Source organism: Loxodonta africana, chromosome 19 (assembly GCF_030014295.1).
Source record: "Loxodonta africana isolate mLoxAfr1 chromosome 19, mLoxAfr1.hap2, whole genome shotgun sequence".
NCBI lineage: Eukaryota > Metazoa > Chordata > Mammalia > Proboscidea > Elephantidae > Loxodonta > Loxodonta africana.
The window spans coordinates 24,110,814-24,687,529 of NC_087360.1; the positions used below are offsets into that span (position 1 = coordinate 24,110,814).

Below are 576,716 nucleotides of genomic sequence, written 5' to 3' on the forward strand. Positions count from 1 at the left end.
ATAGGGCTGCTCTGAGTCAGGATCGACTCCATGGCACACATCAACAGGCTCTTAAAAGTATCAATTACCCATCAGGAATAGTGGTTCATCAAAAACTATTAAAAACTAGTAAATCTTATTCTAATAAGTCTTATCCGTGTATTTCAAAATACATAACAGAACTGGAGGGCAGGAAAACTTAGATACTGTACTAAAAATGCTTTAAGTGTTTGACAGTCTCAAACCAGAATTCAAAATGGAAACCAGTGAAACAGCTCCCTGAGGGGGAAAAAACAAGACCATACACATAGAGATAATATCCCCAAAGCAGCATTTATTTACCCACTGAATTCCAAACATTTAATTTAGAAGTCTGGCATTTCATAATCACCCATCTTGATTGACATGGGCTGACACACATGGCGCTGTCAGGATACACAATGACAATAGCCAAAGTTACAAAAAATAAATCCATGATTCTTAAACAATCACAACCAAAAAAAAAAAAAAAGTTACAAGTATCAAAACTTTAGATGCATTGCATTGAAAAGAAGGTTTGCGCACATCATAATTTAAAGAGGCAAAACAAGGCGCTACCGAAACGTCACTTAAACAGTTTATTGTAAAGCTGATGGGAAGGAGCGAGCTGTCTCTGTATCAGCTTCCCTTAACAGTTTTTCATTAGCTGAAGAAAAGGTGGGGGGGGGAGGTGAGTTCATTTTGCATGCACAAGATGTACTGCTTAACAAAACACTACCAGCTTGTTTTAAATGGATCATTTAAATATCAATTATAGCCTGTGTTGGCTAATTCTCCTTTCTAAACTTTCTCATTACTCTTGCCTGGATTTCCTGATCAACAGGCATAGCCAAATACCTCATTCAGAATGCACTTGTCTGCACAATCCAAAAAGGGAGCTCCTGAGGGCTCAAAGCAACCATCAATCCAGCAATGCCATGAAGACTTATCTGAAACTACTCCCCAAGGGACAGGAGAGCAGGTCTGAATAGCTGTGCTGCCAATACAGATAGGTTTAGCACTAGATATTTAGTGATTGTGGCAAGGAAGAATCAGTGATGACGGGGGTGGTGGGTGAAGAAAGAGCAAGGGACCCGAGAGAGCTTCAGTTGCCTTCTCCTGCTTCTTCATCCTGCTGGTCGCTTGTCCAGAGGGTGAGATTGTCTCGCAGCAACTGCATGATGAGTGTGGAGTCCTTATAGGAATCCTCGTTTAGTGTGTCCAGCTCTGCTATGGCATCATCAAAGGCTTGTTTGGCTAGGAGGCACGCCTGTTCAGGCGCATTCTGGATCTCGTAGTAAAACACGGAGAAGTTGAGGGCCAGGCCCAGCCGGATAGGATGCGTCGGTTGCATGTGCTCTTTGCTGATTTCAAAAGCTTCCTTATAGGCAGCCTCAGAAGCTTCGACCACACTGTTTTTCTTCTCCCCAGAAGCTACCTCTGCCAAGTAGCGGTAGTAATCACCTTTCATTTTCAGGTAAAACACCTTGCTCTCGTACTGGAAATCATTGCAGTTCTTGATGAGGAACTTGTCAAGCAGAGCCAGGACATCATTGCAAACTGTCTCCAGCTCTTTCTCAATCTTCTCCCGGTAAGCTTTAACCTTCTCCAATTTCTTTTCATTTCCATCAGCCATTGTCTTCTGCTCAATGCTGCTGATAACCCTCCAGGAAGATCGCCTGGCACCAACCACATTCTTGTAGGCCACAGAGAGGAGATTTCTATCTTCATTGGAAAGAGGTTCATTGAGCTCTGTCACCTGCAAAACCCCAAAAAGATACACATTGAGAGCCAAGTCTGAAAACCTTGGAAAGAAACCTTCCATTCAACCCAATCTACAAACCTCAAAAACAGGATTCTGGACAAGGCACTTTGGAGACTAAAAACCAATTGGACATGGATTCTACCTGAAGAAGATTATAGTCCAACAGAAGAGAAAAATAATTAAACTCAAATACAAAGTGATATAGGCCTTGAGAAATTTGTAATTCAGGTCTTAGAAAGATGCTGCCTTCATCATGGTAGAGGTATAGGGATAAGGATAATCATGGAAAGGTTGTGAGATGGTGGTACATAACAGCAGGGAGGAAAACTTGAGATTCAACTTTTAAGAAAGATATTCTGAATAAGATCATACCATTCTTTTGTCAAATATTCAAAGAAGATAATAAACTGGAAGTCTGTTCCGAATCCTACTTTCAGCTTTATACTCAGGAACAAATCACACCTCAAATACAAATGAGCAGATGACAGGCGTTTGTTTCACAAATGAAATCAAACACCACACACATCTAGTGGCCAGAATTTGCTCTTTAGGGCTATGCGTGGAACTTCTTTAGTGATCCCCGTCCTCCCCCAAGCCAAAACAGAGAGCAATGCATTAGTGACGGTAAAGTGCACTCAGCCTCAGCTGAAAGGAACCACAGCCATTCTCTCTGACCTACCTGACAGGAACCCTGTCTGGTCACCAAAGAGGGAAGCACTAATTATTTTAAATGGAAGTTAAAACTCATGAGTTATAACTTCTCTTAGTTCTCCATGATGGCAACTCCTAGTGAACCAGCTATGTTGTTAGTTAGTAGAAAGAGCACTGGATGTGGAACCAAAAAACGTTGGTCTGAGCCTCAGCAAAGCCATTTACTTGCTAAACCGACTGAGGGCATTTCACAAGCTCTCGAAAGAGCCTCTATCATCCTCTGTAAAAAAAGGGGATTCCTTAATTACATGATCTACTGGTAAAGGCCTTTCATTAAATAAAAAAAAAAAAAATTTAAAAAGCAAAGCACTTAAGAAACCATTAAGCACTAGACAAAAAAAAAGATTACTTAAACTATAAAGACAGAACCTCTTCCAATGGAGAAGACCCAAATTCAATGGAGAAAGTTATTTACAGCATATTCAAAAAGACATGCTTAAAATAGACTGAGTAGACTGAGCAATAGAGAATCAGAAATTTTAACAAAAAAAGGTGCTTTAATTTAGGGACTCAGTAGTTCAAGAACGTAAGTGTTATGGATTGCATTGTGTCCCCCCAAAACACTGTCAACTTGACTAGGCCATGATTCCCAGCATTGTGTGACTGTCCACCATTGTGTCATCTGATGTAATTTTCCTATGTGCCGTAAATCCTATCACTATGATGAGGCGGGTCAGCAGCAGTTACACTGACAAGATCTACAACACTAGATCATATCTTAAGCCAGTCTCTTTTGAGGTATAAAAGAGACAATCGAGCAGAGAGACATGGGGACCTCATACCACCAAGAAAACAGTGCCGGGAACAAAGCATGTCCTTTGGACCCAGAGTTCCTGCATGGAGAAACTCCTAGTCCAGGGACAGGCTGATGAGAAGAACCTTCTTCTAGAGCCCACAGAGAGAGAAAGCCTTCCCCCGGAGCTGACGCCCTGAATTTGGACTTCTAGCCTACTAGACTGAGAAAATAAATGTCTCTCTGTTCAAGCCATCCACTTGTGGTATTTGTTACAGCAGTACTAGGTAACTAAGGCAGTAAGTAAAAAAGAGTAATCATTATTAGATGTAAAATTAGAAAATTTGTGCTACATTCTTAAAAAGTAAAACAAGCAACTATCAATTGCCCCCCACTCCAACTCCAGACCAAAAAAACCCCAGCTCCCTGCCTCTCCTATTTCCTCTCCCCAATACTCCTACTCTCTTACTGCAAAGCAAATCCTTAACCCAGGGTTGTATCTCTCCTCCTTTCCTACTCAATCAACCCAGCCCCACCACCTTCTTCAGTGTGGTCTTTGGCCACGAGTCACCCCTCCACCACTCCCCAGAAGGGCTGCCTCAACTACAGTCAAACCCAGTTCCTTATTTCTCATGATACACATTTGCCTCCACACCTCTCACTGTGATCCGCCCCGATCTGAGGCAATCATCTCTCTACTAACCCAGAGCTCCTGCTTCCTTCACATCCAGTGGAAGACTTACAAGCCAACCAACGAGTGCCTTTAAACACACATACTCCCATTTGCCTGTAAGGAATATAGACTTCGTAGATACTTGTTTGACAGTTTAGTCTTGCAAAGAAGCACCCCCTTGGGAATCAAAATTCCATCCCAAATACTCGGACAAATCTGACTGCTCAAATCCTCTAGAATGTCTCACAATTCAAGGGCAACTGCAGTAACACAAAACACGAGGCAAGGACAGAACTTGGAGAGCCCCTCAGATCTCGCTGTACATTAGAACTGTAAATGATATCCGTAAGGCGTCACAGAGTACTTCATCCTCTGACGACTAAAGCTGCCTCCGGCAGATTTGCAAAGACACGCTAAGGTGACTTTCCCAGTGTATCATTAAAACTGATGGTGAGGATCTGAAACACATTTGTTGTCGTTGGGTGCCATCGAGTTGGTTCTGGCTCATAGTGACCCCACACACTATAGAACGAAACACTGCCCAGTCCTGTGCCATCTTCGTGATGGTTATGCTTGAGTCCACCGTTGCAGCCACTGTATCAATCCATCTCATAGAGGGTCTTGCTCTTTTTTGCAGACCCTCTACTTTACCAACCATGATGTCCTTCTCCAGGGACCGGTCCCTCCTGATAACATGTCCAAAAGTCTCTATTCCTTGCTTCTAATGGCAATTCTGGCGTATTTCTTCCAAGACAGGCTTGTGCATTCTTCTGGCGGTCCATTCAAGACTCTATGCCAACACCATAATTCAAAGGCATCAATTCTTCTTTGGTCTTCCTTATTCATTGTCCAGTTTTTGCATGCGTATCAGGCGACTGAGAACACCACGGCTTGGGTCAAGTGCACTTTAGCCCTCAAAGTGACATCTCTGCCCAATACAATGCATCCTTTGATCTCTTGATTGCTGCCTACATGGGCATAGACTATGGATCCAAGTAAAGTGAAATCCTCAACAACTTCAAACTTTTCTCCGTTTATCATGATGTTGTTTACTGGTTCAGTTGTGAGAATTTCTGTTGTCTTTATGTTGAGATGTAATCCATACTGAAGGCTGCAGTCTTTGGTCTTCATCAGTAAGTGCTTCAAGTCCTCTTCACTTTCAGCAAGCAAGGTTGCATCATCTGCGTATCTCATATTGTTAATGAGCCTTCCTCCAATCCTGATGCTCTGTTCCTCTTCATATACTATACCTTCTCAGATTTGCTCAGCATAAACACTGAATAAGTATGGTGAAAGGATACAGCCCTGATGCATACTTTCCTGATTTTAAACCATGAAGTATCCCATTGTTCTGTTCAAACGACTGCCTTTTGGTCTGTGTACAGGTTCCTCATGAGCACAATTAAGTGTCCTAGAATTCCCATTCTTCGCAATGTTATCCATAATTTGTTATGATCCAAAGTCAAACAAAACACAGGTAAATATCTTTCTGGTATTCTCTGCTTTCAGCCAAGATCCATCTGACATCAGCAACGGTATCACTTGTTCCATGTCCTCTTTCTGAACCTGGCTTGAACTTCTGGCAGTTTCCTGTTGCTGTACTGCTATAACTACTTTTGAATGATCTTCTGCAAAATTTTACTTGCATGCGATATTAATGATATTCTTCAATTATTTCTGCATTCTGTTGGATCACCTTTCTTTGGAATGGGCATAGATATGGTTCTCTTCCAGTGGGTTGGCCAGGTAGCTGTCTTCCAAATTTCTTGGCATAGACAAGCACTTCCACTGCTGCCGTCAGTTTGTTGAAACATCTCAATTGGTATTCCATCAATTCCTGAAGCCTTGCTTTTCACCAATGCTTTCAGTGCAGCTTGGACTTCTTCCTTTAGTACCATCGGTTCTTAATCATATGCTACCTCCTAAAATGGCTGAACATCAATCAATTCTTTTTGGTACAGTGACTCTGTGTATTCCTTCCATCTTCTTTTGACACTTCCTGTGTCATTTAATATTTTCCCCACAGAGTCCTTCAATATTGCAACTCGAGGCTTGAATTTTTCTTCAGTTCTCTCAGCTTCAGAAATGTGGAATGTGTTCTTCTCTTTCAGTTTTCTAACTCTAGGTCTTTGCATATTTAATACTTTATTCTGCCTTCTTGAGCCATCCTTTGAAATCTTCTGTTCATTTCTTTTACTTGATCATTTCTTCCATTCACTTTAGCTACTCTACATTCAAGAGCAAGTTTCAGAGTCTCTTCTGACATCCATTTTGGTGTTTTCTTTCCTGTCTTTTTAATGACCTCTTGCTTTCTTCATGTATGACGTCCTCGATGTCATTCTACAACTCATCTGGTCTTCAGTCATTAATGTTCAATGAGTCAAATCTATTCTTGAGATGGTCTCTAAACTCAGGAGGGATACACTCAAGGTCATACTTTGGCTCTCATGGACTTGTTCTAATTTTCTTCAGCTTCACCTTGAACTTGCATATGAGCAATTGATGGTCTGTTCCAGTCGGCCCCTGGCCTTGTTCTGATTATATTAAGCTTCTCCATTGTCTCTTTCCACAGATGTAGTCTATTTGATTCCTGTGTATTCCATCTGGGGAGGTCTGCATGTATTGTCACCTTTTATATTGTTGAAAAAAGGTATTTGCAATGAATGGGTCGTTGGTCTTACAAAATTGTATCAGGCAATGTCCAGCGTCATTTCTATCACCAAGGCCATATTTTCCAACTCCCATCCTTCTTTGTTTTCAACTTTTGCATTCCAATCACCAGTAATGTCCTGGAATTCCCGTTCTTCACAATGTTATCCATAATTTGTTATGATCCAATGTCAAATGCCTTTGCACGGTCAATAAAACACAGGTAAACATCTTTCTGGTATTCTCCGCTTTCAGCCAAGACCCATCTGAAATCAGCAGTGATGTCGCTCATTCCATGTCCTCTTCTGAATCCAGCTTGAACCTCTGGCAGTTTACTGTTGCTGTACTGCTATAACCACTCTTGAATGATCTTTAGCAAAATTTTACTTGCACGTGGTATCAATGATATTGTTCAAAAATTTCTGCTTTCTGTTGCATCACCTTTCTTTGGAATGGGCATAGATATGGATCTCTTCCAGTGGGTTGGCAAGGTAGAAAATTGTCTTCCAAATTTCTTGGCATAGACAAGTAAGCACTTCCAGCGCTGCATCCATTTGTTGAAACATCTTAATTGGTATTCCATCAATTCCTGGAGCCTTGTTTATCAATGCATCTTGACTGCATGTTTGATCAATTTCAGAATGCAGAAGTTGGTAAAAACCTTCTGTTTCTTCATCTTTGATCTCAGTGGTTGGTACATAAATTTTGAATAATAGCAGTATTAACTAATCTTCTTTGTAAGCATATGGATATTATCCTATCAGTGACAGCACTGTATTTCAGGATAGATTTTGGAATGTTCTTTTTAACAATGAATGCAATACCATTCCTCTTCAACTTGTCATTGCAAGCACAGTAGACCATATGATTATCTGATTCAAAATGGCCAACACCAGTCCGTTTCAGCTAATTTTTTTTTTTTATGCCTAGGATACTTATGTTTATGCGTTCCATTTCATTTTTTACTATTTCCTATTTTCCTAGATTCGCTCTTCATACAGTCCACGTTCAAATTATTAGTGGATGTTTGCACCTGTTTCTTCTCATTTTGCATCAAGCCACATCAGCAAATGAAGGTCCTGAAAGCTTGACTCCATCCATGTCATTAAGGTTGACTATACTTTGAGGAGGCAGCTCTTCCCCATTTGTATTGTGATTGCCTTCCAACCTGAGGGGCTGATCTTCTGGCACTGTATCAGACAATGTTCCACTGCTATTTCTAAGGTTTTCACTGGCTAATTTTTTCAGAAGTAGACCAACAAGTCCCTCTTCCTAATCTTAGTCTGGAAACTTCGGCTGAAATCTGTCCACCTTTGGTGCCCTGCTGGTATTCTCAAGAAAAATGGCTTCTTAGGAATGTTAGTGTTTATATAACAATCATCTGGTTGCCTGCCAGTCTGAATGAATCATTCTCACCATCAAATGAGGGTGACTAACATAAGTAAGCAAGCAAACACTTCTCTTAGAACCCCAGCCAGGGCCTAACTAGAACATTACCAGATACATTTAAATATAGTATTTTTTAAAACTCCTGGGTTACAACTCAGTTAACAAGGAAATTTGTGCAATAAAAGTAGTTTATTACTTAATTAGACAACTAAAGAAAACACGGAGTTCCCCCAGTCTGGAAAATTACAGGCCAAAGTGAAATCAGATGGTCTGTTAAAATAAATTTTTCAGCCAGTCTTAATTAGTGATGCTTGTTGAGAATAACCTCCCTTAATTTTAGTTAGCACTAGTTCCCAACACTTCAAATATCAAAACAGTGGAACCGGGAGAACTAAAGAAAAAGTTCAGTTATATACTAAGAGAGAGACAATGTCGTACAGTGGGAAAGAAAATGACAACACTACCGGCTATGAGTCAGAATCTACTCAACGGCAAAGGGTTTGGTTTTTTTTTTTTTTAGTCCCAGCCACACTGGGTCATCGCGTGCAGATTCTATGGAGATGAGATTTATTGTATCTTTACAAACTTGAATTTCCAAAACAGCTTCTAATTAAGAACATGAAGCAGACACAATATTTGAGATAAAAGAACAATGGCTCTCAACCTTCCTTCCACTCCAACACCAGTTACAACACACTTCCACCACACATCAGTTGCCCTCAGCACACCCACTCCAGGACACCAAGTCTTCACGTGGCTACACGCCCACCTCCGCCCACAGCGTCTCTACATTTTCCCTCTCCTGCTCACCTTTCCACCCCACTTAAACTTGCTCAAACTCTTTCCATATGATAAAGGCCCTCCACTTCACTTCCTTTAGGGACCACTGTACTCTGCCAGTCATTTTACCAGTGTCCTCACCACACACCCTTCAGTTGCGCCAACTTCCAACCCCAGGGGACCTGCTTCACCCATTTTCTCTGCTCTGGAACTACCCACAAAGCCTAAGAACCTGGCTTGTTATTAATCCCCTTATCTTCCTAAAACACCACTCCCTTACTCAAAAACCCCTCTGTGGCCTCCTCCCACTACGCACAAGGCAATAAACTATGTGTTTGTGAGTAAAAATAGACCCACTGCCAAAAATAGCACAGGAACTACTCGGGAAAAGTTAAAACTCTTAATCTGGGAGACATCCAACACCACAAATAACACTGAACAAAAAACGCCACCCCTGAGCTGCCAGGCCCTACTGTCAAAGTGGAGGTCAATGTTAACTTCTCCCGACCGCTGCTCCCATCCTTCATAGCCACACCTGCACCTACACTCCCCCTCACACACACACTTACAAGCAGTCCCATCCCATCCCTTTATACTCATACCCACACACACTACCAAGGAGCCTCCTTCTGATGAGTTTGTAACAGATGAAAACGATTCTCATGAACAATTATGTAAACATAACCACATCATAAAACCTTCCAAACTTCTTTGCAGAACCCTGAGATATAAAAAGGGAGCTAGAAAGAACAAAAGCTCTTCCTCAAACTTCAATGCCCTGAAAGTGAGGATCCTACCTGGTCCCAAGCTGGCAAAGCACCTGCCATCAGTCATCACTTGCCCAGGCCTGGCAAAACCACTCTCTCCTGGCCACTGTGCAAGGAACATTCCCAAGCCAGGGCTTGGCTGAGTCCCCTACCCACACTATGGCAAGGCTGCAGTTCTATGAGGCCACCAGACAGGACAAGCTTAATTAATACAGGGCTTCAAACCGGTTTCTTCTGGTTCGACCCCTGCTGAGAATCTGCATTTCTACCCCAGACATACTGAAGCAGAATCTACAGTTATTAACAAGATCCCCAGGTGATTCTTATGTATAATAAATTCTGAGAACCACTGCTCTACTAGTAGTGCCTAACCAGCAGTATCAGCATCCTCTGTGAACTTCTTAGAACTGCAAATTCTCAGCAGGGGTTAGAACCAGAACCAACCAGTTCAAAGCCCTGAATTAACATCAACCCTAAGCTTAAAGTTAGTGGAGACTTCCTTTGTCCTGTTTGTTTTTATTGTGCATTAAAGATGAAAGTTTACAAAGCAAATTAAGCTTCCCACTTGATAAGTTTGACATACAGCGTTCGGTAACACTGGCTTCATTCCCCACAATGCGTCAGCACTCTTCCCATTTCCATCCTAGGTCCGTTTCCTTTTGTCCTGATTTTCTATCCCTTCCTGACTTCTCATCTTTGCTTTTGTGCAAATGTCACCCTTTCATTCTCATATAATTGGTTGTTCTAAGGAGCGTGTTCCTCTCAGGTGTTATTTTATTGACCTGTCCATAGTTCGGCTGAAAGGTGGACTCCAGGACCAGCTTCAGATCCAGTTCAGAGGGGTGTCTTAGGCCCACAGTCTCAAGGGGTTCCTACAGTATCTTTAAGACCAGTAAGTCTGGTCTTTTTTGTGAATTTGATTTTTTGTTGTTGTTCTACAATTTTTCTCACGTCTTTGTCCTGTTTTTGACATAATTGGACATTTTCGTACGGACTCACAGGGATCAAATACAACGCCATCTGAATGGCATTACTGCATGCTACTGTTCCGGAGGCACCAGGGCTGAAGTCCTCAGAAGCTGTGCCAGGTTCCTATCAGAGAAGTGCCAACACCCACCACCAAAGAAGGAAATGCCACACCGCAGCAAGGACTGGGAGGAGCACAACGCTGGGGAGACAGGCTGCCTCAGGTGGGACACAGGAGGAATTTACCAACAACCTGGAGATTGAAATGTGGGGGCCCTACAGGCTTATAAAATACACTAATATGGAAGAACTGGTGACAAGACAGATATTAAAGGATTTCTCAAAATACCACAAGTATAATTTAGCAATCCTACATTCCTGAGTCCATAGCAGGGACTCAAATTCAATACTTTGCTTTTTAAGCAATTAAAAAAAAAAACTTCCGGCCTTCAGGAGAACAAGCAAAAGCCAGATTTGTGAGTTTGTCTTTTATGCCTCTCTGCTCTAGCTAAAAGTGGAAAATTCTGTTTTTAATCGACCTTGGCAAAAAATCACTTACACCCAATTGATGAAATTATTTAAGTTTAATATTTAATAAGCTCGCTTTTCAGAACTTGGCCACCAATTACAACAATGGCAAAAACACCAGAATGTACACTAGAAATATTATTCCTTAGCCTCATGGAGCACTCTAAATTCAAGAGTTTAAATCTTGGCTTCACAACTTATTAGCTGTTTATGAGAAAGTTAGTTAATCTCTTTAATCCTCATTTACAACATGGAGTTAACAACAGTGTCCATATGGAGTTGTATACGTAAGGAATAATTGCTACCATTTACCGAGTACTGGTGGCGTAATGGTTAAGTGCTACGGCTGCTAACCAAGAGGTCGGCAGTTTGAATCCACCAGGCACTCCCTTGGAAACTTTATGGGGCAGTTCTACTCTGTCCTTTAGGGTCGCTATGAGTCGGAATTGGCTCCACGGCAGTGGGTTAGTAAGTAAAACGATAAAGAAAATTCCATAAACTTGGTGAATTGTAATATGGAAAACACATTGGGGATACCCCCTTTCCAGACCATATCTCTGGAAAAGTACGACACTGCAGTTTACCACTAATGTAAAATCCCAAAGGAGAAACACATTTTTGGTTTCTTTAAAGAGGTGTGGTGGGGTCCCTGACCGTGGAGCTCTTTTGGGGCTAATTCAGGAACCTCCAACCCACACTCCCCACTTCAGCACAGCAAAGCTATGTGAACTGTCTGCTGCCTTTACTCCTAGTTGCCATCCAGCCAATTCCAGCTCCTGGCAACCCAGTGTGTCAGAGTAGAACCGCGCTCCGTACGGTTTTCAATGGCTGATTTTTCAGACCCCTGGGCTTTTCTTCCAAGGCATCTCTAGGTGGACTCAATCCACTAACCTTTCAGTTAGCAGTCGAGCACATTAATCGTTTGTACCACCCAGGGATCTGGTGGGTGGACCCAAAGCACTAACCTTTCAGTTAGCAGCCAACATTCAGACGCAATATTCTCTTACAAGAAGCCAGAATCCTCACAGATACATGACAGTGATAATTACATTTCAAGTGACCAGTTAACGGGAAACAGGGCTCACTAGCTTCTACGTATTTCAAATTCTAGTGGCAACACTGCTTTAACCACAATTTTGGTGCACCTCGAAACCACCCTTGGTTTTTTTATCTGCAGCACGTCTCATCCTGGGCTGCCCAGCACGTGCTCTCCTTTTACATACCACCTGCTCATTCCAATAATCTCACAGCTGTTGGAATAAGAGCCTTGGGCCACCAGTTGGGCCAAGTGCCTCTTCCTCTCTGACTGCTGTTTTCTTATGCTGCAGCTTTGTTTCCTGCACTTAAGATTTCTACAGGTATCCCTGAAGTCTTTCAGCCATATTTCTCCCTGTCCTTTATATAATTAACCCGTATCATGTTAAAATATACCACGCTTTCTCAAATAATGTTTCATAGCTACAAAATTACCATCTATATTAGTTTTAATATAAAATAGAAAGTTTAGAACAATAAGAGATATGACTGAATTATTTCCATCCATGAATATTTACCAGAAAGTTACCTGGTTATTTATCTTCTTTCCTTAAATTAGTCTTACAAGCTATATTTCTATCTGACTTTATAGTTTTATTTCAGCTCTCATAAGATGTTATTATATCAGTTTTGCAGAGGTTATGAATTGTGTATGGTTATTCAAAGCCTCGCCTAAAAAGTACTCGGGTTCTAGAATCTTCCATGTTTCATCCCACTATTACTTCTATGTCTATGATAAAAGTACTAGAGAGATGAGAAGAGCTTGAAGATATTCCTTTACTTCAGTTCAGAAACATTTCTTGCCTCTTCAAATTATGGGGTGAGGCAGGACATTTAAGTTCTCAATTTGAGGTAACACCGTTGTTTCCAATATGCATGATTTTTCTTAAAGCTTATGATATCCTCCTCCAGGTGACACTGGCAAGCATAAGGGACATCAGTCATTACAAGCAGGCATTATTAGTAGGCGACCACTTAAATTACAAAGAAAATAGAAAACAAGTTAGAAGACTGGGGCTGGAGGCTGACTTGTTAGTAACACCAACATTCCTACTTTTACGCTTTAAGAGAAACTGAGGCCAAAGATGTTAAGGTTCGACCTTGCAGAGTGGTGGTGCCTGAACATCACCCCCTCCCCAGCAGTCTATGTGCCCATCCACCATCCTGAAGAGAATCCCATAAGCCCAGAGGGTTACTAGAATTCAAATTCTTTCCAAAAGCTCTATTTAAGGCCTATAATGTTAATAAAACAGGGGCTGTACCTTCCCAAAAACATTTATGAAGAATTCAATCTACAAATACCAACTTAATAGGTAAAACATAAACTCTTTCCCACTGACCCCTGCCAAGTCCTTTCCAACAAATACATCCCATTAATTTAGATGAGAAATAAAAATGTTTTAAATAAATGAAACAGACAAAAAAGTTCATATTTTTAACTAGGAATTTCCTTGAGAAAATGGTTTATCACAATTTTGAGATAATATAATTAAAACTTGGAATCAACGGTCAATGCTGCTGCTTTGCCCGACCCACCAATCATTTCAGATATAGATATTAGAGATTTCCAGCAAAATGAAGGGTACAGTAGCTTGTAAAATGCTATTTTAAAGCCTCAGAGAAAAATCTGTGGATGAAGTAGCTAGCTGCAGGATAGTATTTTCTAAGCCTGTTTATGAAGACCAGAAAGCCAATTTTTTTTTTTCTCTGCCCAAATTTCATTCTGGTAATCCCTTCCCATTCTCTCTCTTCTTACTTCCCATTGAAGTTGCCTCGCATTTCCTTTAGCTCCAGAATGTATCCTCTAGCCATTTTTTCTCAACTTCAATTCACCTTCCTTCACACCCTAGCCCTACTTTCAGCATCCTTATTCCTCAAAGGCCTCCTCAGACTGCAGCCTTGGTGAGCAAAATACCTCACAAAAATGTGCTATAGAAAGGCCTCAGCCTGCATGATCCCAGTATCACTCCAGTACCAAGGGAGAACAGGCTCACTTAAGGTGTGACTTGCTGTATGCACAGAGGTGATTTTATTCCAGAGAAAACAACGATTCAGGGCCCCTTCCAAGGAAACGTGTTCACACAATCAGTCCTGTTTCTGTAAAATTTGCAACGTTAATATATTTTTATACTTGTGTTTTCTTAAAGAGGATCCCCAAAATTACATAAACTTCAGACCCCAAACTAAGATCCTGCCCTGGTTTGGATGAAAAGCTCCTATCTGACAACCACACACTACAGTGCTCAAATCAAGATCACCAATGAATGCACAAACGGGCCTGTAGTTGCCTTCCAAACACAATTAGTTAAATGTATAAGACCACCACAGGAAATGTCTTCAAGCACCTTTTTTACCTGGATAATCCTAAAAATTGGCCTCAACCACCTATTATATGTTAATACCAAAAGCCTTTTTTAAATGAGCATTTCAAAAGAATCTGAAATTTCAGGGAACCTCTGGGTTTGAGTTTTTCTTTAATAAATCCCTTCACAAGGCCAGTGAAAGGGCAAAGAGCAAATGAGCTATAATCCACGGCATTAACTCTCACATTTAAATTCACTAAAAACTGGCCAGAGGAACTGGTTAAAATGCAGATTTTAAATCCCACCCCCTTGAAATTCTGAATCTTTAGGACTAAGGTGGGGCCAAGGGGACCCTTCCAGGTCTAAGGAGGTTGTACACTGGACGAAGAAACACAGGTTGGTGGCTCCAGTTGTAGGTCCACCACCGCATGACCTTGAGGCAGAGAGAAGTAATGTTCGTTTAGAAAAAATGTAAAATACTGTGAGAAGACAGGGATAGGAGAAAACAAGCGGAACTCTAAATCTCAGAAACGCAGGTCGTGTCTAATCCACAGCGTTTGCTAGGGTGTGGCTGGCACGACTCCTTCACCGGAAATGAAGCTGCAGACGGTGAAGCTGCAGACTCAATCTACGAGGGTCTCGGGAAAGGAAAGGCACACAGGTTCGTCTTATCTAGAAGTCACGCTCATTTTAATGTCCAGGCAGATGGGCGCCGCATCGAACCCGGGCCACAGCCAGAATGGGCCCCGGCCCGCCCTCCGCCGCGGCTGGAGGAAGGGTCTCCGCACACAAAGCCCGAGTCGAGCGTGGGAAGGTGGAACGAGAACAATTCGGGCGAGCAGAGCCAGGCAGATCGGAATACCCCGACTGCAGGTCTCGCAGAGAAAAGCAGCAGACAGGGCTCCACGCGCTCGAGGGTTCTACAAGGTGGGGTGGGGGACGGTGAGAGGGGCTGGGCCCCCAGGTGCCGAAAGAACGATCTGGAAGGAGGAACGTGGCTCCCTCACGTTCCCTCGGGCACCCCCTGCCCTTCCCCAGGGCTCCTAGCTGGGATGCGGCGACACCCCACCCACCGCCCCCAAAGAGGGTTCCGCCGCCCGTCCCCGTGGGGCAGCACTGGCGACCGTGAGCGGCTCCCTGCCCACAGATCCCACTCTGGGGCCGGCCGCAGGAAATGGCGGGGCGCCCGGCGTGCGCGGGAAGCGCAGGCTGCGGGCGGGCGGGCGGCCGCGCCCTGCGGGGGCGCCCAGGTCCGAGGGCAGACCCTGCCGGCCGGCCATTCCTTCCCTTGCTGGGCCTCCGCCGGCCGCCCGGGCCCCTGCCGCGCTCACCGCCTTCATGGCGGAGGCCATGTCGTCGTAGCGCTCCGCCTGCTCGGCCAGCCGCGCCCGCTGCAGCAGCTGCTCCCGGTCCCCCATGTCGTCGCGCCTTGGCCCGCTCGCTCTCTCGCCCGCTGCTGCTGGTCGCCGCGGAAGCCGCTGCGCACGCGCACTGGGTCCGGCCGGCCGGAGGCTGCAGGCAGCACCGCTTTCCTCCGCTCACTGGCTCGCCCTGCGCGTTGTGGCTCCGCCGCGGACGCCGCCAAGGGAGAGAGGCGGTGCGTTGAGGTGGGGGGGCGGAAGGACGCCTGCGCAGTGGGAGCTGCCCGGAGGGGTGGCGCGGAGAGGCGGGAGTGGAGATGGGGGGAAGGCGGGCCGGCTCTAACGGTCTATTTCAAGGTGACGTCACCTACTATAAATAGCCGCCGCCGCCGCCCCGCCCCGGAGCCGCGCAGGCGCTCTGCGAGTGCTGCATTTTACTGCCGCAGAGGTGGAGGTGGGAGTCGAGAGCGGCGCTGGAACGCTGCGGAGCCCAGAGAGGGGCGCGGTGATGGTGGCTGCACAGGCAGCGGGATGTCGCAGCCCCATCCGGAAAAGCGCCGCTGAAGCCGCATTAGCTGTCTGACTTGAGAAGAATCCAGAAGGGAAAGCCACTGCGTGGAGAAGCTGGAGGCCATGGGCCCAGGGCGGGCCGGGCCGGCCGGCCCCTGCGTCCCGCCTGACCGGAGCCCAGCCTGGCCAGCGGCTTCGCGGGCCACACCCTGCAGTCTGGTCTGCACTGGCCTGGCAGGATCAGGTCCACACTTCCCCGGGCTGCAGGCAGTGCCTTCCACAAGAGGACAGTCACAGCACACTTCCTAGGAGCCCGCCCAGTGCTGGGCCTGTACCGGCATTCTAGTTGATCACCACAACCCAGCTCGAGAGTGAGCCAGCTGGTGTTCCCACCTTCCAAATGTGGAACCTGAAGCAGAGTGAGACTAGTGACTTGCTGAGGGTTACACAGCCTGTTAAGTGGCGGGGTCAGGATCTGGGTTCAAATTCAGCCTGGACTCCTTGCAGGGGAAGAGGGCGGCGGATTGGCAGGCTAGTCAGTAAGCCCCTCCCAGCCCTGGCAATTGAGGGCTGAAGGTCCCTCACGCCCTGCCTGGGCGCTAGCCAAGCTAAGAAAATCACTAGGACTAAACACCGCCCCAACTTACAAGATGCCGACTCTAGCCAGGAGAGGGGGCGGTGGACTCTCTTGAGAATTTTATTGAGCACCTACTGCATGTTCAGCAGTGAGAATAGGAAGCTACTGAGTTAAGATTCAGCCCTTGCCCCTGAGAAGCTGAGGTCTAAATACTCAAGAACAGGTAAGCTGGACTTGAAGAAAATGAGTCAGGAAAAATGTATTATTAGGGAGTGGGATGTAGCCTGGACAAAGGCTTCGCAGTGAAGATAGGAACAGAATTTGAGAGAGGGTGAGAAGTGAGACCTGGCAGTGGGAGATGAGGTTAGGTGGGGCGAGATTACTGAGTATTTTAAATGCCAGACTGAGTATTTGAGGTTTTATTCTTAGGTGCAGTGGTTAAGAGCCGGGCTGCTAACCAAAAGGTTTGAACCCACCAGCCCCTCTATGAGAGAAAGATGTGGCAGTCTGTTCCTGTAAAGATGACAGTCTTGGAAACCCCATGGGGCAGCTCAGCTCTATCCTATAGGATGAGTATGAGTTGGAATCAACTCCACAGCAATATGTTTTGGTTTTGAGGTGGTGAAAGATCCCTGGGTGGTGCAAATGGTTGGTGCTCCACTACTGACCTAAAGACTGAAAGTTCAAATCCACCCAGTGGTGCCACAGAGGAAACCCCGTTGATGTAGTGGTTAAGAGTTTGCCTGCTCATCTGGGGTCTTAAACTCTAGCAAGCAGCCATCTAAGATGCATCAACTGGTCTCAACCCACCTGGATCGAAGGAGAATGAAGAACACCAAGGACACAAGGTAATTACGAGCCCAAGAGACAGAAAGGACCACATGAACCAGAGGCTACATCATCCTGAGACCAGAAGAACTAGATGGTGCCCAGCTGCAACAGATGACTGCCCTGACAGGGAACACAACAGAGAACCCCTGAGGGAGCAGGAGAGGAATGGGATGCAGACCCCAAATTCTCATTAAAAGACCGTACTTAATGGTCTGATACTGGAAGGACCCCGGTGGTCATGGCCCCCAGGCCTTCTGTTGGCCCAGGAGAGGAACCATTTCCGAAACCAACTCTTCAGACATGTATGGGACTGGACAATGGGTTGGAGAGGGATGCTGGCGAGGAGTGAGCTTCTTGGATCAGGTGGACACTTGAGACTATGTTGGCATGTCCTGCCTGGAGGGTAGAGGGGGTTAGAAGCTGGCGAAATGGACACGAAAAGAGTGGAGGGAGAGAGCAGGCTGTCTCATTAGGGAGAGAGTAATTGGGAGTATGTAGCAAGGTGTATATAAGTTTTTGTGTGAGAGACTAACTTGATTTGTAAACTTTCACTTAAAGCACAATAAAAAAAAAAAAAAGTTGGCCTGCTAACCAAAACGTCTGCAGTTTGAATCCATCAGGCGCTTCTTGGAAACCGTATGGGGCAGTTCTGCTCTGTCCTGTGGGGTCGCTATGAGTCGGAATCCACTCAGTGGCAATGGGTTTGTTTTGTTTTGGTGCCACGGAAGAAAGGCCTGGTGATCTGCTTTCATAAGGATTACAGCCAAGAAAACCTTATGGAGCAGTTCTACTCTGTAACACGAGGGGTTTCCATGAGTCGGAATCAACTCTAAAGCAGTAGGTTTGGTTTGGTTTTTTTTTTTTTTGGAGGTGGTGAAAGTCATAGTTCAGGACATGAGTCTGGCTCTGGAGAGTAAGATACATATTAGAGGGGTGAAAAGGCAGCGCCTGGAGATTGGGTGTCTTCTGGACCTCAGCTTTGCCATCTGGAAAACTGGACTTGGACTATTGAAAGGACTGGAATAGAAATCTGCACCCTGGAATGTCAGAGCAAGCAGGGCCCTTAAGGAAAAAAAACCTATCTATCCTTTTTTCTTGCATAAAGGGAAACTGAGGACTTAGGGAGAGGAGCGGCCATCCCCATTTGCACATACCTGGTTTCCTGCCTCCCGGACCTTCTTCTCCCCTTTGGAATACTAAAATGAGGACATCGGCACCCATGGAACAGGATTTCGCTGTGGGTCCAGGACGCCCCATCTAGGCTTAACTGCGCTTCGTAGAATCACCTTTGCTGACTAGAAATGGAATCAAGGTTAACAAACCAGGCTGATCCTCCCCCTAGTGAATATCTTTAAAGAGCATGCTAAACAAAATGCTAGATAATAATTAATCCTCTCCTCCACCCCCACAAGGATGGGGTTCCAGTGGGAGGTGGAGAAGGGTCCAGGGCTGGTTGGGGGGACCCCCACAACTACTTCTAGTCCTAGAGGCTTTGCTTTTCTGATCATGTTGGGCTGAGATTGAATCCAAAACAGTGAAATACAGAGCTGGAGCATTCTAAATTGATTTTGGCTAGGTTCATAAATGATGAGTTCTTCCAGGAAGCCTTTCTTTGCTTCTCACCAAACTTCCCTTTCTCCACTTCCTCACCTGCCACCCGCTGCTCAGCCCACTGTGCTCTGGCTCTGTCCCCACTCCTCCAGCTAGATGGCCCTCTTCGAGGCCATGTGTGGCCTTCTTGTTGCCAAATACAAGGACACTGGGTACTCTTCACCTCCTGGTCCTCTTGGACACAGCTCTCACCCAGGGGTGGATTAACCAGGGCACTGTATGCACCGTATACAGTAAGCAAGGTAGCACGGCTTGATTGTGTTTACCTACTAATCTGAAGTGAACAATTTCACCTGTCTTGCCAGTTACCAGGTGAAATTGTGCACTGTATATTAGTAAATCAGCATGGCTAAGCTTGTGCCTATCTTGCTTATTGGGTAATCTGCCCCTGCCACCCCTCCTTAAAACTCTCCACTTGACTTCATGACCCTACACTCTGGTTTCCCCTCCATTCCTCTGGCCACGCCTTTCGTCTTGTGTGTGGACTCGTCTTCTAGGCCTACCCTGAAATGCAGGGTTCCTCAGGGCTCTGTCCCAGGCCATCTTCTCACTCTGCCCCCTCCTGTATGACCTTGTCCACCCTCACTGTTGGGAGGAAGGAGACATCTACCATGTTGCAAGCACCACGGATGGTCATAGTTTTTCCTCAGGCTCCCCCTGTAAAAAAAAAAAAAAAATTTTGTAAGGTAGGTACAATTTCCATTTCTGTTTTACAGGTGAGGGAATGGGCACAGAGATGTTCCATGACTTGAACGAAGTCATACAACTGGTCATCAGCAGACCTACAATTCAAACTCGGGCCCCCAGATTCAGACTCTCAAGCCTGATGGCCCCATGCTGCCCTGGTCTTCGCTGAGACAAGCTCAGACGTGACTCCTTTTTCAAAGTCATTCACATTGTGAAACGCACACACAACTTCCAACCTTTTAGCCTGTACACTTACCAGCATCCATCTCCTTTTGCGCCGGAGAGAGAGCTACCAACTACCGCGCACCAAAAAAAAAAAAAAAACCCAATCCTATTGCCATCAAGTTGATTCGAACTCACGGCGACCCCATGTGTTACAGAGTAGAACTGCTCCATCAGGTTTTCTTGGCTGTAATCTTTCCAGAAGCAGATCGCCAGGCCTTTCTTTTGTGGCACCACTGGGTGTATTTGAACTGCCCAACATTCAGGTTAGTAGTCTAGTGCAAACTGTTTTTGCCGCCCAGGGACCTGGCAACTCCTCAAAACCTCACAAACAAAGATTACAACAACCACCTTGGACAGGGCACGCGTTCCCAGGACTCTCGCCTTCCAAGCAGGATACCAGATTTCATTCCCAGCCAGTGCACCTCGTGCATAGCCATCACCTGTCTGTCAGTGAGGCTTACATATTGCTATGATGCTGAACAGGTTTCAGTGGACCTTCCAGATTAACATAGACTAGGAAGAAAGGCTGGTCATCTACTTCTGAAAATCACCCACTGAAAACCCTATGGATCACAACAGTCTGATCTGCGGTCTATATGGGGGTGGCGCAGGACGTAGCATTTTGTTCCATTGTGCACAGGGTTGCTATGAGTCAGAGGCCGACCCAACAGAAGCTACCGGCAAGTTTTGATCAACAATTATCTCCTTGGAACAACTCCAAAGAGAGCTCCTGAGCGAAGTGAAGGAGGCCAATGGTTAACGTTAAACATAATGTGTTCCTTCCTTAGGGGGCCAGAGCAGGTCCCATAGCAGGGTCCAGGTTTGCATCTTCACCTGGCATAGTGTATCACTCAAGGAACAGACCCCACCCCCCTGGCTTCCTGAGAACTGTGTGTGGTGTGATGGGGGAAAAGAATCTGGTTCTAGAGCTGCTCTGCCACTTACCAGAGTAACCTTAGGCAAGGCACTTGTCCTCTCTGATTATGTTTTCTCCCCAGAAAATGGGTCTAGCCACACTTGCTTCCTAGGGTGCTTGTAAGAATCAGCAAGAGCGTGTCTGTACTATGTCTGCCTGAGCAGCACATGGTAATTCCTGGCTGTGTACCACTCTGTAAGCCAGTGATGATGCTCCTTGCACTCGACTAGATTTCTAAAGCATTGCCAGAACCCTCAGCTGGAGCCCAGAGAATAGGTGACCCAGAAAAGGCACGTCTGTTTTTCTTTTTCTTCAATACTCTGGGCTGCTCTGAACTCCTTGAGGAGCCTGGACAACAAGGAGCATATTACAGAGAGGACCCTTTTGTTCCAAGGAGATGGTATTTACACTGTTGGCATGGTTACCATCTTGAGCAGGAGGGGTCACCTGCCCACAGATCTGTGTCACCCAGATAGGATTTTAACTTTTCGTGTTTTTTTCCAAACACAGGCCGCCTGCTGCCAGCGTGACCTTGCTGATCCGAAGCCAATATGATAATGCTAACTGCAGCTCTTATTTATTAATCACTTACATATATTATCTCACTAAATCCTCCAACCCTGGGGGGTGGTTGGTTATCCCCATTTTATGGATGGGGAAGCTAAGCCAAGAGAGGCCAGATTCTTGCTCTATGATCGAGGCAGTCACACGGCCTCCTCCAGCTCACACCATTTTCTGCTCCTTCGCCTTGGCCCTGGGTCCTTTTGCTGATATCAAATTCCACCCCTGTGTCTAAGATCAGCCTGAGCACACAGATTTCTGGATTGACCCAGAGCCTTCCACCACTCTTCCAAAGCACACTTGGGGAGCAGATTGGCTCTTAAGGCAGCTTTTGGCATTAAGAAGTGTGAAAATGTCCTGGGAGCTGCAATCTGTGAGCTGGTGGAGCTCAGAGCCCCATTCTCACCACCCGCCCCCCTAAAGCATGTTCAGAGGAGCCTGGCTCTGGGGGAAAGACAAAGCTGTCACTTATGAAATCACAGTTAAAATGAGAGAGGAAAAGGCTTTTGCTTCAGTTCTGTAGCTGGCTGGGTAACTTGTGCTTCTTGGCCAGAAATTTCTAGATCCTTTGGCTTAAACCATCTGGATAATTGCCTCAAGCTTCTGCTTGGTTCCCTCTGGGTGGGCCTAGGCAAGGAGGGGCTGCTGCAGTCTGGAAAAACTGGGGGTCAGGATTAGAGAGTCCCTTGATCCCCCCTACCTGCATGTACTCGCCTCTGCTTGTAACCATAGCTGAGGGCCCTTGGACACATTACTTCTGCGCTCTGAGCCTTGGATTTCTTATCTGTAAAATGGGAAGCTGCAGAAAACAGTTTGGCAGTTCCTCAATAAGTTAAACATAGAGTAACCATATGACCAAGCAATTTAAACAAATAGTAGCATTACTCACAATAGCCAAAAAGTGGAAACAACCCAGATGTCTACCAGGTGATAAACGGATAAACAAAATGTGGTATATCCATACAATCAAATCTCACTCAGCCATCAAAAGGAATCAGTCAAGTATTGATACAGGCTACGATGCGAGTGTACCTTGAAAACATTATGCTCGGTGAAAGAAGTCAGACACAAGAGGTCTGGATGATTCCATTTATATGAGACATTCAGAATAGGCAGATCCATAGACACAGAAAGCAGATTGGTGGCTGCCAGGGGCGGAGAGAGAACTAGGGAGCGACTGCTAATGGGGGCAGCAGTGGAAAGAATGGTGATTAAAATATCCTGGAGCTAGATGATGGTTGCAGGGCACTGTGAATATACTAAATGCCACATCAGATTGTGCACTTTGAAATTGTTAAAATGGTGAATTTTGTTATGCAAATTTTGCCAAAATAAAATGGCAGCCCATACTGGCATGTGGCAGCTCTGATAGTCTAGGGCGTTTCACCATTGAAAGTTCAGCAAGTAATGGTGTCTTAGTTTTCTAGGCTGTAGTAACAAGCACCACAAAGTGGGTGGCTTTAAAGAACAGACATTCATTGTCTTAGAGTTCTAGAGGCTAGAAGTCCAAATCAGGGTATCTGCCATGTCAGTTCCTTCCCAGGGTTTTGAGAGAAGAAACACCTCCGTGCTTTTCATCTAGCTTCTGATTTCTGCCGGCAATCCTTGATGTTCCATTGCTACCTGGAGATGTGTCTCCACGTGGCCTCTTCCCCCTGTCTGTGACTATGTCTCTGTGTCTATTCTGCCCTTTTACAAGGCACTCTCAGAAGGCATTAGGACCTCCCCTGCAGTTATGACCTTGTTAGCTTCACTGATAATATTTTTGAAAAAGGACTCTGTTTCCAAACAAGGTAACATCCACAGGAACAGGGGTCAAGACTTCAACATATATTTTGAGGGGACACAGTTCAATCCGTAACAGGTGGCAATGACAATGCAAGAGGATAGAACAGGGGTGTTTCAAAGGACAAGTGTTTGGATGCTGTCAATACATGGAATTGAAGAAAGGCAGTTCTCCTATTTCATGCCCAAACATGGGCAGCAGTTTTACCAGTGTACTCTCACTTGGTTTAGGTGAGGTTTGGTGTTATTGCTCTGGTCTTACAGATGAGGAAACCAAGCTCCAAAGACATTAAGCGACTTGCCCAAATGCGGCACAGAGGGCAAGGAGGAGGAGCCAGGACCAAGGAGGAGGAGCCAGGACCAAGGAGCAGGAGCCAGGACCAAGGAGGAGGAGCCAGGACCAAGGAGGAGGAGCCAGGACCTGGAAGCAGGCCTTCGGGCTCCACCTCCACCATTCTCTCTGCTGCTGCCCCTGATCTTTTGGTTGTTGAGCTGTGAACGTCACTGTAGCACTCGTCACCTGCTGCGTAAACCTTACCCTGGGAAGTAAGGGAGAGGGTTGCTGAGTTTTCACCAAGGTTCACTGCCAGGCAATTTTGCTATAAAACATCTTTTCCTTCCCAGTGTGTTACTTAGGAGGCGAACAGATTGTTACAGCCTCCGTCTCCTTTCAGACTACATTGGCAGGCTTACCAATCCAGGCAGAGGCTCACTCCATGGGCTGGTCTCTGCAGACACAACGCTGAGCTACCCCTATGGTCCTAGGCAGGACCCCTTCCCCTTAAGAGGTCCAAAACCCTTCACTTGGCTCTTCCTAGTCTGACTCTAGCCTACCTCTCCAAGCACATCACCCACTCCCTGGACATCCTAAGCTCACCATGTTCCTAGATGCTGCTCCTGAGGTTCCTCTAACTAGAATGCCCTTTCCTACCTTTCCTGCCTCTTTTTTTTTTTTTTTTCCATCGTACTTAGATGAAGGTTTACAGTGTTTACTTAGATGAAGGTTTACAGAGCAATTTCTCATTAAACATTTAGCACACGCATTGTTTTATGACATTGGTTAACAACCCCATGACATCTTAACACTCTCCCTTTTCGGCCTTGAGCTCCCTGTTACCAGCTTTCCTGTCCCCTCCTGCCTTCTAGTCCTTGCCCTTGGGCTGTTGTGCCCTTATAGTCTCGTTTTGTTTTATGGGCCTGTCTAATCTTTGACTGAAGGGTGAACCTCAGGTTTGGCTTCATTACTGAGCTCTAAGGATGTCCGGGGGCCATTCTCTCGGAGTTTCTCCAGTCTCTGTCAGGCCACGAAGTTTGGTCTTTTTTTGTGAGTTTGAATTTTGTTCTACATTTTTCTTCAGCTCTGTCAGGGACCCTCTATTGTGATCCCTGTCAGAGCAGTCAATACTGGTAGCTGGGCACTATCTAGTTGTACAGGACTCAGTCTGGTGGAGGCCATGGTAGATGTGGTCCATTAGTCCTTTGGACTAATCTTTCCCTTATGTCTTTAGTTTCTTCATTCTCCCTTGCTCCCAAAGGGATGACACCAGTGGAGTATCTTAGATGGCCACTCACAGGCTTTTAAGACCCCAAACGCTACTCACCAAAGTGGAATGTAGACCATTTTCTTTGTAAACTATCTCATGCCAGTTGAGCTAGATGTTCCCCAAGACCATGGTCCCCACAGCCCTCAGCCCAGCAATTTTCCCTCACTCTTAAAGTCCTTAATGCCTAGTTGAAGTCTTATCTCCTCTAATGGACCTTCCCAGTTTCTCCAACAAGAAGTACTCTGTCACTCTCTCCCTCTACCTGGCCCCACTGTGGCTCTGGTATACCACTCCACCATGTGCACAGAGTGATTTCAGTGAATTCGGTGAATAAGTATGGTGAAAGGATACAACCTTGACGCACACCTTTCCTGATTTTAAATCAAGCAGTATCCCATTGCTCTGTTTGAATGCCTGCCTTTTGGTCTATGTACAGGTTCCACATGAGCACTTTAAGAACTGTATTATGCCAGTTGACTGGATTGTCCGAGACCATGGCCCTAAACCCACAAACCAAGAGAACTAATCCCATGAGGTGATTGATTATGTCTAATTAGTATCAGCATCTGTAGCCCTCCATCCCCTTTTTTTGGTTGTTGGTTTTTTTTTTTTTTTTTTTTATTGTTGCAAAACCATATACAATGGTTGACTGGCCAGCTACTAGGAGTCAAGCACTATGCTATGCAATTTAATTTAATATATGATCTTGTTTAATCCTCATAACAACAATATGAGGTGGAAATTCCTCTTACACCCATTAAACAGATGGGGAATGGATGGTCAGAGAGGCAGCTGCTTACTTGAGGTCCTGCTATTAGTAGAGGCAAAGCCAGGATTTGAACCTCAGTCATATTGACTATAAAGGTCACTCTCTTCATCACTTATACCACCTGCCTCCAACTTCCTTAGGAAGTTTCCATTTACAGGGGAGATTAGGGCCTCTTGGTGAATGCTGAATTGAATTTCATCTCACCTTCTGCCTGTTAACAGAAATTCTACCACTAGCATCCTCTCCAAGTGGCAAGTTTTTTGGTTTTGGGAAGGAGGAGCACTTTAAATCAGCTAACTCCTAAGCTGTATACAGGGAAAAGGAATGAATGGGCAAATGCTAGGTTGTGTATGGTTTTGCAACAATTAAAAAATAAAAAAAAAAAACAACCAAAAAAGGGGGAGGGAAGGCTACAGATGCTGATATTAACTAGACATAACCAATCACCTTATGGGATTGGTTCTCTTGGTTTGGGGGTTTAGGGCCATGGTCTCGGACAATCCAGTCAACTGGCATAATATAGTTCTTAAAGTGCTCATGTGGAATGTGTACATAGACCAAGAGGCAGGCATTAAAACAGAACAATGGGATACTGCTAGTGGTTTAAAATCAGGAAAGGTGTGCATCAAGGTTGTATCCTTTCACCATACTTATTCAATCTACATGCTGAACAAATAATCCAAGAAGCTGAACTATGTGAAGAAGAATGTGGCATCAGGATTGGAGGAAGACTAGTTAATTTGTGATATGCAGATGACACAACCTTGCTCGCTGACACCGAAGAGGACTTGAAGCACTTACTAATGAAGATCAAAGACTAGAGCCTTCAGTACGGATTACACCTTAACATAAAAAAAAAAAAAAAGAAAGAAAACAAAAATCCTCACAATGGGATCAGTAAGCAACATCATGATAAATGGAGAAAAAAATGTTGAAGTTGTCAAGGATTTCATTTTACTTGGATCCACGATCAATGCCCATAAAAGCAGCAGTTAAGAAATCAAACAATGTATTACATTGGGGAAATATGCCATAAAGATCCTTTTTAAAGTGTTAAAAAGCAAAGATGTCACTTTGAGAACCGAGGTGCACCTGACCCAAGCCATGGTATTTAAAATCACCTCCTATGCATGTGAAAGCTGGACAATGAATAAGGAACATCAAAGAAGAGTAGATGCCTTTGAATTACGGTATTGGCGAAAAATATTGTGTTTACTATGGACTGCCAGAAGAACAAATCTGTCTTTGAAGAAGTACAGCCAGAACGCTCCTTAGAAGCAAGGTTGGTGCAACTTTGTTTCATGTACTTTAGACATGTTATCAGGAGGAACCAGTCCCTGGAGAAGGACATCATGCTTGATAGAGTAGAGGGTCAGTGAAAAAGAGGAAAACCCTCAACGAGACGTATTGACACAGTGGCTGAAACAGTGGGCTCAAGCACAACAATGATTGTGAGGATGGCGCAAGACTGGGCAGCATTTTGGTGGGTTGTACATTGGGTTGGTATGAGTCGGAACAGCCTTGACAGCATCCGACAATAAAAACAAAATTTACGTTTTACCTCTCAGTATGGTGAGTAGTATCCGAGGTTTTAAAAGTTCACAAGCAGCCATCGAAGATACAACAATTGGTCTTTATTCATCTGGAACAAAAGAGAAAAGAGGAAATCCAAGAATCAGAGAAGAAACTGGACTACGGGACTAACTGTCTCCATGAACTACTGCCACCTCCACCTTGAGACCCGAAGAACTAAATGGTGCCTGGCTACCACCACTGAATGTTCTGATCAGGGACACAATAGATGAATCCTGACAGAAAAGGGAGAAAAATGGAGAACAGAATTTCAAATTCTTAAAGAATCCAGACTGACTTGACCTATTGAGCCTGGAGAGGTCCCCGAGACTATGGTCCTGAGCTGCTCTTCAAACCTTGAATTGAAATGCTTAATACAGAGATCCGCAGGCTGCAGAAAAGTCCACTTCAGCTTATTTGGCCGACCTCTCAATTTTTGCATTAGATTTCTAGTTCCTTTGCTTGGCCTGCTCTGTAAAAATCCTGGCGCCTGTGTGATATGATTAAGAATGGTGCTGACGTAACGTGTATGAACTCTGTATTTTTAACCCCTTAAAAATAACTTTTCCCCTGGCCCTCTGGGTGCAGTCTTGGCATAAGCAGCAGTCCTTGCACGATGAAATACAGGCACCTGTCCACTCTCCAGCCTTGGTTTCTCGTTCATTGGCCAATACAAGTCATGTCGAGCAAAACCTGGGGCTTCCACCTGATAACACTATCCCCTGAAGTCACCTTTAAATTGCGTAACTGGACTCACAGTTACTTTACCCTTGAGTAAAAGATTGTCTTCCTTGAGTATTGTGTTTCTTTAAAAATATATATATCTACATGAGACTATTACAGATTGAATTGTGTCCCACCAAAATGTGTGTCAATTTGGCTAGGCCATGATTCCCAGTATTGTATGGTTGGACACCATTTTGTGATCTGATGTGATTATCCTGTGTGGTAAATCCTAACCTCTGTGATGTTTATGAGGCAGGATTAGAGGCAAGTTATGTTAATGAGGCAGGACTCAATCTACAGGATTAGGTTGTATCTTGAGTCAATCTCTTTTGAGATATAAAAGACAGAATCAAGCAGAGAGTAGAGGGAGCTCCTGCCACCACGAAAAAAGAGCCAGGAGCAGAGTGTCTCCTTTGGACTGGGGGTCCCTGCACTAAGAATTTCCTAGGCCAGGGGAAGATCAATGGCAAGGATCTTTCCCCAGACCTGACAGAGAGAGAAAGCCTTCCCTGGGAGCTGGCACCCTGAATTCAGACTTCTAGCCTCCTAAACTGTGAGAAAATAAACTTCTGTTTTTTTTGTTAAAGCCGCCCGCTTGTGGTATTTCCGTTACAGCAGCACTAGATACCTAAGACAAAAACCAAAGGGTCAACAGCTATTTTAAAGCTCAGATGAGAAGGTTGAGGGGCAGAGGTCATAAGTAAATGGATGTGAAACAACTAAAACAGAAGTAACTAGAATGTTGACACGATATAAAGAATGTAAGCAATGTCACTGACCATTATGTCTAGAAATTGAAATGGGAGTGGGTTTTGCTGCATATATTTTCACCAAAAATGCAATTACATAATAAAAAAAACCAGCTGACCCCCTAATTGAGGATTGAGATCTGAATGAAAGAGAAGAAAGGAGAAGGAGCATGGGGGGAGGAACGCAAAATTGCAGGAGCTGGGAGAGAACCGTTAGGAGGGGGAAAAGCAGGCTCCAGGGTGAAATTGGCAGCCTGTCTGTCCCCCTGCCTCAGCCGCCCCTGACCTCCCCCAGTTGCTCAGCTACTCAGAGTATAAAATCTGGAGTTAACACACCTGGCTGCAAATTCCAGCTCTTCCACTCAGAGCTGGGGAAGCCTGGGCTTCAGTTTCCTCTTCACAAAACAGGCATGTTGCAATGGCGCTGTCCACGCTGGACCCAAGGCTGTTCCAGCAGGAAGGAGGTCGTGGCTGAGGGAGAGGTTGAGTCCTACCCACTGGGAATTTGGGACAATGCTGTCACTTCCTTTATATGAGGACAATTAGAGGACCAACCTCACCCCCAGGAAATCACTGGGTCCTGAAGTTCTGGGGACAACAAGGACCTCACCAAATCCCAGACCCACAGTAAGGATCTTGGAGACAATTCACTGCAGCCCCTTCCTCCAAGAGGCAGCATGGCATGGTAGACAGATGGCCGGCTCTACCAGCAGACAGACCTCCCTCCAAATCCTGGTCCCCACTTGCTAACTGTTGGACCTCATGCCTGTCACTTTGCCCCTCTGAGATCAGCTCTTCATCTTTTTTTTTTTCCTCCAAAGACCAAGGACTTTATTACCAACAGCAAAAGCAGTAGCCATGGTAGACCTTTTCTTGCAGCAGTTTCTTGAGTCCCCATTGCCACCGGGTTATGGAAAGAGGGCCTGCATATACAGTGGCTGGCATTCCTGGGGAAGAAAGCTGAGTTTAGGGCACCTGAGTCTTTTATAATGGGCAGTAAGCCTGCCTGACTTTTGTCCTGAAGGGATACACTGTGTCTTCCAAGGCAGTCCGCAAACCTGCCCTTTGCCCTGGTGGAAGACACTTCATCTCCCAAGAGTGTTCACTATACAAAATTCCCTGAAAAAGAGTCTGGATCCCTGCATCCCTGCTCCCAAGATGTGCAAGAACTTGAGACAGCCATGGAGAAATTTCCCGTAAGGATGCTATTTTCTTGGCCACTCTGATTAATCTGATTTACGGAGGCTCAAACGAAACCCATGGAATCTGCTGGCCCCTCATCTTTACTATGGAATTAATAATAGTTCCTTTTCCACAGCACTGTTGGGTGGATTAGAGACCCAGACAATGAAGCAGCTGTTATTATTAACTATGGGGAACTGAGAGGCTCAGAGAAGGAAAGCAATTCACTCATGGTCACACAGCAGACTAGCAGCAGAAGCAAAACTAACACCTAGGCCTCCCAAAGCCCAGGAGTGAGCTTGCCCTCAGACGACTGCGGCCTCACCTCGAGGTGGGCCAAGACCACCCTTGGCAAAGCAGTGGAGGGACTCAGGTGGGACTGCTGATGAGACTTCATGTCTCCCTGAGCTGAGACAACTGCTTGGGATACCTACAGGCGGAGTGTGAAAAGACCCCAGTCAGCACCTAGGGGTGCGTGTCTGGCCTGGGGGTCTAATCTGCACTATGGCCCTGAGCAGGTTGCCTCTCTGGGTCTCAGTTTCTCTGCTTATCAAGTAGAGGTAAGAATTCCTAGCAGGGCGAAGGAATCATATAAAGATATGGAACGATTTTTCATCACACCCACCCCTGTGTTCTCACTATACAGCACTCTATGCACCAAGCCCAGTGCTATCAACAGCCATGGCTTTGTTTAGGCCTTGCAGCAACCCTGTAAGATGGGAACCCATAGCTAGGAGGGGGGCGAAATCAGGATCTAAGCCCAATCCTATTCCCTCTGCTTGAAACATTGACCCCTCCTCTTTCCTGCCTACCATGTGCTCCTTCTTCAGGTGCCAGCTTAGCTGTGGCTTCCTTTAGAAGGATTCCTAGAATCAGGTTCACAGTGCCAGGTCTGCCCCTCCACACTGACCACTCTGCATGGTGGCCATTTCTCCCCTTCCTCCAGTCAGGGGGCTCATTGACAAGGATCTGTCTGTATGCCCAGAACCTAGCACTGTGCTTGGCATACAGCAGGCACTCAATGAGTACTTGCTGAATGACTAAATGCATTGTGTCAGCACTGGGATACCGCGGGGGCCCAAGGGAGCCTGGGAGACTCGGAGAGAAGCTTCTGGACTCTGGCCACACGTTACGTTAGCAGCATCTTCTCCGAGTCCCAGCAGCCAGCCCTCTGGGATGCCATTCGAGCCAAATGAATTCCAGCCACTTCTTCACCTTGGAGAGAGTGCCACAGCCCTCAGCAAGCAGCCCAGTAGTTGATGTCACCGCAGCGCCAGGCACTGCCCATGAATATTTAATGCAGGCTCTACTGCGGCAGGGATCCAGACGAGACTTTTGGGGGCTAGGGGGGTGGGGGTGAGGGTGGGGGGGTAGGTGGAGAGTTTCGGGGCAAAAGGCCTTGGGGAGAACACAGCTGAGCCAGGCTCCACAAACCGTAACCCCCCAGCAGCTGAGCATTGTGTCCACACATTTTAGTCCTGGCTGAGCTCAGAAACAGCCAGCACAGCACATGCCTGCAGTAGACAGGGAGACTGCTGACAGAGCCCAAGCACTAAATAGAGGGGGGATTAGGCTTCCTAGGGGCATTTCCTGGAGGCAATGGGGCATGGAGGGCAAAGCACAGACACTGGCATCTGATTTCACTCCAGGTTTGCAGCTGTGTGGCTGGCCAGCCGCTATATGGCTCTGAGCCTCAGTTTCTTCATCTGTAAAATGGGGGTAATAATTGCTTTTTTTAAAATACTGGAGCTGTTGTGGATTGAATTGTGTCCCTGAAAAAATATGAATTGGAGTCCTGGCCCCTGTCCCTATGGATATGATCTTGTTTGCAAACGGGGTTTTCATTTGTTATGTTAGCAAGGTCATAGTAGAGTAGGGTGGGTCCTAAACCTAATCCCATCTGACCTATAGAAAGAGCAGAGTAGACACAGACACAGACAAAGACACAGACACAGACACACAGACCACACATGAAGACAGACACACACAGCAGATAAATCTACAAGCTCAGCAACTCCAAGGACTGCCAGCTACTAGGAGCTGAAATCAACAAAGAAGGATGTTGCCTGAGAGCCACACTTGAATTCGGACTTCTAGCCTCCTGAACTGTGTTCTTTAAAACCACCCACGCGTGGTATTTTTTGTTATGGCAGTACTAGGTAACTAGGACAGGAACCTAAGCCTCAAGTGTCCTTGTAGCTGCCGCCTTCACCCTCTGGGAATGTGATCCCGAGACCACCAGGTCAGGACCAATCCAGCCACCTGGAGAATGAGAAACCCAGTGGTGGAGAGCTGAGGTGGCCCACCCAACAGCCGGCACCAACTACTAGGTGTGCGAGTAAGGCCATCTTGGACCTTCCAGCCCAGCTGTGCCTCCAGCTGAATGCAGCCACAGGTGTGGCCAGCCTCAGGCTCAGGAGTAATGAATGGTGTCGTAAGCCACTACATTTTGGGATGATATGTTATAAAGTCATAGATAATCAATACAACTGCCTCTCCTCCTTCAGGTCTCTGCTCAGATGTAACCACTTCAGACAGCCTTCCTGACCATTCTGGTAAAACACCTCTGTCCACCCCATCTCTCCGTCCCAGTATCCTGTTTCATCCTGTCGAAGGCACGTGATTTATTCACTTACAGATCTATTATCTGTCTCCTCCACTAGGCTTTGCCTCCATGAAGGCAGGGGTGGTAATGGTCAGGTTCCCTGCCATCTCCCTAGTGCCTGATGGGGCCTGGTACAGGGAAAATGCCACAAATTGTTGTCCAAGTCAGGGTTCTCTGGCAAAACAGACCCAGTGATATATAGAGAGAGAAAGAGAGATTTACTTCAAGAAATTGATTCACAAGATTTTAGGGGGTTGGAAAGTTAAAAATCCGTAGGTCGGGTGACATGAAGAGTGAGGTGAGAGTTTTGCCAAAATATCTATAGTCTGGAGGCAGAACACGCCCCAGGGAAACTCCCTTTTTGGTCTTAAGGCCTTCAACTGATAGAGTGATCACACCACATTAGATTACATTATGCAGAGTCATCTGCTTTACTTAAGGCCAACTGACTTAATCGCATGTAACTACTTCATAGAAGGAGCCTGGTGGTGCAGTGGTTAAGTGGTCAACTGTTAACCAAAGGTTGGCAATTCAAACCCACCAGCTGCTCCACAGGAGAAAGATGTGGCAACCTGCTTCCATAAAGATTTGTCGTTGTTAGTTGTTGTTGTTGCCGTCGAGTCAGTTCTAACTCATAGCGACTCTGTGTACAACAGAATGAAACACTGCCCAGTGCTGTGCCATCCTCACAATTGTTGCAATGTTTGAGCCCATTGTTCAGCCACTGTGTCAGTCCATCTCGTTGAGGGTCTTCCTCTTTTTTGCTGACCTTCTACTTTACCAAACATGAGGCCCTTCTCCAGGGACTGGTCCCTCCTGATAACTTGTCCATAAAGATTTACAGCCTTGGAAACCCTATGGGGCAGTTCTACACTGTCCTGTAGGGTCACTATGAATCTGAAGCAACTAAATGGCAATGAGTTAACTACTCCATTAGAGCAACTAGACTAGTGTTTGGCCAAACCACTGGGAACCATAGCCTAACCAAGTTGACATATAAACTTAACCATCACCATGATGGTTGCTAGTGTGGCACTTAGAGGAGCAGAGAGGCGGGTATGAGCTAGAGAAATCTATGCCCTCAGGCTCTCCTCTCTCAGGTGGCCAGGTTCTGTGTCAGGCGCCAGAGGAGCCACAGTTGGGCAGGATGGAGAGGAATTGGCCAAAACACGCATTTCAGCAGGAGCTCAGATTCAGACTAAGGAGTTCGCTGGAATTTCCTCCTCTACGTCTGCTGCTGATTACCAGCTACCCAGCCATGCCCACCTGCAGGATCCCAAAGCTGAGAAACGGGGCAATGGGAGGCAACAAAGTTGGGGGCACAGCAGCCAAGACTTTCCAAGTCCCTAAAACAAAGCCAGTCTCAGAGCCTTCTTTGCACCACCATTCCACATTCTGTGAGAGCAGAAAGCAGCATCTGAGAGCTGATTTTTATTTTGCTCGAGTGTGTATTTTTTCCCTCAGTTGAGACTGCAGCTGGACCAATTTCTCAGCACTGGAAAAAGCAGGCTCTGAGACTGGCTTTGTGTTAGGGACTTGGACTCAAGCTGTGTTCAAGTCTGGCTCCACTACCAACTATCTGTGTGGCCCTGGGTGCGCTACCTAACCTTGCTGAGCACCAGTTTCTACATCTATGAGTGGTGGACAATAACGAGCTAACTCTGAAGGTTAAGTTGAGGCTTCAGTAAAATGGTGCATACCAGGACTTTGAAACAGTTTGGTCCGGTTTGTCCCCATGCTGAGAATTTGCGTTTCCACCAAGGTATACTGAATCAGAATCTACATTTTAACAAGATCACCAGGAGATTCTTATGTATAATAAAATTTGAGAACCATCTGGGTGGAAATGCAAATTCTCAGCAGGGGTTTGAACCAGAGGAAGCCGGTTTGAAGCCGGTTTGTGCGTATTTAGCACAGCTTCAAGAATGCAGTAGGAACATAGAAACAGCAAACTGACTGTAGTTATGCATATAAGTGTCTCTCTACCTGCGGGTGCAAGGGAGCACCTGGGGGGCAAGGTTTGCAGTGTAACATAGACCCCCTCTAGGGGTTGACTGGCAGGTGCTACGTTTATGGTGTGCAACCCTTGTCCACACTGGAGTGCCTGATTCTGTTTGGCAATGCACTCTAACCAATGAGAGGACCCCTCAGAACAGCCCTCCAACCCCCCTGAAGATCACCTGGTATGGATAAGCCTAGTGGTTTGGAGGTAGAGACCTGACAAGGATTCAGGAGGTATGGGTTGAAGACCCAGCTCTGGTACTCATGACATTGAACAAATCACTTGGCCTCTGTGTGTTCTGGTGTACTCCTCTATAAAATGGGTTATTAGCACTCAACTACTAGCCGAAAGATTGGTGGTTTGAACTCACCCAGAGGAGCTTTGGAAGATAGGCCCGGCAATCTGCCTCCAAAAGATCACAGCCTTAAAAACCCTAAGGAGCAGTATTTCTCGGCATACATGGGGTCACCATGAGTTGGAATTGACATGACGGCAACTAAGAATGACAACAACAAATCCCTCCCTTTCTGAACTCATAGGGTTGTTGGGAGGATCAAATAATGATTTAGATAGAGTGCTTCGAAAGCATCAGCTGTTTAATGAATAAAAGGGGATCGCTATTAAAACCAAAAGGACCCCTGGGTTCTCTTGCAAGGACTCTCTAAGCCTTTAAGTCAGGCCATATAATATGGATTTGAATCCTAGTTTGCAACTTATTACCTGAGTAACTTTGGACAAATGAGTTAAACTCCGGCCCCGCTACAGGTTTGGTTTTTCTTCTGCAGAAGACAGGAGCTCTGGGGCAAGAAAAGGGCTGGGAAGATGCTGCAAGATATAGGATAAATGAGATGAGGAGGAAGTGGGGGCTACTTGTTCCCTTTTGCACCCCCTAGAAGCAGCCCTCTGGTTCTCAGCCCCACCCCAGGTAGACGGTGACTCAAGTCTTTCTGCAGAAACTGGTCCCTCTGCCTTTGTTGCCATGGGACTACAGTACTGTCTGGCCAATCAGGAAGGAGACAGGTATCTGAGCTTCTGTTGCTAAAGTTGGAGCAGGACGCCTGGCCAATGGGAAAGGCGGTGGAGTGGAGCCACCATGGAAACCTCAATCCCGAGGTTCCAACTGTTTTTGTCTCCAATTCTAGTTTGCAGGGGGTGGGCTAGGTTTCTGCATTCCTTTTGTGCAAAGAGCATTTTGCAGCCCCAGAGGACATTCAGGAGTCACAGTAGGGGTACATAACAAAAAGTGTCTTCAAAGAGTGAAAAGGGACCCAGCTTAGCAGGGCAGGGCTTCAGATGTCCCCTTCATCATTCTTTCCCAGATGCCCAGCATCACCTATGTCTATGATCTCAGCTCTCCCTAGCTCCCTCTGTCCTAGGAAACGGCCACAGACTGCAGAAAAATCCCCACCCCCAAAGTAAAAAAAGGAATGTGGGGCTTACTCCCAAAGGATGCTTTCCTGTCCTAGAGCTTTGTGGCTTTAGACACATGGCTCAGCCTCTCCTCCTAGGTGCAGGGTAGAGTGGGAGAATTGAGCTAAGGGTCAGACACAGGGGCTCTCCCTCCCTATCTCTGTCAAATTAGAAGACTGGGCAGATGGGCTCTGTGCTTCCTTTCAGCTTTTGCATTTTAGACTTAATGCTGTTTTCACCTTCAGGCTGTGGATAAAGTGGTTTGTCCAAATAATTTCCCAAGAGGGAGCCATGTAAATAGCATCCATGGACACAAATAAGACTCAGCCCACTTTGTGCCCTTAGACTGCCAGCCCAGCAGGGCCCTCCACTCTAGAGCTGGGGTCCAGATAGGTGAAGCTGCCCACACAAGATCACATGACCGCCTGGATACAGAGCCAGGACTGGAAGCCTTTAAGCCTGCAACATTGTTGTTGTCAGCTGCCCTTGATCTGGCTCTGACTCATGGCAACCTTATATATAACAGAACAAAACATTGCCTGGTCCTGTGCCATCTTCATGATCATTGGTATGTTTGAACCCACTGTTGTACCTATTGTGTCAGTCCATCTCATGGAGGGTTTCCTTTGTTTTCACTGACCCTCTACCTGAGCAAACGTGGTGTCCTTTTCTAGGGTACGACCTCCTTAAACCAGCTTTCTCAATCTTGGACAGTCAGGGAGCCATGCAGCCCACACTTCTAACACCCTTTATTTTGCAAACACTGGAAAAATGACAACTGCAATGGAGAGTGTATCCCACCCCTTCCTCTCTCCCGCCTGGTTTCCGCTCTGTTGCCTGGCAACGGTTGCATCCAGAAGCCTGGGGGTTGTCCTAGACAATGCTCTCACTCTCATCCTTCCTACTGAACCCAGCACCTAGTCATGTCCATTTCATCTCCTAAATGGTCCTCGAGTCCACCCATCTCAACAACACCCCGATCTGAGGTCCCATCCTGAGTTCCCTAGACTACTACAAAAACCTCCAGCGTTTACACTTGCTCACCCCATCCCCCACATCCATTTGCTACACCCACAGCCAGGACAGTCTTTTAAAAATACAATGTGACCATAACATCTGCTGCTTGCTTAAAACCTCAGGATAAAAATCAAAATCCTTAGCATGCCTGAAAGGCCCTGACTCATCAACCCTACTCCTCTAACTTCATCTTGCCCTTGCACGTGATCTTCCCTCTCTGTCTGGAACGTTCTTCCCTTCCCAGTTACTCCTACTCACCCTTTAGCTCTCAGTTCAGTGGTCACTTCCTTGGGGAGCCTTTCCAGTCGTCCATGACTAGGTCAAATCACCCTGTTGCAGGTTCCTATGGCACCATGTACCCCTTTCATTTGTAGCACTTACCACAGTTGCGGTTTTACACTTGTTAGTATAATTATTTGATTCGCCTTGCCCTACTGAATGTAATCTTCATGATGGCAGTCACTTTGTCTTGTTCTCTTCCCGAAGCCTATGGATGGATGGGTGACGGACGGATGGATGGATGGATGGATGGGAGTATTGCAAGATGATATATGACTGTATGGATAAATTATGGATAAATATGTGTATGGATAGATGGATGGAAGGGTAGATGAATGGGTGAGTGGATAGATGGGTGTATGGATGGATGAATGCATGTGTGGATAGATGGGCGGATGGATGGGTATATAAATGGATGGGTATGTGGATGTATGGGTGGGTGGGAGTATTACTGGATATGTGGATAAATTTTGTATAGATAGATGTTTATGTGGATGGATAAATGTATGGATGGATGGGTGAACAGATGGGTGTGTGGGTGTATAGATAGATCTGTGTGAGGGTAGATAGGTGGATGAAAGGATGGGTGAATGGGTGGGTATATGGATAGCTGTGCGTATGTATGTATGGGTGGGTGGGTGTCTGGATGAATGAATATATGAATAAATGGGCGTATGAATGAATAGATATATGGATGTATGAATGTATGAATAGATTGATGGATGTTCCCATTTTGTTCAGCTTACTTAGTCTAGTCAGATCTCCCTCTATCCTGTGGCTAGCCAGTCTTCGCCCTGTTCATTTATCCAGTGTGCCCACAGTGCTTTCAGAACCCAAGGAAGCAGGTATTTCCCTGGCTTTGAAACTTAGTAATGAATGCTACCTCCAATTAACACTTACTACTATGTGCCAGAGACCACTGTATGGCCTTCTACTGGGAAGCTCCTCATTCCTTCCTCTCTTATTCAGAGCTTAATGGTGTATCAAGGTTCACTTTAGGTGTCACCTCCTCCAGGAAGTCTTCCCTGATCATTCAGCTCACTCTAATCTCCCCTCTTCAGAACCACTCAGCACATCCATCTGGGGCCCTCTTGCTGGTCCTTGCTCATAAATTATAGGTAGTCCCCGATTTATCATGGGGTTCTGTTCCAACAACTCATGATAAGTCAGGTCTGACATAAGTTGAATAACTCTTTTTTATTTTAGTTTTCATTATTATTGCCTTTTATTATCAGTATCTTTATAAATCCAATCTTTGAACATCTGCGAGTGAACATCTGAGAATGATAACATCAGCAAATTATGGGCTGCAACATTGTATGTGGTACATATTACTAAGGATAAAAAAAAAAAAGGATAAGATGTAAAAAAAAAAAAAAAGATGGTCCTAAGTGGGATTCGTCATAACCTCAACACATCGTAAGTCTGAGACTACCTGTATTTCATATTATCCATTCTCTAGGTGTCCCTTCCTCTCCACCAGACTGTAAGTAAGCTCCCTGGGGATAGGAGTCACATCTCATGGAGGGCCGCCCTGTGGGCTGGGCATTCTACATTCACTCTGTCTTTTAATCACTACAGGACCCCAAGGGAGCAGTGGTTCCCCCATTTTAAATATGAGGGAACTGAGACTCTATGAGGAGAAATGACTTGTTCAAAGTCACACAGATAATAAGTGGTCAGACTAGTGCTGAAACCCAGGTTGGTTTGATGCCAAAGCCAAAGTCCTTAACAGGTTACCCCAGGCCCAGAACAGCCTCTCCAACAGCCCCGAATGAGGCTACTCACCCTCTGCTTGAACACTCTCAGGGATGAGGCTGTCCTTCCTGTTGCTGAATACCTACCTGTCCAAAACTTCATTCTAAAATTGGGTTGAAATTTGCCCATCTGAAACTGCTACCCAGTGACGACCCCAATTCCACCCTCTGGAACAACTAGAACAAGCGTGTCCCTTCTTCCACATGACAGTCCGTCAGCAATTAACAGCCAGCTCTCACGTCCCCCTCCATCTTATCCACTCCAGGAAGAGGGCTGCAGAGTGAGGAGAGTGCTAACCTGGAACCAGGAGGCTCAACTGCTGAGCATGCACATTTTCAAAAGAAAATGCAGTAGGTCATTTTGACAAGGAAGGATTAAAAACAACAACAAAAAGACTATCACCGCCTCCTATCACCCTTATTTCATAAAAGAAAGGGCACCCTGACACACCAAAAAAGAAGTAGGGTAGATAATCTCAGAATCCATTTAGCGTTACAAAAACTCACTACCTTGTCCTTATTTCTCTCATTTTGCCATGCCCTGGAACAGACCGTGGTGGCCCGTGTGAACCTCTACTCCAACTCACTAAAGAAAACACCATCATCCAGAAAAACCAGAACAGAGTATGATGCGATCAGGACACAGTAAGCACCCTGTTTCAAGAGGGAAGTAAAAGCTGAAAGTGTCTGGCGCTGCGAGGAAGTCAAGCTCAGGAAGCGAGACAGACTTCTCCATTGTCTTACGGCTTCATGTCCAGTTTCTATCTTGGCTTAGATGAGCCAAGGCCTTCCCTGCTCTGCTAACTCTGGTGGTCACTGTTATGGATTGAACTGTGTTCTCCAAAAGAGATACGTTGAAGTCCTGACCCCTGTACCTGTGAATGTGACTGTTTGGAAATAGGGTCTTTGAAATGTTATCAGTTAGGTTCACATGAGATCATACTAGGGTAGGGTGGGTCCTAAGCCAATAAAAGAAAAGAAGATACACAAAGAGAGGGAAACAGAAGAAGGGTGCCATGTGACACTGCAGCTGCAAGCCAAAGAACTCCTGGAGCTGCCAGAAGCTAGCAGGGACACATGGAACAGATTCTCCTTCAAAGCCTCAGAAGGAATCAGTGTGGCTGACACTGATCTCAGACTCTCAAAACTGTGAGATAATAAGTTTCCATTCTTACAAGCCACTCAATTTGTGGTATTTTGTTATGGCAGTCCTAGGAACAAATACAGTCACCTATGAAAGACGCACAACAGGCAGGGTCCTGCCCAACATCGCTTCTCTAGCAAGTAAAACCCAGTGGAAGGCAGGAGAGCTGTTCTGGGCCTCAAGGCAGGAGGCTGGTAAGGAAGCCTGGTGGTTATACAGAGGCAGTATATTTTCTCCTAGGGCAGTTTTGTTGTTGTTGTTAGTTGCCACTGAATTGGCTCCAACTCATGGTGACCTCACGTATAACAACGAAATGTCTGGTCCCATGCCATCTTCACAATCATTGCTACATTTGAGTCTATTGTTGTGGCTGCTGTCTGATGCCTTCCAACCTAGGGGGCGTATCTTCCAGGACTATATCAGACAATATTCTATTGGGATCCATAAGGTTTTCATTGGCCAATTTTGGGAAGTAGATCAACAGGCCTTTCTTCCTAGTCTGTCTTAGTTTGGAAGTGCCACTAAAACCTGTCCACCAGGGTGACCCTGCTGGTATTTGAAATACCAGTGGCACAGCCTCCAGCATCATAGCAACATGCAAGCCACACCAGTATGACACACTGACCAGACAGGTGGTGGGGGCAGCTTTGTACTTGGTCTGAAGTGCTGCCCTTTAACCCAAAGGCTTTCTAAGCACTCTTCATTCAATCATTCGTTTATTCATTTAATATTTATTGAATACTATATGCAAAGCACTGTGCTAGCATTGGGAGTCCAAAAGGGAGCAAAGAATGACTTAGTCCTTGCCCTCATGGAACTCGGAGAGTGAGTCTAGTAGGTAAAGCAGATGTTGATCCAAGTAGAAGGAATAAATGCAAACTCACGGCTGTGACAGATAAAAGCTCCAAGAAGAGGCACACAGTACCCCAAGAGCATGTAATGAGGGGAATGCCCTGGTCAGCGGTCATAGAAGGCTTCCCTGAGGTTTTCAAAATGTTCCGAAGGAAGAGCAGGCATTAACCAGGTGAAGAAGAAGGGAAGGCATATTCCAGGCAGAAGGCCTAGCAGCATAAATCACATGAAGAACTGAAATGAGGCTGGTATGACCTCAGGGGGATGAGTGACAGGACTAGGTAAATGCGAGAGGTAGTAGGTAGGAGGCTTCAAGCTACTATCTCTTAAAGGAGCTTGTTCTTTTTCTTGAGTGACAGAGGAAGTCACCAAAGGGTGTTGATGAGGCAAAGTGACATAAGTATTATTACTTGAAGGCAGAGAGGTAAGCCACCGTTGCCTCTCCCAGGAGTCAAACTGGCGATGACAATGGTAATAATAATGATAAAAATAATAAAAATAGAGCTAACATTACTGAACACTATGTCCCAACCACCATTTTAAGCACTCTGTATGCATTCATTCGTCCCATCGGTCCTCACATTACCGCTATGAGGAGAGCACTCTTATTATCCCCCTTTTACAGCACAGAGAGATTACGTACTTGTCCATGGTCCCACAGCTGGTAGGTGGTAAACCTGGCAGAGTGACCGCTGAGCACTAAAAGAAACGACTCATTTAAAGAAGACACTGGTGGGAAAATGCTATCCCATAAAAGAGTCTCTAGGAGCAACAACCTGGAACACAGTAGATTTGTAATTCAGGCCCTGAATCCATGTGGTTCGTTCTGCGAACAAGCACTCGTTCAGCACCTACATGTGCTGAGAATCTAGAAGTACAAAAATGGACCCGGGATTTATATTCTAGTGAGGAGAAAAGACAACACACAAGTAGGCAAATAACTGAGATAATTTCAGACGAGGATAAGGGACATGAAGAAAAGGCAGCAGGGCAGTGTGAGGGACAGTGATGGGCAGAGGGAGGCAGCTCTAAGAGCAGAGGAAAGCCTCTCTGAGAGGGCAACGAGTGACACCAACGCTGAAGAACCAACTGAGCAACAATCTTGGGAAGAAGGTTCCAAGAGTAGGAAAGAGAGGTGCAAGGCCCTGAGGCAGGGACAACCTTGGGGTGTTGACAGAACAGAAAGAGGAGGGTCCGCATCTTTCTGAGTGAGTGGGATGAGATGAGGCCAGAGATGGAGCCTTCTACAAGCCCTGTCCCGTAGGGCCTGTGGGCTCTGATAAGAAGTTGAGATTTCATTCTGAGCTGAGGAGTCACTGAAGGGTTCTCAAGCAGGGAAATGATACGATTTGTTCTACATTTAAAAGGGAGCCCTGTGGTTTTTAGCAGGACAGTGAATTCTTAAAGGCAAAAGAGGATGCACTGGGACCACTGACATTGCTGTTGCATTAGACTAGGGTAAAGATCGTAAGAAGGGTCAGATTACAGATATGTTTTTGCCCATGGATTAGATGTGGGGTTGACAGAATGGGAAATAAAGAACTCCGAGGCTGTCAGCCTGAGAGACTGGGTTGATAATGGTACCAATACTAAAACAGGGGAGACTGTGGGAGGATTAGGTGTGGGTGGAGCTGCGGGAGGGTCAGGGCTAAATCAAAAGTTGTGTTTTAGACATATGAAGAGTGTTATTCCTCTTAGAGGTGGCTGGGTGGTGTGAATGGTTAAGCACTCAACTACTAGCCAAAAGGTTGGCAGCTCAAACCCATCCAGAGGTGCCTGGGAAGACAGGCCTGGTGATCTGCTTCAGAAGGGTCACAGCCTTGAAAACCCTATGGATCAGTTCTACTCTGCACACAGGGGGTTGCCATGTGTTGGAATCGACTTAACAGCAACAAATAATAACACTACATTCCTCTTAGATCTCTAATGAGAGGTCAAGTGGCAACTGGACAGACAGGTTGGAGTTCAGAATCAAGGTCAGGGCTAGAGCTCTCAAGTCAGAGTCATGGGCATGTAGATGGTATTCAAAGCCATGGGACTGGGTCACCCAGGGAGTGACATGCAGAGAACAGGTCCAGGACCAAAGGCTTAGTGTCTCCCACTGAGCAGAGTTTGGACAGAGGCTCAGAGGCCAGAAAGGGAGAGTGAGAGAGACGGGCAACGAGGAGCATTCCAGCCTGACACAACCGTGTGATCTCAGGCAAGTTGTTTCCCCCCTCTGGGCTTCAGTTTCCCCTCTATAGGCAGGCGATGGCCTTCCCCATCACTAAGGTGGCTCCCATTTGCCCATTCTATGACACTCCTGAGATTGAGAGGCAGCAACTTGCTCAGGCTTTCCTGCCACAGTTCTAGGGCTCCTACAATCAGCTCACACCAGGTGAAATCCAAGATGCCACAAAACAGAGACCAAAGGCCCACAATCGAGGTGCGAGGCAAGGAAAGGGCATGCCCTGGGGCAGAATCCAGACTCTCTACTTACCAACTGGGTGACCTTGAGTGTCCTCTGAGTCCTGTTACTTACCTGTAAGAGGAGGCCAGTAATACCCACCCCAAGGAGTTGTTGCTAGAACTAAACCAGCTATCGAGCAAAACATCCCACTCCGCTTCAGGCATACCTGCGGTCAACACCACTTCCTTTCTCCTTTAGGAGACCTCTCCCCTTGAATCAGAAGAGAGGACCCCAGGGTGGCTCTACCCTTTCAGAAGAATGCAGCCCTACTGCCCAGCAACCTTGGAGCAGTCAGCTCTGTGCCACCCCTGCCTTTTACCTGCAGGACACATGGCTGGGACTCTGGGGGGGCAACATCAGCTTTCGAGGCTGACCCTAGCTGTAGACTGGAGTGTTCTCCAGGGCTGCATTAACTCAGCTGGCAAGGGGTGGTAATGTGACAGCAGGAAAACTCTTCAGCAGAGAGCAAGGTGGAGATCAAGCCAACACGTTGAGTCTGATGATGGTTCCTGGCTCAGTGGCTCCTAGAAGCAGCCCTGGAGTAGGGGGAACAGGCAGGGAGCCTGGATTACTGGCACCAGCAACTAGGCCACTGTCTGTACTCATTGGGCACCTCCATGTGCCAAGCATGAGGCTCAGGGCTTTTCCCGTGGGCTGTAAGGGAGGCAAGCATGCTCCTATTGAAAAGAGGAGGATACTGAGGCCCAGAGAAGTGACAGGCTTGCCCGAGGTCACCAGCCAGTGAAGGAGGAAGCCAGCAGCTTAACTCCAATCTTGTAGCTCTCAGCATGGGGATGTTTTAACTAAGTCACACTGTCTCCTTTAAAAAAAAAAAAAAGAGAGAGACAGAGACTCCTTCCCTTGAAGATGCACAAAACCCACAGGACCCCTTCTGTGGCTTGCAAGGTCCTGCTGATCTGGCCTCTGCTTCCTTCTCCAGCCACGCAGGCTCCTACCTTTCTCTTGGGCTCACAAAGCTTCTTTCCATCCCAGGGTCTTCACAGCAAGGCCACCCCCACCTCTCTGCCTTTGCAAGCCCTGTCATCCACCATGTCTTCATGGAAACAGCCAGGGAACCTTCCCCGAGCCCCTGGATAGCCCGAGTCCCCATCAAGCCTCACAGAGGCTGGTCCTCTGTCACTGGGGCACTTTCCACAACTCCGCAAACTATTATTTCACAACCATAGCAATTGCTACCTGTGTAACATGTTGTTTAACATATTTCTGACTTCTGCCTCCCATATCCATACAATACCCGGCACATAGATGGCTCTTAATATGTATTTGTTGATCCAAGAACAATGACTGAACATGTGAAAAATGAGCAAATGAACCACAAACAAAGCCCCCTTGCAGGACTGGGCATGTTGCGGTTCTGCCAGGAGATGGCAACTATATATATAAAGCCATCTCCCATAGAGTCTGAATCAAAAAGCCTGAAACAGCCAGACACTGCCCAAGGAGATGCCCGGATGTGTGCAGTGAGAGGTGAACGGGTTAGGCCCCAGAACAAGTCTGCTTGTCTTTGTCATCCCCCAATCTGGGCCAAGCCCCCAGAGGGTGGCCGCCAGTCTCCTGATTCCTGCTGAAGAGAGAGGGCAGCCGGCCAGGGCGGTCAGACTTGTGTCTGGCCTTGCAAGGGGAACTGAGCTCTGTTTCACTTCTCCTTTTAGGCGAGACACATCCTGTGTGTCAGACTACCCAGGGAGCCCTCCTGCCCTCCCAGCGCCAACCATGAACGGTGACTGCTGTGGATACCATGAACTGGGGCACCTGGGGGGCCGGGACCTGGGGCACGGTCCTCATTGCTGTGCAGAGAGCCCAGACCCCAAGCCATACCCTCCCTTCTTCCCAGACACGGCTGCTCCCCCAGGGAAGCCCCTTGGAGGGGCTTGCTTTTTCTATCACCAATCTCGGTCCTACCTCTTTCTCTCTTAGGGGAAGGGCCCTGGTGTTGGAGAAAGAAGGCTGGCTTTTGTCCCTCCCTTGCCATGAGCGTACTTAGTAACCCTCGGCAAGGTCCTCATTTCCCTGAGACCCACTTTCTCCTCTGAGAAGTGAGGGACTTCCACCACCCCACCTCCTGTGGGGCTGTCCTCACCCCTACAGGAATATGGGTGCACGCTTGTTTGGGATTCATTATAAGAGTAGGCTCTTAATATTATCTTTCTCCTGATTTCTTTCCCTCCCTTCCCAAACTTCAGACTAGCTGGTGGTGGACCAGGTTCCTTGCAGACCCACCGGCACATTCAGAGCAGAATGTTTGGCCTCCATCAGGGATGCACGTGACATCACGCAGATGTCTTTGCAATGCTAAATCCACTGGAGCCTCACCATGACCACTTGAGGAGGCAGGAGAAACACCACCATTAGCCCAACCCAAATTTGGCCACCATGGGACTTGAGGTCGAGTGAGGTGAACGGACTTGCTGAGGATAACACAGGTAGCTGGCACTAAAATCAGACCAGAATAACAATGACTCTACCTCATGACTGAAGTGGTTCAGTTCTCAAAATGTTTTCACAACCCTTATCACCCAGGTTCTCACAACAACCCAAGTTACACAAGGCTGGCTGGATGATTCTCATTTTCTCAATACAGAGAGGGACAAGGCTCAGGCTGGTTTTGGAGGTTTGCCCAGGGCCACATGGTGAAGACACGGCAGCCTGGACCTGGGACTGTGATGAAAAAGGATCATTCCCTAGCCTGCCTGACCCACGTTGCTGGCCACCACTGGTGCCTGGGTGTGTTTAGAGTCCGCCGTTCTGCCCAGATCCAAGGCTAGGCAGAGCAAAGGCTGACAGGTGAGCATGGCCCCAAAAGGCAGCATCCCAGGGGATGCGCTGGTTCAGGCTTTCTAAAAATGGGTTGTTTGCTGCACAGGTTTGCACCCCTGGCACTTGACAACACTCAGCTCCCTCCGGATATCAGTTGTTGAAAGTGCGGGCTGGGTGGGGCAGGTTTGGAGAAATCTCTCTCTGGTTTTCTCCCTTGAGTTCCCAGGCTGTCATCTTTTCTTAACTGACCCGGTGTGGTGCCAAAGCCCCCAGCTTCACTACCAGAATCCCCTTCCCCCTCCTATCCTTCACACCCACCAGAACTCTTACACAACCATCAAGTCCCAGCCCAAATGTCCCCTTCTTTAGCCTTCCCCAGCTCCCCTATGCAGAATTAAGCCCCTTCCTCTGTGTCTGTAATGCTTTACACATGGCCCACCAATACAAGACCTATCCTAGAGGGTTGCAGTTGCCGGTTTGCATGTCTGTGAGTTCCAGGAGGGCAGGGCTCACATTGGTTCAATTGTGCATAAATGTTGGCAGAATGAATGAATTTAATCTATTTTAAACGAGCACCTAATATGTAACGGGCAGTGCTGTGGGGATACGAGGATGAGCAAGAAGTGATCTCTGCCCTCAAGGAGATTATACACAAGGCAAGCTGCATGTACCGAGGAAAGTGTGAGTGAAACAAGAGCTGCCCACACCATGAGAGCACTAAATAAAACCAGGGTTCAAATCCCTCTCTGTCCATAACTTTCTGTGTGGCTCTAAGGAGGTCTCTTAACCACTCTAGCCTCAGAATCTAATGAGAATAAATGCTATAGGAGAGTCCAGAAAAGATCCAGATCTCCAGAGGCAGGGGCAAGTGGCAGGTCCCACTTCCTCCAAAGTCACAGAAGAAGGGCCCCCCCTGGAGCTCTTACTGGATCAGAGTCTAGCTCAGTGTGTCTCGGCCTCAGCACCATGGACATTTACGGCTGAATACTTCTTTGTGGTGGATGGCTAAACTGTGCATTGTAGGGTGTTGAGCAGCATTCCTGGTCTCTACCCATTAGATTAGATGCTAGTAAACCAGACAACCAAACCCATAGCTGACTCATAGCAACCCAACAGGACAGAGTGGAATTGCCCCATAGGGTTTCCAAAGCTGTAATCTATATGGAAGCAGACTGCCACCTCTTTTCTCCTGTAGAGCGGCTAGTAGGTTCGAATAGCTGACCTTTTGTTTAGTAGTTGAACATTTAATCATTGTGCCAGCAGAGCTCCTTAGACGCCAGTAGCACCCCCCAATTATGACAACCAAAAATATCTCCAGACAGCGCCAAATGGCCCCTGGGGGGCAAAATTGCCCTGGTTGATCAGCCCTGGAGAGCTCCCGGCTCTCACCAGTGCTGTGTCCAGGATCCTGGAAAAGACGTCAGGCATTTGAGAGAGCCTTAGGACAAGTTTGCCCTTGGCAGAGCCCCTGCCCACCCTCTTCAGGATGGTCTGTCTACTCAAGTTCTGAGGACACACACCTTGAGGAGAGGCTGGAAATTTCTCCTTGAAAATACCGGATTATGTCTGAGATTCTCTCTGACTGCAGGAGGAGAGGGACCCAGAACATGAGCCGCTGGGGTTGACTGAGCATCAGAAGCATTAGAAAAATGTTTCTCTCCCAGGGTATTATGGGGCTTAAAAGTAAAATTTTTTGTCTCTTAGGAGACATCTGAGGATTAACGGGAGAAATTGAGCCTGGAGAAGCAATCTGGAACAATTCAAAGTGCACAGAGAGAAGGTAAGAGGCTCAGTTCCATTTGCAACTGCCAGAGGAAAGTCACATCTTCTCAGGACACAGCTGGCTCCACATCGGTTAACAAGGGGAGAGGTCTGGGAAACTGATGGTCCCCAAGGTTCTCCCAGACCACGCATCGCTGGACAAGCTCAGATCAACATTTTAGGGCTCACAGAGAAACAGGTTTGCCTGAGGTGGTGCAGCTACTCCCAATCTCTTCTTGTGCCCACAGGGGAAGACTTTCTTCTTGAAAGGGCCCTCTGTTGATCACTGAGGAAACAAATGGACCTGATTGCAGCTACAGCAGCAGATGTAGGTCAAATCTAAAGGCTGGCAGGACCAAGTTCTTGGCACCTGCTTTCCTCCGACTACTCTTGCATGTTAGGCCACGCATGTGGCACAGGCCGGATGGCAGGAGCTGCCCTGAAGCACTTGCAGGATGAAGACAGCAGCTAAAGACTGGGAGGGCAGGAGCAACAGCGCCTTCCAGACAGGAGCCTGGGTGCCCAGGGTCCGTTCCCCACTGAGATGACCTGGATTCTAAGCATGACCCCGCCACCAGTTCTCTGTGGTCCTTGGGCAAAGTCAATGTCCACTCCCTACCAGAGGTGCGGCCTGTATGTGGGACCATGTCACATGATGTGTACTCCAGCAGGGCTGCACCACATACCTAACACAGGAGCACAGGGGCCTTGGCCAGGACCCCTGGACAGAGCTGGGGCATTTAACTGACCCAGCACACCAGGACAGTGGGCAGGCGCTGGGCTCTGGAGCCCCACAAGCTCAATTCTGGGCCCAGCTGTTAACTGTGTGGCCTTGGGCTCCCCATCCTGGGCAGAGTTTTGCCCCTCAGCTGGTATGATGGCTGTTGCTAGGATTACACCATAAAGTATGCACACTGCCCAGAACACGGTAAACACTCAAGAAATGGAGCAGCCATTATTATTCCATGTATCTTGACTTTTTCGGGTTACTGGGACAAAAAAAAAATTGTTGTCATGGAGTCGATTCCAACTCATGGTGACCCCATATGTGTCAGAGTGGAACTGTACTCCAAAAGGTTTTCAATTCTTGATTTTCCAGAAGTAGGCTGTAAAGCCTTTTCTTCTAAGGCACCTCTGGGTAAACTTGACCCAACAACCTTTCAGTTAGTAGCTGAGCAAGTTAACCATGTCTGGATCGCTGAAGAGGCCTGTAAAAGCTTCTGTTCAGCTTTCTCTCCCACTCTCCTATCCAAGGAGCCTTGGTGGTAAGGTGGCTAAAGTGCTCGGCTGTCAGTGGTTCCAATCCACCAGCCACTCCGAGGGAGAAAGATGTGGCAGTCTGCTTCTAGAAAGGTTTACAGCCTTGGAAATTCCATGGGGCAGTTCTACTCTGTTCTCTAGGGTCACTATGAGTTGGAATTGACTCGATGGCAATGAATTGGTTGGGTTATCTCTTACCCACTTCAGCAAGGCCTCACAGATTTCCTTAGTGTCTCAGGCATATACCATGCATTCCTTCCATTTAATACCCAAAGTTTCCATTTAATTGTTTTTGATGGGTCTCTTTACAAATGGGACATGAACTTCCTGTCCTTCATGGTTCTTGGCAGTTCCTGGCCCGGTGAGCTCAGCTTTTGGAGGTCCTGTGGCTTCGGACGTCGTTTGCAGTTCTCCAGCCTTCCTGTTTCCATTGGGCCGCCAGTTGCCACTCTTCCTGCTGCCGGGCACTCTGCCTCTTCCATGCTGCCTTCCAGTGAGCCGCTTCCAATCTGCTTTGGCCTAAGAATCGGATTTCTAGGCAGGTTAGAGCCACATGTAGCATAAGCCAAGAAGCAACTCAGAAAACACATCTGGGGCAGCATTTCTCAGATGGACCCCTGATAGCAGAATCACTGGGAGTGTTTGCTTACAATGCAGAGTCCCAGGCCTCCTCTGGGAGGAGGTTCTGGAGTCTGCATTTTAAGAGCTTACACATAGGAACATTTGAGAGCCACTGGCTATGAGTTGGAAACCTTGGTGGTGTAGTGGTTAAGTGCTATGGCCGCTAACCAGAAGGCGAGCAGTTTGAATCCACCAGGCACTCCTTGGAAACTCTATGGGGCAGTTTTACTCTGGCCTGTAGGGTGGCTGTGAGTTGGAATCAGCTTGACGGCAATGAGTTTTTTTTTTTTTTGGATGAAGAGCTAGGAGGCCCTGGTGGTGTAGTGGTTAAGGCAATTGACTGCTAACCGAAAGGTCAGGAGTTTGAAACCACAAGCTGCTCCATGGGAGAAGATATGGCAGTCAGCTTCCGTATAGATGTACAGCCTTGGAAACCCTACGGGGTTGCCTTGAGTTAGAATCGACGGCAGTGGGTTTGGTTTGGTTTCGGGTGAGGCGCTAAGACAGCTACTTCTGCTTTGCAGCCTTTTAGCCTTATTTCTGGTTCCTTTGGTAAAGCGACATGTCTCTCTGTCTCTTTTCTTTTCCCACCATGTTTTTCAGCATCCCACACCCTGTATGGTTCCCCACCCCAGCTCTGTCTCTACATCCTGGGGGCCGATTGGGGCTACCCCTGGGATGCCAGGGCCTGTGTGCACCCCTGACCACGTCATGTAGCTAAGAAATGTTGCTAGGGCTGCCCAACCTTGTGCAATGCCCTGCTCCACTTGGGCAGGAGCAGGGCAGCCACTTCAGTGTGGTCAGGAGGCCATTCTTCCCTAATCTTGGCAAGGGCACCTCTGCTAACAGAAAACTTTTCCCAGACAAGACAGAATGATGACAGCAGCTACACAGCCTGTTAGAGTGCAGCCCTCTGGCCCATGTGGGGACACAGGCTCCTCCTCCTCACCACTCTGACACCTATGCATCCTATAAGGCCCAAGCCTACTTCCACTTTAAATTCTGCCCTGTCTACTCCATCCCACTGTGATTGTTCCCTTCTCTAAACTACTGGGGCCCATAGAGTCTGCAGCAATGATAATCATTGTAATAGCTAACATTTACGGAGGGGTTACAAAGTCTCAGGTACTGGGCTAAGCTCTTTGCCCACATTCACTCACGTGAGTCTCACATCCCCACTATGAGGTGGTATTATCCTCTTATTTTACAGATGAAGAAGCTGAGGCTGTGAGAGGCACAATGCCTTAAATAGGGTCACGCGGCTGACAGGTGGCCCTGCTGGAATCCAGACACCTGCTTCCTGAGCCCTCCCTCTTAACCACCATGCTACTGACCACAACCATGTATCTAGACAGCCACTGCACTGGGAGTCAGAAGACCTGGCTCCCTAACTAGCTAGAGCCTGGGGCAGGTCCCTCTGAGCCCATTTCCTCATCTGAGGAAAATGAAGAGAGGTTGGGCCAGATTTCCCTCTGCTCTAAGGTTCCTGTCTTATTTCATCACCCTCATCCCCCCAACCCCCATGCTGAGGTGAGCCCAGGCTCATCGAGTCTGTGTCCAGGCCTCAACGGCCTCCTTTCTCTGCAGAAATAAGTACCTTCCCTGACTCCATGGATGGAGGGAGTGAGGTCAAGTGATCCTATGGAGGTCCTTTTGGCAGCTCAGGTGTGAGGGGGCCTCCTGCACTGCCCCCTGGATCTCACTGACTCCCTCACCAACTCCCATCAACTGAAGTGGGTGCCAAGGGCTGGGGAGAGACCAGAGGCTTGGTGCCTGCCTTAGGGGGATTCTCTGCCTAGTGAGCTGAAATGGGTCAGCAGATAATTATGGTGTCACAGCACAGAAGGACAGTACTCAGAAGTGTATGCACGTGTGTGTGTGTGTGTGAGAGAGAGAGAGAGAGAGTGAGGGCCGAGGGGGACGGCTGAGGAAACAGACTCGGGAGACAAAAACGGTCCCTAGTCCTTTCTAACAGCTAAACAATGACAGGCCTGGAATGTAAACCTAGACACTATTGGCCCCAAGCCTACTGTTTTTCCCTCTACACCAGGGATGGTCATTCACATCAACATCTCATGGCAAGCTTCTGAAGTGCATCCACACACCTTCCAGGTCTAATCAAACCAAATGCTCCCGGAGGGCCGGGCCCTGCACTTGGGCCTTGGGGATGGAGAAAGGTGAGATGATCTGAGGGGTAGGTAGGAGGTAGAAAGGCTGGGTGATGGAGGAGGCGGCATCGAGTGTGAATCTGGATTCTGGTGGGGGCACTGGGTAGAAGGAGGTAGAATGAGAGACAGCAGGCTGGTAGGGTAACAGAGCTCAAGGGCGTATGCGTTCCAGGTCTGGCTCTGAAGGGCAAGTGCCCAGCATTCTATCATCAGTCAGCTCTCCTTTCGCCAATTGTTCTCTGAGCCTTTTTCTCCCGAGTTATGAGAGCGGCAGAAAGCAGAGGCTTCCAGACCAGATACTGAGAATCACAAACAAGCATGCTGCGTGACCTGAACAGGCCAGCAGTGGCCGTGGGCAGGACGACCGCTCAGGAAGCTAGCTCGGAACACAGTGAAGATGACTCCCATCTGGCACTCTGAGAGCAGCCACATCCATTGACTGCTTTCTTGTTATAAGTCCTTTGACATACAGCTCTTTTGACCTTCAACCTCGCTGGAAGATGGCTTCTGATTTTAAAGATGAGGACACTGACACTCAGAGAGAAGTGATGGTTTGTCGAAGAGAAGGGAAGGTGAAAAAGGAAAAGAAAATTGATTTTTACCAAAGGCCTGCTCCATGCCAGGAATAAACCAGTGTGAATTCACATATACGAACACACCTATTCTCTCAAAATGCCTACATGAAGCATCAACAGCTCTATTTTACAGATAAGAAACTTTGGAGCCCAGCTAGGGGGAAGAGATTCAGATATATTACCAGTGCCCAGCACTCAAGACCAGAGTTCCTTCATTCACTCTTTCATGCATTCAGCCAACAACCACGTCTCTAGCATCCACTATTATTTCACTGCTGAGGAACAAAAAGATGAATAGGTAAGTTGTAAATGTCAGGGAAAACACTAGGTGTTCAGGGAAGATCCAGTGGGTACCTAAGTCCACTTCTTTGAAGAAGTGACATCTGAGCTAAGAGCTGCTGAGGAGGAGATACTGAGGCAGAGTGGGTGAGGACGGGAAGGGTGTCCTAGGCAGATGGAACAGTGTGTGCAAAAGATCTGAGACAGTGAAGAGCCTGAGAGGTTCAAAGGACTGCACAAGGGCCAGGGTGGCTGGAGAAACAGTCTGGGACCAGATTGTGCAGGGCCCCGTGGGCTGTGCCTAAGATTTTTGAAGTTCAAGTCACCAAAGTGTTCTAAATAAGTGGTGGGCGTAGTGAGATTGAAGGTGGTGCAGGAAAAGGCAATGTTTGGTTCTGTTATACATAAGGCTGTCATGAGTTAGAGCCGACTGGACAGCAACCAACAACAGCCAAATTGGTTTTTAAAAAGGACTCGGCTGGCTGCCAATGGAGAACAGCCTGGCATGAAAGCAGAGAGACAGAACGAAGAGTTGGGAAGTTCTCCTGGTGTGCAAGAGAAAGCTGATGGAGGGCTGGACCGAGTGGTAGCAGAGGGCCTGGAACGAAGTGGGTGGATTCACAAGCTATTGAGGAGTAGAGTCTACAGGGCTTGTGATTAACTAGGCCTGGAGAGATAAGAGGTGGTGCTAACTGTCATGCTCTAGCCTCTGGTAGCAGCCCCACCTCCACGGGGTAAGTTAGGGGCAGGGTGCTGAGGCTGAGCAGCACCATGCTGGGATTTATCCTGTTGAGCAACGGGACTCAGAACACAGTCACAGAGGCTTCCTCTGGTTTTCTCAGAATGCCTGGCTCTGAGCAAGATTCACCACTGACAGCACAAGTCTGCAGTGATCTAGTATGTTGTACTATCTGCTTCCCAGTCTCAACCAAAATTATCTTTGCTCCTGCCCAAGGGCTGGTGAGAGAAATCTTTTAGTAAGCTCACTGAAAGATTTCAGTAAGGTAGACCCCAAGTCAGTAAACTCCAAAGTACCCTATACCATCTGCAGCTACTTCAGTGACCCTATGACCCTGGTGCCATGGCCCAACTGCCAGACGAGGGTATGCTGCTGCTGTAGGGACCCAGGCTGGGGACAGAGCTGCTGCTAGAGGAGCTTTATTTTCCTTTGATATTTACAGGTATATACAGTTGGTGTGAGCCTACTGTACACTATTTCATAAGTTTATCTTACACCTGTGCCCACTCATGGACAGGGAGCAGCAGATCCTGCTCCAGATATCCCACAGGTGGTGGAGAACAAGGACACTCACGGAGCTGTCCCTCTCCGAGGGCATCCATGGTGGCTGCCCACCCCCTCCCAGCCGCTGACACCCTCCCACAGACAATCTGTGCCTCCCACCTGCTTTCAGTGTGCACCAGCGGGATTTGGGTGGTGGCAGCGGCAGCAGCTGCCTCCAAAGTCTTTCTCCTGCAGTGGAGGAACACTTGTGGGTGGTAGGGGGACCAGAAAGAAGCAGTGGCCCCCGCCTGTTAACAGCGGCACACTGACACCTGACGCCCAGAGCCTGACTGGATCCTACTGAATATCAACAGCAAAACCAGAATCCTCCGCACATGTCTCAAGGTGAGGGTTCACCTCCCTTGCCCCCAATGCAAGCACAGCCAGTACCCTGCCTCCAGCCCAAGCAGCCCACTTCATGGGGCACTGGCATGCATCTTCTCCAGGCAACTTGTCCAGAACGTGACCAGCCGGTTGTCTTGGTTGACACAGAAGTCCGTGAAGTCCTTCAGCAACCGGTCGGCAAACTTCTCGTCCCCTGTGGCACTGGAGCGCCATGTCTTGGTCAGCATGGTGTTATAGGCCCAGTTGTAGCCAACCCGCTCCTCGCAGAACATGTTCTGGCCGGTAGAGCTGGTGGAGTTCCGCCGCCGACGCTGCTGCCCTGAGAACTTCCGCTTGGAGTAGGGCAGCTGCAGAAACACTGTTCCTGAAGAGAGAGGGGTAGAACTATGTCGCAGCCACAGAAAGGGTGGTTCTGCTACCACAGGCTCAAGGGAAGGGAAGGAGCTACCACTGTGGACAGGGCCAGGCCCCTCAGGGCTCATGCTCTTGCCTCATAGGCCACCTCCCAACTTGCCCAGGAGCTTCTCACCTGTAACGTGGATGTACTGAGGCTTGTTCTCAGCAGGGAAGTTAAAAGCAGAGGCAGAATATTTATCTTGTACAAACCCAAACCTAAGGGAAGGACAGGAAGATATACTGGTTAAGGCTCTTTAGGTAAAGGGAGAAAGGGGAGAGAGTGTGGTTAATAAGACTCGCTGACAGCTTGAGATAAAGGGAGCTGGAAAGATCTCTTTCAAGATGCAGCGTTAAGCTGCTTAATTTTGTCCTCACTGTTTCCCACTTTCTCCCCTAACATGACTCACCAGACCTCCTCCCACCTGGCCTCCTTTCACCTCCTCAGCCCCATCACCATCACCGCATTGAGTGAGAAGCCCTTCCTCACCCAGCCCTCATCTCTGCCTAGCCATCCCCCCTATTGCCATGCCCCAGCTTTCCCATCAGACCTTTCTACTGTGCATTGGTGCCTTTCCCATCCAGTACCACTACTCTGGCTCCTGCTGGAATCCCCTCTGGTTGAATGTACATCTACCCACATACTTGACATTATCAACTCCTTGAGGGAAGGAACCCTATTCTTAGTTTACCTCAGCCACACTTCTTTCCTCACTGTTCTCCCCTGCTAAGCAGATAGTAGGTTCTCAGTAAAGGTTCTGAACTGAAATGGAATGATGTATCTTAATTGGAATCATTTTCTTCAATGTGAGGCACACCAGTCTAGGATTCTGTTTGGCTGTGTCCTAGAAATGGACAACCAAAAAAAAAAAAAACCCAAACCCATTGCTGTCAAGTCAATCCAGCTCATAGAGACCCTATTGGACAGACCAGAACTGCCCCATAGGGTTTCCAAGGCTTTAAATCTTTACAGAAATAGACTGCCAGATCTTTCTCCGATGGAATGCTGGTGGGTTCAAACTGTTGACCTTTCAGTTAGCAGCCAAGTGCTTAACCACTGCACTAGGGGCTCTAGAAATGGGCAGGAGAAGCCATTTGTCATCTATGATGTGTTCTATTCCTGGTTTTCCCATTTCAATCAAGCACATTTATTATAGTTCCACCTGTTAAATGCTGTAGAGGACGTGCTGACGGATGTGGCTGCTGCTCTCAGTCTGAGGGCTGGGGTAATAAAGGAGTGATGAAGGCAGAACTAAAGGAGGTAAGACATCTGCCTAGGGGAGGCGCTTTGTCTTACCTTCTACACAAGCTGCCAGTTTACACTGGGTCTCAGTCATTATTTTCATGAAATTAAATATGCAAGCTAGACAAACAGACAAATGTGCACTGTAAGCTCCATCATCTAGTGCTGATTCTCTCTGCCTAGCACAGGAAGGGCTCTGGGTGTGGCTATCCTCTCCTTTCTACTTTCTAATCAAGGTTATTTTTTTACTTAGCATGGACCACACGACCTGGCCAGAGATGGCCAGTGACAAGCATGCTCTTGCCTCTCTTCTTCCTTAGCTCGCCATGGTCCCCTCACTGTCCATTCAGTGGGAATGTGAGGCAGGACCACAGGGAGGGCGAGGGCTCCAGTCCCTGTGAAGGGGACACACCAACCTCCCATCTGCCCAGATGAAGATGGAGGAGGAGCTGGGGGCCAGAGCACAGGGGTCTGGGAAGCTGGGCACTTTTCTAGCTCATTCTGAGATGGACTATTTGGGTGGGCTAATGCTTCATTTATACAGGGCCGCTATGAGTCAGAATCAGCTCAACAGTAACGGGTTTGGATTTTGATTAATGTTTCATTTCAGAGCCACATTCCCATCTAGAGTTCTAGTCCATTCACAAGCCACGTATTAAACAAAAGTGAGAAAAATACATATCCTTGTCCTCCAGGGGCCCCCAAATTAGTGGTATAACAGATGGACAGTGTATTGACAGAAAGGGAAGGAAGAATTCAGAGTGAAGGGACCTGGGAATTCATGATGGAAGAAGACTGACAGGTGTTGAAGGGGGGGTTGGGCTTAGAAGGTGGGGAGGGGGTTAGGTGTGAAAGGTGGGAGGGTGTTAGAGGTGGAAGGTGGGAGAGGTACTCAGGTGTGGAAGGTGGGGGAAGGGTTTAGGCATAGAAGGTGGGAGGGGTTTAGGTGTGGAAAGTGAGTGTTAGATGTGAAAGACAGGAGAGGGGTTTAGGTGTAGAATGTGGGACAGGGTTGGGTGTGAAAGGTGGGAGGATGTTAGATGCGGAAGATAAGAGGGTATTAGGTGTAGAGGGTGGGAGAGGGGGAGAGATGTAGAAGGTTGGGGAGGGGGTTAGGTGAAGGGACACACAGCCAAGTGTAGTACAGTTGATTCACGGGATCAGGCAGAAAACATATAAGGAAAGCTAAGGCTAGAAAAGTTGGCTGAAGGGGAGGAAATGGCAGTGGTTTAGAGAAGATATAACTAGAACCAGGACTAAGGTGGATCTACAATGAAGATGTTGCAAAGAAAAAAGCAGATTTGGCAATGGCCAGGTCCTAGGTGATTTCCAACCACCAACAGTTCAATGACTGCTGGTGATGCCTGAGGCAAGTTGTATAAGGCCTGTTCATAAACACATCAATTAGCTGGGGTCATTCATAACAACTACTGTCTACTGAGGACTGACTAGGAGCCAGGAACATCAAAGGATCTTCCTAACAGCCCTGTGAGGTCGGAGCTAGTCTAATCCTCATAGCTCTGTGAAAAAAGGAAGGCTAAACCATTCCAGGACTTCCCACAGTTCCTCAGCCAGATGCTGATAGAGGTGGAGGCTGAACCAGGCCGTCTGCTTCCCACCCCAACACTCCTTCCCAATGACCATTGCACTCTCTCCCTTCCACCCCGAATCTGCACCCTTTCTTGCTGGAGGAGAGACGTTAGCTGCTCTTACATTCATTCCACAAGCTTTTATTAAGCTTCTGAGATAGGTCGATAAACAAAAGCACAAAATGAGGTGAGGAGGTAGGCTGGAGCCAGACTTGGTTAGCAGAGACTCAAGAGTCTGGCCTTCATCCTGTGTCTGTAGGGGGTGAGGTAGTAACGTAGGGGGCGAGGTGGTAATGGCTAGAGATGCTTGAGTAAGCGGAGACCATGACACTGAAGAAGGTGTGGCAAGAGGATTACTGAAGCAAGGAAAGGAGGCTTTGTTTTCAACATAATGAATATGGATTAGCAATTGGACACCGAGTTAGTGGTTTGCTGGACTGCTTTGAGGGGGTAAACAGCTAAGCACAGGAAAGGCCTTCACTGGCACACATATTAAGTGCTCAGTAAATACTTATTGATTCAGCTATTGTGTTTTAACTATTGTCTTTTCAACACATGTCAAGGGTCTCTTGACACATTTTACAATTTCTCCTTTCATGCTGTCTCCTGAATAGCTTGGCACAGGGTCTTGGTGGAGGCTAAGGAAAAAGCTGTATAGACTCCCCTCAACTGGAAGGAGAAGGTAACAAGGTCTGAAAAGCAACAGCTACAGGATCTGGAGCAGTGGTGTCTATCTTTGAAACCATGGCAGAGTTCTGTCAGAGATAAGTAATGAGCTTGTCGCTGGAACTGGGTTTCACTCTGGTAACTGCTGTTCAAGATAAACATTGATACCTCTTGCTAAGGGACAAACCTGTGTGCAATGGCTTCCTGGAAAAGGTGCATTCGATCCCAGTATGTCTCTGGTTCAAAGCCTGAAAGAAAGAAGAGTAAATGCTGAGCTGTGGTGAGGGGGTTTGTGACTCTCCCTGGGTCTGCTCCTCTGGGCCCTACACTACTCTCAGCAGTTGTTCCCCCTGAGCCTGAGTTCTGCTTTGCCACACATTCGGGAAGACTGGCCTCCATCCCACAGGGCAATGAGAGTGACAGCTGTATGTTCACACCATCCCCCTCTCAAACTATATTAGGGTCTAGAAAGATGAACATGTCCTCAGCAAGCACCTCCGTGTGAGGTATCAGAAATCAAATTAAGACTTATTCTAATGACTTCTTATGTAAAAAACTACAAAGAGCATGATATCTGCTTCTAAAGAGCCAAAAAAAAAATTTGTTTTTTTAATTTCCAATCTTCCATTTCCCCATAAGGAAAAGCAATATTCCAAGCTCCATTTTAGGGGTGGGGAGTTGAAGCAAATATAAAAATCAATTTCCTAAGTGACCATTTGGGGAGAGGAGCAGAGAGGATGAGTCCCCTCTCCTACCCCCATTTCATCACTACAGCCCTCTCCTCCTGCTCAGCCGTTGCTGAGGACCAGAAGCCGAGCGAGGAGGTGGGAGGAAAGAGGCAGTTGTCACAGGGCACCAGGCAATGAAGCCAGGGCTAGTTTTGGGAGGGAGGGGCTGATGGCTGAGTTCACATGACATCCCAAAGCCCAGGGCTGCCTGTGGTGGCTTTGTTACTCTTTCCACGTTCAGAATTTTCTATCTAGGATAGATTTCAGGCTCTTTTTTTTAACCTTTAGAGTAAAAAAAAAAAAAGAGAAGACTTTGGCTTCAATTGAGGGAAAAAAAATACATAGCACATTCTGGTCAGATTTTTAAGAGTTCGAATTTAATATTATAGGAAGAGGAGCTAACAGGAAGAGAAGCAGCACAGAAGTAAGAAAATTAATTTCAGATTTGAGTCCTTATTCATTTAAACTAAGATGCCTTTCTTCAGCTATAACCATGGTAACCAAGAGAGGCTGCTAGTCCTGTAGACTGGGTTACGACTGGCAGGGAAAACCATCAACTCACAGAAAGATGCCCTCGATGCCAGCTCTGCAAGCAATCCTGTGTGGTTACAGCAAAGGCAGAACCCCCCCGCAAGAATCTCTGGGCAGTGTGGAGGAGCAACTCTCTGCCCCCTCAAGATACGAAAACAACAGTATGAGGTGCCTCCTGGCTCAGGATAGTCAGATATGATGATCCTCACTCAGCTACACTGTGATGTTAAATGAGAACGTGTGTGTGCAAAGAGCGCTTTGTGGACTGTAACGTACTGTGGTATCTATGGTCTCCAGTGGCTCTATGGGGCTTACCTGGGGTCCCAGCAATCACCGAGAACATTGCATCTATACAAAAATGTCTTCTAAATTGTAAACAAAGGACATATACATGAGCCTTTGGAATAAAAACGGTTTGCACCACAAAGGCATCCTGTCATAGGAAAAGCCCAGGAATATTCGGCTTGGCAGCCCCACCTTGTGAGACCTCCTCTCCCTCTGGGCCAGGCCTCTGCTGTAAACCATGACACAGACTTAGAAGCTGTGGAAGGGCATAAGAAGAAAGCATTTCCCTTAGGTCAAAAGTTATTTCTTTCACGTTTATAATCTCTATATCTGAGAAACTAAAGAGCTTCTGATGTATCAGCAGCAATAATAAAAAATAACATCTGTGAACTCATCAAAAGCTCTTAGGAGCTGTTTGTATGTTCACCTGCGATGAGCCCTTGGTGATAAAACGTGGGCCCCATCCTTCGACACGCCCTGCCTCTGCCCTCTGAGTCGGGTGGGCTGGGGTTGAGCCGCAGGAGCGCTGGCCCAGGTGCTCCGTTTCTGACAGACATCCCTGTTCCTAGAGCTCTGATCCGGGTTCCACTGTCTCCTAGAGTTGTTTCCTGCTCTGATGTGCCATCCTTAAGATGTAGGACTTGAGTCACATGCAGTCTTCCAGGTGCTGACACACCACAGCTCTGCACAATAGGACACTGTTTCCTATTTTGCTTTCAATCCCCCCTGCAGGTTCAGATTCCTGCAGCCTAGACTCCCCACTCACCCCGCAACCAAAAAAAAAAAAAAATTGCTATTAAGTCGATTCTGACTTGTAGTATCCCTACAGGACAAAGTAGAACTGCCACTAGAGTTTCCAAGGAGCAGCTGGTTGATTTGAACTGCTGACCTTTTGGTTAGCAGCTTAGCTCTTAACTACTGCACCACCAGGGCTCCAGCCTAGACCAGTTAGGCTTTATCCCTGAAAGGAGTTGGGGAGACCCAGAGCACAACTGTGCATCACAGTGCAGAAAGCATCTCTCACCAGCATTCTGCTCTAGGCTTATGATGGTTATTCTGAGGTTGGCCAGCAGCTCTAGCTACTCCACTAGTAGGGAGAAGTAAGGAATTCAAGACTCAGGGACATGAAGTGACTTGTCCAGGATTACAGACCAAGTGAAGAGCAAGAATAAAAACCCAGGTCCTTTCTGGCCCTTACCCAAAGTCCCTCAATTTGCACTAGCCTGTGTGGATGAGATACCCAGAGGCATCCTTGTGTGTATGGGGGGTGGGGGGACATTTTACTCATAGAGACAGAACCTCCAGAGGGGAGTATCTCTTACTATCAAACAGGTGCTCACTGCCCTCCTTGAGCAGACAGCTGATGTTGAGTGGGATGAAGAGCTGGGCACGAAGGGGATCACCATACAGGTAACTGGGCAGTGCAAAGGGTCCCTCCAAAACTGGGACCAGCAGAAAACCACAGGAGGTAGCTTTTCGATGCCAACCTTGGACCTGGTGGAAAGAACAGAAACAAACAGTGTCATCTCCAAGTTCTTTCAGACAAGACAAAATGCTTCTCAAGAAGCAAAACTGCACGAGTGGCGGCACACATATGGGTCAGCATGTTCATTTATTAATGTTCACTGGCTCCAGGCCAGTCCTGGACAGGAAGAAGCACAGCTTAACTCCCAACAAATACGAAAAAATCTGTGAGTTAAGCACATGGTTTCTCGTCATTGCTTTCCTTTTGGAATGAGCTGACTGGAGAGAGCTATTTCTTGCCTCCTAAATACCTCTCTCATTCTAGGGAATGTTGGAGAAAGGTCATAGAATGTAAGTTAAATTCTTCTGTTCTGTCCTTTCTCAAAAATTAAGTGAGTCCAAACCATCACACAGGAAAACAACCCATTCAGGCTGGCTGAGGAGAACATGACGCAGAGTACATGATGACTGCAGTGGCCTCTGGCCAGAAGCAACAAGCCCTGGCCTAATGGACCAAGAGCTGCTCCATGGCAAACTCCCAAAAGAAGTCCACCACGAAGAGCGAGAAAGAAAGTTAATGAGGCATAAAGACAAACCTCTTCATCAATAATATTTTCTTGGGGAACCATGACAATGTTCTAGGTATTGAGGCTCTTTTTTAACCATAAAATGTACGTATATTTTTAAAAAGCTAATGCATGTGGCTCAGGCATATGGACAAGGCTCGTGCCACATACCATTTAAAAAAAAATACTGTTTGGGCTGTATCTTGACTTAAATATTCTATGTTAAAAATTGAGGGGTGCCACCATTCCCGAAGCCAGCTCTTCAGACAATGATTAGACTGGACTTTAACACATAAAATAATACACGTGAAGAGTGTGCTTCTTAGCTCAAGTAGATACACGAGACTAAATGGGCAGCTCCTGTCCAGAGACGAGATGAGAAGGCAGAAGGGGACAGGTGCTGGTTGAATGGACACAGGAAACCCGGGGTGGAAAGGGGGAGTGTGCTGTCATGTTATAGGGATTGTAACTAGGGTCACATGACAATATGTGTATAAATTTTTGTATGAGAAACTAACTTGAACTGTAGACTCCCACCTAAAGCACAATAAACAATAAAAAAAAAAAATTGAGGGATACCACTCAACTTTTCTCCTCATAACAGCAACAACAATACAACAAAAAAAGCAAAATTTCTTTTTGGCCAAAATAACTTCCAAGCCTTAGTCAATAACTTATTTTATGTAATATTTATTCTAATAAAATCTGATACATAACACATTTGGGCATTCCCTTAAAATAATAATTAACATGCACTACAGGTTTTTAAAAACTTGTAACAAAATAAAAGGGATTAGCAGCTTTCAGTGTGTTTTATATGAACAGATGTAAAAAGTTTATTTAAAAAAAATAATTGCTGAATTCCTCTAAGGAAATAAATACTGTTCTCACTGCCAAACTGTAACTGTATGTGCACCTCTCTGCATACAGTCATGGTAATTTTGAGATACAGTTGCCTACTAGGGCCTGCAAGGAGACCACTTAAGCCCACTGGGACCAAGGGTTACCTTTGCCTGAAGGGAGTGTCAGCCTGGTGTCAACCAGCTGGGAAGGAGGTAGTGTCCTCCAGCAGCTGAGTGGACAGCAGCTGGGCCTCTTTTTTGACCTGGATCTTAAGGATGTTCCCCTGATGGAATCCCTCCCGAGGGAAGGTCTCTCTCAGGTGCTAATGTCATGTGGAAGCAGACTGGGGGCCGGGCTGACGGAGACCCAGACAAGTCTCTTCCCTGGGATGCTCTGTCATGTAGGACAAAACTGAGCCTATGAGCCCTGAACAAAGAATCTATGTTGCCAGCCAACGCTGTGCTCATTTCTCTTTGGCCATCTCCTAGCTTTTAATAAATGTTTTCTGAATTTTCCAGTTGCTCTCAGTTGTGTAATGAGGGTGCTTGGGTCAAGTTGGGAGGGAGGTAGGACTCAGTTGAGATGGCAGAAAAAAAAAGATTCTTTTTGGCTGAAGGGGAGAGTATGTGAAAGACAGTAGCAAGAGGGTTAACATCTAATTTCAAGATTGTTAAGGGGGCTCTTAGAAGATATTGACAGTTTGGCTAAGGAGTGTTTCTTCTAGCGACAATGGGATTGGGGGTGGGAGTGGCCAGGGATGGCTTCTTAGTGTAGGAGGGAGTGGTCTGATTAGAGAGATAAGCCAGGATGGCCTAGAAGGAGGAAAGACAAGCAGGATGACCAGTTAAAATGGGCCTTCTCAACCTCAGTATTAGTGACATTTTGGGCCAGTTAATTCTTTGTTGTGGGGCCGTCCTGTGCATTATAGAATGTTGAGCAGCACTACTGATCTTTACCCACTTGATGTCAGAAGCACCCCCTACCAATTGTGACAACCGAAAATTTCTCTAGAAATTGTCAAATGCTCTGGGGAAAGGGGACAAAACTGCCCTCAGTTGAAAAACCACTGAGTCAAAAGCAGCAGTGCTCATTAATGGGGGACTAGTTTAAGTAAACTATGGTACAAACAAATAATGGAATAATCTGCAGCCATTAAAAACAAGGCAGATCTCTTTGAACTGATATGGAAGATATATGGGCAATGAGAAAAACACAATGTAAATTGTATACTATGTCACTTGCTATCCTCTCTGTTAAAAAAAAGTAACATGGTTTTGTATATGCATAGAATCTCTACGGAAGTACACCCAACAAAGTGGTAGCAGTGGCTGCTTTTACATGGAGGTTCCAGGGAACTAGGACAAAGCGGGGAGAGAGACTCCACACCAGTGGTTTTCAACTTGCAGCAATGCCCCCACCTCCCTCCAGGTACATGTGGTAATATCTGGAGACATTTTTGGTTGTCACAACTCAGGGGTTGAGGGTGGGTGCTACTGACATCTAGTGGGTAGAGGCCAGGGAAGCTGCTCAACACCCTACATTGCACAGGAGACCCTCCCTCCCAAGAGAGGATTATCTGGCTCCAGGTGTCAGGAGTACGAGGTTGAAAAACCCTGGTCTAGCCTCTTTTTTGACTATTTGAACTTTTCACTACGCTTAATTTTTTTTTTAAAGAGTCTATATTCTAATAATCTATAGGATCACTATAGCTGGAATCAACAGCAACGGGTTTGATTTTTTGTTTTTTATCCCAATAATCTAGGTGGAAGGTGATAGGAGCCTGCACTAAAAAAGTGACATGAATCTGTACACCTCTGCAAGGTGAGCCAAAGACCCTCACCCCAGCACACGAAGGCACTCACCATCTCAAAAAGCACTGCAGAGGTCACTGCCATCCAGTGTAGCTTGATCTCGAAAGCCGCATTCAGGGAGAAGTTGCCATGGTAATAGCAGCTGCACCACTCGAGCCGGTCTGTGCGGTTGTTCACATCGACGTCCAGGGTCACCGTCCTCTGCTCTGGGACAGTGGCAGCTATGTCAGCACACAGGAGGGACCCCAAGAGAGAGGGCAAGGAAAAGTGGGATGAGGGAGAAGAACAAACAATTAAGCATCCAGATGTGAGACTGCAGAGTCACCCAATAGGAAATTGTAGATTCTAGACGTTCCCTGGAAATCGTCTCATCCAGAGGTTGGCAAACTTTCTCTGTGAAGGCCCAGATAATAAATATTTTAGGTTTTGTGGACCATATGGTCTTTGTCACAACTACTCAATTCTGCCATTAGCGTATGAATGGGCTCAACTGTGTTTAAATAAAACTTTACTTACAAAAACAAATGTAGGCTGGGTTTGTCTGGTTAAGCTGTAGTATGCCACCCCTAATCTAATCCAGTCTGTCTATTTAAAGATGAACAAACGGCAGCCCGGGGAGGGAAAATTCGTTGGCCAAGATCACAAAATCAGAACCTGAGCCAGGCTGAAACCCAGCTCTTGAGGTTGGGACACACAGTCCAGATCACAGAGAAGAGGAAGTCTTGCTTTCCTGGTTTCAGCCAAGGAAAGTAGTAATTCTGTATTTTTTTCTGAAGAAATGGAACTGCCTAACAAAGCCTAACACCTAGTTCCATCAGCCGTGTGTTGCTCAAGGATCCTGGGTTAGTAGCAAACTTGCTTGACCCATAGCTGGGATTCCAACTCAGAAATCCTTCACAAACCAAGAGGGAGGTTTTAGAGACTTGTCAGACAGTCAAGTTCCTGCCCAGACTGAGGGACTGAAACAGATACAGAAGTAGAGATCTGCTGGTAACCTGGCCGGGAACTGCCAGACCCAGGATTTCTATAAACAATTACCTCCTCTGCCCCCGTTCAGTCCAATGGTATTTTTTTATCTGAAGTGGTCAGCTTAGTGCTCAGTTTTGCAAGCTGAAGCCCGGCATGGCTTTTATCACTGACAAGGATAAACTGGCTCAAACTCCTTTTTTTAAAAAAATTTTATTGTGCTTTAAGTGAAAGTTTACAAATCAGGTCAGTATCTCATACAAAAATTTATATACACCTTGCTATATATTCCTAATTGCTCTCTCCCTAATGAGACAGCACACTCCTTCCCTCCACTCTCTATTTTCGTGTCCATTCAGCCAGCTTCTGACCCCCTCTGCCCTCTCATCTCCCCTCCAGACGGGAGCTGCCCACATAGTCTCATGTGTCTACTTGATCCAAGAAGCTCATTCTTCACCAGTATCAATTTCTATCCCATTGTCTAGCCCAATCCATGTCTGAAGAGTTGGCTTTGAAATGGTTCCTGTCTTGGGCTAACAGAAGATCTGGGGACCATGACCACTGGGGTCCTTCTAGTCTCAGTCAGACCATTAAGTCTGGTCTTTTTATGAGAATTTGGGGTCTGCATCCCACTGCTCTCCTGCTCCCTCAGGGGTTCTCTGTTGTGTTTCCTGTCAGGGTAGTCATTGGTGGTAGCCAGGCAGCATCTACTTCTTCCGGTCTCAGGGTGATGGAGTCTCTGGTTTATGTGGCCCTTTCTGTCTCCTGGGCTCATAATTACCTTGTGTCTTTGGTGTTCTTCATTCTCCTTTGCTCCAGGTGGGTTGAGACTGATTGATGCACCTTAGATGGCCGCTTGCTAGCATTTAAGACCCCAGACACCACTCTCCAAAGTGGGATGCAGAATGTTTTCTTAATAGATTTTGGTATGCCAATTGACTTAGAAGTCCCCTGAAACCATGGTCCCCAAACCCCTCTGGCTCAAACTCTTGAGTCAGTGATTTTGATGTGCTTCAGTCAGGAGGGAGGGGAGCTACTGCACCTGGCAAACTGAAACCCAGCTGCCAGGTGAACAACTCAGCATTCTCTCAGGACCAGAACATGTAAAGTGGGAAAACTTCTGGATTTGGAATTGGAAGATCTAGGCTCAGCCATCAACTAGACATGTGCGCCTGAGAATGTTGCTTTCTCTCTCCTGTAAGCTGAAAAGTGCCAGGCCCACCTCCTTCACAGAGAGGTGAGGATCAGGTGAAAAAATGGATGAGAAGGAATTATCCATTTATCCCCTCTTGCCTTCTCCTCCAGCCACCCTCACCTGTAACTCTCCTTTCTTCTTTCCACCTACGTCATTCTTTCCTCCCAGTTTAAGCCATTAGCTTCCCAATCCTCAATCCAAGGCCATCCATGACTTCCATGGACACTGCTTAGTGGTTTGTGACGTGTCTGAAGAACTCAATAGCTCTGGTGCTAGAAGGGTCATCAAAACTAGATCCTGTCTCTGTCTCAGGTTCCCGACTCATGACACTGCCACAGTAATGCTTTACCTAATAGTCTCAGTCAAAGAAAAAAAAAAGAAACAACTTTGTTCTCTGGTCTAGGACACTGTGTTTCTCCCCAAGTGAAAAGTCCTGGTCACAAAAAAAGGGCACTCGAAAAACACCAGCAGAGACGTTGCACAGCTCTCTCTCCCACCTGGCATGTTAAGTTTGGAACAGGCTGGTTTGAGGAAGCCCCAGGAAGGGCACTGTTCAGCCAAGCAGTTACAGGCTTGAGAAACTACTGGCTTCGTACTCCAGGGGTTAGATTTGACGGTACGGGTGCTTTCAGCAGGCTTACAATGTTCACAACAGTCTGAGCCCTGCGAGTGGCAGCGTTAGGTGAGTTCTCGCAATAATTACTTGAGCTCCGTGAGAACTGACTTAATTCTCCTTGGGGCCAGAGAAAGGTGGCAAGTCCAACAGTAAATACAAAACCCAGAGGAGGAGCCACAGAGCATCCTTCACCCAGGTCATAGTCAGGGGAACATGAATTAAGGGAAAGAACTCAGTACCCAGGGACATATGAATGACTTGTTCACAATCAGAGCTGCCCAACAATTAGCAGACTCGTGAGTGAGTTCCATGTCGATGGGAATTTTCAAAGAGAACTGGCTCTCCACTTATCAGGAGTGTTGTAGAAGATGGTCACCCATCAGGGTTATGCCAGACGTACCCTATAGTCCCTTCTGACCCTGTGATCCAGCTCGTTGTCAACAAGTAAAAGGCTGAGTGGGCTTAAGGGATGTAGCGCTGCTTCTCCCAGACCCTCAGATGCTCCTGCAGCCTCAGAGCTCAGTGAACAGAAGGAAAGTGATAGAGAAGTGGAAGCCAGCAGGGGCTGAGCAAGAAAGGACCAATGTGCCAACTGTCAGGCATGTAAAGGCAGCTTTTCGCTGCTAACCTTCAGCTAAGAATTAGGGATGTTTAAAAAGGAATATGTCAAAACAGACAAACAAAAAAAGAAATGGGTCATAAATGTAACATAAGCCTCTTCTCTCTGTAAATCCTGCTAATTTTTTTTCCAAGGAAAAAGACAATTATGCTAGCATTAACAAACACTCACAAGAATGCAGGATGTTAATAGGAGGGAGGCATATGAGAACTTTGTATTTCTGTAATTACAATTACAGAATTACAATTATAATTATGAAATTACAATTTTTCTGTAAACCTGAAACTGCTCTAAAAAATAAAGCCTATTAAAACACGCACACTAAAGACAGTCTGATTTAAAAACAACAGATCTTTTTCACTTTAGTAAATGACATAATAAAAGTCTGTAATCTAACCTGAAAAAAATACTGGGAAGAAGCCTTCTCAAATTGGAATCCAAAGGTCTGAGTGCTGTTAGTGGACAGAATTAGCTGTGATATTGTCATGTTGGGTTTAAAAGAAAAACACACTCACTTCCTAGTGGGCGGGCAAGTGGGAAAGGAAGCTGGTGGAATAAAATTTCACTATAACAATCATGGGAGCCATTAAAAAGCTAATAAAAGGAGGTTTTCACAGAAAACATGCCACACGCAAAATTCTCCCTACGTACTGATTCTCAAGCCCCCTAAAGCCCACGCACAGACCCCAGGTTAAGTTGTTGCTGTTAGGTGCCGTTGAGTGGGTTCTATCTCATACCAACCCTATGTACCGCAGAACGAAACACTGCCTGGTCCTGCACCGTGCTCACAATCGTTATGCTTGAGCTCATTGTTGCAGCCACTGTGTCAATCCATCTCGTTGAGGGTCTTTCTCTCTTTCACTGACACTCTACTTTACCAAGCATGGTGTCCTTCTCTAGGGACTGGTCCCTCCTGATAAGATGTCCAAAGTACCTGGGACTAAGTCTCGCCATCCTTGCTTCTAAGGAGCATTCTGGTTGTACTTCTTCCAAGACAGATTTGTTCGTCCTTTTGGCAGTCCGTGGTATATTCAATATTCTTCGCCAACACCACAATTTAAAGGCGTCAATTCTTCTTCAGTCTTCCTTATTCACTGTCCAGCGTTCACATGCATATGATGCGATTGAAAATACCATGGCTTGGGTTAGGCGCACCTTTATCTTCAAGGTGACATCTTTGCTTTTCAACACTTTAAAAAGGTCTTTTTCAGATTTGCCCAATGCAATGCGTCTTTGATTTCTTGACTGCTGCTTCCATGGGTGTTGGACTGCTGCTTCCATGGGTATTGACTGTAGATCCAAGTAAAATGAAACCCTTGATGACTTCAATCTTTTCCCCGTTTTATCATGATGTTGCTTATTGGTCCAGTTGTGAGGATTTTTGTTTTCTTTATGTTGAGATGTACCCCATATTGAAGCCTATGGTCTTTGATCTTCATCAGTAAGTACTTCAGGTCCTCTTCACTTTCAGCAAGCAAGGTGGTGTCATCTGCATAACACAGGCTGTTAATGAGTCTTCCCCCAATCCTGATGCCCCATTCTTCTTCATATAGTCCAGCTTCTCAAATTATTTGCTCAGCACACAGATCGGATAAGTATGGTGAAAGGATACAACCATGACACACCTTTCTTGACATTAAACCACGCAGTATCTCCTTATTCTGTCCAAACAACTGCCTCTTGACCTATGTACAGGTTCCTCATGAGCACAATTTAGTGTTCTGAAATTCCTACTCTTCGCAATATTATCCATTATTTGTTATGATTCACACAGTTGAATGCCTTTGCATAGTCAATAAAACACAGGTAAACATCTTTCTGGTATTCTCTGCTTTCAGCCATGATCCATCTGACATCAGCAATGATATCCCTGATTCCACATCCTCTTCTGAATCCAGCCTGAATTTCTGGCAGTTCCGTGTTGATACACTGCTGCAGCTGCTTCTGAATGATCTTCAGCAAGATTTTACTTGTGTGTGACATTAATGGTATTGTTCAGTAATTTCCACATTCAGTTGGATCACCTCTCTTGGGAATAGGCATAAATATGGATCTCTTCCAGTCGGTTGGCCAGGAAGCTGTCTTCTAAATTTCTTGGTATAGACAAGTGAGCACTTCCAGCGCTCCATCCGTTTGTTGAAACATCTCAATTGGTATTCCGTCAATTCCTGGAGCCTTGTTTTTCGAAATGCCTTCAGTGCAACTTGGACTTCTTCCTTCAGTACCATCTTGAAATGTCTGAACATCAACCAATTCTTTTTGGTATAATGACTGTGTATCCCTTCCATCTTCTTTTGCTGCTTTCCTGCATTGTTTAATATTTTCCCCATAGGATCCTTCACTATTGCAACTCGATGCTTGAATTTTTTCTACAATTCTTTCAGTTTGAGAAATTCCAAGCGTGTTCTTCCCTTTTGGTTTTCTATCTTCAGTTCTTTGCACATGTCATTGTAACACCTTACTTTATCTTCCAGAGCCGGCCTTTGAAATGGTCTGTTCAGTTCTTTTACTTCATCATTTTTTCCTTTTGCTTTAGCTGCTCGATGTTCAAGAGCAAGTTTCCAAGTCTCTCTCTTCTGAAATCCATTTTGGTCTTTTCTTTTTAATGACCTCTTGCTTTCCTCATATATGATGTTCTTGATGTCATTCCACAACTCATCCAGTCTTCAGTCATTAATGCTCAATGCGGCAAATCTATTCTTCAGATGTTCTCTAAATTCAGGTGGGATATACTTTGGCTCTTGTGAGCCTGTTCTAATTTTCTTCAGTTATATCTTGAACTTGCATATGAGCAACTTATGGTCTGTTGTGCAGTCGGCCCCGGCCTTATTCTGACTGATGGTATTGAGCTTTTTTCCATCGTCTCTTTCCACAAACGTAGTCAATCTGTTTCCTGTGTATTTCATCTGGAGAGGTCCATGCGTATAGCCGCTGTTTATGTTGATAAAAAAAGGTGTTTGTAATGAAGAAGTTGTTGGTCTTGCAAAATTCTATTATGCGATCTCCAGCATCGTTTCTATCACCAAGGCCGTATTTTCCAACTGCCAATCCTTCTTCTTCGTTTCCGACTTCTGTATTCCAATCACCAGTAATTATCAATGCATCCCGATTGCATGTTTGATCAACTTCAGACTGCAGAAGCTGGTAAAAGTCTTCAATTTCTTCATCTTTGGCCTTAGTGATTGGTGCGTAAATTTGATTAACAGTTGTATTAACTGGTCTTCCCTGTAGGCATATGGATATTATCCTATCACTGACAGCGCCGTACTTCAGGATAGATCTTGAAATGTTCTTTTTGACGATGAATGCAACGCCATTCCTCTTCAAGCTGTCATTCCCAGCACAGTAGACCATATGATTGTCCAATTCAAAATGGCTACTATCAGTCCGTTTCAGCTCACTAATGCCTAGGATATCAATGTTTATGTGTTCCACTTCATTTCTGACAATTTCCAATTTTCCTAGATTCATACTTTGAACATTCCATGTTCTGATTATTAATGAATGTCTGCAGCTGTTTCTTCTCATTTTGAGTCATGCCACATCAGCCAATGAAGGTCCCAAAAGTTTGACTCCAGCCACATCATGAAGGTCAACTTTACTTTGAGGAGGCAGCTCTTCCCCAGCAGTCTTTTGAGTGCCTTCCAACCTGGGGGGCTCTTTTTCTGGCACTATATCAGACAATGTTCTGCTGCTATTTGTAACATTTTCACTGGTTAATTCTTTTCAGAAGTAGACTGCTGGGATCTTCTTCCTAGTCTGTCTTAGTCTGGAAACTCAGCTGAAACCTGTCCACCATCGGTGATCAGTGCCATCGGTGACCAGTGGCATAGCTTCCAGCGTCACAGCAACATGCAAGCCCCCACCATACAACAAACTGACAGACATGTGGGAGCCCAGGTTAAGTGCACCTATTTAATAAACTACCTGCTGGGGACAGAAATTCTCTCTTATTCCCTACTCCCTCTCTTTTGGATATGACTTATTTTTCCATATGCTGTTCCTCTTTAAGCACAATTTTCTGAAATAACTAGGACCCAAAGCTAAAATGGGATGATATGACTCTCATCTTGAGGTTAAGACTATGAAAGTCAACAGAAGGTTTTGCCAGCCTGCTGAAGGAGAAGTATTTAGAAATGAGATGTTCAAGTAGAAACCGTTAAGATAACTCATGGAACCGAAATGGTGGCACAAGGGTGACCGTTCCTGAAGTATTTTTCAAAAGCAATAACTCTAGCCCAGGAGTTGTTGCTGTGTGCCGTTGAGTTGATTCTGACTGATAGGGACCGCATGTGACAGAGAAGAACTGCTCTATAGAGTTTTTGTGGCTGTAATCTTTATGGATCTCAAATCACCAAGTCTTTCTCCTACAGAGCCCCTGGGTGGGTTCAAACTGCCAACCTTTCAGTTAGCAGCCAAGTGCTTAACTGTTTGCACCACCAGAGCTCCTAAGCCATGCGGTTAAGTGCAGCAAACGGGCTGGGGCCTGTGCACACAGTTCCGTGACAGGTGGGCTTGTCTGTTCACTTGCAAGCAGCATTTTCAACAGAACAAAGAGCAGAACTACTGCCTTCTGACATTTCAACAATTAATTGCTTACTTAGTGTCAGAAGGTTTGATGACTCCAAACCTAATGTTCCAAATTCAACTTTCCCCAGTTATGCCAAACTACTTCCATTCACATTTTTCATTCACCCAAAACTATTTATTGGTTGTGTCGAGTATTGTTTTGGGTGCTGAGACATCCCGTGGGGCAATCAAAGTGCATCACAGCTTAAATCCATGTGGAAGTAGAAAATCACTCAGATTGTACACACATACACAGAGCAGCAGATGGTGACAAGAGCAAAGGTGACTAAGAAGCAGGGTCAGGGCTCAGAGGGTACAGAGTATGGGTAGTCAGGAGACCTCCTTTACGCAGCGACCTCTGCACAGAGACTTGAAGCAAGTGAAGCGGTGAAGAACCCTGAGGATGTCCAAGCAGAAGGAAAGGGCCTGAAGCAGAAGTATGCTTGGCGTGTTCGCAGCCATGAATGGAAGCCAGTGTGGCTAAGCAGGCCGGGCAGGAGGAGAGAGACATGATATGAGGCAGCATGAGGGGGACTACACTGCAGAGCCTGTGGGCTGCTGAAAAGATGCTTTTATCCTGAGTGAGCCAGGGAGACAGTAGAGGAGCCTGCCCAGAGGAGCAATGTGATCCGATTTACATTTTAAAAGGATCTTTCCCGGCTAGTTCCCCCCCCCCCCCCCCCCCCCCCGCCTCCAGCAGGCCAAAAGAGAGGTGACTGCGGTAATGCAGGCTGGGACCAGGGAGTCACAGAGTAAGCAGTGAGGGGAAGTGGTCAACCCTGCATCTATGCTGAAGGCAGAACTGATGAAGCTTACTGCTGAACCAGATGAAAGGCAGGAGAGAAAGAGGAGCGCCAGGACAGCTGAGTTCTCTGGCCTAAACGGCTAGAATGTGAAGGGGAAAACTAAGGGAGAAGATGTATGTGGGAGCCGTTCAAACATTTTATGTTCGGTCATCTAAATGGTGATATCGAGTAGGTGGATGGATGGAGGTCTCAAGCTGGAGGCCATGGCCTCGGATGAGACACATCTGGAAGTGGCCAGATCTAGGGGTTATCAAGGCTATTAGACGGATGAGATGCCCTGGGGCAGAGAGATGAGGGCCTCCCTGGTGCTGCAATGCTGAAAGGGCAGGGAGGCGAGGAGAAACCAGCCAAGGAGACTCATGAGAAAGGAGGAGAGAGTAGTATCCCTAGAGCCAAGTAGCAGAAGTATTTAAAGGTAGAGTCAGGGGTCACCTGCCAAATGCTGCTGACACAGCAAAGAAGATGACGACTGAGGACTGACCGCTAGAATGAGCCACACAGAGGTCACTGGTGACGCTGGGAAGAGCTGCTCCAGCAGAGGGGATGGACAGAAACCTGATTCGAGTTTCTATCTAGTTTTTGTTTTGTTTTGCTTCTTACAATGGGAGAGAGTGTGTATGCCTGTCTATCGATGGAGATACTTTAGTAGAGAGGGGATTTCAGAGAGGTATGGCTGTTGGCACACTGCCCCGAGGAATGCAGGTTACCAGGTCTCATGTATCAGTGGAGACACCGGCCTTAGAGAGATACAGTGGTTCATCCATGGTAGTGGCCAAAGCAGAAGAGTGGGGACAGACACAGTTACCAGAGGTGGCAGGGTAGCAATCTGTGGAGCTTACTTCTGAATGCTTCAGTTTTCTGTTACATGGGATACAGAGGGTGGGGACAGGGAGCAAGGGTTAGTGGTCTGAGGGGAGCGAAGGAATGCAAAGATCATCCAAAAGAGTGGGAGAGTGAATGTACAAAGGAGTTTACAACATGAGTCCAGGCAGCTGTATGGGTCCCCCTGAGGCAGTGATCCTGAATTTAAAGGGAGACGACACAGCAGGTTGTATGGCTACGTACAGTGGTGCACTATAGGCATGGAACTGGCACACTTTAGCAATGGCTGGCATTTTTCTATGTGAGCGTGGCAAAGGCAGACAGGCAGAAGATTTCAGGGTGCATATAAAAGTGATTACAGTGATAGACCACCATCCAGATAAGAATTCCAGGTAGCTGGACCTTTACAAAAGAGCCCTGGTAGCTCATTGGTTAAAGTGCTCAGCTGCTAAACAAAAGGTCGGTGGTTAGAACCCACCAGCCACTCTACAGGAGAAAGAGGTGACAGTCTGCTTCTGCAAAGATTACAGCCTTGGAAACCCTAAGGAGCAGTTCTACTCTGTCCTATAGGGTCACTATGAGTCAGAATTGCCTCAATGGCAATGGGTTTATTTTTTTGGTTTAGGCCTTTATAGGTAAACTAAGTGGAAGGTACAATTTCACTGGTGTTGGTCTGTGTTATACTTGCTTCTTTCCTTCCAAGTGGCTTTGAAGATCTCTCCAACCTCCCATGAGGCCTCGCCTAAAGCATGTCTTTCCTAAGGGTGTTCTGGAGTGGAGGCCCCCACTTTCTATCAGAGTCACCACCTTCAATAAGAAGGTGCCCACTCTCTTGCAGAGCTGCAGGAACTGAGGAAAGGAGGGAGATTCTCAGTGGTATCCCTCAGTGTGGTGAGGAGTGAAGGGGGAGAGGCATGCTCAGGAATGGCTGACCTTTTCAGTTCCTAACTTTCCTGAGATCCTAGAACACTACAGTCTAGGGAAGGCCTCTGGTAGGAATGAACTGCTGTGAGAACCAGCCCACCAGACCCCGTCTCTTATATTCTGAAAGCCTCTTAGGGAAACAGCCACATTTTATATTCTCTTCTACCTATGCAGGTTTCTCACTGGGCCTTCACTTGGCAGCTGCTGAACATAAGTCGGTTGAGATGATAATGAGGCTCCAGTTACTCGGCCAGAGTGAAACAGCCCACAGTACTGACAGAGGGAATGGCTGGTGTGACAGCCACAGTGGCTCTAACCCCAGCTTGCATGGCATCAGTCCCCAGGCTGGTTGCACCCTCCCTCAGGTACCCCAGGCCCCACCTGGGTTGGGCATCTACCTAAAAGTGCGGCTGCCTGGCTCCGTCCTCCAAAGCTGCGGCTGAAGGAGCTGTGCCTGCTTGCGTAGGAGGCTGGTCGACTGGGCAGCCAGGGCAGGAGGAAGGCAGGGATCTCCGAGTGCAAACGCTCTTCTGCCACAAAGGCCACCTCGAACCACTTCCGCTGGAAGCTGGTGAAGTCGTCTACTGCTGTCGTGTGCCACGTGGTAGGCTGCTGCATGGCCACTGGAAAAGCAGAGGGGAGAGGGGCCTCAGTGAAAACACTGATCTCCTGTTTCAGATCTCTCATCTCAGAGCACACCATGGTAACCTGGGTTTTTTCAACTTGAAGGCAAAATAGGCCTGTACTGGTCACACTGAGAATTTATGCGAAAAGGTGATGACAGACACACTAACGACTACAAGGAGGTGTACTTCCAACATGGCACTGGTCGATTCATCTGATTTGTGATTCCTTAAGCCCGGAGGAGGGAAGCCACTGTCTGCAGGATGGGAGCCCCGGGCTCTGAGTGTGCTGGAGACGTTGGTCCGAGGCCTGGCGTCTCCGAGGCTACACGAGCCTGCTCTGACCATGCTGGAAAGTGCTCCCCCCAGGGACTGCTTTTTCTCATTTTTTAAAAAACAAACACTTAAAATATATCTTGAAAAACTACCACAGGATGTCTTCCTGGGGTAATAAAGGGAATCTGGTGACCCAGTAAGTGAAAAGTGCTATAAATCATAGACTAGATTTGGGCCCTGTCATTATCAGAACCACCTGTGCTGGGGGTGGGGTGAGGCTAGAATTAAAAACTGCTACCAAAAAACGACCCATGGGAATTTCCTCATACCAAGTGCCTCGGCCTCGTTTAGATTTATCTTCCACCCACACAGTCCTCACCAAGAACATACCGCAGCCTAAGAAACTCTGTCACTCTGGCTACACTTAAATTAAGTAAAATGCTCAAGGAAGTTGACAGTCCCATCAACCTGGAACACTAAGACACAAATGGAGCTCAAGAAGCATGTTCATTTGAGAGAGCAAGTCACCAGGAAAAACATTCTCCTCATTCACTGACCTCGGTCGGGCTCTTTGTCCGTTACTATCTTGTAGAAATAGAAACCGTAGATGAAGGTCCGCAAAACTTCACCGGAGGCATGTGTGATGAGTTGCTCTTCTAGCATTTTCTAGGAGGAAAGATGTGGACACTCTGAAATTCTGCAGAGGGACATCTTAGAGCAGCAGCTCTCACATACTCACTGCAGCCTCCCCCACCCCCAACGGGACATGACAACTGCACTAAGTTAAATGCTGATCGAGGATTATACTCTTTTAAGAACTATCTATATGGGATCAAATTGCCAAGAGCAATTCAAATGATTACACAGAAACCTCAGGGGGCAGTGAGTTTATGTTCATTCGAGAGGAACAATTCAGAAAAGGACGGTGAGAATGGTTGCACAACTCGAAGAATGAAATCAATGTCACTAACTTGTACGTGCAGAAATGGTTGAGTTGGTGTATGTTCCTGCTGTGTATGTTCTTAACAACAACTAAATAAAATTATATACATAATATATATATTATACTACATATAATGTATATATATAAAAGAAATTGACTTACTGCATTTTCTTCATATTAAAGAATTCAGGGGAAAAAATATAAGTATGCACTAATTAGTGGAAAACCAAAGGCTGTGCTTGGTACAATTGTATCATAAAATATATAAGCACATAATAATAACATCAAATACTTCAAATATATAGAAAAGTATAAAGAAAAACCAAGTATATCTACCATTCAGCTTTAACAAGCTTTTCATTAAAAAAAAAAAAAAAACTCCACACTCTCCCTTCTTTCTCTCTCTATAAATAATTAATCTTCATGTACATTTTTAATAATTTTATTATGCAGACATGAATTGAGGAATATAAAGCATTCTGTGTGATTTTAAATTTAAGTAAAGGGTCTAATAGTATGCGTATCATTTTGCAACTTATTTTTTCACCCAGGATCACGCTCCTGATGTCTCCCCATGTTGATATGTGCACCTCCAGCTCACTCATGTAACTGCTGTATACTATTCCACTGTATGACTATGGAAACACTACTGGTCAGGGAGAGGAGAGGATATATGAAGTTACCAGGCAACAGCACATCGAGAGCCTCCAAGACAGAATTGATGATCTCAGGCTTACTCAAACCAGTTGTTGGTTTCCCATTTCTGTGATGACAACCCAGCTGGTCAGCTAACGCACTGACATCTGGTGGGACCTCTGTGCAGATGGGATGGCGTGGACTGCCTTGGCCAACTCTCAGGTTTAATTCCAGGTCTGAACAGTGTCATTAAATTTGGCAAGCACTATCGGCCTACTGTGTGCCAAGCAACGTGTCGGGCACTGGTGCTATGGAAAGGGACACTAAGACATGGCCCTGCCCTCCAGGAGCCCAGTCCAGGTGGAAGACAGATGAGATATGAGCAGAGTCTTCCCTCTGGGGGCTGAGTGCTCTGTCAGAGTAAGCGCAGGGTACCAGGAGGGCCCTGAGGCAGGGGCCTGAGTCCACCGTTGGGTCTTGAATAAGCAGGAGCTGACCAGGAGAAAATGAGGGCTTGAGGCAGAGGGAAAGCGGCCCCCAGGGTCTTTCCCAGTGCTTCCTCTGAGGTTCAAAAGTGCACAGACTCCCTTCAGAACATTGCAGCCAAGACAATAAATTTTGCCAGAGTTTTGAGTCAAGGTACAGTATATTTCAAAGCAAGACTTGTTCTTTCCTGAATTCCAGATAGCCCTTACACTTAGAAACAACAGATCCTCACCCCCACCTGCAGATCTCATTACTGGAATGGGTGACTCTTTCAGAAACTCTGAAGGTGGGACCCTGAGTGGACAGTCCTGCAGGCCCTGCTCTTGAGTCTCACCTGCATGATGTCGATGGCCATCACCTGAGTCTGGACCCCCTCCACATTGTTCACCAGCCAGTGCACCACCTCGGCACTGATAAAGCAGCACGGCGAGAGGCCCTTCTGCTCAGAAAGCAGCTGGACGCCGGTCCTGAGTTGCAGGAGCAGGGGACAGGGTGTGCACATTCACGGTGGTACCAAGCAGAAAGAAAAGAGGAGAAAGAAGGGATTCCTACTAAAGCATTTAGTATCTGAGGTGAGGACTGCCATAAAGCAATTCCTCTTCACTATTCCTGGGCCCAGAGAAATCTCCATGACAAGAAAAACAGGTGTTATAGGGGAAAAAGGAAAAGGGAACTGACATTTATAGAATACCTATACTTGTCAGGCATCATACTTGGTATTTTACATAATTATGTCATTTACTCCTTACATCAGTTCCATGATTTAGCCACTATGCTCCCATTTTACAACAGAGTCTTAACACAGGCTCAGAGAGGTCAAGTAACTTCCCAAGGTCTCACAGCTGGTGAGCAACAGAGTCACAGTACGAACCCACCATGCCACATGGCCTGAGCACCGCCATGGCATGGGTCCTGAGGGATCCTCCCACCCCTGCACCCTCACACATGACCACCACTTACGAGGGGTGCTTCATGGCTTCCAGGATCTCTGCTAGGGTAGAGGAGGATGTCAGGGAGCTAGTCGCCAGCTGCTGAGAGCTGCAACACAGAGTGTCTGGTCAGCCAAGCCAGAAGGTACACACACGGTTGGACAGCACAAATCTTAGGAACACACTCCATTTCTTACGGACCTATTGACACTAAAGATGTTCCAACAAATGCTGGACAGCTACAGCCTGGAGATATCTTACAGGGGATTTCCTCCTTCCAAAGCATGTACATTAAAAAATAAATAAATAAAACTGGTTTTGTATATAAATTCACTTACCCTTACTAAGCATTCCCCTCTAATAACCTGCCAGAGGCCCAACCACTTCTGAGAAATCTCTCCGAGTGCTCCGGTTTTGCCCCAAGGGCCGTTCACATGTCACATCATTTAATCTTCACCAGAGAGAGCCAGGTAACTGGTGAGAGCACAGGCGATGGAATCCCAGTATCACCACTTACCAGCTGTAGGGCCTTTGTCTTTTCTTGGCCTTAGTTTCCTCATCTGAAAAATGGGGATAACACTATTCCTGTCTTTCAGGGTTGTTGTGAGGTTCATGTATGTAAAATACTAAGCATAGGACTGATATCCACAAAATCCAAAATGGCAAACAATACCAAATGTAGTAACAATAACATCAACCCACTGAAGCTCAGAAATGGTAAAGGACTAAAAGAAAAAAAAAGCTGAGAGGTGTCAGAGTTTGAACATGAGTCCAGGTTGGTCTGACTCCAGAGCCCAGATCTTTCCACCACCTGTTGCTAAGTTCTTCCTCAACGGTATGATGGCCCGGTATAACATACTCAGTACTCAGCTACTGAGCATGAGATACACAGGGCCACCACCGTATGGAAATGGACAGCTCTGGGCTTATCTAGAAGCCCCTCAAGTTCCCTGGACCTCTCTCTTTCCTTAGCCCCAGCATTCTGTTTCTGGCTATGTGGAGGTTCTAGGACCCAGGTTAGAGTTATAAAAAAGCCTTTAAAGATCCTTCAAGTGAACATCTTTCTAATGCCTGGCTCCCTGCTGTCAGAGTGGTGACAAGAGGCTCTCCTGCCTGTGAACACCTTTACCAGCAGAGAATTGGGCTCTTCGAAGTACAGCCCATTTCCATGCAGCAGTCCCTGTTGCTAGTAAGTTCTTTATCATGAAATGGAACTGTTCTCTGTAATTTCCAGTCACTGGTCCTGATTCTCCAGGCCATGTCATTTTTAGTCTTCTCATCTCCTCTTTTCTTCCCAAAGCAGAAGAAAACCTGTTGCTCTACCCTTGTAAGCAATGAGGAATCAGAAATGCATGCCCTTCCCATTCACTGGGCAGCCACCCCAGCCTCCCCCATGGCCTGAGCTGAAAAGTCAGCCAGGCTTGATGGGGACATAGGCTGGGGAGAAGTCAGGACTCCAGAAGACCAGACCTTCTGCTTCTGAGGTGACCAGCATCCCCATGCCCCTGGCCAGAGTGAGTGAGCACAGGGGAAACCAGGGTAGAACTTGTGACATAAAAGAAACCCAGTGACTGCTAGACAAGGGTCGGCCAGGTGAGCAGGCCCAGGGGACACTTTGCTCTCAGGTGAAGGGATGGAAAAGCCAAGTTTCTTAAACCCTTTAACCAAGGACTGCTCACTTAGGACAACGAGGCAACAAGATGGACTGGGCAGAATCATTATAAAGCAAAGAGAGCTGGGAAGGAAATAAGAAAGAAACTTCTCTGATTTGGCAATGGCATCAAAAGCTGGAGCACTTGCTCAAGCAAATGAGGTGCAAGAAACTTCTTCCTGTGGACACTGAGTAGAAGACAGACCATGTTTGGCCACATCAACTGATTCACTGCTTGTTTACTTCTTCAACCAACAATTATTGACTGCAGGCTCTCTTGTGCCAAGCTATGTCCTGCCAGGGTTGCCATGTTGAACAAGGTGAATTTGGTCTGGGCCCACTGAGTCCCCTTCTGCATGATGCCTGACTTTCCCACATTTCTATGGGAACCTGTTAGCAATGCTTTGAGAAAAGCAGGGGACAAACTACTAACCCCATCTTAGAGGTGGTGGTAAGGATTGACTTGCCCAGGGTCCTACACATAATTCATGGCAAGTCAGAACTCTGACCCAGGCTTTGGATACCCAGCCACTGCAGCCTCTGTGGTTAGACTGTCCCCACTGCCCAGAGCACGAGTTCAGTTGTTCTGAATCTCACCTGTTGTCACTAGGGTTTGCGGAGGGGAAGCCCTGTTCCCCTGCATTCTGGGAGTTCCCAAAGGTCTGGCTGTTGCCTCTGTCCATGGATTGGCCTGTGCTTACCCCCAGGCTAGTGCCATCCAAGACTGGAGCAGCCGTCTGGTCTACAGACACCTGTAGGAGATTTAAGAATTAACACACACACAAATCTCTAATGCTATTTGCAAACATGGTTGTTTCTATTCCTCTCTCATTTCCAGTCCCCACTGGTCCTGGTAGAAGAGTTAGGGAAGTCTGGAGACCACACTCAGCCTTGTGCACTGCGTTCTGAACAGGAGGCAACTGTTCATAGTAAATCCCCAGGACCAAAGAAGTCACTCCAGCACAAACTTGAACCACAAAATTTACACCAAAGATAAGTCCATACAAAGTGTAAAGAAATCAGAATAACTTCTCATGAGAATGGTGGAGGCAGAGAGAGAGAAAACACATGGAGAGACAGACAGGTGAGCAGTGCAGCAGGCACACTCTTTCCCATCCTAACCCAGCCCTCCTTTCCTACCAGCAGCAGTGTTGGTTTTCCTCCTACTGAGGTTCAAGACCTCAGAGGCATCTGATAGCACCCTTTTCTCCTAGCTTAACATCTAAAGAGAGGCCTTGTCTTGTGGCCTTCCCTCCCAGACTCACTCACATGCCTCTCCAAGTCATGCCTACTGCTTGAGACAGCTGTAACGATCTCCTAATGGGCCCTCTGTCTTTAGCTTCTCCCTCAAAAACCCTACCTGCCACCTCGTTCAAGATGGCGCCCAAGACATAGCCTCCATTTTCGTCTTCCTAAAGAATCATTCCAATCCCATTGCTCAGTTACTGTGAATCCTGAAGTGTCCCCATGAGCTACAAGAGGCATTAAGGGTTTTGCACAACAGAGGCCCAACCTGCGTTCCTGACAGACAGCTCACCCTTCACCCATGTGTACATTTCCAGACAAATCAAATCCTGCATGTTTAATGCTATGTGCCCTGTTGCCCTGGAATTTCCACAACTACCTGCTAAAAACCTATCAGTCTTGAAGAACCACTTCAAATGCATCTTCCTGATTCATTTGGCCCCACCCACCAAGCAGAAACCATCTTTCTCTCTACTTTGAGCCTCCATGACCTCCCTTGGTATTTGCCAGGTTTTGTCTCATGGAATGGTGTTATATCTGTCTCATTGCCTTTAGGTGTCTTGGAGAGCAAGACTTATGACCTGCTCACCTAGAATACCTGCAGCATCTGTCTGTAAGCTTCCTGTGCACAGAGTAGGCCATCAGCAAAGATAACAAAGCCTTGCCTGAGTGCTTCTGGAAAAGTGTAAGGCTCCTATTCCCTGTAACATGGGGCTCTTGGATACCTTCAGAAAGGAGCCTTATATTTTCAGATATTTTGTTAGATGATGTAAAACTTCAAAAACAAGGCTTCTCAACTTCAGCACTACTGACATTTGAGGCTGCATAATGATTTGTTACAGCGTCTGTTCTGTGCATTGCAGGATGTTGAGCAGCACCCAAGGCCTCTACCTACTAACATGCCAGTAGCTTCCTCCCACAAGTGGTGACAAATAAAAATGTCTCCAGATACAGCCGAATGTCTCCTGTGGGGCAAAGCACCCCGGGTTCTAAAAGAACCATTTTGCTCTCTTACGGCATGTTCAATGATTTGCTAATGGGACCATACAGGCTTTGTTGTCATCCTAAATTCATGCGGCAATTCAGCAAGGGGCAGTTAGTAATTTACCAATCATCATATGCTCCTAACTAGCAAAGCTTTGGAACAGATACAATGCTGTAAAAAATTAAATTAGGAGAAGCTGACTGAGGACTAGACCCAGATCTACAGCATATAAGAGTGGCTCTTAGGTACTGGCTCCTGCACTAGGGTTATCACTCATCTACCGCACCGAGAATTGTTCCATCAGCCTAACCTAAGGAGGTGTTGCCAGAAACTTCAATGATTCCTGCAATTTTATTTTGGTAGGGGTATGATTAAAGAGCTACACTCAGTATCAGGAGCTGCCAAACGTCTTCTGTAAAGGGCCAGATAAAAAAACCAAACTCATTACTGTCAAGTCAATTGCAACTCACAGCGAACTTATGGGACAGAGTAAAACTGCCCCATAGGGTTTCCAAGGAGCAGCTAGTGGATTTGAACTACCTGTTGGTTAGCAGCAGAGCTTTTAACCACTGTGCTACCAGGGGTCCAAAGGGCCAGATAAACAACAACAAAAAAACACCAAACCCACTGCCATCGAGTCGATTCCGACTCACGGCGACCCTATAGGACAGAGTAGAACTGCCCCATAGAGTTTCCAAGGAGCGCCTGGTGGATTTGAACTGCCGACCTTTTGATTAGTAGCTGTAGCTCTTAACCACTGCACCACCAGGGTTTCCAATAGTAAATGTTTAATGTGGACAATATGGTCTCTGTTACAACTGCTCAACTCAGCTGTTGTGGCACGAAAGCAGCCAAAAACAATACAAAGGGGTGTGGCTTGTGTTCTAATAAAACCTTATTTATAAAATCAGACAATGTGCCAGATTTGGCCCATAAGTTTCCTGACCCCTGCTCTGTATCTACAATGCCTGTGTTTCAAAGGCTGCACAGAAAGGCATTTAACTCAGGTTTTCATAACAGGAAAAGTTACTTACTCTGAACAACTAGTTTCTTTTATCTTACGACCATTTTGAATCTTTTTTTTTTATTACTGTTTAATTGTGGTAAAAATATACACAACAAAACATTTGCCTATTCAACATTCAGTGTCACTGAATTCATGTGCAATTCACCACTATCCATTTCCAAATCACTCCACCACTGTAACAGAAGTGCTGTGTCCCCTAAGCAATGACTTCCCTTTCTGCAGGATATCTGGCCAATAATCCTTAAGACTGTCAAGGTCATAAAAAACAAGGGAAGACTGAGAACAGGTCACAGACCAGAAGAAACTGGAGAGATATGGCAACTAAATAGAAATCCAAAGATAAATAGTAAAATTTCAGAATTAGACAACTCAATACAAACTCATAGGAGCAAAACTGAGGCAATGGAAGTCAGAATTAGTGAGATTAAAGATAAAGCACTTGACACCAATTTATTTGAGGAAAAATCAGATAAAAGAATTAAAAAAAAATTAAGAAACCCTAAGAATTATGGGGACTCTATCAAGAGGAACAACCTACAAGTGACTGAAGTACCAGGGGAGCAGGGGGAGAGGGGGCGGGGAGCAGGGATAACAGAAAATAAAGAGAGAATAATTGAAGCTTTGTTGGCAGAAAACTTCCCTGATACCGTGAAAGATGAGACGACATCTATGCAAAAAGCTCACTGAAACCCACATAGCGTAGATCCCCAAAAGAAGTCACCAAGACATGTATCATGATAAAACTTACCAAAACCAAAGATAAACAGAGAATTTTAAGAGCAGCTAGGAATAAATGAAAAGTCATCTAGAAAGGAGAGTCAATAAGACTAAGCTCTGACTACTCAGCCATACAGGCCAGAAGGCAATGGGATTACATATACAAAGTCTTAAAGGAAAAAAATTGTCAGCTAAGAATTATATACCCAGCAAAACTGTCTCTCAAATATGATGGAGATACCATGGCCTCCACCAGACTGAATCCAGTACAACTAGCTGGTGCCCGGCTACCATCACTGCCTGCTCTGACAGGGATTACAATAGAGGGTCCTGGACAAAGCCGGAGAAAAATGTAGAACAAAATTCTAACTCACAAAAAAAGACCAGACTCACTGGCCTGACAGAGACTGAAGAAACCCCGACAGTTTGGCTCCTGGACACCTTTTTAGCTCAGTAACGAAGCCACTCCTGAGATTCGCCCTTCAGCCAAAGACTAGACAGGCCCATAAAACAAAACGAGACTAAAGGGTCACACCAGTCCAGGGGAAAGAACTAGAAGGCAGGAGGAGACAGAAAAGCTGGTAATAGACAACCCAAAGTCAAGAAGGGAGAGTGCTGACATGCCGTGGGGTTGTTAACCAATGTCATAAAACTACATGTGTACTGTTTAACAAGAAGCTAGTTTGTTCTGTAAACCTTCATCTAAAGTGCAATTAAAAAAAAAAAAAACTCATCTAAAAAAAAAATACAATGGCGAAATTAGGGCATTTCCAGACACACAGAAATTAAGGGAATTTGTAAAAACCAAGCCAAAACTACAAGAAACACTGAAGAGAGTCCTTTGGTTAGAGAATCAATATCAGATAACAATACAAGATAGAACACAGTACAGAACAACAAGATATCAACTCAGATAGGGAAGTCACAAAAAAAAGTCAAGGCTAAAATACTGAAAATAGGGAAAAAGAGATGTCAATATGTAAAAGATGACAACACTAAAACAATAAAATGGGGACTAAATAATATAGTCATAGAACTTTCATATGGAGAGGAAGTCAAGGCGATATCAAGAAATAAAAGACTGGTTTAAACTTAGAAAAATAGAGGTAAATTTTACGGTAACCACAAAGGAAACTAACAATCCTGCACATCAAAATAAAAAACAAGAAAAACATAAAGAGACTCAGCAAATATAAAATCAACAATGAAAATACATAAAACATTCAGGAACGGTAGCAGGGTACCACCCCGTTCTGGTCTCACAGCAAGGGAGGCCATTATTCATGGAGGCACTTAGCAACACATTCTGTTTCCTCCTTATTCCTGATCCTTCTGCTTCCTTTGTCACTCCAGGAAAACGGAGGTCAACTGTACCTTGGATGGTTGCTTGCAAGCTTTTAAGACCCCAGGCACTACGCAAAGAATTAGGAGGTAGAACAGAAACACTAAACACGGTTTTAGGCCAATTAACTGGTATGTCCCATGAAACCATGACCCTAAACCTTATAACCAAGTAACCAAATTCCATGAGGTGTTTGGTTGTACATTAGCAGCCTTAGTGGCTGCTCTTTTTGTTGTTGTTGTTGTTATAAATAGTTATAACTAACTTTCACATCCTTTTTAACAACACATCTGGTGAGTAATACAAACTTTATCCATGAAATTTGATCTCTATTTGCTATTCCCAACTGTGTAAACTCATCTACTCCTGCTCTACTGATGAATTCTACCACATGAAGCGGTACGAATTATTATATTACAGAATATATAAAAACAATTCTCTCCTGGCTCTGTTGATTTTTTCTTATGTTATATTCTAATCTAAGTCCAAAACTTTTCACAATAGGGTCTTTTTTAGAAAGTAAAGGATGAACAAGATCAACCTGAGTCTATTTAAAGCAATTAGACAGTGTGCCTTCCACACCCAGAGGTCAGAGAGCCTTGATTCAGACTAAAAGGTCCTGATGGGGATCTGCCTGGTCACAAGGCTCACTGGTGAGAGACAGATGGAGACATTTGAAGGCCACCACAGATAGACACAGCCCTCTCTGGTCTCCTAAGAAAGGGAAGGATCCTGTCTTAGTTATTTAGTGCTGCTATAACAGAACAGAAACCCTGGTGGCATAGTGGTTAAGTGCTATGGCTGTTAACCAAGAGGTCAGCAGTTCGAACCCGCCATGAGCTCCTTGGAAACTCTATGGGACAGTTCTACTCTGTCGTATAGGGTCGCTATGAGTCGGAATCGACTCGACAGCAGTGGGTTTGGGTTTGGTATAACAGAAATACCAGAAGTGGATGGCTTTAACAAACAGAAAATTATTCTTTCACAGTCTAGGAGGCTGGAAGTCCAAATTCAGGGCACCAGCTCAGGGGAAGCCTTTCTCTCTCTGTTGGCTCTGGGGAAAAGTCCTTGTTATCAGTCTTCCCCTGGTCTAGGAGTTTATCAGCCCAAGGACCCAGGGTCCAAAGGATGTGCTCCACTCTCGGTGCTTCTTTCATGGTGGTATGAGGTCCCTCTCTTCTCTGCTTGAGTCTCTTTTATATCTCAAAAGAAACTGACTCAAGATACAACGTAATCTCGTAGACTGAGTCCTGCCTCATTAACACAACTGCTTTTAATTGCTCTCGTTAGCATCACTGAAGTTAGGATATACAATACATAGGATGATCATAGAGCCCTGGTGGCAGTAGTAGCTCAAAATCTACCAGCTGCTCCTTGGAAATCATATGGGGCAGTTCTACTCCAATCTGTAGGGTCACTATCAGTTGGAATCAACTCAACGACAATGGGTAGGATAAATCACAGCAGATCACAAAATGGAGGACATCCACACAATACTCAGAATCACGGCCTACCCAAGTTGACACACATTTTCTGACACAATTCAATCCATAATAACTCCACTGTTAACTAAGCCCTTTCACTCCCAGCACAGTGAACAGGGTGGTGGAGGGGCTCAGCCTCTCACTAGATGTGTGCCCATTGACAAGGCAATGTCTTTGAGACTCAGTTTCATTACCTGGAAAACGGTGTCATAATACCTGCACCTCATAGGCTGTAATGAAGATTATGATTGCAAAGCCCTCTGCGCTATAGCAGACAGAGTGGGTACTCAACAAACGACAATTTCATCCATCAAATGAGGACTCAATAACCTTTGCTGGTGAACCTCCCAACTCCCATCCTCCTTAGCTTGTTCCACTCTGCATAAACCTTCCCAATGCTTTCAGGTCTCTATAACTGGTTCTCTGTAGCTAAGTTAATTTCATATACCCAGAGGCCTCTATAAAGGGCAGGGAGCCCAGCTTCTCCTTATCTAAACCAAAAACTAAACCCATTGCTATCGAGTCAATTCTGACTCATAGCAACCCTATAGGACGTAGCGGAACTGCCCCATAGGGTTTCCAAGGCTGGTTTTGTTTTGTTAATCTTTACAGAAACAGATTGTTGCATCTTTCTCCCATGGAGTGGCTGGTGGGTTTGAAATGCTGACCTTTTGATTAGCAACTGAGCGCTTAACAACTATGCCACCAGGCCAATTACTAATGGTAATTACAGAGCAGGTTGAGAGTCAAGCTGTGGGTCCAGAATTTAAATCACAGCTCTACCCCTTACTGTGTGCTTTGAGCACGTGACAATTTTATTTGTGCCTTGATTTCTTCATTTGTAAAAACTAGAATGAAACTTCTACTTAACTCATAGGTTATGTTATGAGGATGAAATGAGGTAATACATGTGCTTGGCACTTAGTAAGTTAAGAGTTTTAAAGCTGAGAAGGCCCCTGAAGATCTAGTCCAAACCTCTTATCTGACAAATGAGCTCGGTGGAGCCAAGGGCGAGGCGAGCTGCCCAGGCTGTGTGCTGTCAGCTAATGACCTAGTACATGCCTATTAATAACTGTTTGCTTCGTTTTCACCACCTCATCAAACACAGGTAGGAATTTATCTGGCTCTACTAGGAGAAAAAAAATAAGTGTTCAGTCCTTAAGGAAGCATATTTCATGTCACTTACATTATATGAGCAGAAATACCTACAGAGGAAGATGCCACAACGTGACAAAGACTCAGTGGCAAACTGATGTGAAGCAGACAGAAAGAGAGAAGAAGCACGTGTGTCGATGGTGGTGGAACTGTATGTTCTCATTTATGAATGTCTTCCAGCCCCTTCGCTGCTGTGAACACCATGGTGGAGAATACACACCTCTGAGCTCACATTCAGTCTCACTGCCCCTCACACTCAGTGTTAGCCCAATTCCACCCGTGGCGTCTGCCAAAAGGACAGGCATGCACAGGCTTGGCGCCCGGGGTTGGACTAACCTGTGGGTAGAAGGCAGACGATGCTGTGCGTGGGCTGCGGACAAACTCCATAAAGAAGGCCCCATCCTGAAGTCAGAGGAGGAGGAAGCAGCAGCAGCAGCAGCAGGTGCAAGGAAGTGAAGAAACGGAATGGGTACCAGTGGTTAACCATCATGGGAAGGCAAAGGAAGGGAAAGAAAAAAAAAAAGAGGGAAGAACGGGGACACATGAGGGGAACAGAGAAAAAAAGAAAAGATCCATCCAGGGAGATAATATTCAAGTGCAAAGCATTAGCAGGAACTCATACCTTCTTGGGCAGGTGCCCCATCTGTGGGGGAGAAGCACCTGGGCTAGAAGGTATGTCCAAGATCCCACAGGTCTCATCAGAGAAAAGTGGATGCTTATATCCTCTCACATAGCTCTGAAATTCCTTCAGACCTATGCCTAGCAATGGAAAGGCCACAGAGCAGCTTGGTAGGATGGCAGAGAGTGGCTTCACGGCAGCATCCTGGCCTCCCACCTGGTTGAGGGGTGAGCTGCACAGAGGCCTGAGGTTTCCATTTCTGCCTCTGTCACTAACATGGCAGCCAGATGGGAGAAGAGGAATGCTGGAAACATTCTTAATTTTCTGAACAGACAAGGGGTACAGAAACAGCAATACCTTCTCCCCTACTGGTTGTGTGACAAAAGCATCATCAAGAAGCTAGGAAATATGTAATGTCGGATGCACAAGTGTCATAAGAGGCTTCATGAAAATGTCTCCCCCTCCTAACCTACTCTCTGGTAAGGTTCAAGTCACTAAGTATTCGAAACAAAAATGACATAGAGGGCTTTTCCAAAGAATCCTTTTGAAACAGTTTTCCAAATAAACCTTTGATAGCTGTTTCACACACCTAAGCTCTCGTAGCCCCCATTGGTTTCGAAGCGGAAACAAGATCCTAGCTTTGGCCTTTAGTCAATGACATAGGAATAACCATCTCTCTGAAGCGACATGGTGGCTGTCTTAACAGCATTTTGTTGAGTGCTGTTCGGTCAACTGAGTTAATTCTGACTCATAGCAACCTAATAGGACAGTGTAGATCTGCCCCATAGGGTCTTCTAGGCTGTAAATCTTTACAGGAGTAGATTGCCAGGTTTTTTCTCCCACAGGGTGGTTAGTGGGTTCGAACCTTCGACCTTTCAGTTAGTCGAGTACTTAACCGTTGCACCACCAGGGCTCCTAACAGCACTGGTAAGACACATGAAGACAGTGCCAGGAGCACTGATCATTCCTCAGATCTACAGTGCTGCCCTGACAACCAGCAAGATCTTAAAACTCTGGCTTGGACCAGCCTTTTCTTACCCAGTAGCAAGGCACCAAGGGATCAAGTAGAAGGCCAGCGTTAATTGCTGCTGCCCCTTATGCAGGCGAAAGTGACCTCTGATTCCATCACATCCAATGGCTGTCAAATATCCCAGGGAGCCTTGGGGGTTCTGTAAAGGTTTCTGGAGGTGAAGAGGAGGACAAAGCAGGAAGGGAAGGTCCGGCTCTCCTGCCCCATCCACCGTCCACCACCGGAGAAAGCTCTTCTATCAGCACCTATTCAGAGTGCGTTTTATCTGAACAAAGAGCTTCATGAATACAAATTTGGAAGCCAGTGACTTGTCTAACCAAGTCATTTTCAGGAGGGAGAAGGTAAGGCCCAGAGAGGGTGAGTCACTTCCCCAAAGACACCTAATCTCTACATGATTTCATTCATTTCATTATGACAGCCCCCATCTACCTTTGCTATTATAGGAACAGTTTAATAAGAGCCCCCTCTGTGTGGCTATAATCTTGGTCAAATGTATCACCACCATACCCTTATCTTGCTGTGCCGTAATCATTACTTACAGGTTTATTCCCAATATAAACTGCGAGCTCCTTGAGAGCTAGGGTAGCTCTCTTATCTCCACCCCCCTAATGCCTAGCCTACGTAAGGCGCTCCATAACACCTGAATGCACGAACGCTTAACGCTGAATCCTAATCCTTCTAGCCTGTCTCCCACAGGCACTGCCTCGTCAGTTGACAGCCTGTTTGCTAGATCTTTTCTGATTTTCTTACATCTTCTTAAGGTCAAGGAGTGCACTCTCAGAGGGGGTCAGAAGCTGGCCGAATGGACACGAAAATAGAGAGTGGAGGGAAAGAGTGTGCTGTGTCATTAGGGGGAGAGCAATTAGGAGTATACAGCAAGGTGTATATAAATTTTTGTATGAGAGACTGACTTGATTTGTAAACAGTCACTTAAAGTACAATTTTAAAAAAAGTGCTTGAAAAAAAAAAAAGAAGTGCCCTCTATCCCTTCAAAATCTTTCTACTGTTTATGCTTTATCATCACTGAAATTCAGAAATGGCATTTGATAACTCTCCAGGTCCCTGTTTTCCTACAATTTTTCCTCAATTCTAAAAGCAAACAGACTTGGAGGGTCTGTTTTATCAACCTCGGTGCTGTTTCCTATAAGCCACTGCAAACTTCAGGGACAGACCACGGAAAGGTGGGCTGTGGAGATGCCGATTCAGGCACCCCAGGCAGCCTACACGAGAAATTCCTGGGCATGTTGGCCAGGGCTCTCCACTTTGGCCATCTCACGACATGTCTGCTTCGCCTTGACGACCTGGGACTCAACATCCAGCACTACTGACAATTCATCTCGCATTCAGCTGGAAGGCAACGTTAGGGAAGCATTCTGTACAGCCAATTAATATTTGGTCTTTGGTGCATCTTAACGCTGTGACTCTATACTTTCTCCACTTCTCAGTCCTGTCCCTGGCACTGTTTCTAATCCCTAAAGATGACAAGTGAGCAGAGATAAAACTAGTGGACAACACACAGGCTCCTGTGTATCTCATTGTTTCATTTGCGTCCGTTCCCTGCCAGAAAATGTGGACGCAGAGAAGCTGCTGGTCTTCAACTACACATGTGAGGACAGGTGAAAAGACCCTCCCTTGACCAACAGTGTTACACAAAGATCATCCTTGGGACTGCAGCTAAAGCCACTGCCTGGAGCGGGGTCTGCGAACTATTGCCAGCAGGCCAGATCCGGCCAGCGACCTGCTTTCTTGTGGCCTGAGCGCCAGGAGTGGTTTTTGTAGTTTTAAATGATTATAGAAGTACTTACATAATAGCTTTGATTTGCCTCTTGGCCCACAAATCCTAAAATATTATCTGGCCCTTTAACAGTTTGCCGACTCTGGTCTACAGATTCTATAAGATGCTATAAGATGCTTGTAGCCTTAGTTGATACTTTTTCTTATACTTTAATCTCTCCATCCTAGTAGTGTAATTCTAGTAATCCTTCCTAAGGAAATAAGAACTGATGTGGTCGAAAATTATGTACAAATAATGTTTGCAGCATTATTTATAACGGCGACATGTTAAAAAATGATTATAAAATTAATGAAACAGTTACTAAAAAATATAGAAAAATCAGAGAAACCATCTACATTTTTAGCCAAAAAGTGTAATGAGGGTACATCTGTATGATTAAATATTATATAACTATTTTTTTTAATTATGCTTTTGAGAAATATTTAATGACATAGGGAAATTTCATGATACTGAAGTAAAATAAATTAATATACAGATGGATACACCATTTGACCACAATTCTGAAAAATAAAAGACATCTATGGAATCTCCTTCACCTTCCAGGGATAGGAACCGGGTAAGAAAATATACAATCAACTCATCCTACCACATCACAAGGCAGCCCCGCCCCCCATCACTGGAGGGGTTTCTTACCTTTCGTGGGCTGTCCACGTATGTGGGTGTCATGGCAACACTGCTGCTCTCTGCAGGCTGGGTGGAGCTCTTCCCACCATGCACTGCTGCCTGCTGTTCTCCAAGGCACCTGAAAGGAAGAAACACAGATGGCTGCAAGTTGTTCAGAGCTCCCGGGTGAAGGACCCACATTAGCCAAGATAAAGACATCTTAGTCATGTCGTCTTTGAACACACGTTTCTGCCATGTTTTCCCCCTCAGGTCCTGCATGATACCCTTTACTTCATTCATTGCCCTCGACAATCACAAGTCCTCCATGGGAAATCAGAAAACAGTCCAATTTAAAAAGCATCCTGGGGGGCCCTAGTGCTTACATATGACTTTGCAAAAGCGAGTGATGAGGTTTCAGTGATTCCATCCATGAACACCATGTTTTCAATCCTTTGGGGAGACTTTTTCCCAATTTCTTATTAAATACACCAGCAAAAGCATATTCTGAAAATTAAGGTTATATTAGCATAAGGCATAAATTAAATAGGGGAAAATGTGATAACTTCCTATACATTCTGAAGGTATTTATATGTTAATCTTTCAAACATATATACTTGCATCCATCTCCCCGCACACAAAAACAGTCACATAAATCTCACAGGCATTATCTCATAACACAAAACAACTATGGTTTTCCTATGACATCTCATCTCATTCTGATGTACATAAATGCATATTCACATACTTATTTTCCTAATTTTTCTCCTTACTAAAATTAACTATGAACTATTTATAGCTTAAATATTCCTCCAAATGAAATCGTTTTAATATATCGCATTCTATTTTTAGTAGGTATTTGGAAGAGTCACATTAGAGTCTTAAATGCTTCATTATCACCGTGACATCCACTTCTGGTGGCAGACACTGCGAGGCACCGCTCAGATCCCTGTCGTGAAGGCCTTGCTGCCTGCATGACTTGGCTGTCCACATCCAATGAATGGTGGATGAGGAGGTATGAAGGCCCAGCCCTGTCGTCCCAAGTGGGTCACCTCTGGAGGCTGTTCTAGTGTCAGCTCTCACATAGGCCAGCCAAGGCTGTCACTGGGCCTGCATCACAGCTCAGCTTCTCCCTCTGCAGTCCTGCTTCTGTCCCCTCCCTCCCACAGGTGCTAATCCTAAGGCCACTCTTTATCAATATCCTGCACACTATACTCTGCTTCAGAGTCTGTTTCCCGTGAACCCAACCTGTGACACTTCTCATCTTAAATTCTGAAGTTAAAAATATGTTCCTATAGTAAACTGTCACACTCTTTATACTTTTTATTATGAAGTTCAAACACATACAAAAGTAAAGATAATATAATAAACCCCTACATACCCAAGACTCCAAATTATATACTTAAAGCCAATCTTGTTTCATCTATACCTGTTTGCCTAGATTATATATTTTTTGTTGTTTTGTTTTTAACTGTGCTTTAGATAAAGGTCTACAGAGGAAATTAGTTTCTCATTAATTAATACACATATTGTTTTGTGACATTGGTTGCCAACCCCACAACATGTCAACACTCTCCCCTTTTCAACCTTGTTGTTAGGTGCCGTAGAGTTGATTCCAACTCACAGCAACCCTAAGCACAGCAGAATGAAACACTGCCTGGTCCTGTGCCATCCTTGTGATTGTTGTTATACTTAAGCCCATTGTTGCAGCCACTGCGTGTCAATCCATCTCGTCGAGGGTCTTCCTCTTTTTCACCGACCCTCTACTTTACCAAGCATGATGTCCTTCTCCAGAGACAAACCCCTCCTGATAACATGTCCAAAGTATGTGAGACATAGTCTTACCAACCTTGCTTCTAAGGAACATTCTTCCAAGACAGATTGTTCATTCTTTTGGCAGTCCATGGTATATTCAACATTCTTTGCCAACCCTGATGGTGCAGTGGTTAAGAGCTCGGCTGCTAACCAGAAGGTCAGGAGTTTGAACCCATGAGCTGCTCCTTGGAAACTTAATGGTACAGTTCTACTCTGCCATAGGGTTGCTATGAGTCAGAATTGACTCTGCCGCAATGGGTTTTTTCCAACCTCAGTGTTTCCCATTCCCATTCGTCCAGCTTTCCTGCCCCCTCCTGCCCTCTTGTCCTTCCCCTGGGCTGGTATACCCATTTAGTCTTGAATACATGGTTGAGGTACGTGTATTATCATTTGTTTTATGGGCCTGTCTAATCTTTGGATGAAGGGTGAACCTCAGGAGTGACTTCAGTACTGAGTTAGAAGGGTGCCTGGGGGCTATACTCTCGGGGTTTCTCCAGTCTCTATCACACTAGTTAAGTCTGGTCTTTTTTTGTGAACTAGAACTTTGTTCTACATTTTTCTCCAGCTTTCTATTATGATCCCTGTCAGAGCAGTCGGTGGTGGTGGCCAGGCACCATCTAGTTGTGCTGGATTCAGTCTGGTGGAGGCTGTGGTAGCTGTGGTCCATTAGTCCCTTGGTCTAATCTTTCCCTTGTGTCTTTGATTTTCTTCTTTCTCCCTTGCTCCAGATGGGGTGGGACCAGTACAGCATCTTAGATGGCCACTCACAAGCTTTCAAGACCCCAGATGCTACTCACCAAAGTAGGACGTTAAACATTTTTTTTTTTACAAACTATGTTATGCCAATTGAGCTAGATGTCCCCCACGACCATGGTTCGCAGCACTCAACCCAGTAATTCAGTCCCTCAGGGAGTTTGGATGTGCCTATGAAGCTTCTATGCCTTTGTCATGTTCAAGTTGTGCTGATCTCCCCAGTACTGTGTACTGTCTTACCCTTCATGTAAGTTACCAGTTATCTATCGTCTATTTAGTGTTTTTCCCTCCCTGTCCCTCTCCCTCGTAACCATCAAAGATTGTTTCTTTCTCTGTGGAAACTTCTTCATGAGTTTTTATAATAGTGGTTTCTACAGTATTTGTCCTTTTGTGATTGACATATTTCACTCAGCATAATGTCCTCTGGATTCATCCATATTGTGAGATGTTTTGCAGATTCATCATTGTTCTTTATCACTGTGTAGTATTCCACTGTCTGTATGTACCATAGTTTGCTTACCCATTCATCTTGTTGATGGGTGCTTACGTTGTTTCCATCTTTTTGCTTTTGTGAATAATGCTGCAATGAGTGGGAGTGCATATGTCTATTCGTGTGACGGCTCTTATTTCCCTAGGATATATTCCTAGGAGTGGGTTTGTTAGATCCTATGATATTTCTATTTTTAGCTTTTCAAGGAAGCACCATACCATTTTCCAAAATGGTTGCACCATTTTGCATTCCCACCAGCAGGGCATAAGAGTTCAATCTCCCCACAACCTCTCCAACATTTGTTATTTTCTGTTTTTTTGACTCATGCCAGTAACATTGGGGTGAGATGGTATTTCACTGTAGTTTTGATTTGCATTTCTCTAATGTCTAGTGATCGCAAGCATTTCCTCATGTGTCTGTTAGCTGCCTGAATATCTTCTTTTATGAAGTGTGTGTTCATACCTTTGCCCCTTTTTTTTTTTTTTTTGGAGTGGTACTTTTTTTTTTTATAACTTTTATTAAGCTTCAAGTGAACGTTTACAAATCCAATCAGTCTGTCACATATAAGTTTACATACATCTCACTCCCTACTCCCACTTGCTCTCCCCCTCTTGAGTCAGCCCTTTCAGTCTCTCCTTTCTTGACAATTTTGCTGGCTTCCCTCTCTATCCTCCCATCCCCCCTCCAGACAAGAGTTGCCAACACAATCTCAAGTGTCCACCTGATATAATTAGCTCACTCTTCATCAGCATCTCTCTCCCACCCGCTGACCAGTCCGTTTCATGTCTGATGAGTTGTCTTCGGGGATGGTTCCTGTCCTGTGCCGACAGAAGGTCTGGGGACCATGGCCGCCGGGATTCCTCTAGTCTCAGTCAGACCATTAAGTTTGGTCTTTTTACGAGAATTTGGGGTCTGTATCCCACTGATCTCCTGCTCCCTCAGGGGTCCTCTGCTGTGCTCCCTGTCAGGGATTATTTTTCTTTTTGTTGTAAAAGTGTTGGATTTTTCTACAGATTTTAGAGATCAGACCTTTGTCAGATATGTCATTGCCAAAAATTTTTCCCCAAGTCTGTAGGTTCTCTTTTTACTCTTTTGGTGAAGTCTTTTGATGAACATAAGTGTTTAATTTTAAGAAGATTCCAGTTATCTAGGTTATCTTCTGGTGTTCGTGTACTGTTAGTTATGGTTTGTATCCTATTTATGCTGTGTGTTAGGCCTCTAGCACTGACCCTAATTTTTCTTCTACGATCTTTATAATTTTTGGTTTTATATTTAGGTCTTTGATCCATTCTGAATTAGTTTTTGTGTATTAGATTATATATTTTTAAAATTTTATTGTGTCTTAGGTGAAAGTTTACAGCAAAATTAGTTTCTCATTCAAAAACATACACAAATTTTTTTGTGACATTGGTTGCATCACCTAGATTATTTTGAAGCAAAATTTACACATGATATTTCCATCTATAAATATTTCAGTGTGCACAGTATTTCTAAAAGGTAATAACTTAGAAAATTCTATTATCACACATTAAAATTGTTTCAAATTTCGTAATGTAAAGTATTTCTCCAATTATCTCAAAAAAAAATTTTTTTACAATTCGTTCAAACAGGATTCAATTAAGATCCCTACTTTGCAATACGTTATGTTTCTTAAGTCTCTTGAACTATAAGCTCCTCTCCATCTCCCCTTTTACCCTTGCAATTTATTTTTTGAAGAAAGTTGTTTATTTGTCCTACAAATTTACACTGTGTAGATTCTGCAGATAACACCCCCTTTATTGCTTAACATGTTCCTCTGTGCCCTGCAGGTCCTGAAAATCAGAAGTTGTATCTAGAGGTCCGAGCAGAGTTAGGTTTGCTTTTGGGTAAGAATATTTCATTACTGGTGGTGTGTACTTCTACATGGAGGCCCAGAATGTCTAGTTATCACTCTTTGGTGATGTTAGCAGACATTGACAATCTCTGCTATGTTCATTAATTCATTAGAGACTACACAATAGTGATATCCTACCATTCCTTCTATATGTACTAGCTGGAATATTTAAAAAAAGAAACTTCCCCACACCAATCACTTGGTTACCCTGAGCTGTAATTCCCATAGGAAAAGCAGAATCAGTGCTTGATCCTTTCTCGTTGACTTATACCGTACTGTCTCTGTCTGTCTCCTACATTACAGTACAGCCTTTCTCAGCCTCATCCACAAACACATACTGTGATGTTCTCTTGCATCTTCTGAGGCTGCAGCAGTAGGCTAGGGCTGGGCCAGCTGTGGCAGGAAGTCTGGGTTAACCCACAGTGGCCCCTCGGATGTGTCATCTGATACACACAATAAACCACATTTATTGAGTTGTCCTCTACATGCTCACCCACAGGTTGGGAATCAGATTGAAAGATGAATAAGACCCTGTCTTTGTAAGATGCTCCTTGTCTAACGGCTCAGGAGGAGAGATTAGACACAAAACAACCAGAGATGATGTATACGTATATATGCAGGAACATACATGAGGGCACACGATACTCTACCAGGAAGAGGGTCTCCAGCAATGCCTCCACAGAAGAAGTGACATATGTGCGGGGAGGAAGAGGACACACCCTCCACAGAGACAGGGTGAGAAAAAGCACACAGATGCTCCTCAAATGATGCTGCAGACAGATGAGGGTTAATGTCACACTGCCAGTGTGCTTTCACCGTGGAACCTTTAGCTACAAGTATACAGGACGAGAGCCATCTTGGACAGGCCATGAACATCTTGTCTCTTTGGGGTGTCTCCCTCTCTGTCCTGCCTTGGCTGTCGCTGGGTTCTCCTCAGCTAATAGGAGCAGAGAAGCCCACTGACTGGCACCTGCTTCCCAGACTTGTCTCATCCATGCTGTTAATCAGCATAAGGCAGACTTCAGGAGCCTCTGTCTTCCACAAGAGCCTGACTAAGTGCACATGCCTACAAATAAAGATTGGAAGGGAACTGGAAGAAATAAACACAGTTATGGTAAGATGGTGGGACTACTGGCAAAATTTTTAAAATTCATTTTCATATTTCTATAACATTGTTTTTCATAGTAAATAAAATTGAATCTGCTTGGTGCAACGAAAGAAAAAGAAAAGCAAACAAACAAAAAGTATGCATCAGTAAACATTACATAAAGGTCTGGGTCCCTCTACGTTACCTCTAGCACTGAGAAAATGGACCACGTTACCCAGGAACAGTCATCCAGGGCAAGGAAGAAGTCTGGGGCCTCTTTTTGTCCTGCCCCTGCTATGGGGTGAGCTGAGAGTCTCACCCTTCATATCGGGGGATGCTACCACCCCAAATTAGTCCTCCTCTTCCAGTCTGAGAAGAAAGAAGCTTCTTGGAGTGTACTACACAATGACTCATTAAAAAATTAAAATAAGATCCCCCCACCCTCAGATTCACACCCTCCTAGCAACATATGTTCCTTGTTCTTTTTTCCAGTGGGAAAGGTCTGTGGTTAGTTACAGGGAGAACCTGACAGGCAGGGTTCTAGAGTCTTTTCTTAGCCCAATAAAAGAGATTTTGTGAAGAGGAACCAGTTCCCTCAGTCATGAGCCCAATCAACCCTAGTTCTCCTCCCCTCACTTCCCTTCTAATCACCTGGCTACGCTCTTCCCGTTTCTCTCACTGCACCCTTCCTTTGCATTGTTATCCCCACCCCTCCATGCAGCCTCTGGTACCTCTTGCCTGGACATGTGAGCCTCCCAGCCAGACTCTGCCTCCCGACACCCCCCAACCCTTTGCAGAAGTGGGGGCCATTTCTAAACACCAGGGCTTCAAACCAGTTTGAAATGGCTCAGTCAAGGCCAATGAAGCAAAACTGGAACAGATCCAAATTTTTACAATTTGAATGATCCAGAATGGTAGCCAGAACGGGAAAAATTACAGGTCAAAACTCTGGAATCGGAGACTTGGAAGACGCATTGCGAGCTCTTTCAGGAGCCTAATGCATGAAACTGGATTACTGACCGAACCATGGGGAGTGACACACATTCAGAACAGCATGGTTAGCTGCCATCGTTGAGTGGGCTACTGCTGTCTCCAACTCTGCTCAAAATCTGATGGGCAAGAGGTTTGATTGCTAAGCAATGCCTATGCTGCCTTTGTTTTCTAAGAGGGGGATTAGGTTTTTAACAGGGCATCAACCTATAATTTTTCCCATACCGGTTATTGTTAGGGTTCACCCAAATTTTAAAAATTTGGATCTGTTCCAGTTTTGCTTCCTCAGCCATGTCTGAACCAGGAAGAATCAGTTCAAAGCCCTGCTGAAAACACCAATTCTGCCAAAGACACCGACTGGCTATTTCATGATACTAAGAAATTGCTGTAATTTTTTAGGTAAATTATGGTTTTGTTGTTAAAAAAAAGAAAAGAATGCTAATCTTTCAGAGATTCATACTGAAATATTTACAGATGAAGAGACGTGATGTCTGCCTGACATTAGATAAAAAACAAAAAGCAAGGTCAAAGCTAGTAGAATACAAATGAAACAAAACCAGCCATGAGTAGATAATCCCTGAAGCTGGCTGATGGGTAAACAGGGGGTTATTATACTAGACTGTCTACTATATCTGTTCAAAATGTTCCATTACAAAAAATAAGTAAAACCTTCAAAGTATTCCTCCTGCTACGAGGAAGTGTAACGATAGCCTGGCATCACGGCTCCCACCATGCCTCACGTGCTCACTCACTTAGCACTTCTGCCTGAAAGCCTCATGTGTGGGCTCCTGCTGGGTGCAGCATGCACCCTCACAGCACACAGGTGTGGTCCAGTCTCCCCTGACACACTCAGCCCCATGTCTGTACAGGGGGTCCCATGGCATCCCTTCCTCCATCATTCATGAAACATGCACACCACAAGCCTCTGCCCTCAGCGAAGACAGTCAATTCAGGGAAAGATGAGTGAACCAATGATTGTGGCCTTCAGCAGAATACTGCTACGTGCTCTGGGAAGCACAGAGGGAACTTAATCCAGTGGAGAGAATGAGGGGGTCATGGAGGCTCTCTGGAGCAGGTCCTACCTGGGCATGAAATGATTTTCCCTTTTCACCACGTCTCACCTCTCCCCCCCGACCCCCCGTACCAGTCCTTCCTTTCCCTCAAGGTCAGCATAAATCCCACTTCCTGTGACGCGCTCCCTGCCCTCCCAAGCAAGGCATGACTCCACTAGTGTCCTGTCAACTGTAGACTTACTGCTTACACAGGGGCCACACACTCAGGTGCCCAGGGATGCCAACCTGGCAGCACCACTGAGGGTGCCAGACAAGTAAAAGATCAGAGAGTGTGCTGGGCTCTGGTGACCAGAGGCACGTGCCCCTTCTGAGAGGCCAGCCCACCATGGCTGTGTCATGATGTGGACCCAGTGTTACTGGGCCGCCAATATTTCAACAAAACTGGGTTTTATATATATGATTGTGCATTATACTTTATGCAGTATATTGTTTTATATGTTATATAATACAATCATGCATCCTGTCACATGTATGATATACATATTTTTTTCACATAAAATACAGATTTTTATTGGAAATCTTCAAATTTAAATAATCTGGCTCAAATATTTTAAAAATACCTTGTAGTCCAAACTAAACACACCTGTAGGTCAAATTAAACACAACGACTGCAAGTTTGTAACTTCTGGTCTATTTCATACATGTTTCATACGTGTTTGACACTTAGCAGGTATTAGCCTAGCTTTCTTTTCACGCACATGTCTTTTTCTTAATTATAACCTTCTCGGAGATAGAAACCATATTTCACCCTGCTTTTTTTCATGAGAGCGGCGCACCGAAGTCCCTCAGGGCCTGAGGGACTGGGACAAGTCGCTCTCCATCAGGCACTTACTTCTGACTGGCCTCCATCTCCAACAAGGCAGACAGAGCTGAGGTTCCCTTCTTCCCAACTGGGGGGCCAGCAGACTCGAGGGAGTGCGTGGAAATGGGCCCAGTCATCTGCAAGCCTTTCATGGTGGTCCCTTTCTAAAGCAGAGAGAGGAGACAAGGCCATCAGAGCAAGTGGGCTGTCCCAGTGGACACCACTCTCTGCCGAGCGCATGCTTCTGCATTTGTTATGCTTCAGAACCTGGGAATCCAACTAACAAAGCTGAGGAGCACAGGTACTTGGTGTTCAGTAAGTGACAGAAAACTGCTTTCCACTTGAATTGAAGGTCCCCACTGCCTACTGGACTCAAAACAAACTGCATCTTGGAGTCAGTTTACACACGTCATCTCACTGTACTCTCCTCTCAGCTGTAGGAAGTAAGTAATATTATTCCTATTTCATGGAAAAAGAATCTGAGGGTCAGAGAGGTTAAGTAGAATCCCAAATCCCACTGAAGCTGTAATTCAAACTCCAGTTACCTGACTTCAAAACCAAAGCTCTTTCCACTATACAACCTCTCCTGGAAATGTTTCTGGTCACATGTGAGGCCGTGTAAAAAAGGAAGCTGGTGTGCTGATAAAAACACTGAACTTGAGGTTAAAAACAAAAATAACACAGCTGATGGTAGAACTCTACTCAGCAATGACAAGGAATGAACTATTGATACACACAACAACTTGCATGAATCTCAAAGGCATTATGCTGAGTGCAAGAAAGCGGCCTCTAAAGGTTACATGCTATATGACTCCATTTATATGACATTTAGAAAAGACAAAAATATAGCAATGCAGAACAGACCAGTGATTACCAGGGGTTAGGGCTGGGGTGAGGGTGTGACTACAAAGGGCAGCACGAGGGAGGCATTTCTGGAATGATGGCACTGGCCTATATCCTGATTATGGTAAAAAAAAAACTATACATTTGTTTAAAGTTATAGACCTGAACACGAAAAATAAAAAAAGTCAATTTTATGTTAATTAAAACAAACAAAAAAACATGGCTGAGTCCCATATCTGCCTCTTATTAGCTGCATATATATGTCCTCAGACATATCCCATAATCCCCATGAGCCTCAGCCTCAGGGCACACAGGGCAGTGTGCGCCTCAGTTTCCTCATAGTTCTAAGAGAGCCAAAAACTCTAAAAGCTATAAGAGAAGGTATTATTACTGTTTTATTACTTTCCTGAATGGGTCTCTACTCACCAGTTCAGCACCATATCATATAAGGAGTTGTACTGATACCAGGTCCCATTTGGGAGCACATACAGGAGCCATGTCCTCAGGTAGAGAGGGTTGGCTCGTTGCCACGAACACTGCCCAGATGCTGTCCGCACTCATCCCTTCCTCCTCCCCCTGCACTGGAAAACTCATTGTTTGGATTTAAGGTAAGTGGTGGGCAATGTGGAGTAAACTGGCTAAAGGGAGACTCCTGAGATAGGAGGAGGTAAGTCCTGCTTCCAGACCAGGCACGGTTCCCAAGGGGCCCAAGGTTCCCTCACCCGCATCATGCGATCAGAGCGGTGCCGCCTGCGGATCCGGTTTAGGCCCTCCACAAAGCGGATAAAGCCGTCGAGGAGCTGCCACTCTTCCTCATCTGCCCGGGGCTTGTCCCCATAGATGTCGCAGTGGGCTTCCCCCTCTGTGATGCGCTTGGTGGCAGTGACACAGGCTGGCAGCAGCAGGAAGCGGGTCCTCCAGAACTTCAGCGACTCAATTAAGCTATGGAAGATCAGAGGTAAAAAAGAAGAGGGGGCTGAGAAAAAGGAGATAGCAAAAACAATCCCAGTGAAGATACCATCCCGACCATCTCTCTGAAGATTGTGTGTGTGTCCATCTTCCCATGAGTACATGTTTATCTGATGGTACATCTCATGGTTCCTTTAAAACTCTACCTCTGAAGGAAGGCCACTAAGGCTGCTTTTATTTTATATCCCAGAGATATCAGACACTTCTGTGTATAGAGGCCCAGTGAACTCCTGGCTTTTTATCATTACTATCATAAATCACACATAAAAACTAAAAACGAGACATCACAAAGCTACCAGCCAAGTAGTCAGGAAAATGTTTAAGAATCTGATCTGCGCTGATACGTTCACCCAAGAGCACATCTTCACTGAGTTTTTAACCCAATGCAAGAGATGTTACTAAAGGACAGATGTGCTTTTTATTCTTCCATTTGTTTTTTCTAAAATAGACATCATTTTGTAATCAGAACACAGGAGAAAAGTGTTAAAATACACATACACCCAAGGCAGCACACATGGAAAGCCAAAGCCCACTCTCTGACCTAAAGTCCTCGGAGCCAGCGGAACAGATATACTGATCCAAGTAATTCCACTTGTACTCCTCCAGCCGTTCGTGGGAGAATTCTACCCAACAGGAGACGAACTCTGAGTCTGAGTGGGAGGGGCAGAGGCTATATGTGTAGTGGATCTGGGCAGATTCATAAGGGTACCTGAAAAACAAAGGGAATGCCCACAAATTCAAACGAGAATTTCCCCCAATTCTCCACCATCTGTGCTGTTGAACCCTCAACTGCAAAAACCAACTCATCCCAGTGAACAGGTAATGGAATTTTCTCAGATTTTCTTAAACCTCTTCATTCTCCTAGCCTTGCATTCCTTATTTTTAATTGGCTTCTTAGGAACCATGTTAAACAATATAAGTTGAATCAAACTTTTTGGAGGCAGATGGGCTATAACCCCTAAAATAATCCTAAAAACAATAACTCCAAAAGAAAAGCAACCATTCAACTTTTCTGAATTAAGTGTTTGAATTATGTGTTATGGGCAGTAACTGAAAGCCTTAATATCCAAGGACTCACTTGGGAAGGTATCGTGTCACTGTGATGATCTTATCCTTCAGGGTCACTTTGTGGAAAGTTCTGCCCATACTCAGCCAGTACTGGTCCTCCTCCTCGGGGCGGTTTCGGGACACAAGGCCTAATACAGAAAAAAAAAAAAATCACTTCCTCCATCTGGTTAAGGGTCAGTCCTATAACAGACAATTGTTCCTCCCCCATATACCAAAAAAAAACAAACCCACTGCCATCAAGTTGATCCTGACTCATAGCGACCCTATAGGACAGAGTAAGACAGCACCGTGGAGTTTTCAAGGAACGTCTGGCGGATTCGAACTGCTGACATTTTGGTTAGCAGCTGCAGCACTTAACCGCTATGCCACCAGGGTTTCCATTCAGAAAAGAGAAACAAAAGAGTAGATGCTTTTTTTTAAAGGTATTATTCCTCTTTATTTACACTAGAAAGAATAAGACTGTCTGCTGGAAAGCCCTAATTAGATGATCAATGTAAAAATAATAATGAGCTGTATTTTGAACATGTTATGTGCCAATCACTGTACTACCATTTTTTATGTACCTCGATCACTTAATTGTCTCATTTTTTTATTATTCCTATCTATTTATTTCCTTTTTTTAATCGTCATATTGTCAAAACACATCTGCCAATTCAAGCAGAACTATCCTTTGAGGGGTAGCTTCATGGAACAAAGTTATTCTTGATGAAAAAAAAAGAAAAAGGGCCTGAAGTTGGCAGATCTTTCTGTTACTGAACCAACCAGCAGCTGATTAGAAGCTTGGGATTCTGACAGCACCTAGATGACACAATCAAAGGCAAACAGTCTAATGCCCTGGGAAGAAGTTCTAAACTGACCATTAACATGCTAAGAAATGACTGTGGGAGTAAAATGGAATCCACTCCACCCAAGCACAAGTTGTCTGCTCAAGCATCAAGGCCTTCACCCCATGGTGCAGCTAGCCCAGCTTTCAGGGTTTAGCTCCCACTACTGCCACATAAAGGAGCCCTGGTGGCGCAGTGGTTAAATACTAGCCTGCTAACCAAAATGTTGGTAGTTTGAACCCACCAGCCACTCTAAGAAAGAAAGATGTGGCAGTCTGCTTCCATAAAGATTTGCTGTTGTTATTAAGTGCTGTCAAGTCAGTTCTGACTCATAGTGACCCCATATACAACAGAACAAAACACTGCCCGGTCCAGTGCCATCCTCACAGTTATTGCTAGGTTTGAGCCATTGTTGTAGCCACTGTGTCAATCTATCTTGTTGAGGGTCTTCCTCTTTTTCACTGACCCTCTACTTTACCAAGCATGATGGACTTCTCCAGACACTGGGCACTCTTGATAACATGTCCAAAGTACGTGAGATCAAGTCTTGCCATCCCTGGCTTCTAAGGAGGATTCTGGCTATACTCCTTCCAAGACAGATTTGTTCATTCTTCTGGCAGTCCATAGTGTATTTAATATGCTCTGCAAACACCGTAATTCAAATGCATCGATTCTTCTTCAGTGTTCCTTATTCACTCACTATCTGGCTTCCACATGCACATGAGGTGACTGAAAATACCAGGGCTTGGGTCAGACGCACCTTAGTCCCCAAGGTGACATCCTTGCTTTTTAACACTTTAAAGAGGTCTTTTGCAGATTTGCTCAATGCAATGTTGTTTGATTCCACGACTGCTGTTTCCATGGACGTTCATTGTGGATCCAAGTAAAATGAAACCCTTGACAACTTCAATCTTTTCTCTGTTTATCATGATGTTGCTTATTGGCCCAGTTGTGAGGATTTTTGTTTTCTTTATGTTAAGGTATAATCCATACTGAAGGCATAGTCTTTGATCTTCATCAGTAAGCGCTTGAAGTCCTCTTTGGTTTCAGCAAACAAGGTTGTGTCATCTGCATATTGCAGGTTGTTAATGAGTCTTCCTTCAACCCTGATGCCATGTTCTTCTTCACATAGTCCAACTTCTTGGATTATTTGCTCAGCATACAGATTGAGTAAGTAGGTGAAAGGATATAGCTCTGACTCACACCTTTCCTGATTTTAAACCATGTAGTATTCCCTTGTTCTGTATGAAGAACTGCCTCTTGGTCTATGTATGGTTCTTCATGAGCACAGTTAAATATTCTAGAATTCCCATTCTTCCCAATGTTATCCCACCAACTCCTCTGAGGAAGAAAGACGTGGAAGTATGCTTCCATAAATATCACAGCCTTGGAAACCCTATGCAGCAGTTCTACTCTGTCCTATGGCATTGCTATGAGTCCTAATTGATTTGACGGCAATGGGTTTGGTTTTTCTGGGTACTCCCATACACTAGATCTTAAAAGATCATTTATTTATTTTCAGCAATTTCCCTCCTCCAAGTATTTCTCATGTGTCTTCTTCTGCCTCTCCTTCTGAGCCACAATAAAATTCGCCTGGATCTAGATGGAAAGATATTCTGTGCTCATGGACTGGAAGACAATATAGTCAAGATGTCTACTACCCCAAGTGATCTATAGATACAATACAATGCAATTCAGATCAAAACTCCAACAGCATTCTTTATAGAAACGTAAAAACTAATTCTTAATTCTATACGCGAAGACAAGAGACATTGAATAGCCAAAGTAATTTTGAAGAAGAAGAACAAAGTAGGAAGCCTCATACTTCCTGACTTCAAAACATATTATACAGCTACAGTAATCGAAACAGCCTGGTACTGGTTTAATGACAGACGCACAGACCAACGGAAAAGAATTGAAAACCCAGAAATAAATCCAAACATCTATCATCAAGGAAGACAAATCCATTCAATGGGGGAGGAAGAATCTCTTCAACAAACGCTTCTGGCAAAACTGGATTTTCACATGCAGAAAAATGAAACAAGATCCATAACTCACACCATACACAAAAACTAATTCAAAATGGATCAAAGATCTAAATGTTAAATCTAAAACCATAAAGTTTTTGGAAGAAAAGCTTTGGGACATAATTTTTTTTTAATGGTAGATTATCAAACACAACAACAAATGCACGAGCAACAAATAATGAAATAGATAACTGGGACCTCATAAAAGTTAAATACTTCTATTCATCAAGAGCCTTTATCAAAAGAATAAAGAGACAATCTACAGACTGGGAAAAAATCTTGGCGAACAATATTGTCAATAATGGTATAATATCTAAAATATATAGAAAACCTCTACAACTTAACAACAAAAAGACAACCCGATCAAATACTGGGCAAAGTACATGAACAGACACTTCACCAGAGAGGATATGCAAATGGCTAGGAGATACACGAAAATATGCTCAATGTCATTAGCCATCAGAGAAACGCAAATCAAAACTACAATGAAATACCATTTCACTCCTACTAAGGATGGCTAAGCCAAAAAAAAAAAAGGGAAAATAAGTGTTGGAAAGGATGTGTAAAAGTTGAAACTCTCATTCTCTGCTGATGAGAATGCAAAATGGTACAGCCATAGTGGAAAACACTCCGGTGGTTCCTCAAGAAACTAGAGGTAGAGCTGCCATGTGATCCAGCAACTGCATTCCTAGATATATACTCTAGGGATCTAATAGAAGAGACATAACAGACACATGCACACTATGTTCACTGCAGTACTATTCATGACAGCAAAAAGATGGAAACAATCTAAGTGCCCATCAATGGATGAATGGATAAGTAAAATGTGGTACATACATACAATGGAATATTACTCAGCAATAAAGAAAAATGAGTTCCCAAAACATTTTACTCTGTGGAGGAACCTGGAGAACATTATGTTAAGCAAAATAAGTCAATCACAAAAAAACAAATATCATATGTTCTCACTTTTATGAAATGACATGAACAGGTAAATATACAAAAACTAATGTTCATTAGTGGTTACCAGAGGCTGGGGTAAGGAGGGGAGAGGGTGAAGCACTCCTTAGGTAGTAGTCACTTTGTGTTTACAGACACGGGAAAGGTGACACCAAGTATGGGTGACGTTCACACAGCACGACCAATATAATGGATGTCAATAAGCTGTACACACAGGGAAACGGGATAAATGGGCAAATGCTAGAGTGTATATGGTTTTGCAACAATAACAACCAAAATAAGGGGGTAGGGAGCCTACAGATACTAATTACTAAATACTAATATAATTTTTTTTTTTAGACAAAACCAATCACCTCATGGAATTAGTTCTCTTGGTTTGGGGGCTTAGGGCCATGGTCTCATGGGACAATCCAGTCAATTGGCATAATACAATGCTTAAAGTTTATGTTCAACCTTCCAGTATGGTGAGTACTGTCTAGGGTCTTAAAAGCTTATGAGCAGCCATCTAAGACACAGCTACTGGTCTGTGTCCGGAACAAAAGAGAAAGAAAGAAATCTAAGAATCAGAGAAGGAAGAATCAGGGCAAATTGTCTACATGAATGACTGCCTCCAACACCCTAAGACCAGAAGAACTACTTGGTGCCCAGCGGCTACTGCTACTGAATGTTCTTATCAGGAACACAATAAATGAATCCTGATAAAAGGTGAAAAAATGTGAAAAGAACTTCAAATTCTTTAAGAATCCAGGCTTACGGGACCTACTGAAGCTGGAGGAGTCCCCAAGACTATGGCCCTGAGTTGCTCTTCAAACCTTGAATTGAATCTATTCCCAAAAGTAATCTTTAAACTAATAGTTTAACCCAAAGAGTAAGGGCTGTCAGCCTTTATTATGGGAGGTGAGGCCAAGATGGCAGAATAGTTAGATGCTTCCTGTGTCCCTCTTATAACAAAGACCTGAAAAAACAAATGAATCGATTATATGTGACAATCTAGGAGCCCTGAACATCAAAGGCAAAGTTGAGGAATCGGGCTGAGTGGCAGGGAGAGGGAGATGTGGTTCAGGAACAGCAAGGAGTTGTCAGACTTGACTTGGTAGGAACTAGCACCCTGTAGGCCAGACCGCCTGGCACAAGCAGTGAGGCAACCGATAGCACTCAGGACGCATTTTCCACATCAGGAGACAATGCGCAGCACAGAGTCTACTCAAGCCTTCAAAACCTGTGAAAAGCGGCACTCAATTGGCAAAAGATAAATACATGCGCCTAACCTACCGCATGGATCAAAATACAGCCCCCTTTGGGGAAAACCTCTTTCCCATTTACCTACCCCCTCCCCACTCTGCACTGAGTTGCCTGCCGGCTTCCAAGATTGCCACGTTCCCTGGGCTGGAAGTAGGGCCCATCAAGCACCCTGAGGAATTCTTCCAGCCCTGGAGAGGGAAAAAATTAACAAACAGAAAATAATTATCTGCCAGCTCCCATAAGTCAGGCAGGCACAGCTCCTCTGCCTAGGCACAGGCATAAGGGATTCACAGACTTTGAATACATTTCACCCCTGCCTAGATAGATCCGTGTGGGCCCGTTTCAACACCATAGGCTCTCATTAACACATTACAACAGGGTATCTACCTTAAGTTTAACTTCAACTGTATCAGCTATATGGTGCAGTGGGAGGTTTGTGACATTTGACGCTGCTCTACCTATTAAGCAGGGTCCTCACCTACCCACATCAGGGGCCTGAGGACTGGTGGTTCCACCTACACCACCTAGCCACCCACGACAAGGGTCCAAGAAGAAGTGGTGCCTCCCAGTCCTTACAGCATTGGGTGCCCACAGTCCAGCTACAAAACCCACGCACATACAGGCCCTAGGGAACAGGGACACACTTTCCTCCCTGACACTCAGGGGCAGCTGTCAGCCACCTGCCTTGCTCAGCACGTGACCCCCCATAGCAGCCAGATACCTGTGCCTACACCAATCACCCCTGCGCACCTAGAACTATAGGTGAGACCCTGCACCATACACTTGATGACCAACTACCTGGACACCTAAGCTGAAGCCACGCAAGAAAATTAAACAGACTCCTAGGCTCATATACCTAGTAACAGATGTAACCACCTGCTGACAGGACGTTAGATCTTCAAAGATGACAATAATCAAACTAATTCACATGAGCAGCCTATTTAGGCATATCAAAATGAAACAAAACAAGAAGCTAGGACACAGTAAGCAAACATAAAATAAATAAATATAATAACTTATTGATGGCTCAGAGACAAGAGTCAATATCAAATTACATAAAGAGGCAAACCATGATGGCTTCCAAAAGCACCCAAAACAAAGATTCAAGAAATCTTCTGGAGGAAGAGAACTTCCTGGAATTAACAGAGGCAGAATACAAAAGATTAATATACAGAACTCTCCAAGAGATTAGGAAGGAGATCAGGCAAAATGCAGAACAAGTCAAGGAACACACAAAGCAACAACTTAAGAAGATTATAGAAGAGAATAATGACAAATTTAACAGGCTGCAAGAATCTATAGAAAGACACCAAACAGAAATCTAGAAGATTAATAATAAAATTTCAGAATTAGACAACTCAATAGAAGTCACAGGAGCAGAATTCAGGCAATGGAGGTCAGAATTAGTGAGACTGAAAATAAAGCACTTGACACCAACTTATTTGAGGAAAAATCTGATAAAAGAATTAAAAAAAATGAAGAAACCCTAAGAATTACGTGGGACTCCATCAAGAGGAATAACCTATGAATGACTGGAGTGCCAGAATGGCAGGGGATAACAGAAAATACAGGGAGGATTGTTGAAGATTTGCTGGCTGAATGGACGTTGGGAACACAAGGTAGAGAGGAGGATTGTGCTGTCACATTAAGGGGAGAGCAACTAGTAGTACACAGCAAGGTGTATATAAATTTTTATATGAGAGACTGACTTGATTTGTAAACTTTCACTTAAAGCACAATAAAAATAAAAAGTTACAAACTAATATCCCTCATAAACATAGGTGCAAGAATCTACAACAAAATTCTAGCCAATAGAATTCAACAACATATCAAAAAAATTATTCACCATGACCAAGTGGGATGCATATCAGGTACGCAGGAATGGTTCAACATTAGAAAACCAATCAATGTAATCCATCACATAAATAAAACAAAAGACAAGAACCACATGATTTTATCAGTTGATACAGAAAAGGCATTTGACAAAGTCAAACAACCATTCAAGATAAAAACTCTCAGCAAAACAGGAATAGAAAGGGAAATTCTTCAACATAGTATACAAAGTCAACAGCCAACATCATCCTAAATGGAGAATCTGAAAGCATTCCCCTTGAGAATGGGAACCAGACAAGGATGCCCTTTATCACCACTCTTATCCAACGCTGTGCTGGATGTCCTAGTCAGAGCAATTAGGCTAGAAAAAGAAATAAAAGGTGTCCAAATTGGTAAGGAAGAAGTAAAAGTTTCTCTATTTGCAGATGATATGATCTTATACACAGAAAACCCTAAAGAATCCACAAAAAAACTACTGGAACTAAGATTTCAGCCAATTATCAAGATACAAGATAAACATACAAAAATCAGTTGAATTCCTCTACACGAACAAAGAGAACTTCAAAGAGGAAATCACCAAATCAATACCATTGACAATAGCCCCCAAGAAGATAAAATACTTAGGAATAAATCTAACCAGAGAGATAAAAGACCTATACAAAGAAAACTATAAGACACTACTGCAAGAAACAAGAAAGACCTACATAAGAGGAAGAACATACTTTGCTCATAGATAGCAAGATTCAACACTGTGAAAATGTCAATTTTACCCAAACCAATCTACAGATAAAATACAATCCCAATCCAAATTCCATTGGCATTTTTTAATGAGATGGAGAAACAAACCACCAACTTCATATGGAAAGGGAAGAGGCCCCAGATAAGTAAAGCATTACTGAAAAAGAAGAACAAAGTGGGAGACCTCACACTACCTGATTTTAGAACCTATTATACTGTCACAGTAGTCAAAATAGCCTGGTACTGGCACAACAGCAGATACATAGATCAATGAAACAGAATTGAGAATCCAAACATAAATTCATCTACCTATAAGCAGCTGATATTTGACAAAAGCCCAAAATCCGTTAAAAGGGGAAAGACAGTCTCTTAAACAAATGGTACTGGCATAACTGGATATCCATCTGCAAAAAAATGAAACCAGACCCATACCTCACATCATGTACAAAACCTAACTCCAAATGGATCAAGGACCTAAATATAAATTCTAAAACAATTAAGATCATGGTAGAAAAAAGAGAGACAATGCTAGAAGCCCTAATACATGGCATAAACAAAATACAAAACATTATTAACAATGCACAAACACTGGAAGAGAAACTAGATAACCAGGAGCTCCTAAAAACCAAACACTTATGCTCATCCACAGACTTCACCAAAAAAGTAAAAAGACAATCTACACACTGGGAACAATTTTTTGGCTACAACAAATCTGATCAACATCTAATCTCTAAAATCTACAAGATACTGTAAAACCTCAACAACAAAAAGACAAATACCTCAATTAAAAATGGGCAAAGGATATGAACAGGCACTTCACCAAAGAAGACATTCAGGCAGCTAACAGATACATGAGGAAATGTTTAGGATCACTGGCCATTAGTGAAATGTAAATCAAAACTACGAGGAGATACCATTTCACCTAACAAGGCTGGCATTAATTTAAAAAAACCACAAAATAATAAATGTTGGAGAGGTTGTGGAGAAACTGGAACACCTATACACTGCTGGTGGGAACATAAAATGGTACAACCACTTTGGTGTTTCCTTAAAAAGAAAGAAATAGGGGTACCTATGATCCAACAATCCCACTCCTTGGAATACATCCTAGAGAAATAAGAGCCGTCACATGAATAGATATATGCACACCCATGTTCATTGCAGCTCTGTCCACAATAGCAAAAAGATGGAAACAACCTATGTGCCCATCAACGGAAGAATGGATAAACCAATTATCATATATTTACACAATGGAATACTATGCAACAATAAAGAACAACGATGAATCCACGAAACATCTCATAACATGGATGAATCTGGAAGGCCTTATGCTGAGTGAAATTAGTCCCAAAGGACAAATATTGTATGAGACCACTATTAGAAGAACTCAAGGAAAGATTTAAACACAGAAGAAAACATTCTTTCATTGTTACAAGGGTGGGAAGGAGGGAGGGGGAATTCACTAACTAGATAGTAGACAAGAATTACCTTAGGTGAGGGGAAGGACAACACACAATACAGGGCAAATAAGCACAACTGGACTAAACCAAAAGCTAAGAAGTTTCCTGAATACAACGAACCACTTCAAGGGACAGGTTAGCAGGGGCAGAGGTCTGGGGACCATGGTTTCAGAGGACATCTAGGTCAACTGGCATAACAAAGTCTATTAAGAAAATGTTCTGCATCCAACTTTGGTGAGTGGCATCTGGGGTCTTAAATGCTTGTGAGCGGCCATCTAAGATGCATCAATTTGTCCCAACCCACCTGGAGCAAAGGAGAATGAAGAACACCAAAGACAGAAGAAAATATGAGCCCAAGAGACAGAAAGGGCCACATAAACCAGAGACTCCATCAGCCTGAGACCAGAAGAACTAGATGGTGCCTGGCTACCACCGATAACTGCCCAGGCAGGGAATACAGCAGAGAGTCCCTGACACAGAAGAAAAGTAGGGTGAAGAGCTCAAATTCTAGTAAAAAGACCAGACTTAATGGTCTGACTGAGACTGGAGGGAGCCCTGAAGACATGGACCCCAAACTCTGTTAGCTCAAAACTAAAACCAGTCCTGAAGCCAACTCTTCAAAGATTAGACTGGACTATAAGACATAAAATGGTATTTGTGAAGAGTGTGCTTCTTAGCTCAAATGGACACATGAGACTAAATGGGCAGCTCCTGTCCGGAAGCAGGATGAGCAGGCAGAGAGGGACAGGAGCTGGCTGAATGAACACAAGAAATACAGGTTGGAAAGGAGTAGCGTGCTGTCACATTATAGGGAGAGCAGCTAGGGTCATATAACAATGTGTGTATAAATTTTTGTATGATAAACTAACTTGAGCCGTAAACTTTCACTTAAGGCACAATACAAAATAAATAAATTAAATAATAATAATTATGTACGTGTGTTTGCATCCAAAGGGTCAACAGCTATTTTAAACAGATGAGAAGGTTGAGGGGCAAGAAGATTAAGTAAACGGAAGTGAAACAACCAGAACAGAAATAATGAGAATGTTGACACAATGTGAAGAATTTAACCAACGTCACTGACCATTACGTCCAGAAACTGTGGAATGGGAGCAGGTTTTGCTGTGTATATTTTCACCCCCACCCCCCAAAAAAATCCCATGGATCATTACCATCAAATGTCACTTTCCTCCATAAAGCCTTCCTTGATTTCCTCAATAAAATGTGATTGTTTCTTCAATAAGCAGTCTGAATTCTACCTTGTATGTAGTTCCTTAGGTATGTGTCTCACATACTTAAAAACTAAAAGTTCCAGGAGACCAGGGCCCAAATCTTGTTTGTCCTTATAGTTTCAGTAGCACCTGGAAAAGTGCCAGGTCCACAGTAGGCATTCAAAAAGTAATGAATTGAATTGAATACAGGATGAATCAAGACAAGTACAAGCTTTCAGGACAATCAAAATAGTGCCTTGAAGAACCATGCCAGGACAAGATTCCTTTGGTCTAGAGCTGTAACAAGGTCCTCTCGTTCTGCTCTGAGAGGTTCCCACAGTAGCAGGCAGCAGGGGAGTGGTTAGGACAAGAGAGGGGGCAGGGGCCGAAAGGCTTTTCACTATGAATGCTGAAAGTTTCCAGAGGATGCCAAGGGAACAACAGGCAGGGCACATACAGGAAAGAGCACAGGCTTTGGCTCAGGGTACTCTGCATAAACCCAGCTCTTTCAGTTGCCAGTTGTGTGATTTGGGCGCCAAACCTGTCTAAGCCACGCTTTCTCCAACTAGAGAGAGGACATGCCCCATTCACGCATTCCTTTGTTCATGTGACAAACACCCTGCAGGCCATCAGGAAGACAGTGTCACAGAATAATGTTCACGATCATCTAGCACGGGACCCTGAAACCCCATTCTAAATTAGGCACCCTTCTGTTATTCCTGATTTTTTTTCCTGCACAGCACTGTGCACGATTTCTGGCCAAGTATACACTGTGGCTTATTAGTTTAACATCTGTCTCCTTCAGTCGACTGTAAACTCTGAGGGCAGCGCTGATGCTGGAGCTACTGGAATAGGGCCCAGCGCACAACTGGTATTCAGTAAATCTGAGATGAGTATCACAAGTTATGATGGTAAGTTTTCTAGTGATTATAATAAGAACGGTACCATTCCTGTTTCTACAGAAATAAGAGGGATTAAATTTATCAAAGAAGAAAGAAAAACCATAACGGTACAGTCAAGCAAGTGGTCCCTGGCCAACTAGTCATGACACGAGGCTCATGAATCAGGCAGAAACAGAACTGTACACATCAGAAAAATCACAGACCCCTGGTGGCACACTGGTTAAAAGGTATGGCTGCTAACCAAAAAGTCAGCAGCTCAGATCCACCAGCCACTCCTGTCCTCTAGGATAGCTACGGCAATGGTTTTTTTTTTTTTTTTTTTAAGGGATATCAAAGGAGCCTGTTGGCACAATAGTTAAGTGCTTCACTGGTAACCAAAAGGTCTGCAGTTCAAACCCATTAGCAGTTCCACAGGAGAAAAGACCTGGCAGTCCACTCTCATAAAGATTTCAGCCAAGGAAACTCTATGGGGCAGTTCTACCCTGTCCTATAGTGGCGCTGTGAGTGGAAATCGACTCGACGGCACACAACGACAAGGGATATCAACCATCTATTCCAGAGAGTAGCAAGTGGGCGGCCTGGATGGGGTCAATGATACTAAAAGTAAATCCATTCCGCTACTCTTGGGATAGAGAACAAAATCCTTCCCACAGTCCTGTGAGGCTTTGATCTCCCAGCCTCTCTGGCCGTACCTCTGGTTCAGTCCCTGTGCCCCAACCACGCCAGTCTTCTTTTTGGCACCCAGAAAATGTCACAATGCCTTCTCCCACAGGGCCTTTGCACATGCCACATGTTATCATGTGTAATTATTTTCCCCCACTTGGCTGTAAATCCCCTGAGGGCAGGGCCCATGGTCTATTTTGTTTTCCACCACAGCTCTCGTACCAGGTCCAGGGCAGGAGCTTCAAAAACACTGTTGAATGAATGAATGAATGAATGAACCTATTTATTGACCCATATTGTTATATGCTAGGCACTGTGGTTTCCATTGTGGAGGATAAAAAAGATAAATCTGGAATAGTCCCGGCCCTCAAGAAGGCTACTGTTCAGTTTTGATCAAAGATGTATAGAAGAATCTTGATCAAAAGATGGAAAAACATGGAACAGAATTTCAAATTCTCATGGAATCCAGACTTTCTGGGGCCACTGAGGCTGGATGACCCCCTGAAACTATTGCCCTGAGATAATCTTTAAACCTTAACCCTTAAATCAAAACTATTCCGACTTCATCTTTAACCCAAACCATAAAAAAACCCAAACAATAGTTTAGCTTAATTAGTCTAAAGAATTTCTACCTTGAGCACTGTGGTCTTTTAAAGGATTATCAATACGGGATCAAATTGAACAGAAACTAGAAAAGTTAAATGAGAAGCTTAGGGGGCAGTGAGTTTATGTTAACCATGGTAGAATAATTTAGCAAAAGAGAGCAAGAATGGCTGCACAACTTGAAGGATGTAATCAATATCACCAAATTGTACATGGAGAAATTGTTGAATTGGTGTATGTTTTGCTGTGTATATTTTCACCAAGAAAGAAAAAGAAAAAAAAAAAAAAGAGCTGCTCCTCATTAGAGTCTAGAATATGAATAGAAGGCAACATGTGATAAATGTCATAAGAGGCTTTCAAGGAAAATCCTGAGGGAGTCCAGAGCTTTGCCTGTAAAAGGCGGACCCTGGACTGAATGAGCACTAAGCTCCCTTAACACGTCCACACTTCTCTGATCCTCTGACCAGAGATGCTTTAGTGGAGCCAAACATGATGTGAGGTTTTGAACTGGGTGTTTATGGAGTGCGGGCCTCATTAGCAACAATAAGGAAGAGGAGGCAAACTGTAATAGCTCATTGACTGTTCTGGGAAGTTACCTCTGCTTTCTGGTTCCTGGCAGCCGCACTTAATTCTCTCTGCCTGACTTATTTTAAAAGAGCTCTCCGGAGCCTGGCTCTAATTGAATCTGAGGCACCAATTCTTTGTCACTTATTAGCCTCTGCCACTCATGAACAACCCATTCCCACTTCAAGTCACTAAGCTTCAGTGATAAACAATAGAAAAATGAACCCAGAACAAGAAAAAATGAACAAGTGTAAACTTCAGGTTTAGGTAACATCTAAGAACTGGCTATGGGTCAGGAACTGTGCTAGAAAAAATTCAATAGAAGTTTCTATTAAATGGTCTAGAATATCCACTACTATGTGCTTTGACAGCTCAGTACCGGCTCAGCTGCCTGCTACTCTGACGTTTTGCCTAAGCCGTAGGTCAGAGAATATTTAAGACAAATTATAGCCTAATGTAAAGTAAATTATAGGGGAAAACAATGTTGCATTGAAAACAATTACTCCTCAATTTATCTATTCTCTACCGTCCTGAGACTCTACTCCCATTAGCGGGGGAGAATATCCCACTTTTTAGGGAAAAAAAAAAGTCTAAGGAGAAAAACTTACCTCGGCTATAGAGCGGGCTGCTGCTCAGCGGGGGAGGGACGACAGAGTTGGATTTCTGTGCCTTGGGCTGCACTATGATTTGGTAGCCCTGCATGAGCCGCTGGCAAATGAACTCTTCAAACACCTGCTGGGCTGTCATCTGCACGCCCTCCTCATCCCGCCTGAAAACACAGACAATTCCTCACATGGATCCACTTGGCCCAGGACAGAGTTACCCTTAGAGTCCATGGTGCCATCCTTCCCTTTACTTCTTCCCCACAAGCCAGACCTGATAACCATCCTATGGCAGTTCATGAAATTAACAATTTGTAAGCCGCTTTTGGAAGAAATGATTAAGTCAAAGGAAAAAAATTCTATTAAAAAGAAGGCAGGTAATTCAATGCCCAACTGAGTAATCTTAGAAAAGAAAATCGGACTTGGTGCACCCAAAACAAGCTGCATTAGAAAATATGAGAAATAATCAACGAGGAGGAATTATTTGTTAAAGAGGCACAGAGAACTCTAAAGAAAACTTAGCAGTTCTTGCACCATAAAATTTCCTAAATACAGAAAGATGGACATAGGTTTGAAAACTGAACACATTTACTGGAACACATCTGGAATCCCGACAAATAAAGGCAGGGTGCACTTCTCCTTTGATACGCACCTGTCAATGTCTGTTTCTGGGAGGAGATCGTAGCAGCCTTCCGTGTAGTCGTTCTGCAGGCTCTGGCGGTCGGGGAAGTAGTCGGTGGTGAGGGGCAGGCATGCCGGAGTAGTGAGAGATTTCCAGTCCACTCCAACTGTGCAACAGAAGCCTGGCACTACAGGGGGAGCAGACAGTGTCAGAACTGCCTCATGTTGCAGGGGAAAAAGGCACACGTGGTTGTCAGAGCAGGTGTAGGATGCAGGGAGGACAGGAAATGGAAAGGGTGGGGAAAAAATGTTCATGGTAAAAGGTGATAAAATTGCCAGGATAGGGAGGGAGAGGAGGAAGGGGGGGGAGAGAAAGAGAAACAGAGTTTGTTAGACAATGCAGTGCACATGCTTATCCAATCCCATCATGCAAATGGATTCACAGCTGATACGTTTAATTTCTGCTGCCCTTAAGCTACAGCCGCAATACCAGTGAGGTAGGTTACTGCAGGGCAGGCAGTTACATATGAAGCAAATCAACATTCCAAGAGCAGGTGAGAGGCTCAAGCCACAGCATCTTCCCAAGGCTGCAGAGGGCCTAGGTGGGGAAAGGAGAGCTCCACCTGATTTCGGAGTAGACAACATACAGTAGCAGAATACAGAATATTTTCAGAACTGCAAAAATGAGTAACAGATCCAAAAGGGTAGAAGAAGAAATCAAGGAAGGATGTCTGGGAAAGTTATGAGGCCAGAGAAGGAAAGCTACAGTCAGCAGCAGGGGCTCGACCACATGGATCTGTCCTGAAACGCCTGCTCTTCAGTTAAAGCAGGGGTTCTCAACTTTGGCACTACTGACATTCCGGACAGGATAATTCTTTGTTGTGGTGGCCGTCTTGTGCACTGCAGGATGTTGAGCAGGATCACTGGTCTCTATCCACTAGACACCCGTAGCACCCCCCAGTTGTGACAAAGATGTCTCCAACCAAACCAAACCACAGTTTGCCGTCAAGCCAATTCTGATTCACGTTGACCCTGCAGGACAGATTAGAATTGCCCCATAGGGTTTCCAAGGCTGTGATCTTTGCGGAAGCAGGCTGCCACATCTTTCTCCTGTGGGGCAGCTGGTGGGATCGAATCCTCGACCTTTCAGTTAGCAGCCGAGCACTTTAACCACTGCACTACCAGGGCTCCTTAATGATGTGACATTGCCAAATGTCTACTGGGGGTGGGGGCAAAGCCACCCCTGGCTGAGAACCATGGAGTTCAAGTAATAGAGAAGTTACCTCTTGGGGTAATTTAAGTAAAGATTATTTTTCAAATCTCTGTAAGAGGGGGCACTATGAAGCAGAAATACTCCATGCCTTTGCCTCTGACTCCTTCGCAGGAGACTCCTACACCTCCCATGTGTACATTGCTATACAACGTGCTGTAGCACCTGTTGTTGCATCAGACCTCATGCTGCCTCTATGGAGTAGGTGTGGTGACAGCATCAACCCCTTCATACACATGACCAGGCGGAACCTCCGAGAGGTTACACTGGTAGCAGAGTCAGGACTAGAATCCTCTCTGCTCTGGGATTTTTCCACCATATAGTGTGTGACAGACACAAACTACCCAGTACAACTGAGTCCTGCTGAACCAGGAGTTAAAGGACCAGAGGAGAACCGCATTACAGTGGGAAACATGCCCTATGCAGCACCAGCACCTTGGGAAGATCACTGAACCTGCACTGGGTCTAACCCCACGGTCCAGACTGGTCTTGTCAACTTATTAATACTTCAAGGAGCACACAACATAGCCTAGAATTACCTAATTAATCACTCCAACTTCCCTATATGGCAGGTGAGAGGGTGTGCTTGTTCCTACTTCCTGGTTAGAACCAGGAACAAAAAGGAAGAGACTTGATCAAAGTCACAACAGGGGAAGCCAGAAACACAAGACAGCTATATCTTCATTCACTCTTAGATCCTTCTGGCCCTCATCAGCTTCCAGGATTTACTAAAAGCTTCCAGAAATGTTTTCTGCTGGGCACACACCAAGACACAGAGAATTCAAATGCTTGGTCCAAGACCCCATAGTGAGAACAGCTCTCTGTTCTTAGTTTAATGACACTCTGTCTCCAGAGCACAGCCCCCCAAAAAGAACCCCCATTTCTTCTGGCCCTGCAAAGAAGGCCTCTGAGGGGGTTCCCATCTCAGAACCATGAAATCAGCAGTGATAAACACAGGTGACAAAATCCAGTGCTGGGGTTGCAAAGAAATAAGCTCATCTATTCATGCTGGTAGCTTTCTGGAAAATAATCAAAATCTGACAACCATACTTTGGGGAATGTATTCCAAGGACATGAACCAAAAGAAAAAATACACCTACTGTATCATGCATTAAATCTGCATTATATGCTACAGCTAAAAAAACTGGGGACAATCCAAATGGTTACCAACAGAAGTATAATTATTCAAACTAGGATACAGTCATGTGATAAAACTGTCATTAAAAATGACTAATAAGGGACCTAAAGAAATAATGAAAGGATTTGATTATTAAAGTTAACCATAAATGGGGATAAAAAAGACTCAGTGATATATACACAGTGGTCACAGCTAAGTAAAATAAGCCCACTAGGTGGTAGGGTTTTTTTCCTGTTATTTTGTAACTGTAGGTATTTACCTCTTCTCTTACTGCACAACTATTTAAATATACAAGGATGATCACAGCAAATGCCTCCCAGCCAAACATTATCAACTACAGGTAGGTAAACAGCTCTGATTCTTCCTATTCCTTCTATCTTCTCCCCAGAACCATCACTGGGCATTTGAGGACTAAGGGCCAGTTCTGGACTGGCATGAGGGGCTTGTGGGAATTCCGTTACTCTTCCCATGTGCCCCTGAATCACATTCGGGAATATTCAGCCATTCCACTCTTGCCTTCCATCAGAGACCCTAAGGATCAGTCCTCCCTCAGGTCACTGCCTTCCCTCATCCCAGAGACACATGAACTTCCAGATCGTCCTCTTCTCATAGGACTTCCTCTTACTCCCAGATGCTCTGACCAGCCCCCTCCCTACCTCCCTAGACAGCTGCCCCCTCTTACTTGGGTCTGGAGAGGTAGAGACACTGTCCTCTAGAGAATCCTTATTCTGGGTCCTAGGATTCATACCTATGGAAAGATGAAAACAGCTTATATTAATGAGGGTCATTCAGCAAAAAAAGTTCTGAATAGTTACGGTTGAAAAAGCCTAAAATTGTAGCTAAAAATTGTGAGCCAACTGCAAATTCTGTGCTGAGTATTTCAAACAGCACAAAAGAATTAAAGAAAAATGAGCAGTCTAAAATTTGGGAATGAGCCAGAACTTTACCATGAGGCTTTCAATACCATGTGCCCAATGAGACCTTTAGCAAGCACGTGCGAGCGCATGCGTGGGCACACACACACAAGCAATTTTAAGAACATGGACATATTTCAAAGCCACTTCAACTAATTAGAGCAATCTTTAGCAAATACAAAATGACCTATTTAAATTTAGTCCACTCAACAGTCATCTTCTGGAATTTTCCTCCTCAAATCATGACTTGCTGCAGTATGAGACAGAACTCACTACTTTTAAGAGAAAAACAATGATTTAACTTGTAATCAGGGTAAAAGAAAAAATAGAAAGATTCTCTGATACGCAAATTATTGACTATAAAGTAACAGAACTAATTTTAAAATGTCCCTTTTAAAACACATATTTACTATAAAATTACATCCTAAAATTGATTGGAAGGATCCTTACCAAACTATTGACAGTGGTTATCTACAAAAAGGAAGCTGGAGGTGGGGATAGAGGTAAAAGAGAACTTGCACTTTTTACTTTTGTCATTTGAATCTTTTATAACAAAAATATATTTGTAAATTCCTTGTGAAATCTTTTATAAGATGATATCTTAGACAAAAGTTCTTAGATATGACAAACGAACTCATGATTCATAAAAGAAATAATTTATATACTGGATGTCATCAAAATCAAAACTGTGAAAGACAATGATGAGAACAAAAAGACAAGCTACAGCCTAGAAGAAAACATTTGCAAATCACATATCTGACAACTTGTATCTAGAATACATAAAGAACATTGTTAAAACTCAAGAAAAAAAAATGGACAAAAGATTTGAATAGATACTTTACCATAAAACATATACAGAAGGCAAAGAAGCACATGAAAAAATGGTTAACACCATTAATCACTAGAGAAGTGGTAAACTGAAACCACAGTGAGTTGCTGCTACATGCCTATCTGAATGGCTAAAATAACTGGCCATACCAAGTACTGACAAGGAGGTGGAGCAACTGAAACCCTCATACACCATTGATGGGAATGCAAAATGGTACAGCCACTTTGGAAGATAGTCAGCAGTTTCTAAAAAAGTTAAATATATATTTACCATTTGACCTAGTAATACTACTCCTAGGAATCTGCCCAAGAGAAATGAAAGTTTATGTTCACACAAAAACCTGTTATGTAAATATTTACAGTGGCTTTATTCATAATTGCCCAAAACTGGGAACAACCCAAATGCCTTTCAACTGGCCAGTGGATAAACATCTATACCAGGGCATACTACTCAGCAGTCAAAAGAACGAACTACTGATACAACAACCTAGATGAACTGCCCTCAGATACATTATGCCGAGTGAAAAAAGCCTAACTCAAAAGGCTACGAATTGTATGATTCCGTGTACATGACATTCTGGGAAAGGTAAAACTAGAGGGACAGGTCCTCAGGGGACAGGGAGAGGGGCTGAGTACAAAAGAGCATTGTAAGGAAATTCTGGGGGGTAGTGGGAATGTTCTGTATCTTGATGTGGTGGTGGTTTGTCAAAACTCACAGAACTATATGCCAGAAAGGGTGAATTTTACTGCATGTAAATTAAAATACAAATTTTTTTTAAATTTATAATTTTTTTAATTAAAAAGATGATGTAACTTGGTCAAAACAATTTTAGAACTTCTTTTTTTGGAACTACTTTTTACAGATTTTTAAAAATTACTGGTCATCATAATAGAAGATGTATTTTATGAAGTTGGACAAATACAGTATTTCCTTTCATTCAAACCCACACCCTGAGGGTGTGTAGGTGTAAGGCAGGTGTTACCCATCTTTCACAGCTAAAGAAATCAGCCTCAGTAACTTACTGAAGGTTACACAGAAAGTAGGAAGTCCTCTCTCTGCTCAACTCTCTGGCTACTCTATTTCTCAACTACTCATCTGGGGCACCAATTTCCAGCTATTGGAAATACACATAACCTGTTCTTTGTTAACTGCCAAAGCCATCTGGAGCTAAATTTTCTGAAAACACTATCAACACCATTTTCACGCAAACGTAAAGCATGACTAGACAGTAGCAATGAGGTGGATTTTCTTGTTCAGCCTGAGAATTGGTATGAAGGCAGTTACAAAACTGGCATTCCCAAAACACTGAGCAATAGTAGAGTTACTGTTCTCAAGGGGGCAATGCTAATTTGGATGTTAAGTTTGAGCATTACATCACCTTTCTGTTAAGTTAGTTATATTACTTTATAGTGATGATTTAGCATTTTGGAAAAAACAAAACAAAACCAGAAAACCCAATCTATACTCGGTCTGTGAGACAACTGTAATTTTTACACTAAAAAATATTTCAATATATAATCTTGCAAGCAATTGTTCATGTTCATAGAGGCAATCAATAAAAGGGTTCTCAGAGCAGCTTTGGCTCCTTGGCCAAAAATGGGTCTTTTCCATCTCTAACCAATACAGCCTTTTGTATCCTCCCCCCACAATAACTTTATTTTAAGGAAACAGCAATTTTTAAAAATTTAAATAAATAAAGAAATAGTCTTTTAAGGGTTTCTTTAGTAAGCTGCTTAGTTTCCTTGCAGTCCATGGCTACCATACTGCCTCTCCTATAGGCTCTGCCTTTGAGGCTTTCTTTTTAACCAGCAAACTCACTGTTGGCATATGAAGACCCTTAACAACTAACACGATGGAAGTGAGACCTCATGGTCAGTCAGTTGTGCTCCAACTCAACATTTGTGAATGAGACCTCTCTCTCAAAGTTCTATGCCAGACACATAACTTAGAGAGCCAATGCTGAAAAGAATCATCTCAGTTCTGTCTCTTTTGACATCTGTTCAAAGTCATGAAGTTTGAACTTGTTCACTGGTTATTTACCTCATGGCCTAAAAAGGTAATCCATATAGGACCTTCAGGGCTACCCCAGGCACACATCTAGAAGCCCATGCCTGGGGCCGATTGTTTCTCCTCTCTGGGCTATAGAGATGACCAAACCCCAAAACCAAACCTGTTGCCATCGAGTCAATTCCAACTCATAGTGACCCTACAGAACAGAGCAGAACTGCCCCATAGTGTTTCCACAGAGCAGCTGGTAGATTAGAACTGCTGACCTTTTGGTTAGCAGTCGAGCTCTTAACCACTGCATGACCAGGACTCCAGAGAGATGGCATTTACATGTAAAAAAACCAACCTGGCCTGGATGAGTGCCTCTGAAGGCCTTTTCTTCTAGCTTGAATGTGGTCTGATTTATTTTTTACCTCAGCTCTCAGGCCAAATCTGCCATATGCACCTAATCAACACAAATACCATGTTTCAGATGTTGAATCCCAACACAAAGGAGAAAGAAAATAAGGCATTTACTCATTTTCTTTTTCCAAATTATCTAGAGCACCTCCATGTGGTGTCCAGTTAAAGAAAGAGAGGCATATAAACTATCTAATCTAACCAACCACCTGGTCCCTGCTGGGCAACATGGTAAAAAATATGTGAACAGTAGAGCTATGAGGCCCTGCCAACAGTAGCTCAAAAATGAAATTCTAGAGGGCCAGGAGGGAAATCCACAGAGATGCCACTCACTGCGAGCCATGACTCACATAAGAACCACATCCAAATGCAGAAGGAACTCTGAGTCACGCATGAGTGTCTGCAGATGGTACAAACTGCCCGCCTGGGAAGATGAAGGTGGAGCCAAAGATGAGGTTTTCCTGTTTTCTTTTCAGCTTTTTAATTAATGAAATGTTAACTAGTTGCTTTTTTTATAAGCCACCTAATCCCAAAACAAGGACTCGACATGACAAATTTGCCCTTAACAAATCCAACCTATTTTTGATCCTGGCTAAAAATCTGTGGGGCAAGCAGGCAGGTGTGTAACGCCTGTGACACAGATGAAGAACCTGAGGCTCAATGGAGGCTGAAGGCTAACTCCAAGCATCAGTGAGGAGCAGAGCTGGGGCTTTCATCCAGAACACTCACTTATCTAGCACAACAGAATTTAGCAAGGGTCACATGTTCAAAGTGTCAGTATATCACCAGAACAATTCACAGTCCAACTTCCCTCGAGAAGGCTTTCCTTTCACTCATGTTACCCACTCCACAGGGAACTGCTTCAAATACAATTCCAAGTGATTAATGAACCAAAGCTCCCTGAGGCTGGAAGAGTTGGTGTCTCAAGTATTTTTGTTTCTTCTCAGCCCTTAGTACAGTGTCCTATTAGAGTTCAACAAACATTTCTGGGATGGGAAAGAGTTTGGTGAAGTTTGAGGAAAGCAAACCATATACTGCGGAGATAGAGGATGATTTGGAAGGAAAGTTACTTCAAAACAAAGGAAGTTAGAAAAAGATTGTCCAAATCTTTGAGGAAAGGAATCCAGTTAATTATTCAGCGAGGTTATAAGGGGGAGAAGAAAAAAAAGCATTCTTCAATAGAGAGAGATGTTAACCTCAGAGGGCTTTTAGTGTTTATTCAACTAATGAATACATGACAGGAATAGTTTTAAGAACAGGAGATACAGCTATGAACAAAACAATAATCTCTGCCCTCATGCAGCTTACAACAAAAAATGTCAAATTAAAAAATCCAGTATGTCAGGTGGTGATACATGCTATGAAAAAGTATTAGGCAGGAACAAGCGGCCATCTAAGATGCATCAATTGGTCTCAACCCACCTGGAGCAAAGGAAAATGAAGAACACCAAGATCACACGGCAACTAAGAGCCCAAGAGACAGAAAGGGCCACATGAACCAGAGACCTACATCATCCTGAGACCAGAAGAACTAGTTGGTGCCCGGCCACAATCGATGACTGCCCTGACAGGGAGCACAACAGAGAACTCCTGAGGGAACAGGAGATCAGTGGGATGCAGACCCCAGATTCTCATAAAAAGACCATACTTAATGGTCTGACTGAGACTAGAGGAATCCCAGCGGCCATGCTCCCCAGACCTTCTGTCGGCACAGGACAGGAACCATCCCCAAAGACAACTCATCAGACATGAAAGGGACTGGTCAGCGGGTGGGAGAGAGATGCTGATGAAGAGTGAGCTAATTATATCAGGTGGACACTTGACAGTGTGTTGGCAACTCTTGTCTCGAGGGGGGATGGGAGGATAGAGAGAGAGGGAAGCTGGCAAAATTGTCACGGAAGGAGAGACTGAAAGGGCTGACTCGATAGGGGAAGAGCAAATGGGAGTACAGAGAAAGATACATGTAAACTTATATGTGACAGACTGATTGGATTTGTAAACGTTCACTTGAAGCTTAATAAAAGTTAAAAAAAAAAAAAAGTATTAGGCAGGGAAGTTGGGTGGGGAGTGCCAGGATAGGACCTGGCAATTCGGGTACACAAGAGCAAGCTATGGGCAGGGAGCCTATATAATTTATTATTTAATCCAGGACATCTTTGAGAGTGAAAAGTGACACTATTAATAATTATACAGGACAATAAACTCAAACCAAGACCATCCTGGACAAACCCAGACATATGGACAACTTAGCCATTAGGCTCTCTAAGAGCATTAGAGCACGAGGGACAGCCAGATAAAGGGCCCTGAGATTCAGGGTATGCCTGATGGGTTTGGGGAGCTGCTAGAGTGAAATGAGAGGGAAGAGTAGGAGACAAGGTTTGGAACTAACAAGGGTCACATGACACAGGCGGCTCTGTTGGCTATGGTAACGCTTTTGGCTTCTACTCAGAGTGATTTGGGAAGTCTTTGGAGGGTTTTGGACAGAGAACTTTCACGATCACAGTTCTGTTTCAGGAGTACTCTGAATTGCTGTGTTGAGAATAAACCACTGGGAAGAAGGAAGCCAAGAGACCAGTTAGGAGGTCACTTTCACAATCCAGGCAAAAGATGATGGTACCTTGGACCAAGGTAGGACCGGCGGAGGTGATGCTTGGACCAAGGTAGGACCAGTGGAGGTGATGAGATATGGCCAGATTCTGGGTATATCCTTAAGATAAATCTGACAAGATGTGCTTATTAATCAGTTATTTCATGTGTTGACAATAATCAGAAAGACTTTCTTTCTGTGACTGGTTAACGTAATTGATCAGGTAGCACATGGTCAGAGTGGGAACACAATTCCCATGCGAGGACTGCTGCAGACTACTTCTGCATGATCTTCTGGTAACATATGCTACTGCCTAAAAGGAGGCTGGGCAAGGGTAGGAACGATGCCGCCCAACCGCATCACCATGACCAGAAAGACGGCCCAAGGAGCCCACACCTTTCAAAAGCTGAATATTCTAGGAATTATTTATATAATTGAACACTTGCATACCAATTAAACAGATTCATTTTATGGGTCATTCAAATGCTTCTCACATACAGCAGCTTGGTCTTGGAAGTATAAAATGCATTCGTCAATAAATGCGCTAAACACTGTAGAGAAAAGATGACTAAAGATAAGCTCCTTTGGTCTAGTGGAGACAGCCATAGGAACAGTGGGATCATGATGTGCCAAGCTGCACAAGAGAATTATGCATACGGAGCTTCTACGAAAACATCGCCTGGGAGGGCATGGGAAAGAGACAGGAACCACCAAAGAGGCCTTCAAAGAGGAGGTATTGTTCGATCTGAATCATAAAGACCTAATTGACATCTGTCAGGCAGACAAAGGAGGTGAAAGGTAAGCAGCATCTTCCACAGAGGGACTAGTCTATGGGAAGGCATCTGAGGACATAGTTCCTTGAAGAACTACATGCAATGGCCAGAATATAAAATATACTCATCTAACGATAATAACGACAATGACAACTACCATTCATTATGTACTCACCATGGGTGCCAGGCACTGTACTCAGCACTTTCCATGGATCATCACATTTAATACTCACAATGATTCTCACAGATGGAGAAACTGAGATGCACAGAAGTTAGGTAACTAGCCCAAAGGCCTCACAGCTAGTGATAGGTACAGTCAGGACTCACAGTCTAAGATTCTAGAGCCTGCTCTCTTTGCATAGGCAATGTTGTGTGAAAGTGGAAGCAGATAAGACACAAAGGCAGGCAAGAGCTAGATGACGACCAGCATTATAATCCACAGGGAACCACTGAAGGTTTTACATGTGGGAAGGAACACCTGATTAGGCTTGCACTTGGAAATATCTCATCGGTGACAGCATGGAAGATGATCAGAGATGACAAGAACAACAGAGTGGTAAGATCACTTAGAAGGCTACTGCAATAATCCTGGTCAGAAATGACAGGGATCTGAACAAAGGCAACGGCAGTAAGAATGGAGATGAGCTGTCAATGAGTGAAGAGGGAAAAGAAGAGGAAGGGTGGGTCTGGGAAACAGAGATGTAAGTTGTGTTGCCAATAAGGATAAGGTACTCGCGTTGTCAACAACGATAAGGTTCTTGGGGGGTCATCCAAGCAGAGTGGTTTATCAGGCAAATGTATCTAGAGGTCAGAAGCTCAAAAGGCAGAAGGTTGAGCCAGAGATCCAGGTGTGGGCAAATGCTTTTTGTGTGTGTGCCAGGGAACTCTTAGCTCAAAGGACTGGTGTCACTTGAGGATCTTCCACAGCCATCCCCAAATGAGGATTCTTTGAAACCTTCCTCTTTTCTCCAGAGTAGATTTGAAAATTCCAAAAGACTCACCTTCTGGGGACTCACCTGGTCTACCTGAGCTACCCTGGGCCCAGAACTATCCTGGATTGCTGCCGGTACTGCAACCATCTGAAGTTGTAATTTCCCCCACTTCTATGCACCATGAAAGGAGACCTAGTGGCACAGTGGTTAAGCACTCGGCTGCTAACCAAAAGGTCAGCAGTCGAACTTAACCAGCTGCTCCCCAGGAGAAAGATGTGTCAGTCTGCTTCCATAAAGATTACAACCTTGGAAACCCTATAGAAAGTTCTACTCTGTCCTACAGGGTCACTATGAGACTCAATGGTGATAGGTTTGATTTTGGTTTTCTTAGGCACCAGTGAAACTAGCTCAATGCACAGTCCAGCAAGCCCCAGAATAACCCCCTTCAATGCAACTCTACCCCAAACAACCTGGAAAGCTCAAACTCTGGGATCCTAAAAAAACAGACCCTTGGTTTGGCAAAGCAATCAAAATGGTGTCTTCAGAATGCATTAGGGATTCTCTTACTGCCAACCCAGTTCCCAAGCCTTCACCACAGGCCTCTAGGAATATTATCAGATGAATCTGTCAATGAATGAAGGGAAACGTGATTAACCAATTCTTCACTACACCTTCCTTAAGTCAAGTTTCAGAAATGCAAGTCAGCTTATAGAATTCTAAGGCAGAAAGAATAATAGCAAGTCAGCTTACAGAACACAAGTGCAGGAAGAATAAGAACAGTTAGCTTACAGAACACTAAGGCAGGAAGTCGTTGCACCATGTTTCCCCCGTTTTAATGTTTTCCACACTCATTTTGTAGAATATCTGTCCTTGGAGGCTTCCAAAATCTGCCTCCACCCATCCAAACTAATGTTCTACTGCACCCTTAAAGGTACCCTGAATAGTGTCATCAGATGAGGAACCAAAAAGAATGAATTTTACTCTGTGAAAATTTAAAATAAATACATTATTTTTTATTGCCTGAGTCAAGACACCTGGCTACTGGCTTCAGAAATTAGTTTAATATTTCTACATCTCTGGGTATTAGGTTGCCCCATGTGTAATATATGATTAATAACTTATGCCCTATTCGATTGGATTGGATAATAGAAATTGAAGTGCTTCCAGAAACGTGAAACCTTTATTAATATAAGTTCATACTTTTCCCCCACCTCCGCCTGGGCGCTCACCAGCTAACTCTTCACCTAACTGGATCATACCCCAGCAAGTCTGAGGTGCCTGCCCACTTCTTGAAGCTACTCTGCTACCCTTCTCTTTTCTGATCTCATAGCCAAAGCCACACTGTTCCCCTCTAGGTCTCTCCTGTTTTTATGGAAGTGGGTTGCCCCTGCCCCCATCTGAAAGCTCCTCTAAAGCAAAGACCACTCTTGCCCCATCCCTGGTCTCACCCCCACACACAGCCCATAAGCAGCCCACCATCGCAACTCGCTGACAGATCAATGACAAATGTGCCTTGACCAACATGTTCTTGGCTAAAAATGTACTGTGCAGCCCATTTATAATTCCATGCATTATACAGAACTGCTTCTAAATGGGACACCCAAAATTGTGCCTGAAATGATCCTAAAATAGACATGGCTCTGCTTTCTGGCTCTCGTATCACTTCTAGATGTGAGCCTGCTCTGAGCATCCCAACTCTATTACCTCTTGGATTGGTTACCTGCACCACTGTTGCTAAGCAGGCTGACAGAAAGCTCTTCTGTTCCACTGAAGTTCAAGAAGGACATGCTGTCACCAGGCTGGCGGGAAGAGCTGTGCCTGCAGAGAATAGAGCCCAGCCACCTGGCTTAATGCAGATCATCACCTTTTACATCCTGCTCCCCTTGTACACTGGGGGTTGCCATCAAGAACTGGTCTATTTGGCCACCGGATCCATATCAAAGGCCAGCAGGGTCACACGGTTTGGTTTGAGTGCCAGCTCTGGCCTCCTATGGCTGCCACCTCCTGCCCCAGCACCCTGCTGCTTTCCCATTGCCTTGCTAGACCACCTGCCCTGTCTGTCCTATGCCTTTGCCTTACAAGCACCCACAGAAGTAGGAGGATGTGAGGTGCCTGAACAGAGGTATAGATGGCCATGTTCTGCCCTCATCCCTCACCCATCTTGCATGATGTCAAGGTGACCAAAAAAGGGCTCAGAGATTGCTCTTTGCAAAGCATCACAGGAATAGTGAGCCTAGGCTTGTCAAGGTGTAAATGACTCTCTTCCTGTATGATTCTTTGGATACCCTGTAACACATTCAGAGGTCTTGATTCACAAAAAGAGTTGTTTCTATAAACACAGGTCTTGATTTCCACATTGCTTTTGGTGTTAATTCTTCTAAACTCAGCAGTGGAATTTCTCAACGACTAAAACGACAGGAGTCAAAGAGAGGCTGCCCAAAATACACGGCCGGCAGCACCTGTCTCTGAGTGCAAAGGCCAAAGCACTTCCTCTCGTTTTCACCCTTGACTGGAGTTTTTAAGAAACCATGTCTGAGGTTTATAAAGTGTGTTTTGGATTCAAGTTAAACCTGAAGCAGGGCCTCGGTAACAACTTGGGCAAGAAAGCCAGACTGTTTGCTTTGCACTTTCCCAGTGAGGTGAATGATGCTGACTAACAAAGGGACAGCCTGATTTCATACTGTCTTTCCAAGTCTTATCAGCAGACATTTTGCCAACAGTCTGTTCTGTACATTGTCCTGGGCGTTAGAAAGTATTCTCAAGGTACCTCCTGGAGCCCTGCGCACATCCTCACCTTCCAGCAGCTTCATGATACGCTAACTCCAGCAGCTCGGCAGAGGAGTGGGTTGGGTCCCTCTGCCCGCTGCCCTGCAGCTCCGCCATGTTCTGTCGGGTCTGATGATGGATCTGGATGGCCTCTCCGGATGGTCCTACCCAGACAAAGATTCACTGAGCATCATTCCCACCCGACAGCTAGTGCTGTACACTTAACTCCAATCTTCCTTCTTTCCAGCTGCTGGGACATGGATGCTGGAGAGATTGAAAGATGAGCACACCACAGAAGAACATAAGACACAGGACCCTCTGGCTCCCCGAGGACACCTCTATTGCCTAACAGGAGCTGTCCTGATGTTTGTCTTCCTGTTGAGCCTGTTAAGAATAGTTAAGGTCTAATGCAGGTCAGCTGAGGTGCCATGCACAGATACAGAAGAATGGGAGGCAAGGGCCCTTCCTAGGAGGGTTAACACCAATTAACTGGGAAGGAAAACAAGAGTAAAACACCTAAATGAGAGTAACAACCATGACTCTAAGAAGCAGAAGATGCGTAAGTATAAAAAAGGAGTGTAAGTAGAAGATAAATTGGAATTAGTCAATCTACCAAAAAAGGCTTCCTAGAGGAAGAGAGTTTTTAGAGCTGACAGACGAATGAGGTTAGCAGGGAGAGGGTATTCTAGATAAATGATGTGTGTGAAATCCCAGACACTGAAGAAGCAAAACATGTAGGAGACCACAAGATTAGTTTAGGCAAGAAAAGAGCTTCTGAGGCAGAGAACAAGAGGACGGAGAATTAGGGACAGTGGCAAAAAAGAGCCTCCAAGATTAGCAGGCCAGGTAGGCAGGAGGGCAAACTCAAGTAAGCAGTATTTGGGAGAACGTTGTTTCCATTGCCATGTGCATAATGGGTGGGAGGAAGAAAAGCACAGAAGCAAGAGCTGAAGGTCATGAAAGAAGCCTCTTAAGAGAACTCGAAGGGAGCCAAGTGGGAATAACAACGGAAAGAACACCAGAAAAAAAACACAAAGTGGGGCTGATTATGGTAGAGATAAGGGGGTTTGGGAATGATCCCCAACTACAGCCAAATAAACCAGATTCATTTCTCAAGTATTTAACTTTTAAACACTGAAAGCAAGTGCAAAAGAAAATCACAGGAAATTTCCAGGCATCCAGCAGGATGGTTTCCATTAATAAAATCCTGGAGTTTAAGGCATCTGTGCTCCTTCCCAGCCCAGTAATAGCCCATTAAGCTGAAGTTTAATTTTAGCCACAGCTTTATAAAACCTCACTGTCATCTCCTTTAGGATAGAATACAGATCAAAAAGGATGAGCTAGGAAGAACACTGAACTTGAAAAAAAAATTTTTTTTCAGTTGTCAGAGACCCCTGAAAGCAATCAACATGAATTCTGTGTAACCAAGACAATAATATCAATACCCAGAGAAAGCTAGGAAAGGAAGGAACAAACAAGGATGAGCGGCATTAGTCTTAGGAAAAAGAAGCCCTTAGGCTCATACAGCTAGTTCTGGTTACAAAGTCTATTACCAAGTGTGTCTTCAAGGATCCTCCTAACAACCCTGGGATTCACAAAGTGGGTGGAGCAACAGAGGCTCAGAGAAGTTCAGATACTTGACCAACGACACAAGGTTGACTGGTGCTAAGGACGAGGACTAGACACTCATCTAGGCTCTTTTCCTCAGCAGCCAACTTACCCACAGGGAAGGTATGCATCCAGCGCCTTCTGTTGGAAGTCAGCTTCATGGGCATTCGAGAGGGGGCGAAGGGGTTAATCAGTGCTCGCTGGGGTGTATATCCACCCTGCCGAACGTGTAGCATGGACTCCGCACTGCCTACATGGAACCGCCCTGGAGCGCTGGAGTCTCGCTGTGAAGTCTCCATCATGTTCTCCAGGACATCTGCCCATTGTCGAGGAGTTGAGGCACAAATAGAAAGCACAAAACCACACTGAAACCAGAGCTAGGGCGACTGATGCCAAGGCTGACAAGAATCTTGGCTATCATAAATGCTAAGGAGTGAGAGAAATGAGTAAAACCACCAAAATATAAAGAAATAGAATACTTTACTTGGGAGAAAGGGTGCTGATTCCTATATTACCAGCCCTAATAAAAACACATCCAAACCTGATGGGGAGGACCATGTGTGGGCTCGAGACCCTGGACTTTGAGCTGGACACAGTGACTGAATGATGGGGCTTGAACTACCTCCTTCTATGTATGGGAAGAACAGTGAAAACTGGTATTTGGCCCCCAGAAGGGCAGACTCTGGCAGAGACAGTTCTATGTGTTCACTAAACCCATCTGCTTTTCCTCTTGGACATGAAAGACTATAGTTCCCAGCCCCTTGGTACGGGGCCATGTGACTGAGTTCTGGCCAACAGAACACAGGTGGAAATGACATGCTCCAAATCCAGGTTTGGATCACAAACAAATCCATGCAGGAGTTCCATTCTCTCCTCCCCTTCTATGGTGATTTTGGAGACCAGTGTTGGTGATCATGGCATCCTAGGATGGAAGGAGCCCGGGGCCCTGAATCACTAGGTGGAATCAGGCTCCAATCCCACTGACTCAGTGGACATGAATGAGAAATGTTACTGTGCTTAAACAAAAAATACTTGGGAAAAAAAAAAAAAGTGCATTTTTTTTTTTTTTATGCAAGGAGGTAGCATGATACTCAGACTCAACCTGTCCTGTCCCATGGCAAATAGGTCCCTATTGTGGAAAGGGAGAAAGACAGCAAGATGCATAACCTCGGTGAATCAAAGAGCTGAACCCCACAGCCAACTCCCCTTGTGTGCATCCCACATTCACTATGCAACCGCCTAGACTAGAAAGTGGATCCAACCGATGCAAACTCCATGGCATCAGGAGTTTATCATGTCCACTGTTATCTTCCCTATATCTACCACAGAATCTGGTACAGGGTAATATTTAATTCCTCAAGCCAATTTCTTCAATGTGTGAATCTCTATGAAAGCTGTATTCTTCACTGTAAATTAATGAATTTAAGCTCCGGTGTATCAAATAAAAAAGAATAGGGTCTACTTACTTACGGAAATAAAAGGAGAAAACCCAAATTAGAAAGAAAAGTACATACTTTAAAAAGGATGAGAACTAGGACTAAGGGATTAAGTGAGTCGAAAATGATCCCACACCGCCAACTGCCACCAGTATCAAGTCAACAGCTCCTTGGGTGATAGCAAAAAAAAAATAATAATTTTTTTTTTTTTTTTTTAGAAATACGGGGTGTAGAGGGAGTTCCCTGTATTACATTGGGTGAGTAGTTGGGTGGGTGGGGGGAGAATCCTTAAATACAACAGAGAACAGGAAACTAAAGGCCTGTACGATATCCTACTGTCATCTTAAAATATTTCAGTGAATTGTTTTTTGGCTTTTCCGATAACTCCCAAATATCATTAAAGGACGTGAAGCCAATTATGCCATTGATTTTTTTAAAAAACTGTTTTCAAGGTTCCTTGGAATAAGAACAATGATGTAAAGAGGAGATCTGTCTTTTAGAATAACAAACATTTTTAAAGGATTAATGTTTGGTTTAGGAGCCCTGGTAGCACAATGGTTAAGCACTCGGCTGCTAACCAAAAGGTTGGTGGTTCACACTCACCAGCCACTCCACAGAAGAATAGACCTGGCGATCTGCTCCTGTAAAGATGCCAGCCTAGGAAACCCTATGGAGCAGTTCTACTCTCTCACAGGGGGTCGCTATGAGTTGGAATTGACTTGATAGCATACAACAACGTTTGGTTTAATTTAGCTTTTGCTATGGGCCCTTCTAAGAATATTTTCAGGAAAACAGGATTAACTGTCATGCGAACTCAGAAGTTCCTGAAAGCAGGAAAAAGCTTACCTAGAAATTTTCAAATTAAAATTCTTTTGAATGCTAAACTTAATGTAGCTGACATAAGGTTATATTCTCTAGCTATTTAAGTAGCTGCTACTTTCTCTTTTAGAATTTCCTTTATATATTCTAAATCATTAAAAAAAAAAAAGGTTTTCAGCACTCAAAAGTTTTCACAGGCCCTTGGTACAGTGACTGTGGTGCCTAATGGATGAAAGGGCCCTGCTCCCTAGCCTGAGGTTCTGGGAACCAGTGGTGTCCCCACCAATATGCTGGGTCACAGAAAACATTCCTTGCCCTTTGGGAATCCTTCCAGGGCAACAGGAGGCAGCTGTCTGTACATAACATTCCTACGCTGGTGATCAAGTCAGGAAGGGTATGCTTCCATTTATATAACATTGCTGAAATCATGAAATTACAGAGAAAGATGAGTGGGAGGGTGTGGCTATAAGGGGTAGCATGAAGGAGCCTGGCAGTGACAGAACAGTACTACAGCTTCATTGTGTGGTGGTTATGTGATATACATATGTGATAAAACTACACAAAAATACACACATACACACAAATGAGTGCATGTAAAACTTGTGAAATCTAAACAGGCTCTGTGGATTGTACCAATGCTAATTTCCTGGCTTTGATACTGTGCTATAATTATGCAAGATGGAACCATCTTGAGGAAAATGAGTGAAGGGTACACAGGACAACCCTGTACATTTTTTGCAACTCCCTATGAATCCATAATTATTTCAAAACAAAAGGTTAAAAAAAAAGGTCAGGGGGGTGTCTGCATTATATCATTGCAGGTACCACTGGATGGGCACAATAAAATAAAGGAAAAGCAGCACCTGTGTGTGTTGGAATAAGACAGGTTAACAAGTAACTGCTAGGAGAAATCTTAAAATGGCATCTAGGACACAAGCTGTTTTAAGGATGGCACAAATGGAAATGGTAAAGAAATGAACAAACGCCTACAGGCTAAGAAAAGCTCTCCGTTAACACAGTGGAAAGGTATACAGTTATGGTGATAGGGGAAGAAAAGATGCAACAAATACAGCATAATGCATATATATCATACAAATATAGCACACGTACAACAGCTAAGGAGATTCATACCCTCCTATCCGTTGGGATGGAATGGAAAGAAGTAACATGTGGGACTGACACCCCACACCTGACCACTGCCCTCCACCTCCCATTCCCCACCACAGAAGGGACGCTGCCCCAGCTTGCCCAGCTCTGCCTAGGCTTCAGCACTCTGACCTCGAGTGCTGGTGTAGCCTAAGGAGCTGCTGACTTCATACGGGTGCAGGTGGGGGTGTGGGATCATCAGGATGTTGGCACTCCTGCCCAGGGAGCTATCATCAGAAGCCTGGCTCCTCACTTCCTCCGCAGGCAGCGCACGGCTTGGCAGGGAAGGGCTGGAGGAGACATCACAGGAGCTGGCGCTCTTTCGACTGTGACTCTCCCGCTCTCTCACAGACCTGACAGGGGAGAGACAAACAGTTACCGCCAAGCAATGGATGCTGCCCCATCTAGAGTTAAAAATCCCAAACCCAGCACCAGACCAAGCTACTTGGGAAAGCAATAACAAAAATCCGATCTATGAATGGGAAATAATCTAGGAGGAACTTTGCCTGGAGCAGCCTGAGATGTGGTATTAGAAGAGGGAAAGTGACTATCAGTTCTCAGACAGCCAGAGTCCTAGGATCACATAGTATGGTAGTGACAGTTCCAGTCTGACCCCACCTGATCCCACAGATCAATCTGGGCATGACCAAAAATGGGTCACCAGACGGGATATGATGTTTCATAAGAGAAAATACACAACACAGTGCCACCTCAGAAGTTTTCTTGCCCCCCAAATTAAACCTGAATCTAATTAACTGACAAGAAATTCAGGGAACAGAAGACAAGTTAAGTATCACGAGGAAACAATCAGCCAAGTGAAGAAAGCAAGACATTCTACTGCCACAGAAAAGAGAGACATTACAATCAAATCAAGTGTGTGGATCTTGTTTAGATACCGATTTAAATAAACTATAAAAACTCAGTTTGAGACAACTGGGAAATCTGAATGAGACTGGCTAGTAGATGGTACCAAGGAATTAGTGTTAATTTTGTTACTAATGATAATGCTACAGTCCTTATACATATACACACTCACACACATATATATTTTAGGTTCTTATTTGTTACAGACACATACTAAAGTATTTACAGGTGGAAAATAAAATAGGATGCCTGGGATTTGTTTTAAAATACTCCAACCAAAATTTAAAAAGTGGGGCAAGTAATATGCTGATAACTGTTGATTATGCTAGTCTAGTCTCACTATTTGTGCATGTTTCAACATATCCTTAACAGAAGTTTTAAAAAGTATAGCCTTATCCACATAGACCAATGGAACAGAATTGAGAACCCAGATATAAATCCAACCACGTATGAGCAACTGATATTTGACAAAGGCCCAGTGTCAGTTAATTGGGGAAAAGATAGTCTTTTTAACAAATGGTGCTGGCATAACTGGATATCCATTTGCAAAAGAATGAAACAGGACCCATACCTCACACCATGCACAAAAACTAACTCCAAGTGGATCAAAGACCTAAACATAAAGACTAAAACGATAAAGATCATGGAAGAAAAAATAGGGACAACCCTAGGAGCCCTAATACAAGGCATAAACAGAATACAAAACATTACAAAAAATGATGAAGAGAAACCAGATAACTGGGAGCTCCTAAAAATCAAACACCTATGCTCATCTAAAGACTTCACCAAAAGAGTAAAAAGACCACCTACAGACTGGGAAAGAATTTTCAGCTATGACATCTCCGACCAGCACCTGATCTCTAAAATCTACGTGATTCTGTCAAAACTCAACCACAAAAAGACAAACAACCCAATCAAGAAGTGGGCAAAGGATATGAACACACACTTCACTAAAGAAAATATTCAGGCAGCTAACAGACACATGAGAAAATGCTCTCGATCATTAGCCATTAGAGAAATGCAGATTAAAACTACAATGAGATTCCATCTCACTCCAACAAGGCTGGCATTAATCCAAAAAACACAAAATAATAAATGTTGGAGAGGCTGTGGAGAGATTGGAACTCTTATACACTGCTGGTGGGAATGTAAAATGGTACAACCACTTTGGAAATCTATCTGGCATTATCTTAAACAGTTAGAAATAGAACTACCATACAACCCAGAAATCCCACTCCTTGGAATATACCCTAGAGAAACAAGAGCCTTCATACAAACAGATATATGCACACCCATGTTTACTGCAGCTCTGTTTACAATAGCAAAAAGCTGGAAGCAACCAAGGTGTCCATCAACAGATGAATGGGTAAATAAATTGTGGTATATTCACACAATGGAATACTACGCATCGATAAAGAAAGTGACGAATCTGTGAAACATTTCGTAACATGGAGGAACCTGGAAGGCATTATGCTGAGCGAAATCAGTCAGAGGCAAAAGGACAAATATTGTATAAGACCACTACTATAAGATCTTGAGAAATAGTATAAACTGAGAAGAACACATACTTTTGTGGTTACGAGGTGGGGAGGGAGGGAGGGAGGGAGAGGGTTTTTTACTGATTAATTAGTAGATAAGAACTGCTTTAGGTGAAGGAAAGGACAACACTCAATATATGGAAGGTCAGCTCAACTGGACTGGACTGGACCAAAAGCAAAGAAGTTTCCGGGATAAACTGAATACTTCAAAGGTCAGCGGAGCAAGGGCGGGGGTTTGAGAACCATGCTCTAAGGGGACTTCTAAGTCAATTGGCAAAATAATTCTATTATGAAAACATTCTGCATCCCACTTTGAAATGTGGCGTTTGGAGTCTTAAATGCTAACAAGCGGCCATCTAAGATGCATCAATTGGTCTCAACCCACCTGGAGCAAAGGAGAATGAAGAACACCAAGGTTACACGACAACTAAAAGCACAAGAGACAGAAAGGGCCACATGAACCAGAGACCTACATTATCCTGAGACCAGAAGAACTAGTTGGTGCCCGGCCACAATCGATGACTGCCCTGACAGGGAGCACAACAGAGAACCCCTGAGGGAGCAGGAGATCAGTGGGATGCAGACCCCAAATTCCCATAAAAAGACCATACTTAATGGTCTGGCTGTGACTAGAGGAATCCCAGCGGTCATGGTCCCCAAACCTTCTGTTGGCACAGGACGGGAACCATCCCCGAAGACAATTCATCATACATGAAAGGGACTGGACAGTGGGTGGGAGAGAGATGCTGATGAAGAGTGAGCTAATTATATCAGGTGGACACTTGAGACTGTGATGGCATCTCCTGTCTGGAGGGGGGATGGGAGGATAGAGAGAGTTGGAGGCTGGCAAAGTTTTCACGAAAGGAGAGACTGAAGGGCTGACTCATTAGGGGGAGAGCAAGTGGGAGTAAGGAGTAAGATGTATATTAACTTATATGTGACAGACTGACTTGATTTGTAAACGTTCACTTGAAGCTCAATAAAAGTTAATAAAAAAAAAGATTAAAAAAAAAAGTATAGCCTTATCAAGATAAAACTTCCTAAGGCAGAGAACTCTGGCAGCAGTAGGAGGGATCAAAAGGAGAGAAGCCCAATGGGGAGGCAAAACTTCAGGACGAGAGAGTCAGCCACTGCTGATAGGGCTGTCCCTCTGGCATCAGAGCTGGTCTCTTTCCTCCTGAAGGGTTTTGTTTAATATAAGAGCTTAAACGGAGTCCAGAAATAGATCCCAAGTGCTGACAATGTGTTCATTATTTCAACAATAAACATTTGAGCACCAGCTATAGCCTCGGCCCTGTGTGGGGGCAGAGCACCAGTTAAGACATGGTCTGTGCTACCCTCAAGGAACACACAACCTGGGTCTCTAAAACACCAGGTCTTGCCATCTTTGATTAGGAAAAAGAAGACCAGAGATCTTGAAACATTTTTAAATGCTCAGAAGTACTACCTAGCTCCTAAGTAGCACCCATGTCACAGCACTTACTCTAAGCTCTAAGACTTTGAACTTTGGACATGTTTTCAAGAGGGACCATTCCCTGGTGAAGCACATCATGCTTGGTAAAGTAGAGGGTCAGCGAAAAAGAGAGAGACCCTCAACAAGATGGACTGATACAGTGGCTGCAACAATGGGCTCAACCCTAACAAGGACTGTGAAGATGGCGCAGGACCGGGCAGTGTTTCGTTCTATTGTACACGGGAACACTATGAGTCAGAACCAACTCGATGGCACTGAACAACAACAACAAGCTTTCTCAGGAGAGATGTTAGGATGTGGGGAGTGAAAAGGACAGAAAACAATCATGAGACTACTGTCAGCTCATTAAGGGAAGAAAAATTTCTTGCTCACTAGGAATAATAAACTCTGGGACCTATGATCTATAATCTGTGGGTCAATCCAGTAAGACGCAGATTCTGGAATTTGTGAATAGCTTTTCTTGCCTAGAAAAAGCATAAGAACTCTTATTTTGAGACAATACTTAATAGCCAAACAAAATGGCTGAGCCCGAGAAACTGAAAACAGAATCCCTAATGATCTATATATGATATGGCTTCCATGCGGCTAATTTTAATTTAAAATAGCTTTAAGGTAGCTCTCATGAAGGTTCCTACTGGATATTAAACCCTTATTAAATAGATAGCTCCCAAAAATGTTCTCCCAATCTGTAGGTTGTTTCATCACCCTGTTGATAAAAGTCCTCTGATATACAAAAGTTTTGTAATTTTTATGTAGTCCAATTTATTTTGTCTTTTGCTGCCCATATTTTTGGTGTGGTATCTAACAATCCATGGTTAAAAACTAGGTACCAAAGCATACCTTGTTTTTTTCCAAGAGTTTTATAGTTTTAGATCTCATGTTTAAGTTCTTGTAAAGGTCCCTACTGGATTGCGGGTTTCAATTTGATCTCCTAAACAATTTTATCTCCACCCCAAAGTGAAGCTAAGAGAAAACCTGCAGGTGGCGAGGCGCTGTGCTCGGGATGGGCCTGGCAGCCTAAACACTTGAGCATCGTAGGCATCATAATCTACTTGGATGGGAAGGGTGTTCTCAGCTTCTTTGGGAGTCCCCAGAGCTGAAACACACAAGTAATGCAAATTGTCATTAAAACACATTTCACACAGGTGCCTTCAGAGGGTCTTCCTCAAAATCTGCAAGGCACAGGTAATCATTATCTCCCCCAGAAAAAAATGGCACAATCACCCATTCATCAGGTTGTTGAGATTAAATGACTCTAATAGTATGGCACCAAATAAAGGCAAAGTGTCTGGAGTATTTCATTCTTCTGTGATCCTGATTAAAAAAGACCATCCCAATATGCATATTCTTTACAACTTTCTACCTAATCCCTTCAATTGACATACGCAAAAGAAAAAACAGGTTGCGTCATCATCCATTTTACCATCAATTGGACAAAATTACAAGGTGGTTATGGAACCTTTCAAAGGTCTCACAAACAGAACAAAGACTCAGGTCTCCCAATTTAGCTATGAACTTTTTGTGCACCCTCACATAATTTTGTTGCCACAAGTTAGCTGACTCTTTCTAAAAGTGACAAAAGACGGTCTCAAAAAATACTCACACGTATCACGGCCATTTTTTGTTTTCTCAGAGGTAGGCTGTAAAATTAAATAGATAAATAATCACTTCTTCCTCTGCTAGAAGTTATCAAGAGGCACAGTAGGGATCATGTCTTAACCCTCACTGTAGCTTCAAGAAAGAAAGGAGCTAACATGTGACACTAACATGGTGTTGGGTCCAACAAGGTACTTTACTTCCCACCTTATCTTATTTATCTCACAACCCTATCCAGTAGGCAGACGGCATGGACCCCACTATAAAAAAAAAAAAAACTTTACAGGCAAGGATATTCAATTCTAGAAAGAATAAGGGACTTGCCCAAAGGCACACAACCCACAGGTAGCAGAGACCAAACCCAGCCCAGATTTTCAGATTTTGGTCAGGACACTGTTGTTTTTGTCCTACCATGACCTCAAACCTGATCAGGCTCCTGCCTGATCATGGCACTCTCACCATCTGCCTATACTGGCCAGAGCTGAGCACTTGGTACAATGCCCAGTTTGATGAAATGGAGCACAAAGGTAGAGTAAAAACTGAAACAAGTCATAACTTCTTCTTTTTTTTTTTTTTAAGAATCTTAAACCTCCCATAAGGAGCCCTGATGGTGCAGTGGTTAAGCACCTGGCTGCCAAGTGAAAGGTCAGTGCTTTGAACCCACCAGCTGGTCTACAGGACAAAGATGTGCCAGTCTGCTTCCTTAAGATTACAGCCTAGGAAATCCTACGGAGCAGTCCTACTCTGTCCAATAGGGTTCACTATGAGTTGGAATCAACTGGGTGGCACACAACAACATACCTCCCATAACAACACTCATCCTTTTCCTCTTTAAAAGGATCATGTTGCAGAAGTTCATCCATGTTCCACTTTGCCAAAAGTGTTGGGTTGAAGGCACTTTTAAGCAGAATCTTACCTCCCGGCACTTGACTACTTGACATGGCCTAATTCAGTAGTCTTCCATATCCCTCCAAACTAATGTTTTCCCTATTAGAAGAGTACCATTACAAAAAAATATGCTACTAGCATAACACAACTGTAAGTGGGGCAACCTTCAGAGTGTTTAGCTCAGTTAGAAACAGATGGCAAGAGCGCCATGGAGTGGTGCCCATAAACATAACATCTGCTTTTCTCTTTATAACAAAAACACTTTTTTCAGGTTCTTCAAATTGGCATTTTTGTTGACTGCAAATATATTCCATTGAGTGGATACTTCATTTATTTAGCCATTTCTCTAATGTTTTCAACTTCTCACTATTATAAACAAAACTGGAATGAGATTTACATGCACACACACAAAAAAAACCCGTTGGCATTGACTCGATTCCAACTCAAAGCAACCCCATAGGACAGAGCAGAACTGCACCATAAGGTTTCCAAGGAGCACCTGGTGGATTTGAACTGCCAACCTTTTGGTTAGCAGCCGTAGCTCTTAACCATTACATGACCAGGGTTTCCTCTATATGCACAAGATATCCTCAATTATTTCCTGAGAGCATGCAGTCAAAAATGGAATTACTGGGCAAATGGCATGACTGTTTGCACTATTCTTGATCAATATACATGGCTGAACTCCTTTCCAAAAGGATCAGACACCAACCAGGTACTCAAGAACCAATTTCATCACACTTCTCTCAGCATTTGGTATAATTACTAATGTTTTAAACCTACTTGATAATAATAAAAAAAAGAATCCCCATTCTCATTTGAATTTGTATCTCTTTAACTTCTAAGATATGACCTTTTTATCCTATTTCCCTTTTGCTAGATTATGTATCCATGTCTTTGTCTACATCTCCACTGTTATCTAAGTGGTCTCAGTATCTGAATAAACCAATCATATAATAATAAAATTAACTGTCATATTTTCCAATAATATTTCTTACAGTCTGAGGCTTGCCTTGTTATTTATTTATTTAATGTAGAAAACTGTAAAGTTCTAAGATAAATTTCTTAATTTTTACTCATGACCATAGGGGGAGGGGGGAAGGGAAGACATCTCAGGACAAAAGTATTCCTGAAGCTATACTGGTTGGTAAAACTTACCTTCTTTCCCGCCAGTTTTATTCGTGGGGTGAAACTGTTACAAAAGAGTTGGCTTTTAGATGTGTAAAAACTGTGAAAGAAACAAACAAGGCCATTAATCTAATCCTCCTTCATTTTAAACATCGAGACAGCTGACATCCTAGCCAAGGATCAGCCCTCTCATGACTTTGTCTCAGGTTTCATTGATCTTCTCTAACTTCTTCTGCAATTACCACAAAACATTGTCATGTTTTTATTGTTGTCTTAGTTATCTTGTGCTGCTGTAACAGAAATACTACAAGTAGATAACTTTAAAAGAAATTTATTTTCACAAATTCTAGGAGGCTAGAAGTCTGATTTCAGGGCACCAGCTCCCACGGAAGGGTTTCTCTCTGTGGGGGAGGGTCCATGTCATCAATCTTCCCCTGGTCTAGAAGCTTCTCATTACAGGGACCCTGGGTCCAAAGGATGTGCTCTGCTCCCAGCTCTTCTTGATTCCCTCTCCTCTTTGATCATTTCTCTCAAAAGAGATTGTCTCAAGATACAACCTAACCCTGTAGATTGTATCTGCCTCATTAATGTAATTGCCTCTAATCCTGCCTCATTAACATCATAAAGGTTAGGATTTACAACACATAGTATAATTACATCAGATTACAAAATGGAGGAACAACCACAGAATACTGGTAATCATGGCCTAGCCAAGGTGACATACACTTTTGGAGGACACAATTCAATCCTCAACAACTGTTCTTCTTCTCGTCCCATAAATTATCTCATGTGTTAGAGTCCTGATTCCTAACTGGATTAGAATCTCCTCTTCGTGGCATGGATTTAATTTACACCGTGATACTTTTTTCACCTTTATACTTGGCATGACCACCACCCATGTGTCAGTTTGTTGTACTGTGGTGGCCTGTGTATTACTATGATGCTGGAAGCTACGCCACTGGTATTTCAAATACGAGCAGGGTTACCAATGACAGACAGGTTTCAGTGGAGCTTCCAGACTAAGACAGACTAGGAAGGCAGGCCTGGTGAACTACTTCCAAAAATTAGCTGATGAAAACCTTATGGATCACAACAGAACACTGTCCAACTCGTTTGCTTTGGGAAGGATAAATCGCTACAGGAAGACATCAAGTTTGGTGAAAGCACAGGAGACCCTCGGTAGGATAGAATGGCACAACAGCCCCAATAATGGGCTCAAGCATGCTGGCAATTATAAGGATAACATAGGACCAGACAACATTTCATTCTGTTGTACACGGGGTTGCCATGAATCAGAGCTGACCTGAAGGCAGTTAACAAAAAAACACTTGGCATGAAGCTGGGCTCGAGAGAGGTCCCTATTACTCACTGACTGATGAGCACTTAGTAAGCAAGAATAACCCAGGCAAGAAAAGAAAATGGTTTGTACTCAAGAAAAGGTGGCAGAAATCATTAACTCCCAACTCCTCTGAAAATCAAATCTTGACATACTCATGTCAGGTATTTAACGCAAGAAAACTGGAGACCTGGCGTTGTCCTGAGTATGTTGAATGAATGAGTGAACATCCAGCATGTCTCTGTATTCTCTTTTACCACTATTTACAAATAATTTGTTCTGGAGAAGTTTTGAATATTGACTTATATATCTCCACCTTCCATCAAAACTCTGGCCATTAAAAAAAAAAAAAAAGCAGTCTCAATAGATAACCAATGGACTATGGAGCAATCTTACTGGCACATGAAACACATAAGAACACAGGAATGTCACCTTCAGTCAGGGTCCTACCAGATTTGGGGTGGTCCAACCAGCCCCCAGGATTTTGCCTCTTGCAGTGGTACCAAAGAAAGAACTCTCAGAGAGTTCTATTCTCTTTCCAGATGTTAATTGTAAAATATCTGGCTGGTAAAGTGATGTCAGCCAGGAGAATAGATTTCTATTATACTGAACCATATGAAAGCACTGCTTTAAAAGTTCATAAACAGTTGAATATTGTAATTTCAAATGGCTCAAACAAACAGCTGCAGCTCAGTCATGAACTTGCTGTTAAACCATAAGGCAAGCCACTTAGCCATTTTGGTACTCAGTTTCTTCACCTGTACAATGTAACTGGATGGTCTATATTATCTCCAAGCTATATCCTGTGATATCTCATAAATCCCATTTATAATTCTTACATCCAAAAAACATACCTAGTGCCCTCGATTCGATTCTGAATTCTTACATATCTAATAGTAATTTACTTTTTGAATTGATTTTCATTATTAGCCAGTAACAACCTGGAGTAGTAAGTTCTCACTGAAGACCATTTGATTATGCTTGCTAAGGTTTCTGGCCTTATACTAGTAGGGGCACTTGCGCTTCTGAAGAGGCTTTGCTGACAGGATGAGAATAACGGCCCCTGTGAGCAGCTGCTAATCTCAGACCACGAGCCTTCTTGTCCCCATCCCTGAGTGGCTCAGGCAAACAAGGAGTACAATAAAACGTGAAAGAGGGCCTCAGGGCCTTCTAGTCCTCAGATTCTAAAGCCTCTTACTTGCGGATCCATCCTCCATCTTTTTTTTTTTTTTGTGGTAAATATATATGCAACAAAACAGTTGACATTTCAAAAATCTTCCCATCGTTATCCATCTTAACTGGCATCAAATGGTCAATTTACAATGAAAAATTGGTCTATGGAATAAGTGAAAAAGAAATAAGCTCAAAATACTCCTACCTTACCTAAACCAGTTTTAAAAATAACAGTAATATAAATACAAGGTGAGGCATCTTATTATGAAGGAGTCACTTTTTTCTTTTAAGTGACTTTATCAGGCACTACAATGACAACATATAAAAGTGAACATCATATACACATATGTAAAGGAGTAACATGGATGACCGGTCATGAGGGTACCTCACAGAGCATCTCGAGCATAAAGGGGCAACCTCAGAGCAGGAGAATTAACAGTGTGACCACACCATCCTTACTGAGCTAGCCACACCATTTCTTGCTCATGAATCTGGTTCTTCACCTATGAACACTTATAGGTGACCAGCAACAACCACCATGCTGATGGCAACATGGCCCATAAAAAAGATAAACATAACGCAAGGCTAAAATTGACACTACTGATGATGTTTCAAGCCGGTCTCCAGTAAAGATTTGCAACTAAACAGTAGCCAAAACTAATTGCTCTGTTGTGTTTGAGACATGAGCCAAGTGGTCTTCTGCCCATCACGGGTCCTGGCCTAAGAAAGGCAATGCAGAGAAGGGTAGAATGCTCTGGAAGCCCTGAAGAGAAGACTTTGGAGAAGACTTCACAGAGGAGTGACATCTCAGCTGGGTCTTGAGGATAAACAGGCATTCATGAGAGAAAGACCAGGTGGAAAGGCCCTCCAAGCAGTGATGTGGGTGTCTGCAATGCAGAATGAAAAAGGGCAAGTGGTCTGAGAGGAGGCCTTGGCTATTAACCCAGGATGAGGAATCAGATGGAAACAGCAGTAGGATTTGGTTTTCACAGAAGTGACTCTGTGATTATCAGACACTGACCCCCAAGCCCTCAGGGTTCTCAAAGCTACATCAAGGACTACCATGCAAGATTGAAGAAGAACACTAATACTTTGATTGTTTTTATATACTGGGTCTCCAAGAAAGAAAAGAAAAGGTAAAGAAAAAATCATCGGTCTAAAGTAGTGGTTCTCAATGTGGGCAATGTGCTCCCCAAGGGATACATGGCAATATCTGGAGATATTTTTAATGGGGGGTGGGGTGGGTTGTACTGGTATCTCATGGACAGAGACCAAGTATGCCGCTAAACATCCCACAGGGCACAGGACAGAACCCCACAACAAAAAATACTCTGGTTCAAAATGTCAGAGTGCCAAGGTTGAGAAACTTGGATCTAAGCTATGGACTGAAGGCAAGACTGGAAAGAGGCAAACCAACAAGATCATTGCAATAATTCAAAAAAGATATGAACCGGGATAAGGCAATGGCACTGGCAGAGGTACGAGAGAAGCCATTCCTGAGCTGAAATCAACATGAAAACTGAGATCTTGTCCCAGTTTGAAGAAAATGCATGGGGATTTTTCTTCAAATGGAAGAAGTCGTCATTCTGCCCGCAGCCTGGGTACAACGTTGGTCTGCTCTGATCCGTGGCTCCCTATCAGTGCTCTTCCCCACTAGGAATGCTAATAAAGTTGAAATCAACAGAGTTAAGCATACAAAAGGGAAGAGTAGCGAATAATAGAGGAAATAAGACTTTCGGATTTGTATTTTTATTTTTTATCATCATAGACTATCCTCACTGCTACTGCCTCACATTTAAAAAATCTTTAAGCAAACGTCAGCACTTCGGTTTCTGCATTTTTTTGACTAAAGACTTAGTGCTGTAATAAGAACTTGCCAGATTTGAAGAGGAAATGGAAAGGAAGTTACTCCAAACCCTTATCGCCTAACATTAATCAAGACTGTACCCACCTGTGGTTTATCCAGTGAGGAATATTATAGTCATCACCCAGACGAGAATCTCGAGGAGCACTCCGATTATGTAGCTGAAAGGAAAAACCCAGTGCCTGGGTCAGTTAGAAACAATTAGGAGGGAGTGGTGGGACCACCCCGACTTTTCTGTTTTTAACTATTCTTAAGATCACCCTGAGGCACTGGTGGCAGAATTTTCACCTTCCATGCAGGAGACCCGGGTTCGATTTCCACTACCCAGCGTCATTGAAGGCTTGAGTGTTGCTATGATGCTCAACAGGTTTCAGCAGTGCTTACAGATTACGACGGACTGGGAAGAAGGGCCTGACTATCTACTCCAGAAAATCAGCCAGTGAAAACCCTATAGAACACAATGGTCTGACCCACAACCAATCATGCGGATGGCACAGGACCAGGCAGCGTTTCGTCCTGTTTTGTTTAACGGTCTTGCTACAAGTCAAAGCCGCCGACTCGATGGCAGCTAACAATAATAATAAGACCTGGTGCTGAAACTGGCCTTTAGTAAGCAAATCAAAATCTAATTACCTTGAACAATGGGACAGCATGTAATGGTTGCTCCCCCATGCACACCAAGTCCACACCAATTCCTAAAAAAAAAAGACAAAAAGAGTTGGGGGGAGGGAGCAGGCAGAGATTAAGTTCCCCCATCTGTATTAATGATGTTTTTAAGCTGGGTTGTAGTATGAGGCAAAGCTTACTTACCATCCTACAATTAACCCCAGCAGTGTTGCCCACACAGCAAAGAAGCAAACAGATGCATTTTTTCTGTTGCTTCTTTACCAAAGAATCCCGTCATACTTGCCACTATTCAGTATTTCACAACTAGCCTTTGACTGTCTTACAGGGGATAATTTACAAAAAGAAGACAATCAAGTGACCATTACTAAAGTTTTATGGCCAGAAAGGACAAAGAACCTTATAACGTCATAGTTAAAGGAAAACAACCCACCTCACTTTACTGGCAATCACAGCTTACTTTCCCAACTCCATCTCATTTGTGAAACATAAACCGAATGCACGGAGGGTGGGGGTGCATGGCACATCACAGAGGGAGAGCTGCACTAGGTGATACAGATGGTGCTGCCCAAAAGGGATGAAAGCACACTGGTCCCTAGAGACAATCCCCCGAAAATGGGTTCTCCAGTATCAAATACGTTTGGGAATCAGTGTATTGGATACAGATAATCAAAATACACTGATACATAAAAAGCTCTAAAGAAGACCTGCAATTAGAAAACCGTTTAACTCTGTATGACTCAGCATTTTCCAAACCAATCTGGCCATAGAACTCTTCCAGTCACCCAACACCTACTCATACCCTCAGAACTCAGGATTCACAGAGCCCTTTGTGGGTCTTCTCACTCTCTAGGCCTCAGTGAAAGCTCAAAATTCTAAGTCAGGCTATGAACATGTGAAGCCAGAGCACAAACCAGGGAGCATTACCATTATCTATCATCCGCTGCTTGGTCAAGATCATGAGTAAGCGGTCCACTTCAAACACACCCACCCCAGGTGTGATCACCACAGACATCTGCCCCGTCCGGTCAAAGTTTCGGTTGATGTAATGCTTGTCAAACACTTGAAAAGAAACAAAAATTCCCCAATGAAGACACTATAGATTTTCAGAAACCAATCTCTGGCAGGCACCTCTGTGCTCTCAGAGAATATTATCTCTATTCCTTTCATAGTGACTGTCACATTTTGACCTGAATTCTAGTAAGTTAACGTTAAGAACTGCATGAACACAGAACTGTGTCACTGTCACCTCTGCTACTCCCCCTCATCAATACCTAATACTTGCCTTGTGCAACCTTAAACATGAAATTTCATGCTGGCATTTTAAACTAGCCATAAATGAAACTGTATTGAAAGTTATAAGAAGCAAATACTAATTTAAGACAATATTTAACAGAGTGAGCCAGAATTTTGAGATGACTTTGTAAATTTGGCAAGTTAATTTTTATTTCTGGGCCTTGCAATTCTCATTCTGGATAGTCAGTGGTATTCAAATATGACAAAAGATTTACTAGTAAGAGATGACACCGCACTCTAGAATTGCCACCACCTGGGTACTGACACATGGGAAGGTGATCCACATTGTGAATCACTTTTCATCACTGGCCAAGGCCAGACAGGCACCTAACCTGAGCTGAGCCAATCACACTTTATAAGGAATGTGGAATTATGAACAGAGAGCAGAGACAAGGCAGGTGGGAGCTGGCTACTGTTCTGAGAATTCCTGCTGCTGTGGTTCCCAGAGCGTCTGTCCCTATCCTTCTCTAACACGGCGCTCAAGTCTTCCTGGCTGCCTCACCAAACCCCTGTCTTCTTAGAGTTTTTATACCAGCTCTACAGGTTCCTGTTATTTTCAAACAAATGTATCACCCACACAAAGACAGAAACAAATTCAGAGGAAATCACACCACACTGTTAAAAATGGCCTCTCAGAGAAAGGGACTGACAGTGGGAGAGAGGGAAAGGTTTTCATTTTTTACTTGATATACCTCTCTATTACTTGAATTTTAGTAACATGAGTTACTTTTGTAATTTAATGAAGTAAAATGGAAAATATATTTTTTTAATTACTCATGGGCATTTGGGGAGAGGATAAAAAATAAGAACACTGTCCTTAGTAAAACAAAGAGCCCAAGTAAGATTCCCTCCAGCTCTTTACTCTTAGATTACCATGAGAAGCAGATGAGAACAGTTAAGTTAATTCCCCAACAAAGACCAAAAGGCTAAAGCTTTGTCAGGAGAACTATCCAATTCAGAAAGTAGTGATTTCAATTAATTCCAGTGGTGAGGGAGAATGAACCAGGTCTGGGTCTTTGGCTTTTAGTAAAAAGAAGATCACAGCCATGTGATAAATAAACGAGCGATCTGTGCTTGGCCTGGTGACTCACCATTGAATGACAGATTGATGGCCTCTAGGTAGTTTCCTTGTGCTGAGGTAGAATTGTCTCCTTGAGGAAAGTCCTCTGCAGCAAAAGACGCAGAGAAGGAAAAACATCTCCTGAAAGATGAACACCTTAAAGAACGAGCAAAAGGTGTCTGGCTCCATAGGACCCCCTCCCTCTACTGGGGACACTGCTGAACTTACTACATATAATTAACAATTGGACCCATATGGCAATAGAACCCTGACCAGATGCAGAAATTACACACACCAGCGGAAACAGAAACAAGCATGAACCCCTTTGTCTTTCAGTCCCCATGTTACGCTTCCTTTCCCACTGCATCTTCTATTGCATGAGTGCAGTACCTGCCTGTTCCAGTCGCACCAACACTGGATACTGGATGAAGAGTTTTTTAATGGTCACAAGAAGTGAAGTCCATTCTTCTCTTCTCTCATTCTGCACCACCACTCTGAAAGGAGTATTATCAGAAAATATTGATCGAGCAGCTACTACATACAAGACGTCAGGTCCCTTACAGGATGCCAAGGAGAGAAGATGGGATTCCCAGAGTTAAGAGAAATTACTACCTAAACAGCCAGTTACATAACAACAAGCATCACTCATGTAGTATATAGTAATAAGTAATCAAGCTTAATGCACCTAACAAGCATTACCAAAGAAATGTCATCACATTAAGAGTCATATAAATTAAAAATAAAACATGAAAACACATTTAAAAAAAAAAACTTGCCTTGAGATTATATTAATGCCCAGTGTTCAGCAGCGACAGGAAAATATATACATATGTTAAAAGCATGTAGATTTACCTTCATGAATTACAATTAGACAATATGTATGAGAAGCCTTAAAAAAAAGTGTCCCAAATACATACATAACATATATATGCACTGAGCATGTAAAAAAAATGTGGAGTATGTGATCACATCCCTCTGAAAATTAATTTTTCTCTCTGTATACAGACAGTAAGTCTTGATTTACTCAGGTAATGATGACTGGACTTGGAAGGTGGAATTGAGGGCGTTTTGAATTGCACCTTAGGTAGCCGTACTTTGAGATTTTCCTAAAACAAAACTGTACTGCTTTTATAATAAGAAAAAGAAAACTAAAGTTTCTTTTAATATCGGGGATGATTTTATAATAACATGGGGAAATTTTATATATAAATTTCTGATCTATAGTCACAAGTACGTACATATATACATACACATACAAAAAAATACCATGTTTTTACACAAATAACACGCATCTTCTACATTTGTTTGCCAACCATGCCCTCCCCCGTGAGGTATTTTCATAAGTGCCACTATGCCAACGGTGTTTTTTTTTTAATTGTGCTTTAGAAGAACGTTTACAGCTCAATTTCTCATACAAAAATTTATACACATATTGTTATGTGACACTAGCTGCAATCCCTATAATGTGACAGCATACTCCCCCTTTCCACACTGGGTTTCTCAAGTCCATCCAACCAGTTCCTGTCCCTTCCTGCCTCTTATCCTGTCTCCAGACAGGAGCCAACCATTTGGTCTCGTGTATCTATCCGAACTAAGAAGTACATTCTTCACGAGAATTTTTTTATGTTTTACAGTCCGGTCTAATCTTTGTCTGAAGACTGGGCTTCGAGAATGGTTTTAGTTCTGGGTTAACAGAGCGTCTGGGGCCCATGACTGCTAGGGTTTCTCTAGTCTTAGTCTGACCATTAAGTCTGGTCTTTTAACATGAATTTGAGTTATACGTCATTTTTTTTTTTTAATGTTTCTGTAAAAGCTTGTAAAAATATATATATAAGAGCCCTGGTGGTACACTGGTTAAGCACTCAGCTGCTAACCAAATGGTCAGTGGTTTGAATCCACTAGCAGTTCCCAAACCCACTAGCCATTCCATGGGAGAAAGATGTGGCAGGCTGCTTCTGTAAAGATTACAGCCTTGCAAACCCTATGGGGCAGTTCTACTCTGTCCAATAGGGTTGCTGTGAGTCAGAACCGACTTGACGGCAATGGATTTATGGGATATACTAAAACATGCTCCACACGTCTGTCAGTTTGCCCCACTGTGGTAGCTCGTGTATTACTGTGATACTGGAAGCTATGCCACCTTTATTTCGAATACCAGCAGGGTCACCCATGGTGGACAGGTTTCAGCAGAGCTTCAAGACTAAGACAGACTAGAAGAAAGACACGGCGAATTACTTCTGAAAAAACTGGCCAATGAAAACATTATAAACAGCAGCAGAACATTGTCTGGTACAGTACTGGAAGATGAGCCCTCAAGTTGGAAGGTGCTCAAAATACAACTGGGGAAGAGCTGCCTCCTCAAAGTAGAGTCAATCTTAATGATGTGGATGGAGTCAAGCTTTCAGGACCTTCATTTGCTGATGTGGCATGACTCAAAATGAGAAGAAACAGCTGCAAATATCTATTAAAAATCGGAACATGGAATGCACAAGTATGAATCTAGGAAAATTAGAAGTCATCAAAAATGAAATAGAATGCAAAAAGATTAATATTCAAGGCATTAGGGAGCTGAAGTGGACTGGTATTGGTCATTTTGAATCAGACAATCACACTATGCCAGGAATGACAAACTGAAGAGGAATGGCATTGCATTCATTGCCAAAAAAAGCATTTCAGGATCTATCCTGAAGTACAACACTGTTAGTGATAGGATAATATCCATTCGCCTACAAGGAAGACCAGTTAATAAGACTTATTCAAATTTACACCCCAACCACTAGTGCCAAAGATAAGAAAATTGAAGATTTTTACCAACTCCTGCAGTCTGAAATTGATCAAACATGTGATCAAGACGCATTGATAATTACTGGGGATTGGAATATCAAAGTCGGAAACAAAGAAAAATCAACAGCAGTTGGAAAATACGGCCTTGGTGACAGAAATGACACCAGAGATCACATGACAGAATTTTGCAAGACCAACGACTTCTTCATTGCAAGTACCTTTTTTCAAGAACATAAATGGTGACTATACACATGGACCTCACCAGATGGAAAACACAGGAAGGAATCAAATGGGCTACATCTATGGAAAGAGACAATGGAAAAGCTCAATATCAGTAAGAACAAGGAGAGGGGCCAATGGCAGGACAGACCATCAACTGCTCATATGCAAGTTCAATTTGAAGGTGAAGAAAATTAGAACAAGTCCACGAGAGTCAAAATACAACCTTTAATATATTCCACCTGAATTTAGAGACCATGTCAAGAATAGATTGGACACACTAAACACTAATGACCGAAGACAAGATGAGCTGTGGAATGATATCAAGGGCACCATACCTGAAGAAAGCAAAAGGTCATCAAAAAGACAGGAAAGAAAGAAAAGACCAAAATGGATGTCGGAATGGACTCTGAAACTTGCTCTTGAACACAGAGTAGCTAAAGCGAAAAGAAGAAATGATGAAGTAAAAGAGATAAACAGAAGATTAAAAAGGGTGACTTGAGAAGACAAAGTATTATAATGAATGTGCAAAGACCTGCAGTTAGAAAACCAAAAGAGAAGAACACTCTTGGCATTACACAAGCTGAAAGAATTGAAGAAAAAATTCAAGCCTCTAGTTGCAAAACTGAAGGCCTTGTAAAATCCATTTTGATGTCTATTCTATCCTCCAACTGAAGTGCCGATAATCACGTGGTAAATTTCTCCACACATCTGAGAGCTTAAAAGGTCAAAGTCCTACAGCTCCATGCCACTGAGTAACCCAACTGGGTCCCATCTGGTAAGATTCCATCATCTCACAAAGTGAATCCTTATTCAGTGGCTCTGTGGGGACAATCAGCCTGATATACATCCTATCATGACACAATGTGAAATACATGGCATCAGTGATGAGGTGGTCTTACTAAAAAGGTTCAACCTGAATCCAGTGATGCCTCTAGAGCAGGGTTTCTTAACCTTGGCACTACGGACATTTTGGGCCAAATAACTCACTGTTAGGTGGACGGGGGTGGGGGTTGTCCCGTGCATTGTAGGATGTTTAGCAGTATCTCTGGCCTCTTCCCACTAGATGCCACCAGGTGCACCCTTCCCCCCAGTTGTGACAATCAAAATTCTCTTCGGATATTGCCAAATTCTAGACACTGACAAACTGGAATCACCCCAATTGGAACCTCTAGAAATAAACAAGTTAAAGACTACCACAAGGACGCAATCAGAAAAATTGATAAGGGGTATCCCACAGCCTCCCTGGTGCAAAGACCATCAATATGTGCAAACACAGGAGCTAGTCAGACAAGCAGAATTTCAGGCTTCACCCCAGACATCCGGAACAGAATCAGCATTTAAGAAGATCAGGGTTGGGGTGAGGAGTGATTCATAAGCACTCTAATATTTGAGAAACAACAGTTTTACAGGACAAATGACCCAGCTCTTCAACAAGCCAGTGGTCTAGGAGGAGAGGGGAAGTTATTTTAGATTAAAAGACTTAAGAGGCAGACCAAACATAAGAATTCATTCAGGAACAACTAAGGAACTCTGAATATGGACCTGGTACTGGATGATATTATAGAATTACTGATAAATTTTTTAAAATGTGGTAATGATATTGTAGTTACATATGAAAATGCCCTTGTTTTTCAGATATGCACAGGAATAAAATATTCATAATTTACTTTAAAATAATTTAGAAAAACAACAACAACAAAGCAAATAACTGTTTAATCCCAATACTGGGTATATGGGTTCATTACATTATTTGCTCTTCTTTTCTGTAGGATGAAATTTTTCATGATAAACTCTAAATGCAATGTGGTATCCTTGATTGGATCCTGGAACAATAAAAGTACATGAAAGGAAAAAGTGGTAAAACCTAAAAAAAGGAGAAAACTGAAGATTAATTAATAGTAACATACACCAATTCTCACAGTTTTCACAACTGCAGCTTGTCTAGGTAAGGTGCTAACATTAAGAGAAACTGGGTGAAAGGTAATGGGGGGCTCTGGGAAGAGGGTAGTGATTAAGTGCTCGGCTGCTAACCGAAAGGGAGAAAGATGTGGCAGTCTGCTTCTGTAAAGATTTACAGCCCTGGAAACCCTATGGGGCAGTTCTACTCTGTCCTGTAGGGTCGCTATGAGTCAGAATCGACTCAACAGCAATGGGTTTGGTTTTAGTTTTTGGATGAAGAGTATAAGCAGACTCTCTGTACTACCTTTGTGACTTCTCTGTAAATCTAAAATTATTCCAAAATAAAAAAGTTATTTTTAAAAAAGAAAAGTTTGTACAAAAAAGCATAATGAAGCACCCAAACATACTTGTAAAAGTCTTCATAGAATCGTCCTTTGTGATCCTGTCGAATTGAGGCTCGGCTTACTTCGGGAAACTCATCTAAAACAGAGAAAACAGTCTGCAGATCAGACTGAAAAGAGAAATTCACATTTTCTCTGGTTCTCTCCTAGTCTGGAGATTTGCAACCCCCCCCCCCAAAAAAAAAATAAGTAAATAAAGATAACTGTGTATCTATTAGGGGTCCTGGTGGCACAGTGGTTAAGAGCTCAAGCTGCTACCAAAAGGTTGCCAGTTTGAATCCACCAGCCGCTCCTTGGAAACCCTATGGGGCAGTTCTACTCTGTCCTGTAGGGTTGCTATAAGTTGGAATCAACTCAACGACAACAGGTTTTAATGCGTATATCTATTAAGTTGCTTTTAAGATGAAGCACAACTCACTAACTTCTTCAATCCACTAATGGACTATGATATTTTCTATTTCACCCTCATAACGGAAAAGGTAAGAAAGATGGAGCAGTGCAAGGGGGCAGAAAATGAAAAGGGATGGCTGATGCAGACAGAGGTATGTGAAAGCTTAAAATAAGCAAAAGAGTCACTCACCAATAGATTTTGCATCATAGAATGTTCTAGAAAATAGTACCACTGTCACTTCATGACTACAGTTCTTGTCCTGGTTGAGAACAGAAAAAAGTAAAGAGAGTTCAAGTTTATTTCATTTTCTTCACTATGCAGTAAGCTGCATGCACAGAATATTTTTCATTCTAAAAGGCTCAGCAGCAGTCCATGGTACTGGATAACTTCATGTAATAACAGTTTGCATAATGCAGTGGGAAAGAGCACTGCGCTGGGAGTCAGAAGACTTGGCTTGAGTCCTGGCTCTGACACCTACCACTACATGACACTGGGCAAGTTACTTAAAGTCCCAGGCATACAGAAAGTGCCTTGAAAACTACAAATCACCAACAAGTAAGGGACCCTAGATTCCAGCTCTTGATCTGGCATGAAACTGATGAACCCGGTGTCAGAGGCTCATGATATTTGCACCTGCTTCATGGTATTTTTTAATCTCTTCACAACGGCAGGTTAGGGAACAAGAACAGTACCCATGGTGTTATTTATAAGAACCAAAGACATTCCTACACCCTACCCACTGCCATGGGATAAGAATTGGGGGCTGCTCCAGATACAGAGGTGGAAGCCAAGGTAAGCAATTATCATTGGCCTGGGATGGGGCTAGTGAGTAAAAATGTTTCCATGGAGTCTGGCGATCAGTGTCCTTAAGAGTTGGGTGTTTACAGATGGACATGAAATTCAGCTAGCACCAGTAAGCGAGCAAACTCAGTTTAAGTTCCTCCTGGGACTTTAAAGACAACAAGCTGCACTAGCTAACTCCATCTCTAACTCAACCATACTTACTGGCTACACAATTTAGTATTCACCATGCAAGGTATAAAACATAATGCACATTATATAACATTATATAATGCACCTTATATTCTTCCAGATATATCTCAAGTGGACAGGAATTCCTAACTACATCCTACAGTACCAACAGCAGGGTGTTAGGAAAAGATCAGAGTCTTGTTCTTGTTGTTGAGTGCCATCGAGTCAATTTCAACTCCTATCAACCCCTTGTGACAGAGTAGAACTGCCCCATAGGGTTTTCTAGGCTGTAATCTTGATGGAAGCAGATTGCCAGGTCTTTCTTCCATGGAGCCACTGTGTGAGTTCAAACCATCAACCTTTCAGTTACCAGCCGAGCACATAATTAGGCACCAACTAATATGTTGGACTACAAGTGCTCCAAACTCCCATCTCAGCATCCATATCTGACTTTGATATAAGTGATGTACAGGAAAATGCCTCACGGTGGACTGGTGTGAATATAAGAGCCTCTCAGCTCCTATGTGATGGGGGAGATAATATATGACGAAGTGGTCATATGGGCTGAAATTACAGAAATATAGTCAGTATAGCCCAGGACAGCTCTGAATAAATGAATGGAACTGAGTGAGAATTCCTGTTCTGCTTTCATAGGCTACTGACCTCGAGCAAGCTACCTAATCTTTCTGAGTCCCACTTCCCCTATACTGTGTAATGGGGATAAGAGGATTACATGAGATAATGTGGCTACAACACTCACCACAGTAACTGATACATCAAAATGCTCAATAAACATTAACTAGGAAAACTACTACATGCTATTATTGCCACCACCGCTATATTTTGAGTTTAAGAATGAATTCATAAACACCCACGTTTGACCCTTTAAGCTAGCTATTCAATAATGTATAATCAACAACCTTCACCAAGTACACTAAATCAATGCAGAGTGGTTACAGAAAATTATTTGAATTAATTTTCAATTTCTTGCTTTTAAATCAAGTTCTTGATGTTAAAAAATAAACAAATCCTAAGAGCAAAGCCCTGTAAACTAAGGACTGGGCCTATGCCATAGCCTGTCCCTAGACCTAATCATATATACACTCACAGAATCCTGGCTTGGGAGGCATCTAAAGAAAAACTACGTCAGACCTGAAGTGGAGGTTTTCATAGACCCAATATTTAAACGACCATTATGTAGTCCAGGCCTGGCTTCGTATATTTTGCCCTTGCTATTTGTCCTCATCTCCCACACTCAGGCAAACACAAAGGCCTGAGCATCCCAAGCCACATGAGTACAGAAGCCAAACTGGTCTGCAGATTTCCAGGCTGTCCCTTTATCAAATTGCTCCTAGCCACTAAACTAAACAAAAAAACTACTCTTCCTCAAATTCTCCATGCCTTTAATCATGCTAACCCTCTACTCAAGAATTTTTAATAGCTCCCACTTTCTATCACTTCAAGTCCAAAATCTGCCTGAGTCGACCTAACCCCATCCTTCTAACTCAATCTTATTACTGATTATTCCCCACACAAATCCTCTGTGGATTCACATACCACACCCCACTCTCATGTCCCTCCTCACCTTTTTGCTCATACTATTCTCTTCATCTGAAACACCTTCTCTATCTTCCTTTCCAACCATCTAAACCTTCCCTACTAGCCTTCCAGATCCAAATTTAAAAGTCAATAAAGCTCCAACCCCCTAAAATGTATACTTTGCTATTGTTTCAAATACATAGACCTGATCTCCCCAGCAATCTGTAAGTTCTCTGAGGAGTCTTGTACTTCTATTTATCCTTCAGAGCACCTCCCACATTGCTGAGGAGGAGGAAAACTGGACTTAGATTTGAGCCCCTACTATGTACAGCTCCTTTAAAATGCCTATGAAGTTGTTGCTGATGTTAGGTGCCATTGAGTCGGTTCTGACCCATAGAGATCCTATGTACAAAAGAATGAAACACTGCCCGGACCTGCGCCATCTTCACGATCGTTGTTATGCTTAAGCCCATTGTTGCAGCCACTGTGTCAATCCACGTCACTGAGGGTCTTCTTTTTCGCTGACCCTCTGCTTTACCAAGCATGATGTCCTTCTCCAGGAACTGATTCTTCCTGACAACATGACCAAAGTATGTGAGACGTAATCTCGCCATCCTTGCTTCTAAGGAGCGTTCTCGTCATACTTCTTCCAGGACGGATTCGTTTGCTCTTTTGGCAGCCCGTGGTATATTCAATATTCTTCTCCAACACCACAATTCAAAGGCGTCAATTCTTCTTCAGCCTTCCTTATTCATCATCTGGTTTTCACATTCATAGGAAGCGACTGAAAGCACCATGGCTTCGGTCAGGTGCACCTTAGTCTCCAAGGTGACATCTTTGCTTTTCAACACTTTAAAGACGTCTCTTGCAGCAGATTTGCCCAATGCAATGCCTGGTGAAGTAGGGACTATTATTATCTCCATTTTGCAGATAAGGAAACTGAGGCTCAGAGAGAATGACTACGTCCCTAAGATCAAAAAGCTAATCAGAGCAGAAGCATATTTTAAACTCAAGATTGTTTTAATTGAAACTCCATTCACTTTTCCACTATATAAAGTAGCCTCAGATATTTTTTGATTGATGTTCCCATGTGAAATCAGATCTACCTGATTAGGGTAAATTTTTTTTTAGTCCTTTCTGTGTTTTATTGTGGTAAAATGCATCAAAAAAATTATCATTAGAGACATTCAGTACATTACAATGGTATGCAACCATCCCCATCATCTAGTTCTAGAACATTTTCATCACTTCAAAAGAAACTTCCAATGCCCACTAAGTAGTCATCACCTACCTTCTCTCCCCTTAGCCCCTAGTATCCGCTAATCCATTTTCTGTTATGATTTGCTGACTTGAGATATTTCATCTAAATGGAAACATGTAATATGTGGCCTTTTGCTCATATTTTTTTCCACTTAGCATGTTTTCAAGGTTCAACCATGTTGTAGCATGTATCGGAGCTTCATTACTTTTTATAGCCGAATGATATTCCGTTGTATAGATATACTATCTTTTGTTTATCCATCCTTCAGTTGATGGACAGTTGTTTCCACTTTTTTGGCTATTATAATAATACATCATGAACATTCATGCACAAATTTTTCTGTGAACACAGGTTTTCAATTCACTTGGGTATATACCCAGAGAGGAATTGCTGGGTCATACAGCAATTCTAAGGAAACCTGGTGGCACCACGGCTAAGCACTAAGCTGCTAACCGAAAGGTCAGTGTTTTGAACCCACCAGCAGTTCTGCGGGAGAAACAACCTGTCGATCTACTCCCGTAAAGACAATTACCCAAGAAACCCTGTGGGGCAGTTCTACTCTGTGATGCAGGGTCACTAAGAGTCAGAATCAACTCGATAGCAAACAACAACAACATGGTAATTCTATACTTAACTTTTTGAAGAACTGCCAAACTGTTTTCAACAGCAGCTGCACCATTTTGCGTTCCCACCAGCAATGGATGAGAGTCCAATTTCTCCACATTCTCAGCAACACCTGTTGTTTTCTGTTCCTTTGATCTTTGCTATTCTAACGGTGGGGACATGGTATCTCATTATGGTTTTGATTTGTATTTCCCCAATGATGAATGACTTTGAGCATCTTTCACCTGCTTGCTGACTAGCTGTGTATCTTCTTTGGTGAAATGTCTGTTCAAGTCCCTTTCTCCATTTTTTGATTGAGTTGTTTGCCTTTTTGTTGTTAAGTTGTAGAAGTTTATTATATATTTTGGATATCAGACCCTTTTCAGTTATATGGTTCCCCAAAATTTTATCCCAATCTGTAGGTTGTTCTTTCGCTCTTTTGATAAAGTCCTTTGATGAACAAAAGTATTTAATTTGTATGGAGTTTCTTAACAATTTTGTCTTTTGCTGCTGACACTTTTGTTGTTATATCTGATGATTCATCATTAAAAACTAGGCCCCTGACACAGCCTCCACCAGACTGAGTCCAGCACAAATAGATGGTGCCCAGCTACTACCACCAACTGCTCTGACAGGGATCATAATAGAGGGTCCCAGACAGAGCTGGAGAAAAATGTAGAACAAAATTCTAACTCACACAAAAAAGACCAGACTTACTGGCCTGACAAAGACTGGAGAAACCCTCAGAGCACAGCCCCTAGACACCCTTTTAACTCAGTACTGAAATCATTCCTGAGGGTCACTCTTCAGCCAAAGATTAGACAGGCCCATAAAACAAAACGAGACTAAATGGGCATACCAACCCAGGGGCAAGAACAAGAAGGCAGGAGGGAACAGAAACGCTGGCAGTGGGGAACCCAAGGTCGAGAAGGGCAGAGTGTTGACACGTCACGAGGATGGCAACCAACATCACAAAACAACAGGTGTATTAATTGTTTAATGAGAAACTAATTTGCTCTATAAACCTTAATCTAAAGCACAAATTTAAAAAAAAAAAAAAAAAACTAGGCCCCTGAGCCATGTTCCTGTATTTTCTTCTACACATTTTCTGGTTTTAGTTTTCACATTTAGGTTCTTGATCCATTTTGAGTCGGTTTTTTTGTGTGGCAAGAGGTATGGATCCTGATTCATTCTTCTGCAAGTGACAATCCGATTTTCGCAGCACCATTTATTGAAGAGACTCTTTTTGCCCCATCCAATGTACTGAACACCTTTGTCACCTTGTAAAATGGTATAGCCACTTTGGAAAGCAGTTTGGAGGTTCCACAAAAAGTTGGACATAGAGCTACCATGAGAGCCAGCAATCCCAACCCTAGGTATATACTCAGAAGAAGTGAAAGCAGGAATGCAAACAGAAACCTATATACCAATGTTCACTGCAATTCTTTTTATAATAGCCAAAAGGTGGAAACAACTGAAATGTCCAACAACAGATGAATCGATAAACAAAACGTGGTACATACACACGATAGAATATTACTCAGCCATAAAGAGAAATGAAGTTCTCACGCATGCCACGACATGAACCTTGAAAACGTTATGCGGAGCAAAATAAGTCAGTCACAAAAGGACAAATACTGTATGATCTCACTTATATGAGATAAGCAAAGATACAGAAACCAAAAATTATTAGTGGTCACCAAGAGAGGGAGGGAGGGGGAAAGGGGAGGTTTTTGTTTAGGGAACATTGAAGTTTATGTTCATGGTGGTGGAATAATTTGAAAAAGATTAGCAATGGCTACACAACTAAATGTTAAAAGAATGTATCAAAGTCATGGATCATATATGTAGAAATTTTTGAACTGGTGTATGTTTTAATGCATGTATTTTTACCACAATAAAAACTAAAAAAAAAAAAAAAAACCTATGGAGGACAGTTCTACTCTGACACACACGGGGTCACCATGAGTTGAGATCAACTTTATGGCAATTTTTTTTGGGGGGGGATGGGGTATAAATCCTTATCATATACATGATTTGCAAATATCGTCTCCCATTCTGTGGGTTGCCTTTTCCATTTCTTGATAAAGTCCTTTGATACAGAAACTTTTTCAGCTTTGATGAAGTCTAACTTAATGGACTCCAGGCCTTTGCCGAAGATCAGGTGACCATAAGCAGATGGATTTACACCTGGTTCTCGATTCTGTTTCATTGGTCAATGTGTCTGTTATTGTACTAGTACCAGGCTGTTTTGACTACCGTAGCTGTATAGGTTCTGAGGTCAGGTAGTGCAAGTCCACCTACTTTGCTCTTCTTCTTCTATAAGGCTTTAATTATCCAGGCCTCTTTCCTTTCGATATAAAGTTAATGATTAGTTTTTCCAACTCATTAAAGAATACTGTTGGTATATGGTTTGTGCGAATTCTTTAGGATTTTCTATATATAGCACGCTGTCATCTGCAAACAGAGACAGTTTTACTCCATCTTTTCCAATTTGATCCCTTTTCGTTTTCTTGACTAATTGCTCTGGCTAGAACTTCCAGGGCAATGTGCAATAGCAGGGGCAAAAGCGGGCATCTTTGTCTTATTCCTTCTCTTAGGGAGAAAGCTTTCGGTCTTTCACCATTTAGTATGATCTTACCTGTAGGTTTTTCAACAAATGCCCTTTATCATGTTGAGGTGATTGGGGCAATTTAAATGAGTCTTATCAAATTGGGCTTTGGCTAAGTTAGCTCAGTTTAAAGCATCTTAATAGAAACATTGCATTTGTAAAATATGCACTGAGTAATGTTTATATAATGAGACTTAGTGGATAAGAAAAAACAGTACCTTCCACTTGATAAAGAGATCAGCAAGGAAACCATTCACAGCTTTCTCAAAATACAAATCTCCTGTAAAGAAACAATGAGCAAAGGATGAGGGCTATCATTATTTCTTTCTTGCAATTTCTTTTTTCAGTAAAGTAAAGGAATGGGATCAAAGAGAAGGTGGATTCTGCTATATTTTAATACCATAAAAGCCAGATGTACAAAAATAGTTTTAACCTATACTTTCTATCAAGCCAAATTTAATTTTTGCCTCACTCAATAAGAGGCCATGGCTTAATGGTAAAACACAAGATTGAAAAGCTTTGATAATTAAAAAGTACAGCCTATCTTCTGAATGAGAGGACAACCTAACCGCTATAATGATTATTCTCATAATAATAGTTAAGTTTGTTAGAAGATGATCTGGTAGACCTCAAACATTCACTGATTTCTCACTTGCAGTTCCTGCTGTTCTTTAGCAACCTGATGACCCATGGCAAAAAATAATTTGTAATTCTGCTAAACGCAAATTTGAGTTGCATGGACCATGAGGCTGGAGAGTTACAGACAGTATCTGCACCTTCTAGTAGCTTTATTGTTCTCTACTCATTACATACTAGTTCTAATAAAATGAGGCAACCTTGGTGATTTTTGAGAGGATAGGAAGAAAAATGAGATATTAAAGTGTTGGCTCTTAGCCATACAGTGACTTTCTATATGACTTTTCATCCTGTACTTGTACGATAATTAAGGATCTGAGAAATAAGATTTTTCATTAATACTAGACAACATTTCATGGAATTCAATTAGATATTTTCTGGAACATCTGAGAATGTGTAAAGGTCTCAGGATACATCTTTAGAGAATGTCAAGAGCTTACTGGAAAGTGATACCAACTTGGGGATAACCAGAAAATTCTCCCCAGAGGCAGTTACCAACACTTAGGAACAGTACCATAAATATCAAAATCCCACATTTCACAGCTCATCTGAATAAATATGTAAACCATAGCCGATGTAGAACGAAACACCACCTGAAACAAATAAAAATATAATTGCATTAAAAAGTGTTGATGTGTAAGGCATTATGCTGAGTAAATCAGTCAGTCACAAAAGGACAAATATTGTATGAGACCACTATTATAAGAACTCAAGGAAAGGTTTAGAAACAGAAGAAAACATTCTTTGATGGTTACGAGGGTGAGGAGGGAGGGAGAGGGAAATCAACTAACTAAATAGTAGACAAGAATTATCTTAGGTGAAGGGAAGGACAACACACAATACAGGGGAAGTCAGCACAACCGGACTAAACCAAAGGCTAAGAAGTTTCCTAAACAAAACCAAACACTGCGAGGGACACGGTAGCAGGGGTGGGGGTCTGGGGATCATGGTTTTGGGGGACATCTAGGTCAACTGGCATAACAAAGTTTATTAAGAAAATGTTCTGCATCCCACTTTGGTGAGTGGTGTCTGGGGTCTTAAAAGCTTGCAGGCAGTCATCTAAGATGCGTCAATTGGTTCCAACCCACCTGAAGCAAAGGAGAATGAAGAACACCAAAGACGCAAGGAAAATATGAGCCCAAGAGACAAAAGGGCCACATAAACCAGAGACTCCATCAGCCTGAGACCAGAAGAATTGCATGGTGCCTGGCTACCACCAATGACCGCCCTGACAGGGAACACAACAGAGTCCCTGATGGAGCAGGAGAAAAGTGTGGTGCAGAACTCAAATTCACATAAAAAGACCAGACTTAATGGTCTGACTGAGATTGACAGAACCTCAGAAGACATGGCCCCCAGACTAAAGCCACTCCTGAAGCCAACTCTTCAGACAAAGATTAGACTGAACTATAAAACACAAAATAGTACTCGTGAGGAGTGTGCTTCCTAGTTCAAGTAGACACACGAGACTAAATGGGCAGCTCCTGTCCAGAGGTGGGATGAGAAGGCAGAAAGGGACAGGAGCTAGTTGAACGGACATGGAGACCCGGGGTGGAAAGGGGGAGTGTGCTGTCACATTATAGGGATTGCAACTAGGGTCGCAGAGCAATATGTGTATAAATTTTTGTATGAGAAATTAACTTGAGCTGTAAACTTTCACCTAAAGCACACACACACAAAAAAAGTGTTGATGCAAGAATTCCCCTAATTGTGACATGGGATTTTTGCCCTCTACGTGCTTATAGTGGAGGATAAAACATATATAATATATTGCAATATATAAGAACTTTTCATGAAGGTTCACACAAGAAACACAGAGGACACGGACTCTTATCTGGGTAAGTCCAGGAAGGCTCACTCCAGAGGTAGAACTTGAGCTAACATGTGCCAGATGACGAGTTGCCACCCTAAAAAATTATAATTCATAGCATACCTCCTCTGTACCCAGGTTGCCTGGAGGAAAAGCCTAATTTGTTTTCTGGGCTGTGTGCTTTACCCTGGAGCCCTTTAGCCAGTCTTCTTTACACCCCCCCCCCCCACAAGGCTCTAAAGAGGTTTGGTGGGAAAGCTCCCTCAGTTCATTAGAGACTCCACTCCTTAAAGTCAGGAGTATACTGACCATTCATAACCTTGGGCATTCCATAGTTGGGGCTGGGGGGCTGGGTTGTAACAGGCCCTCAACAAATTCACTCCCTCCCTGAGGCACATTAACACAAAGCCTGGAAGGAAATATACCTTTCAAAATGTCCACTGGGATTATCTCTGGATATAAGCACTATGAGTGATTTTGCTTCCTTTTTTACCTATAAATTCTTTTCTCTTTTAATTTTAGAATATTTCAGAGAAACATACAGAAATACATATATCTAATTTTTTATAATAAACATACAATTTTTTTATTTTTTAAAAGATACTTCTTTTAGACAAAATTATTTCAGAGAGAAGCAGATCAGTAGTTGCCTGTGTGTGGGGGCAGGGGCTTCTCACTGATGCTATATACATTTGTCAAAACTCATCAAACTGTACATGTAAAACGGATGTACTTTATTGCACGAAAATTATGCTGTATTAAGCAGATTTAAAAGATACTTTCAAAACTTGGTTAACACACTCCATATTTTCATTTATAAAGACAGACAGAGTGTCCGTGTGTGTGTGTGTACAAGTAAATAAAGTGATCTTTTTAGTTAATTATACAATTTTTTATGTGCCCTTCACTTTGAACCTTTAAAAATGTCAGTTACTGTGATATTCAATTTACCCTAATGGTGCCTTCTTTTTTTAGTGTGTGTTTTGTTTTTTTGGATAGATTTTTAAGATAAAATTTCACATAATATAAAACTCACCATTTCAATCATTTTAAAGAGTATAATTCAGTAGTTTTTAGTAGGTTAAAAACCAAAAACAAACCTAACCCATTGCCATTGAGTCACTTCTGATCCACAGCAACCCTATATGACAGAGTAGAGCTGTCCCACAGGGTTCCCAAGGGGATGCTGGTAGATTTGAACCATCTACCTTTTGGTTAGCAGCTATAGCTCTTAACCACTGTGCCACCAGGGCTCCTTTAGTAGGTTACCAAACCCATTGCCATCAAGTCAATTTCGACTCATAGCAACCCTATAGGGCAGAGCAGAACTGCCCCATAGAGTTTCCAAGGGGTGCCTGGTGGATGTGAACTGCCAACCTTTTGGCTGGCAGCTGTAGCTCTTAACCACCATGCCACCAGCGTTTCCTTAGTAGGTTGTATACACAAGCATGAATCAGCACTTCATTCTCTCTGGCTGAATAATATTCCATTGTATGAATATACCCATCTTTTGTTTATCCATTCATCAGCTGGTAGACATATGGGTTGTTCCCACCTTTTGACTATTATGAATAATGCCCTGATGAACATTCGTGTGCAAGTATTTGTGTGGACATACGATTTCAGTTCTCTTGGGTATGCACGTAGGAGTGGAATTGCTGAGTCATACGATAATCCTATGTTTAACTTTTTGAGGAACTGCCAAACTCTTTTCCACAGTGGCTGCACTATTTTACAATTCCATCAGCAATGATGAGGGTTCTAATTTCTCCACAGCCTCACTAACACTAGTTATTTCCCACTTTTTGGTTTTTTAAATTATAGCCATTCTACTGGGTATGAGTGGAAACCCTGGTGGCACAGTGGTTACGAGCTACGGCTGCTAACCAAAAGGTCAGCAGTTCAAATCCACCAGGCACTCCTCGGAAACTCTATGGGGCAGTTCTACTCTGCCCTATAGGGTCGCTATGAGTCAGAATCGACTCGACAGCAACAGGTTTAGCAGATTTGAAGGTACATTTGGTGGTGCAAACAGTTAAGTGCTTGGCTACTAACCTAACCAAAGGGTTGACAGGTTGACAGTTCAAGTCTACCGAGAGGCAACTCAGAAGAAAGTCCTGGCAATCTATTTCCAAAAGATCAGAGCCATTAAAAAACCCTATGGAACGCAGTTCTACTCTGAAACACAGGAGTAACCATGAGTTGGAATCAACCAGACAGCAACTGGTTTAGCTGGTTTTTAGTGGGTGTGAAGTGGTATCTCATTGCGGTTTTGACTGCATTTCCCTAATGATTAAGGATACTGAATATCTTTTCCTATGTTTACTGATCATCTATACATCTTTGGAGAAATTTATATTCAAGTCCTTTGCCTATTTCTTAACTAAGTTATTTGCTTTCCTATTTTTTCTAAATGAATCTTTCATTTTTTTGATTATCTTTCAGACATTATCAAAAATTCTAATACATGCCAGTTAAAACCTTTTCTATATTTTAATATTTAAATATACATGTATCTATTCAGATCTGCACCACAGTTAATGTTGCTATTCATAATTCAGAATTTTGAGTTTTTACATTATTTTATTATGAAAATTTTCAAGTTGAAAAAATTATATAGCAAACACCTAGATTCTATACTTAACATTACATTGCTGCATCATTTATCTATCCATCTAAAAACCAAAAAACCAAACCCATTGCCATCAAGTGCATTCTGACCCATAGCGACCCTACGGGACAGAGTAGAACCGCCCCATACTGTTTCCAAGGAGCAGCTGGTGGATTCAAACTGCCGACCTTTTGGTTAGTAGCCATATCACTTAACTACTGTGCCACCAGGGCTCCAACTATCCATCTAGCTATCCTTTTCTTGATCAATCAATCTTATTCGTTCAATATAAAAATAACTTATATCAATACTCTTCTTCCTTTTTAATTTGTCACTGCTGATCTTTTATGGGCTGGGAAACCAGTTGATCAAACTGGTTATAAAAGTTATCTAAAGAGGACTTTGTGACATTAATTAAGCATTGTAGTGTTAATTTCTTTTCACATATTAAAATCTTGTTTTTCTATCAGATTATGATTTCTTGAGGAAAGGGACCATGTCTAAAATTTCATTCAACAAACATTGGAAAGCCTACTAAGTGCTGAGAGCCATACCAGAGAACTATTGGATATAAAGGTAAAAGATACAGTCCTTGCCCTTAAGGTGCTGGCAGTCCTGTGGCAGGGCATGCAAGCAAACGTATCCACTACAGTGTTAAAACAGTGTTAGGAGTTCTATAATATGCACGTGTCCAGGGTACCACAGAGGCACTTCCAGTGAACTGGAACCAGGGAGGCTTTCCAGAAGCAGGGATGCCTCAGGCTCCTCCTAAGGGATGGATGAGTAACTAGGGAAAGGGGGAAGGCAGGGTCTAAGTGTGCCAGGCGGAGGGGCGGGGGTAGCATCTGTAAAGACATGGAGGCAAAAGAGAACACAGCGTGTTTGGGGAACAGAGGATGGTTCATGTGGCTAGGTTACAGGGGGATCAGCACATGGGAAGTGATGAAATAAGGTCCAGCTTCAGCTGCTTCCCTGATTCCTCCACTCATGTCCAACAGGCATCTCAAAAACAGCTTTTTAATCATCTCCCCCCGCCAACCTATTCCTCCCCCAGTCTTCCCCTTCTCATGAATGACACCACCGTCTAGCCAGCTGCTCAAGCCAAAACCCAGGGGTCATTCTTGATTCTTCTATTTCCATCACTCCTCACACAACTAAGCTGTTGACTCTGCCCAGAATATATCTCAAATCTGATAACATCTCTCCATTTCTACAACTCCCACTCTAATCTAAGCCACCATCTTCTTGCTGGACTACAGCTGGCCTCCTAACTTGTTTTCTTGCTTCCACTCTTGCCCCTACAAACAACTCTCTACACTAGCACCAGACGGGCAGCAAGAGACACTATACTGCCAGAAGCCTATCCAATAGCCATTATTCCCTTCTTTCTAAGTAACCAGAAGCTGTTCTATTCAAGGACCCAGCCAAAAGACTGAACTTCCCAGCCTCCTTAGCAGCTACAGGTAACTAAATTCTGGCCATTAATATAGAAATGGAAGTGTCATGTCCTTAAAGGACCTGGCTGGAAGGTGCATCCCTCTTGTCCTTCCTCCCTTTCTCACTCTTCTGCCTGAAATATGGATGTGGTTGCTGCAGCTCCAGCTGGATCACAGAAGCCTTGTGCTACGCGTGACAGACAGGAAGACAGAAGGAGGCCTGGATCACCAATGACTGTGACAATGTCACAGCACCCATGAATTGCCAACCCATAGACTTCTTTCGTATGAGAGAATTAAAGCTGACCTTCAAGCATTTTGGTCGCTTTTACTTTAGGTTTTTTGTTCCATGAAGTCCAACTGAATACTGACAGTTTTCTTTGAAAAACAAAACTCAGGTATCCCTCCTCCTTCCTTCCTAAAACACTTCAATGGTTTCAAATTGTCCTTAGAATACACTCTAAACTGGTTACTGGCTGGAATCTGGCTGCCTCCTAACTAACATCATTCTCCCCACCTCAGTCACTATACTTCTCCCACATAGTCTTTTCCAATTCTTTCCTCTTCACCTCAGCCTCCGTAATCAAAACCCAAACCAAATCCATTACTGTCGAATCAATTCCAACTCATAGCAACCCTACAAGACAGAGTAAAACTACCCTGTAGGGTTTCTAAGACTGTAATATTTACAGGAGTAGATTGCCACATCTTGCTCCTGTGAAGCGGCTGGGGGTGTGAACCACCAACCTTTGTACTGGTGGCTAAGTGCTTTAACCACTGTGCCACCAGGGCTCCTTACACTATACACTTACCAAACCCAGTGCCATCTAGTCGATTCTGACTCATAGTGACCCTATAGGACAGAGCAGAACCGCCCCATAGAGTTTCCAAGGAGTGCCTGGTGGATTTGAACTGCCGACCCTTTGGTTAGCAGCCGTAGCACTTAACCACTATGCCACCAGGGTTTCCCCTTACACACTAGCTAAATCTCACCCTTCAGGTCACGTGACAGGTCACCTCAGGTCCTCCTGTTATTCGCTATCTCAATGTTCTGTTTCCCTTAGAGTTTCCCGTTTATTTGTTTATTAAGGAGGCTACCTTAGGTTAGTTCCTCTCATTGTCCAATTAATTTCCGTCAGAGCATTCACCATAATCTGTGGAGTGGGAGACTAGTGACAACTGTCCCCTGCTTAGAACGTAAGCAATTTACCAGCAGGGATCTTGTCTGTGTTGTTCCCCTCTGTATCCCCAGTAGCTGGGACACAAGAGGAGCTTGGATATTATGTGTTAAATGAGTGAATGAAAGAAGGAGGTTAAAGAGGTAAGCATATGTCTAATTATGATAGACTTTGTAAGTCATGCTTAAAGAGTTTTAATTGTTAGCAAACCAGGGAAAAGTAAATTAAGAACACAATAAAATACCAATGGATACCTATTAGAGCTAGAAAAACTTAAAAAGTCTAATACCAGGTGTTGGATAAAATGGAAAACAGCAGGAGATTTTATGAATTCCTGCTGGCAATTATAATTATATAATTGCAACAAATATAAACTGGTGCAGACAATTTGAAAAATCATTTGGGATTATCTTACAGAGAGGAACCTATGATCCACCAAAACCACTCTTAATTATAGATTAAAAATATAGTATTGAGTATGAAAAAGCTAGCTATAAAAGGCTACATAATTTTTCTTCTGCTTTAATAAAGCTCAAAAATAAGCAAAACAAATAATAGGCTGTCTAGAAAAATATGTTTTAATAGTATTTAAAAAATGAAGAAGTTACAGAAATAAATTTCAGCAATTATCTCTAAGTCAGTGGTATTCAACCAGGGGCAATTTTGCTCCCCAAAGGACATTTGGCAACATCTGGAAACATTTTTGGTTGTCACGACTGTGGAGGGTGGAGTGAGGGCGTGCTACTGGAATCTCGTGGATAGACGCCAGGGATGCTGTTAAACATCCTAAAATGCACAGGACAGCCCCTACAACAACATTATTGACCTTTTGGGACAGGCAATTTTCAGCTGTTCCATACACTGTAGAATGTTTAGTGGCATCCCCACTAGATGCTAGTGGCACAACCGCCAGCCCATGACGATAAACATGTCCCCAAGACCCTTGAGGATCGAAATCACCTTCAGTTAAGAACCAAGGCACTGGAGGGAAGCAGAACACACAGGTAGCTTCACCAGCATGGGTAATGCTCACACCTGTTCAGTTTGCATTTTTCTAACAGGAATAGAGAGCCAAAGGAGATTCCTTTCCAAAGGTCCCTTTGTGTTTACCAATGTGATCTTGCACTAAATTTAACTTTTGCTATGCATTAGTGGACAAAGAAGCCCACAGGTTAGACACATGCCTACTTTTGAGATAAATAAACTCCCTTCAGAAAAAAATGAAGATCAACCCCAAACTGAAGAGATCCAAATGTAAAACCTTACAGTTTCGAAAGACTCTCACAATATTACCAGTGCCACCAGGGCAGACAGTAGCAATCATGAGATTATAAAATTTCTGTCTGTTTCTCTGTCTTGTTTTTTAATTTTAGGGCTCAGACATAATGGCTAGGAGAAACAAAACAACAAAAACAAAAAAAAAGCCATTTTCTGAAGCTTACCCTTGTATCTTCACTGATATAACCACACATGACCTTCTCATTCTTGACCCACAGCTCACCAGCCTGTGCCCTGAGAGAAAACACACACACATTATTCCAAGTCTCATATTAAACCAAAAATAAATAGGGACAACTCCAGGGGCTCACCCTAATCAGACACTTGTACCCGAATGACCCGATCGGTTAAGATTTCCACAGAAAAATCCATGAGCTGATAAAACAACATAAAGAATTCCCATAGTATACTGAATACGCATAATAGGAGTTCTTAACCCAGGGAGTTCATGGGCAACATAGGGGTCTAAGGAAGGGCTTCACAGAACCATGAACCCCCTGAAAGTATATGTAAAATCTTCTGGGCAGAAAAACTATCACTTTGTCAAGTTTTAAAGAGTCTATGACAGGAGTTTTTGTTTGAAGGACACTGACCCACTGCCAACTAGTTGGTTCCAACTCATAGCAACCCTATAGGACAGAGTGGAACTGCCCCATAGGATTTCCAAGGAGCAGCTGGTGGATTTGAACTGCTGACCTTTTGGTTAGCAGCCATAGCTCTTAACCACTATTAATCGTGGTAGAATATTTTGGAAAAGGATACTGATAATGGTGGCACAATATGAAAAATGTAAGCAAAGTGGTTGTAGTGGCAAATGTTCTGATGGGTATATCTTCACAATTAAAAAAAAAGGGGGAGTTCATGACACACAAAAAATTAAGAATCACTGATGAACAATTTTGCTAATCTCAGCTTTGATATAATAGTTTTGACAGAAATAAATCCATTTTACGATCAGGATTAGAAGACTTAGGGGCCACAAAGGGACAGGGTCCCTATCCAAAGAAGGCCATTCTGCTGAAAAATTTCAATGGCAACTTGGTAATACTTATGTCAGACTTAATGTTTTTTTTCACGACTTTTTTTTTTTTATTGTGCTTTAGGTCAAAGTTTAAAATGCAAATTAGCTTCTCATTCAAAAATTTATACACACATTGTTTTGTGACACTGGCTGCAATCCCAGCATTGTGTCAGCACCTCCCCCTTTCCCCTTCCACTTCAGGTTCCCTGTGTCCATTTGCCCAGGTTTCCTGTCCCTTCCTGCCTTCTCGCCTTTGCTTTTGGGCAGGTGTTGCCCATTTGGTCTCATACACTTGACTGAACTAAGAAGCACGTTCCTCACGTGTTATTGTTTTATAGGCCTGTCTATGGCTAAAAGGTAGACTTTGGGAGTGGCTTCAGTTGTGAGTGAGCAGGTGTCTGGGGGCCACAGTCTCAGGGGTTCTTCCAGTCTCTGTCAGACCAGTAAGTCTGGTCATTTTGTGTGTGTGAATCTGAATTCTGAAACTTGAATTTGAATTCTATGTTTTTCTCCTGCTCTGTCCAGAACCTTCTATTGTGATCCCTGTTAGGGCAGTCAGTGGTGGTAGACAGGCACCATCTAATTCTAGACTCAGGCTGGTGGAGGCTGTGGTTCATGTGGCCCACTAGTCCTTTGGACTAATATTTTCCTTGTGTTTGGTTTTCTTCACTCTCCTTTGCTGAGCATGGGGTGAGACCAAAAGATGTATCTTGGATGACCACGTGCAAGCTTTTAGGATCCCAGGCGCTGCTCACCCAAGTCAGATATAGAACATTTTCTTGATGAACTACATTACGCCAAATGACCTAGATGTCCCCCAAGACCATGGTTCCCAGCCCTCGGCCCCCGCAACTCGGTCCCTCAAGGTGTTTAGATATGTCTAGGAAGCTTCCATAACTTTGCTTTGGTCAAATTATACTGACTTCCCCTAGATTGTGTGTTGTCTTTCCCTTCACCAAAGTTAACACTTACCTACTATCTAGTTTGTGATTTCCCATCCTCACTCCTCCCCTCCCTCGTAACCATCAAAGATTGTTTGTGTGTAAACCTTTTCTCGGTTCTTTATAATAGTGGTCTCATACAATATTTGTCCTTTTGTGATTGACACATTCCGCTCAGCATAATGCCCTCCACATTCATCTATGTTGTGAGATGTTTCGCAGATTCATCATTGTTCTTTACAGTTGCGTAGTATTCCCTTGTGTGTATATGCCATAATTTGTTTATCCATTCATCTGATGATGGGCACTTAGGTTGTTTCCATCTTTTTGCTATTGTGAACAATGCTACAATGAACATGTGTGCATATGTCTATTCAGGTGAAGGATCATATATATTTCCAGGAGTAGGATTGCTGGATCATATGGTATTTCTATTTCTAGCTTTTTAAGGAGGTGCCATATAGTTTTCCATACTGGTTGTACCATTTTACACTCCCACCAGCAGTGCATAAGAGTTCCAGTCCCCAGCTCTACAACTTTTTAAGGGCATGAAGTGGATGGTACAGTAGAAAGAACATGGTCTTTGGAGCTGACCAGTCTGAAACCAAAATGGTGTAAGCACGAATTCTAGCTCTGAGTGTCACTTACTAGTTGAATGGCCTTGAGGAAATAATTCTGTGAGGCTCAGTGTCCTTATTTTAAAAAGTGAGATAATGATACCCTCCTTATAGAGCACTTCTAAGAATTAAACCAGATAATGTAGGAAAGGACCCCTGGTGGTACAGTGGTTAAGAGCTTGGCAGTGCTATGAGTCAGAACAGACTCAACGGCAACAGGTTTTCTTTTTTTAATGTGGGAAAACTATTCCAGAAAGTGCTAGTATAATTAAAACAAATCAGTTGCCACCAAGACAATTCAAACTCACGGTGAACCCTTGTGTGTCAGAATGTAATTACGCTCCATAGGGTTTTCAACGGCTGACAGTTCAGAAGTAGATCACCAGGCCTTTCTTCCAAGGAGTCTCTGCATGGACTCGAGCTACCAAACTTTTGGTTAGCAGCCGGGCACATTAACCATTGCACTATCCAGGAACTTCAGTGCTAGGATAGTAGGTACTTCATTTTATAATTTCATTAACAAGAACTATAGCAACAGCAGATATTAACAAAAAGTGCTATCCTGGGGAGAAAGTGGTAGTTGTTACCCAAGACCTTGTGATCATCCTTCAACCAATCAATCAAGCCCTTCGATTCTACCAATCCCGCTCCCTTTCTCCAAAAGCAGTCACCTAACTTACTAAGCAATCAGCAATCATAAAAAGGAAGAAAAGATAAAATGAAAGCAAATGCTATATACCATGAGTCACAGTTCAGACTACCTGGGAAATGCCGGGCAACCACTCAACCTCTCTGGGCCTCTTTCACTTCTGTTAAATGAAGGAGGCTGGACCAGGTCTATGGTTTTCAAATCTGCTTCTCAGGGTTCCAGCTCTGCTTTCACTAAGAGGGCTTCCTCTTGGTATTCTTTAGCTCAATTTTGTCTATGAATAGAAAAGTGCAGCAAGCCTGACCTAAGAAGGGACGTCTGTCCGTGTCTTTAACATTACAAAGGGAGCATCAGTGTGGGAATTCTTCTAGCAGGAAACACTCTGCATATGAGCTACCAAACACCCAATAAACCAAAGCTGCTTTTTAGTGCACTAACTCTCCAATTTCTACTAGTTTCTACTAGTAGACACATGCTAAGTGGTGTTACAAAATTTGAGCTTAGATTTTTGTACCTCCACTCCCTCTAGAGGTCAAGCCACAATCTTTCTGAGCCTTGGTTTTTTAAAAAATAATAGTAATTCAGTAAATGTGACTCATACAAATCCCATCACCACCCACCTCCTAGAGCTCTTGGGAAGATCAACTGAAGTACTGTAAATGAGAGGGCTTGGTAATCTGCAAACCAGGTATTATTCCTGTGCATGTGGTTCTTTATTCAACACACACACACAGAAAGTGCAGTCTTGACCCTTGAGCAGCTCACATCTATGTTCAGCAACTAAGCCTTTTATTCGCCCTTATCCAACAGGAGCCGAGAACAGCAGTGAGCCAGCACCCCGTCTCTTTTCTACTCATTCAAGGAGGAAAGAGGTGACACTGATAAATCTAAGTTCAAAAATCCATATGCCCCAGAACACAATCCAAGAGCACACAGGATTTTCCACAAGAGGGGCAAAGCAGCACAGTGCCAAGACCTGGAAGAGGATGGAGGAGACCTGAGGGGCACTTCCTGTTAGTCCTTGGCACTTCCACTCCCTTTTCTATCAAATGAGCTCTTTGGAGTCAGTGATCTCCAACACCCCTTAAAACTAAGTCTCGTTATTCTGTGAATAAAATATTAAAAATAAGTGCAAAGTATGGTCACTGTAGCGTCACTGGCATTACACACCTCTTAACAACGTAAATGTCCAGCAATGGCAGACCAGTTATAATAAAGTATGGTCTATCCACACAACACAGCATCACGGAACCATTAAAATAATACTGATGAGAAATGAAGTACTGATACATGGTACAGTATGGATGAACCTTGAAAACATTACACTGAATGAGATAAGTCAGTTATAAAAGGACGAATATCGTCTGACCCCATTTATATGAAATATCTAGAATAGTCAAAGAGACTAAAGTTTATTAGAGGATATTAGGGGCAGGCGGGGAGGGGGAAGGAAAACACAGGCTTCGGGGAAACTGAGCTTCTGTTAAGGTGATGGAAAAATTCAGGAATGGTTACGGATGACGGTTGAACAACACAATAAGCATAATTACTATTACTGAATTGTACATGTGACGATTGTTAAACTGACAAATGTTTTGTTACATATATATTTAAAACAATAAAAATAACATTTCCAAGGAGTTTTAACTTTACAGGGAAAGTTTATGATGTTTTTAAAAGGACAAAAGGAGGATGCCACATAGTACACACAGTATACAATCATCTAAGTAAAGAGGGGTGTGTGTGTGGACGTATATGAAAATAAAATATTGGAAGGTCACACCAAAATTTTAATAGTGGTTACCAATAGGTACTGGGCTTATATACCATTGTAATTTTCTTCTTTATACTCTCTGTATTATCCAAATTTTCTAGAACAAACATGTATTTTTAAAATTATCAAAAAGATTGTCTTATATATACATATATATATATATATATTTTAAACACTACACAAAATTATACATATATTCCTAAACCCAAGGTGGAGAAAAAAAGACTACAAAATTAAGTCAAAATGTTAGCAGTGGTTCCTTCTAAGTAGTAACTTTAAGGCTTTTTTTTTTTTCTTTCCTGTTTCTTTATTCTATTTTTCAAATTCTCTACAGTGAACAAGCTTTATATGTAAAAATATTTAGCATATGCCTGGCATAAAGTATCAAGTACATGACTGTGTTAATTTCAGAACTAGTACAAACATTTTGAGAATGGCCATTATAAAATAAGAGCTTCAAGTCAAAGATCCCAGAAAGCCTTCTCAACATGCAGGATATAGAAGGAAAAAACACAACCTGGATGCTCCCAGGGGCTTTAATATGACTCCACACACAGGCCTATTCCTGGCCTCCTCTCCTCCCAAGAAAAGAATCAAGCATGACAGCCAAGAGCTGGGGCCAGAGATCATTCCGTGTGGCTCTCACTGGATGTGAGGCTGCAAGAAGTTCTCAGTGTTTACACATTTGCAAAATGTGACTTTTTAAAATGAGTATATATTAGCATAATCAAGAAAAAAAAATAATAAATTTCAAGTAGGTGGCCATAAAGACCATACCTAGAAAAATTAGATTTCTTTACAATGAGATAAAATAGGCTAGAGTTCTCAGTTCAATATTTTAAAAAGAAAAATGTCAGGGGTCAGGAGATACGATTTTAGTGCGATATTCTTTTAAATTTTTCTTTACTATTTTTAAAATACTGATTTAATTTTTTTTAATGTTTGAAAGAATACTTCACAAATTTACTCAAAAGAAAACCAAATGTTTCTTTTTAAAAAATAAGTCATAGGAGGGCAGGGCCAAGATGGCGGAGTAGTCAGGTGCTTCTGGTGATCTCTCTTATAACAAAGACCCGAAAAAACAAGTGAAATGATTACATTTATGACAAGCTAGGAGCCCTGAACATCAAATGCAAAGCTAGAAAACGGACTGAGCGGCAGCGGGAGGGACAGATGGTTCAGAAGTGGAGAGGACTTCCCAGAACTGAATCGCCGGGAACCCTCAGGCACCAATCCCCGGAGCAACTGCAGCAAGCTGCTGGTAGCATTCGGCTGCAGTTTTCTCAGGAAGAAACAGCCAGCTGCACAGCCTACTCACACCTCGGGAACCAGAGAAGAACAGAGCTCTCAACAAAATCTAAGTACTTGAGTATATTTTACTGCATCCCCCATCAAGTTGGCTTCAGTGGCTGTCAATTTCCCTGGGCCTGAGATAGGTGCTGTTGAGCATCCTGAGCCATTCTCCGGGCCCTGAAGAAGGAATAAATACACAATTGGGGGAAAAGATAATCTGCCAGCTCTACTAACCTAGGGACCTCAGGACAGGAGCAGATCCTGTCTAGGCATAAACGGTCTGTGGACTTTGAATACCATTTCCCCTGCATGGAACTGTGTGGGCCTATTTAAGCAGAATAGGCCCTTGTTGGAAAACTGCGACTATTTCAGCTGTGCGGTGAAGAGGCAGGTGCTTGATCTTTGACACCGCTTTACCTATTAAACAGGATCCTCACCTACCCACATCAGGGACCTAAAGACTGGTGGCTCCACTCAGGTCACCCAGCCACCCACAAAAGGGGTCCAAGGATATCTGGTACCTCCCAGTCCTTACAACCAAAAGCATTGGGTGCCCAGGGTACGCTGGCAGAACCTACCCACCTGCGAGCTCTAGGGAATGGACGCGCGTTCTTCACAGACACTTGGGGGACGGCTGTCAGCTCCATGCCTTGTTAAGAGCGTGATCCCTTGTGACAACCAGATACTGGTACCTACACCAATCACCCTGCCCCCCTAAGACTGTAGGAGAGAGTCTATACCACACACTTCATGACCAACTACCTGGACACCTGAGCCGAATCCATACAAGAAAAATGAATGGACTCCTAGGCTGATATACCTGATAACAGCTCTAGCTGTCTGGTGACAGGACATTAGAGCTTCAAAGCCGAAAATAATCAACCTGGCTCAATCAAGCAACCTATTTGGGCGTATCAAAACAAAACAAAACAAGAAGCTACAACACAGTAAGCAAACATAAAATAAACTAATACAATAACTTATAGACGGCTCAGAGACAACAGTCAATATCAAATGACATAAAGAAGCAGACCATGATAGCTTCGACAAGCTCTCAAAGTAAAGAATCAAGGGATCTTCTGGATGAAGATGCCTTCCTAGAATTACTGGATGCAGAATACAAAAGATTAATACACAGAACTCTTCCAGACACCAGGAAGGAGATCAGGCAATAAGCAGAACAAGCCAAGGAACACAGAGATAAAGTAGTTGAAGAAATTAAAAAGGTTATTCAAGAACATAATGACAAATTTAATAAGCTGCAAGAATCCACAGAGAGAAAGCAATCAGAAATTCAGAACATTAACAAAAAAATTACAGAATTAGACAACTCAACAAAAAGTCAGAGGGGCAGAATTAAGCAAATAGAAGGCAGAATTGGTGAGACTGAAGATAAAGCACTTGGTACCAACATATTTGAAGAAAAATCAGATAAGGAATTAAAAAAAATGAGGAAACCCTAAGAATCATGTGGGACTTTATCAAGAGAAATAACCTACAAGTGATTGGAGTATCAGAACAGGGAGCGATAATACAAAATACAGAGAGAATTGTTGAAGATTTCATGGCAGAAAACTTCCCCGATATCGTGAAAGATGAGAAGATATCTATTCAAGATGCTCATTGAACTCCACATAAGGTAGATCTTAAAATAAAGTCACCAAGACATATTATCATCAAACTTGCCAACACCAAAGATAAAGAGAGGATTTTAAGAGTGGCTAGGGATAAACAAAACGTCACCTACAAAGGAGAGTCAATAAGAATAAACTCGGACTACTCCGAAGAAACCATGCAGGCAAGAAGGCAATCGGATGACTTATATAAAGCACTGAAGTAAAAAAATTGCCAGTCAAGAATCATATATCCAGCATAACTGTCTCTCAAATATGAAGGCAAAATTAGGTACTTCCAGATAAACAAAAGTTTAGAGAATTCATAAAAACCAAACCAAAATTACAAGAAATACTACAGGGAGTTCTCTGGTTAGAAAATCAATAACATCAGATATCAAGCCAAGACTACAACACTGGACAGGGCAATCAGATGTCAAACCAGAAAGGGAAATCACAAAAACAAATCAAGATAAAATGTTCGAAACAGCGATATCATTATGTAAAAGAAGACAACATGAAAACAATAAAGAAGGACTAAGAAATGTAGTCATAGATCTTTGATATGGAGAGGAAGACAAGGCAATACAAAGAAATAAAAGTTAGATTTAAACACAGAAAAATAGGGGTAAATATTAAGGTAACCACAAAGGAGACAAACTATCCTACTCATCAAAATAAAATACAAGGAAAAAATAGAGACTCAGCAGAAACAAAATCGACGAGTAAGAGCAAAAGACAAAAAATTGAGTGGGAAAAATAAACTGTAAACAAAACACAAAAGAAAAACATCAAAATGACCGCACTAAACTCATACCTATCCATAATTATGCTAAATGTAAATGGACTAAATGCACCAATAAAGAGACAGAGTGGCAGAATGGATAAAAAACACGATCCGTCTATATGCTGCCTACAAGAGACACACCTTAGACTTACAGACACAAACTAAAACTTAATGGATGGAAAAAGATATAACAAGCATACAACAATCAAAAAAGAGCAGGAGTGACAACGTTAATTTCTGACAAAATAAACTTTAAAGTTAAATCCACCACAAAGGATAAGGAAGGCCACTTTATAATGATTAAAGGGACAATATACCGGGAGGACATAACCATATTAAATATTTATGCACCCAATGACAGGGCTGCAAGATACATAAAACAAACTCTAACAGCATTGAAAAGTGACATACCTCCACAATTATACTAGGAGACTTGAACACACCACTTTCGGTGAAGCACAGGACATCCAGAAAGAAGCTCAATAAAGACATGGAAGATCTAAATGCCACAATCAACCAACATGACCTTATAGACATATACAGAACACTCCACCCAAAAGCAGCCAAGTATACTTTCTTTTCTAGTGCACATGGAACATTCTCTAGAGTAGAACACATATTAGGTCATAAAGCAAGCCTTAGCAGAATCCAAAATATCAAAATACTACAAAGCAACTTCTCTGACCACAAGGCCATAAAAGTAGAAATCAGTAACAGAAAAAGCAGGAAAAGAAATCAAACACTTGGAAACTGAACAACACCCTGCTCAAAACCAAACACATTACAGAAGACATGAAGGATGGAATGAATAAATTCATAGAATGAAAACATTTCCTATCAGAACCTTTGGGATACAGCTAAAGTAGCACTCAGAAATCAATTTATATCAATAAATGCACACATACAAAAAGAAGACAGGGCCAAAATCAAAGAATTATCCTTAGAACATGAACAAATAGAAAGAGAGCAACAAAAGAAACCTTCAGGCACAAGAAGAAAGCAAAGAATAAAAATAAGAGCAGAATTAAATGAAATAGAGAAGGGAAAAACAACTGAGAGTTAACAAGATCAAAAGCTGGTTCTTTGAAAAAACTAGGAAAATTGATAAACCAGTGGCTGAACTGACAAAAGAAAAACAGGAGAGGAAGCAAATAACTCAAATAGGAAATGAGATGGGCGATATTACAACAGACCCAACTGAAATTAAAAGAATCGTATCAGATTACTACAAAAAATTATATTCTAACAAATTCAAAAGCCTGGAAGAAATGGATGAATTTCTAGAAACACGCTACCTACCTAAATTAACACAAACAGAGGTAGAACAACTAAATAAACCCATAACAAAACAAGATACTGAAAAAGTAATTAAAAAAAAAAACCCAAAAAAGTCCAGGCCCAGACCGCTTCACTGCAGAGTTCTACCAAACTGTCAGAGAAGAGTTAACACCACTAGTACTGAAGGTATTTCATAGCATAGAAAAGGATGGAATACTCCCAAACTCATTCCATGAAGCCAGCATATCCCTGACACCAAAACCAAATAAAGACATCAAAAAAAAAAAGAAAATTACAAACCTATGTCCCTCATAAACTTATATGCAAAAATCTTCAGTGAAATTCTAACCAATAGAATTGAACGACATATCAAAAAAATAATTCACCATGACCAAGTGGAATTCCTACCAGGCAGGGATTTTTTTTTAGGGATGGTTCAACAATAGAAAAACAATTAATGTAATCCATCATATAAATACAACAAAAGACAAGAACCACACAATCTTATCAATTGATGCAGAAAAGGCATTTGACAAAGTTCAACACCCATTCACGATAAAAACTCTCAGCAAAATAGAAGGAAAATTCCTCAACATACTAAAGGACACTTACACAAAGCCAACAACCAACATCATCCTAAATGGAGAGAGTCTGAAAGCATTCCCCTTGAGATCCAGAACCAGACAAGGATGCCCTTTATCACTACTCTTATTCAACATTGTGCTGGAGGTCCTAGCCAGAGCAATTAAACTAGAGAAAGAAATATAGGCGATCCACATTGGTAAGGAAGAAGTAAAAGTATCTTTATTTGCAGATGGCATGATCTTATACACAGAAAACCCTAAAGAATCCTCCAGAAAACCACTGAAACTAATAGAAGAGGTCAGCAGAGCATCAGGATACAAGATAAACATACAAAAATCAGTTGGATTCCTCTACACCAACAAAAAGAATATTGAAAAGGAAATCATCGAATCAATACCATTTACAGTAGCTCCCAAGAAGATAAAACACTTAGGAATAAATCTTCCCAGAGACATGATAGACCTATACAAAGAAAACTACAACACACTACTGCAGGAAACCAAGAGACCTAAAAAAAAAAAAAAAATTTTTTTTTTTTTTTTTGCAGGAAACCAAGAGACCTACACAAGCGGAAAAACATACCTTGCTCATGGATAGGAAGACTTGACATTGTAAAAATCTCTATTCTACCAATAGCGATCTATAGATACAATGTAATTCTGATCCAAATTCCAATGACATTTTTCAATGAGAGGGAGAAACAAATCACCAACTTCATATGAAAGGGAAAGAGGCTCCAGATAAGTAAAGCAGTACTGAAAAAGAAGAAAAAAGTGGGAGGCCTCACTCTACCTGATTTTAGAACCTATTATAGGGTCGCTATGAGTCGGAATCGGCTCAACAGCAGTAGGTTTGTTGTTGTTTTTTTTTTTTTTTTAATACTGCCACGGTAGTCAAAACAGCCTGGTACTGTTACAACAACAGATATATAGACCAATGGAACAGAATTGAGAATCCAGACATAAACCCATCATCATATGTGCCGCTGTTACTTGCCAAAGGCCCAAAGTCTCTTAAATGGGGAAAAGACAGTCTCTTTAAAAATTGGTACTGGCATAACTGGGTATCCATCTGCAAAAAAATGAAACAAGACCTATACCTCACACCATGCACAAAAACAAACTCAAAATGGATCAAAGACCTAAATATCAAATCTAAAATGATAAAGATCATAGTAGGAAAAAAAGGGATAACGCTAGGAGCCCTAATACATGGCATAAACAGTACACAAAGCATTGCTAACAATGCATTAGAGAAACTAGACACCTGGAAGCTCCTAAAAATCAAACACCTATGCTCATCCAAAGACTTCACCAAAAGAGTAAAAAGATTACCTACAGACTGGAAAAAAGTTTTTAGCTATGACATTTACAATCAGCGTCTGATCTCTAAAATCTACATGATACTGCAAAAACTCAACTGCAAAAAGACAAATAATCCGATTAAAAAATAGGCAAAGGATAGAAACAGGCATTTCACTAAAGAAGACATTCGGGTAGCTAACAGATACATGAGGAAATGCTCACGATCATTAGCCATTAGAGAAATGCAAATCAAAACTACAATGAGATTCCATCTCACTCCAACAAGCCTGGCATTAACCCCCGAAACACAAAAGAATAAATGTTGGAGAGGTTATGGAGAGACTGGAACACTTATACGTTGCTGGTGGGAATGTAAAATGGTACAACCACTATGGAAGTTGATTTGGCGCTTCCTTAAAAAGCTAGAAATAGAACTACCATGAGATCCTGCAATCCCACTCCTTGGAATATATCCTAGAGAAGTAAGAGCTTTTACATGAACAGATATATGCACACCCATGTTCACCGCAGCACTGTTTACAATAGCAAAAAGATGGAAGCAACCAAGGTGTCCATCAACGTATGAATGGATAAATTACGGTATATTCACACAATGGAATACTACGCATCAATAAAGAACAATGATGAATCCGTGAAACATTTCATAACATGGAGGAATCTGGAAGGCATTATGTTGAGTGAAATTAGTCAGTTGCAAAAAGACAAATAGTGTATAAGACCACTATTATAAGAACTGGAGAAATTATTTAAACAGAGAAGAAAATATTCTTTGATGTTTACGAGAGGGTGGAGGAAGGAAGGGAGGGAGGAAAGGACAGGGGTTTTCACTCATTAGATACTAGATAAGAACTATTTTAGGTGAAGGGAAAGACAACACACAATACAGGAGAGGTCAGCACAACTGGACTAAACCAAAAGCAAAGAAGTTTCCTGAAGAAACTGAATGCTTCAAAGGCTAGTGTAGCAGGAGCCAGGGTTTGGGGACCATGGTTTCAGTGGACATCTAAGTCAATTGGCATAATAAAATCTATTAAGAAAACATTCTGCATCCCACTTTGGAGAGTGGTGTCTGGGGTCTTAAATGCTAGCAAGCGGCCAAATAAGATGCATCCATTGGTCTCAACCCACTTGGACCATAGGAGAACGCAGAACACCAAAGACACACGGTAATTATGAGCCCAGGAGACAGAAAGGGCCACATAAACCAGAGACTACATCAGCCTGAGACCAGAAGAACTAGATGGTGCCTGGCTACAGCCGATGACTGCCCTGACAGGGAACACAACAGAGAACTCCTGAGGGAACAGGAGAGCAGTGGGATGTAGACCTTAAATTCTCATAAAAAGACCAGACTTAATGGTCTGACTGAGACTAGAAGGACCCCAGTGGTCATGGTCCCCAGACCTTCTGTTAGCCAAGACAGGAACCATTCCCAAAGCCAACTCTTCAGACAGGGATTGGATTGGACTATGGGATAGAAAATGATACTGGTGAAGAGTGGGCTTCTTGGATAAAGTAGACACATGAGACTGTGTGGGCAGCTCCTGTCTGTAGGGGAGGTGAGAGGGCAGAGGGGGTCAGAAGCTGGCTGAATGCATACAAAAAGAGAGAGTGGAGGGAAGGAGTGTGCTGTCTCATTAGGGGGAGATCCATCAAGTGTATATAGCAAGGTGTATATAAATTTTTGTGTGAGAGACTGCCTGATTTGTAAACTTTCACTTAAAGCACAGCAATTAAAAAAATAGTCATGGGTGAGCCTAGAATACATTACGCTGAGTAATGTAAGTCAGACACAAAAGGGTAAATACTGCATGATTCCCCTTTTATGAAATACTTAGAAAATGCAAATGCATAGAGAGAACAGTTTATCAGTGGTTACCGGGGTTGGGAGGTGGGGAGTAATGGGAAGTTATTGCTTAAAGGTTCTAAGTTTCTGTTTAGGGGAAATGAAAAAAACACTTAAAATGGATAGTGGTACAGCACAAGATAAATCAGATAAATGGGACTTCCTAAAAATTAAACACTTACTCTCAACAAAAGACTTCTCCAAAAAAGTCAAAAGAGAACATACAGACTAGTCAAAAATTTCTGGTTAAGATTATATCCAACAAGGGACTAATCTCTAAAATTTATAGAAAATTTCAACATCTCAACAATAACAACAAAAAAAATTTAAAAATGGGCAAAAGATATGAACAGACACTTCACCAAAGAAGACATTCAGGTGGCCAACAACCATATGAAGAAATGCTTGCAGTCATTACTATTAAAGAAATGCAGATCAAAACTACAGTGAGATACCATTTCATCCCAACATTACTGACACTAATCAAAAAAAACAGAAAATAACAAATGCTGATGAGGTTGTGGGAAGGTTGGAACTCTTATACGCTGTTGGTAGAAGTTTAAAGCGGCACAACCATTTTGGAAAACAGTATGGCGCTTCCTCAAAATGCTAGAAAATACCATCTGATTGAGAAATCCCACTACTAGGTATATATCCTAAAGAAATAAGCACCGTGACATGAATGGATATATGCACACTCATGTTCACTACAGCATTATTCACAGCAGCAAAAAAATGGAAACAACCTAATTGCCCATCAACAGATGAATAGATTAACAAACTCGTAATTACACACAATGGAATACTACGCAATAATAAATAATGACAAATCAGCGAAACATCTCACAACATGGATGAATCTAGAGAACACTATGCTGAGTGAAACGAGTCAAGCACAAAAGGACAAATATTGTATGAGACCACTATAATAAAGTAACAGCAAAAGGATTACACACAGGAATAAGAGAAAAAAACATTCTTTGATGGCTACCAGGGATGAGAGGGGAAGGGAGGGAAAATTATCAATTAGATAGAAGACATAAGTTAATATTGGTGAAGGGAAAGGCAATACACAATACGGGGAAGTCAGCACATGACCAATGCAAGAGAAGACACTGAGTGGAACACAAGAATAAAGGGCGACTATGGTAACTACAGAAATCCTGGTGGCGTAGTGGTTAAGAGCTAGCCAAAAGGTCGGCAGTTCAAGTCCACCAGCCACTTTTTGGAAACCCTATGGTGCAGTTCTACTCTGTCCTATAGGGTCGCTACGAATCAGAATCGACACAACGGCAATGGGTTTGGTTTTTGGGTTTGGATTTCGACATATATAACTGTATGTGCAGCGCATATAGTGCACACAAGGGGTATAGTCAAGAAAATCTCGCAGACATAACCAAACATCTCATAGGATGAAGTTCCTAGGCTAAAAGACAAAGGACCATAGACTTAGTGGACTTCTACATCAACTGTCACAATACAGTACATAAAGACAATTTTCTACATCCTACTGAGTAGCGTCTGGGGTCTTAAAAGCTTGCAAGCAACCATCTAAGATACAACTATTGGTCTCTTCCCATCTGGAAGGATGGAGAGTGAAGGAGACGAAAAACTCAAGGGAGCAAGTAGTCCAAAGGACTAATGGACCACATGAACCACAGCCTACATGACCCCAAGACCAGAAAAACTAGATGGTGCCCAGCTACCACTACCCACTGCTCTGACTGGGATCATAACAGAGGGTCTTGGACAAAGTGGAAGTAAAACTGTAGAACAAATTATCAAATTCACAAAAAAGACCAGGCTTGTTGGTCTGACAGACTGGAGGAACCCCCAAGACTATGGCCCTAAGACACCCTTCTGACCTGGAAAGAAAGTCATTTCCAGAGAGTACCTCCCAGCCAAACAACAGATGAGCATGTAAGATAAACAATAACACCTGAGAGGAACGTACTCCTGAGAACAATCAATTATATGAGATCAAAAGCATATCATCTGCCCAAGAGCAGAGGAAAAGGCAGGAAGGGATAGAAAATCAGGACCAAAGAAAATGGCGAAACCAGGGGCAGAAACGGGAGAGTGCTAACACATTGTGGGGAATGAAACCAAGGTCATGAAACACTTTATGTACATACTATCGAATGGGAAACTAATTTGCTCTGTAAACTTTCACCTAAAACACAATTAAAAAAAAAAAAAGGATATTGGTGATAGTTGCAAAGCACGGTGAATACAATTAATGTCACTGAACCATACACTTAAAGGTGGTTAAAATGGCAAACGTTCTGTTATACATATTTTAATACAATAATAAAATCTTTAAAATGTTTCAAAGGCAGAGTCTCAAGGTGACCCAACTGTCTCATATGTCCTTAATTACTCAACTAAATTATCATGCTGAAGGGCTAAATTATTGGGAAATTCTTTAATAATTTATTACGACTATTTAAAGGACTACACTTTCTTTTTCTAGTATGAGGCCTAGATACCATTCCTTTTTTTAAATTTGCATGCCTTCTTGCAGTTAGCAAAAGAGGGTGACCTTTGGTCCAGTGTAGGAAGATTATATATAAGCCTGCTGGAAAAATGGTAGAAGACATGATGGTTTACATTAAACTATGAGTGAGCAAAATATTAAGACCATACCTTTAAAAAGTGATCTTTAACATAAAGTCAAAAACTGAAATTAAATTCATTTTTCCATCTAGCATCATGTGTCTGAGGACACTTACATCCATAAGGCTGAACTACAATTAGAGAATTAAGGAATTTAAGACCAAAAGGGATCTGAGAGGGCTTTCAAGCCAGCCCTCAGAAAACTACAGCCTGCAGGCAAAATCCAGCCCACTTCCTGTTTTTGTACTGCCCATAGCTAAGAATGGTTTTTACATTTTTAAATGGCTGAAGGAAAAAAAAAAAAAGAATATGCAAGAGAGACCTACGGGCCCACAAAACCTAAAATATTTACTATCAGGAGCTATACAGAAAAAGATTCTAAACCAGCCATTTCATTTTGCAGATGAAAAGAAAGACTCAAAGAGATAAACTGACTTGCCCATGGTCACCCTGCAAATCACTCATACTGCAGGACTAGAGCACAGGTTTCCTGGCTCCTGGCTCACCTCCAGCTTGGTACCCGAAGGCAGGAACCTCGGATGCATTTCTTGTTCCGCTAGAGACTTACTAATCTTCCAGCCCTCCAGTAACCTTGAAAACATCTCTTTTTGAAAAGATTAATCCTTTATCCTTTCTTTCTTTTAGAATCAGTACTTCAGATTAATCAAATAACCCTACTTGATGATGAAAACGTCTTTACAAAAGGATTCTGACTAATAAATACAGAAGGAAATGACCCAACTAGAAAATCACTATTTTGCAATAATCATCAATGGTTGAAACCAGTAAGTAAAACGTTGATGGGGAACTTTATAGTGGGGGGTGTCAGGCTGCATGTCCTGATTCTACAAATCAATCTCAGCATCACTAAGAGTGAGTCGACCAGACATAAACGTATCTGTGTATACACAGGAAATTTCTGGAAAGACACAGGTTGCTTCTGGGGAGAGGATTTATATTTCATTGCACACCTTTTTATACTGTTTGAATGCTTTACTGTATGTATATTGTACTTTCTGAATTAGAAAGGGGTTTCAAAAAGTCCCTTTTTCTCTTTTGTTCACAAACTGAAATATAAAAAAACCAAACCAAACCCAGTGCTGTCGGGTCGATTCCAACTCACAGTGACCCTATAGGACAGAGTAGAACTGCCCCATAGAGTTTCCAAGGAGCGCCTGGCAGATTCAAACTGCCAACCCTTTGGTTAGCAGCTGTAGCACTTAACCACTACGCCACCAGGGTTTCCGAGAATGGCTTTAAATCGTGTTGCATCAGAGAACGATCCTGGAGTTGCCAGGGATCAAACCAACTGCACCAAACATGCAAAGCATGCACTCTATCACTGAGCTACACACTCACCTTAAGTGTAGACATACTTTTAATAAATGAAGAATAGTGCAATACAGTTTAAAAGGCAGCAAACTAGAAGCTATTGTTCCAGTCATTTATGTCCCTAAACCTTTTTCCCAATCTGTAAAATGAGAAGGTTTGATTACATGTCTTCATCTAAGGTTTTTCCTAATTCTAAAATTACTGACTTTATATCTCCTTCTTTGTTACAGAATACCAGGTGGCTTCAGCAACTTCTTCCGTTACTCTAGTAAATTTCGGTTTTTTGTTTGTTTTAGCTACGACAATCTAACATTTTAAGCTAACGTGTATTTTATTACATGGACACCTATATGTTTACAGTGTTACCTCCTGAAGTACTTCAGGTAGCCCAGTTATTGCACTGAACCCTACTCCTGTTTGCTAGCTGATAAATCAAGAGTGAAATGCCTACCTGATACCAGCAAACTCCACCTTCTGGGTGATATAAGCACACGTGCTGACCTGAGGCCAGAAAGAGAAAGACAGACATTTGCTGTGTTGTTGAGATTCAGGCCATGAAAAGTCACAAAGTCTCCTGGCTTTCTAATCTCCTTTAACAACCCAAGGTTCACTTAACAATGGAGTCACAGATCTACCCCATGGGAAAGCCTGCTGGGGCAGGTATAACAATAGGTTCTTAAAAGTTTGGCAAGCGTAAGCAATAGTAAAGACCAGGGGGATAACAGTGGCCAGCTTCACAAATACATTATCTATACATATGTGTATATACACACACTTGTATACACATGTATATATTCATTTGAATACAGTACATTCTCTCATTTAGAAAATTGAACTCTCCCCACCAAATAAAACAAGAGCGAAGGTTTTTCTTCTGAAAATATACACTGTATGCAAATTCTGCCTATAGTCATTTCCTAATACTTAAAATGTCCAATAAGAAGAATTTTCAGCAACAGCTGAATGATGAACTGATCATTTTAAGCCAGAAAATGTTTAGTAAAAAATAAGGAAAATGGAAGGAGGATACAGTTAAAAGCGGTCTGACCTGGGAGCCACAGTAATAGCCCCACATCAACTGCTTACTAGCTGTGGAGCCTTGGGCAACCACTTAACTTCTCAGTCTCAGTTTTTACATCTATTGCCTTTCCACTGAAAGGGAATGTGAGGAACAAGTGAAATCAAATAAAAATTTGGAAACCATAAAGTCCCATTCCAACGTAAAATATTATAATTTCCCATTCTAACCTAAAATGCCAAGTAAAAACCTGTAATATAAACAAGGCAAACCTCAAAAAAGCTACAAAGAAAAATAAGAATGGAAAAAAATACACAAAAAATGATTATAATAATCGTAGATAGATGCTCAAATTAGAAAGATTTTATGCTCTTCCACCTACTAAACAAACAAAAAAAACTAGCTCTTCTAAATCTCTATAGTGATCATGGATTACTTATATAGTGGAAAAAGTAAAAGATTTCTATTTAATCATATCTTACCAAACTTTTCTTCAGTCGCCACATATCCCCACGGCCAATATACTGATCCTTAAAGGTTAACTCCACTAGGTCAAGGGTCACATCCTAAAAAGGATAATCAAATACATTTCTCTCTGCATCGCTCCGCCACCCTTCACAGTCATAAGAAAATGCCCACTCACCTTGAAAAAACCATTTTGCAAAAAAGAAAATGACTTACAGTAAAACCTACAAATCTGAAGTCTATGTAAGGCAGAAACCTATCAGAGAAGGAAAACTCAAATATTTTCCACTAAACCAAGCAATAGGAAAGTGGTAAGACTGCACCCTCTCAAAGGTGGAGAATTTGCGGACAAGGGAAAACAAGGCACTCCCATTAACTTCTGGCTCACAGGTTTCACTTTAGAAGACCATTCAATAGCAGAACTCTGGTAAGTTTAATTTTATCCTACCGAAGAAGACTTTCTAGTACAAATAAGTCTACAACAGTTCCTACAGCAGTAGTAGCAGTTTAGCGCCGAGAGTACCAGAGTACTAACTCTGTATTCTAGAAATGACTCTGATACACAAACATGACATTAAGCTATGCACTTTATTTCTCTACATACTCTTCAGTAATACTTTCTGGACAACAATTTTACCTAGTATAGCATCATTTCTAGAAAAAAAATAAAAATGCATAAAAAATTTTAATATCTTAATAGAAAATTTTACATACAGTTTCATAAACAAACATACATATACAGAACCTTATTAGGGCAGAAATCCTGGTGGTGTAGTAGTTAAGAGTATGGCTGCTAACCAAAAGGTCAGCAGTTTGAATCCACCAGGTACTCCTTGAAAAGCCTATGGGGCAGTTCTACTCTGTCCTATAGAGTCACTATGAGTTGGAATTGACTCAACAGCAACGAGTTTTGTTTTTTTGGTTTTTGGTATTAGGACAAGCTTTTAAAAAAAAAAAAAAAGTTCCCAATGCGACCTACATACTACCTATAATCTAAATGATCTATATAAAACCAAAAACCAAACCTGTTGCCAGCCAGTCAATTCTGACTCATAGTGACCCAATAAGGACAGAGTAGAACTGGCCCACAGAGTTTCCAAGGAGTACCTGATGGATTCGAACTGCTGACTTTTTGATTAACAGTTGTAGTTCTTAACCACTATGCCACCAGGGTTTCCAAACGATCTATATAAGACTACATATTTAATAGTCCTCGCACTATACTTAAGGTCCCCGGGTGGCACTAAAAGTTTGCACTGGACTACTAACCTAAACGTTGGTGGCTTGAACCCACCCAGTGGCACTGCGGAAGAAAGGCCTAATCATCTTCTTTCATAAAGATTACAGCCAAGAAAACCCTACAGAGCAGTTCTACTCTATAACATGGGGTCACCATGATTTTTAATCAAAGGCAAAGGTATAACATTATTCTTAAGTAATTCATTACTTCTTTAGTGACCTAATCTTGAGGAAGGGTATTAACCGTTCCAAAAAGACATTTAAGTCCAGAATAAAGACACACCTTAGGGTCTACAACATTCACATAGACATCTTGATAAGGTCTTAGCCGGAACACTTGAGTCACAGTCTGGTCCACACTGATAGTTTCTGAAAGAGTGAAGAAATTCGGATCAGATAACATCATCTGAAAAAGCAGGTAAATATATTCTAATCTAAACACCAGGGCTTCAAAATGGTTCTTCCCAGTTGAGTCATGGCCAACAAAGTAAAACGAGAACAGACCCAAATTTTTACAATTTGGGTGATCCGGAACAGGAAAAATTACAGGTCAAAGCCCTGGAATGGGAGACTCAGAAGAGGTGTAATGAGCCCTTTCACGAGCCTGAAGTGTAAGACTGAATTAGTGAAAGAACTGTGGAGAGTGACACACATTCAAAATGGTGCCATCTTTGAGCAGGGCACCACCATTTACGACTCTGCTCAAAATCCCAGAGGCAAGAGATCTGGTTGCTATGCAATGCCTACGCTACCCTTGTTTTCGAAGAGGGAGATAAGGTTTCTCGCAGGGCTTCGACTCCTACTTTTTCCTGTTTCAGTTCTCACTAGGGTTCACTCAAACTTTAAAAACTCGGGTCTGTTCCAGTTTCACTTTTTCTGCCATGACTGAACTGGGAAGAACTGGTTCGAGCCCTGTTAAAAACTCAGACATTCCACAGGCAACACGATTAATCATTTGCCATGGGCGAGACACATTCTCTGCCTTCCAGGAGCTACTATCTAGACAGTTCTCTGCTTTCAGGTGAAACAAGCAAGTGAAAGAAGACCTGAGCCTAAGGGACTACAGGAGGCACAGAAAAAAGAATTTAAAAAGCAACATAAGACAAAGTTCAAAGAGCTGTGAAAATTCCAAAGAGGAAAGAGAGCCCTTCTTGTTTGGAATGAAGGTAACAGGGGTTGTTAAGAAAGAAACAAACTTTTTAACAAGCCCTTAAGTCTAGTAAGTAAGAAACACAAAAGGTGGCAGGAGATGGGGTGAAGTCAAGAAGGATAATTTCAGGATTTGGCCTTACAGAAATCTTAACTGTTAGGATTTTGGCTTTATAGAATGTTTTCCCATCAAATTGAAAGACAAAATGAGTAGTTGACACAAAAATCCTATAATGTAAACCTAGAAGTTTTTGATTTTGGATCCCCCCTTCGCCTTAAGTACTATTTAAGGAATTACTTTGTTATCAATTAACATTTTGATTCCTTGACCAGCATGATATAGTCATTAGAGGAATGTATAAGCAGAATTGCCACCCTGGCTCCTTCACTTATTGATTTTAATTCAGGCACGCCGACTCTAAGTTTCCTCATTCACTCAGGAGTTGTTGGGAATATAAAGAAAGTTCCTTACAAAGGTGGCAGGCAATCATCAGTATGTTTCTTTTCAATTTTTCTTCTCCCAACCCAGAGTAGACGATAAATATTTTGTGAAAAGTACAATATTTAGAAAGCCTGGTTTGCCAACATTTTTTGTTTTTTTGTTTTTTTGAGTTAGATATGAAGCTTCACATATTCAAATAACCTTCCTGTGGGGGACTTTAAACAAAGACCATTTCTTCAATGCTCTCAAGATTCTGACAAATGAGCAGCCTTTGACAATAATATCTGACACTCTTTTAAGAGGGGACAGACTTTGTTAAGAGCAGTACAGTGCCCTCATTCATCCCGTGATTGTGAAGAGAGGTTTCTTACAGTTTCTGGGGCAGTAAAACGTAACAATCTCAAAGAGGAAAGACAGAAATCTTACCTTTCTGTAAATCTTCTTTAAGCGACTTGACCTGCAAAAGGAGAGGGCTGGAAAAGAAAGCAACAAAGAGGTGGATGCTTTCAGGAATAACTATAACCCACTCTCTTCACCTCCCCCGCAGAAGGCAAACAGATCCCTTTTGACATATTATAACTTGCAGCACAACAACTGGTTACCTTAGAAACAAATTCTGTACTTGCACTAAAGGAAATGGACGAACGCTACAGAATGTTTTCACAGAGTTGTCATTTCAGTTTTTTTAAATAGAAAGAATGGACCAATTTTAAACCTTTTACTACTTTATCAAATCCTAGGGGGCAAATCCTAGGTGGTTTGGTGGCAGAATTCTCACCTTCCATGCTGGAAACCCAGGCTCAATTCCCAGCCAAAGCACCTCATGCATAGCTACCACTCGTCTATCAGTGGCGGCTCGCGTGTTGCTATGATGCTGAATAGGTTTCAACAGAGCTTCTAGACTAAGCCAGACTAGGGAGACAGGCCTAGCAATCTGCTTCCAAAAACCGGCTAATGAAAACCTTACGGATCACAATGGTCCAATCTGCAACCTATCGTGCGTTCATTATGAGTTGGGGGCAACTATGAACATGTTTATCCAAAGCCAAGCAGTTATCCTGCCCTTCAAGGCTCTTAGATAAAATATTATTTGGGAAGCAGCAGGCTGCCTAGTTCCCTTGATCCTAGCGAGACACTCACCTGTATTCATCGTTGGGGTGAGCAATCTCCACAATGTCTCCGAGCTTAATGTGGGGAAACACTTTGGGGTTCACAACCAGCTCATCGTCTGAAAGAAAATGCAGTGATCTCACACAGAAAAGTCACATAGGCATCAGGGAGGCTGTATATACATTCTCACACTGGGTCCCCACGACCCTATCTGGTTGATAGATGAGCTTCCATTTTCAACTGAGGTTCAGAACAACTAAAAGATTTTCACAGGACTACAAGCTAGTCAGTAGCTGAGGGGGACAGCACTCAGGTGCCTTGTCTCCAGAGCTCATGGTCTTTCTCCTACTCCACTGCTTCCAGTGAAAAAGCAGACCTTGGTCTCCGAGAATTATGCCTCCCAGGGGAGCCCCTGACTCCCTCAAACACTGTGTACCTGGCATATGCCGAGATACCAACAAAACAGTCTGGGTCCCACAGTCACAGTACAATCCTTTACATAAGTACAGTGTTCAAAAGAACTACCCAAAATACCATTTTAAGATGGCCCTCACAATAAATCTTCGGATTTAACAGAAGTCAAGGAAATAATCTAGTAGATAAAGTGACTTGCCTAAGGGAGGACAGCTAGTAACAGCACAGGCAGAATCAACCAACTACCAACTAGTCCAGGGCTCTTTTACCTGAAACCCACAACTTCTTACATGTTATAAAAATCAAGCCAAATAAAACTGCCTGATCTTTGAAGGGCAGCACCTGACCAGGGAAAAACTTCAAGTATCAGTTCACGTTAGGGTCCAATGAGACGCTTAACAAAATATAGGGAAGTTTAATACGTTTATCCCCTCACCACCCTAGAGGTAAGAGGGAACTCTTTCAAATATACCAAACTGAAAACCATAAAGATGAAACGATTTATTCTATGTTAATTTTAGAAGCAAAACATGGCCTTCAATTATGCTAAAAGCACAACAAATAAGTATATCCAGATTTAAAACATAATAAAACAAACAAAGCAAAACAGAAAAATCTGTTGTCATCAAGTCAATTTCAACTTATGGCGACCCCATGTGTTACAGAGTAGAACTACTCTATAGAGTTTCCTTGACTGTAATCTTTACAGAAGCATATCACCAGGCCTTTCTTTTGTGGTACCACTGGGTGGATCTGAACCACCAACCTTTACGTTAGCAGTCCAGCACAAACCATTTTCCCCACCTCAGAAAAAAAAAGGACCCAACCCATTGCCATCAAGTTGATCCCAACTCACAGTGACCCTATAGGACACAGCAGAACTGCCCCATAGTTTCCAAGGAGTGCCTGGTGGATTCAAACTGCTGACCTTTTGGTTAGCAGCTGTGGCACTTAACCACTACACCATCAGGGTTTCCCCACCACTCAGGGACCTTAACATAACCAATAAAAAAGATAAAAACGTGTTGCTGTCAAGTCAATTCCAACTCATAGCCACACTACAGGACAGAGGAGAACAGCCCATAGGGTTTCCAAGGCTGTAATCTTTATGGAAGCAGATGGCCATATCCTCCTCCTGCAGAGTGGCTAGTAGGTTCAAACCACCGATTTTTTGGTTAGCAGCCAAGCGCTTAACCACTGTGCCACCAAAAAAAAAAAGGGCTCATAAAATCAATACCCAACAAAAATTCAGTCTTGTAAAGCAAAGCAATGGGTAAATTCCAAATTTTATTTGGTATATTGTTTCCATTGATGGTTTTATCCCAAATCTTCTGTGACGCCTTCCCCTAACCTCCATAGTCTGAATTAAGCTCCCTAAGCACATATTTCATTCTGCTTCATTTTATCATTTCCTTATTGCATGTCTGTCTCTTTCATCAAGTTCAGAGTTCCTTAGGGACAAGGGACCTTGTATTCATTTTATGTTTGGCACAGGTATAAACCTAACATATAAGTTAGTTGTATTTTTATTTTCTTTATAGTCCAGTCCCGCAAAAGACTGGGTATAGCACCCAGCTACATTTGTCTTGTAAACATGAAATATGAACTGTACAGTGACACTGTATATACTGTAACTTTGTATCCGTCCCTCTGCCAAGAATTATTTCTGCCATCTCTTCAATTCTACTCTACAGATTTTTAGGCAGCATCAACAACATACAAAGTATAGTGTTGACGACAGACTACATTTTAGCAGAAATTGGGTTTTAAATATAGCAACACTGATATATCTTTATCCCAGTAATTACAACAGCTACATTTATTAAGGACGAGCCCTGCACTCTGCAAAACACTTTATGTGAATCACCTTACTTAATCCTCACAACACCCTATGATATAGAAGCTACCATATCGTGTTGGTAATTCCCATTTCTGAAGCAAAGAAGATTGTAAGACACAAGGAAAAGTTAAAGCTACACCATATTACCAAGTCCCTAAGGAGCTTTGGTGGTACAGTGGTGAAGTGCTTGGCTGCTAATCAAACGGTCGGCAGTTTGAACCCACCAGCCACTCCACGGGAGAAAGATGTGCCAGTTTGCTTACATAAAGATTACAGCCTTGGAAACCCTATGGAGAAGTTTTATCATGTCCAACAGGGTCACTATGAGTTGGAATCGGCTCAATAGCAATGGGTTTGGTTTTGGTTCGGTACTATGTACCTTCCTATCGTGCGGATTCATAGACTCCCAGTGCTAAGAGAAATACAGAAACTACTCCAAAGCCCCTGAGTTTGCAGCTAAGACAAATGAGGGGCTTGGCTTGCCCAGGGTGACAGGAAAAGTTAGAGTCAGGACTGGCCCTCAGATGCTGGTTTTCCCAACTCACAGTTTCGTGCAGGACAACATGCTGCATCCTGCCCCTTCTCACCATGCTTGGGAGCCAGGCAGTAGTTCACACTGTGATCAACTCTGTCTTGTGCACACCTAAACTACTTCTCTCTCACTAAATGTGAAAATAAATGCCACTTTATTTTCTGTTATCTTTCACACCAGTACTGGACTGAAATTTTACAAAATATATATGGTGAATATGTAGTAAACAAAACAATTAAAGGAATGAATGGTTTCTTCAAAGTCCGAATGTGAATGCTTTCAGAAAGGACCTGTGTTCTCTAGTCTGACTGCCCTTCCCATCACTGTAATATGCTTGCTGCTTCCCTCAGTTAAGTTGCCTATGTAGCCCCAATTGTCACGAGTCAGTGTGTAGTTTTCAAAGCAACGGACACACCAGAATACCAGGCAATTTACACAACTCACAAAGATCAATACTGACCACTGCCCCCAAAGCCCTTCTTGTGGATGACGAGTTTGTAGACTTTCGTTGTTCTCATCTTGTATTGTTTCCTTCAGCTGTTCCAATCCAGGGGGAGAGAAGTCATCTTGCCTCCCTGCCATTGATACACAAACAAAAAGGCTGGAATGTCAAATTTTTCCTTGCAACTGCTCTGATGTGGGTCCAGTGGAAATATTCAGCTGAGAGGCAGCACCAACCCCTGGATAAAATCACTCCTCCAATTACAAGGAGGGATGGAGAACAAATACCAGAACAAACAGGACCCCAGAATCTGGGAACTAAGAGGAATTCGGGCCAGTGTCTAGCCCAATCTCCAAGATGACATTCTAACACACACCTAAAGAGAAGACTTGCAGTGAGTGGATCTTGTCTCCATCTAAACCGAGAGCATCTGAATATTAAAAATATTCAGATGTTCTGTGGATGAGGAAAGTGAGGGCCAGAATGGGCAAGGGACTCGCCCAAGGTCACTCAGAGACTAAGAGGCACGTCCACTGTTAAACGTTTCGCCGTCAATGTCCTGGGCAAGGCGACTGTGAAGGAGGCTGGCAGGGGTTCGTTCTCCGAACCTCCATTTGTATAAAGGCTTAGCGGACACGCCTGCCTCCCCACTCCCCCCCACTCCCACATGTCACGGCAAAGGTCGCCAAGGCTCCAAGAGGGGCCGACTCGAACCCCGGCTGCGACCCCCTCCCGCACGCCCCCGAGCCCGCTCCCGGGGTGGCTTCCACTCACCGTGGCTCCGGGGCCTCGCGGGCCAGACAATCACCGGATCCCGCGCGCCTCCTCGGGGCGCCGGGCCCACGACCCCACGACCCCACCGCCCGCTCTGCTTCCTCCCCCGAGCCCGAGGCGCCGGCTGGCCCGCACGGACCGCGGAGCGCTCACCTGAGAACCCGCGCCGCCCCGGTGGCTCCGCCCCGGGGCCCGGCCCCCTTCCCGCCCACCCGTCCCGGGCCGCTCCGGCCCGGCCTCCGCTTCGTCTCGATGACCGCGCCACTTCCTCATCCGGGGCTCGCGGGGGGGCGGGGCGTTGCGTGCTTCTCGAGTCGCCGCCGCTCGTTTCGCGCTTGCGGAGCAGATGTTCGCCGCCCGGGAGGAAATCCTTTACTTTCCAGACGTTTCCGAAGGGAACCGTGGTCTGGTGCTGCGTTTCAGACTTTATGATCCCCAGCTGGGGAGACTCGGGCGAGCCTCCCGAGATCTCGCTGAGCTTCAGCTTCCTGGTCTATAAACGAAATTGACCACCGTCAGGGCTACTGCGAAGCCTAAAAAGTGTTCCTGAGAGGACTTTGGTAAAATGCAGAGGACTAATCACATGTGACGTAGCGTGATGGCACCTGCTGGGACGTTTACCACTTGAGGGGGGGGGGCTTTACGAAACCTTCCAAATCCCAAATGACGTTTCAGCGACCATAGTTTTGACATACATTTTTATGTAACCAGCATATCTCTAATAGGTGGTTCAAAAAGATACTATCATTATTTCACAGGTGGGGAACTGAGGCTGTGGAGACAGAATTCCTAGGAAGGAAGCATGAGTGGATCCTGACTCTAGTAAGACCAGCTGAGTATTAACTAGCATCTTCGTATCACACACTCGGTCTAATGACGGCTGGGACATCATTCTTCAGGGAGAAACTCAAAGCTGGGTAGGCTGTGCCTGACTCTTGCCAAGGGCTCCTGACAAGTTGCCAGAAGCACCTAATTGACCTATGGTTTTCAGGAAATCTCTTGATTTTGAAAAGTGTAGAAGCAGAAATATTGAAAGAAAAAAAACACACACACAAGCATCGCATACCACAGAGGAACTTGAGGGTTTATTTTTCAATGGGGAAGCTCGTGAACCATCCACTTGTGGTATTGTTATAGCAGCACTAGATAACTAAGACACAGGCTGTATATAAAATATTCTTAAGAAAAGGAGGCCTAGTTGTCCAGTGGTTAAAGGACTCGACTGGTCAGCAGCTGAAAACTACCAGCGGCTCTGCAGGAGAAAGATGTGGCAGTCTACTTTTGTAAAGATAGCCTTGGAAACCCTTTGGGGGTCTCTATGAGTCAGAAGTGACAAAATGGCAGTGGATATTCTTAAGAAGTCAGAAATGAGGACTTAGAAAAAACTAAAATTTGGTTCGAAAAATGGAGCTTTGATTCAGACCTAAATCAGTCATTCCTACACATGCCAAACACCTCATTTTAGAGTGCCCTCACCTGACAGACATCTTTCTTTGATTTCAAGGTTTTTCTTATCCACAAAATCAAATATTAACCATAAAAAACCTAACCAAAACTGCAAAAGCCTGCCAGAATTTGCTCTCTAGCAATGTAAATTTGCTTATCTTCCTAGAAAAGGAGAGCTACGGCTGCTAACCAAGAGGTCGGCAGTTCAAATCCGCTAGACACTCCTTGGAAACTCTATGGGGCAGTTCTACTATGTCCTACAGGGCCGCTATGAATAGGAATCGACTCGACGGCAGTGGGTTTGGTTTGGTGGGTTGCTAGAAAAGGATAGTTGTCAAATCATGGCCTCCTAATTTAAATCTTAAAAAACCTCATGGCTGTGAGTGGGTTGAGGGCCAAATTACTACCAGCCAGGCCAGAAGTAAACTGGTAACAGTTGATCTCAGCAAAGGGGGAAGGCAGTGCTCAATCGATCAGGTTAAAATTATCCAATGACTAAACTTCTATATTTCTCCCTCTTCTTTATAAGCCCAATTGTACCTGGCTTCTTCAGCCATTTGCTTTTTAGGGACTCAAAATGGCCTCCCTACATGTGTATAGAATAACTGCCCAGAATAAACCTTATGTTCAAATTCCAGTGAGTTTTTATTATTTTTAACAAAGAATAGGAGTAGAATTGAGAGCCCAGAAATAAGCCCAAACATCTTTGGCCAACTGACTTTTGACAAGGGTGCCAACTCCATTCAATAGGAAAAGAATAGTCTGTTCAACAAATGGTGTTGGGACAATGGGATTTCCAGAATCAAAGAATGAAGTTAGACCCATGCCTCACAGCATACATGAAAATCAACTCAAAATGGGTCAAGGGCCTAAATATAAGAAACAAAACCAAAGAACTGTTAGAAGAAAACATAGGGATAATGCTTCAGGACACTGCTTGGGCAATGGATTCTCAGCTATGACACCAAAAGCACAAACAACAGAAGAAGAAATAAATTGGACTTCATTAAAATTAAAAACTTTTGTGCATCAAAGAAATTTAAAAACAAAGTAAAGGGACAAACCTATGGATTGGGAAAAAATATTTGTTAATCATATATCTGATAAGGATCTAATATCCAGAATATATAAAGAACTGCTACAACTCAACAACAACAAAACAAACAACTCAATCAAAACATGGGCAAAGAAACTGAATAGACATTTCACCAAAGAAGATAATCAAGTGGCCAACAAGCACATGAAAAAATGGTCAACATCATTAGTCACTAAGGAAATGCAAGTCAAACCATAATAAGATACCACTTTACCCCCGCTAGGATGGCTGTGATAGTAGAAACAAAAAAGGGAAACAAATGTTCCTCAAGATGCAGAGAAATAGGAACCCTTGTGCCTTGCTGGTAGGAATGTAAAATATTATAGCTCCTATAGAAAACAGTTGAACAGTTCCGCAAAAAGTTAACAGAATTCCTATAGGCCCAGAAATCCCAATCCTAGGTATGTACCTGAAAGAATTAAAAGCAGGATTGCAAATGGACACGTCAATCTTCACTGCAACACTATTCATAATAGCCAGAAGGTGGAAACAGTTGAAATGTCCATCAACAGATGTATGAATAAACAAAGTGTGTGGTATATGCATAAGTTGGAATATTACTCAGCCATAAAGAGACATGAAGTTGTATACTATGTATCACATGGCTGACCTTGAAAACATTGTGCTGAACGAAATGTCAGACACAAAAGGACAAATATATGATCCCACTTATATTAAATATCTAGAATAGGCAAATGCATAGAGACCAAAGTTTATTAGTGGTTACCAGGGACTGAGGGGAGGGAGGAATGTGGAGTTATTGCTTAAGGGATACTGAGTTTCTGTTTAAGGGGTGAAAATTTTTTGAAAGTAGGCAGCAGTAAGGGTTACACAAGATGGTGAAAAGTAATGTCACTGAATTGTATACTTAAAAATGGTTAAAAAACAAAATTTTTTCTTACTTATCTTACCACAATTAGAAGAAAAAGGAACAGCCATGACTGTAAGTCCCATGGTAACCAAAGCTGTCTGCCAGGGCCTGTGGTGCATTGCACATAGTAGATGCTCATTAAACATGGAATGAAATTGATTTGAAATAAATCCAGGTCTTCTTACCTCCAGCCCAGGACTCTTCAAACTCAGCCACTACTTCTCAATCCTTTTGAGTATAAAATCTCATATTTCACACAAAAAAGTTTCTCAGACCTTCTGTTTTAGGCACGCGGTTGCCTGATAAAGTACTTGAAGATATGGATACTGAAAACTTAGGAATGGGTTTAAAATGAATCAGTCCAATAGCATCTGTATTAGAAAATCCTAGTTTATATAAAAACTGTACATTATTCATAATAAGACAGAGGCCCCCAGGTGCGAAAAATTCCACTGCCTCAATCAGCTTGCTTGGCCTTAAGCTTTACATTAAAACCCTGGTTCCCCTTTCCTTAACTGCTGCTCAAAACTAGAGGAAATTGGCAGAAACCAGTTTAGGAGCCATGTTGATATTCAGGATAACCTTTTAGACCTATGCATAGTAACTTCCCCACCTCTGGGTGGAGTTTTCTGAACACGTGATGCATGAAGTTATATGTAAACCCTGTTGCACCTGCGTAGTATGATTAAGAATGTTGATGTAACTTGTATGAACTTCCTACTCGTAAACCTCTTAAAAACAGCCTTCCCTGTTGCCCTCACAGAGCAGTCTTGGCAGGCTGTTCTTTTCCTTGCCCGACAAAATAAAGGTGTTTTTCTACTCTCCCACCTCAGTCTCTTGTTTATTGGCTGAGACAATTGCGCTGAGTAGAATCTGGGGTTTCCATCCAGCGACAAGACAGGCTGTAGAAATAGGGTTTGCATGGAAACCCTGGTGGTGTAGTGGTTAAGTGCTACCTTCGCTAACAAAAAGGTGGGTGGTTTGAATCCACCAGGCACTCCTCGGAATCTCTATGGGGCAGCTCTACTCTGCCCTATAGGGTAACTATGAGTCAGAATGGACTCGATGGCAATGGGCTTTTTTTTTTTTGGCATTTTATGGGTTTGTACATCTCCAACCCTAACTAAAGCTTAGAAAGCCAATATCTCAGTCAAGATGGTCCATATATCGACGGGCTCAAAGATATCCTGAAGTGAGGAGAGAGATTAAAAATTTCCCCCAAACCTCCAACCCAACCCTAGCTCTCTTAGTCGGCTAGATTGATTAACCCCAACAAGGTACCGATTTTATTATTAGGACAAAGCTTTGCCATTTCCGGCAAGTTGCTTCCATTCTCTGGACCGCCTCACTTCCCTCCTGGGCAAACATTTTTCCTTCCTTCAAGTCTCTTGAGTGCTCACTTGTGCCAGACATTGAGGTGAGCATAAAGTGAAGAACAAAATAGACAAGGGTGGGAGGGGACAGACAATAAATAACTTAATAGGGATGAAACACGACATTTTCGGCTAGAGTTAAAACCATGAAGAAATTAAAACGAGGTGCTGTAACAGTGAAACAGGGGTGCTGTTCAGATTGAGCCATCAGAAGACGGGGAGGGCACGACCTAAAAGATTCCAGTTATGAAAAGATTTCGGGCTGCCAGAGTGGAAGCAGGAAGGCCCCTAAGCGTCGCAGCCGTCCAGGCCAGAAAAATTGTGGATTGGAACAGGCAGAGGATGGTGGAGACAGACACTGGGCTCAGCGGAAGCGAGGTCACACAAGATGTTTCCTTCGACAAGCTGCTGGGGCCAGCTCAGAGCCGGAGGCCTGATTCGGGAAGAGCCGCCCCGGGACTGCGCGCGCGCCGGGCGGAGGCGGGGCTTAGGCGAGCCCGCATGGCTGGCTCGGGCCCCGGATGAGGAAGTGCAGGGACTATAGAGACGAAGAGGCGGCGGCGGCCAGAGCGCCCCCCGGCTCTCACGGCTCCGTAGGCTTTGGTAGACTTGGCGGCGCAGGGCTGCGGGGCTGCAGAGGCCGGGCTAGCGGGGCGAGCGTGGGCCGCGGAGCAGGCCTCAGGGTAAGAGGCCGGGGGGCGGGAAGGCTTCGGGCATAGCCACCCCGCCCTGAGGGGAACCTGCACCCAGTGGTGCAGGCTGAAGGGGAGCCTGGGCCCCCAGCCTTCTCGGAGCGCCGAAGGGAGTGGAGGCTGCGCTGCGGGCGGCGGAGCGACCCGGGGAGAGGCAGGAGACCAGGCGCCGCGTCGCGAGGGGGAAACGGCTTCTCCAGGTCATGGCCCCGACAGGGAAGAGAGACTCCTCTTCAACCTCGGTACGGCAAGGGATCCCCCAACTTCTCGGGGAGGACGACGCCCCTTGTCCTGGGTGTACGCTCTTCCCCAGTTCCGGTTCGATTGTCAGCAGAGACAGACTCGTTCCCAGGGTGCGAGAGCGGGATTATGAACTTGCTTTAAGGAGGAGTAAGGGATAACCCCCAAACAAGACCTTTCCTCCCTTTGGTCAGCGCCCCGCAGGTGAAGAGGGAGATTCTCAACTTGCCTGAAAGGAATCTTCCTGCCCTGTGGAAGAGAGACCTACTTTTCCTTCTTTATTTTTCACCTTTACCCCAAGATAGAGGAAGACTCTGAATTTACGCGATTGGAGGGCAGCCTCTCCCCTTCCTCAGTTATGTCCACAGAGGGAGCCTCTCAACTCTTCCCTCAAGTGTCTTGGTGTGTAATGAGCACGGCTTTTGGAGTGAGGTAGTTGCAGTCCTGTGTCTTACACTTTCCATTTTTGTGACCTTTACTAATTGTTTCATCTCTCTCAGTCTCGTTTAACCCATCTCTTAAGTTGGGTATGCTTCTCACAGAATGGCCATGAAGGCTAAGGGAGAATTTATGTAAGTGCTTCCTACATAGTAATCTTTGGTAAGTTGTTGCTAATGCTATTTTTGTTATTATTATTTTTAAAGTTAGTATCTTGCACAAAGAAGTGGATTTTTTTATGCATGGCTCCTTCCACCCCCACCCCATTACTTGTATTCAGCCCATCCAGGAGGACTAGGCCTTTTCTCCCAGGTAAAGAAATAGACACTTCTACTCCACAAGGATCCTAACCCACTTCACTCACCAAATTTTGTCAAGTGCCCTCACTTAATAAAATAATTTAAAAAAAGACTTTGCTTTTGGAAACAGTCCTGTACTTTTGAGAGGGAGACCTGATGCCAGAAGCCAGCCTTTCCTTTGTCTACAGAAGCGATCACTTCATCCTGAGTAACTTCTCTTAGTTACTTCAGTGACAGAAGCTTCCATGTATCTGCACATTCCCTGAAAGAGGGAGATTCCAACTTCTTCCCTTCTCTTGCTCTCAAGAAAAACAAGACTTTTCCCTCTCTATACCTTTGAAAAGAGGACTCTTTCCTCCTGTGTGTTTAGAGTGTTAAGTGTTAAAAATGGTTTCCTTTCTCCTCTTCCTTTGAAAAAGAAATAAACATTTTTTATGCAGAGTCTTTGTCAGTAGACGTAAGGAGCATTACCACCGTCTCACTCCCTGTGTGGAAGCACAGGAACCCTTTTCTGCATGCTCATGAAGGGAGGAAAAGGGAAACAGTGCTTGATACTTTCCCGGTTTCCTGCACACTCCATGTTGACGAACTGGGTGTTGTTTAGCATATTGGCTTCTTTGCCCCACTTTCAGTTTGTCTAGAGATCTTGTGTTAAGAGTCTGCTTTCTCTGTCCCCCAAGAAGAGGTCCCTTCACCAAATTTCCTCGTGGAGGGATGGGCTACAGTGTCTGAATCTTTGGAAAAGAAAGCCCCTTTCTCAAGGTGAAAGGAGTGTTGTGAACTTCTCAGGGCCTGATTGTTATTGTGAGTATTGTTCTTGACACAAGTGAGGCAACACTCAGTGTAATTAACTGTTACTCTTTTCATTTAAGAGCAGGCTCTTTGCATTGGGATTAAATGGAGAAAAGACCTTCAGACTTGGGGTTATTGGGGCACATGGTTTTCTGCTCTGCTGTTTTCTTTCTTTGTTTGATTCCTCTCCCCCCCCCCCCCATTTTTTCTTTGTTGCTATAAATTTTGTACCTCCAGAATTCGTGTTTTGGAGAGTGTTTGAGCAACTAAAGTAAAAGTTGCCACTTTTTCAGGTTTTTAAGACTATGAAATGTAATGAGATTGAGACTTGCAGTGTTCATCTTCCACTGACAGTTTTTTTCTTTTTTCATGTTTTTGTTATTTGGTGGAATCAGAATTAACACTGCAAAGTTACCTGGCAACAAACAAAAGAAAAGGTTTCCTTTTTTTTTTCCTGTATGTAAAGTGTTCTTAAATTACCACAGATGCCCTTGAATACTTGCAATGAGGGGATTAGTCTGAGCTCTGCCCCACCATTGTTGGTGTTTGTAGGTGTTCTTTACTTAGACAAAGAGAAATAGGAAAATTATAATTTAGAGTCCTAGGATTTTTATGGGTGGCAGAACCCTTTGAGATTGTTTTAACAATTCATTTTACCTGTGAAAAACAAGCTCAGAAAAGTTAAGTGACACACTCAAGACTATGCAGCTACTAAATGGGACCCTAGCCTCCTGGACTTAAAGAACAGCAATTAGACTGCTTCATTGTACTGCTTCTGCATTTGAAAGAGAAAGATTGTTAAGATAATTGCTCTCAATTCAAAAGAATCTCTTCCTTTACTGGAAGAATTTTACTTTATATTGGCTGTAACTATTACTAAACTCATTCTCTAAGCAATCTACTTCTTACATATGTTATGGTAAAGATGATAAGCCATTAGCAGCTGGTTTATTTCTTGCTTATACCTCAGACTAGATGATTATCCAGTGTTCTAACCCAATAGGCTGGTTGTAAATCATTAGTGAGGACTAAGCTGTAAGTTCCTGCCTAATACCTTATAAGCATGTGTTATTCACTCTCCCTTTTCTTCACATTTATTTAGCATTGATGTAAAAAATTTTATGGTTTGAATCAGAGAGCTGAGGGGTAATACTTTTACCTGTTATTCTTTATTATTATGTATTTGAGTATTGGGAAATAATGTTTCAATTTTTTTTTCCATATAAATATATTTATAAGTTTATAAAAACAGAAGTATAATATACGGATAAGTCATTCATGATGCCATCACCCAGGGTAATACTGTTACTATCTGGTGTATATTATTACAAACATTTTTCCTATGTGCATATATGTTTTTCCAAAAAGAGCCCTGAGTTTTTATAGTTTAATAAAATACCCCAGGGAGTTTTCTAGTAAGATGTATTTCTACGCCATCATTTTTAATTGCTCTGTTGTATCCAAAATCTCATTTTGAAAAACTTGAATTTCTTGTTCAAATTTTGCTGTTACTGCAGTTTTGTGGTATTACCGATATTTCGATAAGTGGCTTAATTGGGAGGCAGAAGAGTTTGGTGATGTGAGCTAGTGAGCTGAAGATAATTTTAATTTGCTACTCGAGGCTATTGGAAACCCTGGTGGCGTAGTGGTTAAGTGCTACAGCTGCTAACCAAAGGGGTTGGCAGTTCGAATCCGCCGGGCGCTCCTTGGAAACTGTGGTGCAGTTCTACTCTGTCCTATAGGGTTGCTATGAGTCGGAATCCACTCGACGGCACTAGGTTTGGTTTTTTTGGTTTGACTCAAGGCTATAGGGTCTCTGAGTCAGAATCGACTCAACAGCAACAGGTTGGTTGGTTGGTTACTCTAAGGTTAAGACCCTTGGTGTAGTAGTTAAGTGCTTGGCCGCTAACCCAAAAGTCATCGATTTGAACCCACCAGCCTCTCCACAGGAGAAAGATGTGGTAGTCTGTTTGGCTTCCCCAGCCAGTGTACTTAGTTGTTTTACAGGTTGAAAATTCTTGTCTTTACCAGACAAGAGTATCAAGAGATGATAGACTTGTGGTGTTTGGCTTTTGTAAATTGAAAGTTACCTTTCAATGACCAAAGCTTTAAAATTCCGTTTGGCCAAGGCCAATTTACAGGGTACATGCAGACATAGGGAAAGTAACAGCACTGTTTTCCCTGAAGGAAAATCAATATTGACTATTCATCATAAAGATGTTTAGTAAACACGTATTGGTATGTGACCCTGTGTTGAGCAGCATTTGGAATGAAGTCTTGAACTAGGATAGTGGGAGTGGAAAGGAGTGGGATTTATTATAGACACTACAGGAGTTGAGTTTATAAGCTATAAGTGCTAACTTGAATGCTGGGTGGAAGGTCAGATATGGTTATATCTGGAGTTCAGGTCTGAGCTATAGGATAATGATGGTACCATTGCCGGGTGAGGCAAAAGGATAAAGAATAAACAAGTTTACTGAGGGCATCGTACCTATCCTTGTTTCTCACAGCTGTTTTTGTATGTAGTAAGGTGGCATAGTGATTAAGTGCTACAGCCGCTAACAAAAAGGTTGGCAATTTGAATCCATCTGCCGCTCCTTAGAACCCCTATGGGGTAGTTCTCTGTCCTGTATGGTCGCTATGAGTTTGGATTGACTCAACGGCAACGGCGTAAGACTCAACTATTCATTGGATTAAATGGGTTCTGTTTTAGACATGTTAAGTTTTGGGGGTGCCATCGTCGTGAGTGAAATATAGGTCAGAGAAAGGTTTTTGAGATAAAGGTTGGGGATGAAAACTTGTTTTGTTTTTAACAGCTTTATCAAAAAACCAAACCCGTTGCCGTAGAGTCAATTCGAACTCATAGCAACCCTATAGGACAGAGTAGAACTGCCCCATAGGGTTTCCAAGGAGTAGCTGGTGGCTTTGAACTGCTGACTTTTTGGTTAGCAGCTGTAGCTCTTAACCTCTGTGCCACCAGGGTTCCTTTAACAGCTTTCTTAAGAAATAATTCACAGTCCAGACTTTCTGGAGGCATTGAGGCTGTTGCCCTGAGATAATTTTTGAGCCTTAAACCAAAAATATACCCTGAATCTTAAAATCAAACAAGGAGTTAGCTTATTTAGTAAAGAATATTTGATTTGCCTTGAGCATCGTGCTTTTTTGAAGAACTGTATGGAATCAAATTGACAACAAGCGACTGAAAAGAAGCTTAGGGCACAGTGAGTTCATGTTAATGGGGAAGGAACAATTTAGAAAAGAAGGGAGAGAATGGTTGCACAACTTGAATGTAATCAATTGTTCATGTAAAACCTGAATTGGTGTATGTTTTGCCGTGTATACTTTGAACAAGAGTAAAAAAATATATCATACCATACAATTCATGAATTGAAATTGTACAATTCATTGGCTTTTCATATAGTCACAGAGTTGTACAACCATTACTACAGTTTTAGAACATTTTTATTAGAACATTTTAGTGCCTGTTAGCAGCTACTCCGTATCCCAGCCCTAGATAACCTGCTTTTCATCTTTGTGTTATTAGGCGTTGAGTTGATTTTTGACTCACAGCAACCCAATGTGACAGAGTAGAACTGCTCCATAGGGTTTTCTAGGTTGTAATCTTTATTTAAAAAAAAAAAAAAATTTTTTTTTTTTTTTTTTTAAATCTTTATGGGAGGAGATCATCATGTCTTTTCTCCTGCAAAGCCACTGGGTAGGTTTGACCACCAACCTTTTGGTTAGCAGCCGAGTGCTTACCTATTGGGCCAGCAGGGCTACTTGCCTATTCTGGGTATTTTACATAAATCATATGGTATGTGGCCACTTGTGACTAGCTTCTTTCACTTAGTGTAATGTTTTCAAGGTTCATCCATGTTGTAGCATGAATCAGTACTTCATTCCTTTTTTGTGCCAAATACTATTCAGTTGTACGAATATGCCACATTTTGTTACCCATTCGTCAGCTGATAGACATTTGGGTTGTTTCCACTCTAGCTATTGTGGATAATGCTGTTGTCAGCATTTCTATCCAAGCTTCTGTGTGGACATAATGTTTTCATTTCTCTTACATATATACCTAGATGTGGAATTGCTGGGTCATATGTTAACTCTATGCTGCAAGGGACAGTTTTGAGTCGTCCTTATAGCAAAGAGGCTCTAGTAGTAGGTGAGGTCGCCAAGCAAGCAAAGCCTAAAATGGGAAGATTGTCAAGGATTAGACTTTGGAGAACACCACCTCTGGTGGGCAGGGGAAGAAGAGCTGAGCACAAGTGGCAGAGACCCCCAAGGAGCGGATCACCATAGACAAGCCTGTACTTTTACAATAAACCTTTCCTGCACATATTCGCTCCAGTCTTGCTTGTGGTGCAAAGACCAAAAACTGGATTGAGTATGTTGCTGCGAAACAGAAGCTAAACCAAATTAAAATTGATCATTTCCCACTTTTTGTCATCAAATAGTAATTCCAGTTTACCTCTGCCGCCCCCCACATAACACACCAAAAAATGGCCTACAATCTGAAGTGCCCCCAGACGCTTTCCAGGAGCTAGAGGGGATTGGGGGGATGGTAGCTCTAAAAGAATGCATTTCTCTTGTCCTCTTAACATCTTTAGTGCAGCACTGTTTATGAAATGCCTTCACATAGAGTTTTACCTGATCCTTACCATATTCCTATATACAGGCAGCCCCCGGGTTACAAGTGTGTTCTGTTCCTAAGTCAGGTACCATTGGTATCTAACATCGGTTAGTCAAATGTTTATTTTAATATATAGTGTATCTCTCTATGCACTGTTCTGTTCTTTCTATGCACTAAAAACGTTAAAGAATACTTCCAGATACTCTAAAACATTTTTAACATAATAATAATGATGAAGTTTTGACGCGCGTCACAAAGTAGCTCCTGTTTGTTATTACAAACCATTGTATGTACCTCAAATTTTTAACCTAATAGGCTTTACAAGGGTAACTACAGGTGGTACTTGACTAGGATGTTCTTAACCCGGGGCCTACGTATACCACAATTTTTTGGATTCATTTTATCAGCACTCCTGACTTTCCTAAATTTTATAGACCAGCAATCTGATTTCCTATAATTTCTAGTATTTAAGTTATAGTGTAGCTTTACATCTTTTTACCTTTTGGGGAGGACTGCTTAAAAGCATCAAGGACACCCAGTGAATGAAAGCATTAGGAACATGATGTGAGGTCCACCGCAGATTAGAAAACCAGGAGAAAGGCAAAATAGTCCAAAACAGAAGGACCTCTCATCTTCCCCTTCCTTAGCCCCCAGCTTCAGTCCGGATAGCACAGCAGATGGGACCTTCTGTACAGGGAAGAAAGATGATAAATCCAGGAGTATTCAAGGAGCTCTGTGCTTCTTGACTTGGGAGCAGAGCGTCTGCCTTTTGTGTAAGTAATACCTGTGGGCTTCCCCAGATAATCAGGGGAGGAATAAAATGGGAACTGGGAGAACTGAGTTGTAAAGATTTATATGGTGTGTTAGAGGTTCCCTCCCACTCTGTCCCTTAGCAATCTGATTGTGGTCGCTAGTAAGGAGGTAAAGCATCTCAACAGTTAAAACAGTTTGGTACCCAGAAATGGATTTTATTTGTATGTAATTTTACTTGTGTTTATGGGGGGGGGGGTGAACATTAGGAAGTGGTAGGAGTAGAAATTGGCTGGCTTTCTTAAAAATCTCTTTCTGTGTGCATTTTGGCCAAAGGGGTTTGAAATCCATACCTCCGATAAATCCTCGTTTTGAGCTCTGAGCTGCTGAATATTTCTCATCCTCTTTCTTCTCATGGTTAGGGTTAAGAAAACATCAAGAATAAAAACCAAGCAGTATCTTTTTTGGGTAGCCAGTTTCTGTCTTTGACAAGTTAAAGTGGATTTTGTTCTGAAAACTGCACAGATTTGGTAGACTAAAATGGAAGAGTTGCTGACCTGGAGACCCTGGTCCTGGGTGTACCATTCTCTAGCTGTGTCAGTGTGTATTAGCTACTTAAATAATGTAGTATTATGAACTACTTAGATGTAAGTATTTCATCAAATAACCTGTGTTTCCACCACTCAGTGGAAGAAATGAAACACAGTGGAAGCTTTTTACGCCCCCTTTTTTCTCTCAGATAACCATGTAATATTTTAGGAAGGTTACTTTTAACTTCGTCAGGTGTGGTGTCAGTGTCTATAATAGAATGATAGCTGCCCTGTTTAGCTCACAAGGTTGTCCTGAGCATCAAATGAGAAGTATGCATGAAAGCACTTGGAAAATCTCAAGATGTCGAATAAAAGAATGATTCTGCTAAAGAGCTGTTGTAGTAGTGTCTTGTGCTAGACTGCGTAGCTGTAGCTCAAGTGTTTGGAAAGCAGAAAAGGAATGGAGTTATATTTTTTCTATATCCTTCAAAGAGAAAATATTTCTTGAGGAAAAGTCAGTGTGTCAGATTCTTCAGAGTTCCTTAGTTTGTATTCATTCAACAAGTATTTACTGAGTGCCTGCCTGCTATATTTTTTGCCTGCTATGAGTCGGGTAATCTAGACATTTTGGATATAGCAGTGAACAAAACAGGTAAATTCATGCCCAGAAAACAAATAAAAACAGCATCTTTGTTTTATGTCACGTCTATCCCTGAATATTTAGACATACCTTATTTCCATCTGGAAACCCTAGTGACGTACTAGTTAAGAGCTATGGCTCCACTAACCAACCGGTCGAAAGTCCGAATCCACCAGGCACTCATTGAAAACCCTGTGAGGCAGTTGTACTCTGTCCTCTAGGGTCACCGTGAGTTGGAATCAACTTGACGGCAATGGGGCTTTTTTCTTCCTGTCTACTTTGCTGGCCCTTTAGATTTAAATTGAGAATTGTTTATAAGGCAGTATTTGAATTGAGATCAGACAGATACCTATTAAAAGTTTAAGGTATTTACTTTTCACAAATTCACAGTCTATTAAGGAGAAATTAACAGTACAAGGTACCAGGTAATGCTGGCATTTGAGGTATAATTTTCCTTATTTTAGTCAGTTAGAGCTTAGAGTGCTTTCTTCTACCCTGTCAAGGTTTTAAACTTTTATCCCTTCCTTTGATTTGTGTCAGGGTGAACCGTTTGGTGTAAAAGACTTGACTCCATAATCTACGTCTGCCCTAATGCTGTCATCCGGAGTAGAGACTCAGCCAGTTCCACTTGATTCCTCCATGTCTGCAGTGGTAGAGGAAGTATACTCTGAACTCCCAGTGAGTGTCTCCAAAGAGCTTCATGCTGACTCTGAGCCAAGTGGGATTCCAGATGTAAATCCCGGAGCCTCAGGGGCGCTTATAAGTCAGAGTAGGACACTGCCCTTGGAGCAGCAGAGGACTCATGTGGAAAGTTGTTGTGAAGAAAACCCTGAGACCTTGGATGATGGGGGTGAGCCTGGGTGGTGTGGGCTGGTGGACTCCACAGCAGGAGGCTCTGTGGCTTCTGGCATCTTGGATAGGGAAGAGAAAACCAAAAACATGGAGCTAAAGGTCTTCAGAGATCGAGGGAACCAGGAAGAAATTGTAAGAGACCTCTGTGAGGGAGCAAAGGAAGACCAGAGTCAACATTCCACAGCTGCTGAAGGAAAGATCAGCCTAAGGCAGGTAAGAAATGAGATCTTGATTCAGATGAGTTGAGTGTGAATGACAGCTTTCCAAAGTAATTCTTCACATTATGAAATACAGGTGCTGACAGGTAGCTTATGATGTATTTTTTAAACATTTCCAAAATACTGGTTTTGATGCTGACTCTCGATGATCTTTTAAACATTTGTGTTGCATTAGACTGTTGAAGAGAGGAAGTGCTGATCTAATGAGAAAGTATTACTTCTCAGAATCAGCTACAGTATGTGGAATGTTGAGTCTCTTTGTTGTAGTCCTGTGGTAGTTCAGCATCAGGTGTTAGGAAATGATGTGTGCTCATCCCTTAATTTTGGGAGTATCATAGTTAGGGTGGAACGCGATGTCTTTGAGGGAGGCTTTCAAAGGGTCAGTACCCTAGGGGGATCACCATATTTTAGGAGCTGGTCCTTATCTTTGCCAATCCAGAAACTTGACTCTTATTTTTCAGTATGTTAGACATGGTAGTCTCCAAAGGATTGACTGTGCTAACCCACCTCATGAGAGACCGAAGTATAAGTCAGAAAGCCTGTTGTATTAATACATAATGTAAAATGCAGTAGTTATTTGGTAGAAATGATCACATTGGCTGGGCAAGCATGCCTTCTCCCTGTAGACAAACGTATGTGGAAAATCTAATTTCTCTCAGCCTGAAATTCAAGTACAAGGGGTTAGTTAAGTGAGACTCATGGTTAGTGAGTTGTGACACCCTGATGGACCCAAATCCCTAAAAGAATATACCTGCCCAGTGAACAAGAAGACACATTCTGTTCCCTGAATGGTGCCCTAGACCAAGGGCTGGCAAACTTTTTTTTTTTCTGGTGAAAATTTGCACAGCAGATCATACGTCCATTCACCAGTTTCTACGTGTACAGTTCAATGGCATTGATTACATTCTTCACGTTGTGTCACCATTCTTGCTTCCTCTCCACATATTATTTCACCACCATTGACTTAGACTCACTGCCCCATAAACCACTCATCTATTTGTTAGAGATAGTATTGTCACTTTAATGTCATATAGATAATTCTTTAAGAGAGTGTAATGCTCAAAGCAAATATTCTTTACTCATTCAGCTATACTTGTTTAGTTTGATTGGCAAACTTTTTATGAAAATGACCATATAAATATTTTAGTCTGCACACCATGTGGTCTCTGTTGGAACTACTCAGTTCTGCTGTTGTAATAAGAAAGCAGCTGTAGACAACCTGTAAATGAATGACTGGTTATGTTCCAGTAAAACTACTTGTAACAAAAGGTGGCTGACCCTGGCCTCTGGGTTGCCAGCCCCTGCTCTAGACCCACTGATATATTCATGTTCTTTGGGTTTCCTGGTCTAGGATCCATTCCCCACTTGATAAATACATCATTTCTTTACACAAGCTGCATATAGTACCGTTGATTATTATTAGTAGGCTTTGTACATTGACTCTAATTAGGAATGAATGAAGCATTTACAGGAACAGTTGAACATGATATCTTATTAGATCTTATATTGTGGTGACCTACCCTTAAGGATACAAATAGTTGAATAAATAAAATAGGTTCAGGATGCAAAAGTTCTTGACTTCTTGATACTGTGAGTCGAGTCTAACAAGATGAAACATTTCTTAAGGTAACATTTGATATAAAGTAAAAGTATGTGTAATATTTTTTAAGTTATAAAGTATAATAATGAACACACACATGTACGTGTATCACCCAGCCTAAGAACTAGAAGATGACTATCTCCCTGTTCTTTTTTACACATCCCCTTTCTCCATCGCACTCCGCTAGAGTTAATTACGATTCTATACATGGTACCAAAAAGTAAACTTAACATGGGAGTGGGAGTGAGGTAGAAGTACATATGGGGAAATGGAAGACCTACAGATTTTATTTGGTCAGTTAGAATTGACTGTAGCGTGGCTGCCAAGAACCAGTTTACTCTTAATATGCATTAACAGAAGTTTTACCTGGGCTGAGAGTGATGTTTGAGCTCTGTTTTGTGATGATAGCCTAGAAGATCGTAGTCTCCTCTCAGTGTCCCATGTGAGAGGAGTATAGAAAATCAGGAATACACATTCATGGATAAGAAGTCACACATTAGCGATACAACCTCAAATACACCTTTGGAGGCCAGGTCACTGGGTATCTGACTTAGGAAAGAAAAAAACCAAGTGGAATGAGAGAAGTCTTGAAGAATTTGCAGGGCTGTCAAGCAGAATTGTACCTGTTAGGCACAGTTAGGCTTGATGGAAGACGTGGGGCAGTAGTAACCCCTCATCATTCTGAAGTCACGGAATCCTTTGGAAATCCGAAAGCTGCACACCTCTCAGGAAAGCAGACATACCGTTTCAGAAGGTTCTCAGATCCCTTGAAATCTGTCCTTGGACCTTAAGATAAGAATTGCTGGATTGACTATGGGGCAGTTCTGCTCTGTCCTATAGGGTCGCTATAAATCGGAATTGACTTGACAGCAGTGGGTTTGGTTTTGGTTAGTTTATAGATACTTTATCTTTTATCACCTATGAACACACCTGTACCTACCCATATACCAGTATGCCTATATCCATCCATATGTGCTCAAACACTTGTTCTTTCTTTGGTTGTGCTGTGCTCACTGTATCCACATTCAGTGCCACTTTTCCCATCACCAAAAATAACAGGCCTTTATAACATAAAGCACACTGCCCCTGCCCCACCATGGCCACTGATGAACATTGGTCTATCTATGTCTAATTCTTGTCGTCTTATAAAAGAGGGGTCACGCAATATATGTCCTTGTATGCTTGACTGCTTTCACTTAGCATTACGCCTGCCAGGTCCATCCTTGTTATAATGTTTCGTGGACTCATCATTCTTTTTATGGTTGTGTGATGTTCCATTATATGTATGTACCAGAGTTTGCTTGTCCATTCATCTGTTGATGGGCACTTTGGGTGTTTCTATTTATTTGCTATTGTGAATAAAGCAGAAAGGAACATTGAAAAAAAAATTGCTAGATTAGCAAGATACTATAAACACAGTCAAAAGACAATGGACAAGTTGGAAGAAAATATTTGCAACATGCATCACAGATAAAGGGCTTATGTTGTTGTATGCCATCAAGTTGATTCTCATGCATAGTAACCCTACATGACAGAGTAGAAATGCCCCATAGGATTTCCTAGTCTGTAATCTTTATTGGGGAGGCCTGGTGGTGTAGTGGCTAAGAGCTCGGCTGCTAACCAAAAGGTTGGCAGTTCAAATCCATCAGCCGTTCCTTGGAAACTCCATGGGGCAGTTCTACTCTCTCCTGTAGGGTCACTGTGAGTCAGAACTGACTTGACAGCACCTAACAACAGCAGTCTTTATGGGAGCAGGTCTCCATGTATTTTCTCCCATGGAGCTGCTGGTGGGTTCCAGCTGCCAACCTTTCAGTTAGCACCCAAGCGCTCAGCCATTGCATCACCAGGGCTCCTAAGGGCTTATATCTCTGCTATATAAAGAACCCTTGAATTAAGGACTAAAGGACCAAAAGCCGATAGAAAAATGAGGAAAAGACTTGAATAATTTACAATATATATGTATATGCGTGTGCATATACATTTATGTATGTACGTATACATTGTCCTTAAACATGAAAAGATGATCATCCTCACTCATAATTAGAGAAATACAAATTTAAACAACCTGGGATACCACTTTTTACTTAGAATGTTGAAAATGAAAAAGTTTGACAACATACATGGTTAGCAAAGTTGTGAGGGGACAGGCATTCTTCTACATTGCGGGTGGAAATGCAAACTGATACAACCCTTCTGAAGAGGAATTTGGCAACATCTAATAGAACTACATAATTCCTGACCTGTTGACCCAGCACTTCTCTTTCTAGGAATCTACCCTGAAGGTATTACCCCCTACAGTATGGAAAATACACAGACAAGGTTATTCTTTGAATCATATCTATGTTGTTGGTAGTTGCCGTTGAGTCAGCTTCGACTCATGGTGACCCCATGTATGCAGAATGGAGCTGCTCTGTAGGATTTTCAAGGCTGTGACATTTCCGAAGCAGGTTGCCAGGCCTTACTTCAGTGGTGCCTCTGGGTGGGTTTGAACCACCAACCTTTTGATTAGTAGTCCAGCGCTTAACCATTTGCGCCACTCAGGGACTCCTGTCATGTTTATAATTGGAAAATATTGAAAGCAACCTAAGTGTCCACGCGTAGAAGATACGTTGAACAAATTACACATTGTTACGCTACGTTCATACAATGAAGTACTCTGCAGCTGTAATGAACAGTGAAGACTCTTATTGGTTTTCAGGGGTGTCAGGGGTTGCCAGGACCACCTCTAGATTTGATGATTTCCTAGGAAGACTAACAGGACTCAGCATGTAATCTTACTCAGCTAAGATGTACAGTAAAAAGATGCAAAGCAAGATCAATAAAGGGAAAAGAGGCATGGGGTGAAGTGCAGAGGAAACCAGTCACAAGCTTCCAAGAGTCCTGTCCTTGCGTAGTCACACACACTTAACTCCTCTAGCAATGAATTAGGACAACTTACGTGAACTGTTGTCTAGCAGGGAACCTTGGTAGAGACTCAGCGTCCACAGTTGCTATTGAATGGTTGGTCACGTAGGTACCCTCTGCTCAGCATGTACCAGAATTCCAGACTTGCAGAAGGAAAGAAGGTGTTCAGCATAAGCCAAATTGTTTGTACAGGCTTGACACTTCATTACGGAGGGAAAGGTGGGAATCCTCCCAAAATCCAAGTTCCCAGACACCAGCCAAGGGCCATCCTTGGCAGGCAGGCCTTTTTAAAGGATAGAAGTCGCAGGCCTGCTGTGTTAAACTCTTTTAGCATACCAGGATATACTTTTAAGTGAAAAAAGCAAAGAGCAAAGGAAAATCTGTAATATCCTCCCTTTCATTTAAGAAAGAAGGGAAAGTAAGTATACAAGCAATCTGCTCACTTGTACAAAACTCACCCACATACATACATAAGAAGGATAAACCAGAAACTAATGAGATTGGTTACTTATAGGGAGTGTGTGGGAAGGGATGGGGGAAAGGGACCAGAGTAGAGGGATGGGGGTAGAAGGAGAGTACACCTTTTTATGTAGTTCTGACATCCAGACCATGTTGATTTCTCACATACTGGAAAAGTAGATAACTGGACAGCCAGGATATGGAGGTAACCCAAAATTGAATACAAAGTATAACAAATGAATTTAAATGTGTTACAAATGAATAGTAAAACCACAATGAGGAAGAAAAGTAACCTAACATTGGGAAACAGTATTTTGACTATATGCTGTAAGACTAAAGACAAGAACTATATACGAGTATTGTACTTTAGTTAGTAAATTTGTTTTTCACAAATTTACTAACTAAAGTTATGGCTTAGCAGTTCCCAAACTATTTATGTGTATTTTAGGATTGAACAAATGAGTAAGTATAATGTGGATAATGAAAGCCAAGGCTCTCACTGTCAAACATAGAAATTACAAATGGAGGAGGGAAACATAGAACAAACCTTGTGGTATTGCATTGGAATTGGAGGTATCAGTATAAACTTAGAGTTTTTAATACATACAAATTTAGAAATACATGCTTGGTTGAGATGGGTCCCAGAAGCAGTTGATACCCCATAGCAATGAGCCCATATAGCACCCAGGTATTGGTTTCTAATAAAAAGGAACTAAGGCTCCTTGGAGAAATGGCTGATTCAGGGAGAAATACAAAATGACCCTTGTTAATGGATTGAATCGTGTCCCCCCAAAATACGTATTGTAAATCGTAACCCCTTTACCAGTGGCTGTAATCCCATTTGGGAATTGAGTTTCATTTGCTGTGTTAATGAGACCATACCATTGTAGGGTGTGTTTTAAGGCAATCACTTTAGAGATACAGAACCAGCAGATTGGACACGAAAGCAGGGAAGCTCAGATGAGGGGATATAGATGCCACGCCACATGAAGATCACCAAGGAACAGAAGCTAAAGAGAGACAAGATGTTCCCCCCAGAGCCAACAAAGAAAACCTTCATCTAGAGCCAGTGGCCTGAATTTGGACTTTCAGCCTCCTAAACTGTGAGAAAATAAAGTTCTGTTCATTGTAAAGCCACCCACTTGTGGTATTTTTTCTATTTCCACTAGATAACCAAGAATTTAATACTGAGAGTGGGGTGCCTCTCTAACAAATACCTAAAATGTGGAGTTGGGTAATGGGGGGAATCTGAAGAAAGCTTGATGTGCTCCATAGCAAAGCCCTAGTTTTCCTTGATGAGACTATTGGTAAGAATTATGGACATTAAGGATGGTTCTGATAAGGGCTGTTATGGATTGAATTATGTCCCTCAAAAATGTGTCAACTTGGCTAGGCCATGATTCCCAGTATTGTGTGGTTGTCCTCCATTTTTTGATCTGCTGTAATTATCCTATGTGTTGTAAATCCTACCGTCTGGTGTTAATGAGGCAGGACACAATCTGTAGGATTAGGTTGTATCTTGACTGAATCTCTTTTAAGATAAAAAAGAGAGAATTGAGCAGAGAGGAGAGGGACCTCCTACCACCAGGAAAGAAGAGCCCAGGGCAGAGCGCATCCTTTGAACTCAGGTCCTTGTGCTGAAAAACTCTTAGACCGAGGGGAAGATTGATGTCAAGACCCTCCCCTAGAGCAGCCAGAGAAAGAAAGCCTTCCCCTGGAGCTAGCGTCCTCCATTCGGACTACTAACCTCCTAGACTGTGAGAGAATAAATTTCTGTTGTAGCAGCACTGGATAGCTAAGACAAGGGCTTAGGAAGAATTGAGGGCTTCTGCTGTCATGAACAGGATGTTGCTAGAAATGTAGACATTAACTCTACTTCTGGTGAGGCTTTAAAAGGAAACAATGAGCATGTGATTGGACACTGGGGGTAAGGTGATGCTTTTTTGTGTGTGCGCTTTAGGTGAAAGCTTATAGCTCAAGTTAATTTCTTATACAAAAATCTATACATCCCTAGTTGCAATCCCTATAATGTGACAGCACACTCCCCCTTTCCACCCTGGGTTTCCCTTGTCCATTCAACCAGCTCCTATCCCTTTCTGCCTTATCATCCCGCCTCTGGACAGGAGCTGCCCATTTAGCCTCGTGTATACACTTGAGCTAAGAAGCACACTCTTCGTAAGTATTATTTTATGTCTTATAGTCCAGTCTATGAAGAGTTGGCTTTAGGAATGGTTTTAGTTTTGGGTTAACAGAGAGTCCGGGAGCTGTGTCTTCTGGGGTTCCTCTAGTCTCAGACCATTAAGTCTGGTCTTTTTACTAGAATTTGAGTTCTGCACCACACTTTTCTTCTGCTCTATCAGGGACTCTCTGTTGTGTTCCCTGTTAGGGCAGTCATTGGTGGTAGCCAGGCACCATGTAGTTCTTCTGTTCTCGGGCTGATGGAGGCTCTGGTTTGTGTGGCCCTTTTATCTCTAGGACTAGTATTTTCCTTCTGTCTTTGGTGTTCTTCATTCTCTTCTGCTCCAGGTGGGTTGGAACCAATTGGTGCATCTTAGATGGCTGCCTGCAAGCTTTTAAGATCCCAGACGCCACTCACCAAAGTGGGATGCAGAACATTTTCTAATAGACTTTTATATACCAGTAGACCTAGATGTCCCCCAAAGGGTGATGCTTTCTAGACAGTGGCAAAGAACTTCTCTGAATTACGTTCAAATGTTTGGTGGAAGGTAGAACTTGTAAGTGATGAACTTGGCTATTTGGCTGAGGAAATTTCTAAGCAAGATCTTAAAAGAGCAACGTGGTTTCTCCTTGCTGCTTAAAGTAAGATGCAGGAAGAAAGAGAGAGATTAAAAAATGAACTGTGTAAAATGAAACCCAAACTTAAAGATTTAGAAAATTTTGTTGTACAAACTGAGGAAACATGTCCTGAAAAAACTTTCACCAAGGGTGTGGCAACTTAAACTTTTAAGAGTTTTGTTCTATTAAGCCTGTGACTGATGGATCTTTTCAGCCACAGAAAGGGACAGAGATAGTACAAAATGAAGGAAAGCTGCCTGCCCACTGGAATTCTATAGGCAGAAAACAAACCAATGGAGCAACTTCGTTGCAAACATCAGTCGTTCTCCAAAGAACAGGAAGACACCATCCAGGGAACAGTTCAGAGATCAGCAGAACTGTTGGAGTACCATGGGGAGCAGAGCTGCCTCCATAGGTTTCAAAGAGTCAGATCTTCGCCATCACGGTTTGGAGCGTGGGACTGCCTTTCAGGTGGGCCCTGAGGATGGGACTGTTGCCTAGAGCTGGTGGAATGAGGGGCATCATGCCCAGAGGCCAAGAGAACGGAGCTGTGTAGGGACCAAAGAGGTGGGGACACCACTCAAAGGGCCTTAGGAGAGTGGTTCTATCCACAGCTGAGGGAGCAGAACTGCTGTCCTGGTTGAACTGACACCCAGGGCCAAGTGACCTCCACCAATAATCTGGAGACCTTGACCAACACTCAAAATCTGGAGGGCAGGGCTGTTGCCTAGGTACTCCTGAAGAACAGAGCATTATCTTCAACCTTCAGAGCTAATGTAGTTTGTTTTGCTGGGTTCTGAACTTGAACTTGATAGGTGCTCTTTATCCCTTTCCTTCCAATTTCTCCCATTTGTCATAGAAGTGTGTACCTTGTGCCTGTTTCATCATTATACTTCAGAAGCAGATAACTTGTATTCTAGGTCTCACAGGTTCACAAATGTAAAGGAATGTTGCCCCAGCATGGAACACACCCAGAGTCTCACCCATACTTGATTTAGATGATCCACAAGATGAGATTTGAATTTAGAGTTGTTGCTGTAATGGGCTAAAATTTGTGCGATAATGTAACGGGATGAATGTTTCGCAAGTTGGAAGGACAGTGAATTTTTAGGGGCCAGAGGGTGGAATGTTGTGGATTGACTTGTGTCCCCCTCACCCCACCCCACCAAATATGTGTTTTGAATCCTAACCCCTATACCTGGGGAAAAAACCAAACCCACTGCCGTGAAGTCAATTCTGACTCATAGCGATCCTATAGGACAGAGTGGAGCTGCCTAATAGTGTTTCCAAGGAGCGCCTGGTGAATTCGAACTGCTGACCTTTTGGTTAGCAGCTGTAGCACTTAACCACTACGCCACCAGTTTCCTTCCAGCCTCTAAACCGAGAAAAAAAATTTCCGTTCATTAAAGCCACCCACCTGTGGTATTTGTTATAGCAGCACTAAGGAACTAAGACACACCTGGAACAATGTGGTGACAGATATGAAATGCACCCCCGCCAAAAAAAAAAAAAGAGTAATGGGAACATATCAAAAGGACACTGGAGCCAACTTGAAGTGATGCCCAGTGAGAAAGTCTGGGATGAGTTGAGCTTAAAATAAATGATAGTAATCAATTATAACCCTTAGAATAAAACAAAAACTCAAAAGTCCATGCTGGTATAAACAAAAACTTGAATGAATAAACTGAGAAAAGAAAGATCTTATAGAATCCTAACTAATACATATAGGATTATGTTTTAATTAATAAGTTAATAAAAATGAATGATGAGAATATGAAAAATCACCATTTTGCAACCAACACAGTTAAAATAGTTTTGAGCAAACTCATCAATGAATGTTAAAACTCGAGGCTACAAGTATAAATGAGAAACAAAAATATTTACATAGTCTCAAAGTTTCTTCCCACAAGATATTTATTGATTATAAAAGTTAACTTATTAATTGAAAAAATAATACCTCAACAGGGGAAACCCCACCCGAACCAAGTGACCCCACTTTACTTCCCCAGGAATGAGGTGTTCCAACACCACGAGCCTCCTGATAGGATACACCAAGAAGGACCAACATCACTTCTGCCCTATTCCTGCTCCCAGAATGCATAAATAGAATCGAATCAAGAGGAAACATCAGACAAATCCAAAATGAGAGACGTTCTCTTCGAAAGTATTAAGGACTTGAAAAGTGAAGACTAAGGAACTGTTTAAAGGAGACTACGGAGACTTGGTGGTTATGCATTGTGGGAGCCTGATTGGATCCTGACCAAACAAGAGGATACTCTGGGGCAGATGACAATATTTTAATAAGGTCTGTACATTAGTGTTAATTTCAATGCATCAAATCCATTGTTGAGATGGTCTCTAAATTCAGGTGGGATATACTCAAGGTTGTACTTTGGCTCTCATGGACTTGTTTTAATTTTCTTCGGCTTCAACTTGAACTTTCATATGAGTAGTTGATGGTTTCTTCCCACAGATCTGGTCAATTTGATTCCTGTGTATTCCATCTGGAGAGGTCTACGTGTACAGTAGTCATTTATGTTGTTGAAAAAAGTTATCTGCAATGAAGTCGTTGGTCTTGCAAAATTCTGTCATGCAATCTCCAGCATCACAAAGGCCGTATTTTCCAACTACTGATCCTTCTTCGTTTTAAACTTTAGCATTCCAATCACCAGTAATTATCGATGCATCCTGATTGCATGTTCAGTCAATTTCAGATCGCGAAAGTTGGTAAAAGTCTCAATTTCTTCATCTGTGGCTTTAGTGGTTGGTGCGTAAATTTGAATAGTAGTCGTATTAACTGGTCTTCCTTGTAGGTGTATGGATATTACCCTATCACTGACAGCGTTTTACTTCAGGATAGATCTTGAAATGTTCTCTTTAACAATGAATGCAATGCCATTCCTCTTCAAGTTGTCATTCCCGGCGTAGTAGACTATAAGATTGTCCAATTCGAAATGTCCAGTAGCAGTCCATTTCAGCTCACTAATGCCTAGGATAGCGAACCTCAAGCATTCATTTTCTTCAGTTCCATTTCATTTTTGCTAACTTTCAATTTTCCTAGATTCATACTTTTACATTCCACTTTCTGATTTTTTAATGGATGTTTGCGGCTGTTCCTTCTCATTTTCAGTAGTGGCACATCAGCAGAGGAAGGTTCTGAATGCTTGACTCCATCCATGTCGTTAAGGTTGACTCTACTTTGAGGATGCAGCTCTTCCTCAGTCATTTTGAGTGCCTTCCAACATAAGAGCCTCATCTTCAGCACTATATCAGACAAAGTTCTGCTGCCATTCATAAGGTTTTCACTGGCCAGTTTTTGTGAAGTAGGTCACCAGGTCCTTTTTTTCAGCCTCTCATAGTCTGGAAGCTCCACTGAAACCTGTCCATCATGGGTGGCCCTGCTGACATTTGAAATACCGGAGGCATAGCTTATAGCGTCACAGCAATACGCAAGCCACCGAAGTATGATAGTGACTCTTGAAGCTGAGGAAAATTAAGACAAGTCCACGACAGCCAGAGCACAACCTAGGGTCAAGCTCACCTAAATTGAGAAAGTATCTCAAGAATAGATTTGATGCATTGAACACTAATGACCGAAGACCAGATGAGTTGTGGGATGACATCAAGAATGTCATACATGAAGAAAGCAAAAGGTCATTTGAAAGAAAAGACCAAAAATAGGTGTCAAAAGAGACTCTGAAACTTGCCCTTGAATATGGAGTAGCTAAAGTGAACGGAAGAAATGATGAAATAAAAGAGCTGAACAGAATATTTCAAAGGGCAGTTCAAGAAGACAACGTAAGGTGTTTTAATGAAATGTGCAAAGACCTGGAGTTAGGAAATCAAAAGGGAAGAATAAGGATTTCTCAAACTGAAAGAATTGAAGAAAAAATTCAAGCCTTGAGTTGCAATATTGAAGGATTCTGTGGGCAAAATATCGAATGACACAAGAAGCATCAAAAGAAGATGGAAGAAATAGAGAGTCACTGTACCAAACAGAATTGGTTGACATTCATCCATTTCAGGAGGTAGCATATGATCAAGAACCAATGGTATTGAAGGAAGAAGTCTAAGCTGCACTGAAGGCATTGGTGAAAAACAAGGCTCCGGGAATTGACGTAATACCAGTTGAGATGTTTCAACAAATGAATGGTGCACTGGAAGCGCTCGCTGGCTTATGCCAGCAAATTTGGAAGAGGCAGTTGTTTGAATAGAACAAGGGGATACAGTGTGGTTTAAAGTCAGGAAAGGTGTGTCAGTTTGTATCCTTTCACCATACCTATTCAGCCTGTATGCTGAACAAATAATCCTAGAAGCTGGACTATCGGAAGAAGAACGTGGCATTAGGACTGGAGGAAGACTCATTAACAGCCTACAGTATTTAGATGACACAACCTTGCTTGCTGAATGTGAAGGGGACTCGAAGCACTTATTGGTGAAGACCGAAGACTCCAGCCTTCGGTATGGATCATACCTCAACAGAAAACAGAAATCCTCACAACTAGACCAATAAGCAACATCATGGTAAATGGAGAAAGTATTGAAGTTGTCGAGAATTTCGTTTTAATTGGATCAACAATCAATGCCCATGGAAGCAGCAGTCAAGAAATCAGATGACATGTCGCATTGGGCAAATCTGCAGCAAAAGACCTCTTTAAAATGTTTTTTTAAAAAAAATGATGTCACTTTGAGGTCTAAGGTACACCTGACCCAAGCTATGGTATTTTCAGTTACCTCATATGGGCGTGAAAGCTGCACAACGAATAAGATAGACAGAAGAAAAATTTCCCTTGAGTTATGGCTTTGGCTAAGAATATTGGATGTACCAGGGACAGCCAGAAACACAAATCTGTTTTGGAAAAAGTACAGCCAGCATGTTTCTTAGAAGGGAGGACAGTGAGACTTCGTCTCATGTACTTTGGACATGTTTTCAGGAGGGCCCAGTGCCTGGAGAAGGACATCAACGAGATGGATTGACACCATGACTGCAACAATGGGCTCAAACATAGCAACGATTGTGAGAATGATCCAGGACTGGGTAGTGTCTCCTTCTGGTGTACTTAGGGTTCCTATAAGGTCGGAACTGACTCAAAAGCACCAGAGCGCAATGTTAATTTAGTGCTATTGATAATAGTATTGTGGTTATGTAAGATTTTTCTATATTGAAGTCTGAAATTATTTCTAAATCAATTGTTAAAAATTAAAATAATAATAGTAAAAACTCTTCTTGCTAGAGAGACAGAATTTAACTCAATGTGAGAGGTACTTTTTAACAGCTAGGCCAGTCTACAAATCCATTAGGCCACCTAGGGAAGTAGTATTTATGAAGAGGCTTGGTACTTCTTATGGATTAAATTGTGTCTAGGCCCCAATTCCCAGTATTGTCACCATTTTGTCATCTGATGTGCTTTGAATTAGAGGCAGTTATGTTAATGAGGGAGGACTCATCTACAAGATTAGGCTGTGTCTTAAATCAGTCTCTTTTGAGATACAAAAGAGAGTAGTCATCAGAGAGACAGGGGGACCTCATACCACCAGGAAAACAGCTCCAGTAACAGAACGTGTCCTTTGGACCCAAGGTTCCTACACGGAGAAGCCCCTAGACCAGGGAAAGATTGATGACAAGGATCTTCCTATAGACCCTATTAAGAGAGAAAGTCTTCCCCTGGAGCTGACACCCTGTATATGGACTTGTGGCCTACTAGACTGTGAGAGAATAAACTTCTGTTTGTTGAAGGCATCCACTTGTGGTATTTCTGTTACGGCAGTACTAGATAACTAACTCCACGTCAGGGATGTAGCAAAGGGGATTCTGGTTTGGACAAAGCAATCTCCAGGGTGTTCTTTGCCATCCTAAAATTCTGTGATTTTTTTTTCTAGTTGTCTTTTTTTTTTTTTGTAAAAGCAGCATTCTTCAAAGTTCTTTTCCTTCAGGTGTTCCTCATCTCATGTATTCAGATGCCCACAATCAGGAACTGGCTACGGTTTGGATTTACACTCAGATGACAAGGCAGAAAAGGTAGCAACTTCAAGGGGACAGGGGCTCCATCTAGGCTTCCAAGTCATCATCTGCACGATTAACGTCGAATGTTAAAAAAAAAAAAAAACCCAATTATGAAATAAACCCCTCAGTCATGAAAAGGTAAACAACAAAAGATAATCCTTTCTTGCCTTGGAATTGTGTCATAAAGGTGTAAAAACATGTAACTTAATACTGTGCTTTGATCCAGGGCACCCCGTTAATGGAGGGAGAGAAGAAAGGTGAAAGAGAGGGAGGGAAAATTATCCGAGAGCAGGCGCTATGGAAGTGACAGCTGAGCTGCAGGAGCCAAACCACATCCTGAAAGCAAGCATTCAGCTCTGAAGCCCACATTTGTGGGGAGAAAGGTCACAGACGATGGTGCTTGCAGAGGCTATCAGGCAGGACGTGGAAGATTGGCCTTATTTAAGGACCATGTGCTGAAGATACAGGGGGATGGATCTGTGACATTTGACGCGGCGATTTCACACTGACAGCTTATATAGCGTGCAGCTGTTTTTTTTTTTTAAGTGCTTAGATACAAGCTGTAGAGTGCTTCACTTTCATTCGTTTGCTTTTTTTCTCCCCATACTGGGAGATCTGCCGAGGCTGAATGTGTTTAAAAGCTTTGGCCTCAAGATACAATACTTTATTCATGTTCTACACAGACGTGGAGAACAGTTCTGAATTGTCTTTTAGCTATGTCATATCAAAGTCCAGGATATTTGAAGGTAGGTGGAATGGAGCAGGGACATCAAATAAGCAAGCACAGTGACTGTTAATCACTTGAAGCACCTTACGCTGTTTGAGAAACTTGTTTTTTAATGGCATGATCATAAGACACCCAATCTTTTTGCAGTTTGCATAAACTTACTAAAATGAAAGGTTGGTGCACTAAGTATTAATTAAACGTACTCACTTTTAACCCCAAAAGCCTTTGTTCCTAAGTGGAAATTGCAGTAGTGTGAAGGAGCTTGCTGTTTGCTTAAAAGGAAATCTTCCTGGAAAGTATTCCACCTGTCTTATAGGTGAAGAATGTGAACTTCAAGCTTTCCGTAGCAAAACTGGTGGCCATAAGCTGCTCTCTGGGTCAGCCAGGGCAACTGTGGTACCCACCCTGATGGTTTGCCCAGGGTTCTCAATTCAGGTTAAATGTGTGACAGAGAACTACCAAAGCACAATTGGCACATTGCTGAAAATTAACTTAGAACTTGTTCTAATTATATCAGAAATTCTCTTAGATAATTCAGTCTGGGGGGGTGTAATGAAATGCCTTACCCAGCTAACATTATTGATGCTTTGTTAAAAGTCACCGGTTGTTTCTTAGATGCATGGAGGAATATTCCTTTTTAACCTGTGCAAAGGTGATTTAAAGTTACCATATTGCAGGTGTTCCTTTCTAGATATGCAAGTGTAAGAAACCGAAAGATTCATGTAGAGATATAAAAATTTTCTTTATTACCGGAGTGTTCTTAGCTATTAACGTAATCATATCTGTTTCCAAAAATGCCAGTAAGTGGGACATATCTCATTTGCTCTATATTTTGGCAGTTTACTGTATACTACAGTGTATTGTAGTCCAGCCTGTGGACGTGCCCACTGCTGCCCTATACCAACTGATCGCCAGCTCAAAAAGCTCAGATGAGGAAGAGGTCAGAGGCACATCAGGCCCAGAGGAGCTTCTGTACCCTGCTTATAAAAGCTAAAGAGTTCCATGTATATTGCTTTTTCCTTCTTAAGGCGTATGTGTCTTGGTTATCTAGTGCTGCTATAACAGAAATAACACAAGTGGATGGCTTTAACGAAGAGAAATTTATTTTCTCACAGTTTAGTATGTTATAAGTCCAAATTCAGGGTGTTGGCTCCAGGGGAAGGATTTCTCTCTCTCTCACTCTGGAGGAAGGTCCTTGTCCTCAATCTTCCCATGGTCGAGGAGCTTCTCAGGTGCAGGACCCTGGTCCCAAAGCACACGCTGTGCTCCGGGTGCTACTTTCTTGGTGGTATGAGGTCCCCAACTCTGATTGTTTTCCTTTCCTTTTATCTCTTGAGAGATAAAAGGTGGTGCAGGCCACACCCCAGGGAAACTCTTTGATTCCTGGAGGAGACCTGAGTGAGGGTGGTGTTACAATCCCACCCTAATCCTCTTAAAATAAAATTAAAATCACAAAAAGGAGGACAACATACAATACTGGGAATCATGGCCTAACCAAGTTGATACACGTATTTTTGGGGGGACATAATTCAATCCATGAGAGTCGGTGATTTTTTTTTTTTTCCTGCTCTAAACCAGTCTCGTAGGAATATATCAGAATTGCATCTTTTCCAGGACATACAGCCACATTTTAATGGGAATCAGACCCAGATAAATAGTAAGAACAGTTTTCAAAACCCTCCTAAAATCTTCCTAAACTTTGGAGAAATATCCAAAGTTCATTTTTTCTTTTTAATTTTTATTGTGCTTTAAGTGAAAGTTCACAAACCAAGTCAGTCCCTCATACAAAAACTTATATACACCTAGCGTAATAATCTTAGTTGCTCTCCCTCTAATGAGACAGCACACTCCTTCCCACCACTCTGTATCTTCGTATCCATTTGGCCAGCTTCTAACCCACTCTGCCCTCCCATTTCCCCTCCAGACAGGGATGGCAACATAGTCTCATGTGTCTACTTGATCCAAGAAGCTAACTCTTCACCAGTATCACTTTCTATCGCATTGTCCAGTCCAATCCTTGTGTGAAGAGTTCTCTTTGGGAATGGTTCCTGTATTGGGCTAACAGAACGTCTGGGGACCATAACCACCGGGGTCCTTCTAGTCTCAGTCAGACCATTAAGTCTGGTCTTTTACGAGAGTTTGAAGTCTGCATCCTGCTGCCCTCCTGCTCCGTCAGGGCTACTCTGTTGTGTTCCTTGTCAGAGCAGTCATCAGTTGTAGCCAGGCACTATCTAGTTCTTCTGGTCTCAGGCTGATGTTGTTGTTAGGTACCATCAAGTCGGTTCTGACTCAGAGCAACCCTATGCACAACACAACGAAACATTGCCCGGTCCTGAGCCGTCCTTACAGTCGTTGTTAGGCTTGACCTCATTGTCGCAGCCACTGTGTCAGTCCACGTTGCTGAGGGTCTTCCTCTTTTCCGGTGACCCTGTACTCTGCCAAGCATGATGTCCTTCTCCAGGGACTGATCCCTCCTGACAACATGTCCAAAGTATGTAAGACGCAGTCTCAACCATCCTTGCTTCTAAGGAGCATTCTGGTTGTACTTCTCCCAAGACAGATTTGTTTGTTCTTTTGGCAGTCCATGGTATATTCAGAATTCTTCCCCACAATTCAATGGCCTCAGTTCTCCTTCTGTCTTCCTTATTCATTGTCCAGCATTCACATGCATATGATGTGATTGAAAATACCATGGCTTGGGTCAGGCGCACCTTAATCTTCAAGGTGACATCTTTGCTCTTCAACACTTTAAAGAGGTCCTTTGCAGCAGTTTTTCCCATTGCAATGCGTCTTTTGATTTCTTGACTGCTGCTTCCATGGCTGTTGATTGTGGATCCAAGGAAAATAAAATCCTGGGCAACTTCAGTCTTTTCTCTGGTTATCGGTCCAGTTATGAGGATTTTTGTTTTCTTTATGTTGAAGTGCAATCCATACTGAAGGCTGTGGTCTTTGATCTTCTTTAGTAAGTGCTGCAAGTCCTGTTCACTTTCAGCAAGCAAGGTTGTGTCATCTGTATAACGCAGGTTGCTAATGAGCCTTCCTCCGATCTTGATGCCCTGTTCTTCTTCATATAGTCCAGCCTCTCGGATTATTTGCTCAGCATACAGAGTGAATAGGTATGGTGAAAAAATACAACCCTGACGCACACCTTTCCTGACTTTAAACCAAACAGTATCCCCTTGTTTTGTCCTAACAACTGCCTCTTGATCTATGTAAAGGTTCCTCATGAGCACAATTAAGTGTTCTGGAATTCCCATTCTTTGCAATGTTATCCATAATTTGTTATGGTCCACACAGTCAAATGCCTTTGCACAGTCAGTAAAACACAGGTAAACATCCTTGTGGTATTCTCTGCTTTCAGCCAGGATCCATCTGACATCAGCAATGATATCCCTGGTTCTACGCCCTCTTCTGAAACCGGCCTGAATTTCTGGCAGTTCCCTGTCGATATACTGCTGCAGCCGTTTTTGAATGATCTTCAGCAAAATTTCCTTGCGTATGATATTAATGATATTGTTCTATAATTTCCATATTCAGTTGGATCACCTTTTTTGGGAATAGGCGTAAATATGGATCTTTTCCGGTCAATTGGTCAGGAAGCTGTCTTCCATATTTCTTGGCATAGATGAGTGAGTACCTCCAGCGCTGCATCTATTTGTTTAAACATCTCAATTGATATTCCATCAATTTCTGGAGCCTTGTTTTTCGGCAGTGCCTTCAGAGCAGCCTGGACTTCTTCCTTCGGTACCATCGATCCCTGATTGTATGCCACCTCTTGAAATGGTTGAACGACGACTAATTCTTTTTGGTATAATGACTCTGTGTATTCCTTCCATCTTCTGATGCTTCCTGTGTCGTTTAATATTTTCCCCATAGAATCCTTCACTATTGCAACTCGAGGCTTGAATTTTTTCTTCAGTTCTTTCAGCTTGAGAAACGCCAAGCATGTTCTTTCCTTTTGGTTTCCCAGCTCCAGCTCTTTGCACATGTCATCATAATACTTTACTTTGTCTTCTCGAGCCGCCCTTTGAAATCTTCTGTTCAGTTCTTTTACTTCATCAATTCTTCATTTTGCTTTAGCTGCTTGACATTCGAGAGCAAGTTTCAGAGTCTCCTCTGACATCCATCTTGGTCTTTTCTTTCTTTCCTGCCTATTCAATGACCTCTTGCTTTCTTCACGTATGATGTCCTTCATGTCATTCCACAACTCATCTGGTCTTCGGTCACTGGTGTTCAGTGCGCCAAATCTATTCTTCAAGTGGTCTCTAAATTTGGGTGGGATATACTCCAAGGTCATATTTTGGTTCTCGTGGACTTGCTCTGATTTTCTTCAGTTTCATCTTGAACTTGCATATGAGCAATTGATGGTCTGTTCCACAGTCGGCCCCTGGCCTTGTTCTGACTGATGATATTGAGCTTTTCCATCATCTCTTTCCACATATGTAGTCACTTTGATTTCTGTGTGCTCCATCTGGTGAGGTCCATGTGTATAGTTGCCGTTTATGTTGGTGAAAGAAGGTATTTGCAATGAAGAAGTCGTTGGTCTTGCAAAATTCTGTCATTCAATTTCTGGAATTGTTTCTATCACCAAGCCCATATTTTCCAACTACTGATCCTTCTTTGTTTCCAGCTTTTGCATTCCAATCACCAGTAATTGTCAATGCATCTTGATTGCATGTTTGATCAATTTCAGACTGCAGCGGCTGATAAAAATCTTCTCTTTCTTCATCTTTGGCTCTAGTGGTTGGTGCATAAATTTGAATAATAGTCGTATTAACTGGTCTTCCTTGTAGGCGTATGGATATTATCCTATCACTGACAGCGTTCTACTTCAGGATACATCTTGAAACGTTTTTTTTTTTTTTTGACAATGAATGCGACACCATTCCCTTGATGTAGTCTGATTTATGTAGCCCTTTCCGTCTCTTGGGCTCATAATTACCTTGGTTATTTGGTGGTCTTCATTCTCCTTTGCTCCAGGTGGTTTGAGACCAATCGATGCATCTTAGATGGCTGCTAACTAACATTTAAAACCCCAGACGCCACTCTCCAAAGTGGGATGCAGAGTGTTTTCTTAATAGATTTTATCATGCCGGTAGACTTAGATATCGCCTGAAACCATGGTCCCCAGACACCCGCCCTGATACACTGGCCTTCAAAGCATTCAGTTTGGTCAGGAAGCTTTTTTGTTTTTGGTTTAGTCCAGTTGTGCTGACCTCTTCTGTATTCTGTGTTGTCTTTCCCTTCACCTAAAATAGTTCTTATCTGCTATCTAAATAGTGAAAACCCCTTTCCTCCCTCCCTCCCCCCACCACTCATAACCATCAAAGAAGATTTTCTTCTCTATTTAAACTATTTCTCCAGTTCTTAGAAAAATGGTCTTATAAAATATTTGTCCTTTTGTAGCTGACTAATTTCACTCAGCATGGTGCCTTCCAGGTTCATCCATGTTATGAAATTTTTCACAGATTCCTCACTGTTCTTTATCGATTCGTAGTATTCCATTGTGTGAATATACCATAATTTATTTATCCATTCATCTATTGATGGGCACGTTGGTTGCTTCCATCTTTTTGCTATTGTGAACAATGCTGCAGTGAACATGGATGTGCATATATCTGTTCGTGTAAAGGCTCTTACTTCTCTTGGATATATTCCAAGGAGTGGGATTGCTGGATCGTGTGGTAGTTCTATTTCTAGATTTTTTAGGAAGCACCAAATCGATTTCCAAAGTAGTTGTACCATTTTACATTCCCACCAGCAGTGTATAAGTGTTCTAGTCTCTCCACGACCTCTCCAACATTGATTATTTTGTGTTTTTTGGATTAATGCCAGGCTTGTTGGAGTGAGATGGAATCTCATTGTAGTTTTGATTTGCATTTCTCTAATGGCTAATGATGGAAACCCTGGTGGCATAGTGGTTAAGTGCTACAGCTGCCAACCAGAGGGTCGGCAGTTCGAATCCGCCAGGCGCTCCTTGGAAACTCTATGGGGCAGTTCTACTCTGTCCTGTAGGGTAACTATGAGTTGGAATCGACTGGACGGCACTGGGTTTGGGTTTTTTTTAATGGCCAATAATAGTGAGCATTTCCTCATGTATCTGTTAGCTACCTGAATGTCTTCTTTGGTGAAGTATGTGTTCATATCCTTTGTCAATTTTTTAATTGGGTTGTCTTTTTGTAGTTGAGTTTTTGCAGTATCACGTAGATTTTAGAGATCAGACACTAATAGGAAATGCCATAGCTAAAAGCTTTTCCCCAGTCTGTAGGTAATCTTTTTACTCTTTTGGTGAAGTCCTTGGATGAGCATAGGTGTTGGATTTTTAGGAGCTCCCAGTTATCTTGTTTGTCTTCTTCATTGTTAGCAATATTTTATGTAGTGTTTATGGCATGTATTAGGGCTCCTAGCATTTTCCCTATTTTTTCTTCCATGATCTTTATCGTTTTAGATTTTATATTTAGGCCTTTGATCCATTTTGAGTTTGTTTTTGTTCATGATGTAAGGTATGGGCCTTGTTTCATTTTTTTGCAGTTGGATATCTAGTTATACCAGCACCATTTGTTAAAGAGACTGTCTTTTCCCCATTTAACTGACTTTGGGCCTTTGTCAAATATTAGCTGCTCATATGTGGATGGGTTTATGTCTGGATTCTCAATTCTGTTCCATTGGTTTTTATATCTGTTGTCGTACCCGTTCGAGGCTGTTTTGACTACTCTGGTGGTATAATAGGTTCTCAAATCAGGTAGAGTGAGGCCTCCCGCTTTGTTCTTCTTTTTCAGTAATGCTTTACTTGTCCGGGGCCTCTTTCCCTTCCATATGAAGTTGGTGATTCGTTTCTCCATCTTATTAAAAAGTGTTGTTGGAATTTGGATCAGAATTGCATTGTATCTATAGATGGCTTTTGGTAGCATAGACATTTTTACAATGTTAAGTCTTCCTATCCATGAGCAAGGTATGTTTTTGCACTTAAGTAGATCTTTATGTTTCTTGCAGTAATGTCTTGTAGTTTTCTTTTGAGTAGGTCTTTTACGTCTCTGTTAAGATTAATTCCTAAGTATTTTATCTTCTTGGGGGCTACTGTAAATGGTATTGATTTGATGATTCCTTCTTCAATGTTCTTTTGTTGGTGTAGAGGAATCCAACTGATTTTTGTGTGTTTATCTTCTATCCTGACACTCTGCTGAACTATTAGTTTTTGTAGTTTTGTTGAGGATTCTTTAGGGTTTTCTGTGTATAAGATAATATCATCTGCAAATAGAGATACTTTTACTTCTTCCTTGCCAATCTGGGTGCCCTTTATTTCTTTATCTAGACTAGTTGTTCTGGCTAGGACCTCTAGCACAATGTTGAATTAGAGTGGTGATAAAGGGCATCCTTTTCTGGTTCTGGATCTCAAGGGGAATGCTTTCAGATTCTCTCCATTTAGGATAATGTTGGCTGCTGGGTTTGTATAAATACCATTTGTTTTGTTGAGGAATTTTCCTTCTATTCCTACTTTGTTGAGAGTTTTTATCATGAATGGGTGTTCAACTTTGTCAAATACCTTTTCTTCATCAATTGATAAGATCATGTGGTTCTTCTCTTTTATTTATATGATGGATTACATTAATTGTTTTTCTAATGTTGAACCATCACTGCATACCTGGTATGAATTCCAATTGGTCATGGCAAATTATTTTTTTTGATACGTTTTTGAATTGTATTGGCTAGAATTTCGTTGAGGATTTTTGCATCTAAGTTCATGAGGGATATAGGTCTGTAATTTTTTTGTGTGGTGTCTTTACCTGATTTTGGTATCAGGGACGTGCTAGCTTCATAGGATGAATATTCCATCCTTGTCCATGCTCTGAAATACCTTTAGTAGTGGTGGTATTAACTCTTCTCTGAATGTTTGGTAGAGCTCCCCAGTGAAGCCGTCCAGGCCAGGGCTTTTTTTTTTGTTGGGAGTTAATTACGTTTTCAATCTCTTTTTTTTTTTTTATAGGTTTATTTAGTTGTTCTACCTGTTTGTTAGTTTAGGTAGGTAGTGTGTTTCTAGAAATTCATCCATTTCTTCTAGGTTTTCACATTTGTTGGAGTATAGTTTTTCATAGTAATCTGATATGATTCTTTTAATTTCAGTTGGGTCTGTTGTAATATCGCCCATCTCATTTCTTATTCGGGTTATTTCTTTCTCTCCTGTTTTTCTTTTGTCAGTTTGGCCAGTGGTTTATCAATTTTATTAATTTTTTCAAAGAACCGGCTCTTGGTCCTGTTAACTCTTTCAGTTGTTTTTCTGTTCTCTATTTCATTTAATTCGAGCTCTAATTTTTATCATTTGCTTTCTTCTGGTGCCTGAGGGTTTCTTCCGTTGCTCTCTATTTGTTCAAGTTGTAGGGATAATTATTTGATTTTGGCCCTTTTTTGGATGTGTGCATTTACTGATATAAATTGACCTCTGAGCACTGCTTTCACTGTGTCCCAAAGGTTCTGTTAGGAAGTGTTTTCATTCTCATTGGACTCAATGAATTTCTTTATTCCATCCTTGATGTCTTCTATAACCCAATTGTTTTTGAGCAGAGTGTTGTTCAGTTTCCAAGTATTCGATTTCTTTTCCCTGCTTTTTCTGTTATTGATTTCTACTCTTATGGCCTTATGGTCAGAGAAGGTGCTTTGTAATATTTTGGTGTTTTGGATTCTTCTATGGCTTGCTTTATGACCTAGTGTGTGGTCTATTCTAGAGAATGTTCCATATGTGTTGGAAAAGTACGTGTACTTGGCTCCTGTTGGGTAGAGTGTTCTGTATGTGTCTGTGAGGTCAAGTTGGTTGATTGTGGCATTTAGATCTTCCATGTCTTTATCAAACTTTTTTCTAGATGTTATGTCCTTCATCGGAAGTGATGTGTTGAAGTCTCCTATAATTGTGGCACCGTCTCTCTCACTTTTCAATGGTGTTAGAGTTTGTTCTAAGTATCTTGCAGCCCTGTCATTGGGTGCTTAAATATTTCATATGGTTATATCCTCCTGGTTTATTGTCCTTTAATCATTATATGGTGTCCTTCGTTATCCTTTGCAGTTGATTTAACTTTAAAGTCTATTTTGTCAGAAATTAATATTGCTACTCCTGCTCTTTTTTGATTGTGGTTTTCTTGATATGTTTTTTTCCATCCTTTGAGTTTTAGTTTGTTTGTGTCTCTGTAAGTCTAAGGTGTGTCTCTTGTAGGTAGCATATAGACGGATCGTATTTTTTTCATCCATTGTGCTACTCTCTGTCTCTTTATTGGTGCATTTAGTCCATTTACATTCAGCGAATTATGGATAGGTATGAGTTTAGTGCTGTCATTTTGATGTCTTTTTTGTGTGTGTTATTGACAGTTGTCTTTTTCCCACTTAATTTTTTTGTGCTGAGTAGATTATGTATTGTCTATTCCTCTTATTTGTTGTTGTTGATTTTGTTTCTGTAGAGTCTCTATTTTTTCCTTGTATTTTATTTTGGTGAGTAGGATAGTTCGTCTCCTTTGTGGTTACCTTAATATTTACCCCTATTTTTCTAAGTTTAAACTAATTTTATTTCTTTATATCACCTTGTCTTCCTCTCCATATGAAAGATCTGTGACTACATTTCTTAGTCTCTCTTTATTGTTTTAATGTTGTCTTCTTTTACATAATGACATCACTGTTTCCCTGTTTTGAGCATTTTTTTTTTTTAATATTTATTTTTGTGATTTCCCTGTCAGGGTTGACATCTGATTGCTCTTTTCAGTGTTCTAGTCTTGGGTCGATAATCTGATAGTATTGATTTTCTAACCAGAGAACTCCCTTTAGCATTTCTTGTTGTTTTGGTTTGGTTTTTATGAATTCCCTAAACTCCTGTTTATCTGGAAATGTCCTAATTTCACCTTCATATTTGAGAGAGAGTTTTGCTGGATATATGATTCTTGGCTGGCATTTTTTTTCTTTCAGTGCATTATGTATGTCATCCCACTGCTTTGTTGCCTGCATGGTTTCTGCTGAGTACTCCAAGCTTATTCTTATTGGCTCTCCTTTGTAGGTGACCTTTCATTTATCTGTAGCTGCTGTTAAAATTCTTTTTTGTCTTTGATTGTGGCAAGTTTGATTATAATATGCCTTGGTGACTTTCTTTTAAGATCTATCTTATGTGGAGTTTGATGAGCATCTTGAATAGGTATCTTCTCATCTTTCACGATATCGGGGAGGTGTTCTGCAAACAAATCTTCAGCAGTTCTCTCTGTATTTTCTGTTATCCCTCCCTGTTGTGGTACTCCAGTCACTCATAGGTTATTTCTCTTGATAGAGTTCTACATGATTCTCAAGATTTCTTCATTTTTTTTAATTCTTTTATCAGATTTTTCTTCAAATATATTGGTGCCAAGTGCTCTATTTTCAGTTTCACCGATTCGACCTTCCACTTGCTCATTTCTGCTCCTCTGGCTTTCTGTCCAGTTGTCTAATTCTGTAATTTTATTGTTAATCTTCTGAATTTCTGATTGCTGTCTTTCTCTGGATTCTTGCAACTTATTAAATTTTTCATTATGTTTTTGAATAACCTTTTTAATTTCTTCAACTGCTTTATCTGTGTGTTGCTTGGCTTGTTCTGCGGATTGCCTGATCTCCTTCCTGATCTCATTCCTGTTTTCTTGAAGAGCTCTGCATATTAATTTTTTGTATTCTGCATCCAGTAATTCCAGGAATGCACCTTCATTCAGAAGATCCCCTGATTCTTTGTTTTGGGAGCTTGTTGAAGCAATCATGGTCTGCTTCTTTATATGATTTGATATTGACTACTGTCTCCGAGGCATCTGTAAGTTATTGTATTAGTTTATGTTTGCTCACTGTATCCTAGCTTCTTGCTTTGTTTTGTTTTGATATGCCCAAATAGGTTGCTTGAGTGAGCTAGCTTGATTATTTTTGCCTTTGAAGCTCTAACATCCTGTCACCAGATGGCTAGAGCTGTTACCAGGTATATGAGCCTGGAGTCCATTCACTCTTCTTTTATGGATTCAGCTCATGTGTCCAGGTAGCTGGCCATCAGGTGATCAAATGTGTGGTACAGGCTCTGTCCTACAGTCTTAGAGGGGCAGGGGTGATTGGTGTAGATACATGTATCTGGTTTTATCAGAGGGTCATGCTCTGAACAAGGCAGGGGGCTGACAACTGTCCCGCAAGTGTCTGTGAGGAAAGTACGCCCCTGTTCCCTAGAGCGCACAGGTGGTTGGGTTCTGCAGATGGACCATGGGCACCCAGTGCTTTTGGTTATAAGGACTGGGAGGTACCCAGAATTGATTTTGTTTCTGATACAGTGGATAGGTGAATGATACATTGGATGTGCAAGATAGTTTGCTGTCAATTTCATTAAAAAATTACAATATATGACATGTCTTGTGTTTCATAATTTATAGAATGCTAAAAACCATAGTAGTTAGCTCATTTGATGTTGAAGAAATCCTTGTGTACATATATCTAGAAGGTTAGTTCACACAAGACACATTTTTCAGAAAATGTTAGTACATGAATACTCAGATGTTTAGATTTAACAGAATCTACATAGTGGGGAGAAATGTTTTGGACTCTACCTCCAGGAATCCTGGAAGTTAGAACTTTTAGGTGATAAAAATATTTTAAGATTAAGAAAGGTTTGATCAATATCTGCAAATGTTCTTTATTTGAGGGGGATTGTACCTAAAGGGAGCCCTGGTGGCACAGTGGTTAAGAGCTTGACTGCTAGCCAAAAGGTCGGCAATTTGAATCCACCATCTGCTCCTTGGAAGTCCTTCGAGTTTCCTGTAGGGTTGCCGTGAGTGAGAATCGGCTTGACGGTAATGAGTTTTGTTGTTTTTTTTTTTTTTTATACATAAAGGGTTATTATCTATATGTTCATTGTGTACAGTGGGCTGTTCTGTTCCCCCGAACACTTTCGGGGCAGGGGGGTGGACTCTGGCTTAGGCTGGTAGAGTCCTCACCATCTGAAGGATGCCTGCCCTAGTGGTGGTGGTGGCCTTCACATCTGAACTCAGTCCACTCCTTGTTTCCTTTTCAACTCAGCCTTCTGATTATATTTGAGACCTCAAATCTTGTAGGATCTCCAGCCTCCTTGTGAAGGGGAACTTGTTTTTCTTACTCCAGAACCTTTTACAAGAAGTCAGCAGGACACCAAGAGAGTGAACTCACTCACTCCTAGTTTCTATTTCTGCCCTTCTCTTTTAGGAGAGCCAAGGAGAAGGGAGGGACATGGCTGAAGCAGTCAGCTTGGAACTCCAAATAGGAGCACTTCCTTAGAGCAACAGATGGGGCCAAATGAAAATCCTAGCAGCCCCTCCAGGGGCAGGACTCGGTAATGGTTAGTTGCACAAGCTCACCAGCAGAGGCCTTTAGAATCTGAAGGAGCCTGTATGTTGCTGACCTGAGCCCAGTCTCACTTTACATAGGCTTAGCTAGCCCTGTGTTGGTGACGGTCGTGTTGACTTTTCTTACAGAAAGAGATAATGAGTGTCTAAGGTCTTATGAATGATAGAAGCTTCTGTTCATGGATCACCCAGTCCTCACATGGTGTCTTGCCAGGTGTTTTATATAGCCCCCATTTGTTCTTACACCCATCTTTAAGATTGCTTTCAGTTTTGGGGTTGGAATCCAACTCTGAATGACTCCCCTCACAATCTTTTGCTCCAGCACTCTGCCTTTTCCATATTCTAAACAGCATCTTATCTCATACCTCAAGCATTCAGACTGAGAACTGAAAAAGTGGAGAATAGTATCATTTTAGAGAAAGGATCAAATGTAACTACAAATAAAGTTGTTTCCTTAACCATTTATTTTGAAACTAAATTTGATGGTTACTGAAAAGTTGCAAAAATAATACAAAGAATTCCCATATACCCTTTATGCAGTTTCCTGACATGTTATAATTTTAGCACATTTGCCCTTTTTTTTTTTTTCTGAACAACTTGAGAGTAGCCACAGACTTGACTTATAGTCACCTGTGCCCTAAAGTTAGGAAAAAAAAAAAAAATACTGATTTAATTGATAAGTAAAAGTTTCTGTCCTAGCATAAACCTAAAGATGCAGGTCAATGAAAATGTTATTACAACTTTTAATATCGTAGATATTTGCATGCCTGACTACTTCAGTGTGTATTTCCTAGCCGACATGTTACATGACCACAGTACCTTAATCATAATCAGGAAATTAACACTGATCTGAGTACTAATCTATAGAACACATTCAAATTTGGCCAGTTGTCCCCACCGATCTCCTTTGTGATGATGATGTTAGGTGTTGTCGAGTCACTTCTGACTCTAACGACCCCACATACCACAGAACAAAACAATGCCCGGTCCTTTGCCATCCTCACAGTCGTCGTTATGTTTGAGCTCATTGTTGTGGCCGCTGTGTCAATCCATGTCATTGAGGGCTTTCCTCTTTTTTGCTGGCCCTGTGCTCTACCAAGCATGATGTCCTACTCCAGGGACTGATCCCTCCTGATAACTTGTCCTAAGTGTGTAAGACACAGTCTTGCCATCCTCGCTTCTAAGGAGCATTCTGGTTGTACTTCTTCCAAGACAGATTTGTTCATTCTTCTGGCAGTCCATGATATATTTAGTATTCTTTGCCAACATCATAATTCAAAGGCATCAAGTCTTTGGTCTTCCTTGTTCGTTGTCTAGCTTTCGTATCCATATGAGGCAATTGAAAATACTATGGCTCGTGTCAGGTGCACCTTAGTCCTGAAGAGCATAGGCCATTTATTTTGTAGAACATCCTTCAGTTTCCTCTTGATAAGACGCTGGTTATGCATTTTGGGGGCAGGAATAGTGCAGAAGTGATGCTGATTCTTTTCAGTGCATCCCATCAGGAGGCTTCTGGTGTTGGAATGACTCACTCCTGAGGAGGTAAACTGGGATCACAGGTTCAGGGACGCCTGCCAGTTTTCTCCTCTTGTTGGGCTTTAATAAGTATCTTGTGGGCAGATACTTTGAGACTATGTAAATATTTCTGTTTTTCATTCAGACTTGTAGCCACTAGTTTTAACATCCATTGATGGTTCTTGGCTTGAGATAATTTATTACTCTGTTGGTTACCAGATGGTAATTTTCTGATTTCATCATTCCTTCAAAAGAGTTTTTTCTTCTCCTCATTTACAAGTTAGTTCAGTCTGTCATCATGCTAGAATATGTTCTTTATTGCCACACCTGGTACTGTGACCCATAAGTTACCTGGCAGATGTTTGTTTTAAGTTCATGCTATGCAAAAGTATGCCACATTAACGTTTCAATAGAAAATGAAGGAATAGTCCTGATTCGTATGTGACTATCCATTCCAGTCCTCATCTCTCAATTCCAATGGTGGGGTTTATTCTTATCTGAGGCCACCTGTATTCACCATTCCTTATGTCTTCCCTCTCCCAGTCCCATGTTCTGTTTCCACTGCAGACTCATGCTTAGAGTCCAGATGGCTTTTGCTTGTTTTAAAATAGTTTTTAAAAGAAAAGGTGCTATAAAAATGAAGGGGAAAAAAATATCAAAAGTTGTATTGATGATTTCACTGATTTGGTTTGTGCTATGTCAGAATCTTCTACTTACCAATTAAATCAGTGTTTTTTTTTTTTTGAACCTTAGGGCAGGGGAAAGAGGTGAGTCAGAAGAAAAGTTGAGAAAGAATAAATAGAAAAGAAGGAAAGTTTAGTGTAAGCAGCAATCTTTGATCTGTCAGTCTCCCAGCTTGTAAACCTGGTAGAACTATTACTTCATGGGACTCCAAGCCAGTTGCTATATAATGTACCCATTCTGCCATTGCCTTGTCCCATTTTTCTGAATTTCCTCTGCAGGAGAAAATTGTTTGTGATTAATGATGGTCTCTCCTCTCCCTGGTTTGATGAAGGGGGGTGAAAAAGAACAGCCCTTCTAAGAAGGTTGGGGAAAAATTATTATGTGATAACTTCCTTTATCTAGAATGGTTAGGGACTGAGATACATCAATTTCCTGATGTTTTCCTGTGAAATAAGTTAAAGTTACATTGCAACGATTTGTTTCTTGTTTCAGAAGGTGTTTATAGGATCTTGATTGTATCTGCTGGTTGATGTTTTAAACCTCTTTTGTCCAGAGCTTGGAAAATTTGACTCTTCAAGTTCAAATTCTAGAGAAGTGGAAGTTTTTATTGATTATACTTGCTTACATTTGAGATGTCCTTCAGTTCCCAATACTTGTGACTGCTGCCAAGTTCTCTGGAGTCATACAGAAGTCTCAAGGAATAATTAACATTCATGAGCTCAAATATCTCTAAATCCTTTTTGACTCCTGGATTTTCTTACTGTAGGAGGAACTCTTGATGCAATCAAGGAAAGAACTTTTATGCGCTGACCTCCCTGAAGATTTTCTAAGGAGCAAAGGTATTTATTTCTCTTAAATCTTTTCTTCTGCTTCTTATACACACCGCTTCAGTTTACAGTTTGTTTTGTACTGGGAATGTAAGGTGCCTACCTTGCAGAGGGGCTTAACACTAGAATTTTTCTTTTAAATTGTGCTTTAGGTGAAACTTTACAGAACAAATTAGTTTCTCATTCAACAATTTATGCACAATTTATTTTGTGACATTGCTTGCAATCCCCATCATGTGTCAACACTCTCCCCTTCCACACCCCAAATCCTTGTTTGCGTCCCCATTTCCATCTGTTCATTCTTCCTTCCTGCCTTCTTGTCGTTGCTTTTGGGCAGATGTTATGTTGCCGTTTTGGTCTGTGTACATGATTGAACTAAGAAGCATGTTCCTCCTGTATGTTATTATTAGTTTTATAGACCTGTCTAATCTTTGGCTGAACGGTGAACTTCTGGAACAATAGAAATTCTTGTTATGGCTCGTGAATATGGTTGTGTAATGGAATAATGCCTTATTTTTGACAATAGTTTGCCTCCGCTTTTTCTGTAATGAGTCTCTGTTGACAGTGTGTTGAACCTTCACTACTGATGTGAAATCTTTTATTTGATTTTATAAAACTAAACTGCCTGTTCAGAAGGGTTAACATGGATGGGGCAGGAATTCACCCAGTATAGTTCAGTGCTGTGGAAGTGCATCGTATTGTTCTCTGGGGCAGGAATGGCAGAAAAGTGTTTACTCAGGTCACCTTGAGAATTTTCAAAGTAGTTCATTCCCGTTAACTCATTTTGCTCCTCAAAACCATGGTTGAATATAGGCATCTAAGACATTACCTTTAGTTTGCTTGCTTGATTGGTTGGTTGAAGTAGCTGAGGCTCAAAGAGGAAGAAAGTGGCTGAGCTAAGGTCCCACGATCTCCCTCCCCCAGGACCCTGACTTCTAGTCTTGCTCTCTAGCCACTCTTTTATTTTCTAAAAATAATGTTAAATAACTTCAGAGAGGACTGTGTGTATTGTACAACTAAGGTTAATGATGTAGAATAATTAGAATTTCGAAAAAAAAGAAGATAAAGCAAGTAAATTATACGAGCATTTTGTTACTGTGATAGAACATCACACTTGACTCTTGGCTTCCTAGCAGCCTGAATAGAGAATGAAGTATAAATTGTTCTTACGGGGAAGGATGCTTGTCCTAGTTTGTCACCCTGCTTCCCACTGCTGGAGGTTTTCTCTCTAGCTCAGAGGCTTGGCTGTCCAGTGTAAATTAAAGGACCTTGCTCTGAAGATGACAGATGTAGTTTTGCACGTCTCACCTTGTACTTGGGGTCTTAAGTAAGGGTGCAGTTTAGACACTGTCTGTATCCCACGTTGGTGAGTGGGGTCTGGGGTTTTAAACGCTAGCAAGCAGCCATCTAAGATGCATCAATTGGTCTCAACCCAGCTGGAGCAAAAGAGAATGAAGACACCAAAGACACAAGGTAATTATGAGCCCAAGAGACAGAAGGGGGCACATAAATCAGAGACTACATTAGACTGAGACCAGAAGAACTAGATGGTGCCCAGCTACAACCAATGACTGTCCTTACAGGGAACACAACAGAGAATCCCTGAGGGAACAGGAGAGCAGTGGGCTACAGACCCCAAATTCTCATAAAAAGACCAGACTTAATGGTCTTACTGAGACTAGAAGGACCCTGGAGGTCGTGGTCCCCAGACCTTCTGTTAGCCCAAGACAGGAACCATACCCAAAGCCAACCCTTCAGACAGGGATTGGACTGGACTATAAGACAGAAAATGATACTGGTGAGGGATGAGCTTCCTGGCTCAAGTAGACACATGAGACTATGTGGGCAGCTCCTGTCTAGAGGGGAGACGAGAAGGCAGAGGGGAACAGAAGCTGGCTGCATGGACATGGGGAATACAGGATGGAGAGGAATGTACTGTCTCAGTGGGAGAGCAGCTAGGAGTACATAGCAAGGTACATATATAAATTTTTGTATGAGCGACTGACTTGATTTGTAAACCTTCACTTAAAGCACAATTAAAAAAAAAAAGATTTAAAGCCTAGAAACCCTGTGGGATAGTTCTACTCTGTCCTGTAGAGACGTTAGGAGTAGGAATCAACTTGACAGCACTTGACAACAATGATGATTAATGACACTGATCATCTTTTCATGTGTTTGTTGGTCATTTGTATATCTTCTTTGATGAAATGTCTTTTCAAGTCCTTTGCCCATTTTTTTATTAGGTTGTCATTTGGTTGTTGAGTTGTAATAATCCATATTCTGGATTATTAAACACTTTTCAGATATATATATTTAAAAAAAAAAACTGCCATCGAGTTGATTCCAACCAATAGCAACCCTATAGGACAGAATAGAACTGCCACATCTTTCTCCCAGGCTTGAACTGCCGACCTTTCAGTTAGCAGCCTAGCTCTTTCACCACTGTACCACCAGGGCTCCTTTATCAAATATATGGTTCCCATATATTTTCTCCCATTCTGTAGGTTGTGTTTTTACTTTGTTGATAAAGTCCTTAGATGCACAGAAGTTTTTTAATTTTGATGAAGTCCAATTTTTTTTTCTTTTGTTCCATACGTGCTTGGTGTCATTTCTGAGAATCCATTGCCAAATCCAAGGTCAAGATGGTTTACCTTTTTATTATCTTCTAAGAGTTTTATAGTTTTAGCTCTTACATGTAGGTCTTGGAAACCCTGGTGGTGTAGTGGTTAAGTGCTTGACTGCTAACCAAAGGGTCAGCAGTTCAGATCCACCAGGCGCTCCTTGGAAACTCTATGGGGCAATTCTATTCTGTTTTGTAGGGTCGCTATGAGTCGGAATCGACTCGACGGCAGTGGGTTTGGTTTTTGGGTTTGTGTAGGTCTTTGATCCATTTTGAGTTAATTTTTATATATGGTGTGAGGTATGGATCCAGCTTCATTCTCCTGCATATGGAAATACAGTTTTCCTGGCATCATTTATTAAAGAGAATATTTTTTTCCTCATAAAATGGGCTTAGCAACCTTGTGAAAAATCAGTTGACCATAAATCTGTGGGTTTATTTCTAGACTCTCAATACTATTCCATTGGTCTCTGTGTTTATCATTATACCAGTACTAGACTGTTTTGATTACTGGAACTTGATGGTATGTTTTGAAATCAGTAATTGTGAGTTCTCCTACTTTGCTCTTTTCCAAAATTGCTGATATTCAGGGCCCCTTGCAATTCCACATTGGCTTTTCATTTTTGTAAAGAAAGTGTTGGAATTTTGATAAGGATTCATTAAATCTGTAGATTGCTTACAGTATAAGTATTGACATCTGAACAATATTAAGTCTTCCAATCTATGAACACGATGTCTTTCCATTTTCTTTCAGTAATATTTTATAGTTTTTGGTATACAAGTCTTTTACTTTCCTGGTTATTTTGTTCTTTTATTCCTAGGTATTTTATTCTTTTAGATGCTATTGTAAATGGAATCTTTTCCTTAATTTCCTTTCAGAATGCACACTGCTGATATATAGAAACCTAATTGATATTTGTGAGTTTACCTTGTACCCTGCCACTTTGCTGAATTCGTTTATTAACTGTAATAGCTTTCTTGTGCATTCCTGTGACTTTGCTGAATTCACTTGGTAGCATTGCTGTTTTTTTCATCTCTTATAATAGATTTTGATATAAAGTCTATTTTATCTGATATCAGTATGGCCACCTCTACTCTTTTTTGGGTACTATTACATGGAATATTCTTTTCCATTGTTTAACTTTCAGTCTGTATCCTTGGGCCTAAAGTCCGTTTCTTGTAGACAGCATGAGGATAGGCCATGTTGTTTATCCATTCTGTCACTCTCACTCTCTGCCCTTTGAATGGTGAGTTTAAACCTTTAGCTTTAAGGTAATTACAGAAAATGAAGGACCTGCTTCATTCATTTTGCTAATTGTTCTTTATGTGTCTTGTATCTTCTTTGTTCCACTATTCCCATACTTCTATTTTGTATTTAACTGCTTTTTTGCGGTTACCATAAATACTACATTGAACAACTTACAGTCGCACCGATTTATTTCAGCTTGAAGCCAACATTTAACATGTGTACAAGTGACATACAATATTAACATACTAAAACTCTGCTCCCATTTTACTCTTCCTCCCCCATATCTGTTGTTGAGTCTTCAGTTGCATAATCGTACATCCTATGTCTGATAGATTTGATTTGTATCTATTTCTCTTACGCATTTGATGATGTATTGCTTGTGGAACTTAACTACTAAGTTTAGTCCCTGGGAATACCATATGCTTGGTCCTTTTATTTGCTTATACCATTACCTTGATTGGGGATCTCTCTCTCTTTCTTTTTTTTTAATTTTTCTTTTTCTCCTGTCCAGATTCGAGCATTTGTCTACCGTTCTTTCCTTTCTATCTGAAAAACTTCCTTAAGTAATGATTGCAAAGTATGTCTGGTAGTAACAGAGTCTCACAACTTTTGCTTATTTGGGAATGTCTTGATTTCCCCCTCATTTTTAAATGACAGCTTTGCTGGGTAAAGAATTCTCGGTTGACAGTTGTTTTCCTTCAGTACTTTATATATGTTGTTTCATTGTCTTCTGACATCCAGGGATTCTGAGGTGAAATCTGCACTAATATTTTTGAAGGATCCTTGATATGTTATACTGTACTTTCCTCTTGCTACTTTCAGTACTCTCTCCTTGTCTTTGATTTTCAGAATTTTATCACAGTGTCTCTTGGTGCAGACTTCTTTCTATTTCTTCTGCTTGGAGTTTGCCTGGCTTCCTGGATTTGCAGGCTAGATTCCGTATTCAAGCCTGGGGAATTCTCTGTCATTATCTCTTGGAAAATTCTATGTTTTTTACTGTACTGTTGTTCTGGAATTCCGAAAATCTTACTGTTGTATTTCTTTCTTGAATTCCACAATTCCATTTGGTTTTGTTCACTTTTCTTTGTTCTTTTATTTTGTTTCTCTTGAGACTTGGTGAGTTCAGTTATGCTGTCTTTCTAGTTCATTTATTCTGTCTTACTCTGCCCAAATCTATTGTTGAAACCTTCTCTTGCGTTTTCTCAGTTAGTTTGTTATTCAATTCCAATATTTCTCTCTCACTTTTTAATGTTTTCAGTCTCCTTATTGAGTTTCTCATTTTGTTTCCTAATCTTCATTAGTTGGTTTTTGGTGTGTTCTTTGCTTTCTTTGAACATATTCAACGTTGTTGTCTGCAGGTCCTGTGTTTCTCCCATTAACCTGGCCTCCATTGGACTAATTTCTGCATTTTCTTGGTTTTCTTTTGATTGGGCCATTTTCTGCCGTGATCTTGTATGTTTTATAATTTTTTGTTGAACATAGGACATTTGAAAATCTTACTGTGATAATCTGGAATTCAGAATCTTCTCTATTTGTAGAGACTATCTCCCATCCCCTTTATTTCCATCTTCTGCTCATAAGCTCCACTAAAGGGCGCTGTGGCCCTTTGGTTCTTATAGCACTGACTCAGCTGTTCCGTGTATACCTTCTCCCCTCTTCTGTGGCAGGGCCTCAGGTATTTCCCTTGTTGATAGAAAGTTTTACTCTGGTTCCACAGATCTTAAGCATTAGAAAATTTAAAGTTTTTAGTAGCTGCCTCTTAGAATCTCCTGTGGTTTTGTGACAGGCCCTCGCGGCAGTGGCTGATATCACTGGACTATGAGCTTCCCTCCGTGGCCTGTGTGCTGGTGTGTGGCCTTCATGAGGTGGCTGCGACATGGGGCAGGATTTCTTCATATTGTTTGTGGGGGTGGGTGGTTGTTTTCCTGAGGCAGCAGGTAGTGTTGTGTGTCCTTTTTGCATAGGTGACACTGACCAGGCTGTTCTGTAGTGCCTGGTTGTTGGGTGGGGAGCCAGCTGGTTCCCTGTGGGCTGCCTGTTTGATATGCCTCTCACCCTGGCTGATGGATAGTTCCCTCAGCTTTCTATATGGATCCAGGTCCTAGTACAGTCCTGCCTCTGCTCACAGTGAGACACAGTGGCAGTTTTCCTCACTGTTGCTCCTTCCCTGTGCTTCTCCCCACCCCCAAATGCATATTTAGGCTTTCCACTCCCTGTGATCCACTTTTTTTAAGTTAATTTTTGTGTATAATGTGAGGTAGGTACTGAATTTCTTCTTTTGTTTGTGGATATCCAGTTGTCCCCATACCATTTGTTGAAAAGACTATTCTTTCTTCGTTGAATTGTCTTGGTTACGTTTCCAGAAATCAATTGATTGACCATAACTGTTAGGGTTTGTTTCCGAACTCTCAATTCTCTTTCATTGATCCATATATCTGTCATTATACCAGTACCACACTGTCTTGATTACTGTAATTTTGTAGTAAATGTTGAAATTGGAAAGTGTGAGTCTGCCAACTTTGCTCTTTTTCAAGATTGTTTTGGTTATTGTGGGTCCCTTGCATTTTTACATGTATTTTAAAATAAGCTTATCAATGTCTACAAATGTATGGACTTTTAAAATTATTATGAAGCTAGAAGTCCGTGGAAGGAGCCCTGGTAGTGCAGTGGTGAAGTGTTTGACCAAAATGTCAATGATTCCTACCCACCAGCCATTCCCATGGGAGAAAGATATAGTGGTCTGCTTCCGTAAAGATTTATAGCTTTGGAAACCCTGTGGGGCAGTTCTACCCTGTCCTGTAGGGTCACTATGAGTCAAAATCAACTCAGTTGCACACAGAAAAAACAGGATCTTTAGCTGTGGTTGTGAAACTCCTGTGCTCCTAAAATGAGTTTGTACCTCAAAACAAAATATATTTCACCCCTTTCTACTCTGTCCTGTAGGGTCACTGAGTCGGAATTGACTCAACGGCACTAGGTTAGTTAGTTTTTAGTAGTGTATACCTAATACTTCTAGCAACTTTCTCAATCTTAATTCAGCCAACATTTATGTACATTACCATGTGCCAGCAGCAGTGGCAGATGCTGAGCCCTCAGTGATCATTAAAATTTGTTTTCTGTTCTCAAATAGTATTGGGTCTCATGGAAGTGATACATTACACAAATAATTGAGAAACGGTATTACAAATCCTTTAGAGATGGTGTGCAAGAAAGGAGAGGCCTGAAGGAATAATAACAGCTGTCAGTAACAGCATGGATTCTGGTGTTTCTAAGAACTTTACAAATATTATTCATTCATTTAATTTTTACAAAAACCCTATGAAGTAGGTATCATCTTGTACCCCACTTTACAGATAAAGAACAGGTCAGTGTTCCACAGCCTTTTTTGGGTTGTTTGTTTGGTTGTTTATAATTCATTTTATTTTTTTATTGTTGAGAATATATATAGCAGAACGTATACCAATTTAACAATTTCTGTATGTACAATCCAGTGATGTTGATTACATTCAAGTCGTGTAACCATTCTCATCCTCCTTTTCTGAATTGTTCCTCTCCCATTAATTGCCTCCTAAGTTTCTCATCTAATCTTTCGAGTTGCTGTTGTCAGTATGATCCCATATACTGTCCTCGTTAACGCTGAGTCAATTCTGACTCAAAGTGGCCTATAGGACAGAGTAGAACTGCCCCATAGAGTTTCTAAGGAGCGGCTGGTGGATTCGAACTGCCGACCTTTTGGTTAGCAGCCAAGCGATAGTTCTTAAAAGAACACAATATTCAAGGCAGATATTTTTTAGTAGTTAAGCCAAACTGTTGTTTGATTTTAAGAACACTTCAGGGGATATTTTTGGTTTAAGGTTTAAAGGTTATCTCAGGAAAATAGTTTTGGGGGTTTGCGGTGTGATGGATTGCTTTTGTGTAGCCTTCTCACCATGGTCTTGTAACTCCCACCCAAGTGATTGAGTAAAAAAAAGGACTGTGCAGATAGGGTAATGGTGGCCTAACAAGGAGATTGGTCAGTTTTGCCATCCTGCTAGGCTTACACGAGAGCCAATTCCAGAGCAGAGAGAGGATCTCACCACTGCAAAGGAAGAAGGGCCAAGAGTGGAGTAGTTGTACAATGAAAATTCTTTGTTATTTTTTTTTACAAAGAAAGAAATCGTCTGCGAGAACAATTAAGATATATGCATTCATGCTTTGCAAGTGGTTTTAGTAAGTCATTTTAAAGGCAGCATTGTTCAGCAATATCTATAAGAATGAGCAGTAGCATGTCAAGCTGCCATTATAGTTTACTGAGCCATGGACATGGTTTTTTGGGGGGCAAGAAAGGCTTACAAAATTAAGTGAAACTTTAATTTTAAAAAATCTACCCACTATTCAGCAGATTACATCATTTTTTAAGGAATGGAAGTGGAAAGAACCTTCCCATAAAAATTTGCTACCTTCTCATGTGCTTGGGACCAAAAATTATGTATGACTAAAAGTTATACCCAAGCTGCACTGAAGGTATTGGCGAAAAAAAAGGCTCCAGGTGTTGACGGAATACCAATTGAGATGTTTTAGCAAATGGATGCAACGCTGGAACTGCTCACTTGGCTATGCCGAGAAATTTGTAAGGTATCTGGCCAACCAACTGAAAGAGATCCATATTTGTACCCATTCCAAAGAAAGGAGATCCAACAGAATGCAGAAATTATCAAACAATATCATTAATATCACACACAAGTGCATTTTGCTGAAGAAAGTTCAGAAGCGATTACAGCGGTACATTGACGGGGAACTGCCAGAAAAATTCAAGCCAGATTCAGAAGAGGACCTAGAACAAGGGATATTATTGCTGGTGTCAGATGGGCCCTGGCTGAAAGCAGAGAATACCAGAAAGATGTTTACCTGTGTTTTATTGACTATGCAAAGGCATTCAACTGTGTGGATCATAACAAATTATGGGTAACATTGCAAAGAATGGAATTCCAGAACACTTAATTGTGCTCATAAGGGACCTGTACATAGACCAAGAGGCAGTCATTAAAACAGAACAAGGGCATGCAGCATGGTTTAAAGTCAGGAAAGGTGTGCTGCATCAGGGTTGTATCCTTTCACCATACCTTATCAGTCTGTATGCTGGGCAGATAATCCAAGAAGGTGGACTGTATGAAGAAGAACACAGCATCGGGATTGGAGGAAGACTCATTAACACCTGCAGCATGCATATGACACAGCCTTGCTTGCTGAAAATGAAGAGGACTTGAAACACTTATTGATGAAGATCAAAGGCCACACAGCCTTCAGTATGAATTACAACTCAGCAGAAAGAAAACAGAAATCCTCTCGACTGGACCAATAAACAATATCGTGATAAATGGAGAAAAGATTGATGTTGTCAAGGATTTCGTTTTATTTGAATCCACAGTCAACACCCATGGAAGCAGCAGTCGGGAAATCAAACCACTTTTTGCATTGGGCAAATCTCCTGCAAAAGACCTTTTTGAAGTGTTAAAAAGTGAAGATGTCAGCTTGAAAACTGAAGGTGAGCCTGACCCAAGCCATGGTCTTCAATCACCTCATAATGCATGTGAGAGCTGGATAATGAATAAGGAAGACCAAAAAATTGACGCCTTTGAATTATGGTGTTGGCAAAGAATACTGAATATACCACAGGCTTCCAGAAGGACAAACAAATCTGTCTTGGAAGAAGTACAATCCAGAATGTTCCTCGGAAGCAAGCATGGTGTGACTTTGTCTCACACACTTTGGACATGTTATCAGGAAGGACCAGTCTCCTGGGGAAGGATATCATGCTTGGTAAAATAGAGGGTCAGTGAAAAAGAAGAAACCCCTCAACAAGGTGGAGTGACACAGTGGCTGTAACAGTGGGCTCAAACATAGCAACAATTGTGAGGATGGTGCAGGACCCGGCAGTTTTTCGTTCTGTCATACGTAGGGTAGTTATTTATGAGTTGGAATCGACTTGACGGCACCTAACAACAACACAAGTTATGCAGAATGGATGGAGCATAAAGAAAGTGATAGTAATTTTTGCTAGCTTATCTGTTTAACTCAGGTGTCCCGTTACATATTTACCATTCAGCCAGTTCTGACTCATGGCGACCATACGTGTGCAGAGTAGAATTACTCCATAGCGGTTTTCAAGGCTGTGGCCTTTCAAAAGCAGGTCACCAGGCTTGCCCTCCAGGGCTCCTCTGGGTGGGTTCCAACTGCCATCTTTTGGCTAGTAGTGAAGTGCTTAACCATTTGTGCCACTTAGGGTCTCCATGCTTAAATGCATGTGTATATGTTTGTGTGTGTGTATAAATATATAGCTTTGGGTTTGTTTTCTTAAAGGGGAAAGACACAAGGTAATTATGAGCCCAAGAGACAGAAAGGGCCACATAAATCAGAGACTACATCAGCCTGACCAGAAGAACTAGATGGTGCCCGGCTACAGCCGATGACTGCCCTGACAGGGAACACAACAGAGAATGCGTGATGAAACAGGAGAGCAGTGGGATGCAGACCTCAAATTCTCGTAAAAAGACCAGACTTAATGGTCTGACTGAGGCTAGAAGGACCCCGGGGGTCATGGTCCCCAGACTTTCTATTACCCCAAGACAGGGACCATTCCCAAAGCCAACTCTTCAGACAGGGATTGGACTGGACTATAAGATAGAAAATGATACTAGTGAGGAGTGAGCTTCTTGGCTCAAGTAGACACCTGAGACTATGTGGTCAGCTCCTGTCTGGAGGGGAGATGAGAAGGCAGAGGGGGACAGAAGCTGACTGAATGGACACGGGAAGTGCAGGGTGGAGAGGAGGGGAGTGTGCTGTCTCGTTAGGAGAGCAGCTTAGGAGTGTATAGCAAGGTATATATAAATTTTTGTATGAGAGACTAACTTGATTTGTAAACTGTCACTTAAAGCACAATAAAAATTTAAAAAGGGGGGAAGGGTCAGAAGTATTTTCCTCTGTGTATAACTTAACAAGCTTGGGGAACTTCTTTATACTGCATCTATACCTAGGATTTCAGAGAAACTGTACAGTAAAACCCCTTTATGAATTGCATTTGTAGTCTGCTTAGACAGTTTTGTTTGTTTTTTAATGTTTCCTTATGGAAAATTTCAAACAATAATTATCAGCTCGTGAACAGTCTTGTGGTTATTGCAGGTAATTGGGTTCAAGACTAATTCTAAACTTACAGATTAATCTCTTTTATATTAGGTTTTATGAGTAAATGTTCTTTTTCAAAGAGGTACTTTTATATATGCCTTGTCTAAGCTCAAGTAATAATAAAGTGGTTTTCTAATAATGTAAGCTGCTCTGTTGAGATTCTTCTCTATTTTAGAATGCAAGCTTCTTCACGACTCTGAGCTAGGCGTATGTCTCCATGTTGTATTTAGTTGTCCAGCACTTATCTATGAATGTGCTAAGTAAGTAACATTTAGGGAAAGCCATTTGTTTAAAATTATCTGTTTCTTCCAGACACACTTCTGGCCATCTTTCCTATTTTGCAACAGAGAGCAAAACCAATGATAATAGTGCACTAATGCTGCAATTCTTTTTTTGAGTTGGGTTTTTTTGTTGCTGCTGCTAGTCTTAGTTATCTAGTTCTGCTATAACAGAAATACACAAGTGTGTGGCTTTAAAAAACAAACTATTTTCTCACAGTTTAAGAGGCTAGAAGTCTGAATTCAGGGTGCCAGCTTTAGGGGAAGGCTTTTTGGTCCTTGTCTCTTCAGAGCTTCTGCTGCTGGGCAGTCTTCATGTGGCTTGGCATCTTTCTTCCCCAGTCTCTTTGCTGGCTTGCACTTAACCTCTTTTATATCTCAAAAGAAATTGAGCCAGGATATACCCTACACTAATCCTGTCTCATTAACCCATTCCCAAATGGTATTATAACCACAGGCATAGAGCTTAGGATTTATATTACAACAGGTCTTTGGGAGACACAATTCAGTCCATAACACTGCTATTGGTTGCGTGATTAAATTCATGAAGATCAAATTTTTTTTCTTTATGCAGTGCATACTGATTTTGATTTCTTTCTCTTGTGCGTTAGGAAATGTACAGATTACAACTGAAACTCTACTAAAATCCATTGAAAAAGTACAAGGTATGAAGGTCAATGAGGCTAAGATGGATAATACTGAAGGACACAGGCATGGCAACTTGAGTAAAGGTCTCTCCACTGGGTGCAGTGAATACCCAGAAGTAGACAAAATCATGACCAGTGGTGAAGTTTTAGAAACCAGCACGTTAGTTTCCCTAGAGCCTTTAACCTTTGTGGACTCTGGATTAACAGAAGCAACTTCTAAAGAAAAAGAACATGAAGAATTAAAACTTTGTCCTTCTTCATTGTCATTATTACCAGGGAACAGTGCCATTTCCAAAGTGGACAATGGAAAGGAAGAGTTATGTAAATTAAACCTTGTCTGTGAAGCAGATGACAATCACCAACAGATTCTTGTCCACTGTAATGAAAAACACAGTTCTGCTCATGACCGCCCCATGCACACGAGAAGCGTAGTTGTTGCAGAACCCTTGGAAGAAAATTATAAAGTTTCATATTTCACATCAAGCTTGTCTAATGTAGAATCCAGAACAACATCCCTGGAAGAATGTGGTTCAAAAGGTGGTGGCTTGATTAAGAGATCTACTGAAAAGACAGACACTTCCTATTTGGATCAGGATGACCAAAGCAAGAACTTGGCTTCCAGAGAGGAAAATGAAAAACAGCGTTTGAGCCCTGGGAGTGAAAGGGGAGAACTCTCTCCTTTTAATCCTGCTCAGCCAGAAGAGGATGCTAGTGGACATTGTTCTGGCTATTCTGGTGAAAAAGAGATTGTTGACTCTCCAAAGGAAAATATCAATGATAACTATTACATTCAAGGCCGTATCCATACGGAAAGCCTTTATTCTTTAATGCCCGGTTCTTCTACTGAAGCCACAAAAGTAATGTTAAAAGAAAATAATTTGAAAATGACTTCAGACATTCAAGGAAGCTTCATAAACTGTGAGGACCATACAGAAACATTTGCTAATATTAATCATTCAGGCAAACACTATGAAGAAAACAATTTTTCCTCATTGATGCAAATTGAAAAGCCAGAACGAACAACCACTACAGATCCCAGGATATTAAATGAAAAGATTTACAGTAAAGATTCAGACTCCTTAGTCAATATCCAGAGGAGTCTGGAAAACAACACCCAGTTAAATGAAAGATCATGTAGTGGGTTTCTGTTTAAAAGAAAATCCCTTGTGAATACAATGCCAGAGGACCAGATAATTCCTATAAATGAAGTGTCAAAACCCAAATATGGTACTGTTCAGTTACCACCACCCCTAGAATGGGATTGCAGACCTGAGTCAGAAAAAACTATACAGAACTCACATGATGATATTCCACGTTTAGATGAACAGAGCATTGCTTGTGAAGTAAATGAACTTTCTTGTACTGATGAACTAGTTGTAAACAAAGTAGAAAGTGAATGTGTTTTAAATCAACAAGTGTCCCTTAATTCTCAAGACCACGTGAAGTTGCCATCTGACTCCTTACTAAATATAAACAAAGAGATGCTTAGAGCAAGACGTGAGGATTTCCAACAGAGTCATCACTATCCATTTGAGGTTGCAGCAGACATCATTGCTAATACCCAGACCGTTCCCATTAAGACTAGAATGAAAGACATCTCTCCACCAGGTGACAAAACCTGTGATGCTTCTTCAAACAGTTCAAAGTTAAGCATCAAACTAGGAAGCCTGGAAAGAAACAAACAAGTGGCTGATTCAGGAATAGAAGACCTGCATTTCAGGCTTCTTTCAAGTAAGAATGAAGCACCTGGCTTTCCTCAAGAAGTGTCTTTCATGGAATGTCAAAATGTTCATTCTCAGGATAAAACCAGCAGCCATTGTGTAAGTAAAAATGCATCAGAAGAGGGCATCTGTCCTGCTTGTACTAATTTTGAGTCTAGCAAAATCATCCTGGAAGTTGCAAAGCCTTTGATAACAAAATGTGAGAATGCATGTCAGCACAGCAATCACCACTCCCAAGGAATTGAAAACTCCATGAACAGTAGCGCCTGCAAAGTGAATTATACATCAGAGGAAGGTGAACTTGATGGGAGAGAAATTAAAGATAGCCTTCAAGAAGATCAGATCAGAAAGGAAATGACAGTAGGCACATTAAGTAATGGAGCCCCAATCAAAACCATTTGTATCCCCAGTCACATCAAACACAGTAAGGAAGGGCTAGAAGGAAAGGGACAGGATTTACCCAAAGAGACTGTATTTTGTAAGTATGACATCTCTGATTATGTTTCACAAGGACTAAACCAATCTGCAAACATTCCAAGTCCTGAAAAATTGTTGGACCAGTCTCCTAATGTTATGTCCTCCAGTTTTAAAAGCAAAATCCAGGCAGAAGAACCTCAGACAGATGAAGTCCTTGACTGCCAGAGTAACCTAAACAGACCAGATGAATGGAGAAGTGAAGATAAACCAGCTAAGGAGACAAAAGATAGTGACGAGAGAAAGAGTGTCATAGAGCCCAACAGAGAACTAAGCCACAACCAAAAGGATCTGATTACTTGTTCAGGCAATAATAACCCACCCTCTCGTGGTAGTCCAAAGAAAGATGATTTTAAAGACTTTGAGAATATTCGTGCCTGTGAAGACTCCTCAGACAACGTGGTAGACACTGTCTGCACAAACTGTAGCAGTAAGCCTGCAGAAGGAGTGCTGGACAGAAAGGCATGTAGTGCACTTGATAGCAGTGCAGGGCAAGATAAACCAGCATTACCTGAAAGCTCAAGGAGTGCCCCATCTCAGAGAGAAGAGCTGAATGCTGGATTTACAAGAATGATTGACCAGAACTCAGATTTCCCTGATGCTACTACCTGTACAGTGGAATCTCTTGAAATAAAAAAACCATGTGAAGAGAAAGTATGCAGATCTTTAAAAGATTGTGAAATGGACTTGTGTACAGATTCTTGTGCCCATGAGGCAGAGTCTGCTGCAGATCATGAACCGGATGTAAGAGTGTTAGGTAGAGCAAATGTGTCTTTAAATTGTATTCATCATGAACAGCAAGTTAAAGGAGCATCTCTGAGAGAACCACAAGCAGTGGATAAAGGATCAAGACTAGAAATAAATTCTGAGTTTGGGAAGGAAAATTCCTTTGGAATTTCTCCAAAAGAGTTGATATGTTCTAGATACCAAGATGAGAACTCTCCCCGCCAAGGGGACCTGCGCTCCATTGAGAGACTACCTTCATATCTGTCTTTTCAAGAAAATTCAGAAACTAATGTTAATAATACCTTGGGTGGAGAAACTCACCCAAAAAATGTTTTTAAACCAAAAGATGGTGAAATACTTTGTGAAAATGTAAAGGACTGCATAGTCCTGCCTGAGGTGAAGGAAGGAGCACCAAGGGATATGAGCAGTCCTAGTGAAAGAGCCAGTATATACATCAGTGTAAAAAAGGGTATGTCAGAAGTTTGTCACCCTGATGAGAATGCCAGTGTTAGACACTTGCCTTTGACATTGGGAACAGAAGCTAAAGTGAAAAGAGAAGAAATCAAAGAACACTGGAGGGGACCACTGGGTCACTTCATTATTGGGGAGAAATCAAAAGAGATGATGACTGGAGAAGATGGTGATATTGATAATAAGAGCAAGATTTCTCAGACCCACTTTAAATGCAACAGAATACTTGTTGATGCCGAAGAACAACACAGCCAGAAGGTTTTAGAAAACTCGTTGCCAAAGGAAGAGAAACATTTATGTCTAAAAGGAGCGCATCCTGTATTGGAACAATGCATATCATCTCATATGTTGTCTGATGAGGTGCAAAATAGGGGCTCATCTAAGGATTACAAGAATGAGTTCACCATGATGAAGGAAATCCCCCTAGCAAAGCTGCCCGGGGGTGACATCGCAGCATGTTCTCAGAAGTTAAAAGACCCAGAGATGGAAAGCTTGTATCATCCATTGAAGAAGGACTTCAAGTTGCCCGCAGGCCATTGCCTTCCTGGTGTCCCCCAGAAAGCACAAAACCCCCGCTGTGCTGGGTGTGATGAAATACACGGTGCCTTTGAGAACACTTCACGTCAGAAAAGAGTGCTTCCCTTAAAGAAGCAGCCCCATCGAACATGTAAAAGAGCTTCCTGTCAGGATCAAGTCATGGTGGGAAGAAAAGTAAGTAAAATTGGCAGCTCCACGTTTTTAAAGAGCTCCTCAGAAACCATCCCCACAAAAGAACCCAGACTTCTCAGTTCATGTGCAGTGTCTGTATCTGTACAATTGGAATCCGAAACAGTAACACCCAGGAGCTCAACTAGCCACATACCAAAGCAGAGGGGTGCTCCGTGCCAGGTTTTGAGGAGCCTGAACTTCAGGAAGCCTACCAAAGAATCAGCGTTACTAACCAAGCTGTCCATCCTCGCATGTAAACTGGTCCCCATCACAAAGACCCAGAAATCGAGATATTGGCATTGTTCCTCTGAACTCCTTCCAGTGGCTAAAAGCTACAAGCGGCTCAGATATAAAAGATTTCTGGATGGATTTTCATATAATACAATGCAGCTGAATCCATATTTGGCAGCTAGTAGATGGGATAAGAAGCCTAACAATAAGCCCGTGGCACTTTATCCTCTTGAAGCCATCAAAATGAGCTTCATAGATCTGAGCAACAAGATGCCATCTCTGCTGTTTGGTACGGAAATCTTTCCGGTATCCTTTCACATGAACTCAGGCTCAGATTGCATGGCTGAGGCCTTTAAGACTTTCCCCGAGCACTGTGCTCCAGCAAGGCTTGCCTTAGGAGAGGCCCCCAGGTGCCCATCTCGACCTCCCAAGTGGACCTTTTCTTTCTTCTTCTCACATAGCGGTTCTGGGACGGCCACATTCAGGGAAGACACTGACCTCCAGAGTCAGGCCCACTCCCAGGCCCCTCCAGTTCCTGTCCAAGACTCTGGCGGCACAGCCACAGTCCAGACCAGAGCAGGTTTCTCTGTCCTCGGCCTTCAAACGCTGCTAGCACTTTGTTCCCCTGGATGTTACCGGATCTGGACAAAAAAATGGAGCTTCTCTAACCACATGCCTACCATACAGAGGCTCTTCATGACACAGTTTACACAGGGCTTGAAAGGATTAAAGCCTCCAGCATCCATAGCAGACAAAGTCTTCTGTTCTCTGCCCTACTCAGTGGGTAGGGTGCTGTCCATTTGGAGCCAGCATGGTCCTTCTACCTGCCCCCTCGAAATTTCTGCTCTTCATTCCAGTCACAGCAAGTGGCAGCCAAGCCTGCAGCCAAGCCTGGGCACAACAAGCAGGTAAAGTTTGTCCCCTGTTCTTCCAAATGCTTTATGTTTGCTTCCTTCCACCCAGGAGAGGAGAGGGGTTTGAACACTGCTGGAAACGCAAGGTTATTCAGGGTGCTCCCTGTGCCTGCATTTTCTAGTTGCCTTGCCAAGTCTCTGCTGGGAAAATGAAACATTAATTAAGTGTAGACCCTTCTGATTTTCCTGCAGAATCTCCTCCTGTGTTTTGTACCATTTCTTTGTCTATTTCATTCTTCAAACCACCAAGTCTCTTGAATTTCATTTTCTTTTCTTGCCTCCACTCTGCAAAGAACAAACACCCAGTACAAGCTTAAGGCTCTATATATAAATAGTGAAAGTAACGGTTCATAGCTATTGTTTAAGAAGTATTATACAGCCAGCAGCTAACTCATTGTTTGACATGTAAAAGATACAAAATACTTAGTTACAGAATTTTAAGTGAACCGGCAAGGAGTTATTGTGATGTGGCCACTGAAAATAATTTCACCAATTATTACCTCCTGCTTAAAAATAAGAGAAGAAAAATAATTTGAGAGTTAAATTACCGGTCTTAGGAAATCTTAAAGAGCTGCTTTAGACATAGTAGATGAATCCTGTTGGTAATCCTCTGGATAAACAGAAACTTGAAAATTTTTTTAAATTTGCACTTTCTGTTGCTATTGTGAGCCCTGGTGGTGCACTGGTTAAGAGCTTGGCTGCCAACCAAAAGGTCAGCAATTCAAATCTACCACCTGCTCCTTGGAAACCTTATGGGGCAGTTTTACCGTGTCCTGTAGGGACACTATGTGTCAGAATCAGCTCAGTGGCAATGGGTTTGGTTTGGTATTGCTGTTATATAAAAATTCACCAACCTCCAAAAACCTTAAAATTCCAAATAGCCTGGGTGAAGCCTTGCTCTTGGCGTATCTGAGAGGTCTCTTATGCAGAATAATACTGTGTCATTATAAAGCTGCCAGTGCATATTGTATGGTTCCTGAGTATCTTGGGTTCAAAAACAGCTCAGAGCTCGAACACTGCTGACCGAAATTGAAAGATGAATCACTGCTATAAGTACTTGTCCTATAGTTAGTAGAAAAATGTCCACTTCATATAGTCTAACCATGAATATGCCTTAGAACAAATCATTGCTTTAAATGACGGTACTGCCTTCATTGCTTAGTTTGTTAGTATGCCCCTGAAATGTCATATCTGTTCTATGCGCTGTGTCTGTGACAAACTGCTTTAAATTGTGTTACCTTCCTTAATATATGTTTACTCCTTAGGTCAGTCAGAGGGTAGTTAGTCATTTCACCCCATAAAGGTGTATCCCTTTGGCCCTTTTTCTTCTTTTAGAGCTCTTTCCCCCCTGACTTTTCTGTTTCCTAGTGTGGAATATTTTCTCCTTCTTCTTACTCCCTAGCCGGACCTTTTATTTTATTTGAATTTAAATGGAAAGTGGAGGACTGCTGGTTATAGGGGCTTGTCCCTCTCATTGGCTCTAAAAGTGCTCTAACACCATGGGTGTGGGCTTAGAGTTTAGGAAGTCTGCTGTTTTCCTAAGCACACTTGGGAATATTGTCCAGCATGGTAAACTGGTAAAATTACCCCCAGAAGTGAGACTTGATTTTTATAGAAGTGACGAGGCTAAGGCACCTGCAGGTTTTTTCTAACCTGTATCACTCAGATGGCTAGTGTTTCAGATGAGCTAGAACTAGAACTAGAACCCAGATCTCCTGATTCCTCATTTCCCTTCCCAGAATTGCACCCTGCCTCTCTCTGCTTTATCAGTACTCCTCAGGGAATTCTGCATTGTTGTGTAGCATTATCCTCAAAATCTGAATGATCTGTTCTTTTCCTAGCCATTAAACAAACCTCTCTTACTTCTTAGAGGAAATGGATTGTATGGCTCTGTTAGGTAAACCTGTACTGTGTTCTAGGTTCAGTAGAAATTGATGCAGGCTTTACTTTGAGAGGCACAAAAAGCTCTCCAGAATTCATTTATAAAAAATAATAGCTTAATTATGAAAGAACCAACCCTGTTAACAGTTAGCTTCTACGTAGCCTTGTTTTACGTGCACCTTTCTTCAAAGAATCTTTAAGAATTTTTTAAGACTGTAGAAACTAGTGAGTTTTATTATAATAAATACAGAGCTGAGTAGTATATTTTATATTTAAATTCTGTTTTTAAAAATCTTTAACATAAATGTTCACCAACTTGATTAGAAGGATAAGACTCAAAATCATTCCTGTTCTCTTTTCTCTTACTGTCCCCTTGTTATTTTTCTCTCTACGTTTTTTCCATTTAAATTAGAAAATAATCTTACTGTCAGCCTGTCTCTGTTCATTAATGGGCACATGATTCTCATGGCTGAGAGGTTTTCATCTTCCTGGGTAACTGAAATTTCTTATCTTCCTCTGGTTCTAATGAAATAATCGTGTGCTAAGTACTTGAAATGGCATCAGAACCTTTTCTGTTGTTCCACTGCGCTTACCTGTTGCTTTTGTACTTTTGCTTCACCTCAGCCACAACATGTTACCATATGTGCCTCTTCCAGGCATGGAAGCTGCATATAGCACCAGAGGCAGTGAGATGAGGTAAGCCTCCTATGGCACCTGGCACACGAGCGTTCGGCAAATGTTTGTGTATGAGAGACAAAGCACACAGTGTGGGCAGGGATGGCACAACCCTGACTTTTTGTCCTCTGAAACCTGGGCCACGTCTCTTAGATGAACATCTCTGAGATTCGGACGTGTTCATTACAGCTAGCAACTAGGGATATGTGAACAATACCACTTATAAAAAACAGTCAAAATCTCCAGCCCGCTCATTGCTCCAGAAGTCCCCTCGCATCTTGGTCATTTAGCCAACTTCATTCCCTGAATGGAATTGATCTCCTCTCCTCTGAGCAGTATTCATTTGTTTGGTTCACAAAATGTCTTTTTCCCCAAAAAAAACCTGTTCCTTTTTACATTTCTTCTTATAAAACTGCTCTATACCAGTGAGATGTTGACCTCATTCTTGCAGTTTTTTGCATATGTACCCAGACTAGCTCTGGAAGTGAATAGAAAACAGGTTGACAGGAGATGCCATTCCTGAAAAAGAGGAAAACCTTTTAGCCCTAGTTGGGTGTATAAAGAAGTTGAATATGCTGGACATAGAAAGTGGACACCTCTCATATTTTTCTTCTGTGTCTTTCTCTCCATAATGCTAGGCTTGAGCCTCCATTCCCTACCTTGGTACCAAAGTCTTGCTTGGTAACAGAAACAGCTGTCAGCAAGCTCCTGCTTTCAGCCTCTGAGTTCCAGGTTCCTGGATTTGATGAGTTGGATGGCGTGACAGCAGTGTGCCCCCGACCACAGAGCAGCCATCCAGAGCAGAAAGAGGTACCTGTAAAATGCTGGTGGGGAAATGTGACTGTGGCACTGGCCGTGTCAGTGATAGGCAGAGACTAGCTCTTGAGTGTCTTTACCAGACCACCATTAGCTGCAGCTGAGCACTGGAGATGACCAAGCAAGAAGTGTTTCTGATTGGCCACTGAAGGATACCCTAGATTTTTTTCATCTTTATTGTGTTTCAGATCCTTTTTGCTTGAAGAGAGCATTTAACGGTGTATAGAGAATTGGACCAAAGAGCCGCTTTGTGTATTCAGATGAGTGAATGCTCTTCAGTTTTGCAACATCCGCTGTCTCCAACAGTTAGACTTTCATATTGATAACCTCAATATCAACTGAGTGTACAGTTTTGTTTTAGTCATATAAAGGGGAGTAGTTGCTGAATGCACAGTTGGCAGGAGGATGGGAAGCTTTATCATAGTCTACTTAATAGAATCATCTATAAACTGAGGAGGTGGTTTCTTTGAGTGTGAAGAAGACTTTACATATTTAAAATGTCTTTTAACTTGGAAATCCTTCTTCTTAACCCTTAAAAATAGGCTGAGCCAGAGAAGAGGCCAAAGAAAGTCTCACAGATTCGCATCCGGAAAACTATTCCTAAGCCAGACCCTAACCTTACCCCCATGGGCCTCCCTCGACCCAAAAGGTGAGCTCCTTCTCTAATCCGAACTAAATTTAACTTTCACGGAAAATAGTTTGGCCCAATATAATGACCGTATACTTGGATCCGTTTACTATACATCTAGGAATTTATTGCAAAGAAGTAATTGGTAATGTGGCCAGAGATATAATGTACAAGGATGTTTTAATGCTTTCTTAATTTTTATTGAGGTGACTATGCAGGTATTTTGCTTGCCTGTTGCATATGTAATCTCAGTCATTGTCAACAACATTGTAAGGTAAGTACTGTTGTTACCCCACGTGTAGGTGAGGATACTGAGGGCCAGGGGTTAAGAAACCTGTGTTAGGTTGTAGTGTCTGCCCATGGCACACGTGTTTTCTGTCTAGCACAAGCTTTACCTCGCTCTTGTGTCCCGGCTCCCAGCACTTTGCATACAGAGCTGGGAAAGGATCTAAATGGCATGAGGAAGAGAAGTTTAGCTTTTTAGAAAATGCCAGATCCACATTATGATCTATTTTATTGCCATTAGGAATTCAGGTTTCAGAAATTTCTTTTTTATGACATAGAGAATTGCTAACTTTGTAAAGTGAGATAGAAAGAAAAAACAGATCACCAAATTATATGTGGTACAATTCCAGTTTTGCAATTTATGTATAGCACATGAACACACTATAAAAACAGACTTTCATCTCACACCTTCATTTCTCGTTGGCAGATGAAGCCTACAAATGATCCCTTAAGTAACCCTGGGTAGTTATTTAACTTTTCTGAGCTTTAAGAACTTAGCTGTAAAATGTGAATAAGAGAAGTCCCCAAAACAGGATTGCTGTACAGTCCAGTTGAGAAAAAATGTGTACTAGATCTTTTATATAGTGCTTCACAGAGAGCATGAATGCAATAACTGCTTAATTATGGTGATGATGAGGATGGCAATTGCTGTCCGCTTCTCCCACGTGATTTTACCCTAATATAATGTATTTTTGCCTTGTAATTATTTTAATCATCTATCCTATGTGTCTTTCAAAAGACATTTTAACAACAGTTCACCGGCCAAGGTTGAAGAGTACTTAGAATGAGCTAGGATTCAAGTTCAGCTATATGCCATCTTGCCTTTGTGTGGAGGTGTAATTTTTTAAAAACGTGGGTCATATAAATAAGTAGTTGGAAATGGAAAGAGTTTTAATATAGTAATGTCATTCAGTACTTTCACTTTTTTCAAAAGTTACATGCCAAAAAAAATCACGGAATAGCTTATCATCAAATTATATTTATGGATTTATCACTTAATTTTTTTTTCAAAGCAATGCATCGGAAAGGGCTTGACTCGCAAAGGTTACGTTGCCCAGGCCTTGGTAGCAGTCACTGTGTCAATGTCTGGGAAGTGCTCCAAAAAGCTTGTACCAGTAAATGTCAAATGCCTACAAATGTATCTGTTACTCGTTCACTTAGAGGCTACCTTATTTAATTTGATGTTCTGAAAGGAGGTTGGAAAAAGTAAGAATTGCATTGAATTTTTTGCCTATAATATTTTTTAATAAAATGCTTTTATCATTTTGAATATGTTTGTTTTTTTTTTAAAAAAAAACCTTAAAATCGCAGATTTATTGCTTTAAATTTATGGAAAATACTTGCCACATAACTTATCGGCAAAGGCAATCTTTATTCAAGCCAGTCAGCCAAATCATTCTTTCTCTCTGACAGAAAAGGTCTGACTTTACTGTCCAATTCAAGTAAATGTGTTAGTTTGCATTTTGAAGAAAGTTATGCAGGGTACTTAGACATAAATTATGGAACACACCTTATAAGGTAGAGTTCTGAATTCCATAAGGTCAAAATTAAAAACATATATAAGTAATATAATTAATTTATCTTTTTAAATAAATTATTGAATCAATATAATCTATTTCTCATTACTTAATTTATAATAAAGCAATGTAATGTATAGCTAAAATGAGAAATTATGAAGTGAGGAGTTTGATATATAACATGATATCTTGCTTCAGTAAGTATATATGTGTACATGAATCAAACTCTGTTACTGGGCTTCTAGGACCAATTAAGAATCATGTAGAAAAACCAGAAATAAATCTTACGTAAATTTCATGGTTGCTGCTATATTTAATGTAGGAGAAAAATGTATCACTACGAATCAACTGGCGTGGCAGCTCACCATAAAACGTTGTTATTAACAGGCGGTGGAAATTATAGCATTTTATAAGATGAGACTTTACTGTAATCGAATTAAATGTTTAATTATACAAGCTAAAGTTCATACCTTAACTGAAGGAAATTACCTAAAAATTTTATCTGTGGATTTAAACACTTCATCTTGAAGTATTTGATAGTCCTAGTAGATACTTCAGTTACATTGAAAAAAAAAAAAAAAAGAATCAACTATTAAGTGGAGCTTTTCTTTCTTAGTAATGATTTTGTTACTGAGAATTGAGAACAGGTTGGAAAAAAATACTATGTTCAATTAAATACATGAACAAGCTTTTTTAGTGTTTGGAGCTGTTTTTTGCAGGATCTCTCCCTTAGTAGGCATTATCTAATGATAATTTGGGAACAAATGAGGCAAATTCACTGTGACACTCCCATTCCACAAGACATTTGGAATCAGAAAATCCTAACACCAGCCAAAATACTCTCATTTCTAAAGTCATGAATCTCTGTTAACAGAAATATGCATAAGGCGGGGCACAAGCTGCAGGCAGGTTTACAGAGATTTCATCAATCACCACAGAGGGCTTAGGAAGATCAGTCGTTTGATTCATATACCAAAATAGAATTCAGGATGGATAGGGGCTGTTGCAATAGAATTTGTGGGAATGGAGAAACCTACATGAGAGTTGAGGCTACTTCTCAGATAGCACTTTTTGGAAATTAATCAAGAGATTGATTTTCTTAAAACTCTGTCTTCTTTTATTCTTTGGAAAGTCTTCTGGTATACTGGTATGAAGACCACTGGTCTAGGGTATTTAGTGGCAACCTTATTTAGCTCTTAGGGTTTTTACCTTACACTATGTATATTAGTCTGGGTACAATCAGGAGACAGAAACCATATAGTATTTTAAACAAAGAAAGGTAATGTAAAGAAGTATTAAACTATGATAGAAGAGATAAAGAGGTAAAGAGAATTCTGAAGAGTACCTAGGACTGCGGGAGAATACTCAAGGAAGGATAAACTTGATCCCTTCCCAAGGTTGGGATTTAGACTTGGTTCTAGAATTTGTGGTTACAGCCCATAGATAACTGGGTTGCTGAGGCCAGAGCTGGTTCAAAACTGGGCATGCAGGAAACAATAGCCTTTTTGGCACAAATGAGCTGAAGTTGGTGGGTATGTGCACAGAGGGAGGTGGGATACTACCTAGGTAGCAATGGGTGCGTGAAGCATGTGGTGTTTGCTTCAGGAGGGCCATGGGAAACAATCTTCAGGGAGTTGGGGTGCCACTGTGTGCTTAAGTCCTAATGTGCAGTGTCTGTATCAGGAGACCTGCAGCAAGGTAGTCACAGGGCATAGGTTGCGAGGTTGCTGAGGGACTGACTGTGTGCTCTGGCTGCACACCAGGGCAGAGCACCTCCAGATGACCCCACATACACACGTCAGTGGACCTTGCAGAAGCAAGAAAAGAAGCACACTTCCTCCTACACGTCGCCTCCAGAGCTCACTTCCGATACAACTCATATTCAGGGAAAAGGTGAAATGCTTAAAGAATCCAGTCCAGTATCACTAAGCAGGTACTAAAGGGTAAAATTTGAGCAGAGAGGCAATAAACTAAAACTGGCACATTCCAGTAAACAGTAAAAGTTTGAACATATTGTTCACTTGAACAAGAGCTGTTCTTTCAAAAAGAGATTTGAATAAATGAAAAGGCACATATTTAACACAATCACAAAGTTCACATGGAAAAATAAGCAAGAAGAGTCAGGAAAATTCAGAAAAGAAGTGAAATAAGAGAGTACTAGTAATAAAAAAAAAATTTTTTTTTTTTAGTAATAAGAAATATTAAAATATGAAGCCTAAGTAATTAAAACAGTATGCCAGAGCATAAATATACAAATCAGTAAAACAGAATAGAAAGTCTAGAAATAGACACAAATATAGAGTGAAATTTAGTATATAACAAAGGTGGTATCTCAGATCAGTGATAAAATGATGCATTATTTAGTTAAATGGTGTTGAGACAGCTGGGTAGCCATTTTAAGAAGAATAAAGTTGAATCTATACCTCATACGCATCACTAGAAGAAATTCCAAAGGACTCAGATTTAAATGTAAACAAATCAAACCATAAGAGAATTTGAAGAAACCATGGGAAGTGCCTTTTTCTAGCTCAAGTGGCTAACACAAACTCCAGAAGCCATAAAATAAAGATGGAAAAATATATTACAGAAAAATCAAAGCACAAACTTGTATGCCAAAGGGTTAATTTCTTGATATGTATCTGTATGTACACATCCATGTATGTGTACACACTTAGAAACATACGCGGCTTCTACAAATGAAAATCCTGACACCAGAATGAGCAAACAATATGAATAGATAGTGCACAGATAAGAAGATACAAATGGCCTTTAAACATATGAAAAAAAAGATGATCACCCATAGTGAGATAATTACAAATTAAAATTACAGGCAGTCCCTGATGTACAACAGGGTTCCGTACAGACAATGGCATCCTAAGTTGATTCTGACCTAAGTCAAATATCTTTTTTTTTTTTTTTTTGGTGTTCATTAGTCCCTGCTATATGGCAGTTTTTGAAGAGTAAATCGTAACATTGAACATCTGCAAGTAAATGTCTGAGAACGATAACATCAAATTACATGCTGCAACATCGTATTAGTACATATTATTAACGATAAGATGTACCAAAAAACCCAGATAGTCCTAAGTGCGGGTTGCTGTAACTCAAACTACCTATAGTCTAAGTTACTACTAGTTTGCACCAGTCAAATTGGCAGAGAGACAACATTTGATAACCAAGTATTAATACATCACATGTGGGATTGTAAATTTGTATAACCTATATGATGGACTATAGCTATCAAGATTATAAATGCACAGACTTTTTGATTCAGTAATTCTAATAGTATTTATCATACAGATATACATCCATATATAGGAAGTGACATGAGTTGGAATCAACTCCATGACAATGGGTTTTGGGTTTAATGAGAAAAGATTAAAAACATTTCTCAATACAGGGCTGGTTACATAATTATGGCATATCCACTCAAAAGAGTATAATGCAGCCATGCAGTTTTAAATAAATATACAGTGCTTATATACCAGTGTGAATGGTGCTGTGAGATATTGTTTAAGCTAGAGCTGAATAATGTCAATAGAATGCTGCCATTTGCATAGGATGGATACAGGAGGTAGGGAAATAAAATTTTAAGACCTCTGTATTTTATACAGACTATTTCTGGAGTCAGGTTCTGCATAAACATTCCTTTGTAAATGAGAGACATAATTTTTCAAAAACTGAATTTTAACACACTCCAGATATTTTGTCTTGGGCCTTATTTATGAATTTGTTCTCTATGTCAGAGTGTAACAGCCATTGTCACCCAGGCAGTTTGGTCATCCACTGGACATATTCTAAGCCAGAATACAGACGCCATTAAAAAAAAATATTGCTACATCTACAACTAAACAACAAAAACACAACCTGATCATAAACGGGCACAGGACTTGAACAGATATTTCATAAAAAGAGGATATTCAAATGGGCAGCAAGCACATGAAAAGATGCTCAGTGCCATTAGCCTTTAGGAAAATGTAAATTGAGACGACATGAGAGATTTCACCCACACTGGGGTGGCTATGGTAAAAAAAAAAAAAAATGGAGGGCAGATACTGGCAAGATTGTGGAGAAACCAGAACCCTTATCCATTGCTTGTGGGGATGTAAAGTGGTGCAGCCACTATGGAAAACAGGTAGTTCCTCAGAAAGTTGAACACAGGGCTACCATATAACCCAGCAATCCCAGTTCTAGGTATATACCCAGAAGACAGGAAATCGTGAACACAAGCAGAAACTGTACACTAGTGTTCATTACAGAAGTTTTCACAGTAGCCAAAAGGCAGAAACAACCAAAATGTCCATCAAAAGATGAATGGATATACAAAATACATACACTAGAATATCACTCAGCCATAAAGAGAAATGAAGTCTGGCCTAATGCATGGCAAAACATGAATGAACTTTGAAAACATAATGAGCAGAATAAGTCACAAAAGGACAAATACTGTATGATCTCACTTACATAAATTAGCAAATATATCGAAATTAAAGATCATTTTTGGTTATCGGGGTTGGGAGGGAGGGGAAAAGGGGGAGTTTTTGCTTAGGGGGCACTGAGTTTATGTAATCATGGTGGAATAATTTGGAAAAGGATAGCAGTGATGGTTGCACACTATGAAGAATGTAATCAGTGTCACTGAATTATACATGGAGAAATTGTTGAATTGTGTAATGTATTGGTGTGTATATTTTCACCACAATTAAAAAAAATTATTGCTCCATATTATTTTGTATATGTCCCTATATCTCAGCATTAAGATCGTGCTTCGTGCAGACAGTTTTCAGTGAAAACTCGGAACCAGCCTGCCTCCTGATTTAATATGCAGTAGACTTGTCCTATAAAGTGTACAAACATTAAGTGATGAATTTAAATTTCTGCTCCAGTTTCATCATAGAATGGCATGGCCATAACAAATCTTGGAAATTGATTATCCAGCCCCAAAGATGTGTCATAAAGCAGTTAGTGACAGACCTAGACTTTAGAACTTTTATGTCCATAACCTTCCATCCCAATTCTTATTTCATCATAACCCTCATGACTGGGGTGGAGATGAGGTATTGGAACTTAAGGTTTAACAATATGGTAGACCCATTACCCTAGTGACCTTTCTTTTGAAAACGAATAACAACGATGGATAAAATATTAGTCTTTAAGTGAATCCTTAAATTGTTGGGAAAATAAGGAATTATCAGAGCCCAAAAACTTAAGTGTAAGTACCAATCCAGAGAGGAGAGAGGTAAGTGGGCACCAAAGCCCACTTTTGCTTTGAGGGCATGTACAAAATCTTGATTTCATTGAGCTTAGGTTTTCATCGACATCCAGGGTGCAAGGACAAGAGACATCTATGCCCTTAACAAGATGAGACACACATTAAATTGACCCTGCCCCCCAAAACTGCTTTTAACCTCAATGTGAACCTGAACCAAAAATAAAACTACATGCCTTCCCTATGTCCCCAAAAGGACAGCAAGAGAAATTGACTTCCACAAATCCTGGCACTGAGTGCAGGAAAAAAATTCTCACTTGAGAATTAATGACCACAAACTTACCTCATAGATTTGTAGCCTAAATCAAAGCTGCCTAGGTAGACTGAAAAACCTTCTGTTGGGAACTTTGTTTACAATGTTCCTGAGTTGGTAGTGCCCTCAGGCTCCTGACAGAGACAAATATTGAGGAACCCACCTTCAATTCTGGCCCCAAATAACATTTAAGAAAATTGAAACAACTCAGTAAATCACAAAGCATGGAAGGAAGCAAGGTTTCATGAATGAGTGCCAACAAAAACAGTAGACAACAAATCAAATCTGAAAATAATTCAGATACTGGAATTATAATATTAATTGGTATATTTTATATAAAGAAAGAAAAGTAGATTGAAAATATGAACAAACAAGCTAGAGACTTAAAAATGACCAGGTAGATTGGGAATGGAACCAAAAAGTTTCTAAAACTGAAAAAAAAAAAAAAAAAACTTAGAATTGAATTAAAATTGAGTAATTGAAATAAAACCATAAAGGATGGGTTTAACAGTAGGTTAAATAGAATCTATGTACAGGAAGATAGACCTGAACACATTTTGCAGAATAAAGCACAGCAATAGAAAAATGGAAAATATGACAGGAAAGAAGGGTAAGAGAGATGGAGAAGATTAAAAAGATCTAAATAGATAATCTAATCAGAGTTCCAGAAAGAGAAAGAAAATGAGAAGGAAAAGTAGTAGTTATTAAAATAAAAACCAAACCCACTGCTGTCGAGTCAATTCCGACTCATAATGACTCTATAGGACAGAGTAGAACTGCCCCATAGAGTTTCCAAGGAGCACCTGGCAGATTCGAACTGCCGACCTTTTGGTTAGCAGCCGTAGCACTTAACCACTATGCCACCAGGGTTTCCCTTGGTAAAATAAATGCTGGTCAAAAAATAAGAATCCCAAGCAGCATCAATAGAAAGAATTCCAAACTTAAATGCATCGTATGAAAAAACTGCAGAATATCAGAGACAAAATAATAATATAAAAGCAGCTGGAGGCCTAATGAATATACAAACAGAAATACACAATAAAATAGCAAACCAAATCCAGCATCATATAGAGAAGATTATACAAAATTACCAAGTGAGATTTATCCCAGGAACGTGAGGTTGTTCAGAGTAGAAAAACCAATGAATGTAATACCCCATATTAACAGAATAAAGGAGAAACTCCACACGATAACGTTAATAAAGAAAAACATTTGACAAAATTTCATGATAAAAACACTCAACAAACCAGGAACAGAAGGGAAGTTCAAGTGGATAAAAGGGCATCTTCAAAAGACCGACAGCTAACACTACTCAACGATGAAAGACTGAAAGCTTTTCCTCTAAAATCAATAAGACAAGGGTGTCTGTTCTCACCGCTTCTGTGTAACATTGTACTAGAGGTTCTAGCCAGAGCAATTAGGCAAGAAAATGAAATTAAAAGAATCCAGATTAGAAAGAGAAGTAAAACTATATCTGCAGATGACATGATTTTATAAAGAATCCTGATTGCCGTTGTCTTTGAGTCGATTCCGACTCATAGCAACCCTATAGGACAGAGTTTATCCCCCCCCCCCAAAAAAACTATTTAGAGCTAACAAACAAATTCATCAATAGTGCAGGAAACAAGATCAGTATATAAAACAATTCATTTCACTTCTATACAATAACATTGATCTAAAAATGAAATTAAGAATTAATGAAATGGGAATAAATTTTACCAAAGAAGTACAAGACTTGTATACAGAATACTGCAAAACATTGTTGAAAGAAATGAAAGATCAAACTAATGAAAAGACATCCTGTGTTCAAGTATTGGAAGAATTAATATCGTTACAATGGCAATACCCTGCAAAGTGATGTACAGATTCAGTGCAATCCCTATTAAAATCCATTCCCCCCACACCTTTTTTTGTGTGTCATTTGACAAGTTGGTCTTCAGATGTGTGGAAATGCAAGTGACCCAGAATAACCAAATATCTTGAAAAAAGAGCAAATTTGATCGACTCAAACTTCCCAATTTCAAAACTTAGTACAAGGCAACAATAATCAAGACAGTGTGGTACTGTCATGTTGTTGTTAGTTGCCTTTGAGTCAGTTCCAACTGACAGCAACCCTATGTATGACAGAACGAAACACTCCCCAGCCCTGCACCATCCTCACAATCGTTATGCTTGAGCTCGTTGTTGCAGCCACTGTTGTAAGGATAGACATAGAGATCAAAATACTTATTGGACTCTTACTCCTAATAGAAGTAAGAGTCCAATAAGTCCGTGCATCTATGATCAGTTGATTTTTTACAAGGATGCCAAGACCATTCAATGGGGAAGAACAGTATTTTCAACAAATGGTGCTGGGACAACTGGATATAATATAAACTAAATTATATCTACGTGCAAAAGAATTAAATTGAACCCCTACTTCACTCCATATTAAAAAATTACCTTCATGGATCAAAGTTCTAAATGTACGCGCTAAAACTAATACTCTTAGAAGAAAATACAAATGTAAATCTGTGTGACTGGATTAGGCAGTGGTTTCTTAGATGTGACACCAAAAGCACAACAGCTAAAGGAAAGATGAACAATTCGGACTTCATTAAAATTAGAAACTTTTGTGCATCAAAAGTGAAAACAGCCAACGAAAATGGTAGAAATATTTGACAATCATACACCTGATAAGTATCTAGTATCTAGCAGATATAAAGAACTCGTAACAATAAAAAGACAACCCAATTGAAAACTGGGCAAAGGACTTGAATAGACATTTCTCCAAAGAAGATGTACAAATGGCCAGTAACTACATAAAAAGATGTTCTCAGTCATTAGGGAATGGAAATTGCAACCACAGTAAGATAGCACTTCACACCCATTAGGATGTCTATTATCAGAAATTGGAAAAGGTAAGGTTATGGAGAACCCTCATCCATTGCTGGTGGGAATGTAAAATGGCGGAGCCACTGTGGATAACAGCTTTCAGTGTTCTTCAGAAAGTTAAACATAGAATTGCAATATAACCCAGCAATTTCACCCTTAAATGGAATTCCACCGTTAAAGAGAATTGGAAACATAAGCCCCCATCAGTGCTCTTGCAGCATTATTCATAGTAGCCAAAATGTAGAAACAACCCAAATGTCCCGTCGACTTGATGGATATACAAACTATGGTTTATTGTATGGTATCTATATGTTTATTCAGCCACAAAAAGGAGTGGGAGTACCGATATATGCTACAACATGATATATGCTACATGGTAAGTAAAAGCCAGGCACAAAAGTCCATTTGTATGATTCATTTATATGAGATGTCCAGAATAAGCAAATTTATAGAGACAGAAAGTAAAGTAGTGGTTTCCAGGGTTGGAGACAAGGAGAAATGGGGAGTAAATGGGTATAGGATTTGTTTTGAAGGTGATGAAAATGTTCTGGAACTAGGTAGTGGTGATATGTGCACAGCCTTGTGTGTGTATTAAAAACCGCTGAATTAATTATACATTGTAAAATGGTATGTGAACAGTGTGATTATAGATTGAGTGCAGGAAATACACAAGATAAGTGTAGAATACATTGGCATACCAATAAGCAAGGAAATTCTCAAATACTATTAGGGTCATATCAAAGGAATTCAGGAACCAGCTTGAAGAGACTCCCACTGGCCACATGTGGAACATCAAAAGGGATAGTAACTGCAGTAGATTGAAGCACATCAAATAATAATTAAATCTAGTAGTCAATAATGCTCTTTTCTAAAAACAAAAACTCTTTTTAGGGTATTAGGGAACCAGTTCATTATTTGGAAAATTGCTGAATAAACACAACCAAGCATATGACCTGCTTTTCTTATGCAAACTATACGTTAGTTTTACCAGACAATTAATGAGCATGAAGTTTCTCTTTATATAGAAGTATTCTACCTAATAAATGGAAGAGGAATGATAGATTGTTACCCATTTAAAAACCTAAAGAAATAATACTGTTTATCACTGTTTGTCACTAGCTGCTAATATCACAAAAAGACAAAGGTCTTATGTGCTGATGATGGCCACCTAAAAGTCTTCTTACTGAAAACAGTTGGACCTAAATCTGATCATGCCTTTCTATCTAGTTGCCAATATATACGAATTACTATACTCCACTCCCCCCCTCCTTTTTTTTTTTACTCATATATCAACGTGGTTAGGTTCCAAAGACCAGGTTGTTATGGGAAAATTGGTGTTATGCAAAAATAGAGGATGACCACATCAAATCACAAAATAGAAGATGACTACATCATTATATAACTGCAAAATTACATCATTACCTAACTGCCAACTCATTGAGAATCATAGCCCAGCCAAGTTGACACAAAACCTTAACCATTACTACCAGTGTTACTCTTAACTCACTCCTGTTGCTTTTAAACATACATCGTTAATGTGCAAAATAGTCAGAAAGCAGATTTTTTACTATTGTCATAAATGTGAAATGTTGGATAATGAGATAGTCAATAAATGAGAAGTAGGTGTAATATTTCCCATATGTTTGGGGAAAAAACATGTTTGGAACAGAGAAACATGTTGAATAAAACCATGGAGATGGAATCAAGAAAATTAAGACTGGGTAAGATTAAAAGCTGGTTTCTTTTACAAATAATTTTTGTTTTTTTTAAAAGAGTGATCTCAGGTTGATACTGTTTATTAAGAAAGATAAGATGAAACAATCAATAGCATATAAATTGGGATAGTATTGATTGGAGTTAAAATATTCCAGGGAACTTGTGGTGTTTGGGAAAAGTGTAAATATATTGATGAACATTAGTCTTTGTAAGTTAAGTATGCATGTTTAAATTCTTGCTAAGCATTAGTAGTATAGCATATGATTTCCAAGCAAGGAGGGGGGATAAAGATAGAAATCAATTAATAGAAGAAACAAAACATTGAAAAGGTAGAAGAAAAATAAGGTGTAAAATAAAGTATTGTTAACAAAACACTGCCTTGGCCGGTGCCATCCTTACAATCATTGCTGTGTTTGAGCCCATTGTTGCAGCCACTGTGTCAATCCACTTCATTGAGGGTCTTCCCCTTTTGTGCTGACCTACTTTACCAACCATGATGCCCTTCTCCAGGGATGGGGTCCTCCTGATAACATGTGCAAAGTATGTGAGACAAAGTCCTGCCATCCTTGCTTCTAGGAGCATTCTGGCTCATTCTTCCAACATTGTTGAAAAAAGGTATTTGCAATAAGGAAGGCATTGGTCTTGCAAATTTCTTTCATGTGATCTCTGGCGTCATTTCTATCACTAAGGCCATGTTTTCCAATTGTTCATTCTTCTTTGTTTTCAACGTTCACATTCCAATCAGTAATTACCAGTACATCTTCATTGCATGTTTCATCAATTTCAGGCTGTAGAAGTTGCTAAAAATCTTCGGTTTATTCATCTTCAGCCTTAGTTTTTAGTGCATAAAATTGAATAATGGTCATATGAACTGGTCTTCCTTGTAGATGTATGGATACTATCCTATCACTGACAGCATTGTACTTCAGGATGGATCGTCTTTCAGTTTGTCATTCTTTGATGGCTTGTGTTTTGCTGTGATGCTGAAAGCTATGCCACTGGTATTTGAAATACCAGCAGGGTCACCATGATGGACAGGTTTCAGCGGAGCTTCCAGACTAGGAAGAAGGACCTGGCAGTCTACTTCTGAGAAAATTGGCCAGTGAAAATCTTATGAATAGCAGTGAAACGTTGTCTGATAAGTGCCAGAAGATCAGCCCTTCTGGTTGGAAGACATTCAAAATACAACTGGGGAAGAGTTGCTTCCTCAAAGTAAAGTCGACTTTAATGATGTGAATGGAGTCAACCTTTCGGGATCTTCATTTGCTGACGTAGCACTACTCAAAATGAGAAGAAACACCTCCAAACATGCATTAGTAATCAAAACATGGAATATAAGAAGTATGAATCTAGGAAAATTGGAAGTTGTCAAAAATGAAATGGAATGCATAAACACCCATATAATAGGCATTTGTGAGCTAAAATGGACTGGTATTGGTTATTTTGAGTCAGACAATCATATGGTCTATTATGCCAGGAGTGACAACTTGAAGAGGAATGGCATCACATTTGTTGTTCGGTGTGATGGATTGCTTTTGTGTGGTCTTTCTAGCCATGGCCTTGTAACTCCCACCCAAGTAATTGGGCAGGACTGTGTGATAGGGTAATTGTCCACCAAATAGATTGGTCAGTTTTGCCATCTTGCTGGGCTTGAGGTGAGCCATCCCAGAGGTGGGAAAAAGAGAATCCCACCACTACCAGGGAAGAACAGCCAGGAGCAGAGAGCACATCCTTTGGACTTGGGATCCCTGTGCAGAGAAGCTCCTGGACCCAGAAGACAGAAATGTGAGACCCGGCAGCAGAGACCTGGCATGGTAGGCCTCCCAGCCCATAGAGAATGCTGAATGCATTTGGGCAGAGCCAAAAGGCCAGGGAGAGGCATGCCTGTGAGCGTGGCTGGGAGGCTGTCCTGGTGGAAGAACTGTACCCTGACTGTTCGTGAACCTGAATTGTAACTGTTACTTCTCTAATAAACCCCATAATTGTATTGACTGAGTTTTGTGTGGCCACTGCAATAAGTTATCAAACCTAGTAGAAAGTGCTGTGGGAGGGATGGTTGGTGTCAGAGTTCATAAACGTGGCGAGAGAGGAGGCATGTCTGACCTCTGCCTCATAGGAATCAGGCTTGGGTTGTTGATCTTGATTCTCCTTCCCCTCTGTGAAGTTAGAGGAGGTCAGACACTGCCTCCATCCATTTATACACATCGTCAAAAAGAACACTGCAAAGTAAAAATAATAGATATGAATTAAATTTTACCAACCTCAGTAAATGTAAAAGGAGTAAATACCATAAAATTGAAGATTGGCAGCCTGGAAAAGAAAAGGCAGTTACATATTCACATGAGAGACATCTAAAACATATTACAGAAAGATCGAACATTTTAAAAAAATGGAAAAGATAGGCATTAGGGAGGGGACCTGGGTGAGCAAGAACCTCGTGTGGCAAATGTAGTAAATAGATATTAAGGCAAAACAGACAGAAAAGAGAATCACTGTATAATGATAAGTTATTTAATTCACTAAGAAGTTACAACAGTTCTAAACCTTGGGGCGGTTAATGGCATACTTAAAATATATAAAGCAAAAATGCCAGCCACAAAGAGATGTTAATCACGTTATAAAGCAAATCAGTAAGGATATAGATGATTTAAATAGCACGGTTAACTAGCTTGTTTTAATAAATGAATGTGTAATAAGTTTTGCTATTTCTAGCAAACACTGAAATTTCAGAGGCTAACGTGAGGATTTCTTGCTTACACTAAGGCTTCTGATAGGCTTAGAGATCCAGGGCTTTTGAATCACTGTTCAATCTAGGTCACCAGGGCAGGGGAAGAGTACCAGCAATTACTCCAATATTTAGATGCCTTGGTTTAGAAGTTGCATACTTCATCTCTGCTCACCCCAGTGGCCTGAGCTAACCAGGTGGCCCAACTTTACTGGAAGGGCTGAAGAAACGTGGGGGTGCACACGAAGCAGTCATTTTCTTGCCTGTAATACTAAGAGATATACTCCCACTCCTCACTTATCTCGTTATCTCACGTATCTCATTATTGACATTTCTCATTTACAACAATATTAAATAACGTATGCCTGGCAGTAACGAACGCCGAGGTGCGAGGCGAGAGTGACGCTGGCAGTGGTGGTTATGTGTCAACTTGACGGGGCCATGATTCTCAGTAGTCAGTTACGTAATAATGTATTTTGGCAGTTCTATAATGACGTAGTCATCCTTCATTTTGTGATTTGATGTAATCATCCTCCATTTTCACATAATGCCAGTTTTCACATGACTACCTGGTCTTTGGAATCTAACCATACCGATTAATAAGTGGGTGTACTCGGCAAGTGCACAGTCATCTTCACAAAGAACATCACTGGGCTTTACTTCATTATCTATTACTGTTGTAACAGAAATATCGCTAGTGTGTCACCTTCACAAATTTATTTTCTCATAGTTTAGGAGGCTGTAAGTCCAAAATTAGGGCACCGACTCTAGGTAAAGGCTTTCTCTCTGTCAGCCCTGGGGGAAGATCTCTTCGGCATCTATTCCTTGGTTCCTTGGTTATCTTCATGTGGTTTGGCATCTGTATTCCCTGATCTGTTTGCTCACTTGCTTGTTTGATCTGTTTTATATCTGAAAAGAAATTGTCTTAAGACACAACCTACATTAATACTGTATCATTCACATAAAGAAAACTCAATTCCAAATGGGATTATATCCATAGGTATAGGTTAGGATTTACAGCACATTTTTGGAGGGATGCAGTTCAATCCATAACAGCCACCTTTACCAAATTTCAAAGAATTAGTGTACAGACTGTATTCACTAACCATGATTAACTTAATTTAGAAATCAGTAAACCAAAAGATAGCTAACTTAATAAAAAAAAAAAAAAGCCATATGTTTAGAAATTAAGAAACATAGTTCTTTTATAAATCATGGGTCAAAATAATAATGGGAATAAGAGTTGAAGATCCAGTCTCTGAAGAAAGTGTGAAAAGTTTACTCTTTCTCCTTCCAGGTTAAAGAAGAAGGAGTTTAGTTTAGAGGAAATATATACCAACAAGAATTATAAGTCCCCTCCTGCGAACAGGTAGGTACACATGGCTGGGAAATAATTGAGTGGGAAGACTTCTGAGATGATTGAAGTAAATCTCCAATATTCTCACTTCAGAACAGGCTTATGTTCAGTTCTGCAAATGATGGGTCTTGGAAAGCTACAGTTGACGTTTTTAGTTCTCAACACTTGAATTGGTGTTTGTGATAGGATGAGAAAGAAATGTGTGTTGAATTAGGTAGGTACATATGAGCACTAAGACATTTGTACAAGGGTATTCATTGCAGCATTGTTCAAGAATAGTAAGGGTGTAGAAGCATCCATTAATCAGGTTTTAGTTAAATTATGGTCTATTCTTTTAATGGAATACTCTGTATAACTATTAAGAAGAGCGAATGAGATACGTGGTATAAAGGACAATGCTTGTTTGCTACCATTTTAGTAAGAAAACAAAAAAATGGAGGCTATGTACCATAAGTCAGCAAACTTCAAGCCAAATCCAGACAGTGGCCTGTTTTTTATGGCCTCTGAGCTAAGAATGGTTTTTACATTTTAAGGTTTATTTTTAAAGACTATATTTTAAAAGAATATGATAGAGATCTAAGTGGCTCACAAAACTTAAAATATTTACTGTCTGGCCATTTACAGAGAAGGGCCAACTCTTGATTATATATGCATATTTATGCTTATCTATGTACTGCCTGACTTTTGGGAGGATGTACAAAAAAATCTTAATGGTATTGCCTATGGTATTGTCCATTTTGAATTGTTTTTCACAATATGCATGTGTTACAGATTCATAAATGTGTTTACTTTTTCATACCAAAAAGGAAAAAAAAAAAGCTTCTGGCCAGAGGAAACACTTGACTAAGAAATTGTTAGTGCAAGTGGTTTTCAGCCCCTGTTGACAAGACGGATTAATGAGCCACATGAATCAAAGTCGAGTACCGTTGGTGATTCTGTTTTCTGCTCCGTCCTTAGGTGTTTAGAAACCATCTTTGAGGAACCTAAGGAACGAAATGGTACGCTAATCTCAATTAGTCAACAGAAGAGGAAGCGAGTTCTCGAATTTCAAGATTTTACGGTCCCGAGAAAGAGGAGAGCTCGCGGTAAAGTCAAGGTGGCAGGCAGCTTTACCAGGGCCCAGAAGGCAGCCCTGCAGAGTCAAGAGCTGGATGCGCTTTTGATACAGAAATTAATGGAACTGGAGACCTTTTTTGCCAAGGAAGAGGAACAGGAGCAATCATCAGGTTGTTGAGAAGCAATCCAATTGAGAGATCTCAATTGTTTTTTGGACCTTCTTGAAAGAGGTTGCCTAATTTTGCCCTACCACCCAAACCACTCAAAAGGCACAGCCCATGGATTTTTGCCTATTTTAAGGTGCAAACTTTGTAGTGACCGGTGAAGGAGGGTCCTCTACTTCTACTGCTGAGTGTAGAACCTCAGGAATGCTCCCTTTCTCCTGGAAATGGTCCTGAATGACAGCTGGCCTCCTTGTCCCCATCTCTGCCATCTGCAGGAGGAGGAAGTCGTTGTAGATCTTAAGTAACACTAGGATTCCAAGGACACACGTTACTTGCACGTCCATATGAAAGTTCTGCATTGTTTACGGTGGTGCTAGACCAGGACTTATTAGAAACAGGGCCTAGGGAGGTGGACCTGTCATCCTGCCCTTTGGGGTCTTGCTGGCTCATTTCAGTAGTTGAGGGAAGATGAGCTGCTGTGTTTTCCAGTCCTTTGAGTCCGTCTGCCCAGAGCCTGGGAGGTGTGTGCGTGTGCGTGTGCGTGTGCGTGTGTGTGTGTGGCTTTTCCCTGTTGCTTTCCTCTGCTCTGTGTCTGTGTATCACTCGTGCCAGAGGAGCCCATCCAGGCCCCATTGAGAGTCAGTTGCACTTTTAATGTTGTGGTGTTGATGATTTTCATTTGTTTTCTTTTCTTTTTTTTTGTATTATTACTGCTGCATGTTTGGAACCTTTAAATGTGATTTTAAAACTTTTTTTTTTCTTAAGACATTGAGGAGAAAAACAGAACCTGTCTTAAGAATCTGTTATAGGCATTCGACCGAGTTTTTGGTGCATGTTATGGGATGATAGACATTTTCCCATTGACATGTTTTAAGCGATCCCTTCCCCATCTCTGACTTCTAGTGTAACTCATTGGGGGGAGCACTTTTCATCTGGGTTCTCATTCTGGCCCACTAAGCAGGTGTATTTATTTTAATGACATAAGAAAGAGCAGGTTTCTCCTCCAGTCACTCTTAAAAAAACACTTAAGATTGGGTGTGGTTTTAATGGACTTTATCTGAGATGGTGGTTTGTCACAAAGTTGGGTACAGCAGCTCGGGTGGTAACAAATATAGCCCTGAGTATTTGCAGCTATCAGAGCTGCCTGCTCAGAGGGCAGGAGAGAGGACGAATGGTGGCCCAGATCCAGTGATGCATTCTTGCATGGGATCATAATCAGCCCTCTCTTAGGGCACGTCGCTGTACTCTGGGTTCCTGTGTCAAACCTATTGGAAATTATATAGAATGCCAGAGTTAGCAAAGTTTCTTTGTTTGTGCCTACAGGAGTCTGTGGGCAGAAGGATGCTGTGTGGGTCAGAGGCCCAAAGGTCTCATTCCTTTTCCACTTAATCCCTCTGTGCCCTCACTCTGCTCCCCTCCTCTCCTTCACTGTGTTTTCTCTATCTCTCTCACTCACTCTCGAAACAAGAGCTCAGAGAATTAACATTCCTTGACTGGTGAGTGGAGTGCTGATGCAGCCTCAGGACGCAGCCTCAGGGCACCAGGACATGGGCCACCTCTTCCCGTGCTCCTGGGAGCCCCTGCTGTGAGGAAGCGCACGCGGGAACTGTGAAAGCTCCAGAGACGTTTTCAGTCAGTCTGTTGGAGAAGAGTGGTGGTGCTGGCCTGAAATGTTGGCATCTCTCGTAGGTGTCTTTTTTCCCCGTTTGTTAGTGGGCAGGGAGATTGGGGTGGGGGTGGGATCTCTGTGTGCCTTTGCTTTGCAGGTTGACAGTCTGTGCCATGCTGGAGCAAAAAAAAAAAAGTGCCACATCTGTCTTTTAGGCCCACTTCCTCAGCCATAGCATTTAGATAGCTGAAATGTACCGCTGGTAATCAAGAGAGGCTTCTAAGGCCATGGCCAGTTGGATTAGAAGAGAGCCAGGTGTCCACACTGGCTCCTAATGATGCTAACCTGATTCTGCCATTCTACGTCCACTTTGCCCAGACCGTATAGACACGACTGGTTCACCTCACTACCTCCCCCTTCCTGGGACAGGGCTCTTAGACACTAAATGCTTCTCTCTGTCTTTTTGCTTCAGGGAGTGGGATGCGTAAAATATGTTGTGCCATTGCGCAGACATTTTATGGAGCTCCTGCTGGGCAGCTGGCTCACTACCAGGGAATTGACAGATTCTGTGTCCAGCTCTATCACCAGTAGACAGGTCAGTGACCATGTCATCCAGCAGACTGGAGTTGAGATGGACATAGTTCTGGCATCACCAACTTTGCAGAGAAAACAATTTCAAGTTTGTTTGTTATGGATGTGGTACTTGAAAGGGCCAGGAGCAGTGATTTGGAACATTGGTACCTGGGAATAAAGGGATGGGGGAAATGGAGACCTGGGCTCTTGGAAACCCTATCAGTCCCTCCTTGTCCTGGGAAAGTAGGAGAGAACCTGCTCTGAGGCTGACCTTCTCTCTCCCCTCCCCAGTTCAAAATTAAGAAGGAGCTCCCATTACAAACTTGAAATTAACTTACCTGAAGTTGATACATCAGATTATAGCTGTGCTCTGCCATACTTGTCTTAACTGCCAGTTTAGCCATTGACCTAACCAGCCATAGTGCTGTCAGTGGTCCCTCGGTGCCGGGACTCTTGTGGTGCCTGCCCATGAGGGGAGATGTTACCTGCTGGCATGCCACCTGCCCACAGCTACAGTAGGTTTGCTTCCTGAGTGCAAGTTGGTATGGGGATTTCCCATCTCAGGTGGTAACTTCCTCAGCTATAGCTCACCTCCAGAGGTTTGCTGTTTTTAATATGGGAAAGAGAGGAGAAATCTCAGGTCCAATCAGGGTTCCACCCATCCAGCTTTTCACTGAAACTTTTTTTTTTTTTTTAGTTTATAGCTATATTTAGTTCCCACACCCCCTCCTCTTCTCTCTCTTTTTTTTCTTTTCCTTTTGGTCTTCCCAGCATCATTTCTCCATTAGTTTGAACGTACCTCATCACCTGTTAAAGCAGATTATGTCCACTTTTTCTTACTGACCTTACTCGTAAGAGCTACAACTGAGGAAGGTACAGTGGAAAGATGTGATGTTTGCCTTACTCAGAGCCTGAAGAGCTCGGAAACTCATGCTGTGAATCCCATAATTCAGTGCTCCTCTTACAGCTGTGAAAATCATGATACTTCGTCACAATTTTGCCTGAAAGCGTCTTTTGCGTGGGCACCAGAGCCAACCTGATTCAAAATCAATCAATCAGAGCCAATCAATTCAAAATCCCTCTCTCTGGGCACCATAGTTGCACCATGGTTCCTCCCCATCCACCTGACTGAGAGCAGCACAGAAGGGGCAGAATTGCAGCCACAGAGCTGAGGCTTTGGTGCAGGCTGATGGGATACAGAGCCAGTGCTCCAACTCCAGGCTGGGGTTCCATCTCATAGTCAATACCATGTTCATTAAGATCCACGAAAGACCAACTTTTAGGCAGTAATACTTTTCTCCTGTTACCAGGGAGTGAAGTATGCAGTTGGTGCTTTCTTGAATTCCCTTGGAGATTTTGTTCTGCTTTGTTTTTGTAAGCTTTTCCCTTGAAATCATGGAAAGAACCTCTTAAATACCACATTGTGGGTGGCTGTATCCAAAGTATGAATAGTCGTCCAGAGGTGTGGACTGTCCTGAACTCACGTGAGGGAACAGCTCCATGCCAAAACTGAACTCATTTATTAAGCCGACTAGGGAGAGAGGCTTAATTTTACTAAAATCAAAGCTTAATATTATCTGTCCACAAATTTAGCCCCAAAGCTATTGTGACTGTAAAGTGGGGTCGCTATATAGCTCACCATCTAGCACAGCATACTCTCAGATTGGATGCTTGTTAATTACGTGTTTTCACAGCTCCCTCTCTGGTGCTGAATTGGATTTGAATTCTTGGTGAGAGGCCTTGACATCTCCTTGGGCTGGTCTGGGCCAGTAAATTGCTGCCTGAAGTGTTTATATATTATCATGGTCAACAGTTCAGTGAAATTTGTACATTTTTGGTAACATTGGTATACATGATGCCCCTGCAATTTCTTTTCTGTTTGGTAGTTTGTGACTCTAAAATTCCCACTGTTATGTGTGTTAATTTATGAAAATAAATTTTTTTTAAACCTTTCAAATAACTCTCCAGGATACTGTTTTATTCTGATGGCTTGATAATTAGTTGAAATTTAGCCTGTAATGTTATAAGTTTCTTTTTTATAGATGTTACAAAGTTATATGTCACAATAAGCATTATTTCTTCCAAAGTAGTGGTCATTTTCTGCGGACTGCCCTGTGCTCAGAATGTATGTAGAACCTCACACTTAAAATGGCCTTCAGAGCTTACGATGGAGCTTTCTGAATTTACCCAGTGGTGGCAACTTATCTTTTGTGAGGAATTTCCTATTTGGAAACAAAATCATAGCTGATTAAGTTGGGTAATGTTGCTAAGCAAATAATTTGTGTGATTTTTAAATGGTGCAACTTACTTTCTCACATGACTGGCAAATTAAAGAGTGGTTATAAGTTTAGGTCAAAATATGTGTCAACTATAACAACATAATTAGAATAGGTCCCTGCCTTGCTGAGGAGAGTATACATATGGTGGAGTATAGTCATTAAAAAAAAAAAGTCTCACATTTTGTCACATGCTTTTCCCAGTTGTACGTGAGGTTAGGCTGTGAGCCTTCTAACCCTCAATTCTTTGTGAACCAGTGGAAACTGGTGAAAGAACAACCCTGAAAGCATGGCTCTCTAATGCCGTACCAACATGTTTCACATGGCTGGGGCAGGATATTCTTCCCTAAGTACAGATCGAAAGTACTGCCCTTCCCTTCATCTCAGGATTTCTACAATAAGGAATTCTGTCTGTGTATCTTCTACCTTTAGGGGGCATTCTGCCTGACAGTTCTGCTTCTGCTTGTTGGGTTCCGTGATTATTTGGGAAAGAGTACTCTCCTACACCTTTTCTTCCGTCAGAAAGGAGAAGGCCTAATTATATATTGAGCATTATTATTTCTTTAACATCTCCCAGAATAGCTTTTTTCTCCTCCACCACTTTTAAGAGAACTGTCCCAAACTGATGTAAGAGTTGTCTTCAAATAAGAATGCATGAATAAAATGAGGATATATAAAAATATATGAAGAAACCAAACAAATATTGTATCTGAAAGAGAGTAACTGAAATGAGAAATATAATGGGAGTATTTCAACAGGTAAAAGAAAGAATTGGTGAATTAGTGGGTAAGATAGCACAAATTACAAAGGATGAAGACAGCAACAAGAATGAAGGTTCAAGACTGCTGAGCACAGTTTTTAATGGAGTAATGGGACATCAAAAGACTTAATATATACATCACAGGAATTCCGGAAGATAGGACAGAAAGAATATTTGAAAAATGACAAAATTTTCCCAATCTGACGAAGGACAAGAATGTGTAAGTCCAAGAAGCTCAAAGAACTCCAAGCAGGATAAACTTGAAGAGATGTACACCAAGACACATAATCAGGCTCTAGAATGTTATAAATGCAAGATGTCAAGTGTAATATTCATGGTAACTACTAAAAAAAATCTTAAAAAGATGCACAAAAGGAAAGAAGAAGGAACCAAAGAGGCTCACTAAAATGAACCAACAAAACACAAAAGCAGACACGATTAAAGGAAAAAGAGAAGGCTTGTTGTTAGGTGCTGTCCAGTCAGTTCTGACTCATAGTGACCCTATGTACAACAGAACGAAACGCTGTCTAGTCCTGTGCCATCCTCACAATTGTTTTTATGCTTGAGCCCATAGTTGCAGCCACTATGTCAATCCATCTTGTTGAGGGTCTTCTGCTTTTTCACTGTCCCTCAACCAAGCATGGTGTCCTTCTCCAGTGACTGATCCCTCCTGATAATGTGTCCATAGTATGTGAGACATACTCTTGCCATCCTTGCTTCCAAGGAGCATTCTGGTTGTATATCTTCCAAGATTTGTTTGTTCTTTTGGCAGTCCATGGTATATTCAATATTCTTCACCAGTACCACAATTCAGAGGAGTCAGTTCTTCCATCTTCTGTATTCATCGACCAGCTTTTGGATCCACATGAGGCAATTGAAAACACCATGGCTTGAGTCAGGCACACCTTAGTCTTCAAGGTGGCATCTTTGCTTTTCAACACTTTAAAGAGGTCTTTTGCAGCAGATTCTCCCAATGCAATGTGTCATTTGATTACTGCTGCTTCCATGGATGTTGATTATGGATCCAAGTAAAATGAAACCCTTGACAACTTCCATCTTTGTGTGCGTGTGTGTGTATGTGTTTTAAGTGAAAGTTTATGATTCAAGTCACTTTGTCATACAAAAACTTATACACACATTGTTATGTGACCCTACTTGCTCTCCCTGCAATGTGACAGCATATTCCTCTTCCACCCTGTATTTCCCATGTCCATTCAACCAACTCCTGTCCCCTTCTGCTTCCTCATCTTGCGTCTGGACAGAAGCAGGCCATTTAGTCTCATGTATCTACTTGAACTAAGAAGCACACTCTTCACTGGTATCATATTATGTCTTAAAGTCCAGTCTAATTTTTGTCCGAAGAGTTGGCTTTGGGAATCATTTTACTTCTGAGCTAACAGCCTGGGGACCATATCTTCCGGGGTGCCCCCAGTCTCAGACCATCAAGTCTAGTCTTTTTGCTAGAATTTGGGTTCTGCAACCCACTTTTGTCCCACTCCATCAGGGACTCTGTTGTGTTCCCTGTCAGGGTGGTCACTGGTAGTAGCCAGGCACCATCTAGTTATTCCAGCCTCTGTTTTTTCCATTTATCATGATGTTTATTGGTCCAGTTGTGAGGATTTTTGTTTTCTTTATATTGAGGTGTAATCCATACTAAACCTTGTGGTCTTTTATCTTCATCAGTAAGTGCTTCAAGTCCGCTGCATTTTCAACAAGCAAGGTTGTATCATCTGCATATTGCAGGTTGTTATTGAGTCTTCCTCTAATCCTGATGCTTGGTTCTTCATATAGTCCGGCTTCTCGCATTCTTTGCTCAGCATACAGATTGAATAGGTATGGTGAAAGGATATAACCCTGACGCACACCTTTCCTGACTTTAAATCACATAATATTACATTGTTCTGTTTGAACCACTGCCTCTTGATCTATATACAGGTTCCTTATGAACACAATTAAGTGTTCTGGAATTCCCATTCTTTGCAATGTTATAATTTATTATGATCCACGCAGTTGAATGCCTTTACATACTTAATAAAACACAGGTAATCATCTTTCTGGTATTCTCTGCTTTCAGCCAGGATCCATCTGACATCAGCATTGTTATCCCTGGTTCCACGTCTTCTTCTGAATCTGGCTTGAATTTCTGGGAGTTTCCTGCTGATATACTGCTGCAGCCGCTTTTGAATGATCTTCAGCAAAATTTTACTTGCGTGTGATATTAATGATATTGTTCGATAATTTCTGCATTCGGTTGAATCACCTTTGTTGGGAATAGGCATAAATATGGATCTCTTCCAGTCGGTTGACCAGATAGCTGCCTTCCAAATTTCTTGGCATAGACGAGTGAGCACTTCCAGTGCTGCATCTGTTTGTTGAGACATCTCAATTGGTATTCCATCAGTTCCTGAAGCCTTGTTTTTTGCCGATGCCTTCAGTGCAGCTTGGACTTATTCCTTCAGTACCATCAGTTCCTGATCATATGCTACCTCCTGAAATGGTTGAACGTCAACAAATTCTTTTTGGTACAGTGACTCTGTATTTCTTTCGTCTTCTTTTGATGCTTCCTGTGTCATTCAATATTTTGCCCATAGAACCCTTCCATATTCCAACTCGAGGCTTAAATTTTTTCTTCAGTTCTTTCAGCTTGAGAAATGCTAAGCATGTTCTCCCCTTTTGGTTTTCTACCTCCAGGTCTTTGCACCTTCGTCTTCGCAAGCTGCCCTTTGAAATCTTCTATTCAGCTCTTTCATTTCATCATTTCTTCCTTTTGCTTTAGCTACTTGATGTTCAAGAACAAGTTTCAGAGTCTCTTCTGACATCCATTTTGGGCTTTTCAGAAGCAGATTGCTGGGTCCTTCTTCCTAGTCTGTCTTAGTCTGGAAGCTTAGCTGAAACCTGTCTACCATGGGTGATCCTGCTGGTATTTCAGTACAAGTGCATAGCTTCCAGCATGACAGCAACACACAAGCCCCCATAGTACAACAAACTGACAGATGTGTGGGGGAAAGAAGGCCTAAGACACACAAAAAAACAGAGTGGCAGAAGTAAGTCCTTTCTTAAAAGTAAGAAATACTTATGTTGTTGTGTTGTTGTTACATGCCGTCGAGTCGGGTTCCGACTCATAGTGACCCTATGCACAACAGAACGAAACACTGCCCAGTCCTGCGCCATCCTCAAAATCGTTGTTATGCTTGAGCTCATTGTTGAAGCCACTGTGTCAGTACACCTCGTTGAGGGTCTTCCTCTTTTCCGGTGACCCTGTACTCTGCCAAGCATGATGTCCTTCTCCAGGGACTCATCCCTCCTGACAACATGTCCAAAGTATGTAAGTCGCAGTCTCGTCATCCTTGCTTCTAAGGAGCATTCTGGCCGCACTTCTTCCAAGACAGACTTGTTTGTTGTTTTGGCCATCCATGGTATATTCAATATTCTTCGCCAACACCACAATTCAAGAGCGTCAACTGTTCTTCGGTCTTCCTTATTCATTGTCCAGCTTTCACATGCATATGATGCGACTGAAAATACCATGGCTTTCGTCATTTTTTTTTTTTTTTTTTGGTCAAGTGCACCCTAGTCCGCGAGGTGACATCCCTGCTCTTCAACACTTAAAGAGGTCCTTTGCAGCAGATTTACCCAATGCGATGTGTCTTTTGATTTCTTGACTGCTGCTTCCATGGCTATTGATTGTGGATCCAAGGAAAATGAAATCGTTGACAACTTCAATCTTTTCTCTGTTTATCGTGATGTTGCTCATTGGTCCAGTTGTGAGGATTTTTGTTTTCTTTATGTTGAGGTGCAATCCATACTGAACTCTGTGGTCTTTGATCTTCATTAGTAAGTGCTTCAAGTCCTCTTCATTTTCAGCAAGCAAGGTTGTGTCAACTGCATAACGCAGGTTGTTAATGAGTCTTCCTTCAATCCTGATGTCCCGTTATTCTTCATAAAGTCCAGCTTCTTATATTATTTGTTCAGCATACAGATTAAAAAGGTATGGTGAAAGAATACAACCCTGACACACACCTTTCCTGACTTTAAACCAATCAGTATCCCCATGTTCTGTCCGAACAACTGCGTCTTGATCTATGTAAAGGTTCCTCATGATCACAATTGAGTGTTCTGGAATCCCATTCTATGCAATGTTACCCATAGTTTGTTATGATCCACACAGTCAAATGCCTTTGCATAGTCAATAAAACACAGGTAAACATCCTTCTGGTATTTTCTGCTTTCAGCCAGGATCCATCTGACATCAGCAATGATATCCCTGGCTCCACATCATCTTCTGAAACCAGCCTGAATATACTGCTGCAGCCGTTTTTGAATGATCTTCAGCAAAATTTTGCTTGCATGTGATATTAATGATATTGTTCTATAATTTCCACATTCAGTTGGATCACCTTTCTTGGGAATAGGCATGAATATGGATCTCTTCCAGTCAGTTGGCCAGGAAGCTGTCTTCCATATTTCTTGGCATAGATGAGTAAACAACCTCCAGCGCTGCATCTGTTTGTTTAAACATCTCAATTGATAGTCCATCAATTGCTGGAGCCTTGTTTTTCACCAATGCCTTCAGAGCAGCTTGGACTTCTTCCTTCACTACCATCGGTTCCTGATCATATGCCACCTCTTGAAATGGTTGAACGACGACTAATTCTTTTTGGTATAATGACTCTGTGTATTCCTTCCATCTTCTTTTGATGCTTCCTGAGCCGTTTAGTATTTTCCCCATGAAATCCTTCACTAATGCAACTCGAGGCTTGAATTTTTTCTTCAGTTCTTTCAGCTTGAGAAACGCCGAGCGTGTTCTTCCCTTTTGGTTTTCCATCTCCAGCTCTTTGCACGTGTCATAATAATACTTTACTTTGTCCTCTCAAGAGGCCCCTTGAAATCTTCAGTTCTTATACTTCATCAGTTCTTCCTTTTGCTTTAGCTGCTCGACACTCAAGAGCAAGGTTCAGAGTCTTCTCTGACATCCGTCTTGGTCTTTTCTTTCTTTCCTGTCTTTTCAGTGACCTCTTGCTTTCTTCATGTGTGATGTCCTTGATGCCATTCCACAACTTGTCTGGTCTTCGGTTACTATGCGTTACTTTGGTTCAATGCGTCAAATCTGTTCTTCAGATGGTCTCTAAATTCAGGTGGGATATACACAAGGTCATATTTTGGCTCTTGTGGACTTACTCTGATTTTCTTCAGTTTCAGCTTGAACTTGCATGTGAGCAATTGGTGGTCTGTTCCACAGTCGGCCCCTGGCCTTGTTCTGACTGATGATATTGAGCTTTTCCATCGCCTCTTTCCACAGATGCAGTCAATTTGATTTCTGTGTGTTCCATCTGACAAGGTCCATGTGTATAGTTGCCATTTATGTTGGTGAAAGAAGGTATTTGCAATGAAGAAGTCATTGGTCTTGCAAAATTCTATCATTTGATCTCCGGCATTGTTTCTGTCACCAAGGCTGTATTTTCCAACTACTGATCCTTCTTCTTTGTTTCCAACTTTTGCATTCCAAGCACCAGTAGTCATCAATGCATCTTGATTGCATATTCAATCAATTTCAGACTGTAGCAGCTGATAAAAATCTTCTATTCATCTTTGGCCCTAGTGGTTGGTGCATAAATTTGGATAATAGTCATATTAATTACTCTTCCTTGTAGGCATATGGATATTATCCTATCACTGACAGCGTTGTACTTCAGGATACATCTCGAAATGTTCTTTTTGACAATGAATGCAACATCATTCCTCTTCAAGTTGTCATTCCCAACATAGTAGACTATATGATTGTCCAGTTCAAAATGGCCAATACTAGTCCATTTCAGCTCAGTAATGCCTAGGATATTGATGTTCATGCATTCCATTTCATTTTTGATGATTTCCAATTTTCCTAGATTCATACTCCATACATTGCAGGTTTCTATTAATAATGGATGTTTTCAGCTGTTTCTTCTCATTCTGAGTCGTGCCACATCAGCAAATGAAGGTCCTGAAAGCTTTACTCCATCCACGTCATTAAGGTCGACTCTACTTTGAGGAGGCAGCTCTTCCCCAGTCATCTTTCGAGTGCCTTCCAACCTGGGAGCTGCTATTCATAATGGTTTCACTGGCTAATGCTTTTCAGAAGTAGACTGCTGGGTCCTTCTTCCTAGTCTTAGTCTGGAAGCTCAGCTGAAACCTGTCCTCCATGGGTGACCCTGCTGGTATCTGAATACTGGTGGCATACCTTCCAGCATCACAGCAACACGCAAGACCCCACAGTGCGACAAACTGACAGACATAGAATAGACAGAGTCATTATACCAAAAAGAATTAGTCGTCGTTCAAACATTTCAAGAAGTAGCATATGATCAGGAACCGACGGGACTGAAGGAAGAAGTCCAATCTGCTCTGAAGGCATTGTTGAAAAACAAGGCTTCAGGAATTGATAGAATATCAATTGAGATGTTTAAACAAACAGATGCAGCACTGGAGGTGCTCACTCGTCTATGCCAAGAAATATGGAAGACAGCTTCCTGGCCAGCTGACTGGAAGAGGTCCATATTTATGCCTATTCCCAAGAAAGGTGATCCAACCAAATGTGGAAATTATAGAACAATATCATTAATATCACATGCAAGCAAAATTTTGCTGAAGATCATTCAAAAACGGCTGCAGCAGTGTATGGATGGGGAACTGCCAGAAATTCAGGCCAGTTTCAGAAGAGGACGTGGAACCAGGGATGTCATTGCTGACATCAAATGGATGATGGCTGAAAGCAGAGAATACCAGAAGGATGTTTACCTGTGTTTTATTGACTGTGCAGAGGCATTTGACTGTGTGGATCATAACAAATTATGCATAACATTGCGAAGAACGGGGATTCCAGAACACTTAATTGTGCTCGTGAGGAACTTTTACATAGGTCAAGAGGCAGTTGTTTGGACAGAACAAGGGGATACTGATTGGTTTAAAGTTAGGAAAGGTGTGCATCAGGGTTGCATTCCTTCAACATACCTATCCAATCTGTACGCTTAGCAAATAATCGGAGAAGCTGGACTATATGAAAAAGAACGGGGCATCAAGATTGGAGGAAGACTCATTAACAACCTGCATTATGCTTGCTGAAAGTGAAAAGGAGTTGAAGCACTTACTAATGAAGATCAAAGACCACAGCCTTCAGTATGGATTGCACCTCAACATAAAGAAAACAAAAATTCTCACAACTGGACCAATGAGCATCATCATGATAAATGGAGAAAAGATTGAAGTTGTCAAGGATTTCATTTTCCTTGGATCCACAATCAATAGCCATGGAAACAGCAGTCAAGAAACCAAAAGGCACATCGCATTGGGTAAATCTGCTGCAAAGGACCTTTTTAAGTGTTGAAGAGCAGGGATGTCACCTCAAGGACTAGGGTGCACTTGACCGAAGCCATGGTATTTTCAGTCGCATCATATGCATGTGAAAGCTGGACAATGAATAAGGAAAACTGAAGAATTGACGCCTTTGAATTGTGGCGTGGGTGAAGAATATTGAATATACCATGGACTGCCAAAAGAATGAACAAATCTGTCTTAGAAGAAGTACAACCAGAATGCTCCTTAGAAGCGAGGATGGCGAGACTGCATCTTACATACTTTGGACATGTTGTCAGGAGGGATGAGTCCCTGGAGAAGGACATCATGCTTGGCAGAGTACAGGGTCAGCAGAAAAGAGGAAGGCCCTCAACAAGGTGGACTGACACAGTGACTGCAACAATGAGCTCAAGCATAACAAGGATTGTAAGGATGGCACAGGACTGGGCAGTGGTTCGTTCTGTTGTGCATAGGGTCACTATGAGTCGGAACCGACTTGACGATACCTAACAACGACAACATATGGGATCAAATTAACAAGAGCAATTCGAAAATTTACATAACAAACTTAGGGTGCAATGAGCTCATATTAGTGGAGGGGGAAAATTTGAAAAAGGAAGTTGAGAATGGTTGCACAACTTGAAAAAGGTAATCAATGTCGCTGAATTGTACATATAGAAATTGGTATATGTTGTGTGTATATTCGCAAAAGTAAAAAAATGTCAGATGGGTTTTAAAAATGCTATGAATACAGTGCAAATGATTTACAGCATTGTTTGAAGTTCAATAAAAAATTCTTTAAAAAAATAATCTTCATGGTGTTTTTGTTGTGAAAATATATATACCACATTTGCTAATTCAACATTTTTCAGGTGTACAATTTAGTGATATCAATTAATTAATTATGAGCAACCACCCATAATGGTTGCTAAATCTCTCACCATCATAAACACTCAATGCTTCCTAAACAATGGCTTCCCCTTTCCTCCTCCTACTGCCTGTGGTAATCACTAATAAATTTCAGCATCTATACATTTGTCTACTCTTGTTATTTCATATAAGTGAGATCATACAATATTTGTCCTTTTGTGATTGACTTCTTTTGCTTCAGCATAAGGTTTTCGAGATCCATCCATATTGTAACTTATATCAGGACTTAATTTCACTTTATGGCTGAGAGTAGTGTCCCATTGGAAACCGTGGTGGCTTAGTGGTTAAGTGCTACGGCTATTAACCAAGAGGTTGGCAGTTGGAATCCGCCAGGCACTCCTTAGAACCTCTACAGGGCAGTTCTACTCTGTCCTATAGGGTAGCTATGAGTCAGGATCAACTTGACAGCAGTGGGTTTGTTTGGTTTTGGGTAGTGTGTACCACATTTTGTTTAGCCTTCACCTGCTCGTGGGCATTTAGGTTGTTTCCACCTTTTGGCTATTGTGAATAGTGCTGCAGTGAACATTGGTATACATGTGTCTGTTTGCCTTACTGCTTTCAGATCTCTTGGATATATCCCTAGGAGTGGAATTGCTGAGTCTTAGGTAGAACTTTTTGATGAACCACCAAACAGTTTTCTACAGCAACTGTACCTACCATTTTACATTCCCGACATCAGTGGAGAAAGGTTCCAACTTTTCCACATCCTCGCCAATATTTGTAATTTTCTTTGTTTTTTTATCTTAGCTATTCTAGTGGGAGTAAAGTGATATCTCTATGAGTCAGAATTGACTCAACGGCACTGGGTTAATGGCTAATTATGTTGAGCATTTTTCACTTGCTTGTTAGCCATTTTAGTGCCCTCTTTGGTAAAATGTCTGTTCAAGTCCTTTGCCCAGTTTTTGATTGGTTGTCTTTTGGTTGTTAAGTTGTAGCATTTTGTATATTTTAAGACATTAGCCCCTTGTCAGATGTATGGTCCCCAAAGGCTTTCTCCCAAACTCTAGGTTGTCTTTTGCCATATTTGATAAAGTCCTTTAATGAACAAAAGTATTTAATTTTTATGAGATCTCATTTATTTTGTCTTTTGCTGCTTATGCTTTTGTTATAATATCTGATAATCCATAGTTAAAAACTAGGCCCCCATACATACAATGGTATACTAAACTATAAAGAAAAATGAGTTCCCAAAACATCTTGGATGGACCTGGAGACATCGTGTTGAGTGAAATATGTCAATCACCCAAAAACTGTATGTTCTCACTTTTATGAAATTAAACGAACAAGTAAAGATGCAAAAACTAATGTTCATTAGTGGTTACCAGAGATTGGGGCGGGGGATTCACCTTCTAGATAGTAGACACTTGTTATTTTTAGTGATGGGAAAGGTAACACCATTTGAGGGTGAAGTATACATACACAGCTTGATGAAGGTAAACAATGTCACTAAGAAAGTACACAAGAAAAAAACACCTGTCGATAATTGCTATGGCAAATATGATTTTGAAACAACAGCCAAAACAACTAAAAAATGTGTGAGTATATACATATGTATGTAGGCATATATGTGTTTACTATAAAACCAAACCCGTTGCCATCGAGTCGATTTCGATTCATAGCAACCCTATAGGGCAGACTAGAGCTGATCTTGGGTTTCCAAGGCTGTAAATCTTTAGGGAAACAGACTGCTGCACCTTTCTCCCAGACAGTAGCTGGTGGGTTCAAGCTGCCAATGTTTTGGTTAGCAGCTGAGCACTTTAACCACTGAGCCACCAGTGCCCCTTCATATATGTGTATAAAAAAAATCCAAACCAAACGTGTTGCCGCTGAGTTGATTCTGACTCATAGCAACCCTGTAGTACAAAGTAGAGCTGCCCCATAGGGTTTCCAAGAAGCTAGTGGATTCGACCACTGCACCAGCAAGGCTCCTCATATACGTGTATAGATATGTATATATATGTGTGTATGTATAGGTGTGTGCATATGCATGTTTGTGTCCATATGCACATATATTCATCTATATAATAGAGCACATAGGGGACACAGTTATAGATACTTCTTAGACATAACAAAACACTTAACTGGATTGAATTTATGGGTTTGAAGGATTAGGATCATAGCCATGTGGGATATCTTGGTCAATTGGCATAATATAGTTCATAAAGTTATGTTCTAGATTCCAATTTGGTGAGTAGTGTCTGGGATCTTAAAAGCTTGTGAGCAGCCATCTAAGATACAACTGTTGATCTCTACTTGTCTGAAGCAAAACAGAAGGAAACCAAAGACTCAAAGAAGAAGTTAGCTTACAGGACAGATAGTCTGCAGGAACTACGACCTCATCTACCCTGTGATCAGAAGAACTAGATGGTGCCCAGCTACCACTACCAACCATTCTAAGCAGGGCCACAATAGATGAACCCTGATAGAATGGGAGAAAAATGTGGAACAGAACTTCAAATTCCTTTTAAAAAAAGAAAAAACAGACCTACTGGACTGGTTGAGACTGAAGGACTCCCCAAGACTATTGCCCTGAGACACTCTTCAAACCTTGAACTGAAACTAACCCTCGAGGTCACCTTGTACCTAAATAACAAATTGGCTCAAAAAATAATGACTAGCATTCATAAGTATTGTACTGTACTTCTTTAAAAAAAAATTACCTGTTTGAGACCAAATGGTCAACAATTACTTTAAAACAAAGATGACAATGTAAGTGGGCAAGGAAACCAGATTAATGGAAATGGACAACCAGAATGGAAATAATGAGAATGTTCACACGTAGTGTGAATGACCTGTGTAGAAATGGTTGAATGAGAGCCTAATCTGCTGTGTATACCTTCACTGAAAACACAATAAAATATTATTTAATAAAAACTAGGCCCTGCAGCCACATCCCTATGTTTTCTGCTAAGAATTTTACGGTTTTAGTTTTCATATTTAGGTCCTCAATCCACTTTAAATTGGTTTTTGTGTTTGGTGTGAGGCATGAATCTTGATTCATTCTTCTGCATGTGGAAATCCAATGTTCCCAGTTCCATTTATTAAAGAGACTCTTCCATCACCATTGAATGGACTTAGTACACTTGTCTAAAATCAGTTGACCATAGATATATGGGTTTATTTCTGGACTCTCAATTCTATTCCATTGGTCTATGTGTCTATTGTGATACCAGTACCAGACTGTTCTGATTGCTATAGCTGTAAAGTATGTTTTTGTCACACCCCAGTGGACAAACAGCAGGAGTGGCTCCAAGGAAGGGGCACAGACTGGATACCAAAAAAAGGCAGAAAAAGTCAGGTCGATTAGACAAGGCTTTATTAGGGAATATACATACAGACGTTCACACCAAGATTCTCGAGATGGTCAGCAATGCGCTGAGTCACTCAGGCAGAGGTCCATGTAGTGCAGTGTGTGGTGTGCGTTTATATACCTAGTGCTTTCATGCAAGGATACATGCAGGAAGTTCAAGAAAAACCATGTCTAATCTATGATGGATGGGATTGTTCTTATACTAATTAATAGGTTCCGGTTGACATTACCATGAAGTCAGATGTTTGGTGTATTTTTTCTTGCCCAGGTCACTGCTCAGTCAGGGACTCTGGTTCTTCTCCAGAGTCCTTTGCAGATTAGGATCCATCTTGTATTGTTCACGGCTGTCTCACTTTTGGAATCAGGAAGTGTGAGTCCTCCTAGTTTTTTCTCCTCATCAAAATTTCTTTGGCTATTTGGGGCCACTTGCCTTTTCCTATAAAATTGAAGATGGGTTGCCTCATTCGACCTCAGCTGGGAATTTGAGAAAAGAGAGACTCAATTTTTTTGCCTTTCTACATACGCACATGTCCTGAATGGCCATGAAAGCACCATGAGTATTGATTTTGGGATTACTAATAAATTTTAGCAAGTAGGTGAATTTGCAAAAATAGAATTCACAAATAAAAAGATCAACTACTTCTGACCAAAGATATCTGGTGTGGCTGCAAGAAGGGAATGAGGAAGAATGGGCGAGGTTGAGACAGCAGCCCTATACTAATGACAGTGGTGACAACAAAGATATCAGTCCCCACTTATTAAGCACTTCTTGTATGCTTCACCAGGAGAAACATGTGGCAATCTGCTTCCTTAAAGATTTACAGCCTGGCAAACCGTATGTGGCAGGTCTACTCTGTCCTATAGGGTCACTATGAGTCAGAATCAACAGCAAGGTGTTTTGGTGTGCTTCACACTGATATGTTGTTGAGACACTTAGGTCAACTGCTAGTAAATAGCAGACCTGCAATCTAACTGAAGTAACTGGTGTCAAACCTGACTCCCAAGCCCGTGTTCTCTCAACCATGCTGGAAGGGTGAAGGTGGCCTGATGTGCTCCTGAATGGAACCGTATCTGGTGAGCGTGGCTGGGGTGGGTCTCTTTGAAGACCCAGATGGAAGGGAGAGAGGTGATGGTAAAACAGGGAACAGAAGCCCCCCCAAATCTGCAAACAAAGTAACGGGAACTGGGCCAGGGTTCAGAAACAAAGCTATTCTCCCTGAACAATGGGGCAGGGTATCAGAAAATAGCCTGCAAACTTCTTTAAAGTTGTCTTTCAGAAGCAGCTGGAGAAAACCAGCCCCAAAGACATGTGCAGAACATCCACCTGTGACCACTGTGTGACCTTCCACCAGGGGCAGTGAGGGGCTGCAGCACCAGCTGGGAGACTGCGCAGGTGCGACACCCCATAATAAATCCTGCTACGAATCTCAGAGGCCTCTGGGACAGGAGCCATCTTGGAAGGCTTCTGCGCACACTGTAGTTATCATGTCCCTGCCTATGTCTATGAATAAATGTGAATCTTTTCCTGCCCAGGAACTTTTAAAAACTCAGGCGGATCTTTTGTTCTGTGAGACGGGGGTAAGAGTTGCTTTAGGCCCTCCCCTTCTCTGCTTGCAAGCCTCTTCAATAAAGCTTTGCTCATGTGGAAAATTCTGCGTGTCTTACCTGTTCTTTTTTGACCAGTGCGAGGCAAGAACCTTATTCCGGTAACAATGGGAGTGGCTGAGGCTCTGTGGCAACAGCCCTTACCTCATAGGAAGCTGGTTTGAAGCACTGTAATGTGGGATTAATAAATGTTAGACAGACGGGCTGTTTCTTGAGCGAATGCAGCAGAGGGGAGATCCAGGGAAGCACTCTCAATACTTCCGGGTCCTCTGAGGTCAGCTTCTCTGCTCCTTCCTGTGCCCTCAGAGGCCGTCTAAGGTGAGGTAGGGGGGATGTGGGGATCTTGAGGAAGGAGTGCTAGGAAGGATGTCAGCAAAGGGAAATGGGACAGATTGCTCGTGTTCAATTGTCTGACACTTCCGAAGAGAAGGGGGCAGCATTGCCCTTTCCAGTACTTGAACTCCAATTCAAGTTTTTAGCTGCTGTCCAGTCAGCTATGACTCATGGTGTCCCTATGTACAACACAATGAAATGTTGCCCAGTCCTGTGCCGTCTTCATAATCATTGGTATGGTTGAGTCTATTGTTACAGCCATTGTGTATTTTAAATGACTTCCAAACTAGGGAGCTCATCTTTCAGCACTATATTGGACAATATTTTGTCGTGATCCATAGGGTTTTCATTGGCTCATTTCCAGCTTTTCTTCCTAACCTGTCTTAGTCTGGAAGCTGTGCTGAAACCTGTCCACTACAGGTGACCCTTGTGACCCTAATACCTTGAAGCATATTTTCTCCTTTTCAAAACAGATGATTGAGAGCTTGACATAACTAATGTCATGATGATATTCTAAATAAACTATGTTTTTTTTGCCTGTCTTCTCTTTTCTGCGTATTTTTGTTTATGACTTTGTTTTGTTCTGTCCGGCCACCTGTTAAGATGGGGAGGAAATGCCCTGAGATCAGAGGGTGCCTGTTTGAAGAATAGCAAAGAGACTGGTGTGGTTAGAGGAGAAGCAAGTAAAAGAGAGATAGGCTATACTATCAGGGAGATAATGGAGGTTGAGTGCGGAAGCTAGAGACTTAGTAAGACAGGGAACAGAGGGGCCCCCAAACCTGCAAACAAAGTAACAAAAAATGGGCCAGGGCACAGAAACAAAGCCATTCCCCAGAACAATGGGGCAGGGTATCTAAAAATAGCTCTCAAACTTCTTTAAAGTTGCCTTTCAGAAGCAGCTGGAGAAAACCAGCCCTAGGGACATGTGCGAACATCCACCTGTGACCACTGTGTGACCTTCCACCAGGGGCAGTGAGGGGCTGCAGCCCCAGCCGGGGAATCGAACCCAGGGAGCGAGAGACTGTGCAGGCGCAACACCCCATAATAAGTCCTTAGAGGGGTCGGGGACAGGAGCCATCTTGGAAAGCTGCTGTGTGAGAACACCGTAGTTAACATATCCCGGCCGTGCCTATGAATAAACATGAATCTTTTCCTGCCCAAGAACTTTTAAATACCCAGGCCTGTCTTTTGTTCTGTGAGACGGGTATGCTAGCTCTAGGCTCTCCTCGTCTCTGCTTGCAAGCCTCTTGGCTCCTGTGGAAAACTACATGCCTTACCTGCTCTTTTTTGACCAGTGAGAGGCAAGAACCTTATTCTGGTAACACTGTGACTTATGACCCCCAACATAAAGATTTAGAGTCCAGATGTCCAGCACATATATCTTTAGCCTGATAAGGAGATGTCCGGCATGTATGTCTTTTGTCTGATAAGGAGTCTCTTGTGATTATCTTATCATGTATACCTTATCTGGCCATCTGTGGGCTACACTCCTAAAGACACTGTGTAACCCTTGCAACAATGGTATCTAAGCTCTAATGTAAAATTGCCTCTCGGACTCCATGAAGACAGCCAATGCTGCTGTTGGGCTTCCTATGGTATCATCTCCTAATAAGCTTTCTCACTCTTTCTGACTTGGAGTGTGTTTCCTTGGCTTGACTGCTCCAGGTCATGGACCTTAATCAGGCAACACCCTGCTGATATTTGGAATACCTGAAGCATAGCTTCCAGCATCATAGCAACCTGGAAACCACCACAGTATGACAAACTGACAGGCGGGTGGTGGGAATTCCAGTTTAGGATTACTTAATTCTGCACATTTCAATGGCCTCCAAACTGTTTTGAATCATTTCTTAAACATATTTGTTTAGCACCTGCTATGTTCACATGTTGTAGTAGACGCTAGGTATTTAACCCAGAGCGAATAGAGGTATGGTTTCTGTGTTCTGCTTCTTCTGGCAGCTTACAGTGGTGGTGGAGGGAGAGATAGACAAGAGGTAATTTAAAAATTGTAATAAATAGATAGAAAATGGCAAACTGTGATAAATGCTAGGAAGGAAAAGTACAGGCAGCTGGTAAAGCATGTAACAGGCTGGAAAATCACAGTTTTTAAATATGTTGAGTGTAAGTCAAAAAATAAAAAGTAGTTCATATGACTAGAATTAGATAGCTATTTTGGGGTTATTGAAATGTGCTTAAAGTTGGGTTTTGGTTCTCACAATTAACAATTGATATAATTTTTAATCTAAATAACCTCTACTTAGTCTACTGATTTCAAATTATACATACTGATAAGTCAAGTTTTCAAGTAGGCCAGAATATTCAGACCTAAACAGAGAATTGAGTTTGGAATTAATCAATGTGTTGGCTGGATTCTTCCCTTGAACCAGTACCTTGGAGACCTGGAAGGTCTGGGCATTTATTCAATAAATATTTTTTGCCGTTACGGAATTTACATTCTAGCGGGAGACATATATGATATGTAGATAATATATATGATGCAATGTCAGATAGCCATGAGGCTCATGAAGAAAGATAAAGCAGAAGAGTGACAGAGGTGCCAATAGAATAGTGTTATTGGTGGCAGTCAGGTAGGTTTTCCAACACCTGCAAACTGGAATGTCCCCACCCAGATCAAGCCATAGGTCATGCTGGCAATAATCAATTCTTGTGAAATGGAATCTTGTCTGAGTCTCTCATCTTGTAGCATTGCTATTTGCCAAATTTCTTGTAATCCTAAAAGCCACTTTGCAACCACTAAGATTCCAGGCCAGTAAGAGGAAAAGATTCAGGTTCCATAGACTGAGACTCAGCCCAGCCTCCACATCTAAGAACCTCAGCCTGGCCTCTGCTTCAGAACCCTCTAATGCTACCCCAGGACCTTCTCAGTGGTTGGGCTCTAGTGGCCATCTGTCCCCAAATCTCTTTATACACATACAACTCATCTAGAAGTTAGCACACTGGACAATGGGTGGTCATTTAGGGGGGCGGATTGTAACCTTCTAGAAAGTTTGGGACCACAACTAGAATTCCCTGGGTCTAACAGGAGGACCTAGTATGACCTTGTTGAAGGTAAATACCCTTTTTGTGTTTTTCTAGGGCACTTAAGATGCATTTCTTTGTCTCCAGCACCAAACTCGTCCTCCTGGTTGCCTTCTTCATCCTGTTTGAAGCCCAAATAAGCAAATTTTGTCCCTGCTGGCAGTAGAGAAATCTCAGAAGAAATTAAAGCCCAAGCAACAGCTGGAGTTCCTGGAGGGTACAAACAGCTAATGTGTTAATGCCTTGGCTGCTAACCAAAAGGTTGGAGGTTTGAGTCCATCCAGACGCACCTCAGAAGAAAGATCTGGTGATCTGCTTCCAAGAAAACAGCCATTGAAACCCCTACAGAGCACAGCACTATTCTGACAGATATGGGATCGCTGTAAGTTGAAATCAACTTGATGTAACTGGTATAGCTCTTGGGAGTTCACACCTCCCAGATGCTTTGAAATTATGCTGCATCATTTCATCCTGAAAATTTCATGAGGTAAATGATAGCCAAATGTATGAGGGTCTGTGTGGTTAAGTCATTTAACCAAGGTCCCATAACCAGTTAGTGGAGAACCAGTTTCACTCTCTGGGCGGGGAATACAGCAGGTCCTGTTTTTCTGGATTTTCTACAGTAGAGATGAGTGGCCTGAGCAGGTAAGAATTCCAAGCCATGCTCCAGGCTTTCCAGTTTGGAGACAGAGCAAAACCTTAGGAGAGTTTTGAGTAGTCAGCATCTTTCATACAGTCTGCATTTTTCAGAGCAGAAACTGCTCTTAGGATACTGTGATGGGAATTGTTTGTAAATTTGTTAGATTCTTGTAAGGAGCTACCATTTAGAACTAAAGAGGTTTCTTTGATGCCGCATTCATAGCTCTTTGGAATCACACAGTCGAACAATCTGTAGTAATAAGTATCCAAGTATTTAAGGATGCAGGGGATATTGGTGGTTTGGTGGCAGAATTCTCACCTTCCATGTGGGAGACATGAGTTTGATTCCTGGCAGGTGTACCTCAAGCACCGCCATCACCCATCTGTCAGTGGAGGTTTGCGTGTGGCTATGATGCTGAATAGGTTTCAGCAGAGCTTCTAGACTAAGACTGACTAGGAAGAAAGGCCTGGCAATCTACTTCTGAAAATCAGTCAACGAAAACCCTATGGATCACAACATTTCAATCTGCAACCAATGGTACAGGACTGGGCAGCATTTTGTTTCATTGTGCATGGGTTCACCATGAGTCCAAGGCCAACTATATGGCACCTAATGACAACAATTTAAGGATGCACAGGGAAATTTAATAGTTTTGTCACAAAGGTAGCTACCCTGCTGAAGATTTTATTCCCACTCTACCCACATACTGCCGCTCTGCCCCACAAAAGGCACTGGGTGCCTCGCCAATCCGGAATATAGGACAGGACATTTTCCTACTGAGGAAGGGGCAACTAGTGCAAATGTTGATGGGTAGAGAGCATGTTTTAAAATTGGGGACTCTTTTATTAAAAACCATTCAGTTTGCCAATTCTTTCCTTTCCTGTAAGGTTAGAAAAATAGGCTTTCTCCAACCCACCTACATTACAGTAATGAGCACTGCCAATGAGGCTTTGGGGAGTTATCATTGGCAATTGGAAGGATTAGAATTTGCTTATTATCTAATTGTCATTATTATTAGTAGCCGTGGAGTCGTCTCTGATTCATGACAACCTAATGTAGTACAGAATAAAATGTTGCCCAGTCCTGTGCTATCTTCATGATCATTGGTATATTTGAGTCCATGGTTGTGGCATTTTGTTAGACCATCTCATTGAGGGTTTCCCTCATTTTCATTGACCCTCTGTGTGATAGTTAAGGTTGTGTGTCAACTTGGCTGGGACATGATTATCATTGGTTTGGCAGTTATGACGTAGTTTGGCAACTTCGTAATGATGTAATCACTTCCATAATCAGATCTGATATAATGTAATCACCTCCATGATGAGATCTGCTATGAGCAGCCAATCAGTTGAAAGGGAGTTTCCTATGGGCTTTGTGGCAAAGCTTGCTGGGTTTTGCTTGCTCTGAATCCTGCAGCTGGCTCCTCATCCTGACCTCCTGTTCTTGGGACTTGAGCTAGCAGCTTACCTGCCGATCTTGGGATTCGTCAGCCTTCGCAGTCTGTGAGCCAGAGGCCTGCTGGCTGACCTGCCCATCTTGGGTTCGCCAGTGCCTGCAGCTAAGTGAATCAGGAGAAGTTCCCAGGCTGAGCCATAGACTTGGCACTTTCCAGCCTCTACACCCATGTGAGCCATTTCCTTCATATAAATCTCTCTCTCTATATATATGCTTCACATATTTTGCTTCTCTAGAGAACCCAGCCTAAGACACTCCACCGAACAGGATATTCCTTTCTTGTGATTGGTATTGTCCAGTAGGAGGGGCTAGTTTCCCCCAGGAGCTGCCTTGTGGGTTATTTTCTTCACTTCAGCTGCATTGTATGAACAGCATGTACCTGTTTCAGATGAAGAAGCTACTGCCATTATCACTTGCTCCTTTGCTCCTATTGCAGCAAAACAGCTTTCCCTGGGCCGGTAAAGGTGGCCGGTTAAGACCCTGTGGCGAACTCTGCCCTACTGACCACATTTATCTGCCAACAAGTCATGCACCACATTTAGATCTACAACGCAGCTTAGAAAATTTTTACTTTAAAAAAGGCCAGGAGGCAGAGGAGAGGCTCTAAACTTGCCCATTTCTCTTACGTTCTCCCTTTTGTATTTGCAGAGCATTTGTGGGCATTTGTTTCAACCACTGCATCTTACTTTTTCTTCCTACTTCTCTTCCTCTCTCTCCCCTTTCTCTAGTCCCTGTCTCTTCTCTCCATTAAGTTGACACAATCTAAAACTTTGTTCTTTGATAATTTTATGGAACAAGATCCCAAATCAGGCACATATTTCCTTAAAATCATGGAATTTTATAGCTGGAAGGGGGCTGAAGAGAACAAATCTCAAATCAATATTGAAATCAAAATATCCACTTTTTCTTTCACCAATTATGAGGATATAACAAATCCCTACTTTTCATTTCTCTGGTCAGTTGTGACACCAGCTACCTATACAGCACTTCTCTGTCTGACCCTAGCCACCAGGAGTTGGATCAGGTCTCACAAACTAAAAGGACACAGTCCTCCAGGCTGCCAAGTAGGCCCCAGGCTTCAGATACAGGTGCAAGTCAGGGAGGCCACACGGCACACTCACTTCTAACCTGCTGGCTACAAATTTGGGGGTTTCCTCCAACTCCTCAGGATATCAGCTGTAAGCTTAGGGGTTCTCAGTCCCCCTCACTTCTGGCCTGTTGACTCCCACTATTCCTTTAGGTTCCATAATTCACTGGACTGACTCACAGGCCTCGTGGAAAACACTATACTTATGATTACATCTTTATTATAAAGGATAAAAATCAGATCAGTGTTAAAAAGAGATACATAGGGTGAGGTTTGGGGAGGTTTCCAATGCAGGGCTTCCATGTCCCAAAAGGGGTGCTATCATCCAAAGTGTATGGATGTCTTTCATCAACTAGAAAGTCCCTGATGCCTCTGCGTCCTCTATTGAGGCCTCATTTCATAGGCATGATTGATTGATACTAGCTGATATCAGGCCACATGGTCATCTGTGTGGCCTGGACAGCCCCCACTCATTAACACAGACCCTCAGGTGTGGTTTAGATAACAAAGGCATCTCAATTACTTAGAAATTTCCAAGGGCTTAGAGTTATCTGTCAGGGAACAAGGGCAAAGACCAAAAGCCCACAAAGGCCTTAAGAATTTTATACATAAAGATAAATATATAGACTGGGAAAAAGTTTTTAGCTATGACATTTCCGATCAGCGCCTGATCTCTGAAATCTACATGATACCGCAAAAACTCAACTATAAAAAGACAAATAACCCAATTAAAAAATGGGCAAAAGATATGAATAGACACTTCACTAAAGAAGACATTCAGGCAGCTAACAGACACATGAGGAAATGCTCATGATCATTAGCCATTAGAGAAATGCAGATCAAAACTACAATGAAATTTCATCTCACTCCAACAAGGCTGGCATTAATCCAAAAAACACAAAATAATAAATGTTGGAAAGGCTGTGGACAGACTGGAACACTTATACACTGCTGGTGAGAATGTAAAACGGTACAACCACTTTTGAAATCGATTTGGTGCTTCCTTAAAAAGCTAGAAATAGAACTACCATACAACCTAGCAATCCCACTCCTCGGAATATATCCTAGAGAAATAAAGAGCCTTTACACGAACAGATATATGCACACCCATGTTTATTGCAGCACTGTTTACAATAGCGAAAACATGGAAGCAACCAAGGTGCCCATCAACGGATGAATGGATAAATTATGGTATATTCACACAATGGAATACTACGTATCAATAAAGAACAGTGAGAAATCTGTGAAACATTTCATAACATGGAGGAACCTGGAAGGCATTATGCTGGGTGAAATTAGTCAGTTGCAAAAGGACAAATATTGTATAAGACCACTATTATAAGAACTTGAAAAATAGTTTAAACTGTAAAGAAAACACTCTTTTGTGGCTATGAGAGGAGGGAGGGAGGAAGGGTGGGAGAGGGGTATTCACTAATTAGATAATAGATAAGAACTACTTTAGGTGAAGGGAAAGACAACACACAATACAGGGGAGGTCAGCCCAACAGGACTAAACCAAAAGCAAAGAAGTTTCCTGAATAAACTGAAAGCTTCAAAGGGCAGCGTAGCAGGGGCAGGGGTCTGGGGACCATGGTTTCAGGGGACATCTAAGTCAATTGGCATAATAAAATCTATTAAGAAAACATTCTGCATTCCACTTTGAAGAGTGGTGTCTGGGGTCTTAAACATTAGCGAGCGACCATCTAAGATGCATCAATGAGTCTCAACCCACCTGGATCAAAGGAAAATGAAGAACACCAAGGACACAAGGTAAATATGAGCCCAAGAGACAGAAAGGGTCACATGAACCAGCAACTACATCATCCTGAGACCAGAAGAACTAGATGGTGTCTGGCTACAACCGATGACTGCCCTAACAGGGAACACAACAGAGAACCCCTGAGGGAGCAGGAGAGCAGTGGGATGCAGACCCCAAATTCTCATAAAAAGACCAGACTTAATGATCTGACTAAGACTAGAAGGACCCCAGTGGTCATGGCCCGCAGACCTTCTGTTGGCCCAGGACAGGAACCATTCCCGAAGCCAATGCTTCAGACATGGATTGGACTGGACAATGGGTTGGAGAGGGATGCTGGTGAGGAGTGAGCTTCTTAGATCAGGTGGACACTTGAGACTATGTTCGCATCTCCTGCCTGGAGGGGAGATGAGAGGGTAGAGGGGGTTAGAAGCTGGTGAAATGGACACGAAAAGAGAGAGTGGAGGAAAAGAGCGGGCTGTCTCATTAAAAAAAAAAAAAGAGTAATTGGGAGTATGTAGCAAGGTGTATATAAGTTTTTCTGTGAGAGACTGACTTGATTTGTAAACTTTCACTTAAAGCACAAGAAAAATTATAAAATAAATAAAATAATACAGGAGGAGGACCAGGTACCGTAGAGATGAGTAGAATTGGCCATGAATTTATTACAGCTGAAGCTGGGAGACGGGCAGGGGGTTAGACTATTCTGTCTACTCGCGTGTGTGTTTACATTTTCTACAACAAGGAAGTTGGGGGGGGTGGGGAAGAATCAACAGTGTGCAGTATGTGCCAAGCTTTATACCAGGAAGCACAGGAGATACGCTGGAAAATGTTTTAAAAAGAAAACCAGGAGCTTTCAGAGTAAACTGGTCCTAAGGTGCTGCCTGAAAAAAAGAGCTTAAATTCCCCAGAATTACACAGCCTCAACCTCCTTCCCAAGTTATTACCGGTATACTCCAGTCATCTGTGGGGCAGCTGCTCAGCCTCACGTTGGGGTTTAATGTGTTCCATCACCAAGTGCTGGAATTGATGCAACCATCTTCCTCCTTACTTGCAGTGATCATTTCATTAAAAAAAAAAAAAAAGGTAAATATATAGTGTCTAACTCTCTTAAGTTTTAAGAGTATATATTGGTATCTTTTTTTTTCACTCTTGAAAACTACTCTTAAAAAACGTGGTAAGACTATTACAGAAAGTTTCTGTGCCCATGGCCAATCTGGAGCCTCAGATATGGGCTGCTAGAAGCCGTGACCTCTGCTCCTCTGGTCTGGCCAGGTACTTCCTTTCCTCTTTGAAGCCTCTGAACTAGGAGCCAAAACCCATTGCCACCAAGTCAATTCCAACTCATAGTGATCCTACAAGATGGAGTAGAACTGCCCCATAGGGTTTCCAAGGAGTGGCTGGTGGATTCGAACTGCTAACTTTTTGTTAGCAGCCAAGCTCTTAACCACTACACCACCAGGGGTCCAAACTAGGCACTGGGGCGACTAACTGGGAAGGGGCAGGAGGGAACTTCTGTGACCCATGGGTTACATGGTATTCCATCCACTTTTTATGTCTCTGAAGTTCTTTGGGAAGGAGGTAGCCAGATTTTAATGCATGTAGCTTCAAGGAAGGTGCCTTTTGAAATGCATGAAACTCAAGAACACTGAATTGGAGCCTCAGTTTTGTGTAGATTGTGCATTGTCTTAGGTGATGCCCCCTGGACAGGTGTGGATTTATCAGTAGGGGTACACATGGGCTTAATTATGTTTACTTACTAATCTGTAGTGCACAACTTTACATGGGTTTCACCAAGTGTTTGATATGGTGAAAACCAGGTGAAATTGTGCACTACAGATTAGTAAACACAATTAAGCCCGTTCAGACCTTGCTTATTGAGTAATTCTTCCCTGCTCCTACATGTGTGTAGCTTTTAAACTTTAGACAGGTTTGCCTTTATTTCTGTGAGATAAGCCACCTCACGTTTACTTTCTTGTGAGAATGTACTTTTCATTAGAATAAGCTATTCTTCATTCCATCATAGAGATCATTTTCTCCTTGATGCCATTCACTGTTTCCAGGTGTTACTGGATCGCTGCTTTTCTAGCTCCTGAACAGTAAATCCCTTTGCAATAAGGAATACTGCATTGCAGGAGTACTTCTCAAGAGACTCAAACTCTTACCGGAATCGGATAAGGTTCTTGCCTCTCACTGGTCAAGAATGAGAAGGTAAGGCACGCAGAGTTTTCCACACGAGCGAAGCTTTATTGAAGAGGCTTGCAATCGGAGACAGGGAGGACCTAAAGCAACGCTTACCCCTGTCTCACAGGACAAAAGACTAGCCTGGGTCTTTTAAAGTTCTTGGGCGGGAAAAGATTCATGTTTATTTACAGGCATAGGCAGGGATATGTTAACTACAGTGCGCACACACCAACTTTCCAAGATGGTTCCTGTTCCAGAGGACTCTGGAATTCGTAGCAGAATTTATTACGGGGTGTCGCAACTGCGGAGTCTCCCAGGTGCTGTTGCAGCCCCTCACTGCCCCTGGTGGAAGGTCACACACTGGTCACAGGTGGATGTTCTGCGCATGTCTCTGGGGCTGGTTTTCTCCAGCTGTTTCTGAAAGACAACTTTAAAGAAGTTTGCAGGCTATTTTCTGATACGCTGCCCCGTTGTTCTGGGGAATGGCTTTATTTCTGTGCCCTGGCCCATTTTTTGTTACTTCGTAGATTTGGGGGCCCCTCTGTTCCCTGTCTTAAAACTCTGTAAGTTATTCTTACCCCGCATTCAATCTTAGGGTGCAATCATTGCTTCCACGTGTAACAGGTGGGACGCACCACCGTGAGCAGTTCTGTAGTTTTCCACAGTTGTTGCTGCTTCTTAGCTGTTAGTACTGCTTTTGTTATAATGAAGAATATATAGTAGTGGTAATATACCTGAGATTGAAATCCCTTACTTTTATTTATTTGGCTTGCAAGTGTTGCTGCTGCAGTACTATTTGTGTTATACCCCATAAATCCATTGCCATCAAGTCAATTTTGACTCACAGTGATCCTATACAACAGATTAGAACTGCTCCATAGAGTTTCCAAGTCTATAAATCTTTTTGGAAGCAGACTGTCGTGTCTTTCTCCCACAGAGCAGCTGGTGCATTTGAACCACTGAACTTTTTGGTTAGCAGACAAGTGCTTAACCACTGAGCCACCAAGGCTCCTATAGAAACATGACAACAAGGAATTATTTAATAGTGGCTACATTACAGTAAAATTAATGTAATATAACATGAGATCTGACCTGTAGTGACAGGAACCAGTAGATAAGATACATTGGCACAGCTGGCTTAATATTTTAAAAGAAAAGCCATAGCTCCCACCATAGCTCCACAGCCATATGACTGTTTACTGCCAGGCCCAGAGGACAGAAGACAGATTCTGGATTTTTCTATGAAATCTCCTGATTTTCAAACATTTCCAACCAATTAAAAATTTTAAAGGCATAGTAAGGCTAGACATGTCTCTGGCACACTTGTGACTGGACCGTGTGTCCTTTGGGCGAGTGGCCCTGACCCTTGCGTGTAGGCTTCTGATAAGAACCTGACAGGAAGGGCAGGGCTTAGGTTAGGGCAAAGGTTGATTACTGTCCCTGGGGTCCTCTGGAGAGTCCTGGGGGTGAAGTGGTTCGGTGTTCAGCTAGTAACTTAAAGGTTGGCAGTTCGAACCCACCAGCCACTCTGAGGGAGAAAGATGTGGCAGTCTGCTTCCATGAAGATTATGCCCCTCAAAACCCTATAGAGCAGTTTCACTCTGTCCTATAGGATCACTGTGAGTCAAAATCGACTTGATGACAACGGGTTTATGGGCTATAAGAGAAATACCACAAGTGGGGGGCTTTAACAAATTGAAATTTATTGTCACACAGTTTAGGAGGCTAGAGTTTGAAATCAGGGCACTGGCTCTCGGGGAAGGCTCTCTCTGTTCACTCTTGGGGAAGATCCTTGTCTCTGCTTCTCAGCATTCCTTGGAGAACTCCATGTGGTTTCTTTCACCCTTTCCAGCTTGCTTGCTTCCTGTGTCCAATCAGCTCTTTTTATATCTCAAAGGTGATTGGTTTAAGACACACCCTACACTGATATGGCCTCATCCACAGCTAGAGGGGCCAAAATTTACAACATGTATTTTTTGGGAAAGCAATCCAATCCATAACAGGCCAACATGTAGCAAAAAGCTGCAAGGACTGTGATAGAGGTTTCCATGGTAACTTGTAAGTATAACCACAGGTCCCACAAGGTAACTTGTAAGTGTAACCACAGGTTGCATAAGGACCAGAGGCACCCACTTGGCACATTCCCTGCTTTGGTGCCAAAGTCATGCTTCATGTTGGATCTGCTGTCATTTTCTTCTGACCCAGCTTCTGAATTCTAGTTTAATCCAGTTGATGCTATGGTGTGGTCTGGAATACCAAGTAGCTTTTAATAGAGAAAATGGAAAATACACTCATTTCAAAAATCTAATGGCCTCAGCTACCCTGAGACCAGAAGAACTAGATGGTACCCGGCTACCACCACTGACTATTTTAATCAGGGCCACAATAGATATACCCTTATAGAATGGGAGACCAGTGTGGAACAGAACCTCAAATTCCTAAAAAAAAAAAAAAAAAAAAGACCTACTGGACTGATTCAGATTGAAGAAATCCCGCAAGACTATTGCCCTGAGATACTCTTCAAACCTTGAACCAAAACTCACTCTTGAGGTCACCTTGTAGCTAATTGACAAATTGGCTCAAAAAATAATGAATATCACTCATAAGTACTGTGCCCCTTAAAAAATCACCTATATGAGACAAAATGGTCAAAAATTACTTTAAAACAAAGAATGTAAGAATGAGGGAAAGTTAGATTAATGGAAATGGAATAACCAGAACAGAAAAAAAGAATGTTCACGCATTGTGAAGAATGTAACCAATGTCACTGAACAACTTGTGTAAAAATGATTGAATGGGAAGGTAACCTGCTGTGTAAAACTTCACTGAAAACACATACACACACACAAAAAAACTCTCATGACTCCTATCCTGGAGAAATAGTTACCTACTTGTCCCACATAAAATGAGCCCTGTTGGTGCAGTGGTCAAAGTTCTTGACTGTTAACCAAAAGTTTGGCAGTTCAAAACCACCAGCGGCTCCGAGGGAGAAAGATATGGCAGGCAGCTTCCGTAGAGATTTACAGCTTTGGAAATCTTGTGGGGTTGCTATGGGTTGGAATTAACTCGACAGCAGTGGGTTTTTGGGTTTGTCCCACATAAAAGCATTGTTCATGGGTTTCCCTTGTTTATGGCAGGGGAAAAAAAATGCAAAAAACTAAATATCTGTCAATAAGGGTCCATACTGGATCTATGTGAAGACATGGAGATATCGCCAAGAGGCATCGTCAACTGAAAACAAAGAAATACATTTTTGAACGGTGTATGTTTTTATTCCATAGAGTGTGTGTGTGTGTGTGTGTGTGTGTGTGTATGCATGTAGGAACATTTGGAAGGATATTCTTTAAACTGCTTGTTATGGATTGAATCGTGTCCCCCAAAAATGTGTATCACTTTGGCTAGGCCATGATTCCCAGTATTGCATGGTTGTCCTCCATTCGGTGATCTGATGTGATTATTGTATGTGTTATAAATCCTAACCTTTATGATGTTAATGAGGCAGGATTAGAGGCAGTTATGTTAATGAGGCAGGACACAATCTATGGTATTAGGTTGTATCTTGAGTCCGTCTCTTTTGAGATACAAAAGAGAGAAGTGACCAGAGAGGAGAGGAGCCTCCTACTACCAAGAAAGAAGAGCCCACAGGGGAGCATATCCTTGGGACCTTTGGTCCCTGCACTGAGAAGCTCGTAGACCAGGGAAAGATGGATGACAAGGACTTCCCCAAGAGCTGACAGAGAGAAAGAGCTTTCCCCTGGAGCTGGCATCCTGAATTCAGACTTCTAGTGTTCTAAATTGTGAGGGAATAAATTTTTGTTTCTTAAAGCCACCCACCTGTGATATTTCTGTTATAGCAGCACTAGATAACTAAGGCAAAATTTTGGTACTGGGAGTAGCGTGCTGCTCTAACAGATACCTATAATGTGGAAGTGGTTTCAAATTATGAATGAGTAGAGGCCGAAAGAGTTTTAAAGTGCCTAATTTTTTTTTTTAATAGTAAAAGTATTGATTTCCTTGAAGATACTGTTGGTGGAATTATGGACGTCACAGACAATTCTGGTAAGGGCTCCAAAGAAAATGAGGAGAGATGTAACACTGAAGATGGCACAGACAGTGAGAAGCAGCAGCAGAGAAATGGCAACAGCAGCAAAACCATGGGACCAGCAAGAGATGGTGCAGGAGCCAATCCACAGAGCAAGAGAACTAAGTGCCTTCCAGTCAAGGTTTACTGGCAGAGTGGGGTGCCTCTGGGCATTTATTGGTAGAGCTAAAGAATTTTGTAAATTTGCCCAAGCAAGGCGGAGATCAGGCCAGCCCAAGAGGCCCAAGGGGTAGAGGACCCAAAGGGCCAAGAGGCCAATGAACCAGGAAGCAGAAGCTGAAGACACTAGAAGCACAGGAAACAGAGCTGCCTCAGTTTCAAAGCGTAGGGCCACAACTTCTGGGTCCTCAAAGGGTGAAACTACAGCCTGTTGGGTGTCAAAGGGTATGGCCACGGCCTCCTAGTTTTCAAGGAGTCATATCTTCACCAACTCAATTCTGGAGTGTGGGGCTGCAGTGGGATGAGTCCAGATCTGCCACCCAAAGCTGAGGGGGTAGGGGGGCTGCCATGCCCAAAGGGCAGAAGAACAAGGCCTGCCAGAGTTGAGGGGGTGGGGTCACCACTCAGATGGACTAGGAGAATGTGGCTGGCAGAAGCCAAGAGAGCACAGTTGCTATCCCATTGGGCCTGGAAGGGGAAGCTGAAGCCCAGGGTCTCCACTCAGAATCCAGACAGTGTGGCCAACACACAGAGTCTAGAGGGCAGGGCTATTGCCTAAATGGTCTCAGAGAACAGAGGATTATTTTCAAGCCTTGAGAGCTAATGTATATTTTTCTGTTGGGCTTTGTACTTGTTTGGTGCCTGTTATCCCTTCTTTCCTGCCAATTTCTCCCATTTGTAATGGAAATGTCTCCTTGTGCCTGTTCCACCATTGTACTTTGGAAGCAGATAACTTGTATTTTAGATTTCACAGATAAAGAGGAATTTTGCCCAAGGATGGAATTTGGACTTGGAGTTGATTTAAGTCTTTTGGGGATGATATAATTAGGTAAAAATGTTTTACATGTGGCAAGGACATGAATTTGGGGGTGGGGGGGCAAAGGGTGAAATGTTATGGATTGAATTGTGTCCCCCCAAAATTGTATAGGCCATTATTCCCAGTGCTGTGTGATTGTCCTCCATTTTGTGCTCTAATTGTCCTATATGTAGTAAATTCTAACCTCTATGATGTTAATGAGGCAGGATTAGAGGCAGGTATGTTAATGAGGCAGGACACAATCTACAGGATTAGGTAGTATCTTGAGTCAATCTCTTTTGAGATATAAAAGAGAGAAGTGAGCAGAGAGGAGAGGGGCCTCCTACTACCAAGGAATAAAAGCCAGAAGTGGAGCATGTCCTTTGGACCCTGGGTCCCTGCATTGAGAAGCTCCTAGGCCAGAGGAAGATTGGTGACAAGGACTTTCCCCCAGAGCCAACACACAGAAAAAGCCTTCCCCTGAAGCTGGCACCCTGAATTTGGACTTCTAGCCTCCTAAAATGTGAGAGAATAAACTTCTGTTTGTTAAAGCCATTCACTTGTGGTATTTCTGTTATAGCAGTTCTAGATAACTAAGACATTGCTGTAGTGGTGACCTCCAAGGAAGGGAATTGGATGATGAGATACTTACTATTTGTTGCTGTGGTATGGCCTTTTTAATTAAGATATGCAAAGGAAAGAAACCAAGAGGAAGATGACTCAGCCATGTACAGCGGCTTGAAAGGAGACAAAAGGATAAGAGGAAAGATCTCTTCACCATCCTGGCGAGAGATGGTGGCCTGGGCTCAGTTGGTAATGGTGGCCACAGATGAGTTTTGAAACATTCTAAAATCTTTAAGCTCTCATAAATGTCTGCATTCCTTTATGGGATCTAGCCTGCTGCTTTGCGTATATTGGTTTTATAAATCTATTTTGCAAGGAAACACAGTCATCCAGGAGAAGAGGAGGCAAGCCCTACAGTTAGTTGTTTCTAGACAGAAGAGAATTCATGGCAGGCTAGTTAGCCAGGGTAAAAGTGCCACCCCAGGGGCAGAGAACTGGACGTCCTTTTCTTTCAGTAGCAAAGGGAAGACTTCTTTGCTCCACACAAGCAGTGAGTGGCTGGCAGCCATATACTGATGAAATATACTGCGTTTGCTCTGCAGCCCATGTGTCGATATCATGTCAATTTGATTTGTGTGGTACCATAGCATGCTTAAAATTGTACTTATTTATATCCAGCTCTGTTGCAGAAAGGGTTTAAGATGGTCAAGATGCATAAATGACAATAAGATAACAAATTAGAAGCATGCAAGGAATGAAAAGGGAAAAGGCAGAGGGCATAAAATGGGACCAGGAATTATGGCTAATAAAAGGACAATCTATTGAGTGCTTACACACAGGCCTATCCTGAACCTGTTTTGACTTGGAGTTGACTGACAGCCAACAAGAGAAGGGAGCGATGCCTTCAGATGTCTTACTTAAAGAGGATTCTAAAACTCAGAGCTCTGCCAAGGATTTCTTCGTACAACACTAGTGGCTACACATCACTTACATCCAAAGAGTGATTTAAATTTCACAAAAATGGGGCTATAGGGCCAGGCCATCAATTGAGAGAGTGCCCCCTGTTGAGGGAGATGGACAAGTCCAGGCTTAGAGTTTGATGTTCCGGTTCTATGGTAGAATTCTCACCTTTCATGCAGGTGACCCAGGTTCAATTCCCAGCCAATGCACCTCATATGCGGCCACCACCGATCTGTCAGTAGAGGCTTGTTTGTTGCTATGATGCAGAACAGGCTTTAGCAGAGCTTCCAGACTTAGACAGACTAGGAAGAAATACCTGGCTTTCTGCTTCCAAAAATAAGGCAGTGAAAACCCTATGGATCACAACAATCTGATCCACAACTGATCATGGGGGTGGTGCAGGACCAGGCAGTGTTTTATTCCATTGTGTTTGGGGTGGCCATGAGTCAGGAGGCCAACTCAACAGCAGTTAATAACAAGAGTACTCTGTATTTTCTTTCAAAATATTGATGTGCTTGTCAATGTCCTCCAGCCAAAGTCCACTATGAATACACGTGTAACCTAATGAGTTGGGTTTATTACTTCTTGAAGCAAGGGAGGCCGTCTACCATGGGGAACTGTGGAGGGTGAAAGAGGGTGTTAGAATTATTATAGTGTTTGGACTTTGGGTGGATGATTTGGCCTCGAATCAGAGGAAGTACAGGTTTGCTCTACATTGGGTGCTGTCAGAGAGCAGGGACAATTCTATGATGGGGTGTCTCAATAAATCTTATAAAAAAAAAATTTTTTTTTTTTTTTATAGAGAGGGCAGACTAGAGGGAGGATAAAGCTATAGTTGGCAAAGAAGCAGTAGGCACGAGTATTAGTTGAGAGAAAGGGGTGTTTGCTATCTAGTGGATTGCCCAGTGACCTTGTTTTTGTCTGTGTCCTTGTCCTGTCTTACTTTGCCATGGTCTCAGAGTGACCTTGTCTGATGCTGGTGTTCTATGAGATTGTTTTTACCCAATATGAGAATAATACAGCCTTGCTGAGTGCCAGGCAAACACCTACCAACGTGTCACCAGTTCCTGGATATGAGGAGCGGCTTTTTTCCTATTTTTCTCCCAGCCTCACACTGCAGTTACTTTGGGTCTGTGTGGTTCTCCATCAGCTGTAAACTCTCCAAGGACAAGGACATGGCCTGTCTTGTTCATCATATCCCCAGCACAGGGACTAACACATGTTAGATACCCAACATTTTTTTTTTCAAGTAAGCACTACTTTATTTTTTACTTTTGATTTTTAGATCATTTCAAAATGTTTTTATTTTAAAATAATTTCAGACTTATAAAAAGTTCCAGAAATAGTAGAAAGAATCCCCATATACTTTTTACCCAGATTCTTCCTCAACATATAAATTACCACACTGCTTGTTTATCAGTTGAGTTACCCAATTTTGTTTCTGACATGATTGAGGCCTATAGTTGCAGACATGATGCCCATTTAACCCTGAGCAATTCTCAAAATGAGGACATTAATACTGATAAATGGTATTCCCTAATCTGCAGCTGTTACTCAGATTTCACCAGCTGTCTGCTTATGCCCTTTTTTTCTGGTGCAGGATCCAATCCAGGAAGACAATAAGGGCACTGTCCAGTATTGCCTAATGCTACATTAAGTTGTTAGGTTTTTTTGTTTTTAATAATTTATTGGTTGTTACTGTTGAGAACTACACTGCAAAACATACACAGATTCAACGGTTTCTACACGTACAATTAATTCCATGACATTGACTGCATTCTTCAAGTTGTGCAACCATTCTCACCGTCCTTTTCTGAGTTGTTTCTTCCCCATTAATATAAACTCACTCCCCACTAAGGCTCCTATCTAATCTTTTGAGTTTCTGTTGTAGATTTGATCCCATATAGATAGATCTTAAAAGAACACAGTGGTCAAGAATACATTCTTTACTAGTTAAGCCAAACTATTGTTTGGTTTTAAGAAGACTTCAGAGGATATTTCTGGTTTAAGGTTTAAAGATTATCTCAGGGCAATAGTTTCTGGGGTTCATCCAGCCTCAATGGCTCCAGAAATTCTGGATTCTGTGAGAATTTGAAATTTTGTCCCACATTCCCCCCTTTTTTAATCAGGATTCTTCTATAGCATCTTTGTTCAAAATGTTCAGTAATGGTAGCTGGGCACCATCCAGTTCTTCTGTATTCATGGCAAAGGAGGCAATTGTTCAAGGGGGCAATTAGCCACACATTCCATGTTCTCCTTCTATTCTTGACTCCCCTTCTGCCTCTGTTGCTCCAGGAGAATAGGGACCAATTGTTCTGCTTTGGATGGCCACTTGGTAACAAACTAGGAAGTACAACAGAAGCACTAACCATGTTACTAGGCCAATTAACCATGAAATTTCCCATGAAACCATGACCCTAAACATCCAAATTAAGGAACCAAACCCCATGAGGTATTTGGTAATACATAAGCAGCCTCAGCAGCTACTCTTTTTTTTTTTTTTTGTAAATATAGTTTTTAGGTTTCTTGAGTGTCTTTTTATTTGGAACAGTTACTCAGTCTTTGTCTTTCAAGACTGAGATTTTGAAATAGTACAGGCGAGTTATTTTGTAAAATATATCTCAATTTGGGTTTATCTGATGTTACCTCATGATTTGGTTCAGGCTATGCCCTGGTGGTACAGTTGTTAAGAACTTGGCTGCTAACCAAAAGGTCAGCAGTTTGAATCCACCAGCCGCTCCTTGGAAACCCTAAGGGGCAGTTCTACTCTGTCCCACAGGGTTGCTATGAATCTGAACCCACTCGACAGCACATAACAACAATAATGCATTTTTTGGAAGGAATATTACAGTGGTGATATTGTCTCCTTCTTGACACTATTACTGTGAGGTTAACTTTGATCATCTAGTTCAGGGGGTGTCTGCCAAGTTTCTCCACTATAAAGCTACTATTTTTCCCTTTGTAAACAATAAGTATATGTGGGGAGATAGCCTGAGACTGTGGAAATATCCTCTTTCTCACCATACTTTCACCCATTAATTTTAGTAAACATTAATAATTCTTGCCTTAACTAACTAATTATTACTGTCATTTTTGCTAAGCGATTTTTCTCAGTCCTATGTTAATTGTGAAAACCTGGTGCCGTAGTGGTTAAGAGCTACAGCTGCTAACCAAAAGGTCGGCAGTTCCAATCCACCAGGCGCTGCTTGGAAACCCTATCTGGCAGTTCTACTCTGCCCATTAGGGTCGCTATGAGTCAAAATTGAATCAATGGCAACGGGTTTGGTTTTTCTTTTGTTTATGTTAACTGTAATTCTACCACAAGGAAGAACTTTCTCTTATTTATTTACACTGTTGTTGTTGTTGTTAGTTGCCGTCAAGCCAATTCCCACTCATAGCAACCCTAAAGGACAGGGTAGAACTGCCCCATAGGGTTTCCAAGGAGTAGCTGTGGATTCGAACTGCCAACCTTTTGGTTAGCAGCCAAGCTCTGAACTGCTGAGCCATCAGGGCACCAATTACACCATACTAATATAAATAATGAGCCCTGGTGGCATAGTGGTTAAGAGCCTGGCTGCTAACCAAAAGGTTGGCAGTTCAAATCCACAAGCCGCTCCTTGGGAACCTAGTTCTACTCTGTCCTATAGAATCACTATGAGTTGGAACTGACTGGATGGCAATGATGTTAATGGATTTTTTTTTTTTTTTATTAACTTTTATTGAGCTTCAAGTGAACGTTTACAAATCCAATCAGTCTGTCACATATAAGTTTACATACATCTCACTCCCTACTCCCACTTACTCTCCCCGTCTTGAGTCAGCCCTTTCAGTCTCTCCTTTCTTGACAATTTTGCCGGCTTCCCTCTCTCTCTATCCTCCCATCCCCCCTCCAGGCAAGAGTTGCCAACACAATCTCAAGTGTCCACCTGATATAATTAGCTCACTCTTCATCAGCATCTCTCTCCCACCCGCTGACCAGTCCCTTTCATTTCTGATGAGTTGTCTTCGGGGATGGTTCCTGTCCTGAGTCAACTGAAGGTCTGGGGAGCATGGCCGCCGGGATTCCTCCAGTCTCAGTCAGACCATTAAGTTTGGTCTTCTTATGAGAATTTGGGGTCTGCATCCCACTGATCTCCTGCTCCCTCAGGGGTCCTCTGCTGAGCTCCCTGTCGGGGCAGTCATCGATTGTGGCCGGGCACCAACTAGTTCTTCTGGTCTCAGGATGATGTAGGTCTCTGGTTCATGTGGCCCTTTCTGTCTCTTGGGCTCTTAGTTGTCATGTGGGCTTGGTGTTCTTCATTTTCCTTTGCTCCAGGTGGGTTGAGACCAATTGCTGCATCTTAGATGGCTGCTTGTTAGCATTTAAGACCCCAGACGCCACATTTCAAAGTGGGATGCAGAATGTTTTCATAATAGAATTATTTTACCAATTGACTTAGAAGTCCCCTTGAACCGTGGTCCCCAAACCCCTGCCCTTGCTCCGCTGACCTTTGAAGCATTCATTTTATCCCGGAAATTTCTTTGCTTTTGGTCCAGTCCAATTGAGCTGACCTTCCATGTATTGAGTGTTGTCCTTCCCTTCACCTAAAGCAGTTCTTATCTGCTAATTAATCAATAAAAAACCCTCTCCCTCCCTCCCCCCCTCGTAACCACAAAAGTATGTGTTCTTCTCAGTTTATACTATTTCTCAAGATCTTATAATAGTGGTCTTATACAATATTTGTCCTTTTGCCTCTGACTAATTTCGCTCAGCATAATGCCTTCCAGGTTCCTCCATGTTATGAAATGTTTCAGAGATTCGTCACTGTTCTTTATTGATGCGTAGTATTCCATTGTGTGAATATACCACAATTTATTTACCCATTCATCCGTCGATGGACACCTTGGTTGCTTCCAGCTTTTTGCTATTGTAAACAGAGCTGCAATAAACATGGGTGTGCATATATCTGTTTGTGTGATGGCTCTTGTTTCTCTAGGGTATATTCCGAGGAGTGGGATTTCTGGGTTGTATGGTAGTTCTATTTCTAACTGTTTAAGATAACGCCAGATAGATTTCCAAAGTGGTTGTACCATTTTACATTCCCACCAGCAGTGTATGAGAGTTCCAATCTCTCCGCAGCCTCTCCAACATTTATTATTTTGTGTTTTTTGGATTAATGCCAGCCTTGTTGGAGTGAGATGGAATCTCATCGTAGTTTTAATTTGCATTTCCCTAATGGCTAATGATCGAGAGCATTTTCTCATGTATCTGTTAGCTGCCTGAATATCTTCTTTAGTGAAGTGTCTGTTCATATCCTTTGCCCACTTCTTGATTGGGTTGTTTGTCTTTTTGTGGTTGAGTTTTGACAGAATCATGTAGATTTTAGAGATCAGGCGCTGGTCGGAGATGTCATAGCTGAAAATTCTTTCCCGGTCTGTAGGTGGTCTTTTTACTCTTTTGGTGAAGTCTTCAGATGAGCATAGGTGTTTGATTTTTAGGAGCTCCCAGTTATCTGGTTTCTCTTTGTCATTTTTGGTAATGTTTTGTATTCTGTTTATGCCTTGTATTAGGGCTCCTAAGGTTGTCCCTATTTTTTCTTCCATGATCTTTATCGTTTTAGTCTTTATGTTTAGGTCTTTGATCCACTTTGAGTTAGTTTTTGTGCATGGTGTGAGGTATGGGTCCTGTTTCATTTTTTTGCACATGGATATCCAGTTATGCCAGCACCATTTGTTAAAAAGACTATCTTTTCCCCAATTAACTGACACTGGGCCTTTGTCATATATCAGCTGCTCATACATGGATGGATTTATATCTGGGTTCTCAATTCTGTTCCATTAGTCTATGTGCCTGTTGTTGTACCAGTACCAGGCTGTTTTGACTACTGTGGCTGTATAATAGCTTCTGAAATCAGGTAGAGTGAGGCCTCCCACTTTCTTCTTCTTTTTCAGTGATGCTTTGCTTATCCGAGGCTTCTTTCCCTTCCATATGAAATTAGTGATTTGTTTCTCTATCACCTTAAAAAATGACATTGGAATTTGGATCGGAAGTGCGTTATATGTATAGATGGCTTTTGGTAGAATAGACATTTTTACTATGTTAAGGCTTCCTATCCATGAGCAAGGTATGTTTTTCCACTTAAGTATGTCCTTTTGAATTTCTTGTAGTAGAGCTTTGTAGTTTTCTTTGTACAGGTCTTTTACATCCTTGGTAAGATTTATTCCTAAGTATTTTACCTTCTTGGGGGCTACTGTGAATGGTATTGATTTGGTTATTTCCTCTTCGATGTTCTTTTTGTTGATATAGAGGAATCCAAGTGATTTTTGTATGTTTATTGTATAACCTGAGACTCTGCCAAACTCTTCTATTAGTTTCAGTAGTTTTCTGGAGGATTCCTTAGGGTTTTCTGTGTATAAGATCATGTCATCTGCAGATAGAGATAATTTTACTTCCTCCTTGCCAATCCAGATGCCTTTTATTTCTTTGTCTAGCCTAATTGCCCTGGCTAGGACTTCTAGCACGATGTTGAATAAGAGTGGTGATAAAGGGCATCCTTGTCTGGTTCCCGTTCTCAAGGGAAATGCTTTCAGGTTCTCTCCATTTAGAGTGATATTGGCTGTTGGCTTTGCATAGATGCCCTTTATTACGTTGAGGAATTTTCCTTCGGTTCCTATTTTGGTGAGAGTTTTTATCATAAATGGGTGTTGGACTTTGTCAAATGCCTTTTCTGCATCAATTGATAAGATCATGTGGTTTTTGTCTTTTGTTTTATTTATGTGATGGATTACATTAATGGTTTTTCTGATATTAAACCAGCCTTGCATACCTGGTATAAATCCCACTTGATCAGGGTGAATTATTTTTTTTTGATATGTTGTTGAATTCTCTTGGCTAGAATTTTGTTGAGGATTTTTGCATCTATGTTCATGAGGGATATAGGTCTGTAATTTTCTTTTTTTGTAATGTCTTTACCTGGTTTTGGTATCAGGGAGGTGGTGGCTTCATAGAATGAGTTGGGTAGTATTCTGTCATTTTCTATGCTTTGAAATACCTTCAGTAGTAGTGGTGTTAACTCTTCTCTGAAAGTTTGGTGGAACTCTGCAGTGAAGCCGTCCGGGCCAGGGCTTTTTTTTGTTGGGAGTTTTTTGATTACCGTTTCAATCTCTTTTTTTGTTATGGGTGTATTTAGTTGTTCTATTTCTGAATGTGTTAGTTTAGGTAGGTAGTGTTTTTCCAGGAATTCATCCATTTCTTCTAGGTTTGCAAATTTGTTAGAGTACAATTTTTCGTAATAATCTGATATGATTCTTTTAATTTCATTTGGCCCTGTTGTGATGTGGTCCTTCTCGTTTCTTATTCGGGTTATTTGTTTCCTTTCCTGGATTTTTATTTTATTCTTTGGGTTACATTCTATTTCTATCATTATTCATTTTGTTGCTCAAATTGGAGTTGGCTAATGGAAGCCCATTCAAAATGGCTCCTGTGTTCTTTTAACATTTCCCCATTATTTACATCGCTATATGTTTAAGGCTCATCTTGTCCTTTCCTTGCCCCGATTTCCAGACCTGAAATCAGACATTTTTTCAAGGATCTCTGGTTCCTTTTACTGGAAAACAGTAGTTAGAAACCAAGATCTGGGTGTTAGGTGGCTCATTGCTACTGTGGTATCATTACTTCTAGGGCTTCTCAGGGGACAAAACGAGGAAACACACACACACACATCTATTTCTATACTAAATCTGTATAAACATTAAATGCCATGAGTTGACACTGATATCTTCCTTTCTGATCATTTTAGCTAACCCCCTTTTCCATAGTTGTAACTTCCTCTTCTGACAGTGGGAAACCTGCTTCTCATTATCCACAATGTATTATTTGCTCAATCCTAGATTGGAGTAACCCCTATATTTGGCGCTTTTTCACTTTTAAATTGGTGCAGAGTGGCTGTAAGGAAACTTGGAAGAGCTGAGTATTGTTAACATCATCTCAGGTGGCTCTTGGCAAGCTTTAAATATCAATGACCTTAGTTTCTATTTGGGCAAGACATTGGGTAATGGCAACTCTCTTTGGGCAACTGGTTGCACATCTCACGACAAAGCCTGCATCTGTTTCAAAGATTGGATAATCCCTAGTCTCTGCTTTTTGTTTTGACACCTTCGATTTTCAGTGTTTAGGGGTGTTTCCTCTCCCCTTTGGCAGCTCGTTATTACTGCTGGGCTCTTTTGTGCTACCACAGACAGGTCTTTCAGGGGCACCTCTCGCACCCTCTGTCTCCCTCGGCCTAACTCAGCAGTTTTAAGTCCCCCTCCAGTCTCACTTCCTCATTGTCAAGGGCTCTGTGGGATTTGAGCTCTGACTCAGAGAGAACCACCCTAAGGAAAGGAAAGGCAGATTGCTGAGCAGACTGTGACCACAGCAGGGACACTGAAGTTTGGGAATACACAAAGAAGCTGCTGGTGGACAGTTGCTGAGATTCTGAATACTAACATCACAGTGGTTAAATGCACTTAACTTTGAAATAAATTTTTCCCCTGTTTTTGAGTTACTACTCTCAGATAGTAGAACCAATGCTATACTTATTTTTTTCTTTTCAGTTGTGTGAAAAACCATAGCAGATTTTCCTTCCCATACCAAATGTGATGCCTGTTATGCTCCGTGTAGGGGCTGGTTAAGGAGCCTTGGTGGCGCAACGGTTAAACACTTGACTGCTAACTGAAAGGTTGGCAATTTCAACCACCCAGCATCCCTGGGAGAAAGACCTGGTGATCTGCTTCTGTGAAGATTACAGCCTAGAAAAACCTAAGGGGCAGTTCTACTCTGTGACACGGTGTTGCTATGAGTTGAAAATCGACTTGATGGCACCCAGCAACAATAACAGGGGCTAGTTATGCCCTTGTTGTTGTTGTTAGCTGCTGTAGAATTGAACCCTATGCACAATGGGATGGGACCATTGTGATCCATGGGGTTGTTATGCCCTGGCTTAACTTACATAACCACGTTGAAATAACTGCAGGCACCAGGCAGCATACTCCTCCTCCTCTGGCAAATGCCTGGTGAAGACAGCTCACTGTGAGTGATAGCAGCTTAGCAGAAGGAAAACTGGAGCTGCAATTCTTCGGTGTTTGGACCCAAATTCAGCCAGATTCTAGGCAAATGGTTAAAAGGCAAAATGTTTAGATCATGGAGCAGAGACTTGGGTTTAAATTCTCACTCTCTGAAGTTATGTGCCCTTGTGCATGTTCCTTGACCTCAGGGTTTCCTCATCTGTAAAATGGGGATAATGTCTTAGTACTAGCTGCTGCCTCTAGTCAGTAGTCTGTAAAAAGGTACTAATAAAGATTCGATTTACCCTTAAAACTGAGGGCCACGACGGCCTGCACCATGAACCTTCGCAGGAGCTAGCACCAGAACACCAGGCACCTAGTTTTACTGGTTGTATTTCCAGGTGATCCAAGACTCCTTGCCTCCTTGTCTCCCCGACCGCACAGCAGTGGCAGGAAAGAATGACAGGACACATCATTCATGCAAAGTTCTCAGATAAGGGCCTCCCACTTAGGAAGCACGTAATACACGCTAGCTGAGTCGCCTGTTTCCCCAACAGTAAAATGAACGAGTTAGGTCAGTTGATACAACATTTTCGGACGCTGGGTGACTAAGACTTTCCAGGGACACGAGGAAGCGTACACCGGGGGGAAGAAGGAAGATTCACAACGCGGCGCCCAGAGCCCGGCCTGAACAACTGGGCAGAATAATTGGGGAGGAGCCTCCGGGTGCGGTGTTTAGTTGGCTCCGCCCCCAGCCGACACGCGCTCTTCATTGGTCTTGGGAGATCCGCGGTGCTGGACCTCTTGAGGGAGGCCCGGCGTGTGAATGGAGGGCGTGGCCCGCCGAGGAGGAGGAGACAAGATGGCGACGTCTGTGAGGCAGCGGGGTGTGCGGTTGCTGCGCGGGGTCACGCCGTGGCAGACCAGGTACAGCAGCGCAAGGAGGCAGCCTTAGGGCCAGGGGAGGCCTGGGCAAAGTCGGGGTCGGGAGAGAGGGATCGGTTCTCTATCGCGAGCTTCCCTGAGGAGAACTCGGGTGGAGACGGAGCGACCGTCACCTCAAGCTCGGGAGCAGGTGTGACTGCGGCCGCACAGGGCGAACCGGGTTTAGTTAAGAGTCTGGCCGAAGCACTCTCGCTTTGCCCTCGCCAGGTCGGTGAAGTACATAAGGGACCAAACAAACAAACAAACAGATGAAATAGGCTGCTGCGCGTCACTAGAGTGGAGGCAGGGCTGGACGCCTCTTTCTCAGGGATTTGTGTTCGTGGAACCGGCGGCGTGGTGTGTGGGAAGAGCACTGGAGTGGGAGTCAGGCGACATTCACTTCGTCTTTGAAGCTAGGGGATTGAATTCGGTGATTTCAAAATAGTCTGTTATAGAATTGACATCTTGGTTGCCCTGGTGACGCGCCCAGCTTCTAGGTTCTTAGAGCTGGAAGGGATCTGAGGGGTCATCTCCATCCAACTCTGTCATTTTGGAGTTGGCGAAATTGAGGCCCTGAGAGAGGGAAGGACTTGATCAAGTTCGCCCAGCCAGTTGGTAGTAGAGCCAAGACCCTGACCCAGATACCTGTCTCTCACTCAAGGCTCACTCCTTCAGGCTGTCCACGGTGAGGGCAATTATTATACAGAAATAGTTTGAGGGCTTCTGGACTCTGGGAAAATGGATTAAAATGTTGGTAGCAGTGACTCAGAGTTGGCTGCTTGGTGCTACTTTCAGAGAGCTAAGGTTTGAGTGACGCACTGTACTTCTGTGTTTGGCAGGGTTCATTTGATCAAAGGTTGCCTTTTGATGGGAAGTGACTGTCATCATTTTAATTTTGTGGAACAAAAGGTTGCTGATTTGGACTGAGGAAACAGAACCTGTCATTGGCTTTGATATGAAAGCTTTGCTCTCCCATCCATACCATAACTATTTGGGGAATGGGACTTCTGCATTGTGGCATTAACTGTTAGGCTTTGGACAGGAGGATCTGTGTGGTTTCAGTATTATTACCTGGGAGGCCGTTTGAGTCATATAAACTGTGTTGTGAATTGGAAAGACTAAAAAATGACATTCTTAAAAAAATTTTTTTTAATATGAGGAGGACATACCTCCCTCACCATCATTGAAACAGGGAGGGGAAAAAAAAAAAAAAGCCATATTTTAGTATCAGCGTAGGTAACTAAGACTAGATTCAGGTGCAGTGGGTGTGAGAGCTGAGGATTTGGGTACAATAAGAATTCTGAATTTTCAAATGTGTAGATAGAAATCCCAAAAAGATAACATTTTCTTTTCTTCCTTTTTTTTAGTATTCTTTTTTTTCTTATTGAGCTTTAGATGAAGGTTTACAGAATTAGTTTCTTATCAAACAGTTAGTACGTTGGTTAACAACCCCACAACGTGTCAACATTCTCCTTTCTCAACCCTGGGTTCCTTATTACCAGTTTCCTGTTCCCTCCTGCCTTCCAGGCCCTGCCCCAGGGCTGGTGCACCCCTTTAGTCTTGTTTTGTTCCATGGGTCTGTTCGATCTTTGGCTGAAGGGTGAACCTCAGGAGTAACCTCATTACTGAGCTGAAAGGGTGCCCTGGGGCCATACTCTCAGGGCTTCTCCAGCCTCTGTCAGGCCAGCAAGTCTGATCTGTCTTTTTGAGTTAGAATTTTGTTCTCCATTTTTCTCCAGCTGTTAGGGACCCTCTATTTTGATCCCTGTCAGAGCAGTCAGTGGTGGTTGCCAGGCACCATCTAGTTGTGCTGGACTCAGTCTGGTGGAGGCTGTGGTAGATGTGGTCCATTAGTCCTTTGGACTAATCTTTCCCTTTTATCTTTAGTTTTCTTCATTCTTCCTTGCTCCTAAAGGGGTGAGACCAGTGGAGTATCCTCGATGGCCGCTCACAGGCTTTTAAGACCCCAGAAGCTACTTACCAAAGTGGAATGTAGAACATTTTCTTTATAAACTGTGTTATGCCAGTCGAGCTAGATGTTCCCCAAGACCATGGTCCCCACAGCCTTCAGCCCAGTAATTTGGTCCCTCAGGGAGTTTGGATGTGTCTACGGAGCTACCATGACCTTGCCTTGTACAAGTTGTGCTGACTTCCCCAGTATTGTGTACTGTTGTACCCTTCACCAAAGTTACCACTTATCTATTGTCTATTTAGCATTTTTCCATCCCCACCCCTCCCCTCCCTCATAACCATCAAAGATAGTTTCTTTTTGTATGTAAACCTTTCCATGAGTTTTTACAGTAGTGGTCTCATACAATATTTGACCTTTTGTAATTGACTTATTTCACTCAGCATAGTGCCCTCCAGATTCATTCATGTTATGAGATGCTTCACCGATTCATCGATGTTCTCCACTGTGTGTATATACCACTGTTTATCCATTCGTCTGTTGATGGGCATCTAGGTTGTTTCTATCCTTTCGCTTTTGTGAACAGTGCAGCAGTGAACGTGGGAAAGATAACATTTTCATGATTTTAAGTAAAGCAATGTCTGTTTGTGAGACATGTAGCTGAAAGCCTCATCGTGGGGAATTTTTTCAGTAACTGGGTGATGTATGATAGATGGGTGATAGAAGAGAAAGTGACATCTGGGGTGATAATTTAGGGCAGTATTTCCCAAACTTGTTTGGTAAAAGAGTGAGTTCTTTTATGGGCTGAGATATTAAAAAACAGAGGTTCCCAGCTGTACTCCCACCCTGTCACCAAATTCAGATTCATAGATGTAGGTTGGTGACCTGGCAAATGTATTTTTTACAAGTGCCCTAGGTGATTCTTAGGTTGGGCAAGTATGGACAGTAGTACCTAGGGAGTGATTGCTTGTGCAAGACTTATATTAAAAAATATTTATGGCATCTCTGCCATTGCAAACCACAGTGCCAGTAACCATGGGAGGAGGGAGTAGAAGGAAGGAATTAAAAGATGTATTTGAAATAAGCCTTGCATACAAGGAACTTTACAGTTAAGTAGAAGAGACACTTTGCTAAATAGCTCTAATAAAATGTAAAATGTGGGATAAGGCCTTCAGGAAAATCTAGAGCATACAAGGGTTAAGATCAGTTTTAGGAGAACTTTCACAACTTTAGAAGAAGGAGAGACACAAGGACTATAATTAAAATGTTACCACTTTTGATGTTAAAAATATTTTGCAGCAAGGCAATATGGGCATGGACCAGTCAGTGTGGACATAGGTCATAGACAGTTGGTATGCCTGTCCTCGTGTATGCGAGTGGAGTATCAACTCTACTACTTGTAGGTGCCAGCCTCTGGACTAAGTGTTTTTTTTTTTTTTTTAATTAACTTTTATTAAGCTTCAAGTGAACATTTACAATTCCAATCAGTCTGTCACATGTAAGTTTACATACATCTTACTCCCTTCTCCCACTTGCTCTCCCCCTATTGTCAGCCCTTTCAGTCTCTCGTTTCGTGCCAATTTTGCCATCTTCCCTCTCTCTCTATCTTCCCTTCCCCCCTCCAGTCAAGAGTTGCCAACACACTCTCCAGTGTCCACCTGATTTAATTAGCTCACTCTTCATCAGTATCTCTCTTCCCCCCGCTGACCAGTCCCTTTCATGTCTGATGAGTTGTCTTCGGGGATGGTTCCTGTCCTGTGCCAACAGAAGGTCTGGGGAGCATTGCCGCCGGGATTCCTCTAGTCGCAGTCAGACCATTAAGTATGGTCTTTTTATACGAATTTGGGGTCTGTATCCCACTGATCTCCTGCTCCCTCAGGAGTTCTCTGTTGTGCTCCCTGACAGGGCAGTCATCGATTGTGGCCGGGCACCAACTAGTTCTTCTGGTCTCAGGATGATGTAGGTCTCTGGTTCATGTGGCCCTTTCTGTCTCTTGGGTTCTTAGTTGTTGCGTGACCTTGGTGTTCTTCATTTTCCTTTTCTCCAGGTAGGTTGAGACCAATTGATGTATCTTAGATGGCCGCTTGTTACCATTTAAGACCCCAGATGCCACATTTCAAAGTGGGATGCAGAATGTTTTCATAATAGAAGTATTTTGCCAATTGACTTAGAAGTCCCCTCAAACCATGTTCCCCAGACCCCAGCCCCTGCTCCGCTGACCTTTGAATCATTCATTTTATCCCGGAAACCTCTTTGCTTTTAGTCCAGTCCAATTGGGCTGACCTTCCTTGTATTGAGTGTTGTCTTTCCCTTCACCCAAAGCAGTTCTTATCTACTGATTGATCAATAAAAAACCCTCTCCCTCCCTCCCTCCCCCCTTCGTAACCACAAAAGTATGTGGTGTTCTCAGTTTTTTCCATTTCTCAAGATCTTATAATAGTGATCTTATACAATATTTGTCCTTTTGCCTCTGACTAATTTTGCTCAGCATAATGCCTTCCAGATTCCTCCATGTTATGAAATGTTTCAGAGATTCGTCACTGTTCTTTATTGATGCGTAGTATTCCATTGTGTGAATGTACCACAATTTATTTACCCATTCATCTGTTGATGGACACCTTGGTTGCTTCCAGCTTTTTGCTATTGTAAACAGAGCTGCAATAAACATGGGTGTGCATATATCTGTTTGTGTGAAGGCTCTTGTTTCTCTAGGGTGTATTCCGAGGGGTGGGATTTCTGGGTTGTATGGTAGTTCTATTTCTAACTGTTTAAGATAACGCCAGATAGATTTCCAAAGTGGTTGTACCATTTTACATTCCCACCAGCAGTGTATGAGAGTTCCAATCTCTCCGCAGCCTCTCCAACATTTATTATTTTGTGTTTTTTGGATTAATGCCAGTCTAGTTGGTGTGAGATGGAATCTCATCGTAGTTTTAATTTGCATTTCTCTAATGGCTAATGATCGGGAGCATTTTCTCATGTATCTGTTAGCTGCCTGAATATCTTCTTTAGTGAAATGTGTGTTCATATCCTTTGCCCACTTCTTGATTGGGTTGTTTGTCTTTTTGTGGTTGAGTTTTGACAGAATCATGTAGATTTTAGAGATCAGGCGCTGGTCTGAGATGTCATAGCTGAATATTCTTTCCCAGTCTGTAGGTGGTCTTTTTACTCTTTTGGTGAAGTCTTTAGATGAGCATAGGTGTTTGATTTTTAGGAGCTCCCAGTTATCTGGTTTCTCTTCATCATTTTTGGTAATGTTTTGTACTCTGTTTATGCCCTGTATTAGGGCTCCTAGGGTTGTCCCAGTTTTTTCTTCCATGATCTTTATCGTTTTAGTCTTTATGTTTAGGTCTTTGATCCACTTTGAGTTAGTTTTTGTGCATGGTGTGAGGTATGGGTCCTGTTTCATTCTTTTGCAAATGGATATCCAGTTATGCCAGCACCATTTGTTAAAAAGACTATCTTTTCCCCAATTAACTGACACTGGTCCTTTGTCAAATATCAGCTGCTCATACGTGGATGGATTTATATCTGGGTTCTCAATTCTGTTCCATTGGTCTATGTGCCTGTTGTTGTACCAGTACCAGGCTGTTTTGACTACTGTGGCTGTATAATAGGTTCTGAAATCAGGTAGAGTGAGACCTCCCACTTTCTTCTTCTTTTTCAGTAATGCTTTGCTTATCCGGGGGTTCTTTCCCTTCCATATGAAATTAGTGATTTGTTTCTCTATCCCCTTAAAATATGACATTGGAATTTGGATCGGAAGTGCGTTATATGTATAGATGGCTTTTGGTAGAATAGACATTTTTACTGTGTTAAGTCTTCCTATCCATGAGCAGGGTATGTTTTTCCACTTAAGTATGTCCTTTTGAATTTCTTGTACTAGAGCTTTGTAGTTTTCTTTGTACAGGTCTTTTACATCCTTAGTAAGATTTATTCCTAAGTATTTTATCTTCTTGGGGGCTACTGTGAATGGTATTGATTTGGTTATTTCTTCTTTGATGTTCTTTTTGTTGATGTAGAGGAATCCAAGTGATTTTTGTATGTTTATTGTATAACCTGAGACTCTGCCAAACTCTTCTATTAGTTTCAGTAGTTTTCTGGAGGATTCCTTAGGGTTTTCCGTGTATACGATCATGTCATCTGCAAATAGTGATAGCTTTACTTCCTCCTTGCCAATCCGGATACCCTTTATTTCTTTTTCTAGCCTAATTGCCCTGGCTAGGACTTCAAGTACGATGTTGAATAAGAGCGGTGATAAGGGGCATCCTTGTCTGGTTCCCGTTCTCAAGGGAAATGCTTTCAGGTTCTCTCCATTTAGAGTGATATTGGCTGTTGGCTTTGCATAGATGCCCTTTATTATGTTGAGGAATTTTCCTTCAATTCCTATTTTGGTAAGAGTTTTTATCATAAATGGGTGTTGAACTTTGTCAAATGCCTTTTCTGCATCAATTGATAAGATCATGTGGTTTTTATCTTTTGTTTTATTTATGTGATGGATTACATTAATGGTTTTTCTGATATTGATCGTGGTGAATTATTTTTTTGATGTGTTGTTGGATTCTATTTGCTAGAATTTTGTTGAGGATTTTTGCATCTATGTTCATGAGGGATATAGGTCTGTAATTTTCTTTTTTTGTAATGTCTTTACCTGGTTTTGGTATCAGGGAGATGGTAGCTTCATAGAATGAGTTGGGTAGTATTCCGTCTTTTTCTATGCTTTGAAATACCTTCAGTAGTAGTGGTGTTAAGTCTTCTCTGAAGGTTTGGTAGAACTCTGCAGTGAAGCCGTCCGGGCCAGGACTTTTTTTTGTTGGAAGTTTTTTGGTTATCGTTCCAATCTCTTTTTTTGTTATGGGTGTATTTAGTTGTTCTACTTCTGAATGTGTTAGTTTAGGTAGGTAGTGTTTTTCCAGGAATTTATCCATTTCTTCTAGGTTTTCAAATTTGTTAGAGTACAATTTTTCGTAGTAATCTGAAATGATTCTTTTAATTTCATTTGGCCCTGTTGTGATGTGGTCCTTCTCGTTTCTTATTCGGGTTATTTGTTTCCTTTCCTGTTTTTCTTTAGTCAGTCTAGCCAATGGTTTATCAATTTTGTTAATTTTTTCAAAGAACCAGCTTTTGGCTTTGTTAATTCTTTCAATTGTTTTTCTGTTCTCTAATTCATTTAGTTCAGCTCTAATTTTTAGTATTTGTTTTCTTCTGGTGCCTGATGGGTTCTTTTGTTGCTCACTTTCTATTTGTTCAAGTTGTAGGGACAGTTCTCTGATTTTGGCTCCTTCTTCTTTTTGTATGTGTGCATTTATCCATATAAATTGGCCTCTGAGCACTGCTTTTGCTGTGTCCCAGAGGTTTTGGTAGGAAGTATTTTCATTCTCGTTGCTTTCTAAGAATTTCCTTATTCCCTCCTTGATGTCTTCTATAACCCAGTCTTTTCTCAGGAGGGTATTGTTCATTTTCCAAGTATTTGATTTCTTTTCCCTAGTTTTTCTGTTATTGATTTCTAGTTTCATTGCCTTGTGGTCTGAGAAGATGCTTTGTAATATTTCGATGTTTTGGACTCTGCAAAGATTTGTTTTATGACCTAATATGTGGTCTATTCTAGAGAATGTTCCATGTGCACTAGAAAAAAAAGTATATTTTGCAGCAGTTGGGTGGAGAGTTCTGTATAAGTCAATGAGGTCAAGTTGGTTGATTGTTGTAAGTAGGTCTTCCGTGTCTCTATTGAGCTTCTTACTGGATGTCCTGTCCTTCTCCGAAAGTGGTGTGTTGATGTCTCCTACTATACATGTGGAGGTGTCTATCTCACTTTTCAATTCTGTTAAAATTTGATTTATGTATCTTGCAGCCCTGTCATTGGGTGCATAAATATTTAATATGGTTATGTCTTCCTGATCAATTGTCCCTTTTATCATTATATAGTGTCCTTCTTTATCCTTTGTGGTGGTTTTAAGTCTAAAGTCTATTTTGTCAGAAATTAATATTGCTACTTCTCTTCTTTTTCGCTTATTGTTTGCTTGATATATTTTTTTCCATTCTTTGAGTTTTAGTTTGTTTGTGTCTCTAAGTCTAAGGTGTGTCTCTTGTAGGCAGCATATAGATGGATCGTGTTTCTTTATCCAGTCCGTGACTCTCTGTCTCTTTATTGGTGCATTTAGTCCATTTACATTCAGCGTAATTATAGATAAATAAGTTTTTAGTGGTGTCATTTTGATGCCTTTTCATGTGTGTTGTTGACCATTTCATTTTTCCACATACTTTTTTGTGCTGAGACGTTTTTCTTAGTAGATTGTGAGATCCTTATTTTCATAATGTTTAGCTTTATGTTAGTTGAGTCGTTACGTTTTTCTTGGCTTTTTTCTTGAGTTATGGAGTTGATATTCCTTTTTGTGGTTACCTTATTATTTACCCCTATTTTTCTAAGTAAAAACCTAACTTGTATCGTTCTATATCGCCTTGTATCACTCTCCATCTGGCAGTTCAATGCCTCCTATATTTAGTCACTCTTTTTGATTATTGTGATCTTTTATCTATTGATTTCCATGATTCCCTGTTATGTGTATTATTAAGTTTATTTATTTTTTAGAATTAATCGTAATTTGTTTGTTTTTGTGCTTTCCCTATTTGAGTTGATATCAGGACGTTCTGTTTTGTGACCTTGTATTGTGCTGGTACCTGATATTATTGGTCATCTGACCAAACAATCTCCTTTAGCATTTCTTGTAGCCTTGGTTTGGTTTTTGCAAATTCTCTAAACTTGTGTTTATCTGTAAATATCTTAATTTCTCCTTCATATTTCAGAGAGAGTTTTACTGGATATATGATCCTTGGTTGGCAGTTTTTCTCCTTCAGGGCTCTGTATACGTCATCCCATTCCCTTCTTGCCTGCATGGTTTCTGCTGAGTAGTCTGAACTTATTCTTATTGATTCTCCCTTGAAGGAAACCTTTCTTTTCTCCCTGGCTGCTTTTAAAATTTTCTGTTTATCTTTGGTTTTGGCAAGTTTGATGGTAATATGTCTTGGTGTTTTTCTTTTTGGATCAATCTTAAATGGGGTTTGATGAGCATCTTGGATAGATACCCTTTCGTCTTTCATGATGTCAGGGAAGTTTTGTGTCAGGAGTTCTTCAACTATTTTCTCTGTGTTTCCTGTCCCCCCTCCCTGTTCTGGGACTCCAATCACTCGCAAGTTATCCTTCTTGATAGAGTCCCACATGATTCTTAGGGTTTCTTCATTTTTTTTAATTCTTTTATCTGATTTTTTGTCAGCTATGTTGGTGTTGATTCCCTGGTCCTCCAGATGTCCCAGTCTACATTCTAACTGCTCGAGTCTGCTCCTCTGACTTCTATTGCGTTGTCTAATTCTGTAATTTTATTGTTAATCTTTTGGATTTCTACATGTTGTCTCTCTATGGATTCTTGCAACTTATTAATTTTTCCACTATGTTCTTGGGTAATCTTTTTGAGTTCTTCGACAGTTTTATCAGTGTGTTCCTTGGCTTTTTCTGTAGTTAGCCTAATTTCATTTGTGATGTCTTGAAGCATTCTGTAAATTAGTTTTTTATATTCTGTATCTGATAATTCCAGGATTGTATCTTCATTTGGGAAAGATTTTGATTCTTTTGTTTGGGGGGTTGTAGAAGCTGTCATGGTCTGCTTCTTTATGTGGTTTAATATGGACTGCTGTCTCCGAGCCATCACTGGGAAACTAGTTTTTCCAGAAAATCTGCTGGTACGCTGGCTCCTGGCTCTGAAAACAATCACTGTCTCCCCGTATTTGTTCGTTCTCCATCTCTAAATCTGTGTTTGTTGTTCAGAGTTCGTAGATTGTTATGTATGTGATCGATTCACTTGTTTTTCCGAGTCTTTGTTGCAAGAGGGATCCGCGGTAGCGTCCACCTAGTCCGCCATCTTAGCCCCCTTCCTCCTGGACTAAGTGTTTTACATGATTATTTTACTTACTGCTAATGAGGTAAGTACAGTACTATTTTTACAGATGTAGAAACAGGAGCTTAGAGTTAGTTAAGAAACTTGCTTAAGGTCACATAGCTAATAAGTGGCAGAGCTGAGATTTGACCCACATAATCAGACTTGAGTGCTTTATCATGGTCTCTAATACCGTCTTGCAGGATGCCAATGTGAGTTCACCATGTGAAAGAGGCATTGATTGAACCTAGCTAGTTATGTCTCTTAAGTTTCAGCTCCCTCATCTAGGATACAAAAATGCGTTGATTTCTAAGGTCCATTTCAGCTGCTTCCCAGCATCACTGCTGTTGTGTCCCATCTGTTTCTGCCAGCAAAACACTCCTCCCAACTTGTGCCAAACTAGTTGCCCTTCAGCTGACTCTGACTCATGGCATCTCTGTCGTGTGTCAGAGTAGAACTGTGCTCCATAAGGTTTTCAATGGCTGATTGTTCAGAAGCAGTCGCCAGGCTTTCCTTCTGAGATGCTTCTGGGTGGACTGGAACCTCCAACATTTTGATTAGCAGCTGAGCACGTTAACCATTTGCACCATCTGGGGACTTCCCTAATGTGTGCAGCATTCAGGGGTGAATTAACTGGTAGGCATAGTATGTACCGGCTTGCATTGAGCAAGGTATGTAGGGGCTTAATTGTATTTACTTGCCAACCTGTGGTGAGCAATTTCACATGGGTTTCACCACACATTTGACATGGTGGGGAACAGGTGAAATTGTGCAGTGGATTGGTGGAAAGGCACAACTGGGCCTGTGTGTACCTTACTTATTGGGTAATCCAGCCCAGGCACCAATGTTTGAAATCTAATAATGAAGAATTAGCAATAACCCAAATGCTTATGAGTAAGGGATTGTTAAAAAATGACCATCTATCCATACAGGGGAAGCATATACACTTTAGTAAAAGAAGATGAGGTGAATCTATATGAGTCCACATGGAAGGAAGTCTGTGATATTTTAAGTGGAAAAGAATATTCAAGGAAATAATTATGGCTTTTATATATACACTAGTTATGTAATGGGCACTGTACTAAGTGCTTTTTGTGCTTTTCTTATTTAAATGCTTACAACAACTCAATGAGATAGGTTCTGTTGTGGATTGAATTGTGTCCCCCGAAAATGTGTGTCAATTTGGCTGGTCCATGATTCTCAGTATTGTGTGATTGTCCACCATTTTGTCATCTGATGTGATTTTCCTTTGTGTTGTAAATCCTACCTCAATGATGTTGACGAGGCAGGATGAGTCAGTTATGTTAATGAGGCAGGACTCAATCTACAAGATTGGATTGTGTCTTGAGTCAATCTTTTTTGAGTTATAAAAGAGAAAAGCAAGCAAAGAGACCGGGTGACTACATACCACTAAGAAAACAGTGCCAGGAGCAGAGCACATCCTTTGAGCTCCTGCACAGAGAAGCTTCTAGACCAAGGGAAGATTGATGACAGGGACCTTCCTCCAGAGCCAGCAGAGAGAGAAAGCCTTCTGCTGGAGCTGGCACCCTGAATTCGGACTTCTGGCTACCTAGACTATGAGAGAACAAATTTCTCTTTGTTAAAGCCATCCACTTGTGGTATTTGTGTTATAGCAGCACAAGATAACTAAGACAGTTGCATTACTATCTTCATTTTTTAGATGAGGAGGCCAAGGAACAGAGAGGTTTATGTAGCTTGCCTGAGGTCACACAGAGCCCCCTCTCCTAGCCCCACCGCTCCACCAATTTCCACTTAGTATCCACTGTTGAGATTCAAGCTCAAACCCCTTTGTTCATCAAGGACACAGACAGTAAACAAATAAATGAGTACATATAGAATCCATCACAGGTAGTGAGAAGTGCTATGAAGAGAAAGTAAAGCAAGGAAATTAAGAGCTTAGAGAGTGCTAGAGAGGGGCACCTTGGCCGTAGGGTGGTCAACAGAATTGAAACTGAGAAAGTCACATTTGATCAGAGAATTGAGTGATGTGAGGTTAATGAGCCACATAGGAAAGGGTATGCCCAGAATTTATCATTGCTAGGTGCCCTCGAAAGCTTTGAATTGTGGTGTTGGCGAAGAATATTGAATATACCACAGACTGTCAAAAGAGCAAACAAATCTGTCTTAGAAGAAGTACAACCAGAATGCTCCTTAGATGCAAGGATGGCGAGACTGCGTCTTACATACTTTGGACACTTTGTCAGGAGCGGTCCATCCCTGGAGAAGGGCATCATGTTTGGAAGAGTACAGGGTCAGCAGAAAAGAGGAAGACCCTCAACAAGGTGGATTGACACAGTGACTGCAACCATGAGCTCAAGCTTAACAATGATTGTAAGGATGGCACAGGACTGGGCAGTGTTTCATTCTGTTGTGCATAGGGTCACTATGAGTTGGAACCGACTCGACGGTACCTAAGAACAACCACCACAACAGGTGCTCTCGAGTCGATTTCGACTCATAATGACCCTATGTGAGAGTGGAACTGCCCTATAGGGTTTTCTAGGCTGTAGTCTTTATGGGAGCAGATTACCAGGTCTTTCTCCCACGGAGCTGCTGGATGGGTTCGAATTGACAACCTTTTGCTTAGCAGCCAAAAGCCTAACCACTGGGCAACCAGGGCTCCTGTGCCTAGTAGAGCAAACAGCAAGTGCAGAGGTGTGGAAGGGGCACAATGGTAGTGTGTACAAGGAACAGACCATCAATTGCTCATATTCAAGTTCAAGTTGAAGCTGAAGAAAATTAGAACAAGTCCACGAGAGTCAAAGTATGACCTTGAGTGTATCCCACCTAAATTTAGAGACCATCTCAAAAATAGATTTGATGCATTGAACACTAAGGACTGAAGACCAGGTGAGTTGTGGAATGACATCAAGGACATCATACATGAAGAAAGCAAGAAGTCATTAAAAAGACAGGAAAGAATGAAAAGACCAAAATGCATGTCAGAAGAGACTCTGAAAGTTGCTCTTGAATGTTGAGTAGCTAAAGCAAATGGAAGAAATGATGAAGTAAAAGAGCTGAACAGATTTCAAAGGGTGGCTTGAGAAGACAAAGTAAAGTATTATGATGACATGTGCAAAGATCTGGATGTAGAATACCAAAAAGGAAAAATACGCTTGGCATTTCTCAAGTTGAAAGAACTGAAGAAAAAAATCAAGCAGTATTGAAGAATTCTACAGGGAAAATATTAAATAACAGAGGAAGCATTGAAAGAAAATGGAAGAAATACAGAGTTACTGCACCAAAAAGAAATTGTTGGCTTTCAACCATTTCAGGAGGTAGACTATGATCAAGAATTGATGGTACTGAAGGAAGAGATCCAAGCTGCACTGAAAGCATTGGCGAGCAGCAAGGCTTCAGAAATTGATGGAATACCAATTGAGATGTTTCAACAAATGGGTGCAGTGCTGGAAGCACTCTCTTGTTTATGCCAAGAAATTTGGAAGACAGCTACCTGGCCAATTGACTGAAAGAGATCCATATTTGTGCCCATTCCAAAGAAAGGTGATCCATCTGAATGCAGAAATTATTGAACAAGTCAAATTTTGCTGAAGATCATTCAAAAGCAGTTATAGCGGTACATTGACAGGGAACTGCTGGAGAACTCAACCCAGTTCAAAAGAGGAAGGATATCTTTGCTGATGGCAGATGGGTCTTGGCTGAAAGCAGACAATACCAGGGAGAAATTTACCTGTATTTTTATTGACTATGGAAAGGCATTTGACTCTGTGGATTGTAACAAATTATGGATAACATTGCCAAGAACGGGAGTTCCAGAACACTTAGTTGTGCTTGTGAGGAATCTGTACTTAGACCAAGAGGCAGCCGTTTGAACAGAATGAGGGGATACTACATGGTTTAAAGTCAAGAAATGTGTTGTATCCTTTCACCATACTTATTCAATCTGTATACTGAGAAAATAATCCGAGAAGGTGGACTATGTGAAGAAGAACACAGCATCAGAAGTGGAGGAAGACTCATTAACAACCTGCAGTATGAAGATGACACAACCCTTCTTGCTGAAAGTGAAGAGGACTTGAAGCACTTACTGATGAAAATCAAAGACCATAGCCTTCAGTATGGATTACTCCTCAATATAAGGAAAACAAAAATCTTCACAACTGGACCAGTAAGCAACATCATGATAAATGGAGAAAAGATTAAGTTGTCAAGGATTTCATTTTACTTGGATCCACAATCAACACCCATGGAAACAGCAGTCAAGAAATCAAATGACACATTGCATTGGGAAATTTTACTGCAAAAGACCTCTTTAGAGTGTTAAAAAGCAAAAATGTCACTTTAAGGACTAAGGTGCCCCTGACCCAAGCCCTAGAGTTTTCAATCCACCTCACATGCATGTGAAAACTAGACAATGAATAAGGAAGAAGAATTGATGCCTTTGAATTATGGTGTCGTTGAAGAGTATTGAATAATATACTGTGGACTGCCAGAATAACGAACAAGTCTGTCTTGGAAGAAATATAGCTGGAATGGTCATTAGAAGCAAGGATGTCGAGACTTCATCTCACATACTTTGAACATGTTATCAGGAGGGACCAGTCCCTGAAAAAAGGACATCATACTTGGTAAAGTAGAAGGTCAGTGAAAAAGAGGAAGACCCTCAGCAAGATGGACTGACACAGTGGCTGCAGCAATGTGCTCAGGCATAACAACAGTTATGAGGACCGTGCAGGACCGGGGAGTGTTTCGTTCTGTTGTACATAGGGTCACTATGGGTCAGAGACAATGCAACAGCACCTAACAATAACAACAAGGAGTGGCAGGAAGCATGAGTGAGGATCAGAGGATGAGAGAGAGGTCAGAAAGAACCAACCAGCAAACTGTGTCATATGCTGCTGAGCAGTCAAGAAATGATCCACTCTTTAACAAATGGTGCTGCCATAACTGGATATCCATCTGCAAAAAAAATGAAACAAGACCCATACCTCACATCATGTACAAAAACTAACTCAAAATGGATCAAAGACCTAAATATAAAATCTAAAATGATAAAGATCATGGAAGACAAAATAGGGTCAATGCTAGGAGCCCTAATACATGGCATAAACGGAATACAAACCATAACTGACAATTGACAAACAACAGAAGAGAAACTAGATAAATGGAAGCTCCTAAAAATCAAACACTTATGCTCATCAAAAGATTTCACCGGAGGAGTAGAAAGGCAACCTACAGAGTGGGAAAAGATTTTTGGCTATGACATATCCAATCAGGGTGTGATCTCTAAAATCTACAAGATACTGCAAAACCTCAACAACAAAAAGACAAAATAACCCAATTAAAAAATGGGCAAAGGATATGAACAGACATTTCACCAAAGAAGACATTCAGGCGGCTAACAGATACATGAGGAAATGCTCATGATCATTAGCCATTAGAAAAATACAAATTAAAACTAAAATGAGATACCATCTCACTCCAACAAGGCTAACACTAATCTACAAAAAGCACAATAATAGATGTTGGAGAGGTTGTGGAGAGACTGGAACCCTTACACACTGCTGGTAGGAATGTAAAATGGTAATCCACTTTGGAGATTGATTTGGCGCTGCCTTAAAAAGCTAGAAATAGAAGTACCACACAGTCCAACAATCCCACTCCTTGGAATACATCCTAGAGAAATAAAAGCCATTATACGGGTAGATACATCAACATCCATGTTCATTGCAGCACTGTTCACGATAGCAAAAAATGGAAACAGCCTAGATGCCCATCAACAGACAAATGGATAAACAAATTATGTTACATACACACAATGGAATACTACCCAACGATAAAGAACAGTAATGAATCCGCAAAACATCTCACAACATGGATGAATCTGGAAGGCATTATGCTGAAATGATTCAGTTGCAAGAGGACAAATATTGTATTGAGACCACTATTAAAAGAACTCAAGTAAAAGTTTAAACACAGAAGAAAACATTCTTTGATGGTTATGAGGGTGCGGAGGGAGGGAGAGGGGAATTCACTAACTAGACAGTAGACAGAAATTATCTTAGGCGAAGGGAAGAACAACACACAATACAGGGGAAGTCAGCACAACTGGACTAAACCAAAAACTAAGGAGTTTCATGAACACAAACACTTTGAGGGACAGAGTAGCAGGGGTTAGGGCCTGGGGATCATGGTTTTGGGGGACATCTAGGTCAACTGGCATAACAAAGTCTGTTAACAAAAAGTGTTTTGCATCCCTCTTTGGTGAGTAGCGTCTGGGGTATTAAAAGCTTGCTAGCAGCCATCTGAGATGCATCAATTGGTCCCAATCCACCAGGAGCAAAGGAGAACAAAGAACACCAAAGATACAAGAAACAAAAGGGTCACATAAACCAGATACTCCATCAGCCTGAGATCAAAAGAATTGGGTGGTGCCCTGCTACCACCAGTGACTGCCCTGACAGGGAACACAACAGAGAGTCCCTGATAAAGCAGGAGAAAAGTCTGTTGTAGAACTCAAGTTCATGTGAAAAGACCAGACTGAATTGTGTGAATAAGACTGGAGGAACCCTCGAAGACATGTCCCCTGGATGCTCTGTTGACTGAGAACTAAAATCATTCCTGAAGCCAACTCTTCAGACAAACATTAGACTGGACTATACCCCAAAAAAACCCACTGCCATCGAGTCGATTCCGACTCACAGGGACCCTATAGGATAGAGTAGAACTGCCACGTAGGGTTTCCAAGAAGCGCCTGGTGGATTCGAACTGCCAACCTTTTGGTTAGCAGCTGTAGCTCTTAACCACTGTGCCACCAGGGTTTCCAGACTGGACTATAAAACATAAAAAAAAAATACTTGTGAAGAGCGTGCTTCTTAGTTGAAGCAGGTGGACGAGACCAAACGGGCTGCTCCTGTCTGGAGGCAGGATGAGAAGCAGAAAGGAACAGGAGCTGGTTGGATGGACACAGGAAACCTGGAGTGGAAAGGGGGAGTGTGCTGTCACATTATAGGGCTAACAACTAAGGTCACATAACAATATGTGTATTAATTTTTTTATGAGAAATTAACGTGTGCTGTAAACTTACACCTAAAGTAGGATAAAAAAAAAAAAAATCCAGTAATGGGGGTTCAGCATTCTGGAACACACAATACAGTGACATACAGAACACTTCAGTGAACCCTAATTTAGTCAGTTTTTATGCTTTCTCCTCTAATTCTGTTTGGAAATCAGGTTTTAGACTTTCAGCTTTTGTAGCGGGAGTATTTGGTCTAAGAGATGTGCATTGTTCAATGCTGAAAGTACACTCATATACTGAAATGTACTTCTTTGTGTTAGTAGCTACACATCTATATGGCCTTAAAAAAAAAAAAAAACCTGTTGCTGTCAAGTCGATTTCGACTTGTAGCAACCCTATAGGACAGAGTAGAGCTGCCCATAGGGTTTCCAAGGGGTGGCTGGTGGATTCGAACTGCTGACCTCTTGGTTGGCAGCCAAGCTTTTAACCACTGCACCTTAGGGGTGGTGATTTTCATGGTTGCAGTGTGATGGATTGCTTTTATGTGACCTTTCTGTGGTCTTGTAACTCCCATCCAAGTGATTGGGTGGGACTGTGCAAATAAGGTAATTGTGGTTCATCAAGGGGATTGGTCAGTTTTGCCATCCCACTAGGCTTAGAAGAGAGGCAATTCCAGAACAGAGAGGGGATCTCACCTCCACCAAGAAAGAAGGGCCAAGAGTGGAAGGTCCCTGTGCTAAGAATCTCCTGGAATCAGGAGACCGAGACCGAGAGAGCACTGTAACACTGAAGACTGTGAGAAGCAGTAGCAGAAAAACAGTGGCAGAAGAGACTGTCAGGAGATGGTACAGCGGGCTTCCCGGCCCATGGAGCGAAAAAGCTGAGTGCCTTCGGGCAGGAGGCTTGCTGGCAGAGTAGGGAGCCTCTGGTCACTTGGTGGAGCTAGGTTTGCCGACTTAGGGCGCTAGAGCTGAGAGCCTTTGGGCTAGGGATTACTGGCAGAGTGGGGTGCCTCAGGGCACTTATTGGCAGAGCTAAAAGCTTTGTAACACTTGCCCAAGCAGGGCAGAGGCCGAGGGCCAACAGGGCATGCCAGTGGGCACGGCTAGAAGAGTCTGTCCTGACAGAGGAACTGCATTCCTGAACCTGAATTGTAACCTGTTACTTCCCTAATAAACCCCATAGTGGTGAATATTGTTTGTGAGTTCTATGTGGCCATCACAGTGAACTGTTGAACCTAACAGAAAAGTAGAGAGTGCCACGGAAGGGATAATTGGTGTCATAATTGGTAGAGATGGAGCAGAGAGGAGGCATGTCTGACTTCCGCTTCATAGGAATCAGCCTTGGGTGATTGTTCTTGATTCTCTTTCCTTGTGAAGTTAGAGGATGTCAGATTCCACCTCCACACCATTTTTACGATGGCAAGATGGTTTTTCTCCACACAAATCTAGTTTGCCTATAGGAGGACCAGACTCATCACATTAGCCACGTTAGCACCATGCTGTAAGGGGCTTTTTAAGTCAAGGAAATTTCATATGAAAAAATGAACCTAAATCTGATCATGTTTATAGAGTATCTATATACGACATACTGGCTAAATATCCATGAATGTAAATATTGTATGAAAGTCCTAAATACAGTTTTTTTTATTTCATAAAAGTAATCCATTTAGACATTTATAATAAATTCTTTCATAAAAGTACTCCAAGGAAAAAATAAACACTTTAGATTTCAGGTCAATATTTGGGGAAACTGATTTTATCCGAAATGAAAGTGAGATGTTTGCTCTTGATTAAGAGACAAACCAATTGTTAATTAAAAATTCTTTAATGATTACTTGTTGGCACAGTCATTTATTGACCACTGGGGAGAAACCTGATGTCCCCAGGTGAAGATGACAGAAAAAGAGAAACAGACTTTCAGAACCCATGAAACCTCTTCACTCCGTCAAATTAGGAATCCCACAAAAGATAATTAAAAAAATTCTAAACCATTTGAGCCTACAAGACTTGAAGTAGATTAGAATATCCTAACATTTTTTTTTTCCAGTACAGATATTTAAATTGGTAAAAGTTTCAGCCATCGAAATATTAGATTTGTTTACTAGTTAGGGTTCAGATGTTTACAAGTCTATGTAAAGCCCTTCTTTTGTGATATAGAAACACAAGGCTTTGTGCAAGAACTCTCATTTTCCTGATCTTGTGCTTAAGAAAAAAAAATTATTTCGAAATACGTTCAGATTTCCAGGAAAGTTATAAAGACAGTGTATACAATTCCCAAAATACTTTTTACTCAAATTCCCCACCAGTTAATCATATTTGCTTTATTATTCTCTTTCCATATGTGTCTGTGTATGTGTGTGTATGTGTATTTTTTTCCTGAAACACTTGAGAGCAAGTTGCAGACTTGATACCCTTTTACCTTTAAGGACTTCAGCCCTTTAAGTATTTCAGGCTTTTTCCTACAAGGACTTTTTCTTATATAACCACAGTACATTTGTCAAAACCAGGAGGTTGACCTTGGTACAATACTGTTATCTATATACTGTATTCAGATTTTCCCAATTGTCCCACCCGTGTTTTTATTAAATTTTAAGAAAAATATTTAATGGCTTTTTTTTGCTTGGTTATAGCCACCTTCACTGTGAAAATACTGCCCTGAGCCATGTTCTACAATCCTTAAGGAAGCTGCCTCTCAGAGCCTTTCGCACAGGTAAGTAGCAGCTGGAGATGGTACTGGCCCTCTCTGCCTCAGTTTGCTCATCTGTAAATTGAAATAAACATAGCTCCTATTTCATAGGATTGTTGTTAGAATTAAATGAAATAGCGCGGGTAAAGTGCTTTGAGTGTCTGGAAAATGGTTATCACTCGAGAATTATCTATTACTCTACCTCATCATTTTTAAAATGGCTGCATAGTATTCCACTGTATGACTGTACCATTGGTGCTAGATGTTAGTTTCTAGTCTTTTTCTACTATGGACAGTTCTTTAGTGACATATCTTTGTGCATCTTCATGATAAATTTGTAGAGATAGACTTGCTGGGCCAAAGGTATGTGAATTTTACACCTTGATATTTAGAACAAAATGCTCTTCAGAGAGAGCTGTCACAACTTATGCTCATACTGCTCACACCCTCACCAACCCTGAGGATTATGAATTTATTTGAACTTGTAAGCAGCTGTTTGAACAGCTACAAAAATGTATATTGTCTGTGTATTATCTAAGTATCCCTTTTTGTTCTACCATACCAAAAGCTATTTTTTCTTTTTTATTGTACTTTAGATGAAGGTTTATAGAACAAACTCCAAAGGCTATTTTTTTTAACTGCCCTATAAGAGCACCTTGGGAATAAAAGTAGGTAGTTAAGGAGAACAAAAACAATAAGTTTACCACAAGTCCTTAATTAGGAATTGTATGCTGGAACAAGTAGGAATAGCATAAAAGATGGAGGAGAGCCTCAGGAGTGAATCCATGACCCTGGATTTGTAGAAAAGTGGCCACTGTGCTTTTATAACCCTTTAGTGCTCACGGGTACCTCTTGGTACCAAGTACTTTTTCTGTCCCTGAAGGTGTATTGGAAGGTATTAGAACCACTTTAGTATACACTGGTGTCTGGGTGGAGACTTCCATAACTATGTAAAAAAACAAGGAAGTTATTCAGTGCCACATTTGAGTGTTGGGAGGCATTTCTGGAGTGGATGCATCCTGGAGAGTGCTTTTGCAAAACTTTGATGTCTTTGGGCACCTGTACAGTGAGATAAGGTTTGTTTGTGATATACTTCCTGCTCAACGGTCCCCATAGGTACCCTTTGCGTTTTTTGCCTTTTGGCTCCCAAAAAGTGAAATAAGGCTTGAAAGTTTATTTACTATTTCATGTGTGTTATTGGGAAGGTGAGGTTTCCGGGATTCAGTGTTATTCAAGTGAGTGAGATATTTTATGGCTCAAAGCAGTGTAAGTGCATGTTCGTGATGTACTTCCTGTTCAGTGGTTCTGATAAGTGCCAGAAAGTGGGGAAGATTCTGAGAAGGTGTCCACTGGGACATATGTTGTCCCATGTAATATTTATAAAAATCCATCATACATAACAAAAAGTTGCCAACAGTCCATGATTCAGCATGCATTCCATTAGTGAAAAAAACATGACATCATCAAAAAAATTCCAAACATAAACTAATTCAACCATGAAAGGTATAAAGTGACAAATCAGCGGGGAGGTGGTAAGGAGAGAAGGGCACTCTCAACACATGACTGCCTTTGGAGGCGTAAAATAAGCCTTTGAGAAGGCAACAGGAGGAGACTGTAGCTTGAAGAGAGGACCAGAGTACAATAGTTCTCTCATCATCAAGTATTTCAGAAAGAGAAAAAAAATGTTTTCGGCTTTTTGACATGTCTTTCTGGTACAGTATTTAGTTGTTAACTAGTAAGGGTTTGTTAAGGAGCCCTGGTGGTATAGTGGTTAAGTGCTCTGCTGCTAACCGAAAGGTCTATAGTTTAAACCCACCCAGTGGCTCTGTGAAAGAAAAGACATGGCAGTCTGCTTCAGTAAAGATTAGCCTTGGAAACCCTATGGGGCAGTTCTACTCTGTCCTATACGCTTGCTATGAGTCTGTATCGACTCAATGACACACAAGAACAACAACAAGGGTTCATTTGGGATAATGAGAAGGTGGAAAAAATTAATGACATTTATACTTGCTCATTAAAAAAAAAAAAAGAAACAGCAGGAGGCAGGGCCAAGATGGCAGAGTAGTCAGATGCTTCCAGTGATCCCTCTTACAACAAAAACGTGAAAAAACCAGTGAATCGATTATATATATGACAAGCTAGGAGCCCTGAACATCAAAGGCAAAGTTAGGAAATCGGACTGAGTGGCAGAGGGAGGGAGAGATGGCTCAGAAGCAGTGAGGAGTTGCAGGACCTAACTCTGTGGGAACCAGTGACCCTCAGGCATGATCCCTTGGCATGACCACGGCGGAGCTGGTGGTAGCATTTGGGACGTTTCCTCAGGGAGAGAGAGTGAGCTGCACAGAGTCTGCTCACTCCTCCAGAGTCAGCAAAGACCAGCGCTCTCGGGAAAAGATAAGTGCTTGTATGTAATTTACTGCTAAAGAACTTTGCCATTTATCTGATCCCTCCTCCCTCTGCCCTAGCCCCCAATCCAGTTTCAGTGGCTGTCAACTTCCAAGGGCCTGAGATAGATCCTGCTGCGTGCCCTGAGCCATTCTGCTGGCCTTGCAGAGGGAACAAATTAACACATGGGGGAAAAATAACTGTTTGGCTCCCCTAAGTTGGGAACTCAGGGCAGAAGCGGCTCCTGTCCAGGCACCAGTGGTCCACAAACTTTGAATGCCTTTCACCCCTGCATGGACCTTGGGCCAATTTTAGCAACTTAGGTGTTGTTGGCAGACTAACAGTGTATGTGCCTGAGATCTGACTTCAGCTGTTGCAGCTGTGCAGGGGAAAGGTGGGTTTTCGACATTTGACACTGCTCTGCATGTTAAGCAGGGTCCACACCTACCTGAATCAGGGGCCTGAGGACTGGTGGCGTCACCCACACCAGTTAGCCACCTGCATCAGGGATCCAAGGATAAGTGGTGCCTCCCAGCCCTTATAGCCAAAAGCATTGGCTGCCCATGGTCTGGCTGCAGAACCCACCCAATTGTGCACTCTAGGAAACAAGGATGTGCTTTCCTCACAGACACTTGGGGAATGGTTGTCAACCCCCTGCCTTGCTCAGAGCTTGACCCTCTGCTGCAACGATACCTATGCCTACACCAAACACTCCTGCTCCTCTAAGACTGTAGGAGAGAGCCTGCACCACATACTTGGTGACTGACTACCTGGACACCTGAGTTGAATCCATACAAGAAAAGTGAATGAACTCCTAGGCTCATATGCCCAGCAACAGCTCTAGCCACCAGATGACAGGATGTTAGAGCTTCAAAGGCACAAATAATCAAGCTAGCTCTCTCAAGCAGCCTATTTGAGTATATCAAAACAAAACACAGCAAGAAGCTAGGACACAGTAAGCAAACATAAAATAGATCAATACAATAACTTATAGATGGTTCAGAGACAACGGTCAATATCAAGTCATATAAAGAAGTGGACCACAGTTGCTTCAACGAACTCTCAAAACAAAGACTGAAGGAAACTTCTGGACAAAGAGATTTTCTTGGAATTACCAGAGGTAGAATACAAAAGATTAATATACAGAACTGTTCAAGAGGTTGAGAAGTAGATCAGGCAAAATGCAGAAAATCCAAGGAACACACAGATAAAGCAGTTGAGGAAATTAAGAAGGTTATTCAAGACAATAATGACAAATTTAATAGGCTGCAAGAATCCATAGAGAAACAGCAATCAGCAGTTCAGAATATTAAAAATAAAATTTCAGAATTAGATAACTCAGTAGAGTCAGAGGAGCAGAATTGAAGAAATGGAATCCAGAATTAGTGAGATTGAAGATAAAATACTTTGCACCAATATATTCAAAGAAAAATCAGATAAAAGAATTAAAAAAAAAATGAAGAAACACTAAGAATCATCTGGGACTCTATCAAAAGAAATAACCTATGAGTGACTGGAGTATCAGGACAGGGAGGAAAAACAGAAAATACAGAGAGAATTGTTGAAGATTTGTTGGCAGAAAGCTCCCCTGATATTGTGAAAGATGAGAAGATACCTATTCAAGATGCTCATCGAACCCCACATAAGGTAGATCTCAAAAATGTCACCAAGACATACTATAATCAAACATGCCAAAACCAAAGATAAAGACAAAATTTTAAGAGTGACCAGGAATAAACAAAAAGTCACCTGCAGAGTAGAGTCTATAAGAATAAGCTCAGACTACTTGGCAGAAATCATGAAGGCAAGAAGGCAATGGAATGACATATATAAAGCATTGAAGGAAAAAAAATTGCCAGCCAAGAATCATATATCCAGCAAAACTGTCTCTGAAATATGAAGGCGAAATTAGGACATTTCCAGATAAACGGAACTTTAGGGAATTTGCAAAAACCAAACCAAAACTACAAGAAATACTAAAGGGAGTTCTCTGGTTAGAAAATCAATAACATCAGATAACAACCCAAGATTAGAACACAGGACAGAGCAACCAGATATCAACCCAGATAGGGAAATCACAAAACTAAATCAAGATAAAAAAATGCTCAAAACAGGGAAACAGCAATGTCATTATGAAAAATATGACAACATAAATCAATAAAGAGGGTCTGGAAAATGTAGTCATAGATCTTTCATCTGGGGAGGAAGTCAAGGCTATACAAACAGATAAAAGTTTGGTTTAAGCTTAGAAAAATAGGGATAAATATTAAGGTAACCACAAAAGTGACTAACAATCATATACATCAAAATAACATACAAGAAAAACATAAATACTCAGTAAAAATAAAATCAGCAACAGTGAAAAAGAAGAAAAGACAATATATAAAGAAAAACTACTCAGCACAAAAAATTAAGTGGGGAAAAAAATGTCAACAACATGCAAAAAAAGACATCAAAATGACAGCACTAAACTCATACCTAGCCATAATCAACACTGAATGTAAATGACTAAATGCACCAGTAAAGAGACAGTGGCACAATGGATAAAAAAACATGATCTGTCTAGGTGCTGCCTACAACAGACACATCTAAGACTTAAATACACAAACTAAAACTCAAAGGATGGAAAAAAATATATGAAGTAAACAGCAATAAAAAAAAGCAGGAGTGGCAATATTAATCTCTGACAGGATAGATTTTAAAGTTAAATCCACCACAAGGATAAGGAAGGACAATATACAAGGAGGATATAACAATATTAAATATTTACGCACCCAATGACAGGGCTTCAAGATACATAAAACACGTTAAGAGCATTGAAAAGCGAGATAGACAACTCCACAATAATAGTAGGCAACTTTAACCCACCGCTTTCAGTGAAGGACAGAACATCCAGAAAGAAGCTCAGTAAAAACAAGAAAGATCTAAATGCCACAGTTAACCAACTTGACCTCATAGACATATACAGAACACTCACCCAGCAGCAGCCAGGTATACTTTCTTTTCTAGTGCATGTGGAACAGTCTGTAGAATAGACCACACATTAGGTCATAAAGCAAGTCTTAGCAGAATCCAAAACACTGAAATATTACAAAGCATCTTTTCTGACCAGAAAGCCGTAAAAGTAGAAATCAATAACAGAAAAAGCAAGGATAAGAAATCAAACACATGGAAACTGAACAACACCTTGCTCAAAAACTACTGGGTTATAGAAGAAATTGAGGACGGAATAAAGAAATTCAATGAAAACACTTCCTATCAGAACCTTTGGGACATAGTTAAAGCAGTGTTCAGAGGTCGATTTATATCAATAAATGCGCACATCCAAAAAGAAGAAAGGGCCAAAATCAAAGAAGTATCTCTACAACTTGAACAAATAGAGAGCAACAAAAGAAACCCTCACGCATTAGAAGAAAGCAAATAATAAAAATTAGAGCAGAATTAAATGAAATAGAGAATAGAAAAACAGTTGAAAGAGTTAACAAGACCAAAAGCTGGTTCTTTGAAAAAATTAACAAACCGATAAACCATTGGCCAGACTGACAAAAGAAAAACAGGAGAGGAAGCAAATAACCCAAATAAGAAATGAGATGTGTGATATTACAACACACCCGACTGAAATTAAAAGAATCATATCAGATTACTATGAAAAACTGTACTCTAACAAATTTGAAAACCTAGAGGAAATGGACAAATTTCTAGAAACACACTACCTACCTAAACTAACACAGAGGTAAAAAAAAAAACAAAACACAAACAGAGGTAGAACAACTAAATAAACCCATAACAAGAGGAGCGATTGAAAAGGTAATTAAAAAACTCCCAACAACAAAAAAGCCCTGGCCCTGACAGCTTCACTGGAGAGTTCTGTCAAACTTTCAGAGAAGAGTTAACACCACTACTACTAAAGGTATTTCAGAGCATAGAAAAGGATGGAATACTCCCAAACTCATTCTATGAAGCCAGCATAACCCTGATACTAAAACCAGGTAAAGATACCGCAAAAAAAAAAAAAAAAAAAAATTACAGACCTATATCCCTCATGACTTTAGATGCAAAAATCCTCCACAAATTGTAGCCAACAGAATTCAACAACATATCAAAAATATTATTCACGATGACCAAGTGGGTATGCAGGGATGGTCCAGTATTAGAGAAACAATCAATATAATACATCATATAAATAAAAGAACCACATGATTTTATCAGTTGATGCACAAAAGGCATTTGACAAAGTCCAACACCTATCATGATAAAAACTCTCAGCGAAACAGGAGTAGAAGGAACATTCCTCAACATAATAAAGGGTATTTATACGAAGCCAACAGTCAACATCATCCTAAATGGAGAGAGTCTGAAAGCATTCCTGTTGAGAACAGGATCCAGACAAGGATGCCCTTTAGCACCACTCTTATTCAGCATTGTGCTGGAGGTCCTAGCCAGAGCAGTTAGGCTAGCTAAAGAAAGAAAGGGCATCCAGATTGGTAAGGAAGAGGTAAAAGTAACTCTATTTGGAGATGATATGGTCTTATATGCAGAAAACCCTAAAGAATCCTCAAGAAAACTAACAAAACTAATAGGAGAGCTCAGTAGAGAATAAGGATACAAGATAAACATACAAAAATCAGTTGGATTCCTCTGTACCAACAAAGAGAATGTCGAAGAGGAAATCACAAAATCAGTTCCATTTACAATAGCCCCCAAGAAGATAAAATACTTAGCACCAGAGACGTAGAAAACCTATACAAAGAAAACTACAAGACACTACTGCAGGAATCCAAAAGAGACCTACATAAGTAGAAAAACATACCTTGAGGAAGACTCAGCATTGTAAAAATTTAGAACAACAGATATGTAGACCAATGGAGCATAATTGAGAATCCAGACATAAACCCATCCACATATGAGCAGCTGATAATTTGACAAAGTCCCAAATTCTGTTAAATGGGGGAAAGAGTCTCTTTAACAAATGGTGCTGGCATAACTGGATATCCATCTGCAGAAAAATGAAAAAAGACCCATACGTCACACCATGTACAAAAAGTATAAATGGATCAAAGACCCAAATATAAAATCTAAGATGAATCTAAGATCGTGGAAGAAAAAGTAGGGACAACACTAGGAGCCCTAATACATGGCATAAACAGTATACAAAACATTACTAACAATGCAGAAACACCAGAAGAGAAGCTAGATAACTGGGAACTCCTAAAAATCAAACGCCTATGCTCATCCAGAGACTTCGCCAAGAGAGTAAAAAGATTACCTACAGACTGGGAAAAAGCTTTTGGCTATGACATTTCCAATGGGCGTCTGATCTCTAAAATCTACATGGTACTGCAAAAACTCAACAACAGAAAGACAACCCAATTAAAAAATGGACAAAGTATATGAACAGGCACTTCACCAAAGAAGACATTCAGGTAGTTAAGACATACATGAGGAAATGCTCATGGACATTAGCCATTAGAGAAATGCAAATCAAAACTACAGTGCGATACCATCTCACTCCAGCAAGGCTGGCATTAATCCAAAAAACACAAAGTAATGAATGTCGGAGAGGTTGTGGAGAGACTGGAACACTTATATACTGCTAGTGGAAATGTAAAATAGTACAACTACTTTGAAAATTGATTTGGTGCTTCCTTAAAAAGCTAGAAACCGAAGTACCACACGATCGAGGAATTCCACTCCTTGGAATATATCCTAGAGAAATAAGAGCCTTTACATGAACAGATATATGCACACACATGTTTATTGCAGCACTGTTTAGAATAGCAAAAAGATGGAAGCAACCAAGGTGCCCATCAATGGATGAATGAATAAATAAATTATGGTATATTCACGCAATGGAATACTGTGCAACGATTGAGAACAGTGATGAATCCGTGAAACATCTCATAACGTGAGGAATATGGAAGGCATTATGCTGAGTGAAATTAGTTAATTGCTCAAGGATAAATTTTGTATGAGACCACTATTATAAGAACTCAAGAAATAGTTTAAACACAGAAGAAAATATTCTTTGATGGTTATGAGGGTCGGGAGGAAGTGAGAGGAGTATTCATTATTAGATAGTAGACAAGAACACTTTAAATGAAGGGAAATACAACACATAATACAGGAGAGCTCAGCACAACTGGACTAAATCAAAAGCAAAGGAGTTTCCCGAATACAACCAATGCTTCAAAGGCCAGAGTAGCAGGGAGAGGGGCCTGGGACCATGGTTTCAGGGGACATCTAGGTCAATTGGCATAACAAAATATATTAAGAAAATATTCTGCATCCCAGTTTGGTGAGTGGTGTCTGGGATTTTAAGTGGTAGCAAGTGGCCATCTAAGATGCGTCAATTGGCCTGAAACCACCTGAAGCAAAGGTGTATGAAGAACACCAAAGACACAAGATAAATATGAGGCCAAGAGACTGAAAGGGCCACATAAACCAGAGACTACATTAGCCTGGGACCGGAAGAATTAGATGGTGCCCAGCAACAACCGATGACTGTCCTAAGAGGGAACACAGCAGAGAATTCCTGATGGAGCAGGAAAGCAGTGGGATGCAGACCTCAAATTCTTATAAAAAGACCAGACTTAATGGTCTGACTGAGACTAAAAGGACCCGGGAGGTCGTGGTCTGGGGTCCTTCTAGCCCAAGACTGGAACCATTCCCAAAGCCAACTCTTCAGACAGGGATTGGACTGGACTATAGGATAGAAAATGATACTGGTGAGGAGTGAGTTTCTTGGCTCAAGTAGACACATGAGACTCTGTGGGCAGCTCCTGTCTGGAGGTGAGAAGAAAAGGCAGAGGGGGAGAGGAGCTGGTTGAATGGACACTGAAATAGAGGGTGGAGAGAAGGAGTGTGCTGTATCATTGTGGGGAGACTAGCTAGGAGTACCTAGCAAGGTGTCTATAAGTTTTTGTATGAGAGACTGACTTGATTTGTAGATTTTCACTTAAAGCACAATAAGGAAAAAAAAAAAAGTGATCAACACCACAATAAAAAGTATATGTAAAGAAAAAAAAAGGTTATCCAGGAGAGGTAAGAAATTCCTTCCAGTTTATTATAAGTAAATCTCTTTGATTAAAGGGAGAAAGAGCAACTATTCATCCTTCCTGCATGTTGCAGACTGTATTTTGTATTGGAAAGTGAATAAATGTGAAAAAGAAAAAAAAAAAAAAAAGTTGACGGAGAATCTAGAGGAAGGTGTAGTCGTCCCTTCCATAGCTGTTGATCCCTACCAAAACCAAACCCAGTGCCATCGAGTTGATTCCAACTCATAGCAACCCTATAGGACAGAGTAGAACTGCCCCATAGAGTTTCCAAGGAGTGCCTAGTAGATTCGAATTGCCAACCCTTTGGTTAGTAGCCATAACACTTAACCACTATGCCACCAGGGTTTCCACGTGTTGATCCCTAGGTATTACTTAATAAAAATCTTTTGTCAATACTAAAAAACAAAACAAAACAACAACAAGAACAACACCAACAAAGGAAAAAAACAAGTTAAAGGCAGTACAAGGGTATACTGTTTATTTTTAGTTTTGCATAGGCTATTGGTAATTCAGAGCCCTGATGGCACAGTGCTAATTGAAAGATCAGGAGTTCGAATTCACCAGCTACTCCTTAGGCCCCTATGGGGCAGTTCTGCTCTGTCCTATAGGGTTGATATGAGTCAGAATCAACTCGACACCAGCCGGTTTGGTTTGGTTTGGTATTGGTAATTCAGCTTTTGAGATTTTTTTTTTGTTAACAGCTTTATTGAGATATAATTCACATAGCATAAAATTTACCCTTTTAAAGGGTGCAATTCAGTGATTTTTAGTATGTTCACAGAGTTATGCAGCCATCATCATTATCTCATTTTAGAATACTTTTATCACCCCCCCCAAAATACCTTTCCCATTAGAAGTCACTCATATTTCTGTCTCCTAGACTCTGGCAACCACTAATCTACTTTGTGTCTCTGTAGATTTACTTATTCTGGGCACTTTGTATAAATAGAATCATACAATATGTGGTTTTTTGTGACTGGGTTTTTTCACATGTTTCCAAGGTTCTTATTGTAGCATATATCAGCATGTCATTCCTTTTTATTGTGAAATACTATTCCATTGTATGAATATACCGACATTTTGTTTATCCATTCGTCAGTTAATGGACACTGGGGTTGTTTCCACTTTTTGGCTATTATGAATCATGCTGCCATGGATATTTGTACACAAGTTTTTTGTGGACATTTGTTTTCATTTCTCTTGGGTATATATCTAGAATTGGAATTGCTGATCATAGTAACTGTGTGTTTAACTTTTTGAGGAACAAACTATTTTCCAAAGTGACTGACCAGTTTACATTCTCACTAGCAAGGAAATAAGGGTTCCAGTTTCTCCATATCCTTGCAAATACTTGTTATTGGTTTTGATTCAGATTTTCCTAATGATGTTGAGCAGCTTTTTATGTGCTTATTGGCTATTTGTATCTCTAATGTCTATTCAAATCCTTTGCCCATTTTTAAATTGGATTGTCTTTTTATTGTTGTTGTAAGAGTTTATGTGATTTTGCATTTCGGAACATTAGTGCCCAATCAGAATTGGGCCTGGATTGTAAAAGCAGGATTAGCGAGCCCTAGTGAGAAATGGTACCTGGTGCTAAGTCTTGACCTTGTTGGTGGCCAACTGGGCAGCCTTGATTAGTTTCTTACCTTCTTTGGGATTCAATGTTTTAATCTTAAATTCTATGACTGAAACTATGGGGCAGTTGAGGTGCATCTTTTCCACAGAAAAGATGCCTGTCCTTATTTATTCATAGAATTTGGAGAGGGAAGGGTCTTAGTAATGCCTCAGAAGGCTAGACCTGCCTTGTTAAATCCCTTCAGGGTCTGGCCACCTTTACTGAGGACTGCTGAGATGCATTGGCTTTTCCTGGCCTTCCTGTTGGTGTTTGCATGACTTCCCTGCCCGTATCCCCCCCAGGCTCAAAATTTTCCTGTTTTTTTTATTACAGATACCAGAAAAGTCCACACCGCCCCTACCCGAGCCTTGTACCTGCTCCGTCCCCTGCCCATTCTGTTGGTAACAGGCAGCGGGTATGCAGGGTACCGGCAGTATGCGAACTACAGGGAACGAGAGCTGGAGAAGCTGGGATTGGAGATACCACCCAAACTTGCTGGTTCCTGGGAGGTAGGAATAAGGTGGAGGCACCTTAGGTCCTCATCCAAAATAGCTGTTTGTTGCTTTTTAAATTGCCCCAAAGTTGAAATGTTTGAAAAAGCGAAATGTGCCTTCTTGGAGCTCATGCTGCCAGTGGGTTTTGGCTAGATATGGAAGTGTCACATCAGGCTTCCCTTCTGTCCCCAAACATATTCTATCTCCCCAAGGGCCCTCAATGAAGATTTCCTGCTGCTGTAATCATCAGAGTTCACGCCTTACATTGGTGCTGGGATCTTGGCCATTCATGCCATTCCTGGTCTGCCGTTGAACTGAAACTGTTGGACCTTTGTGATGTGGATTTGTACTTACCAGGAACCAGGCTGACGTTATCAAATTCCTTTATCATTATTGCTCAAAATGTACCTCCCCCCTCCATCATACTGACATGATAAGGGCAAACTAGTTTTCGAACCATGTGTGACATGTAATAACTGTCTTGTTCATCTGTGCTTCCTGTGGCCCAGGACGTTGGCTGACTAGAATGGACATTCAGTAAATGTTGAATTGGAGTATAAAGGTGTTAGTTTGAAAACTGGCTTCACTTCATCCATAATTTACCAAGTGAAAAATCTGAAATATCAAAAGACCTGTGATAGGCCCCAATAGCCTGGGCAGAAGAGGTGGTGAGGATTGAGGCTTCATGGCATTTTGGAATGGTATGTTCAGGTTGCGTCTCTATCCACTTCGTTCATCCAGCTCAGCTGAGTCCAGTCTAGTAGGAAACACAGGTCAGGGTATCAGGAGGCCAAGGTTTCCCAATCATGGTTCATCAGTACTCTGTGAACTTGGGCATGTCGTTTTACGTTTGGCTCTCGGTGTCTTTAACTGTAACATGAATGAGTTGGGCTGGAACACAACTCTCAGGTTACTTCCAGCTCTACTGTAATTTGTCCAGGCATCTTTGGTACCATGGGCATTACATGCTACATTAGAGGCCTTCATCCAAAGCCCTGCTTTGACTGTTTCCTCCAGTAGAATCCAAAGTAAGGAGTTCACTCCATTTCCACCAGTTATGTAAAACTCACTTAGTCAACTGGCCATACAGATGCAGATGTGACTGTTACCATAAAAGATGTCTCTCTGTCCCATTTGTGTCTATGTGTCCACTTTGGCCTGTTCACATGCCTTTAACTTTATAATAACCTACCTGAGGCCAATATATCTCAGAATCCTCTTGGTGAGAGGTAATTTTTATAATGTGAGTCACGCTTTCAAAATACGGTGTACTGTTTATTTCCCATGGAATTGATAACTCTCCTCCCTCAATATATCCTTGTCTACCAGACTTATAAAGTACTTGTAAGAGCGGGTGGCATGAGACTATGATTGAATGACCCTGTCAAGAGTTAGATCCAAGTTGGCTTCTCTCTGACCTGTCATTTGTCAGGCTGGTTCACAGTATGACGACTTGTCAACTTTAAGGAAGTGTATCCCCCCCCATTTCAAAGATATCCCAAGAGACTCTAAATTTAGAGAAAAACCTGCTACTTCCAAAATTACAGGTATATGAAAGGCCAGTGTCGGTAGTTTTTTTAGTGTCCAAATATCCATGTATAATTGGGAAAATGATTGTTTTTGAAGAGGACAAGGTTGATTACTTCCGTAGTTCTAGGGCCTGGACGGTAACAGGACACTGGGGTTGAGTGGCCTACTATAGCCTGGGGCCTAGAGTGCCTGTTGATAAAGAACTGGGCTTAAGTTAGATACTCTTTTTGGCTGAGTTAAATGCCCACAGGATGACTTTTGGATTGCCAAGTAGGACTCTCTAACACTTCATTTTAGTAAGGGGGAAACGGCCTGGACTCAGAGTTGGCATTGTAAGATTTAAAGAGGAAAGAGGAAAGGTTTGTGAGATTTGTGAGAGGGTGAGTCCTGAGCAGGCAGTGGGGCACTGGGTCCTAGTCCAACCCTTGGCCCTATCTAATAGCTGTCATCTCATGTAAAATAAGAGAGTTGGGATATATTGGTGATCGTCAGAATTGTTGGGGAACCCTAAAGATGATAGATTCTTTGTTTTTGCTATTTTAAGAACTATCAAGATCTATTTTTAAATGCACCCTAGTGATTCTGAAGACTAGACAGACTTGAGAACCACAGGCGGGTGAGCTGTAAGGCTCTCTTTAGGGCTCTGTTTAAGTGGCAAGAGATAATTTCTGGTGGTGATTTCGCTGGAATACAGTCCCTTGATGTCCCTGAGATGAAATCTGGCATCTCCAGAGCTTCGAGACTGGCAGTTATTGCTAAGATGAGCCCCTGGGGTCAGTGGTACAGCTGAGGTGATAGGATGATTGTATTTTACTAAGCAGCATTTTTACTTTAATTCATTTTATTTTTTTGTTGTTGAGAGTATAAACAGTCAAATATACACCAATTTAACAATTTCTACATGTGCAGTTCAGTGGCATTGATTACATTCTTAGGGTTGTGCAACGACTCTCACCCTCCTTTTCAGAATTGTTCCTCTCCCATTAACTTAAACTCTCAGCCCCCTGAGTTTCTTATCTAATCTTTTGAGTGGCTGTTGTCAGTTTGATCCCACATAGATAGTTCTTAAAAGAGCACTATGCTCAAGGCAGACATTCTTTACTAGTTAAGCTCAGCTATTATTTACTGAATAGCATTTTCAGGATTTCTAGGAGGTGGGAATGGAGGGTTGGTGTAACCTTCCCACTGCAGTGAGGAAGGAACACTGGACAGGGAATAAGGAGATTTGAGCTTTGGGCTCCCCCTCCCTTGTGACCTTCAGCAAGTTGTTTCAAGTTTCTGGGTTCTGTTTCTGCACGTTTAAGAAGATGTTTCTAAAATCTATGCCTGCTCTAAGATTTATGTTCCTTTTATGATGGACAAAAAGCTCATACAATTGGCGGAGTAAAAATGAAGCCTACGTGTTTGCTCCTAGTCAAATTCAGTAACTAGTGACAAAGTAACCTGTGCAGGGCTTTCTCTCCCTCCTCTTCTAAGGAAAGTGTTGTGAAGTCCCCGGTCAGAAGCAGCTGTGTTCACTTTCCCCAGGTGGAAATAGTTTTGTCGTTTCCTAATTACAAAAATTAGAATTCACTTTAAAAAAATCAGAAAGCATTGCAAAATCTGAAGAAGAAAACAAAATGACCCATAATCCCACCACCTTCCAGAAATCACAGTTAACATTTTGGTGAACATAGCCTTTCCAAGCTTTGGCTATGCTTAGGTATATATATTGTTAATTTTTATTTTTAATAAAATGAGTTTTTTTTTCTTTTAAATAATACATGATTGTGTAAAACTTTAAATAGTAAAGAAGTTCTGCCATCAAAATAAGCCTCCTACCCCCATCTGCTAATCCTATTCTAGAAGCAGATACTTTTTAACAGTTTCTTGTCTATCCTTCCAGAAAATTTCCCCATACATACATATTTTTTGTTACTCAAAGTTGATTTAATTTTTTAAAATACATTTAAACGACAAAATATACACTTCTTAAATTATAGTCCAGTGGGTTTTGATAAATGTATACACCTGTGTCCACCCCACATAAAAGATGGAGAACGTTTCTATCACCCCGGAAGGTTTCTTCATGATGCTTTGTAGTCAGTGTCCACATGTGGTTCCAGGCAATAACTGGACTACCTCTCTGTCACTATAGATTTATCTTTTTAAGATATTTTATATAAATTTTTAAGAATTTTATATAAATTATGTACAGTTATGTGACTTATTTCACTCAGTGTAGTGTTTTTGGGATTCATCCATATTGCATGTTATTGGAAATTCATTCTTTGTTGCTGAATAGTATTTCATTGCATGGATATACCACAATTTTTTATTTTTTTCATTTTAATCTTTTACCTTTAGTTGACTTTTGGGTTGTTTGCAGTTTTTTATGACTGTGAATAAAGCCAATATGAATTTTTGTGTACAGGTCTTTGGACTTTTTTTTTTCATTTCTCTTGTATAAATACCTAGCCGTACAATGACTTGGTCATATAGTAAGTGTGTATTTAATTTTATAAGTAATTGCCAGTTTTGAAAGTGGCAGTACCATCTTGCTTTCCCACTAGCAATATGTGAGGGTTCCTGTGTCCTTGCTAGATTCACTTACTAGCTCTAGTAGCATTTTTGTAGATATTTTCATTTCTTCCCTTTTATTTCTAGAGGTTTCATGTGGTTCATATATATCTCCTATTTCTCTCATTATGTTCATATTTTCCTTTAAATTTTTGACCGTATTGTGCTTGCTTATATAACTGTCTCAGAATCCTTTTCTCTTATTTTTACTGTCTTTTGTCATTTCTGGATCTATTTTTATTGACTGTTTTTTTTTTTTTTTTCCCTTCCAGGTTATTGATCACATTTTCTTGTTTATTCATGTGTCTAGCACTTCTGATTGAATACATTGTGAATGCTGGATTTTGTTGTTTTCCTTCAAAGTTGGAATTTGTTTTGGCAGGCAGTTAACTTATTTGTGGATCACCTTGATCTTTTTAGGCTTGTTTTTAAGCTTTGCTAGGGTAGGTTTAGGAAACCCTGGTGGCATAGTGGTTAAGTGCTATGGCTGCTAACTGTAGGTGGGCAGTTCGAATCTGCCAGGTGCTTCTTGGAAACTCTATGGGGCAGTTCTACTCTGTCCTATAGGGTCACAATGAGTCGGATTGACTCAACGGCACTTGGGGTAGGTTTAGAGGAGCCTTTACTCCGGACTAGTTTAGCCCTAGTGCTGAGGTGTGACCCTTTTGGGGTCTCCAGTGAATACCCCTAGTGTTCAAGGAAGCCTTTCTACTCTGGTTGGTTGAAATGCAAATGTCTCCCAGCCTTGTGGGGAATTTGGGAATTGTTCAGCTTACATCTCTCTGATTTTTCTTTGTCTACTTTATGGAATTTAACCATACACATGCACTGTTTAGTATTCACCAACAGACCCAGGAATCCTTATGAACCTCTTTTTCTGCATGGCTCCCTCCTTCCGGGTTCTCTGTCCTGAGGAATCTGGCTACCTCAGCTTGTTCAAACTCTGTCTCCTCAACTTAGTGAGACAGCTTGCTCTGGCTGGGACCTCTCTGTGTCCCTTGGTCTCCAGGCTGAAATACAGGGTGATTGTTGGGCTCATCTTTTTTTTTTTTTTAATTTACTGTTGTACTTTAGGTAAAAGTTTACAGAACAATCTAGTTTCTCATTAAACAATTAGTACACATATTATTTTGTGACATTGGTTACCAACCCCATGACATGTCAACACTCTCCCATCTTGACCTTGGGTTCCCTATTACCAGCTTTCCTTCCTGCCTTCTAGTCTTTGCCCCTTGGCTGGTGTGTCCCTTTAGTCTCATTTTTTTTTATTTTTTTTTATTTTATGGGCCTGTCTAATCTTTGGCTGAAGGGCGAACCTCAGGAATGACTTCATTACTGAGCTAAAAGGGTACCCGGAGGCCATACTCTCAGAGTTTCTCAAGTCTCTGTCAGGCCAGCAAGTCTGGTCTTTTTTTGTGAGTTAGAATTTTGTTCTACATTTTTCGCCAGCTCTGTCTGGGATCCTCTACTGTGATCCCTGTCAGAGCAGTTGGTGGTGGTAGCTGTGCACCATGCAGCTGTGCTGTACTTAATCTGGTGGAGGCTGCGGTAGTTGTGGTCTGTTAGTCCTCTGGACCAGTCTTTCCTGTGTCTTTAGTTTTCTTCATTCTCCTTGCTTCCAACAGGGGTGCGACCAATGGAGTATCTTAGATGGCTGCTCACGGGGTTCACCTTGTTTATCTCCCTTCTCTCATGGATTAGTCCTGAACTCCTTGTTGTCCATTATCTGAGAAAAGGTTAACATAATTTATCCAGTTCTTTGTTCACAGTAGAAGGGTAAATCCATCATGGTGAGAAATGGAAGTCCATATGTATATTTAAAAAAACAAAAAAGAGTTGATAAAGTGTGTTTTTATTACCTTTTTTAAAAAGAAAAAGGGCAACCAGAGATGTATCTGTAACCTTTCCCCACTGTCTGTGTTCAACAGATTCTTTTACATGACCATTTTTAATGGTTGTTTAGTGTCCACAGATCACATTGCCGGTTTTGAACTAGTCCTCACAATATTTACATTTACTCTTGAAGAACTCTGCAGTGCACTTCCTAGTACATAGGCCTCCGTGTACTTATTCTGGTCTCCCTTTAGAGTAAGGCTTTCAAAGTGAGATTGCTGAGTCTGGTGTTACCAAATTCCCGCAAGAAAGCTCACCCCTATGCTCCCACAAGAACTGGGAATCAGTGGCTGTGGGCTTGTGGCCTTTTCGGTACCAAGTGTTGTCTGTAAGCTTTGCCTGTCTGATGGGCTTACAATGATATTTTGCTTAGATTTCCTTTTTTTTTTTACCTTTTGGATAGGTGTCTTTTCATGTTTCTTTTTTGGTGTGAATTGCCTTTTTATATCTGTATTTTTCTTTTGAGGTTTTCATCTTATTTTTAAGAGATCTTTAATATAAAGGTCACTGACCATCAGCTATGGTTGATCAGGTTTTTTTTTTTTTTTACCCCAGTCATCTTTGTCCCTTCTCAGTTGAGACTCAGTGACCCACTGTGATAAGACAAGTGGGTTGTGTTATCCAGGGATGAAGTGCCATGCCTAAGTCCCAGAGGCTTTAGGAGAGATGCTGGTCTCAGCCCTGTGTCCTTGTGGTAATGACAGGTGTCTTTCCTCATTTCATGCCTGCTCTTCAGAAGCTGAACTGATTTCTGGTTTAGGGGCTTGAGTTAGGGATTTTCAGCCCCCAAATCAAAATGAGGTAGTGGATGTGACTGGTATAAACTATGCAGACTTCCACAAACATGAGGGAAACTCACACTGCTTAGGAAACAGACAAATTCTCTCTTCAATGGTGTGAAGTTACCTGGGGTTTATTACAAACAGGCAAGACTCACTCCAGCTTGGGGGACTTTTCATCATATGTCAGGAATGATTGTGCATAGAAGCTGTCACCACCCACTTAAGGAGCCTCTGTCCCTGTTCTTTGTTTACGATGTCACCTGCCCTCCTGGCCCTGCATTAAGAGTTGAGGTAGGCCAGTGCTGAGTCCTGTGCATTTTGGCCCCCAGGAAGACTCATCATCTGGCTTTGAGGTAGTGCTTCTTTGGACTAGAGAAGTGTCTGGGAGGCAAGGAGAGGCCAGAAGGACTGTGGAAACAGAGCTTTGTGCCCAGAGGCACATCCACTAGAAACATGGCATTAGGGAGCTCAGGAGGTGGGTGGCCCATAGTCCCTGTGGAGCAGACCTAGAGGAGAGGGACCTGGAGACAACCCTCCCTCACCTCACTTCTGTTGTCCATTGTCTGTCCTTGTCACTTCTTCTCATCACCTCCTGGGTCACATTGCTCTCTGTTCTGACTAATGGCATCCCCCTCATCAGAAACCATTCCAGAATATTTCAGTAATATGTAGCCAACCAGAGTCTTAGGGGTGCTCCCCTCTTTTTGCCAGCACCCTCTCTTGTTCTGTCTTAAATGACAGAGATGACAGGTCACTATGGTGGAGTGTTGGGAAACAGAGGGAGGACAGTCATGATTCTCACCCCGTTCCTCATGCCGTGAAGGAGCTTGATTGCATATTTGTGGGCTTTATTGTTCACGCACTCACTTCCTCTTGTTGTGTCTACTTTTAAACAGATACAGCTATTTTGTGTCTTGCCTTTTTTTTACCTTACACATATTGCCAGATAGCTGATGGTTTTCTGAGAAGGCATAATAGCACTTTAAGTGGCTGTCCTACCACAGTGGATTGTTGTTTAACTGTTAGGCTTTGAGGTGGCTTTTGCCATTATGAATAATATTGCCGAGAACATGTATGCACATAAAGCCTTTTCCTCAGGGTGGATGCCCAGGTGTGGATTTGCTGCCTGGAGGGGTATGGGCATCTTCACAGTTTGTTGTAGCCAGTTTTGGTTGGCATCAGTATATGCATGAATCAGTTTCCCCACACCTTCCCTAGCACTGCGTATTAGCAGAACACAGTTATCGTGAGTGAGCATGATTGCTTTCTTCTTGAATTCACTCATTACTTTAGCAGGTCACTGAGCACCTTCTGCATGCCAGGCCCTGAGTCCCTGTCCTCAGAAAGCTTTCTTTATAGTAGGTGAGACAAATAAGAAAACAAGTGGACAAACAGACATGTCAAGTGGTGAAATACTGTGAAGAAACCTCAAACAGGGAAAGGGCCTGGGTGTCCTGGGCTAGGGTAGAGCTGGGCTGCTGTGTGACCAAGGCAGGCGGGGAAGCAGGGCCTTTGATCAGGTACCCTGTGGTCAGAGACTGCACAAAGGAGGGGCAAGCTGAGAGAACACTGGCAGACATCAGGCTGAGGCCTGAGACTGGGTGTGCTGAGCAAGGTCAAGGAAGAGCAGAGTGTTTGCGACCAGAGGCACTGAGGGCGGAGAGGTCGAAGGGCTGGGGGAGGCCCATCAGGCAGGGCCCTTATGAGCGAGGGTTGAACTGATCTGGGTTCCAGGTGGATTGCTTTGGCTGCTGTGCAGACAGACTGTAGGGGGCAATGGGAAGCAGGGGGGCCATCAGGGACTCTGACAGTGTCCCAGGAAGTGGTAACTTGGATCAGGATGGGAGTGGTGGAGGTGGGGAGAAAGGGACCTGATTCTGGATATGCTTTGACGGGAGATGGATGGATTTCCTGATGGATTAAATGGGGTGGGGGAGAGAAATGGAAAACGTTTCCAAGATTTTTTGACTGGAACAGGTGGAAGGGTAGCAGAGCTCTTTACTGAGATGGGGAGCGCAGGGAGGAAATAGGGAACGTCAGTACTTTGGTACTTGAATATGGTTTTATTAATTTGCCTTTCTTTGAATGTGAGTCCATTTAAACACTTTCACATGTTTATTCTCTGGCTGTATTGGCTCATTTATGAAGTGCTATTTTTTGCTGATTTCTGCCCTACTTTTTTTTTTTAGGTGGATTTGAATAGTAAAAATAGTAAGTTTGAGTTTTTTTTGAAACAGTTTAGATCCATAGTTTTTAGCCTTTGGGGTTCTGAACCTTTTTTAGAGTTAGACAAAAATTACAGACTCTTCAAAAAGATGCACCCAGGCACAAAATTTTTTTAAGGGGCTCTAGGAGTCCCTTGGAGGAGCCCTGGTGGCGCAGTGGTTAAACGCTCAGCTGCGAACTGAAAGGTTCAAACCCACCAGCTACTCCCTGGGAGAAAGATGTTGCAATCTGCTCCCTTAAAGATTACAGCCTTGGAAACCCTGTGGGGCAGTTCTGCTGTGTCCTGTAGGGTTGATATGAGTTGTAATCCACTTGATGGCGGTGGGTTAGCCTCAAGCCCGTCTCTGGATCCCAGGTTAAGAAAGACTGGTTGAGATGAAGCCTAAAATGGATGTTTCCCGTGTTGTTTTTACTTCACAGAATACTGTGACCAGAAAGGGTAGCTTGAAACGGCGCTTCTCTCAGAGGTCTTGCTGAGCTTCTCAGCTAGAAGAGTCAGCATGTTCCTTTCAGTGCAGCATTCCCATACACGTGTCATGCATGTGTTAAATAGTGCTTTCTGGCTCCCAGAGTCGCTTGGGGTCCTTGACTCCACTGAGTGGCATCCATCAGTGGGCAGAGGTGAAAAGGACTCTGAAGGCCCTCCTGAGGAGAGGAGCTCGGGGCGCAGAGGAGATACTCCCACAAGTTTCTTTTCAGGAACTCATGATGTCTGGAAACTCTGGGTTCTTGGGCAAGGTGCCTGCTGATTTGGGCTGCCTCCACGTGGCTTCCTGTTGACACAGGCGCCTTTGCCAGGAGCTGGCTTGGAGTAAATAGCGGAGATAGAGGGTAGGAGGCAGCCAGGTGTGCCTGGGGCAGTCGTGTGTTCTACATTTGTGTGGCCATTGTGATTTCATTGAAATATTACTTGGCAACTAAACGACATAGCGCTCACAATTTCCTTCCCCCAAATTGACAGTTTTTTTTTTAGATTGTGCCCTAAAATTTGGTTACAAAAAAATTTACCCTAAAAAACACGTTTTCCCATTTATTCCTGGGTTTGTGTTTTTCACTTTCTGATAGCTGGGACCAGGACTGGCTTTTCTGATGGAGGCTGAGGCAGGATCAGGGCAGACCTCTGAGGGGAAGGAATGGCCTGCAGGTCATTTTGCATCTATCTTCTCTGTTCTCCCCGCTTCACCCTTACCCTCCCAACACACCCCCTGGCCTTTGACAGACACCTCCCCCACATCTCACAATTAGATGATCGAGTGGAGGGGAGTCTTCCATGGGGCAGGGGCTTGGTAGCAGGGGTGGCTGCCCTGGTCTCCAGAAGTGGATTGCAGTAGCTCTTATGAGGGTTTCTGTCCCATTGGAGTCGGCCCTGTGGGTCTTGGTCTCAGGAGAGGACACTTAATCCTTAGAGGCTACCCAACACCTAACTAGCAGGCCCAGCAGCAGAGAGAACATACCTGAAATACCTCTCTGGGTAGCCATGCAACAGCTCTCCTGGACTGAGAGTTTGGAGGACAGAGGCCCAGCCCAAGGGTGACTCCTTGTCCAGCCTGTGGGAGTAGGCTCTGACTGTCTGTGCCTCCGGCTGCAAAGGAAGGTGTCCCCTGGGTCTGACTGGGACTGGGAGCCTTGTTTCTGGAGAAGTGTATATTTCTCATTCCTTGACATTCAGTCTAAATGTTAAATTTACAAATACTCTGAGTCAGAATTTGTAGGATGTCATCTCATTAGGAACCAAGAGCTTTCATCTTAACTGGATTTAACACGGCAAGTGCTGGGTGAGGGGAAAGGTCAGGCTTTATGGGTCAAAAAGTTAACTTACTACTTAGACCGAACCACAGTCAGAATGGGGAAGGGATTTTGCATTCACAAAGAGATGCCTTTTGTAGCCTCACTCTTCTTTCTTTGCTTTGTGAAAAAGGAGGGTAAAGGCATTCTCAGGGTCTTCAGGCAGAGATTGTGGCCGTTGCAGAATGAAGTAGTGTGTGCCGTAAGCCTCATGTGCCGTGCTTGCTGTTGGTCCTGGAATAGCCCTGCCACTCCCAAGAGGTTGTGCAAGCTAAAGGACAAAGAAGGGTCTCTTTCAGAGTGGGCTGAGACCTTGTTAAAACACCACTGCTAACAGTTCAGGGTTAGTGAGAAATTTTGAATGGAAATAAGTAATCTCTAGAAAGAGGGGAACATAAAGTCACAAATATTTCTTAAATAGAATGACATCTATAAACCTAAAGTTATTGAGTGACATCAGATTTTCAGGTGTTGGGGCATGCATAGCTGTGCCCTATGGTGAGTCCTTGGGTTATCTGTTAATATCTAAACAAACAAACAAACAAAAAAAACCCCAAAACAGTTGCTGTTGAGTCGATTTTGACTCATGGCGACCCCATTGTGTGTCAGAGTAGAACTGCCCTCCGTAGGGTTTTCAGTGGATGTGACCTCTTGGAAGCATTGCCTTGCCATTCTTCTGAACTGCCAACCTTTTGATTAGTAGCCCAGTGCTTAACCATTTGCATCACCCAGGAGGTCCATGTTAACATGCGGATGATTTCCTTTCCACGTGGGATGAGACAACAGAGTCCCAAATCTGGTGACAAAGACCCTCGTTCCGTAACAATGTGTCAGAGTTGGGAGGAGCCTGTCTCCTTGGCTGCTAGTACCAGTGGGCAGAAGAGCATGTGGTGGAGGAGCTGGGCTGATGGCAGTGGTGGCTTGCTCACCATCCTGATGGATGTAAATCCAATCCTGGTCTCACATGTCCCTCTGTTTCTCCAAGCCTTGGCCCTCAGAGGTGACTCCATGGAGATGGAAGGGACTGCCGGGGAAAAGTGAGGCTGGTTGGCAGCTCGCCTGCTTACCACACCCAGGCTGAGTTGACAGAGGAAAATAGTTCCTTGTTGATACTGAGCTCCCCTGTGTAAAGACGCAGCAGTGCACACTGCGGTTGCATCATGAAGAGGCCCTGCTGTCCTACCTTCCCTCAGCTTAGGAGACTGCTGTGTAGGGAATCCAGTCTTGGGTTTTTCTCCCCAGTAACAGAGTTTAGAAGGTGCCCTGGTGGCTTGGCTGCTAACCGAAAGGTTGGCAGTTTGAACCCATCCAGCTGCTCTGCGGGAGAAGGACCTGGCAACCTGCTTCTGTAAAGACTACAGCCAAGAAAACCTTATGGGGCAGTTCTACTCTGTCACATAGGGTTGCTGTGAGTTGGAATCAGCTCAATGGCACTTAACAATAGAATTTAGAGTTTTGTGATTCAAAGCAAGTTTTTCTATCGTGAACACTTTTGAACAGAGTAGAAAAGTGGAGAGAATACAGAATTACCTATATACATAATAGATATTTATGCTTCTGTTTTGTCATACCTACTTTTATCCATGTGTATGTATATCTTATTTTTCTTGGAACCATTTGGAAGGACACTGCAAACATGATGCAGCTTTCCCCTGAATCGTCAGCACATATGTGAGCGTGGTAACAATGCAGTTTTGTTGCTTGGCTGGCGTGGGGGTTTGCTGGGGAGGGCCGAGTGAGGAGCAGCAGCGGACGGGAGGCCTGAGAGTCAAGAGCAGCCGGGCGCACGTCCGTCGCTCCCTCCCTGTGTTAGCACAGTTTGCTGATTCCCAGCCTCTGTTTAGAGTTTTAAAAAAGTATAGTGCAATATGCCACTTCATGAAAAAGCATGAAGACAAATCAGACTGTGTAAACAGGACCCTAGGGAAGCACCCTGTGTCCTTGTTCCTGCCCAGAGTCCCCCTCCGTGCCATGGTGTTCATGGTACATGATGCTGGACGGTGTTGAATGTACTGTGTGTGTTTTCAAACTTTATGTCAGTGCTATAGTTTTGCTATTCTTATCTGTTAATTCCCTTATAAAGGTGTTTCGGGGGTTAAATGCGAATGATGTCTGGTCCCATGCAGGCAGGGAGTGGAGACTGTTCCACTTCTTACCTGTTGTTTTTGTTGCTGGTAGCTGCTGCTGAGTCAGCCCCTGACTCACGGCGACCCCACGCAAAGTGGGATAAAACGCTGCACTGTCCCGCACCATCCCCATGATGGGTTGCACATCAGACGGTTGTGATCCACAGGGTTTTGGTTGTGATCCACAGGGTTTTCGCGGATCCATCTTAGTCTGGAAGCATCGTAGCAACATAGAAGCCTCTCCTGACAGGTGGGTGGTGGCTGCTTATGAGGTGTGTTGGTCAGGGATCAAACCTCTGTCTCCTGCGCAGCAGAGAGAATTCTGCTACTGAACCACCACTGCCCCTGTCTTACCTAATAGGTGCTGAGAAGACAATTGTTGTTAAAATGGGCGAGTGGTTAATTGGGCAGGAAAATAGATTCTCCCTGCCTGCTCAGGTGCAGCGTGAATTCTTGGAGCAGTTTGCTTACATTGCTGGACTAACTAGCAGGGGCCAGATGTCCTCAGGAACCGTGGGCTCCTTCCAGAGAGGAAAGGAATCTCAGAGGGCTCAGGGCCACCCTTCATTGCTCGGATGAGGAACTGAGTCTGGGGACATACACCTCCTTCCCGGGGCAGCTCCGGCTGTGCTGGGGTGCAGGCTGGACCCCAGATCCTGGCTCTAGTTCTTGCCTCTGCTCCTGCCTCTTGGCAGTGCAGGGCTTTGTGTCGGATCACTTGGGAGCTGCCTCGCTTGGCTTTGGGTGGCCAGTGCGTGGAAGAGAGGAGGACTGTGCCTGACGGAGATGGGGAACTTAATGCTACATTTCCCCGGTAGAAGGGTGCCTTCAGGGCCCTGCATGAATCTTTCTGCTGGGCTCATTCTACCCAGAAGTACTTTACAGGTAGTCATAAGTCAGTTCTGCCGTAAGCTCAATGCCTCTTTTTTCTTTAAATTTTCCACCATTATTGCTTTTTATTATCAGTATCTTTATAAATCTGATCTTTGTCTTTGGGGGTTGGAAACATTACAGGTAAACATCTGAGAATGATAATGTCAGCAAATTACATGTATGCAATTACAAATTACATCGTGTGTAGTAGAAGGAAAACAAAACAGATGGCCGTTAAGTGCGGTTTGTTGTAACTTGAATAAGTCATAAGTCAGGAACTACCTGTATTTTCTCTGCCATGCTGCAGGCCACCCCTCCCTGGTGCTTGGGCAGTGTTCTTATGGGCCTGGGGCATCAGAGAAGCCATGGAGGTGGGACCCCAAGGCTGGGGCTGGTGGGACGGCCAAGAACCATTCTTGAACACAAGTGGCTGGGGGTATCTTGTGTGAAGAAATCACCTGAGGGCAGCTCCCACTTGCCTGAGCTCCCTGCCCAGACTTCTGGGAGGCTGATGACCTGTGGCTTCTTGTGCTGACTGTGGGACACCAGCCATCATCCATCATCCCACCCAGGCAGTGAGAATTAGCCGGGAGCCCTTGCCACCCTGCCGCTAGCACAGGGCCTCAGTCCATAGGGAGTTCACGATATTCACTCAGTAGGACCCAACATCAAGAACCATTGGATGGATTCACTGCGGGAGGAAGACCTCTGTCCGCAGATGCTGGTGGCCAGCTGGCCCTGGGCTGCAGAGACTTGCAGTGGCACTAGGCAGCACTCCCACTCAGGGGAGTCCACCCAGGGTGGGAGGAATTAAGGACCCTGTGGCCAGAAGGGACCTTCAAGGAGGTAAAGTAAAACTTAACCAAAGGGGTCCTCCCACCCCCCCGGAATTGCGAATTTCTTGTGTGGGTGGCACACCCTTAGAAGGTGGTGAGGGCTAGTCTTAGGGCAGGCAGGTGGATTGGTTTTGAGTTTTCTAAGCTGCTGATCCACTGTAGAAGCTTAGAAAAAGAAGAACCAGAAACTTAGAGGATGGTTAAAAAGCAGCATTGTAGACGTGGTGTGCCCCGGGGAGAACACTGGAGTTCCAGAAGTTGCTCAGCAAATGGAAAGTAGAGCTGGTGCCGACGAAGAACCTGGGCTTTTGGCCCACAGTCCTTGTCCCCCAACCCCCCAGGTCTGACTTAGGCTAGGTCTTGCTCTGTAGCCAGGGAGCCTGTGTGCCTGGTCTGGAAGTACTGCAGGCTTTGGGGAAGGCAGTATGGTCTGTCTTCCAGGTTTTTTCTAGTTCTGGAATTTGGTGTTGCTAGGAGCCTATGTCCCTGTCTTGCAGTGCTTCAACTGCCTTTTATCCCATCTCTAATGGTGTTTTGCTTGGAGCTCTATGGAGAGAAGGGGTGGGAAGTTCATTGGGGCTCAGAGATCAATTAGTGATGTCTGCTGTGGGCACAGGATAGGACACTGTGGAGCAGCCTCCATGTTACCTGAGGTCCCCTAGGTCAGGAACCAGACCTTGCTCCCCACTGCCTGCCTGTTCCTCTGGCTCGGTGTAGTTGTTGAGTAGCATGGATATCCACAGGGGTAGGCCTCTGCCTGTCTTCTTCCCCTGCTGCTGTAGGTGTTGCATAGTACTTGGCTGGATTCAGATGCAGATTTGTGTGGGTTTTTGTTCAGGGCAGGCTTGGCCCCTGCCATCTCCCCAAGTCTAGTGGGCTCACAGGTTATTCACCTGCGCTGTGGGCACAGATGAGGGAACTAAGGGGGCACCAGGCCTCAGGCCAGAAGTTCAGCTGATCTGTTTCAGTGGTCTGTGCCATTTTTTGGCCAAGGGCTTTTTGTTCACTGGGGCCTGGGTATGTGTGCCTGGAGGAGAGGAGGAGAGGAGGCAGAGGGAGGCAGCCGAATGTCATCAGGCGGGGGCGTGGGGAGGAGCAGGGACTTTAGACAGTTTCTGTTGGGCTTAGAGAGAGGGGCCGGAGGAGCTCTCTGCTCGGCCCAGTGAGGATCCCGGGGTCCCCGCAGAGGTCAGCCACACACGCGCCCAGCGGAGGACAGACCCGCCTCCATCCCCAGGAGGCGTTGCCCACGGGCTGCCCAGCCCCCTCGCTCTGCCGTCCCCGCCCCCTCCCCGCCCCTTCTCCCTTAGCCCCGGCCCCTCCTCTTATAGCCGGCAGGGCGAGGGCGGCATCCCAGAGGCCGCCCCGGCCCCAGCAGCCGAGTGGTGGCACCGGAGTCCTGCCTGCCCGCCGCAGGTGCCCTGCGCTCAGAGCCGCCTCCGGAGTCAGAGTCAGCAGAGGAAGCCGAGCGCCCGGAAGCCTTCTCTGAAGAGCTAGCGGCCCGGCTAGGTCTACGGGAGCCTCAGGTGACCAGGGAGGTGCCGCGCTGCCCCGCGCAGCCGGAGGCCCAGCTTCAGACCCAAGGGAGTGCCCCTCTAGCCCTGGGGGCTGCTGGGCACTCGAGAACGTAGAACCCAGTTTGGGGCTTCTCCAGCCCCACACCGGTCACAGGGCTCAGGCTGGGTGAGCTCACTTCCTCACATTCTTCCTGCTGCTGGCAAAGAAGGGAAGTGATGGCATGGACCGGTGGGCCAGGCGAGGGGACTAGCCTCAGGTGCTGAGGCCTAGGGGTCAGATTGGGCGGGGGGCGACAGCTGAGGGGCACTGTGTGCTTCAGTGGGACCCTGGAGGTATCCAAACTTGTCCCAGTGTCACCACCCACTGACCGGCGCCAAAGAAAGTGAAGGTTCCTTTTCTTTGGAAGAATGAAGGACCCTGCCAAGTTCTGCTTCTGCCTCCCTCCCACCCTTCCTGGCCAGCCCTGGGCCTTGATAAGAGGCACCTCTGAGCCTTCTCTTTGCTTCCTCTTCCCTTGCCCAAGACAGCTCACCTGTTTCACCTGGGGAGAATCCATTTCCTGTTCCCTACTTTCAGAAGGGCATTGAAAGTTTGTCTGCTTCCAGCACAGGGAAAGGGTTGGGAGCCCGACCTGGACACAGCTGCCTGGAGGCCATGTCTGGGGGATGTGCCTCAGGTCGGCCTGTAGACGCCAAAAGGGGGGGCACTGGAGGTTACTGTGAGGCATCAGGAGGGGTGATCCTGGCACCCAGTGTGATTTCCACTCTGGGGAGCAGGTTGGCCGCAGGTTGTCTCTGGCAGCGCGCGTGTGTGGAGCTTCCAGGCTCAGGGAGAGCTTGCTGGGGATGGGGGTGGGCAATCTCCTGTCCCCCTCCCTGCTTCCCTACCTCACTGAGGCTCAAACCAGAATCTACCAGGCTCCAAGGTCCCTGGGCAGCAAGCACACTCCTCCACTTGTAACTGTCCTGGCTTCAGTTGGAATGTTCCATTCCAGCGTGGGGGTGGGGGAGGGTCATGCTGTCTTCCTGCCAGGCACTGAGGGGCAGACAGAGACATTGCAGTGCTGCTCAGGTGTGAACCCCCAGAACAGCATGTCCTGACAAAGGCGACCCCCCTCGCCCCCCGTAGCCACACTGGGCCAGTGCTCCCTCGTCACAGGGTAGCCATAGCTCCTGAGCTTTGGACTCTTCCTTCAGAACGGCTGTTGAGCCAATTCCCATCTTTTCTCAGTGGGCTTGCCTTTTTGGAAAGAGAGGTGAGGCAAGGTGGTGAGGTCTGAGGTTTCTGAGCAGAGGTGCAGGAATCTGGAGCCTGGGGGGCAGGATAGATAGGGGTGGTGGTGGATAGGCGGGGGTAATGACCCTTTCCATTTCCAGATGAGGAAGCTAAGATGCAGAGAGGGCCTGTGACTTGCCAAGGCCTTTCCTGGCTCCGGGGGCAGCCAGGATTGCAGTGAATGGGTTTCCCCCACCCCCGCCATAAAGCTGTGCTCTTCGTTCTTAAGTTCCAGGTGGCTGGCCTTTAAAATCCTACTGGTCACAGCCTGAAACTCGCCTCCTCAAGGTGTTCTTGACTCCCTGAGGGGAGGTGTCAGCTCTTCCTCATTCAAGGCCACCTCCTAACAGCATCTTCATCGGGACCTTAGTCCTCCAGTCCCATTCAGAGCCAGGGTGGTAGAACTCTCTGCCTTGGGTCTTGGTAAGGGCTATCACCGGTGGGGAGAGCAAGTGGGCTTCTGAAGGGGGTGGCCTAGAGCACTGCTGGCCTAGGAAGTGACAAAACAGTGACCTGTGGGTACCCTCTCCCCTCTGTGCGTCCCCTCTCCCCTCTGTGCGTCCCTTCTCCCCTCTCTGCGTCCTGCAGCTGAGCTGGAGTGCCGAGGCTGTTTCCTGATAAGACGGCAAAATTCCTGTCTGCTCCCTGGGAACCTTTTGCTGCCCAAGGACTGTGGTTTGGAAGAACCTCGACACTCTGGTCTCAGTGTCCCATTTTGGAAAAAGAGGAAGAGTAGTGATGGAGACAGGACCTGTGGGCTCAGGATCCCTGCCCAGGCCCTGCCTGCAGACCCCAGACGTTTGTTGGGGGTGAGTGTTGGTGGCCCCCGGCTCAGCAGTGCTTCGTGTCTTTCTAAGAAGTCAGCTTCTTGGGGAGCTTCTTGGAGGGCTGGTCTGGACTGGACTTTGTGGGTTCTGGGTCTGCTGCAGGGAGGAAGAGCAAGGGCCGGAGGCCTGACTGGCCACTCGCAGCACTCGCTATGGGAGAATGAAATGTAAAGGTTCATACAGGAAGCTGCTTTGAGAACCCGAGGTCTGGGGCCAGACTGGGTTTGTCTGTGAGCTCTGTTTCTGTTCTGAGGTCTCCTGAATGTGCCTTTCTGACAGGGTACTACAGTATGACCATTCCATATTCCCTTTTAGCCCACGAGGCTACCTCGTTTCCTGCCCTGAATCCGTTTGTGTGCTCAGTCTGAGCTCTAGAGTAGGGAAAGAGCCTCGACTTTGGAGCCAAGGACCAGACTCAACCCTGGCTGTCTTCTTTGGGACCCCCTGAGCCCGTTTCCCTGTGTACAACCACCAGCTCCTGGGGGTAGCAGGAGCCCACTGTGGAGCCCGGTTTCCTGGTAGGCTGGGTGGGGGGTGCTCAGCAGAGAGCTGGTCTGATTGACGCGACATGACTCTTGTGGTGGGAAGGTTAGTGGGAGGCTCAGCATGGGCCTGGGGCAGGAGTAGGGTGGCCATGGGCCTGGGCCTGGGGCAGGAGTAGGGTGGCCATGGGCCTGGGCCTGGCCCTGGCCCTCTCCCTCAGAACAGCTCTTATCTTCCTGAGGGGGGACATTTATGTGTTTATGTCTGTGTGCTGGGTGAGGCCTGGTGAGCAGGCCTACCAGGCATGGTCTGCCTCTAATCAAGTGGCTCCTCCCTGCCTGAGAAGGTGAGCTTGGGATGGTAGAGGGGTCTGGAATGGGCCTGGCTGGGGTGGGCCAGGCCTTGCCACTTTCTCAGTCAGGGGGAGAAACCCATGCTTCTGGCCACACCTGAGTTGGCCTTAGCATCCTGGTGCCCAGAAACCACTAGCATACCCAGGGATTCAACACATCTCTGAGGCAGGTGCCAGGCCTAGGGAATTTTCATCTTAGTGGCTGAGGTGTGAGCTGGCCATGCTGGTGGCTCAGTTTGGGCCTTGGAGTGGGGTCCGAGGCTAGGTCTTCTTACGGCCTCAGGCAGTAGATCTTGGGGCCACGTTTCTCCATCTAAAGGTGGCTACAGGCGCCTGCCCCCTTCCAGGGCTGCCCTGGGATTGGAAGCCAGTGGGGCGGGCTCCGGTCAGCCCATGTCATCGCCAGGGGCCTCGATTACCCTGGACTGAGATAGCAACTCCTGTGGAATGTTTGCTCTTCACTCTCCTGTTATCTGTGCAGACAGGAGTAGAAAGGGCTCTGTAGGCTGGGCGTGTCCTCCCACGTAGCCAGGCAGGGCCCTGGCCTAAGTGCTTTCTTGAAGCAAATCCAGGGAAAGGGGCTTGCGGGGGCTGCCTTGAGCTTTGTTTCTCGCCCTCCCTCCTAGCCTCCCACTGCTTTCCACAAGGCGGCCCAGGTTGCCATCTTTGGAGGGGGCCTCTAAGCTAGGTACCAGGAAATGAGATGTCCTAGCCCTGCACACCCCACGCTGGGGATGAGGGTCGCTAAGGAGAGAGCCACACCGATCAGGCCCTGCTTCCCTGTTCCTGTCATCCCTCAGATGCTGCCTGAATCGAAAATGGGTCAGGTCCTGATGAGGGAGGGCCCAGCCTCCAGCCCAGACAGGCTGACGCTGCCTCATGGTCCTGGAGGGCAGGTCAGATTCCCGCTGCCTGGGCTCTCCCCGCTCATCTGCCTGCTCACAGTGGTGGGGCAGGTGGCCAGCCCTGGGGAGAAGTGTGCAGGGGCTTCTGCATGGCTTACCTGAACAGGTGGTGACCCAGTGCTATCTGTTTGCAACAGCAGCCCCCCTCTAACTTGTGCCTGGTGAGCCACTGAGACAAGCCCTGCAGGGCCTCGCTGGAGCAGTGACAGCCCTGAGCAGTGACAGCGCAGAGCTCCTGTGGCTGGGGGGAAGGGGAGGAAGGAGGAGAAACAAAGGCGAAAGCGCCTGGCGCCGCCTGCTGCTGCCGTGATGTGTCAGTCGGAGGCTCGCCGAGGACCAGAGCTCCGCGCTGCAGCGAAATGGTGAGATCCTGCTGGCTGCGTCCTAACCCCCCTGTGCCCCGACATGACCCCCGGAGGGTCCGAGTGCACGTGCGGCGGCCTCGCAGTGGCACCGGTGGCCGGACACCGGGGAACAGCCCCTGCGGCTGGAGGGGCCGGGCCAGGCGGGCCTGAGTCGGCGAGCCCGCTTCAGGTACCTGCGCTTCTGGGGCCGGCGGGGGCCTGGGGCTCTGCCTCGTTCCTGCACCCGGCCTTAGGGGAGGAGCGCCGCTCTGCCCGGATTGGGCCCCAGCTTCTGCAGTGAGGAGGGCGGGCAGGGAAGCCGCAGGGAAAGCAGTGGTTTGTCTGTCTTTGCTTGGCCCTTACCACCTTCCCATAGTACCTTTTCAGAGCAAGATGGGGGTGGGGTGGAAGAGGAATGAAAGCAGGGAATCTGGGTGACCTGTGGCCCTCCAGGTCACCCTCCAGAGCGTGGAGCCCATCTCCTGTGGCCATCACTGAACAGTGGGGCCCGGCGCTGACAGAGGCCCTCATTTTTAGCATTTTTAATATCAGCTGAAATGGCTGTTTCTTTGCCTGTCTGACAGCTGGGAAACGGAGGACACAGACTCTCTTTGAGAACAGTCCATAACAGATGGGAACCTTAGAGTCCCCAGTTGATGTAGTTGCTTTGCAGATGAGGAAACTGAGGCCTGGGACATCCTCAGAGTGAGTGACATTGTCTCCATGGCTCGAGGGGGCATAGGCGTGTGACAGGGGACTTGGGCCTCATTGTTCTGCATCAGGAGGCCAGAGGTGTGGGGAAGGTCTGCGAGGCTGAGCTCGTGCTGAATACACTAAATGTGAGCCGCTGGGGCTGGGGGAGGCCCACCCACCTGTGCTGAATGGAAGGGCATCAGCAGCGTGGCCCCAGGAGAGCAGGGAGACGGCCCGAGCACGGTGGCGGGCGGTGCACACTGGAGAGCCCCACTGCTGTGGAAAGGCCCCGCGGGTGGATGGAGCCGTACCCAGCTCTCCACTGACAGGACCGTGTGTGTTCGTTGGAGATCTTGTCTTGCCCAATCCCTTTATTTAGCAGAGGAGGAAACAAGGCCTGGAGCCATGGAGAGGTCCTTCCAGGTCCTGCAAAGGGATGGAAACAAAAGATTCAGCACATGGTTGCCTAGCCAAGTGGGGTCATAGCTCCCCTGTGCTGCGCTGCACAGAGCTGGCCCCTGGGCTCCCCTCCCGCTGCTGGGCGCCAGAGGTGGGCGTCAGGGCTCTCCACATTTTCTTGCTGTCTTCCCGTGAACCCTCCGTCTCAGCCATCCCTGCATCCCAGCCAGCTGCAGGTGGGAGAGACTGGGCTGTGAGCTTGCCTGGCCAGGGGCAGGCCGGTTCTGACTCAGGTGGGGTTGGGATGAGGGGCACACCAGTGCTTCCTGACCACCTCATTCAGGTTTGTTTGTGGACCCCTGTGGATCAGGAGCTGCAGGGTGGGGGTGGGGGAGCTCCTGGGCCCTCCCAGCCCCTGGCGGCTGACGGGCCTGTGCGTGCACATGTGCCCGGCAGGTTGCAGTTCCCCCAGCTGGCCCTGAGGCGGAGGCTGGGGCAGTTGAGCTGTATGTCCAGACCCGCTCTGAAACTGCGCTCCTGGCCCCTCACCGTCCTCTACTACCTCCTACCCTTTGGAGCCCTAAGACCGCTCAGCCGGGTGGGATGGAGGCCTGTGAGCAGGGTAAGTGTTTGTGTGGACACCGTGGCCCAGCCTGCCCTCCCTCCTCGGGCCTGAGGTTGAGGCACAGGGAAACCCGAGTTGGCAAAATTGGAGGTGCTTGGGTGGCTGTGGGGCTGAGCCTCCCTTGCCCTTGGGAAAGACAAGGCAGCCTTCAAAGAGAAGTCTGGGTGGTTGTGGGCTGTGGGGCTGGTGGGGTCCAGCCTGCCACAGAGGGTAGCCTGCCTGTTTCTTGCCTGCCTCAACTGTGCCATTTTGGGGCTCTGGGTTCTGAAAGAACCCACATTGGGGATTCAGAAAATGGTGTCTGTCCCCAGTTTTCAGGCAGAAGCAATCCTAGGAAGTGATTTTGAGAAGAGTTCAAAATAACTGAGCCCACCTGGGGAAGGGGGTTGTGGGCTTCTCCCATTGCCCTTAGCTTCTTGGGTTGGTGCCCCATGGGAGGGAAACCTGGTTCTGGGCCCTTGGACAGCCAGGGTGGGTGTCAGTAGGGCTTGAGAGCTCAAGGGCACTTAGCGACATTGGGGGCATGAGACGAGGCTCCAGCCTGTGCCTGAAAATGGCGGGGGTCACAGGGCAGCCCTGGGCTGCTTTAGGTAGCCTGGTGGCAGCTGAGAGAGGTAAGAGTAATTCTCTGGGCGCCACTAATTCAATACTTCATAGAGGTGTTCAAAGCTGGAATGAAATTGCTTTTAAACCTTGAGGAGACAAGCAGCAGCGAAGTTTAAGAGTCTGCCTCTTCCTGGGTGCTTGGCCCTGAGGGAGGACCTGGTACCCATTTGAGCCCATTGCCTGCCCTCTGCTGTTCCATGCTCCAGCCCTGAGAGCTTGGCTGCAGGAGACCGATTCCCCTCCCTGTGCTGGGAGCAGCCGCAGGTGCAGATGACTTTGTGGACTGGCTTAGTCACAGGACAAGGCCCCCTGGCACGCAGGCCTGGCTGTCGAGCTCCTCACACTGGGCGCACCAGGCCCTCAGAGTGCTGACTGAACCTGTGGGGCCAGGGGAACCTGTGTCTGTATCTGGAACTGCTCTACATCTGTGGGTCAGGGGTCAGAGGAGCACACATTCTGGGCTTGTTGGGGTCCTGTGCCTGGGGGTCCCCTGCTCCTTTTTGTGGTCTGGTATGTGGGAATGGCCCTTGACAAGGCAGATGCCATCACCTCTCTGTGGCTGCTGTCTGATCCTTTCTGTCCTCCCCACCCTGGAGGGTGAGACTGCTGGCCAGTCTCCATGCCGGGTGAAGGCAGATGCTGCTTGACCTTTGTGTCAGATGACCTTTGTGTCAGATGACAAGATACCCTAGGTCATCACTGAGCCGTGTGTACATGCAGCGCCATCTCAGCTGTCTCCTAGCGTGTGTAAGATAATTTGGCACCCTCGGTCTGGTTCCTAGTGAAAAACAGCCACATCACAAAACCAGTTTGGGGCATCTGTGGCCTCCCTGTGGGTCTATCCTGTGGGGGTGGGATCTCTGGAGTTGACTTATGTCTGGTGGGAAGGCCTGGGGGGCCACTGCTGGGGGCCTGCAGGGCTGTGTGTCAACCTCTGCCTCCCTTGCCCTGTGGCCTGCAGGTGGCCCTGTACAAGTCTGTGCCGACTCGCTTGTTGTCACGAGCCTGGGGCCGCCTCAACCAGGTGGAGCTGCCACATTGGCTGCGCGGGCCCGTCTACAGCCTGTACATTTGGACCTTCGGGGTGAACATGAAGGAGGCTGCCGTGGAGGACCTGGACCACTACCGAAACCTCAGCGAGTTCTTCCGGCGCAAGCTGAAGCCACAGGTCCGGCCTGTGTGCGGCCTGCATAGTGTGGTGAGGCCCCTTCCTCCCTCAGGAAGCAGCTGGGGACCGCCCCCCTCCCCCGGCAGCGGGGAGGGCGGAGTTGGAGTGCATGCAGACAGAGGTGGTGGGCTCTCTCTCTGGGAGCCCCCCTGCCCAGCAAGCTTCTCCTGGCCCTTCCAGATCAGCCCATCAGATGGAAAGATTCTCACCTTTGGGCAGGTGAAGAACTGTGAGGTGGAACAGGTGAAGGGGGTCACCTATTCCCTAGAGTCATTCCTGGGCCCACGTACCTCCATGGAGGACCTGCCCTCCCCACCAGGTGGGTTATCGTCAGCTGGAGCCGGGGGCAGCCCTGCTGAGGTTGGGAGGGAAGGGAAAGCTGGGAAGGCTGTAGGGAATGAGGGCTGGGGCCAGGACCTGCTCCGACTGAAGCTTCAGGGCCCTTGCTTGGAGTCCGGATGCAGACCGCCCCAGCTCTGAGCAGGTGCTCATGATGGCTGGCTGGACGGGGCTCATCTGAGAGTCTGCCCCAAGCCAGCGCTTGCCCTTGTGTCTGCCCCTAGTCACCTCCTGCCGCTCCTTCAAGAGCCAGCTGGTCACCAGAGAAGGGAACGAGCTCTACCACTGTGTCATCTACCTGGCCCCTGGGGACTACCACTGCTTCCACTCCCCCACTGACTGGACCATTTCCCACCGGCGCCACTTCCCAGGTAGGCCCAGGGCCCACAGAGACTGCCTGGGGAGGAAAGGTTCAGGGGAACAGGTGGCGGCAGACCCATGGGCTTCAGACAGAGACTCTCAGCGTCTTGGGGTCAAGGGGACCCAGGCTCCAGATTTGGAGTTTCTCCTTCCTCAGGCACCACATGTTCTGGGTGAGCTGTTGGAGCTGGAAATTGACAACTTTAGCTGCTGGGTGTAGGGAGGAGGCGGGGAGCCAGCTCTGCACTGGGAGCCAGCTCTGCACTTAGAACGACTTTGGGCGTCAGGCTGTGCCAAGTGGACACACTGGGTTCCCCGCAGGCTCCCTGATGTCGGTGAACCCCGGCATGGCCCGCTGGATCAAGGAGCTCTTCTGCCACAATGAGCGGGTGGTCCTGACTGGGGACTGGAAACATGGCTTCTTCTCGCTGACCGCCGTGGGGGCCACCAACGTGGGTTCCATCCGCATTTACTTTGACCGGGTGAGCAGAACCCAGGCCCTGCAGAAGCTCGGGGCCGGCTCCCGGGGTGCACTTGTCTGGGCAACAGGATCTGCCAGGACTGTAAATTCCAGGAGGGAGTGAGGGCCTGGGCACCTGCTCTGCAGAGCCTCTGCCTGCCGTCACAAGGTGGCTGGAGTGGCGGAGGGAAGGACCTCCTCCCCGCTGGCATTCTGCTAGACCCCCTGGTCAAAGCTGAGGACGAGGAGGGAACAGGAAGCAAACTCTTGAGCTTGGGAAGGGTCATGGTGATTGGAGGGTCAGACTTGTGAAAGGCCGGTGCTGAGGCCAGCTGTTCCCTGCGTATGCCCTCCCTCCCCTGAGCAGAGCAGCACCAGACAAGCAGAGTCTAGTGTGGTTTTGTGATTGGCCACCTGCTCCCATGGGTACTGGTCTTGCAGCACCATTCATGCTAAGAGAGCAGAGCTAGGCTCTGGTCTCTCCGGGTCCCTCCTGGTCTGCAGCAGGTGTCAGGGCCTACTGGGCTCTGTGACCCTACCTCCCTTTCTGAGCTGGGCTGGGTGGTGGTGGGCATAGGAAGCAGAGGTGGGCTAAATGCTCAGCTGACCAGTGCAGAGAAGGGCTCCCTTACCTTGCTTCCTGCCCCAAACACACTATTGCGGGGACTCTGTGCTTCTAGTCCCTCCCCCCGCCCCCGTGAGGGCTGTGGCCGAGCCCCTCTGATCCCAGCCTCCCACCCCATCCTGCCTCCAGGACCTGCACACAAACAGCCCGAGGTACAGCAAGGGCTCCTACAACGACTTCAACTTCGTGACGCGTGCCAACAAGGAGGGCATCCCCATGCACAAGGGTGAGCAACTGGGTGAGTTCAACCTGGGCTCCACCATCGTGCTCATCTTCGAGGCCCCCAAGGACTTCAACTTTGAGCTGAAAGCAGGACAGAAGATTCGCTTTGGGGAGGCTCTGGGCTCCCTTTAGAGCCTGTCCTGGCTGTGGCTGCTGAGGAATTGTTTCCAAAAGGAGAGAAATCTGAGGGTATTTTACATGGGAAACCCCACAAGGCGTCTGGGTTAGGGGCTGTCTCTGGGCCGTGTGGAGTCTGGCCAGGTAGGACCCAAATGACTGTTGCTATCTGCCCCAGAAATGGGGACAAGAGGGTCTCCCCCACACAGCGGGGAGAGCAGAGCTCCTGGTCATGCCCACTACTTGTCCGTTCATCCCCACAAAAAGAAAAAAGCACAGGTGGCAGTGATCTCAGATGAGACATTGGCTCTTTTAACGAACATGTCCTATAAACTGGAGCTACCTCTCCTGGCTGAGCCTTCAGTTAGTAAGTGGCAATGAGTCTTCTTGCTGCTTCCCCGCCACCTGGCCATTTCCTGTTGGCCTCCCCCAACCCTGCACAGGGTGAGGTGCCCTCAGCACTGACTGTGGACCCCCCCCACCTCCTAGCAGGGCCACACAGCCTTTATGACAGTGGCTTTCTGTCCCCAAGTTCTCACCCTGCCTAGTGGAAGAAGTTAAATCTTCCTTTGCACTGTGGCTGAACTCATCACCACGGACTCTCTTGCCAGTGTCGTCTTAGGATGGTGACGCCAGCAGGCTGTTTCTGCAGTAGTGCAGTCCTTTGCAGGCCCAGTGGGCAGCCTTCCAGAGCTGGTCTAGTCCTCTCCCCAGCAGGCAAGACCAGTGACAGGGTGTACCCAGACGGTGTTAAAGTGAGTGCAGGTGGGCAGCTAGTGGAGGCCCAGCTGGGGCAACTCTGGGACGGGGAGAGCTTGTCCTTGTGCCCACCCCCATATCCAGGCCTGCATGAAATACGGGGAAGTTGCTATTGATTTCAACGGGCTTGTGCTGGAGGAAGAGGGCCCTTAGTGTGTGTGAGAGTCAGGGCCTAGAAAACAAACTCTGTGCCCCGCTAACAGGTACGCATTCCTTGGGGAGCCACTGGTGGGGACAGGGCCAGGTTTCATGTTGATCCTGGGGATGCTGTGAATTTCTCCTGCAGGAGAAGCCATTGAACTTTTTCAACTGTATCAGTACCACAGTATTTTTGTATGAAAAGTGGGAGACTTCTGGACAGTAAATTCATTTAATTACTAACAATTTGAAATAAAAAAGTAAAAAAAAAGTACGTCAGAGCATTGTGGTCTGTTGTGTTCTGTTCCTGGAGGCGGCCTGAGCCTCCCACGCAGTCCAGCAGGTGCCCTCCGGGGCAAGGACGCTAGCACAGGGCCTGCCGCAGGGCCTGGACACGGGCTATGCAGGCACTGACAGGCTGGCGTTGGGCCTGGAGCTCGGCAGCCAGGTGCTGGATCTGTGCTTCCACCTGTGGGCAGGGGGTGGCCGGCTGGCTGAGTGGGAGCAGAGCCTGAGCCTCCCTGAGGTTGGTGGGGGGCCCTGGACCTCACCTCCTCCAGCTCTTTCTGCATCTGCTGTTCTGCTTCCTGGTCCTCAGGCCTGGGCTCCTCCCGGCTCAGCTCCAACCACCTGCGCAGGCTGCTCGCTTGCCGCTGGCAGGACCTGAGGAGTTGAGAGCCTGTTGCCAACCAGGTTGGGACCTGGCGGAAGAGTGAGTCCTGGTACAGTGGGTGGAGGGCCCGCGTCCTGAAGTGCAAGCCAGGGCTCGGGAGGTCGACATTCATTCTTGTTCCTCTTCCAGCCTCCCCTGGTCCCTGGTGGGCCCATTCGAAGTTCACCCTTCTCACCCCTCTTCCCCCACACAGCTAGGAGTGAAGGGACCAGTGTGCTCCCCTCCAATCTCCCAAGGCTGCTGCATCTTGCTAGTCACCAGGCCTGGGCCACGGAGCTCTGTGCCTGTGACCGATTTCCTGCCCCGTTCTCACTACACCTTTGTCTTCTGTGTCATGGCCACACACCTTGCTACCAACATAACCAAGTCAGACACCTTACCCTCTCCTGTAAGAGCTGGCCCACTCAGGCCTTCCAAATCACTCTGCCGCAGCAGGGAGGGAGGTTTCTGGACACCATGGGCTCCCCACCCCCAGCTTAGAAAAATCACCCACGGACTCTGGTAGCTGGCCCTGTCAGGAAGGGCAACGCCGGGTCTCACCAGAGGTTCTGCTTGGTGGCCTGGTAGTGCTGTAATTGCTGGCGGATCCCCTCGAGCTCAACCTCAAGTTCGGCGCCACCTGCAGGAATGGGAAGAAAGTAAGTCTGATCCTGACAGCCTCCCCTTTCCGTCTGGAACCAAAGTGAATAGACAGATGGCAGGCACAGCCCTCCCCTCCCGCCGGGCTTCGAGGGCTCGCTGCAGGGCCAGGCCTTGGGTGCACACCTGCCACTTCAGAGCCAAGTCCAGGACAGGCCCTGGTGCCTGTGAAGTCCCCAGGGAGGAGCAGATGGGGGTCAGGGGCACCAGCCAGGGATGTGGGTATGTGGGGTTGAAGCGGCGCTGACACCTGTGGAAGAAGGACGCTGACAGGGAAGAGGACCAAGCCCAGGAGGGCACCAGTCCTTGGACCCCGTCTCCGCCCCATCACTGCAGGGGTTAGGGGTGCAGGAGCAGGGCTTCCTGGGCACCTCACTCCACAGTCCCACCCACTGCCCCAGGGACTGGCCTAGCACTGCTCCCAGCAGCTGGTCCAGATCGGGCTCCTCAGCTTCTTCCCCTGCCCCCCACCTTGCTGAGCTCACACATCAATGAGCAAGGTAGGCAGATGCAATTGTTCCCAAATTCCAACCCCAGTCTCTGCTGGGTTACCCCCTTTCCCTCTGTCAGTGGACTTAATCTTTCTGTCACCTCCACCCTGTCATGGCCAGTGCACAAAACCCTCTTGACCCCACGCGCCATCCCAGCCACCGAGTCTGTGCCTCCACCTACCCCTCCCACAGCTACAGGAATGGGCTGGGGTCCCTCGTCCTCCCCACCCACACCGCCGGAGCTGGCCCCCACCGTGCTCCAGTCCCCTCCCCATACACCAGCTCCTTTAGGGCACACACGCAGGGGCACCCAGCAGCTTTGCTCATGCCCCATGGCTGCTTTGTGTCCTCCTCTGCCCACTGCCCTTTGCTACTCTCTTCCTCATCTGTCTTCCTGGTTCCTGCTCCCAGGCTGTGCACTCAGCCTCTGCTAGGCACTCCCCAGTGGAGACCCCAGCCCTGCCTCCTCCCTTTGTGAGGCTACATTCACAATCCTGTTGCTTACTTTCTCTCAGAAAAGACTCTTAGTGCTTCCCCCCAAATCAGTCCCCACCCCCAGTTTCCCTCCTTCAATGAAAGCACTCACGATTCACCAGTCATTCAAGCCTCGGTTCCTTCCTTCCCATCCCTCAGTATCTCCACCAGAACCAGCCTGCCTCATCTCCCCTCCCCCCTGCCCCAGGAGGACTTGTCTACTTCTCCCCATCTCTACAGCCACCACTGTCATCCAGGCCACCACAACTGCCACCCAGCATCCGGCCGCGATTGAGGAAAGACTAAACACGCAGTTTCCCTGCTCCTTGAAAGCCGTCAGCAACTTCCCATTCTTACAGCGCACACTCTCAGCCTTGCCCTGAGACTCCGCATGACCTTTCGTCACTGCCTGCCTGCCTGCCTGCCTGCCTGTCTGTGTGTGGGGCTTTCTTTTCTAGACTATCAGCTGCCCGAGGGCAGGGACCCCCCAGTCCCTCACGGCTCTGCCCCGGGAGCCTGGTGTGCACAGCATTGGCACCTACGCCCAGTGAATGGACAAGTGGCCTCCCCTTGTCTTCCCCAGCCGGGTGTTCGAGAAACTATAGGCACAACAAAGTGTACTGAAAGCTAGACCAAGGAAGTGGCCCCAGGTGATGGGTCACTTACCCTAGCAGGCGTCTCCGTCCCATGCAGCATGAAGGAGGAAGGAGGCAATAGCATCAGCTCGGGGCCTGCACTTGCCGTAGAGGGCAGCCTTCGGCCACGGGGTCTTGGCAGGGACCCGGGCTGGGGCAGGGGGTTGCGTGGGGCCGGGGCTGTCTGGGCCTCCACCTGGAAGGGCCTTGGCAGGGAATCGCTGGCTGGCTGGGCTGCACCTTGGCTGTGCTCCTGCGCCTTCTCAGGCCTGAGCCTATGGAAAGCAGGGGCCTGGTCAGGCTGCAGTACCCTCCTTGGGAAGTGAGAACCCTTCCTGCCTGAGGAGTAGGGAGGAAAGTGGCTTCCCCATCCCAAAACAGGCCCCAGATGGAGGTTCCAGCTACTCTGGGAAGGCTCAGGACCACCTGACCTACCCTTGTCCCCCAAATGGAGTACACCCCAGGGGTCTCTGGCTCTGCTTGGGATCCAGCAGGAAGTCAGGGCATCGGGGCTGCTTTCTCGCGGAGCGGGCTGTGTTCCTGGGAAGACACGTGAGGCCTGTTCCTCGAGGGCTGCAGGAGGGCCTGATCTCTGTGGGGAGGTGGTCATCCAGTCCAACCCTCTCTACTTGCACACAAAGACTGAAAGCCAGAGAAAAAAGCTTGGGCAGACCTGGGCCAGACAGTACTTCCCAGCAGTTCCTGCGCAGCCTGTGCTCGATGCTGTGGGCAGGCTTCCCCTATGGTGGCTCATCTGACCTCCAGTACTACCCTGGCCAAGTAGCCAAGGGAGAAAACCACCTCTGAGACACTAGAGTCCTTTTCTAAGGTGGACAGTGGAGGGCAGGGCAGGGGTGAGGCCCCACACTCTCTCCAAGGCCTGAGGGTCCAGGCAGTGCCAGCCACTACAGGAGCCGATGCTCATCCCAGCGAGGGTTGGGGCGGGGAGGTGCAGCTGGGGGACCATCAGGGAGGTGGACGCAGGGCAGATTCCACATCTCACCATGGGGACAGGGAGACCATCTCAGGCTGTGCAGGAAGAAGAGGGAAGACTGGCAGATTTGGGCGAGAAGGGCGGTGCTGCCATGACTTTTGTCAACCACTTGTATCACTGGGGAAGGGGGCAGGAAGGCATCAGAGAAGAAGGGTCACATCACCTGAACTTTGGCAGGAAAAGGACAAAAGGATGGTTTGGAAATCCCACTCCATCTCTCCACCACCACCACCCCAGACAGAGTGGGCAGAGGTGACGCTGAGAGGGTGGTGGGGGCCTGGGCTGCTCAGCTGTGACGAGGGGCCATGGCTGGCCGGTGCTGTCCCCTTCCAGGACCCAGTGTTCCTCCCTCCTGCAATCAATGCTTTTGCCTGAGACGAGCGTGAGGAGGCAGAGGGAAGGGGGGCTACTCACAGTTCCAGGAGCTGGGGATCCCCAGCGGCCAGGGCTAGGCTGCCCAGACCTCGCTCAGGCCTCGCTTCCGGCCTCTTGGTCTCCAGGGCGGCATCCCCAGCCCCAGCAGTGATGAGGCTGGGAAAAGGAACCTCAAATGTCACTCTCCTGTTGGGCAGGGCAGGCACGGGGGACAGGAGCTGCCTGGCTGGGCCCAGCACCTTCTGCTTCCAGAGCATGGCGCAGCGGCGGACAGCGCGGTGGAGGCTGTGGGCCGCCTGTCAACACGCTGAGGTTAGGGGGATGTGCGCTGTCAGCCCCCCGTCGTGAGAAGGATGGGAGACCCCTGCCTACCTGCGCCTGCTTCTGGGCTTGCAGCTGCTGCCGAGAAGTCTTCACACCTGCTGCAAACCGCAGGAGATGGGTGACACCCTCCTGGAGGAGCTGGTGATGATAGGCCTGCATTGCCTGCTCCAGCCGCGCCTTCTTTCTTCTCCTTTCCAGCACAAAACCCAGCCAGGCGTCCCAGGCCTCCAAGAAGAGCAGAGGTGAGGCCCACCCTATCCACCCCCCAGACCAGGTACTCTCCTCCCCGCAGGCAGGGCTGAAACCCCGGTCCTCAAGATCCTGTACCCCGATTACCTTTGCCTGCAGTGAGAAGGACCAGAACCACAGGGCCCGCGCTGTGCCCTGCTGCTCCTCCCTCCGGGCCACCAGCTATGGGCAAAGAGGATCTGCCTCAGGGATCCACAGAGGGGCTGAAGGCATGAGCAGAAGCACTCTGGGACGGCAGGTGGAGCAGGGCCAGGCCAGGCCTGACACAAGAAGGCCCAACTCAAAGGCCAGGGCCAAGGGGGGCTGCCCGAGGGGAAAGTGAGGCTGACCTCAGGCCTTCACTGTCCAGCAGACCCCCTACCCGACTTCCGTGTGTGTGACAGGCTCAGAGATACCGAGGGAACCAAGTCTGGCTTCTTGGGGGCAGGGCGATGGCAAGGTCAGCACAGGCCACAGAAGCCCTGTGACAGGAGCCCTAGGCAGGGACATCTAACCCAGCCTGGGCCTTGGGGAAGGGTTCCTGAAAGATGATCCACAAGCCAAGTTTTTAAAGGCACTGTTACAGTTAGCTGGGAAACCCTGGGTGGTACAAACATTTGCCACACTTGGCTGCTAACAGAAAAGTTGAGGGTTCGAGTTCACCCAGAGGTATCTCAGAAGAAAGTCCTGGCAATCTACTTCCAAAAAATCAGCCATTGAAAACCCTACGGAGCACACGTCTACTCTGACACACGTGGCCGCACCATGAGTCAGAATCAACTCATTGGCAACTGGCAGAGTTAACCGGAGACCGGGGTGACGTGGAGAGGTAGAAGCGGGGTTCTAAGTGGGCCGGTGGGGTAGACTGTTTCCAGAAATGGCCACCTCCAGCAAGAAGTAGAGTCCATTTTCCTCCCCTTAGATCTGGGCTGGCCCTGTGACCCGGAGGAAGTAACACTAAGTCACCTCCAAGCTGGGCCTCAAAAGACCTGCAGCTTCTGCCTTCACCTCCAGAAGGCTCCTTCCGGCGCCCAGTTACTACGCTGTAACGACCACGGTCCCTGGCTGGCAACCCCAGGTGGGATCATTTGAAACTTTCCAGGCACCTAGCACTTGATCCCCACCAAGGGCAGCAGACTCACCCGCCACCCAGTCAACCCGGAGACCTGTGAGGAACAGTCACTATGGTACTGCGGAAGCCACAACATTCGGAGTGAGACGGGTGGGAATGACACGTGCGGAAAGGGGCGCGAAGCAGCAGAGCCATCTAGTCAGGCCCTGAACCACTTGCTGGGGTGGAAAGGTGATTCATGGAAAAGCCAGAGTAAATAGAAGAGAAGCAAGTTCCAAGGTCTGGGACTGTAACTTTCTGTGAGAAGTAGGGCGATGGGGGGCAGCTAGCCCTGGCAACAGAAACATCTATCTGTGTGTGAGCAAGAGACACAAAGATGCCGGGTGACGGGGTGGAGGAGGGCTGTGCAACATCCCTGGACCACAAGCGCAGCTCTAATTCGGCTTCGCCTGCCTCACAGGCCAGCGAAGGCAGGAAGAAAGTATCAGCCTAGAGTACCACCAGCCTCTTCCCTCCCACCTTTGCCTGCTTGGCTGGAGGGCCTTGGCTGGACAGAATCAGGGTGTTAGGTAAAGGAGCAAAACCGAAGTAGCCAGAAAGTCTCCATCGTTTCAATGTCACCTCTTCAGGGAGGCTGTCTGTGTTATCTCCCTGGCCAGCGAACCTCCCTCCCTTCAGCAGGAAGGGGTCAGGAATGGCCACTGGGAAAGGGCAAAGGGGCGCTGGGCTTGCAGAGGAACGGCATAAGGGCCGGGCGAGAACAGAGAGAGGTCGAGATGGCTCTGCCCTGCACCCAGAGAAGGACAGATGCATGGATCTGAGTACGTTGCGCTGTTCACAATGGGTGTGGTCCCTCCTAACACTGTATCAGGACCTGGCAAACTTAAAATGCATTTCAGAGGAATTTTTGGATATTATCCTGCTGTATTTTTGAACAGGACACTGCACACAGGGCCTCAAGGTGACCTGATCTTATACAGGCCACAGGTGGAAGGAAGCTGACGGTGCCAAGAACTGACTTGGGGGAGGGGTGAGGCAGAAGGGCGGTGGCCCTGGGCAAGCGTGATACTAGGAACACTGAACTAGGGGTATCAGCTGATGAGCTGGTAGCGGGGAGAGGGGAGGGGAAGCGGAAGTCAATGGTACCCACCTGCCGTCTCCAATGATAGAAGCAGGACTGGCTGAGTCTCTGGGCCAAGAACCGGGTACCCTGCCTCTGCAGGAGCTGGGGGACCAGGCACATGAGGGTGGGCAGTGAGTCCTGATGGGAATCAGGTACTCCACGTGACCACAAGCACACAGAGCAGCAACCCTGACCACCCAGGGCAGATGCAGAGCGAGAGGCTCCTGATGAACAAGCCTCCCACTGGCAGAAGGCGTCTTTGATGTGTACCAGGCAGGGGGTCTAGATGACCTCAGAAGCCCCCAGCTCTGTTAAACCCGTGGTTCCACGTGACACCAGATGTCTCTGCTAAGCCATCACCTGGGGGAGGCCCGGTTCTGTGGCCAGCCACCTACACCCTTCACTAAATGCCCAGAAAGGCTCAGCAGCGTTGTTCCCACAGGACCCCAAGCTGCTCAGCACCCGTATCAGCTGCTCTGAATTCTCGTCTCCTGGCCTGGACACCTATTGCCACACAGAGGGATCTGGGAGAGCTGCTGATGCCCATGCCTCACCATTTTCCGGATAAACCCCAGATGGTGGGCCTTCCACTGCGCCATCATCTCCTGAAGCAGTCGGAGCCGGTGATGCTGGGCCGCTCTCTCCATCTGGACTCTCTGCTGGGCCATGCTCTGGCTGCGGTCCCGCCAGCGCTGAAACACAGCCTGGACACAGCCTAGGGCAGACCCAAGCCAGAGTCTGCTCATTAGTAGGGTTTCCACAAGCAACTGTGTAACGGTGAGCTTAGAGTGGAGAAGGCTGCGCTGGGGACAGGGCTGGGTGTCCAGCAACACTCAGTAGAACCACACATGACTGCGGTTGCTCGGTAAGAACTATGCGGCCACCTTCAGTGACCACATTCCTAACTGTGCCCAGCCTGGAACCAGATCTGCTGTTGGGCCCTGGGGCTGCCAGAGGCACAAGTCTGTGCACAGCCACCACAGCAAGGCCAGAAGCCCTCGAGGAGCTACACTCAAGACGCTATCAGGAAAAGGAGGCAGAAGAACCTTGGCCTGAGGGTGCTTGAGGAGCCTGCCAGTGGAGCTAAAGATTGGAGGAAGAGGAGGAGGAGGCAGCCCCGTTTTAACAAGACAGGAAATCAAAGCTCCCTCAGAGAAGCAAAGATAGCCAAGCCCCTCAGGGGAGGAGGACACAGCAGCCTGACAGCTGAGTCCATGGACTCCCCAGCCCTGGTGACTGCAGGGTCTTGCCTTGTGTCCATGTTATCAGATTTTCCTTTTGGGAAGTGAGTGCTTTCCTCTGGTTGAACTTTTTTATATTGCTGTTTTTCTCAGGACCTGAGAGAAGTTTCTTTTAGAGACAACAGCAGATGACCAACACCAGAGCACAGCTGCCACGATGGGGCCCTGCCGGGGCCTGAAGGGGCAGTGCGGGGGAGGTAGTGCCCACAGGCCTGGAGCTAACCCTCAGTATTAAGCGCTAATATTTCTTGGGGCACTACTTTAGGCACTATATTTATGTGTATGTGATGGCCCTAAGAAAGAGGTACTATCACTATCATCGTACAGGTCAAGGAACTGTGGGCTCAGAGGGTTGCAGAGCCAGGGTATGGCCCAAGCCTATGCTTTGTAAGCGCTCTGGATATTGTCTCGTGAGGCCTTCATTTTGGCTTTTCCTTCTCTAGCCCCACCTGCAGGCTGCCAAGGGGTACCTCAGACTCTGAGGCTTCCATATCAGCCAAGAAATGGTTGCATGGCTGTTATTGCACACCTACTTAGAGAACAGTGTCTTATCACCTGTCTTCCAGACCCCTGGCTCAGAGCCCATGTGCCATCCATAATGGATATGGCAATCTCTGGGCCCACCACATGGACCATCCCCTCTAAGGAGGGGCCCACCCCACAGTCCTGGCAAAGAGAAGCAGCTTCAGGCAGCATCTTGCTACCTGTTGCCTCTCGCTCCATCCCACCCCCATCAAACTCTACCACTCCAGCTTGATTTCTTTATACCTCTGTAGATTTCAAGGCTTGGCCTTCCATTTTAACATAAACTGGTTGGCAATCAGTTGGAAAGAGAATTCCAGGAGAAGGAGACGAACACTATGGTGGGGCAAAGGAAACGCTAAGAAAGTTCTGCATCATTCAAAATCCCCTCGTCAACAGGACACACTACAGGGCCCTGGCTTACCTCTGGCCAGCACACCTCGGGCCTCACTGACAGCACAGTCTTCTTGCTGCCGGCAGTAGATCTGCATCGATGCTGCCTCCCTCCACTGGGCCAGGACCTACGGGGCAGGTGGGCACAGAGGGGCTGTCACCGTGGGCACATGCCAGTCTGCACTGACAGTTTTGTCCTGGGTAGGCTCAGGCGGTGAATGGAGCATGGCTCAGGGCTCTTGCCACCGCTGACAGAGGCCACGGTGCAACGAGAGCCACTTCCCAGTACCCTCCACAGAAAGCCCAGTCACTCAGGTGTGGGGACTTCTCTACCAAAAAGATTTAAGCTATGTACCACGCCACAAAGAAATATAGTCGTTACATGGGTTTTAACTCTATTATTATTTGTTAAACTGAACACATACAGTATATGCACTCTTGTATGTGATACGTATATAACAACAAAACAGTTTAAAAACAAGTTGAGGAGCCAGGGGAAGGCAGGTGCCTGTTCCCCACTTACACACTCCACTCCCATCACAAAGGCCTCCACCCACAAGAGCCCTGAAGCTAAACAGAAAAGGTTCCTTTCCTTCGAAGGTGGGTTGCACACGCTGACCTCGGAGTTTTCCTGAGAACACCCTGAGCCTCAACTGCGTAGCTGACCATCCGTGGGAACTTCAGAGTTGAGGGACCAGCCTCAGGCCAGCTATCAGCAGGTAAATAGTTTCTGCGCAGGTCTCCTGGCATAACTGCTTTCTAAAACATCCCCCAGCCCCACACGTGGGCTGCCAAGAGCTGCCCGAGACTCGGGGCCTGATCGCTTCTGTCATTTCATCTGTTGGAACTTGCTTCCTTCCCCCCCAGCCATTAACAGCTTTATATAAGATTCATCAGCTTCAAGTGCACAATTCAATGGTTTCTGATATCTTCTCAGACTTGTGTAACCACCACCACCACAATTTTAGAACACGTTCCTCACCGCCTTTTGAATGCCAAAAGAAGGAAAAAAATCAGTTTTAGAAAAACATGCAACTAGAACATTCCTTAGAAGTGAAGATGGTGAGATTTCAACTTGCTTACTTTGGAAAGGTCATCAGGAAAGACCAAAAAACCAAACTCACTGCTGCTGAGTCAATTCCAGCTCATAGCGACCCTACAGGACAGAGCAGAATTGTCCCACACAGTTTCCAAGGCTGTAAATCTTTACGGAAGCAGACTGCCGCATCTTTCTCCTGCACAGCAGCTGGTGGGTTTGAACCTCTGACCTTTTGGTTAGCAGCCAAGTGGCACTCAGGAAAGACAAACTGCTAGAAAATGACATCTGTTTGGCAGGATAGAGGGCCAAGGGAAATCAGGGAAACCCTCAATGAGACGCAATGACACAAGAGCTACAACAACGGACTCAAACAGACCAATGGCCACGATGGCAGCGCAGGACCAGGCAAGGCTTTGCTCTGCTATACCTAAGATCCGTAAGTCCAAGCCAACTCAGTGGCAGCTAGCAACAACAACCCTTTAGCTATATCACCCGCCTATCCTCCCACAGCCCTAGGCGACCTAATTTCTGTCTCTATAAATTTCCCTATTCTAAGACTTTCACGTAAATAGAGTCATATGTGTCTTTTGTATCTGACTTCTTTCACTTAACATGTTTTCAAGGTTCATCCAAGTTGCAGCATGTTCTTCACTCGTTTTTATGGTTCAATAACATACCACTGTACGGATATACCACATTTTGTTTGTCTGAAAGGACCCCTGGATTGTTTCCTCTTTTTGGCTATGATGAATAAATAATGCCGCTACAAACATTTGTATACAAGCTTCTGTTTGAAGATATGCTTGCATTTCTCTCGGGTATATATCCAGGAGTGGAACTGCTGGGTCATACGGTAACGGTTAACTTTTTGAAGTACTGTCAAGCTATTTTCTGCAACAGCTGCACCATTTTACATTCCTACCAACAGCGCCTGAAGCTTCTAGTATCTCTGCATCCTGGGCAACACTTGTTATTATCTGTCTTTTTGATTGTAGCCTTCCTAGTGAGTGTGAAGTGGTCTCTCATTGTGTTTGTGTGTGCTTTTTAGACACCACTTCCTTTGTTAAGTTTTTCCTGATCCCCAGGTCTGGGCTAGGTACTTCTTTCTGTATGTGCTACTGTAACTGCTGTACATTCCCTACTATAGTCCCTGTTACACCATATTGTTTAGCTATTATCACTGTAGTTTTGATTTGTGATGACGCCAAGCATCTTTCCATGTGTTTATGGGCCATTTGTAGATATTCCTTGGAGAAATGTCTGTTCAGATCCTCTTCCCATTTTTAAAGTGGGTTGTCTTTTTGTTGATTTGTAAGTGTTCTTTATATATTGTAGATACAAATACCTTATCACCAGCCACTGTGAAAATCTATCTTGTTGAGGGTCTTCCTCTTTTTCGCCGACCCTCCCCTTTACCAAGCATGATGTCCTTATCTATGCACTGGTCTTCCTTGTAGGCATATGGATATATCCTATCACTGACAGCATTGTACTTCGGGATAAATCTTGAAATGTACTTCTTAACAGATATTGGTTTGGAATTCAGTAAAAATAAATGCTCACGTGGCTGCATGTGTGTGTGCTGAAGGACAGTCATCCCATTTCTAGGTTCCTTGTTCATTTCAAATCTGTGATATCATATACCCCCACCCTTGCCTTCTTACAGCTCACCTTTGAACACATGGTCCTTCTGTAGTGATCACGTGCTTGAGAGGCCTTTTGAGCTTCATCCACACAGGCTATGGTGTTCTCTCGCCAGCGATGTAACACACCCCTGCAGGTAAACAGGCCAGGGTGGGAGGGGCAATGACGCCAGTATGGGAGATAATGGGAAGTGTCTATGAATCATTCCTAGCTCTTCACCCAGCTCCTGAATCACAGCATTTGCATGCTGAAGAACATCTGTTTCACTGATAACCATGCTTGTGCCCATGTAGACAATCAGGAAATAGTTACAGAACACTGGCTATGTGCCAGCACTGGGTAAACACTAGGATACAGCGGTGAACAAGACCAAACACCATGGCCTGCTATGGGCAACACAGCAATGACAATACAGGTGAATCATGCTATGGTAAGTACAGGAAAAGTCCCTCTCTAGTCGTCCTGTCTGAGGAGTTGGATGGGCACTTTATGGGACCCCAAAGGAAGGACAGAGGTGTTAAAGGGCCACAACACCTACCTCCCACAGGCAGGCTGGAATAGCATGTGTTGAAAAATACAAAGGCAGGAAAAGGTTTGTGAAATAGGGGCCCGAGGGAAGCCTACTTGGAAGGATTGAGTTTAGAGTGAGCTTAGAAGGAACCAGAGGGTGGGGCTCATACGAGAGACAGCGGCTGAGGCAGATAAGTGATTTCAAAGGGCCTGAAAGAGCTGATGATGTCCTAGAGGACCAAGATGATTTTGGAGAGTTAGTGAAAGGCTAGCTGAGAGGAAATAGACTGAGAACAAAGGAAGTCACCACAGCCTTTGGAGCAGGAGAGGTGATGAAATGGTACTTGGGGAACAGGTATAAAACAAGCAGAAAAAGTGCTCAGAGGAGCAACAAATGGGAGATCTTGCACGCAACCAGGTGAGAGCTGCTTTCTACTGGTCCGGCCTTGCACACAGCAGGTGTTCAAGACAGTGAGTTGAAGAAGTGAATTAAGTTCTTGTTATGGAAAGGCCAAAACCATGATGTAAGCAGTAGAAGGCATCCAGGCCCACCTCAGTCTGGGCCTGGGCTGGATTCCCTAAATAGCCCTGCTCTAGTCTCTTGCGATGAGGCTCACTCCCTGGAACTAGGCCTCATCACTCAGGCTGGGCTCCAGGAGATGAAGGGAGACTCACCGTAGCAGCTGCCTTTTGTGCTGGCTCTCCCTGGCTGCCACCTCTTGTAGGACATGCCGCACCCTGTCCTGGTAAGTCTGTAGGAGATTGGGAAGGCTGGAGGCTGCCCCTGGTCCCATACTTCTCCCTATTCCCAGGGATGTCTGAGAAGTACATTTATAATGGGGCAGCGATGCTTGGAGCACTCACCACAAAGGATGATGAGAGGCCAAAAAACCCTACTCCCAAGGTCAGAAGACCCTCCCAGACATTAGGAAGAAGATTGTCTCGCTAGGCCCTTGCCCCAGTAAATCAAACCATGGGACTCCTGGACACAGGCTGCTTTTATTTTAAGGCTGGTGCCACAGAGAGCAACTATTTCTGCTTTGCCACCCCAGGGTCAAAATGACTTGGCTCCACGGCTGGAGGCCCCATTCTGTCCAGGGTACTTGCTGTTTGGAGGCTTGTCAAGCTACCCTGTTTTGGGAAAAGCAGGAGGCACAGGGCAGGAAACAAAGCCTCCAGAACCCTCCCCAGATAGCAAGAGACCTGGAGGAGAGCAGCAGTTCCTACCATCCATCTCCGCAGCACCCTGTGCAGCAAGGAGTGCTGGTGATGTAAGTCAGCTCGCACCAGTTTCTGCCGCTCAGCATCGCACAGGGCCAGGCACTGAGGGACAGAGAAGAGAGCTGGGGCCAGTTTCTAGCCTGGCCTCCATGTTACAGCTGATGAGCTCAGGTAAGGCCTGTTACCCGCTATGAATCGCAGCTTCTCAGCTATAAATACACTCCTAATTTATGATAAGTACTCAATCAATCTTAGCTTAAACATTTATTTCCCAAGTAGACTCTCTGTAAAAGGTTAATTAGGAATTTCAGATTTAGTACGTTCCCATCAGAACAGCCCGTCACCTCTAAGGAGAAGAGGATTTTGAGCCAATGACCCCACACAGCTGCTTGCCCACTCCTTCCCTCAGCTCTGAGCAGGTGGTTTCCTAAAGATGGCCATGTAGCTCATGTGTCTGCTCTAAGTCATGGTAGCACGCATTCCTACCTGTCCAAAGCCACATGTGGTGGCACCGCACTGAGGCCTTACCTCCCTCCACCTCTTCCAGGCCCAAAGCAGGAGCTGCACCCGGTGGAACTCCACAGCCCGCGCCTTTCCCAGCTTCCTGTGGGTAGACAGGGCAGAGATCAGAGCAGTAGCCCAGCCTCAGAGCTAGAGTCCTGTGGCCCCTGTCTAGTGGTACATGAGTCAAGATCCCCCCAGGAGAGCTGACAAAAGACGTGGCTGCCCCCGGAAGAGTCCACATACAACAGAATTTCTGCACACACCTTCAAGGGGCTTCAAGTACCATGGAAGGTTGTGCATGTGGAGCTGTGCTGAAGACCCCTAACTGAGAATGAGGTTAAGAAGGAAATATGTAGCCAGAGTTTGAGAGATGGTAAGATCCCTAAAACAGTGTGATATGGAGAAGTGCCAAAGCAGGACCATCCCTGCAGTGGACACATGGGCTGCCTGCCCTGTCCCAGGCTCCAATCACATAGTGCAGTGAAAATGGCCATGACCGGCCCTCTGCCCACCACTGCTGGTCCTGGGGTGGTCAGCTATGCCCCCTACTGCTAACTTTCTACCACATGGCCGGGGAACAGGAGTTTTGTCCCCTATCGATTCCTTAAGCTGGGAGCTCTAAGATCATAGAAGCCCTGGTTTTGCTTAAGAGGTTTAAGGTTGAATTTCTAACTTACGGTCTAGGCTAACACACCCTCCTGATACGCACTTGAGCCTGATGGTGCCACTACTATGATCAAAGCTTGCCTGGAGATGGGAAAGGCTGCTGAGGCAGGTCCCGCTACTCACTCTGTTCTGAGCCCTCGAGCACTCTCCCTCCAGACATGAAAGGTTCTCCTGACCCGCCAGTGGCGGTGGTGGGCACAGGCCACTGCTTGCTTCTGTCGCTCCTGGTGACATGCTGCCACCTGCTGCTGCCATGTGGACCAGGCCCTGTGCAGAAGCCACTGCTCGGCATGAAGGATGGCCTGGGCAGCCAGGAGGAGAAAACAGAATGGGTCAAGGAGGAGGGGCACAGAAGCCAGAGAGGAACCTACAGGCCAAGGGTACAGCCCGAGGTAACAGAAATGCACACTCAGGGTGTATCCTGGCCCATAACCATCTGTAAAGGCCTCTGACAAACAGATGCCCCAGCCCTGTCCCTTCCTTGTGAGCCCTTCAGTGTGGGTCTGGGTTCTATGCATAGTCCTGCGGAGACGCAGGTGGGGCAGGCAGTGGATCAAAGGTCTGAAACTTGTAGCACCCTTCCCTGGGTACCTCCTCAGGGAAAGCCACTTACCACTCTCTCTGCCAAGCGGTTTTCTCGATGCTGAGACATCTTCTGCCACCAAATGGCAAATACCTGCCTCCCTAACAACTCCCTAAAATAACAAATAACAGTAAAGCTATTAAAATGAAACAAAACCAAAAAAAGAGTCCAAAAAGAGCTAAAAGTTTCAAATAATTAGATTTTCCCTCTTATACTGTGCTATTGTTTAAGAGGTGAATCAGCTTTGATGGAGGAGAAAGGAAAGGAGGTAGAAGGGGAAAGGAGAGAACCAGGAGTCAAAGTGAAGGAAAGAATAACCAAAGCCCTCCAACATTTTCCAAGTTATTTCTGGTATCAGCCAAGTCCCTGAACACTGTGCAGAGCCCGTGACCTTGAGACCCTGGCCCTTCATGAATTCAGTGTTATCTAACAACCCGAGGACCTGCTGCACGTGAGATACTGAGGCCAGCATGGCGATGATCAACGCCTGCCTTGCCTTCGAGGCACTTGGACTCACAGAGCAGATAGCACAAGGGAACTTTCTGGGGTGGTACAAAGGTTCTATATTTTGACTGGGGTGTTGATTATCCAGGTATATAATCTGGGAAAATTCATCAGACTATTTACTTAATATCTGTGCTTTTCACTGTATGTACATTTTATCTAATTTTTTTTTAAAGGACAAACCAGTTTTTTTCTCAGTATAATTATTTCACTAGAGGGCTAACAGACTATCATTTTTAATCGTAATTGATGAGATTCCACCATCAGTTCTGTGCATATTCCTAAAAAAAATCACCAAGAGAGTCTCGGACCTTTGGAGGAGATACACATTACCTGGCACTTAGAAGACAACAAAGCAGAACATACTTTCAAGGTTTGCCAGACTCCAAACCAAACCTATAAATATTTACTAACTATGAGAGTCACAAATAAGTCAATTCCATGGGGGGAGGGAGATGGCTAATATTTTGTGCTGGGCACAAATGCATTATCTCATCTAGTTTTTACAACAACCCTGTACGAGGTGGACTATTATCCTACCGTCTCCATCTTACACTTGAGGACACTGAGGATCAGAGAAACTGACTGCCCCGCCTGGGGTCACAGAGCTAAGCAGCAAAGCAAGTCTGAACTCAGGTTTGCCCAGCATCTAGCCAGCTCTCCATCACTCTGCTCCCTCATGAACCAGGCAGACTGGCACCTAAAAGCATTAGGCCTATCTTCCACAGTGCCTCTGGGTGGATTCCAGCCACCAAACTTTTGGTCAGTAGTCCTGCGTTTAACCATTTGCGCCACCGAGGGACTCCTCATACATATTTACCACAATTAAGAAAAACGTCCAACCCAACCCAACCACAAGAGAAAACTTGTATTAGGCCTTCAACACTCTTCACGCGTACTTCAGAGTGACACCTCTAAACACTCATCAGCCAAGGCTGCTCCACCATGAAAACTCTCTTAGACTTCGCCTGCTTCTCTGAAGGTATCTCTCGTTTGGTCCCTACTGCCTAACAAAACACAAAAGAGCAACACAACTAAGCCTGACTTTGTATTTGTTTTTGAAAGAAACAAAGGAGGGGTGTGTGTATCTTTTTTAAGTACTGAGGCCGTTTTTCAAATGGCTCTTCCAGCAGACCTCAATACAGGCACTAGGTAAAGGTGAAGGTGCCCTGCTTGCAGAAGGTGGCAGAGGCAAGAGCTATCCCGTCAGCCTCTATTCCCCATGGCCACCCCCCAAAAACAGTTCCTTGGACGTTGTGCTAAGGAGTTCCCAAGTTCTGGCTGACCACCTCAATCTACATTCAGAGTCCTCCAAAATCAAGATCCCTGCAATGTCTCCCAATGCCATGTCCCTCCCTCTTGTCTCTCTATCCTATGTAGCTGCACACAGCATTCAGGGTAGTCTCTAAAACTGTCCCTTTACTAGTTCCAGGTACCTACTCAAGCACCTGTTGACCATCTATCTATAGGATCGGTCCCATCCCCTCAGTCTGGCCCTCCTCTCTTACACAGCCCCTGCCATCCATCCTCATCTGCAGCTCACGGGAAGCCTCCCCAATATACTTCAACTTCCCCTCCCCCTCCCCCCGCCCCACCAGCACTAGCTCCAAGCTCTAGAAGAACTTGTGACTGACAGAATTAAGGACACGTGGACCTAGTCTCTTGAATTGTTCTTCAATTGTTCTTTGTGTGTCAGTCTGACCTCCCCACAAAAACCTAAAGCTCCTACATGGCCCTGAAAAATGTCTTCTTCCCCTTGATCTAGTAGAAAGCACCTGAACTTTAGAATCAGCGCTCTGAATGTAAATCCTGGCTCTGCCACTTACTGGTTGTGTTAACCATGTGCAAGTCATTTTGAACCTGTTTTCTCATCTGTAAAACGGGCTAATAATCACTCTCTCTCAGAACTGCTGTGACAATGAAACTACTAAGTAAGATCATGATAAGGCTTTCTTGCCTCTCTGCCATCACACAGTGCCTGTTACAGTGGCAGACACGCAGGAAACCATTTATAATTTCTTCACAACAGTCTACCAACATGCAGTAAGGACCTGCTATGTGCAAGTTTGCCTTTGAGGGAGCTAAAAAGATACAGATCTGCTCCTAGCCCTGTGACTTCAAAAAGCTAGGTCTAGCAGAACAGGAACCCAGCATTTCAGGGAAATCACACTGCAGGACGCCTCCAAGGTGATGCAGGGTCCAGACACGCTCAGGCAGAAAGCTAATGCATGGTTTTAATGGCACTCATAATGGCTTGTAATGAGGGAAGAGCACAAGACCCAGGCTCTATATTGAAAGCACTTGAAATGAAGATGAACAGAAGTTTTCCCAGGGGAAATACCGGCTGCCTCTTCCCACCAGATGAAATCGATGAGCCCCATATTATTGAAAAACCAGAAAGAGCCAGGGCCAGGGCAGGGGGCTGCGAGCTGAAAAGCAATGCAAATTGGCTGTGTGGTTGGCAGGTAGACTTGAGACATCTGCCAGGGCAGACAGCTCACCTGTGAAAACGTATTGCTCTTGCATTAAGGGCATTTTCCTGCTGGTGCCATCGCCAGAGTCTCCTCCATGCCTGGAAGGCAGCAGGCAGGGCTCTCTGCTGGAAATGGCCATCCGCTCTGGCCAGCAGCAGCTAGAGTAAAACAATGCATGACCTTTATTTTTACATTAAAAAAAAAAAAAAAAATGACCTTTGAGGGTCACACTCTTGAGGGAGGTTGCTCCCTACATAATAAAATTGAAAAAAAAGATGAAAATCATTCATTTTAATCTGTGAATCTGATAGGTGAAAATTAAAATATAGGTGAAAGTGTTTCATTTTTTACATCGTAAGTGGTTAGGCATCTTTTTGTATATTATTTCACACACACACACATCTGAATTTTTCTTCCTGTGACTTAGGTGTTCATACCCATTATCCATTCTACTATCTAATCGTCAGTATTTAACTCAGTGATATGACCTTCTTGAACATTTAAAAATTTATCAGTCCTTTGTCATGTGTTACAAATATTTTTTTTAACCCTATGTCTTTTGACTTTGTTTAGAGTGTCTGTCACACAGATTCTTTAAAATTTTATTCAATTATATAAAAGACTACTAGTTCACTGATACATCAGTAGGAAGACAAGACAACTGACATAGGAATATATACGCTTCTACGATGAAAATGGTCTGTTCCAGTCAGCCCCTGGCCTTGTTCTGACTGATGGTATTCAGCTTTTCCATTGTCTCTTTTAGCAACAACCTTGCTTCCTGAAAGTGAAGAGGACTTGAAGCATTTATTGATGAAGATCAAAGACCACAGCCTTCAGTATGGATTACAGCTCAACATAAAACAAAAATCCTCACAACTGAACCAATAAACAACATCATGATAAACGGAGAAAAGACTGAAGTTGTCAAGGATTTCATTTTACTTGGATCCACAGTCAACACCCATGGAAGCAGCAGTCAAGAAATCAAAAGATGAATTGCAACGGGCAAATCTGCAAAAGGCCTCTTTGAAGTGTTGAAAAGCAAAGATGTCAACTTGAAAACTAAAGGTGAACCTGACCCAAGCCAGGGTGTTTTCAATCGCCTCACAGGCATGCAAAAACCGGATGAATACGGAAGACTGAGGAAGAATTGACATCTTCAAATGGTGATTTTGGCTAAGAATACTGAATATATACCATGGACTGTCAAAAGAACAAAAAAATTTGTCTTGGAAGAAATACAACCAGAACGTTCCTTAGAAGCAAGAATGGTGAGACTACATCTCACATACTTTGGACAGGTCATCAGGAGGTATCAGTCCCTGGAGAAGGACATCATACTTCGTAAACTATAGGGTCAGCGAAAAAGAGGAAGACCCTCAAGGAAATGAACTAACACAGTGGCTGCAACAACGTGCTCAAGCATAACAGTGATTGTGAAGATGGCGCAGAACCAGGCAGCATTCTGTTCTGGTGTTCACAGGGTCGTTATGAGTCGGAACCAACTGGATGGCACCTAACAACAACATGATCGAAAACTTTGGGAGGGGCAACACAGACGTACGTGTGATGGTTTTTAAAACATGACTCTAATTTCTTTGATTTCCTTCATCGAGAAGTGGTCTGCCCCCTCCCTTTGAATCTGGTTGGGCTAGTGACTGCTTTGACCAATAGAGTATGGCAAAAGTGACACTATGGGACCTCTGAGGCTATATCATAAAGGGCCATACAGCTGCTGCCTTGTTTGGAATCAACTTGACGGCAATAGATTTTTTAGGTTGAAAACCAAACCCATTGTTGTCGAGTAGATTCCAACTCATAGTGACCCTGTGGTACAGGGTAGAGCTGCCCCGTAGGGTTTCCAAGGCTGTTATCTCTACGGAAGCTGAGTGCCACATCTTTCTCCCTTGGCGCAGCTTATGGGTTCGAACCGTCTACCTTTTGGTTAGCAGCCAAGCACTTACCCACTATGCCACCAGGGCTCTTTTACCCTGGGATTGTAGCACCCAAATGCCAAGAACCAAGATGATCCTTGAAGCAACCAGTGGCACTTGTTTACTCGTTCATTTATTCAATTATCAGTCAGCATCTATGACAAATGCCAAGCACTGTGTTGGGCTAAGGTGATGAAAGACACAGGTTGTACTCTCAAAGCACTCACTCTCCCCGCAGGAGAGACAGGTGAGTAAACAACTATGCAATAAACACCCTGATAAAGGTACGCATTTTTTATTAGAGGGTGGGCAGGAGGAAGAAGTAACACCTGAGCTCAAAGGGCAGTGAGGAATAGAGAAATGTAGGTATAGTAAGAAGGTGGAGGACAACCACCAGCTCCCAAAGGAATTGCATGCCTCTCTAAAGAATTCGGATTCTATCCTAAAACTATGGGGAGCTAGCCAAAATCTTTAGATTCATGTGTCAGATTCCAGCAGCAGACAGAGGTGCGGGTCGGGAGGGCAGCACGGAAATGGCCCGTTTTGGAGTTTGGTTTGAGTCTCCTTCTGCTTCACTACCAGGAATGGCCAAAGAGGGGATGGGCAGTGTAGCACCACTTCCCGTGGCAACGCCCACGCGACAGCACTGCTGGCATACACATCCCCATGGAGTCCGCACAGGGCCTCAAAACACTCCTCAGCTCAGCACTCCAGACAGCTACCCCCATCACTGCAAACTGGGCTGCAAGAGCACACTCATGTGTCACTCTGGTGCTGAACTGTAAGCCTTGTGAGAGCAGGACGTCTGTCTACGTTGCATCACATTTGTATCCTCAGGGTTTAAGCACAGTGTCAGATGTAAAGCAGTTGCTCGATCAATATTTCTTACATGGAACTGAATCCGTTTTCCCCAATCTGCCTTCGCTAATTCATCATTCTGATCCCCGTGTCCTCTCACTCACTGTGGGCACTCCTTTTTCTCCCACTGGTTAGCACTGGGATACGGTACTTTCGCTCTGGACTTTTCTCCATGTCTCCTGAAGGCCCCACTGGGTGATGCGCTGGTTAATCTAATAACAAGTGAATTTGAGTAAAGAAGTAAATGACTAGTGAGCGCTCACTCCTCTGTGAGAACCTACATTTTCCGAGCAGACGAAGGAGCAGGGAGTTACAACACAGCCTTTCTGACATCACTAGTGGAGGCTGGTGGGAGACTTTTGAGCTTTTATAGCAGCCTCTCTTCTAAACCAACACATCAAGACATCCTAGCACAGGCCTTTTAAATGAATCTTTCCAAAGTAAATGGATCGAAGATCTACCTGTGATCAAATAATTCCATACCTGCTTGTAGCGTCTCTTCTGAGTGTACTGTAACCACAATTTGAAACACCTGTGTAGCAATGTTATCCTGAAATAAAACATAGAACACCAAGGAGGCATTGCCTATCCACAACTTCAGGTTTCAGGTTCTTTATTTTTGTTTTGTTTTTAAGGCAGGTAAACCCAGTATAGTTACTTTGCGAGAGTAAAAAGGACTCCACGGTCTGCCTCGTTTCATTCCAGGAGAAGGAAACAAGACCTTGCTGGCTAACACACAACCTCTTAGGCCCTGATCTCGGATTGTGGCATGCCTGAGAATATTGGCAACATCGGTGTAACCCTAAGTAGGCCACCAAGCACAGTGTCTCTGGAATTTAGGAAACACATATGAAATCCCCAAATACCCTGAATTTTTTGGCTTTAGGGCCAAACTCTGGGGCTCGCTTAGGGCTACCTGGGTCTGTGACACTACGTTCACCTTCATCGCTTAGGGCTACCTGGGTCTGTGACATTACGTTCACCTTCATCGCTTAGGGCTACCTGGGTCTGTGACACTACGTTCACTCTCACACAGCAATACTGGGAACAAGAGCCACATTCAGCTTCGTAAGCCAGGATTTAGGATAGAGATACACCTTGATAACCCAGAATTGAATCAGTTAAATACTGTAATTCTGACTCTTTAAAAAATGCTCCAAAACTGGACCTCCAACTATGCAAATTAAGCTGATTATACTGTTACAGGGAGATAACTGTTTTTATAGTGCTGCTAAAAAAAAAAAAAGTCTTTTAAAATAACAGGCTGTATTTCACCTTCACATAGACTACACATATTACAAACATGTGCCTTAATGGATTAAAAAAACATGTGAATTTCACTAGAATAAGAATAGTCTAGAAGGGAGACCACTTCCCCAAGAAGTGAAGGGAACATCAGCATCCTATGAACAGAAGCCATTGTTACCACTCACAGGTAAAAATGAAAAGTAGGTTCCTGCACAGAGTCTGGGTATGGGGCACAGGGTACTCACAGAGTGATTGCAGCCACCTTTTCAGGGGCTGAAGAAAGATGAATAAGAAAAGTAATAAAAGTAAATTGCAGAATCTTATGTACAGTGTGATTTCACCTGTTGGAAAGGCAAGACGAGACTATATTAAACATTTCTGGCCACAAAAATGTTACCACTGAGGAATAAGACTAAGGGGCTGTAGGGTGGGACTCAGGCAAGTTTTATTTTTCACTTTATATCTTCCTTCTTATACATTCTGATTTGTTCCGGTGGACACGCACTGCTTTTATTTATTTTAACTGACTGGCTAACCCTAGAAAACTGAGGATACATTCTACAGCCTTCAAAGCTGAGGCATAAACGTCTACCTTGCCTGCCCCTTCTCTTTAAAACTGACCCTAAAAACACTGATGCATAAAGTCTAAGATGTGAACAGCACTAATGCCTGAGGGCCAAAGGCAGTGAGGCAGCAGGCAGATACTTCAAACCCCACTGGGCCAGAACCAGCGCAAACATCTTCACTCTGCTTCCCATCTAATTAGCCAAAAGATTTACAGCACCATCTCTGCCCCCAAAAGGCCCTTCTGAACTGGCCACAGGGATGCATGGAAGGATAAGTGCTCATTTCTGGGATACAGTGAGTCGGAGCCACAGGCGTCCCTGGAGAGTCGGAAGACAAAGCTGAGTCCCCACCTGTAGTGATTCCAGGCAGCACGCAGTAAGGACAGCTGCTCCCGTTCCTCCCTCTGCTCAAGCAGAGACTGCCAGGAGCCCCAGAACCGGCGCAGCAGCTGCAGCAAGACAGAGGGAAATGGCAATTTAATAAGGTGAAAGGTAAAATGAGCTCTCCTAGCCTATTAGTAAATTCCTACTCCATTGGGCTGTGAATTCCCCCAAAGCAGGAATTACTTCCATTTGGAGCAGCCAACACAGAACAGGCTTTTAAAAGAATTACAGCTGAGCTAGATGGAGCTATGGGGCAAAAGAACATGCAAAAGATGGGTCTTCCTGTCTACAGAAACCTGGATGAAGAAGCTATTCGGAATCTAGGCCTCCGTTAGAAATGAAAGCCAATCCTATCACATATTATCACCTATAAGGTAGCCTTGCCAAAAATGTTTTATCTAATCAGGCCCTTAGATCTTTTAGTTTATAGGAACAACACAGGATAAAGGAGAATTAAATGATATCAAGAGGAAATAATCAGACAAATCTAGAATAATGAACACTGTACAAGCTAACTGGCCTATTCTTTCTGAGTTGAAGTCATTAAAAAAGCATTAGTGTGTGTGCTGGGGAGTGGGGACGTGGTGGTAGGGAGGGACCCAGGCAAGTTTTATCTTTTATTTTGTATCTTCCTTCCTATACATTCTGATTTTTCCCCATGGACATGCTCTGCTTTTATTTATTTAACTGAATGGCTAACTCTAGAAAATTGCTGACATGTTCTGTAGCCTTTCAGACTGAGCCATAAATGTCCCCTGGTCTGCTCCTTCTCTTTAAAACTGACCCTAACACCACTGATGCATAAAATCTAAAATTTAAGAGACATTAACAACCAACGGTATCAAGTGATCCTTGGTTGAATCTTGGTTTGAAAAAAAAAAAAACAGCTATAAAGACATTTTGGGGCCAACTGTAGAAATCTGAATATAGACTAGGTACTGGATAATATGAAATTAAATCACTGTTAATTTTGTTACAGATGACATTGTGGTTAGGTAAGAAAATGTCCTCATTTTGGGGGCTGAAATGCTGAGGTGTAAAGTTTCATGGTATTTGTAGTTTACCTTGAAACGATTCTGCAAAAAGAAAAAGAAACAACATAGCAAATTGCTGAATCTAGATGGTGAGTATATAGGTGTTTACTATACTATTATTTCTATTTTTCTGTATGTTGGAAATTTTTCATAATGAAAAAAAAAAACAACCAAACAAGAAACTTGATCCCATCCTCCTGCACCCAGTAGAGGTGAAAGGTTCTTGCCCTTGGGTAAACCACTGAAGACAAGAGCCTCCTATAACACAAGATCAAATGTGTATCTGTATCACCACATCCCTTAGGTCAGCACTAGAATTGAGGGTTTCTCAACTCTGATTTAACTATCTATTTTCCTAGCAAACAGATAAAAAATGAGACTAAACAAGGCAAAAAATAAAGAGTTTCTCTATCAGCAGGTATGGATTACCAAAGAAAATAGGCACCAAGACTTTGGAGTCTAAAGGTCTGGAAAAATCTCTAAGCACAAAGGTTGGAACGAGAAGACAGCCATCAGAAGAGGCTCTGATAGAGAACACAGCCCTCACCGTGGCCTCATACTGCTGGTGCGCAAGATTCCTTCTTATCTGCTGGAGATGTGCCCGGGCCACATTGTCCTTTAGGGCTCTAAAGTAAAAGGTCTATGAAAAGAAGAAAGGACATACTGATTCAAAATTATAGCAAGATACAAAGTAACAGCAGACAAAGAAAGGCAGTAGCCCACATCAGGCTGAGAGAAGCCCATTCACGGCTGCCACCATTCCCCTTAGAGGGTTTCTCAGCTCTGGAATTCAATATGGAACTGTACCCTAGTTAGCCCACACAGTAGGGACTTCACAAGTATTTGTTCAATCAGTCATGCTCCCTCACTTTCAACCAGGAGAGATCTCCATGCCTATGAATGACATATAAGGAACTTAGCAGTGGGGTCAACTTGTATGTTTCTTTAATTATAAATGTACTTTTGCTACTGTAGAATAGAAAGAACCCTTGGGGGACAGGGCAAGATATCTGGGCCTGGCAAGAGCTCCACCAATAAGCCCTTAGGTGACCTAAGCAGGAGCCCTGGCAGCGCAGTGACTAAGAGCCCAGCTGCAAACCAAAAGGTCAGCAATTCAAATCCACCAGCCACTCCTTGGAAACCCTATGGGGCAATTCTACTCTGCCCTATAGGGTTGCTATGAGTCAGAATCAACTCGACAGCAATGGGTTTGGGTTTTTTTATGTGACCTAAGCAATTTTTTTTTTTTTTTAAGCAAAGGCCATCTTCCCACCACCCTGCGCTTCTGTTTTCTGAAATAGGAGTGATGGGATTGGGGTTTTCACATTGTGCTCTGTGGAGGAACTCCACAGGCTCCTGAATAAACAGATGAAGACCACCTCATGCGGTGAGGGTGGGGAAGAGTAGCAGATATAACAGGGACTGACTCCAAAGACCTTGCTTCAACCACAGCATGTCTACTTTGATCCGTTTTACAGACTGGGGGTTCTACCACTTAAAACATATCCCAGGACTAGCTCACTCGATCCTTTATAGTTCCAACCCCTCTGATCCCACACGGTTACCATCTCTGATCCAAAATGAAAACAAGGACACCCACAATGAAGGGAGGGGATCACAACCAATGTGCTTCAAGGATACCAGGTGGTCCTGATCCCCCAGCAGAACCCGTGGGTGCCACGAGGGCTTGCAGTGCTCTTACCAGCAGGCGGTGCCGGCAGTGCTCCTCCGCCATCTTATACTGGGCAGCTTCTTCTGCACGTATCAGCACATCTGCCAGAAAGTTAAAGCCCCTAATTTCAACAAGGTTCCCAACCACACGCAATGTTGATTCCTTAGTGACCCATCTGAAGGGCCACGGCTCTAGGTGGTAATGGGCTTGCCAGGTAGAGCCTCCCTCCTTCTGATGATTCGGGGGAATAGTGGGCAAAGGTAAAGCAGATGAGTTATCAAACAGCTGGCCTTATCTTTCTCCCCTTTGATGCCCATTTGATGAGAGGAAAAAAGTACTGGACACACACTGTCACCAATTTCGGTAACCATTTCATAATCAACGTATCTAAAGCTTAGCCTACCACTCCTCCTGCATTCTGCTTTGGCATCACAATCTAATCAGTTGTTTGAGCTAAAAACCCTGTCAGTTATTTTCAAAGCTTTGCTTTTCCCACTTCGTGCATCTAATCATTCACCAAGTCTATCTGCTCTCCTCCTAAATCTCTTATCTGTCTGGCCTCTCTACTGTTTCCCTGTCTGACACCCTGCAGTTCAACTGGTTTGGCTCAAGCTCTTGTCCCTCACATAGGCTGGTAAGAGAGACATCACATAGCTGGTTTCCCTGTGCTAGCCTCCCCCCTCTAATCCAGAATCATCTTCCTAAAGCATAAATCTGATGGTATCACTTCTTTTTGAAAACCTCCAGAGGCTCCTTCCCCACTGCCATCAGGATCAAGCCCCATTTCCTGACGACTGCACAGAAGCTCTCTACAGGCTGGGCCCCAGCTACCTGCCCTGCATCTACGCCATCGCCACCCCACCTCCACGACTCACCACAGATGTCCTGTCATCTTTCTTGAACGCTTCCCTCTCCTCTACGTCTGTTTCACTGCCATTCCTTCTACCTGAAATGCCCACCCTACCTTCTCTGCTGGGTGAACTTGTCATCTTAAGACTGACATTCAGCTGAAACATCGAATCCTTGGCTGAATCTCCACAGTAGCTCTTAATACAAATCTTTATGATAGCATTTACCATACCATATTGTAGCCCATTTGCATGTCTGTCTTCCCCACTAGATGATAAACTACTTTGTTAGTCTCTGAGTTTCCCCATATCCCCGAACCTAAGCAGGAATTAACACAAAGCCAAGAGCTCGATGAACAAATGAGCGTGTGAATAAACATCCAGGGCAGTCCAAATTTTGGCACCTGGGCAGGTGTTGTAGAAGGGGCAATGCCTAGGAACATGTGCACTGGAGTCAAGGCGCTAGGTTTAAAGAATCCTGGATCTGCCAATGACTTGCTGTGACTTTGGATTTAAAAATCACTTAGCACCCCTAATTATCTGTTTCTTCATCTGTAAAATGGAGATAGTGACCCCTAATCCATAGGGTTGCTATGAGGATTAAGGAGATAATGCATAATGTCTGTGCATAGTAAAAACTCAAATGGTAGCTACTGCCATAGTGAAAGGAGCCCTGAGGACACGGTGGTTAACTGCTCAGCTACTAGTCAAAAGGACGGTGGTTCGAACCCACCAGCCACTCTGTGGGAGAAAGATGTGGCAGTCTGCTTCTGTAAAGATTATGGCCTGGGAAACCCTATGGGGCAGTTCTACTCTGTCCTATAGGGTTGCTATGAGTCAGAATTGACTCGACAGCAACAGGCTTGCTTTTTTTATGGTCATAGTGATGGTGCCACCAAGAAACAGACAACTATGGCTATTTTCATCACCTAGTGGGTAGAGAAAAGCAACGAAGTGATGACAGGAGGGGGAACACAATCAGGAAGGAGCAGACAAGGTGCTAGCAATGTTCTATTCCTTGAGTTGGGTGGTGGGTACACAGGTGTTTATTATTATTCTTTCAACTGTAAAATATGTTATAGGTACTCTTTTGTCTGCATATTCCCGATTAAGCAAAATTATTTTAAAATTTTAAAAAAGAAGTCAACAGAGATGAGAACCGTCTTAAATTGCTCAGAAACTGTTTCCCATCTACCCCAGGGCTCGTTTTACATAGTGTTGAGCTCATGCTGTCCTGGCTGTGGTGGGTGGACAGGGCTGGGTGGCTTAAAAGGATACAGTGTTTCCAGTGAGTAAAGGCCCGCCGCAGCACCATCCTCCTAGCCAGCACCTCCACCAGGGCACGGTGGGCGTACAAGCTCTCCCTCCACTCCCAGGCCCACTGCCAATCACAGAAGTGTGTCTGGAGCACAGTGACACGGTAGAATCGTTCGGCCATCTCTGCAACAGAGAAAATAACTTAAGTGCTGCCCTCTCAAGGTTGGGAGATCAGCTGGAAGCATCTTTAAGACAAGCTGAACCCCACTACTGGCAGAGAGCAAGGATTCAAGGCTACTGTCACAAAGAATTCTTAGATAAAAGTTTTTTAAACACTACAAAGTCATCAGGAACCGGGTAGCTACATTTCCTCTCTCCAAGGAAAGAAGAAAAGTCTGTGTTTTCAGGGAGGGGATGCTATAAAATCTGTTATGTCAAACGGTTGAAGCTTTTAGTTAGAATCTAATTAGAATTCCTGACCAGCAGGAATGATGACTGCTGTTTTCAGACCAGACTGTGTTTTACTTTTGCCTCTTATACTGATCTCTCTGGATAGGACTTGGGGGCTGAGTCAGTGAAATACAACTCAGTAGACATGCTGCAAAGGCTTTTTTGAACTTTCAGCTAAGTTGATCCTCTTTACTTTAACAGGAATCAGCTAATGGCCTGAGGAAGTGGGCTATTGCCAGGAAGTGAACGGGACTCAGCCCTGGAACTAGAATAATGTAATTGGAGGCATGTTTTAGTCTGCTGCTAACCATGCTCAAAAGAAAAACGCCTTCACCTTCTGGGCTTGGGCAATTGAGCACTGGTACCCCATCACTATCGCCAGACACAATCAAACGCTCTTAAGAGACAGTGATGGCATCCTAGTAGATTTCTGCTATGAGGCTTGGGCAAAACCTAGTGAGCCTAGCCCAGCGTCTACCACAGTGCCTGACCCATTTCTGTGTAGACGCAATTAGTCCAAGTACAAAAAGTGTACCAAGATCACATTCTATGTATTATTACTTCTGAACTCTAATTGGGAAACTAAACCATGAAAACAGTGTACAAAAAACTTGACATCATAAGTCACATGTATTTACATAACTAGAAACAATCCAAATATCTACCACTAAAATAGCTAAGTAAATTAAGATAAACCATCCTGTAAAATATGAACAAGCATTAAAAAATAACATTTATGAAGAATACTTAAAGACATAGGAAGGTGTTGATGAGCTGTATGAAAAAAAGCAAGATACAAAACTATGAAGCCATGAAGGTTGGATGAATCCCTGAAACTATTGCCCTAAGATAATCTTTAAACCTTTAATCAAAAGTATACCCTGGACAACTAAATAGACCCATAACAAAAGAAGAGATTGAAAAGGTAATCAAAAAACTCCGAAAAAAAAAAAAAAGCTCTGGTCCGGACGGCTTCACTGCAGAGTTCTACCAAACTTTCAGAGAAGTGTTAACACCACTACTACTAAAGGTATTTCAGAGCACAGAAAAGGACGGAATACTACCAAACTCACTCTATGAAGCCACCATATCCCTGATACCAAAACCAGATAAAGATACCACAAGAAAAAAAAATTATAAACCTATATCCCTCATGAATGTAGATGCAAAAATCCTCAACAAAATTCTAGGCAATGGAATTCAACAACATATCAAAAAAATAATTCACCATGACCAAGTGGGATTCATACAAGGTATGCAGGGATGGTTCAACATTAGAAAAACAATTAATGTAATCCACCACATAAATAAAACAAAAGACAAGAATCATATGATTTTATCAATTAATGCAGAAAAGGCATTTGACAAAGTTCAACACTCATTCATGATAAAAACTCTCAGCAAAACAGGAATAGAAGGACATTCCTCAACATAATAAAGGGCATTTATACAAAGCCAACAGCCAACATCATCCTAAATGGAGAGAGCCTGAAAACATTCCCATTGAGATCGGGAACCAGATAAGGATGCCCTTTATCCCCACTCTTATTCAACATTGTGCTGGAAGTCCTAGCCAGAGCAATTGGGCTAGATAAAGAAATAAAGGGCATTTAGATTCGCAAGAAAGAAGTAAAAGTATCTCTGTTTGCAGATGACATGATCTTATACACAGAAAACCCTAAGGAATCCTCCAGAAAACTACTGAAACTAATAGAAGAGTTCAGCAAAGTATCAGGATACAAGATAAACATACAAAAATGTTAGATTCCTCTACACCAACAAAAAGAAGATCGAAGAGGAAATCACCAAATCAATGCCATTTACAGTAGCCCCCAAGAAGATAAAATACTTAAGAATAAATCTTACCAGAGATGTAACAGCCTTATACAAAGAAAACTACAGTACACTTCTGCAAGAAACCAAAAGAGACTTACATAAGTGGAAGAACATACCTTGCTTGTGGATAGGAAGACTTAACGTTATAAAAATGTCTATTCTACCAAAAGCAATCTATACATTTAATGCAATTCCCATCCAAATTCCAATGACATTCTTTAATGAGATCGAGAAACAAATCACCAATTTCATATGGAAGGGAAAGAGGCCCAGGATAAATAAGGCATTATTGAAAAAGAAGAACAAAGTGGGAGGCCTTACTTTACCTGATTTTAGAACCTATTATACTGCCGCAGTAGTCAAAAGTACAACAACAGATACATGGACCAATGGAACAGAATTGAGAATCCAGACATAAATCCATCCACATATGAGCAGTTGATATTTGACAAAGGCCCCAAAACAGTTAAATGGGGAAAAGACAGTCTTTTTAACAAATGGTGCTGGCATAACTGAATATCCATTTGCAAAAAAAAATGAAACAAGACCCATACCTCACTCCATGCACAAAACCTAACTCAAAATGGATCAAAGACCTAAATATAAAATCTAAAATGATAAAGATCATGGAAGAAAAAATAGGGACAACGTTAGGAGCCCTAATACATAGCATGAACACTATACAAAACATAAAGAATGCAGAAGAAAAACTAGATAACTGGGAGCTCCTAAAAATCAAACACCTATGCTCATCCAAAGACTTCACCAAAACAGTAAAAAGACTACCTACACACTAGGAAAAAGTTTTTAGCTATGACATTTCTGATCAGCTCCTGATCTCTAAAATCTACATGACACTGCAAAAACTCAACTGCAAAAAGACAAATAACCCAATTTAAAAACGGGCAAAAAATATGAATAGACACTTCACTAAAGAAGACATTCAGGTAGCTAACGGATATATGAGGAAATGTTGACGGTCATTAGCCATTAGAGAAATGCAGATCAAAACTACAGTAAGATTTAGAAACATTTCATAACATGGAGGAATCTGGAAGGCATTATGCTGAGCGAAATGAGTCAGTTGCAAAAGGACAAATATTGTATAAGACCACTATTATAAGATCTTGAGAAACAAAAAACGGAGAAGAACACAGACTTATGTGGTTACAAAGGGGGGAGGGAGGGAGGGAAGGAGAGGGCTTTTTATTGATCAATCTGTAGATAAGAACTGCTTTGGGTGAAGGGAAAGACAACACTCAATACAAGGAAGGTCAGCCTAACTGGACTGGATTAAAAGTAAAGAGGTTTCCGGGATAAAATGAAAGCTTTAAAGGTCAGCGAAGCAGGGGCTGGGGTCTGGGGAACTTGGTTTGAGGGGACTTCTAAGTCAATGGGCAAAACAATTCTATTATGAAAACACTCTGCATCCCACTTTGAATTGTGGCGCCTGGGGTCCTAAATGCCAACAAGCGGCCATCTAAAATACATTAATTGGTCTCAACCCACCTGGAGCAAAGGCAAAGGAAGAACACCAAGGTCACACAACAACTAAGAACCCAAGAGACAGAAAGAGCCACATGAACCAGAGACCTACATTATCCTGAGACCAGAAGAACTAGTTGGTGCCCAACCACAATCGATGTCTGTCCTGTCAGGGAGCACAACAGAGAACTCCTGAGGGAGCAGGAGACCAATGGGATACAGACCTCAAATTCTCATTAAAAGACCACACCTAATGGTATGATTGCGACTAGAGGAATCCCAGAGACAATGCTCCCCAGAACTTCTGATGGCACAGGACAGGAACCATCCCCGAAGACAAATCATCAGGCATGAAAAGGACTGGTCAGTGCGGGGGAGAGAGATGCTGATGAAGAGTGAGCTAATTAAATCAGGTGGACACGGGAGAATGTGTTGGCAACTCTTGACTGGAGGGGGGATGGGAAGATAGAGAGAGAGGGAAGATGGCAAAATTGGCATGAAACGAGAGACTGTAAGGGCTGACTCAATAGGGGGAGAGCAAGTGGGAGAAGGGAGTAAGATGTATGTAAACCTACATGTGACAGACTGATTGGAATGGTAAATGTTCACTTGAAGCTTAATAAAAATTAAAAAAAAAAAAACTACAGTAAGATTTCATCTTGCTCCAACAAGGCTGGCATTAATCTAAAACACACAAAATAATAAATGTTGGAGAGCCTGCAGAGAGATTGGAACACTTATACACTGCTGGTGGGAATGTAAAATGGTACAATCACTTTGTAAATTGATTTGGCGCTTCCTTAAAAAGCTAGAAATAGAACTACCACACCATCCAGCAATCCCACACCTTGGAATACATCCTAGAGAAATAAGAGCCTTTACATGAACAGATATATGCACACCCGTGTTTATTGCAGCACTGTTTACAATAGTGAAAAGATGGAAGCAACCAAGGTGCCCATCAATAGATGAATGGAAAAATAAATTATGGTATAGTCACACAATGGAATACTACGCATCAATAAAGAACAGTGAGGAATCCGTGAAACATTTCATAACATGGAGGAACCTGGAAGGCATTATGCTGAGTGAAATCAGTCAGTTGCAAAAGGACAAATATTGTATAAGACCACTATTATAAGAACTTGAGAAACAGCTTAAACTAAGAAGAAAACATTCTTTTGTGGTTAGGAGAGGGGGGAGGGAGGGAGGGTAGGAGAGGGGTATTCACTAATTAGATAGTAGATAAGAACTACTTTAGGTGAAGGGAAAGACAGCACACAACACAGGGGAGGTCAGCACAACTGGACTAAACCAAAATCAAAGAAGTTTCCTGAATAAACTGAATACTTCAAACGCCAGCGTAGCAGGGGCAGGGGTCTGGGGACCATGGTTTCAGGGGACATCTAAGTCAACTGGTGTAATAAAATCTATTAAGAAAACATTCTGTATCCCACTTTGAAGAGTGGCATCTGGGGTCTTAAACGTTGGCAGGCGGCCATCTAAGATGCATCAATTGGTCTCAACCCATCTGGAGCAAAGAATGAAGAACACCAAGGACACAAGGTGATTATGAGCCCAAGAGACAGAAAGGGCCACAGAAATCAGAGACTACATCATCCTGAGACCAGAAGAACTAGACGGTGCCCGGCTACAACCGATGACTGCCCTGACAGGGAGCACAACAGAGAACCCCTGAGTGAGCAGGAGAACAGTGGGATGCAGACCTCAAATTCTCTTAAGACCAGACTTAATGGTCTGACCGAGACTGGAAGGACCCCGGTGGTCATGGCCCCCAGACCTTCTGCTGGCCCAGGACAGGAACCATTCCCGTACCCAACTCTTCAGACATGGATTGGACTGAACTATGGTTGGAGAGGGATGCTGGTGAGGAGTGAGCTTCTTGGATCAGGCGGACACTTGAGACTATGCTTGCATCTCCTGCTTGGAAGGGAGATGAGAGGGTGGAGGGGGTTAGAAGCTGGCGAAATGGACATGAAAAGAGAGAGTGGAGGGAGAGAGCGGGCTGTCTCACTGGGGGGAGAGTAATTGGGAGTGTGTAGCAAGGTGTATATGGGTTTTTGTGTAACAGACTGACTTGATTTGTAAACTTTCACTTAAAGCAGAATAAAAATTATTAAAAAAAAAGTATACCCTGAAGTGTACTCAAAAACAAACAACAGTTTAGCTTAACTAGTAAAAAAATGTTTGCCTTGAGCATTATGCAAACCTTGGTGGTATAGTGGTTAAGTGTTACGGCTGCTAACCAAAGGGTCAGCAGTTCGAATCCACCAGGTGCTCCTTGGAAACTCTATGGGGGCAGTTCTACTCTGTCCTACAGGGTCGCTATGAGTTGGAATTGACTCAATGGCACTGGATTTGGTTTGGTTTTTTGGGTTTGAGCATTATACTCTTTTAAGAACTATCTATATGGGATTAAATTGACAACAGCAACTTGAAAGATTAGAAAGGAACCTTAGGGGCAGTCAGTTTACGTTAATGGGGGTGGAACAACTCAGAAAAGGAGGGTAAGAATGGCTGCACAACTCAAAATGTAATAAATGTCACTGAACTATATGTGTAAAAACTATTGAATTGTTATATGTTCCGCTGAGTATATTCCCAAAAAACAAAATCAATAAAATTAAAAAGAAAAACTGCATATATCTTCATCTTCATCGTAACAACCACGATACACACAGGGTAATAGACACCCAATTGAATAAAATAAAAGGCCAGAAGGAAATAAATGTGAATCGAGGATGATATATTTTCTCCTCAATCTTCTCTTTCCAAAATGTCCACTGTAACGTGTTATGTTTCTTTTTAAGAAAGCACCATTGGCAGCAGGAGTGATATCTGCGACAGGCCCTCTGTCTCAGCACCTGTCCAGAATTTCTACTCACCGTTCCTCTGTCTCTTCACTCTTCGGAGCTGCAGATATTCAAACCAAGCCCTCAGGGAGCTCCGCTTTTGCCAGTACTCATGGTGCTTCAACGCACAGGCCACCTTATGTCTGTCCCTCTGCATACACAGGAGCTGTTCCTGCCACCGCGACCAAGCCTGAAAGCCAGAGAAAAGACAAGAGATCAAATGAGAGGCAGGAACAGAGAGGTGAAGTACACGTGAGGGACACGAGAAGAAGACAGAAAGACTCAAGTTAGGAACAAAGAAACGGCGATCCCCAAGCAGGATCATAAGCTATAGTAACTGGGGATGAAATGATATGTAAGGAGGTTGCTCTGCTTCCAGAAAGTAACTTTATTTCTGGGTTAAAAGGGCGGGGGGGGGGGAATCCCAATAAAAATAAGCAAGCAAGAAGCAAGAACAATCCAAGGGATAGTAATCTGATTCAGATTTGGGATGGGTTGAGAATCTGACTTTCCTTCCAAAGTGGGAGGAAACCCACTGTAAAGAGGAACTTTCTTGGGTAGACGAGTTTCAGGATGGTATCTACAGAAGCTGAGGGTCTACAAAAGGATGCCCTGAGACTATTCATAGACACACACCCCAGGAAAGTTTTCATGTACACTCAGGGGTACACATGCTCCACTCTGAAAATAGCTGCCTTAGACAATAACTTCATGCCGTCTCTGCACAAATCTGTAACACCTTTGCTTCCTCTCAGCTGACTACCATTCCTATTTCACCAAGAAAACAAAAACCATCAAGAGAGAACGTCTACCCAAAGTGGTCTATAGGTTAAATGCAATCCCAATCAAAGTTCTAACAGCCTTCTTTACAGAAATATAAAAACCAATCCTCAACTTTATATGGAATGGCAAGAGGCCTCAAACAGCTAAAACAATGGTGAAAGAAAAGAACAATGTAGGAGGGCTTATACTTCCTGATAGTTAAAACATACTATTCAACTACAGTAATCAAAACAATCTGGTACTGGTATTAACAGTAGACACATACAACAATGGAACAGAACTGGAAGTCCAGAAATAAACCTACACATCTATAATCAACTGATTTTTGACAAGGGTGCTAAGAGCATTTGATGGGGAAAGAAGAATCTGTTCAATAAAAGGTGCCGAGAAAATTGAATTGCCACATACAGAAAAATGAAACAGGATCCATGGCTCACATCATACACAAAAACAAATTCAAAATGGATTAAGGACCTAAATGCACAAATTAAAACCATAAAATAATTAGAAGAACAAGCGGGGCAGTGATGTCAGGCCTAGCTTTCAACAATGGATTATCTAATAATAACACAGACAGCAAAAGACAAATAAATGGGACCTTATAAAAATTAAAAACTTATGTTCATCAAAAGACTTTACCAACTGAGGTAGAAAATCTGAACAGAATCATAATGAAGAAATTGAAGGGATCATTAACCCCCTCCCTCCCCCCGCAAAAAAAACCTGGCACAGATGGCTTCACTGGAGAATTCTACAAAACATTCAGAGAAGAGGTGACACCAATTCTACTCAAACTACTCCAGAACACAGAAAAGCTCCAAATTCATCCTACGAAGCCAGCATTAACACTGATAACAAATCCAGGCAAAGACATCACTAAAAAAGAAAACTACAGACCAATATCCCTCATGAACACAGACACAAAAATTCTCAACAAAGTGCTAGCCAATAGAATCCAACAGCATATCAAAAAAATAACACATTACAACCAACTGGAACTCATACCACGTATGGACGGATGGTTCAACATTAGAAAATCAATCAACGTATTCCATCACATAAATAAAACAAAGGAAAAGAATCACATGATTATCTCAAATAATGCAGAAAAGGCATCTGATAAAGTCCAACACTCATTCCTGATAAAAACCCTCAGCAAAATAGGAAAAGAAGGGAAACTTCTCATAATAAAGGGAATTTATATAAAACCAACAGCTAACATTATCCTCAATTAAGAGAGCCTGAAAGCATTCCCCTTGAGAACAGGAATCCCACAAGGATGCTTTGTATCACCACTCTTATTCAACATTGTTTTTAGAGGTCCTAGTAAGAGCAATAAGGCAAAAAAAGGAAATAAAGGACATGCGAATTGGTAAGGAAGAACTAAAACTACCCTTATCTGCAGATGATATATATGATACTGTATCATATATATATATGCAATGGCAAGAGGCCTCGAATAGCTAAATGACATATATGATACTGTATATACGAAAAAAGAGAGAAGAACTGATTGCTGTTCAATTACGGTGTTGGCAAAAGATACTGAATACACGAGGAACTGCCAAAAGAACAAACAAATCCATCTTGGAAGAAGTACAGCCAGAATGCTCCTTAGAAGCGAGAATGGCGAGGTTTCATCTCATATAACTTGGACGTATTATCAGGAGGGATCAATTCATGGAGAAGGACATCATGGTTGGTAAAGTAGAGGGTTAGCGAAAAAGATTAAGACCCTCAATGAGATGGACTGACACAGTGACTACAACAATGGGCTCAAGCATAACAACGATCATGAGCATGGCACAGTCCTGGGCAGTGTTTTGTTCTGTTGTACATAGGGTCTCTATAAGTCGGAAGCCACCCGACAGCACCTAGCAAGATCAACAACAACATTATCATGGACTGAATTATGTCCCCCCAAAAATGTGTGTATTAACTTCGTTATGCCATGATTCCCAGTATTTTGTGGTTGTTCCCCATTTTGTGATTGTAATCTTATATTAGAAAGGATTAGGGTGGGATTGTAACACCCTGCCAGGTCACATCCCTGATCCAATATAAAGGGAGTTTCCCTGGGGTGTGGCCTGCACCACCTTTTATCTCTCAACAGATAAAAGGAAAGGGAAATAAGCAGAGTTGGGAACCTCATACCACCAAGAACGCAGCACCAGGAGCAGAGTATGTCTTTTGGACCTGAGGGTCCTGCACTAAGATGCTCCCAGAACAAGGGAGCACTGATGCATCACAACAACCTCCCATCAGAGCCGAGAGAGTAAGAAAGCCTTACCCCGGAGCCAATGCCCTGAATTCAGACTTCCAGCCTACTGGACTGTGAGAGAATAAACTTCTCTTTGTTAAAGCCACCCACTTGTGGTATTTCTGTTATAGCAGTACTAGATGACTAAGACAGAATTTGGTACCGAGAGTGAGGTGCTGTTCTAACAGATACCTAAAATGTGGAAGCAGTTTTGAAACTGTGAATGGATAGAAGACTCAGAAGGAAGTGAGGAGAACTGTTAACACTGGAGACGGCTCAGATGGTGAGAAACAGCAGCAAAGGACTGACAGCAGCAGAACCAGGAGACCAGCGCCAGACAATGCTAGAGCCGGCCCACGGAGTGAGAGAGCTGAGTGCCTGTGCATGGGAGGCTTCCTGGCGGAGCGGGGTGCCTCCAGGCACTTATCTTTGGAGCTACAGAGCTTTGGAACACTTGCCCCAGCAGGGCAGATGTGGGCGTGAGGGCCAAGGAGCCAAGAGGCCAAAAAAACAGGAAGCACAAGCTGAAGAGACAAAGAACACAAGAAGCAGAGCTGCCTCAGTCTCAAAAGATATGGTCATGACCTGAGGCATTTCAAAGGGTGGGGCCATGGCCTCTGGTGTTTCTAAGAGTGGAGTCGCCACTCAGATGGACTAGTACAATGGTGCGCCTAAAGCCCAGGGAGCAGAGTTGCTGTCCCAGTGGGCCTGGAAGGCGGAGCTAAAGCCCAAAGCTGAGGGGCCTCCATGCAGAATCTGGACAGCGTGGCCAATACTTAAAGTCTGGCAGGCAGGGCCATTGTGTACACTGTCTCAGAGAACAGAGGACTATTTTCAAAGCCTTGTGGGCTAATGTAATATGTTCTGCTGACTTGCTTAGTGCCTGTTATCCCTTCTTTTCCTTCAGTTTTTCCCATTTGTAATGGAAATGTCTAGCTTGTGCCTATTTTGCCATTATACGTTTGGAAGCAGATAACTTATATTCTAGATCTCACAGATGAAGAGGAATTTTTTGATTTTGGACTTGGAGCTAAGACTTTTGCTATGATATGACAGGAAGAATATGTTTTGAATGTTGCAAGGATGTAATTTTTTGGGGGGGCCAAAGGGGGGAATGTCATGTATTGAATTATGTGCCCCCAAAAATGTATTATTAACTTCGTTAGGCCATGATTCTAAGTATTCTGCGGTTGTCCTCCATTTTGTGATTGTAATTTTATGTTAAAGAGGATTAGGGTGGGATTGTAACACCCTTATCAGGTCACATCCCTGATCCAATATAAAGGGAGTTTCCCTGAAGTGTAGTCTCCACCACCTTTTATCTCTCAAGAGATAAAAGGAAAGGGAAGTAAGCAGAGAGTGGGGACCTCGTACCACCAAGAAAGCAGCTCCAGGAACTCTAGCACATCCTTTGGACCTGGGGTTCCCGTGCTGAGAAGCTCCCAGACCAAGGGAAGACTGATGACAAGGACCTTCCCTCCAGAGTCAACAAAGAGAGAAAGCCTTACCCTGGAGCCAGCGCCCTGAATTCAGACTTCTAGCCTACTGGACTGTGAGAGAATAAAATTCTCTTTGTTAAAGCCATCCACTTGTAGTATTTCTGTTATAGCAGCACTAGATGAGTAAGACAAACATACAGAGAAAATCCTAAAAATTCCACAAGAAAGCTACTGAAACTAATAAAAGGATTCAGCAAAGTCGTAGGATACAAGATCAACATACAAAAATCAGTTGGATTCCTCTAACTCAACAAAGAGAACTCTGAAAAGGAAATCAGGAAGATAAAACACTTAAGAATAAATCTAACCAGGAATGTAAATGACTTATACAAAGAAAACTATAAAACGCTACTGAAAGAAACCAAAAGAGACCTACATAAACGGAAAAACATACCAGGCTCTTGGATAGGAACTTAACATTGTGACGATGTCAATACTACCCAAAGTGATATATAGATATAATGCAATCCTGATCCAAATGAGATGGAAAAACTAATCACTAGCTTTATACGGAAGGGAAAGAGCTCCAAATAAGTAGTATTAAAGAAGGAGAACAAAGGAGGAGGCCTCACGCTACCAAATCTCAGAAGTTACTATACAGCCACAGTAGTCAAAACAGCCTGGTACTGGTATGGTATACTAACAGACACACAGACTAAAGGAACAGAATTGCAAACCCAGAAGAAAATCCATTGTTTGACAAACTGCGCTGGCAAAACTGGATTATCTACCTGTAGAAAAATGAAACAGGACCCATACCTTACACCATACACAAAACCTAACTCTAAATAGATAAAAGACCAACAGATTGGGAACAAACAGATAAAAGAGAACCAACAGATTGGGAAAAAATTGTAGCTATGACATATCTGACAAAGGTCTAATCTCTAAAATTTAAAGAAAACTTCAACAGCGGAAAAAGACAAATGATCCAATTAAAAAATCGGCAAAGGACAGGAACAGACGCTTCACCAAAGAAGACATTCAGATGGGCAACAAACCTATAAAAAAATTCTTGTGGTCATTAGCAATTACCAAACCCACTGCTGTCGAGCTGATTCTGACTGATAGCGACCCTACATGACAGAGTAGAACTGTCCCATAGAGCTTCGAAGGAGCACCGGGTAGATTCAAACTGCCAACCTTTTAGTTAGCAGCTGCAGCACTTAACCAGTATGCCACCAGGGTTTCCCACTAACAATTACAGAGATATAAATCAAAACTACAATGAGATACCATCTGACTCCAGCATTACTGGCATAATAATAAAAAAAAAAAAACAGAAAATAACAAATGTTAGAGAGCATGTGGGGAGGTTGGAACTCTTATACACTGTTGTTGGGAATGTAAAATGGTAGAACCACTTTGGAAAATGGTATGTGTGTGTTTTGCAACATGCAGAGGATACCAAATTGGAGCCTGCTGGACTTACCTGCAGCTGGAGGCTCAGGGCTCTGTGCTTCATAGCTGAGGCGTAGAGGGCACGGCCCACACGGACCTGCTGTAGGCACTTCCTCCACTCGCTCCACCATACCCTGTCAAAGAGCAAACAGAAGATGGAACCAATGAGAAAAAAGCCGTCCAGAAAAGAGAAAGGCAGTTAGGGCTGGGCCTCAGACTCTCAGCTCAAGTCCCTCTCCCTCATGGTGCCATCTCCAGATTGACACCTCCAAGATTTCACGGTTGGAAAAAACACAATCGAGAAACAGTCCTCGAGCTGCTGCTTACGAGCTGCAAACTGATGGTTCCTAAGGTCACATTTGGCCTTAGACACTGTAAACATGCTCTGTTTGGCCTATATAATTTTTAAACATATGAATTACTGCCAATATTTAACTATCAGGAGATTACACAGAATAATTGGCAAAGTAAGAAGGTCTGACAACTATTGATTGTCTAGGGCCAACAAGTGGTAGCTTTCCAGGCTTGGTGAGCCCCTCCCTTTCCTACTGGGCTGCTACAGTTTCTTTCTTGCTTCATTATTTTCTAATTCACTGCAGGAGAACAATAATTAGGAAATGAGAGTTTGCAGCATCTGCTTTACTGAAACACCCGCTTTTCCTGGTCACTTTAACTCACAGTGATACAATGAATTACATAACATGGGCTTTTGAACCATGGTCTTTGTGACTCACACACAATGATTGAGTAGAACTATGCAAATGAGGCATATGGAACCTGTGATGGTTGGGGTTATGTGTCAACTTGGCTAGGCCATGATTCCTAATATTGTGTGGCTGTCCTTCATTTTATGTGTTGTAAATCTTAACCTCTACATGTTAATGAGGTAGGACTGGTGTGGGGTGTATCCTGAGTGACAGCCTTGCAGGAGGGAGTGACTTGAGTCCCACCCTTACTCAAGTTACACCCTCTCCTGGGGTGCTCTGGTGGGACTCTCCCTCTCTCTCTGCATCTGGATCCCATGTATGATTAATGATCATCTAAACTCTGATTCTTGGGACTTGAGTCAGCCACCTGCCATCTGACCTGCTGCAACCCCATGGGCTGGTGGCCTATCACCTGACCTGATTTGCCAGCTTCTGCAGCCTTGTGAGCCCGCAGCCTGTGGTGTGACCTGTCAGTTTGGGTTCGTCAGCCCCTGCAGCCCTGGGGGTCAGGAGAAGCCTACACCTGACCTAAAGATTTGGGACTTGCCAGCTTCCACAACTACGTAATCCATTTCCTATATACGGTTCGTGAGTTTTGTGAGAGTTGGAGCAAATTACAGAACCCAAAGATGGGAGGGAAATTGCTGATCAGAGAGAGAATAATTGATATTAGACACGATGGAGTGTGGTACAGCAGTATGGAAAAGTTGGACATTTGGGACATCTTTAACCTCTGCCTCATGGCCAGCTTTGTGTCGATCCTTACAGAAGAAATGATTTATTTACCCACAAAGGTCTCTCTTTCCTCCTAACCTGGGCTATGCTTACCTGTATCACTCACTTTGAAAGTTCAAGCTATCTTGCATTATCATCATTTTAAGTACTTCAGAAATTATAAGTTTCCTGAATGCAGTCCAGCACCCAATATAGCACCAGGAATGTTACAAGCCCTCAATAAATGTACAATGAATAAATGAACACACGATGGGAAAATATCCCCCATAGACTCTAAAAGAATTGCACGCTATTTAAAAATACTTGCTGAATAAATTTTAAATAACTTTATGCTTACCACTGAAGTTCTGCATATCATGCTTAATCCTTTACGGATATTACCTTATTTATTCCCCATGACAACCCTGAAAGATATTTAATGGTGTGCCTATTTAACAAATGAGGAAAGTGAGATTAGGAGTAGTGGTGTCATTGGGGGGGTTACATGGGGTACAGACTGCACCCACTGCCACTGTCAGAAGGGGTGACACCAAAATGATTTCAGGGTGTGCCGCGGCAGCAGGAACAGCAGGTGGGCCAGTGCCACTGGGGGAGGGGCTCCCAAGGCAGTGGCATTACTAGGGTTGGTGTCACCCATCACCCAGTGCAGTAACTTGTCACCACCTACCGTCGCCCTACACTCTGGGTGTGGGCAGCTGGGTCGCAGCACCCACCATCGGCCAGAGAGGAGGGTCTGCACCTTGGCTAATGGGGGAGGGAGGGAGCTGCCGGGAGCCATTGGGGGGCAGGCCATGCAGGCTTGGCCCTGCATGGGGGCAAAGCTGGACTGCTCTGCCCACCAGGAGGGGTTCACCAGGCGGACTGTGCGGCGGGGGTGGGGGGAGTGGGTGTGTGACATCATGAATTACTGCACTGGATGACAACAACCCTAGTGACACCACAGATTAGGAGAGGTGAAATAACCCAATAATCTATGTTGGAACTTGGATTCAAGCCTGTTGGTCCAGCTGCAAAGCTTCTGTTCTTACCCATACTACATACAGCACCCAGTTCTTCTGGGTAGAATGTGAGCTATTAATACCCTGCCACTCAGGACCCCAGAGGACCACTAGAGACAAGGTACAGTGGAATCGATGCTATTATAAAGCAGCTCATTGTTACACGTCTGGCTTTAAAAGTGGGGTAACTCATATCTTGCCAACATGTGAACCACGATGGTGAGATGAAGAGCAGACCCACAGTTAGGAGCATGGGTTTTGGTATCAGAAAAATGGACAGGTTAGCCCTGGTTTTGCCAATTACCACTTGTATGAGTTTGCACAAATTACTGAAATTTTGTGAGCCTTAATCTCCTAATCTATGTAATAACAATACTTGTTTCACAGTTTACAGTGAAGGTTAAAAGTTTTTAACATAAACAAATTAACACACACATACACAAAATTAACACAGGGTTTAAAACTTAAAAAAAAAAAACAAAAACCAAACCCATTGCCGTCGAGTCGATTCCGACACATAGCGACACTACAGGACTGAGCAGAACTGCCCCATAGGGTTTCCAAGGAGTGGCTGGTGGATTTGAACTGCCGACCTTTTTGGTTAGCAGCCACGCTCTTAACTCAAGCTCTTAACCACTGAGGTAAATACTCCATTAATATTCATAATCTTACATTTGCTCTTATAAATATTTATTAGGCACTGATTATGTTTGAAGCATTATTTTAAGGTGGGTTTTTATGCTGCTTTACAGCAGAATAAAGCAAAGCTAAGGTAAAATACTGCCTACTGATCAGCAGGGCAATTGAGTCCACTCACCACAAGATATTTCGCTGCCGGAACTCCAGGGCGGCAGTCTGCATCTGAAGTTTGGTCCTACGAACCACCACGTAGATCAACCAGGACTTCCAGGCTTGGCGAATCTTTCGCTTTGCATCTAAATCCACCAAAGAAATTTTTAAAAAGGTATTGCGGGGAGACAAACTACCCTGGGTTATGATAAAAGCTCAAATCCCCTGCATACTCATCCCTCCTTTAAAAACATAAATCCCACCAGTCTTCAATTGCCCCCTGCTGGGCAAGTTGTGAACTGCAATAAAATTAATAAGGATGCAAGCGCAGGTGAAGAATGTTTTATAAGTGATGACATAAATAGATGTACTGTCAAAAAAAAAAAAAAAACCCAAACCCGCTGCCACTGAGTTGATTCTGACTCACAGTGACCCTATAGGACAGAGTAGAACTGCCCCATGGAGTTTCCAAGGAGCACCTGTTAGATTCAATCTGCTGACCTTTTGGTTAGCAGCTGTAGCACCACTATGCCACCAGGGTTTCCAGATGTACTGTACTGCTCAGAAATAGTTTATTTTAAAAGCCCTTATTTTTTTAGAGATATATTCTAAGATATTTACAGATGACATAAAGCGACTAACACAGGAAGAGGAAAACTGAGCAGGGATATAGATAAAACAAGGCTAAAGCTATACAGGGGTATATGGAGTCCACTGCACTATATTTAAATTTATAGGCATTTAAAATTTTCCATAATGTAAGAAGAAATAATCATGTTATAAAACTGTTGTTTGAAACAGTAATTTTAAAGTAGAATAAGCAAGACAAAAGGAAGGGATATCTCTGGAAAACACAGTAAAAAGGACCGTTAATGATATTGGAAGAGAGACAATTTACTAGATACGGGAGATGTACATCCCCATTTTTGGTAAATTCCACTTTCATTATGACAGTCACCACTAATAAAAGTAAATTTCTTTTCTTTTTAGAACACAAAGGAGAAAATAAAATCATGTAAGCAATTTTCAGGACATTATTCAAAATGTTGTCAATAGGATTATAACTATGCTTTATATTTCAGAGTTGTTAAGGCAAATCAAAACATGAAGAAGCATTTAACATAGCTTCCCCAAGCCCACCCCAGATGTCAGGAATCACCACACCTCAGGCAATGAAGACTAGAATGGTGCTGTGGCTTAGAGTTTGGACTCCTGAGTCATGAAAGCCAGGTTCGAATACCGACCCTGTCACTTATGAGTTAAGTAACCTCACACAAGTTCCTCATCCGTACAATTGTACCTCCATCAGAGGTATGTTTGTAAAGGGCAATGAAATAACCTATGAAAAGTGTCTCCAGGCATGCCCTGAAATAGTTGTCATTTATCTAAAAAAAAAAAAAAAAAAAAACCTTTTTATTAAAAATTTGAGTTACTTTTCCCATTATTCCATTTTTATAGCTATACTCATTATAACTATAAATGACTACATAAGTCAGCAGAATACACATTGTTTTCAAGTACACAGGGAACATTCACAAGATAGACCATATTCTGGGCCATAAGACAAACTTAACAAATTTAAAAGAACTGAAATCATACTAAGTGTTGTTCTCTAATCACAACGGAATATACTAGAAATCGATCATAGAAATATATTGCAAAATTACCAAATACTAGGAAGTGAAACAATACACTTCTAAATAATCAAAGGGCCAAAGACAAAGTTTCAAGGAAAATGAGAAAATATTTTTTACTGAATGAAATGAAAATGCAACATATCAAAACTTGCGGGATGAAGTTAAACCAGTACTTAAAGGGAAATTTTAGCGGTAAATGCTTATGTTAGAAAAAACAGAAAAGCCTCAAATCAATAATCTCAGCTTGTACCTGAAGAGACTAGAAAAAGAAGAGCAAATTAAAACCGAAGTTTGTAGAAGCAAGATAATAATAATGAAGATAGGAGCAGAAATCAAAGAAATTGAAACAAACAACAACAAAAAACCAATATGTCAATGAAAAAGCTAGTTATTTGAAAATAACAATATAATTGATAAAGCTTAGCCAGACCGACCGAGAATACATAACAGAAGACATAAATTACCAATAGCAGGAATGAAAGACAGGGTGTCATTATAGACACTACAGATATTAAAATTGTAACAACGGAATACTTCAAACAACTCTATGCCCACTAAATTTGTACGATATATTTGGAATGTATCAATTCCTTGAAAGGCACAAACTACCAAAACTCATTCAAGAAAAAAAAGATAACCTGAACAGTCCTGTATCTATTAAAGAACAAGAATTTGAAGTTAAAAAATCTTCCAACAAAGAAAACTCTAGGCCCAGATAACTTCACTGGTGAATTTTACCAAACATTTAAGAAAGAAATAATACCAATTCTACAAATCTCTTTCAGAAAACAAAAAAGGAGCAAATACTTCCCAACTCATTTTTACAAGGCCAGTATTGCCTTGATACCAAAAACAGACAAGAAAAAGGAAACGACAGACCAATATTCCTGATGAACATGGATGCAAAAATTCCAACAGAATAGCAGCATATGGAACACAGCAACATATAAAAAGATAACACACCATGACCAAGTGGGGTAGATCTGTGGAATGCAAGGCTGGTTTAACATTCAAAAATCATTCAATGTAATTCACCACACTGACAGATTAAAGAAGCCACATAATCATTTCAACAGATTCAGAAAAAGCATATGACAAAACTCATCACCCATTCATAATAAAAATGCTCACAAAACTAGGGATAGAAAAGAATGCCCTTAATCTGATAAAGGCAATCTACAAAAAACCTACAGCTAACATCATACTTAATGGTTAAAGACTGAATGTTTCCCCCTGCCTTAGGTTGGGTTCCTCAGAAGAGCAAAATCAGTGAAGCATATAAATAAATATATTAAGCTGCATTATGCAGATGACACAACCTTGCTTGCTGAAAGTCAAGAGGACTTGAAGCACTTACTAACGATGATCAATGACTACAGGCTTCAGTATGGATTACACCTCAGCATAAAGAAAATAAAAATCCTCACAATGGGACCAATAAACAGAGAAAAGGTTGAGGTTGTCAAGGATTTCATTTTACTTGGATCCACAATCAACACCCATTGACGGCGGCAGTCAGGAATCAAACAACACACTGCATTGGGCAAATCTGCTGCAAAAGGCATCTTTAAAGTGTTAAAAAGCAAAGACGTCACCTTGAAGACTAAGGTGCGCCTGACCCTAGTTGTGGTATTTTCAACTGCATTATTTGCATGCAAAACCTGGACAATGAATAAGGAAGACCAAAAACTGATGCTTTGAATTTTGACGTTGGTGAAGAATACTGAATATACCACGGACTGCCAAGGGAACAAACAAATCTGTCCTGAAAGAAGTACAGCTAGAACTCTCCTTAGAAGCGACGATGGCAAGACTACATCTCACATACTGTGGACGTGTTATCAGGAGGGGTAAGTCCCTGGAGAAGAACATTGTGCTTGGTAAAGTAGAAAACCTAAAAAACCCAGTGCCCTCAAGTCAATTCCGACTCATAGCGACCCTACAGGACAGAGTAGAACCGCCCTATAGAGTTTCCAAGGAGTGCCTGGCAGATTCGAACTGCCGACCCTTTGGTTAGCAGCTGTAGCACTTAACCACTATGTCACCAGTAGAGGGTCAGTGAAAAAGAGGAAGACCCTCAATGAGATGGACTGACACAGTAACTGCCACAATGGCCTCATACGTAACGATTGTGTAAGGATAGTGCAGCACCAAGCGGTGTTTTGTTCTGTTGTACGTGGAGTCACTCCGAGTCGGAACCGACTCAACGACACCTAACAACAACAACAATTTCAAGGGAATGGTTGACGCAGTTGTGGAGGCTGGCAAATCCCAAATCCGTGGGTCAGACATCAGGCTGGAGGCTTTTAAATCAAGTGGTTGCAGGGGCTGATGAACCCAAAAATGGTAGGTCAGGTGGCAAGCTGCTGGCTCATGTCCCAAGAACTGGAAGTCAGAGGATGACGAGTCAGATGGAAGATCAAGAGAAAGAATGAGCTTTGCCAGAATATCCATATACTGGATGGAGGACACATCCCCAACGAAACTCCCTTTCCAAATTGGCTGCTCACATCAGATCACAAAATGGAGGATGATTATATCATATCTGCCAAAATCACAGCCTAACCAAGTTAACACGTAACATTAACCATCACAGTCCACCCACTGTCAACTTAAAAAAAAAAACACTGCCGTAGAGTTGATTCCGACTCATAGCGACCCTAGAGGACAGGACAGAACTGCCCCATAGAGTTTCCAAGGAGCGCCTGGTGTATTCGAACTGCCGATCTCTTGGTTAGCAGTCACAGCACTTAACCACTACACCACCAGGGTTTCCATCCATTGTCAACTAGGCTCCAGTATATAGCTTCTTAAACCATACATAATCTCTAAATAAACACAAATATAAAGACATACCCGGGATTAACATGACACAAGCACACAACCGAAAATGCACAACTCAATTTACATCTTATATTTTATAATAAGTAATGGAAAAAGGGTAAGAAGATATTTAAATATACACATATAGCAAAAAAAGGAAGAAATACTCAACAATTACTGTCCTTGTTTCTGCAACCAGTCATGCGGTTATAACTGGTATTTAGAACTACCTTCTTCCACTACCCATTCCATATTCCCTTTGACCTCAGCAGACAGCTCATCTGGCTGTGGTTCTTTGCCTGGTGGGGTGACCCAAACCTTCATTCCTGCAGGGTCTGGGCCATAAGTAGTCATGTTGGAACTGGGTTGCTGTAACTTTTCATTGACTTTAATCACAAGGCATGGTAGTGCTAAGAGGCATTCTAATGTATCTCCTGTATTTTAGACATACTCTTCTTTACCTCTGTTACGTAATATCTATCCAATTTTCCCTTGGTAATTAATCACACAAGCCAATATGGTAACTCCCTCCTTTGCTGATCCAGGTTCGTGAGGAACCCAAAGTGGCTGAGCGGCATCCTTAACTCAAGTTCTGTAGAATTGGCATCGTGTCTCCTACTGGGAGTGTCCCTCCCTTTGGAACCGAGACCTCTAGACCCAGAGAGCATAGGGTCATGGGGACAGCACTTTTTCCTTACTAGGTCCAGTCAGCATAATGTCATCAACGTAATGGACCAGTGACGTCTTGAGGAAGGGCTAGGTGATCAAGGTCCCTGAAGACTAAATTATGATATAGCGCTGGAGCACTGATAAACCTCTGAGGTAGGACAGTGAAGGTATACTGCTGGTCTTGCCAGCTGAAGGCAAACTTCTGGTGATTCTTCAAAACCAAAATTGAGAAAAAGCCATTGACCAGTTCAATAGCCACATACTAGATGCTAGGAGATATATTAATTTGCTCAATCAATGAAACTACATTTGGAATGGCAGCTGCAACTGGAGTCACCACCTGGTTAAGTTTATGATTAATTCACAGATCCATCTGTTTTTGTGCAGGCCAAATAGATGAGCTGGATGGCGATGTGGTGGGAATCAGAACCCCTGCATCCCTCAAGTCCTTGATGGTGGCACTAACCTCTGCAATCCCTTCAGGAATGTGGTATTCCTTTTGGTGTACTATCTTCCTAGGTAAGGGCAGTTCTAATGACTTCCATTTGGCTTTTTCACCAAAATGGCCTTTACTCAACATGTCAGGGATCCCCAATGTATGGCTTCTGCCAGTTACTGAGTATGTCTATTACAATTATGCATTCTGGACCTGGGAAAATCACTACACAATGAGTTCAGAGACCCACTGGGCCCACTGTGAGATGTACATGAGCTAAGACTCCATTAATAATCTGATCTCCATGTGCCCCTACTCTGACTGGTGGGTGGGCCACAGTGATGTTTGGGGTCTCCTGGAATTAGTGTCAGTTCAGAGGCAGGGTCCAGTAACCCCCAAAAGTCTTACTATTTCCTTACCCCCAGTGAACAGTCACCCTGGTAAGAGACCACAGGTCTCTTTGAGGAAGGCTAGGAGAAAGATTAACAGTAAAAATTTTTGACAGTGTACTGGAGTCCTTCCTCAAGGGAACCTGGCCTCCGCTTCATTCAAGGGGTTGTGGGTCTTTAAACTCATGAGTCTGGGAACTGATTAAGGGGCCATGACTCTTCTGGCAATCTGAGTTAGACCGCTGTTCACCTGACCTAAAATTTTTCTGGTTCTACAGATCAAGTAAATATTTAGTAGATTTCCTACCTATTTCACTCCAAGGGACATCATGACTAAGTAGCCAATGCCATTAAGTGTATATGAATCAGACTATTCTGATTACTACTTTGACTTTGCTGTCCATTACGGTAACCGCGTCCACCTTGTGTTTGGCGATTAAGTGCCACCCCTTGGCCCCTACTATCCCTGGGTCCAATCAGCCCCACTGCAGTTAGGTGTCTTAATTCAGTTAGGGCAGTTTCCTCTGACATACATAAAACAGAAGTCACAGCAGTCTTCAAGAATGCTGGGGCTCCCTTCACAAATTTGTTCCTCACCATTGTGGTAAAAGGTGTGTCCTCCATGGGTGGGTCTGTGGGTCCACCCTGATAAATCCGCTCTAACATGACAATTTCCCTAAGCCTTTGTGTTGGTCGCTGTGAACCAACCAAATAAACTATAAGATCCTTTTCTAACCTCTCAAGCTGAAACACTGAATGTAGAATCTGTCCTTAGTGGGCCCATATCAATAAACTCACACTGATACAACTTTGTTTCTTGCACCATTACCCTACATCCATAATAGCCATTCCCATACATATTCCTCAGGTTTTTGCTTGTATATATTAGAAAAATCAAGCTGTTCTTTTGCAGTGTAGTGTACCTCGTCATGGGTCACACTTTGTACTTCACCTCTTGAGGCTAGCTGGGACTTAAGTCTAGTTATAGATCTAGAAGCAAAACTGGGTGGTGGGGGTGAGTCCTGGGGACATTCGGCAATGTCCTGTAAGGCATCTGCCTCAAGTAATGCCCCAGGTGCCACCCTAGGTATCTCAGATAAAGACTTCAGACACAGCTGAGTTAATCTCATCAGATGAGGGTGGAAGGGATAATGGTTTTACCGGGAGGGCAGCTTAGCAGACAAAGATGGAGTAAGCTCTTCAGATGGGAGTAATAGGGCTGTTCTGTTGGCAGGAGTGATTCAACAGAATTTAGGGGCTCAATGTCCTGAGCTTCCTGATTATCTGCCCACACGTCCCCATCCTAAATTTCGGGATCCCATTTCTTCCCAATCAATGTCCTCATTTTTATTTCTGACACAATTCGAGGTTGGGAATTCAACTGGCATTGTAATTCAGCCACTCTTATTATAAGATTCTGGGTTTGGTTTTTGACAGTATTAGCTCTATACAAGACATAAGGCTTCCTTTTAGGGCACAAGTGGCAACTTTCAGTCTTATATGCGGCGCTTGAGTTGTGACTCTGAAGCGTTGAACTCATCCGTTTCTTTCACCACTTTGTCTAGCGAAAGCAGGACCAATCAATCAGCTTCCTTATACTTCTCATTCTGACAAAATTGTAGAAAAGTATCAAATGTGCAAAGAATCCTCATGGTGCAGTGGTTAAGTGCTCAGCTGCTAACTAAAAGGTCAGCAGTTCGAACCCAGCAGCCACTCCACAGGAGAAAGATGTGGCGGTCGGCTTCCATAGAGATTAAAACCTTGGAAACCCTGTGGGGCAGTTCTATTCTGTCCTACAGGGTTGTTACAATTCAGAAGCGACTCGATGGCAACAGGTTTAGTTTTTAAATTAATTTTTTTAAATCAAATATGCAATCACCTAGAAAGAGCCTTGTCTCTCACAAATATTTGATCCATTGGTGGTGATAGTTTGTGTATTTCTATTGCCACCTCACGCCATGGATTAGCAGTGCCCTGCTTACTACTGGAGGCAGAGTCATCAGCACCTTTAAGACTAACCAGACTTGAGAATCAATTCAGAAAACTCATTTTTATGATTTTGTTCCTCCAGAACCCTCTCAGTTACCAAATGTCTAAGGTTGGGTTCTCTAGAGGAACAAAACCAGCAAAGCATATACATAAATAGATTTATTTCAAGGGAATGGCTCCTGTAATTGTAGAGACCGGCAAGTTCCAAATCCAAGGGTCAGGCGTCAGGCTGAAGGTTTCACCTTACTCAATACGGTTGCAGGGGCTAACGAACCCCAAAACAGTAGGGCAGGTGGCTCATGCGGTTGTGGGAACTGGCAAATTTAAAAATCTGTAGGTCAAGAGGCAGGGTGCTGGCTCACATCCCAAGAACTGGAGGTCAGAGGATGATGAGTTGGATGCAGGATTGAGAGAGAGAATGCTTTGCCAGAACATCCATACATATTGGATGCAGGCCATATTGCCAAGGAAACTCCCTTTTCAACTGACCAGTTGCTCACATCAGATCACGAAAGAGAAGATTATATAACATCTGCCAAACCACTGAGAATTATGGCCTAGCCAAGTTGACACGTAACATTATCCATCATACCCCCTAAGATCAGTAACAAGAGAAGAATGTCCACTCTCACGACTCCTATTCAAATATCATAATTAATATCACACTAGAAGCCCTAGATAATGCAATACAACAATAAAAACAATTTGGAAAGTAAGAAATAAAATTGTCTCTAGTCACAGACAACTTGACTGTCTACAAAGAATTGCATGGAATGTATTTAAAAAAAGCTCTTTGCATGAATAAATGACCTTAACATTGATTTTGCATCATATAAAATCAATATGTAAAACTACAGAACTTTTAGAAGAAAACATAGGAGAAAGTCTTTGTGACTTTGGGTTAGGCCGAGTTCTTACGTATGACATAAAAAACACAACCCATAACAGATGAAATTGATAAACTGGACTTCATCAAATTGAAAAACCTGCTTTGCAAAAGACACTGTTTAGAGAATGAAAACACAAGCCACAGACTGGGAGAAAATATTTGCAAATCTGACAGAAGACTTAGAATATATTAAAAAGCTTAAAGCTCAACAAAAAGAACAAACAACCCAATTTTTAAAAGGACAAAGATCTTGCACAAACACTTCACCAGAGAAATAAGCACAGGAAAATATTCAACATCATTAATCGTTAGGGAAATGGAAATTTCAACCACAATGCGATACCTTCACATACTTATTATTAGACTAGCTAAAAAAAAACTTTTTTAATGGCAATGCCAAGTGGTAGTGAGGATGCAGAGCAAGTGGAACTCTGACAGACTGCTGTTGGGAATGCAAAATGGTAGAGCCACACTGGAATACAATTTGGCAGTTTCTTATAAAGTTAAACATTCACCTACTACATGATCCAGCAATCCTACTCCTGGATAATCTACCCAAGAGAAATGTTCACCCAGAAACCTGCGTACGAATGTTTATAGCAGCATTATTCATAATTGTCTAATATTGGAAACAACCCAGATGGCCTTCAACCGGTAAATGGATAAAGGCACTGTGGTACCTCCATACAATGAAGGGCTACTCAGCAGTAAAAAAGGAATATATGCAAATTGATGAATCTCAAAAGCATTATGCTAAAAAGGCAGAGTCAAAAGGCTACACTGTATGATCCCATTTATATGACATTCTAGAAAAAAAGACAAAACTACAGTGCCAGAGAACTGATTAGTAGTTACCTGGGGTTAAGTGTTGAGGGATGGGGCAACAAAATGTTAACACAAGGAAATCCTTTTGGGCTGTGATGGAACTGTTCCCTCTTAATTGTGGTGGTGGTTACATAACTATGGATTTGTCAAACCTCATAGCACTACACACCAAAAAGACTGAATTTTACTGTATGTAAATTTAACATTAAACAACATAAAAGAGTTACTTACCAGCTAATTACAAAAACCATGTGTCTGGTATTATAACTAAAGGGTGTGGTTAAGAGCTTTGGGGACACAGAAAGGAGAAGGAAGGGCCCACTGTGCTGGAGATCAGGAAAAGCTACATAAAAAAAAGGTGACATTTAAAATGGGCCTGAAAGGGGAACTGCAGATGCAAAGATATGGAAATTCACAAGCAGTGTGGCCAGGGCATAGGGTGTGTCAGAGGGCACAGCAGGGGAAGAGGTGAAGACCTTGTATGCCACACCAAAGAGTGTTGACATCATTCTGTAAGTAAAGAGTAGTCAAATGAATTTTTATGCAAAAGAGATGATCTTATCTATGTCTTCTCACTCTTAAAGCTATGTGTACAAGGAGAGGGGGGAGAAAATAAATGCAGGGAAATCAATTAAAGAGACTAATTCTGGGGAAAAGGTGAATATTACCCTCAGGCAGTGGGACTAAAAAGAAAAAAAATAAAGAAAGGTGCCTACAAATAACACTTCAGAGGGCCATCATAGATAACTGAATGATAGCAGGCATGAGGAATGGATGAGTTATTCCTAAGTAAGGTTTCTCACTTAGAAAAAGCAGGAGGAAGAGCACGTCTAAATGGTTGAGGAGCTGACAAGTTGTATTAGGGACCTGCAGTGTTTGAGGTGCCTGTAGGACATTCATGTGGAATGTCCATGAAACAGCTGGTAATGCCAGCTGCATGTTCATTTTGAAACTTGGTGTTTTTTCCCTTCGATTCCCCATAGAGGTTTCTGGCTCAACTCACAGAGAAACCAGACACTGACCAGAGCAAAGATCAGAGTGAAACTGGCCACAGCATCACTGGGGGCAACCTGGGCCAAATAGCTCAGAAGCGGACACTGCAGCAATGCTCCACAGTCTAACTCCAGTTTGCCACATGGTAGCAAGATAAATGGCAGTGCAACACCTGCCCAAAAGCAAAGATGAGAAGGCAGAAGGGGCAGGAAAACCAGAATGCAAACAGGGAATGCGGAATGGAAAGGCGGAAAGTGCTGACGCATTGCAGGGATTGCAACCAATGTCACTTAACAATTTGTACATAAGTTTTTAAATGACAAAGTAATTTCCTCTGTAAACTTTCACCTAAAGCACAGAAAAACGTTTAAAAAGATAGATGCAGCACCAGGTGCCAGGGGAGAAACCCAGCCAGCTCACTGCACCTCCAGGGCAGGAACAGACAGTTCGTGTAAATGGTGATTAGATGAGTTTAAGTGCCAGCACCATGACATATGGAGAAAACAACAGAGATGTGACCACACAGGAGTCCCCACTCAGAGAATCATGATGCATTCCGGAAAATATGAAAGGGGACCAAACAAATCTTCCCTTAGGTCTAGAGTTACTCTCTCTGAGACAATGCGCTTGTCCTTCTCAAGGGCTTCTGCAAAAGTACATTTGGGCACCTTCTCTAGAGGGGGACGTCTTTTTCTCACCATAATCCTCAGCTCTCATGTACTTGTTCCTCATCTCCTGCCGCTGATGCACGTAGGTCTTCCAGGTCTGGAACATCAAACTGTACAAGTAGTATCTGAGGAACCAAAAGCAATGGGTCTGTCTTTCAAACAAAACAACTTCTAATCCAACACATCCAGTCAGTTCTGCACGTAGGAGAAGTTAACATGGAAGCTTCTAACACAAAAAAGCCATTTCAGCACCCTAAGCTAAAATTGCATTTCCTACAATCACGGTGAAACCTATTCTCCTAGACAGTCATTTTCCGTATCTTAAAGTGTCACTGAGAAAGAAAAGGCTCCACTTGTCTAAGAATAACCTCACCTTCAGCATCCACAAAGCCATGACATTTGGAATAACACTTTAATCACTCCAGTCATCCGTATCATATAAAATGTGACTTCTCGTTTGTGCTTGAACACGGTCAAAGACACTTGCTGGAACTTTATTTTTCTTTTCCTTCTTGGTACACACACCATACACATTAAGACCTTTGCTCCTTATTTTCAGTACCCCACTTTCTAAGACTTTTATTTCATACTCTATCAGCTTAATAAAACTGTCTAATGCTTCTACGAGAACAGTAGTGGTTCAGTGGTAGAATATTTGCCTTCCCTGCAGGACCCAGTTTCAATTCCTGGCCAATGGACCTCATGGACAGTCATCACCTCTCTTGTCAGTAGAGGTTTGCGTGTTGCTATGACGCTGAACAGGTTTCAGCAGAGCTTCCAAACTAAGATAGACTAAGAAGAAAGACCTTGCTATCTACTTCTGAAAAATCGGCCAATGAATACCCTATGAATCACAACAGGCCAATATGCAACCAATCATGGGGATGGTACAGTTTGTTCTGTTGTGCACGTGGTTACCATGAGTTGGGTGCCAACTCAACAGAAGCTAACTAACATCAACAACAACACTTCTATACTTTATCTGAAATATCCAGAATTCCTACTCCCAAGTCAACCTAAATAGAAAAGTGGCTATAAACGAGAGTTAACACCATTTTAAAGATACAATACATAAAATATTAAGTCAATTAAATAAAGATATTAAGAATATGCTTGTAAGTTAAACAAAAAAAAGGCCTAAAAACATATATTTCATATAATTCCTAATTTTTACTTTTTCTCCACTTATATGGGGCAGTTCTACTCTGTCCTATACGGTCGCTATGAGTCGGAATCGACTTGACGGCACTGGGTTATCCTTGGCAACACAAATATTAAGGACCAGGGGATTTCTCTATTTCCTTAATGCACTATGTTGCTCATGTATTTTCTTCCATAATCAGCATAAATTAAAACTTATTATCTGAAAAAAAAAATACTCTCAAAATTAAAAATTATATAAAAATGAGAGTTAGTAAGAAATCCCATTCAAATCATTAGCAAAATAAACAGAAAAGGGTTACCTGATTTGAGGGGTGTCTCTGAGTATGTGTGCATGCACAAACGCATACACACATACTTAGGTTTAATTTAGGACTTTGATTGTGCTTATTCAGAAAAGGATTTGAAGCAAGGCAAGAAATGATTCAAAACTTTGCTCCTTTTGACAAGAAATATGACGAACCAAAAAAAAAAAAAAAAACAAAAAAACCCTTTGCCATCGAGTTGATTCCAACTCATAGCAACACTACAGGATAGAGTAGAACTGCCCTATAGGGTTTCCAAGGCTGTAAATCTTTTTGGAACTAGACTGCTGTATCTTTCTCCCACAGAGCAACTGGTTAAGTTCAAACCACTGACCTTTCAGTTAGCAGATGCGTGTTTAACCACTGCGCCATCAGGGGTATTATAAAAACATGACAAAAGGAATTATTTGATAATGTGTACAGTAAAATTTAAGTAATGTAACATGAGATCTGACCTGTAGTGACAGTCAGCTCGAACACAGAGTTTCCACTCTCGATGAGAAATCCACCACTCTTCTTTCCATTCTCTGAAGACCTTTCGTAGTACTTGCTGCTCACAGTAAAATCTAGTGCAATTGAGAAAAAGCTCAGAGAGATGTCCATGATAATGCTGGAGCTGACATTTATTCTAAAAGCTGTTTTATACTGCCATTGCCTTTCACAGAAAAAATGTGACTCATTATTTGATAATACCAAAACAGATTAAAAACAGATATATTAACTTCAAGTCAAAGCCTTAGAGCTACTTACACTAGAAATGAGGTTATCAAAAGTTTACACTTTAGAGCATAGGCCTGGTGAAGTGGGGATGAAGTGCCCTAGCACATAGCCTATCTTCGAAGATTGGAAGAGGTGTTTTTTGTTTTGAGACTTTAGTGAACACACATGTCAAGTAACCCAATCTCTGCAAAAATAGTTTGGAAAAGTCACTAATCCAATGGACTGTTACAGCCTTCAACAATTAAAAAAGGGAGAGAAAAGCCAACAAGCCCTAAGGAAGGAGGAGAATCTGATTTCCAGAGTTACCACATTATATTACTCAAATGCCATGTTCAAAAATAAACAAAATTAAAAAAATCAGAAAGCGCACAAAGAAACAGGGAAGGATGGCCCATTCGAAGGAACAAAATGACAGAAACCACCCGAGAAGCCAGAACGCCAGACTTGCTAGATAAAGACTTTAAAATAATTGTCTTAAATATGCTCAAAAAGCTAAAGGAAAACCCAAAGAACTAAAGGAAATCAGGTAAACAATCTATGAACAAAATGAGATCAATAAACAGAAACTGTAAAAAGGAACCAAACAGAAATTCTGGAGTTGAATAACCAAAATGAAAAATTCACTAGAGGGGCTCAACAGCAGATTTGAGCTGGCAGAAGAACTGGCAAACTTGAAGATAAGACAATAGAAATGATCTTGTCTGAGAAACAGAAAGAAAAAAGTAAAAGAAAAATGAACACAGACTAAGGGACTTGTGGGACAGCATCAAGTAGGCCAATGTACACATTTGGGAATCCCAAACAGAGTGTTATGGATTAAATTATGTCCCCCTAAAATGTGTTGTCAACTTGGCTAGGCCATGATTCCCCAAATTGTGTGGTTGTACACCATTTTGTCATCTGATGTGACTATCCTATGTGTTGTAATTGTAACCTCTATGATGTTAATGAGGTAGAATTAAAAACAGTTATGTTAATAAGGCAGGGCTCAATGTACAGGATTAGGTTATATTTTGAGTTAATCTCTTTTGAAATATAAGAGAAAGAAGGGAGCAGAGGGGATAGAGACCTTATACCACCAAGAAAGTAGTGCCAGGAGCACAGCGCACCCTTTAGACCCAGGGTCCCTGTGCTGAGAATCCCCTAGGCCAGGGAGAAACCGATGACAAAAACCCTTCTCTAGAGTGGACTGAGAGAGGAAGTCTTCCGCTGGAGCTGGTGCCCTGAATTTGGACGTCTAGCCTCCTAGACTGTGTGAGAATACATTTCTGCTTGTTAAAGCCATTCATTTGTGGTATTCCTATTTAAGACAGGGAGAAAAGAGAAAAGGGCAGAAAGAACATATGAAGAAATTATGGCTGAAAACTTCCCAAACTTGGCAAAAGGCATGAATTTACACATCCAAAAAGCTCAACAAACAGGTAGGATTCACACTGAAACACTTTATAATCAAACTATCACAAAAAAAAAAGGAGAAAGAGAAAATCTTGAAAGCAGCATGCATGAAACGAATCGTAACATACAAGGAATCTCAATAACATTAAATGTTCATTTCTCCTCAGAAACCATGGAGGCCAGCAGGCAGTGGGATGACATATTTAAAGTGCTGAAGGGAAAAAACTGTAAACCAAGAATTCTGTATCCAGCAAAACCGTCATAAAAAAAATTACGGTAGAATTAAGACATTTCCAGAGAAACAAAAGCTGAAGGAGTCATTACCACCTGACCTCTCCTACAAAAAAGGGTGGTAGTTGTGCTAAATGGAGTCCCTTTAGGTTGACAGAAAGGACACAAGATAGTAACTCAAAGCTGTATGAAGAAATAAAGATCTCCAGTAAGGGTAATTTCATTGATAAACCTAATGGCCAGTTTTGATTTCTAACTCTACTTGTTATGTCCCACACGATACGAAAGACTAATGCATTTTTAAAAATTATAAATTCATGTTATTGGGCACATAATATATAAAGATGTAATTTGTGAAAACAACATAAACAAGAACAGGGTAGAGTTGTATAGGAGCAGAACTGTATGCTATTGAAGTTCAGCTGGTATCAATTCAAACTAGATTGTTAAAAATTCAGGATGTTCAGTGTAATACTCAGGATAACCACAGGAAAATATCTTAAAAATTAACACAAAAGGAAACGAGAATGAAAATGGTTCACAACAAAAAATGAAATAAACAGAAAAGGTAATATGGGAGGAAATGTGGGACAAAAAAGGTATAAGACACAAAGAAAACAAACAGCAAAGGGAGAGATGTCTTTCCTTATCAGTAATTACTATAATTTTTGTTGTTAGTTGCCATCAAGTTGATTCTGACTCATGGACACCCCGTGTGTGCAGAGTAGAACTGTGCTCCATAGTGTTTTCCAGGTTGTGACCTTTCAGAAGCAGATCACCAGGCCTGTCTTCTGAGGTACCTCTGGGTGAGTTCGAACTGCTAACTTTTCAGCTACTAGTCGAGTGCTTAACCGTTTATGCCATCCAGGAATTCCAATTACTACATACACAGGGAATAATCTTCAGCCATAAAGAGAAATGATGTTTGGATACACGCAATGATGCGGATGAACCTTTAAAACATTGTGATAAGGAAAACAAATCAGACATAAAATGACAAATATTGTCTCATTTACTCGTAGTCTGTAGGCTAATGCATAGAGACAAAAGTAGATTGATGGTTTAAAAAACCTTGGGGGAGTGAGAAATGGCGAGTTATTGCTTAATGGATACTGAGTTTCTGTTTAGGGTAATGAAAAAGTTTTGTAGGTGGACTGAAAAATACTTGTACACCAATGTTCACAGCAGCATAATTCACGATAGCCAAAAGGTGAAAATAAGCCCAATGTCTATAAACATATGAAGAAACATGTTATCCATAGAATGGAATATTATTCAGTCAAAGAGAGAAATAAGTCTGATACATGCTACAACATGGGTGAACCCTGAAAACATGCTGAGTGAAACGCCAGACACAAAAGGAAAATTATGATCCCACTTTACATGAAATATCCAGAATAGGCAAATGCATAGAGACCAAAGTTCATCAGTGGTGGTACTTGCTTTGGCAGCACATATTCAAAGTTCATTAGTGGTTACCGTGGCAGGTGGGATGGGGTTAGTGGGCGGTTACTGCTGAGAGGTACAGGGTTTTTGTTAACGGCAATGAAAGAACTGGGAAAAGGATAGTGGTGATTGTTGCATAACTATTGCTGTTGTTGTGTGCCATCTAGCTGATTCCAAGTCACAACGACCCTACAGGACAGAACAGAACTACCCCATGGGTTACGTAGTCTGTGATCTTTATGGAAACAGATCGCCAGGTCTTTTCTCCCATGGAGCCGCTGGGGGGTTCAAAGAGCTGACCCTTCAGTTAGCAGCCAAGTAGTTAACCACTGCACCACCAGGATTCCTTTGTTGCACAACATATGTTGAATGTAATTAATGTCACTGAACTGTACACATAAAATGGTTGAAATACTTTGTTACATATATTCCACTACAATGAAAATTTTAAAACACACACAAAAACCTTTTAGAGGTGGATGGTGGCACGACATTGTGAATGTAAACCACGTCACTGAACTGTACGCTTAAGAGTGGTTATAGTGGCAAGCTCGTGGTGCAGTGGTTAAGCGTTTGGCTGCTAATCAGAAGGTTGGCCGTTCGAATCCACCAGTCATTCCTTGGAAACCCTATGGGGCAAGTTCTACTCTCGTCCTATAGGGTCGCTATGAGTCAGAATAGACTTAACAGCAGTGGGTTTAGTTTTTTTTTTCAATTAACACTTCAGATCTCACAATTGTCTTAGTTATCCAGTGCAGCTATAACAGAAACATCATAAGTGGGTGGCTTTAACAAACAAATTTATTTTCTCACAGTTTAAGAGGCTAGAAGTCCAAATTCAGTGCGCCAGCCCTAAGAGAAGGCTTTCTCTTTGTCGGCTCTGGGGGAAGGTCCTTGTTTCTATGTTCCTTTGTGATCCTCATGTGGTTTGGCATCTATCTTCCCCCCTCTGCTTCCTGCTTGTCCTAATCTGCTCTTTTTATATCTCAAGGGTCACTGGTTTAAAACATACCCTACACTGATATGGCCTCTTACCATTGCAGAGAAAATCCATTCCCAAATGGGATTACAGCCACAGATATAACCAAAAAAAAAAAAAAAACCCACTGCCATGGAGTCAATTCTGACTCATAGCGACCCTACAAGAACAGAGTAGAACTTGCCCCTACTATAGGGTTTCCAAGGAGCACCTGGTGGATTTGAACTGCCGACCTTTTCATTAGCAGCTATAGCTCTTAACCACTATGCCACCAGGGTTTCTGCCACAGATATAGGGGTTAGGATTTACAACACATTTTTTGGGAACACAATTCAATCCATAACACCAATTGAAGACATTAAGGTAAAATAAAAATCTGACTTTTCAAGAACCATAAGTGAATTGAGAATTTTATTCTCAATTTCTTTCATTCGCCAGTCTAAAAAATATTTTTAATCAGTAAAAAACAGTAGCTATATTTCTCATTTACATGGAAGATTAAAAGTTATAAGGTAAGCAAATGCCTAAATGTATTTCTAGTATTTAACAGGATTATAACGTATTAGTTTCACAGAAATCTGACCAGGGGACTTGTAACAGGAGAAAATAAAGGGGGTAGCGGGAGGTTAGTAAGAAAGAAAACAAAAGAGCAGTGACAGAGTGTTGATATTAACAACACACTGTCAAGGTGATTGATAACTCAAGAACTCTGGTCTTGTCAATCACCTTGAATTTCTTGTCATAGTTCTGGAGGGATTAATGTGTCCCTCCTTCTCATCCACTTAAAGTTTAAAAACACTGGCTAAAAAAGCAGGGACTCAAACATACTTGTACACCAATGTTCACTGAAGCATTATTTACAACAGGCAAAAGATAAAACAACCCAAGTGTCCATCAACAGAACAATGGATAAACAAAACATGGTATATACATACAATGAAATATTATTCAGCCATTAAAATGGAAAAAAGTTCCGATACTTGCTAAGACATGGATAAACTTTAAAAACATTATGCTAAGTGAAATAACCCAGACACAAAAGGACATAGTATTGATTTCATTTACATGAAATATCTAGAATAGTCAAGTGCCTAGAGACAGAAAGTGAGTTAGTTGTTACCAGAGGCTGGGGGAACCAGGTATGGGAAGTTATTGCTTAATGGGTACAGAGTTTCTACTTGGGTGATGAAAAAGTTTTGGGAACAAATAGTGGTAACAGCTGCACAACATTGTGTAGTTAATGCCACTTAAAAATGGTAAATTTCAAGTTGTATATATTTTACCATGACAATTATTTTTTTTTTTACACAAAACCACAGGCTAATAAACATATTCACAGGGATATTCAAAGAGATTTCTGGTTGATATCATTTTCCCTCTAGCATTCCTAAAAAGTAAGAAATAAATAATTCAATACAGAAAAAGATCCCCCCACACCATAAAAGCAAAGATAAATATGTCAATCCTTCTCCAAAATAATAAACAAATAACCTACTTGGTTTATTTAAAAAGAGATTGGAAACAACCGGCCCATCACAAGTTTCTAAGTCAATGGAAACAGTATCAGAGTTCTCAATTCTGGCAGCTGCTTGTGTTACATGCCGTCAAGTCGCTTCTGACTCATAGCAACCCTATGCACAACAGAATGGAACACTGCCTGGTCCTGAGCCATCCTCAGAATCGTTGTTATGCTTGAGCCCATTGTTGGACCCACTGTGCCAATCCATCTCATTGAAGGTTCTCCTCTTCTTTGCTGGCCCTCTCCTTTACTAAGCGTGATGTCCTTCTCCAGGGACTGATCCCTCCTCATAACATGTCCAAAGTATGTGAGACATAATCTCACCATCCTTGCTTCCAAGGAGCATTCTAGTTGTACTTCTTCCAAGACAGAGTTATCCGTTTTTTTGGCAGTCCATGGTATAGTCAACATTCTTCGCCAATACCACTATTCAAAGGTGACAATTCTTCAGTCTTCCTTATTTATTGTGCAGCTTGCACATGCCTTTGAGGTGACTGAAAACACCATGGCTTGGGTCAGGCGCACCTTAGTCTTCAAGGTGACATCTTTGCTCTTTAACAATTTAAAGAGGTCTTTTGCGACAGATATGCCCAATGCAATGCGTTGTGTGATTTTTTGACTACTGCTTCCATGGGTATTGATTCTGGATCCAAGTAAAATGAAATTCTTGACAACTTCCATCTTTTCTCCATTTATCATGACTTGCTTATTAGTCCAGCTGTGACGATTTTCATTTTATTTTGAGGTGTAATCCATACTGAAGGCTGTAGTCTTTGATCTTCATCAGTAAGTGCTTCAAGTCCTCTTCACTTTCAGAAAGGAAGGTTGTGTTATCTGCATAATGCAGGTTGCTAATGAGTCTTCCTCCAATCCTGATGCCCATTCTTCTTCATATAGTCCAGCTTCTCAGATTATGTGCTCAGCATACAGAGTGAATAGGTATGGTAAAAGGATACAACCCTGACACACACCTTTCCTGACTTTAAACCACGCAGTATCCCCTTATTCTGTTTGAACAACTGCCTATTGATCCATGCACACATTCCTCCTGAGCACAATTAAGTGTTCTGGAATTCTTATTCTTCACAAAGTTATCCATAATTTGTTATGATCCACACAGCTAAATGCCTTTGCATAGTCAATAAAACACAAATAAACATCTCTCTGGTTTTCTCTGCTTTCAGCCAGGATCCATCCGACATTAGCAGGGATATCCCTGGTTCCACGTCCTCTTCTGAATCCATCTTGAATTGAATTCTGGTAGTTTTCTGTCGATATACTGTTGCAGCTGCTTTTGAATGATCATTGGCAAAATTTTACTTGTGTGTGATATTAACGATATTGGTCAATAATTACCGCATTGGTTGGATCACCTTTCTTTGGAACAGGAATAAATATGGATCTCTTCCAGTCAGCTGGCCAGGTAGCTGTCTTCCAAATTTCTTGGCACAGACGAATGGGCACTTCCAGTGCTCCATCCATCTGTTAAAATATCTCAATTGGTACTCCATCAATTCCTGGAGCCTCTTCTTCGCCAGTTCCTTCAGTGCAGCTTGGGCTTCTTCCTTCAGGACTTCTTCCTTCCTTCTCAATCATATGATATGTCCTGAAATGGCTGAACATCAATTCTTTTTGGTGCAGTGACTCTGTGCATTCCTTCCATCTTCCTTTGATGCTTCCTGCATTGTTTAATATTTTTCCTGTAAAATACTTCAATATTGCAACTCGAGGCTTGAATTTTTTCTTCAGTTCTTTCAGCTTAGGAAATGCTGAGCGTGTTCTTCCCTTTTGGTTTTCTAATTCCAGGTCTTTGCACATTTCATTATAATACTTTACTTTGTCTTTTGGAGCTGCCCTTTGAAATCATCTGTTCAACTCTTTTACTTCATCATTTCTTCCTTTCACTTTAGCTATTTGACATTCATGAGCAAGTTTCTGAGTCTCTTCTAACAACCATTTTGTCCTTTTCTTTCTTTACTGTTTTTTAAATGACCTCTTGCTTTCTTCATGTATGATGTCGTTGATGTCATTCCACAACTCCTCTGGTCATTAGTGTTCAACATGTCAAATCTATTCTTGAGATGGTCTCTAAATTCAAGTGGTATATACTCTAGGTTGTACTTTGGCTCTTGGGGACTTGTCCTGAAGTATAATACTGTCAGTGATAGGATAATATCCACATGCCTACAAGGAAGACCAGTTAATACTAATATTATTCAAATTTATGCACCAACCACTAAGGCCAAACATGAGGTAATTGAAGATTTTTACAAACTTCTGCAGTCTGAAATTGATTCAACATGCCACCAGCATGTATTGATAATTACTGGTGACTGGAATTCGAAAGTTGGAAATGAAGAATTGGTAGTTGGAAAATATGGCCTTGGTGATAGAAACGATGCCAGAAATCCCATGATAGAATTTTTCAAGATTGACTTCTTCAGTGCCAATACCTTTTTTCAACAACATAAATGGTGACTATATACGTGGACCTCACCAGACGGAATACCCTGGAATCAAACTGACTACATCTGTAAAAGAGATGATGGAAAAGCTCGATATTATCAGTCAGGACAAGGCCAGGGGCTGACTGTGGAACAGATCAACTGGTAGGTGCTTAGAGAGCAAATATTCTCATCCTCTCCTTTTACAGTTTGAGAAATTGAGGCCTAGGGAGCCCAGAATGTAATTATTACTAGATCAAACTAGGGACGGGGTTGGTACCAAAATTTGGGTCCCTTAAATTCCAACCCAGCGCACTTTCCTCTATGCCCTACTACTACCCAAGAACAAAAAAATTAAAATAAATTTTAAATGTGAAATTTTTAAAGCAGTGTGGCAGACATGGTCCACTGGGTAACCTCACACCCTTTCCCAGAGCCCTGCTTCCTTGCCAGCATCCACCACAGAAACTGGAAAGGTTTCTTTCCCAACCTCCCCTGTAGCTAATGGTAGTCACATACATTGCTCTGCCAATGAGACAGAAGTAGAATGCAAGTGGGGGCTTCTAGGAATGTTTCATTTTTCTGATTTAGGGGCAGATCAAGCTGGCATCACCCCTTTCCCTCCCTGCCAGGAGCCAGAACAGTCATCTGACACCTAGGCAGTGTAACCTCAGAGGACAAAGGTCCTAAAGAACGGTAACTAGAAAAAAACCAAAAGCCTGAGTCTTTTGATGGCATCATTGAATAACTGAATCCATACCAGTAGCTGCCAACTTCCAGGCTGCTTCTGAGAAAAAGCAAATCCCAGTTGATTTAGGCCACTGTCAGACTTTCTCTTACTTAGAGTTAAATGCATTTCTACATAACACAATCAGCATTCCCAAAGTACTCATTTTAAGTAGGTATTACTTGAAAGAAGGTTCTCAGTCAAATATACACTAAATAAAAGTAAGCAAGAAAAATATACGGGGAAGATAATGGCAGTAACACAGCTTTTCAATCTCTGAATCCCCATGAAATACAGAGAGCAACTACATAGCGTAACAAAAAACTCACGTACAAATTACAACAAAAGTAGATGGCAAGGTATCCCCATGAATTCAGACCACCCACAGTCATAAGGCCTGCATGGATTAGCATTTGTGCAGGAGGAAGAAGGAGCAATGAGATGGCATTCGAGAACAGGAGAACCCCAAAATAGCCAGTAAATATTCACTGGAAAGTACAGTGGCCCAATTCGAGAACAGCAGCTAAAGCTGGGAGCTGTTCCAGCCTCTTCAATATCACAGCTCACATAAAAATTGAAGTGGCTGAGAAGTTCAGTCCCTATAGAGGCTCAAAGCTGACCTACCAGGGCTGCCTTCTAGGACAGAGTCTCATACTAAGGAGAAACTGCTAGAAATAAAATAAAAATTGAGCAAGATAGTGACAACAGAAACAAAGGAAGAAGAAAATCCAGATCAAGTGCAGAAGGGAAATAGAACTAGGATATTTCATAGAGCAATCGGCCATATTTTTTAATGCTACACAAAAACAACACGAGGGAACTCTAAAATTCGCAAAGTTTAACTGAATCTTGTCTCATTCTAAAACTGATTTCACATAAAAATGAGCAACAGAAAAGCATTTGAGTATTTAAAGTATTCAAGTCCTTAGACAAAGTTACTGTACGAAAAAAGAAGATGTCACACAACATCTATCTCAGATTTAGAGTTTTCTTCAGATTTTACCCTGGAAATCACAGACATCCACGTGCCCATCAACTGCTAGTTACTTTGATATATTTTTTGAGACAGGGTCATGTTCTCTATGGGTTTCCGGAGGACCAAAGCACACTGGAAACAAACAGTATTTCTACTGGAAAAGCCATTTTCAGTTAAAGTAGGTGAGGCCTTAAAGGAAAGGTCACAGTTCACTAGAATAAGATTCATGTTCTCTCATTATAACCTCACATTGAATAATTCAGCTTAAATTTATGGTCTCCAGTGAAAAAGCCACAAAAGCACAACTAATTTACAGTTTTTAATGTGGAGGTGAGGTAGGGTGGCGAGAGGGTTCTGGGAGGGTGATTTTATGTGAGTGCAGAGATGATATATTCTTTCCTAATGAGTCTCCTCAATAAGAAGGAAGCACAGTAGGAATCTGATATTACCCCACTGAGAAAAGGTACCAACTGATCTTTGAGCTCCACCTACATAATCTTATTCTTGGAAGTCTGGTCAGCCAGATTTGACCAAAGTAATCCCGACATTCAGTTTAGCTGTATTGAAAATCATTTAAATTGGCCCAAATGTAGAACAGAGATGGCCTTTTGTTATTTTTAAGAAGTTTCTTCCTATAAATTTTAAACAGTAGTATTTGATTAGGTATTTGGATTATGTTTTACAAAACCAGTAACCATATACAAGGAATCACACATTTTATTGCAGACTTGGGGAGGAGTAGTTTTTAATTGTATTATTTATTAGAATAGGAGGAGATGATAGATTAAAGAACAAATTTAAGAGATTAAAATATAGAAAAGAGCATCAGCCTTCTTATGCAAATCCTATTTGAAGGCAGCTTGATGGCTCATTCTATCCAGCATACCTATTATTCTCATTTTATTTTGTAGCTTCTTCCCTCTCTGTAAATATTATTTGGCCATATAGTTTTCCAGTAAAACCCACTGCCATCGAGTCAATTCTGACTCATAGAAACCCTATAGGACAGAGTAGAACTGCCCCACAGAGTTTCCAAGGAGCACCTGGTGGACTCGAACTGCAGACCTTTTGGTTAGCAGCTGTAGCTCTTAACCACTACATCACCAGGGTTTCCAGTTTTCCAGTACTGCCCAGGAAATCTAATTTCAATATATGCACTGGGTTTTGGGTTTTTATCCTAGTTTTGTAAAAGTTTTTAAAGATCTAGATAAGTATGTACTTATTTACTAATACCTTTTTCAAACTAGATTTATGTGCAAAGGTTAAATATATATACAAAGGTTATAATAATAAATAAAGGGAGCAAAATAACATGCTTACAACGAAAGCACGTCAGAAAGATGTGCCCACAAAATAGGACAGATTCATAACCCATCATCTCAAAATGACGTAAAAGACTTTAGGAAAATAAATTTACACCTAGGCCTATCATATTAAAACGTCTGAAAACTAAGACAAAGAACGAATCTTCTAGAGAGTAACAATGAGACTAATAGCTTACAAATGGAAGCCATAAGACAATGTAACATCTTCAAAGTGCTGGGGGAAAACTGGCAACCAGACTTTGGTACCCAGTGAATACAGTCTCCAAAAATGAAAGTGAAAATAAAAACATTTTTAGACAAACAAAACCTGAGAGAATGCATCACCAGCAGACCTACCCTAGAGCAGATACTCAGGTTTGTTCTACAGCAGAAGGAAAATGATCACAGATGGGAACCTGAAGGTGCAAGAAGAAACAGAGCAACAGAGAAGCTATGTGAATACACCTAAGTGAACACTGGTTATAAAAACTAAAATAATAATATTTTACAGATTTAAAAACATACATAGAATTAAAATACATTACAATAACAGCATATAAGTGGGGATGTGGGGACAGGCAGAGTTAAAGAGTTCTAAGGACCTAGCCTTGTCTGGGAAGGGGCAATTAACTAGACTCTGATAAGTTACAGATACTTATTATATTCATTAAGGCAGTCACTAAAAAAAAAAAGGAGTATAAAGCTAATAGAGGGGAATATAAATAAAATACTAAATTGAATAAAAGAAAAACAAGAAACATCCAGTAATGGCAAACTAGGTAATTTGGATCAACTCTCCCACAGAGAACAAGACTAACAGGACAAAATACAGGGGAAAAAAACGATCTGAAGAAACTGGAGAGCTATTAAGGAGTGGAAAAGGACAAGGTTAAGATCCAGAAGGAGGAGGAAAAGCTGAGATGTGAACTCCCTCTAACAGCCATAGCAGGGATGGGCTGGTAACACAACAGGAGCTTAACTGTTAAGAGATCCCCAGAGAGGGGATGGTGAACAGCAGTGCCCCTCACAGGTACACAAAGGAAAGATTTCAGAAGACACAGGACAAGTTTGCTTGCAAGCTAATCAACAGGCCTTGAGAGATGTCTCAGGTTAGGAAAGCCATACTACCAGGAAGTGAAACAGAAAAGGTTTCAGTAAGGGAAAAAGAGGGAAAGGAGGGGGAGAGGGGAGGGAAAGAGGACTCAAACATTTCAGTTTAAAAAAATGACTGCACTCTCAGTGGCTGTCAATTCTACCTCCAAAACATACCTCACACCTGGCCCCTTCTCTCCATCTCCACTGCCTTAACCTCTCCCCTGGACAGCTGCACTGGTCTCTTAACAGGCTTCCTGGATAGCTGTGATTCCCTCTTGCATCCACTCTCTGCACTGCAGTTGAAGCAATCTTAACTAAACAGCAGAGTGGGCAGCAGCAGCTATAGAAGTGAAGCTATGGCAGGGGATCTGAACTTTCTCCTCACTACCATTTCACTCCCCTGGTAAATGACAACTTTCTCCCCAGGCTCTGCTTAAATCAAGACGATGTGTCAGTCCCGCCAGTGCCCTGAAAGAGTTCATTTATTTCTCCTGGATAAACACTTTATTCCCCAGAGAGGACTGTAGCTATCCTGGTTTACCTTAGAATGATTCCTTCACACGCTCATTCAGTGACTGAAGATGTACCAAGTGATCTACTATGGAACCCTGGTGGCACAGTGGTTACATGCTCGGCTGCTAACTGAAAGGTTGGTGGTTTGAAAGCACCAGCTGCTCTGCAGAAGATGTAGCAGTTTGCTTCCATAAAGATTACAGTATTGGAAACCTTCTGGGGCAGCTCTACTCCATCCTACAGGGTTGCTATGAGTTGGAATCGACTTGACAGCAATGGGTTTGGTTTAAGTTATCTTCTACATATTAGGTACCATTCCTGCCTACTGGGAGCTGAGGAAGGGCAGGGGAGGAATGTAACATGTGCCATAATAAAGATTATTTACAGTTTTGATATTAAAAATAATAATAAAAAAACCTGGAATGAACTCATCAGAAGCTTGGTATTCTGAGCTAATACTACCTGGCTTTAGAGGGGAATACTCTTCCAAAAGTCTTTCGAATCCACAAATACAAGAACTTTCTGGCCACACATCTGAAAGAAGGAAAAAGAAAGGATACATATATTTTAAAACTCCATCCAGCTTATGTCATCAGTCTTCTGGAAGAAGGAATTTTTAAGGTCCCAGAGGGAGGGAAGCTAGGATGAGTCAAAAGATGACATCATAGCTAATCTTGCGTCAAACAGAGCACAGGATGGGACACATCTGTAAAGCTAAAATCAAACAGATTATTAAAAAATATTTCCAATATCAAGTATTTTGTGAATGAAGAGACAGATTTCAGAGTCAAGAAAAGAAGTACATGATAATGCTTTTGTTCACAGTATTCTTTCTGCCTAAAGCATCTGGCAAATGCCTACTAATCCAACAAGTCTCATCTTCAACGCTTGCTTCCATGTAAAGCCTTCCTGGACCTTTCCCAACCTAAAGAGTGAATAGCTTTGTACTCTCTGGGCATACCCCTAGTGTAACATTATGACACCATATCACAGTAAGTAGCTCGCTGGGGTATCTGTCATTCCCACCTCATCGTGGGTCCCTGAGAGTAAGGACCATGTATTATAGTCTCCCCAGTACCTAGCACAGTGTCTGTTACACGAAAAAAGTTGACTTCTTGTCCAGTTAAGCTCCAGGCGCACTGTGGAACATTCTTCCTCCTGCCCTTACCTAGCTTACTTTTACATATCCTTTAGGACTCAGCTTAGGCTCTACCTCCTCCAGTAAGTGTATCCTAGCTTGGCTGCTCTTGCCACGTGTGCCTGTGGCCCCACATTCTTCTCCTCTCAGAGCACTGAGAGCACTTTATCACGGCTTGTAAAATGGTCTGCCAATTCCATCTGCTTTTAAATGTTCATGAGGTCAGGAATCAGGAACATCTAATTCACCTTGCGTGCTCAGATCTAGCACACCTAGTAGGCACCCTATGTATTTTTGTTAAATGAATAAATGGATATTTTAATATACCTAATTAACAATAATAAAAAATGACCATTTTCCTTGGAACACGTTTAACTTTTCCCGAGAGAAACTTTATAGCGTACATGTTGTGTGGCACAAATGGAGACTATGAATGAAAAGCACTCAGTGACATTATTTTAGGCCTGCTGATTCCTGAACATCTTTCTTATCTCAACATTCCACTACATAGAGCAGGCATCAAGGCCTCTTGAGATATCATTCGAGAATCATCCTCTCATTTTAACCAAAAAAGGAGAATAATGGAGAAGTCACTGCAGGCAGGTGATCACAGGTACACTCACCTGATGCGCAATTCTCTTAACTGGCCCCTCCGGTTCCAAGTACGTGAGGCATGATGTGGCACTGGATGACTGGTACTAGGTAACTGACTCCAGACCCCGGGGAAGGCAGAGGACTTCTTGTTGGGCAGTGTCCTTAGGGAACGAGGTTTCTTAACTGTACTATCTCCTAAAGGTCTTAAATTTGAGGAGTAAGGAGGAAAGGAGAGAATCAAATTATCTCTGCATATGATGCAAATATGTTTTACCATACAAATGAAATGAAATAGAGACACTCATTGAGACTGATACTAACTATACTTCAAGAAGAACAAGCAGTCCAGCCTCTGACAGAAATATCTGCCAGACACTGGAGGAGGGTACTACTGGGCTGGCTCTTGGCAGCAACTACAGAGCTGGAGCATACCTCTGAGTCAACAGGTCTAATACACTCTTTTTTAATATGTCATTTAAAGAGGAATCATTTACAAACTAAAAAGTTTCTTTATATTAAAAAAAAAATCAGGAAAGAATTTCAGAAAATACAATTTTTATGTCAATATGAAACCACATATTTTTACTAAACATATAAAACCACATATTTTTACTAAACACTAAATCTCTGATTTTTAATCCCATCTCAGCAACATTAAGACACTATCTTTTACAATTAGGGAAGGAAAAAGCAGAGGCAGAATCCTGTGGTGTTGGATTGAGAGTGGATATATTGGTATGAACTCATGGTTTTAAAAAAATATGTGTGTGTGGTTGTGTGTGTTAGAGCTCTGCCCAGGGAAATATCTAGAAGCAATAATATCCCACTACAGTAATTAGTATAACCAGGGCCCAGATATGAAGTTCCTGGGTGGTACAAATGGTTAAAGTACTAGCTGAAAGCTTGGCAGTTCAAACCCACCCAGAGGCACCTTGGAAGACAGGCCTGGTGCTCTGCTTCCGAAAGATCACAGCCTTGAAAAGTCTACAGAGCACAGTTCTACTCTGTGCACGTGAAGTCACCGTGAGTCGGAATCAACTCAACGGCAGCTAATGATAATAGCAACAGAGCCCAGATATTGTTTCTCAAATACCATTCTCTACTAAAAGGAGAAACGGTTGATTTCAGGTTTGGGACAAAAAAATTACAAGATGGGATGTGGAATATCTTGCTGGGTCAGAAAATCTGAAAGTACTCAGAGAATGATGGAGGCACGTCATAAAAGCACAGAGCCAGCTTGAAAGGGGTCCCACTGACCAAATATGGGACAATTTGACAGATTCATTAGATTTATTACATTAAAACTCACTGAAAAAATCAGGAATCCATAATGATATAATAAATAAATAATTGAGGGAAACGAAAGCTCTTCTTTGCAGTAGAATGCCAGCTAATAAACTTGGCAGGTAAGACAGAATTAGAAAATCACCATTTAGGAATCATCACTGAAATAACTGATCAGACAGGAGCCATCAATGAGTGTAAAAACATGTATGTGCGTGTTTGATGAGGAAAAGGATATTAATGTAGTCTCAAAAGGGTTTTCCCCACAAAATCCGCATTCATTAACTTTATAGTGGAGAAACTAGGCAGAAGCCATCTTTAACCAAGTGATAAAAGTTAGTCTTAGTTGGGACAAAGCAACATAATGGGCCTCCTGAGATGATGCACTGAGAAGGATACAGCATCATTTCTGTGGTTATCCCTGCCAAAAAAAAAAACGCACAACCTGGATCTAATCAAGCGGAAGCATCAAACAACTCAAGTTGAGGAATATTCTTCAAGAATAAGTGTTCTGAGCTCTTCAAATATCTATATCATGAAAGATAAGGCTGAGGAACAGTTCTAAATTGAAAGAGACTAAAAAGATTAAACGCAATGCATGATCCTGGATGGAACTGTGGACCAGAAAGGAAAGTGGTAAAAGAGGAATTAGATTTTCTAAAAATTTTTTTTTTTTTTTTTTGTATAACAGTATCAGACAACTGGGTGCAATTACATTTTACTTGTATATATACGGATATACGTACAAATACACACACATATACATACATATACACTGTCTTAGTCATCTAGTGCTGCTATAACAGAAATACCACACGTGAATGGCTTTAACAAAGAGAAATTTATTCTCTCATGGTCTAGGAGGCTAGAAGTACAAATTCAGGGTGCCAGCTTCAGGGGAAGGCTTTCTCTCCGCTGGCCCTGAGGGAAGGCCCTTGACATCAATCTTTCCCTGGTCCAGGAGCTTCTCAATATAGGGACCCCAAGGTCCAAAGGATGTGCTCCCCTCCTGATTCTTCATTCTTGGTGGCAAGAGGTCCCATTTCTCTGCTTGCTTCTCTCTTTTATATCTCAAAAGAAATTAACTCAAGAGACAACATAATCTTGCAGATGAGTCCTGCCTCACTGACTTCATAGAGGTAGAATTTACAACACATAGGAAAATCACCTCAGATGACAAAATGGTGGACAACCACACAATACTGGGAATCATGGCCTAGCCAAGTTGACACACATTTTTGGAGACATAATTCAATCTATAACACATACCTACATACTAACTGAAAGGCTGGCAGTTCCAACCCACCTGGTGGCACCACAGAAGAAAAGGCTGGTGGTCTGCTTCTGAAAAGATTATAGCCAAGAAAACCCTACGGAACTCAGCTCTACTCTTGTAACACACGGGCTTGCCATGAATCGGAATAGACTGGACAGCAACAGGTTTGGTTTTTCATATACACCACATCTTTCAGTTAGCAGCCGAGCACAGACTGTTTGCACCACCCAAGGACATCTGTATCTGTGTGTGTGTGTGTGTGTATATATATATATAGTATGCATATATGTATGCATGTATACCTATGTACATTATACACATACATATATATGTATACAAGTAAAATATAATTGCAGCCAGTTGTCTAACCATGTTAGAGAGAGAGAGAGGAAGTGAGAGAGAATATAAGACAAATGTGGTAAAATGTTAATTGGAGGATCTGTGAGAAGTATATATAGAAGTTCTTCATCTTACTCTTGCACATATCTGTAAGTTTGAAATTATTTCAAAATAAAAGTTTAACAAAAATTAAAATAAATATATAAGATTTTGGATCCACTCATTTCAAAACAGAAGAGGCACTAAAAGGTTAAGTGATTAGCCTGTGGAGCAGAGCTAGCTGGCAGAAGGAACACTGGGACAGTTTCTTTCCAAGCCCTGCTACATAATCAGTTAGCTAATCAGCACTGGGGAGCCCCAGTCTAAAGTCATCCCTGTCCTCTCCTTTAGGCAGGTTCCCTGGACTCCTTGTCCGCTAGTAAGCAGGCTGGACTATTTATAGGCTTGAAGTTTAAAGACCATAAAGATATTAACACTGGTGTAAGTAAAGTAGCCCTAGAAATCCGAGCTAGTCTAATACAACAACACCTATAGGGTAAGATCACAAACTGAAAACTATGTATTCATTTACATATGTGTCTGTCTCCCTTAACCTATGTGTATGCCTCATGATGATAGGGGCCATGACTGTTTTGTTTGCTAATATATACTCCACCCCTAACACACTGCCTGGCACATCGTAGGTGCTCAAAAAACATTTGTTAAAGTACAGAACAGAGGAGGGAGGGAAAGGATTAAGAAGATACGAAATAGGAAGGCAACAGAAGGTACTTTAAAAAAAAATGTCATTGAGACAAAAATCAACAAGAACAGGTGAGAACTCTGACATAACTAAAAACAGAGAAATAAAATTACTATTAAAAAAAAAAAGTCAATGAGAAGAATATGGTCAGTCAAGAAATCCAGAAAATGGAAATGAGGAAGACAGAATTTGACAGTGCTCATCCAAAAGTGCCAGTGGAAGGCATGCCCTGACCAATTCATTTAACTATTTACTTGGCAGGTGTATTACTGCAGTGTGTCTGTTTATCCATTTGGTATTAAGGATCTACTATATGCCCAGCAACAAAGCTAGGCCTGGGGATACATGGAGAATTATGTATGTAATGTTAAGGTGCCTTACAAGAACGTAAGGCGTGAAAAGGTTATAGCAAGCACAGGACACTGACACACATCCAACATCTGTGTTTCCCTCCTTCCACTTAGTGTAATTTTTGACTGCACACAAGGGTGCCCGTCATAAAACTCCATTCTTCAGGCTCCCTCCTACTAAGTTCTGAAATTAAGTTCTGGCCAAAAGGATATAGGTGGGAACATTATGTGGCAGGTTCCTATAACCTGCCTTAAGAGACAGCCATGTCTTTTTTCTTCTCCATGTCTCTTAATCATGGAGTCTAGTTTCTTTGTATGTCGGCCATTGCGTATTAAAAATTATTTATAAGAATGCCTTGAGGCTTGGTGAAGCTACCTTCCTCCAGAAAGGATTTACCTTTCCTTCTGTCAGTCTCCTTTTTTCTTCTTTTCTTCCTCCAACCTGATGCCTAGAATGCCTCTGAACTTGGACCAGGAGGATGAGGGGCACACCCTAAAGAGGGTGGACCAGTGAGGTGGAAGGACTGTAAAGACTTTGTTGAACAGAATCACCATAACAGCTCTGGGCCACTTACCTCCAGATTGCCTGAATGTGTTACTTTGGATGTTTTGTTATGGCAGAACCTAATCCTAACTAACAAGGGAGGAAAACAGTAACAGCAAACAGAGTGTTAAGTCACAGAGTGGCCAAAAATGAGGCTAAGAATTGAGCTTGGTCTAGAGCTTAAAGGCAGTGAGAGTCACTGAAAAGTTCTAAATAGGGGTGGGGAGGTTACACAGTTAGATTTGCATCTTTGATATGTTCTTCTAACAGTCATCATCTGTCTTAGTTATCCAGAGCTTCTATAACAGAAATACTACAAGTGGATGGCTTTAACAAAAAGAAGTTTATTTGCTCACAGTCTAGGAGGCTAGAAGTCCGAATTCAGGGTTGCAGCTCCAGAGGAAGGCTTCCTCTCTCTGACAGTTCTGGAGGAAGGTCCTTGTCATCGATTTGCCCCTGGCCTAGGAGTTTCTCGGCGCAGGGAGCTCAGGTCCAAGGGACTTGCTCTGCTTCCAGCTCTGCTTTCTTGGGGGTAGGAGGACCCCTATCTCTCTAGCTTGCTTCTCTCTCAAAAGAGACTGACTTAAAACACAACCTAATCCTGTAGATTGAGTCCTGCCTCATTAACAACTGCCTCTAATCCTGCCTCATTAATATCAAAGAGGCAGAATTTACAACACATAGGAAAATCACATCAGATGACAAAATGGTGGATAATCACACAATACTGGGAATCATGGCCTAGCCAAGTTGAGACACATTTTTGGGGGACACAATTCAATCCATAACATCATGCGTCATCATGTATCACCTAACTTCTCAAGATTTCAAACTCATTAATAAACTTTCTGAATATAACATGGCCTCTTTTTTTTTTTTTTTCCCCACAGCAAATGCCTTCCTAGAAGAAAAGTAGCATACATTCCTCGTTTCTCTGGTAATTGTATTTCCCATTACAAACTAATGAACTGGTACAGTCACTTTATGCTTTGAATTGATTCAAAGTAACTGGCATTATGATTTGTACAACAGTCTCCCAAAGACTAACGAGACTAAGTCTATCTCTAAGAGACTATGGAACTATTCACAAAATTGAAGATGAGGGTGAGTCAGAAGTGTTACAGCCTGGTGGGAATTTACAATTTGGGCTTTCTAATCACCAGGGTCAGAGAACTACAAGCCTTGAACTTGATTTAAGGTGATTTCAGTAATATGCCAAGGAGGCTGACAGAAGGAAAGATAAATCCTTTCTGGAGGAAGGTAGCTTCACCAAGCCTCAAGGCATTCTTATAATTTTTAATTTGCAATGGCCCACATACAAAGAAACTAGACTCCATGATTAAGGAAACAAAAACAAAAGATCCATAAAAACTTCAAATATTAGAAGAAATGCACATTTCAAAACAACCAACCTAACTATGTTTAAAGAAATAAAATGAAGCTTAAAAATATTTGCTTGGCAGAGGCAACTAGAAAAAGAGAAATAAAATATTTGAAAAAGAACTAAATAGAATAGCTAATAGCAATATAATTCAGGAAGAGGGTAAATAAAGGTTAAATGTTTTCAGTTTTTTATGTGGGCTGAGAGGAAGGCAAGAATATGAATTAACACTAGATTTTGATATGGTAAGGATCTGTCTTAATTATCCAGTGCTGCTATAACAGAAATATCACAAGTGCATGACTCTACAGGAAGGTCTTTCCTTGTCTATTTCAGATTCTAGTTGCTGCCAGTAATCACTGACATCCCTGGGTTTGTAGATGCATCTGCCTCCATGTCCGTCTTCCTCTCCCCCCGGGTGTGTCTTTTTATCTAAATGGGTCTTTTTATAACTCAGAAGTGATTAGGTTTAGGACCCACCCCACACTGGTATGGCCTTATCTACATAACAAAAGAACACCTCCCCTTCCAAACAGTATCACACCAAGTCTAAGGGCCAGGAATTAAATTTTGGGAGACACAATTCAATCCATAACAGAAGACATGTTTTAACGTCTAAAGTAACCGTTGAAAGAAGAACAAATGAATGTTTAATTTCCAAACTAGCAGGGGAAAAAACTGAATGATAAAAAATATTTAATCCAAAAGTATGCAAGAAAGGAAAGTAAAAAGAACTGGGACAGGGCAGACAGAAAGCACAAGCTAAGAAGGTAAATTTAAATCTAACTATTTATTCCACTCATGTATCAGTAGTTATTTTAAATATAAATGATCCATATGCTCTAATGAAAGACAAAAATTGCCAGAGTAGATTAAAAAACAGAATCTAACTATACACTGTTTACCACAAACACATCTAAAACATAAGGGTAAAAACCCCATGACCATCCAAAAAAAAAAACCAAACCCGCTGCCATCGAGTCAATTCTGACTCATAGCAATGTTATAGGACAGAGTAAAACTGTCCCATAGAGTTTCCAAGGAGCGCCTGGCAGATTCGAACTGCTGACCTTTTGGTCAGCTGCCCTAGCACTTAACCACTACACCACCAGGGTTTCCCATGGCTGTCTAGTTGATTTCAACTCACTGCAACCCTACAGAACAGAGCAGAACTTCCCCACAGAGTTTCCAAGGAGCGCCTGGTGGATTCGAACTGCCGACCTTTTGGTCAACAGCCGTAGCACTTACAGAAAGTTTAAAAGTAACAGGTGAGGAAAACATGTGTGGTATAAATAAAGACCATAAAGAAAACTGATATGGCTATTTTAACATCAGATAAAATAGGTTCAGAAACTTCAGAGACCACACACAACTATTACTTGCAAAATAGTTTGAAAACAATCACTAAAGAAACAGACTACTACAGTCTTCAACAATCAAAAAACAGCAAACCCTGAAGAAGGGAGATTCTGATTTCTAGAGTTACCATGTTAAAACATCCAAGAGTCCTGTTTTCAACAAAAAATTACAAGGCATAAAAAGAATGGCTCATTCAAAGGAACAAAATAAAGTGACAGAAACCATCCCTGAGGAACCCAACACACCAGATTTGCTAGATAGACTTTAAAACAACCATCTTAAATATGCTCAAAGAGCTGAAGGAAAACATGGCCAAAAAACTAAAGTAAATCAGGAAAACAATCTATGAAAAAGTAAGAACATCAATAAAATGATAAAAACTCTAAAAAAGAACCAAATAGAAATTCTGGAGCTGAAAAGTACAGTAACTGAAATGAAAAACTTGCTAGAGGTGTTTAACAGCAGATGTGAATCAGTGAGCTTGAAGATAGGACAACTGAAATTATCCAGTCCGAGGAGCAGAAAGAAAAAATAAAGAAAAGTGAATACAGCCTAAGGGACTTGTGGGATGCCATCAAGTATCCAAATACCAAAATACACATTATGGGAGTCCCAGAAGGAAAAGAAAAAAATGGGCAGAAAGAATATTTGAAGGAATCATGGCCAAAAATTTCCCAAATTTGACAAAAGACATGAATCTACACACCCAAGAAGTTAAAAAAAACTCCATGTAGGATAAACTAAAAGAGATCCATATGGAGACACATTAGAATCAAAAATTATCAAATGACAAAGACAGAACGAATCTTGAAAGTAGAGAGAAGCAGCTCTTCATGTACAAGGGATCCTCAATAAAATTAACAGTTTATTTCTCATCAGAAATCATAAGGCCAGAAGGTAGTACAATGACATATTTAAAGTGCTAAAAAAAAAATATTATCTACTGAGAATTCTGTTATCCCAAACTGTCTTTTAAAAATGAAGGAGAAATTGACAAACCCCAAATGAGCAAAAGCTGATGGAGTTCATTACCACTAGACCTACCCTATGAAGAAACGCTAAAGAGACGCCTTCGGGTAGAAATGAAAGGACACTAGACAATAACTCAAAGCTGTATGAAGAAATAAAGTTCTCTGGTAAAGGTAAATTTGTGGGTTTTGGTTTATAACTCCACTTTTTATTCCCTACAAGATTTAAAATATAAATGTGCAAAAATTGATTATAAATTCATGTTATTGGATACACAAAGTATAAAGATGTAATTTGTGACAACATAATATGGAGGGGGCTATATAGGACCACAGATTTTGGATGCTATTAAAGTTAAGTTGGTATCAATTCCAACTAGATTGTTATAAATCTAGGCTGTCAAATGTAATCTCCATGGTACCCACAAAGAAGATATGTAAAAATGAAAATAGAATCAAAATGGCTCACTACAAAAAAAATCAACTGAACAAAAAAGAAAAGTAATTGAGGAAATAAGGGCCAAAAAAAGGCATAAGACATACAGAAAACGAATAGCAAAATGGAAGAAAAAAATTCTTCTTTATCTGTAACTACATTAAATGTAAATAAACTCTCCAACAAAAAGACAAAGATTGGCAGAATCAATAAAAATCATGATCCAATTATATGCTGTCTATAAAAAAAAAAAAATTATTATTTTTATTTTTTTTTATAAGAGTCGCACTTTCATCCAAGGACACAAATAAGTTGAAAGTAAAAGGATGGAAAAAGATATTCCACGTGTGGCGTGATGGATCGCTTTTCTATGGCCTTTCTTGCCATGGTCTTGTAACTCCCACTCAAATGATCAGGTGAGACTGTGCAAATAGGGTAAGACAGCCCTAACAAGAGCTTTCATTTTATACTGACTCTCCCCAGGGCTCCCAGAAGTAAGAGCCTTCAGTTTACTTAGAATTGGAGCCTAAGAGGGGCTGGGCCTTATTCAAACTGAGTAATAACAGTTACTATTTATTGAATACTCACTATGGACCAAAACTATACTAAGTAATTTATATTTAATATTTAATTTGATCCTCATGGAAATCCTATGAAGAAGGTATTACTAGTTTTCCCTACCCATTTTACAGATAAGGACAATGAAGCTCAAAAAGTTAAATTATTCTCCCAAGGTCACAGCCTTAAGTGGTTAACTCCAAGATCCAAACCCAGGTCTCTCTCCAAAGCCCATATACAACTCAACTCTAGCTTTATGGAAGCATTTATTAATCACCTCATGAGTGCCAAGGTCTGCACTAGACATTAAAAAAAAAACCTGTTGTGGTCCAGTCAATTCTAACTGACGGCAATCACACGTTTCAGAGTAAACTGTGCTCTATAGAGTGCACAGAAAAAAATTATCTTCTGTTTACAAAAATAAAATATACTAATGTAAACTATGGACTTCAGTTAATAATAATGTATCAATGTTGGTTCATTAATTGTAACAAATGTGCCTCAGAAATGCAAAATGTTAATAGGAGAAACCCACAGAAATGCAAAATGTTAATAGGAGAAACCCACAGAAATGCAAAATGTTAATAGGAGAAACCCACAGAAATGCAAAATGTTAATAGCAGAAACAATGTGCAGACGGGAAGGGTACATAGGAACTCTGTACTTTCTGCAAAATTTTTCTGTAAACCCAGAACTGCTCTAAAAAATGAAGTCTATCAAAAATAAAATAAAATATGCTGATTGTAAAACACTTACACTATAAGTTAAAAAAAAGTCATTTTTTGATGTTTTCCCTTCTAGTTTTGCTTATATGCATGAATTTTTACAAAGTATAAAAGAGATTAAATTACATAATTTGAAAAGACAAAAAGATGCCAAAGAGAAAAAAAAAGTGAGCCACAGAAGGGAAGAAGATATTCGCAATACATAAAACACATAAAGGATTCATATTTAGAAATAAAAATAACTCCTACACGTCAATTACGAAAAAAAACTGAACAGAAAAATGGGAGTAAGACTTGAAAATGTACTTCAAAAAGAAGAAATGCAGATGCCCAATAAGCATAAAGAAGGTACTCAACCTCAACATGAATCAAAGAAATACAAAATATAAGCACAATGAAATACCACTACATACCTACCAGCTTAGCAAACTGTTGGTGAGATGTGAGGCAACAAGAACACTTAAACATTGCCAGTGAGAGTGCAAACTGGTACAACCAATTTAGAAAACCTTCACCTAGCAAGAACTCAGGGGCTAACCAAAAGACTGGCAGTTCAAATCTACCAGCCACGCCTTGGAAATCCTATGGGACAGTTTAACTCTGCCCTATAGGGTTGCTATGAGTCAGAACTGACATGACAGCAAAGGGTTTGGTTTTTTTTTTTTTTGGTTTTACCTAGCAAAATTGAAGATTCTTATCCCTTTTGACCCTGCAATGTATTACCAAGTACATAACCTAAAACAGTGGTTATCAAAGTGTGATTCCTGAACCAACAGCATCAACATCACCTGAGAACTATTAGAAATACAAATTCTTGGGCCTTATCCCATATCTCCACTATTCGTCTATCAGTTTGTCATACTGTGGGGTGGCTTGCATATTCCTGTTCTGCTGGAAGCTATGCCATTGATATTTCAAATACCAGAAGGGACACCCATGCTGGACAGGTTTCAGCGGAACTTGCAGACTAAGAGACTAGGAAGAATGATCTGGTGGTCTACTTCTGAAAAAACTGGCCAATGAAAACCTTACGTATCACAGCAGAACACTGATTGTTTCATTCTGCTATACACTACGAGTCGGAACTAATTTGATGGCACCTAACAACTAACAACCCCGTACCCACTGAATGAGAAACTGGGGGGATAGAATCCAGCAATTTGTGTATAAAAAGCCCTCCAGAAGACTCTGATGCAGGCTCAAATTTGAGAATCACTGCCCTAGAAACTATGCACCAGGCTATGTATATGACAATGTTCACAGCACCCCAAAACTGAATAAACAGATCGTGGAAGAGTCTTATAATGTAGCACTACACAGCAAGGAAAATGAGCAAACTATAACTGCACACGACATGGAAGAATCTTAAAACCTTGAGAGAAGGAATCAAGACATGAAAGAATAAGAATACATAACATATGATTCAATTTATACAAAGGCAAAGAGGCAAAACTATATTGCTTCAGGATGCATACTTAATTGGCAAAAGGATAAAAAAATTAGAAAAAGTGATTACTATTAAAGGCAGGGTGGTGGTTAACTCTAGAGAAGAAGGAAGGAGTGCAATCTGGAAAGGATATACAAAAGGGACTTTTAAGGTGTTGATAATGTTATTTCTTTACTTGGTTATCCATTTGTTTCAAAATGATTTATTAAATTGTACATTTTATGTACACTTCTGTACCTATATACCAGTTATAAATTTTTTTTAGCAAATGCGTTTCCCTTAGGTTCCCCAACCTACAGTAGCAGAGACATTTGATGAAATTGTGCCAGAGTTGGAGACCATGGTGTTTCACTTTAAGGCCATGGTTAACTTGCTTAACAAGTTGAAATAAGTTAGGTCTGAAGTACTCTATGGACCATGTAGTAAACACTGTCAGGGTTTTGTTCAGTTCAAAAGAACTCGCTCTTCTGCAGGAACTTCCCTAATCAACATGGGCAAGACCTCAGCAGCCATGCTTAACTCCATGATCCTCCTTCAAGTCCCAGTTGACTGCGGGGGCTGGGGGGGGGACCTGGCCCACACTGAACCAATCAGATTCATTCTCCCAGGACTTCTGAATTTTGAGCTGAGACATAGACCTGACAGGGAGTTGTTGGAGGTTGAAGCACAGGGATGGCACTGCTTAGGAAGACGGGTCCATACACTTGCTGAAAAAGTCCCTAGAGCTGCCCTTACTCCCACCTTGCTCATGATCTAATAGGTTTCGTGAGAAATTTCTGTATATTAGTTAGCACCCTAGCTTGCAAGCAACAGGAACCCAACGCAAATTAGTTCAAGTAAGAATCCCTTAATAAAACTGACAAATCTTTAAAGTTACCAAGGAAAAAAGAGAGGAGACATAGATAACCACAATTAGGAATGAAAGAGAGGACATTATCACTGACCCTTCAGCAATTAAAAGAATTACAAGGTATCAGGGATTCAACTGTGTCCCCCCAAAAATGTGTGTCAACTTGGCTAGGCCATGATTCCCAGTATTTTGTGACTGTCCATCATTTTGTCATCTGATGTGATTTTCCTAGGTGTTGTAAATTCTACCTCTACGATATTAATGAAGTGGGATTAGAGGCAGTTATGTTAATGAGGCAGGATTCAATCTATAAGATTAGGTTGTGTCTTAAGTCAGTATCTTTTGAGATATAAAAGAAGTGAGCAGAGAAACATGGAGACCTCATACCACTAAGGAAGTAGTGCCAGGAGCAGAGCACGTCCTTTGGACCAGGGTCCCTGTGCTGAGAAGCTTTCAGTCCAGAGGAAAACTGATGACGAGGCCCTCCCTCCAGAGCTGACAGAAAGAGAAAAAGCCTTCCCCTCGAGCTGGCACCCTGAATTTGGCCTTCTAGCCTATTAGGCTCAGAAAGAATAACTTCTGTTTGTTGAAGCCATCCACTTATGGTATTTCTGTTACAGCAGCATTAGATAATTAAGACACAGTGGAATACTATGAACTTTATGTCAACAAATTGGACAACTTAGATGAAATGGACAGACTCCTAAAAAAACACTTATTACCAAAACTGACTTGTGAAGAAATAGAAATTCTAAATAGACTTATAACAAGCAAAGAAACGGAATTAGTAATTTTTTCTCACACAAAAAAACCCCAAGTCTAGATGGCTTCACTGATGAATTTTATCAAACATTAAAAAAAAAAATTTACCAATACTCCACAAACTCTTCCAGAAAACAGAGGAAGAAGGAACACTTCATATTTCATTCTATGAGGTCAGTATCACCCTGATACCAAAGGCATTACAACAACAACAAAAAAAAACTACAGGCTAATATCTCTCATAACAAACAAACAAAATATAAAAAAGCCTCAAAACAATGGATGTTTTTTGGAAGATTCAACAAACCAAATCCAACAACATATAAAAGGTTACAGAGCATGACCAAATGGGATTTTCCCATAAATGCCAGACTGATATAATGTCTGAAAATCAACCAATATACCATATTAACTGAAGACAAAAACCACTTATCATCTCAATCAGTACAGAAAAAGCCATTTGACAAAATCCAACACCATTCATGACAAAAACTCTCAACAGTAAGGGTCCCAAAGAAAACAGATGACATACTAAAAATAGAATAATTTGTGGATGGCATGTATACAAAGATGCGGGTTTAGAAGAACCACAGGGACAATACAGGAACCTGAAGCTAGTAGAAATCCCTAGGCTCAAAACAATAAGGAGATGGAACAATTACCAGAACCCAGAAGGAAAGGAGAGTAACATAGGCTCTACTGACTTATGAGGTACCATGAGCTTCAGCGGAGGGACATAGGAGAGAGCTAAAGGAATAAATATCCTAGCCTTACTCTCCTCCCTCCCTCCAATCTCCTGCCAGGGCTCCCCTTTGGTCAAACTCAACTAGAAGCTAGATGTCCCTCAATGGAGAAGAGTGGAGATTAGATCTGGAGGAATAAACCAAAGAAGATATCCAGCACAAAAAGCTAATTTCCTGGCTGTGTACTTTGGAAATATTCTGAATTGAAAAAAAGAATGGCAAGAACCAGAGCCTAGTGCTGGGATCTCAACATTGTTAGGTCTTCCTACTTCTCTTAGCATGCCAACCTGCTTACCTCCTGTATCAGGGGCTCCTGTGGAGCCTACATGGCGGAGACTGAAACTGCCACCACCTGGTCATAGCAACCGCAGCATTAGGAGGCCCTCTGCCTTTAAATGGTTCTGTCTCAGCCTTAAAAGAAAAACCTCTAATTGGTCCAATGAGGTCACATGCCTACTCCTGAACCAACCACTGTGCCCAGGGTAGGGCAGTGGTACTCAAGATTGGCTAGCTGTGAATTCTATGGACACTCTTGTGGGTCTGAGGTTAGCCCACAGAGCTAACACCTCCATCTCTTTCCTGTAAATTCCTTTCTTTTGACTAGGTTTTCTTTTAGTCACAGCTGCATTGTGCTATCTGGAATCAAAAGGACCTTAATGTAGGCTGAAAACAACCATGATCAACCATCATCTAGACAGGAAGAAAGAGCAAATCACACCTTTAAGTATGGCTCAGTCTGTTCTGTTTTCTTTCTCAGAAAATAACTTTTTAAAAACGAAATTTACAAAGAATCTAGTGTTCAATTAAGAAGGAGAAGCGGGGGACTAGAAGCTAGACTAATAAGGGTAAGACCCACTCCTTAGTATATGCCCAAAAGAATTGAAAGCAGACACTCAAAAAGATACCTGTACACCAATGTTCATAGCAGCATTATTCACAATAGCCAAAAGGTAGAAACAACCCAAACCAAGTGGCCTCAACAGATGAATGGATAAACAACATGTGGTATATTGATACAATAGAATATTACCCAGCCATAAAGAAAAATGAAGTTTCAATACATGCTGGATATGATGAACCTCGAAAACATTATGCTGAGTGAATAAATCAAACGCAAAAAGACAAACACTGTATAACTCCGCTTATGTGAAATACTTAGAATAAGTAAACGCATAGAGATAAAAGTTTACTAGTGGTTGGCAGGACAGGGGTGGAAGGGGAAAATGAGTTGCTGTTATTTATGTGGAACTGAGTTTTCATTGGAAACCCCGTGGCGTAGTGGTTAAGTGCTACGGCTGCTAACCAAAGAGTCGGCAGTTCAAATCCACCAGGTGCTCCTTGGAAACTCTATGGGGCATTTCTACTCTGTCCTATAGGGTCGCTATGAGTCGGAATCGACTCGACGGCAATGGGTTTGGTTTTGGTTTTGGAGTTTCTGTCTAGGGGAATGAAAAATACTTGAAAACAGTGGTGATGGCTGCATAACAGATGTAATTAAGTCACTGAATTGTACATTTAAAAATAGTTAAAATAGTAATTTTTTGTTACATATATTTTACCACTGTAAAAAAAATGTTAATTACTAAAATGATACTTATTTTATCATCACTCTGGAAAGCAAAATGATGTAATTCTCAGCATTCATAGCTTTAGCGTCTTTAGAATCTTAATTAACTTTTGTTTTTTACCATTGAACTTCATATTCACCTGACAGCTAAGCAAAATTAGGGGGAAAAAAAAAAGAGGCTGTAATACATGCTACGAGGCGGATGAACTTTAAAAACATTATGGTAAGTGAAGGCAGACACAAAAGGGCAAATATTGTATGATTTCACTTATATGAAATGTCTATAATAGGAAAGTTCATAGAGACAGAAAGGAGATGAAAGGTTACTAGGAGGTGGGATACAGAGTTTCTGCTTGGGCTGATTAAAAAGATACTGGTGATCGCTGCACAACATTATGAATACAATTCATGTCACTGAACACTTAAAAAGAGCTAAAGTGGCAAATTTTGTTATATATATTTTACTATAACGCGGTTAAAAAAAAAAGTAAGGTAAAGTTACAGTAGCTAATCACAGCACTGACGTTTTAACTCCTAACCTCATTAACCACTCTTAAATACTTCTGGTCAAAATCATATTTTTAATGATGGATATTTCCACGCATTCAAAACACTTTTTGACTGTAACATAATGTATAAAATGTGCATTTTACTCCAGATGAGAAATTCAAAGTTATCAATGACAAAAAAAAACCTTCACTCATAGTTCCGACCTTGCCCATTCACAATTGAGGAAAAAGGTTACTCTCTCACAAAGTGTTTACGAACTTGTACATGGGCCATAATTGCAGTTATCAAGTCTCATCACCCACCTGGAGTGGATCTTCTTTTCCATTCTCTGTTTAACAGAAGTTCAACCAGTGGCTTGATATACACTTCTTAGCAGATTCTTCATCAATCAAAAACTTTTTTATCTTCCCTTTTAACTACAAGAAAAAGAATGAAAATCTTGGATAGATACAAAGGAAGGGTGGGTGAGGAAATCACTAACTACATGGTAGACAAGTGTTAACTTTGATGATGAAAAAGACGACTCACAGTACTGTGAAGTCAGCGCAACTTAACCAAGGCACAGTCACAGAAGCTTCCCAGACACATCCAAACACCTTGAGACACCAAGTTACTGGGGCTGAGGGCTGCAGACCATGATCTAGGGGAACATCTTTATCAACTGGCATAATGCCTAAAGAAAATGTTCTACATCCTACTTGGGTGAGTAGTGTCTTGGATCTTAAAAGCTTGCGAATCGCCACCTAAGATACGTATATTGGTCCCATCTTCTCCAGAGCAAAGGAGAATGAAGACAACTGAAGACACAGGAAAATAATAGTCCAAAGGACCAATGGACCGCATGAACCACAGCCTCTACCAGCCTGAGCCCAGAAGAACTAGATGGTGCTTGGCTTCCACCACCAACCACTCTGACAAGGATCACAATAGATGGTCCCAGAAGATCAGGAGAAAAATGTAGAACAAAATTCAAATTCACAAAAAAAGACTAGACTTACTGGTCTGACAGAGACTGGAGGAATCACCAAGTCTATAGCCCCCGGAGATGCTGCCAACTCAGAACTGAAGCCACTCCTGAAATCCACCGTTCAGCCAAAGATTAGACAGGCCTATAAAACAATCAATAACACACGTTATTAGTTCAATGAAGCATACAAGACCAAATGGGCAACACGTGCCCAAAAGCAAAGATGAGAAGGCGAGAAAAAACTGGACAAATGGATATGGGGAACCCAGGGTGTAAAGGGAAAGGGGGAGACTATTGACACATTGCAGGGGTTGCAACCAATGTCACAAAACAATTTGGGTAAATTTTTGAATGAGAAACTAATTTGCGCTGTAAACTTTCACCTAGAGTACTATTTAAAAAAAAGGGGGGGGGGAGTCAATTACCTACAGCCTTTTAGGAGCCACATTTTCTGAAGCGCTATATGACAGCTGCCAATCACTAATTCAATACTAGGTGAATGTGGGAGATCTCTGGTTTAAAATATTCTTTGTAACTTACATTTTTTAAAAGTTATTTTCTAAGAAAGAAAACAAAAAAAATGATGTGATTTTCAAGAAAGAATTACAGTACTCTATTTGGTTCAGTAGTGAATATTTATAACATAATGTAGATACTGATGATCTAAAAACAAATTAATCACTTGGAGAGATAAGGAAAAGAAATGTGAGACAACTAAGTACTTTACCTCCCGTGAAGGACCAAAATCAAAAAACCAAACTCATTGGCACTGAGTCAACTGCAACTCATAGTGACCCTATAAGACAGAGTAGGTCTCGCAGGCAAGCTCTTAAACCACTGTGTCATCAGGGCTCCCCACAAACTACAGCACACAACAGGAGAAACTGGCAAATAAGAAATACCAGTACTGTATAAGGATAAAAGGAAACCCTATTGGTGCAGAAGTTAAGTACTACGGCTGCTAACCAAAGGGTCGGCAGTAATCCACCAGGCTCTCCTTGGAAACTCTATGGGGCAGTTCTACTCTGTCCTATAGGGTCGCTATGAGTCAGAATCCACTCGACGGCACTGGGTTTGGTTTTTGGTTTATAAGGATAAATATCGTTCCAATTTACAAAAAAATCAGGAAAAACAGCTAGAAGAATGAAAATGGGAATTGAGACACGGGGGATATTTATATTATAAGCTTTTAATATTTACATCAATTTGAAAAAACAAAAAATAATGTAAAAAAATTTTTTTTTACTTTAAATTAGTTTCCCCAGTACTTTGCAGCTCCAAACAAGGACTGAAAAATGAGTGACTGTCCTAAAGAAAAACGAAGAATCCTGAATTTATATCTTAAGCCCCAGAGTAAGATTCAACTATTTCTTCCAGGAAACTTCCCTGACCACCTCCAAGCCTCATACTTCCATGGCGCTTAGGGTACCACGCAATCTAAGACGTATAGATTCATAATAAAGTTTACAAAGCAGGTACTCTGTGCCAGGCAGTATGTAGCTCTTTTCACGAATTACCTAATTTACTACAACCGCCCCATCCCGTCGGTGATATTATCATCTCATACATTTTACAGATGGAGTGCACAAGATCACCAACCAACAGGGGGCGGAGCTGGGACTTGAACCCAGGTCCGAAACACCATTCCTTCAATAAATATTTACTGAACATCTGCTCAGAGGTTACAAGGAATCTGGCCGGCCTCTCGTGAAATAAAGACGAAGCCCCAAGCTCCCACGGCGGAAGGCGTCAAGGTTGCTGTTGCGTTGGCTCTCGGACGGGGCTGCAGCAGCGAGCGCAGAGCGGCCCCTTCCCCAGCCCCTCCAGCAGGCATTTGGAGACCCTGGGTTCGGATGGGCGAGCGCTAACGAGCCTTCAGGGGGAGAGGGAGGATACCCTGCGGCGCCCCGGCCCAGGAGGCGCGCCTGGCAGAGAGCACGCGGCCGCCGTCCCGCGCGCTCTCCCCACCCCCAGACCACAACCCCGTGGGTGACGCACCCCCGCCTCACTAGACGAGGAGGGAGCGGAGCCCCCCACACGAGAGGTCACCTGGCCCAGCTCGGAGGGGCGCTCGCCACCGGGGTCACAGGCGGAGACGCCGCGCCGCTCGGAGGCCACGGGCGGTGGGAGGGCTGGGCCTCGTACCTGGGAAAGCCGAGCCCCTGCAGTAGCCGGCGAACTCAGACCGTCCGCCTCACGCCAACGCGGGCGACGTCCGCACAGAGCTTCCCGCGCCCCTGGACGCAGATCTTCCGCCGGCCCCGCCCCATCTCCATGGCGACGCGGCGCGCGGGGACGTCCCGCCCCCGACCCGGGAGTTCGCGCAGCCGTAGTCAGGCAGGTGGCCGCCCTCCCCTCAGCAGCCGTTGTGTGCCCGCTATGCGAGTTGGCCCCTGGGTGTGTGGATGCGGGCACCGTTGGGGCTGACCCACAGAGCAGTCTTGGCCCCGCGGACCCGTTCGCTTTTCTCGGAGCTCAGCTTCCTACGGCCTCTTACCGCCACCTCCGAGTCTCCTGTGAGCCTTTCTGGCCCTTGTTCTCCATGCTTCCGGGGCGCGCGCATGCGTGGATCGGGAAAGTGCCGGGGAAGGGGTCAGAACCCGGTTTTCAGCAAGAGCGGGGGCTAATCTCATAATTATTCCTTTAAAAAGTAATTTGTAAGCACTACGGCTGCTAGCCAAAAGGTCGGCAGTTCGAATCCACCAGGCGCTCCTTGGAAACTATGGGGGCAGTTCTACTCTGTCCTGTAGGGTCGCTATGAGTCGGAATGGACTCGAAGGCAGTGGGTGGGTAATCGTTCGGGATGTAAATACGTTCTTTAATTTGGGTCTGCTTTAATAATCTAAGGGATGATGGACGTAGGTGGGACATTTTGATAAACATCATTTTGAAAGAATGTGGCATTTCTGGTGGAGAGAGCAAAGTCTACCGTTATGCATCAGAATGCTTGAGAGACTATGTTAAAAACAGATGAGGCAATATAATTGTTGGGTATCGGGATTAGAATCTCAGGTAATTTCGTTCTTTTGCTCTATCTTCTACATATATTAATCTTTGTAATTTAAAAGGAAGTGTTTAAATGGAGACTTTAGGGAGCCATCTTTTTAGGGAGGATTCTTATCAGGAATTACATGGCCAAGTAGAGTTTTAAAATTTAATTTGGTTTCAAAGTCCTCCTTATCAACACTGTAAAGTTAGTTTTTCTTATATGCTCTTTTATACAAATCACAGTTATATAAGTTATACAATAACATATCCCAGAAAACAAAAAACCCATATTAGTTATGTAATTTGGGATAATCAACAAGCATGCTTTCTAGGTGATTTTAGCTGATTTGCTGATACTTTCTTCCTGTTATGAGCATTCACCACCCTCAGCTTTGACTCATTTAGGAAGGAATGAAAGACATTTCCCCATAAGTTATAATGAAAATAGTCCTGCCAGGAAAGATTAGAAGATAGGAAGATAGTTTATAATAACAATCGCTAGTACAGCAGCACTTACTTGGTGTCAGACTTTGTATTAAGTACTTCTCTGTATATAAAATCAAAGATGAAGGTGCCAGAAGGGGTCTAGTTTCCGCCAATAAATTTGCTGTGTAATCTTCCAGAAGTCCTTTAGTAAATTCTAATGTCTTTTCAGTCCATACTCTGAGGCTATAATTCCACAGCTGGCTTCTTCAAACAGGAATTATCCTTAGAGCAAGAAAAACCGAGTAAGAAACAGCCAATTTAGAGAAGCTCAGGACAGTTGAGGTGTTAGCTTTGCGAAATGAAATGAGGGTGCTGAGGGTAATGGCCCAGCGTTAAGCACTCTCACAGGTGCTCTTGTAATTTCTAAGTTTCCGATATTTTAATTTGCTTCTCTAATGGGCTGCTCATTTCCCCCAAATGACTGAACCTTTGAGTCCCCTTATGCCAATCGTTGAACTAACAATTCAAACCTAAGTCAGTATCTTAACACATGTTTAGTACAGAACCAGGATAAATCATCTCTCTGTTCCTCTTACCCTTTCAGAAGGATTTCATCATACTGTAATTTGAAAATTGATTATTAGTTGCAAAAGGCAGCATTTAGAATTACAAATTATCCCTGCCAAGAATAACATTCAATAGCTACAATGAAACAAGGATTTGCAAGCATCTAGCTTTTGCATGGTGCACAGGTAAAAGTTTATAGATGGACTCCCTTACTTAGTAAATTATCACATTTATTCCGAGGTGATAATTGCTTTTTTTTTTTTTTTACAACGATAGAGATTTTGAGAGGTAAGTGAGATGAGGCCAAAGTCCTACAGGCATAAAGAAGACACTGGTGGAAGAGCAGGTCTTAGCTAGCATAGACCCCAAATCAAACTCATTGCTATCGAGTCAGTTCCAACTCATAGCAACCCTATAGGGCAGTAGAACTGCCCCGTAAGGTGTCAAAGGCTGTAGTTTTTACAGAAGCAGACTGCGGGTCCGGTCGGTGTCTTTCTCCCGAGGAGCAGCTGGTGGGGTCAAACTGATGACCTTTCGGATAGCAGCCAAGCACTTTAACCACTGCACTGCCAGGGCTCTTGTGAATACAGACACACACACGTGCCTGCAGTGCAGGAAATTATCTCCAGCCAGACCAGAATCATAGCTGTGATGCGCTGCAAACTTATTTCATTCATGATTTGTGGTAGTTTTAAAACAGGTGCACAAATTTTTTGAATTTAATTCTACTCCCCTTAAATATAGGCCAGTCTTAGCGATTCCCATCTAAGGAAGAGAATGTGCCATGTGACAGAACTGACACTTAGTGACTTTCAAGGCTAGGTTAGAAAAGGCAGTACAGCATCTGGCTCTCTCCTCTCTGGACACTTGCCCTTTGAATCCAGCCACCAGCTTGTGTCACAATGGAGTGGCCATATCTAGTGTTCCAGCCAATAGCCCCCATGGTCCCATCTGAAAGCCAAAGCATGGAAGCGAGCCATCACATGAATCTAGCTTCGAGCGTTTGAGCTGCCACATCTGAACCCTGCCCAGATTGCATTCATGAGCAAAATAAATGGTGGTTTAAGTCACTAAAATTTTCGGGGGTGGTTTGTTATACAACAATAGATAACTGAAACAATGTTTGTAACATGTTATCTTAATTTCCTCTACAAGCCTAAAAGCAGGTATGGTCATCCCTGTTTGACAGATGAGAAAACCAAATTCCAGAGGGGTGAAACGACTGGCTGAGGTTTCACACTGAACTAATAAGTAGCAGAGCCAGGATTTAATAGCTCAAAGAATGGGCCTTCTCCACTACTTCATAATGGCAAGGGGATTAGACCCGTTTCTTCTACCTTTAGGAAGAACCTGGATTCCAAAGCAGGCTTGATTTGTAATGAATAAAAAAGACCATTGTTTGTGCTGTATTGTGTGTAAGGTCTAAAAAAAAAAAAAAAAAGCTTTATGGAAGTTGTATAAGGCTTTTAACTCACCTTATTTAATCTTGACAACTGCCAGGACAGTGGATTATCATCCTCTCAGTTTTATGGATGAGAAAACCAAGGCTGAGAATAAATAAGTTGCCTAACTTTCCCCAAGGAGCCATGGTGGTGCAGTAGTTAAAGCGCTCGGCTGCTAACCAGAAGCAGAAAAGACGTGGCCTTCAGCTTCCATAAAGATTTACAGCCTTGGAAACCGTATGAGGTTTTTGGTTGGTTACTTTCCACTGCCTGTAGGGGGTGGCAGAGCTTGGATGTCTACTTGGAAATGTTTTTCTCTTTTGAGTCCGTGAAGAAAATTTGTAGGAAACACATTTTATTAAATATTACAGGAAGAAAAGAAAAACGTTTTCAATATTGTTTCCTCTTGCCAAGTCTCACAGGTTGTTACAAACTGTCAGAGAGGAAAAGATGAGTGGTAACTCATCTCATACTCCAATCCCGATTTCACAAGTGAAGAAAGTGAAGCTCAAAGAAAATAGGCCCCTTCAAAGAAATGAAGGCTTCGTTGCCCTTTCACGTGAAAAATCACATTTCCCTCCACGCCTATGCATCATCTCATATTATATTGCTGTAGGCCAGGCTCAGATGTGACCTCGTCTGTCAAACCTCTGACCACTCCTTCCCAGCAAGGCAGTTGCTTGCAATGCTCCAAATAGAGAACTTCTATTTCAATTTCTGTGCCCCGTCAGCCTAAGTCTCGGCAACACGTGCTGAGCACTTGACCTTCATCGTCTCATTTTCCCCAAAGCACACTTGCACTTCCCCTCCCTGTGCAGGTTATGGGTGGAAAAATATATTTCAAAAAAATTGTCAGTCGCCCTTATCTCCATCAAAATCAGTCGTAGCAAATTTGGTTATTAATGCAGCAACGCGTGATCTCCCCAAATCCTCTTTATAAAGAGGTCATTTTCAGAAAAGAGAAAAGTGAAGCTCGGATAAGTCAGAGCTTTGCGCAAATCACACCACTAGTATTAAAAAGACCAGAGGTTCGAGCTCGGGCATGGAAGATCCCCAAACCCCCGAATTCGTCTAACTCAGATGCCCACTGCCGAAGCCTCAGGTCCTCCGCCCAGACGAGCGTGCTAACGAGGGGCGGCCGCGCCAGGCTGCACCGGGCCCACCTCGCGGCCACCGCCGTCGGGGGACACCAGGCGGCTGGCATCGCAGGCCCCGCGCCGCTCCCCCCGCGCGTGGGAACACGGCTGGCTGGCTGGGGCTGCCCGCGGCGACCGCCTGCGCGCCCGGAGGGGGGCTGCCGCCCCGCCGCCCCGCCGCCCCGCCGCCGCCGCCCCGCCGCCGCCGCCCCGCCGCCCCGTCCCTGCCGGCGGCCCGCTCGAGGCCCGGCGCCCAGGAGCGCGCCGCGACCCGCTGTTTTCCGCCCGGCAGCGTGGCGGCCACCTCACATCCGGGCGCGACGGCGGCGCCGGGCCCGGGCGTGGAGGGAGTTACTAAGGGGGAGGAGGACGGGGCGGGGGGCGGAGGGCGGAGGGCGGAGGGCCGGGCCGGGCCGTGGTTACGGCGGCTGAGGAGAGACAGCCCGGGCGGGTGGGGGGGCCGAGCCGAGGCCGCGGGCGCAGCGCTCAGACCCGCGCGGGCGGTGGGGCAGGAAGCGGCGGCCGGCCGGAGGGCCGCCGAGCGACGGAGGAGCCGAGTAAGGGCCGGCGGCGGTCCCGGGGCGCGCGCTCGGCCCACCGGGGGAAGGACGCGGGCGCGCCGCTCCCGGGGTCGCGTGCATGAGCTCGGGCGCCGGGACGCGCGCGGGGGGCGGGCAGGGGCGCGAGGCCAGGCCGGGCGGCCGGCGGGCAGGGGGCGGGCTGGCGGGGCCCGAGCCGCCGGGCCGGGCCGGGGCGGACGGCGGCGGGCCTGCGCCGGCTCCAGCTTGGAGCGCCCGGGCCGGGGTACTCGGCCTCCCCGCTCCCTTCGGCCCGCCTCCTCTCCGTGAGTACCGTCCTCGCCTTTCCTCCGGAGGAGGCCACCCGGCCGGGGCCTAAGCCAAGGAACAGGGGTTGGGGGGTCGCGGCCCGGGAAATCGACGCTTGTCCCTTCTCTGCTCTGGGCGCCCCTGACATGGCCACAGGTGCGGCCGGCCCCGGCGAGGGGCGCTCGGGCCCTGTCCCCAGTCCCTGGTTGTCGGCTTATAAAGGGCAGCTGGCGCCGTCCATTGGCAAGTGACAGGCACTTTACAACAGCCCGAGTTCCCGGATCCCCTGCCTTAGCCAGCCTCCTACCTGCCCCCTCCGGGGTATTTCCCCCACCACCATTCAAATGGTCGCCATGGGTGGCAGCGACTAATCTTGGTTTCTTTTTGTATTGAAGCTGTTTAAAGACTGTACCCTGAGTTGGGCACCTTCTACCTCTGCTTTCCTTACACTGTTGGTGCTTGGGATACTTTACTGGGAGCGGTAACCGAGCACCAGTGGTTCTGTTTCCAAGTGGGTTCTGGTTTATAGCGTAATTGTTGGGTGAGGATATTTTTCTTTTTTTTTAGTGAAGGTTTGCTTTTAAAACCTCCCTTCTTAAGAGATAAAAAAGTTTCAATTCTTAAATAGTCAAGACTTAAGAAAACATAATATTCTCGGCGACAATTTTGTGCTGGCTTATTTTCCAGGTGCAAAGAATTGTAGACCGAGGAGCCATGGATAGGAGAAGTGTGGGTGAAACAGAAAATGGAGATGCTTTCCTTGACCCGAAGAAGCTGCCGCCCTCCAAATCCCCCCATCGCTATACAAAAGTAGGCTTTGATACTAATGAAATAGTGTTGCTTTGTAGGCCAGGAGGTTAGTAACATTGTGTAGGCATTTATTAGCATCATCTGAAGTGGTAGTGGTCTTATTCCGATCCACTGTACGGACTAAATAATGACTAGGTTTAGTAAAGCATCGCTTTGAACATTTTCCTGGAATTATGACTACCAAGAGTTTTAAAAAATTGCTTCTAAGTAGCTTTCAGGTGAAGGGAACATGAGTTCAGATCTCATATGAATTTATGGATTCCTATACTTTGCGGCAGTGGGTATACTTTGTCAGGAAACCCTGGTGGCATAGTGGTTAATCACTACAGCTGCTAACCAACGGGTTGGCAGTTCAAATCCGCCAGGCGCACCTTGGAAACTCTATGGGGCAGTTCTGCTGTTGCTATGAGTTGGAATTGACTTGACGGCACTGGGTTTGGTTTGGTTTTTTGGTTATACTTTGTCAGGAAACCCTGGTGGCATAGTGGCTGAGTGCTACAGCTGCTAACCAAAAGGTCGACCGTTCGAATCTGCCAGGTGCTCCAGGGAAACGCTGTGGGGCAGGTCTATTCTGTTCTGTAGGGTCGCTATGAGTCAGAATCGACTTGATGGCAACGGGTGGTGGTGGTATACTTTGTCACGCAAGTTCTGTAATTCATCTGTGTAACTAGTATGATTCTTACTTGTATGGTGAGAATCCCAGCTCTAATGCCTCCCCAAATCAGTGTTCTCTGTGTTGATGTTTCCTTGAGAGTTGACCTCCCCAAAGGAATGCTCTTTAGTGTGCTTGGCCAGGGTAACCAGATTTCTAAGTTCTGCTAATTTTACTTCCTGTTACAAATTGGTTATGGACTGATAAAACTGACTTCAATCCTATTTCCCCAAGCTAAAAACTTGGGGTGACTTTAAAAAACTGCATGCCTAGACATCTGCTTTTTCCAGGAGGGAAAGAAAACATTAAGGTGCGATATTTATTGACAGTGTTGTTTCACTATCTCATTGGCTACTGAATGTTTTTAAAGAGGATGAAAAGACACAGTGAAGCTGTGACTTCATTTCTGGGTCCCTGTCATGGGCTGGAGTCCATAAAATGTGCTGACAAGTGTTAGAGCAGATGGGACCGTTGATGGGAAGGATGTTCTTTTCGGGTCTAGATCTGTGATGTTTCCTTAGCATGGACTCATTTGTGGACTCTTAACATGGCTTATTGTCCCTGGCTTCCAAGGATACTCCTTGGTTACTGTTTTAAGGCCAGACCTGTTTGTGTACCAGTGCCACTATTATCTATTGAAGAAAATATCAAATGACTGTCAGAGTAATACTCGTTTTTAACATTAAAACAAAAAAAACTGGGCCCATCCATGTTAAAAAGTGTTTTGGGATATAAAACATTTCCTGGTTAATAGCTGCCTTAGCACAATCTGTTTTGGCATAACAGAATTTGAGTTAAAATATCCTTTTAGAAAGCTTTTAAAATTCCGTTTTAGTCCTGCATTCAGATTTGTTCTTTCAAATGTAATTTCAAACCTGAGAGTGCTTGAGTAGTGTTTCAGAACTTAAGTTCATTACCTAAAATGTTGCCAGGTGAATTCTGAATGGGGGAAAAGCTTATCAGATGAAGAGAAACTGGTTTAAATTGCTTTTATAAGCTTACGTGGTTTCACATCTCACAGCTCTTTTTGAATTGATGTTCTGACTGGTAGTGAACTCCCGAAGTCTAGGCAGACAGTTTCCTGAATCACTTTCACACGGTGAGCTGAGAATGGCAAGTATATTTTATCTTCACGTATATTTCCGTGTTCCTGCATAAGTCTGTTTTGGGAAGATATTGGTCTCTCTTAGGTTAGAACTTAATGCGTGCCCCCAGCAAAGATTAAGAAGCTCAGTATTGCCCATTTTTGAGTCTGACCTTCAAATTCTGCCATACTTAGGTAAATGTGCCTTAAAAAAATACTGCAGAAAAACGTTTTCTAGATTAATGATAGTGGGGATTGGAGTTAACTGTCTTTACTAAATTTAGTTGGAAATAGGTTCACTTTCTACTCTGTTCAAGAGAATTTATTAGGTAACGGTAGTTTTAGAATAGTGGAGTGTTAGGGTATTGTCAGGTTAAACAAGCATATATGTGTTTCTCAACACTCCAGTAATTTTATATGGTACTTGAGGAGAGCTAAGCGATTTCTCCCTTTCAGGGGAGCTTGAAAAGTTCCAGCATCCTCACAATTAGAATAAATAGCCCACTCCCACATCCTGAAGTTAGCAGTTCTAACCCATCCAGGGACATCTCAGAAGACAGGCCTGGTGATCTGCTGCCGGAAGGTCCCAGGGCTGAAAACCGTATAAGCAGTTCTCTGCACATGTGGGGTCACCATGCGTTGGAATCGACAGAACAGCAGCGAACAACAACTCTCTCATCTATATGCTGAGATCAAGTTATTGGAACAAGTAAAGAAATTTAGTGATGTTTTTGCCGCTTCAGTTTACGGACTAGAAGCAATAGAAGGGAATAGTCATCATCAATGATTCGTATTGGTGGTGTATTTTGTGAAAACTTTGTAAATGTGAGATGTTTACTAAAATGTCCAATTAACACATTGGCAAGATGAGAGAACCCATCAACCCTTGTCTCTTCTCAGTTTAGCATTCACTTGCTTTATGGGATAACAAATGTGAGGTTCCCCCCCTCCACCCATGAAGGTGGAGGAGTCCAGATGCCTTCAGGGTCACATATCAGAGTTTCCCTGTGTTGGGACGTCCTTTAGTCCAGTGAGCTTCTTAGACTTTGATGTGCCTGGGGATCACCTGTGGACCTTGTTGTAGTGCAGTGTGGTATGTCAGAAGTGGGCCTAAAGATTTGACATTTTAACTAGCTCCTATGTGGTGCCAATAGCTACTTGGTAGATCAGAGGTGGGCCTGAAGATTTGGCATTTTAACTAGCTCCTAGGTGGTGCTGCTGACTGCTCTTCTACTAGCCATGCTTTGAGTTGCAAGGCCTCTCTCTTCCTTGGGGGAGCTTGGAAAATGGTGCTGGTGTTGTCAAACAACTCAAATGCATAGTTGCTCCTTGGGGTTAGGAGGGTGTCTGTTGTGGTTCCAGAAATACGTCAGGAACTCAATCTAGAGGCACATTGGATGCTTTATAGGCCTATCTCTAAGCCTCAGTAATGATTAACTGGGATGGTTATGAATGTTTATCATATGCACCTGTTACCCTGAGGATCCTAGCCCTTAATTTACAGACCCAGTTGGGTCCATTTTGCTATGCCAGGTTCCTAAGACCAAAAGCTATATTTTGGTAATACTTAAAAATGATGTTTTTATTTGAAGGACTTTTGAAAGTTATAGTATAGGGTCTCACTTGAAAGTCATGGATTAAAAATGGTTTAGACAGTGGTTTTGAAAGTGTAATCCTGAGCTAGCGTTAGTATCACCTGGTGACTTGTTAAAAATGCTATGCTTCAGGCCCCACCTCAGATGTATTGAATCAGAAATACTGGGGGTAACATCCAGCAGCCTGCATTTAACAGGCCCTCCACAGGACTCTGACTCTGATTTGAGTTTGAAAACCATTGATTTAGGAAATCAAAGGAGTCAGGTGGTGTGTATTAGTGGAAAACTTCTAGGGGCCCATTTACATTTTTCTTACCTTCATCAAAACCAAACCCATTACCATCAAGTTGATTCCGACTCATAGCGACCCTATAGGACAGAGTAGAAGTACCCCATAAAGTTTCCAAGGAGAGCCTGGTGTATTCAAACTGCTGACCTTTTGGTTAGCAGCCATAGCTCTTAACCACTATACCACCAAGGTTTCCTTACCTTCATCAGAGGCCCTTATTTACCAGTTGTCAAAGTGTAGTACCTACTCTAATAGTGATGGCCTCTGCTTGAAATATGAAATACAATGGCTTTGCCTGTTGTACTACTCAGACTTTTTCAAGCGAACAGACGGATCTTAGAACACAGAGGTTACATACCTTATGCTGCTCCTTTTTTTTCCTATATATTGCCACTAACCCCTTATTAAATGCTGTCACCTGCCAGTTGGATGACAGAATAAAAGCAGAGCACACTCAGAATATTCAGCTTGATATGACCAGTGTTAAGCATGCATGTTAAATCTACCAGCTGAAAAGTAGGCACTGGATTATCTGGGCGTCACTTAAAGTGTGCTCTTCATTACCATGACTGGTTCTGAACTGGACCCATTTTAGTCAGCAGTGTCTGCAGGGATGGTCAAAAGAGGCCACCCTAATTTGTGGCTGGTGGGCCAGTTGGTCACAGTGGTACAGCCTGTTTATGTCCTTTCCTTGAAATCATTAAGAAAATAGGCAAGCAACTGAAGTGGAATGATTTGAGTACTCTTAGCCTTCTTAGAGACAGCGAGCTATGAGACTTAAAGTCAAGCCTCTGGGAAAAAGAATAATTGCGATTTAAATCCTAGACTGAAATCAGTAGTCAGAGGGTAAGTTTTTTGTATACAAAGCATCTTTTTTGATGAGTTAATATGTATCTTTCATAAACAGTTTATGAAAAGTAGCATTTCAGTGGCATGCTTAGCTACAATTTTCTTAAGCTAGTATAAAAATAGGAAAGCCTGTTTATATCCAGGAGGCAGAATTACTGTATGAAAAAGTCAATATACAATCTTAATATGTCAGCTGTCTAGAAAATATTGCCTTCTGACTGCTCTTTCCTGCCTGTTCCAATTTTAAGCCATCTTGAAAAGTTGAGATTCAGAGGCCTTGTGCCCATGAGTACCATTTCCTACTCCCTGTAGGTGGGAACCTCGAGCTAGGCAAGGAGCCAGTCATTTCACAGTTGGATCCTTTAACAGAGAAGTTTGTGGGACAGGATCTTTGATTCAGGAAAGGGTACTTACTATGAGAGGAGGCAGGGTTAGGGGCAACCTGCCCAAGGCGTGGTGATCTAGCTCTGTGTTCCGTGTGGTCCGAATGGGCTGGGACAAATGGAAACCTAGCACCAGCTAAGTAGCAGAGCTGCCAGAGGGGTCTAGGCACCTTCCCTTACCCTCTGAAGAGAGGCAGTGGAGGAGAGGATAAGGACTGTTGAGCACCACTCTACCACTTACTCTGTCACCTTCAGAATCTCATCGTTTCCCTCATCTGTAAAATGGATGTGGAATAGTACCTACCTCATAGAATTTTTGTGAGGATTAAATGAGAAAATGCATGTTAAGTGCTTAGAAAATTCCCTGGCACGTATGCCAAAACCAAACTCATTGCTGTCGAGTCGATTTTGACTCATAGCGACCCTGTAGGACAGAGTAGAACTGCCCCATAAGATTGACAAGGCAATAATCTTTACGGAAGCTGACTGTCACATCTTTTTCCCATGGAGCAGCTGGTGGATTTGCGCTGCGGACCTTTTGATTGACAGCCAAGCACTTAACCGTTGCTTATGATGTAATACGGATGGGAGCGGTATTAAAAAAATAACAGCTTTCAGCAACAAAAAAAATTAATTATAAGAAAAGATGCAGCAACTTTAGGTCAAGATGCTTATTTTCTAAGTGTTATGGTTTATGTTTGTTATAGGTACCCATCTCAATTTAGTGTGAAATGAGAAAGTGAAGATGTAATGCTACCAAACCCTAAAAATGATTTTCATATTTTAAATTTCTTTCTTGCATTTTCCACCTGCTTACTGTTTTACATTGTTCCTGTGGGTTGTATAAACATTTAAATGCCAAGGTTTATTTTTATTGCATTGGCTAAGTCAACAGAAAAAACTTGAATGGAAAAAAGCAGGTTTTCCTGCCTTTGAATTCCCATTTCTCAGTTTCAAATAAATTCTTTCAAGAAAGTCTTTGCACCAGATCAACTTGGTGAATCCAGGTGCTAAGGTCTTACTGATCAACTCTTTTATGAGCCACTCTTAACATGATCTGGTTTAAATCCTCACCTGGAAGAACTGTTCAAGATGGCACCCCTTCAGCAACAAACCTCAGGAATGGGGTGACTGTGGGTGTATTCCACATTCCCCCTCTGTTTGCTATTGCCCTGGATCCCAAATATGGATGCTATTACCCCATTGTGATCTATTTTTAAAAGCTGTCTAATCTTTTCAAAAAAAGTTATATGACTCTGTAGAATTAAATATCAGGTCAGTTCAGCAACCATTTGAGAGCCTAATGGGCCAGACCCTATGCTAGTGAGTATAGGAGGGTGGGGACTGGGAGGAGAAGTCAGAGAGTGACCCAACCCAAATGCTGCTCTTGGGATGTTTGCCATCTTTAGGGAGAGCCAGACACATACAAAGGAGAGGTATCAGGCCACTTCTGGGGTGCTTTGATAATGAACAATGAAATAAAACTCTGGTTTTTTACAAAACATCCACCTTAATTTAAGGTTTTTTTTTAACTGTTGTGAGTTGAATTCAGCTTACAAAGATCAAGGGTATTTTCCCTTTCTATGAGTGACTTGAATGAAATTCTTTTACAAGGTCATAATGTTATCAGAATGCAGAGCTGCTTCTGCAGAAAGAAACTGGCTGAGAATTGTAATCACTGCTGTCATGGTTTATATTCAAATTAATTTGCTTTTTACTTCAGTACTAATTACTAAAAAAGTGGGTGTCCATACTAGTAATTCCTAAATAGATTTTTGGGGGAGGCTTGATGAATTTTCTTTAAGACTACAACTTAGAAAATGTTTGTATTTCCTTGGGTATGTGGCTCTTGGGCAACTAGCTTATTCCCATTTTAGTAACTTGTTCAGAAAGTAAAAGCTCAGGTATTTACTTTTCTGTTGTCCAGATGCTAATTTCAGTGAATTTATCCATGATCAGAGCTTCTTTTCACAGTACATATCTGTAGATTCTTAAAATTCTACACAAGGCTGATGTCACATTCCCTCCTGAAATGCCCATCAGGAGGGTGGACTCCCAGTGAGAGTGGGCACTTGCCAAGTATTTTGCCTTTAGCCGGATTGAAGGTTTTCTTTGAAAATATACCAAAGAGATTCCTTTCCAGGAATAATTGATACTAAGGGTTTTTGTTGAGATGGCAAGTTCAAGCACACTTCTCTTGAGAGTTAGGAAGAGGCATAGGGGCAGGGACAAGAGTCATCTGCCTATGCTGGGTACTGAGCCTGTTCTGTGGACAGTTATAGGATGAGCAAACCCTGTAGATACCCCCGCAAGAGCACTTAGCTGATGGCTCTCTCCTCCTCACTTGAGTGGGGGCTCCTCTTGGGCAGAGACATTGTCTTGTATACCTTAAGATGTTGCAGGTGAAGAGTAACATTACATTCAAGTTTATAAACCCAATGAGAAGGTGAGAAGGTTTCCCTGAATATCCAGGTGGACCTTGGACCACATTTTGAGAAACATGCTAAGTATAAACCATTAGTTCTTAACCTTCTTTGGGTCCACTGGAGATCTTTTGAAGGTAGGAATCCTCACTGTAAAATTTGCACAAATGCATAATTATGCATGTGGTTTCAGGAGGTCTTATAGTCCTTGAGGCCATGGAACTGGTTAAGAAGCCCTCAAGCCCCTTCAAGAACAGTAAGTACAGTTCACCTAGGTGTTTAAAGTTATGCCCAGCAGCTTTTACAATCCAAGAGTTGTTTTTCTTTACTCTAATAGTGAAGAAAATGGCTTATCACCTACAAACAGGTGAGCTGAGCTGTGTTGTAGCCACTGCCCTGAGTCATAGTTGCACCCTGGCACAAACAGTACATAGGTGTGGTCATTGCCTGTGTGCAGCTGCTTGCTGCTCTCGCTCCAGCTCTCACAGGCCTGTCAGGTTTGTACGGTTGTCACCTGAGCATGGATTCACACCAGTATGTGCTGAGCATAAAGTCAACAAAGAAAACTGAAATAACATGGGAGCAAACGTTAAAATGTTCTACCTACCTGAGTAACTTTTTTGTGCCTAATGGTAGTTGCCATTTACCAGTCCGTGATTAGAGCAATAAACCTGTAAGAGAAGTTAAATTGGAGCAGACATTCTCTGGTAACTGAACGCTCTTAAATTTCATTTTCTTTTTTTTTTTTTTTTTAAGTATTCCTTAATTGAGATATAACTCACACAAAAGTTTTTAAAGTGCACGATTCAGTGGCTTTTAGTATATTCACAAAGTTGTACAACCATTACCACTAATACAGGACATTTTATTGTGCCAAAAAGCAGCCCCATAACTCTTAGCAGTCACTCTCCATTCCCCATTCTCCTCTCTCTGTGCTCCCCGACAGCTACTATTCGGCTTTCTCTCTCTATGGGTTTGTCTATTTCAGACACTTCATGTAAATGGAATCATATAATATGTGACTTTTTGTCTCTGGGTCCTTTCACTTAGCGTAATGTTTTCAAGGTTCATGGTACGTAGCACATGTCAGTAGTTCATTCCACTTTGTGCCTAAATAAATCTCCCATTGTGTGCATATATTACATTTTGTTTGTCCATTCATTAGTTGGTGGACATTTGGGTTGTTTCCACTTTTGATTATTGTGAATACTGTTGCTATGTACATTTGTGTACAGGTTTTGTGTAGACATACGTTTTCACTTCTCTTGGGTATATGCTTAGGAGTGGTATGCTGGGTTATTGGTAGCTTTTTGATTATAGTCATCCTAGTAGGTGTGAAGTGGTGTCTTACTGTAGGTTTTTTTTGATTTTTTTTTTAATGATGGTGAAATATGTATAACAAAATATTTGTCATTTCAGTTGAAATTTTTATGTGTGCAATTTGGTTGCATTAAGTTTACCACGTTGTGTAACCATCACCACCATCTGTTTCCAAATTTTTCTATCGCCCTTAACAAAAATTCAGTACCCCTTAAGCAATACCTCCCTATTTTCTCCTCCTACCCACCCCAGGAGCCATGGTGACACAGTGGTTAAGAGCTTGGCTGCTAACCAAAAGGTTGGCAGTTCGAATCTACCAGCCGTTCCTTGGAAACCCAATGGAGGCTTCCTAGGGGTTGTTTGCTTTGGAATTGACTCGACGCAATGGGTTTTTCTTTTTTTGGACCTGCCCTTGGTAACCACTAATAACATTTGGTCTCTATGCATTTGCCTATTCTGGATATTTCATATTAGTGAGCTTATACTTAATATTTGTCCTTTTATGTCTGATTTATTTCATTCAGCATAATGTTTTCAAGGTTCATCCATGTCAGACCATATATCAGAACTTCCTTTCTCTTTATGGTTGAATAATATTCCATGGTGTGTATGTGTATACACAACATTTTATGTATCCATTAATCTGTTGGCCGACACTTGGGTTGTTTCCACCTTTTGGCTATGGTGAATAATGCTGCCATGAACATTGGTATACAAGTATGTGTTTGAATCTCTGCTTATGATTCTTACGAGTATATACCTGGGAGTGGAATTGCTAGGTCATATGATAGATCTATGTTTAACTTCTTGAGGAACCACCATACCGTTTTCCTAGAAACTGCACCATTTTAGAATCCTGCCAACAGTGGATAAGGGTTCCAATTTCTGCACATCCTTGCCAAAACTTTTATTCTCCATTGTTTTTGTTTTAATTTTTCCCATCTTAGTGGGGTGTGAAGTGGTATCTTCTTGTTGTGATTTGCATTTCTGTAATGACTAACAATAAGCACCTTTTCAGGTACTTGTTGGCCATTTGCATATCTTCCCTGGAAAAATGTCTATTCAAATCCTTTGCCCATTTTTAATTGGGTTGGGTTGTTTGTCTTTTTATTGTTGAGTTGCTGGAGTTCTTTATATATTCTGAATACTTGATCCTTATCAGAAACATGATTTGCACATATTTTTTTCCATTCTGTTGGTTGTCTTTTCTTGATGGTGTCCTTTGGATCAAAGTTTTTAATTTTGATGAAGTCTTGCTTTTGGTATATCTAAAATCATTGGCAAATCCAATGTCATGAATATTTACCCTGTATATTTTCTTCTAATAATCCTGTGGTTTTAACTCTTAAACTTAGGTCTTTGATACATTTTGAGTTAATTTTCATATATGGCAAAAGGTAGGGGCCTGGCTTCATTATTTTACATGTGGGTATCCAGTTGTCCCAGTACCATTTGTTGAAGAGTCTATTCTTTGACAACAAGAACTGTCACCCTTGTCAAAAATCAATTGACCATAAATGTACAGATTTATTTCTGGACTCCCAATTCCATTCCATTGGTCTGTGTGTCCTTGTGCTAGTACCACACTGTTTTGATTACTGTAGGTTCTTAGTATATTTTGAAATTGGAAGTGTGAGTCCTCCAACCTTGTTCTTTTTCGAGATGTTTTAGCCATTAGAAGTACAATTATAAGGGAACAGTTGTAAGGTACAATTCCATATGAATTTTAGGATTAGCTTTTCCAGTTCTACAGACAAAGGCCATAGGAATTTTGAAAGGGATTGCATTGAATCTGTAGGTCGTGTTGGGGAATATTGCCACCTTAATAATATAACTCTTCCAATCCATGAACTCAGAATATCTTTCCATTTATTTAGGTCTTCCTTAATCTTTTTCAGCAGTGATTTATAGTTGTCAGTGTGCAAGTCTTATACCACCTTGGCTACATGTATTTCTAAGCATTTTATTTTTTCGATGGTATTATAATTGGAATTTTCTTAATTTCCTTTTCAGAACGGTCATTGCTAGTGTATAGGAATACAATGAGTTTTTGTATATTTATCTTGTATCCTGCAGCTATGCTGAATTTGTTCATTAGCACTAATAGTTTGTGTGTATTCGTTAGAATTTTCTGTATGTAAGATCATGTAATCTGTAAATAGAGCTAGTCTTAGTTCTTCCTTTCCAATTTGGATGCCTTTTCTTTTTCTTGCCTAATTGTTCTGGCTAGAGCTTCCAGTACTTTGTTGAATGGAAGTGGCAAAAGTGGGCCTCCTTGTTTTGTTCCTGATGTTAGGGAAAAAGCTTTCAGTTTTTGATCATTAGGAGTGATGTTAGCTGTGGGTTGCTGTTTTATTCTTGCAATTCTAATATACAGGAAAAAAAAAAAAAAAAGCCATCCATCTGTTAATTGGGGAAACCCTGGTGGCATATTGGTTAAGTGCTAGGGCAGTTCAGATCCACCAGGCGCTCCTTGGAAACTCTGTGGAGCAGTTCTACTCTGTCCTGTGGGGTCGCTATGAGTCGGAATCAGCTCGACAGCAGTGGGCTTTGGTTTTTTTGCTGAGCCAGAATCAACTTGACAGCAGTGGGCTTTGGTTTTTTGTTAGTTGAGTTGGAATCAACTCAACAGCAGTGGGCTTTGGTTTTTTGTTAGTTGGCATCTTAATGGCACTGAAGAGTGGTAAGATTAGTTGGAGGTTTTATGAATGGCTGAAGTTTCTGTGCCTTGATGAGTATTCATTGTTGCTGAAAATAGCCATAGGGAATAGCTCTTTATGAGAGAAAGGTGTTTTAGCAAGAAACTGATCACTATTAAGTTATTCGACAATGCTGCTGAACTGCTTATAAGAACCTGAATCTGACTCTAGTCATTTCTGGGACAAGTCAAAACCAAAAAAAAAACTAAACCCATTGCTGTCGAGTTGATTTCCGACTCATAGCACCTTACAGGACAGAGCAGAACTGCCCCATTGGGTTTCTAAGGGTGTAAATCTTTATGGGATCAGAGTGCCACATCTTTCTCCCTTAGAGTAGCTGGTAGGTTCTAGCCTCCCACCTTTTGGTTAGCAGCCCAGAACTTAACCACTGCACCACCAGGGCTCCTCTGGGACAAGTCAAGGTAAAAATAAATAACTATTTGAAATCCTTCAGGTAGACACTCAGAATTACTCAGGACAAAAATAAATTGAGAATGTGTGGTCTGAGCAATTTGATTCTAAATCATTTGATTTCTCTTTTCAGGAGGAGCTCTTGGATATAAAAGAACATCCCCATTCGAAACAGAGGCCTTCATGCCTCTCTGAAAAATACGACAGGTATGAGGGTGTGTGCTTCTAGTCATTAACTTTGTTACACCAAACTTGGTAAATTAAGAATTATATTATTTGAGGGGTTTTGGTAGACTTACGGGTAGGGGGATTTCAGTAGATTATGACATTGGGCTTCCACACGGGCCCACTGGGAATAAGCCATGAATGTGATAAAACAGTATCTCATTGCATTTTCTTCATTAATTTCATGCCTTAACCACTAATCCAAAGATTTTGAACCACAGGGGACTCTTAAGGACAACTAACTGGTAATAAAGCTGAAACTAGAAAATGACTTGGTCAAAGCCACATAGCCCGAAAACAGAGCTAAGACTTGAACCCAGGAACCCTCACCAGGGTCTTTTCTCTCTACCTGTGGTTTTTACATGATGCTTTAAGGGTACTTCCTCAAGGGCCTGTCCCAGGGAGGAGGACCAGAAGTGCTCTGAGCCCTTTTGCTGCCCCTCCCACCAAATATACAGTCATTCAGCCATTCAGGTTACCTTCTTTGCATCTTGGGCTCCTTCATAAGAGGTAAATGCTTTGATGTAAGAAGACTAAAGCTAAAGATGGTGAGACTTCCTCTCCCATACTTTGGACATGTTACCAGGAGGGATCAGTGCTTGGACAAGGGCATCATGCTAGGTAAAGTAGAGGGTCAGTGAAAAAGAGGAAGACCCTCGATGAGATGGATTGACACAGAGGCTGCAACAATGGGCTCAAGCATAACAACAATTGCGAGGTTGGCACAGGACCAGGCAGTGTTTCATTCTGTAGTACATAGGGTCACTATGAATTAGAACCAACTCAATAGCACCTAACAACAACAACAAAGCTAAAAATGCACTGAAAATTACTATTATAGTAATCCTATATTGTCACCTTAGTCACTTCATAAATATAAAGGTGGATGGTTCATATTGGTCCACGTTTTCAATGTATAAAGTATCTATTATGTTTAATACCTTGGTTGAGTAAGACATACTCTTTAATTTGTATATGGCCTATTCAGAAGGCTTGATAAACCTGGATATCTTGCCACTTTCCCCTTGATGGAGATACTTGAATAATGGCTATTCCAGTTGATTAGATTTTTCAAAAGTCTGAGATAAGCTGGAATTTTCTTTAAAGCTCTCAAGCCTTCTTATGCCTCAAGTTGAATTTTATTGTTATAACTGTATAACTTCATGGCATAAATTAAAGTTGTCATGGGCAGACATATTGGCTTTTTTTCCAAAGTGGATGACATTGTGCCTAGTCATAGCAATAAAAAGAAGAAAGTGGAGAGAACCTCTCATTCTGTGGTTTCTCTTGTCTCAGAAAGAATTAAAATTTGTTTAGCTCTTAAACTCCAAGTAATCCTCACAACCACTGTTGAAGAGGTAACCACTATTGCCTTATTGATAAGGAGTTTGAAACTGTGAGATTATTCATTTATTCAAGGAATGTTCATTTGGTATCTGTTATGTGGCAAATACCATGCCTGTTGTTAGGTGACATCGAGTCGGTTCTGACTCACAGCGACCCTGTGTACAACAGAACGAAACACTGCCTGTTCCTGCACCATCATCATAATTGTTATGCTTGAGCCCGTTGTTGCAGCCACTGTGTCAATCCACCCCATTGAGGGTCTTCCTCTTTTTTGCTGACCCTCTGCTTTACCAAGCATGATGTCTGTCATGGATTGAAGTGTATCTCTCAAAAATATGTGTCATCTTGGCTAGGCCATGATTCCCAGTATTGTGTGATTGTCCACCATTTTGTCATCTGATGTGTTTTCATATGTGTTGTAAATCCTCTTTCTATGATATTAACGAGATGGGATTAGCGGCAGTTATGTTAACGAGGCACGTCTCCATCTACAAGATTAGGCTCTGTCTTAAGCCAATTTCTTTTGAGCTATAAAAGAGAAGCGAACAGAGAGGCATGGGGACCTCATACCACCAAGAACGAAGCACTGGGAGCTTAACATGCCCTTTGGACCTGGGGCCCCTGAGCTGAGAAGCTCCTCCACCAAGGGAAGATGGATGACAAGGATCTTCCCCCAGAGCTGACAGAGAAAGCCTTCCCCTATAGCTGGTGCCCCAAATTTGGACTTGTAGCCTCCTAGATTGCAAGAGAATAAATTTCTGTTTGTTAAAGCCATTTGTTTGTGGTATTTCTGTTATAGCAGCACTGGATAACTGAGACAGTATCCTTTTCCAGCTACTGGTCCCTTCTGAGATGAATGATTCAGCCTTCTAAGTAGCATTCTGGCTGTACTTTTTCCAAGAAAGACTTGTTCATTCTTCTAGCAGTCCATGGTATATTCAACCTTCTTTGTCAGTACCTTAATTCAAAGGCATCAGTTCTTCTTCAGTCTTTCTTATTCCTTGTCCAGCTTTCACATGCATTTGAGGCAATTGAAAACACCGTGGCTTGGGTCAGGCTTAGTCCTTAAAGGGACGTCTTCACTTTTTAACACTTTAAAGATGTCTTTTGCACAGATTTGCCAATGAAACATGTCATTTGATTTCTTGACTGCTGCTTCCACGGGCGTTGATTGTGGATCCAAGTAAAATGAAATCCTTGAAAACTTCAATGTTTTTTCTGTTTATTGTGATGTTGTTTATTGGTCCAGTTGTGAGGATTTGTGTTTTCTTTATGTTGAGGTGTAATTCCTATTGAAGACTGTGCTCTTTGCTCTTCATCAGTAAGTGTTTCAAGTCCTCTTCACTTTAAGCAAGCAAGGTTGTGTCATCTGCATATTGTAGGTTGTTAATGAGTCTTCCTCCAATCCTGATGTCCTGTTCTTCTTCATATAGTCCATATTCTTGGATTATTTGCTCAGCATGCAGATTGAATAATATGTTGAAAGGACACAACCCTGAAGCACACTTTTCCTGACTTTAAACCATGCAGTGTATTCCCTTGTTCAGTTTAAACCACTGCCTCTTGGTCTGAGTACAGGTTCCTCATGAGCACAATTAAGTGTTCTTAAATTCTCATTCTTCACAATGTTACCCATAATTTGTTATGATTCACACAGTCGAATGCTTTGCATAGTCAATAAAACACAGAGTAGACATCTTTCTGGTATTCTCTGCTTTAAGCCAGGATCTATCTGACATCAGTAGTGATATCCCTTGTCCTACATTTTCTTTTGAACCTGGCTTGAATTTCTGACAGTTCCCTTTCCATGTACTGCTGCAGTTGCTTTTGAATGATCTTCGGCAAAATTTTGCTTGCATGTGATATTAATGATATTGTTCAATAATTTCTGCATTCTGTTGGATCACTTTTCTTTGGAATGGGTACAGATATGAATCTCTTTAGTCAGTTGGCCAGGTAGCTGTCTTCCACATTTCTTGGCCTAGACGAGTGAGGGCTTCCAGCACTGCATCCGTTTGTTGAAACATCTCAGTTGGTATTCCGTCAATTCCTGGAGCCTTGTTCTCTGACAACACATTCAGTGCAGCTTGGACCTCTTCCTTCAGTACCATCCGGTTCTTGATCATATGCTACCTCCTGAAATGGCTGAATGTCAACCAAATCTTTTTGGTACAGTAACTGTACATTCCTTCCATATTCTTTCGTTGCTTCCCGTGTCTTTCAGTATTTTCCCTGTAGAATCCTCCAGTATTACAGCTCCAGCCTTGAATTTTCTCTTCAGTTCTTTCAGCCTGAGAAATGCCAAGCATGTTCTTCCCTTTTGTTTTTCTAATTCCTGGTCTTTGCTGATTTCATTGTACTTTGTCATCTTGAGCTGCCCTTTGAAATATTTTGTTCAGCTCTTTTACTTCATAATTTCTTTCTTTCACTTTACTCAGCATTCAGGAGCAACTTTCAGAGTCTCTTCTGACATCCATTTTGGTCTTTTCTTTCTTTTGTGTCATTTTAATGACCTCTTTCTTCATGTATGATGTCCTTGGTGTCATTCTGCAACTCGTCTGGTCTTTGACCATTAGTCTTGAGATAGTCTCTAAATTTAGGTGGAGTATACCCAAGGTTGTACTTGGCTCTTGTGGGCTTGTTCTAATTTTCAACTTCAGCTTGCATACAAGCAGTTGATGGTCTGTTCCATAGTTGGCACCTGACCTTGTTCTGACTGATGATACTGAGTTTTTCTATCGTTCTTTCCACAGATGTAGTCAGTTTGATTCCTGTGTATTCTTTCTGGTGAGGTCCATGTGCATAGTCACCTTTTATGTTGGTGAAAAAAAGGTACTTGCAACGAAGAAGTCGTTGGTGTTGCAAAATTCTATCATGCGACCTATAGAATCTCTATCACCAAGGCCATATTTTCCGACTACCAGTCCTTCTTTGTTTCCGACTTTCACATTCCAATCACCAGTAGTTATTGATGCATCTTGATTGAATGTTTGGTCAATTTCAGACTGTAGAAGTTGGTAAAAATCTTCAGTTTCTTCATCTTTGGTCTTAGTGGTTGGTGCATAAATTTGAATAGTAGTTGTATTAACTGGTCTTCCTTGTAAAAACCCGGTGCCATCGAGTTGATTCCGACTCATAAGTCAGAGTAGAACTGCCCCACAGAGTTTCCAAGGAGCGCCTGGCGGATTTGAACTGCCAACCCTTGGTCTTCCTTGTAGGCATATAGATATTATCTTATCTTTGCCAGCATCGTACTTCAGGATAGACCTTGAAATGGTCTTTTTGATGACGAGCACAACGCCGTTTCTCTTGAAGTTGTTCCCGGTAGGGTAGACCATATGATTGTCTGATTCAAAATGGCCAATACCAGTCCATATCAGCTCACTAATGCTTTGGATATCTATGCTTATGCATTCCATTTCATTTTTGATTACTTCCATTTTTTCCTAGATTCATACTTCATACATTCCACGTTCCAGTTATTAATATATGCTTGCAGCTGTTTCTCCTCAGTTTGAGTCATGCCATATCAGCAGATGAAGGTCCCTAAAGCTCGACTCCATCCATGTCATTAAGGTCAACTCCATTTTGAGAAGGCAGTTCTTCCCCAGTCATATGTCAACTGCCTTCCAACCTGAGGGGCTTATCTTCTGGAACTGTATCATAAGGTTTTCACTGGCCACTTTTTTTCAGAATTAGACTGCCAGGTCCTTCCTAGTCTGTCTTTGTGTGGAAACTCCGTTGAAACCTGTCCACAAGGGTGACCCAGTTGGTATTTGAAATACCAGTGGCAAAGCCTCTAGTATCATAGGAACACACAAGCCACCACAGTACCACCAACTTATAGACACGTGGTGGACACCACCTGGTGCTGTCAGATACTCTCTACTGGGTCTAGAGTCCATGGTTTCTGGAGACATCCAGGTCAGTTGGCATAACAAAGCTTATTAAGAAAATGTTCTGCATTCCACTTTGGTGAGTGGCGTCTGGGGTCTTAAAATCTTAGGAGCAGCATCTAAGATGCATCAATTGGTTCCAGCCCACCTAGAGCAAAGGAGAATGAAGAACACCAAAGACACAAGGAAAATACTAGCCCAAGAGACAAAAGGGCCACATAAACCAGAGACTCCATCAGCCTGAGACCAGAAGAACTAGATTAGATGGTGCCCGGCTGTCACCAATAACCACCCTGACACAACAGAAAGTCCCTGACGGAGCAGGAGGAAAGTTGTGCTACAGAACTCAAATTCACGTAAAAAGACCAGACTTAGTGGTCTGACTGAGACTAGAAAAAAAACTAAAAAGGAGAACCCCTGAAATTATGGCCCCTGGACTCTGTTAACCCAGAACTAAAGCCATTCCTAAAGCCAGCTCTTCAGACAAAAATTAGATTGGAGTATAAAACATTAAATAATACTTGTAAAGAGTGTGCTTCTTGATTCAAGTAGATACACGAAACTAAATGGGCAGCTCCTGTCCAGAGACAGGGTGAGAAGGCAGAAAGGGATAGAAGCTGGTTGAATGGACAAAGAAAACCTGGGGTGGAAAGGGGGAGTGTGCTGTCACGTTATGGGGATTACAGCTAGGGTAACCTAACAATATGTGTATAAATTTTTATATGAGAAATTGAGTTGAAAACTTTTACCTAAAGCACAATAAAAAATAAATAAATAAAAATACTCCCTACTTTCGTGGGATGTTGGTCTATGATAGGAGACAATTACATACTTTTAAGAGTTTATCAGCACAGCCATTACACGCTGTGGAGGACGAGTACAGAGAACTGTGCTGGTTCAGAGCAAGGCCTAGTCTGACCTGGGGCTTGGGGAAGTCCTCTTTGCAGACAGCTGAAGGATGCAGCTCAGTAACTTTTTCAGGATTGCCCCAATGGTGGGTGGCAGAGCTAGAACTTGATCTTTGGGCTCCAGAGCTGCTTCTCAGGTCTGCACACTATACTATCTGCCACTCTGTTGTTAATGAGTGAATAACAAAATAAAACTTAAACCACAAATTTTAGTCTATTAAGAGTTGTCTGTCCTGTTTCTGAGGAGCCCTGGTGGCATAGTGGTTGAAATAATCAGCTGCTAACCAGAAGGTTGGTGGTATGAACCCACAGCCATTCTGTGGAAGAAAGATGTGGCAGTCTACTTCTGTAAAGATTTACAGCCTTGGAAACCCTATAGAGTAGTTCTACTCTGTCCTGTAGGATCACTATGAGTTGGAATTGACTCAGTGGCAATGGGTTTGGTTGAGGGTCCTGTTTCTGGAAAAAACTGAGCCTATGCACAGAAATTCTGGAAAAGCACACGTCAGAACATTTTAGGAAATGTTTTTGGTGAGACAATTAAGGGGGGGTTTGCTTACTTGTACTACTCTTCAGTAAACTAAGTAATCAATATTTATGGAGTGTCCCTCTGAGTAGGACAGGCAGCGATATGGTGATATGCACCCCAGGCTCTGTGGTCTGAGTGTTTCACTTATGCACAGACCACTGGCTTATAGGTGAGTATTGGTGATAACGTGAACAACAATACAAGTATCATTGAATTAATAGTTGTTTTTGTCTTAAAAGAAGTAACCATCCTGAAGGTAACCATAAAATCTTTTATTGTAAAGGAATTTCCATAGCTTTTTTTGCCTGAAGAAGTTTAGAAGTTAGACCACATGTGATTCATAGGTACCAAGTGCTAACTGTTAATACCTTTTGACATGCAGCGATGGCGTCTGGGACCCTGAGAAGTGGCATGCCTCTCTCTACCCAGCTTCAGGGCGGAGCTCGCCAGTGGAAAGTCTGAAGAAAGAGCTCGATACAGACCGGCCTTCTCTGGCACGTAGGATAGTAGGTGAGCATACAGTCACTTAGAAGTGGGTTTGGCAAAGCTGGGGATGTGCTGTTGACTGCTGGCTTCATTCTTTTATTGTGAGAGTTTTAGGCCTTGGGAAAAAAATGTCCTTATCAGTAAACTGGGCTTGAACCATCAGTCTTTCAGCTGGTAGTTGAGTGCTTAACCCTTTGTACCACGCAGTGAGATCCTTAGTTGACAAAAATTTGTTAATAATTGCATAGATGAGGACTCACTCATTGCAGAGATTAAGGATGGAAAGTCAATTATAGTGAAGTACACTCATGGCTTCAAAGAGAAAAAGCAAAAGGCTCATTCTTATTAAATATACGATGTACATGTTACTCTGTTGATAAACCCAATCTTTCCACACCCTTCTCCTCCTCCTAATCACGAACACACCCCACGCATAGGAAGAATGCCCCTGTTGGTTTGCCTAACTTCCTCTGTTCTGCATCTTTACAGATCCACGAGAGCGTGTGAAAGAAGACGACTTAGATGTTGTTCTCAGTCCACAGAGACGAAGCTTTGGAGGAGGCTGCCACGTGACAGCTGCCGTTAGCTCCCGGCACTCAGGAAGCCCATTGGAGAAAGACAGTGATGGGCTTCGCCTGCTTGGTGGACGCAGGATTGGCAGTGGGAGAATAATCTCTGCCCGGAGCTTTGAGAAGGATCACCGTCTTAGTGATAAGGACCTTCGGGACATGAGAGACAGAGACCGTGAGAGGGACTACAAGGACAAGCGTTTTAGGGTTTGTCTTCTAGACCCTTTGGCATTTCATGAGCCTGGGGACTCTAGTCACTTCATTTGCACTGGGTTACTTCTGAGATCTTGGATGAACAGAGCCCACTCTTAAACCAGCCAGAGAAATAGAGCTGGAGGGAGAAGGGTGGTGATGGGCTTCAAGTCTGCAGCGTAGTATTTTCATTTCACTCTTGAGATTTATTTAATTTATCAAGGCCTTGATTCGGGTGGAAATGCCTTAACTAGAATCTTATTTTTATGTTGCATTATGTACTTTTCCAGAGAGAGTTTGGGGATAGTAAGCGAGTCTTTGGCGAGCGTAGAAGAAACGATTCTTACACGGAAGAAGAACCAGAATGGTTCTCAGCTGGACCTACAAGTCAGTCTGAAACCATTGAGCTTACTGGCTTTGATGATAAGATACTAGAAGAAGATCACAAAGGGAGAAAAAGAACAAGGCGACGGACAGCCTCTGTGAAGGAAGGTCAGCACAAACTTTGGGAGGAAAATTCACTGTCATCATTATTGGCTTCCTGTGTGCTTAGGAATGGGCATGGGCACCAGATATTAAGAAATGGCACATTAAAAAAAATGTGACTTCGTAAGTGTAGAACGTAGTGTCTCCTCAACTTGTTCTGCCTACAGTGCTAAACAGCAAAGCCTCACTTTAGTTTCTGAAAACACAAAAGGGTTCCTCAGACATAGGAAATATGTAGTAAAATGGTAAGAGGTCCCACTTATTGAGCAGTTATGTACTATGCACAGTGGTAAAAGTTTTTTTTTATATAATCCTGTTTACTTCTTACAACCCTGTGAGGTGTAGGTACTTCTGTTCTCATCTTGTAGATGGGCATATAGAGGCTAAAAGAGCGTAAGTGATTTGTCTGTGGTCACTGAGGAAGTACACGATAAAGGTGGGAACTGAAGGAGATGGTTTGGGCTTCAGGGCCCACTCTCTTCACCAGGGTGGTAGGCTTTCCCAGGTCAGTTCTAAATGCCTTGGCTTCTTCCAAACTTAGTTTTTTCAGCTCTCAAAGAAGGTAAATTATAGCCTTTGCTAAACTGACAGAGCCAGAGCTAATGTACGTTATGCCCGGTACAGAGTGGGGGTCCATTCACAGGTGGTAACCTGGCTCTGAGGTGGCCAGCATTGGGCTGATGGTCTTGGAAAGAGGCAGTGCAGAACCATGGTGAAGAGCCAGGTGGGCCAGCCATGGTTTTGAGTACTGGAGCTGCTGCTTACATAAAGGGATTATCTTTGACGAAACAACTAAAGGTGGGCTTGTTCTTTGTAGATGAAGACAATGCCTATTTCATAAAATTAAGGTTACCTTTATTTAGCATGGAAGATCAAATGTACACATCAGAGCCCAGCCTAGTGAGGACTAAGTTCTAGTTCCTTCCAGCCTTCAGGTTTAATTGGGAAAAAAGCTTTCTTTTGGCAGATACCAGGCAGCTAAAGAAGAAAGCCATTTTAATACATGAGTGTTTGTGCAGTGCCACCTTAAAATTATGATGAGGCTAAGACAAATTTAAGCATAATAAGCTAATGGAATTTCTTTGGAAGAAAAGAAGGGAAAAATCTCATTACTTGCCTTTATGTGTACAGTTTCTAAATACAGTACCAAAAAACCAAACCAAACCAGTTGCCTCCGAGTTGATCCCAACTTATAGAGACCCTATGGGACAGAGCAGAACTGCCCCGTAGGGTTTCCAAGGAGTGGCTAGTGGATTCAAACTGCCAACATTTTGGTTAGCAGCCAAGCTCTAAACCACTGCTCCGCTCTCTAAATACAGTAGACATTACCATTATCTTTGTGCTGTTACATATTCCTCACTAGGGCAGTGCAGGAAATTGATGGGTAACTTGGGCGACTTTGCTCTGAAATTGGCTTTGAGATATGCCTTTGTCTCGTTCTCAGTGAGACTAAAGCTACACCAGCAAATGTGACCTTTCCAGGCTTCTGGTGAGAAAAGCAGATGTTTTCTTAACTGAGATGGAGCATAACTTTTAGTCATTCTTATATCAACAAGTGGAAGAGCCAGAGGCTGGAGAGAAATCTAGGAACCTGGAGAGGAGGGACAGGTTTCATGGCAGAGCCTTGGGGCAACCCAGGTGTCCTGTACTGGTTTGCTCGTTGTTAACTATAAAAGGTTCCTGGGCTGTTCTAGCCATTGTGCTGAAGATAAGCAAGTACTCTATAGTTTTCACCTTGGCTGTAAGGATAAAAGGAGCTGAACAAACTGAAATGCTGGTGATTATCCCTAGGGAAGGGCTGATGTGTGCCTTTAAGCCCATTTTGTGTATGTATGTATTCCAGCTTTTCATTCAACTTATTGTGTAGCTGTCCTGTGCAGGCACATAACTCAGTGCTGGGAGTGTAGTAGTGAACCTTGTCTGCATTATTTTAAAACATTTATTGAGCACCCACTATATACAGGGCCCAGTACTAGGTGCTGTGTATAAATCATGATGAATGAAATAGTTTGTATATGGATTACATTTACAACCAGAAAAAAATACATTGGGGGTGGGGGGATGGTTAAAACTCTCCATTAATAGAAAAGAAAATTCAAATTTGCGTCCATGCTGACGAAAGTATACGCTCATTCTTCAATGCGATAAAACTTGCCGTTGGTTATCTTTATATGGGACCTGATTCTGGAGTCTGTCATAATAAACGGCCCGTTATATCGGTCTGCTAGGGCACTCCTATGCACCTGTACCCACTGTCAGTTGTCAGGCCCAGTCCGGCTTTCCAGAGAGTTTAAAGCCAGCATAAAAAGGCACGTGGGGCACTTTTCTTGCTGCTTTTCACCAAAAAGCCATTTTTCTGTTAAAGAGATGTCCCCATCTCATCACAAAATAAAAGTGAATAGCAAAAATATTATGATTTCTTTTGTAGATATATGTGCAAAGTACAGACTATCTCTTTTGGCTGTCACCCTTAAATTGGGACATAAAACTGCATCAAAAATGTTTGCTTGTCTGTCCTAAAGTGAGCAGGTAGGTTCTGGTGGATAAGATGGGTCAGGAAGAAGCTCTGCTCTAATGGAAAAGCATATAAACATGGCATTGTTTTACTTTTTCTAAGGCTCAGTTTCTTTGTAAAGTGGTGGTACCTGCCACCACAGCAGTCATTTTAACGTAAACGCCAACCTTTAAGGAATGGCATTTACCTCTAGACGTTGGCAGTAGCGTGTGCTGTCCCACTGGAGAGACTGCCCATTGGCTTGTCCATGGATTCACTGGTTGCCACAGGCCCTCAGAAGGCTAAGGGCCCTTGGGTGGCCGGCACACCTGGGAGGAGCAGGCGCGCCTTTATACGTCCAGTGCAGGACGGAAGAGTTTTGGGTGCAGGCCTGCGCTCGAAGCTTTGTTCTGCCACTTGCTAGTATTGAGACCTCAGATAAGCAAGCTGCTTAACCTGTCAGATATTGTATTCCTCTGCTTTGCTGTCTAGTTTTTTGGAGTGCTATTGGCATGAAAGCAGAAGTTAGCAGTTAACCTTGGTCTAGATAGAATATCCTGGCTGGTGAGTAACAAGACTGCAGTAACTTTTGAGGACTTTTTGCTAGGATGATGTCATGTCTGTTGTGGTCTTGATGCTACAGGCAGCTCTTCTAATCGGTGCTGTTGCAGGGTAGGGCTTTGGAAGTTCTTTTCTTCAAGTAAAAGTATATCTCTCAATACTTATTTTTCTTTTTTTAAAAAAAATCCCGAATAACATTTTTTTTTGCCCTGAAATTTTCATTTTTTGTCCATGTTGTTCTTAGTTGCCTCTGACTCATGGCTACTTTATATGTACAGCAGAACAAAACATTGCCCAATCCTACGCCATCCTCACAGTCTTAGGTATGTTTGAGCCCATTTTTGCAGCCAACATGTCAATCCATCTTATGGAGGGTTTCCCTCATTTTCACTGACCCACTCCTTTACTGAACGTGATGTCCTTTTCTAGCAATTGGTTTTTCCCAACGATGTGTCCATTGTTAGCAAGACAGAGTCTTGCCATCATTGCTTCTAAGGAGCATTCTCGCTGTACTTACTCTAAAACAGATTCTGGCAGTTTGTGGTATATTCAGTATTTTTCACCAACACCACAATTCAAACGTGTCAGTTCTTGTTCTGTCTTCCTATTCATTGTCTAGCTTTCATATGCATATGAGTCGATTGAATAGACCACGGCCTGGGTCAGGCACACCTTAATCATCAAGTGACATGTTCACTTTTTAATACTTCAACGAGGTCTTTTGCAGCAGATTTACCCAATGCACTACATCGTTTGATGTCTTGGCTGCTACTTCCAGGGGTAGTGATTATGCATCCAGGTAGAATGACATGTTTGACAACTTCAGTTTCTTCCCATTTATCACAATGTTTATTAGTCCAACTGAGAATTTTAGTTGTTTTATGTTCAGGTATAATCCATATTGAAGGCTGTAGCCTTTGACTGTTAGTAAGTGCTTATCGTATTCATTTTCAGCAGGCAAGGTTGTGTCACCCGTGTGCGTACTATAGGTGTTCCTCTAGTCTTGCCTGACTCCATAGTCTTCTTCACATAGTCCTGCTTCATGGAGTGTACAGATTGAATAAGTATGGTAAAAGGATACAACTCTGCCACACACCTTTTCCAATTTTAAACCACTCAGTATCCTCTTGTTCTCTTCAAGCAATTGCCTCTTGATTCATGTACAGGTTCCACATGAACACAATTAAGTGTTCTGGAATTCTCATTCATGTTATCCATAGTTTATTATGATGCACAGAGTTGAATGCCTTCATGTAGTCGATAAAACACGGGTAAACATCTTTCTGGTATTCTCTACAATCAGACAAGATTCATCTGACATCAGCAGTAATAACCCTTGTTCCATGTCCTCTTCTGAATCCGGCTTGAACCTCTGGCAGTTCCCTGGTCATGTATGGCTGTAGCCACTTTGTAATTATCTTCAGCAAAATTTTGCTAGCATATGATATTTATGATAATCTCTGCATTCCATTTGATCACTTTTTTTTGGAATGGACATGAATATGGATCTCTTCCACTCAGTTAGCTATCTTCTGAATTTCTTGACATAGATGAGTAAGTGCCTCCAGCATTGCATCCCATTTGTTGAACCATCTCAGTTGGTATTCTGTCAATTCCTGGCACCCTGTTTTTCCCAGTGCCTTCAGTGCAGCTTGGAATTCTTCCCTTAGTATCAGTGGTTCTTGATCGTATATTACCTCATGAAATGGTTGAACATTGGCCAGTTCTTTTTGTTATGTGACCTATATTCCTTCCATCTTCTTTTGATGCTTCTTGTATCATTCAGTTTTTTGACCATAGAAAGCTTGAGGCTTGACTTTTCAATTCTTTCAGCTTGAGAAATGCCGATCATGTTTTTCCCTTTTGGTTTTCTAACTCCAGGTCTTTTTTGCACATTTCATTATAATAGTGTACCTTGTCTTCTTGAGCTGCCCTTTGAAATCTTCTGTTTAGCTCTACACTCAAGAGCAAATTTCAAAGTCTCTCCTGAGATCCACTGTGGTCTTTTACTTCTTTTGGTCTTTTTAATGACTTTTTACTTCTTCATGTATGATACCCTTGATGTCTTCCCATAACACTTCTGGTCTTCAGTCATTAGTGTTTTGTGTGTCATATCTATTTTTGAGATGGTCTCTAAATTCAGGTGGGATGTATTCAAGGTTGTATGACCTTTTTGTCCATACTCTCTGGCTAAAACTAATATGCTAGATTCCTTAAATGTTAGCACCTGATAGCTTCACTTAGCACTTAAAATATTTTCCATCCTAAAAACAACTGAACATTACTGAGTTTTAAGTTTAGCTAGCACTGTAGAGTAAGACGAGGCAGATTAAAATGGGTTACCTGCCCCCAGAGGGCTCAGTCCTACCAGAGAGTTACTGTAATACCGTGTAGTAAGTGCTTCGAGAGGTCACACAAGAATTATAGAGAAGGCAGCAATTAATCTTGCTGCATAGGGTAAAAATGGGTAGGCAGCGCAGGCTTCCTAGAGGAGGTACATTTGAGCTTTGCGTTGAAGGATGAGTTACAACCAACCTGTAGGCAGCAAGTGAAAATTGCCCTCAAGTCTGGTTCCACATAATATCTTTGGTAGCAGAACCCTGCCTTTAAAGCTGTTGTGGTGCAGAGGCATGGGCGTAGGCAGAGCCAGTTTAATTTGGTTCTGTGTTTAATAAGGGACTTAGAAAGACTATCTTTTCAAAAAAAAAAAAAGAGTTTCCTTTTAGAAAAAGAAGCCACCACACTGTAGAAAACATGAACTATCGACGAGGGGAGGGTCATAATCTTCTCCCGTTGTGTTGGTGTTCTGGCATGTTATTAAGGCTTTTTTCCTTCTCTAGCTCCGTAGGATGAGGACTGTTTTACTTTTGTAAGTGCTGTACTTGCACAAGAAGTCTGCTTTTAAAGTCATCTGTGGCTCTTCCGCATGTGCGTTGCTGGCTGAGTACACAGAGGAAGACTGGAGCGCATAGCTTGATCAGACTGTTTTTGTCCTGGTTTTGCTTTCAGGCATAGTCGAGTGCAATGGAGGAGTGGCCGAAGAGGATGAGGTGGAGGTCATTCTTGCACAGGAGCCTGCTGCTGATCAGGAGGTGCCAAGGGACGCCGTCTTGCCTGAGCAGTCCCCAGGAGAATTTGACTTTAATGAGTTCTTTAACCTTGATAAGGTGCCGTGCTTGGCTTCGGTGAGTGTAGCAGCACAAAATCACAGATGGAGTAACTTTTATGGCTAAATCTGACCTGAGTCTTTAAGCGTTGTTTGGTAGATGCTTTGGGTTTGGGTGTTTTGTTTTGTTTTGTTTGGCTTTTATTCTTAAATATTATTTGAATTTTTGTTGGCTTTGAGAGGCTTAGTGGAAACGACCAAGTGAGAACTCTGTACCAGTTAACTTTTTGCCAGGCTGGTGGCATTGAACTAAAAATTCTTCAGATGTTTAAGAACACTGTCTGCTTTTGTTTTGAAGTAGTCAAGTATTTGTTGTAAAGATTTAGTGTGGAGGTGGCATTTTGTAATTGGCGATTAGTGTTATGCTGACCTGCATGACTTGAGTAAGGCTGCTTGTTTAAGTGGTATCTTTTGTGATGTGACAGTTCCAAAAACTTTCTAGTGAAAAGGAACTTGGGATGCTATTGGTGTTGCCATTTAACTCTTGAGGCCTAGTCTTTCTGGAATTTTAAAGTAGAAACAGTAAGCCATCCCTAAATCTTCAACTGTGGCCCGCCCTTGCTCCTACCCCCTTCAGACATTTAGTGATTAACATATCCTCACAAAAATTTTGGAGAAGAGATATAACTGTGACCTGTACACACAGAAATGAGGGTTTGTATGGTTCCTGAAAGAGTGCATGGAACTCTGACAAAGTAGAATTTAAAAACCACTTGACCAAAAAAATCTGTACTCTCTAGATGTCCAAATTATATAAAGCAACACTAGATAAAGCAGGTAAGTTTGACCAGTCCTTTAGACTTAGTGACTCATGGGAGTTGACTTAAATTCCTATACTCCTTAACCATCACTACTCTTTGTTAGATTCCTGCATGAGCAGACAAAACTGGGCACGACAGCAGACAACATTGACCCGTCTCCCTTGTCATTTGGCTGTTCCTCAACCCCCAAAAGATGGCTACACAGAGTAGGTGAGCAGGCACTGCATAGCACTGATAGATACAGGGCCACAGGTGAGTTCTACAGCAGTACTTCTCAAATTCTCTTGTGGTGAGGGGCCAGGGTTTATCTCCAGTCCATTGAGAACCAATACTTCAGTAAAGTACCAGTGTTGCAGCAGTGCCAAATTTCTATAAATGTCCCTAAGCATTTACTCACTTTCTGAACTTACCTCAGTATGGACCTGCACGGTCTGAGACCACACTTTTCTGCAAACACTGTTCAGGATCACCTGGAGTGTGGCACGCCAGAGGCAGCTGGGGCAACTGTCACTTAGTTTTTTTGCTAAAATTCTCGTCGAGATCTGCTGAGTCAGGACTCCTAGGCAGCAGTTTTAATAGTCCATCTCTTAGCCCACAGTCTGTTGGTTCACTCTAAGCAGAGGGGTCCCATCTGGATGTGAGCTTAATTTTCTTGATGTAAAACTTAGCTAGTAGTCCCCTCAAATTTTTAGCCTTCGAGTAATTTTTTATTACTTACAAAAGAAGGAGCCTTGGTGGGACAGTGGTTAAAGCACTCTGCTGCTAGCTGGAAGGTCAGCAGTTCAAACCCACCAGCAGCTCTGTGGGAGAAAGGCATGGCTATCTGCTTCCTTAAAGATTATAGCCTGGGAAACACTCTGGGGCAGTTCTCCCTGTCCTGTTGGGTCACTATGAGTCAGACTCGACCTAATGGCAACAGGTTTAGAGGGTTTTTTTGGTGGTCATGTGTAATAACCCCCCTTTTTTTTTTTTTTTTTTTGCCTTGTCTTAGAATGCTGATGGAATTCTTATAGTACAAAATTTTCACAGTAGAAGGTCAAACTTTAGAGGCCTGTACTTAGCTCCAAATGTGAGCACTTAACGAAAGTCAGCTGTGCCCGAGCACACCCAAACGAAGTGCAAACCCTGTTAACAGTAGGTCACTTGCACACAGCACTGTTGCTTCAGGCAGTTCTAGGCACTGTCCTCTGAGAACATTTGGTAGTGCACAGATTTCCTAAGGACTCTAAGAAGTCATTTAATCCTCACAAAACCCTTATAAGGCATGTTACATATGAGGAAACAGAGGCACAGAATGTTTAGGTAACTTGCCCAAAGTCACACAGCTAGTGAGTGGTGGGAACTGAATTCTTATTTATGCAGTTTCAGTTAACAGTCTCTGCCCTTAACTCCTACAGCTATACTGCCTCTGAAGCATAAAGCAAGGAGAGCAGGAACTGAGGAGACCAAACTGAGAATGCACTCTGTTTTGTGTATAAAATTTGACCACATACTAGACCACAAAGGAAATCTCAAATACTGTATTTATTTCATTCAGAAATAATTATCAAGCAACTCTAGGTTCTGGGCATTGTTCTAGGAACTGAGATTATAGTAGTAAACAAAACAAAGTTCCTGTCTTCATAGAGCTTTCATAAGAGGAGACAGTGAATGAGTAGGAAATATATATGTAGGCTATATTCACATGCATTGTAATACATTAGATAATAAGTTGACAGCTAAAAAAAAACTATACAGACTGAACATTTGAATCATACATGTAAATGACATCAGTTAAACTCATTAAAAATTAATTTTAAATATGATGCACCTCTTAGTACAGTGTCTAGCACATGTTGAATGAAGAAAAAGGAAATCAAAATAGAAATCCTTGGATCAAGTAGACACATGAGACTATGTGGGCAGCTCCTATCTGGAGGGGAGATGAGAAGGGCAGAGGGGGTCAGAAGCTGGCCGATGGACACAAAAATAGAGAATGGAGGGAAGGAGTGTGCTGTTTCATTAAGCGGAGAGCAACTAGGAGTATACAGCAAGGTGTACATAAATTTTTGTATGAGAGACTGACTTGATTTGTGAACTTGCACTTTAAGCACAATAAAAATTACGAAAAAAATAGAAATCCTAAATTATTTAGCGCAATTAATAGGAATATGACGTAGAAAAACCTTGGTGATTAGTCAAAAGCACGCTCAGAAGAAAATGTGCAGCCTTAAATGCATGCATTAGAAATTTAAACAAAAAGAAACCAATAAACTGGAATGAAACAAGTATAAAAATATAGAAGTTTCCATAAAAGTGGAAAGTAAGAAAATCATCAGTCATTGAAACCAAGTAATCATCATAAAGAACAAAAATATTTCAGTGTCTGTTTGATCAGAATGAAATGAATTTGAGGATATGGCTTATCTAAAAGTACCTTTGTTTGAAGGACCAGACTAATAGTCATAGGTCACCTTCAAAAATGCTATTAAACATCTCGTAGGTGCAGCTGAAACACCATAACGGAGTTCACAGGCTCCTCGATCAGCCAATGGCTGACAAAGGTGTAGTTGAGGATGCCTGACCAAAAAGTGAGAGCTCTCGGACCTAGTCTCGACCTTCTGTACCGACATGCAGGGGGGCACTGCTGGTTGAGTGGCTCAGCTTGCTCTGTGGTACTATGTGGTAAAAATGAGCGCTGACCAGATGACCTCTTAGGACTTGTTTCCCGTTTAAAATGCTTTAGTTTTTTGAAATTGACATTCCTAAAAGTCCGTAAAATTAACTTTGTTTCTACTCCTTTAACTATACTTTAGCTATAATAATAGAAACGCCGGTGGCGTAGTGGTTAAGAGCTACAGCTGGTGACCAAAAGTTTGACAGTTCAGATCCACCAGGAGCTGCTTGGAAACCCTATGGGGCAGTTCTGCTCTATCCTATAGGGTCGCTATGAGTTGGAATCGACTCAGCGGCAACAGGTTTAGCTATAATAGAACTGTGCCTCTCTGCCAGAAAGTATGTTGGTCACTGATCAAATTATGGAAATAGTTTTTTTCCACATTGTCATCTTTCTGTAAAATGTCCAGATACTTTATATTTATGTCCTTGCTTTTTCACGTTCCTTCTGTGTGTCTTCTGACTTTTTACCCTATACAGTATGACCAGAGGAGTTAAAGTGTGAAGCCATCATTTTGCTGTTTGTAGAACTTCAGACTTTTAACATCAAAATAGCTATAGCTTTTAGTTACTTGTCATATAATTCTTGTTTTATCACCAAGGTGATTGTATTTTGAGTATGCAGTGAAACCTCACTTGTAGTGCTTCTTATACTTTAATTATTCCAAAATTAATGCGCTTGAAGGCCAGCGTTATTTAAAGTATGAGAGTCTACAGGTGAAGTGGGACTGACACTGAGTAATTTCTCTGAAAACAGAAGTACTAGAAGCATTAGTTGAATTGCAATCTTGAGTTAAAATCTGTTATTGTTCTGTTCAAAAGAAGTTCTTTGTGGTTCAGTTTGGGTTGCAGGTTATGAAAAAATTCTTCCAGGTAGGAACAGAAGAATAAATCTAAGTTTCCCCTGATGAACTGAACTAGAAACCATGGGTTCCAGACTTCAGTTAAAACACAGTTACTGACTTTGCCATCCATGTACCAGCTTTTGGGAAAAAAACATGTTTTCTGTGTATCAGTTGATGCAGATGTGATGAAAGTCTATGCCTTACCTCCATGGATGTGCCTCATTTTTTGATTGACATCTGCTTTATCTTTTCTAAATGTTGATAAGAGGACTGCATAAAGATCAGTTTGGATATTTAGCTGGATTTATGATAGGGTAGAATTGAAAATTCATGTTTTTAAAATAGCTTAAATCTAGTTTTTAAGAATTGGTAATTGAAGTTCTTTTATAAGATAATAGTGTTGAGTAAGTTATTTCTAATTGGGGTACATCATTTAAGTGCTCTTATTATTAAACTGGAAACCCTGGTGGCGTAGTGGTTAAGTGCTGCGGCAGCTAACCAAGAGGTCGGCAGTTTGAATCCACCAGGTGCTCCTTGGAAACCCTATGGGGCAGTTCTACCCTGTCCTATAGGGTCGCTGTGAGTCGGAATTGACTCCACGGCAGTGGGTTTGGTTTTTGGTTATTATTAAACTGAGAACTACTGGAGGTCGATTTTAAAACAAACACCTGAAATACCCATTCAGTTCAAACACAGAGATCAATTAAAAGTTAATCTTTCACATTCTGACACTTTCTAAATTTTGACTTAGAAACTCTACTCGTTTAGCTTTTGACTTCCGAAATTGTTAGGATGAAATTCCAGTTTGAAGCAGGAGTTTCTTTATCAGCTCCCCATATTTCATGTTTAATTGAAGTCCACTTTTTTTTTTCGTCACCTTAGCAGTGGAATTCTTCACTCTGGTGCTGATTTTTATTCTGAAACTGTGTCCTCTGAGAACATTTGATAGTGTATGGGTTTTCTAATGAGACAAGGAGGAAAAAACCAAAACACGTTCTATGGTGTACAGGCTTTACTTTCTGTGGTTAGAAAGTATGTGGTTGGTTATACCCAAGTTTGGGTTACTCAGAAATGACCCAACAGAGGAAGAAAAGTAAATTAAAAAGTGTTAAAAATGCTAAGTTCTAAGGGTGTTTACCTTCAGATCAACAGCATCAAAGGAAGTTTTGAAAGTAAGTGACATTTTCTTAGGATTTGAGCTTTCGTGTCCTTTTCGCCTAGCGACTGTTGTCTTAGTTCCTTTTATGTTTCCCTTTAGATAATAGAAGATGTTTTGGGGGAAGGATCAGTCTCTGCCAGTCGGTTCAGTAGGTGGTTCTCTAACCCGAGCCGATCAGGAAGCCGGTCCAGCAGTCTTGGGTCAACACCACATGAAGAACTGGAGAGGCTTGCAGGTAACATGACATCAGATTCTGGCTTTGGGTGTAAACTTGAACTTTCTCTGACATGGTTCGTTCTGTTTTCATTAGTCTGGGGTCCATTAAGGTCAAAGGATCTCTGGATAATGAAAAGCTTTAATTTGTGTCCTCTCAGTACTTTTGAAGAGCAGTTTCTATACTTTGTTGGGACCAATTAATTATGTACATGTTTATTTGCAATGCCAGGTCTGGAGCAAGCCATCCTCTCTCCTGGACAGAACTCGGGGAATTACTTTGCTCCTATACCATTGGAAGATAATGCTGAAAATAAGGTGGATATTTTAGAAATGCTACAGAAAGCCAAAGTGGACTTAAAACCTCTTCTTTCCAGCCTTTCTGCAAATAAAGAAAAACTTAAAGAAAGCTGTAAGTGTTTATGAGAGTCTGCTTTAGGTGTTTGGAAAAGTTTGAATGCTCAGCCTTAGGGCAGTTGATCTAGCATACTGCTATTTTATCAAAAGTCAAATTTACGGCGGGTTTTCTTTAATGTTCTTACAAAAAGCTCATTTTATCAAACAGTACCACCTCTTTGAAAATCTAGTAGTCAGCGGGCCCTGGGCCCCGTGACAAGAACCTTTCTTCTAAGTTCTGTTTCTTACTTGGAGCCTGATTGTAATTCTCCCGTGTCTGTTTTGGTTCTTTTAAGCATAACTCGCTAGCTCCTCACACCTTTGCCCCACTCTGCCATCTTTCTGCTTAGGTTATAAATCCCCAACATAAAAATTTAGTATTATAATAACCATAGTGCAGGTAGCAATCTTCCTGATGTTGGATTATTTGGGATTCCTGTCCTAGGGACCCTGAGTAACGTCTCCAGAGGAGATTCAGATACATAGCATGTCACATTTTAAAGCATACCACCCTGTGGTCATGGCCCCTCAGTTTCTAGCATCCATTGTTGTTGTTAGGTGCTGTCAAGTCAGTTTCAACTCATAATGACACCATACACAACAGAACAAAACTGCCCGATCCTGAGCCATCCTCACAGTTGTTGCCATGTTTGAGCCCATCATTGCAGCCGCTGTGTCAGTCCATCCTCTTTTTCGCTGACCCTCTGCTTTATCAAGCATGATGCCCTTCTTCAAGGACTGGTCCCTCCTGCTAGTTTCTCCAAAGTAAGTGAGACTAAGTCTCACCATCCTCACTTTCAAGGAGCATTCTGGCTGTACTTCTTCTAAGACAGATTGGTTTGTTCTTCTGGCAGTTCATGATATATCCAGTATTCTCTGCCAATACTTTAATTCAAATGCATCAGCTCTTCTTTAGTCTTACTTACTCATTATCAAGCTTTCACTCACATGTGAGGCAGTTGAAGATACCATGGCTTGGGTCAGGCTCACCTTAGTCCTCAGAGTGACATCTTTGCTTTTTAACACTTTAAAGAGAGGTCTTTTGCAGCAGATTTGCCCAGTGTAATACATTGTTTGATTTCGTGACTGCTTCTTCCACGGGCATTAATTGTGGATCCAAGTAAACTGAAATCCAGCCATTTTAGGTTTAATTTATGCCACTTCATTAGTAAGTACACAGTTATAGCCTTATTCCTGCTGAGCACTTGTGATTTTAACTATCTTCAGTTTGTCTGTTTTTGGTGTCAGCCTATTCTGAAAGCCTCACTTAAGCCATGAAATAAATTATTTTCACCTTGAGCATAATGGTAACCAAAGAGAGTTCCTACCAAATATCCTTTTGCCTGGCTTAACCTGGACTTTTTCAACTTTTCAGCGCATTCAGGGGTCGTGCTTTCAGTGGAAGAGGTAGAAGCAGGGCTCAAGGGCTTGAAGGTGGACCAGCAAGTGAAGAATTCAACTCCCTTCATGGCAGAACATTTAGAGGAGACTCTAAATGCTGTAACAAGCAGTCGGCAGCTCAAAAAGGATGGAGATATGACTGCGTTCAACAAACTAGTGAGCACCATGAAGGCAAGTGGGACTTTGCCTTCACAGCCCAAAGCCAATGTAAGTATATGGCACAAAACCCAGCCTTCTCTCCTTGTCCCTTCTGTTCCACTTCCCACCACAGTAAATGCATTAAAAAAGGTATTCTAAGTAAGTGGGAAGTTCTTCAGGAGTCATTTGGTCCTTGATGCTTTTTTGTGTCCTTTACAAGAACAAGCAGGCTTATGATTAATATGTACATGACTTATTAGTGTAATACATAATAATATGTATGTAACACTATAAAATTTGAAAGATTAAACATTATCTTAAATCACTGCTTAAGAAGCCATAGAAATATCTTTTAGACACTTTATTTGGTTACTTAAGTTCATGTAACTTACCATATTTTTATAATAAAATCTTTTTTTCCCACACCTTCTCCCGGATACCTGGGATTACCTGCTTTCTTGATTAGGTAATTGGCAGCCATACAAATCATTTATGAAGTATCTAAGATGAATTTTTCAAGACAAATACATTCTTTTAACTGATAAATGGAAAAAGTTGTGACTCCAAACTTTAAAATATTTTTACACACGAAGTTGGTTTATAACATGACTGTGTGTCAGTAAAAGCAGGTATATAGCACACACTGGTCTTACATAATTACTGGCGGTAGCTCTCAGCCCATAGCCAATGTCTCAATATCACCATTTTTGTGGTTGCTAAATTGTAGAAAATTCACCATTTTTTGAGTTTTTTTAAATTGTGCTTTAAGTGAAAGTTTATAGTTCAAGTCAGCTTCTCATACAAAAATTTATATACACATTGTTATGTGACCCTAGTAGCTCTCCCTGTAATGTGACAGCACACTCCTCCTTTCTACCCTGTATTTCCCATGTCCATGCAACCAGCTCCTGTCCCTCTCTGCCTTTTCATATTGCCTCAGGACAAGGCCGCCCATTTAGTCTCGTGAGTCTACTTGAGCTAAGAAACATACTCTTCATAAGTATCATTTTATGTCTTATAGTCCAGTCAAATCTTTGTCTGAAGAGTTGGCTTTGGGAATGGTTTTAGTTTGGGGCTAATAGAGAGTCCGGGAGCCATGTCTTCTAGAGTCCCTTCAGTCTCCGTCAGGCCATGAAGTCTGGTCTTTTTACTAGAATTTGAGTTCTGCACCCCCTTTTCTCCTGCTCTGTCAGGCAATCTCTGTTGTGTTCCCTGTCAGGGCGGTCACTGGTGTTAGCCGGGTATATCACCTAGTTCTTCCAGTCTCAGGCTGATGGAGTCTCTGGTTTATGTAACCCTTTCTGTCTCTTGGGCTCGTATTTTCATTCTCCTTTGCTCCAGGTGAGTTGGGACCAATTGATGTGTCCTAAATGGCCACTTGCTAGCTTTTAAGATCCCAGACTCACCATTGAGTTTCACCTCCTTTTTTTTTTTTTTTTTTTTTTTTTTACCTCTGACACGTTCTTCTCTGGAAGCCTCTAAGGCTAGATGTGAACAGCAGTAGCTGTTTGACTCATTGTACCTTGTACGAAAGGAAGGCAACAGAGTTTGACTTACCTTATTTGATCAGCAGTTAGCTATAGAGATTCCAGCATACCTAGGTCTGACAGAGGTGTCACTATACCTGGCCTTAGTACCAGAAACGACCCTCTACCTCTGAAAAGTGACATCTCAGTTCTGAAATAGATTTCAGATATATAGACTTATTCCTGTGTATCAGACCACACCATTTCAGTTACAAGGGAATGCTCTTGCAAATTGAATTATTCCCACACAAAGAACTATTAGATACAAACGCTTTTAAATGAAGACCAGATTACAAAATCACAAAATATCCTCTTCTTCCTCATTACCTTTGTGTTTTGGTAGTTGGGTGCTGACTGGTATGCAGTGGTGTGGGTCAAGCCTAGTAAGTAGCTTCCTTCTTAGTATCAGTGAGCAAAGAAGTGGGAACAGGGGGATCTAGAAGTTTGTTTTTGGACACTTGGTTTGTTTCAGGTATGATTCTAGGGTTTGATAATAACTCAACTGACCATGAGTTGTGAAAGTGATTGTTTAGGGCTTTCAGAGCCTCAAACACCTGCCTAAAAGGGATAAATGATGTAATTCAAGTTGCTGTGCAAAGACTAACAAACTCAACCTAACCTATGAAAGAAAGCAACAAGAAAATTAATAAGCACACCAGGTGTTATCCCGAAATACTGCTTGATTTGCATGTTGTTTTTTAAATCATGGCCTACTTCTAAAATCAGTGTCTTTAATTTTTACTGCTGTGTGTGTGTTGTGTGCTATATCTGATCTGCTCTATCCATTTACATTCAATCATATTCATCCCCAAATAGGACATGTTGGTTCAGTCTAAACTCCATTTCAAAGTGAATAGTAGAAGCTATCCTCCAAATAAGCAATGTGTAGTACAAAGTAGCCTATTTGTTCTTATTAGATGGAATTAAATGACTCTTGAGATTTCTTATTAAAATCATCTGCATTTAGTACGGAGTCTAAAACCAGCAATGGTCCTTGTCATGGCAAGGACCTTCCATGTAGTGGAAGAACAATTGTAAGAGAAAGCCCTTCAGGCATGTTGTGCAAATGGGCTCAGGGATGTCCTGAAGTGTGGGAGGTAATGCAGGTTGGATGCTGCATTAAAAGAGCAAAGAGTGAAATCATTGAATTTTGCCCTACATATCACATTTTGGAACAGCTTTTTAAGATACAACAAAGTTTAAATTCCCTGAAATGTAACAATTAGGCCAGACTTTGCATCTTGTATACTAGGTTCTTAGTACTGTCAGTGGTCTGTAAATCTTTTTAAAGATAATGGGTAGCAAGCAAGGGTTGCTCCAAATTAAAATCTGTGAATTATGAAATTTCATACATGTAGTTTCTTACTATGTAAGTGTTCTTCAGTTTCATCATTTTTTTTTTCTCCCTTTTGGTCACAGTAGTAGAAACAGTGAAATGGCCTAGGGTTGCCTCACAGGAAGAGACCTTGTTTGCTGGTCTCTGAGTGGACTTGCCTGTACATGGGAAGGTTCTTTCATTCTTAGATCATTGAGACCTGTTTGATGAGAGAGTGGAACAAGTTGATGTCTCTTAGTTTTCTGCTGTTTAAGTGTCAGCTCCTTGGGGACGTTTTTGTGCTTTGTTATGGTCCCTAATTAAACTAGAATTAAGTGTGTAAGAAGGTTAAAACCAGTTTTCCTTTGACTTTTTTAGCGAAACCTTGAAAGCCATTTGATGTCCCCTGCGGAGATACCAGGCCAGCCTGTCCCTAAGAACATCCTCCAGGTACTTCACAATCTTCTGGCGAGGCCTCAGAGTCCTGAAGAGTAGTTCCTTGAACTGGTATTACATGGTGCTCCACATTTGAGCCTTAGCGAAATTGTTGCCTGGCAATCAAGGGTGTGATGTTGCTGCCTGACATTGTTCTGTGCTGCTGGTGATCTCAGTTGGGAGGGTGGCTAAAAAAGATGACAGTGTAAGCCCTTGATTTCTGGTTTGCAATTTCTGCAGAACTTAAAAGTATCAAACCTGTATTTGTAGCACTAATTTAAAGCAAATGTTGAAAACTGAATATTCAAAGAAATGTGTTGTGTGTACACATGCCAGCTCCTTCAGTGGAGCATGAGGGAGACTCATCACGTGCTTCCCAAATATTCATCCGTAATCCACAGCCTCTGACTAGGAGGAGGAACTAGGTTTGTTCATAGAATTCTGGCTTTTCTGCCTTTAGGAACTTCTGGGTCCACCAGTTCAGAGACCTGCGTCTTCCAATCTTCTGAGTGGCCTTATGGGGAGCTTGGAGCCTACAACATCTTTACTAGGCCAAAGAGCACCCACTCCTCCCTTATCACAGGTGTTTCAATCGCGAGCAGCCTCGGCAGACTACCTTCGCCCTAGAATATCTTCACCAGTTGGTAAATACCCTTGTGCATAAAGCCTCCTCCATCTTGTATTGCCTTCCTCCCCCTCCCACAGCAAAGGTTATAGTTGTACCCTCTAACTGGCAAACTTTTCACAGACATCCTTGAAGGATTTAAAAGATGTCCGTGGAAAAAAAAAGTTTGTAAATTTATCATTTTTTTTGGGTGGGGGGAAGGGGACAAATGAGGATTATCCAGGTTCTCTTCTAGGTGAGTATATTCATGTTGTAGATTTTCCCCCCTTGAGATTGCTCTAAATAGGATCCAGTTCCTTAGTCTTATTTTGGGAATTCAATCAAAAGTTAATTTGACTTCGTAGGTTTTTCCTTGTTAGAGTAGAAGGTGGAGTAGTGGCTCCTCTACCAAGCTTATGAAGTTGGCAGACACTCAAACAGGTCTGTGGCTAATTTGGAAGTGCTTGGTCAGCAGCTCAAACCCACCAGCCACTCTGTGGGGGAAAGATGTGGCAGTTTGTCTCTGTAAAGATTGACAGCCTTGGAAAGCCCTATGGGACAGTTCTACTGTGTTCTGTAGGGTTGCTATGAATCAGAATTGACTCGATGGTAACAGGTTTTGTTTTGTTTTTAGTGGCTAATTCAGAATGTGGCCAGAAAAAGCACCTTCCAGAAAGCTGTACTAGCAAAGTGCTTGTACAGAATCTCATAGACCTTGCTGGACTACTTTAAGCTCCTGGCCACTCCGACCCCTGCCATTCACACACCGAGAGGCATTGTTTGAAATCTTCCCTTCCACTATAGGGAGATGAGTGGAAAGATTGTGAACATAAGAGTGCTGGTCTCTGCTTTGGTACCAGCTGGTTTGGAGATAATGAGCAAAGTCACTGACAAGAAAAGCTCTAGCTCCCAAATGGAGGACCCCGCTCTGAAAGAAGCAAAGCTGACTGCTTAGTGGGGAAGATGGATATACCAGCATTTAGGGTCATTAAGGGCTCTGTTGAGGTTCACATAGCTCACTGTCGGGGCACAGCAGAAGAGGGACGTCCATCAGCCCAGGGAGTCAGTCCTTCCGGAAAGAGACGGTGTGCAGTAAAGAGCAGCAGGCATAAGTGATAGTGCCTCTCAGGATGACACTTACTGACACTGTAACTTACCCGACAGGTTTTACAGCAGGGCCACAGCAGCTGCTCGGAGACCCGTTCCAAGGCACGCGCAAGCCCGTGAGTCCTGTCACAGCCCAGGTCAGGCTGAGCTCTTTCTCAAACTCAGTTTGTTGCTTGCTTTTCAACCTTCTTGTTGCTTGTGGGATGGGGAATTGCTACAATGCTTGGAAGTGGCTTTGAACTAATTCAAGCTCAACAAAGGCTAGGATATTGCTGAGCAACTGAAGTAATAAACACAGTTAAAATCCTGTTCAGTAAGTGGCAGCACAAGTGAGTCAGGTTTGCAGTATCGGATTTCGTTAGCTGCTGCTCAACCATACTTCTCTAGGAGATGTTTTTGGAAAGTACATTGACAGTCTTCGTTCCTCTGCTGATCCTCCTCTGCTGCTTCTGTTCAGCAGATGAGCCAGCTGGAGTTGCAACAGGCCACTTTGGAGGGGCTGGCTTTGCCACATGACCTTGCAATGCAGGCAGCAAACTTCTACCAGCCTGGTTTTGGCAAACCACAGGTGGACAGAACCAGAGATGGATTCAGAAACAGGTAAGTCATTGATCCTATCCATGCTGGATTAGCAAAGGAGTTTTCCTCAGATAAGCAAATTAGTGATCTGCGATCTAATTGTTATGCATGCTAACCTGCTGTGCAGCACGTGGTGGGGATTCCACCTCGCCCCAAATGCTGCCAGTAGAGGACATGATCAACAAGTTATACCACCGAGCTCTACTGCAGGGGTGTCCGCTTTGCAGCCTGTGATGTTTTTGTTTTGTATTCTTATTTGTAAATTACATTTTGCTTTCAGTTTGCTAATTGGTCACATGGAAGGAATGCTGCCTGCCCTATTTACCTCACTGCTAGGAGTAAATTTATTTTAAAATCTTATGATGCCTTCAGCCAATTAAAGGATTTTTATAGATATAGTTAGCATAGGTTCCTTATTTGGAGTTATGCTTATGAAATGATGGAAGTCAAAATCCATCTTCATTCCCCTGCCCACACTCCATGTTAGGTGATCAAGCTATTCCTTGATGGGAGTGGATTGGCTGACCAGAGCTGTTAACAAGTAGATTACTGAACTGCATTGGCCTCTTTTAGTTAGTTGTAACAAAGAGTAAAAAACGAGCCATAAGGTGGGGAGGAAAGGGGGAGAGAGAGCAATATTGTTCCTTACTGCAAAGTAAAACAGAGAAAACTACCTAAAACAAATGTGTAGCTTATTACAAGGCAAACATCTTGTTAACTGCCTGGCAGCCCTCCAGGTGCTCTGTCCAAGCCACATTCCCTTCCTCTCCCAGAAGTGACCACCATCCAGCTTTTGAGTAACTGCCACCCTCCTTTTCAGTTTTATCACCCAAATGTGCATCCCTGAATACTACAGTTTAGTCCTGCTCGTACAATACTTCTTAATTACAATTTGTGTGTTGATATTTTTACAATTGCCATGTCATTTCCTCGCTGTCCTGTTCAGTTTCCTATGTTTATGTTGACAGTTTCAGAAGGTGCCTTTCCTACTCCTGTCCCTGGATTGTATAGACCCCTGGCAAGTTTACCACTTTAAAGTTGCATGCAGAAGTCTAGCGGCCTAAAATAGGGTTTCCTTCCTAACCTATACAGTGGCAGTGATGCTCTGAGCAGGGAGGAGAGCACTGAGACCAGGAGCCACCCTTGCACAAGTGCGTGCATCTCATCTGTAGTGACCTTCAGCCTGAGCCCAGAGTATGGGACTACTCTGCTGAGCCCCTTTAACCTTGGCGTCTCTTGTACTACGTAGTGTAGTTAACCTGAGATCTGCTGGCGTGATTTGTGACTTTCAAAGCACTTTCAGTCAACGTCCAAAATTGTATATGATATTGACAACAGTCCTGTGAGGTAGATGGGGTAAATAACTGGATTTTACTAAGACAGAAACTTAGGTTTTTAAAGTGTGACGTAAAACTAGCAAGTAATGTTTTTGATCAAATGTCAGCCTCTTGGGTGTCCCCCAACAGACATGCCTTTTTCCTTTCCTGCTCCATTGCTCTTGTACTTATCACCTTTGACCATACTCTCTATCATCTCCGTGCCTGCAGTAACCCCTCTCCACCCGCCAGCCAGAAGAATGTCATCTCCAGATGGGCAGAGATTTTTGTCTGTTTTATTCACTGCTGTATGCCCAGCACCTACAACAGTGTGTAGTACATAGTAGGTGCTCAATTATTTGTTTACCAGAACGAACAAATGGCAGGTCATGCGGGACCCCCAGGTCAGGGTTCACCTCCTGTTTACTCAGAATATCACCGATCTGCGTGCTGTCCATAGCACACTGAGTAGCAACACTGGGGCTTACCTGGAAAGAAGCTATGGGTTTAGGATTCCCACCTGCTTGTGATTCAGCTTCTGGAGTCACTGACTCTACTTGCACTTTAGCATTTGTGGCACAAGGTTTGACTTAGTTGGAATGTAGTAAAGCTGTCATTGGCCATTGAGCTCAGGTAATTTTCTCCTCTCAACCTGTTTATACCTACATCAGCTGTTGCCTGTTTTCTTCCAGTAAGGGAGAAAGAGTAGAATGGCTAGGGGACAAGTCCGTTCTTCTCCTTTATTTGGGAGGCTTGGGATTAGTCTTGTGTGTAGACCAGGAGTGGTTGGGAATGCTGCATGTAACGTGATCCTAATAGTGTAAACTCTTGGTTCTCTTTTGATTTAAACCACAGAGCATCAGTTCTATGCCAGGCACTGTCCTAACTAGTATTGGAGATGGACATGTGCCCCTGCCATCTAGTATAGTCTACAAATAAACGGTAGACCCACCCTGGATAACCTGGCCATTCCCAAGGTCTATACCTGTTCCCTGAACCACTGGGCTCCATCTTGTAGCTTCTTTTTGCTCCCTGAGAAGCTTCAGTAGGACGATCCTGTCATTCCCTCGACCCATTGTACCTTGTTGGTGCCTACTGCCTTGGTTTGCTCTGGGTTGGTAAGTATCTGCCCCACTGGACAGAGAGCTCTGGGAAGGCTGGGACTATGTTTCCTTAAGCTTTTGTCACTTTTCAGAGCTTAGCATATGCTTTTGCATTTATTAAGTATTTACTAAATACCTGGGAAAGTGAACTGGATAAAGGAAAGGAGATGTTGAATTCCCTGGCTGCTCGAGTATCATCGCATTTTAGGACTTTGGATTTGAGCAGTTTGGCAGTCAACACTGATACTTGGTTTCTTCACAGGCAGCAGCGAGTGACCAAGTCGCCAGCACCCGTACATCAAGGGAATTCCTCTTCCCCTGCCCCCTCTGCCTCCATCACAAGCATGGTCAGTGACCTTTGTGAATGACCTTTAGATTTCTCCCTGTTCGGTTGTGCGTATGTTGTACCATTTTGTGCACAAAATGTCCTTGAGTGCATTCCACAGGAATAACTGATCTCATAGTCCATCGTTCATACTTACCTATTTATTAGGTCTTCCCCTTTCAGAACAGTCTGTTAGGAGTGTAGTGAGGCCCCTATAGTGGGGAAAGCGTGTTCCAGCAGGTAGATGAGCATGCAGGGCACACAAGGTGATGTAGTATGTTAGACAAATGAATAGTTGCTTCGGGGGGAAGACAAGGGTGAAGGTCAGGAGGCGAGGCTGGAAAGGCTGACTAGGGTCAGATCATAGGGAGTCCAAGTGGAACATGCTAGGGAGTTGAGAAATTCACATTCAGACCTCTATGGTATGAACTAAAGCTAGGATAACGGGGTTTGATTATTTGTGGTGACATGCCTGATTTTAACTGGCTTGTGTACCAGCAAAATAAAAAAGGAATTCCACTTCCCACAGACCTTTATCATCTAGTTGAGACTGACAGGCAAGTGCAACTATTGCTATATGCTTCAGGACCCCAAGTGGATGTTCTCACCAATGACCTTTGAAGGGAGAGTCTAGGAGAAGGAGCTTTTCTGTTCATAATTCCTGCTCTGTCTCCTATCATCAAGGACTTGGGGTTGTTTAATGAAAAAAGGCACATGCATAATAAAATCATCAAAGTAGTTATAGACAGTGAAGAGATGGGAAATGCCCCCAAATGGTGAATCCTAATGGCTGAGGAGATATTAACCTAATGTGAATTTTCTGGTAGCCAAGGTAGAAAGGGAAACATTGGGAGTATAGAGTACTTTAGATTCTAAGATTGTCTCTGAAATGTCCTCTCCCAAATGTCCTAATGCCAGGCCGGGGAAATGGCTGATGCAAAGCCTGTATCAGTAGGTCCACCATCATTATAGACACAGGTAGGCTGAAGCTTTTTTTTACTACCTTTGTACTAGAGTTAAATCTAGGTTTTGATGAAAGTAACCTGTGAGTCTTACTCTTTGCCCCATACTGTTTCTGCCAGCAGTTAGAGACCAGAACATAGGAGTTGGCCTCTGCTACCATGTGGCAGACATGGGGACTCTTTAACTTGTTGAGTAGCTTGGCCAGTTAATCTCTGGCTGATTAGGGAAAGGCACTAAGAGAATGTATTAATGCTAATTGTTTTTCTCTGCAGCTTTCTCCTTCCTTCACCCCTACCTCAGTGATTCGTAAGATGTACGAGAGCAAAGAGAAAAGCAAGGAGGAGCCAGCATCTGGAAAAGCAGCTCTCAGTGATAGTAAAGAGGACACTCACAAGGCCAGTGAAGGTACTGCAGTGTTTGAGGTGCAGCTGTCCAAGATTGTGTGTGATGGAGAGAATACAGCCCTGACCTGATTCTCGGCAAAGCCCTGGGCAAGACCCCTGGCTCTCTTGACCCCTCTTCTGTGTCTGACAGTGAGATGCGCTGGGCCAGCTCAGAATTGTTTAGCCACTCAAAATTCTGACCAATCTAATAATGGTATGAGTGCCAGTATTAGACAGGAAGAATAAGCTTTAAGACCCTTAAGATTCTTGAATTAATAGTACATTTATTTGGCAAATTAATATAATTCAACCAGTTTTACCTCTAGAAGATTCTCTCCAGTCTGTGGAGATAAGTGTGCGACAGAACGTATGCGATGGTTGACGTGCATAGGAGGTGTGTATAGGAAGAGGCCTCTTAAACATATGTAGAAAATGTCTGAGGGGCTTTTAGAGTCACACTTGGATACGGTGAAAGAGCGCTACCAGCCTGGTGGTCCTATTAAGAAGGCAGTTCAGATTCCTCCACCAGACTGTGGTTGTTGTTTAAATTTTCTGTTGATGCTTTGCATCATTTTAGACTCATTTGATTTTCCCCTTAGGCTAAAAGGCATTTAATACAAAGTAGCTGACAAATCTGAGCCACAAACATACTAGCAGAGTGGGGTGTCCAACTGAGTTAGCCCACCAGACCTGATAGCCAGGGTCACTTATCCATACCTATTCCTGGTTGGGATGGTTATAATAAAGACTTGGGCTTCTTAAGAATTGTGCTTTTACCAACTCTTCAGACAAAGATTAGGCTGGAATATAAGACATATAATGATACTTATGAAGAGTGTGCTTCTCAGTTCAGGTAGATACAAGAGACTAAGTGGGCAGCTCCTGTCAAGAGGCAGGATGAGAAGACAGAAAGGAATATGAGCTGGTTGAATGGACACAGGAAAAACAGGGTGGAAAAGGAGTGTCCCGTCAAATTATAGGGTTAGCAACTAGGGTTACATAACAATGTGTGTCTAAAGTTTTGTATGAGAAACTAACTTGAGCTGTAAACCTTCACCTAAAGCACAATTTTTTTTAAAAGTTGTGCTCTTAGAACTTCAGAGCCTTTGGTTTTCCAGAGCATAGCAGAAATAACTTTGTTCCACCAAGGAGCTGGAAGACCTGAAAACTTGGGTCTAGTCCCAGCTTTGTCCTTAACTACCCTTGACCTAGATTCACAATCTGTCTTCTGGGCCTCTTTATAAGGTAAGTGATGGTCCTTACTATGCTGACCTCTGAATTTGATGAAGGGATTAAATAAGAATTGTGACATATTTAAGAAATGAGATTTACTGTATCCTTAGGAGGCCCAAGTGTTTAGGAGAGGTTTGCCAATACCAAAATATTCTGTCTGGATCCATACAGAGAACCGCCTGTCATCCACCTCTGTGCCCACTGCTGATCGAGACTCTTCTCCCACTACAAACTCCAAGCTGTCAACGTTGCAGCGGTCTTCGTGTTCTACCCCACTGTCTCAAACCAACCGTTACACCAAAGAACAAGATTATCGACCTAAGGGAACTGGGAGAAAAACACCCACCTTGGCTTCCCCAGTTCCAGGAGCACCTTTTCTCCGCCCTGTCCACCAAGTTCCCCTTGTCCCCCATGTACCGATCGTTCGGCCTGCTCACCAGCTTCACCCAGGGCTGGTCCAAAGGATGCTTGCCCAGGGAGTACACCCACAGCATCTTCCAAGTTTGCTCCAAGCTGGTGAGTTTCTGACCTGGCTTGCGTATAGGTTTGTGACCCTGGTATGATAACAGTTGCTGGTGCCAGTGAAGTGCTGCACTATGGGAGGTTTCTATGCCCAGAAGTATTACTAGATTCTTCCATTGAACTGGTTGGCAGTGGGTCCAATCCAATCCATCCCTTAGTCCTTTAAGATTAGGAACCTAGCTCAAGCATTCTTAATTCTTCATAAACTTCCAGATCAGCAAAACTGTAAATTCAATCTTGAAAATGTCCGGGAAGATTAAGACTACTCAGCAGTTTCTTTTTTCTGCCCAATAGGTGTGCTTCCTCCTGGGATGGACCTGACTCATTTACAAGGAATATCTGCCCCTATCCTGGGTCAGCCTTTTTACCCTTTACCCGCTGTTAGTCACCCTCTCCTAAACCCTCGTCCTGGGACACCTTTGCATCTGGCAATGATGCAGCAGCAGTTACAGCGCTCAGGTAGGCTCAGCGTGGGGCCGGGTAGGCTTGAAGCTTTCAGGATGTTCCCAGTGAAGGGGATAAATTGGCACTGAGGTATCCTCATTCTTTAACCTGTTTTAGTAAGATGGCTGGGTTCCATCTGTAACCAGAGTATAGAATGAAGTAAACCAACCTCAATGCGATTTGGGATTACTGTTCCCTTCAAGGGTAGTAGGAGAGGCAGGTATACACTGGTTTTCTTTTTTCTTTGCTTCTTAGAGGAGGAGGCTGAAAATCCTTTGAATAGAGGTTCAGCATAGGGCCTTCCACAGTAGATGCCTTCTCATCAGGTATTAGTGTTTTCTGTGATGTGGCTATTTGCCATGGGAAGGGTAGTGGTCATGTCATTCCAGATAGGCTCTTAAATAACCCAGATGGCTACTGAGTAGTTCAGCTTTTCAAGGTATATGACCTATCTTCTGGTAGTGTTGGCATCTTGCAAAGGAGTTTCCTAAAGAAACCCTAGAATCAATCCTCAGGTAAAGACTTCTTTTGGGGGTTTTATGTATACGGTTTGAGTGAAACAGGGCTTAGTACGCCTACTCTTCACTTCTCGACATTTTGCATTTACAATAGTAAAAAATCTACTATCCGACTATTTTGCACATTAACGACATACATCTGGGAGTAACGGATGCCAAGGTGTAAGGCAAGAGTAACACTGGCTGCGGTGGATAAGATTATGCATCAGCTTGGCTGGGCCACGATTCTTAGTGGTTTGGCAGTTGTGTAATGACGTAGTCATCCTCCATTTTCACTTTATGCCAGTTTTTGCATTAACCTGGTCTTTGGAACCTAATGTCAATAAGTGAGGAGTGGGCATGCAGAACTACTTATTCTCCTCATGCTGAGTGATAATCCTTCCTTTTTATCCCGCAGTTCTGCATCCTCCAGGCTCCGGTTCCCAGGCAGCAGCTGTCAGCATTCCGACAACTCCCCAAAATGTGCCCAGCCGGTCAGGCCTGCCCCACGTGCACTCCCAGCTGGAGCACCGCTCCAACCAGAGGAGCACCTCCCCGGTGGGCCTTGCCAAATGGTTTGGCTCAGATGTGCTGCAGCAGCCCCTCCCCTCTATGCCCGCCAAAGTCATCAGCGTAGATGAGTTGGAATACCGACAGTGAGCAAGGCAGGCATGCTCACCTAAGCCTGGACCTAGGGTGGCAGTCAAGTCAGGACTCAGCTTCCTCATCAGGTGTTTGTTTACGGGCTGTTACTTCGGAGCACTCTGGCAAAGCTGTTTGAGGGGCCTTTAGAGTGAATGCCCATGCATCTGGTGTGGTCTGCGTTATGGAGAAGGATCTCTTAATCGAGTGGGGCCTGCGGTCTGATTATAGAAGGCAGTGTTGTCAATCCTGAAAAGTCTTTCTTTTTTTGTAAGATATGTGAATGAAGTGTTGGTGTCTTCAAGAGGTGGCACCTAAGGGTTCTGAGGAATTAAATGTATAGACCCTTATGTACAGACCTGTGTATAAACAACTTTTGTATATACATATAGGATAGCTTTTTGAACTTATACAGCTGTACATAAAAGTAGCTGATATTAGTTAAGCCTGTGTCAACAGTTTGGATTCTTTTCACTTGTACATTTGGGACTCTTTTTCTTTTGGTTGATTAAAGTTGCATATGCTAAGTGTGTGAATGAAGTGAATGGCATTGTCTTTATTTCTTCCCTGAATTTCTTCCTCCATGTTTCCAGCCAGCTCTTCCTAAGCCATGTGGAGTGATCTGAAGTTTTAATTTTTCTTTAAAACTTCATGGAGTTGAACTCCTTATCTCATTTAGGAAGAGCAATCTATGGCCTTCTTTCTTGAGCCTCAAAGACCCAAGTGGGCTTGCTGTAAACTTAAGCTGAGCTGACCCTACAGGCACCCTTGTGGCTAATACCAGGATGTTTATAGTATGCCGTTTCCAAGGTTAAACCACCTACTGAAAATAATTTCATTGGTGAATCATGTATATGGAGGTTTCTCCCACTCTTCCAGCCCCAAGTCCAAAACTAGCAACAAATAAATCGGCATTTATTGGGGAAAAAGCCAACAGTTTGCTGACACCGTTTCTCCAACTCAGAAAGTCCCCTGTAGGGAAAAATGGGGCCGCAGAGTTTTGATTCAATCCATTAGTCTCACTTTTTCCATAGAGAATTTTCCTCAGCTCATAATTTTTTCATTATTCACCTTAACTACACAGCATTGGAGAAAAGGAGTTTTAACAGAATACTGTAGGATCTTGGGGTGCCTTTCCTGACCAAAGATTTTTCATTCCTATTTATCTGAGGTGACAATACCTATTTCCCAAGCTCCACCTCGATTTGCCTGAGTTCTTGATTTGTCCATTTAGGGCCACAAAAGCTACTCTTGACTTCACACTGAAGGGTCAAATAATTGGGCTATTTTCCAAAACACAGGTGAAGGGCAAGGTGGATTTTGACTGCAAGGGTAAAAACAGCCAAGTCTAGAGTATTTGGGGTGATGGTAAACCTGGAGCTGCCCATGCTGCCCTATACTTCCAGCAACACAAGAAAGCAGGTCACCTGTCAGCGAAACCAGTCTTCGTGGACTGAGCATGACATCTCTGTCTTCATGGTACTTTTCGTTCAACTTCTTAAGGCTCCCGTACTGTTCACTTCTAGTGTGACTCCTCAGCTTTAAAAATAGACCCTATGGTTAAAATTCTTGCAAATGCTTTCTTCTTACCACAGGTGGAAGCTGGAATGCAGACCCAAGTGATGGCAGCAGAACACAGGTGCCTGAATCTAATTCCACTTTTATTGTGGGTCCTCTTTCACTTAGCTCCCCTTCATGTTAGAGCAACATTAATAGGTGTAGGGACGGGGGTGGTGGATGGGAGCTATCAGTAAAGGCTTCCTTTTCAGGACAGAAGTTTGGTGGGGCAGAAATGAACAAATGTAGGCACCAAGCAAATGGCAAATCCATTAGCCAGTAAGGCGGAGCCTGAAGGAATTAAGGGAGAATTGGCAGGAATATCAGCACAGAAACTAGACGTAACAGGTTTTAGTAAAACTTCTGTTGCACACAGTGGATGGAGGTGAGGATGGGAACAAATGAGGAAGCTAATATTAGCTGACACGGTGAGTGCAGGAAGCAAGTGTTAGCCAACAGGAAGAAATGTCTTTGAAGCAATTCTGAGAAGTCTAACAGGCATGACAGGGGTTTAGAAAAAATCAGGGCTAGAAAGAGGTGCAAAATAAAGGTTAAGACAAGCTAAAAATATGGAAAATATCCTCCAATAAGAGTAGAGGGCCACAGAGAACCTCATGAAAATTACCTTTAAGGAGTGGGCTCAGGTAGGTGGAAGGTAAGAATATTGCCTTCCAAAGGAAAGCGTTGAGCAGCTAGTGCTTGGGAGGTCAGTGGGAATCAATGGGAATAAAATGGAGAGTGTGGTCTGGCCTCTTTCAGGAGACAGCTATAGTGTGTCTCATGAGCCAGGCTCTGTATTAAGAGGGAAGAGAAGTCAGGTTCACTGCCCCTCTCCTTGTGAATGACAGAGATAAGCACAAACACAACACAGGAATGGAAATAACTCATAGGGGTGAACACTGATTCTTAATCATTTTATTCCCATTACCAATGGCTGGTTCAGGAATGGACATGTGACCCAATTTAGGCCATGAGACACAGGACAGATCGGCTGGGTGGCTTCTGGGAAATGGCTTTTCAGAAAGACAGGATTCAGCCCTTTTATTATCCACTGGATTCTGGATGTAAGGCCTGGGATTGTGGCAAACATTCTATGACTGTGAGGTAAGCCAGCTACCCAACAAACTGAAATGGACATATTAGCCTGATGGAAAGAACCTGGATCCGCAATAACATAACAGCTATCTTGGGTCCACCCGAACTCCAAACAACTTGTATGAGGGACCAAATTTCCTTAAATTTCAGCTGGTTAAATTAATGCTTTCTGTTAAGTACAACTAAAAGTATTCTAGCTAATTAATGCCACAGGGTTGGCTTATTTGTGTGAGGTCAGGAAAGAAACACCATGGAACATGTAACGGCACAGGAAATTCGAGCCACGCTGTGACAGCCAAACCACTACAGTCTCAGAGAAGTTCAGGAGGACAAAGCCATTGGCTGTAGGAAAGCACTGCCTCAGCAGCCCCGTCCCTGGTAGCATTTCCAGCACAAAAACTTCCCCCTCTCCCAAAACTGCCAAGTCTAACGCAAAAGGGGAGAAAAAGAAAAAGTTGGGTGATCCTCAAGCATTAGCCAACAACAGACTGAGGGGGTCAGGGTGTTGAAAGACAGAAGCAAAGATTTCAGCAACCTTCTCTCCCCCACACCTGAACAGTGCTAAGTAAAAATGAATTTTGTATGAGGATCCCCCCAAAACCCAGTATGCTCTGGCTGGATAGCACACCTTGCTGAAAACCCCACAGCTCAGCCAGCCAGCCCTGATGAGTTGGGTCAGGCTCTAGATTATGATCTGGCCTCTGTCGTAAACGCACCAGTGATGGCAAAGTCTATATCCTCAAAGGAGACTGGGATACCAGGCCTGACAGTCCCAAGGGGCTTATCAGCTGAGTCTGGGGACAGTGCTAAGTCACAGCTCCAAGATTACCACAGAAAAACCTGTTATTAGGGCAGCAGGAGGAACAAACAGTAGAGAAAGGAAAGGCTGATATGTGGATAACTGCACATCTCCATCCCTCAGAATCTGCTAGAAGCTCCATCTTGCCTCAACTAAACGCAAATCCTTACTCTCTTGTGCCCTGATTCCCTAAGGAAGTACACATGGGATTGCCATGAGTCAGGATTGACTTGATGGCAATATGGGTTTTTTTTTTTCACCCTACTCTATTTCAGTATGGATCTCAGGGATGATAATAATCTTTGATTTCATTTCCTCCAAAGAACAAGTCAGTCTTTTACCAAGTTTAGATTTCTCCTTTGTCCCCATGCGCTCACAGCCTGTCTCTGCCCATATTCTCACTAGCTCAGCCTACCACACCAAGAATTTTGCAAACTAGTTTCCCACTGTCAGAGCAATCCCCTTATTCCTGGTCCCCAAAACCTCTGATAATGTCCTTAGTACCCTCTCTCTCAAATAATCCTGATCCCACTCCTCCTAACCTAACCTCCTATCTCCACACATATACATATGTGTACACATAAATCTTCTGCTCTGATCACACTGGATGCCTTACCTGCAGTGTTCTGCCTCCCTGCCTTCACCCAGGTTATGTGGTTCAGCGTAAGACTGCCATGGGAGTTCAAGCAGCAAAGAGACCCTTAGTGGTTTGGTTGGCAGCATGGCTCAGCTCAACATTCCTGATGTACAGCTCTGCTCTCACTAAAGCAGGCAGGGAGCCCAAGAAGGGAAAGGACCAATGACAAGAGCCAACATTTACAAAGTGTGAGGTGCTATGCTAAGTAATTTACCAATACCGTCTCCCTTAACACTAATCATCATCACCCTAGGCGGTAAGTACTGTTACTATAACCATGTTACATTAGGAAACATGAGGCTCAAAAAAAGTTGAATAACTTGTTCAGATAATTAGAAGTGGGCCTGCAATTCAAATCCTCTCTGGTCAGGGTACTTTATTCAACTGCCACACTACACTCTCTCCCAAAATGGGCTACCCTTGTAAGGAATAATCAGTTAACTTTCATCAAATCTTTCCTCTCTCCAGCCTCACATGGGAGACCTCATTCGAAACAACTGAAGGTCACATCCCATTGGAAGAGCTTCCCATGACTAATCATTTAGGATGTTGCATATAGGGGTTGCTATGAGTCGGAATCGACTTGACGGCAATAGGTTTGGTTTTATATATTTTTATGGCACCTTTATATCCATTTCACGCTCAAGAATAAGCTCCCAAATGCCCCTTCTGCAGCTGCTTCAACGTACGTACCCTCCCCTTAGAGTCCATCCCAAAAGGAATCCTCATACTGACACATGAGCTGCACGCAACCAGCCAGCAGACCGGGTCCTTTATGCAGTTCAACATACAAGGTGACACCAAGATAAGAAAAGTGAAGTTCCAATTTGGGTGCTTCCATCTCCCTCCCCCTGAATCCTGATCCAGCAGCTGCCAAAGCCAAGAAGGGGTTTGGGGCAGGGTGCTTGGTCATGGGGAATGCTGCTGCGCTGGCCCGGCAGTGGGAAAAGGGGAAGGTTTCACTTCTTCACAATCTGAATGACATCCTCGTCTTCCAATGTATGATCTTTACCCACTTTCTGAGGATTGTGTTTCACAGACAGACCCCAGACCAGAGCGCTGAATGGAAAGGAAAAAAGAACAGTCAGTGAAAATGATAATCTAGCCTCTGTCCTATCTGCCTGGGTGCCACCTTGGGCTCAGATTCTGCATCTCAGTCCTTAAGAGTCACAGGCCTGTCAACAGCCAAGTCCCCACTCCCAGGCTCAAGCACCGCACTCAAATCCCACACTTTAGTTCTCTCAGCAGTGTGGTACACTGGAGCCTTCTGCATACAAGGTGTGCGCCTCTGGGAAGTTATGTGGTGCCTCTTGTCCCACAGCCAGTTTAAGAAGATCAAAGAGAAAGAAGCATAAATGAACAGTCTAAGAAGCCTAGTTTAAATTAAAAGGAGAAAGCATGGGTTCATTACAGAGAAATATCCTGAGATTATTCAGAATAGAAATTGAGTCTTAAACACTTATGTGTCAATTACAGACTTACAGAATACTCTCTTTTTACTGGGTCTACTAAAACCACCAGTGGTAACTGATAAGAAATATAGATCTTCCTCCTTCAGCTATGCTAGGAAAATACTCTCCCCAATCAGCAAACTGTATTGATGTGTCCTACTGATTTCTTGGAATATATGAAGGCATTTTGTACCCATAGGCCTCTCAGACTAAGAATATGCCATGCTAGGATAGAAACTGGTATATAAGACACTGAGCCCTGTCTCACAGAGGCTGAGAGCTAACAATGTATCTAAGGATGGAAAATGATGGCCGTATTATTATACTGTCATTGAGCCAAAACTTCATTAAAAATTTATATTCCAAAAAGAAATCATTAAGCTAGGAACAATTTAAAAAAAAAAAAAAAAGATAGCTATTAGCAACAGATAAAACAGAATTGGTAAGATAAACATAAAATTTTTCAAATGAACAAATAAACACATTTAAATAAATGCAAAGTGACAATTTTACTATCCTAAACTAGAAAACTAGTTTTTAGCAATCATACTAAATGCCTGCAATAAAATCAACACCTCCTCTCTCCAGACAGGGATGGAACTGGACAATGGGATGGAGAGGGATGCTGGTGAGGGGTGAGCTTCTTGGATCAGGTGGACACTTGAGACTATGTTGGCATCTCCTGTCTGGAGGGGAGATGAGAGGGTAGAGGGCGTTAGAAGCTGGCAGAATAGACACAAAAAGAGAGAGTGGAGGGAGGGAGCGGGCTATCTCATTACAGGGAAAGGAATTGGGAGTATGTAGCAAGGTGTATATAAGTTTTTGTGTGAAAGACTGACTTGATTTGTAAACTTTCACTTAAGTCATGATAAAAAAAAAATCAACACCTTCTATTTTGTTGATGGCAATGCAAACTGATTCATCCCTTTTGGAAAGCAAGTTAGCAATCCATGTCAAACACCACGACAATCATTAATCCTACTTCTAGAGTAAAAAAATCAAATGGGAAAGAGCTGTTTAAAGACTAGAAAACTACCTAAAGTAGAAAAAATAGGAAATAACATGGTTATAAGGACACACACTGTATGATGTCACTTCTATGAAGTATCAAGAACCGGCACAGAGAAAACAAATTTGAGTGGTAACCAGGTGCTGGAGGAGGGTAAAAGGGACAGTTATTTCTAAAGGGGTACTGAGTTTCTGGTTAGAGTGATCATTAACTTTTGGAAATGGACAGTGGTGATGATTACACAGCATGGAGAAGATAATGTCGCTGAATATGCACACTTAAAAATGGTTAAAATGGCAACTTTTTTGTTATACATATGTATTGTACCACACACACACAAGATACGTGTCTGTACAGACAAGGACATAAAGAGAATGGGTGAAAAAGTGAAGAAAGAGAATTGACATAATCTCAAAAGTATCTCCCTCAAGACACAAGTCAAATACTAAGACAGACAGTAACTTTACAGTAGAGAGACCCAGCAGACACCAACTTAACCAAGTGATCAAGGTAAGTATCACCATCAACAGTAGAGAGACCCAGCAAACACCAAATTAACCAAGTGATCAAGGTAAGTATCACCATCAACAAGACATCATGAACGTTGTGATGTCATGTGCTAAGGACACATCATCGTTTTTAGGGTATTCTTACCAAAAATGCATTAATCTCACTTCATCATGAGAAAACTCTGGAACAACTCAAATTAAAGATAGTTCTACAAAATAACAAGTGCCAAAGTCATGAAAGACTAAGGAAATGTTACAGACTGGAAGACCAGAAAAAAAGGTGAAACCTAAGGTCTGTAGTTTGGTTAATAATATTACAAAAATTAAAAAAAACCCAAACCTGTTGCCATCAAGTCAATTCTGACTCATAGTGACCCTGTACCAATGTTAATTTCCTGTTCTTCATAACTGTACACTGGTTATGTGAGCTGTTAACATTAGGAGAAGTAGGGTGAGTGATACAAGGGAACTCTCTGTACTAGTTTTACAACTTTTCTGTAAGTCTAAAATTAGTTCAAAATAAACATTAAAAAAATTTTTTTAGCCTATATTAGCACTGAAAAGTATGAGAAAGAGGAGGTTTTGCCCATACTTAAGCTGGTATTTTAGAGGGAGTATCCAATGGAGGCCAGCATGATGCTGGCAGCAATTAACATTTGTGGTTGTCAAGGGGAAGATGAATTAATGAGAGAAAGCCAGGGCCCTCTATACCATAAGCCCACCTCACCTAAGAGGCTCCCAAAGCTTTTCCTGCTCCAACCTGCATACCCTTAAGAAGCCACTATTAAGTTCAAACCAAGCAAACATTTCAGCAGCTTCCCAGCTGCCAGGCTTCTTTAAGCTATCCTAAGGATTCCTAGTTAATGAAATTAGAAAAGGAGGTACCACATACTCATGATACTTACTATTTAAATTCTTTGATAAGATTTTTGTGAATCTTCATGCAGAAATCCTCCACCGTGGTCCTGGAGTCAGGCAGCACAACCGGGGATGTGTAGTCTGGTAACTGGCCTTTGGGTTTTGTGTAACTAGAACAGAGGGAACAGAGGTTGTCTTCTGCTTGGAACGTTTCATGTGTTGAATGTAAACCCACCTTCCACCACCCCTGAGGAGAGCAGATCAGGATAATAACCTCCAACCTGAGAAAGACAACACCCTCAGTATGGTGTAGCAGATGATAGGAACTAATTTGTTTAGAATTCCAAAAGAAACAGATTTTATTAATGAGCTCCAGAAGGTATTTTAGGATAAAACCAAAAAAAACCAAACTCAGGGCTGTCGAGTCGATTCCGACTCATAGCGACCCTATAGGACAAGGTATAATTGCCCCATAGAGTTTCCAAGGAGCGCCTGGCGGATTCAAACTGCCAACCCTTTGGTTAGCAGCTGTAGCACTTAACCACTATGCTGCCGGGGTTTCCTATTTTAGGATAGTCTGGTTCAATTCCTACAGCAATACTCCCCTAAACACCGAGACTTACATCCTCACTAGTTTCAGATAGTCCCAGATCTTTTCCAACAGGTCATCAAAATTCCAGCGGTGGTGGGCAGAGATGGGTACACAGTGAGGTACCTTATAGATGATATCCAATTCCTCAATGGAGATCTGATCAATCTTATTTAACACATAGATACAGGGGATATAAACTCTATAGAAGAAGAAGAGACAAATAGGACATCAGCCTCAAGTTGCTGACAAGACTGTCAATCGGGTTATCATCACGTCTTCACGCAGGACCCTACCACTTAAGGCAGATGGGTACGAAATAGGCTTTCTACCAAAATAAGATGAAAAGTCCAAAAAGTGAACTATAGGCAAAGTGACATTCCTAGTGTTCAATCAATATGGCTGCTATGGGTCCTATTAGGCAAGTGACAAATTCTCAAGCTTCAGTTGCCTCACTTATAAAATGCCTAACTCAAAAGTGTTGGCTTTTGTTTGTTTTCAAATGAAGAATAAATTTATCCAATAAACAGGAACAAGTGCATACAAAAACAAATACAAAATATTACATTAAAATGTCAGGAATAATTTTAACAGTAGTTGAAATTATAGAAGTTTTAATAATAGTAATGTTTCATGGAATAAGTGTTCAGCTACATCCCTGTGGACTGGAGAGAACAGACCAGGCCTGCCCAGCTCTCAGTTTTGTAAAGAAGGCAACAAACTTTCTCAGATGGATTACTTCTGAGAGCACAGTGTGAGAACCTACTCTCTTCTACCACCACACAAACACAAAGCTTAGGGGACAGCCTAGTTCACAGCAAGTACCTGAAATGAGAAACTTAATCAAAATAATCAAATTTCACTGAAAGGAAGAATGTGAGAAATTAAGAACACCTCATTTTATAGATAAAAAACCAAATCCCCACTATTTACTTGAGATAACAGCACAACTACGCTTAAAATTGATGTCCAATCAATGATTCAATGTTACTTCCATTAGAAAGCTACAAAGTAAAATTCAGGTACCAGGCTGATCAGTACCTATTTCCTTCCACCACATCAATGAGGTCATCAGCTGTGGCATCGCTTCGCAGAGTCACATCGGCATTATGAATTTTGTATTCAGCCAGAATGCTCTTCACAGTTTCAGCATCCAGCTCACTCTGAGGGCACTGAATGGGCCAAGAACACAATGAATGGTCAGAGAGCAAAAGATGTCCCAAGAGTACATACCCATATATCTGGATAATTCTAGCTAAAGTTCAAATTCACTTCTAAAGATTACTACCCTGGAGAAGAATGTAGGCAATGTATAAAAACGAAAAAGCTTTCTGATCTCAAAGGAAAAAATCTTGTATGCTAAAATTTCAAACATGATAGGACAATGGGAAAGATCTATTGGGCAGGACAGCTTAACTGTATGCCAGCCAAGTCATCTGGACCTCCAGAATGTTAAATTTAGTGTGGAAAATTCTCAGTTCTAAATTATATGACCTAGAAGCAGCATTTGACAAATCTGATCAATCCCTCCTATAAGAAACTTTCTTTACTCAATTTCCAGTTTTGCATCCAGTCCTACTTTATATGAGAAATCTTATTTGCTTTTTTTTCCCATCTTCCAATCTCTAATCCCACAACTTTCTGTCAGTTTGTCATACTGTGCTGGCTTGCTTACGTTCCTGTGATGCTGGAAGCTATGCCACGGATATTTCAAATAACAGCAGAGTCACCCATGGTGGACAGGTTTCAGCAGAGCTCTCAGACTAACAGAAGAGAAAGAAGAACCTGGCAACCTACTTCTAAAATAACTGGCCGGTAAAAACCTTATGAATAGCAGTGGAACACTGATACAGTGCTGGAAGATGAGCTCTCAGGTTGGGAGGCACCCAAAATACGACTGGGGAGTAGCTGCCTCTCCTCAAAGTATAGTCAACCTTAATGACCCTGGTAAAGCTTTTGTGACCTTCATTTGCCGATGTGGTACAACTCAAAATGAGAAGCAGCTGCAAACATCCATTAATAACCAGAACATGGAATGTATGAACTATGAATATGGGAAAATTGGAAGTTGTCAAAAATAAACTGAAAAACTTGAAGATTGATAACCGTGGCATTAGTGAGCTGCAATGGACTGGTACTAGCGATTCTCAATCAGACAACCATATGGTCTACTACGCCAAGAATGACAAACTGAAGAACAGCTTCACATTCATTGTCAAAAACAACATTTCAAGATCTATCCTGAAGTACAACGCTCTCGGTGATAAGACAATATCCATACACCAACAAGGAAGACCAGTTAATATGACTATAATTCCAATTCACACACCAACCACTAGAGCAAAGGATTTCTTCCATTAGCTTTAGCTACTCTATGTTCAAGGGCAAGTTTCAGAGTCTCTTCTGACATCCATTTTAGTCTTCTCTTCCTTTCTTGTCTTTTTAATGACCTTTTACTTTCTTCATGTATGATATCCTTAATGTCCTCCCACAGCTTGTCCGGTCTTCAGTCATTAGTTTTCAATGTGTCGAATCTATTCTTGAGATGGTCTTCAAATTCAGCTGGGATATACTAAAGGTCGTATTTTGGCTTTCACTGATGACTTTTAATTTTCTTCAGCTTAACCTGAACTTGCATATAAGCAACTGATGGTCTGTTCAGCCCATGGCCATCAACTGCTCATAGACAAGCACAAGCTGAACCTGAAGAAAACTCAAATACATCCATGAGAGCCAGAGTGTGATCCTCAGCACACCCAACCTGAAGTCAGAGAGCCAGAGTGTGATCCTGAGCACACCCAGCCTGAAGTCAGAGAGCCAGAGTGTGATCCTGAGCACACCCAACCTGAAGTCAGAGAGCCAGAGTGTGATCCTGAGCACACCCAACCTGAAGTCAGAGAGCCAGAGTGTGATCCTGAGCACACCCAGCCTGAAGTCAGAGAGCCAGAGTGTGATCCTGAGCACACCCAACCTGAAGTCAGAGAGCCTGAGTACACCCAACTTGAAGTCAGAGAGCGTCTCAGGAACAGATTTGACGCACTGAACACTGATGCCTGAAGAACAGATGAGTTGTGGGAAGACATCAAGGACATCCTACATGAAGAAAGTAAAAGGTTGTTAAAAAGACAGGAAAGAAAGAAAAGCCCAAAACATGTCAGAAGAGACTCTGAAACTTGCTCTTGAACATTAGGTAGCTAAAATGAATAGAAGAAATCATGAAGTAAAAGTGCTGAACAGAAGATTTTGAAGGGCAGCTTTAGAAGACCAAGTATTACAATGAAATGCCCAAGACCAGGAGTTAGGAAACCAAAAGGGAAGAACATGTTCAATATTTAAGCTGAAAGAACAGAAGAAAAAATTCAAGCCTCAAGTTTCAATACAAGATTCTATGGGCAAAATATTGAACAACGCAAGAAGTATCCAAAGATTGCAGGATTACAGAGTCACTGTACCAAAAAGAACTGGCTGGCATTCAACCACTTGAGGAGGCAGCATATGATCAAGAACCGATAGTACTGAAGGAAGAAGTCCAAGCTGCACTGAAGGCACTGGTGAAAAACGAGGCTCCAGGAATAGACAGAATACAATTGAGATGTTTCAACAAATAGATGCAATGCTAGAAGCACTCACTCGCCTATGCCAAGAAATTTGGAAGAAAGCTACCCTGCCAACCAACTGGAAGAGATCCATATCTGTACCCATTCCAAAGAAAAGTGATTCAACAGAATAATGAAATTATCAAACAGTATCATATCACACGCAAATAAAATTTTGCTGAAGATAATTCAAAAGCACCTCCAGCAGTACAACGACGGGGGAACTGCCAGTAATTCAAGTTGGGCCCAGAAGAGCACGTGGAATGAGGGATAGCACTGCTGATGTAAGATGGATCTTGGATGAAAGCAGAGAATATCAGAAAGATGTTTACCTGTGTTTTATTGACTACGTAAAGACATTGGACTGTGAGGATCATAACAAATTATGGATAACATTGCGAAGAATGAGAATTCCAGAATACTTTATCGTGCTCATACGGAACCTGTCCGTAGACCGAGAGGCAGTTTTCAAACAAAGCGAGTGGATACTGTATGGTTTAAAATCAAGAAAAGTGTGTCTCAAGGTTACCTCCTTTCATCATACTTATTCAATCTGTCCGACTCACAGAGACCCTATGTACAAGGGAATGAAACACTGACCGGTCCTGTGCCATCCTCACAATCGTTGTTACACTTGAGCCCACTGTTGTAGCAACTGTGTCAACCTATCCCAAGGGTTTTCCTCTTTTTTGCTGACCCTCTACTTTACCAAGCATAATGCCCTTCTCCAGGGACTGGTTCCTCTTGATAACATGTCCCAAGCACGTGAGATAAAGTCTCGTCATCCTCACTTCTAACAAGCATCCTGGCTGTACATCTTCCAAGACAGATTTGTTCGTTCTTTTGGCAGCCCATGGTACACTCAATATTCTTCACCAATGCCATAATTAAAAGGGGTCAATTCTTCAGTCTTCCTTATTCACTCCCCAGCTTTCACATGCATATGAAGCGAATGAAAACACCATGGTGCACCCTTGTCCTTAAAGTAACATTTTTGCTCTTTAACACTTTAAAGAGGTCTTTTGCAGATTTGCCCAATGCAATGTATCATTTGATTTCCTGACTGCTGCTTCCATGGGCATTGATTGTGGATCCAAGTAAAATGAAATGTTTGACAACTTCAATCTTTTCTCCACTTATCCCGTTGCTTATTGATTCACTTGTGAGGATTTTTGTTTTCTTTATGTTGAAGCGTAATCCATACTGAAGGCTGTGGTCTTTGATCTTCATTAATAAGTACTTCAAGTCCTCTTCACTTTCAGCAAGCAAGGTTGTGTCATCTGCATAATGCAGGTTGTTTACGAGTCTTCCTTCAATCCTGATGTCCCGTTCTTCACAAAGTCTAGCTTCTCAGATTATTCGCTGAGCACATAAATTGAATAAGTATGGTGAAAGGATACAACCCTGACGCACACCTTTCCTGACTTTAACTCACGCACTATTCCCTTGTTCTGTACAAATGACTGCCAACTGACCTAGGTACAGGTTCCTCATATGCACAATTAAGTGTTCTGAAATTCCCATTCTTGACAATGTTATCCATAGTTTGTTATGATCCATGCAGTCAAATGCCTTTGCATAGTCAATAAAACACAGGTAAACATCTTTCTGACATTTTCTGCTTTCAGTCAGGATCCACCTGACATCAGCAATGATATCCCTGGTTCCATGTCCTCTTCTGAATCTGGCTTGAGTTTCTGGCAATTCCCTGTCCATGCACTGCTGCAACAGCTCTCGAACGATCTGCAAAATTTTACATGTGTGGCATTAACCATATTCTTCGATAATTTCCTCATTTGGTTGGATCACCCTTCTTTGAAACAGGCATATATATACATCTCTTCCAGTCGATTGGCAGGATAGCTGTCTTCTAAATTTCTTGACATAGACAAGTGGGTACTTCCAGACAAAACATCTTAATTAGTATTCTGTCAATCCTGAAACCTTGTCTTTCGCCAAGGTCTTCAGCGCAGCTTGGACTTCTTCAGTACTATCAGTTCTTGATCATATGCTACCTCTTTAAATGGCTGAACCTCAACCAATTCTTTCTGGTACAGTGATTTATGTATTCCTTCCATGTTCTTTTGATGCTTCCTGCATCGTTTAGTATTTTATCCATAGAATCCTTCACGATTGCAGCTCAAGGTCTGAATTTTCTCTTCAGTTCTTTCAGCTTCAGAAACGCCATTTTTGTTCTTCCCTTTTGGTTTTCTAACTCCAGGTCTTTGCATGTCATTACAATACTTTGTCTTCTCAAGTTGCCCTGTGAAATCTATTCAGCTCCTTTAGTTCATCATTTCTTCTACTTGCTTTAGCTACTTGATAGTTCAAGAGCAAATTTTAGGGTCTCTTCTGATATCTGTTTTGGTCTTTTCTTTCTTCCCTGTTTTTATAATGACCTCTTGTTTTCTTCATGTATGATGTCCTTGAGGTCATTCCACAACTCCTCTAGTCTTTAGTCATTGGTGCTCAATGTGTCAAATCTATTCTTGAGATGGTCTCTAAATTCAGGTGTGATATATACTTAAGGTTGTATTTTGGCTCTCATGGACTTGTTCTAATTTTCTTCAGCTTCAATTTGCATAGGAGCAAATGACGGCCTGTTACACAGTTGGCCCCTGGCTTTGTTCTGACTGTTGATACTGAGGTTTTCCATCATCTCTTTCCACAGATGTAGTCGATTTGATTCCTGTGTATTCCATCCAGTAAGGTCCACGTGTATAGTCACCGTTTATATTGATGAAAAAGGTATTTGCAATGAAGAAGCCGTTGGTCTTGCAAAATTCAATCATATGATCTCCGGCATCATTTCTAACACTGAGACCGTATTTTCCAACTACCAGTCCTTCTTTGTTTCCAACTTTTGCATTCCAATCTCCAGTAATTATCAATGCATCCTGACTGCATGTTTGATCAATTTCAGACTGCAAAAGTAGGTAAAAAATCTTCAGTTTCTTCACCTTTGGCCTTAGTGGTTGTGTGTAAATTTGAATAACAGTAGTGTTAACTGGTCTTCATTGTAGGCATATGGATATTATCCTATCACTGACAACTCTGTACTTCAGGATAGATCCTGAAATATTCTTTTTGACAATGAATACAACGCCATTCTGTTCGTCATTCCTGGCATCGTAGAGCATATGATTGTTCAATTCAAAACGTCCATTTCAGCTCACTAATCCCAAGCTTATCAATCTTCAAGTGTTCCATTTCATTTTTGATGATTTCCTATTTTCGTACTTCATACGTTCCATGTTCCTATTAGTGGATGTTTACAGCTGTTTCTTCTCATTTTGAGTTGTGCCACATCAGCAAATCAATGTCCTGAATGCTTGACTCTATCCACATCGTTAAGGTCAGCTCTACTTTGAGAAGACAGCTCTTCCCCAGTTGTCTTTTGAGTTCGTTCTAACTTGAGGGTCTCATCTTCTAACACTGTATCAGACAATTTTCGGCTGCTATTCATAAGGTTCTCACTGGCTAATTTTTTGCAGAAGTAGACTGCCAGGTCCTTCTTCCTAGTCTGTCTTAGTCTGGAAGCTCAGCTAAAACTTATTCCCACGTCTGTCAGTTTGTCGTACTGTGGGGGCTTGTGTGTTGCTGTGATGACAGAAGCTATGCCACCAGTATTCATACACCAGCAGGGTCACCCACGGTGGAGCGGTTTCAACATCTAGTATGATCCCATTAAAACCAAAGTCAACGGATGGCTATTAACAGAGAAAATGGAAACTCACAAGTGTTGGCAAGAATGTGAAAAAATTGGAACCCTTGTGCATTACTGGTGGGAATGTAAAATGGTGCAGCTGCTATGGAAAACAGTTTGGCAGTTTCTTAAAAAGTTGAATACAGAATTTCCATATGACCCAGAAATTCCACTCCCAGGTATATACACAAGAGAAAGCAAGAACAAGGATTCAAATAGATACTTGTACACAAATGTTCACTGCACCATTATTCATTATTCACAATAACCAAAAGGTGGAAACAACCCAAGCATCCATAAAAAGATGAATAGATAAGCAAAATGTGGTATATATACAATATTATTCAGTCATAAAAAGAAATGAAACTCTGATACATGCTATAATACAGATGAACACTGAAAACATTATGCTGAATAAGTCAGACAAAATAAGACATTGTATTCTCCCACTTATACGAAATATCTAGAATAGGCAAATTCAGAGACGAAAGTTCATTTGTGGTTACTAGAGGCTGTGGGGAGGAGGGAATGGGAGTTACTGCCGAAGGGGTATCAAGTTTCTGTTTGAAGTTTTGTAAAACTTTCGGAAACAGTGGCAATGGTAGCACCTGATAAATGTAATTGTCACTGAATCGTACACTTGAAAATGGTTAAAATGGCAAACTTTGTTATGTATTTCATCACAATAAAATTAAAAAAAAAAAAAAAAACTAAGTCAAATCATGTTTACTCTGTGGGTCGGAACTCAAACTAAAAGCATGTATGGCCCTAGACTATCTCTGCTCACTCTTTTCCTCAAGCATGCAAAGACATGCTCTACCTCAGCGCCTTCACTCAGCTATTTTCTCTACATGAAATGTTCTCCTGCAAGAATCCACTTGGTTCACATCCTCATGTTAACTCAGTGAAATCTTCCCTGACCACCCTACTTAAAACTGCAATCCCCACACCAACACTCCTTCCCTATCCTCTTTTCCCTATCCTTAGATTCAGGTTTTTTTTTTTAAGATTCATCATCTTCTAATATATTGTATTTTACTCATTAACTTTTGTTTGCTACCTGTTATGGATTGAATCGTGTCCCTGAAAAATGTGTATCAACTTGGGTAGGCCATGTTTCCCAGGATTGTGTGACTGTCCAACTTTCTGTAATCTGATGTAATTTTCCTATGTATTGTAAATCTTACCTCTGTAATGTTAACGGAGCCCTGGTGGCACAATGGTTCAGCATTCAGCTGCTAACCAAAAGGTGTGGAGGTTAAGTCCACAGCCATTCCTTGGAAATGTTCTACTCTGTCCTACAGTCTCTATGAGTCGGAACTGACTCAAAGCCAACAGCTTTATGATGTTCATAAGGTAAGGTCAGAGGCAGTTATGTTTATGAGGCAGGACTCAATCCATAAGATTAGGGTGTGTCTTGAGGCAATCTCTCTTGAGATATACGAGAGAAGCCAGCAGAGAGATGGGGACCTCATACTACCCACAAAGGAGAGCTCAGAGAGAGTGTACCTTTTAGATCCAGGGTCCCTGTGCTGAGAAACTTCTAGGCCAGGAGAAGATTGATAACAAAGACTGTCCCCCAGAGCTGATAGACAGAAAGCCTTCCCCTGGAGCTGGCACCCTGAAATTGGACTTCTAGCCTCCTAGGATGTGAGGGAATAAACTTTTATTTGGTAAAGCCAACCACTGGTGGTATTCTGTTATGGGAGCACTAGATAACTAAGACACTCCCTGTTACATCCCCAGAGTTTAAAACAATGCTTGGCCAATAGTAGGGGCTCTATAAATTTGCACTAAGTGAATGAATGAATGAATGAAAACATCACATCTGACAACCATCTACTTCATGCAAGTATAAGGTAGTCCATAGCCCCCACCACCCCAAACAGATAACCCAAAAGAGGAAACGAAGCTACAAAGGTAACTCTCAGACTGACTCCTGTCCTTTTCTTAATGTCTTGTCAGTCTTTGCAAGGTCACATGGTGCTGGCTCATTTAGGACAGAAAGAAGCCAGTTAATTTTTAATCCCCACCCCGGTCCCTTTAGCAGCCTGCCCCATGTCACCTTCCCCACTTACGGTGGCTGTGAGATTAATGCCTCCCTTGTCCTTCTTCTTAAAGCCAATGTTGGGGGCTTTGCTGTTCAAGCGAATACCAAAGCCTTCCAGCTCGTTTTCAATTATCTTCTTATGTCCCAAGGGTTTCAGGACATCCAGAACAATCAGGATCAAGTTACAGGTTCGAGCCACTGAAGAATTGGGGGAAAAAATTTATAGTCAACCAAAGGTCAACATAAAGCCTTAACTAACCCAAATATTCAAATAGCCTGAAGGTTTTTTTTCCTACATTAAAGAGATAGAGGATTTTTTTGATACACACACACACATCAAGCTCTTAAGCTTACAAATTATTCCAAAAGTCAATTTAAAGTGTATGCCTTGAAGTCATTACATATTTGCCAAAGAGTGGGCATACCTTCTAGATACACTAGTAGAAAAGCTAGTTGGAATAAAGATACTAACCAAACAACTGCCTGTATCTCCAAAACAGCTTAGAAAGACTTAAAGCAGAAAAAACTCTAAAAGAATAAGATCATCTGGTTAACGTATTTTTAATTCACTTTATTGAGGTATAATTTTAAAAAGATACATTGTATCCATTTTAAGCATAGTTGGATAACAAATGTATACACCAGTGTAACCACCATAGCAATCAAAATGCAGAATCTTTCCATCATCTCCAGAAGTTCCCTTGTTGTGCTCCTCTGCAATCGTTCCCTCCACTCCCAGCCACCCACTGATCTGCTTTCTGTCACCAGATTAGTTTGTACTTTTTAGAATTTCACATTAAGTGGAATCATACAGTATGTAGTCTTTTGTGTCTCTTTTAACTAAGCATAATGTTTTTGAAATTCATTCATGCTATGTATTTATCAGTAATTCATTCCTCTCATTACTGAGCAGTACTCCATTTTATGCATATACAATTTGTTCATCCATTCACCTGTTGATGGACATTGGGATTACGTACAATTTCAGGTAATTATGACTAATGCTACTAAGAACATTCATGTACAGGTCTTTCTGCGGGTATACATTTTCATTCTCCTGAAGAAATACCAAGAAGTGAAATTTCTGGGTTATATGGTAGGTACAGGTTACAAAAAACTGTTAAACTGTTTTTACACTCCCTTCAGCAGTGTACAACAATCTCAATTGCTACTCATCCTCAACAACCTTTGGTATTATCATTATTTTTTTTAACTTTAGCCATTCTAATAGGTATGCAATGACACCTCATTGTGGTTTTAATTTGCATTTCCTTGATGACTAATGATGTTAAACATCTTTTCACGTGCTTATTCATGTCTTCTTTTGAGTTTACTCTTTTGCCCATTTTTTTTTTAATTGGGTTGTCTTCTTATTCCTGAAATATGAAAGTTCTTTATATATTCCAGATAAAGTTCTTTGTCAGATACACACATTGCAAATATTTTCTCCCCATATGTGACTTGCTTTTTCATTTTTAAGTGCGTCTTCTAAAAAGTTAAAGTTTTTAATTCTTATAATACACAATTTATCAATTGTTTCTTTCATGGTTCGTGATTTCAGTGTCCCAATTAAGAAATCTTTGCCTATCCCAACGTACCAAAGATTTTCTATCTGGTTTGGACTTAATTAGGCTCTACAGAATAATAGCTAATCAAAGATTCTGAGAGGATTTTTTTTTTTTTGTAGTTGTTTTAACATCTATTTCTTTCTTATCAAAAAAGTAAACATGCTTGTAAAAATTCCAACAAAAAAATCAGAGTTACTATACAATTTATCAAACAAGGGAAATTTCTGAGAATGAAAGGGGACACTATTATTAGTATTACCCTGGAACAACAGGCATAAATCAGAATAAAAAAGTTCAAAGAGTAAAAGGCTTCTTCCAACAGCCAAAGTGCAGTTGAAAACATCTATTCTAGTGCTCTCTGTGTTGTACTGTTACCTTTTATGTTTATAGAAAACTACAAGGCCACAAAGGAGTCCTAGTGGCGCAATGGTTAAGCACTCAGCTGCTAACTGAAAGGTTGGCATTTGAACCCATTTAGCCACTCCACAGAAGAAAAGACCTGGCGATCTGCTCCCATGAAACCCTATGGGGCAATAGTAATCTGTCCTATAGACTCACTATGAATTGGGATCAACCTGACAGCAGAGAACACAACCACAAGGCCACAGCAGTATGAGAAACCCTTCAGAAGAAATCCATGCCAAACTTGGAGCTTTTACACCTTTAAAACAAAATCAGTAATTCAAAAAAGGTGGTTTAAAAAAAGAAGCTAAACATATGCCCCAGTCTGACCCATGTCGTGATGATCACATGAAAACACACAGGTTGCCCTAAACAGGCAATGCAGAATGTAGAGCACCAAAGCTGGAACAGAATGTTGAAAACGGAAATGTGGATTTGATGAGCAACTGGATCTTTCTCTAAAGAGGCCCAAAATACAAGACAGAAATGCCACTGAGGTTCAGGCTCAGGCCTGGAAGAGTACAACAATGAAACAATAGATTTAAAAGAGGGAAGTTTAGTTGAAGTCTATGCTCTCAACCGTTAGAGTCCCTAGACACCTTCCCTTTCCCGGCTCCCAGCATACTTCCCAGAACACAGACAATACCCTCCGAGCAGAGGTCTTAAGTATTTTTCTGTGGAGTTACTGACTAGCCATAGGAAAAAAACCTACTATTACAAACATCTAGGAGTTTCTCTCCAAAAAAGCTGCCTCACTGAACCATCACCCTATATAGTAAAGCCCATCAGTCAAAATTCCTGCTCAGTGACAAAAGCGTCCCGTCCCATCAATTTTCTAGTTCCGCATTCTTAAAACAGAAATCGAATACCAATATATCTTAGTTATCTAGTGCTGCTGTAACAGAAATACCACAAGTGGATGGTTTTATCAAAGAGAAAGTTATTCTCTCACAGTCTAGTAGGCTACAAGTCCAAATTCAGGGTGACAGCTCCAGGGGAAGAATCTCTCTCTGTGGGCTCTGGAAGAAGGTCCTTGTCATCAATCTTCCCTTGGTCTAGGAGCTTCTCTGCGCAGAAAACCCAGGTCAAAATGACAGGCTTTGGTCCCTGTGCTGCTTTCTTGGTGGTATAAGGTCCCCTCTCTCTGCTTGCTTCCCTTTATTTTTATCTCTTGTAAGATAAAAGGTGGTGCAGTCCACACCCCAGGGAAGCTCCCTTTACACTGGATCAGAGATGTGACCTGAGCAAGGGTGTTAAATCCCACCCTAATCCTCTTTAACATAACATAATCTTGCTTCATTAACCACAGGCAGAGATTAGGATTTACAACACATAGGAAAATTACAATCACGAAACAGAGGACAACCACACAATACTGGGAATCATGGCCTAACTAAGTTGACACTTATTTTGGGGGACTGAATTGTGATTAATCCATGACACCAAGGATCACCAGACATTTGAGAAGAGTACTTCCAAGATGAAAGACAGACTACAAAACAAACCATAAAAAAGACAAACAAAAATAGAAAAAATATAGGGAGGCAGAAAAAAATGTATTTAAAAACATCTACCACTGATATCCTCAGCTGTTGTCGTTAGTTGCTGTCAAGCTGGCCCCAACTCATGGCGACGCAATGCACAATGGGATCAGACAGTTGTGATCTACAGGGTTATCATGGCCGATTTTCTGAAATAGATCACCAGGCCTTTCTTCCTAGTCTGACTCTGTCTGAAAGCCCTGCTGAGGCTTGTTCAGCATCATAACATGCAGGCTTCCACTGACAGACAGGGGGCAGCTGCACTTGAGGATGGGAATCAAACCCAGGTCTCCTGCACAAAAGGCAAGAATTCTACCACTGAGCCACCATTGCTTTTAGAGATTTCTTTATTCATTCAGTAAGCATTTATTGAAGCCCAAGAAACAGAAAAGGCCACATAAACCAGAGACTACATACATCAGCCTGAGACCAGAAGAACTAGATGGTACCTGACTACCATCAGTGACTGCCCCGACAGGTAACACAGCAGAGAATCCCTGATGGAGTAGAAGAAAGGTAGGATGCAGAACTCAAATTCCAGTAAAAAGACCAGACTTAATGGTCTGACTGAGACTGGAGGTGCCCCAGAGGACATGGCCCCCAGATTCTACGTTAGCCCAAAACTAAAGCCATTCCGGAAGCCAACTCTTCAGACAAAGATTAGACCGGACTGCACGGCATAAAATGATACTGGTGAGGTGTGTGCTTCTTAGCTCAAGTAGGCACATGAGACTATGTGGGCAGCTCCTGCCCAGAGGCCAGATGGGAAGGCAGAGGGGGATGGGAGCTGGATGAATGGACACTGGAAATACAGGCTGGAGAGGAAGAGTGTGCTGTCACATAACAATGTGTGTAAAGTTTTTGTATCAGAAACTGACTTGAACTGTGAACTTTCACCTAAAGCACAATTGAAAAAAAAGAGAAAAAAAGTATTTACTGAAGAGTTAACTGTGAACAGAAAAATTTCCCTTCACATAGACTTTACATTCCAGTGGTACAAGACAGTTATAAATAAATAAACAACTATGAGTCAGGTGGTAATAAAGGCAAAAAAAAGAAAAAGTTGGGTAAAGAGAAAGTGATCAAGGTAAAGCAAAAAAAACCAAACTCACTGCCGTCAAGTCAATTTTGACTCATAATTTCATATACACTAGTCAGGAAAATACTTTCTAAGGCAGCATTTAGTAGAAACCTGATGAAAGCAAGGAAGAGCATCATATGGCTCTACAGACAAGCACTGTGGACAGGAAGAATGGTTAAATCCAAAAACTCTGAGGCAGTCCAATGTTTGAAGAGTTCAAGAACAGCGAAGAGGTCAGTGATGGCTAAAGCTCAGTGATGTGAGGAGACTGGTAGGAAACAGAGGTCAGTCAGAAGGCATCCATGGACCAGGTCATTTATGATCTTGGAAGTTACGGTAAAGACTTTGGGTCTTATTCCAAATAATATGAGAATATACTGGAAGGTTTTGAGCCATGAAATTACATGATCTGACTTCTTTAACACAATCATTCTAGCTTCGGTGAAAAAAACACTACAAAGCAGCAAAGATGGAAGCAGAGTAACAGACGGCTATAACATTAGTACAGGCAAGGCATGATGGCAGCCTGAAATAGGGTGGTAGCAGCATACGTGATGAGAAGAGATGGTGAAAAATCAATGGAAAAAGACACATGGCGCTCATTATGGAGAGAAAAATAAAAGTAGACCCCCTTCCAATACTACATATAAGAGGAGACTCAAGGTAGATAAAGGAACTAAAATTATTAAAGAAAACAGGAGAAAATGTTTATGACCTAAGGAAAGAAAAGCAATTCTTAAATAAAACTTCAAAAATATAAACCACAAGGATTTCTATGCCACAAAGATTACCTTGGACAAAATTAACGGAAGAAAACATCTGCAATGTTTTAAATGAACAAAGAATTAGTGTCCAGAGTAATGCTGTTCAATAAAACTTTCTGGGATAGTGGAAATATTCTATATCTTAAGTTGTCCAATATGGTAGCCACTAGACATCATGCTTGGTAGAGGGTCAGCAAAAAAGAGGAAGGCCCTCAACAGGATGGATTGAGACACCGGCTGTAACAATGGGCTCAAGCATAGCAACAATTGTGAGGATGGTGCAGGACTGGGCAGTGTTTCGCTCTATTGTGCACAAGGTCGCGATGAGTTGGAACCAAATCAATAGCACCTGACAACAGGTCACGTGTTTAAATATTGCTTATGTGACTGAAGAACTGAACTTTAAATTTACTTAATTTTAACCAAATTTCAGCCATATATGGCTAGTGGCTATCATATTGGACAGTGTAGAGTGTCGATCTAGAATGTAAGAGAAATTCCTGAAAAGTAGTAAGAGAAAGACAGCAATACTAAAAAAAAAAAAGACAAAAGATATGAACAATATCCAAAAAAGAAAACCCCAAACTAGTGAGTACATATTGTGATGCTCAAAAATCATTAGTTAACAGAGAAATGCAAATGAAAACATGAGCTGCCACTTTATACCTATTATACTATCGAAATTTAGAAGCTTAGAGAGAGTGAACAGAGATGGCAAGAAACAGGAAGCTGGTAGACTGTGGACTGGCTCATTCTGGAGCATGTTATAATACTCTTTGTTAACTTACATTAACGCGTACCCTACGACCTAGCAATTCTGCTCGTGATTCTGTACACCAAAGAAATTTTCACAGTTTTCCGAATGGGGACAAGTATGGAGTTGCTTACAGCATTCATTGTAGTGACAGACGCAGTATGGGCCACCATAATTAGGAAAGTGGACAGGTAAAATGTGGTGGATGCAAACCATGGAGTATCAGGATGCCTTCAGGAGCAACAGGTTACATGTTAGCAGAGAAACATGAAAAAGAAAATGAGATACAATAACTTTTAGATAAATTAAAAATACACGCACATAAAACAGTAACACATTTTGTTAGAATATCTACATACAGTACACATCAAACACATTAGAATGGTTGCCCATGAGGGATGGAAAGTAAAGTGGGGTGTAGCGATAAAAATAGACATAAATAAATGAGAGGGCCTTACACGGTTCTATGATGAAAATGTGCCATGAATTGAGGCATATGATTAACTGAACCTTCTGAGGTCAAACGAAGAAACAAACAGAAAAGAGTGGCTTCATTTCAGATACATTTTGAGATAAAGCCAATAGGATATGTTAATGTACTGGATGTGGAAGATTAGAGAAAAAGGTGTTTGGCCTAAAAGACTTGAAAGATATTTATGCTTTATTGAGATGGGAAACACTAAGGGAAAAGCAAGCTGGGGATGGCAGATCAAGAGTTCAGTTTTAGACATGCTAAATTTGAGGTATCTACTGAACATGCACATGGAGATTCACTGGCAGTTAGTCTGAAGTTCACAACAGAGGGTAAGCTGCTGCTGTACATTTCACAATCATTAGAATATATACCTAGGCATTTAAGGCCATGAGTGTAGACAGAGAAGAAAAGAATCTCCAAGACTAGGTTCTGGGCAATCAAAGCCTAGAGATCTTGAAGGTGGGTTAGATCAAGCAAAGACCAGAAAGGAGCAGTGGTGTCCCAGAAAGAAGTGAAGAAAATATTTCAAGGAATGATCAACTATATCACTTTCTCAAAAGATGTGGGTAACGAACTGACAATTAAGTTTGATAAGGGGAAGTCACAGGTGTCCTTGATAGAGCTGGTAAGACTCTTAGATAATGCATCCATGAAACAAGAACAAGATGCTCTAGAAGGAACAAAGGGCAGGAGCAAAGTCTTAGTGAGTAAAAACAGTATCGTGGCTGAAATTTTTTTTTAAATAGCAGGATTAGAAGATAAAGTTAAGTCTCACAAAGAACAAAATAAAAGGGACAAAAGGACGACAATAAAAAAAATTATACACCCAATCCTGGAGTCCAGGATCCCATTAATAGGCATTCCATTAAGAAAGAATCAGGAAAATAGAGAGGAAACTATCAAAGAAAACAACAAAATTTCCATAAATCAAAGACCTGAGTCTCATAGTGAAAGGGTCCACCAAATATCCGGCAAAATTAATTTGGGGGAGGGGGGGACCAATCCTGAGATAATCTTTAAACCTTTAAAAATTAAACCAAACACACCCGAAGTCTTCTTAAAACTAAATAATAGTTTAGCTTAACTAGTAAAGAATGTCTTCCTTGAGCATTATGCCCTTTCAAGATGTATCTACATGGGATCAAATTGACAACAGCAACTCAAAAGATTAGATAGAAACCTTAGGAGGCACTGAGTTTGTCAGTAGGAAAGGAACAACTCAAAAAAGCGGGTGAGAGAGAATGGTTTCACAACTTGGACAATGTAATCAATGTCACTGAATTGTTCATGTAGCAACTACTGAATTGGTGTATGTTCTGCTGTGTATGTTCTCAACAACAACGAAATAAATAAAATTGAAAAAAAGTAAGAAAAACTAATTATGAAATCACAATATAAGCATAATACTTAGAAATATGAAGCCAAGTAAGAGAAGAACAACTGAAGAGTTGAAAGGAATTGCCCACGGGGAATACAAGTAACGGTGAGGGGAGGTGGTACAGCAGATTGTTGTTAATTTATGATTTGCGTTTTAAAACAGTTCAATTCTAAAAAAGAAAATAAGGAAAGGTATTGGTGGGAGTCAGCAGACCTGAGTTCTAGTTTTGAATCTGCCACCAAAAGCAGGAATTGACCAAAGCACTTCACTCTTCCTGTCCTTATGTTTTTCCCTCAGACTGGGGCCCACAGTATTATTCTGTGAGATCCCTTCAAGTTCTGACAGTCTATTCCGGTGAGAAGTATTAAAACTGTGCCCTTCACTGTGGCATAATTTCCAAGCTCAAAACTCCTGATGGCCGTGGACCACTCACCTGCAATGACTTGACGGCCTCTACCTTTGCCGTCCTTGGCACCCTCAATGATACCTGGGAGATCCAAAAGCTGCAAGATTAAGGATGGGGAGGAGGAGAAATGAAAAATCAGTTATAAGTCTGAACAGAACAAATACAATGATTATTTTTCTCCTCAAGTATTCAAAATTTAGGAGATTCAAATCCAACCTTCCTTATAAATGTGCATGTGAATATTACTTTCACTCAGCATCTACTAAATGTCAGCTACAGGGCTTTTAATATATTTTACCTGTTTAAAATGCCTAAAAGCCCTGTGAGATAAGAATATAAGCTGAGGTTCACAGAGGTTAAGTGACTTGACTAAAATCACAGTCCCAGTAAATCAATGACAGAGCTAAGATTATACCCCATTTTATTTTAATCAGATACATTATTCTATATTAACATCTTTCAGTGGTCCCCTACTTTTCAGAAGGTTGAGCCTCCATACATATTCTTTGCTGAACATAATAGATGGGTCAGTACATACTGAGACCTCTGCAAGTCTCCCAAGTTTCCCAGTTCACAAATATTTCTACAGCTGTTCTTGACCAGGACAGCACATGAAAATCGCCTGCAAAACCTTTAAAAAAGCAGGTGTCTGAGCCTCACAACTGCAGATTCTGATTTGGAAGGACCAAAATAAGGCTCAGATATTAAGCTGTACTTTAAAAGGTTCCATTGGTAACTGATGTATATCCCCAATTGAGAATAACTGTTCCATTGTCCAGGATGTAAAGTAAAACTTGACAGAAGTTACTGTGATGACAACATCAAAGCCAACCCCATAGCACATGCTGAGGTGGTGAAAATGTTTTGGAAGTAGATCAACATGATGGTTGCACAACACAATGAACATACCAAATGCCACCAACTGTTCACTTTAAAATGGTTAATTTTACATTATGGCAATTTCGTCTCAATAGAAATGAAAAATAAAAAAGCACTAATGAAAAGGTGCTAGACAGTTCAATTTCTCCATTCAAGTCCCTACTCAAGAGTTCTTCCCTTTTCCTCACTACATAATAAACAGCATCACTCCTGTGACACAAAGCACTGGTCAAACTGAGCTACCTTTACCCTTTCAAGGAGTCACTGGGTGGTGCCAACAGTTAAAGCTCAGCCACTAAATGAAAGATCGGAGGTTAGAGTCCACCCAGAGGTACCGTGGAAGACAGGCCTGGCAATCACTTCCCCAAAAAATCAGCCACTGAAAACCATGTGGAGCACAGCTCTACTTGACACACATGGGGTCGCCATGAGTCAGAAGTGACTCAAGGGCAAAAGAGTATGTTGACTATACCTGCCCTGATTTGGAAACTTTTTTTACATTGGTTTAAAAGGCTACGTAAGAAGAAGTAAACGCACCTATTACTCAGAACTTGATTTTTAAACACCATTCTCCAATAAAGGGAAGTGACTGACTTCAAGGCTGGGGCAGGGAAAATATAACATTAGCCTGGAATATCTCGTGGTGTCAAAAAATAAGGAAGTCTCACAAGAAGACACGGTCTTATGGAAAGAACACAGGAGCCAGAGAACACTGAAGTAGTTGCGAAGGGCCGAAGCTGGAACAATCTGAGTAACAATGTAATGGTAATAATGGATTATAATCTACAGAAAATAAATATTCTTGAGTCCACACTGATATAAATTTTAGAATAAATAAATAAAGCGGGGGAGAAAGGACAGTTCTTCTTTATAATACAATTCCAATTTATAAATACAGTAGGAAAGACAGAAATAGAGAATCACCATTAGGCAAGAACCAGAGTAATAATTGCGGTAGAGAAGATCCACAAATGGATGCTAAAATGAGGGGGGAAAATAACTTTACAGTGAAAAAATCTTGAAGATACCACCTTAACCAACTGATTAAAGTCAACATCACTAGAAATTATACTGACATCATGAACCCAATATGACACACTGATAAGGACACATCATTTTTGCGGTATTCTTTCCACAAATGTCTAACACCTCTGTCTTAATCATGAGAAAACAGCTCACAACCCAAATTGTGGGACATTCTACAAAACTGATCAATTTTCTTCAAAAATGTCAATGTCATAAAAGACAAGACTGAGGAACTGTTACAGGTGGCAAGAGACTAAGCGGGGAAATAACAAATAATGCAGTATGGGATGATCCTAGATAAATTTTGGCACAGGAAAAGGACACTGGTGAAAACTGGTAAAAATTTAAATAAGGTCTGCCGTTTAATGACTACTATTGCACCAATGTTAATTTCCTATCCCTGATAATTATTTCATGGTTATGTAAGATGTTAACATTAGGGGAAGCAAGATGAGTGACATAAGAGAATTCTTTGTACTATTTTTGCCATTTTTCTGTAAGTATAAAATTAGTTCAAAATAAAAAGTTAATACAAAATGAGGTGGGGCTACATGGGAAATTAAAAGTCTATCATCATAAATCTCAAAATAATTATGCTGAATGCCAGCCCCCTCAAAAAAAGGATATTTATATTTATATAGTTTTATTTACATAAAACGCTTAAATATGCAAACTAATCTATAGTGACAAAAGCAAATCAGTAATGGCTTGGGGATGGAGAGGCAGGGAGGAAGAAAAGGGAAGGGGCATGAGGAAATTCTTAGTGCCGACGTATATACGTTCCCAAACTTGACTGTGGTGAAGATTTCACTGGTGTATATATACATAGCAAAACTTAACAAATTGTACACTTTAAATATGTGCCGTTTACTGTATGTGAATTATACCTCAAGAAAAATGTTTAAAAAAATAAACAAAAAGTTCATCACCAGTTGTTCCTAGAAATTAAGTCTGGAGTCTGCTTCTTCAGCGCTCCCAACGATTCTATAAGCAACGTCTTATAAAATCTTTACACTAACAAAGAAAAAATACACTATCACCAAAAGGCTTTTGCACATTAAGTCTAGCTGATGCTACCAAAAATTCAAGAGGAAAATCCATCTGGATAATCTATAATGTCCAAATCTGGAATACAATTTTTACATCAAATAAAACAGAGAATGTTATATACTGAGAGAAAATGAGCAAGGGCTTTCTAACTACAGCAGTTGAACGCAGTGGAAATGTACAGAGACCCCCCACAAAAGTAAAAATAACTGAAATTTAGCTTTTCTTGAAAGGGAAATATTTAAAAAGTTGAACTATTTAAATGTGGCAATTATATTGCATTCAATAGAAACAGCCAATACTACTGTACAACGGGTTGGAGAGGGATGCTGATGAGGAGTGAGCTTCTTGGATCAGGCGGACACTTGAGACTATGCTGGCATCTCCTGCCTGGAGGGGAGAAGAGAGGGTGGAGGGGGTTAGAAGCTGGCGAAATGGACACGAAAGGAGAGAGTGGAGGGAGAGAGTGGGCTGCATCATTAGGAGGAGAGTAATTGGGAGTGTGTAGCAAGGTGGGTATGGGTTTTTGTGTGAGAGACTGACTTGATTTGTAAACTTTCACTTAAAGCACAATAAAAATAATTAAAAAAAAAAAATAGCCCATACTTTACTTACCTCAATCTTATACTAAAACCAACTAAGAGATAAGAAAAAAATACTTCTTTAAATCACATAATTGTAGAATTTTAAGAAATGGACATAAAATTACTTCAAACTGAAATGCTTCTACAGGCTAAAGCAGGTAATTTAAATGTGCAAATCAATCCAGTACCGGGCCAAAGAAGTCCTGGGTCTCCCAGAACATAAGCCCCATTTCTGTCTGTTATGGACTGAACTGTATCCCCCCAAAATAAGTCTTGTAAACCGAACCTCTGTGCCTGGGGTTATAATCCCATTTTGGAATGGGTTGTATTTTTATGTACAGAGTGTATCTTTCCTCAATCTCTTTTGAAATACAAAAGAAATTAAAACAAGCAGAGATGGGGGAAGAGAGATACCAAACCACCTGAAGATCTCTCAGGAGCAGAAGCTCAAAAAAGATAAGGATCTTCCTTCAGAGCCGACAGAGAGAAAAAGCCTTCCCCTAGAGGCGGCACCATGACTTTGGACTTCCAGCCTCCCAAGGGACCTAACCAAATGTGGAAATTATCGAACAGTATCATTAATATCAGAAACCCCGGTGGCATAGTGGTTAAGTGCTACAGCTGCTAACCAAAAGGTCAGCAGTTCGAATCCACCAGGTGCTCCTTGGAAACTCTACTCTGCCCTATGGGGTTACTATGAGTCGGAACCGACTCGACGGCAGCGGGTTTGGTTTTGGGGTTTGGTATCATTAATACCACATGCAAGTAAAATTTTGCTGAAGGTCATTCAACAGTGGCTGCAGCAGTGTATTGACAGGGAACTGACAGAAATTCAGGCCGGATTCAGAACAGGACATGGAACCAGGGATATCATTGCTGGCATCAGATGGATCTTGGCTGAAAGCAAAGAATACCGAAGACGTTTACCTGTGTTTTAGTGACCATGAAAAGGCATTCAACTGTGTGGATCATAACAAATTATGGATAACACTGCAAAGAATGGGAATTCCAGAACACATAATTGTGGCCATGGCAGAATAAGGAGATACTGCATGGTTTACAGTGAGGAAATGCGTGCATCAGGGTTGTATCCTTTCACTATACCTATTCAGTCTGTATGCTGAGCAAATAATCTGAGAAGCTGGACTATATTAAGAATGGGGTGTCAGGACTGGAGGAAGACTTATTAACAACGTGCGTTATGCAGATCACACAACCTTGCTTGCTGAAAGTGAAGAGGACTTGAAGCACTTACTGACGAAGATCAAAGACTACAGCCTTCAGTATGGATTGCATCTCAACATAAAGAAAACAAAAATCCTCACAAGTGGACCGACAAGCAACATCAGGATAAATGGGGAAAAGACTGAAGTTGTCACACGTTTCATTTTACTTGGATTCACAATCAACACTCATGGAAGCAGCAGGTGAAAAATCAAAAGACACACTGCATTGGGCAAATCTGCTGCAAAAGGCCTCTTTAAAGTGTTGAAATGCAAAGATGTAACCTTGAAGACTAAGGTGCGCCTCACCCAAGTCATGCTGTTTTCAATCGCCTCATATGCATGTGAAAGCTGGACAATGAATAAGGAAGACTAAAGAAGAATTGTCGCCTTTAAATTGTGGTGTTTGTGAAGAACATTGAATTTACCATGGACTGCCAAAAGAATAAATCTGTCTTGGAAGAAGTACGACCAGAATGCTTCTTAGATGCAAGGATGGCAAGACTACGTCTCACTTACTTTGGACATGTTATCAAGGGGGATCAGTTCCTGGAGAAGGACATCAACCATGGTAAATTGGAGGGTCAGGAAAAAAGAGGAAGACCCTCATCAAGATGGCTACAACAATGGGCTTAAGCATAACAACGATTCTGATGATGGCACAGGACCAGGCAGTATTTCACTCTGCTGTACAAGTCGCTGTGAGTCGGAATTGACTCGAGGGCACCTAAGAACAGTAGTCTTCTGAACTATGAGAAAATAAATTTGTTTATTAAAGCCACTTACTTGTGGTATTTCTGCTATAGCAAACCAAACCAAACCCACTGCCAAGTCAATTCCAAATCTTAGCAATTCTATAGGACAGAGTAGAAGAACTGGCCTATACGGTTTCCAAAGCTGTAAATCTTTACGGAAGCAGACTGCCACATCCTTCTCTCGCTAGCCACTGGTGGGTTTGAACCAACAACCTTTTGGTTAGCGGCCAAGTGCTTCAATCACTGCACCACCAGGGCTCCTTTTCCTGTTACAGCAGTACTAGATACTAAGACACCGCCTGAGGGTATTTGACAAATTCATATTTGTCAAAACGCTGTACCTAGTCTGCAGGCCAGTCTTTGCCTATGAGATACGTAAGTCCTCCTTACAACAATCCTGGTACATGGTGGTTTAGCCACTCCTTGAACACCTCCAGACACAGGAATTCATTACCTCAAGAGGTACCATTCCATTTTTAGGCACTGGTAGTCTAGTTGTAGAATTTTCACTTTCCATGCAGGAGACCAATGCCCAGCTAAAGTACCTCACACGCAGCTATCGCCTAGTCTTGCATGTTGCTTGATGCTGAGCAGTTTTCAGCTTCCAGACTGAGGAGGGCTACAAAGAAAGACCTCAAGATCTACTTACAAAAATCAGCCAACGAAAACTCTGTGGATCACAACTGTTCCATCTACAACCAATTACGGGGGTGGTCAAGGCCCAGGCAGCATTTCATTCCACTGTGCACAGGGTCGCCGTGAGTCAGGGGCTGACTTGACAGCTGCTAACAACACTTTTACAAAGACATTCCTAACACAAAGCAGAAATCTTCCTCCTTATTCTTCTTCTTTATTGGTTCTAGTTCTGTACACTTATGCATACAAATATACAGCCTTTCTTAAAACATGTGAGGGCAGTCATCTTCAATTCAGTTAAGTATATTCACTGGTATGTACTTAATGTGGTTTCAAGTCCCAAGGGGAGAAAAAAGAGAGGCAGGGGGGACAGGTGGGAAATAGAGCGGAAAAGAAGAAAAAACCCTAAAAAACCAAAGGAGACTGAAATGAATGGAGATTCTGTGGGAAAGAGAAAAAAAAGAGATCAGCTCTTAATCTTACATACTTAGAAGCCCTAAGAGGGATGTTAACAGCATCCCATCAGTAAAGATCTTATTCTGAGCTGCCAAAGCTGTGACTCTGAAAACCAGATGGAATTAAACTGTGGTCCAGATATGCTGAAGCTTCCTAATTCCTGTTATATCACATTTTGTGATGCAGTTCCAGAAAGTGGCATGTCTGAATAGTCGCTGTATAGGCACTTGACCAGCAGGAAAAAAGGCCACTCACGATACCACCAGGGCACTGGTCCTTTTTTTCAGATTCTATAATAAAAGAACCATAAATGAACCTCACAACTCAGCAACAGGAAAAACAAAAGCCTAAAATCCATGGTTCCCAAACTACCTCAAGGAATTCTGGAGTGCCAGGGAACTTACACAGGTGCCATGGGTTATTTCTAAATTTTCAAGAGAAACACAGCAATACTTGTTTCAGGCTCCAGGTAGCTTACAATTTAAACATTAGATTCTATAACACTGCTTTCAATTATAGTATACCCAAATCATGGCGAAGCTCAATTTTTCAGTGGTTGCTATGGTAAAAAGAAAATACCATATAAGATTCAATGTGGAAAAAGAAATAAGCCAGAAGATCTAGATGGTGCCCACATTCTACCACCCACCACTCTAACAGGGATCACAATAGAGGGTCCCGAACAGAGCGGGAGAAAAATGTAGAACAAAATTCAAATTCACAAAAAATAGACCAGGCTTACTGGTCTGACAGAGACTAGAGGAACCCCCGAGACTATGGCCCCTGGACATTCTGCTAACTCAGAACTGAAACCACTCCCAAAGTCTACCTTTCAGCCAAAGATTACACAGGCCTATAAAACAAACAATAACATCCACGAGGAACATGCTTCTTAGTTTAATTAAGTATTTGACACCAAATGGCTAACTCCTGCCTAAAAGCAAGATAAGGCAAGAAGGATAGGAACTGGACAAATGGACATGGGAAGCCTGGAGTGGAAAGGCACAGCGTGTTGTCACACTGTGGGGATTGCAACCAATGTCACAAAAACAGTATGTTTATAAATCTTTGAATGAGAAATTAACTTGAGCGGTAAACTTTCACCTCAAGTACAATAAAAATTTTTTTTTTTAATTTTTATTGTGGTTTAAGTGAAAGTTTACAAATCAAGTCAGTCTCTCATACAAAAACTTATATACACCTTGCTATATACTCCCAGTTGCTCTCTCCCTAATGAGACAGCACACTCCTTCCCTCCACTCTCTATTTTCATGACCACTTGGCCAGCTTCTGACCCCCCTGCCCTCTCATCTCCCCTCCAGATAGGAGCTGCCCACATAGTCTCATGTGTCTACTTGATCCGAGAAGCTCACTCTTCACCAGTATCATCTTCTATCCCATAGTCTAGTCCAATCCCTGTCTGAAGAGTTGGCTTTGGGAATGGTTCCTGTCTTGGGCTAACAGAAGGTCTGGGGACCATGACCTCCGGGGTCTTTCTAGTCAGAGTCAGACCATGAAGTCTGGTCTTTTTTACGAGAATTTAAGATCTGCATCCCGCTGCTCCCCTGGTCCCTCAGGGGTTCTCTGTTGTGTTCCCCATCAGGGCAGTCATCGGTTCTAGCTGGACACCATTAAAGCACTATAAAATTTTTAAGAAGGAAACAAATGTGGCAGTGTCCAATCTGACTCCAAGGTTTGAAAGGCTATGCAGTAGCCAATGGTACACATATGCCATGAGTAAATAACTGTTACCATAAGAGCAACTTAAGCTATTTGGACCTAACTATTTAATAAGCAAAACTATTAGGTATTTCTTCTGGCCTAAGAATGCCATAAAAAGTTACCGAGACACTAAAGGTATCATGGCATAATTACTGAGACATTAAACCTCTAGCCTAAATTCAAATGTCAAGGAATCCAGATCCCAGCCTTCTTAGTTGTGCAGCTAACAAGAAAATATGTTCCATTATATTTTACATACTCTTCTTTCATATCCAAGGTGACTCCTCATTTGGGAGCCCTAAATCTATTATCTAAGAACTTTTCAGGAGACCAACTTCATTAGCCTTATAGTTAATTTCTTTTTAAAAATTATCTGGCCATGTTATTTACCTATTTAAAAAGTTTCTGATGATTCCAATTTCTTTAATAGGTACAAGAGGCCCCTCATAAGTTCCAACCTAACTTTCTAGATTCAGCTCCCAGTACTCCCTGTCCCACATCCCACAGCAGGCTGTTCACCAATACTGCTGTATGAAATGCTTTCTTCTTCCTTCTCGACCTAGTGAAATTCTACTCAAACTTCAAGGCTCACCTCTAACATCACTTTATACGTGAAGCCTTCTTTGAGTACTTCACCAGACCTTCCTCATCTATCCTCTGGGGAAAAATTAGTCCCTTCCTTCTCTGTGATTCCACAGGCACTACACTGTATCGTATTTACATACTGCTTTAGTTAAGAACTACTATGGCTGCTAACCAGAAGGTCGGCAGTTCCAATGTACCAGCTGCTCCCTGGAAACCCTATGAGGCAGTTCTACTCTGTCCCATGGGTTCGCTATGACTCGGAATCAACTCGATGGCAACATTTCCTTTTGTTGTTGTTGTTGCTTTTCTCTTTCATGATAGAAAGGACATGGTAGATGGAAGACCAGGCCTGGCATACAGCGATCTCCTAATAAATGCTTCTTAAAAGAATGAAAGAATGGATTTCATACTAACCCTGGCCTCCAGGCCTGACTCACCTGGATCTTGGCACCTTTGTACCTGATGACACCAGGCACAGTAGTCAGAGTAGTGAACTCGTAGGCTGCCACCTCGGAATATACCCCCGCCAGATTGCTGAGCAGTGTTGACTTCCCCACAGATGGAAAACCCACAAATCCAATTCGAGCATCACCTGTTTTGGCCACATCAAAACCTGAAAACATCAAAAGAAAAACGATGAATCTGTGAAGCATTTCATAACATGGATAATTCTGGAGGGCATTATGTTGAGGAAAATCAGTCAATCACAAAAGGGCAAATATTGTATGAGACCACTACTGTTCTAAAAAGGTTTACACACAAAAAGAAACAATCTTTGAGGGCTTCAAAAGAGGGGAGGGGTGGCGATGGGAAAAACACTAAATAGACAATAGACAAGGGGTAACTTCGATGAAGGGTAAGACAGTACACAATACTGGCGAAGCCAGCACAACTTGTATAAGGCAAAGGTCATGGAAGCTCCACAGACACATACGAGCTCCCTGAGGGACCAAATTGCTGGACTAAGGGCTGTGGGGACTATGGTCTCAGAGAACATCTAACTCAATTGGCATAACACAGTTTATTAAAAAAATCTGCATTCTATTTTGGTAAGTAGTGTCTGGATTCTTAAAAGTCTGCGAGCAGCCATCTAAGATACTCCACTGGTTCACCCCTTTGGGAGCAAGGAAGAATGAAGAAAACCAAAGATAGAAGGGAAAGATTAGTCCAACAGACTCACAGATCACATCTACCACGGACTCCACCAGACTGAGTCCAGTACAACTAGATGGGGCCCGGCTACCACCAACTGCTCTGACAGGGATCACAATAGAGGGTCCTGGACAGAGCTGGAGAAAAATGCAGAACAAAATTCTAACTCAAAAAGAAAGACCAGATTTGCTGGCCTGACAGAGAGTGAAGAAACCGTGAAAGTATGGCCCCCGGACACCTTTTTTCAGCTCAGTAATGAGGTCACTCCTGAGGTTCACCCTTCATCCAAATATTGGACAGGCCCATAAAACAAAACGGGACTAAAGGGACACACTAGACCTGGCAAGTACTAGGGGGCAGGAGGGGAGAGGAAAGCTGGTAATAGGGAACCCAAAGTTGAGAAAGGAGAGTGATGACACGTCCTGGGGTTGTTAACCAATATCATAAAACAATTTTTATACTAACTGTTTAAAGAGCTACTAGCTTGTTCTGTACACCTTCATCTAAAGTACAATTAAAAAAAAAAAAACCCAAAACATCGATACATATCAAAAAGAGGAAAAGTGTTATCTCTGGAAGCACTGAAGCTCGTATTATTTCACTCACATTTTGGCTGCCTATTCCTCTAGGCCCTATTTCTCAAACTTTTTGTGGTCTACCTCTAAAGTACAACTTAAGCACATGAAATTCTGCATGTAGCAATTTACAACATTCAATATAGATTTTGATATAAAAACTTTATTCCTGTCACTTAAATGGTTATATATCTTTCTAGTACCCATAATACTTAAGGCCCAAATATTAAAATTTATCTAAAAAATAAGCTTCTTTTTTGTCTCACAAACCCTAGGAATTATATAATGCACTTTTCCCTTTCTTACAGTGGCACAAACAAAATCAGAGCCAAATTTGTGAGCCTTCTCTAGAAATGTACAGACCTTAATTCCTTCTCTCTCTTGGCTTCAACTTATTCTTCCTACCTTCATTTTCTCTTTGCATCAATTTCTTTTTTTTTTTTTTTTTTCTTTTTTTATCCTATTGCATGGTATACATTCACAGACTTCTGTAAAACAATGTAAGTCTATTTTGGATCAGTACAAGATATAAATAAATAAAACTTAGAGTTTGCAGAAAAAAAATTCAAGAATTTGGGCTTAGAAAATACAAATCTACTTTGATTAAAAAAAATTTTTTTAACTATTTTTTAAGCTGCAAGCCTGTATTATTTTCATAGAAATTACACTCATAAAAAAAAAAAGTTGAAAAAAACCACAAACCTTCTCCTGGCCCACCACCACCACCACCTTTTGGAGTAATCAGTTCTCTGCGAAGCTTAGCAAGACGAGCCTTAAGCAGCCCTAGGTGGTGTGCTGTGGCCTTGTTCTTCTGAGTTCGAGCCATCTAAAAGGGAGGAATCACAGCCATAAATCACAAGCAGCTTCCATATGGCAAAAAAAATCTAGAATGACTGCTCCACCAGCTAATAGAGAATGATACATATTTTTTCTAAGTCAGTATGCCAATTTTACTCACACTTAAAACAAGAGTAGGAATTCATTCTCTCCATCACCCAGCCCATTCCCCTCACTACAGAACAAACAACTGAGGCCCAAGGAGAAGAGACATGACCAAGATTATGCCACAGGCTAAACTAGAACCCACCAGCTGTTACTTTCCTGCTTGTACCTCAGATGCCCAATAGAAAAGAGTCACCCCTTTTATAGTCCAAAGAGCTCTGAGGCCCTCAGGAAACAAAATCACACAAATAATGCAGGAAGAATCAACTGCTACCACATAGATGTCTATTTACCTCAAGATCCTATTTCCGGGAACAATACTCTGGGGAAGGGGTCAGAGGCTGGGGACGAGGAATGAGAAAGAGAGACCCTGAAGCATGGGAGTTAGTCGGGGATGGAGTAGGGAACAGAATTCAGGGCTACTCAGAGAGGAATAAAAGACAGAAAAACAAGGTTGGGACAGGAGGCGAACACTGTGGGGGAGGAGAACAGGCGAAGGGCCTCAAGGTTGGAGGGCGCGGAACCGGGCTCATGTGGAGAAGAGTCGGGGGACGGGGCCACAGGCTTAGGGGAATCGGGGTCTGTGCTGAGGAGAGTCGGTGAAACGAGGCCCCGGTTGAGGGGAGTCGGGGAACGCCGGCCCAGGCTGAGGGGTGTTGGATGTAGGAGCTGGGCTAAGGGAGTCAGGGAGCGCCAGCCCGGGCTGAGGGGAGTTGGGGTATGGAGAACCGGGAATGAAGGAAGTCGGAGGAGAGAGGCCCGACCTGACGCGGCTGAAGAAAAACAAGCAGGAGCCACGCCACCGAAAACGGGATGCTCGGACGGCGAGTGAAGCACCAGCTATGCCTATTACCTCGGCTTCGATCTCCGCGATCTTGGCTAAAGTGCTGCTCATGGTGGCGAGTCCCGGAGGAGCGATGAGGAACTACTCTCCACACGAGCCGGCGGACCTGCCACCGCCTCCGGGCGCCACGGCAGTGCGCAGGCGCGACACTTCCCAATTCTCACGAGAGGCCCACCGCGTTACGCTGGACCTGGGGACGGCCTCTTCCCCTCCTCTGCCGACCCCGCCCCGTCCCGCGAGCCAGCGCGGTGTCATAGAGCCCGCCGGAGCAGAAGCCAGAGAGGCCGCCCGGACCGGACCTCTCCGAGCGCGCCGGGGGTCGCGCGCAAGTCGGCCCCGCCCCGCCGGACCTGCGCCCAGCGTTTTGCTCTGCGACCAGCGTGTACCTCGCGCCTCCGCGCGGCCGCCGTCGGACCCTGGGCTTGGGTGAAGAGCACACCGACGCTCTCTTGGTCCGGGGTACCCCTAAGGCAACTGCGGAGACACTGCAGGAGACCTCCTCGTCCTCCTGGGTTAGGGCAGAGACCGATCTTCAGCCTGGTTTGCCATCTTGGAAAAAGAAAATGCCCCTTTTCCATCTATCACATTTTTTAAAATCTTATTTTTAGATAACTGTTCTGTTTACCCCCAACGCCTAGGAGAGTGCGTGGCACCTGGTGAGCCCCCCATACCTATGTGCCGAATAAACTAATGCATGATTGAATGGATCATTCCTAGACAACCAGTACTTGTAACACAGCTTGTAATACCCAAAAATAAGAAATTATGTTGATGTCCATTAGTAGGGAAATGGATGCAAAAAATAATAATGATACTAATATCCTATGAAATATTATTACAACCATTAAAACGTGTGGTCTGAGGAGGAAGAATGTGCAGGATATACTGTTAATTGAAAAAAAAAAACAGCGCAACTGCATCTACGATGTAATACCATTTACATCATTTAAAAATTTAGATGCGCATTTATATAGGGCCACGGGCATGAAAATTAATTGTTTAAAGATCTGCATGAAAGGATACATCCGAAACTCTTAACAGTGAAATGGAGTGCAAGAAAATGAGAAGAAAGCCTTTCACTTTTTATTCTACATAGTTCTATATTGTTTGAATTTCTTACGAGATGACTGCATGTATTACTTGTGTGATAATAAAATTTTAAAAAATTAAAAAGACTCCTCTCCCCCGAGTGTCATGTGGGGAGGAAGCCAGGACACCCAGGAGCTATTCGCTGGTCTTGAAAGCTGCTTCCTGCAGGATCAATGAATTCTTGTTGATAGACTGATTGATCCATTGGGAGTTGGCAGGCCAGGCCTAACCCACACAGTTGGCCTCCACCCAACCCTGGGAGGCAAGTTTATTTATTTAAATTTGCAAGTAAGAACAATTCCAACTTGCCAGAGACAGAAAAGGGAGGTTTTATAAGGAAACCCTGGTGGTATAGTGGTTAGAGAGCTGCAGCTGCTAACCAGAAAGTCGGCAGTTGGAATCCACCAGGCATTCATTGGAAACACTATGGGGTAGTTCTTCTCTGTCCTATAGGGTCACCCCAAGTCGGACTCAAAAGCAGCGGGTTTTATAAAGCAAAAGCGAGAGAATAGGGAGAGGAAAGCTTTTGCAGAAAGTTCCCAAAGGACCCAGGAGTTTCCTTCTTTTCTTTGACCTCAGCCTTTTCATAAATAAATAAAGGAATGATGAGGTAATTAGATCCCACATCTTCAGTAATGGAGAAGGGAAGAAGAGGAGAGGAAGTCCAGCTGGAATGGGATTTGATCAAACATCAGTCTTCAAAGGGAGATAAAATCAAATCAGCAGGCCTTTCCTAACTTGGAGTCTTAAGGAATTGGCTGACAATGTCAAGGACATCACTGCTCTGTGAGTAAATTCCCCTTAGCAAATCTGTTATGTGAAGCCTGCAGCTAAGTTAACCTCTGATCTCTCAAAGACACTCCAGGACACACTTCAGGAGCCCCAAGCTGTCAGTAGTGCAACAAAGAGTAATGCTTATTTCCCCTAAGGCCCTGGGTGCCCATCTTATTTCTTCAAAGTTGCTGCTGCCAGGCACTGTGCCAGGGCTTGGGACAGAGCAGGGAGGGATTCAGACACAGTCCCTTTAAGTATCCAGGTTGGGAGACCAAGGCCAGGCCTTAAGTTCAACTCCAAAAGAGCCATAGCTAAGCCAGTTTCCCTCACCAGTCACAACAGAGGGCCTGTTATACCATATGGCTAAAGCACTAATGTCTTTGTGCATTTCCCAAACAAACTTACATTTGTATTTCTAAAACAAAATTAAGACATAAGAAAGAGTCAAAAGCCCAATCTCTTGTCAGGATACTCCAACCATTCTGAAATAATATCACATCTTAAAATATGCAGGCTTTCTCTGGCACTTGCTGTTTTTTTCTGCTCAACATACTCTTCCCCCACCCTAACCTGCCACCACCATATCTGGCTAACTATTCCTCATCCTTACTGTCTCTAAGAAACATTCCTTAATATTCCAAGACTGGGTAGTGGCCCTGCCCTCTACCACCCCCAAATACCAATCCCAAATTCTTGACCCATCAAAGCACCATATATTGTTTGTCAGCTACAGCAAACTCTTCAGACATACTTATTAAGCAAATGGAAATAAAAAAGACAAATTTTAAGAATAATGATAAAAGAAAAAGCATATTTATAACTCTGTTAAAAATAATCAAAACTCAATATTTGAACATAAGGTTTACCCTGAGCAGTTACTCTGTGTGCGTATAGGGAGACCATTTTGATTCCAGATAAAGCAAATGGCTCCAAGAAGCTAGATACAATGAAGCTTACAAAGAGGAGAGGAGGGAGAAATACAGAAGATCAACCCTTGGCTAATCTTAACATGATTGATTGAATCCTGCCCTCCCCCTTTCACTGAGGTCAACTACAAGGTCACACCTTGGTCTCTGGCCCTCCAGGAAGCTGTATCTTTTGAAATTCAAATTCAGCAAGCTAGGCTTTGGACAGGAAAAAAAGGATTTGCAACTTTGGGTTGGGAAAAACCCAATGGCTGGATTAATTTTGGTCAGGGATTTCTTTAAAGTGAATATTTGGTTTCGTGGGTAAGAAAACCCCAAAATCAAAGCAAGATGTTGTTACTGTTAACCAACCAAAACCAAACCCACGGCCGTCAAGTAGATTCCAACTCATTGCGACCCTATAGGACAGAGTAGAACTGCCCCATAGAGTTTCCAAGGAGCGCCTGGTGGATTCGAACTGCCAACCTCTTGGTTAGCAGCCATCGCACTTAACCACTACGCCACCAGGGTTTCCTTGTTACTGTTAGGTGCTCTTTAGTCGGCTCTGACTCATAGTGACCCCATGTGTTATGGGGTAGAAACCCCAGGTTCTTACTCAGCATGATTCATACTTAGGCCAATAAACAAGAGACCAGTGTGGTAGAATAAGAAAGGCACCTTACTGTACAAGGAAATGTAGTCACTTGGAGCTACTGCTGCGAGGACTGTCCACCAAGGTTGGGCAGGTAAGTTACTTTTAAAGGGGTTTACAAGTAGGGAGTTTGTACAAGTTATGTCAGCAACATTCTTAATCATACTACGCAGGTGCAATGGAGTTTACATATAACCTCCAAGTAAAAGCAAGATTCAAATGTAAAGCCCAGAGGGTGAGGAGTCCAGCAAGGGAAATGATTTTGCAATACAACACTGTAAGGGAGGAAGCCAGGTAAAGAATATAGCATTGTGGGGGTTCTGTCTCATATGTACAACAGAATGAAACATTACCCAGTCCTGCACCATCCTCACAATCCTTGTTATGCTTGAGTCCATTGTTGCAGCCACTGTGTCAGTCCATCTTGTTGAGAGTCTTCCTCTTTTTTGCTGACCCTCTACTTTACCAAGCATGATGTCCTTCTCCAGGGACTGATCCTTTCTGATAATATGTCGAAAGTATGTGAGATGTAGTCTTGCGATCTTTGCTTCTAAAGAGCATTCTGGTTGTACTTTCTCCAAGACAGATTTGTTCATTCTTTTGGCAGTGCCCGGTATATTCAATATTCTTCTCCAACACCACAATTCCTTATTCATTGTCCAGCTTTCACATGCATATGACGTGATTGATAACAGCATGGCTTGGGTCAGGCCCACCTTAGTCTTTAAAGTGACATCTTTGCTTTTCAACATTTTAAAGAGGTCTTTTGCAGCAGATTTGCCCAATGCAATGTGTCCTTTGATTTCTTGACTGCTGCTTCCATGGGTGTTGATTGTGGATCCAAGTAAAAGGAAGTCCTTGACAACTTCAATCTTTTCTCCGTTTATCATGATGTTGCTTATTGGTCCCATTATGAGCGTTTCTGTTTTCTTTATGTAGGTGTAATCCATACTGGAGGCTGTGGTCTTTAATCTTCATCAGTAAATGCTTCAAAGTCCTCTTCACTTTCAGCAAACAAAGTCCCGTCAGCTGCATATTGCAGGTTGTTAATGAGTCTTCCTTCAATCCTGATACCCTGTTCTTCTTCATATAGTCCAGTTTCTGGGATTATTTGCTCAACATACAGATTGAATAGGTATGGTGAAAGCATACAACCCTGATGCACACCTTTCCTGACATTAAACCACACTGTATCACCTTGTTCTGTTCGAATGACTGCCCCTTGATCTATGTACAGGTTCCTCATGAGCACAGTTAAGTGTTCTGGAATTCCCATTCTTGGCAATGTTATCCATAGTTTGTTACGATCCACACAGTTGAATGCCTTTGCAATGTCAAAAAAACACAGGTAAACATCCTTCTGGTATTCTCTGCTTTCACCCAGGATCCATCTGACATCAGCTATGATATCCCTGGTTTCACGTCCTCTTCTGACTTGCGCTTGAATTTCTGGCAGTTCCCTGTTGATGTACTGCTGCAGCTGCTTTTGAGTGATCTTCAGCAAAAGTTTACTTGTGTGTGATGTGATAATATCAAAGGAAGATATCTGTTATCATTTTCTCTCTTTGATACTTATTATAGACATCTTCTTGGGGGCATTGGTGGTTCAGTGGTAGAATTCTTGCCTTCCATGGGGTGACCCAAGTTTGATTCCTGACCAATGTACCTCACGTGCAGCCACCGCCCATCTGTCAGTGGTGGTTTGCATGTTGCTATAATCCTGAATTAAAAAAAGATTGAAGTTGTCAAGGATTTCATTTTACTTGAGTCTACAGTCAACACCCAGGGAAGCAGTACTCAAGAAATCAACAGATGCATTGCACTGGGCAAATTTGCTGCAAAAGATTTCTTTAAAGTGTTAAAAAAGCAAAGATGTCACATTAAGGACTAAGGTGCGCCTGACCCAAGCTGTTTTAATCACCTCCTATGCATGCAAAAGCTGGACAATGAATAAGGAAGACCAAAGAAGAATTGATGCCTTTGCATTATGATATTAGCAAAAAAATTTGCATATAGCATGGACTGCCAAAAGAACAAACAAGTTTGTCTTGGAAAAAGTACAGTTCCTCATAAGTAAGGATGGCGAGACTATGTCTCACATAGTTTGGACATGTTCTCAGAAGGGATCAGTCCTTGGCGAACGACATCATGCTTGGTAAAGTAGAGGGTCAGCAAAAAAGAGAGCCCCTCAACAAGATGGATTGACACAGTGGCTGCAACAATGGGCTCAAGCATAATAACGACTGTGAGGATGGCGCGGACCGGGTAGTGTTCCGTTCTATTGTACGTAGGGTCACTGTGAGTCGGAACCGACCCAACAGCACCTAACAAAAACATAATGCTGAATAGGTTTCAGCAAAGCTTCCAGACTAAGAAGGCCTAAAAAGAAAGGCCTGGTGAACTACTTCTGAAAAAAAGACCATGAAAACCCTATGGGTCACAATGGTCCAATAAGAAAGTGATCATGGGGATGGTGCAGGACCAGGTGGCATTTCCTTCCATTGTACTTGGGGTCACCATGATTCGGGGACCAACTCATGGGCAACTAACAACACAACAATAGACATCTTCATAATGGAGAGCTAAATACCTGGGTCTGGTTGATGGAATGAGAAATAACAGGATAATGATCATGAAAAATCTCTGTTACCAGTTTTATAAGCCTAGATTCTAAACAGATTAAAATTCCCAGGATACTACACCAAAACCAAAAGCAAACCCATTGCCATTGAGTCCAACTCATAGCGACCCTATAGGAGAGAGTAGAGCTGCCCCATAGAGTTTCCAAGGAGTGCCCGGTGGATTTGAACTGCTGACCTTTTGGTTAGCAGCCATAGCACTTAACCACTAAACCACCAGGGTTTCCCAGGATACTATAGCAGTAGAGAATGGGAAGCCCTCACTGAAGGACAACTATCAATATCGTTGTTGTTAGTTGCCCTTGAGTCCATTCCAACTCATGGGGGCTCCTGTGTGCAAACTAGAACAGCTCCATAGGGTTTTCCAGGCTGTGACTTTTCAGAAGCAGATTACTAGGCCTTACTTCTGACGCATCTCTGGGTGGGTCTGACCCACCAACCTTTTGGTTAGTAATCTAGCACTTAACCATTCGCACCACCCAGGAACTCCCCCGGACCCCGTTGCACAGTGGTTAAGAGCTCGGCTGCTAGCCAAATGGACTGGCAGTTCGAATTTACCTAGCGCTCCTTGGAAACCCTGTGGGGAAGTTCTAGTCTGTCCTATAGTGTCACTATGAGTTGGAAGCAACTCCACAGCAATGGGTTTGTTGTTGTATTGTTTTTTTTGAGGAAGGGGGAATACCCTTAATATCATTCCAAACCTGTTGCTGTCTAGAGTGGAG

The 576,716-nt window shown here is 42.7% G+C and overlaps 8 protein-coding genes across 64 annotated transcripts; 4 read left to right on the top strand and 4 right to left on the bottom strand.

Moving 5' to 3' along the window:
* Positions 1–293: 293 nt before the first annotated feature.
* YWHAH (tyrosine 3-monooxygenase/tryptophan 5-monooxygenase activation protein eta) lies at positions 294–15,830 on the bottom strand. The gene is made up of 2 exons (XM_064272416.1): positions 15,628–15,830; positions 294–1,756 (listed from the first exon to the last, which is right to left on the bottom strand). Exons 1-2 carry the CDS (start codon positions 15,712–15,714, stop codon positions 1,103–1,105), a joined length of 741 nt encoding a protein of 246 aa, XP_064128486.1. The 5' UTR covers positions 15,715–15,830; the 3' UTR covers positions 294–1,102.
* A 152-nt stretch (positions 15,831–15,982) lies between these two features.
* On the top strand, positions 15,983–31,098 carry YWHAH-AS1 (YWHAH antisense RNA 1). The gene is given in 5 exon segments (XM_064271920.1): positions 15,983–23,591; positions 23,678–23,843; positions 29,434–29,593; positions 30,883–30,998; positions 31,000–31,098. Coding segments are annotated over 5 exon segments (687 nt in total). The 5' UTR covers positions 15,983–23,445.
* Positions 31,099–53,314: 22,216 nt separating this feature from the next.
* Positions 53,315–201,080, bottom strand: DEPDC5 (DEP domain containing 5, GATOR1 subcomplex subunit). Of its 9 annotated transcripts, XM_064272420.1 has the most exons (43): positions 200,878–200,996; positions 200,122–200,236; positions 196,906–196,993; positions 196,192–196,238; positions 194,458–194,543; positions 192,953–193,036; positions 191,904–191,953; positions 173,940–174,009; positions 165,977–166,055; positions 165,045–165,106; positions 158,030–158,099; positions 157,456–157,528; positions 152,534–152,637; positions 152,175–152,249; positions 150,715–150,849; positions 149,797–149,858; positions 149,251–149,324; positions 144,821–144,890; positions 142,782–142,818; positions 142,154–142,274; positions 137,435–137,655; positions 134,014–134,217; positions 132,322–132,457; positions 131,248–131,345; positions 121,769–121,834; positions 118,710–118,866; positions 118,064–118,224; positions 104,439–104,556; positions 103,902–104,069; positions 103,114–103,333; positions 101,579–101,712; positions 92,699–92,807; positions 88,958–89,023; positions 81,264–81,418; positions 79,047–79,124; positions 78,421–78,553; positions 76,579–76,687; positions 75,521–75,745; positions 64,657–64,826; positions 61,244–61,415; positions 58,565–58,625; positions 55,016–55,098; positions 53,354–54,850 (listed from the first exon to the last, which is right to left on the bottom strand). In XM_064272420.1, the coding sequence occupies exons 2-43, from the start codon at positions 200,177–200,179 to the stop codon at positions 54,558–54,560; spliced, it is 4,782 nt and encodes a 1,593-aa protein (XP_064128490.1). In that variant the 5' UTR covers positions 200,180–200,236; positions 200,878–200,996; the 3' UTR covers positions 53,354–54,557. The 9 variants fall into 9 exon arrangements, with proteins under 9 accessions (XP_023414969.1, XP_064128490.1, XP_023414968.1 ...); XM_023559200.2 differs by lacking the exon at positions 88,958–89,023 and having other exon boundaries at positions 53,357–54,850; positions 64,657–64,811; positions 118,710–118,893; XM_023559198.2 differs by lacking the exons at positions 88,958–89,023; positions 200,878–200,996 and adding an exon at positions 201,031–201,080 and having other exon boundaries at positions 53,358–54,850; positions 118,710–118,893.
* A 5,089-nt stretch (positions 201,081–206,169) lies between these two features.
* On the top strand, positions 206,170–292,738 carry PRR14L (proline rich 14 like). Of its 12 annotated transcripts, none has more exons than XM_023559207.2 (9): positions 206,231–206,597; positions 215,221–215,745; positions 245,550–245,622; positions 257,530–262,804; positions 265,316–265,387; positions 266,005–266,176; positions 266,725–266,831; positions 282,747–282,818; positions 283,764–292,736. In XM_023559207.2, exons 2-9 carry the CDS (start codon positions 215,272–215,274, stop codon positions 284,038–284,040), a joined length of 6,522 nt encoding a protein of 2,173 aa, XP_023414975.2. In that variant the 5' UTR covers positions 206,231–206,597; positions 215,221–215,271; the 3' UTR covers positions 284,041–292,736. The 12 variants fall into 12 exon arrangements, with proteins under 12 accessions (XP_023414979.2, XP_023414975.2, XP_023414978.2 ...); XM_023559210.2 differs by having other exon boundaries at positions 206,232–206,346; XM_023559209.2 differs by lacking the exon at positions 206,231–206,597 and adding an exon at positions 206,604–207,027.
* A 36,176-nt stretch (positions 292,739–328,914) lies between these two features.
* Positions 328,915–386,602, top strand: PISD (phosphatidylserine decarboxylase). Of its 11 annotated transcripts, none has more exons than XM_064272456.1 (9): positions 376,452–378,727; positions 380,381–380,476; positions 380,623–380,847; positions 382,378–382,543; positions 384,114–384,350; positions 384,501–384,639; positions 384,884–385,030; positions 385,341–385,501; positions 386,234–386,602. In XM_064272456.1, the coding sequence occupies exons 3-9, from the start codon at positions 380,795–380,797 to the stop codon at positions 386,456–386,458; spliced, it is 1,128 nt and encodes a 375-aa protein (XP_064128526.1). In that variant the 5' UTR covers positions 376,452–378,727; positions 380,381–380,476; positions 380,623–380,794; the 3' UTR covers positions 386,459–386,602. The 11 variants fall into 11 exon arrangements, with proteins under 11 accessions (XP_064128517.1, XP_064128524.1, XP_064128527.1 ...); XM_064272451.1 differs by having other exon boundaries at positions 376,452–376,651; positions 378,507–378,727; positions 384,114–384,639; XM_064272454.1 differs by lacking the exons at positions 376,452–378,727; positions 380,381–380,476; positions 380,623–380,847; positions 382,378–382,543 and adding exons at positions 328,934–329,444; positions 348,911–348,990; positions 360,355–360,530.
* Positions 386,603–386,935: 333 nt separating this feature from the next.
* SFI1 (SFI1 centrin binding protein) lies at positions 386,936–482,598 on the bottom strand. 24 transcript variants are annotated; one of them, XM_064272445.1, is made up of 34 exons: positions 478,108–478,231; positions 475,994–476,104; positions 475,298–475,411; positions 459,184–459,357; positions 457,885–457,956; positions 444,529–444,639; positions 442,638–442,732; positions 431,318–431,435; positions 428,092–428,194; positions 422,151–422,307; positions 415,495–415,656; positions 413,399–413,469; positions 412,244–412,336; positions 410,630–410,727; positions 408,948–409,014; positions 405,697–405,827; positions 402,722–402,803; positions 402,232–402,410; positions 401,467–401,542; positions 400,945–401,040; positions 400,393–400,469; positions 399,235–399,337; positions 396,556–396,652; positions 394,923–395,083; positions 394,396–394,470; positions 392,282–392,356; positions 391,994–392,170; positions 391,661–391,917; positions 390,688–390,792; positions 390,284–390,527; positions 388,779–388,902; positions 388,554–388,632; positions 387,892–388,003; positions 387,594–387,809 (listed from the first exon to the last, which is right to left on the bottom strand). In XM_064272445.1, the coding sequence occupies exons 3-34, from the start codon at positions 475,318–475,320 to the stop codon at positions 387,705–387,707; spliced, it is 3,699 nt and encodes a 1,232-aa protein (XP_064128515.1). In that variant the 5' UTR covers positions 475,321–475,411; positions 475,994–476,104; positions 478,108–478,231; the 3' UTR covers positions 387,594–387,704. The 24 variants fall into 24 exon arrangements, 21 of the variants coding, with proteins under 21 accessions (XP_064128509.1, XP_064128508.1, XP_064128502.1 ...); XM_064272439.1 differs by having other exon boundaries at positions 386,936–388,003; XM_064272438.1 differs by having other exon boundaries at positions 386,936–388,003; positions 400,393–400,535.
* Positions 482,599–482,992: 394 nt separating this feature from the next.
* EIF4ENIF1 (eukaryotic translation initiation factor 4E nuclear import factor 1) lies at positions 482,993–531,824 on the top strand. 5 transcript variants are annotated; one of them, XM_064272458.1, is made up of 19 exons: positions 482,993–483,078; positions 484,036–484,158; positions 495,997–496,070; positions 503,151–503,278; positions 503,744–504,030; positions 504,306–504,507; positions 510,566–510,741; positions 516,242–516,377; positions 516,588–516,767; positions 518,127–518,359; positions 521,510–521,581; positions 522,027–522,210; positions 523,335–523,414; positions 523,735–523,877; positions 526,538–526,622; positions 527,836–527,968; positions 529,351–529,695; positions 529,996–530,160; positions 531,061–531,824. In XM_064272458.1, the coding sequence occupies exons 2-19, from the start codon at positions 484,063–484,065 to the stop codon at positions 531,300–531,302; spliced, it is 2,961 nt and encodes a 986-aa protein (XP_064128528.1). In that variant the 5' UTR covers positions 482,993–483,078; positions 484,036–484,062; the 3' UTR covers positions 531,303–531,824. The 5 variants fall into 5 exon arrangements, with proteins under 5 accessions (XP_064128528.1, XP_064128530.1, XP_064128531.1 ...); XM_064272460.1 differs by having other exon boundaries at positions 523,738–523,877; XM_064272461.1 differs by having other exon boundaries at positions 523,335–523,393.
* Positions 531,825–534,971: 3,147 nt separating this feature from the next.
* On the bottom strand, positions 534,972–570,079 carry DRG1 (developmentally regulated GTP binding protein 1). Its single transcript, XM_003419193.4, has 9 exons — positions 569,945–570,079; positions 568,852–568,975; positions 566,860–567,035; positions 557,537–557,606; positions 549,169–549,338; positions 540,830–540,960; positions 539,823–539,990; positions 539,247–539,369; positions 534,972–536,431 (listed from the first exon to the last, which is right to left on the bottom strand). Exons 1-9 carry the CDS (start codon positions 569,984–569,986, stop codon positions 536,332–536,334), a joined length of 1,104 nt encoding a protein of 367 aa, XP_003419241.1. The 5' UTR covers positions 569,987–570,079; the 3' UTR covers positions 534,972–536,331.
* Positions 570,080–576,716: the final 6,637 nt, after the last annotated feature.

Bases quoted from the DNA above. Each gene is read 5' to 3' on its own strand.
- DRG1 (XM_003419193.4), bottom strand. From the start codon at position 569,986: ATGAGCAGCACTTTAGCCAAGATCGCGGAGATCGAAGCCGAG. The intron at 568,976-569,944 runs GTAATAGGCATA...CCTCCCTTTTAG, and splicing joins TCGCGGAGATCGAAGCCGAG to ATGGCTCGAACTCAGAAGAA. The intron at 539,370-539,822 runs GTAAGTCTCGGT...CCTCTGTTCTAG, and splicing joins TATCTGAAACTAGTGAGGAT to TTACACAAAACCCAAAGGCC.
- EIF4ENIF1 (XM_064272458.1), top strand. From the start codon at position 484,063: ATGGATAGGAGAAGTGTGGGTGAAACAGAAAATGGAGATGCTTTCCTT. The intron at 516,378-516,587 runs GTAACATGACAT...TTGCAATGCCAG, and splicing joins AGAACTGGAGAGGCTTGCAG to GTCTGGAGCAAGCCATCCTC. The intron at 523,415-523,734 runs GTCAGGCTGAGC...GCTTCTGTTCAG, and splicing joins TGAGTCCTGTCACAGCCCAG to CAGATGAGCCAGCTGGAGTT.
- YWHAH (XM_064272416.1), bottom strand. From the start codon at position 15,714: ATGGGGGACCGGGAGCAGCTGCTGCAGCGGGCGCGGCTGGCCGAGCAG. The intron at 1,757-15,627 runs GTGAGCGCGGCA...GGGGTTTTGCAG, and splicing joins TGGCCTCCGCCATGAAGGCG to GTGACAGAGCTCAATGAACC.
- DEPDC5 (XM_064272420.1), bottom strand. From the start codon at position 200,179: ATGAGAACAACGAAAGTCTACAAACTCGTCATCCACAAGAAGGGCTTT. The intron at 149,859-150,714 runs GTAATGCTCCCT...TTTTTTTTTTAG, and splicing joins GCAGCGGATGATAGATAATG to GAATTGGTGTGGACTTGGTG. The intron at 121,835-131,247 runs GTAACCAATCCA...ATCTTTCCATAG, and splicing joins GCTTAGCAACAGTGGTGCAG to GTATGAATCCTAGGACCCAG.
- PISD (XM_064272447.1), top strand. From the start codon at position 329,344: ATGGAGGGCGTGGCCCGCCGAGGAGGAGGAGACAAGATGGCGACGTCT. The intron at 329,445-348,910 runs GTACAGCAGCGC...GCTTGGTTATAG, and splicing joins GTCACGCCGTGGCAGACCAG to CCACCTTCACTGTGAAAATA. The intron at 385,031-385,340 runs GTAGGCCCAGGG...GGTTCCCCGCAG, and splicing joins CCACCGGCGCCACTTCCCAG to GCTCCCTGATGTCGGTGAAC.
- PRR14L (XM_023559207.2), top strand. From the start codon at position 215,272: ATGCTGTCATCCGGAGTAGAGACTCAGCCAGTTCCACTTGATTCCTCC. The intron at 266,177-266,724 runs GTACCTGTAAAA...CCTTAAAAATAG, and splicing joins GCCATCCAGAGCAGAAAGAG to GCTGAGCCAGAGAAGAGGCC. The intron at 266,832-282,746 runs GTGAGCTCCTTC...TTCTCCTTCCAG, and splicing joins GGCCTCCCTCGACCCAAAAG to GTTAAAGAAGAAGGAGTTTA.
- SFI1 (XM_064272426.1), bottom strand. From the start codon at position 475,320: ATGGAAAAGAAGATCCACTCCAG. The intron at 457,957-459,183 runs GTGAGTGTACCT...TCCTTCTTTCAG, and splicing joins TTAAGAGAATTGCGCATCAG to ATGTGTGGCCAGAAAGTTCT. The intron at 401,543-402,231 runs GTGAGTAGCGGG...GTCTACCCACAG, and splicing joins GCTCGAGGGCTCAGAACAGA to GAAGCTGGGAAAGGCGCGGG.